The sequence below is a fragment of the Cervus elaphus genome, chromosome 7 (assembly GCF_910594005.1).
Source record: "Cervus elaphus chromosome 7, mCerEla1.1, whole genome shotgun sequence".
Lineage (NCBI taxonomy): Eukaryota > Metazoa > Chordata > Mammalia > Artiodactyla > Cervidae > Cervus > Cervus elaphus.
In genome coordinates, this window is record NC_057821.1 from 10,096,475 (window position 1) to 10,589,057 (window position 492,583).

Consider the following 492,583-nt stretch of genomic DNA (forward strand, 5'->3'; position numbering starts at 1 on the left):
GTTGGGGGAATTTCCTGGCAGTCCAGTGGTTAGGACTTCATGCTGAGGGCCTGGTCAAAGAACTAACATTCTTCAAAATCCTTGAGGTCAAAAAATAAATAAATGAAATAAAATGGAGATGGCAATACCTTATCTGTCTACTTCAGAGAGTAGTTGTGAGATAAAATGTGGAGATGTTTTGTAAACTATACAATGTTTTATAAAGTAGTGTATTACTAAGTTTTGATTTTCACGTAAGAGACACAAATTCAGGTATGCAAAGATTGGTTATTAAAGCATAAAGGTAGACTTTTTTAAAAACTGCTTTTTACTTTTTATTATGGAAGTTATGAAACATATAATAAAAGAAGGCAGAATAATATAATGACCTACCATGTATACATCACCTGGCTTCAGAATTATCAACTTAAAAGGCAATTTGTTTTAGTTATAGCTGCCTACCTACTCTTACTATTAACATAGTACTAGACATTGAACTGGCATTGGGCCTCTGTAATTTTCTTTGACATAAAAGAATATTTCAGTTCTTAATTCCTCATCTGAAAAGAAAGAACCGTACACTTTAAAAGACAGAATTGAATTTTATGGTGTTTGAAATGCATTTCAATTTTTTAAAAAGACAGGAATTAACTTATATACGACACTTAGCATAAATGGCATTTAGAAATTGCATTATGGATAAATTCTCATCCATGGTGTTGCCATGACTTCAAGCTCTAAAGTGGCTACAAACTCTCCTTAAAATGATACAAAGCACTCACTAGGAAAAATCTGGAGGGTTAGTAGTGACAATAGTGTGTAAAGTATAGTCATTGGAATGTGGGTGACATTTTCCCCCTCAATTTACATGAAAACCTTACATCATTCTTTACATTAAAAATTTACATGAAAATCTTCTATGATTCATAATATATACCACTTAATTTTAGAAAAAAAACAAAAACAAAAGTGTCCAGACACATTACTTCTCCAGACTGTTCACGCCTAGAAGGCATTCTACCAGAAATTCAACACCACAACCAAGAGTTGATTTCATGCTATTCGTAAATAAATAAACCTTGTACTCTAGCACCTCCCTCATAGTAACAGACCTAAATAAGACAAGGTAAATGAGGCACTTGGCATGACGTGCAGCGCATAGTGGGTTATCAGTAACATCTCACGAGGTAGTCTGTGCTTACAGAAGGCCTTTTGGATGTACTATCATAGGTATGGTTTGCTCTTTGATGGATGAAGAAACTGACAAGCTTAACGAGTATTGCTGAGGGCGTGGAACCAGAGGACTGCTCATTCTGTCCTGGGAAAGTGGAACTGGGACAACCACTTGGCACCACCAAGAGCTATGTCTAGGAAAGTTGAAGAGGTGATTTCCTCTATGTTCCAGCAAGTCCAATTCTAGGTATGTGCCCTAGAAAATTCTTGCATGTGTGGTACAAAGACATATAATATTCTTTGCAACAACGCTTGTGACAGCCAAAATCTGGAAGCAATCTCAGGAATATGGATTGATCATCACTTGCGATACAGTCATGAAATCAAACACCTACAGTGATTAAGCTGATGGAACTAGCCATATGTAGCAACACAGGTCCATGAAGCCAAATGGAAAAAGTCATGGCAGAACGATTCATGCAATATAATATCATTTTTATAAGATTTACAAACATGTGAAACAATAGTGTATACTTTTTATGGATTCATATATGTCAACTTTAAAAAGTAATGAGTAGTAAATTTGGGATAATAGTTATCTCAAGAAAGAAAAAGAAAGAAATATGAACAGGGGAGGGATACCCAGGTGTCTGTGTGTGTAATTGTTTCTGTAATATTTTACTTCTTTAAAAATACCTAAAGCAAGTATAGTGTTAAGGAGTTTTGTGTAAGGACTTGGATGTTCATTATGTCTTTCTTTATACTTGTATGTACAAATGTATACAAGCAGAAAACATTGGCATAATGCTTTACTATGTCACAGGCAGTGATACTGTTAGGTTCTTTACCTGTAGTAGCTAACTGAAGCATTTCAACAACCCTACGAGGTAATTATTGGGTTGACCAAAAAGGAAAACCCAAATGAGCTTTTTTGGCCAATCTATAGTATGATTACCCCCATTTTATAGATGAGGAAACTAAGGCACAGAGATTAGAAGCTTGCCAGACGCTACGTATTTGGTGACAAAATGGTGATCCTGGGATTTGAAGGGAGTCTGATTTCAGAGTCTCATCTCTTAGCAACCAAACCCTACTGCCTCTTGAAACATTTCATTTTTTTTTTTTAAATAAAAGGGAGATGGGACCAGTCAGAGAGGTAAATCCACATCACACAGGTCAGTGAAAAAGCAGTTCAACACTCTTTTCTGACCTTCTTTTGCTACTGAGAGGAAATGCTTAAATTTCCCAGCAGATCCCATGGCAAAAGGCAGAGAGTCCTGCCCAGACCTAGAAACCATACACCATCACTACACAGTGGTAACACTAGAGTAAAGGCCATGTTATGTGGGGCCTGGAATGAAGAAGATAAATCAAATAGTAAATTCTTAGAGGATTCCTTTTTTTTTAAAGGTCATCGACCTTTTAAAAAGTTATCTATTTTGGGGTGCGCTATGTGTGCTGCGTCTTTTGCTGCGCCTTGCACAGGCTCCGCACACGCTGTGCACACACTTTTCTCTGGTTGCAGCAGGCAGGGCTCCTCTCTAGCTGTGGTGTGTGGGCTTCTCATTGAGGTGGCTTCCCTTGTTGAGGATCACAGGCTCTAGGGCGCATGGGGTTCAGAAGTTGTAGCTTGGGCTCGGTAGTTGCAGTCACCCAGGCTTAGCTGCCCTGTGGCGTGTGGGATCTTAGTTCATGGACCAGGGACTGAACCTGTGTTCCCTACATTTGGGAGGCAAATTCTTAACCAGTGGACCAACAGGGAAGTCCCTGAGAAGACTCTTCTGAGGCCTCAAGTCTCCAAGAAATTCTCCAGAAGGCAACACGAAACAGTAATTAGTTCTATGAGTGAAGAGGGCTTTTCATTAGAGTCTAGCTAATAATTGCATGAATTCTGATTGTTGCTAAATTATTATCTGCATTTGAGCAGGCCCATTCAAATGGGGAAATTCCCAAATGAGTCATAATCTCACATAATTGAAATAAAAAAAAATCTCCCAAGTCTCTTGTGTTACACAACATCAACGTTACGAGTAGATAGAAATCAGGTGTATCATCTGCCTCCAGACCTGCTGATAGCCTCCACCAACTCTCTGGGGTTGGTCAAAGGCCATGGTGCATAGCTAGGCTTGTGAGTGGATCGCTGATGCCGCCTCCTGAGATTCTCTGCAGCCCCGCCTCCCTGTTCTGCATTCAGGAGAGCATGGCTCAAAGGGTTGGGGAAACTGACAAGTTGAATGAGTGGTAGCAACCTTTGCTTAACTGAGAAAGTGAAAAGCTTTAGGAGAAAAGCCCGCTGAACATTTTTCAAATGGGTAATGTATTTTTGAATAATAGAGGATGTTTTCAGTACTATCACATTTCTGAATTCTACAATTTCACTTCCTTCTAGCAAGTTTCTGTGGGTGGCTCACCGTTCCCACGAAAGAGTGAACACCCCAAGGCATAAATCCATTTTTGCATTTCCAGAGCAATTTCTTCTTCACAATGAGGTTCCGTATCCGTTATGTCATTCATCTTCTGCTATTTGAGTCATCGGAGATAGGAGCAATGGCAGTAACAATAACATATTTGATATTATTGAATGAAAGAACCCAGTCACAAAAGATCACATAATGTAGATTTCATTTATATGAAATATCCAACATAGGCAAATCTGTGGCGGGGGGACTGTGCTGTGCAAATGCATAGGAATATAAAGTAGATTAGGGAGTCCCTGGTTGTCCAGTGGTTAGGACTCCACACTGCCACTGCAGGGCGTACAGGTTTGATTCCTGGTCAGGGAACTAAGATCCCATGGTTTGGCCAAAATATATAAATAAATAAAATTAAAATAAAGTAGAATAGAGGTTGCCAGAGGTTGGGAGGAAGAGGTAGTGGAGAGTGAGTGCGACTGTGGACACGGTTCCTTTTGGGGTGATGAAAAAGTTCTAGTTGCACAGTCTTGTGAATACATGAAAAAGCCACTGAATTGTACACTTTAAAATGGTAAACTTTATGGAATGTGATTTTTCTCTTGATTTTTCTAAATCACAAAAGTGCTTACCACAGCTAAGTCAGGCCAGGAGCTTTGCCTAATCATTTCTCTTTATCATCTCGACAGGCTTACAAGACCCTCGTTTTATAGATGAGAACAGAGGCTTGGAGAGAGCGTTAGTTCACAATAATGTGGCAAACACATAAGAACCAACCAAAATTCAGATTTCTGACCCTCACTTTCCAAATCAGACTGAGTGAATTACTGTCACTCAGTAATTCATGAAGATATCTCTGAATATAACTCAATTGATGGTGTTTCCTCTGTGCCACTAAGTGACAGATCTTTGCAGTGCTTTTTGCTTTTACCTCTTATGGTGCTTTTTTAAAATTTGTGGTTCGTTCTCCCAAATTTTTGAGAATTAAACGTAGCATTGATTTCCCCCTGAAAGTCCTTAACTCTCTAAACCACCTTCCTTCTGATAAAAAGCAAAGTTTCATTTCTTAGCTCGTCTCCAGGGAAGTCCCTTAGGGTCACACAACCACAGTCAATTTTAAGCAAAACTGTGATGTCTCTCCCCTCTACACTCATTCCGCTTCAAGGACATGATTACCCTTCCATGGGACAGCTCCCCAAAGATTTTTGTTTATTCTGACCTAAGAGGTCAGTTGGATGACAAGTGAGTCAGTCAAAACTGACTGAGTCACTTTCCTTCCTTTTGAGAAGGAAAAGACACATAGCAACAGCCTCTGTTATCCTCAGACATTCAGGATTCAAGGGCAGAGAGACTTGGAGTGACTTTCCTATGGCCATGGAGCTCGGAGCAGACTGGAGCCTAAGATACTAAAACTATGGCAGATTTCTCAAAAGAGTCTCAATCAAAAGAAAACTGATATTTATATAAAACATAAATTTAGGGCTTCCCGGGTGGCTCAGTGATAAAGAATCTGTCTGCTAATGCAGGACACAGGTTTCATCCCTGATCCGAGAATATCCCACATGCCACAGAGCAGTTAAGCCCAGGCGCCACAAGTGCGGAAGCCCACTTGCCCTAAAGCCTGTGCTCTGCAAGAAGAGCCCGTCAAGCTCCTCTGTCCATGGGATTCTTCAGGCAAGAATACTGGAGTGAGTTGCCATGCCCCCCTCTATAAGATCTTCCCGACCCAGGGATCAAACCCACATACCCCGTGACTCCTGAGTTGCAGGAGGATTCTTTACCACTGAGCCAGCTCCTGCAATGCAGGAGATGCAGGTTTGGTTTCTGGGTTGGGAAGAACCCCTAGAGAAGAAACGGTAGTCCAGTATTCTTGTCTGGGAAATCCCACGGACAAAGGAGCCTGGTGGGCTACAGTCCCTGGGGTCGCAAAAGAGTCGAATGTGACTTAATAACTAAATAACAACAACAACACATATATATGACACTTTATACATATATACATACATACACATATATATACACACACACACATATACATACATATATACATGTATACATACACACACATACACACATACACATATATACACACATACATATACATATATACACACGCATGTATACATATATACATGCACATATATACATATATGCACACATAAATATATACACACATATATACATATATACACACATACACATATAACCACATATGCATACACACATATACATACATACATACACATGCATACATATATGTATAAAGTGTCACGGACTTGTCTGGTGGTGCAGTGGTTAGGACTCAGTGCTTTTACTGCAGGGGCATGGGTTCGATCCCTGGTCAGGGAACTGAGATTTGGTGAGTGGCATGATGCAGCCATGAATAAATGCCTTCAAACTGAGGTGCTGGAGAACACTCTTGAGACCCCCTTGGACAGCAAGGAGATCAAATCAATCAATCCTAAAGGAAATCAACCCTGAATATTCATTGGAAGGACTGATGCTGAAGCCGGAGCTCTAATATTTTGGCCACCTAATGCGAAGAACTGACTCACTGGAAAAGATCCTGATGCGGGGGAAGATTGAAGGCAGGAGGAGAAGGGGACAGATGACAGAAGACAAGATGATTGGATGGCATCACTGACTCAATGGACATGAGCTTGAGCAAATTCCGGGAGATGGTGAAGGACAGGGAAGCCTGGCGTGCTGCAGTCCATGGGGTCACAAACAGTCAGACACGACTGAGCAACAACAGGGCACAGCCAAAAAAAAAAACACGCCCAATTATCAGAGCAACAAGAAGAAAGCTATTCATTCAGTGTTCAGATGGTAAATGTTAAGAACTTGAAAAATCAGTCCATAAAAGATGACCAGGGACTTCCCTGGTGGTCCAGCAGTTAAGATTCTATCCTTCCACTTCGTGGGGGCACGGATTGCATCCCTTGTCAGAGAACTAAGATCCTGCATGTTGCAAGAGGCGTGGCCAAAAAAAAAAAAAAAAAGGCCAGACTTACTCTCCAGTAGAGAAGGACAATGAAGGAGAATTCTGAACTTTTCTCCTGAAAAGATTCAATGTTTTCCTTGTCCTTTCATATTTTATTTCTCGTAATTGAACTAGGGGGCTGACATAGCACTAACCGCCACTCCCCCCTTGGCAAACCTCAGATTCCAACTCCAATCTAGCCATCTGTGGTTTGTCCATTAAGGGACTGGACTAGATATAATTTATACATGTACATTTACAAATAGAGACATTTAACAGAGAGAAAAATAAGTGATTTCAACCCTTTCGATAGGAATCAGCACATTTAACAAAATTGTTAAAGAATGGCCAGCTCTGCCTGGATTTTCCCTGCAGCTCATCTGCTATCAGACCTCTGAACCTCTAAGTGGTCCTGCCTTCCTTCTAGGGAAACATCCCACATCTCAATCCTGAGCTGAGCTGAAGCGTTTATAGACAACTGGGCTTTCCTGATGGCTCAGATGGTAAAGAATCTGCCTGCCATGCAGGAGACCCAGGTTTGATCCCTGGGTTGGGAAGATCCCTGGGAGAAGGGAATGGCTACCCACTCCAGTATTCTTGCCTGGAGAATCCCATGACAGAGGAGCCTGGCGGGCTACTGTCCAAGGGGTTTGCAAAAAGTCAGACATGACAGAGCGACTAATACTTTGTTTTCCCTTCAAAGTGCTACCTGGAAATACCCCCAAGGGTTATTTGCATTATAAAGGGGGACTTTAAGGTCATTCTGGACACAGCTATATCTGGGAAGAAGGGGAGTTTACAAAAACAATTTGTATTTGAAATGATTGTCAGGTTCCCTAAACTTTCTAAAGGAAATCCCAAGAAGCCCAGAGGTTTTTAGGTAAATTGAAACTTACAATATGAAGCAAACCAAACCCTTCGCTACACTCTCACATTGTTATCTTACCTGAGCCTCAAGCTTCACAACAACCTGTGAGGTGAGCTGGTCACTGATCCTCTTCTCCAGACCAGGAGACCCCCAGGAAAGGGAAGCAATTCCCACAGGGTTCAGTAACTGGAAGTTGGAGGATTTAGAAGTTCAAGTCACCTGACTCATGGTCCCTTGACGCCTTCTTCTTCCAGAAAAGCCTTTTAACTGACAGACTTTCATGAGCCATCCTCCTAATCAACAGAGAGGATTAAGAGTCTTTACAGAAAAAAAAAAAAAAGAGTCTTTACAGGTAGGTTTGCTTCTGACAAATTCTTTCCCTTTTTTTCTTATTTATTTTTTTTTTTCCCAAGCTGCACGACTCATGGGATCTTAGTTCCCCAACCAGGGACTGAACCCCTGGCCCTTGGCGTGAAATACAAGTTCTAACTGCTGGACCACCACCAGGGAATTTCCTTCTTACCATTTCTGTTTTCACTTAAGTCTCACTTCTGCATTGTCACTTTATGACCCTTCTGAAAGTGTTGGTGGTAATGCAAACTTCTACCACAACCTTTGATTTCAAATTTTCTTCCCACATTTATTTTCCTATCTGGTCATGGGTGGTAGTGGCAGCACCAAGAGATGACTTGGGGAGAATTTTAGCCTCCCCACCCATCAACCTCTCTGAATAAACAACAGTTTAGGCTTTCCCAGTGGCTCAGCGGTAAAGAATCCGCCTGCAATGCAGGAGCTGCAGGAGACGTGGGTTCAATCCCTGGGTCAGGAAGATCCCCTGGAAGGGGGCAACCCACCTCAGTATTCTTGCCTGGAGAATCCCATGGACAGAGGAGCCTGGCGGGATACAGTCCATAAGGTAGTAAAGAGCTGGGTGCAATTAAAGCAACTTAGCACACACAAATAAGAAGAAAGAGTTCTAGGGAAATGCAACTTCACAGCAATTTCCTAATATCAGAGTCCTTGAGTTTCATCTCTCTGAAGAAGTATCATTTATGTGAAAGATAGAGTAAGGGATGCCCCTAGAATTGTACAAGAACGGAGACTTGCCTAACCACTTTTGAGAGACTGCTACTTCTAAGAACTTGTATTACAGAAATTCTGGGGCCACTGAAGGATGATAAGTAGTAAGAAAATAGGACATCCCAAGATCTGACAGTTATCAGCAGAAAGGAGCCAAGTCAGAGATGACTAACGTAATGGGGAAATGGACCCGGACTGTAGATTGAGACAGGTAAAGTTCAGAGTTCCGGAGTTAGTCAGCAAACCGCACAGTTACGCAGAGCCTAACATTGATCCTGGCAGCAGGCTGATTGGACTTTGATCTGGCATGGAGGAGAGAGGAGCTCTGAATCCACTAACCATGAGTTGAGCCGCAGAGAAGTCCAGGGCTTACCCATCACCACCAGAAATGCTGGGATGACTTCTCACAAGAAGGAGCAAAAGTTGCAAGGTGGACCGAAGGCTTCAGTAAAAGTTGCCATCTGTTTCAAGTGGGTTCAAATTTTGATCTGGAGTCTTGAGTTTTTACTGTGTTTCAAGTCTACTAGTTTGTAAAAACCAAGATAATTTAGACATCTACTAACCCAAAAGAAGATTAATTTCCCTACAGGATCACAAATTACATTGTTAACTAAACTTGCTAAATTTCCTGACTCTGGTCACAGACTGGAAGATGAAACCACCCTCTGTGCTGGTGGGACAAAAGATGATTTGGTTGTGTGTAGGAAATGGAGAAAGGTCTATGCAAGAAGCAGGTCCCAAATTTTGGGGCCAGATGTCCACTTCCAGACTGTTTCTTTTGAGCAGAAAAGAAATGGTCATGTGTGATTCTTTGGAGGAGTCCACTCCACACCTGTTCATAGTCCTAGTGTTCTGTTTTCCATGTAACCAGGAGGCCCGGAGGGTCCCCTAGCTGGGCCTTTTTGGATAGGCCTTAGCTGGACCACCTTAAAGTACCATGGCCTTGAGTGTGGCAACAGTTGTGAGCTCTAGACAGCTGTTATATCTGACCTCCCCTGGACGCCACTTCTTCTTCCCTCTAAATTCCAGAGTAGAGAATAGACTTCTTAGCCAGCTTTGTTGGAAGTGTACCAGCACCTGTTGTTATGAGAGGGCCATCTCCGGGGGCGGGGGGCTCAGGGCAACCCCAGGAGGCTCAGGATGCCAGCACTGCCCCAGGCCTCTGCCTTCAGGTATATCTTGCAAAATGACACTTTGTAACCAATTGCTCTTCATGTTACATCCTGCCTACTGGGCCGGTCTCCAAGGCCTTGATCTTTCTGACGAAACAAATCTACATTACACTTAGGGCAGAGAGCAAAGGGCAAATGGGCAGCACATGGAAAGGTTTGGTATGAATAATCCCCACCACTAGGCAGGGAATTAATAGAACTAGCATGATAAGAGACATTGGAAGTTAATTGCTATGAAGAATAAGCATTTATGGTTTACTGTGAGCCGGGCACTATGCTGAACACGTCATGTACACTGTGCGCTTCATTTACTACAACAGCCCTAGGTGGTGTGGCTGTCTCTTTAATGAATAAGGAAACCTAGGATTTTAAATAAACTGCTCAAGTTTACATAGTTAGGACATAGTTAGTATCGCAGAGCCAGAGCTGGGTGCAGTTGCGGCTCAAGGGTTTAGTAGCCCCATGGTGTGTGAGATCTTCACTCCCTGATCAGGGATCAAATCACCATCGCCTGCATTGGAAGGCAGATTCTTAACCACTGGTGGTGGTTTAGTCGCTAAGTCCTGTCCGACTCTCGTGACCCCATGGACTGTAGCTTGTCAGGCTCCTCTATCCATGGGATTTTCCAGGCATGAATACTGGAATGGGTTTCCATTCTCTTCTCCAGAGCATCTTCCTGACCCAGGGACCAAACCACACCTGGGAAGTCCCTCAAAGTAATAATAATAAAAGAGAGATTTCTGATGCTCAGATTGTTCTCCATTTAGCCAGTGGGAGGTCCTGAAGGTTGGCTTCTGTGTTCTTTCGATAAATTTGATAAAATCAGATGGATTTGATAAATTTTTGGCAAATTTGATAGACTTGATAAAATCTTTTGATAAATTCCCAGTGTTCTTTGAACTCTTTCTCACTTTCTGGCACAAGAAGATATTTTAGGTTTACCTTATACATTCTTTGCAGAAGTCTGTTAGCCAAGAAATCCCGGTGCCCCTTGTTGGAGAATGGCATTTGGAATCAAGGTCTGCTTGCTACGTGTGCTCATAACAACTGGTATGCCATTCCTCCTCTAGGCTTTCTCAGTGGACAAAGTCAGGACGTTTATTTGAAACTGTGAGTTCATACTGATATCTCCAAATTTAACCAACCTTCACATGGAATGTTCTCCCTCTCCATTTTTGTAACTCCCTTTGTGCAACTGTGATATAAATGATTCCCACTACTTTCATATATTACATATAGCATATTATATATATAGTGCTGTGCTGTGCTTAGTCACTCAGTCGTGTCTGACTTTTTGTGACCCCCATGGACTGTAGCCCATCAGGCTCCCCCATCATGGGTTTTTTACAGGCAAGAATACTTGAGTGGGAAGCCATTCCCTTCTCCAGGAGATCTTCCCAACCCAGGGATCGAACCCAGGTCTCCTGCATTGCAGGCACATTCTTTACCATCTGAGCCACCAGGGAAGCCCATATATTTATGTTACTGAAGCCTAATCTACCAAGTATAGGTCAATATTTATTTATAGGGTTTTTTTTTGGGGGGGGGGAGGGCGGGACAACGAGACACACAAATCTGAAGTGCAAAATTTGATGAATTTTGACAAATACATCCATTTATGTATCTTGCACTCCTATCAAAATATAGAACAGTTCCATTGCCTTAGCAACCTGACATCTCCAGAGACAACCACATTTTTCATTTTAACCACCATAGATTAGTTTTGCCTGTTCTAGATCTTCCTATAATTGAAACAAATTGCACATAGTCTGTTGGGTCTGGTTTCTTTTGTTCAACATAAAGTTTGTATCCATAAAGTTCATTTACATTGTTGTGCATTTCAGTAGTTAGTTCCTTTTTATTATTGACTAACTTTCCATTGTATGAATTTAACTACTCTACTGGAATGGATGTTTGGGTTGTTTTCAACTTGAGGTTATTATGAATTAAAACGTCTTTGAACTCTCTTGGTCAAGTCTTTGTATGGACATAGGTTTCATTTCCCTTGAGTGATTGCTTAGGTTTGGAATTCTTGGGTCATAGAGTAGATGTATGTTTATAAGAAACCACTGAATATTTTCCCAGAGTAGTTGTACTATTTCTCACTCCTGCCATCAATATATAAGATTCTAGTCACTCCATCCTAGCCAACATTTGGTATTCTCAGTCTTTTTAATTTTAACCATTATAGTGGGGTTTTGATGGCATCTCGTGGTTTTAAATTGCATTTCTTTAGTGAGTAAATTTTTGAGCACTTTTTAATGAGATTATCAGCATTTTTTATATTTTCTTTTGTGAACATCCAAGTTTTTTGCTCATTAAAAAATTTTTGGTCTTTTTCTTATTGATCTGTAAGAGTTTTTTTTTTTAATTGAGGGATAATTGCTTTATAGAATTTTGTTTTCTGTCAAACCTCAACATGAATCAGCCATAGGTATACATATATTCTCTCCCTCTTGAAACTCCCTCCCATCTCCCTCCTCATTCCAGCCCTCTAGGTTGATACAGAGGCCCTGTTTGAGTTCCCTGAGACACATAGCAAATTACCGTTGGCTATCTACTCTACAAATGGTAATGTAAGTTTCCATGTTACTCTTTCCATTCATGTTAGAGTTTTAAAATACATTCTTGATACTAGTCATTTGTGAAATAAGCGTTTTATGAATATATTCTCCTAGTCTATGGATTTCCTGTTCATTTTCTTAACTATGTCTTATCAAGAGCAGAAGTTTTAAATTCTGGTGAAGTCTATCCATTTCTTGGCCACACCCCAAGGCGTGTGGGAGTTTAGTTCTCTAGTCAGGGATTGAACACAGGCCCTTGGCAGTGAGAGCAAAGTCTCCACTGGACCTCCAGGGAATTTCCTATCCCGTTTTTAAATGGATATTTGTTTTCTTTTCTTTAATTATTTGTTTTTAGTTGCACTGGATCTCCATTGCCGCACGAGGGCTTTCTCTAGTTGCCGCAAGTAGGGGCTACTCTTCACTGCGGCGCACGGGCTTCTCATTGCAGTGTCTTCTCATGTTGCAGAGCAGAGGCTCCTGGTGCAAGGGCTTCGGTCATTGGAGCACTCTGGCTCAGGAGCTGGGTATGCAGGCTGTAGAACGTGGGCTCAGAAGTTTTGGCACACGGGGTTAGTTGCCACATGGGATGTGGGATCTTCCTAGACCACAGATCAAATCATTGTCCCCTGCATTGGCAGGCTGATTCTTACCCAATGCGCCACCAAGGAAGTCCCGGGCTATTTGTTTTTCATGTCTGAAGAAATCTCTGCCTATTTCTAGGGTGTGAATCTCAGGGACTTTAAATTAGTGCTGGAATCAAATGAATACTTTTTTTTCCCCTTCTTTAAACTCACAAGGTCAGTTGCCAAACAGATTTCTTTGCTGAGCAAATGAAGGATTTTAAAGGACATCCAAGGGGTAAGGAAAAAGAGGATTTCTTAGGACTAAAATCTCAGGACGAAAAGTTCTTTTCTCAAGTTGAATGAGTTTCACATGTAGATTATGGAGTTTAGGTTAGAGGGTGGAGCCTAGGTTAGAGTCAACCAGATTGAATCACTTTGAGATCTGAGCAGATCCACCCCTTCTCACAATTGCGAGGATTTAGGGGAGTGAGTTCATTGGTGAACCAGTTCTGGAGGCTGCATGTCATGAGTCACTTTTTCGAATGAAGAATCTGCTGAAGGAAGCTGTTTCTAGGGCGTGGTTCTGGAGATGGTCCCACAGGGCAGTTCTCCCACTACATTGTTTTCTTTTCTTTTTAAAAATCATATTTAATTTAAAAAATTCATTATGTTTCAAACTTCAAAATTTTGAAAAAGTATAGTGAAATTATCTTTCCCACCTTTACATTTCACAAAAGACAACCACTCTTACTAGTTTCTTGCATCTCCTCTAAGAGATTTTAAAAATGCATTTATAAGATAATATAAATACATTAGGCTCTCTCTCCTTTTTTATAGAAATGCTACCTACTATAAACACAGTTCAGTATCTTGCTTTTTTCTTTTTGTTTTTAAATTTTTTTATTAGTTTTTCTTTATTTTTCTTATTTTTATTTTTAGTATCTTGCTTTTTTTCAAACAATAATATGTCTTGGAGAGTTTTCCATATCACTTCCTTTCATATCACACAAAGATACTTCTCATTCTTTTCTATAGCTGCATAGTATGCCACTATGATGTCCAACGATTTATCTAACCAGGGCCTTGTTGATGGACATTTAACTTTTCAGATTTTTGCTCTTTCTTTCAAATACTGCTTCAGTGAAAAACCTTGTATATACATCTTTTTGCACACCTGTAACTATAACTGTTGGATAAATTCCTATGCTGTATGAAAGAGTATATACATATGGGATTATGGTAGACACTGCCAAATTGCCCTCAGTAGCTATTGTTTCAATTTCTATATACTGGTTGGGAAGATCCCCTTCAGGAGGGCATGGCAACCCAGTCCAGTATTCTTGTCTGGAGAATCCCAAGGGACAGAGGAGCCTGGTGAGCTACTGTCCATGGGGTCACAAACAGTCAGACACGACTATGTGACCAAGCACAGCACAAGGTATGATAGTTCCTATTTACCCATATTCATGCCTAAGCTAAGAGTTTTCCATCACTTGGGTTTTTACAAATCAACAAGTAATAAAAGGTATCAGAGTGACACTTGATTTGGATTAATTAAAAAATTTTTTATATGATTTTGTTGTTGGTGTTCAGTTGCCCAGTCATGTCCGACTCTGCAACCCCGTGGACTGCAGAACTCCAGGCTTCACTGTCCTTCACCATCTCCCGAAGTTTGTCCAAGTTCACGTCCATTGCTTCAGTGATGCCTTCTCATCTTCTGATGCCTTCTTCTCCTTTTGCCCTCAATCTTTCCCAGCATCAGGGACTTTTCCAGTGTGTCAGCTTTCAGATCAGATTACCCAAATACTGGAGTTTCAACTTCAGCATCAGTCCTTCCAATGAGTATTCAGGGTTGATTTCCCTTAAAATTGACTGGTTTGATCTCCTTGCTGTCCAAGGGACTCTCAGGAGTCTTCTCCAGCACCATAGTTCAAAGGCATCAATTCTTCAAGACTGCCTTCTTTGTGGTCCAGCTCTCAGAACTGTTTATGTGACCACTGGGAAAATCATAGCCTTTATTATATGGACACTTGTCAGCAGAGTAATATCTCTGCTTTTCATCACACTGTCTAGGTTTGTTAAAGCTTTTCTGCCCAGAAGCAAATGTCTTCTGATTTCATGGCTGCAGTCACCATCCGCAGTGATTTCAAAGCCCAAGAAGAGGAAATATGTCACTACTTCCACCTTTTCCCCCTCTATTTGCCATGAAGTAATGGGGCCGGATGCCATGATCTTAGTTTTTTAATATTCCATTTTAAGCTGGCTTTTTCACTCTCTTTCTTCACCCTCATCAAGAGGCTCTTTAGTTTCTCTTTGCTTTCTGCCATTAGAGTGGTATCATCTGCATATCTAAGGTTGTTGATGTTTCTCCCACTTATCTTGATTCCAACTTGCAACTCATCCAGCCCAGCATTTCTCACCATGTGCTCAGCGTGCAGATTAAACAAACATGGTGACACCAGACAGCCCTGTCGTATTCCTTTCTCAATCTTGAACCAATCAGTTGTTCCATGTAGGGTTCTCACTGTTGCTTCTTGACCCACATACAGATTCCTCAGGAGACAGGTAAGATGGTCTTGTATTCCCATCTATTTAAGACCTTTCCACAGTTTATTATGTTTCACAAAGTCAAAGGCTTTGGTGTAGTCAATGAAACAGAGGTAGGCGCTTTTTTTTGGAATTCCCTAGCTTTCTCTATGATCCAGTGAACATTGGCAATTTGATCTCTGATTCCTCTTCCTTTTCTAAATCCAACTTGGATATCTGGAAGTTCTTGGTTCGCATAATACTGAAGCCTAGCATGCAAGATTTTTTATTTTTTATTTATTTTTATTTTTTTAGCATGCAAGATTTTAAGCATGACCTTACTAGCACGGGAGATGAGTGCAATTGTCTGACGGTTTGCACATTCTTTAGTACTACCCTTCTTGGAGATTGGAATGATGATTGACCTTTTCCAGTCCTGTGGCCACTGCTGTGTCTTTCAGATCTGCTGACATATTGAAAGTGACACCTTGATGGCATCATCCTTTAGGGTTTTGAATAGTTCTACTGGAATTCCATCACATCGACTAACTTTATTAACAGCAGTGCTTCCTAAGGCCCACTTGACTTTGTTCTCCCCAAAATCTGGCCCTGGGTGGCTGACCACAGCATTGGAGTCATACAATTCATGTGGATCTTTTTTGTACATTTCTTCCATGTATCCTTTCCATCACTCTTGATTTCTCCAGCATCTACTAAGTCTCTACCATTTATGTCTTTTATTGTGCCCATCTTTAGGCAAAATGTTCCCTTGATATCTCCAATTTTCCTCAAGAGATCTCCAGTCTTTCCCCTTCTGTCGTTTTCTTCTAGTATCATACACTGTTAATTGAAGAAGACCTTTTTGTCTCTTCATGCTGTTTTTTTGGAAATCTTCGTTTAGTTGGATACACCTTTCCCTTTCTCCTTTGCTTTTCGCTTCTCTTCTTTCTTTAGCTATTTCTAAGGTCTCCTCAGATAACCACTTTGCCTTCTTGCTTTTCTTTTTCTTTGGCATGGCTTTGTTTGCTCCTTCCTTTACAATATTATGGGCCTCCATCCATAGTTCTTCAGGCATACTATTTACAAATTCTAATCCCGTGAATGTATTCACTACCTCCACTGAATTTTCACAGAGGATTTTATTTAAGTCATACTCGACTTGCCTATTGATTTTCCCTGCTTTCTTTAGTTTAATCCTGAATTTTGTTATGAGAAGCTGATGATCTGAGTCATAGTCAGCTCCAGGTCTTGTTTTTCCTGACTGTATACAGCTTCTCCATCTTCGGCTACAAAGAATGTAATCAATTTGATTTCAGTATTGGCCATTTGGTAATGTCCATGTGTAAAGTCATCTCTTGTGTTGCTGAAAAAGTGTATTTGCAAAAAAAAAAAAAAAAAAAGTGTATTTGCTATGACCAGTGCATTCTCTTGGCAGAATTCAGTTAGCCTTTGCCCTGCTTCATTTTGTTTGCCAAGGCCAAACTTGGCCTGTTCCTCCAGATATCTCTTGACTTCCTACTTTTGCATTTCAATACCCAATGATGAATAGAATATCCTTTTCGGTGTTAGTTCTAGGAGGTCTTCTAGGTCTTCATAGAACTGATCAGTTTCTTCAGCATAGGTGGTAGGGGTATAGACTTGGATTACTGTGATGTTGAATTGCTTGCCTTGGAAACGAACCAAGATCATTGTGTCATTTCTGAGGTTGCACCCAAAATGCAACCCAAAAAAGTATTGCATTTCAGACTCTTTTGTTGATTATGAGGATTACTCCATTTCTTCTATGGGATTCTTGCCCACAGTCGTAGATATTAAATATATTTAATAGTAGAATTAAATTCACCCATTCCCATCCATTTTAATTCACTGATTCCTAAGATGTTGATGTTTATTCTTACCATCTCCTGTTTGACCACGTCCAATTAACCTTGATTCATGGACCTAGCATTCCAGGTTCCTACGCAATACTGTTCTTTGCAGCATCGGATTTTACTTTCATCAACTGACAACAACCACAACTGAGGGTCATTTCCTCTTTGATCCAGCCACTTCATTCTTCCTGGGACTATTAGTAGTTCTCCTCCGCTCTTCCCCAGTAGCTTACTGGACACCGTCAGACCTGGGGGACTCATCTTTTGGTGTCATATCTCTTTGTCCTTTTATACAGTTCATGAGGTTCTCACAGCAAGTATACTGGGGTGGCATGCCATTCCTTCCTCCAGTGGATTACATTTCTATAACTTTATTTTTCTTTCTTTCTTTGTTTTGGGTTGTGCTCGGTCTTTGTTGCTGCAGGGGCTTTTTTCTGCCTGTAGTGAGCGGGGCCACTGTCTCGTGGTGGTGCACTGGCTTCTCACGGCAGTGGCTTCCCTTGTTGAGGAGCACAGGCTCTAGGCTGCACGGGCTTCAGCGGTTGCGGCTCCCAGGCTCCAGAGCACTGGCTCAGTAGTTAAGTAAGGTACATGGGCTTAGTTGCTCCGCAGCATGTGGGATCTTCCCAGAGATATTGAACCCATGGCTCCTGCACTGGCAGGCGAATTTTTACCACTGAGCCACCACGGAAGCCCTGAATTAATTTTTATTATGAATGAGGATGAGTATTTTTTCTTATGTTTAAAGGATATTTATATTTAGTTTCTTTTTTTTTGTGTGTGTGTGTGTAATAAAGTTTTATTAAAGTATAAAGGAGATAGAGAAAGCTTCTGACATAGGCATCAGAAGGGGGCAAAAGAGTACCCCCCTATATTTAGTTTCTATTTGTACGTTTCTATGGAGTTGATGGTCTTTTAATTATTGTTCTATAGGAGCTTTTTACATATTATACTCAACGCCTTTGTAAAAATCAGGTTTACTGAAGTATAAATTACACACAATAAGGTTCACCTTTTAGCGGACCTGTCCCTTTCATGTGGAAGGCCTTCTAGCTGGGGGTTTGACATACTTGGTGCTTTGAAGTACTTATTTGAAGAAATCAACATACACAGGCAGTGTGCTCAATGGGAAGAGTGGAAATAGTGGACTCTGACTATCAGGATTCAAATACCTGTCTTTGCCAGGTATTAAGTAGGTGTTCTGTTTGGAAAACATCACCTCTTTGGGTATGAGTTTCCTTAATACCAAAAACCTTCAAAATCAGATCCCATCAGATAATATAATGGAAGCACACTGTTTAGTGATGACAGAGTCTAGGTGCTTAGTAAATATTAGCTTCCCCTTTCTTCAGTCAAAGCCAAGTCTCTAAAAACAACATGCCCAGGGGTGGCAGAATGGAGGGTGTGTGTATGTGTGAGACTCTGAACCACGACCTCAGGTTCTGCTGGGGTATTAAGCCACAAAGAGGCCACTTAAGTTTCTGCTTCCAGTTTTCCAGTTTGGCACCCCTCGAGTCAGAGTGAAGGCTCCCTGTGCTAATAAAATGGGCTCACAGGGGAAATATCATATTTGTCTGAGGGAGGACATTTCATGAGTGAGTAATAACCCCATTTTAATAAGGAGCTACTCAGAACGACCCAGCCAAACCCGTTCTTCTGCCTTGGTGGTTAGAGCCCAACCCAGCTCCTTCCTGATACCACGGCTTGTTAGTCCGACAGCCTTCAATTAATGAAGAGGTTCAAAAGAATAACATGTCTCTTGGTCCCTAGGACTTTGGGCTTTTCTATTCCTCAGAAATGATCTTTGTTTACTGTGAGGGAAGCAAGACAATTACAGAGGAATTAGTAAATAATTATTTATATCTTACTCCGCCAGATGACAATGGATGGACGGGGTCTGCTGCCGTCCCGTAGGCGGCAGGTGGGCACCTTCACTGTCGTCCTAATGTTGTTCTCACTTGCCCAGGATAGGTGGCAAAAAACCTTGTCTCCACTAATTGGCCTTGGAAAGCAGGAGATTGCCCATATCCTAGTTGATTTTCTTAAGGGAAACACACTGACTGAAACTGCGCACCATGGCCAGGTACCATAGTAACCATTAGTGTTAGTTATTTTATGATAGAAGGTCCCTGTAAGGAACATGGAACTAACAAGCCACCACCAACCAGAATAATTTGGGAAAGGTCAAAAGGAGATGCTACGTGTCCTACCACCTCCCAGAATTCTTCTTGTTGGTATTCACCCTGGCTGAGCAATGTGTGCGCCACCAGGAAGGACCCTGAGTCAGAGTGACTGGCCAGAGAAGACCTGGAAACTAATCCAGTCACTATAAAACCCAAAACTGCAAGCCACGTGGCAGGGCAGTCCTCTGGGTTCCCATACCCTCCTGCTCTCCGCTCGGGCACCCCTTTCCAATAAAGTCTCTTGCTTTGTCAGCGTGTGTGTCCCCTTGGACAATTCATTTCCGAGTGTTAGACAAGAGCTCCCTTTGGAGCCCTGGAAAGGGTCTCCCTTTCTGCAACAATTTCATTTGCAGGGTAGAGTGGGCTAAAGATAGGGTGAGATCCTCAGAAACTGCCCCTCCCACCAGTTGTATTTACACCTATCTGGGGAGCCTGCTGTGAACTTCCATAACTGGGGCCCTATGTTCTGCTGTTGTTTCCAAATAAAAGACCAAGTTTTATTGCAGCCAATTAAGCTGACTGTGCTCTTTTCTCCATGGGGTCCTGGTGTGCAATGGCTGCAAACAGCAGCCTCTTTGGTAGTGTATGTAGTCTGTTGCTTGTATGGGTTGCCATTCATGATGAGCTGCTGTCTGTAATCAGGCTCCAGGAAGGTGAGTGTGGTGCCTTTGGAAAGCTTGGGGCACAGTGGCCAGGGTCCACATTGGCCAAATCATAATGTCCACCCCCACCAAGCTGCAGAACAAGCAGCGTGTGACTGACGCCCTCCACAGTCAGTTCAGTCGCTCAGTCATGTCTGACTCTTTGCCACCCCATGGACTGCAGCATGCCAGGCTTCCCTGGCCATCACCAACCCCCAGAGCTTGCTCAGACTCATGTCTATCGAGTTGGTGATGTCATCCAACCATCTCATCCTCTGTCATCCTCTTCTCCTCCTGTCTTCAATCTTTCCCAACATCAGGGTCTTTTCCAAAGAGTCAGTTCTTTGCATCAGGTGGCCAAAGTATTGGAGTTTCAGCTTCAGCATCAGTCCTTCCAATGAATATTCAGGACTGATTTCCTTTAGGATTGACTGGTTTGATCTCCTTAGGCCAAGTTCAAATTCCCTGATTGCCAGAAGACCCGAATCTCTAAGAAGTGGGGACTTACTAAATGTAATGGGGATGAATTTGAAAACATGGCAGAAAAGTGGCTCATCCCAGATGGCTGTGGGGTCAAATACATCCCTAATCATGGCCCCCTGGACAGATTGGGGGCCCTGCACTCCTGATAACCTTGGTGCTGTCCCCTCCTTACTCATGCCCACCAATAAAGCCTACTTTCCTATCCAAAAAAAGAAATCAAGTTGTAGCTTTCTGAGTCCACTTAACTGTAATGAGGTCTCAGTTCAAAGAGAAGTTAAGGGGCAAGGTCACAAGGGTAGACCTTCCCCAGTGAGGCGTCTATGGACGTACAGCTCAAAGTGCACAGGCAAGTCCACCTCCAGGGTTCTCTCTTTCCCCTGTGCTTCGGGGCCCTGGGGTCTGGCAGTGGAACAAAGAATTGCAGGTTGTGAAGAGTGCTTAGTAGGAGACTCAGCAGCCAGTGAGGGTTGCAAGGTAAAGTTGAGGTCCCTCACTGGAGGGAGAGGGAAAATACCTCTGAGTTCCACGGGTCATCTCTTCTGTGACTCAGAAGTGGCCTGGAAGGATTTCTGGATGTGGAATTCATGAGCTCTGAGGTTTTAGTACCCTTTCTTATTACTGACAGCGCCAGCACTGTCCATCAATTGCTGTAGGCTTACCACGTACTCAGTGCTTTATGAAAATTATCTCATTCACTCCTCACAGCCATAACCCTATGAAGTAAGTACTATTACTGTCCCCATTTTACAGATGAAGAAATGGAGACAAAGAAAGGTCAAGCAACTTCCCCAAAGTCAAAGCAATAAGCAATTTGGATTTAGAAGTTGTGTTCATTACCACTACACCATACTACTTCTGCATGAATATTCATATACCATATAATGCTATAATTACATGTTGAAGTCTTATCCCCCATTTTAAACTTGATGGTGGCACAGTGTGTTATTTATTTCCTTGTTGATAGTGGACAGTACAGACCTGAACACCACGTGGGTGCTCACTGAATGTTTCTTGAATAAATATTGAATAACTGAATATTACCTACTGTGCCTTAGCATGGGAGTGGGAGAGAGGGGAGGGGAGGTATAGGTTGCTAAGTTACTAATGACTCTAGTCCTCTGGTAGTGAAAGTGGAAATTACCATCTTAAATTGGCATTTCTTCCATGTGGGCTTTGCAAACTGGCCTAGATATGACTAACAGTGGCAGCTATACATACCATTTTTGGCCCAGAATGCTTCCTTGTACTTCTTTGAAAAAAGTGTTTCCCCAACTCTTTGAATCTTCCTCCCTCACTCCCTGCAGTTTGAGTGGCCCTGTTATTCATTTATTTAAGGCTGTACTGGGTCTTGGTTGTTGCATGTGGGCTTTCTCTAGTTGTGGCGAGTGGGGGCCGCCCTTCGTTATGGTCTGCAGGCTTCTCATCACAGTGGCTTCTCTTGTAGTAGAGAACAAGCTCTAGAGCATGTGGGCTTTAGAGTTCAAACTTGTAAAAGGAAGGCTCCTTAACCCAATAATTCCAGTTCGAGAAATTTACCCTACAAATATACTTGGATATGTAGCATTTAACCATGTATGGCAGCATCCTGTAATAGCCAGACAGGAAACAATTTATGTTTATCAATTTGTTGTTGTTATTCAGTCACAAAGTTATATTTGACCCTTTGTGACCTCATGGACTGTACTATGCCAGGTCCCTCTGTCCTTCACTATCTCCTGGAGTTCATGCCCATTGAGTCAGTGACGCTATCTCATCCTCTGCCACCCCCTTCTCCTATTGCGTATAATCTCTCCCAGCATCAGAGTCTTTTCCAATGAGACAGCTCTTCACATCAGGTGGTCAAAGTATTGGAGCTTCAGCTTCAGCATTAGTCTTTCCAATGCATATTCAGGGCTGATTTCCTTTAGGATTGACTGGTTTGATCTCCCTGCAGTCCAAGGGACTCTCAAGAGTCTTCTCCTGCACTGCAATTCGAAAGCATCCATTCTTCAGTGCTCAGCCTTCTTTATGGTCCAGCTGTCACATCCGTACATGACCACTGGAGAAACCATAGCTTTGACTATATGGACTTTTGTTGGCAAAATGATGTCTCTGCTTTTTAATATGCTGTCTAGGTTTGTCATAGCTTTCCTTCCAAGGAGGAGGCGTCTTTTAATTTCATGGCTGCAGTCACTGTCTGCAGTGATTTTGGAGTCCAAGAAAATAAAATGTTCATCAATAGAGGATTTAATAAATTGAGGTACATTCATACATGAAATACTATGTCTGTGCTCAGTCACTTCATTCACGTTCAACTCTTTGCAGCCCCATGGGCTGCAGCCCACTAGACTCCCCTATCCACATGATTCTCCGGGCAAGAATACTGGAGTGGATTGCCATGTTCTCTTCACAATGAAATACTGTGCATTTTAAAAATAGAAACAGGAAACATATTTTATGTTTGCACATGCATAGTCTATCTCTGGAAGGACATGCAAGAAACTGGTAAGGGGGGTGTGCCTGGGGAGTATACTCTTTTGTGGTTTTCTAATTTCACATCATATGGTGGCTCAAACGGTAAAGAATTTGCCTGCAATGCAGGAGACCCAGGTTCAATCCCTGTGTTGGGAACATCCCTTGGAGAAGGAAATGGAAACCCACTCCAGTGCTCTTGCTTGGAGAATTCCATGGACAGAGGAGCGTGGCAGGCTACAGTCCATGGAAGTGCCAAGAGTCGAACATGACTGAGCGACTAACTTGCACATTCGTGTTATTACCTATTCAAAATTAAATAAGTAAAATTCATTTTAAGTGTGAAATAAACTTAAGAAAAATCGAAAACCATGGATGTATTATAAAGTAGTTTGCAAACATTGTGAGTTTTTAAAAAATATCACACAAAGAGTTCAAGCACATTTCAAGCTCACTTGGAATTTTCCTCAAAGATCTAGGGGAATGAGGGTAACAAGTGAGCTCTAAAAGTGTGAAAAGCAGCCCTTTATAAGATAATAGGGCCATAGGCAAGCTGTGAGAGAGATAACCCCTTGGAACTAACGGTTGATAGTGGAAAAGAATTTCCAGACACAGAGTAACTCAGAAAGGAGTGAGCTTATTGAAAGCAAAGAATGGAGATAACCTGGGTACTTTGAGCACAGTGGGCCGACCTCCTGACAGACCAGGGAGAGTCGAAGGGACACTGTAAGGACAGTGGGCCGGCTCAAGGGAGAGTCAATGCTTTTCTTGGGTTGGAAGCCAATTTTTATAGTCTCAAGACAAAGAAAGTTCCAACTGGAAGGGTAGCATTAGGTTAGGGTGCCACAGGGTGAGTACTGGGATAGGCATTTTTGCCTAATACGGGGTCAAGGAGCTGGCCATTAAGGATCAGGGGCGCTTTTGGCAATGGTTACAGTGGGGTTCAGTCAGTTCTGTAAGTGACCTTGGAGATGGGGCCCATATCTGTGGCTTTGGTACAAGGCCTCAGACCTGTGATCTTGGGACAGGACTCCACAGTAAGGTCATTCTCTGAGTTCTGAAAGAGGTCACTCTAAGCATTGATCTTCTGGGTATGACTTGTTTGCTGTGTCGGGTCTTGGTTTCGGTGTGTGAGTTCTGGAGCACGGGGGCTCAGCAGCTGTGGCGCCCGAGCTCTCCAGTGTGGCACGCAGGCTTCACTGCATGTGGAATCTCAGTTCCCCCACCAGGGATCGAACCCGTGCCTTCTGCATTGGAAGGTGAATTCTTAACCACTGGAACAGCAGGCAAGTCCCAACTCTAAGTATTTAAAACTGAGAATTAGTTTAGGTAGATGTTGGCAGGGATAAAAAGGGAAACAGAGAACAGTGAAGTAACCAAAGATGAGCAATAGCAAGCAGTTACTGCCACCCTTAAACTGAGAGGCAGAAGGTCATGGAGTCATGGGGCTGGGATCATCTGCTAAAAGTTGGAGCCAAAGAGATAGGAGGAGAGAGCTTGAGGTTTGGGGGTGGGGATGGATCCTTTAGTTTGGGGACAGGATGAGGGTGGGGATACTCTGGCTTCTTCCTTGATCCATCCCATCTCCAGAAGTGTCTACCATTGATGGGGCCCAGCAACTCAGTGTGGTGCCCAGTCAGCCCAGGAGTCCAGGACATGTAGCCTTTCCTTATGTGGTCAGCCCCCCACTGCCACGCTGAAAAGAGCTGAGGATGAGCAGGAATGGATTTGAGGGTAGAACTGGCCCAGGATCAGGACAGAGAGGAAGGAGGAAGAAAATCAAAACATAACTCATGAATCTTTCCCTTCAAGAATAATCAACTCAGGCTGTTTGGATGAAGGTGGGTTAGTAGCACTGTAACATTAAGGCCTAGACAGTTTCCCCAAAATGTTCTTTCTAGCTGGTTTGGCCAAACTAAGATCTAACCCTGGACCACACACTACATCTGGTTGCTATGTCTCTCAAAAATATTTTAATGTAGAAAGACACTATTTTTTAACTTAAAAAGGCCAGTTGTTCTATACAGAATGTACCACCTTCTGAATCTGTTCACTGCCTTTTGCTTTACTTTAGATCCTCTTGCCTATCCTACTACATACTTTATTAGACCCAGGTTAAGTATTTTTGGTAAAATTATATAATAGTTGATGGTGTCTATTAATGTTAGCCTCTGATCAGGAAACACATAATAGTTGATTGTTCCACACTAATGATGGTAAAATGAAGCACTGTACTAGGGGTGGTGAAAGCCTGACAACTTCACTGAGCAGTTAACTTTAAAGACCAGAAAATAATTTTTGTGGTATATTTAACCTTGTTAAAGCTCAGTTTCCTCATCTGAAATATGAATAACAGTGTTGTTGAATAGATTAAATAAGTAATACATTTAAACTGTGAATGAAAAATGTTGCTTGCCATATCAACAAACAAAAGAAGCGCCATCAAGCCAGCAGCCACTGTAGGCACTCTCAGTGTGAACACTGAGTGGTTTCAGGGTAGAGGAAGGCAGGCTACTGGCCCTAGATAGTTAAGATGCGTATCAGAGGAATAATTTCAGTATGTCCAGACTCTTGCCTCTTCCCATACATAGAAAAGTGATAAATTCATTAACTTGAGGTGTCTGGTTTTCTTTAATTACTTTCGATTTTTCTTTGCAAAACTCCTATATATTCTGGCTTCTCCCTTACTTCTTCCAAGCAGTCCCTCAGAGGCTGTCTCCTGGGTTAAAGCTCTCAGTTTTGTCCAATAAATAAAACATAACTCCCAATTTTAAGGCTGTGTTTTTTTTCAGTCAACAAAAGCACTTAGGACATAGTCAACTTTCAAATAAAGCAACAATTATAATTATTTTGGTTGCAACTGCACCATTGATGAATATGGAGCAAAAGCAGCAAGAGCTTCTCCTTCCAGTTCCTAACACTATTTCCGTTTTCTGAAAGAAGGGTCAAGTCATTTCCGAGTCTGATACACCAGGCAGAAAGTTTGGCCCTGTTACTAGAACAGGTTATACCTATGGACAACCTTTTTTTTTTTTGCCAGATGCTTGGCTCAGTTCCCCTACCAGCAATTGAACCAGGGCCATGGCAGTGAAAGCCCAGAATCCTAACCACCAGGCCACCAGGGAATTCCCTGGACAAGGGACTTTTTTTGTTTTTTGTTTTCCAGTGTGTACCAGAAAAACCTGCTAGACAATTTCTAAAAGAGTTGTAACACTGGACAAGTGACGTCTAATAGTTTCCTCCTATGTAAAGATAACTTTCACTTGTGGAGGGCTTAGTATGCACACTGCAGTGAATTCTGTACAAACATTTCCACATCTAATTCATCCTGACTCCACAAGTAAGAACTATTATCCATATTTTGCAGATGAGGAAATTGAGGTTCAGAAAGTAATAATAAATACACTTATATGCTGCTGCATTATAAGTAGTACATGCAGCATAGCTAAGAAGCAGCGACCGGATTTGAAACTGGGGATTCTGCCTTCTCCGGGGGTTAATGAGCTCACAAAGAGACGGTATATAAACCGGCTTGCGCCTGGGTTTCTTGCTTTAAGAAACCTATCATTTCTCAGTTGTCACTTTGTCAGGAAACTTTCTCTTATTCCAAACTGGACTCTTTCATGCTTCATTTCCTCCCTCATTGTATTGCACTTGGCCCCATCTAACCCACTACCTACTAACTTTATTGTCTTCCCCAACTCGAATATCAACTCCACGAGGGCAAGGATCTTTGCCTGTTTAGTTCACTGCTGTCTTCTCAGCATTTATACCAGAATGAACATACTTCCGGGAAGATCGAGAATCTCGGCTTCGAGATAGACCACTGAACCTCTCGCCGCGACTCTTGGTACCCCCACTTTCCACCCGCATTTAGGTGAAGGGACGAGCAGGACAAGCCCCGCCCCTCTCCCCGCCCACGACGAAGTTACCGCCTGCGCAACGCAGCTGGAGGATTGGATGACTGGGATTGGATTTTTCTGAAGTCGCGTTTTACTCGTCACTTCCGCTGCGTCGGCCCTGACTGAACGCGTCACTTCCAGGCGGCGCGGAACGGAGTTGCTAACGGCCTGTGGAGCAACATGCCTAAGTGAGTGAGGGCCTGTACTTGGGTGTTCGCGGCCACGGTTACTTTTTGTCTCCCTGCGGGGGAACGCTGAGCGGGCTCTGGCTCCGGTAGCCTCTAGGGGAGCGAGCGGGTCAGGGGAAGGACGGACGACCCGGATTTCTCGTTACTCCTTTTCGAGTGCGGAGGTCGACTCCGCAGAGGCAGCCAAAAAGCCTAACTTGTGTCAGAACGTTTTGTTTGAGGTCTTCATATAGTGAATAGGTCTTTTACTTTATTTTATATTTCAGCTTCAGTGAATAGCAGCTCTGATGGGCATCTGTTAACTGGTTGTCATCTTCTCTTTTTTTCTTTACCTCCCCCCCTTTTTCCAGATTTTATTGTGACTACTGCGACACATACCTCACCCATGACTCTGTAAGTAGTGTTTCTTTTCAGTTTCAAAAAACCTTATGCCTGCCATTTGCAACAACGTGGATAGACAGAGAGTATTATGCTTAGTGAAATAAGGTTGTCAAAGAAGCATACTCTTTTTTATCACTTATACGTGGAACCAAAAAAATGAAGCAAAACGGATGTGTATAACAAACAGACTCACTGATACAGAGAAAAGCTAGTGGTTACCAGTAAGGAGACAGAAGTGGGGAGAGGCAAGATAGGATAAGGGATTAAGAGTTTTAAACTACTATGTATAAGATAGATAATTGTACAACTGAAGGGAAATATCGCCATTATTTTGTAACTTGAAATTTATTTGTAAATTGTATGGCCTGTGAATTACAGCTCAATAAAACTGTTACTTTTTTTTTTTTAATGAAAGGAAACCTAAGCAAAGCCTTGTATGTAATAAATTAGATTTAAAAATTTTTTTGTAATTTCTGCTTTTCATCTCGCTAAGGTTTAAGGGCTACTGCTTGAAGAAACTACTTGGGGTGTTTGTTTTCCACCCTTCCTGTAACTGTATTTATAATTCAAAGTTATATCTTCCATCAGTCAGTGTTTTCAGTGGAGATCCACAATAGTAAAAGCTTTATTTAGCAAGTTTAAAGATGAAGAAAAAAGTCTGTGACAAGTAAAACCTCTAGGAAAATGTCCTGAGGTTCTAATATTTGTTTGTGTCAAGGCTCTCAAGTGTTTGACTGACTAAACTGGAAAGAAATGCCTACATTTTGAGGAGAGTATTTTGATTAAAAAAAGAATTAACAGATAATAACAACAACTAAGATTGAATATTGTGTGTCAGGCAGTGTTCCACATGCTTTACAGTGTCATTTTGTTTAATGCTCATGATAATCCTATGAAGTTAGTATTATCTCCCATTTTACAGAGAGGGAAGCTGAAGTAGTGTGGAAAAATAATTGGATGTTAGAAAACCGTTAAGTTGTATAGAGGTGGAAGATGAGCCAAGCAGTCTAACTCCAAAGCTTCTATGCCATCAGCTCTCAAATTTTTCATTTCACGGTCCCTTTACACTCTTAGGAATTACTGGATGGTAGGTTAAATGATTTATCTCCATTAAAATTTTCTGTATTTGAGGTTACTTAAAAATATTAATTCATTTAAGGTAAGGACAGCAGAAGTAACACTTTAAAAGTGAAAAATAGCTATTTTCCAAAACAAAAAATTTAGTGTGAAGAATGGCATTTTAACCTTTTTGGAGTCTTCTGTAACATCTGACTTAATTGTCTTCTACTTTAAATCTGTCACACTTTGTTTTGGTTGAAGTATATGAGGAATCCAACTTCACATGTATGTAGGATCTAGGAGTACTTTAATACTGTTTTGAGACATTTGTGGATATTTAATATTCTTGTATTACTGCACCAAAACTCAACACATAGTTAGTTGCAGTTTGGAATCTAAACCATGTCAAGTGCTCTTAACATTAAAACTCACTGGTCTGTCTTGCACTTTGAATGGTGTCTGTGAGCCACACCTTGAGAATTGCAGCTCTCAAGTTTTTTAATCAGAGAACTGATTAAACTGAAACTCAATCATGATGCCATCATGAATAGTAGCTGCAAGAAGTTAATTGATTTCTCTGTTGTCATTTCATTTGGAATTCTAACATATGGTCAGCTGTAATTCAGCATTAATAGATTTGTGGAATATGTATTTCTTCCTCCTAAAGAAATAATAGTTGTAAGTATTATATTATTAAAGATTGGAGGAGCCCTCTCAGTCATTTGGTATTAGTAGTAGCTTGCCTACAGAGCTCTGTCTTTTTTGTTTTGTTTTTGTATCCCTAACCCCCTCTCTAGGTCAAACCCTTCGTTGTAATTTTCTGAAGTTTGTGTGGGACGCTATGCCTTTCTACCATTTTCCAGTGCTATTTTGTCATATACTCACTCTGCTTGCTAATGCTAGAACTCAGAAACTGGAAAAATCTCTCTTTATAATAAATACCTCTTTATAAGACATGTCAGGAATCCCTATAATACTGTTTTTCTAACATGATACCTTGTGAAAATAAGTTTCCACGGTGACTGAAGCAGTCCCTGTGGTGGACTTTGAAATGTATAGAAGGTTCAGTGCTTTTTGCTGGTTCTTAGGCATGATTTTGTTATTAGGCTTAAGGCATCATTGTGGTATTAGTGTAAGCAGTGACTGGGAGACAGGGAATGGTATTAATATTTTGAGATATACACCAGTTTCTGAGATACACACAGTTTCTGCTCATGTGACAGTGGTCATATCTGCTACGGCTGAAGCAATCACGTGAAGGGAGGTAAGAGGGAGGAAGGCAGTCATGAGGTGCATCTGAATGCGATCTGGATTCCAGGCCTTGGTTTGCTACTTACCATGTGTTTTGAGACACATCTTTAGGCATAAATAGAAGATGATAACCTTGTGGTTTTTAAAATCAATTTTATTGAATTACATATATTCAGTTAAATGCATATATTTTAAGTGTACAGTTTGATGATTTGTCAGATGATTACAGCTTGCTGTATGCATAAAGACATAGAACATTTCCGTCACTCCAGAAGGTTCTCCTGTGCTTTTTTGTAGTGAGTCCCTGTGCACCCCGACCCTGACTGATCTGGCTTTTATGACTAAAGATCATTATTACTGATTTTAAACTTTATATGAATGGAGGCTTAGATACTCTGTATGTTTGATTTCTTTTGCTCAGCATGGTTTTGAGATTTGTCTGTATTGCATATATCAGCAGTTCATTCTTTCTGATTGGTATTTCACTGTATTGTGCACCTGTGGTCTTATGGAGATTGAGGCACTACTTGTAAAGTACGTAGCATGGTGTCTGGCATGTAGTAAAAGTTAAATAAGTGTTAACTTAAAAGGTTAAGTGTGTGAAGTTTCTTATGTCAGTTTTATCTCAGGAAAACTGTTAGATGAGCTAAAGGTCTGTGAGGGATTCACATAGAATCTATATTCTAGACCTATGGTCCTTTATTTTATTTTATTTTTTTAATTTTTTTATTAGTGGGAGGCTAATTACTTCACATTTTTTTTCTTTTCTTATTTTATTTTTTAATAAATTAAAAAAATAAAATTAATAAAATATAAATAAAAAATAAATAATAATTTTAAATTTAGAAAAAATTTAAATTTCTAAAAAAAATTTTTTCTTTAAAAAAAAATTATATTAATAAAAAAAATTTATTTTTTAAAACCCACTGAAATGTTGTGAAGTAACTATGGTCCTTTAAAAGACCATATTTCCATAAACTGTTATTTAAATGTATGTAAGCTATATTGATTTTCCATAGAATAACCTAAGAAAGGGCACTAAAATGATACTGTGTTTTAAATCAGTGGATTGCAAACCTTTTCTTCACATGCCAGATTTTAATTATTTTAGGTTTGTGGGCCATACGGTCTCTGTTGCAGTTACTCAGCTTTGCTGTTGTGGAGAGAAGACGTAGACTCTCCATAGACAAAGTCAGGTAGCTGGGCCCTGGTTTAGATAACACATGCAGTAGGTAAATTACCACCGTACATCGCTGGAAAATGTTTTTAGTGATGCTTTGGCACCCAGCTAAAGCTGTCAAAGGTAGTGAGGCTACCTACAAAAAGGTAAGGCTTCAGAAAATTTCTGGTTTCGGATTGTTTGTTTCTTTGACTGATAACTACGTTTTTGTTTTACAGCCATCTGTGAGAAAGACACACTGCAGTGGTAGGAAGCACAAAGAGAATGTGAAAGACTACTATCAGAAATGGATGGAAGAGCAGGCTCAGAGCCTCATTGACAAAACCAGTACGTTGCAGTCTCCTGTTCTGGTGGGGTAGAATGGTCCCATTCTTTCTTGTCCCTGTGTCTCTGTTGTTTTTCAGAGAAGCAGCTCATTCTGAATGATAAATAGGATCATTCTGATGTGCTGAATAAAAGAAGTGGAAGGTCGTTGGTTTCCTGGGGATATAGGAAAACATTAATATTAATTTTTGACATTAGAGCAATCAGATATTGGTTAGACTAGGAAGTTGGGTAGAGAAGAATGAGTAGTCTAATGCTTCTCTTGATGTGGACCAGATTTTGTAGCAAATTTATAATCTCCTTTATTGTGATTTGTAATTTTTAGATTGGTTTTCCTATTACAGTGTGAAAAGGTAGAGGTGAGCTTGTAGTTCTCTTTGAAGAGACTTATTCTTCCTGTCCTGACAAAGATAACTGGTCACAAAGGAAGTAACTGATATGACAGAATAGTCTGGGTATGGTTTGGACTCTTGCTGTACATGCTATACTCGTTTTGTTTAATTAGGAACATTTTTGTTGTTTGGGGTGGTAAGGTACAAAGCACTGCCAGAAAGAGATACTGTATTTTTATGTTTGATCATCCTAATGTATCTGAAACATGGCCTTTTCTAATTGTTCATCGTACCCACAGCTGGCAGGCAAATGTGGACTTTGATCATGGTGTGTTTTTTTTTTTTTTTTTTTAAAGCAAGACTGTCATGAAAAATTTTAAGCTCAGGAGAAGGAGAACTTTAAAGAAAGAACCTCCTGTGACTGCCACGCCTGTATCATTCAGCTGCAGCATTGTCTTGTTTATACCAAAGTTGTCTAACGTAGCACTGTTGATATTTGGGGCCTGATCGTTCTTTGTCAGGGGCTCTTCACGCACTGTAGGCTGTTCATCAGCACCTCCGACCTATACCCAGTAGCCGCCTGTAGCAGTTTCCAGTATCTCCATGCGCTGCCTGGTGTCCCTACAGGGACAAAACTGCCCCTTGTTGAGAGCCACCAGATACCTTCATCTACTTCCTTTCCCCTCCTGGATTATTATGGGACAAATCTCAGAAATTATCTCATCTGGGAAAAAATTGTAAGGATGAGTAAATGTTGTTGATGAAAAACTTTTAGAGGAGAAGAAGTGAGCCCTTGGGGATGGACTTGATGTTCATGGTTGTGTTGAGTCCGCTACTGAGCCAGTGACATTGCCACTCCCTCTTCAGTCTTTGCAGGCTGTCCTGCACAGGATGTGGGAAGTGTCCTGGTTGGAAAAGCCTTTATTGGGGGATATGATCCCTTAGAGAGAACAGGCTCTTTGGGGGCTTGTGAATAGCTATTCATAAATCTCTACTCAGGGTCATTTTTTGCATCTGGTCTTCGTGAATTATCAGTGATCTCCTTGAGTGATTTGACCTCCTTTGCACTAGTGAGGGTGGAGTGGAATGGGGGCGTGTCTGGGCTGCAGACTGCACTGACTTGAGAAAGTCATATTCAAGAATAGACTTTATGCATGTGTATTTTAGTGTTTATTTATGACTGTTTTCCAAATATAAACAGTCTTCAGTTTCTCTTGTTTTCATTTGGCCTCATGTTATCTGAGAGAAAAATTAAACGGTAATTGTATCGGACATTTTTTTAAAGATCATAATCTCCTTCAGAGCAGGCCCTTGGCTTTGAATTTGAAATCTTTGTTTCTTTAACATCTCTTAGCTTAGTACATTAATTTCAAAACTGGTGAACCAAAATGGTGTATTGTTTTGATGCAGGAGAGCATATATAGGAAGGACTGAAATTTTACAAAGCCTGGCCGCTGGGCACTTATCACACATTTTTCAAATTAAACTGAACAGCTTAAATTGAGTATAAACTGCATCTGCAGATTAGAGATGACTGCTTCTCATCAGTAAAACATTTATAGGTGGGAGGTTTTCACTCACAGTTAATTAGTCTCTCATAGTTATTTAGCCATAGGAATGCTGATGAAATAAAACTTGGTTAAAAAACCCAGATCAGTAAACCAGTTAATTGCAGTTTTAGCTGGTGAGTATTTAAAGTTGAGTTTGACCATGGTGTTGTAATGCTAGATGAAAGATTTTTAGAGTGAAATAATGGGACCTTTAAAGATTGTAAAGAACGTGGTTATTTTAGTAATTAAATGGGTTGTTGAATTCTTATTCACTGTTGTTTTTATTTACTCTCTCCAAAGCTGCTGCATTTCAACAGGGAAAGATACCTCCTACTCCATTCTCTGCTCCTCCTCCTGCAGGGGCAATGATCCCACCTCCCCCCAGTCTCCGTAAGTTTGTAAAGTTTTTACCTTATTAGGTGTAACTGGGAAGATTATCCTTGATGTGGTGAGATTCTCTCACAGTAGGCTTTCAGATGCTCATCAGATGAATGTTGTTGTTGTTCAGTCACCCAGTCATGTCCGACCCTTTGTGACCCCGTGGACTGCGGCACGCCAGGCTTCCCTGTCCCTCACCATCTCCCGGAGTTTGCCCAAGTTCATGTCCGTTGCATCGGTGAATATATAGACAGTAATAGATGACAGCTTCAGTGGTATAATTTCTGAAATATCTTTAGTGTTACATTCTTATTGCACTATTACTAGGTCTCAAGTGGGTCTGAGACAGATACAATGGATAGCTCTGAATGTACCTGTGATTATGAGCTGATGTATAAAGAGGTATTGCCAAGGTATTAAATTATTTACTGCTATGAATGCAACACTGGAGGACTGAAACAGCTGATAAACTCCTCAGTCTCTCCCAAATTTGTAACCCATCTAACACCAATATATATACCTTGAGAAAGACAAAAATTGCATAGTTAGGAGTGGGTCAAAGGATTCTTCTGTTCGGGAAGGTTTGTTGTTTCTGCAGAACAGACAGGTGGAGATAGAATAACTAGGCCTAAATTCTTTGTCCTTCCTGTAAGGGTTCAGATTGAAATTGAACTCAGAGACCTAAATTCAGTCCTGTAAGTAATCATGGATATAAACACAGAGAAGCAGGCTAGACCGTTAGTGACCCACCAGCCCCTTCTTGGAATCTTGCCATCCTGGGACCTGATCAGGCTCACAGCAGCTTAAGGTCATCTCTCTCCCTAGTCTGTCCCAGCTGGCTGGCACTCAGCTCCATTATTCTTAACAGTAGAATAGGCAGTGGTATGAATGTACGTAATTAACCTCACCATTTTCTTATTGTTGGATATGTAAGAAACATACGTATGTTTCTCATGTAAGTTGTTCCAGATTGTTGCTGCTGTAAAAGAGTCAGGAATATCTCTGCATATATGTTATCATATTTCCAAAGACTCTTTTAAACCTAGGTTTTGAATTAAAAAAAAAAAAGACCTGAAATTGAAATGAGATACTTGTCGCTTAAGATGATCAATTTTTGTTTTTTAATAGAGTATAGAGTTTAAAATTTAAAACTGTTGGAATTTAATTTGGGAAACTTATCTTCACTTTACACTTCTGTTTGGGAAGGCTCGTTTCTAGTCATAACATAATTAAAGTTTTGTAGCCAGCTATTATAAAACAAATCATAAAAAATTACAGAATTCTTGCAGAATTTGGGCCAGGTCATGAAGCCCTATTTCATTAAAAAGAGAAACTGTTAATATGCAAGAACATCTCAGTCTGAGGCCCATTTTTTATTTCAGCGGGTCCTCCTCGCCCTGGGATGATGCCTGCACCTCACATGGGGGGCCCTCCCATGATGCCGATGATGGGCCCCCCTCCTCCTGGGATGATGCCAGTGGGGCCTGGTAAGTTTGGGTCTCTTTCCTTCTTGGATGCTCCATTGTGTTCTAGCTTTTGATTTAAATAGAATTCTTAATTAGCTGTCTAAATGTACTGCAACAAATTACATTTGGTGAATCTGTGATAGTAAAAAGAAGTACTTTGTTTATCAGTGTGATTGGATGGTATCCAAAGACTTTGTGCACCTGAAAGGAAGATAAGACTGCCTCTTTTTTTCTTCTCCTCTGACCCTCTGGTTTACCTGCCCCTCCTGACTTTTGGCTGATTATAGTGAGGAGAAGGGTAGATACATACTTAGGCTGCTGCTTTCCTCAGTTTTGTTTTGGAGCAGAACTGCCCCCCTATTGCTAATTTTAATCTTTCAGGTTAAGTGGGTTAATTAGTAATTATGAAAAAGATCTTAGGCCTGGTAGTTTTTTATTCAGAAGGGGGGAAAAAAAACTTATACCTCAAACATTTGATTTTAACATAAACATAAATGTACATTGATTTGTAGTTTTCTGATATGCGGTCAGGGCCTTTGCTTTGAGAATAAATCTACTGACTGGAACATCATATGTTTCTTGCATAAACCAGTAAGCCACACTCATAATGCATCCTTTACCAACTTTAGTTTCATTTTTCTTTGAAGTGGTTAGAGACCTTGTGAGGCAGTTTAGTTCCTATTTTTTATGATCTTCTCGCCTACCAAATTTGTGAGTACATTGGGCGGATGATTTGCCTGAGTCTTTCTTAGTAATCAGCATAGTTTTTACAGAAACAGTTCTTTTTCTGTATTTGTATTTCATTGGTTTGCAGAATAAATTATTTAATTAGAGTACATACAACTGACATAAGAAGCCTACACCCCAACTGTTAAGACAATATAGTAGCTTCCTGGTTAGAAGCAATCAGTATGCTTGATGTGGGTGTCATTTAGGGGGGGAAAGTTTAGATAAGGAAAATTTCTGCCTTACTGGCTTGTAAATCCAGAACACAGTCTAAGTGATTCGGATGTCTTTTACATTCTTAAATTGGGGTCACAAATTCAGATTCCTAGAGGGGTTAGGGATGTGAATTGGCAAATGCTTTGACTCATGTAAAGTAAGCTTCTAGAACTCAGTATCCATGTGTGCTTGACGTTTGAGAATACAGGCGTGGTGTTGCTAGTTTGCCTGAGTATTTTGTTGTTATTTTTAGCCAGGATAAAATAATAAAGTATGGCATTTCACTAAAAATAATTGAGTAGTTGGGGAGTGGGCAGGGATAAGAATGGGTGGGGATGAGATAAAGTTGACTACGGGTGGATAATTGTTGAAGCTGGTTGATGGGTACATGGATGTTCATTATATTCTTTTACTCTGCTTGTGTATGTTTGAACATTTCCACAATAAAAAGATGTAAAAAGAAAAAAAAAAAAGATGTAAAGAGGAATACTTGATAGTTACAAGACATATTAGTTGCCATTGCTGACAACTAATTAAGGTTTAATGCACTATGGAGACTGAAGTAAACAAGTGTTCAGGGGCCTCATTTAGTCTTTGGCCTAGATCAGTTTCTTCTAAGAAACTGATACAGGTTATGCTGAATACAGGTTAGGTTATGGAGGGAGTCTTAATAAGATATTTAGAAGTTTAATATTTTCTGTTTCTGCTGAAATTTATCTTAAAGTAAATTCTGTACCTGTTGGATTTTGTGTTTTTGCATATATTTGTGTTTTGCTTTTTGTGATAAGGCTATATTCAACTTTAAATATAGTTTTCTCTTGAATCATTATAAGCCTTTAATCAAAATTATTTAGTTGAAAATAAATAATTAGGTAAAATCTGATATTTAAAAAGAAGCTACGTAACATGAAAATTATGAGGCATAATAATATAATTAATATCGTGAACCCAACACCCAGCTGAGAAAGTGGAACATTACCAGTCCATGAAGCTGCCTGTGTTCCTTCCCAACCCTCACCTGTCTGCTTGCCCTCCCTTCCCTGGCTCATTTATTTGGCTGGTATTAATTATATTGATGGGACACTTAAAAAAAAATTCATTTATAGTTTCTGAAATGCATTAGAAAAATCAGATTTGTGTGTGTGTGCTAATTGTTATAAATCACATTATTGCCTATTATTTTTCTTGACTTGAGCTAAGTATGGTTACTAACAGGTTCTCAGCATGGGCCTCCTGCTCACCTTTCCTACAACTCCGAACAAACGCTTAGTGGTAAGATTGTCCTCTGTGCCTGTGTACATTCATGAACTAGCTCCTGGTTATATGGTGGATAGAAGTGATTAAAAGAGCTGACTGAGTAACATGTGACTTAGCTGAGAATTTCCCTGAGTGAGAAAAAAGGTCAATTTAGGGAACTAGTCCCTGGTGATTTCTGGAAAGCAATCTATTAATAGTTTCCCCCTTACTATCATTAGATCATGATTCCCATATGGTTCTTGTGTTGACCTTTTTGTTTTTTGTTTGAGAATGTCTAAGTAATTTACAGATGTGATGGATTTGTTGCATTTCTTCTGTCAAGTATGTCTTTTTTCCAGCATTTTGCAGGGGGGGCTACTTTTTTGTCTTTAATTGAAGTCCCATCAAGCTCTCATAAGTAGTATTTTTGACTCTCTTTTTTTCTTTTTTTGTTTTGCCTGCAGCTCCTGGAATGAGGCCGCCTATGGGAGGCCACATGCCAATGATGCCCGGGCCCCCAATGATGAGACCTCCTGCCCGTCCCATGATGGTGCCCACCCGGCCAGGAATGACCCGACCAGACAGATAAGGAGATTGGGGAGCCTCTTTATATCAGTTTTATATTACTTGTACTTCACCAGGAGATCATGGTGCTGTGACTCGGGGTGTTTTCTAATTGCATGACAAGGAAAACTTGTTCCCCCTTTCTATCAGAGAGAGTAGTTTTGGAGGGAAGTAGTGGGACAGAAGAAACAATTTTCATTTGTATTGTGAAATGTGAAAATAAAATTGTCAACTCTTTTAGTTAAAAATGTGTTCCCTTTTTTCTCCCTTCTGTGTTCTTTTTGTATTATAACAGAGATTCCTGTTATCTTTCTCTAGCTCATTCTCCCTTCAGCATGCCCTCTGCCTGACATTGTTTCCCTTAGCTGTAGAGTGGGTCCCTGTGGGGTCCCTTGTCTTTATTTAGTAAAGTTCGCTTGTGCAAAAACTGGTAAATCCAACACTTGTAGAGCTTTTGTCGATTAAAATAATAAAGAGCACCTGGTTAATTTTTCACATTAATAATACTTTGTGTAGTAAGTGGACAAGTTTAATTTAAAAGAAGCATAAACTTCTTTTATGCTGAAGTAGGGAAAAAGGCTTCACAGAGAGTGCATGTCAGCTTGCCAAGAACTGCCTTAACCTCAGCTTCTCCTTCACTCAGCTCCTCTTTTTCTTGGGCTTCATATAGAAAATTCTCTATTAGTAATAGAAAACTTAGGCAGATTTTCATTGTGCAGAAGGTATCTTGAGAACGTCATTTGTTATGTCACCAGGCTATAAAAGGAGGATATTTTCAGGGAGGCATCTAGAAAGTAAGCCATTGCCACTGTCCAGCTTAGTGTAAAATCTAAACTCCTGTTTCATATTACAAGTGGGAGTAAACATTGTTAAAACCTCCGGGGAGGGCAGTTTGGCAGTATCACTCAGAATTACAGTACTTGTGTCCTTTGACTTAGCGTTTCCAAGTTCAGGGAACAGATTTAACCTATAGATAGACTTGTATGAAATGACATGTGTACAAGATTATAGCAAAAAACTGGAAATCACACTGGTGTCTGATGAGAGGGGACTGATCAAAGATGTTAACATCCACATTGTGGCACATTCCGTGCATGTTGAAATAGAATAAGGAAGTTCTGAACCGACAGGGAAAGATTTCCAAGATACACATTGTCCCGAATCTTGGTTTGTTCACATAACAATGTCTTGTTTGCTGCTGTCCTTTTGTAAAGGAAATACCTGTATATGCCTGTGTGTGCTTAAAGGATCCCTGGAAGCACAGTTCAGCAACTGGAAATACTGGTTGACTGTAAAAAGTAAAAGAATGGCTAGGGGACAGGGATGAATGAGAAAGGTTTGCCGCTTTTTTGTATCTGTTGGATTTTGAATCATTCTCTATTGAAAAAAGCCACCTTTGCCATGTGAGGCTATTGTTAAATGTGATGCTATGGCAGAGGGTGCCCTAAACCAACAGTTTACAAACTGGCTGGTGATCAGAATTACAGAAGACCTTTCCCAAAGTAAAGATTCCAGATTTGGGGACTTGGTGGCCCAGTGGACTGCCCCTTCCAGTGCAGGGGCGCAGGTTGAAGCCCTGGTCAGGCAGCTGAGATCCACATGCCTTGTGGCCAAAAAATCAAAACATAAAACAGAAGAAACATTGTAACAAATTCAATAAAGATCTAAAAAAAAGATCCCAGATTTTGATTCTACGTATCTAGTTTAGGGCTTTGGAAATTTGTGTTTTGAGAAGGCTCCCTAAGAAATTTTGATTATTCAGTGGGTTTGGCAAGCTCTGTCTTAGGATCTATTATACTCAAGAATACAACTGTATATATGTGTGTGTGTTCATAATTTTTAAAAGATTTGTAGCTAGAAAGTTAAATGACGATAGGTTGATTGCTTTTTTTCGTAGAAACTTGTGAATATTTTGAAGAAAAGCTACTTTAGGCAAATAAACCACCACATCTAGGTAAACAAGAGATTAGAAAGAGATTAGATTCTTACAGCCAGACGATCTTTATGCTCAGCCTCTGTAGAAGCTAAGTCAGCTTCTTAGTCTGAGCTTTTGCCAGGAGTACTTGTTGCTTTTTAGTTTTTTATTGTCACATCTTTTTAAGGAGGATTTAAGTCTCAGAAATTGATAGTTTGTGTGTCTTTTATAGCTTACATTTGTTTTTAAAATCTTCTGCAGGCTTAAGGGTTTGTTAGGGAAAACCTTGCCAGTTGAGCTTATATGTGACTCAGCAAGTTTCTGGTTTGGATGGCTCTGTCAGGTCCAGGGTAAAGAGCCTGTGGATATACAGGGAGCCCACAGGTATCTATCTAGGTTTTAAAAAATAACCCTCAGACACTAGGAATAACCCAGGTTTTCCTAAAAGGAAGATTTTTCCACAGTTGTTTTTAGGGTTGAATAAAAGGAACTGAACCTAGATAGCATATTAAAAAGCAGAGACATTACTTTGCCAACAAAGGTCCGTCTAGTCAAGGCTGTGGTTTTTCCAGTGGTCATGTATGGATGTGAGAGTTGGACTGTGAAGAAAGCTGAGCACCGAAAAATTGATGCTTTTGAACTGTGGTGTTGGAGAAGACTCCTGAGAGTCCCTTGGACTGCAAGGAGATCCAACCAGTCCATCCTAAAGGAGATCAGCCCTGGGTGTTCATTGGAAGGACTGATGTTGAAGCTGAAACTCAATACTTTGGCCACCTGATGTGAAGAGCTGACTCATTGGAAAAGACTCTGATGCTAGGAGGGATTGCGGGCAGGAGGAGAAGGGGATGACAGAGGATGAGATGGCTGAATGGCATCACCGACTTGATGGACATGAGTTTGGGTAAACTCCGGGAGTTGGTGATGGACTGGGAGGCCTGGCGTGCTGCAATTCATGGGGTCGCAAAGAGTCGGACACGACTGAGTGACTGAACTGAACTGATCCACTCTAGAAACATTTCTATAGAGTCTTTGAAAAAAGTGTTTTACAAAGTTTCAGGAAAATAATATGACTTAGAAGTTTTAACAGTGAACAAAAGTGGGAATAAATAATTCTAAAGAAGGTTTTTTTTAAAATTTTATTAATTCCTTCTAGGGCAAACTATTATTATAATGAATGATTATCATATGTTTCCTTTGTAAGAGGCTTAAGTTTAGTGCTATTGCTTTATGCCTTTAGACATCTGGTTTTAATTCTAAAATATGAGTCAGCTGTAATGTGAGCATCTGTATAAGTGCAAACCAGAATCTACTAGATACCAAGAACTGAAGAAATTAGGGTCAATGTGGGATAACATACTTGTTTTCTTCTCTATGGGCAGATCCAAAGCTATGAGGAGGGTATTTAAAGTCCAAGCTGTCATCATGTCTGCTGTCTGGCTTTAATAGTTTGTCAGAATGCCAGGCCCCTTAATTTCAAGCTGCATGAGAAATGGGATCCTTGCGTAGAGCTGCAGGCTAACTTGGTCATCCTGTATGGAAAAAGTCCAGTGGTGATTAAGTGTGTGTCCCATTTACATAACTTCAGTCAGATGGTTTCTTTCATTAGGTGAACAGAAGGAAAAAGCCTGGCTGACCTTAGGTTTCCATGACAGAAGTGTCCCGAAGACTTGCCCAGTATATTGTTTACATGAAAACCTTAATAAACATTAACTGAAGATGTTTCTTTCTCTCCTAAGTAAAAACATAAAGGTTAGTCTTTCTGGCACAGGATCAAATACAGCATCTAGAATAGTTCATCAGACAAGTGCAGGAATAAAATAAACTTTGTTGTTTATTGTTCTTGCTCTTTAAGGGTCAGGGTGTGTGTTCAGTTACTCACTCATGTCCCACTCTTTGTGACCCTCATAGACTGTAACCCACTAGGCTCCTCTGTCTGTGGGATTCTCCAGGCAAGAATAGTGGAGTGGGTTGCCATTTCTTTCTCCAGGGAATCTTCCAGACCCAGGGATCGAATCCTTGTCTCCTGCAGATTCTTTATTGTTGATCCATTTGGGAAATCCTTAAGGGTCAGGGTGGTAGATTTCACACTTACAGAAAAGTTGAACTACACAAGCAATATTAATATACCCTTTGACCAGCATCACCCATCACCTTTTGTTAGCTGTTACCATTTCACCTCATTCACTTTATTATTTGCCCTCTGCTTGCTCGCTCTCTCTTTTATTTGGAACCATTGGAGAGTAAATTGTTAATATTATGCCCTTTACCATAAATACTTAAGTGTGTATTTCCTAGGAATAAATATATTCTCTTACACACTGTGGTTTTAGTTATCAACCTTGATTCAATAATTTAATCTACCAACCATGTTTCATATTTGTCCTTGTATTTTTCTCCCCTTTCCTGTACAGAATCCTTTCTGGAATCGTACTTTTTTTGGGTCACATCTCTCTAGTCTCCTTTTAATCTAGAACAGTTCCTCAGCCTCTCTTTGTCTTTATGACCATCTTTTGTTTATCTCACCATATTTTGTTGAATAGAATGTTCCTCACTCATTTTGGGTTTGCCTGATGTTCCCTTATGATTGCATTTGGGTACACGTCCTCAGTTGCATCCCTGGGATATCATATTTGTAGGCAGGCACACACAGGCATCCCCCCTTGTTGATGATAGTATTTGACCACCTACCAGGTGATTGTCCAATTTCTCCCTACTTGTTCCTTTTGAGTAAGTATCTTTCCCTGGCTGTCAGTTAAGAAAAGCCCATAAGACGACTTATGTCCTTATCTAATGATGAGACTTTGAACTCAGCACACGAGGCCAAGATCTCAAAGCCCTTTATAAGTATTTAGCTTTCACAGGGACCCTTAGAAACAAGTCTCTTAATCTTGCCCGCCTCCTTGTTGCCTGTACATCACATCCACTTTTGGGGGATGGTTGTTGAAAGAATACAGAAGTAAAAGGTAGGACAAAGAATTTTACCTCTCCATTCAAATGCTATATTTCCCTCCTCTTCATCGTCTTTAAGTCTCAGGCCTCTGCTGGAGAGAGAAGCATGTAAAGAGGTCAAAAAGAAGAAAAACAGTAGAGCCTAGGGTGGCAGTTTGACATTACTGATTGCTCGCCCTGGTACCTCTTACTATCCTTAACAAGAGAACATCGAGTTTTTATCTGGATGCATGGCCATCTGCAATGCATTCCCCATAGCTTGTAACTAGGTGAGGCCAGGTGGCAAGAGAGAACATGCCTTTTTTTCTATCCTATTCTGTTGACAGGAATGTGGATATGATGTTTGCTTGAAATGCAGGCAATATCTTGGACCATGAATTGGCAACTAAAGATGGTGTTAGCAAGGTAAAAGGAGCACAGGTCCCTAATGGTTGAATAGCTGCTATGTTCTGCCTACCTTAGACTTCTTTTACGTCAAAGAGAAGTAAATATTGAAGTCACGCATTATCTTGAGCTGAACCCACCTGACTGATAAAAAGAGATACTTTCAGAGGAAAGTAGTATTGATGGGCTGAGGCGACTAGGCGATTTCCCTAGCAGTGCAGTGGTTAAGACTTTGTGCTTCCCGTACAAGGGGCGCAGGTTTGATCCCTGGTCAGGAAGCTAAGATGCCACATGTCATACTGCACTGTCTCCCTCCCCCCGCCCACCCCCCCACCCCCGACAAAAATTGCACTCCTGTTAGAAAAGCCTGCCTGGGGTGTACCACTCTAATATTGCTCTGAGTTTGGACACTGTTCTCAGTGGTGGGAACACAGTAGTAAAAGGAAGTCCTTCCTCTTTTGGAGCTTACGTTCTAAAGGGGGAGTCAGACAGTTAACAAAAATACCAGCGTGAGGTGGTATGAGCCATGAAGAAAAGGGGGCGTAGGTAAAGGGCCTAGGGAACGGCAGGCAAGGGGTGGGTCTGTGGGAAAGACAGGAGGGGAGTGGTGGTTGGTAGAAAGCGGTGCAGGTGTTTAGGGCACAGGCTTTCCGGTAAGTACCGAGACCCTGAAGCAGAGTCTGCTTATTCTTTTGGAGGTACAGCAGCAAACAGCTAAAACTGTTGACAGTGATGGACGTTTTATTACCTCGGTTGTGGTGATGACTTTACAGGTGTATAGTGAAAATCACTCAGTCGTGTCCAACTCTCTGCGACCCCATGGATTATACAGTCCATGGAATTCTCCAGGCCAGAATACTGGAGTGGGTAGCCTTTCCCTTTTCCAGGGTATCTTCCCAACCCAGGGATCGAACCCAGGTCTCCTGCATTGCAAGTGGATTCTTTACCAGCTGAGTCACAAGGGAAGCCCAATAATGTATTAAGTATGCTATTTACGCCTGTTAAATTTTAATAAAGTAGAATTAACCCACTGAAATAATGTCCTAATGTCATAGTAAGTTGGGAGTTGCTGAGGCAAGCCACAAATATCAGGAAGCAAACTAAAGACAGGTGGGCTTGAAAGAATTCTGATGGTCATAAGGCAACCAAGTATTTTAAGTAAGTCTATGCAGATGCTGAGTATAAAAGTTAATATTTGGGAACTCTGGGGTTTTCATGCTGTTGTTTAGTCGCTGAGTCATGTCTGACTCTTGTGAACCCTTGGATTGTAGTCTGCCAGGCTCCTCTGTCCATGGGATTTCCCCGGGCAAGCCTACTGGAGTGGGTTGCCATTTCCTTCTCCTGTTACAGGTGTATATGCATGTCAAAACTTTAAAAATTATATACTTTAAATAACATGTGTTCTATGTCAGTCACACCTCAACTTGTTTTTAAAAGTTAAAACTACCACAAACTAGAAACTACTCAAGAATCTTTATAGACAGCGATACCAGCACTTTGCTATTCAACCCTTTGTTCTTGAGTTTTCTATGTTCTTGAGTTTTCTGTGTTTGTATAGTGTTATTTTCCTTTGGCCATTGCGTATGTCCTTTTTTGTCTCATAGAAAGCACACTATGTACAAATGAATGATTTTTTTTTTTTTTGACTGCGCTGCATGGCTTATGGGATCTTAGTTTCCCAAACAAGGAATGAACCCAGGCCACAGCAGTGAAAGAGCTAATCCTAACTACTAGACCACCAGGGAACTCACTAATCATGAATTACTTTTTAAGCAATATTTTTATTTATTTGTTTATTTGGCTGCATCAGGTCTTAGTTGCCGCTTGTGGCGTCTTTCACTGTAGTGCACAGACTCCGTAGTTGTGCACAGGCTGCAGACCACGTAGGCTGAGGCATGCGGGATATTAGTTCCCTAACCAGGGATTGGCCCTGTGTTCCTTGCATTGCAAGGCAGATTCTTAGCCACTGGACCACCACCAGGGAAGATCCCCAATCATGAATTGAGAGATGCGGCTATCCTGCCGGGCAGGTGAGGAAAGCTACTGTCCCTGAAATACAGTGATTACCTAGGTGTTTTTAAAATGTATGGGTTGTGGAATATGGCTCAGCAATAAAAATGAATGAACTTTGATATAACAATTTGGATGTATCCCAAGGGCAGTAGGCTGAGTGAAAAAAGCTAGTCTGAAAGGGGCATCTACTGCATGATTCCATCTATATAAATAACAAGAATTATTGAGATGAAGAACAAAGCAGTAGTTGCAAAGGGTTAGGGATGGTGTTGGGAGTGGAGATGAGGCAGCAGAGAATGACTGTAAAGGGGTGACATGAGGGAGAACTTTGTGGTGATGCAATAATCCTGTATTTTATTGTGGTAGTGGTTACACAGGGCTACACATCATGAATGACAGAGTTACACACATGCATCCGCAGTATCAGTTTCCTGGGTTTTACACTGAACTGTAGTTGTGTGAGATAATAACCACTGTAGGAAAGTGGGTGAAGGATACATGGGGCTTCTCTGTATTATCTTAATGACTTTCTGTGAATCTATAATTATTTCAAAATAAAAAATTTTTTAAAAATATGTGGACTTCTGCTTCCAAAATAGGTGTACATTTCTCTATTCCTACTGAGTACAACTAAAACCCTGCACATTATAGACATAGAAAGCAAGCATAAGAGGTACTTCCCCGGTGGTCCAGTGGTTAAGAATCTGCCTTCCAATGTAGGGGATGTGGGCTCAATGGCTGTTTGGCGAACTAAAATCCCACATGCTGCAGAGCAGCTAAGCCCACTCACCCTAACTAGTGAGCCCTTGTGCTACAGCTACTCAGCCTGCATGCTCTAGAGCCTGTACTCACAACTAGAGAAGCCCCCTCACACCATAGCGAGGAAAAGCCTGCTTGCTGCAGTGAAGAGCCCATGTGCTACGACAAAGACCCAGTGCAGCCAAAAAATTGAAAGAAAACAACAAAAGCATAAGAAACTCTGAAAGGCAGACAGAAGGCGGCTGACCTGCTAGGGAATTGTGACCCAAAGAACAACATAATGAGCTCTCCAGATTTTCTGTTTGCCTCAAAGGTGCCAGACTAGGAGCTGAAGAAGTTGGAACCAGGAAACTCCAATGGGCAACAGACAAAAATACACTCCACGAAAAGTCTGCTTCCTATAGCCAAACAGAAAGAAGGTAGTTTAGCAAGACAGAAAACTTTTAGACAATAACCATTCTATTCCAGCCAAACACCATAGAAACTCACCCTATCCCAACTCATGCCACAAAGACCAAATGGGGAGTTAGACTTCCACTCATGTGAGGTTATAATGAAGTGCCCCAAGCTCCTGCCAGGATGGTGAGAAAGGAACTTGGGTTATCATTTCCATCTGGCAGTAACAGGGCATTGCCCCTCTTGACTGAGATGTCAGAAGTTGCTGAGTCAGAACTTTTAAGGACTTTCATCAATGTCCAGTGGTGATGAGGCTGTCATACCCCCATGTCAGGGGAGCCCTTGTGGGGAGCAGTAACAAAGCCCTCTGCCACTTCCCAGCTAGAGAAGTGTTAGCTGAAGCTTGCTGAAGAGCCAGAACTTTCACTTTAGCCCAACAGTAATGAGGAACTCTTTCCTTGGGTGTCCAAGGACGCTAACTGGGCAACCTGGACTTCTGTTTCTACCTGATAGTAACAAGGGAGTACCTCCCCACTTATGCATTGCAAGGATAAGTTAGGAGAACAGAGCATTTAAATAAGATTCAGAATCACAGAACATAATATGAAACTATCCAGATTTCTATCTAAGATCACTCATTGTACCAAGATCAAGGAAGATCTCAAACTACATTTCAAATGCAATTAATACCTGTCAACAGTAAGCTGAAGCGCTCCTAGAATTATTAGACAAAGATTTTAGAGCAGGCATCATGAAAATGCTCCAGTGAGCAAGAAGATATAAAGAACCAAATGGAAATTTTGGAACCCCCAAATAAGTAAAAAAAATCACGAATGGTCTCAACAAGAAACAGTGATCAGAAATAATCAGAGAACTTGAAGATAGAACAATAAAAAATATCCAATCTGAACAACAGGAAACAGACTTTAAAAAAAATGAATTTTAAGGACCTGTGGGTCCCTGAAGATCTAGTATTCATATTATCACATTTCCAGGAGAGGAAAAAAGGAAAGGGCCAAAAAAGGTACTGCACCAAATAATGGTTGGAAACTTCCCAAGGGCTTGCAAGAGACATAAACCCACATTTTCAAGAAGCTGAGTAAAACTTAATCAGGATAACTCAAAGAAATATACATAGTTAAACTTATGAAAACTGAAAACAAAAAAGTTTGAAAACAGCCAGAGAAAAATGACACCTTACTTTTGAGGGGAAACAATTTGAAGGACAGCAGATTTGTCATCAGAAACCATGGACGCCAGAGGAAGTGGCAAACAGTTTTCAAGTGCTGAAAGAAAAGAATTATCAGTCCAGAATTCTATACCTTGTGAAAATAATGTTTCAGGGGCAAATGGGAAATAAAGATGTTCTCCAGTGAGACAAAACTAAGAGACTTTGTTGCCAGCAGATATACTGTAAAAGAATGACTAGAAGTTCTCCAAACAGAAAACAACAAATGAATGAATCTCATCAGGACGGAAAAATATGGTAAGCAAAAATACAAGTAAGTACAAGAGGTTGTCCTTTTCCTGAATTTTCTAAATTACATTTGATGGTTGATGCAAAAATCATAATACTGATTAATGCAGCTATAAATATACATAGAGGAAATATTTAAGACAACTAGATCTCCCAGAGAAAAAAGGAACATAAAAGATAAGATTTCTATACTTCACTAGACTGGTAAATGGCCATACCAGTAGACAGTGATAAGGTATGCATAAATAATGTAATAACTAGAGAAACAATTAAAAACCATACAACTAAAATGTATAAAAGCTGTAAGCTCAAAACCACTATAGATGTCTTACTTCAAAACTTACTACAGAACTACACTAATCAAGACACTGTGTTACTGGCATAAGATTAGACATATAGATGAATGAAATAGAATTAAGATTTCAAAAATAGACCCATACTTTCATTGGCAACTAGTTTTCTTTTTTATTATTATTTTACTTCCAGTTTTGTAATATAATTGACATACAGCATTGTGTAAGTTTACAATATAAAGCATAATGATTTGACTTACATTTCGAAATCATGACCATAGTAAGTTTAGTGAGCATCCATCATCTCATACAGATAAAAAATGGAAGAAATAGAAAAAATTTGGGGGGAGGAATTCCCTGGTGGTTCAGTGGTTTAAAATCCACCTTTCAATGCAGGTGGCATAGATTCGATCCCCGGTTGGGGAACTAAGATCCCATATGCCACAGGGCAACTAAGCCTGTGTGCCGCAACAAGAGAAAGCCCATCACTGCAGTGATGACCGTCCCTGGCCCCCAAAAAAAAGAAAAAAAAATTTTTTCTTGTGATGAGAACACAGTATTTACTGTTACCTTTTATATAAAACTTATGGCGATGTTAATGATTTTAATCATATTGTATATTTCACCCCTAGTACTTATCTTGTAACTGGAAGCTTGTACCTTTGACTGCCTTCATGTGATTCCCCACTCCCTCTCCTTCTCCGCATCTCTGGTAACCACAAATCAGATTTCTTTTTCTTTTAGTTTGTTTTTGAAGTATAACTGACATTCGACTGATATTAGTTCCTGGTGCATGGCAGTTTATTTTCACCAAGATAATTCAATGGGGAAAGAATATTCTTTTCAATAATGAAAAGAAATTTATTGAAAAATTTCTTTTCAATATGTGATGCTAAGACAACTAGATGTTCACATGCAAAATAATGCAGTTGGTCCCCATATACAAAAATTATCTTGAAATGGGTCATTTCAAGTAAATATAAGAGGTAAAACTACAAATTTTATATGAAAACATACATGTAAATCTTCATGACCTTGGGTTATGCAGTGATTTCTTAGATACAACACCAAAAACACAGCAATATATGAATAAAAAGATAAACAATATAAAAATTAAAAATCTTGTTTCAAAGATTATAATCAGAAAAATGAAAAGACAATAGGAAAAAGTTTTGCAAATAATACATCTGATAAGGGACTTGTATCTAGAATATAAAAAGGATGATTGCATTTGATAATGAAATGACAAATAACCCAATTAAAAAATGGACAAGGAAAAAAAAAAAAAAAAAAAAATGGACAAGGTATCTGGATAGACATTTCTCCAAAGAAGTCATGCAAATGGCCTGTAAGCACATAAGAAGATGCTCAATCATTAGCCACCAAGAAAATATACACAAATTCTTAAGCAAATATACACAGATTCTTAAGCAAATATTAGCAAAGAGAGTGCAGCAATATATAAAAGTAATTATACACCATGTCCAAATGAGGTTTACTCTAGGGATGCAGGCTGGTTCAGCATTTGAAAAACCAGTCAAGGTAATGCATCATGTTAACAGGCTAAAAAAAAAAAATCACAGCATTTAAGCAGAAAAAGCCTTTGAAAAAAGTTAAGCATTTATTCTTGATAAAGACTCTCAGGAAAAATAGGAATAAAGGAGAACTTCATTAAATTGGGAAGAGCACCTATAAAAAATCTACAGTTAATATTATACTTATTGATAAAAGACTGAATGAATGCTTTAGGAACAAAGAAAGGATGTCTGCTCTCACCAGTCTTATTAAACAAAGTGCCAGGATTGGTAGCCCACACTATAAGGCAAGAAAAGGAAATAAAAGGCATTCATATCAGGAAGAAATGTTTTGTTCATTGAACATATCAATGTCAACATCCTGGTTGTGATATGGTACTAAAGTTTTGCAAGATGTTACCATTGGGGCAAGGAACAACAAGACTGGTTCAAAACAGGGAAAGAAGTACGTCAAGGCTGTATGTTGTTACCCTGCTTATTTAATTTATATGCAGAGTATAGTATAGTGAAGTCACTCAGTTGTGTCTGACTCTTGCGACCCCATGGACTGTAGCCTACCAGGCTCCTCGGTCCATGGGATTTTCCAGGCATGAATACTGGAGTGGGTTGCCATTTCCTTCTCCAGCAGATCTTCCTGACCTAGGGATTGAACCCGGGTCTCCCGCATTGTAGGCAGACACTTTACTGTCTGAGCTACCAGGGAAGTCCATAAATGCTGGGCTGGATGAAGCAAACGCTGGAATCAAGATTGCCTCAGATATCAATAACCTCAGATAAGCAGATGACACCACCATTATGGCAGAAAGTGAAGAAGAACTAAAGAGCCTATTGATGAAGTTAAAAGAGGATAGTGAAAAGCTGGCTTAAAACTCAGCATTGTAAAAACTAAGATCATGGCATCCAGTCCCATCACTTCATGGCAAATAGACGGGGAAAGAATGGAAACAGTGGCAGACTATTTGCTTGGGCTCCAAAATCACTGTAGATGGTGACTGCAGCCAAGAAATTAAAAGACACTTGCTCCTTGGAAAGAAAGCGATGACCAAACTATACAGAGTATTAAAAAGCAGAGACATTACTTTACCAACAAAGGTCCGTCTAGTCAAAGCTATGGTTTTTCCAGTAGTCATGTATGGATATGAGAGTTGGAGCATAATGAAGGCTGAGCACCAAAGAACTGATGCTTTTGAACTGTGGTGTTGTAGAAAACTCTTGAGAGTTCCTTGGACTGCAAGGAGATCCAACCAGTTAGTCCTAAAGGAAATCAGTCCTGAATATTCATTGGAAGGACTGATGCTGAAGCTCCAGTAATTTGGCCACCTGATGCGAAGAGCCAACTCATTGGAAAAGACCCTGATGTTGGGAAAGATTGAAGGCAGAAGGGGACGAGAGAGGATGAGATGGTTGGATGGCATCACTGACTTGATGGACATGAATTTTAGCAAGCTCCAGAAGATGGTGAAGGACAAAGAAGCCTGGTGTGCTGCAGTGTATGGGGTTGCAAAGAGTGGGAGACGACTGAGCGACTGAACAACAACAAAAAACCATTGGAGGAACTGTGTAAAGTATACAGGGATCGCTATTCTTACAACTGAATGTTAATCTACAATCATCTTGAAAGGATTCACCTTAAAGAAAAAATATGGATTGGCCCCAAATCTCTTTTGCTTTTATATGCTTTGCATTCTTAGCATTGCATGGAAAGTGTGCTATTGGTGAGAGTCGGAACTCTTCTATTCCATGTGTTTCTTTTAGAGCATAAATTTTTGCTTTCAGTGAAAAATAACTCATTCATCAGGCATGGTGAATCATCCAGCAAGGATGATAAATCTGACCTTGAGGCGAATTTTATTTTACATCGGTGATGTCAGATATCCAGTCAGCTGCTAGGATTCTCTAGGAAAAGGAACATGAAATGCAAGAAATTGCCCAGAGGCCCCTGCATCTGACAGCCAAATTAGAAGGAGGGATTATGATCAATATCCCTGGCAAGAAATCTCTTCTGTGGGATCTATTGGTCCCTAGTATGTATTCTGGTGAGAGGAGGGCAGATGGAGAAATGATAGATTATGCAGTCCTGATGGAAGGACATGGATAGTAGAGAACCCAGGCTGAGGAGGATATGTTCCCTTTTCAAAAGGTAATGGGGGGTGCTTCTGGGAAATATGAACTTACTATGACTAAGAGGCATAGGAATGCATTGTCTATATTAAAAACCTAACATTTATATGCTTCACCATATACTCAGACTATCTCTGGAATCAGGTAACAGTTGTTAGGCGAAGAGAATTGAATGGCTGAGGAACAAGGGAGGGAGGAGACATCCTGACTTTTGCATTATGTTCATGTACATTTGTTTACAAGAACAAATAAACTGGTGGCCAGATTTCCTATAAGCCTGCCTCGGACAGTATTTTGCCCAGATTTTTGCTTGAAGGTTTAAGTCCTGAAACCTGCCAGCTTCTCACCTTTGCCAGAATCTAGGTGTATGGGTGAAATAGGGTGGAAGGATCACTGGACTGAGAGAACACTTGGGTTCTAGCCTCTTGTCTCTCACTAGGTAGCTGTGACCTTAAATAAGCTCTTTCAGCTATTTCCCTGGGCTTCAGTTTCCTTCTTTGTAAAAAAAAAAAGGCGCCCTCTGAAGTCCTTGGTCATTTAAAGTTACCGCCTCCTTTTCTGCTGCCCCCAGCATTTGGGAATGGGGGCCTCTGCAGTGCACCTCGTACGGGCTGAGTAAACATTTACCCGCTGGTTAACTGGACGGAGGCTAAGAGGCGCGCAAAGCGGATGACGAGGCGTCCCCTGTCACTCCAGCACAGAGCAGCAGAGCGCCGCGGAACGATGGGCCTGCGACGTCCTTGAAACTACTCTTCACTCCGCAGCTCCATTCCTGGAGTACAGTTAGCTGGTGCTCAACTAATGAGCGAAAGTGTGAGTGAAATGAACGAGAGGTGGACCGCGAAATGTGCAATTATCTAGTGAATTCCCGCAAAAAAAAAAAAAAAAAATTGGAGACAACGCCGCCCTTCCCCGAGTCTTCCAGGCGACAGCCGAGGTGTGAAACTCCGGCAGCTGACAGGCGAAGCCTTTCAGATTTCGCTTGGCTGAGAGGCGGCAGGCGGGGCTGAGGGAGAGAGCGAGCCTGGAGCACACTCGCCCCGCCTCCCGCCGCGCGCGCCCCACCTCCCGCCGCGCGCGCCCCGCCCCCCTGCGCGCCCCTCCTCCCGCCGCACGCGCCCCCGCCGCCGCACGCGTCCCTCCTCCCGCCGCGCGCGCCCGGGGCCGCGGCGAAGCCGGGCTGGCGGCGCGCGATCTCCGCGTAGCTGCGCGGGTGGGTGGGATCGCGGCAGAGCTCCCGGCGCCGGGGCAGGGGCGGGAGAGCACCATGGCGGCGGCGGCGGCGGCATCCGGTCCCCGCGCCGCGGCGAGGTGAGGGGCCGTGCGTCTCCCTCGCGGCTGAGGAGGCCACAGCCGCCCGTCCGCCTTCCGCGCGGGCCGCGGCTCCGGCATGGCCGGGCTCATTAAGAAGCAGATCCTGAAGCACCTGTCCCGGTGAGAGCGCCAGCGCCGGCCCCGGCCGTCCCGGGCCCGTCCTCGTCCCCTTCGACCCTCCTCCCTAAAGCCGTACTCCTGGCCGGCCTCCCTCTCTTCAGCCCCCGGGCCGGGACTCGGCGGCGACCCCCGCCTCAGCTCGAGCCGGATAGCCCGCTCCGGGGGCCGCGACCGTTGTCACCGCGCTGCTCTGCCCTGGCCCTGGGCCCTGGGGGCCCGGCGCCCCTGCCCCGGCGCGGGTGCCCAGGCTCTCCTTCCCATCGGAAGAGCCCCCGGCCCTCCCGACCGCAGGGATCTCCTGACTGGTCGCGCGCACCTCAGTTCCCACACCGCCGGGCAGGTCACCCCGGTCCCCCTTGCATGCCCCCCGCCCCGCCCCAGGCCCTCTGCCCGGCCCCAGGTGGCCCCCGCGGTTCCCACTCTTTCCTGTCGGCCCCGCGGCGTCTTCTCCGCGCTGCTGCCCCTCCCTCGGGGCCGTCTGCCCGCCTCTTCACCCGCCCACCTGCCCGCTCCTCGGTCTTCGTCTTCCTCCTTCTGCTCCGGACTAGACCCTTCATTCCCGGCCACTCACTTAAAAATGACCCAGTCCCGCAGTCCTTCAGAACCCATTCTCCGCTCAGATTCCCACCCGTGATACTGGTTTTCTCCCTCCCAGAAGCTCCCAGCTCCTCTTCGTCGTCTGGCTGACCCTGTTGCATCACCCTTGAAAAAGACCTAATCCTTGCACCCAGGCCGTTCCTCGAGTGTCCGTTTCCCCTCCCGGGGCTTCTTTTCTCATTTAACACAGGCTAAATGGAGAAAGGGCATGAGCGTTAGGCATAAAGTTTCAACAGCCTTCTGTTTAAGATATGGAGGATATTTGGACAGCCTGTGAAAAGAACTAACGACGCCCACTTCTGCTTCGCAGCCATCAGATAAGCAATGTTATGTCCGCCAAGTCATTTGGACCCGAGCTGGGTGGCACGCAAAACTGTTCGCTTGTAACTGGGTGACTGCTGGCCCCTGAGTTAGGATTGCAGCTTGTCAGATCTGGGGTCCAGAAAAATCAGAAGCTAGCCTTTCACTTCGTTTTCACTCCTTATTCCCGGCAGGGCTTAGCGATACCTGTAGACAGCCGTTGTCTCTCACGTGGAGGGTGATCCAGTCCTTGTCTCCACAGTGGTCAGTGGTTTTGAGGAGGAGGGAATAGAGGGAGAAGCCAGTCACATGGGACCCCAGGCCTTGTTCTCCTTTCTTTTCTGGTCTTCTCATTGGCTCGGTGAGTGCTGTCACTGCATCCTCTCTTCTGGCAGACACTTTGGCCAATTTACTGTTATTTTGATTTTAGACTTTAATTAGTAATTAGATTCAGATTCATCTCTTGGCTCATCACCACACCATGTTTTAAAGTAAAAGCGGATTAGAGGCTGGAGCTGGAAAGTGCCTTTGGATCTTCTACTTGGGTTAATTCCCTAGTATATTCTTTCTCAGGTAACATTCGTTTGGGTGTGCCATGAATTTGCTTGCTCTGTGTAAAGACATGTGTATGACTAATGATTGTGAAATGAGGCAGAAAATTTAACTAAAGGGAAACCATTAATTTGAATGAACACAGGATCAGACAAATTTTGGGTTTAGAGATGATCTTACCTAACATAGCATTGTGTTTAAGAGGTCAGGCTGATTTTGGTTTACTTTCTTTAATTGCAAAATGAGGATAATAGTAGTATCTAACTCAAAGGGTTATTGTGAGGGTTACATGAGTTAATACACAAGGGCTTACCGCAGTGCCTAGTGCATAGTAAGTATTCAATAAAGCATGCGATATGGTTATTTGGGAGGCCACAACTTGTGTGATGGTTTGACATAAGCCATAGACTTTTCCAGAAAAACCCACATATGCAAACAGATTATTTTTTATGTAAGTTCCCATGGTGGGGAAAGTTAAGAATCCCTTAAAACACATGCCTTAACCTCTTAAGGCATCTTGAATGAATGCCCTGAATAACCCCTGATTAGTTCAGCCTCTCATTTTATGACTGAGGAAGCTAAAGCCTAGAAGGATAAGTGACTTGCTTAAGTTGCTGTGGAAGGTACGGTAGAGAAATAGAGGGGGTTCCCTGGCAATCCAGTGGTTAGGACTCTGTGCTTTCACTGCCAAGGGCGTGGGTTCAACCCCCAGTCAGGGAACTAGGACCCCGCAAGCCCCATAGAGTGGCCAAAAAATGGGTAGAGAAATAGAACCTGGCTTCCTAATTCTGGTACACTTCTGCTGTACACTCATATTCTGCGCTAAGAAGATAGAATTTTTAAAGAAAAATTTTAATAGTATATGCTGACATATTCAGTGACTCCTTAGTGAACAAAATATCCCTTTTAGATGAAGTAGGAATAGGTGTTAGACATTGGTAGAAATTTCTTGTTTCCTGAGGGTTGCGTGGTTGACTCAGCAGTAGGGTGGAAGGTTATTCAGGGCTGCCTTGCTAGGATGTAGGTCTGACTGGTGGAAAGGTCAAACTCCTGAGGCCTTCCTGTTGATTTAACTCCGAAAAGCTTCCTTAATCACACGTGATATTTGTGTCTCTACTACACATCCAGAGGCTGGCCTGCTTGGAGGGGAGCTGTAGTTTCTATGGCTTGCCAAACCTGATGAGGAAAGAAAGAGGAGAGTTGGGATACTGGGTTACTATATTAGATAAATATTTGTAGGTGTTTAATAATTACTTGCTGATGATGACAGTGCTGCTTGACCTGGAGGAGTATCCTACAGCAGGAAGGATATCCCAGCAACTCATTTATTATGTTTCATTTTGCTCATGAAGTTTTGCATATTGAAGTGTCTTGTTGAAGTGCATCCTACTTAGCAGTAGACTATTTTGGTAAACAAGATTTGGAGGAGGTGATGTTCCAGATCCTACTCTGGGTCAGGCACTGAGCTGGGTGCTGGGGATTCAGTAGGGGAGAGGTACAATTCTTTTAAGGGCTTTAACCTATGGTTTGGATGACTGATGTATAATACAAATAGCTTGTATGTTCAGTGTTTATTTAAATAAACCCAGGAGGAGATTTTTACTTAGAACATACAATAATTTAAAAAATACCGCAAATTGATTTTTCACTGAATTAGATTATTCTTGTCTTAGATCCCCTTAGCTAATGACCTTTTATTGTACAAATAGGAAGAAATATGATGGATTGTAAAGTAAGTCGAAGGACTATGGCTCATGGAAAGGGAGTTTTCTCTGGGGCCAGACAAGCTAGATTCACCTTCCTGCTCTGCCACTTAATAATACAGGGCAGCCTTTCTGAGTCTTAGTTTTCTTATCTGTAAAAGATGAGAATAAGAGAGAATACTACATGCCTAGCAGAATTTTTTGAGAAATTGGGGATAAAGTGTTTATTATAGTGCCTGGCGTGAAAGTAGAGTTTAATGAAAAGTAGCTGTCATACCATGGCCAGAGAAGTTAGGGACACATCCATGGTATAGGTGACTGCAACTCACTCAACTGGCTCTTTTAGAAAGCCAGCAGAAGTCTTAATTATTTACTCTAAATGGCTGCAGGAAATGTGACTCCAAGTGACAGAGACATGGCTGATAACATGATAGGTATTTTAAAAAACATAAGCGTTAGATGAAATCAGAGACATAGTCCTTTAGGAGAATAAGAGAACCTGACTGTGAGCTCAGCTTTCTTAGATCCTGATCAGTGCCCCCTCATCCTGGAGAGATCCCATGGCTAGTCCCTGGTGGACAGCTGGAGTTGCCCACTCAGAGGCTGCCTGGCCAGGGTCTGTTTAGGTAAAGGTTTGTGTGGGCAGGGCTTGTCTCGGCTTCCAAGTCACACTCCTTTGGATTAGGCCTTACTTATTATCATCTTCATTTCCTGAATAATTATTTTGTACATTTTCTGGTAATAGTGCAATCATATACATCTTTTGTTTTCTTCCTCATCTTGTCTTGCTTCTGAAGAAGCACTTTTATTGACTTAGCAAATATTTAATAGTAATAGCCAATTGTGAGAATGAACACTTTATAAGTCTTATGATGATTTAATCCTCAGCCTAACATTGTGAGGGAGACATCGGCCCATTTTATAGATGAAGAACTAAATGAGACACAGAGAAGTTAAATAACTTGCCCTATATCAGTAAGTGGTGGGACTGAGATCCTAACACAGTCACTCCCATTCCAGAGCCAGCCTCCTTCATCTCTCTACTGCTCTAATGCATCTCATTTACTGAGTATTTCAAATTGAACAACCAGCACCATGTGAAGGAAGAGAATATTAACCAGCACCAAGGAGCTCCCTGAGTCTCCCCCATCATTACCTCTACCAACGGGTAGCCACTATCCTGACTTCTAACAGCAAAGATTAGTTTTGTCTTTATTTGTACTTTATATAAATGGAATCACAGAATGTATACTTTCATGCCTGGCTTCTTTAGCTCAACATTGTTTTTGTGAGGTTAATCTCTGTTGTATCAATTTGTAGATTTTCTGTTTTCATTGCTATTATTCTATTACATGAATATACTTAAATTTATTTGTACATTTTTCTGTTGATGGACATTTGTATAGTTTCTCAGTTCAGAGCTTTGCTGAATAGTGCTATTAGGAAGAGTCTAGTACATATCCTTTGGTGAATACATGTGTCTGTTGTGGATATACCTAAGAGTGGAATTTCTGGGTTATGGGATATGTGTGTGTTAAATTTTAATAGATATTACGAAACAGTTTTCGTAACTGGCTGTACCAGTTTGCACTTCCCCTGAAAGTATATAAGAATTCTGGTTGTTCTCCATCCTTGCTAACACTTGGTATTTTTCATCTTTTTCATTTTAGCCATTCTGGTGGGTATGTTTTGAAATATTTTTACTTCATCTGTGATAAACCAGATGGCCCCTTTATTTTTGCCTTTGTTTAATTTTCAAATTCTGATTTGTTTGTGAATTTTAGTCAAAGCAAATGTCAGAACCTTGGAAACATAAGATCTTTTTGAAGAAATGTTCCAATTGGGCAGGTTCAATGGAAGTAATTAGGGTAATTTGTAACCATTAACCCATAAGTTTCTTACTTGGAAAGGATGTGATGCTTTGCTTCCTGTCAAATTACCTTAAAGAGAAAGGAGGGATTGTCCTCTAGGCGTTTGAGTTTTTGTTAAATATTTGGCATTCAGACTACCCTGGATATTAAATAATTTGTTTCTGTTCTATAAATTTAGTGCCCCATTGGCATAGCTTTTTTTTTTTAAAAAAAAAGATGTGCCATGTGTCTTGTGGGATCTCAGGTCCCCGACCAAGCTGTTAAACTCAGGCCCCAGCAGTGAAAGCCCAGAATCCTAATCATTAGGCCACCAGGGAACTCCTGGCATAGATTTTTATCTTTACTAGAGAAACTAAAAATAAATAAATAAAAATTTAGAAAAAGAAACTAAAATTTGAATTTCATAGTTTTTGTGTTAGAATCTTTATACCTTCCCAAGGGTGTTTCTCTTTTACCCTAAAGTGGTTGTCTTATGTCTTAAAAAAAGCAATGTTTATAAGCAATGCAAATTTCAAAGCAATGTGGTCATGTATCAGACATAAAAGGCTTAATGTATAGTTCACAAATAATGAAATCAGGTGCTTTGAAAAGCTGATTGAGCAGCAAGTTATTGTAGTAGAAAGAACCAGGACTTTGAATTCTAAAAGGTGACTGTGCATTGTGACTCTGCTACTTGTAAGCTGGTGTTCAGCAAGTCTTTTAGTTTTTTGAAGCTTTGGTTTCCTTATCTGTAAAATAGGGGATAATAATGCACACTTGTCTTGAGGATTAGAAATCATGTATAAAAGTGCCTGGTACTGAAAAAGTATTCAGTGAACAGTGACTATTACTACTTATTAAAGTTGTTTGAGAGAGATCACTAACAGTGTCTAACTTATCCAAATGAATAATTCTTTCGACATTTAAGAATTATGTTTCTTAACATTTTAATGCAGAGAAGTAGAGATGAATGCTCTGTATCATTGCTTACAGAGAGAAGGAAGCTAGGGCTGGTCCTGTTTATCATTTTTTCTTGCCGAGGCATACTACAAGGTAAACTTTGGCCTCAGAATAGGTGAAATACCTGAGATGTATATACTGGGTTGGGTCCTTAGAGGATTTACTGATCTGGAGTTTAAGAATATAGCACAATTATATACTATATTTTCAGAGTGGAAAAAAAATTAGAGGCCATTTAGTTATCTGCGCCTAATACAAAACCTTGTTGGAAAATAATCTGTAAGTATGACATGAATCACTGGGGGAAAAAAAATGTTCTTTTTTTTTTTTGGCAGCTTAATTCTCTATGATTACTGGGGGGGTGTGACCTTCATGTGGCAGGGATTATGTCCCTTGACTGCTTTGAAAACCAGAGGGTCTGAGGATGTTTTGAGTGTGTGAAGTGGGTGCAGGAGAAGGTATGTGGAGTGAGAATGCATGGTTGTAACTCAGGGAACCTCAGACTTGGGCAGGGTGGGGATAGGGGAGCAGAAGGGCAAGGGAATCCAATTTGCCCAGTGTCACTAAGGAACCTTTTATCTTTGTGTGATGAAGAAAGTGCTACTTGCTGATTATGGATGCTAAGGAACATTTCCCAATATGTATAAGCAATGGAATCAATCAATCAATATCTATAGTAAAGGAAAAAACTAAAGTGTAAAAATAATACACATTAGCAGTCTAGGTAAAGGATAGGTAGTTTGTACATTCTTGCCACAAAATAAAGACTAGATGTATCATAAATGATGTGTTGGATTGATGTTGTTTTGTTTGCCGACAGCAATGATCATTTTACATGGATAGTGAGTCTTTATAGTGCCTTGGAGATACATAGCTTAGATGTCAACCCATCATTTAAAGAATGAGAACTTTGATGGTGAGAGGTCAGTGTATTTAAGTCTCTGACTTATGGAAGTGTTATATTCTCAAAATTTATTTCTAAGTTTGAAATTTGGAGTGTGTGGTTCAGTAGTAGAAACAGTGTTATAACTGTTGAATAGGTTCTCATCCCACAAAAGCCACAGTATGTTAATTATATATAATATAAGCTCACTAGATGGAGATCTGTGTCTTGGTTGTTTGGGAACCACGTGAAGGGGGAGGAGAGAAGAAGGAAAAGAAAAAGTTTGGAGTAAGATCTTTTAGATCATTGAGATCATTGTATCTCAGTAAGGCCTAAGTCCATTTTTTCCGGTTCTGATTGAGGGATATGACCAGCATTCAATGAGTGGGCTGGAGATGTTGATGTCATGCAGTGTGTGGAATTGTTTCACACAAAGAAGGATTGTCCTTTGTCTTTTTATTTACTTATTTATATATTTTTGGCCACAACAAATCTCAGTTCCCTGACCAGGGATTGAACCCCGGCCACAGCAGTGAAAGCCCAGAATTCTAACCACTAGGCCACCAGGGAACTCCTTGTCCTTTGTCCTTTTTGACTTCTGAATGTTTGTCAGATGCTTACAGAGGTGAGTTGCTTGTGTAGATTATATAAGCCTGCTCAAGTGTAAACACGAAGTACTGCGTAACTTTTTTTTTGGCTGCTCTGTGCAGTTTGTGGGAACTTTGTTCCTCCATCGTCAGAAGTCAGATCCATGCCCTCTGCAGTGGAAGGAAGCATGGAGCCCTGACCCAACCAGTGGAAGGAAGTGGCCACCAGGGAATTCCCTGGACAGCTTTAAACTACAGTGAACGTTCCAGGACTGCAGCTACGTTTGGGAAAGATTGTTTTGAACATTATTTTAGAGAAGGTTGTCACTCTTGGCAAGACCACTTGTAGAGTTGAGTCTATCAGGGCTGAAAACCACCAACTTAGGCTGAAATCTGAAACAGCAAGTTTGCTCTTGATCCAGGCTCTTTTCCCTCCTTTATGCCTCTTCCCCACCTCCCGAGGCCGCTCTGTCACGCACCGGCTGCCCCGGTTCTTCCCGCAGCCCTCTGCAGCCTTACCCTGTGACCCCAGGCCTGTGTTCTCTGCTCCCCTACTCTCTCGCCAAAATCCCCTAGGATGTATGATTTCAGCTAAGTCAGGGGGAGGAATGGAGAAGATATTTGGGAGCAGGACTGCTGTTCTAGTTAGATCAACGCCAGTTCACTGTATGTCCCACAGGGTCAGCTCCCCTAAGGCACTCTTACTTTCGTAGCTCCTCGGTCCGCAGACACTCTCGAAGCTCCGAGTGTGTTTTTTATTTTCCTAAACCAGTTTCTGTTACCATGGCAGTGAGGATGGGGCAGGGGTCCGGGCAGCAGTTTATGAGTCATTTGACAGCCGAGGTGTTCTGAAATGTGTACAGTCAGCTCGGGATGGCTCAGTTCATTTCAGCTGAACTTCCTCCTGCCATCTGGTGTAGTGCTTTCACAGGCAGAGCTGAAAATATGCGTTTCCCTTTTCTAAGAGAAATCTGTTTTTCTTTCTTTTTCTTTCTTCTCGCTCTCTTTTTTTTTTTTTTTTTTTCCGTGAAATCTGTTTTTTTTTTTTTTCTTCCAAACCTGTGTGAACGAAGGGGCTGCAGTGTTCAGGAGCTCATTTCATTTGAGGAAATGTCTTGACAGAGGTTGATATGAAAGGAGAGGCCTGGCAGTGTCTTGAAGGATATCCCTTCCTTGCAGGTGGAGTTGGCTGTGGTTCCTAGATCCTTGGAACCCTCAAGAGAGGCTCCTCTGCCTCTGTGAAGAAGGTTTGTTGCAGGAAAGTTGGATATTCAGCTGCAGGTGGTGCCTCAGCCACTCTTAGATATGGAACTTGGTCTCCCCTTCGGCTAGCCCCAGACCCTGGACTGTCTGTGAGGACTCTGATTCTGAAACCATTTATTCATTCATTCTTTCCAGAAACTTTTTGATCACCTGCATTGTATGCCAAACACCTGGAACTCAGAGACAAATGAGGCAAGATTCCTGCTCAGAGACTTAACTGCCTATAGAGACAAATAGGCCTGTAAACACTGGGCCCAGTAAAGCCTTCAGAAGTATCCGGGGAGCCAGCAGGGCACAGACAGTTAGGGGCAGAAGGGTGATGCCAGGCAGAGGCTGAGAAGCAACAGGTGGTTTGAGGAGACTCCATGTGCTTCTGCATCATGCAGTGTGGGCTAAAGGAGTACAGCTAGAAGGATATTGGCTAGGTCATAGAGGCCTGAATACTCTGCCAAAGCATCTGGACAGGGCTTATCTTGTTCTCTGTTGCCGTTGACCTGGGTCTGAGGCACCTGGAGTTTCTTTTCTCCAAACTTCTCTAACTCTTGACTTTGTTTAAAGTCACGGAGATGGTTTAGTGTAGGCAAGACTGCAAGTTTTTGAGCCAGACTGCCTGATCTTGAATCCTAGCTCTCTAGCTCTGTGACCTTGGACAAATTATTTAACCTTTTACACTTAGGTTTCCTCGTGTACAAATCGGAGACCGTGGCTGTCTTTTATATCATGAGGTCATTGGGAGAAATTAATTAAAAATGTATAAGATAGTGCTTAGGACAGTGCCTGGAATAGAGTAAGCAATTACATGTTAGCTATTACTTTAAAAATAATTTTTGTTCTCAGAGAAATATCTTTTTTAAAATTTTCTGATACCATATTTTATTATAACAGCTTTTAGATAGAGCTTTCAGAATATACTGAATCTCTTTCTTTCCCTCTCTCCTTTTAAAAAACCTGACACTTACTAACTATTGCAGATGGGAAGTGTGTACCTTCTAACCTCAGCTTCCCAGCTTATATTTATTTTTGTGTTTACAGATGACACTCTTAAACCTGGTTTAACATGTTTGGATAATCAGACATGTAGTTGATTTGCAATGTGTGAAAGAATATGGATAGATTGTTGGATATACCCCTTAGTTCATGTCACTTATTTGGCAATTGTCATTTATTTGTTTCTTATTAATATCAGTAGACATTAATTGAACATCCTTATTCTGGGTTTTGAGTTAGACAGAGATCTAAATGATACAGTTCCAGCTCTTGAGGAGCTCATCGTCCTCCCTAGAGACCTTTGTTTGTATTTTAAACTTTTCTTTGTGCCTTCCACAGTTACCTGATTTGGTTTGAACCTACTAAATCTTAGTTGAATGTGCTGCTATCTTAGGTGTGGTGATGTGTGTCTGCTTGCACATGCACTCACTCACTCGGTCATGTCCGACTCTGTGACTCCTGGATTGTAGCCCAACAGGCTCCTCCGTCCATGGGATTTTCCAAGCAAGAATACTACAGTGAGCTTCCATTTCCTACTCCACAGGATCTTCCCGACCCAGGGATCGAACCCAAGTCTGTTGCATCTCCTGCATTGGCAGGCGGATTCTTTACCACTTGTGCCACCTGGGAACCTATCTTAGGTATTTGTTTATTAAATGATCTCTGTAGGGGAAACTACTCAAAGATTTTGACAGGGCTTTTCTGCTACCATCAGATGTGAAAGAAATCACTTTGAGCAGTCTATGCCTGTTAAAATAAGCATATGTTTTGGTCAAAATTAGGGCCAGTTGTGCTTAAAAAGTAAGGACACCCTCAGTGTATGGTATGATTTTCCGTTTTCCTTAGTTTCTCTTTGGGCAGTTTTAAAAACTTAGATAATCTGCCTGCTATACTTCTCTAAATAGCTGTTTAAGCCTTTACCACAAAGAAATATCTGTTCTCCTTCAAAAGTGAATAACCAACAATGCCCATTAGTGGAATAGGCCTTCCTTTTCTGAGTATTAGCAGGTACACTTTCACTTTGATTAGAAATACAGTATTCATTAATTCTTACTCTTGATTTAAGTTTGAAAATTGTCATGACATGGAAGTAAAGAAAATTAAGGGGACTATGTTAGGATGAGAAATGTTTCTAACAAAGTGAGACATGCCAAGACTTGAGTCATGAGGTGTAATATCTTCAAGACCAGTGTAGGGGAAAGAAGCCGGGACCCAGTGTCTATGGGAACTGGTTGAAGAATTGAGAGGGCAGAGGGCAGCTATCTCTGAGATACAGTTGATGAAGATCCCCCCATCTCAGTCCTAATTCTAGAATGATCAGTTAAAGAGCATATTGGGACTTCCGTGATGGTCCAGTGGTTTAGACTGCATGGTTCCAGTGCAGGGGGTGTGAGTTTGATCCCTCATCCGGGAACTGCAGTCCTGCGTACACATAACATGGCCTAAAAAAAGCATTTTTTTAAAAAAAGGTATGTAGGAAAGATGATGAATAAGAAGCTGCAGCCATATTCTAGGTGGTGGTCAAATATGTTAACAGTCAGGTAGATGAGGGTCGATGAGTAACATGTCCTACTTTGCTAGTGGGCCAGTTTGTTGTTGTGTTAGTCACTCAGTCATATCCAGTTCTTGTGACCCTCTGGACTAAAGCCCACTAGATGCATCTCTCCATGGGATTCTCCAGGCAAGAATACTGAAGGGGGTTACCATTCCCTTCTCCAGGGGATCTTCCCAACCCAGGAGTTGAACCCAGGTCTTCTGCATTGCTGGCAGATTCTTTACCATCTGAGCCACTAGGGAAGCCCCAGTAGGCCAATTTACAAGTATTCAATTCTAGAAGAAAACTGGATCAAACCAGATCCAGTTATTAGTGTTTCAGCTAAATAAGACTAGCAAGGCTCCAGGCTTAGAGGAGGGCATTAGAATGTTCATCAGGAGTGTTGTTAGGAATTAAGGACGGAGAGCCTCTAGAATGTCCAGAATTCTGGGATGGGGATTAGGGTAAATAGGAGTGCTTCAGATGACCAAGCTACCTTTGGTATGGGAAGATTTGGACTACCAGTTATAATTGTTGATAGTATGAATCAGTATCATGTCTGTGATAGGAAATTTGGCAAGATCTATCAAAATGTAGACTCTGCAGTTTCACTTCTATGAATTCATCGTACAGAAGGAATCAAGTGAAAAAGGCTATTTAATGAAATGAATATAAGTCAGTAGGGACTTTATTAAATAAATTGTAGTGTATCTATATAGCAGAGAAGGCCATGGCAACCCACTCCAGTACTCTTGCCTGGAAAAACCCATGGATGGAGGACCCTGGTGGGCTGCAGTCCATGGGGTCATGAAGAGTTGGACATGACTGAGAGACTTCACTTTCACTTTTCACTTTTATGCATTGGAGAAGGAAATGGCAACCTACTCCAGTGTTCTTGCCTGGAGAATCCCAGGGATGGGGGAGTCTGGTGGGCTGCCACCTGTGGGGTCGCACAGAGTTGGACACAACTGAAGTGACTTAGCAGCAGCAGCAGCAGCAGTATCTATATAGAGGTATTGTTTATAGATTTACTCTCTAATTATTAAAAAAAACATTAAAAAATCTGATGTTATCAAATGCCCAAGGTATTCACTAAAGAAAGAAGCAATTTTAGTAGAATATATATAGTAATTGTCTATCTGCATGTATAACTACTATCTATTGTTGTTAATCTATAAGAAAGCCCAGCAACTTCTATATAGTGGAAACTTATTTTTTCTTATACTTTTTTTATATTGCTTTACAATTTTATGACAAGCACTTCACCAGAAGACCAAGAAGATAACTTATCTATTACTCTTCACTGCCCTGCTCTGAGAGGCTGTGTTTGTGTACATTCAGTCATATGTATTTTTGGTAACTCACATCGTAGTTGCCTCTTAGGGAGAACATAATGAGAACTAGCAGAAAAGCTACTTCTAACAATATAGGAGTATCTTATATTGACCAAAGCCTCCCTCTTGTAACAATTATGAACTCAAGGTAGTATATAGAAAGCAACTACTTGAAGACCTTGGGGAGTGACAAAATGAGGCAGAAACTGACAGGAAACTTGAAAGATAGGGATTGCACTGGGTAAGATGCTCATTTCTACAGCTTTTTTGCCTGAGGACATTCTTCAATTTGCATGGTGGGTGATGGTTGGCACTCAAGCAAAAGTCTGCAGTCTTGCAATCTTACTTGGGGAGTCAGAGGATGGAATTCAGGGCTATAAGAGAGACTGGAAAATGAAAGGATACATCTTAGAAAGAAGGGAACAAAAAAGGAGAAGCCCTAAAATCTGCTTTAATCCTTGACATGCATGGAGGAAGACTCCATGGAGCTTGGAAAAGGTATTAGTTGAAAGCTGAAAGAATTGAGCTGAAATTCAGCTTCTATCCACTACAGGAAGGACAGAGTTTAGAGTATGAATATAGCCTGAGTTGATTGCCCAACAAAACAAAATTCTTTGGAGGGAAATTGACAGAATCCAGAATCTCCCTAATGTCCAGTATACAATAATAGCTGAATGGCTCTGTGACTCATTGTCCAGAGAATGGCAGTCAATAGAAATTACCCCAAGATGACTCAGATATTGAAATTACCGCATAAGGACTTTAAACTTGATAGTAATAAATGAACAAATGGAGACTCTCCCCAGAGAAATGGATAATATATTTAAAAAAATTACCAAATGTAAAATCTAGGACTTAAAGTACAATATCTGAAATGAAAAGTTTATTCTCAGCAGCAGGTTGGAAGTGGCTAAAGAAATGGTCAGTGAACTTGAAAATAGAGGAATAAAAATTATCTACTCTGAAGAACAGAAAAGATTGAAAAACAAAAACAGCCTCAGTAACTATGGAACAATATTAAAATATAGGTACTTGGAGTCCAGGGGCTCCCCAGTTGTTCTGATAGGTGAAAAATAAGATCTTGGTGAGATCTGAAAAGAGTTTTCTCTTTTCACGAGAGGTTAAATATCTTGTGGTTTCCCTGGTGGCTCAGTGGTAAAGAATTCACCTGCCAATGCAGGAGACATGGTTCTAGCCCTGGGTCAGGAAGATCCACTGGAGAAGGAAGTGGCAACCCACTCCAGTATGGAAAAAGCTACGGATAGAGAAGCCTGCGGTCTATAGTACGTGGCATCATAAAAAGACTGGGACATGACTTAGTGACTAAAACAACAGTTGAGTCCTAGAAGGACAGGAGAGAGGATATCTGGCTTGGCTGCAATGATATCTGTCACCTTACTTGTTTTTCTCTTGACCCTAGTGGCTTACTTATAACCAACTGAATAGAGGTGAAAGTGATATCCAAGCTACATAGAGCAACTGCATGTAGATATGCAGTCAACAGTCCTGGCTGAGCCCAGCATTTGAGATATTCCAGCTCAGGGCCCATCATGTGAATGAAGGGGCCTCCAGATGGTCCCAGCTCCCAACCTTTCATCTCTTCCAAGGTCAATCAGAGAAAACCAATCCCAGTTATTTCATGAATAGATTTCTAGTGTGCAGAATATGTGAACTTAGTAAAATGCTTTCTGTTTTATAATACTAAGAGTGATTTATTATGCTGCAGTAGATAACTAAAACAAGACAAATTTTCTTTGAAGACATAATGGCTGACAACTAAATAAAAGAACAAGTAACCAAGTTAAAAATGGGCAAAGTGTATGAATAGATATTTCTTTAAAATACACAAATGGCCACAAACACATGAAAAGATATTCAACATCATGAGACCATCAAGGAAATGCAAATTAGAACCACAATGGCTACTAGGATGGCTATAATAAAAAAAAGATAATAACAAGTGATGATGAAGATGTGGGGAAGTTAGAACTCTCAAATACTGCTGATGGGATTGCAAAATTGTGAAGCCAATTTGAAAAACAATGTAGCAGTTCCTTAAAAAGTAAAACAGTCACCATTTGAACCAGCAATTCTCCTAAGTGTATATCTAAAAGAAATAAAATTGTAAGTCCACATAAAAACTTGTACTTGCATTTTCATAGTAGCATTATTCATAATATTCCATAAGTGGAAATAACCCACATGTCTATCAACTGATAATGGAGAAACAAAATGTGATATAGTCATACAATGGAATATTCTTGGCTATATTAAAAAAGAAGAACAAAGTGCTGATTCATGCTACAACATGGGTGAACTTTGAAAACAATACACTAAGTGAAAGAAGCTACTCACAAAAGACCACATGTAACACGATTCCACTGATATTAAGTGTCCAGAATAGGCAAATTTATAGAGACAGGAAATAGAATGACAGTTGTCTAGCTTTGGGAGGCAAGGGGAGATTAGGAATGATAGCTGAGGGTATGTTTTTGTTTTTGTTTTTCCTTGGGGGGTAGTGAAAATGTTCTAAAATTGATTAAGCTTATGGTTTTGCATCTATGTGAATATACTAAAAAATGGTACATTTTAAATAGATACTGCAGGGTTTCTTTTTTTTTTTTTTTGGCCACTTGCAGATTATAGGCTTGGACTGAGAGTATTTAAGATGCCTTTCTAGCTCTGAAATTCTGTGACTCTCCAAATCTAAGAATTGTCACTTCCCAACATTGTGGTCCATTTTCACAAAGATGTCTGGGAGCCTTTGTGTGCTGTCTCTTCAGCAAATTGCAGTGCTCTGGGAGAAATGAAACTTGATCCAAGTTTGTTTTTCCATCTTGATTTCATCTTAGCCTCTATGCTTTGTAACAGTAACAGATGGCCAGAAAATGTTTTCCCACATTCTTGAAGTAGGATAAATACCAGGCTTCCATTAGCCTTTTCAGCCACCTTTGGACTCAGTGATATCATTCTGGATAAGGAGCACAATACTGAATGAAATTTGTGCCAGAGGTTGTTGGATAGTTTGAGATCAGATCTCAGGCCAGTGGTTTCCTTGGTTGAGCAGACCTCCACAAACCTCCCTGACAATCACCTTTTTACCTATTCTTTATTATTATGATAAAATACAGGCAAAATCAGTTGAGAAATTCTTACTGCATTTTTGAGAAGCAGTAAGGTAATATGTGTTTTTTTGTCTCCTAAAAGTTAATTGATAAATAAAAAACAAATGTATATCATTATTACTATTACGGGAGAACATCCCATGGTGGTCCAGCAAACCTGCCTGTACTGTTAGCAGTCCTTAGAGCATAATTAAAGAACCCTTGGTCATTTTGTTTGTTCAGTTTTGATGATTACTTACTTGCATATTTGGTCACAGAGCTGATGGTACAGTAACCTCTGTGGTCCCTTGTCTGTGCCTTGGTAGAGATTGGGCATTACTGCTAGGCTGCTGGTGACTTAGCTCTGGGCATACTTAAGAAAGATTTTATTAATCTGCTTGAGTTGATGAAGTGCAGAAAGGTCTTTGATGGAGGTACACTATAACTTTATCCCCTTCTCCCCCCACAAAAAACAGATTTTTTTCTTCTTATACAGGTTAAGCAGCTAAACAGCTATGATAGTTTGTAAAAAGGGAAAGGATGTCCTCTAACCATTTCTGAGATAGCTTATGAATCTATTCTGTGCCAGATGTGTTTTGAAGGAATATATTACTAAGCGGAGATGTTAGTAGAAGAAAGTTCAGTGAGCAGAGCTGGGTTCATGCTCTGCCTCTTCCTGCCCTGTGCACCTTGGGCAAATGACTTTATATCTGAACCTCATGTTCTTTTTCTTTAAAGTGGGGATAATGATGCATATTTCATATGGGGTACTGCGAAGACTAATTGAGATAATGGTCCTTTTCAGAGTGCTTGGTACAAAGTAAAATGTACTTTTAAAAAATGTTTTAAGGCTTGAAAAAATGAAAAATGACATTTATTTTTTATGGAGCTGTAGATAAGGTTGGGCTTCCCAGGTGCTTTGGTGGTAAAGAATCTGCCAACCAATGCAGAAACACCAGAGACATGGGTTCAATCTTTGGGTTGGGAAGAGCCTTCGGAGTAGGAAATGGCAACCCACTCCAGTATTCTTGCCTGGGAAATTTCATGGATACAGGAGTCTGGCAGGCTACAGTCAGGGAGTCAGAGTCAAACATGACTGAGCAGCTGAGCACACAAATAAGATTAGGTTTTGCATAGATATATGGTACCTGTTTATTGTTTTTTTAAAATTTTATTATATATATATATATATATTTTTTTTTTATGGTACCTGTTTAGTATAGGCACTCTGAGAATGTCAGTGCTAGTAAGCAGTATAACTTATTCTTGTCTGTGTTTGTTTCGTTTTATTTGAAGTATGTTCTTCTTTTCAGAGAGAAACATACTTGAAAAAGTTTCTGTCACTTTTCTTGAAAATAGCTTTTTATCAGATGCAAAATTAGCTCATCTTAGTGATTCTCAGCCTTTCCTCCCTGCTCCTGTATATTAAAGGGATCCTTATCCTGTCTCGGTCCTATCATGATTCTTAGCTGAGGTGGGGAGGTGGGGTCTTATCAGAGTCTGTGCAGAGGAGAAAGGAGACATTCAGTGCCGGGGTCCAGCCCCAGCAGGATCCAGGGGAACCCTCAGGATGAACGGTGTCGGCGAGAGAGAGTCACGTAGGACTGGCCTTGATAGGGCCAGGTCTGCTAGGGAGAGAGAGAGAGAAAGAAAGAAAGAGACCAGACCAGGAAGGTGCGGCAGAGTCTGGCAGTTGCTTTATTTTTCACCGTAGCCTTTATACCCTAAGTCGGTACATTTCTAAGGGGCAGATAAGCATACAGACTTAGTTTAACATTACATCAGCTTGTCCTTCACGAAACCAGGTGTGCTCTGTATATTTTTGTTTATGAGAGTCTTTTTCCGTAGATTTTTTGTACATTATATTCTGGCCTTGAGGTTAGCAGAAAACAGAAAAGTGGCAGTCTCATGGTACAGCAAGTTGTAACATAATAGAAATACAATCCTGTTAACATAAAAGTGAGTCTTTTTGCAGAAATTCTCAGCTAAATTTATCTAAAAAGTTTAACACACAAAGACTCTGTGGCTCTGGTGAGGCAGCCCCTGTTTAGCACTCCTGGTTAAAATTAACAATTATCTTATTGTTATTACACTAGGGCTAAACTCTTATTTTACTAGATCTCCAACTGTATTAACAATAGTGTCCACTGCACAACCTCAGCACATTAACATCAATCAAACGTTGATCTAATAACCACTTTTAAAACAATATTTTTTGTATTCTCTAATAGGGCTTCCTCACCCCCCAAAGGGCTCTGTGACTATTAGGGCCTTTTTTATGGTTAATCTCTATGTATAGTATCTTTTGGCTTTCAGGCCTGTTGACAATTTATGGCTTGCACCTGGTGCAACTTTAAGCAACTTAGTAGCCGACCCTGTGTTATTTGTGGTTAATCTATTTTCTTTCTATTAGGTGTCATCTCCAAGGGAACTAGATAGGATTACATTTTTTACAGAACAGAAATGCAAAGGATTTCAAAAACAGCAGATAATGGTACAAAACAGCCTCTTAGTCTAAAAGTTAATTACCTGCAAGAAGTCGCCAGCTAATCTCTATTTAAACTATTTTCTATTAGGCACATTTGTGGCTATAATATTTGTGGAGCTTTTCTCACCCCACGAAGGGGCCTATGCTTAATAGTTTCTTTTGTTAGCGTACTGTACTTAGGATGTTTAGAACAATCATGAGCATTTTGTGCAATGAGAGCACACATTTATCAAACAAGCCAGAATGCCAGCAAAAGGGTTTGAATTGAAGCATTTCCTTCATCCCTGGCCCCTTCATAGGGTACCAGTGTCCAGGAGATTTATTAATTAGCTTTTAAGTTGGTCTTTATTCAGTGAAAGAGGAGCAGGAGAGCTCTCGGCAGGCAACACAAGAATCTGCAGCAGGGCAAACAAGAACAACAGCAGCAAAGGGGGGAGGATACAGGTTGGGGTAGAGGCTGAGGCCAACCTGGAGAATCCCTTATCCTAGACGGCCTTGCCTGTCAGGTTCTTTCCTCGTGACCTCGTCATAGATGGGGTCCCAGACGGCCTTGCCTGCCCGGTATTTTCTTCATGACCTCGTCACGGGTGGGACCTCCCATAATGGCTCCCGACAATTCAGCCCTCAAAATTAATTTTATGTCTTCAAAAATTATCTTTGAGATTAATTCTTCTGAGGGGTGCCCCACCCCGATTTTAAGCTGAGGTGGCTTCCCTGAATACTTAAGAGTAAAGGAAAGGTGCTGGAAGGAAATAATTGTAATATCTTATTTAAATACAAAAGGGGCTTGAAAAAGAAAGCCACCTGGTACTTAGTGATTTTATGTAAATAATGTTGAGTTCTGTTTTCTGCTTTTCTTTCCACCCTTCAAGACTGTGTTTCCTCTTGGTTCCTCGGGGGTTTGTGCTGTATGTCTTTCTTTACTTTCAGTTGTTTTACATCGTGAAAGTATTTTAAGTTGTTCTCTTTTTCTCTTTCATACCCAGTCCTGTTTCCTTGTAGCTGGCCATGCTTTATAGGAAAAGAGGAATTCTCTTTCCCTCTGTGGCAAGTTAGTTTTCAGAGAATAGGAGGCATTATAGACAACTTATTTTTTTAGTTCAGAGAATAATATAGATTCATATTCAGTAACTGTTGATTAAAATTTTTTTATGAATTAAAATCAGTAAAAGTATGTGTAAAGGTGTAGGATTTTATTTCACCCTATTTAGATGCTAATAGCCCCCTGCAGTTCTCGCTTGCTGGTGGCAGAGCACAAGACTCCTGGGTCAGAGAGAAAGGACTTTATTAGTCATGGCCCTGCAACCAGTGTAAACACAGGTTTGTGCTAGTTCCCTTGAGTCCCCACAGGTCCCACGGGAGTGGTGTGAACGGGCGCAGACGGGTGTCTGTACGTGTGCTATGGGAGTGGAGCTCTGAGTGTGGGGAATCCATTGCTTTCATGGTACATAGTAAGCAAGCCCGTTCTTTGTACTGGAGAGGAACATTGCTTCATCCCTCAAAGCTGCTCTTCCCTCACACAGCCCTGAGAAGCGGCTTGGGTCAGGAGCGCTCAGGGTCGTGTGTTCTGTGTTTTTCTTACCCAGCAAGACATGTAGGAATGTGAGAGACCCGTGGAGGAGTAGCTCTCCCAATAGTACATATGTACAGTAGGTCACTGATAGACATCTTAGGTAGATTTACTGTAAAATATTTGCCATACAGAAAGGTATAAAGAGGAATATAATGAAGAGCCATGCAGTTAGCTCCCAACTTGAGAAATAAGCGTTGCCCATCCAGGTGACACTTCTTGTGGACCCCTCCCCATGTCCCACGGCAAGCACTTTCCAGAACTTGTTGTTATCATGCCAGTGCATTTCTATGTGTCTCTTAATATCATACAGTACTGTGTGTTTTTAAGCTTCTAATTTGTTTTTTTACTGTCATTTAAAAAATTGTTACAGAGCCCCTTTACATGGTACCATGTTAGTCACCGTAGAAGAAAAGCGTAGAGATAAAACTCTTGCCAGTCATGATTTTAGGGTTCAAGGGAAACCAAAGACACGGAAACACAGCTTAGTAAAAAGGAAAGGATATGTGTGGGGAAAAAAGTTGGTAAACAACACATAACTCTATAAATTCAACTATTAGCACCTAATATGTGCAAGTGCTAAGTATAGTTACAGATGGAGGGAGAAGTGGGATTCATTGTTGGCGAGAAAAGAGTTACTGTGAGAGGCAACAGCAGTGAGAACTTACACAGTGAGGTTCATCAGATAGTTTGTCTTGCAGGAGCCGGGGTTACGCTCTGAGGACCTGGCCTTAAGTTGATCAGCCAACAGATGAGAGAAGGGAGCTGGGAGTAGTCAGTCAGCAGGGCAGTTGCTACAAGGTGTGTGGGAAGGCTGGTATTCTATCAGTTAACCGTGTTATCAGGAGGGATGGCTGACACTCAGCCCCTGACCTCAGTGATTACATACGGGAAAATTAGAGAACACCCAAGACCCTCTCTGATGATTACCTAAATGTGTGTTACAGATTCCAGGGATGTAGAAGGTATGAGTTTCACATGAAGTTTAAACATTGAAGCAGTTCAGGAAAGTCTCAGTGAGAAGTCAGAGTTGAGTCTTCGAGGTTAACATGAAGTTTAACACTGAAGCAGTTAAGGAAAGAAGGTCTCAGTGAGAAGTCAGAGTTGAGTCTTCAACGGCAAATCATGATGAAGGTGCTCCAGGAAGAGGGGTGGGTGGCAAGAGCATAGAAGCAAGGGCTGGAGACAGTGTGTGTGGGGAAATTAGCAAGATGGCACTAGTCAGGCTCTCTGGCCCCACGCTCTCACACCCTCTCACCCCATGTGCTGTAAACAATGACTTTGCACGGCTGTGTAACAGCTGAGATCGCTTATGGCGCTGCGCATGCATGTCACGAGGTACTCACTTGGTCATGGGCTACTTTATGCAGTAGCCTGTATCAGCCTCACCATGAAAGCCCTGGCTGCCGCTGCATTGGTTCTACATTGGTGCGGCATCACAGTTATGTTATATGAAGTTATGTTATGGCTACGTTTGGTTATGTTATGGCTGTCGCTACAGCTGCTGCGTCAGCCAGGAGAGAGGCTGTGTTGTGGCTGCCCTGCCAGTCAGGAGAGACCAAACGTGTCAGTTCTTAGAGCTCCTTGAGTCTTCTTCCAGCCTCTTAGCTTATGCTTTGCCTACCCTGGGTTCAGCGAACAGTGTGAACAGCAAGACCAGTGGCATCAGGAACAGGATCAGCAATATAATTGGCATCGTCGGCAGGATGTGAAGGGATACCGTGTGAAACTGAGAGGACAGGCCTGTGTGAATTGTTTTATGTCCAGGCCCCTTGACCTGTAGAGTTTCCCATGGCCTGAATTCTGCTGATTGCACACTTAGGGTACAGTTCAGAAGTTTTCCTTTATATTTCCTGCAAGTGAGCAACAGGACCCAGTAGTGGGATGACATTCAGGTTCAGTTCCTTTGGCAAGGCCCTAAGTGGTTGTGTTCTTTTTTCACATCAGTAAAGATATATGTAAGGATCTGGGGTTTTGCTTTACCCTACTTAACAAGCCAGTCATTAATCTGTTACTGTTTTATATCCTAACCTCATAGAATTCCCTCTTCTGTTGTTTCAAGTAGTGTTTAAACATATAATGGCTTGCTTTCTGATATGTCCTGGTCTGTTACCCCCTAATTCACCACCCCCCTGCCCAACTTTTATTTGGACTATCTGTTTTCTTCATTTCTGTCTTGTTCAGTTTGGATTCCTCTCCCAGAAGTTTTTCTCAGTGTGGGAACCCATCTTAGGAAGGAGCCTTGGTGAATTCCATGAGTTTATAGGGTTAGATTGCTTCAGCTCTTTTGGGCCTTTTGCCCAAAACCCCTCCAGTTTCCCTTACTTTTCTCAAATTGATCCACATTGCTCTTCACTGAGTACTTGGTCATCTTGGGGTCCTTCTGTTCTCTGATTTCTCTGATGCCCTGTTGTTTTCCTCTTTGTTGATTTGCACAACTGCTTATAGCACTCATGTCTTGTGGCTGTTAGTGTTCTTTTCCCCTCCTGCTTGTATATGGGGGTTTATGAGGATGCTTTATCTTACAGTTTTGTTTTTAATGTTATTCAAGGGCTTCCATGGTGACTCAGTTGGTGAAGAAAGCCTACAATCCCAGAGGCCCAATTTTGATCCCCGGGTTAGGAAGATCCCCTGGAAAAGGAAATGGCAACCCACTCCAGTATTCTTGCCTAGGAAGTTCTATGGACAGGGGAGCCTGGCAGGCTGCAGTCCATGGGGTTGCAAAAAGAGTCAGACACAACTTATCAACTAAACCATGAGCTTTTAAGTTGCTATCTGGTTGTTTTGGTTTTATATGGGAATTATATCAAAGGCTATATTGCTGCTGCTGTAACCATTTCTCCAGAATTGTTATTGTGGGTTCTTGAGTAGAAAGACGATGCGATTGTGACTGAATATGTCTCACCTAACATCTTACACTGTCTAGAGAGAGTGTGGTTGTTAGTCCACATTCGTTCTTTAACTTTCTCATTTCTCCATATTGAGACGTGTTATTTGCTTATAATGCTCATTTGCAGATTTCCATGGAAATAATAGCTGCTTACCATCACTCTTTTCAGATTCACTAAGAATCTTTCCCCGGACAAAATCAATTTGAGCACCCTGAAAGGGGAGGGTCAGCTGACCAACCTGGAGCTGGATGAAGAGGTTCTACAGAATGTGCTGGAGCTCCCCACCTGGCTAGCCATCACTCGGGTCTACTGCAACAGGGCCTCGATCCGGGTGAGAATGTGGTCAGAGGGCTGCTGCTCTCTTTGGCCAGCAGGCCTGCCCTCGTGAGGGCTGCCTCCCATAGCCCTGAGTCTTTGCTTTCCTCTTTCAGATCCAGTGGACAAAGTTGAAGACACACCCAATTTGCTTGGTAATGGCCTTTCTTGATTGCAAGTAATCAAATGGGGAAGGCGGGGGTAAGGTTTTAAAGGAACTGAGAGAGGATGGGGAGGAGTGAGATAGGCTGTCCCTTCTGGGAGTGTGGGTGCTTCCATCTGGCTTGTGAGCTCCTCTGTGAGATGGGGTGACTGTGGTCTGGGTTTTTTCTAGAACTGCTGTGCAGTAGAGCAGGTAGCTCTGAGACACAAGTCCTGAGTTGGTTTTGCTTTGAATTTTGGTTTTTATAACAAGTTTTGCTGTCCTGATAGAAACTGATAACAGTTTCTATCTTTACATTTCCTTTGAATTCCTGTTGGAGGAAAAATTAGAAGTTTATTCACGTTGACTGTTGGGTGATTCTCAGCTAAAAGCCCTTCGGGAAGGATATATATATATATATATGTATACACACACACACACATACACACATAAACACACACACACACATCCCCCAAGGACTGGAATCCCCAGGAATAGTAATATCTCTATAACTTGGACTTACACACTTTCATTTTCTGCTGTGAGCTAATCCCATGCTTGTCATGAAGTTCCGCTGCTAATAGAAATAGAAGGGGGAAGATGAGGCCTCTCTTTGTATTTTAGTTTGTTTGTTCATTCATTCGACAAACATTTATTGTTGGTCCACTGTGGACACAGTACTTGACTGGGTGCTGGAGCCCAGAGACGGATAAGACAGTCTGTGCTATGTGGGGCTTCGTGCAGATGCTTAGGTCTCCATGGCTTTTATTTCAGTGTCTGGATAAGGTAGAGGTGGAGATGAAGACCTGTGAAGAGCCTCGGCCGCCCAATGGACAGTCTCCCATTGCCCTCGCTTCAGGACAGAGGTTAGTTGCTTTGGGTCCTATTATTTCCAGTGTATCGATGAGTCCAGATCACCTTTTAATTAAAAATTAGCAACTTTTCATTATGGAAAATTTCAGACATACACTAAATAGTGTTAATGAGAGAATAGTGTAATGAACCTCCATGCACCCAAGATCTAACTTTCACAATTATCAACAATTTACTGTTCTTTTTCTGCCTTTCTTCTGCCACTTTGTGAGTGTGTGTGTGTGTGTGTGTATGCACACGCTGTAATACTTGAAAGCAAATCCCAGATACCATATGATTCCATCTGTAAATACTTCTGTATTAAGTGTCATTAACGAAGATAGAGAAGAAAGAAAAAGACTCCACAATACTATTACCACAATTAATAGGATTAATAGGGATTCCTTAATATCATATAACACTTATTTCATATTTAATTTTCCTGAGTTGTCTCTAAAATATTTTTTACAGTTCAGTTTGGCTGCGAAGAGCTCCACACCTTATATTTGGGGATATGCCTTTTAAAGTTATTTAAGGGTTTCCCTGGTGATCCGGTGGTTAAGAATCCACCTGCCGATGCAGTGGACACGGGTTTGATCCCTGGTCCAGGAAGATTCCACGTGACACAGGGCAGCTTAGCCCGTGCACCATCACTACTGAAGCCCATGAGCCTAGAGCGCTCGCTGTGTGATAATAGAAGCCACAGCAAGGAGAAGCCCGTGCACTGAAACTAGAGAGCAGCTCATGCAGCTAGAGAAAGCCCTCGAGCAGCAGCAGAGACCCAGCACAGCCGAAAAAAATAGCATTTTTTAAAAAAGAAGAAAAACCTTAAAATATAAGGCTCTCTAATTTTAAACAATCCCCAATGCCACGCTTTTTTATATGTAATTTATTCTTTGTAGAAACTGGATTATTTATTCTAAAGAATCCCCCATGTTTTGTATTTTGGCTGATTGGATCCTCGAGGTATTATTTAAGATGTTTCGTTTAATTTGGTAGTTAAAGACTTGATTTGATTCATTTGTTCATTTTCTTGGTGAGAATACTTCATGAATAGTACTGTGTATTTCCTATTGTAAATAATGGGAGGTGCATAGTATTCCTTTGGTTAAGATTAACCAGTGGGGGGGAAAAAAAAAAAAGATTAACCAGTGGATTCAGATGATGTTGGCCTGACTTGTCAATTGTGATAAGTTCCTCAACTACCTCTCACCTCATGGTTTAGGTACCATTGAGGATAGTTGTCTGTAGATCTATTATTTCAGTGTAAGTTGGAAAATAGAGATTTTATATCTCTTTTTTTCCTGTTGCATTTATTACTTGTGATTTTCTATAGAGAAAACTTTACAGAGACTTTCTTTCACTAACTATTAATATTTGATTACTGTGAAATACAGTTTGTACAGGAGTGTCAGGATAAATGCTGAATTCTTTACCTTTATTTAGCAAGTTTAAGATTTATGAATTGACACCCTAATAATCTCTGGAGAGATTTCTTTTGGGTGGGGAAGAGTGAAGGAGGTTTATCATTTGGAATCCATGTATTTTTTACATCGTTATTAAGGTGTAATTGAGGGAGAATAGGCTGTACATATATAAAGTCTACAATCTGATAAGTTTGGGTGTATGTATATGTCCATGCAGCTGTCAGCACAATCAAGATAATAGCATATCCATTGTCTCAAACTATTGTTGATCTCCCTGCCCTTTGCCCTTCCATCCCCAGGCAGTGACTTTCTGTCAGTATAGATTGGTTTGCATTTTCTATGTTTTCTAAGTGAAATCATGAAGTATGTACTAGTTTTTAGTGGCTTCTTTTATTCAGCATAATTATTTTGAGATTCATCCATGCTGTTGAGTTTATCGATAATTCATTTCCTTTATTTATTCTATTTGATTTATTTATTTAGTATTTATGGCCATGCTGGGTCTCTATTGCTGTGCTCTGTGGCATGTGGGACCTTCCCTGATCAGGGACCAAACCCTGGTCTCCTGACTGGCAGACAGATTCCTTACCACTGAGCCACCAGGGAAGCCCAGTTCATTCTTTTCATTATTGAGTAATGTTCCATGTGTAAGTAGATCACAACTTGTTATCTATTCACTTGTTAATGTTCATTTTATTTCCAGTTTTTGGCTATTGCAAATAATGCTGCTATAAACATTCATGTACAAGTTATTGTGAGGTCATGTCCTTTTATCTCTCTTGGCTAAATGCCTAGGAACGGAATAGTTGGATGGAATCGTAGGTGAGGATTTAACTTTTTAACAAACTGTTGAACATTTCCTGGTTGATTTACTATTTTACATTCATTTTTCATTTTTTATGTGCCTTTACATTTTTTACATCCTACGTTTATATTTTCTTATAAGATATATTTGTTGAATACTTGATAGTACACAACACCGTTACACAATTCCGTTACAGTCATTATTCTTTTTGATGTTCAGTTGTCCCTATCTTTGGCCAATGAGAGCCTTTCAATATCACCTGTATCCTTTGGACAAGATCCCAGTAGTCTTTCTGGTTTTATACAGAGCAAATCAGGCTTCTTTTATTCTCTTCTCTTTTATCCTTACCTCGGACCTGGAATCAGACATTTCTCTAAGCAACCTGATTCTTTTTAGTGAGAAATGTTATTAGTATTTATTTAGAGACAATAGTCTGGGCAGAGTTGTATTCATTGTGTCGTCACTGCTTTAAAGCCTTTTCAGTTCTAGAGAAAAAGTATTTTTTAAGAAAGATATAAATAAATCATGATAATATCTTAAATTTCTCAAATTGAAAAAAGAGGATTTTGAGTAACTTTTTAGATTTACTATTTGCATTTTTAAAATTAATTTATTTTTAAGTGAAACAAAGATGAATATTTTTAATGACAAAGAAGATAGACATCATAAACCATCAGACACCTAATAACAAAGAAACAAAGCAAAAATCAGAAGAAATATAAGGGAAAGAAAAAATATATAATCACAGTGAGACATGTTAACATTTTTCTGAGAATATTTTATCAAGTGCATAAAAAATAAGAATAGGAGCATCTTGAATGATGTCATTAATAATTTAAATATAACAGATTTCTATTTATATTAATTTATATTATTTTTATATCCTATACAAATATATTTAAAGTTTTATATATCATATTTCATTATTAGATGTCCATAGGACATTTAGAAAAGCTGGCAAAAAGATAAATGTTGCTAAATTTCAAAAAGTAGAATTCCTTTTTTTTTGTGATTCAGTTACATATATACACATATATTATTTTTGAAATTATTTTCCCTTATAGGTTATTACAAGATACTGACTATAGTTCCCTGTGCTATACAGTAGCCTTTGCTGCTTGTTGCATATCTATTTTTTTAGATGAGAAAAACAGCATCCTATTGATACTAAGTCAAACAAGTGGAATCAAAATATCTTAAATTTTTTAGTTAGGCAAAAATTTACAAATTTTCTAAAATATATATGTTATACATATTATGTATATAAAGGTATAAAAGAACTTTTCTACTATGCTTGATAAAGGCTTGAGAAAGAATATATAAAAAAAAAGGAGAGATGAAGAAATTGGAAAATAAACTAAATGAAATGGGAGTACTGAATATGAAATAGAAAAAGTGAAACAAACTAGATAAAAGTAAAAGTTCCTCATATAGTCCAGTTGTTTTTAAACGTGGCTGCTCATTAGAAACATATCTGGAACTCTGGTGAAAAAAAGCAATACCTGGACATTTGTATTTTTCAAAAAATTCCAAGATAATTCTGGTATGCGTATGAATTTTAAAAAGTATTCCAGGATTTTCTATTAAATGGTAGTTTTGGTGATATAGAATTCTATTATTTTTCTGTTGACCAATCATGATACAATGGTATTATGAGTAATCACAGTAGTGAAAGATGTTTATCAATTTTCATAATCAATAGCCAGACAAAAAGTAAAAGGCAATTACAATTGCAAGCCATAATGGCAACGCGATTAACCTAACAATGTAAAATAATTACATACAATTTGGGGGGTAAAGCAGAGTGATGTGGTAAGTGAAAATACATACATTCACCTGTTTTCATCTGCTCAGCCTGTCTATATCTTTTGATTAGGGCATTTAATCCATTTACACTTAAGGTAATTATCCATATATATGATCCTATTACCATTTTCTTAATTGTTTTGGGTTTATTTTCTCTTGTTTCCTGCCTAGAGAAGGTCCTTTAGCATTTGTTGTAAAGCTGGTTTGGTGGTGCTAAATTCTCTTAACTTTTGCTTGTCCGGAAAGCTTTTGATTTCTCCATCAAACCTGAAGGAGATTCTTGCTTCATAAAGTATTCTTGGTTTAGGTTCTTCCCTTTCATCACTTTTAATATATCATGCCATTCTCTTGCTTGTAGAGTTTCTGTTGAGAAATCAGCTTATAGCCTGATGGGAGTTCCCTTCCTTTTCCCTTGTTGCTTTTATTTTTCAGGACTTCCCTGGTGGCTCAGATGTGAAGAATCCGCCTGCAATGTGGGAGACTAGGGCTCGATCCCTGGGTTGGGAAGATCCCCTGGAGGAGGGCATGGCAACCCACTCCAGTATTCTTGCCTGGAGAATCCCCTTGGTCAGAGGAGCCTCACGGGCTACAGTCCTTGGGGTAGCAAAGAGTTGGACATGACTGAGCGACTAAGCACAGCTCTGTCTTTAATTTTTGTTAGTTTGATTATTATGTGTCTCAGTGTGTTCCGTCTTGGGTTTATCCTGCCTCAGACTGTCTGTGCTTCCTGGACTTGGTTGACTATTTCCTTTCCCATGTTAGGGAAGTTTTCAGCTATTATCTCTTCAAATATTTTCTCAGGTCCTTTCTCTCTTCTTCTGGGACCCCTACAATGCAAATGTTAGTGTGTTTATTGTTGTCCCAGAGGTCTCTTTGGCTGTCTTCATTTCTCTTCATTATTTTTTATATATTCTGTTCTGTAGCAGTGATTTTCACCATTCTGTCCCCCAGGTCATTTATCTGTTCTTGAAAGTGAAAGTTAAATCACCCAGTCGTGTTCAACTCTTTGCACACAGTCCATGGAATTCTCCAGGCTAGAATACTGGAGTGGGGAGCCTTTCCCTTCTCTAGGGGATCTTCCCAACCCAGGGATCAAACCCAGGTCTCCTGCATTGCAGGCAGATTCTTTACCAGCTGAGCCACAAGGGAAGGCCAAGAATACTGGAGTGGGTAGCCTGTCCCTTCTCCAGCAGATCTTCCCGACACAGGAATTGAACTGAGATCTCCTGCATTGAAGGTGGATTCCTTACCAGCTGAGCTGTCAGGGAAGCCCTATCCATTCTTCTGTCCCAGTTATTCTGCTGTGGATTCCTTCTAGTGTATTATTTATCTCTGTTTGTTTGTTCTTTAGTTCTTCTGAGTCTTTGGTAAACATTTCTTGCATCTTCTCAATCTTTGCCTCCATTCTTTTTCTGAGATCTTGAATGATCTTTCCTATCATTTTTCTGAATTCTTTTTCTGGAAGGTTGCCTATCTTTACTTCATCTAGTTGTTTTTCTGGGGTTTTATCTTGTCCCCTCATTTGGGACATAACTTTCTGCTATTTCATGGTGGTTAAGTTTCTGTAATGTGGTTTTTCTTTTAGTCGCTGTGGGACTGTGGTTCTTTTTGCTTCTGTCTGCCTTCTGATGGAGGAGGCTAAGAGGCTTGTGTAAGCTTCCTGAGGGGAGGGATTGATGGTGGGAGAAACTGGGTTTTGCTTTGGTGAGCAGGGCCTTGCTCAGTAAAGCTTTAACCCTTTAAACCACCAGGGAATCTGCTGGTGGGTGGGATTATGCTCCCTCCCTAGTATTTTTTTGGCCTAAGGCGACCCAACCCTCTAGGTCTATGGTTGGGTGCTGGCGACCTCCAAGAGGGTATACCCCAAGGAGGACCTTCCCAGGCTGGTTGCCCCCATCCCTGTGGTGAGCCCCTCCTGACCCACACCTCCTCCACACGAGACTCTCCAACACTAGCTCCTTTCCTCTGAGTCTTAGTATGAGGAAAATTTTGTTTGTGCCCTCCAAGACTGGAGTCTCTTGTTTCCTCCAGTCTTGTGGAAGTCTTGTAATCCAATCCTGCTGGCCTTCAAGGTCAGATTCCCTGGGGAATCTGGGAATCGGCAGTCCCTTTGTTGGATCCCCAGGCTGGGAAGCCTGACAGGGGGTTCACAGCAGTGGGAGAACTTTGGTGTTATTGTTCTCCAGTTTGTGAGTCATCCACCCAGAGGGTATGAGATTTGATTTCATCATGATTGTGCCCCTCCTACCATCTCTTTGTGGCTTCTTGTCTTTGAATGTGAGATATCTTTTTTGGTAGGCTCCAGTGTCCTGTTGATAGTTACTCAACAGCTGGTTGTGCCCTCACAAGAGGAGATGAGCACACGTCCTTCTACTCTGCCATCTTGAACCAGAAATATTTGCGTTTTTGTTCATATGCTAAATTTTGTTTCTTAACAACATTTTATAATAAATAATTCACTTTTTAATAGTTTCAAAAATAACAAAGACTAATATAACTTCTAGTAAGACTACTGAATGCAGTAGCTTTGTGTGTGTGTGTGTGTATGTGTTTTTTGTTTTTGGCCACATGGCATGGCTTATGGGATCTCAGTTCCCCAACCAGGGATCGAATCTGGGCCTTCGGCATTAAGAGTGCAGAATCCTAACCACTGGATCACCAGGGAATTCCCATATGTTTGCTTTAACCTTATAATATATTTCATTAGAGATGTATGGTCAAAATACTGTGTTTTAAAATTACTGGAGGGACTTCCCTGGTGGTGCTTCCAGCACAGGGGGTGTGGGTTGTGACCCCTGGTGAGGGAGCTAAGATCCCTCCTGCCTCACAGCCAAAAAAACCAAAATATAAAACAGAGGCAATATTGTTACAAATTCAATAAAGACTTAAAAAATGATCCACATTAAAAAAATCTTAAAAAAATAAGTAAAATTACTTGAAATCATTCTTTGTATGGTTGGGTACCAACTTGACATACAGAGGATTTTTTAGGACACATTTTTCAGAGCAGTTTTAGGTGTAAACAGTAGTACTAAGAGGAAGTAACAGAGATTTCCTGTATACCCCCTGCTCTCAGCACACACAGAGCCTCCGCCGTTATTGACATCCACCAGCCAGAGTGGTTTGTTTATTATGATAGATGAACTTACATTGACACATCATAATCACACAAAGTTCATACTTTACATTAAGGTTCACCCTTGGTGGGACATTCTATAGGTTTGGACAAATGTATAATAACACACCTTCACTGTTATAGAGTATCATACAGTGTATTTTCACTGCCCTAAAAATCCTCTGTGCTCCACTTAGTCTTCCTTCTCCCTGCCCCAATCCCTGGCAACCACTGGTCTTTTCACTATTCGCTAGTTTTTCCTTTTCCATGATGATTCCATCTCTTTAGATTGCCTTCTTTCACTTAATAATATGCATTTAAGTTTCCTCCATGTCTTTTTATGACTCTGTGGCTCATTGCTTTTTAGTGCTGAAAAATATTGCATTATCTGGATGTACCACAGTTTATCCATTTAATAGTTACAGCATCTTGGCTGTTTGTTTACAAATTTTGGCAATTATGAATAAAGCTGCTATAAATGTCCATGTGTGGACTTTAACTTTTAAATTCCTTTGAAGTGTATATAAAGGAGCATGATTGCTGGATCATATGGTAAGAGTATGTTCAGTTTTGGAAGAAACTGCAGAACTGTCTCCCAAAGTGACTTACCATTTTACATTACTACTAGCAGTGAATGAGAGTTCCTGCTATTCCATGTCCTTGTCAGCATTTGGATTAGTAATTAATGAAAGTCGCTCAGTTGTGTCTGACTCTTTGCAACCCCATGGACAGTAGCCTGCTAGGCTTCTCTGTCTGTGGAATTCTCCGCATTTGGTGTTGTCAGCAATTTGGATTTTGGTCATTCTAATAGGTGTGTAGCGAATCTCACTGTTGCACTAATTTCCATTTCCCTGATAACATATGATGTAGAGCTTATAAGACATATGCTTGTTTGCCATTTGTATATCATCTTTCATAAGGGATCTATCAAGGTCTTTGGCCCATTTTTTAATTGTGTTGTTTGTCTTCTTGTTGAGTTTTAAGAGTTCTTTGTATATTTTGGATAACAGTCTTTTATCAGATGTGTCTTTTTGCAGATATAGTCTTAGTCTATGAGTGGTCTTATTCTCTTGACATTGTCTTTCACAGAGCAGATTTTGAAACTTTAATGAAGTCCAGTGTAGCTGTTATTTCTTTCATAAATTGTGCCTTTGGTGTTGTATCTAAAATGTAATTGCCAAACCCAGTGTCATCTAGGTTTTCTCTTATGCTGTCTTCTAAGGGTTTTATATCAGTTTGTTTTAAATTTTTAAATTGTTTTTAATTTAGTTTTTAAACTTGTAAAATTACACAGTTCCAAAGTTAAAACTATAAAACAAGGTATGTACATATGTTTGTATTGTCCCTGCTCCATTTTTTACACAAAATATAACATACCATAAACACTTTCCACATTGCCTTTTTCTTTTAAAAGTATCCTGGAGATCAGTTCATAGATGTATATAAGGAGATGCTTCTTATTCCTTTTTGCACCTGCAAAATACTCAGTATATTTTATGGAGGCATCATGGTTTATATAGCCAGTTCTCTGTTAATCAGTTCAGTTCACACACTCAGTCGTGTCCAACTCTTTGCGACCCTATGGACTGCAGCACGCCAGGCTTCCCTGTCCATTACCAACTCCTGGAGCTTATTCACATTCATGTCTATTGAGTTGGTGATGCTATCCAACCATCTCATTCTCTGTAATCCCCTTTTTCTCCTGCCTTAGTCTTTCCCAGCATCAGGGTCTTTTCCAGTGAGTCAGTTCTTTGCATCAGGTGGCCGAAGTATTGGAGTTTCAGCTTCAACATCAGTCGTTCCAATGAACACTCAGGACTGATCTCCTTTAGGATGGACTGGTTGGATCTCCTTGCAAGTCCAAGGAACTCGCAAGAGACTTCTCTAACACCACAGTTCAAAAGCATCAATTCTTCGGCACTCAGCTTCGGCACTAGTCCAACTCTCACATCCATATATGACTGCTGGAAAAACCGTAGCCTTGACTAGAGAGACCCTTGTTGGCAAAGTAATGTCTCTGCTTTTTAATATGCTGTCTAGGTTGATCATAACTTTCCTTCTTCCAAGGAGTAAGCGTCTTTTAATTTCATGGCTGCAGTCGCCATCTGCAGTGATTTTGGAGCCCCCAAAAATAGAGTCAGCCACTGTTTCCCCATATATTTGTCATGTGCTTATGGGACTGGATGCCATGATCTTAGTTTTCTGAATGTTGAGCTTTAAGCCAACTTTTTCACTCTCCTCTTTCACTTTCATCAAGAGGCTTTTTAGTTCTTCTTCACTTTCTGCCATAAGGGTGGTGTCATCTGCATATCTGAGGTTATTGATATTTCTCCCGGCAATCTTGATTCCAGCTTGTGCTTCATCTAGTCTGGCATTTTATATGATGTACTCTGAATGTAAGTTAAATAAGCACGGTGACAATATACAGCCTTGGCATACTCCTTTTCCTATTTGGAACCAGTCCGTTGTTCCATGTCCAGTTCCAACTTTTGCTTCCTGACCTGCATACAGATTTCTCAAGAGGCAGGACAGGTGGTCTGGTATTCCTATCTCTTTCAGAATTTTCCACAGTTTATTGTGATCCACACAGTGAAAGACTTTGGCATAGTCAATAAAGCAGAAGTAGATGTTTTTCTGGAACTCTCTTGCTTTTTCCATGATCCAGCGGATGTTGGCGATTTGATCTCTGGTTCCTCTGCCTTTTCTAAAACCAGCTTGAACATCTGGAAGTTCACGGTTCACATATTGCTGAAGCCTAGCTTGAAGAATTTTGAGCATTACTTTACTAGCGTGTGAGATGAGTGCAATTGTGCGGTAGTTTGAGCATTCTTTGGCATTACCTTTCTTTGGGATTCAAAAGAAAAGTGGCCTTTTCCTGTCCTGTGGCCTCTACTGAGTTTTCCAAATTTTCTGGCATATTGAGTGCAGCACTTTCACAGCATCACCTTTTAGGATTTGAAATAGCTCAGCTGGAATTCCATCACCTCCACTAGCTTTGTTCGTAGTGATGCTTCCTAAGGCTCCCTTGACTTCACATTCCAGGATGTCTGGCTCTAGGTGAGTGATCACACCATCATGATTATTTGGGTCATGAAGATCTTTTTTATACAGTTCTTCTGTGTATTCTTGACACCTCTTCTTAATATCTTCTGCTTCTGTTAGGTCCATACCATTTCTGTTCTTTATTGAGCCCATCTTTGCATGAAATGTTCCCTTGGTATCTCTAATTATCTTGAAGAGATCTCCAGTCTTTCCCATTCTATTGTTTTCCTCTATTTCTTTGCACTGATCACTGAGGAAGGCTTATTTATCTCTCCTTGCTATTCTTTGGAACTCTGCATTCAAATGGATATATCTTTCCTTTTCTCCTTTGCTTTTTGCTTCTCTTCTTTTCACAGCTATTTGAAAGGCCTCCTCAGACAGGCATTTTGCTTTTTTGCATTTCTTTTTTGGGGGATTGTCTTGATCCCTGTCTCCTGTACAACGTCATGAACCTCCATCCATAGTTCATCAGGCACTCTGTCTATCAGATATAGTCCCTTAAATCTATTTCTCACTTCCACTGTATAATTGTGAGGGATTTGATTTAAATCATACCTGAATGGTCTAATGGTTTTCTCTGCTTTCTTCAATTTAAATCTGAATTTGGCAATAAGGAGTTCATGATCTGAGCCACAGTCATCTCCCAGTCTTGTTTTTGCTGACTGTATAGAGCTTCTCCATCTTTGGCTGCAAAGAATATAATCAGTCTGATTTCGGTGTTGGCCATCTGGTGATGTCCATGTGTAGAGTCTTCTCTTGTGTTGTTGGAAGAGGGTGTTTGCGTTCTCTTGGCAAAACTCTATTAGTCTTTGGCCTGCTTCATTCTGTACTCCAAGGCCAAATTTGCCTGTTAACTCCTGGTATTTCTTGACTTCCTACTTTTGCATTCCAGTCCCCTATAATGAAAAAGACATCTTTTTTGTGTGTTAGTTCTAAAAGGTCTTGTAGGTCTTCGTAGAACCATTTAACTTCAGCTTCTTCAGTGTTCCTGGTTGGGGCATAGACTTGGATTACTGTGATATTGAATGGTTTGCCTGGGAAACGAACAGAGATCATTCTTTTGTTTTTGAGATTGCATCCAGGTACTGCATTTCGAACTCTTTTGTTGACTATGATGGCTGTTCCATTTCTTCTAAGGGATTCTTGCCCACAGTAGTAGATATAATGGTCATCTGAGTTAAATTCACCCATTCTAGTCCATTTTAGTTCACTGATTCCTAAAATGTTGACGTTCACTCTTGCCATCTCCTGTTTGACCACTTCCAATTTGCCTTGATTCAGGGACCTAACGTTCCAGGTTCCTATGCAATATTGCTCTTTACAGCATCAGACCTTGCTTCTATCAGCAGTCACATCCACAGCTGGGTGTTGTTTTTGCTTTGGCTCCGTCTCTTCATTCTTTCTGGAGTTATTTCTCCACTGATCTCCAGTAGCATATTGGGCACCTATCGACCTTGGGAGTTCATCTTTCAGTGTTCTATCTTTTTGCCTTTTCATACTGTTCTTAGCCTTAGGCAACCTTAAATGTACTTTCTGTATTTATTCTGATCATTTTGTACAGATGGAATAGTACATTTTGTGATCATTTGAGATTGGTGTCTTTCTCTTAGCATAATGTTTTCAAGGTTCAGCTATGTTGTAGCAAATATCAGTACTTTATTCCTTTTATGGCTGAACAACATTCTATTGTATGGATATACCACATTTTACTTACCCATTCATCTGTTGATAGACATTTGGTTTGTTTCCACTGTTTTTGCTAGCATATTTTGGAATATACTCCTGGGAGAGGGACTGCTAGATCAAAGGGAAAATGCATGTATAATTTTTATAGACATTGCTGAATTTCCCTTTGTAAGGATTTTACAGTTTTGTGTTACCACCAGCAATGTTTTGAGTTCTTGTTTTCTGGAAACCTTTGTTGTTAGTGTTCAGTCATTCAGTTGTGTCCGACTCTTTGTGACCCCATGGACTGCAGCACGCCAGGATTCCCTGTCCTTCACTATCTCCTGGAGTTTGCTCAAACTCATGTCATGAGTTGGTGATGCCATCCAACCATCTCATCCTCTGTCGTCCCCTTCTCCTCCTGTCCTCAATCTTTCCCAGCATCAGGGTCTTTTCTAAACAGTCGGCTCTTCCCATCAGGTGGCCAGAGTATTGGAGCTTCAGCTTCAGCATCAGTCCCTCCAGTGAATATTCAGGATTAATTTCCTTTAGGATTGACTTTTTGATCTCCTTGCAGTCCAAGGGACTCTCAAGAGTCTTCTACAACACCACAGTTGGAAAGCACCAGTTCTTTGGCGCTCAGCTTTCTTTATGGTCCAACTCTTATATCTGTACATGACTACTGGAAAAACCATAGCTTTGACTAAACAGACCTTTGTTTGCAAAGTGATGTCTCTGCTTTTTAATACTCTGTCTAGGTTTGTCATAGTTTTTTTTCCCAAGGAGCAAGTGTCTTTTAATTTCATGGTCGTACCTACTGTCCGCAGTGATTTTGGAGTCCAAGAAAATAAAGTCTCTCACTGTTTCCATTTTCTCCCCATCTCTTTGCCTTGAAGTGATGAAACCAGATGCCATGATCTTAGTTTTTTGAATGTTGACTTTGAGGCCAGCTTTTTCACTATCTTCTTTCACCTTCATCAGGAGGCTCTTTAGTTCCTCTTTGCTTTCTGCCATAAGGGTGGTGTCATATGCATATCTGAGGTTATTGATATTTCTCCCAGCAATTTTGATTCCAGCTTGTGCTTCATCTAGTCTGGCATTTTACATGATGTACTCTGCATATAAGTTAAATAAGCAGGGTGACAATATATAGGCTTGAGGTACTCCTTTCCCAATTTTGAACAAGTCTATGTTGTTCTATGTTTGGTTCTAACTGTTGCTTCTTGACCTGCATACAGGTTTCTCAGGAGGCAGGTAAGGTGGTCTGGTATTCCCATCTCTCTAAGAATTTTCCAGTTTGTTGTGATCCACACAGTCAAAGGCTTTAGTATAGTAAATAAAGCAGAAGTAGGTGTTTTTCTGGAACTCTCTTGAAAGGTCCAGGAACCTTGCCAATGGACAGTATTGTCAAACTTTAGGATTTTTGCCTAATCTGAAGATGACACATGGTACTTCTGTGTGGGTTTTTGGTCAAGTGTATTGAGGTACATGGACAGGGAAGCCTGGCGTGCTGTAGACCAAGAGTTGGACATGACTGAGCGACTGAACTGAACTGATTGAGGTACATAAATCATAAATGTGTAGCTTAGTGATTCTTTACAGTTAACACATAAGAAATAGACCACTTCCAGAATCCCAAAAGCCTCCTGTGCCCTTCCTAGTCATACCCCCCTCAAGGATAAGTTTATCCTCAGTTTTAATACCATACATTAGTTTCCCTATTTTAAAATTTATATAAATGTAATCATATAATGCATGTGTATCTATATACTTTTGTACATATGTACATGTGTATCTACATACTTTTAGCTCAGCATGATGTTTTTGAAAGTCATCCATGCGGTTCCATGTAGTTATTGTTCATTCATCCTCATTACTATATGATATTCCATTACATGCCACAGTTATCTATTCTATTGGAAACGGACATTTGGTTTGTTTCTACTTTCTGGCTATTTAGCATACTGTTGCTACATGGGACTGTCCTTTGTCATGAGTGGTGGTTAATACATGACTTTATGCATTTGTCAAAACCTTGTATGTGTATCCTGCAAAGAATTATCTTTTCTATATGTAAGTTGAAAATTTAATTTTTAACTAAAGAAAAAAATAGTAATGCTATCAACATTCTTATACATGCCTCTTGGTAAACATATGTACACATTTCTGATTGGTCTGTATCTACAGTAGAGTTGCAGGGTCATAGGCTGTGAATATGTTCTGCTTTAGTTCATACTGCTGAACAGTTTTCCAAAGAACTTATACCAATTTTGCCCCAGCAGTATATAAGCGTTCCATTTGTTAGCGCTTAGTATTGTCTCTCTTTTTATTTGAACCACCTAATAATTGTGTCACATTATGATTTTAGTTTACACTTATTGATGAGTTATTAGACTTTCAAATTTCTTCTTTCATAAAACATTGATGTTTCCTCCCATTTATTTTGGGGGTTATTTGTGTTTTTCTCTTTAACTTGTAGAAGTTCTTTTTATAGTCTGGAAACAAGTCCTTGGTTACATACATGTATTACACATATCTTCTCCTACTGTGTGGGTTTGCTAAGACTCCTAATGTTATTTTTTTATTGATCAGACATTATTAATTCTAATGTGGTCCTGTATATCTTTATTTCCTTTTATGGTTAGTGCTTTTTGTGTTTTATGAAAGGAATCTTTTCCTATCTCAAGGCATGAAGATATTTTCCTATGTTTTCTTCTAGCTTTATTGTTTGACCTTTCACATTTAGATCTACAATCAATCTTGAAACTGGTTTTTTGTTTGTTTGATGCAAGATGAAGGTCAACATTATTTTTTCTCTTTATGGGTAGCCTCAAATTGACCATGCACCATTATTGAATTTTCCCTACTTCACTGTCATTTTTGTCCTGAATCAAATGACTCTCAGTACAGTTCTGATATATGAGTGAGGTGGAACATCTTTTTATGATTAGCATCTATTTGCATTTATTTTTCTGTGAACTGTCCCTACTTTGTCACATTTTTATTGGGCTTTTGGTCTTTTTCTTTTCAGTTTTGTGAAACTCTTTATACATTAGAGATATTAGCCCTTTGTGATATAAATTGTAGAGATGTGTGTGTGTATATGTGTGTGTATTCAGTTTATAATTCCCAGACCTTTTTATCTGTTAAAATGAGAACTGTGTCACCTGCATGTCAAGAATGTCTGTGTTTTCCATGTCTAGAAGGACTTTAAGGATGGCCTTCTTTTCTCTACCTGCGGTTTTGGCCTCTCTGTGACGTACAGCTGTGCTCTCTGGGGTGGATTTGACAGGCAGAGGTGGGTCTGTTCTCGACTCGATTCCACAGGGTTAAACCTCATGCTCACCTGGCTGTACTTCTTTCCTCTTTCACCACTTTCACAGAGCATGTTCTGTCTTTGAAGACGTTATTGAAACCGACTATTTCCTTTCTGTAGTGATAATATCTCTCCTCATAGACAACAGTCTGTGGACTTGGAAAATATTTTTTTCAACTTATTCTTTCTAACCAGAAGGAGATTGTTTCCAGGTCAACTCTTTCTTTTTTTTTTTTTTTTCAGGTCAACTCTTTCTTTTATTCCATTCTTAAAAAAGAAAAATCTCATCAGAAAGAGTACTGCATCATCATAAAAATTTTAGAAATTTAAAAAATATAAAGCTGAAGTGGGAGGTGAGAACTTTAAATAAAGCATCTACAGTTCTAGCATCTAAAGACAGGCATTATTAAAAGTCTTAAGTCTTCCATTATAAAGAGTATGTATAGGGAATTCCCTGGTGGTCCAGTGGTTAGGACTCAGCATTTTAACTGCCTGGGCCTGGGTTCAGACCCCTTGTTAGGAAACTAGGATCCTGCAAGTTATGGCACAACCAAAAAAGAAAAGAGAGTATGCTAATGCCCGAATCTCACATGATGCTGAATATTGGTCTGCCTCGTTTGTCGTAGTGAGTATGGCTTTGCTGAGAAGGTGGTGGAGGGGATGTTCATCATCGTCAACTCCATCACCATCAAGATTCACTCCAAGGCCTTCCACGCTTCTTTTGAATTGTGGCAGCTCCAGGGCTACAGTGTCAACCCCAACTGGCAGCAGAGTGACCTGCGCCTCACCCGCATCACTGACCCACACCGAGGAGAGGTAGTCCTGCCATTGCTGGGGGGAGAATGGGAGGGTTCAGAGGAGTCATTCTTGTTTAAAAAGTGTATTTATTTTAATTGGGGAATAATTGTTTTACAATATTGTGTTGGTTTCTGCCATACATCAACATGAATCAGCCATAGGTATACACATGTCCCCTCCTTTTACCTCCCTCCCACCTTCCACTCCATCCCGCCCTTCTAGGTGGTCACAGTTTGAGCTCCCTGTGTCATATAGCAAATTCCCAATGACTATATTCCTGTCTTGGGTCAAAGGCTTCCCCATTCTTGGGAACCCGAGAATCCCTTCTGTCTAGTGTTCCTTTTCCTCAGTTAAGAATTTGTGACCCACTGCCTTCTGTGAGTAGGATCCCAGCTAAGAATGGTGGAGGTCTCTGCCTTGCCAGTTTTTTCCCCTTGGACTTGCTGCCTCTTGATTAATTTCATCCACAATATTAAGGGATTTTACTTTTTTTCCTTCTAGGTTTTAACATTTAAGGAAATAACCTGGCAAACACTTCGAATCGAGGCAGATGCTACAGACAATGGTGATCAGGACCCAGTCACCACTCCATTGAGGCTTATTACCAACCAAGGCAGGATCCAGATAGCCCTCAAGAGAAGAGTGAGTGTGTTCTCTGTCCTCACGAAACGTCCATCTTTTGTTCTCTCAGACAGCGCTGGAGTTTGTATTTTCTCCTTTTTGTGTGTTATTGGCCCCTGAAATGACATTTGAAAGGGGAGGATCTGCAGTTCAGTGTTGCACTGAATCTACTATTGAGGGAACATGTCTACCTCCATTGTTTTAATTTTGGAAATAACAATTTTACTTGTATATGGGGACATAGGCAGTTGATTATTGCTGCTTTTTGTTAATCACAGAAAACTTTTGTAGTTTGGTAAGAAATTGACTCTCCAAAGTACTTGATATTTTCCTTTCTTGTGTTGAGGATTGAAAAGCCATCTCTGACATTGGTTGGGCAGTAGTCACTTTGAGGAGTTGGGATGGCACCAGATGTGGAAGCTTCTGTTCTCTGTGACCCCTCCAGACCAAAGATTGCAATGTGATAGCTTCCAAGCTGATGTTCCTGTTGGATGACCTGCTCTGGGTGCTAACGGACTCGCAGCTCAAGGCTATGATGAAATATGCAGAGTCGCTGAGTGAGGCCATGGAGAAGGCCGCCCAGCAGAGAAAGAGCCTGGCCCCTGAACCTGTACAGGTTAGAGGTGAAACAGAGACCCTCTGTGGCGGTGGGGAGATGGCAAGCCAGACCTAATTCACGCCAGCATAGGTGGAGCCTAGATTTTGTCCGCTTATTTGGGGGAATGTGTCATTCACTTCTGTATGTGCGTGGGCTCTGCCTGTGCCTTTATCCCGTTTTCTATTCATCTGGTGCCTCTAGTGTGTTAGGTGTACAGTGCTGGTCACTGGACAGCCTCTTGTTCCTCACCCTGGAACTCTTGCTGTCTTAAAATACAGACCATAAACAAGTTATTACAATGTGGTGTGATAAGCGCTGTAATATAGGTGAACACTGTGCCGCCAGAGCGCAGGAGAGGGATCCTGGGCTGAAAGAGGGCGCTTAAGGGAGACTTCCCGGAAGACGTGTGTTAGCCTCAGTCAGATATGTTCTGGGTGGGAGGGAAGCGTAGAAGGCAGTTCAGATGTCAAAACAGGACTCTGACAGTTACTAGATTAATTATAATTTGGCTTCTTTGGATTCTTTGGGTTGTTTAGATGGGACAGACCTATGTGAGCTACCAGGCATACCGTTATGAGGGGCGTCACTGTACCTTAGGAAAGACTTAATGGGCTAGAAGTAAAAAGATGTATGTTTATTTATATGAATGTAATACCACATATAATTGTTATCATTATCACATAGAAAAGCAAATGAAGTTCCACCATATAAAGAAAAAAGTGTAAAATTCTTCAAGGCTATAAAAATGAAATCTTAGGAGATATTACTATTCAGTGTATAATAAAGTATGCATGATTAAAAAGAGTGATTATTGAGAGGGAAGGGACATCTTATCAAATTGTGGTTTTCTTCAGGCCGAACTAAAGCTTTAAGAAAGCCAGCGAGGAAGCTGTCCGGGTCTGGAGTTCTTTTTTTTTTTTCTTTTCTTTTTTTTTCCGGGTCTGGACTTTTTGTTTTTCTCTGTCACACATAGATCACCCCACCTGCTCCCAGCGCGCAGCAGTCCTGGGCCCAGGCGTTTGGTAGCAGCCAGGGCAGCAGCAGTAGCAGCAGCAGCCGCCTCAGCCAGTACTTTGAGAAATTTGATGTGAAAGAGTCCTCCTACCATCTGCTCATCTCGCGCCTGGACCTGCACGTTTGTGATGATAGCCAGTCCCGAGAGCCAGGTACCCCATGAGGCCCGAGCCTGGGTGGGTGGTCCATCACTGCCTGCAGCTCTGGGCGATGCAAGGCTCTTTTCAAGATCTGTTGGGGTACTTTGTTGGCTTTGCATATCACAGTCTTCCTTGGGTCTCAGCATTCCTGGGGCAGCTTTCTGTTACTGCTAGTCAGCCTTTAGGGTTCAACAGAACCACCTGTGAGACAGTAAAATACAGGGGCTGGGCTTCTTCCCAGACCTCACTAAATTGTAATCCTCAGGGATAGAGCCCAAGCAGTGTATACTTTTTTTTTCCTCCCTAGTGGGCATTGCTGAGCACTATTATAAGCTTTCCAGAGGGTAAATTCAACTATAAGAAACCTCAGAATTTTCAGATCTTTGAGTCAATTTATATATAAATGTGTTCTTCCCAAGCAGAGAGGTTACAGTGTGTTCTTGTCATACTTTTTCATTCATTAGCGCAATTGTTATTAAATACACATACACATTTATTCAGAATGAAAAAGTAATTGGCTCATTTCTTTCCTTTATAAGTCTTAGGGAAATCACTTCACCTCTCTGAGTTTCTTCATCTGTGAACTTGAATTAAACCATTTCTTACTCACAGGTTGTTATCAGGCTCAAATGAGTTAATATACTGCACTTGGAGGACCTTAATAATAGGCCAGTGTTTGGATTATTATTTCTCTGCTGCTGGTTCCTTCAGTTCTCTTTGCTCCCCCTAGGCTCCCCTTTGCTGCCAGCTCTGGGTTTAGATGCCATCGTGTGGTAGCTTGTTCTGTTGCTGCCTTTTCGTCTCTGGAGGTTGTGTTTGCCTCTTAATGAGACTGAGACTCATCTTCCCCGGGGGAACGAGCTACCTTTTATTCCTGGGTCACCAGGCTCTACTGCCTCTGACTCTGCTCTGCCTTGGTGTTGAAGGGACTTAGCCTCCCTCCACTCCCAAGATGAGAGAGCTGGAAGGCGCGGTGACAGGGTAAAGGTGGCTTCTGCCACTCACTGGTTTGCTACCCACTCATTTTGAAAGTTCTTTGCTAAAACAATTATTATTTTGTTCGGTTATTTCTTCCAAGTGTTACTATGAAGACTTTGGAGTTTTGTTTTGTTGATTCCTTTCAGAAATATTCATTAAAAATACATTGTGGAAAAAAAAAAATACATTGTGGAGAGTTTCATCCTCTTGCTAGATGAGGGTGTAGAGCCGTCTTCTTCATGTAGCAGGGTTCTATAATCCACACTAAGATGTGAATGGCTAGCTCTCCCTGAAGCCCCCATTTATTTATGAAGCTGGATTAATCTATTCGGTGGATTTTAGGGACATTTTTGATGAGACAGAGGGAAAACACCCAGCCAACCGTACCCAGATGTGGCATATGACTGTGTGAAAGGCCAAGGGACACAAGGAGTTCTTGTGACTTTGATTCTTCCCCTTAGATTTGGGAAGAAAGAAGGAAGAACTCCGTGTTATAGGAAGGTCTCTAAGATTGTCTGGAGTGGAGTTGTCCTGGTCAATATGGCAGCCACTAGCCACTAATGGGCACTTGAAATATGGGCTGATCCAAATTGAGTGAAGCTTTGTTTCGTTTTGCCATGCCATACAGCATGTGGCATCTTAGTTCTCCAACCAGCGATCAAACCCATGCCCCCTGCATTGGAAACGTGGAGTCTTAACCACTGGACCACCAGGGAAGTCCTGCTGATCCAGATCCCACAAGTGTAACATACACATGGGATTTCGAAGATATAATACAAAAAATAGATGCAGAATACCTGGATAATTATTTTCATATTGATTGCATGTTAAATAATAATCTTTGGAGTGTATTGGTTTAAAGTGTAATAATAAAATTAATTTTACTTTTCGAAAGAAAACCTTTTTTAATATAGCTACTAGAAAATTTTAAATTATTTATGTGGCTTATGTTACATTTCTATTGGATAGCATTGCTCTAGAACTCTCTGTCCAATATGGGAGCAAATAGAGAGAGACATGTGGCTATTTAAATTAAAATAAAAATTAAATAAAGTTAAAAATTCAGTTCCTCATTTGCTCCAGTCACATTACAAGTAATCTATGGGCCCTAGAAGATGTCCGTCGTCACAGAAAGTTCTTTTGGACAGGGCTGCTCTAGGGACTCCTTGAAGGCTTTATCTATTGGCTTTTTCTTTAAGGACACTATAGCCTGAATGTTGGGGCCTCTGACTGACCCACTTATCTATCCCTTGGTGTTGGAGGTGATGTTGTTGGAAACTTTGTAGGTCATTGAGGACAGGGTGGTTTGGGGTGGGGCAGCACTGTCTCTTAACATCAAACTGGAGCAGCTCACCCTTCAGGCTTCCGGGAGGAGGTGAGTGGTTGATGGGGAAAAGAGTGTCATCTGCCTCTTTAATTATTTCCCTCAGGTTAAGGGCTGTGAGCCGAAGCTTGCTTTCTCTCTCTTCAGGGTAGGCTATCCTCTTCCCACCATCTCACTGGAGAATTTTAGTCATTTATATACATTATTTACCATTTATTTGTCACATATGATTATGTGTTTATAATTATATATGTTGATAGTTGGTAATTATATTTGATCTAGATTTTTTTATTCTGGATCGTATTTTAATATGTTCAGTCTGCATAGTCGATTGTTCTTTTAGTTCCAAATAAATCCCATGGGAGCATGGCTGTGAAACACTCTCCCTCCAGTAGCCTAGGTCATGCATTTCAACTGGGATGCTATCACCGTCAGTAGATAAAAATTCACTTTTTTCTTTTAAACAGATATATATTTATTGATGGGCTTCCCCAGTGGCTCAGTGGTAAAAAATCTGCCTGCACTGCAGGAGATGCAGGAGACACACGTTTGATCCCTCGGTGGAAGATACTTTGGAGAAGGAAATGGCAACTCACTGCAGTATTCTTGCTGGGAACATTCAATGGACAGAAGAGCCTTCAGTGCAATAGTCCATAGGGTTGCAAAGAGTCAAAAATGACTGAGCATGCACGCAATATTTATGGATATATAATTCACATACTATATCATTCACCCATTTAGAATATACAACTCAGTGTTTTAAAGTGCAGTCATAGGGTTATGTGATCATCACTGCAATCTAATTTGAGAACATTTTTGTCATCCCTAAAAAAAACTCTGTACCCACTAGCTGCCAGTCCCCATTTTGCAGCTCTGAACAGCCACTGAGCTTTCTGTCTTGATGTGTGCCTGTTCTGGACATTGAAAATTGGTGAGGAGTAGAGATGAAAAAAAATCTTAGCTATAACAGTGCTTAACTCGATTTCACAAAATTTTATTCCTTAGTATTTAATTTCTCTTATTGAGTTTGCTTGGGTATCATATGAGCAATGTTGATATTGAGTTCATGGAAGATCAGGGCTATAAACTATGGCAAATAGATGGCTGTGATTAGAGGACTTTGAGTCTTCAAAATCCTTGATCTCAAAGTCAGATGGTGAGAGGTGGCTTGTACATACTTCTTGGGTACCAATGGCTGCCTCATCAATGTTGATTATATTTAATCCTTGGGGTATTTGGCCATGCCATGTGGTGTGCAAGATCTTAGTTCCCTGACCAGGAATTGAACATGTGCCCCCTGCAATGGAAGTGCAGAGTCTTAACCATTGGACTGCAAGGGAATTCCCGTTAATGCTTAGTACTTTTGTGAACTTTGAGAATTAAATACAAATAGTTTATATTTTATTATTTAATTCCACAAATTGTTCAACAAGTCAGTAATTTAATTGTGTTGAAAAAATGACACCATCTGAATGAATATCTAACATCTAGTTAAGCAAAGAGTCGGACACAACTTAATGACTCAAACAACAACAAACTTAAGCTAAAAGTTATTTTCTCATATTAAGTGAAAGTTAAAGGTTAATGAAAAATAATTTTAAGAAATTAATTAAAAATTTTTGTTTATTTCAAACATAATTTTGAATAACTAAAAATTTGATTATATCACTTATGTATTTATATAAATTGCTAAAATGCATACATGATTCTATACATTATAATTTATATAAGAAATAAATTACATTAAAAGTTACTCAGTAAATATAAAATTAATTTCAATATTTTAGCTTTAAATCTTTAATTTAACTTAAAAATTTTATTTATTTATTTGTCCACATGGCATGCAGGATCTTCCCCAACCAGGGACTGAGCCCATGCCCCCTGCATTGGTAGTGTGGAGTCTTAACCACTGGACGACCAGGGAAGTCCCAAATCTTTTAATTTAACTTCTAACTTAAAAAAATTGTTCAGTCTTTCTTAACCTTGCATTAAATAAAAGGAGTAAGCTTTAGTACATATGATAGACAGTATATCTGTGGTATTAAATTTCATGGAGACGGGGCAGTTAGGAAAAAACATCTAAACAGGCTCCTAAGAGGTACTAATGATGACAAAAAGGTTGAGCAGCAGTAACATTAGTGTAGGTTTACCTCTTGGTAGGATGGTGAATAGTCCAGAGCTTGGGGTGGTGGTGCCTAGACTGGATTGAAATGACTCCCTGATGGTAGGTACACCAGCTGACAGTTAGAAGGTCCCACGGTATTTTCCTTTACCTGGAAATAGGGTAGAAAGGATAGGATGGAAGTGCAGAACAGAACAAGTGTCCTTCATCACACATATGGAGAAGAAATAGTCCCTGTTCTTACAGTGCTTAGAGTCCAGTTGGAGAGATAAGATAGAAACATGGAAAGTTCATTCATTTAGTCAGAATTGAATTCAAGATAAACAATAGAATATTTGACTTATTGCAGACAAACTTTGATTTGTGTACACTCTTCTGTGTGTTTATAATGTCCTTGTTAGTGCGGTGTTTTTGTGTTCCATCATTCTTTGTTTGTGCAGTGTGTGATGACTGTCTGATATTACAGTTTTAGCTAAGATATGAAAGGAAATAATATTGGTCCCTGTTTGTTGGAGAGTCTGGCTTATGCCTGTCCAGGTGTTGTGTTGAGAGGCGGCAGTACCAGGATCGCCGGGTTTGGGGGAACCAGTCTGTCAACGCTGTCAGGTGGGCCTGTGGGAGACCTAAGATTGGGATTCTGGAATCCTGAGTTTTGTTGCTTCTTTTGTCTCTCTGGATATCTGGCAGCCATTTACAGAGATAATGGAATATGCTTTTCTAAAAAAAACAAACACAAACTTATAGAGTATATCCTTTGCAGTTCAAAAGAGAATAGCCTCAGCCTCGCAAGTCAGCTGCCATCAGAGCCTTTGGCTGTACTTACGAATCAGCCAGGCCTGGGAGCCGACCCTCAGGAGGACTTTTCAGTGCTTCAGGTGGTGTTTAGGCCTCTTTGTTTCTTATGCTTCTTTTCACCGTTATTTGTCTTTGTAGGTGTCTCTGCAAACAGACTCACCGGTGGTGCAATGCAGCTAACCTTTCGCAAGATGGCATTTGATTATTACCCCTTCCACTGGGCAGGTAGGAGAATGCTGAATGCGTGCAGTTTTAGTGTGGCTGAGGTGTTGAAGACTGATGCCTGAGTTCACCCCTGATTGTCCAGCAGAAGGTTGCCTAGGATTGCAGCACAGGCTCAGAGAGGTGTTGGCTATAGTCTTTTTTCAAGAGGACATCTCTGGAAACTTGCAGGGTCTTCTGTTGATGACTGTTTATCATTGATGAGAAGTAGGAGGGGAGGCAGTGCCTGAGATGTGGCATTTGACTCTGTGCTCTGCCCCTTACTTCCACTAACTTTAGAGCCTCTCCAGTGGTCCATGGGCAAAGAGTAGCAGTCAGCAGCTGGCCTTTAGGGAGCCTTAGGAAAAATCACATACTGAGTCCAGAAGAGCTTGAGTGCTCTCACTAGATAATTTTTTCTTATCTTAGAGAATTTTGGATTGGTGGTGAGGGATCAGATTCTGAACTATGGAAAGCTATACCAATAGAAAAGAAAAACTAAAACATTGGATCATGATCTTAGACTAAAATCTTTTTGGCTCATTGCACAGGTGATAGCTGTAAACATTGGGTGCGTCACTGTGAGGCCATGGAGACCCGAGGCCAGTGGGCGCAGAAGCTGGTGACAGAATTTCAGAGTAAGATGGAGAAGTGGCATGAGGAGACAGATCTGAAACCACCCTGGCACCTGGGAGTAGACTCTTCCTTCCGGAGGAAAGTAGGTGGGTTATGAGGAGCTGGAGGAATCCCATAACTTTGTCACTTGACATTTGCCTTTGAGTATCCAGTGGCAATAAAGCACTGGCCTGGCTAATGATGCTAACTTTATCATACCAAGAGACATTCATGACTTCTTTTCTTTATGGGTCCTGTTTGTCTCCAGGCAGAGCTACAATGAGGAAGAGCAGTTGTTAGCATCTCTATTCAATATTTATCTCTGTTGCCTTGGTCTGAAGGAGAAGATGATTTTTGAGTTCCCTCCAGAAGCTTGCCAGTGTTGACAAGCTCTTTTCTACATGTACCGTTAACGATCTTAAAGAGTTTTTACTTTCTGAATTCTGTTAATAATGAGAATTGAATGTATCCAAATCTCTTTCCCACCTTCTTATTTTTACTAGATTCTTTCTCCAGTCCTCGAAAGAACCCCCTTGAAAGAAGCCCGTCTCAGGGCCGGCAGACAGTTTTTCGGCCTCCAGCATGGAATCGCCTGCGCTCTAGCTGCTTGGTCATAAGGGTGGATGACTTGGACATCCACCAGGTAAGGAGCCCATGATATGGGGAAACAGGGCTGCAAAGAGGCAGGGAAGCAGTTCATTCATTCATGTCTCTGCTTTTTAACACGCTGTGTAGGTTTGTCATAGCTTTTCTTCCAAGGAGCAAGCATCTTTTAATTTCATGACTGCAGTCACCATCTGCAGTGACTTTGGAGCCCAAGAAAATAGTCTGTCACTGTTTCCATTTTTTCCCCATCTCTTTGTCATGAAGTGAGAAGTGATGGGACCAGATGCCATGATATTCTTTTTTTTTTTTTTCATGATATTCTTTTTTTCTTTTTTCTTTTTCTTTTTGTTTTTTCATTTTTCATTTATGTTTTCTTTTTGTTTTGATATTAGTTTTTTGAATGTTGAGCTTTAAGCCAGCTTTTTCACTCTCCTCTTTCACTTTCATCAAGAGGCTCTTTAGTTGCTCTTCGCTTTCTGCCATAAGGTTGGTGTCATCTGCATATCTGAGGTTATTGATATTTCTCCCGGCAATCTTGATTCCATCTTGTGCTTCTTCCAGCCCAGTGTTTCTCATGATGTACTCTGCATATAAGTTAAATAAGCCAGGTGACAATATACAGCCTTGACGTACCCCTTTCCCAATTAGGAGCCAGTCCATTGTTCCATATCTGGTTCTAACTGTTACTTCTTGACCTGCATACAAATTTCTCAGGAGGCAGGTCAGGTGGTCTGGTATTCCCATCTCTTTAAGAATTTTCCACAGTTTTGTTGTGATCCACACAGTCAAAAGCTTTAGCATAGTCAATAAAATATAAGTAGATGTTTTTCTGGAATTCTCTTGCTTTTTCTGTGATCCAACAGATGTTAGCAATTTCATCTCTGGTTCCTCTGCATTATCTAAATCCAGCTTGAACATCTGGAAGTTCTCGGTTCACATACTGTTTGAAGCTTAGCTTGGAAATTTTGAGTATTACTTTGCTAGCGTGTGAGATGAGTGCAGTTGTGCAGTAGTTTGAGCATTCTTTGGCATTGCCTTTCTTTGGGATTGGAATGAAAACCAACATTTTCCAGTCTCATGGCCACTGCTGAGTTATCCAAATTTGCTTGCATATTGAGTGCAGCACTTTCACAGCATCATCTTTTAGGCTTTGAAATAGCTCAGCTGGAATTCCATCGCCTCCACTAGCTTTGTTCATCGTGATGCTTCCTAAGGCCCACCTGACTTCGCACTCCAGGATGTCTGGCTCTAGGTGAGTGATCACACCATTGTGGTTATCTGGGTCATTGAGATCTTTTTTTGTATAGTTTTTCTGTGTATTATTGCCACGTCTTAATATCTTCTGCTTCTGTTAGGTCCATACAATTTCTGTCCTTTATTGAGCCCATCTTTGCATGAAATGTTCCCTTGATATCTCTAATTATCTTGAAGAGACCTCTAGTCTTTCCCATTCTATTGTTTTCCTCTATTTCTTTGCATTGAGCACTGAGGAAAGCTTTCTTATCTTTCCTTGCTATTCTTTGGAACTCTGTATTCAGGTGGGTATATCTTTCCTTTTCTCCTTTGCCTTTCACTTCTCTTCTTTTCTCAGCTATTTGTAAGGCCTCCTCAGACAACTGTTTTGCCTTTTTGCATTTCTTCTTCTTGGGATCAGATCTAATCCCTTGACTCTATTTGTCACTTCCTCTGTATAATTGTGAGGGATTTGATTTAAGTCATACCTGAATGGTCTAGTGGTTTTCCCTACTTTCTTCAATTTAAGTCTGAATTTGGCAATAAGGAGTTCATGATCTGAGCCACAGTCAGCTCCTGGTCTTGTTTCTGCTGACTGTATAGAGCTTCTCCATCTTTGCTGCAAAGAATATAGTCAATCTGATTTTGGTATTGACCATCTGGTGATGTCCATGTGTAGTGTCTTCTCTTGTGTTATTGGAAGAGGGTGTTTGCTATGACCAGTGTGTTCTCTTGGCAAAACTCTCTTAGCCTTTGCCCTGCTTCATTCTGTACTCCAAGGTCAAACTTGCTTGTTACTCCAAGTATCTCTTGACTTCCTAATTTTGTATTCTAGTCCTCTATGATGAAAAGGGCATCTATTTTTGGTGTTAGTTCTAGAGGGTCTTGTAGGTCTTCATAGAACCATTTAACTTCAGCTTCTTTGGTATTAGTGATTGGGGCATAGATTTGGATTACTGTGATATTGAATGGTTTGCCTTGGAAATGAACAGAGATCATTCTGTCGTTTTTGAGATTGCACCTAATTACTGCATTTCGGACTCTTGTTAGCTATGATGACTACTCCATTTCTTCTAAGGGATTCTTACCCACAGTAGATGTAATGGTCTGATATAATTCCTCTGAATACCCCACTACAAACCTTTCATGAAAAAGATGAACTCATAGGTCGTGTTTGTCAGGAGTGAGAATGCCTGGCATCCATGTGAAAATCACTCTACTCCCTGTGACAGACACTGGAAGAATTATAGAGGCTTTATCCTACCTCAGAGGAAACTGAGGAAATTCTGTTTGGGGTGCGGTACAGATGCTAACAGCCACTTGTCTTTGCCTAGGTTTCAACAGCTGGACAGCCCAGTAAGAAGCCATCGACACTCCTGTCCTGCAGTCGGAAGCTTCACAACCTCCCTACTCAGGTCTCTGCCATTCATATTGAGTTCACAGAGTATTACTTCCCTGATAATCAGGAGCTGCCAGGTAAGCATCTGCCCTGGTCATTTCTTGCTGTCTAACTCATCCTGTTCACAATAGTCAGCCTTGGAGTCTCCGCTCCTAGTCTGTTGGTTAGGAGTTTTAGTTGTTTGAGTTAGTGTAGCACACTTTTGTTGAAAACTCTGCCCTGAAGATTCCTTGGCTCTCTCTTTTTAATTTATTTATTTTTGGCTGTGCTGGGTCTTTGGCTGCGCGTGGGCTTCCTCTAGTGGCGAGCAGAGGCTCGTCTCTGGCTGCAGCGCATGGACTTCTCACTGTTGGCGTCTCTTGTTGCGGTGCACAGGCTCTGGGTGCACGGCTCTGCAGTTGTGGCACACGGGCTTAGTTGCCCTCTGGCACATGGGATCTTCTGGACCGGGGGTCAAACCCGTGTCCCCTACATTAGGACCACCAGCGAAGTCCGATACCTTTGCTCTCTTGGTAATAAAATGAATATTAGTTGGTAAGTAAGAGTCAAGCTGCTACTTCATTCATGTCGATTCTTTTTTCTCTGCTTTCCAGTTCCCTGTCCCAATCTTTACATTCAGTTAAATGGTCTGACATTTACTGTGGATCCTGTCAGCTTACTCTGGGGAAACCTCTTCTGCCTGGATTTGTACCGCAGCTTGGAGCAGTTCAAAGCTATCTACAAGCTGGAAGATTCCAGCCAGAAAGATGAACATCTGGACATCCGCCTGGATGCCTTCTGGTTGAAGGTAGGGTAGAGAGTGGGATTTCTGTTCCCTGTTGGCAGCCACAGTTGCATTTCTACCATGACTGTAATTCAAGGTTCTGCACTGCCCATTGGATAGAAGGAAAGCAGTTTTACAACCCAAGTGGTCTGTCACGCATGTATTAATGGTGGGTTGCAGAGATGCTCAGCTGGCCATTCTGAACTGGGTCTCATTTTCTCTCTGAAGGTGAGCTTCCCGCTGGAGAAGAGAGAGCGGGCTGTGGTGCATCGTCCCCAGTCCCTTGTCCTGTGTGCCTCAGGCATGACTGCCACCAATACCCGTCACGCTGCACACTGTAGCCGTCCAGACCTCCAGAGTCTCTTCCGGGGTTTTGCTGCTACTGAGTTCTTTCATTCCAGTTATGTTCAGTTTCCCAAGGTACCAGGTGGCTTCAGCCTTCTGCACATGTTTTTTATAGATCACGCCTTCCAGATAGATTCCTGCCTCCCACAGTCTAGTGTCCTCCCCCCTCAGAGGCTTAAGGCTTCCCAGGACCTCTGGTCCATCCACTTCACCCAGATCTCCTTGGACTTTGAGGGAACAGAGAACTTCAAAGGCCGCACACTGAACTTTGTGGCCGCCTTCCCCTTGTCCATTTGGGCCTGCCTACCCCTCCGCTGGCAACAAATGCAAGCACGGAAGCTCCGTATGGCCACAGAAGGGAGGCTGAAACCATCCGCCAGCTTTGGCAGTCCTGTCCATTCTGAGGCCCTTGCCCCTGACACTGTGTCCCATCAGAGGTCAAAGACTGAGCATGATTTGAAAAGCCTGTCAGGCCTTCCGGAAGTCATGGAGATCCTGAAAGAAGGCAGCGGCAGTGTGGACAGCAAAGGGCCTCTGATGGAGCTGGAGGACACGGCGGGCGTGCACATGCTTGTGCACTCCCCTGCGCATGTCCGCCTGCGGCTCGACCACTACCAGTACCTGGCTCTCCTTCGCCTGAAGGAGGTGCTGCAGGGTCTTCAGGAGCAGCTGACTAAGGATACAGAGGCCATGACGGGGGCTCCCCTGCAGAACCAGACGGCCTGCATTGGCATCCTCTTCCCCAGCGCGGAGGTGGCTCTGCTTATGCATCCTCCCCCTGGGGCTGATGAGGCTGACTCTGAGGGTTCAGATACCACCAGCCTCATAGATTCAGAGCTCTCTGCTTCAGAGGACCGGGAGCTGAAGTCTGACGCCTCCTCAGAACAAGGCCCAGCAAGCCCCAAGAAGGTTCTGGAAGACGGTGGCATTGAACATCTGGATGCATCCCAGGACAGGCCATTGCCTCTCCACAACAACGGAGAAGTACAGGATGCAGGTTCTCTTGCCCAGCAGGAGGCAGGGAAGGGCCACGAGGCAGTTGATTCCTTACAGGCCAAGAGACTGAGCAGAGCCCAAGCATCTGACTCACCAGCTGAGTTGAAGGCCCCAGGGAGCAGGGATTCTGCTGTGAATGGTCAGGGCGAGCTCATCCCCTTGAAGAATATAGAGGGAGAATTATCCAGTGCTATTCACATGACCAAGGATGCCACCAAGGAGGCACTGCATGCCACCGTGGACCTCACCAAGGAAGCTATGTCCCTGACCAAGGATGCCTTCAGCCTGGGCAGAGACCGAATGACCTCCACCGTGCACAAGATGCTGTCTCTGCCACCGGCCAAGTGAGTGGTTCTCTGCCTCCCTCAGTCGCCTCATCTTTGCCTTCGAGCTGTGGCCACGGGGCTCGGGCCTCCTGCCACGCACGCTTGTAGACTGGGAAGTGCTTGTAGTCCAGGAGTGTGTGTAAAATGGGCTAGTTAATGTGGCAAAGGCTTTAGTTTTCAGAGCTGTCTGGAGAGCAGCAGAAGAACTTTCAGGTATTTAGAGGATAATAGGTATTTCAGTCAGAGATTTTCTTTTCAGGACTACATCTAATCCTGTGATGGGGGAGAACCCAGAATTATAGTAAAATAACAGAATCCCATGAATTTTCACATGCCTCCATGTATCTTAGTCTGGTCTTGGGCAATTTTCAAGTCAACATTTATTGCTTCATAGCATCAAGTTATCTCTTTCACTGATTCCCTATTATTGATACAGATACACTGTATCAGAATAATAATGCCAGTATGATATTTTATTCTTTTCTGTGGGCCCTCGTGTAATGTTTTATTTGACGTAATCCCACAACAGCCTGAGGAGTTCACTGCAGATGTTTGTAGCCCAATTCATAGCTGAGGAAATGGAGGCTTCAGAGACCAGAGCCCATGGATCCTGTCTTTTATACATTGAAAAGCGGGAGCTTTGGATTTGCTCTTTCTGGTACACCTATCAATGTCTGCCAGGGTAATAAAGAAGGGAGGATTTCATCCATTCATGTAACAAATATTTTCTGATCCCTTACTCTGCACGAGGCCCTGTGTTAGGCATTGGGGCTATAGTAGGGAGTAAGCAGAAAACAGAAATGTGCAATCAGAAGGGAGGGAAGGTATAGATTTCTTCCACGAGTGTCTGTGCTTTCAGAAAAGGTAATGAGAACTATGGAAAATCTTTGCTGAGAAAATCAATGGATTTAGAGCTTTTGTTTAAGAGGATTTTCTTAAATCGGTCTCAAAGCAAAGCCTGCAAGTGGGCTACTATCTGCTTGGCCAAGGTAGCCTAGGAGGAAAGAAAAGGAAAGCTTAAACGATAAGTTATATAATAATACTAGGCAACATTTATTGACTGCTTTCTATGTGTCAGAAACTGTCCTAAATATTACAATATTAACCCAATGAATTATTATAGGAACCCTATAAGGAAGGAACTAATATCACTCCCCACTTTACAGATGAGGAAACAGGCTCAGAGAGGTAAGAAACTTGCTCGAGGTCATACCGCTTGTGAGTGTTAGGGTGAGGACTGAGAGCCTGAGCTCCCAGTCACCAAATGTGCTGCCTCTTCCAACTGGAGACGAGTGAGGGGTGGGGACAGAGGTGAGAGGGAAAAGAAAGGTGCGTAACACAGACTCGTTCAAGCACCAGCACCGCTCCCCCCGCCCAGGCCCGTGGCCTTTGCTCAGGCCCCTTTCCCCAGGGCCCCCTGCGCAGTCAGCCCTGCCAGTCCGTCCATCCGGAGCATTTGTAACTGCGCAGTCACTCACACGTCTCTGAAGTAGTCATCTTTTTCCTTGGCTGCTCTCTTCCTTTCATCCTGTAAATGTAACTGTTCCACAGCACTAGGCTATCCATATTCTGATCACTTTTATCATCATTTTATTTTTTAAATTATAAAAATGGGGTCTTCCCTGGCAGTCCAGTGATTAAGACTCCATGTTTCCACCATAAAGGGCCTGGGTTCAGTCTGTGGCTGGGGAACTAAGATCCTGCATGCCACGTGGCATGGCACCCACCCCACCGAAAAATTATCAAAATAATTTGTGTTCATTTTGTCGACAATGTAGAAAATAATAAAGAAGAAAACATAAAAGTCACTGTAATGACACTATCCCGTGCATGCGTGGCATGCTCAGTTGCTGCAGCCGTGTCCGACTCTTTGCGACCCGCTGGATTGCAACCCACCAGGCTCCTCTGTCCATGGAATTCTCCAGGCAAGAATACTGGAGTGGGTTAGCATGCCCTCCGTCAGGGGATCTTCCCAACCCAGGAATCGATACCATGTCTCTTATGTCTTCTGAATTGGCAGGCAGGTTCTTTACCATTGGCACCACCTGGAAAGCCTGACACTATCCAGAGATAGCCCTTATTGACTTTTGGATCTTCCAGATTTTATACATATATTTGTGTATCCATGTGAATGCTTGTACGTGTTTACACATATGAAGTACACACATTTTTAAAATAGGATTATGTTATTTCTATAGAATATAGAAAATTTCCAGTTTTATTCACTTTGTTTAATTATGAATAGATTCCCATTCATGAAGTATTTGAATATGTAATTTTTAATTGCTCTATTTTTGTTGTTGTTCAGTTGCTCACTTGTGTCCGACTCTTTGTGACCCCATGGACTGCAGCACGCCAGGCTTCCCTGTCCTTCACCAACTCCTGGAGCTTGTCAAACTCATGTCCATCGAGTCGGTGATGCTATCCAACCATCTCATCCTCTGTCGTCCCCTTCTCCTCCTGCCTTCAATCTTTCCCAGCATCAGGGTCTTTTCCAGTGAGTCAGTTCTCATCAGGTGACCAGAGTATTGGAGCTTCAGTTTCAACATTAGTCCTTCCCATGAATATTCAGGACTGATCTCCTTTAGGATGGACTGGTTTGATCTCCTTGCAGTCCAAGGGACTCTCAAGAGTCTTCTCCAACACCACAGTTCAAAAGCGTCAATTCTTTGGCAAATTGCTCTATTACATTCTTGCAAATAGATGTATCATAATTTATTCATCCAATTCACAGTCTAGACTGAGGGGAGTCATTTAGTCTGGTTCTACTTTTTTCTCAGGTGAAACCAATGCTGTGTTAAATGTTCTTATTTTTGTGAACATGACTCTTTATTCATATCTAAATCTTTAGAATAAAACCTGGGAAGTGGAATTATTGGGTCACACACTACAAACATTTTAAGGTTCTTGATGAATTTGCCAAACTTTCAGATTTAGATCATTCTGCATTTTTGAATACATTTTGTTAACTTTGAACAATATAGGAGTTAGGGGCACTGAATCTCTGTGCAGTTGAAAATCTGCAGGTAACTTATAGTTGGCCTTACCTATAAAATGATGCCGGCATATCTGTGGTTTCAACACATCCATGGATTCAACTAACTGTAGATCATGTACTATGTGTGCATGTTCAGTCGCTAAATCATGCCCAACTCTTTGCGATCCCATGGACTATAGCCCGCCAGGCTCCTTTGTCCATGGGATTTCCCAGGCAAGTATACTGGAGTGGGTTGCGATCTCCTTCTCCAGGGCATCTTCCTGACTCAGGGATTGAACCTGCGTCTCCTGCATTGCAGGTGGATTCTTTACCACTGAGCCACCTGGGAAGCCCTGTAGTACTATATTATGTACTATTGAGAAAAGATTACATATAAGTGGACCTGTGCAGTTCAAACCTGTGCTGTTCAAGGGTCAGCTGTACTTTTTCTCTTGGTTATTTTGTCCATTGCCTCACTTCTGCAGGAGTCCTTGTTTTCAGTCCTGACTTCCTTCCCTCCCCTGCTGTTCCTTTAAAACTATCTACTGTACATAGTTCCACATGGATCTCCAGGGGTGCCTTAAACCTCACATATGTAAAACTAAATTCCTTATCCCAGACCAGCTCTTTTTTTCTTTCCTCATTCTCCTGCTCATTCAAGCTCTGCCTCTTCCAGGCATTTGTCAGGTTCTGACCATACTTTTAAACTTAGGCATACTTTAGAATCATCTGGAAGCTTGTTAAAACACAGACTGCTGAGCCCTACCCCCAGAGTTCCTCTTCTAGGAGGTCTGAGATGAAGCCTGAGAAGTTACTTTTTAATGAATTCCCCTTTAGAGGAATTCCCCTAATGCTCCTAAGAGGGTGACACTGTACAGGGCTCTAGGGAGTCTCACATCAGTTTTTCCTGTCTGCTCCCACAGGTGGAGTATTTTAGTAAACTACTAGTTGATTTCCTTGTTGGATGTCTTTCTGTCTCTAGCTTATTTGAAAAAGGCAGGTCAAAAAAAAAAAAAAAAAAAAAAAGGAAGGTCAAACTTCCTAAAACACAGGTACAATCCTATTATTTCCCTATTCTAAACCTTTCTGGCTTTTTCTTTATTCTGAGTTGAGTTTGACCTTCTTAGTGTGGCATTATCAATTATTTTGACATATCCATGTGACACATTATTGTTTTTTTTTTGAAAAATAGACTGTTTTCTAGAGCAGTTTTAGCGTCATAGCAATATTGAGTGGGCAGTACCGAGATTTCTCATCTGCCTCCAACACGTCACAGTTTTCAGAGCACTTTCATGCATTGTCTTTTATCCAGGGTTTCCTATGATCTGGCTGGTTTCCTATGATCATGTGGTTAAGTGAAAAAAAGCACTTAGCAAGAAGTTAGGAGACTTGGGTTCTACTTAATTCTTTTAGCTGAAACTGAGTCAGTTTCTTCACCTATAACACAGGAGGGTGTACTCAAAAGGTCTTTACAAGTTTCTTTAAGGAAACCTTTTAACTTTATCTTCTGTTGCATTCCCCCAGCAAAGCCCATGCCCCAGCTGAGCTGAGCTGCTTGCTGGTCTCCAAGGTGCATTTTGCTTTCTGGTGTCACAGCTTTGTTCAGGCTGTTTCTTCCCCACAGAAGGGCCTCTGTGCTGTCTGCTTCACAGTCCTTCAAGGACCACCTCACACATCATGTCTTTCCTCAGAGCCATTCTTGATGCCCTTCTCTTTATCCTTTCCCTTTTTTGGTGTTGTCTAGCCTTTGGCTTGTACCCCTGTCCCTCTTACAGGGTGTGACTTACTACCATTTAATGTTACTTGTGTTTAGTCCCCTCTCCTGATAGAATACACTTTCTTTGAGGACAGGGGGTGTCTTATTCATCACTGCCCACCACTGCCCTGCGTCTTGTATGGTGCTTTGTATGCAGAAGTTATTCAGTAAATGCTTGAGGAATGACTTTGGGTACAACTCATAAACACCAAGGCTGTAGGTAGTAGGTCTCTGCTATACATAGGATAATCCTGAATAACCTTGACATTTGACAATGGAGAACTGCCTGTGCAGTTTGAAATGCTGGAATAGGAGGGTTCAGAAAGGCCCAGCAGTTGAAAAATGGTGTGACCCCCCTTCTACAGAAGGTAATAGTTGACATCAAAGTTTATGCTTACAATAACTGTCTGGGCTGAAAAGGATGGGTATTGCAAGGGAATGAAACAACGTGCCTCCTAAGCCACATTCATGGTTTCTGTTTTTGTTTTTCATACAGGGAGCCTGTGGCCAAGGTAGATGAAGGGGTGGCAGCCCCTGTAAGTGGAGGTGCTGCCCGACTCCGATTTTTCTCCATGAAGAGGACAGTATCCCAGCAGTCATTTGATGGCGTCTCGTTGGATAACAGCGGCCCTGAAGACCGGATTTCGGTGGACAGTGACGGCAGTGAGAGCTTTGTGATGCTCTTGGAGTCTGGTAGGTGGAAGCGAGCCAGGCAGAGTTGGAGAGCCTCAAGAGGGTTCTTCTGATGTCTGTACTGAGACCGGCAGGATGCAGAACGAGCTGAGCTTTGATAAAGCAGATATTTTCTTAATCAAAACCAAAGAAGAGTGAAATTTTAGTGGATTTGTGACTCTGAATTTATCCTCACGTCTTCTAGGTTATGGATAGGTACTTGACCCTTATCACAGAACAACGCTCAAAGAAGAGAGCACTAGTCTTACAGCCTGGAGCGGTGGCAGTGGGGTTAATTATGTGGCCCTATCAACGGTGTGTGTGTGTGTGTGTGTGTGTGTGTGTGTGTGTTGCCTATCTTTTGCTTAACTGTGTATTTCATTGTTGGAAAATAACTAGAAGCTTTTTGTCTATAGTAAAATGAGTAACTTTCAGGAGTTAGATTAAACCCCACTAGGAGTTAGACTAGTTCTTTCAGCTTATCGAAATGAAAACTTTTAAAATCGTCCCTTGTGTGCATGCTAAGTTGCTTCAGTTGTGTCCGACTCTTTGCAACCGTATGGACTGTAGCCTGCCAGGCTCTCTGTCCATGGGATTCTCTAGGCAAGAATACTGGAGTGGGTTGCCATGCCCTCCTCCAGGGGATCTTCCCTACTCAAGGATCGAACTCGCGTCTCTTGTGGCTCCTGCATTGCAGGTGGATTCTTTACCACTGAGTAACCAGGGAAGCCTAAAATCGTCACTTAAGAGTATCTAAATGAAAATAAAATAAAAAGAGAATATCAATCCAGTCCAATCACTCAGTCGTGTCCAACTCTTTGCGACCCCATGAACTGTAGCACGCTAGGCCTGCCTGTCCATCAACAACTCCCGGACCTTGCTTAAACTCATGTCCATTACATCATGATGCCATCCAGCCATCTCATCCTCTGTCATCCCCTTTTCCTCCCACCTTCAATCTTTCCCAGCATCAGGGTCTTTTCAAATGAGTCAGTTCTTCACATCAGGTGACCAAGTTTTAGAGTTTCAGCTTTAGCATCAGTCCTTCCAATGAACATTCAGGACTGATTTCCTTTAGGATGGACTGGTTGGATCACCTTGCAGACCGTGGGACTCTCAAGAGTCTTCTCCAACACCACAGTTCAAAAGCATCAATTCTTTGGCACTCAACTTTCTTTAAAGTCCAACTCTCACATCCATACATGACTAATGGATACACCATAGCTTTGACTAGACGGAACTTTGTTGGTAGAGTAGTGTTTCTGCTTTTTAATAAGCTGTCTACATAGCTTTTCTTTCAAGGAGCAAGTGTCTTTTAATTTCATGGTCATGAAGTTATGCCTCAGTTCAGTTCAGTCGCTCAGTCGTGTCTGACTCTTTGCGATCCCCGCATGCCAGGCCTCCCTGTCCACCACCAAGTCCTGGAGTCCACCCAAACCCATGTCCATCGAGTCAATGATGCCATCCAACCATCTCATCCTCTGTTGTCCCCTTCTCCTCCTGCCCTCAATCTTTCCCAGCATCAGGGTCTTTTCAAATGAGTCAGCTCTTCACATCAGGTGGCCAAAGTATTGGAGTTTCAGCTTCAGCATCAGTCCTTCCAATGAACACCCAGGACTGATCTCCTTTAGGATGGACTGGTTGGATCTCCTTGCAGTCCAAGGGACTCTCAAGAGTCTTCTCCAACACCACAGTTCAAAAGCATCAATTCTTTGGCATTCGGCTTTCTTTATAACTCTCACATCTATACATGACTACTGGAAAAACCATAGCTTTGACTAGATGGACCTTTGTTGGCAGAGTAATGTCTCTGCTTTTTAATATGCTGTCCAGGTTGGTCATAACTTTTCTTCCAAGGAGCAAGCATCTTTTAATTTCACAGCTGCAGTCACCACCTGCAGTGATTTTTGAGCCCAAAAAAGTAAAGTCTGCCACAGTTTCCACTGTTTCCTCATCTATTTGCCATGAAGTGATGGGACCAGATGTCATGGCAATTCTTATTTCATTTATTCTTCTGCCGTCTTCCCTTCTTCCCATATTAATGTGAAGGAAATCCCAACCATATCATTTTATCCATAAATATATAAATATTTTCATTACACATCTCTAGAAAATACAGATTTTTAACCAAATTAAAAGTTTTTAAAATTATGCTAAAATGTACATAACATAAAATTTACCATCGTAACTATTTTTAACTATGATTTAGTGGCATTAAGTACCTTCAGATTATTGTACAACCATCACCCACTGTCTATCTCTAGAACCTTTATATCTTGCAAAACTGAAAGTCTGTACCCATTAAACAATAACTCCTCATTCCCTCTTCCACCAGACCCTAGCAACCACCATTCTACTTTCTTTCCGTATGAATTTGACCACTTTAGATACATGACTGGCTTATTTCATTTAACATGATGTCCCTGTGGTTCATTTATGTTGTATGTAGCATATGTCAGAATTTCCTTCCTTTTTAAGGCTAGTATTTATTTTTCATTTGTACCATATTTTGTTTAACTGTTCTTCAGTCCATAGACACTTGTGTTGCTTCCATTTACAGACTTTTTTCAACATGACCAAATACCATTGTCACACTTTAAAAAATTAACAATAATTCCCTAAATTCATTAAATATCCAGTTAGTCTTGAAATTTCCAGTTTTCTCATGAATGTCACAAATTTTTCGTTTTTACAGTTGTCACTAGAGATTGGATTTGAGTAGAATTTTTTGACTTTCCAAGTCTTGTTATCTTTCTTTTGCAGAGTCTGGTCCAGAATCTCTTCCACCGGGATCTCTTCCCAATGCTGTGGACAGTGCTGGTGCTCAAGGGAGCCCTGTTGTGGACAGTTACGGCCAGGGGTCACCGGAGGCCACCAGTTCGGTCTCACCCAGTGGGGAAGCCCTCAGTCTTCAGCTGGTCAGCTCTTCTGCTTTCTTCTCTGCAGAGGGTGGGCTCTCAGCTGGCAGCTTGGGACTCAGCTAAGCGAATCTCCCGTTACAGGTCTCAGTTCTGGTCCTGAAGGTGAATGAGGTGTCTCTGGGGATTGAGGTACGTGGTGAGGACCTGACTGTGGCCCTGCAAGCAGAGAAGCTGACCCTTCAGCAGCCGGGCACTGTGGGACTCTGGCAGTTCCTGCACGGACAGTGCCCAGGTGAGGATGGTGGGATCCCGGGAGAGCTGGTGGGATTTGCGCTGGGGTGGGGAGGAGGACAGTCGGACTGTCCTGTGCTCCAGGGGCAGCCAGCCTAGTGCCACGTCCTTGGTGCTTCTCTCCAGCAGCCGTCAGAGGGAGGAAGAGGTCTAATGAAGCCTCCTTCTCACAAGGAGCCTCCCAGAGCCCTCACTGAGGCTTTGTGCTTGGTAGGCTAGTCTCCATCCTCACCTCTCAGGTGCTCCTTAGCCTCATATGGGAGGACGGTGTCCACGTCTTTGTGGGCTGCTAGCATCAAGCTGTATCTGATCAGGGAGCTTCTGATTCAGTCCTTTGATGTAAATTATCATTTATACTTTAAAGGATGGCAGAAAATATCTGGACTTAAACTACATGCTTCGTTTTTTAAAAATTATATTTTAAAATATTGAGTAGATATGCTTGTAAAGTAGAATGCTTGTCAAAATATATATATAAGGTCTAAAATAATCACAATACAATGAATGTATGTACCCACTACCTAGTTTAATAAATAGAATAGTACCATTAAGTTTGAGCCCTGGGAGCCCCTCTCCAGCACCTTCCTCTTGCCTCTCACCTATTATAGGGGATCGATCACTATCCTGAATTTGTATTTTTCATTTTCTTGCTTTACAATTCTTCTGCATTTTTTTTTTTAATCAATGTATTATTTAGCTGTGCAGGCTTTCAAGTTTTTCTAAGTGGAATTATCGTTTATATTCTTTTGTGATTTTCACCTTTCAAGTACTATGATATTCTTCAAATCCTTCTAGGTTGTTGAGTTAGCTATAATTCATTCATTTTCACTACTTAATAATATTCTATTGTAGAAATGTATGACTTTAAAAAACTGCTTTAACGAGGTATAATATGCATACTAAGAAATTCACTCTTTGTGTGTACTTTCATAAATATTAGTAAGCTTACAGAGCTCTGCAACCATCACCATCACCCCCAAAATCTCTCATGTATTCTTTACTCTGTTTATTTCCTCATTCTATTCTGAACAGATATGTTTATTTCCAGGTTTTTTTGCTGTTTCAAATAGGATTGTTTTCACATGCCCATCCTTGTATATTTCTCCTGTTATGTATGTTGGAGAGTTTCTCCAGGTTTATATTCCTGAGGAAATAATTGCTAGGTCATTAGGGTAGGTATAGCTTTAATTTTGCTGGATAATGCCCATTTTTTTTCTCCAGAATAGTTGTACCAATTTACAGTTTTATAGGTTTGTAAGTTGTTTCATAGCTTTGGCTGCACCTGAGGTTATTCTTCATGCAGTTTCGAGTAAATTAGCATAGATCCTGCTTGGCTTCCTGAGAGAAAGATGAGAGGACCAAGACTTGGAGAAAGGAAGAGATGATCAAATTTAGCAGAGTTGAGGGTCTACTGTTTGTTTATTTGTTTTTGGCTGCACTGTAGGGCTTGTAAGATCTCAATTCCTCATCCAGGGGATGAACCTGGGTCCTAGCAGTGAAAGAATCGAGACCTAACCACTAGACCTCCAGGGAACTCCCGAGGGTCCTCTGTTTTAGCTTCACCTTGGCCGTTAGCCCACTGCCTCTGATTCTAAGCAAGACGAGCTTTTTAATTGGTCCTTACTGTCCCTTCCACCATGAGAGGCATTAGAGCACAGTGGCCAAGCCCATGGTCTTTGCAGTCAGGCAGCTTGCATGCAGCTCCTACCTTGCTACTTGCAAATTGTGTTACTTTGTTGGTTTTTAAAAAATTATTTATTTATTTTTGGCTACACTGGGTCTTCATTGCTGCATGTGGGCTTTCTCTAGTTGCAGTGTGTGGGCTTCTTACTGCAGTGGCTTCTGTTGTTGCAGAGCACAGGCTCTAGAACATGGGCTCCAGTAGTTGTGGTGCGAGGATCTTGCTGCCCTGTGGCATGTGGAATCTTCCCAGCACAGGGATCGAACCTGTGTCCCCTTCCTTGGCAGGCAGACTCTGAACCACTGGACCACCAGGGAAGTCCACAAGTTTTGTTACTTTGGCAAGTTACTCTCTGTGCCTTAGTTCTTTCATCTGTAAAATGGGAAGATAATAATACTTCTGGTACAGGGTTGTTATGAATATTCAGTTCAGTTCAGTTGCTCAGTCATGTCCAATTCTTTGCGACCCCATGGATTGCAGCACACCAGGCCTCCCTGTCCATCACCAACTCCTGGAGTTTACTCAAACTCACTCCATTGAGTCAGTGACGCCATCCAACCATCTCAGCCTCTGTCGTCCCCTTCTCCTCCCGCCTTCAATCTTTCCCAGAATCAGGGTCTTTTCAAATGAGACAGTTCTTCGCATCAGCTGGCCAAAGTATTGGAGTTTCAGCTTCAGCATCAGTCCTTCCAGTGAATATTCAGGACTGATCTCCTTTAGGATGGACTGGTTAGATCTCCTTGCAGTCTAAGGGACTCTTAAGAGTCTTCTCCAACACCATAGTTCAAAAACATCAATTCTTCGGTGCTCAGCTTTCCTTATAGTCCAACTCTTACATCCATACATGACTACTGGAAAAACCATAGCCTTGACTAGACCAACCTGTGTTGGCAGAGTAATGTCTCTGCCTTTTAATATGTTGTCTAGGTTGGTCATAACTTTTCTCTCAAGGAGTAAGCGTCTTTTAATTTCATGGCTGCAGTCACCATCTGCAGTAATTTTGGAGCCCAAGAAAATAAAGTCTGCCACTGTTTCAACTGTTTCCCCATCTATTTGCCATCAAGTGATGGGACCAGATGCCATGATCTTTGTTTGCAATGTTGAGCTTTAAGCCAACTTTTTCACTCTCCTCTTTCACTTTCAAGAGGCTCTTTAGTTCTTCTTCACTTTCTGCCATAAGGGTGGTATCATCTGCATATCTGAGGTTATTGATATTTCTCCTGGCAATCTTGATTCCATCTTGTGCTTCTTCCAGCCCAGTGTTTCTCATGATGTACTCTGCATATAAGTTAAATAAGCAGGGTGATAATGTACAGCCTTGACATACTCCTTTTCCTATTTGGAACCAGTCTGTTGTTCCATGTCCAGTTCTAACTGTTGCTTCCTTACCTGCATAGAGATTTCTCAAGAGGCAGGTCAGGTGGTCTGGTATTCCCATCTCTTTCAGAATTTTCTAGTTTATTGTGATCCACACAGTGAAAGGCTTTGGCATAGTCAATAAAGCAGAAATAGATGTTTTTCTGGAACTCCCTTGCTTTTTTGATGATCCACTGGATGTTGGCAATTTGATCTCTGGTTCCTCTGCCTTTTCTAAAACCAGCTTGAACATCTGGAAGTTCACAGTTCACGTATTGCTGAAGTCTGGCTTGGAGAATTTTGAGCATTACTTTACTAGCGTGTGAGATGAGTGCAATTGTGCAGTAGTTTGAGCATTCTTTGGCATTGCCTTTCTTTGGATTGGAATGAAAACTGACCTTTTCCAGTCCTGTGGCCACTGCTGAGTTTTCCAAATTTTCTGGCATATTGAGTGCAGCAGTTTCACAGCATCATCATTTAGGATTTGAAATAGATCAACCGGAATTCCATCACCTCTACTAGCTTTGTTCATAGTGATGCCTCCTAAGGCCTATTTAACTTCACATTCCAGGATTCTGGCTCTAGGTGAGTGATCACACCATCATGAAAAAAGATGTCCTTTTCATTATAGGGGACTGGAATGCAAAAGTAGGAAGTCAAGAAACACCTGGAGTAACAGGCAAATTTGGCCTTGGAGTACAGAATAAAGCAGGACAAAGGCTAATAGAGTTATGCCAAGAGAACACACTGGTCATAGCAAACACCCTCATCCAACAACACAATAGAAGACTCTACACATGGACATCACCATATGGCCAACACCAAAATCAGATTGATTGTATTCTTTGCAGCCAAAGATGGAGAAGCTCTATACAGTCAGCAAAAACAAGACCGGGAGCTGACTGTGGCTCAGATCATGAACTCCTTACTGCCAAATTCAGACTTAAATTGAAGTAAGTAGGAAAAATCACTAGACCATTCAAGTATGACCTAAATCAAATCCCTAATGATTATACAGTGGAAGTGAGAAATAGGTTTAAGGGACTAGATCTGATAGACAGAGTGCCTGATGAACTATGGATGGAGGTTCGTGACATTGTACAAGAGACAGGGAGCAAGGCCATCCCCAAGAAAAAGAAATGCAAAAAAGCAAAATGGCTGTCTGAGGAGGCCTTACAAATAGTTGTGAAAAGAAGAGAAGCAAAAGGCAAAGGAGAAAAGGAAGGATATACCCATCTGAAATGCAGAGTTCCAAAGAATAGCAAGGAGAGATAAGAAAGCCTTCCTCAGTGATCAGTGCAAAGAAATAGAGGAAAACAAAAGAATGGGAAAGACTAGAAATCTCTTCAAGAAAACAGTAATACCAAGGGAACATTTCATGCAAAGATGGGCTCAATAAAGGACAGAAATGGCATGGACCTAACAGAAGCAGAAGATATTAAGAAGAGGTGGCAAGAATACACAGAACTTTACAAAAAAGATCTTCACGACCCAGATAATTACGATGGTTATGAATATTAGCTATAAAAGTGCTTAGAGCAATCACTGGCTGGTAATTAATTAATATCTTTTCCTTCTGTCTTGCTTCGCAAAGGCACAAACTTTCAGGACTCCTCCACTTTGAAGACTGGCCACATCAGGCCAACTGTGGGCCTTCGCTTTGAGGTGGGGCCTGGTGCAGCTGTTCATTCCCCTCTGGCCACACAGAACGGCTTCCTGCATTTGTTGCTTCAGGGCTGTGACCTTGAGCTGCTCACTTCGGTGCTCAGTGGCCTGGGGCCCTTCTTGGAGGATGAGGAGATTCCAGTGGTGGTTCCCATGCAGATTGAGCTCCTGAACTCCAGGGTCACTCTAAAGGTGAGAGGAACTTTGGGGTTTACCCTAGACTTGGTCAAGCAAGGGACTCTTGACCCTTGACCCTGTTAACAGTGACAACTGTTAACTTCTTCTCATGTCCCTGTGAAATGTGAGGAGGACCAAGTGAGGAAAGGCATGTTAGCATTCAGTACTACAGTAGTACCTAAGTATGTAGTGCCAGCAGAAAGTTCTAGGTTTAAGTGAGGGGGGCCTTATCTCTAGCCCTGGCCTTTGGCATGCAGCATGACTGTGCAAGCCCACAGGTTAGCAGATCCTCAGTCTCACTGTGTCTAGAATGGGAGAGACTCCCTATGCCTCTCATGCCTCGCTAGAGTGTATGGATAAACAGTGATGGCAAAGTGCTTCCAGCTCCACGGTTGGAAGCATGGCTTGTTACCTAAGCTGCTCTGAGTTGGTTGGGGGCCTCACGCGGCTTCTCTCTTGCCTGCAGGATGATATCCCCCCCATCTACCCCACCTCACCAGGCCCCATCCCCATCACTCTGTCTGTGGAGCACGCAGTGCTGAGTCGGAGTGACGATGGCGTCTTCCACATAGGCGGTGAGTTGGGCTCGTCAGCCTCCTGGCTTCTCTACCTTTTTGCTCCTGTAAGGAAATGGTGACAACTAGGAACAGTCTGTGTGTTGCTGGCAGTTTGTCATTCAGATCCTTTACTTTTTTCCAGCTGCTGCTCAAGACAGACCATCAGCCAAAGCATCTAAGAGTGAGAAGAGGCAGCCCCCCAAAGAACAGGTGTTTTTGGTGCCCAGCGGAGAGGCTTTTGGTCCACAGGTGAGGCCCTAACTGAACAGTACCTTTCCTGTAAACCCTTCGGGGCTGTAATCACAGAAGTGGGCAAAACCCAGAGGGCTGACAAGGTTGCTTGTGCTGGTACAGCTGGGCGGTCTGGGCTCTTGTCACCTAGCAGCAGCTTCTGGAAGTGCTGAACCGAGGCTGGAAGTCAGGAGCTAGAGATGAATGCCTGCTGATGACATCTTCCACCTGCTGTTGTCCCTGCAGCTGATGAGCTCTGAAGAGGGGATTAGCCTCTGAGAAAAGACCTTGCTGGTTCTCTTGGTCATTGATCGAACTTGCGGATTGTGCTGCTTAAATTCTCCCTCCTTGTTCCCTTACTGGATGTTTTTGCACGGTGTGTTACCTTATTGATTCATCATGAATTCTTTGTTGTTCCTCAGGTGAATGAACTACCTACCCTACGAAAGGAACTTATAGAAACTAAACAAGCATTGGCTCAAGCCAACCAGGATAAAGAAAAACTTCTTGAAGAGATTAGGAAATATAACCCCCTCTTCGAGCTCTGACAGCAGCGGCTCAGCCGTCTTTGCCGAGGAGAGAGGAGGAGATCACCAGCAGCCGCACCACCCGTGACAGACTCCGCCCAGTGCTGGACAAGTCGGCCGGGACACGCAGCTCGCTCCTGGCGGCGTCCTTTCTACTAGCGGTCCTGACTTGGGTGGAAGATGGGGCAAAGCATGCCCGCGTTCCGGGGAGTGGCGGGCCACTTTGTGCGTGGCTCAGGCATCACGTCTCGCCTGTCCTCTTGGCCCTCAGCACACTAGGTGGAATCTTCTCCACACTGTAGGGTCATTTCACCGCCTGGTTTCATGGCAGAGACCTTTGCTTGCTCCACAACCTGTGTGAACAGGGCAGAGTCCCCATCTCCTCGGTCAGTCACCCACAGAGTCACCAAAGGTTCTGTGTCTCAGAGCTTGGTTTCTGTAGCGGACCTGAGAAGTGCCGCGGCGGTAGAAAGGAACAGGAAGTAGCCAGCAAGGCGGGAGCCAGGGGAGGCACAGAAATAAGTGAGACGTGGATTCTGCCTTGTTTGGAAAGGAAACTAAGCTCCTGTCATCTTGGCTGATGTTACAATCAGATTGTCCAGGGTTAAGCTTCCTCTCTGTCATGCCTGTCATTGTTGTGATGCTGTGGTAGGAAGTAAACAACAGTAGCAGCTCACTTGTATCATCTCTCCCGTCTGTAACACAGTTTGTTTGAAATTTAAATCAAGAAACGGTTCACTCTGGGCTAGGTTGAGGTCATGGCTTGGTAGGGATCATAGGAGAGCTTGGTTCCTTCTGAACCCACTATTGCCAGCCGTGTCCTGTCTCTTCCACAGCTGCCCCTCACAGGTTTTTTCCTGTCTCCCTGGGGTCCCTGGCACATCAGCGTTCCCAGCACTATGATTTCCTACCAGCAATCTCCTTAGCCCTTGGTGGTGTCGGAACTGAAAATGTGTTTTATACGGTAACATAAACATCTCAGCCAGTTGCCTCTCACCTGCCTCTATCACTGTGGCTTTTTAAAATCATGTTATTTTGACTTAAGTAAAAAAAAAAAAAAAAACAGAAACACCCTTCAACCTAGTTAGGTTTTGCCCTGACTGCTGAAAGTTATTTCCCCCTCTTTCTTTCCTACTTAATTCCTCCCCAACACTCTATCTTGATCCATACTGCTCTGTGCTGTGCTTCAGGCTCTGTTGATTGGACAGAAGTTCATCAGCAAACTCACCTTGAACTGGCGAGACGGTAAAATAATGATTTAGTAGTGTCACTAAAGTCTTAATCATACATGACCTACTAGAGGAAAGATAAAATGGTTTCCTTTATGGGGAATCATGCCTGACTTGTATATTCTAGTTTTTTGATGATAAAAAGAAATATACATTCAAGAAGGAACAAGATCTAATTTGCTCAGACTTTTAAAGACTTTTTGTTGTGATTTTCCACCAAGACAATTTTAAAAACAGCAATTACTATGAGTTTATGGGAATATCCTTTCGTGCTTAGGAAACAACTGAGAGACTTAAGAATAAACATCTTTCTGAGAGAATGTTAACAGGGTAAGTTCCCTATCGGTTGATGCTTGGTTTAACCTTATTTAAGAATTTTATAAATAACGTGAAAGTAGGATATTACAATGCAATCAAATATCACTACTTCCAGGCAGTGAAGATAAACCAGAGGAGATTAAAAAAAAATTTGCAGAAGATTCACAGACTGAGCTGTGAATACTCATCAAAGTGTCAGGTGAGATTCTCTGTAGGTTAGTGTGAAACAGTGCCCTAACAGGAGAATCAGCAACCACTGAGACAGTGAGCTCAGGAAAGAAATCTAAGCATTGCCAAAGGGAAGAGGGGTCAGAGTGCTACAGGGCGTATGGAGCCAACACGGAAAATAGCATCTCATGAAAGACCATGGTAACGCCTTAAGTGATCTGTGCACTTCTAGGGACCTTACTTACAAAGTATGTGGTAAAAGGAGAAAAGGTCTAGAGAACAGCAAAAATCATCATGGGTGGAGGTACACATCTTTAAAATGTGAGCTCCACTTCTGAAAAGGATGAAAGCGGAGGGTAGTGTTAGGTCAGGTATTCAGTCAAGATCCAGGACATGTGCTTTGGGTCCCAAAATACTAGGGCTGGCCCTTGCAGCCTTAGCACCTACAAGCACTTCTTGTAGCAAATCAGAAACTCCTAGGGCTCTCTGTTCAAGAAGTGGTGCTGTAAGAAACTGTATGGGTGCAGAAGGTTTAAGAGGAATCCTTGCATGATGACTTTCCAAAAGGAATTATAGGAAACTAGGGTTATTTGGTGATACACAATGGAGTTACCCACTGCATCCCTCCACAGACTCCCCTTTAAGTGCTTCTGTCAAAGGCAGAATGATGAACAAAAGGGATCACTGGTCCTCTCCAGTGTGGCGTGTCTAATGTTCTTAGAGGGGACAGAGGAAGAGCCAGTAGCCAGAAGATAGAATTATCCAACCTGGAGTTCACCTGCATTGGTCTAAAATCACACTCTGGTCCTCTTCCCTTCCCCTGCTTTCCTGCCCTCCCTGTCCCTCCACGCAAAGAATTGCCTAGTATACTTTAAGTATGCGCTTAGGAGGAGGCAAGAGAAACAAATCTGGCAAGCGCCGAGGCTCACCCCTCAATGACCAGAGCTCACTCAGGTTTCTGGGCTCTCTGGCGCTCTTGTCCATGTGACAAATGTAGCCCTAGAATTTGAATTTCCTTATGTGACCAGCTTTGGCCATTGTCTTGAAGTTCCTCCCTCAGGAAATATGGTAGAGGGTCAGCATCCCATGGAATTTTAGTGAAAGTCAGCTTGTATAACTTCATACTCCTATTCACTGGGGGAAGAAAAACTTTCATAATGAGGAAATGTGATCTTGTTGGTAGTCCTCAGGATAAATGAAAAGGATGGAAGGAAAGAAATAGTAGTATAAGCTCCTTTGGACTGCTGACGATTTCTGCCTTGGAGCTTTAAGACTGTGAACACGAAATAATAATACCTCAAGAAAATGTCTGGAGTGAAACACCACTATCCAAGAGACTTCCACCACCACACAGTCAGCATGTCAGCTGTGAAGTGTTTACACCTTGTGTTACCTGTGACTGTCTAGGTTTCCTGTTACATGGAGGTACTGGAGATACGCTTTAGTGCATATGGACTGGTTTAACTCTCAGCGAAGCTGCAGGAGTGGTTATCAATCTCAAATTCTGTTTTTAACTCACTGGAATCATTAAGCTAGTTTATTAGACCTAAGAAGAAATGGGTTCTAGTCTAACGATGGCTGCATTTTGCTGTGTATTTAATCTGACCCTCATTTTGCCACGGGCCTCCACCTTTATGTACACTTTTTCATGGTTCTGAAAGGAATGGTTCCTGTGTTTGGAATATACAAGGCTTAAGGCAGCCCTCACATACCACATAACTGAAATTCCTCCATTTCATCCACTTACGTCAGTTTTCCCATTGGCTAGTTTAGGGTGTAGTGGAAAGAAGGTGTAGTTTGAACATAGCAATACAGGAACTTTCCATTCCAAACCTTTAAGGTTTGTTTGTTTTTTTCCCTCCCTTATATAATATTTACCTTAACTTAAAAAACAGTTAATAGTAATACCACAAAATGATGGAAACAGCATTGCTACACAAGCTAGTAGGATGACATCTGGTTATTTGAGAACTGCAAGAGCTGCATCACTGCTTTGTGATTGACCAGTCATTACTGTGCTTCAAGAGATTGTAGTGTGATTGTGATGGCTTCTCCTTTCAGGGACTATAACCTTCCCTGGAATCTTCCCCTACCTCCTGCTAGAGTAGGAATATTCCCATTCACCTCTGGGTAGGTACATATAGTTGCTGTTGTTGAATGGGGATTATTATCTCCATCTCTTACAACAGATACAAGGGGAAATACTCTTAGATAACCTTTAACTGTGAGGCTTTGCTAAGTGGCTATACTTGGGGTGTGAACTTTCTTCTTTATTATCTATAAATTTCAGCCTTATCCAGTATCTCATATTGCAATAGGTATAGCTCCTATAACCACTTAAAAAGCCTCCTCTGGAGCTGAGATATGTATTTTTATTTATTTGGTTTTCCCTGCAGTTTTTGGTCAAGATTTAACCTGAGTCTTACAGCGTTTCTTTGTGGAATGCATCACTGAAGCGTCTTCTCCACTAGCTAAGTACATGTTTAAAGCCATGAGTTTTAATGCTAGACACTAAAATCCAGATTTGCCCAACTTTGTGTGTCTCAGCTGTTTCCCCTACTCAGGGTGCTAACCAGAATTGGAATCTTTACTGACATGCTCAGGAAAGCTTCAAAAGGGAAAAGCTTCAGAACCCCTCTCCTTATGGCACTGAATAGTAGACAGGAAAGAACTCTTGGGGATTGCCCATTGCCAATTATATTACAGTAGCCTTATTACTGCTAATCGCTGTCAGTATAAAAAGTCACTCCATTCCCCTCTACTTGAGGAAAACAATGAGAATGTACCCAGTGAACTGGAATATTGGTCAGTATTGAGAACTTTTAATGTTGCAATATCTAATCCAACCTTGAGTGTACTGGTTCTGTGAACCACCTGAAAAAAGCAAATTAAACTTATTAAACAGTACTGCTTCTGGTATATCTGTTGATAGGAATTGAAACACATGAGCTTTTACATTGTTCTTAAGTGCTTTAAATATTCTCTTATGAGATACAATCTTAATGGTTCTAGTAGGAATGGGGAGGGCTCTAACTTTCACAAAAAAGCCAAGACAAGTTTTATTTGGACACCAGCAAACTTCTCCCCATTCCAACCAGCTAGACAGAAAAAGAAAACACGGCAAGTTGGAAAACAGTTTTATTAATCATTCACCAAAATTCATAGAAGAATCTTAAACATTTACAGGGACAAACTGTTCCACTGCTTCTGCTGTCACCGTGTCCTTCATGGTAGAGTATCACAAGTCAAGTTTCTGGTTGTTTCATTTACTTAAAACCAGATGTAAAGAAACAACCTAAGTCATAACAACTTCAGGCTTCAATGTGAAACCGTCAAATCGTCTTGAACAGGTTTTCTTTCTGAAAGCAGCATTCCTGTCCAAAAGATGCTTAAGGTGCACCAACCTTTCTTCTTACAACTAGCCAGTAACAGTTAAATGCCTCAGATGCCCTCAGAGGTCCCGATATTTAGTCAAGGCAAGTATGAAACAGGGCACATGCCTTCTTCTAGGTGTAATGAATTATCAGTTTTGAGAAAGACATTAAAATCATGGAATCCTTGGAGGACTGAGATACTGAAGCACCGGTGCGGGGAATCTCGTGCAACACGAAGTCCGGAAGCAGGACTTCTTCCTTCAGTACCGGGCCCTGCTGGACGTTGGTCTAGAAGAAGATGATTTTTTTGTGCTTTGAGTTGGGAATTTGCCCCTTCGACTTTAACCTCCGAACAGCCTCCCTCATGTGTTTGGGTTGTAGCGGTGGCATTTCTCCCCACTTCTCACACACATCCAGTGCTAAACAGAGGACAAGGAGAAGAGTTTCGTTATCACACAAGCGCTTACTCATCACAGTCCTTTCAAGTCCTGTAATTCTCATTAATTCCTCTTAAAGGTGCTAAAAAAATAAACCAAGATAATTTCCCTTCTTCAGAGAATGCTATAAAATGTATCATTTAACTTTAGCATGACATCCCACATCAGGCTTTATCGCAGGCAACAGTTTAAAACACAGCTTCTCCTTGAAAGAAAGACTTCACCAGCTAGAAATTAGCAGTGAGTAGCAGCAGGTTCATTACTTGATGGACAGGGAGCAGTTCCCAGGGGATCATAACATCAGGGACAACTACTCACCATACCACACTGGTCAGCCCCAGTGATGACTTTGTTTGTATCTCTACTTTTGGGAGCAGAAATGAATAAAATCCATTGGAGAAAAATACAGTCTACTTCTGTCACCCTGGGCTGAGGATAAGAATCAGGAAGGGAGATTTCCTAGGTGTTTCCAGACCTGGTATTGAAACTTTCAAGGAATAATGTCTTCAATACATGCTCTCCTGAATATAAGGCTCTTGCCTTGGCCAACTTCCAGTGTAAATGGAAACTACCCCTGGGACCTCATAAGTCCCTCAGTATATATATTCTCGGAAATAAGACCACTACAGGTTCAATCCAATATTTAGACCAATACCACTCACCTTCTTCTACCACCTCCCCGACGAAAACTTTGGAAATACCAGACATAGCAATAACAACATTCTGAGACACAGAGGTGCCTGTGATGGACTGGATCAGCTTGAAAGAAGGACAAAAGACTGTGATTAAGGGAGTCAAGGACTGGCTTTGGAACATAACATCCATAAGAGCTCCGCACTAAAAGACTTCACTAAAGGCTTGATGTTGAAATTGACACCAGTAAAACAAGGCTTCAGGTGTATTTGTTGAGAATATAAAACTACAACTGGTCAGATTATTGAGGGGCATGTATTTTTATTTTCCTGCCTAAATGTTCCACCAACTTGCCTAACACTTCACTTCAAAATGTTAGTGGATACAGCTCTTGAGCCCTGTTCAGTTCTCATGGCTCATGGGAATGAGTGTGATAGTCCATCCTTACCCTTTTAATGGCTGCTTTAGGGAAAGCTGACCGGCGATACATTTCATAACGGTTCAGCTGCTCCTCAGAAAAAGAAGAAACCAGGATTCTAGACAAAGATTCAGGTAATTAAGTTCACTTATAACAACGAATACTTAAGATATACATATTATTATGTCAATAAAACCAAGTCTCAGACATTTAAAAAATTAATTTTTCAAGGGACCAATAGTATTAGGCTTAGTATTTATGAGGAATGAAGAGAAAGTATTTCTATTACTCGACAACAGGTGAAACATAAGTTCCTTTCTTATTTCACTAAGAACAAAAACAACAATGTTGGGCTACTGAATCATAGTATATAGATTATGTTTTCAGCAGTAGGCTCTCTCTCCCCATAATGCTACCTCACTACATTTCACATGATAAACATTTTTCAAAAAACAGATAAAGAAGTATTAAAAGCAGGATCCTCTATGACCCACCTCCCAGAATATTGGAAATAAAAGCAAAAATAAACAAATGGGACCTAATGAAACTTAAAAGCTTTTGCACAACAAAGGAAACTGTAAGCAAGGTGAAAAGACAGCCCTGAGAATGGGAGAAAATAATAGCAAACGAAGCAACAAAGGATTAATCTCAAAAATATACAAGCAACTCCTACAGCTCAATACCAGAAAAATAAATGACCCAATCAAAAAATGGACCAAAGAACTAAACAGATATTTCTCCAAAGAAGACATACAGATGGCTAACAAACACATGAAAAGATGCTCAACATCACTCATTATCAGAGAAATGCAAATCAAAACCACAATGAGGTACCATTACACGCCAGTCAGGATGGCTGCTATCCAAAAGTCTACAAGCAATAAATGCTGGAGAGGGTGTGGAGAAAAGGGAACCCTCTCACACTGTTGGTGGGAATGCAAACTAGTATAGCCGCTATGGAGAACAGTGTGGAGATTTCTTTAAAAACTGGAAATAGAACTGCCATATGACCCAGCAATCCCACTTCTGGGCATACACACTGAGGAAACCAGGTCTGAAAGAGTCATGTGCACCCCAATGTTCATCACAGCACTGTTTATAATAGCCAGGACATGGAAGCAACCTAGAGGCCCATCAGCAGATGAATGGATAAGGAAGCTGTGGTACATATACACCATGGAATATTACTCAGCCATTAAAAAGAATTCATTTGAATCAGTTCTAATGAGATGGATGAAACTGGAGCCCATTATACAGAGTGAAGTAAGCCAGAAAGATAAAGACCATTACAGTATACTAACACATATATATGGAATTTAGAAAGATGGTAACGATAACCCTATATGCAAAACAGAAAAAGAGATACAGATGTACAGAACAGACTTTGGGATTTTGTGGGAGAAGGCGAGGGTGGGATGTTTCGAGAGAACAGCATCGAAACGTGTGTATTATCTAGGGTGAAACAGATCACCAGCCCAGGTTGGAGGCATGAGACAAGTGCTCGGGCCTGGTGCACTGGGAAGACCCAGAGGGTTCAGGTAGAGAGGGAGGGGGGAGGGGGGATCGGGATGGGGAATACATGTAAATCCATGGCTGATTCATGTCAATGTATGACAAAAACCACTACAATACTGTAAAGTAATTAGCTTCCAACTAATAAAAATAAATGAAAAAAAAAAAAAAAGAAGTATTAAAAAAGCATGGTGTTAGGATGGGAAGACACAAATTCATACATGCTGGTAGAGTGTAGGTGCAACAACCTTTTTGCGGAATCTGAAAATACAAATGAAAATCCTTTGAAAATGTTCCTAATGTTTAAACTACCAATTACACTTCCAGGAGTTTATTTTAGGAAGTATACAGACAAGTATGCAAAGATATGCTCAAAGATGTTGATCATAATGTCAAAAGAAAAACAAAACAGTAATTAGCTTCTAACTAATAAAAATAAATAAATAAAAAAAATGCCACTAAAACCTGACAAGAAAACAAAACAAAACAAAACAAAACAACTGCAGAGATGGATTATATTATGGTTCATCCACATAACAGAATACAATTTATGGGCATAGTTACTGACCTGAAAATATGTACATATATATCAAACATTAAACTTGTATCTGAAAAGGTATATACACAAATATATGCCCTGGGTAAACTCTGGGTGGTGGGATTGTAAGTAATTATTTTTTCTATTTTTCTGTATTTCCTGAATTATTTGCAGTGAACTCACATGACTGAAGTGACTTAGCAGCAGCATGCTATTTTTACAATCAGAAAACATAATGAAGCTATTTACATTTTGAAGAAAATTGCGACCTAGATGTATAATTGTTGACATGGAAGACATTCACCATATATAATATGGAAAACAGGTTACAAACAGTATTTAACATCTTTGAAATTAATTTCATTTACAGATAAATATATGTAAAGAAAATATTTTGGTGAATATACGTCAAAATGTTAACAGTGTTTATTCTGGTGGTAAAGTGATACTCTCATATCCTAAAATATGATGCTATGAAACTGCTGCACTCAATATGCCAGAAAATTTGGAAAACTCAGCAGTGGCCACAGGACTGGAAAAGGTCAGTTTTCATTCCAATCTCTAAGAAAGGCAATGCCAAAGAATGCTCAAATTACCACACAATTGCAATCATCTCACACGCTAGTAAAGTGATGCTCGAAATTCTCCAAGCCAGGCTTCAACAGTATGTGATCTGTGAAATTCCAGTTGTTCAAGCTGGTTTTAGAAAAGGCAGAGGAACCAGAGATCAAATTGCCAACATCCAGTGGATCATCAAAAAAGCAAGGGAGTTCCAGAAAAACATCTATTTCTGCTTTATTGACTATGCCAAAGCCTTTCACTGTGTGGATCACAATAAACTGTAGAAAATTCTTAAAGAGATGGGAATACCAGACCACCTGACCTGCCTCTTGAGAAATCTCTATGCAGGTCAGGAAGCAACAGTTAGAACTGGACATTGAACAACGGACTGGTTCCAAATAGGGAAAGGAGTACGTCAAGGCTGTATATTATCACCCTGCTTATTTAACTTATATGCAGAGTACATCATGAGAAACACTGGGCTGGAAGAAGCACAAGATGGAATCAAGATTGCCGGGAGAAATATCAATAACCTCAGATATGCAGATATCACCACCCTTATGGCAGAAAGTGAAGAAGAACTAAAGAGCCTCTTGATGAAAGTGAAAGAGGAGAGTGAAAAAGTTGGCTTAAAGCTCAACATTCAGAAAACTAAGATCATAGCATCTGGTCCCATCACTTGATGGCAAACAGATGGGGAAACAATGGAAACAATGACAAGACTTTATTTTCTTGGGCTCCAAAATCACTGCAGATGGTGACTGCAGCCATGAAATTAAAAGACACTCACTCCTTGGAAGAAAAGTTATGACCAACCTAGACAACATATTAAAAAGCAGAGATATTATTTTGCCAACACAGGTCTGTCTAGTCAAGGCTATGGTTTTTCCAGCAGTCATGTATGGATGTAAGAGTTGGACTATAAGAAAAGCTGAGTGCCGAAGAATTGATGCTTTTGAACTGTGGTGTTGGAGAATACTCTTGAGAGTCCCTTGGACTGCAAGGAGATCTAACCAGTCCATCCTAAAGGAAATCAGTCCTGAATATTCATTGGAAGGACTGATGCTGAAGCTGAAACTCCAATACTTTGGTCACCTGATGCGAAGAACTATCTCATTTGAAAAGACCCTGATTCTGGGAAAGATTGAAGGCGGGAGAAGGGGACAACAAAGGCTGAGATGGTTGATGGCATCACCGACTCAATGGATTGAGTTTGAGTAAACTCCAGGAGTTTGTAATGGACAGGGAGGCCTGGCGTGCTGCAGTCCATGGGGTTGCAAAGAGTCGGACAGGACTGAATGAACTGAACTCAAAGTGATATTTTTCTTTTTACTTATTTATATTTTCAATACAATAACATAATATTGATATATTAATTACCTTAGTTTCTTTTGAGTTTAAAAAAGTAAAACATTTTAAGGCCAAGAAAAATGTATTAACTACGTGGTCAGTTTAGAGCCTTGAAAAGGGAGAGATCAGAAAACTGACATACTGCATCTTTTGAATCTCATCTTCATCCACTTTCTGCTTCTTCTCTTTCTTCTCTTTGGTATCTATTTTGAGTTTTTTGGCTGCAGGAGTAAGTAATGAGTCTTCCCTTTCAACTGCTGTTAAATCCGCGATATCCTGACTCTTGAGCTAAGAAGACAAAAGAAACCCTTTAATATATACGGCCTACTTTACAGACTTGGGTAAAGAAAGAAATCGTTCATTACAACAAAACAAATTCTCTTATTTCTGTAGTTTTTTGGTTCCAGGCATTGGCTGTACCATCAAAGATAAGATATCCTATCTCTACTAAAGGAGTTTACAGCCCAGCTGGGGAAAGAAAAGCTGCTAAATAATCCAGTTTTCCAGGTTACCTATGATCCTAGTTTCAGTATCTGTTTACATGGGCACAGAAATGCCAAGGATCATGAAAACCACACTCCTCTTGAGCCCACTCTTCTGACCTCATTCTTTATTTATTTGGCTGCCTTGGGTCTTAGTTGCGGCTTGGGGAATCTTTCACGTGGTGCAGACTCCCTAGTTGTGGCGCAAGGGCTCCAGGGCACGCAGGCTTCAGGAGTTGTGGTACGCGGGCTTGGTTGCTCCCACACATGTGGGATCTTATTTCCCCAACCAGGGATGGAACACACATCCCCTGGGTTGCAAGGCCGATTTTCAATCACTGGACCACCAGGGAAGTCACTGACCTCAATCTTTAGAGGGGAATATAAGAAAACTCCTCTCTATACAGCCAGCTCTTCTTCGTCTAAACCTATAGATTTCTTTACCAATGATGATTCCATGTGGAAAGAATATTTTAAAAAGGGTACCTTCTCATCAAAGCAGTGTTTCTTTGAATTTGGAACTTTTAAGTGAGCTTCTTCCACATGTAGTGCTCTTTTCTTCTTTTCCATTCTACTGTATCATGCAAATATTTATTTCCCATTACTAGACTGAGAACTTTTTTTTAGCCTTGCTGTGTAGCTTGTGGGATCTTAGTTTCCTGACCTGGGATTGAAACTGGGCCCCTTGCAGTGAGTGTAGAGTCCTAACCATTGGAATTCCCTAGACTGAACATTTTTTGAAGTTTGTCTCTTGTTATTTATCCCTCTTTGCAAAAACATTTAACACTGTTTTACTCACATATGTTTAATAAAGACAGCAAAAAAACCCTCAAAATCCAAACTTCATCCCCTCCAACTTAACATAGAATCTAAGCATATGACAAACCGCATTAATGAGATTTGACTCCTGTTTTCCTTAAAGAGGAACTCACATTTAAATTCATATGGGAATATGAGAAGTAGGTGAGAGTGAAGGCAGTAAATCTTTTAACAACTTTTTCAACTTCTTCTCTGGTTACTGATACATACAAATTTTCTAACCTTTTTGTGCTTCAATTTTGATAATTTAGATTATCCTTGAAAATGAGCCATTTATCTTGAATTTTCAAAATTAGTCTAAACTTGAACATTAAATTTTCTTAAAGCTTAAAGATCTCCAAATCAGTGCCTATAAACACTGAAAATAAGGTCTTAATTTTATTGTTTCTTAGTTTTTAAAGCACTAACTCATTAATATCTATTTTTATCCCTATTAACTCCTTGCTTTTACATTCTTCTGGTTTATCTTGTTCTTTTTCTGGTTTCTTGAGGTGGTTGCTTATTTTCAGTATCTTTGTTTGTAAAAATATGTAAGACAATGAATTTTTCTTTAAATAAAATTTTGGTCAAATCCAATAGGATTTGATGTTAATTTCTTTAATCCAAAGCTATTTAAAAATTAGTTAAAAATGTCCAGGTGTTAGTCTTTTGGAGGGAGTGGGAGAAATTCTGTGTTGTTAATTTCAGGTTCTATTGCACTGTACTAACAGAATATGATGTTATGATTTTTACTTTTAAGGATTTATGCTTTTCTTTGTAGTCTGGTATATGATCCATTTAAAAAAGTGTTTCAGAAGCATCAAAAATTTTTTATCTTCTACATGCACATTTCTTTATACAGTGAGCTCTTTACCGAGCTAATTATTACTCAAATCCTTTCTGTCCTTGAGATCTGTTTTTAAAGCTCCTTAAGGTAATTTTGTCACATTTTTCTTAAAGTTCTTAATTTTATATATTTTGATGCAACTTTATGATCTGAAAGGCAGTTTCCATTTAGCCAATGTCTTCTCCCATAAGCTCACACTGAAATTCAAACAGGAATTACAGTTCCAAGACCTCAAGACTCTATTTTTAGAAATGGAACCTATCTAAGGCTCTAAGATTCTGATCTTCTGACTGATACTCAGAGAAGCAACACTGCTGAACACTTGGGATAGCAGTTTGGTGCTATAGAAACCCTTGGACATTAGTACCCAGGTCACTGGTAGCAGTTAAATGTCCCAAGTGGAGGAGAACATGACTAAATTACTACCTCAAAGTCTCCCTTTAACGACTCAGCCTACAATGAGAAAGTTACGCTTAAGCAATAATTCAGAAATCATATTGAGGTGAAAGGGGTACTAGGAATCCTGGGTTCTAGATCTTGCCCTCCGTTTCAATGTCGATTGGCATCGACCCCAATTTCCTCACTAGGAAAACCAAGGGGCTATTTGAAATTCCCTTAGCAGTGGCTTTTTAAAGTCTTCATTGAATTTGTTACATTATTGCTTCTGTTTAATGTTTTGGTTTTTTTGGCTGCGAGGCATATGGGATCTTCGCTCCGCCACCAGGGATGAAACCCGCACAGCCTGCATTGGAAGGTGAAGTCTTGACCACTGGACCGCTAGAGAAGTCCCCTCTTTGAAGCAGCTTTAACGCCTAAGGGCAGTGATTAAAAATACTGACCTAATGGTTGAGTTTGTGGAACTCAGACGGCTCTAAGGTTTCCTCTTCTTTCTTACCCCAACTCTGCGATTGCAGATCTAAAGGGTTATGGTGAGCTCGACTGTCTTAGCTTGGGAGGGACCAAACAGGAGGCCTGTCGGGCGGGCAGTGACACAAGCTACTCCGGCCTCATCGACACATCTCTCCCTACCTCGCCTTCTTCAGCGGCGGCCTCTTTCAATTCCCCGTCGCCGTCACCGTCCGTTTCCTCCGGGATTCCGTCCGTATCTGTAACCCTGGAGCCCCCAGGAGCCGCCGTCGGCTCATCTGATTCCCCGGTCTCTCCACCTTTTTCCGTGGGCGATTCGCAGGCATTATCCATCTCGGCTAGAACCCGGGAGAAGAGATCGCGCCGCAGTCAAGACTCCAGAGCTCAGGACGCCGCGCAGCCCCGCGCCCCCGCAGCTTACTTCCGGTCGTCGCGCAGCGATGACATCACCAAGACCGCTGCTCCGAGTGGTCATTTAGAGACGCGCCCAGAGGGTTGCAGGGCTTCGTTTTACTTCTTATTTGTTGGTGCGGATAGGGAAAGTTGAGGGTACAGAAATCAGTTTGTGGATTTTCCACCTTGAGAAGCCAGCATTTGTAAAGGAGGGCTTTGTTGTTTACTGAAGGGCTCCTTTTTCCTTTCCGTCCTTCTCAAAGCACAACCTGTTAACGCCTTCCTAATCTGCTTTCCTCAGAGGAAAGTTTGCGGACAGGAGAAAACTCCATCCGTTGTTTGCCCTTTGGGAAGCAGCTCCCGGGCAAACGCCGACAGGAACTCAACCTCGTACGCGTTCAGTTGGACAGAGGCTTGTGTTAACATGGAATTGTCAGCATTTCTCTTTTGTTCCTCAAGCACCTAAAAAAACAGTCGTACAGCTTGAACTGAATTTGTCCAATTTGATTACTAACTCCACAACTACTTCGAGCCAGAACAGTCCTAGTACCAGAAACAAAACAGGCAGTTTCTACCTAAGTGCATGTTTCCCAACTCACCAGTACTCAAGCTCAGAGTAGGTTTTAAAAATCTGACCTTTAATGTCAGTTTGGTTAATATCCGTCAAAATTAAGAGGAAACAGGGGCTTCCCTGGCCTTTCAGTTGTTAGAACTCTGCGTTTCCACTGCAAGGGGCGATGGTTCGATGGGGGAGCTAAGGTCCTCCATGGTGGGGCGAGGGGAAGGGCGGTAAAAAAAAAAAAAATTCTAAGAGGAAACAAATCCTAAAGGAAGGGAAGTCTTTCCTTTGAATGTTTCGCTTTAACGAATCATTTCAAGGATTGGGAGCATGAAGGGGGGTTATTTCCCTTTTAAAATTCTCCTCTTTCCTCATGAGGTGCGGAGGAGGGCACTATATTCACATCTTTTATCACTAGGTTCCCACAGCCATGACATATTTATGGTGCAGAGAGAACGGACTTGCAAATATGGGTGCGCGTTACCACACTTCTCTCTTTGTTTCTACACTGCCTGGATGAATTACCGTATTTTCTGTCCTGCGAGTTCCCAAAACATCAGAAGAAGGAGCGCACTTCGGGGGGCGCGGACAGGTGGACCGCGCTCGTCACCTTCCACTTGTACAGCGGGTGACCCCACGACGCAGCCTTCTCTGCCGGGAAGGCTTATCAGGGTGCGGCCGGGTCCCCTCGGCGCAGACCGCAGCCACCTGCGCCGGCCCGTGCGGCCCCGCCCAGCTAGGTGGGCACGGGGGCGGGGCGCGGGGGCGCGGTGACGCGTGACGCCGGATCCCGGAAGTGACGCGCCCCTGAGGGACAAGGCGGGGGGAGGGGGGTGGTGTCCCCGGCCGGCTCGGGGGGTGCGTTGCCCGGAGACGGAAAGTTTGGGAGCCTGAACGGGCTCGGCGGCGGCCCAGGGAACGGGGTCCAGGGGGCGGCGGCCCTGGGGATGGGGAAGGAGCAGGAGCTGCTGGAGGCGGCCCGCACCGGACACCTCCCGGCCGTGGAGAAGCTGCTGTCCGGGAAGCGGCTCTCCTCAGGCTTCGGGGGCGGCGGCGGCGGCGGCGGCGGCTCTGGAGGCGGTAGCGGCGGCGGCGGCGGCTCTGGAGGCGGCGGCGGCGGTCTTGGCTCCTCGAGCCATGCCCTGTCCAGTCTGCTCAGGTGGGTAACGCTCCGGGTCCGGGTAGCTGCTTGGAGACCCCCCGTCCCCCGCCCGTCTCCTGGATCCCCGGAGAGATCGGGGATCCGGAGACCCTGGCGGGCTGGGTTTGCTAGGTTTCCCGGGGCGAGGGCAGGCGGCCCGAGGGGCGAGGGGCGCCGGTGCGGGTCCGCGCGGCGTCGGACTCTCCTCGTCTCCTGTCCTGACCCGCTGCGAAGAATGGTGGGAGTGCCCAGGTGCAGCCTCCGCCGCATGGCATAGCCCGGGCTTCACCGTCGAGTGCCAGGTGTTGTATCTCACAAGCCACTTTAGGGGGGAAAATAAGTATATTTTGAATCTCCCTCATCTCCTGCAGAAACTCCCACGCCTTGCAGAATCTCGCGGTTCCCCTGGAGGAAATGCTCTCGATTCCATTCTTTGGGGAACTTGGAACCTTCCACCAGGCTCTGCAGGACGTGGCTTTTGTTGTTTATATTAAAATCGTCTCTAGGTTTATCACGTTCAAAGTGTTCTTCTTTGAGCTCCTCTTGTGCTTGAAGCTTAAATTCCAGTTCCTTGTAGTGAACCTCGCTGGATTTGTCTGTTAAGTGGCAGATGCAGGATTCATCAGGGGGTTTATTCATCAAAAAATAAAGCGTTAGAAAGACTTGTCTAGGACACTGAGGAGTGCTTTAAACTTTTCCAAGGTCTGTTGTTAAAATAAACACTTGAATCTGGAGCTGTAAGGATTGAGAGGAAAAGGTCGTTTTTTGTGTGGCTTGGAGAGGGAATTGGAGGTGCTTTGTTAGTGTGAGTAAAATGTGATGTTTCAGCAGCACTTTCATAGCCGGTTTTCTTTTCCTTCCTTGTTCTTTTGAGGTTTTTAAGAAGTGGAAGTTCACTTAGAAATGGCTTCGTTTGCTTTTGTTCCCCATTAGTTTATGTAACTTCAGTTTGAGTGAGCTTGGACCAAAGAAGCCTAAGGCTCTATTAAATTGTTAGGTATTAAGCACTGAGTACAAAGCCAGGCCTATACAGGAAGATATTAAAAAGCCGTGTAAGAGAAGAATGCTCCCAGGGAGTTATTTTGGGGAGGCAAAAATCAGTACCATTTGCGGCAATTTCTACAGCTCCCTAGGACAATGCTGTCACATAATTAGTACTCAGTATTTGTTGAATAAATACAAGTATTAATTAGGGAATGACACATTTCTACATAAACTGATGGTGGTACTCAGTAGTTCAAAAAATGAGACATTACTTTGGGATGGGATGAGATGGAGAAGAGGAGGGGGACTTGAGCTGACGTGAAGGATGTGAGGATTTGGGTAGGTGAAGCACTGTAAGAGCATTCCAGGTGGGCCCACCCTTGTCAGGGGCACAGAGGTGGCATAGGAGACTTGTTTGGTGCTAGTGGGTCACTAGAAGAACTTTCTGCCCAGAGCTTTAAGTGGTTGGGTATGATAAAAGGAAATAATGGATAGCTGTACTTCCATCTTTCAGAGTGATTTAGTCTTTCTTTATTTTTCTGATTCTTGTATTGGTGCCTGACACAGGTGTTCAATAAATGTACTTTGAATGCATAATTCGGGTTTGGAATTTTACCTGAATTACTTAGATATTTCTGCACTTCTGATGTCTGTGAGGTGAGAGAAAGACCGGTAGGTTTGGAGGTGCCTGTCTCTTATGCATTGAAGGCTACAGCATTTATCTGTGTACCAGAGGTACCTTATTCCCCGGTATATCCTGCTGAAGTGAGAAACTCTCACATATCTCCTGCCTTCAAGGACAGGTTAGGTTACTCTTAGTTCTCTCACTCAGGGACTGTTGACATTTTGCTGAGAATTTAGCACCTTATAGTTAATCAAGACTAGAAAATTTTGGTTGATTTTTTTTTTTTTTTTTTAAACTTTGGGCTTCATGCTGATATGTCCAGTTTCTGTCGTAAAGGGTGGATGGCCTGTGTAAGAGAGCTTGCTCCTTCTGACCTGCTCCTGTATCTGTTATCTGGGTGGCAGATGGCCTCAGAGCTGCCCTGGCATCTTGTCCCTGTGACTCCTACAGGCAGAGAGGGCCTGCAGGCCCTAGTTAGACTAGGTGTGTCATTAATTAGACATGACTCTGCTGCAGCCTAGTGAAGGATTTCTGAGAAAATGAAACCATGCATTTAGATAATCCCTAGGTCAGCATGTCCTCCCTTTTTAGGTTTTGAAATAGTAGAGGGTAGATCTCCTGTGCCTACACACCCCACCTCAAGGACCCTGAGTTATTTAATGAGACCCCGTGGAGTCATAACTTCAGATCTGGCCCTTGCATTAGCTGCCATATCCTATCCCACCAGTACTGTCAATTGCAACCTACATTTGTCCAGCTATTTTGAGTGACCAAGGAAAGTTGTTGGGAATAGGAGCTTACCGCTGCAGTGGATAGAAATGTTCCAGATCACATGTATGTTTGTCTCATCTGTTTATGGTGCAGTTCCATCCCCACCCCCATTCCACAAAGGCTCCATGTTTATTCTTAAGCTACGGAAAGCCTCTTCTCTCACCCCATCCCTATTCTCTTATACTGCTTGGGCTTAGGACTTAACTTCTCAAAGCCCTCCCTAATGACCCTAATGCACGAGGATCTCTCAGGCTTCCACTTTGGAACCCCTTATCTGCATCCACTCATACTTTGTCTGTCTGGATTTCACAGTTTATTGCTTTACATACTGTGACCCTCGGGCTTCCCTGGTGGCTCAGCAGTTAAGAATCTGCCTGCCAAGCAGGAGATGCAGGTTCAACCCACTCCAGTGTTCTTGTCTGGGATTTGGTTCTCCCCAAATGTCAGAAGATATGACAGAGTTACTGCTTTTAAGAAAGGATTCTTGATACTTATTTAAGGAATTCAGACTGAAAACAAACAAAAAAAAAGAGTTGCTACCCCAACCATTCTATTGAAACAGCCCTTTATTCACCCCTGAGAATGGATCTGTAGCTTGGAAATTGTAGTGACATGACAGTTTTTTTTCATGTTGACTCTTTTACTTTTGCCCTCCTCTGTGCTAGGTTTCTTTTTTTCTTTTTTCGGATTTCTTTTGAATATGCCTATTTTGAGCTAGATGATTTTAACATCCTGAGGAGGAGAGCAATGCTGACCATGTAAGGATGTCGAAAGGGTGGGCTTAGAAGCAGGAACTCATGGATTTGTGTGATCTAAGTTCCTGCTCTTCTAAGAGAATGCAAAAACAAAATAACAGAAAAACCACGACTGTTTACTGCTATGGCAGTTTTCTGGATATTCTACTAAACCTCTTAATTAAAAAATGGTTTTTACACAGTGGGGACTTTCCAGGTGGCTCAGTCAGTAAAGAATCCACCTGTCAATGGAGGAGACACAGGAAACATAGGTTCCATCCCTGGGTCAGGAAAATCCCCTGGAGAAGGGAATGGTAACCCGCTCCAGTATTATTGCCTGGGAAATCCTATGGACAGAGAAGCCTGGCGGGCTACAGTCCACCGGGTTGCAGAGAGTCAGACATGACTTAGCAACTGAGCATGTACTTTTACACAGGGAGGTCACCCCAGTGCTCTGTGACCACCTTGAGGGGCAGGATGGGAGTAGGTAGGAGCGAGGTTCAAGAGGGAGGGGACATATGTGTACTTATGGCTGATTTACATTGTCATGCGGCAGAAACCAATACAACATTGTAAAGCAGTTATCCTCCAATTAAACATAAATGGAAAAAAGTGGCTTTTAAGGAACTTCTTAAAATATTTATTAAGTATAGTTTTATTGACATGGCAGCCCTTTTTCCTTTCCTTTGAAATTACTGTACATTTTTGCTTTCTCTAAAGCTGAATGTGGTTCCCCTGTTAAAAAACAAAACAGAAAAGGTGGCATGCCTGGGAATGACTGGAGTGTGGTTACGAACATCTCAAGCATGCCTAATTCTTAAACTGAGTAAGGCATCTCCTGGTAGTAAAAAAAGGATTTAACAGAAGTTTAGTAAGTCAGAGATCTCCCTTTTCCTTACTTCTCATGTTGAAATTCAATTTTGAGTGTCCGGAAGCAGTCAGTCTTGTGAAGAACTTGGTTTGTATCCAGTCAGCTTCAGCATATTCACTTGTCCTGGGAGGTTATGGTCCCAGTGAAAGTTGTGTCTTTGGCCAGAAAAATCCCTTCAGAAGATTCTTCCCTGGACCCCACCCTCCTTGGTTTGTCCACTCAAACAGCTGTGACTTTTGGTTTTCAAAAGGAAGTTAAGGCTATTTCTACCCTACTCTTCAGTAGGGAAAGTAAATTACTAGGTTTTATAGCCCAGAGACACCAAAGAAACCCCAAAAGTAGATGGTGGAGAGTTTGTTCTTGGAAATGTCAGGCTCTCCTGTGGGCAGGAACTGGGTCTGTCTTGGAGAGCCCTCAGAAAATGTTCCCCACACTGATTTCCAAAGGATTACTGGGAGATTTTTTGTGGTATAGAAAATTATATTGTTGTATTCATAGAACATCTTCACATAACTTTGGTGAGGTTAGAGTTAGTGGTAGTAATACTAGAAATTATATGGTATGGCTTCATATTTATCTTTTCTCAGTAATTTGTAGATCAAGTTTGTTTAGTTTACAAATCAAAAAAGTTTTAAAAACAGTTGTCTGTGCTTTACTTGTGATGTTATTACCACTATTAAAAACAGTGAAGATGTTCCAAGAAGTAGAGCTGCCTTCTGACTTACTTAACTGGTGAGAGTTTCAGCATGGTAGCTATGGGGTCAGGCTCAGACCCAGCTCTGCCTTGTGAGGTGGGCAAATTACATAACCTCTCTGAGCATCTGTGTCTCCATGTTTATTGGGTTGGCCAAAAGATTCCTTGGGTTTTTCTGTAAGACGTTACTGAAACACTCAAACGAACCTTTTGGCCAACCTAATACAATGGGCCCAGGATAGTACCTACTTTCTGAAGCAGCCTCTCGTGAGCTAAGATATTAAGACACATAATGCCTGGAACTTGCCAAGGGCTTGGTAAACCTGGGCTGCTACAGTCATTTGATGGGAGCCCAATGCTTGCCACCTTTGAGAGATTGGGAATGATAATCCTGTGTGGTTTTTTTTTTTTTAATGTTTCCATTTAAAGATTTATAGTAATTGATAGCAGAGGCTCCCAGCATTTTCAAATATGAGGTAATGGTGGCAAAGTTACAAACTGATAAAGGCTCACAATCACTTGTCTGAAATCTTGGGGCTTAGAATCCAGAATTTTGGGGTTGTGGGAGGGTGATACTGACCCCCTGCTGGATTCTGGGGCAGCATTCTGAAACATTATATTTTTGCAGTGAAACCTGTTAATATTCACACTAAATGGGATAACCGTGAAGCTGCTCCGTGTCAGTTTTGTATCTAAACAAATTTGCCACTAACTTTTGAAAGTGTGTTATCAGAACTTTTTGGTTTTCTGAATTGTAGATGAGGAATTGTGGACCTCTACCTTTATTACAGAAAAATTGCTAGCCAAAAAGCCACAAAGAAGAAAATCCTCTATAGTTCTACTACCTAGAGAGAGTAGCTCTTGTAATTCTGATGAACATACTTTGGTCTTTTTTCTATGCACACTTTTTTTTCCCCCAAACATTGTTCTGTACGTACTTTGTCTCAGATTTCTCCTTAATATATTGTGAACATTTTACCATCATTTTCTAGTCCCCTTAACCTCATTTGAAATGGGTAAGTGGTATTCCATAGTGTGTATGAACTGTAATTTATTTAATCCCGTCCCTGCCATTAGGTACGAGTTTGCTGTTAGTTTTCTGCTGTTGGAATAACACTGTGATGTACATCCTTGCAGATAAGTTTTTGTGCATGCTCGTGCTTATGACATTTTATATTCTCAGTAGGATAGTAGATGTAATTTGAGTATTTAACCACTGCAAAAATCACATATGTGCAGTTGAATTTGAGGACTCATAATAATTCTTAGGCTCCTTACATCTCCTGGGTCCTTCTGATTGGAACGTAATGTACTGATCTGTGGCTTCTAAATGCTAGTTATGTTTAGAAAGTTACCTTTGTGCAGGCATAGAATTTTTAATAGTCAGGTTGGGGCCTCTTGGGTCCTTTCTCAGAGGCAAAATGTTTAGAAGAGGGCCATTAATATGCTCCAAGCAGAACGAGACAAAATCCATTTTGTTTCTGCCATTTGTTGTTCTAGCTTTTATTGTGGGACATTTCAGACATACAGAAATCCAGAGACTGACTTATTTATTTTGACTTGAGGCTTATGGGATCTTAGTTCCCCAACCAGGGATTGAACTTAGGCCCTTGGCAGTGAGTGCAGAGTGCTAACTAATGGACTGCCAGGGAATTCCTGAAAATATTTTATTTTATATTGTTGGTTTGTTCAAATCTGCATTCAAACAAAGTCTATGCATTGCATTTGGTTGGAATGTCTCGTTACTGTCTTTAATCCTTTGGGTTTCATCTCTGTCATTTTTTTCATTCCAGTTTACTTGTTGAAGAAAAAAATTGTTTTTGTCAATTTTTGACAAAAAATTCATTTGTCTGTTTATCAGAGCCTGGGTTTTGCCGATTGCATCTCTGAGGTATCGTTCAGCCTGTTCATCTGTTCCCTGTGTTTCCTGTGAGCTGCAAACCAGATCCTAGTTTAGTCTGATTCAGGTTCAGATTTTCTGGCAGGATTTCTTCCTAGTGGGTTTCGTGTATGTCACTCTGTTGAGGCTTCTTTTTTTGTGATGTTGGCAGCCATTGACAATCATGGTCTATAGCCCTGATTTAGAATTTGCAAAGTGGTGGTGTTTTCATTTTTGTCACCATCTTCATTTATTGATCAGAATACTTTCTGGAGAGAAACTTTATAGAGAAACCTCATGTTATTAAGTGCTTCGTTACCCTGAGGTACAGTTCGTGCAGGAAAAATGGATTAAATGCTTGATTCTTTCCCCTTATTTACCCGTTTCCAGATCAGGTTGCATTCCGAGTAGTCTTCAGAGGTGTCCAATGAGTTTCTTGTGAATAATCATTATGAATGCACACACTTAAGCATATTTGTGCTTCAGTAATAACCTTTCTAAAATGTGCTCTGAGACATTTAGATTTTGACAATTTTACCGAGTAAAGCCCTTGAACTGGTTTGTAATGAAGTGGTGTGTTTGCTGTGTGTCTTGTGTATTTTAGTTGATTGCTGTTTCTATCCAGAGGCCCCCAGTTGTGCTGGTTCTTCTGGTCACCTGCAAATCAAGCATTATAATCTTCGAGTCTGGATTAGTTCAGCTGACTTTTAACTTTTTTTTTTTTTAAATTTCTACTGGCCATACTTGGCCCTATAAGTTAGAAAGCCTTAAAAAGATACTCTAGGGACTTGAGTAACCAAATTTCTTTAGGTTGTAATTACACCCACTAAGAGTGGTGTTTTCCCACCAGCTTTATGGTGTGACTCTAGATAAGAATCTAACTGTGTCAAGGTGAGTTGTTACTTATTCAGTCTCATGTTACTCTGAATATATTTCATGGTGTCACACTTTTTTTAGTATAAGCAATGAATAATCAGGTTTCGTCATTGATTTCTTAGTTATTGCATTTAAAGCTCCCATTCACAGGTCTGATTTTGAGTTGCTGTGCTGCCATCTGTATACTTTTTTTTTTGGTTTGGAGCTCAACTGTATATGCAAGCGTTTCTTTTGTTTTATTTTATCCCTTGGTTTTATGTGTTTGTAGTTGGGGTGGGAGGTCTGGGTCAGGATCCTTCTGCTTTGGAAGAGATTCTCCTTTTGACCAGCCATGCAAATGCTACATGTATAGCCTCAATTGAAAAGTGATAAAAGCAGCATGTAGAACCACTTATTTGTTTCTCTTTTTTGACAGTTGTTGGGACAGTCAGGGTTCTACTTCAAAGAGATCTTGGCCTGTATTAGGCAGTGACAGCATCCAGCTCCTTCATACTGGCTTCACAGCACTTTCTTGTTGGGCTCTCAGATTCTTTAAAGAGCACTGTCATGAGTTAAGATGAAAAATAAAAACAGAAGTAAGAGAAGAAATATATTGGACTTCATTTACTGAGAAAGGAAAATCTATCTTAAAACACTTGAGCTTCATAGTGCCAAGGAGTTTAACACTTGAGTCCGGCTGCGTGTAATTCTCACAAGCCTGAAGCTGTGGCTCTGCCTCCATGGATGGGGTCCATCCTCTGTCGGGGCTGAGTGAGAACTCGAGGTGTTATCTGCAGAACAGTCTTTTCCTTTACTGTGCCTGGAAAAGCAGCTCCAAAGGTATGTCCCATAAATAATAGTACCAGTATCAGCGCTGATTGAACATTCACTGATACTGGATTAGTAACATTAATTTGGAGGGCATTATTAAGTGCTTGTCCTTACTAAGATAAAGAAAGTAAAATTTTTTGTTATTGTCCCTGCTTTTGTTCATCTTGTACCTTTCAGCTTTGCATGTGTAAAGTCAGATCTTCTAATTGGGATTCTTTTCAGCCACAGCAAAAACTTAAAAATCTCAGAGATTTAAATTTTATTAATTAAAAAAAAATTGGAAACTCGCTCTTCTCACCTGTGAAAAAATAGAAGCAGTGGTGCTTTTACTTAAGATATCAGATATTTAGAAAACACAAGTGAGTTTATTTGGAGATGGTGCTTTATGTAACCTTGGGAGGATGCTTCTTTTTTGGCTGCTCCTCGCAGCTTACATAGACTCTTAGTTCCTTGCCCAGGGATTGAACCCAGGCCCCAGCAGTGACCATCAGGGAGTTTCCAGAAAGACCCATCTTAAAGGGAGTTTCTGTCTGTACCCCAGCTCTTCTTGTCTGAGTGAACCAACTTTGTTTTCCTTTCAGCTGAAATAAGCCTTCATTCTGATTTCTTTTCAGTCTCCTTTAAACAATCCATTTCTCAAGTAGTTTTTCCTTTTGAATTATAGACCTGCTTCTGTGAAGTCCGATGGCCAGAAGAGGTTTCAAAACAGATGCTTTTGGGACTGTTGACCTGGAAGGTTCTTAGACTTTTGAGGGTTTGTCTTTAGCTCTTTGCTGGAGCCCAGCCCTGGCTTTGTTGATAACTGTTAGTGTCATGTTCCCTACTTTGCTTCTGATCCAGCTTGATTTTGGATCCTGGTTCCATCCAGTGGTCTGATTCTTGCTTTTTCAGGTTGCCCCACAGCCCTGGTAAAACTCCAATGAAAGCCCAGTCCAGATCGCAGGATTTGAGGTCGTTCACTCACAGGTTAATTCACAGCAGCTCAGAGCTGTAGCTGTAGACTCTGGGGTGGGGGTTGTACATGATGCGGGGAGAGAGTTTCATTTCTTGAGCCCTTAATACTTTGCTCGGCCTGTGCCTGGAACTTCACATCTCTATTTTCTCAGTCTATCTTCACAGCGTATCTGCTGGATAATTGTCATTATCCCCCTGTTACAGATGAAGTAGCAGAGATTCAGGGAGAAGTTAAAGTGACCTGCTCAGGGCCACACGGAGGAGGGCATTGCCAGGAGTCTGACTCCCCAGACTCTTGCTGATAAAGCACTGAGTTTGACCACTTGGAGGATTTGAGTGTCTTTGGATATGATTCACACCACCCCTTACTCTATTTTGGTAAAGTTTTACCAAAAAAGATGAATTAAGGATTTATTTATTTTAATTTAGTAGTTGCTTTGACAACCCTTTTTGTCATCCACAGTTCTTAAGCACTTTACAAATATTAGCTCACTTTGTCCTCATAACACTTTGGGGAAGGCACTAGAAATATTGCCATCTTACTGATGAGGAACCAAAGTACGGAGCTGTCAAGTAACTTGCCCACGATAATGACTGGGAGGTGCTGGAGCTTGGTTCCCAGCCCGGGCAAACTGGCTGCGGAGTCCTTAGTTTTAGCCTTCATGCAACTGGGGTAATTTCTTCATTTTATTAAGAATGTAACACAAAATCCTTTGAATACTTTGACTACATAAAGTGAGATGGTTAGTATAAAGTCATTGGCAGTTTCCTTGGAATGTAAGAAAGTTAGATGAAGGGAATGTCTTCAAACTTACACCAAATAATATATTAGTTTAAAAGATATAGGGGAAGCCCTGCAACTCATTGAAGAGGGAAAAAACTTCCCATATTGCTTTCCTCAAACTTTCCTTCTAGAAAATTCTCATCTTCCGCTCAAGCAACATAATGCATTCCTGAATTTCACGTCTGAGAAAATTCAGGACCCTCCCTTTCCCCAACAGATTTTAAAGTGATAAAGTTTTGTTTTGGACACATCAGTACCACTGAGTATCTCATGTACCACTGAGTCCACAGTGTATGCAAGAGAAGTAAATCTAAACGATTGGCAAGAAACTAGAGGCCTGTGTATTTGAAATTACTTTTAACTGTGGCTACCTGTTCTGCCTTTTTTTTTTTTTTAAACAATTCTTTCCCTTTCCCCTCCCTTATTAGCGGTTGATGACCAGATTTTACATTCCCAGGCAATAATTAGTTTATCCATAAAATGATTTTCAGAGAGTGTTATCTGGCTGGGTCAAATGATTTTTGATAGTAGCTTGAAGCCTGGGGTTATGGGACAGGTAATATTACCTCTATAATCCTTGGTGCTTTAATCTTCACAATTCTGTGGTATAAGTGGTGATTTTTCTGATAAGAAAGTTTTAAGTGACTTGCCTAAGGCCAGGATTTTCGATTTTCAAGGCCTGTAGAGTCTATTTTATGTGGAGATCATGGCTGCTAAGAACAGGTCTGAGTCTTCAGGTTGTAGAGGTAGAAGGAAAAGGTAGTATTTCTAGCTAAGTAGTTCTGAAAACACCTATGGTTCCTATGGGCTTAGCAGTAAATAGAATACTCTATTACTTTTTATCTGTTACAAATGAAAATGCCTCAGGTGTTAAAATTGGCAGAGGTTCCAGATTTGTTACTTTTTAATCTCTTGCTCTTTCCCTAATTATATGTTTAAGACCTGGCTGGGAAATAGTTTTCTTGCTAGTCATTTTTTTTTTTCTTTTTTGTCTTGCTAGTCACTCTTATCAGCAGCCCTTATATCATCTTTAGCAGACCCAAAGCAGACTTTCAGAAAGGTTTTAAAGTGAATGATCAAGGGTTTAGTGCTTCCTTTTCAAATTTAACAATTTTTGTTAAAGAGTGTATACAAAATCAGGATCCAGTACTTTTACTTAAGTTTTTTCAGACAAACAGCGCTGTCTTTTTTCAGATGTCTTTTCTTTAACCATCGTGATCTGTTAGACTTATTGTCTTTAGTGACCATCATTTCTGTTTACCTCTCTCTTTAATATTTATTCTTTAGTCAACTATATATCTGAAAAAATGTGAATATTATATAATAATGTAATAATCACCATTATTGCCATATATATGTGTGTGTGTATATTTTTTTAAAACACTTCCTGTGCCCAAGATATTGCCTCATTTATTTCTGGTGATAAAATAATGAAGTCAGTGTCTTGACTTCACTTGCATCTGGCTGGCATCAGGTTTCTTCATTATCAGGTACTAGAACTTTTAAAATTTTGACACCCATGGGCTTAACCTGCTGCTTTTTAACATTATTTTGATTGTGATTCACATTACTTTTAATGTGTTTAATTTGTTTTTCAATGCTCACTTTGTATTTATACTAACAAGCTAGGATTGGTCTTTGGGTTCAGTGTGGCCATCTGGGTTTGAGTGGAACAAAATCTAAGTCTTGTCTTTCCCTCCTTCACTGATTTTGATGTTAGCCTTGTATTTGATCTGTAGATACCGAGACAAAATCTTTACATTAAGCCTTATGCTCTTGTCTAGGTCTGTCTAGAATCCTGGGGTCTGGAAAGCACACAGCTCTCTTAGTTTTATCCTTTAGTCATTCCCTCCACGCTTGAACTCTGAAGGGAAGGGGACACAGGTTAGACAGAGAAATCAGTCTTCAGGGAATGTCGTCGCCAGGAGCCTTCCTCCTTCAGAGTACACTCGGCCTCTGGGCAGGGGCACGGAGAGCGGGCCTCTCGGGGACCTTCTGCCTAGAGTCACCTCGGCCATTGTCTTGCTGTATGCTCTTGGGAACGTTTTCTACTTCTCTTACACCTCCGTTTCCTATCCATGGGGCGGGTGGGGGGAGAAGGCAGTGTTTGTGGTGCCTCCTGGCAGAGGTCCCAAGGAAGGTGCATCGGTGCATCTTAAAGCAGCTGTCCAGACAGACTGGGGACGGGACTTGCTGCCTTACTGTACTCTTACTGTCACCAGGAGCTGGGCAGCCTTTTGTGTTTTTAATTTTTAAACTTTTTATTTTGTGTTGAGGTACAGCTGATGAACAATGTTGTGATGGTCTCAGGTGAACAGCAAGGGGACTCAGCCATCCATACACATGTGTCCGTCGTCCTCCAAGCTCCCCTCCCATCCCGGCTGCCACCTGACATTGCGCAGAGTTCTGTGTGCTGTGTGATAGTCCTTGTTGGCTGTCCATTGTAGATACAGAATTTGTGTGCGTGTCCTTAACCGAACTCCCTAACTGTCCCTCCCCCATCCTTCCCCCTGGGCAGCTGTAAGTTTGTTCTCTGAGTCTGTGAGTCTGTTTCTGTTGTGTAGATAAAGTTCATTTGTATAATTTCCTTTTTAGATCCGGGCAGCCTTTTCTGTACCACGCCCCGCAGGAGGAGTCAGGCGAGGAGGAAGCCAGTCGCCTCATCTGTGTGCATGTGCCAGTGGGCTACTGCTCTTTCTGTCCTTGCGGCTTTCATAAACAGATTCATTCCTGTATGTCAGGCTTGCTGCTGTCGGAGATATTTAGAGATACAAATTTTGTCAAATTCTCCTAAGAAATTGACTTGATTAGAGTGATGACAAAATGGTCCTGTGATCTCCTTGGAGAAATGGTTGATTCCAGAACTGGGGCAGGGAAAATGAAAAAGGCTGGTATGTCAGGAGAACATGGAGGCCAACCTGAAAGAGCTCTCAGAGAGCGCCGAAGCTGGAATAGTTTGAACAACAAAATCAAAAGCCGTAGTAATGGAGTATGAGCCAAAGAATAAAATAGACATCCATGAGTTATGATACAAATGATCAAATAAATAAATGGTAGAGAAAGTTCTTCTTTTCAGAATTCCAGTTAATAAGTGTAGAAGGAATGGGAGGAATAGAAAATCACCGTTAGCACACCACAGTAATAACTGCTGTAGGCAAGATCTACCAGTGAAGTTAACATTAATGGGTGAAAGTTTAGGGAGAAACAGAATATTTGCATGACCCTAAAACATCTTCCAAAATATTTATTAATTACTGTAATGATTTCAACCCACATGCACAGATTCTTTGGAAGTCTTCTTTCCTAAGGAGGGACTTTAATCCGCTCCCTTTGGATTTGGGCTGGACTTAGAAACTGGTTTCCAAATAATAGAGTGTGGAGAGGGGAAACAGTGACTTTATGGTGGAAGAACTTGGCATATACCACCTTAACCAAGAGGTCAGTGTTAACATTATCAGTCATATTGATATCACTTAACCCCTGATAGGATAGGATGAGAAGGGTACTTCCTCTCTTGCATTCTTTCCCCCAAATCCATCACTTGGTGTAATCATGGGAAAACAAGACAAATTTAAACCGAAGAACAGTCAAAAGATACCTGACTAGTATTTTTTTAAGAAAGACAGGGTTGTGAAAGATAAGGAAAGACCGAGGAACCGTCATAGACCAGAGACTAAGGAATTATGTCTACTAAATGTAAAGTGGGCCAGGAAAAAGCCACAAGTGTAAAAACATTGTAAATCAACTATATTTCAACAACAACAAAAAATACCTGGGGAAATCTGAGTAAAGTCTGTAGTTTAGTGTTATTTATTTATTGGCTGTTGCATGGGCTTTCTCTCGTTTTGGAGAACGGGGGCTGCTCTGTAGTTGTGGTGTGCGGGCTTCTCATTGTGAAGCTCTGTGTCTAGGTGCACAGGCTTCAGTACTTGTGGCTTATGGACTTAGTTGCTCTGCGGCATGTGGAATCTTCCTGGACCGGGGATCGAACCCGTGTCCCCTGGATTGGCAGGTGGATTCTTATCCACTGTGCCACCAGGGAAGTCTTGTAGTTTAGTTAATAGTATTATACCAGTGTTACTTAAGTTTGGATCAATGTGCCAGGGTTATGTAAGATGACAACATAAAGGGAAGCTGGGTGAAAGATACACAGGAGCTCTGTACTATCTTTGAAGCTCTTCTGTGAGCCTAAAATTATTTCAGAATAAAAAGGAAACACACAAGCATTATGTTAGTGACTCTGGAGTCAAGTTCTCTGGGTTCAGGTCTTGCCTTTGTCACCTACCTATTGAGAGATAATAGACAGCTTTAACTTCTTTGCCTCAGTTTCCTCATCTGTAATAATAGTATCTTCCATGTAATAAGACTGAAGATTAAATGAAGTAACACATGTAAAGTACTTAGAATAGTGGCTGGAGCATAGTAATGGCAGCTGCCAATAGTAATATTTATACAAAGGAAGTCCAGCCACCTTTTAGGTGCTTGGACATTTAGCCATGGATGTAGATAGTCTGAGCTAAAGGAGGTTGAGAGAAGATGGTAATGGACTAGGGTGTTCTGGAGACCCTTCTCCCAACCGTGTATACCTTTAGGAAGTGGGGCATGAGCTCTGCCCTTGAAGAAAGCCCAAGATTCAGATAACCCCTAGGAGACGGGTGTAGGGAGGAGAGGGATCAGCCAGGGCAAAGGTGGAGAAGCTGCAGTGGGAAGAGCTGCCTGCCGAGCTGTCCAGGTGGAGTGGGCTCCATATGGAGCCAGTGAAGAGGAGGCTGATCAGGTGGGTGGGGAGCAGCTTAGATGCTGGCTTGATGAACTTTATTTAGACTTGAGACCTGAGAGAAAGGATGAGAGACAGGGGAAGTGTGAGAGTGAGAGAGAATGCTTCAAAAAATTGTTTTAGCTCCAGCTGGATTGTGGCTGTACTTTGAGTATTTGTTGATTGAGAAACTGTTAACAGAGTGACTCTGAAGTTAGTATCGTTCTGAAATAAATGTTTTTATAAAGTAGGATAGCTTCTCTGTGCCTTTGGGACATGATGATGCGTGCACGTGAGACATGTATCCTGCCTGCTGCCCATGCCTGGCGTCCAGATGCGTTTGCTGACCCTTTATGATCACATTGCAGCCTGGGGCTAAGAATGAGCTGTGGGTGACCAGGGACTTTCAGTGGGCAAAATGCTTTGACGTCAGACCTCACCGCGAGGGCTGTCTTCCTTCATAGGGGAGAGTGTTCTCCCTTTATTAGCTTACAAAATCTTTTGAAGTATAATTTACATCCAGTGAATACACGGATATTAAGTGTAAAGAGCAAAGTATTTTCCTTATGTACACATCTGTGTGGTCATCACCAAGATCAAGACATAGACCATTTCCAGCACTCCAGAAGGCTCTTGTGTTTCCGCCCAGCCAAAAATGCCCCTCCTTGAGATAACCACTGTTTTGACCTTTATCACCATAGGTTTTTGCTGGGGATGTGTTTCTTTTTCTCCACTATACACACCCAGGCCCACGAAGTACAGTGGGTTGGGAGCAGGGATGCATCTACATGTGCCAAACACTACACTCAACACATTCCCAGACTTAAATTCTCCCATAAAACCACAGACCTGGGCTTATGTTACTTCTTGTATAAATTCAGTCTCATACCTCAGACTGCCCAGAGTTTTTCCCATTGCACCACATTCTGTGCCTTCAACTGGCATTTACCATAATAATTGTTGTTGTTTTTAGTCACCAGGTTGTGCCCGACTCTTTGCGACCCCATGGACTGTAGCCCGCCAGGCCCTTCTGTCACTGGAATTTTCCAGACAAGAATATTGGGGTGGGTTGCCATTACTTTCTCCAGGGGATCTTCCCGACCCAGGGATCAAACCTGCGTCTCCTGCATTGGCAGGTGGATTTTTTACCCCCAGGGAGCCCACCATAATAATTATCTCCATCATTAATGAAAAGTCACCTTAGTAGATTTTTCCCAGTAGATTACATGCGTAACTCTCTAGTAGAGAAAGTTGGGTTGATTTGGAATCAAAGGACGAGGCAGTTCCTTCATTTAATGAGTACTAGGCCTCAAGTAAGCCAGTGGAGTTAGGGAGAAAGGCAGTCTCCATCCCAGCCTCCTAATCTTCTAAAGAGCGAGACAGGGTGTGACGAGTGCTCTGAAGCAGGGGTGCTGGAGGGTCACGAGGAACCAAGGGACGGGTCGGGGGAGGGGTGCTCCAGGTGTGTCAGGGAAGTGCTCCTCCTTGAAGTGAAGTCTGAGTGGTGTGTTAGAGATAGTAGGAGTTGTGCAGGTGAAGAATGGGAAAGTGAGGGCTCATCTAAGCTGGAGAGGGAGGGAGCATTGTGTGTGCAAAGGCTGGAGAAAACTGCCGACGGCCGCCTGGTGGGAAGGAGGTGCTGGGACTGGGAGAGATGGGCTGGAGTGGCAGGCAGAGGCCGGCCCATCAGGCCCACGGTCAGGACTTGGATGTCACACTGAAAGTAATGATGGGTTTACACTTTTGAAAGGTCACTTCAGATTTTGGGGAAGTGGCTTAGAGGGTTAGAAATTTACTAGGCGTATAAAGCTATGCCCTGATGGCTCAGACGGTAAAGAATCTGCTTGTAATGTAGGAGACCTGGGTTGGATCCCTAGGTGGGGACGATCCCCTGGAGGAGGGCATGGCAACCCACTCCAGTATTCTTGCCTGGAGAATTCCATGGACAGAGGAGCCTGGCGGGCTACAGCCCATGGGGTCACAAAGAGAACAACATGACTGAAAGACTAATACTACTCACTATAAAGCTTATTAGAACTAGTAACAGTTGGCATGGAAAGGGGCCAGATTGGAAAGACATTCAGGAGGTGCAATGGCTTGGTTGATTTATAAGCAAGAGGTTGAAACCTCTTGTGACTGAATAGGATTTTCACAATGGAAAGGGAGAGTGAGATTTTTTAGAAGAACTGGATTTCCTAAGTCATAACCGAAGTGGAGTACTTTTTTCCTTTTCAGCAGAAGGGAAATATTAGCTTTAGAACAGCCCCATTATTTCTGTGCGCACAGGCATTTGTAGATGAAGGCTTTGTATGAAAAGTTTTTAAAACTCCACGGATAAATCAGCCTTTTGGTTTGTTTTAATTGTCCTTTGTTGCGGTAGAAGCTAAAGCTCCACATAGCTATTTCCACAGAGAAGGCCCAAGAAGCTTGAACTGAGGGGAAACTAGTGATACGAAAAGCAGGAAAAGACTTCTTACTCCTTTCACGGTGTTTTGTTTACTGAGGTGTGTACAGAAAGCCCCACCCATATATCTTGTGGAATGCTGTGTAGATTTGATTCTGAGGTTTCTATGAAGGTGCGAGTTAACCACTATCTTTGCTTTGACCTGCGAGATGCTGAAATAGCTCCTTCAGTGTGCACAGGACAGCGACGAGAATGCATAGCCCTCAGCGCTGGTATCTAGGGCCTAGCCCTTCCTCACTCACAGTCCTGGTCCTTAGCTGTGAGAATGCATCTTGTGAAGTTCAAGGACCTTGTGCACAGACCTGGAAACTTCTAGAAGTGGCCAAACACGCTCCCTGGGCTTTGTGATTGGCAGTGCCTGGAGTCCTAACCCTGAATGGTCATTAAGAAACCCACACCCTTTACACACAGAGGAAGCTCTTCTCCCCAGTCAGCCAAAATTCAGTCAGCTGCCAGGCAGCTCCACATTTCCTGTTACTTTTATAATAACCCTTGACAGTTTGGAATGAAGGACGGTGGTGTTTGGGGTGAAGGATCTTCATTCAATTGAGTAGAAGAGAAGCGGCAGTTTGGCTGTGGAGTCATGTACAATAAAATGCAAGATCTGTTTCTTGCCCCTGGAGTCTGTGTAGTGCTCTAAGTCACCACAGATCTCTGCCGTTCCAGTTTTCAGGTTGTGCCCAGGGACTGTTAATGCTTTTACAGCGATGCAAGTGCTTGTTCACTCAAGGATGTTCAGTTCAGCTTTGATTTGTGAGTAAAGAAGCATGCCGCCTGAGCAACAGTTTCTGAAAGTCAGCCAGGTGTGACCTCACTTCAGTGTCCTGATGAAGTCGGACATCCGGGCTAACCTGACACCTTTATTGATGTGTGTGATCAGTACTGTGATGATGGTAATTAGGTGAGCAATTCACATTAAGTGACTGTAGTTAGCATTAATTTTTACATGGCCAGATCAAATTTTCAGTTTCTTGTTTATTAATTTGTGGTTCCCCAGCATCTGTAATCAGCATCGGTGTCAGTATTTTCCAGTGATGCTCGTGTAGTCTGGCGTGCTCTGGTTCCCTTGTGTTTAAAGACAGAGCCCCTTGGAGGGAGAGGGTGGTCCTCAGCCTGATTTTCTCTCGCCAGCTGATCTCAACCTCAGAGCGGCTCCTGTGCTTTCTCCCTCATCCCAGGTGTTTTGGGAGTCTGGGGTCTTCAGGGAGGTGGGGCTCCAGACCCTGAAACTGGATGTTTGCCCAGGGGTGGGGGAGCCCCCTTCACCTCTGAGAGGAGTTGGCAACACGTTTTATTAAAGAGTAGGAATTGAAATAACTGAGAATCTCTCACCTGACACATGGTAAGGATTTAATAGACACTTGAACAATTAATACCTAATTCTACTACAAAGTTGATTAGGTTAGAAAGAGGTATACTAGTAAGAATACTTTGATATCTTGGTTAGAGGATCATTAAAAACAATACATTTTTGGATGGATTGAGAAAAAGATTCACTATGAGTAACGTGTGTGACCTGCTTTTGTCATGTAGGGGTAGCTGGTTTTGTTTTTGACGATGAGATGCAGAACCTTATTGTGGTCCTGCTGGCTGAGAGTGTATTGCCTATTTTTATTGTGGTTAACCTGGCCCACCATTTGGTTCCCTAAGATTAGGTTTCCTTTCGTGTACTCGATGAATGCTGTCAGCTTCTGCAGAAGTGAACTTTGCTCTTTCTTCAAACATTTAACTGAGTTTCTGCTCTGTGAGGCCTGGTGCTAGGAGCCAGGTACAGAAAGATGATCAGATATCTCAACTTTAATAATACCTTTTGCATTTACCTGTTTCATTTCATTTGGCCTCAACACCCCTGTTAAATGAAGAAAGACTGTTCATATACCAACAGTACAGTAAGTAGCCACAGAGAGAGGAACTGTCAAAATAGAGGCTGAACTGAGCCTCGGTCTCTGAGCCTCCAGCTATTCACTAGTTAGGAAAGGCCTCATAAAATAGACTTTGAATCTAAAACTCATCAATCAGGAAGGATGGCATCTTCTCAAAGAAATTTAAATGGCCACTTAAAAAATTCATACAATTGTCTCTGAAACGGTGCTACTTTATGAAAATTTGGTAATTAAAAACACCAGAGTTTAAACAGGATTAATTAAGGACTCATAGTTTGCTCACCAAAAGTATTTGTCACTTAGTAAATCACTGTAGTGGGTCCAGAATGATTTAGTCATCATCATTTGATTTATACAGTGTTTTTAGGAAGACACTGTTCAATGTGTATTTAAGTCAGTTTGGGAGGTAGTAAGATTTTTCTAAGATTGGGGAGGAAATGGTTGTGAAAATTCTGTTACCCAATATTGAGTTGCCCAGGATGGAAACAGTTCAGGTTATGTGCTGGCCCATTCTCTCGGGCAGCTAGAAATCTTCCAGGGCCCCGTAGTCATTTTAGGTTTATTTTGTGAAAAAGGCCTTTGGGCTCCCTGTGTTATTGACTTTTCCATTTCTGAAGAAAGGAAATTTCCCCATGAGTGAAGTGAGGAGAGCACCGAAATACTGCACCACGGACCCCAAAACAGTGTTTATTGAACATAGGACTTTCCGAAGGCTCTGAGTGTGGGAGCAGGACGGCTTGTAGAGTTGTTTCTCCCTGGGGGTCTTACTGGGGGCTTCTGGAAGCAGCAGGAAGAGGGCAGAGGTGACCTGGTGCAGTAGGAAGCTGTGGACTCGAGGCCTTGCCAAACTGAGGCTGTAGGTTGTATGATCTTGGGCACATGGCTTCATGCATCTCATTTTGATCAGCAGTTAAATGGCGTGATGTTTTGGGGCGCTCATGTGCAGTGGGAAGCATCAACGAGCTCTTTCGGTGGTGGTGGCTGTTCAGTCGCCCAGTCGTGTCCCACTCTTTGCGACCCCACGGACTGCAGCACGCCGGGCCTCTCTGTCCCTCAGCATCGCCCGAGGTTTGCCCAAGTTCATGTCCATTGCATCGGTGATGCTGTCTTTAGGTACATGTGTAAAATGACTTCTGGGATCATCAAAGTCTGTCTCACCTACCATGAGGCCAAGGCCACGTCTGTCTTTCTGCTCACATGTGTCCCTTGTCCCTGTGGCAGTGCTGGAGCTTAGTAGATACTCAGATACCTGATGCCTGATGGGGTCTCCATAACTATGGTGCTGTAGGCAGCGGGGAAGATGCAGGTACCCTTCCTATAAGCATAGATCTGGTATTAGTTAGCATCCTGGAACTTCAGGCCTGGGCAGGTTTTTTTGGTTGTTGTTAATAAAGTGCAGTTTGGGTTTTTATATTCCCAAGATTTCCTTCCAGAGGGTTTCCTTTTTACTTCAGCTTGATTGATGAGACTGTAATAATGAAGTGAAAGGAAAGGCTGGCTGGTTTTTGCTCTGCGGTGGGCTGAGTCTCCAAGCCGCTCTGTTTTGTTCGGGGATCTGCCGCTTGCTTATGGCAGAGCTAGTTTTCTGTGTTCCCACCTTCTCAGAGAGGGTATTTGGTTCCAGGTCAGCACTGGTTTCCTTGCAGCTGGTGTAAAGCCTTTGAGAGCGTTGTGCCTGCCTCTTCCTGGTTAGAGCATCGAGGAAACTGAATGTGGAGCTTCACAAAAGGGTGACGCCAGCGTCTCTGCCACAGTTCACTTTTCAACAAGTATTACCGAATAGGAGTGAAAATGCTAATTAATATGAAAATGCAGTTAACTTTGGATTGAGGCTGCTGCTTCCTCTGTGTGCTCAGTGGAGCCTGCTGTGGAAGAAAAATCAGACAAAATGCTCTCTATTAAAGCCTCTATTTTAAGAAGAATGATTCAGAGAGGAACACAGGTCCAAGAAATTTTCATCAACAAATAAAAACTGAATTGCCAGGTTTGCCAGATGTCTCATTTTAAAGAAAATTTTCCTCATTTGGTCTCTTGTAAAAGTCTTCCTTCTGACTCTGAAAATATGCTCTGCCCTTAAGTAACTTAAAAATAAAAAAGTTTTAGTGTGTTCCACACATCCCCTCTGTGTAGGGCTTGTAATTATGCGTGGTTCAGCTGGGAATTCACTGCATAAAACTAAAGGCAGTAAACCCCCTGCATTATTGGACTACAGCATTTGGGAAAACGTTCTTAAGTTATCGAGTATACTCCATCTTGGTCTTTGACTCAGCATTTATTAAGCACCTGCTGTAAACAAGCGCTGCTCCCTGTCGGCTCAGGCAGGGGCACCCTCCCTGGTGCCTGCAGTGTGCCCCTCCCTCATCAGAGGTGTGCCCCCTGCCCTCCTGCACCGTCTGCAGTAACAGGTCATGGCTGATAATCAGTCAGACCTGCAGGTCCCTTTTGTGGGCGTCTTTTGGTGGGGGAAGGGCAGCCCCAAGCCCTCCTTTATTTGGTCCCAGCGGGCCCTCCAGGTGTCCTGTGTGCCCTGGCAGTGGGGGAGCAGGGGGCAACGTGGCGGGGGCGGTGCTTAAGGGGCCGCGGGCACCTGCTGCCTTGCCGGCTGCCTTCCCGCTGCCCAGCTGCTGGCCAGAGCCGCTGGGGATGGAGGACTGGGAGCTGGCCAGGCTGAGAGGCTCTTCCTGTGTGGTTGTGGAGAGGAGGGCTTCCTCTGAGGTACACTGAGATGTCAGTGATGGTCTCTGTGTTTTTTTTTGCACCTTTTCATTTCCGTGACTTCTCTTTACATCCAGCCAAGCTCCCTGTCTTCCCCTCCCAGCCTCCCCAACCCCCAGTTTTCCAAAGTATCTACCAGAAATCCTGTAACCACTGTGTAGCTAGTTTCAGCCTGATGTTAGAAAGTCAGTTTTTGTAAGAAATGCAAATGAAGTGGCCTTCTGCCCTAGCTCACTCCTGTCTCTTCAACCACCAAATGCGATGGTATCTTCTTGTAGGTAAAGATCTTTTTCTGAGTCGAGGGTCTGTCTCCTCTCGGCTTGCTAGAGGGGACAGCCCCTTGTGTCCCTGCAGAAGCCACCGCTGACTGCTCTGTCCTCCCCTTCTCCACACCTCATGTCAGGAGGCCCCGGGCCCAGATGGGCCCCACCTCCCCACTCCATGGCCGCCCTGCTTAGGGAATTCCAGGTGTTTCTGCTCTGGCCAGGCTCACAGCAGCTCATGACGGGGCAGCTGTGGGTGGGTGCTGAAAGCAGCTTCCAGAACTCCCAGAACAGGGAGAGGAAGAGGCTGTCTCCTTGCTATCAACGCCCTTCCCCGGCATAGTTCCCCCCCTTGATTTTGCCGCCTCAGGCTCACTCCAGAAATGTTTTTCCTGTTTTTCATTCCACCCTCTGCCCTGTCCCTAGAACCTGCCCCACTTGTTCCTTCCAGAGGCTGAGTTTAGCCATCCTTGAAGTCAAAGCCTTGAGTTTGTGGGTGTGGGAACATCTTCTGGTTGAGAGTCAAAGGGTATTGAGTTCTGTGCCAGTGTGGACCAGGTTTGGTGATGCCATCTGAAGGCAGGAGGGACTTGGGAGAAGCAGGGTGCATGGTGCTTAGGAGCGTAGATTTTGGGGCCAGTCGGCCTGAGTCCAGATGCCAGCTTTCACCTTAGCAGCGTGTGCTTAGTCGCTCAATCACATCTGACTCCGAGACTCTTTGGACTGTAGCCCGCCAGGCTCTTCTGTCCATGGGATTCTCCAGGCAGAGTACTGGAGTGGGTTGCCATGCCCTCCTCCAGGGGATCTTCCTGACCCAGGGGCCGAACTCACATCTTCTGTGTCTTCTGCACCGCAGGCGGATTCTTTACTCTCTGAGCCATAATTTATTTAAACTCTCTGTGCCTCCGTGTTCTCAATTCCAAAATGGGAGTAGTAACAATAGTACCTCGTAGCTCAGGGACCTTTGTGAGGATAACTTGTTTTGCACAGCACCCAGCACATGGTACTGCTTATGAAACAAGAGCTTTGTATCTGTCGTACCAGATGGAGCTGTGGGGCTGATAACATGGTCGCCAGCAAGTTCCTCCTTAGTGCACCTCTGTGCTTCTGTGTGGGAACCACAGTGAGGAGAAGAGGGCAATAAAAGTATCTCTGGGTCAGTTTTACAAAAAGCCATCACATTATTAGCTCATCATCTCAAGGTCTCCTTAAAGTGGGCCACTGTTTACTGAATTTTATAGTGTCATTAAAAGTATTCTGTTGCCTTCTGATTTGCTGAAGGATAAAGTTGACTGCAAGCATGAAAAAGCACCTTTTTTTATAGAACAGAGTAACTATAACATTAAATGTGAATTGGACAAGTTACTGTTACATTTTGAACTTTATATACTCCTTAAAAACCTTAATCCTGAATGCTATCAGTTATGATTAGTGAACTAAAATGTTTCTGGTTCTTTATGGGAAAAGTTGGAAGTTAGTCTCTTGGGAGGGTTCTCCCAGGAAACTGCTGTTTCTGAGAGAAAACTGAATATTGGCTTGGAGCACCTTGGTAGGATCATAGTTTGTCCTTGGGCCCAAACTCACTGATGTGTGTTTGAAGCTTTGCAGCCTGGCTTATTCCTCTTTCCTCATTGTTCGCCACTGTTCGCTTTGCATGGGAAGCTTCAGAATTACTTAGTTTAACAAGTATGAAGTGCCCGTTTGCAACTCCCTGGAGCCTGGGCCCTGCTCTAACTTGCACCTGGAGCTATACGACACACCTCCGCACCTACAAAACTTCCCAGACTCTGACGTTGGACAGCCTCTGGCCTCATCTTAGAAAAGGCAGTCTGTGGTGGTAAAGTGCCTGGGCTCTGGGTTCAGGCTCAGTGGGTTCAGATCCCAGCTCTTCCACTTGCTAGTGGTATGTCTTTGGGGAAATTTCTCAACCTCTCTGTTTCACCTTTAAAATGGCAATAATAATAGCAGCTGTCTTGGAGTTTTGTTCTGAGAACTATGGGAGATAATCCACTAGTGCACTTAGCATATTCATGGTGTACTCGGCATAGTCATAGGCTTCTCGTTGCTGCTCAGGGGCTCCAGGGCGCACGGGCTTCAGTAGCTGTGGCGCATGGCTTAATTGGCCATAGACATGCGGTCTCTTAGTTCCTGGACCAGGGACCAAACCCATGCCCCCTGGATTGGCAGGTGAATTCTTAACCACTGGACCACGAGCAAAGTCCCTGCTGTTGATTTTTTTGATAAATGGGTCTGCTTGCCTGTTTTGTCATGAGCTAAGAGTTTCAAATGTTTCCCTTTCCCCTCACTAGGACAATTTTTATAGAATCACTATGATTTAGAGATGAAAAAAGACGAAAAAAGACATTCTTTAAGTCTCCTTGTGCCAGGCACTGCAGTTGGCTCTTTAGATATGTTCTGGTTGAATTCACCCTCAGCTCCAAGTTGGGTGGCAAACACACCCATTTAAGAATTGTATAGGTGTTCAGAGTCATTCAGCTTAGTAGATGTCAGCGTTGGACTCAAACCTGGGCCTGCCTGGCTTCATGGCACCTACTATTTTTGTCCTGTGTTCATTGACTTGCTGGGGACTTGTTGCCTGGTTTCCTGCCCACATCTACCATCCTAGGGCCATATTGCATTGTTTTCTGGGGAGTAGTACAATTAGGCCTCAAAAGTGGTCATTAAAGGGGTTGATTCTTTCTGTTGGGAAGATGCTGCGTTGGATGTGATCTCATATTGTGCAACTATAATATTTTAATGGCACAAAACAATAAGACTGTCATGCAGGCAGATAAGGATTATGGATAAAAACAAGCTTGGAAACACTGGGGAGGAGAGAGCAGAGAAACATCTATTTTTATAGTTCCATTTCTGAGTTTGTCCTAAAGTTAAAAATAGAACTAGTCCTGACCTCTAGGCCACCTGAATCTGTGATTGGTACAAAAAACTTACAGCATATCTAAAGGATAGTCTGTGTAGAGACTCTATCAAAGCTGTTTGTCAAAGGATAGGTTCCACCTCTCTTTTGAATATGGCTTTTTAAACAATAAGACACAGGTGGGCTTGGAAACTAAGTTTTATTGGGACTAGAACTGGCCTTGAAAGTAGTAAGAAAAGCTAATGAATCAGAATAATAAAACATCTGCTTTTCATTCTGAGAATCATTAGAGTGTGCAACCTTTTGTAACGTCATCACATTTAAATGTTCTGTTTGTGTATTTTAAAAAAACAGCCAGCCAAGGACTGGCATGTTCTCATACGATTAATTATCACCCACCTGCTGAGCCGCTTCCAGTGCAACTGGCCTGGTGCACTTGAGTGGCCTCAGAGGAGCCTTCTCTTCTGGTTTGTCAGCAGCACCTCACCCAAGCTGAGGATTCAGAGGAGTTTCCAAACCTAGCTGCCGATGAAAGCCTTGGCTTCAAAAATATCACAGGCTCCTTCCAGCTCTGAAATTCTATAAAAACTGTGAAGAAACAGAAGAAGGGAGAGAGCCTCCTGTTCAGAAATGCTAACATTAAAAAAAAATGTTGTCATTAAAATTTTTTTTTCTAATGTAGGCACCAGTTTGATGGCTTATATTCAAGAAAGTATAACTTGAAGCTTTCTGATTAGAAGATGGTGTAGGTAATGACTTATTTATTAAAACAGCGATGTTTAGAGTTCACAGTAACCTGAGCCACAAAGAATTGAAGTTCTTTTTGGCAGTGGGTCTGTCTAGTCAAACTTGCGGACTCAGTGTTGTTAACAGCTAGTGGCTAGCAGAGACTTAATTTTGTTAAACAAATGTTAAGAACATTAGAGGTTTTGGGGGGAGACTCTGAATAAATTGATACCTCCTTTGGGTTACTATATGCAAATAATTCAAAGCATTGTTCCTTACTCTCTTTCCTGTGTGGATTATTCCCGCTTGTCAGTGATGGAACATCCATTTTTTTTGGCAAGTGGGAACTTTGTTCCCCGTCCTTGGATTGAGCCTGTTCCCCCTGCACTGAAAATGTGGATTCCTAACCACTGGGCTGCCAGGGAAGCCCCAGGACATCCTAACTGACCTTTTTTTAGACTGAGATTGAACAGAGAAAGTAGAGGGCAACATCAGCTAGAATTTCCTGTGTACTTACTGTATTCTACATGCTGTGCTAATGCTTTCCATTGAATCCTCACAAAGCCACGTGAATAGATATTGTTATCCCCATTTCACAGATGAGAAAACTGACACACAGAGAGACTGTAACATGCCCAAGTTAGAGAGCTAGTGAGTGGGTGAGGCAGGGTTTGGTGTGCTTCCAGAGCCCACGTTCCTTCACCGCCACCCTGTACCTGTCAGGGCTGAAGGTGTCATGAGACATGTAGGCATTTTGTCAGCCTGTGAATTCAAGCTGTTTTTATTTATTTATTTATTTATTATTTATTTATTTATTTATTTATTTATTTTAATTTTTTTATTATCAAGCTGTTTTTTTCACACATTATCTTGGCCACAGACATTGCCTTCCCACCTTGATCAGCATTCCTAGCTTTGTGTTTCAGCATATTGCGGGGATCTAATCTGTCCTGGCAATATTTCCTTCACATCCTTGCAAGACTCTGCCTGGGCTCCCTGGGGTTCATCCTGATAGAAGATGATGAGGCCAAGCATGTGCAGAGATAGAGGGCACAGAGCCCTGAGCCCCCAGGGTTTCCACACCCAGGACCAAGGGGAGAAGCCAGAGGACCCAGCAAGAGCTGAAGGAAAGTCTGGAAAGCCTGATCTGATGATCAAGGGAACAGAAAATGTAAGAGAGAGTTTGATCCAACTTTCGAGTGTTTCAGAGATCATGGAAAATGAAAACAGAAATTGGATTTGGGGACTGTGGGCATTGCTGCTCCATTAAGGAGGTGAAAAGCTGATGGCTGCCTTGAGGGGCTGTGCAGTGAATGAGTCGGGAATCTGTAGTGAGGCCAGTGGGTGTAGGTCACTGACCTTTCAGAGTTTGGCAAGGCCAGGAAAAACTGAAATCGGATGGCTTTGGGAGAAATGGGACCCAGTGAAACCTTTTTCCCGTGTTCTGACCATGTCTGAAGGCCATGGAAGAACCTGATAGAAAGAAAGCAACCACAGACACTGGCGTAATGTTAACAGCACAGGTTGGATGCTGCCTGTGTCCAGGTACCGGGGGAAGCGCACTTCTTGTCTCGTCTTATTTGCACAGCAACCCTGCAGACAGGGTCAATTCCTTTTCCATAGGTGAGGAAATAAAGAGTTTAAGCCACTTGGCCAAGCTCAGACAGCTACTAAGTTACATACTTTTAAACTGTCAAGCTACATCATGGGTACATGGAGTGAACAGATGATAGGGGAGACAGCGTCTGGGGAGAGTTGCCTCTCCTCCTCTGAGACCCTGGGAAAGGATCTTGAATTCAGGTGGGGAGGAGGGTGGATCAGCTCCGTGACCTGATTTCAGTGCCTGTGTGTGCCCCGTGTTGGCCTCCATACTGCTCCTTACAGCCCCGTCGAGCTCTGTGAAGGATGCTGTTTGTTTGTTTCTGAATTTGTGTGTATTTAAACTCTTTTTTTTTTTTTTAATTACTCCTAAGGTCTTTTGCAGAGGCAGGGGCTTCTTGAGGAAATTTTTAAAAAAAGCAAGTCAGTGGACAGTGAATGCACTGGGAATGTTGGCTCAGCCCCACAGCCTCCAAGGATCTATTTGTACTTGGCATTGAATGGAATGGTTTTTGGTGTGTATATTTGTCTTTTCTCCTGTATTTTTGGGTGTTAATATGCACCATTCAGCCAGGTCTGTGAAGTCTGATGGAAGCTGGTCAGGGTTTAGTTTTTAGGTACACTTTTCTCTCCTCAAGCTTCAGGTTCTTGTTCCTATTTATAGTCCCAGAGCCCTGTGCCCCCAGGCCTCTGTGCAACCCTCAAAACAGCGTTCTAAGATTTGTACACATTTTGTACTCCAAAAAGCTGCTACACTGGTGAGCAGGGTTGCCTTCCAAAAAAACTTCAAGTGCAGTTTCCTATTTTTCTCAGCCTTTAACCCTTTCTAAAAGGAGCTATTCTTTGGGGCTAATTTGTTGAGTCTCATGTTTCTCTGCAGCACTGCTGTATCTGTATGTGGTCTGGCAGCCACTGGCACTGTGACTTTTGAATTTCCAAATGGGTGGTTCCTGCCATTTCAAGAAAATCTGTCTAAAATGATGAAGGAGGTGGAGGAGGCAAAACATTTAGAGAGACAAAAGCATGTGAATCTGTTAGTACATTTATTAATATTATTTGATCTTAGAAGTCTTAATTGCCTCTACTATCATTTTTATTTTTTCTACCTAATTATATATTTTGCCTTTTTGTTGCTGAAGACATTTTTTAAATTTGCAACTCATTAGTTGCTGTATTATGTTTATTTCTTTTGGACTTTCAGGTGTCCTCATGTTTTTCTCTTAAATGTATTTGCAAGGAGCCTTAATTCTTTGGCCCTTTCTGGTCTAAATATTTGTCTCTCTTTTTTTTGGGGGGTGGAGTCTGTGTTAGTTACAGTTTCACATTATCCTTTTCTTTTTCTCAGAAGCCTTGACTATCTTAGCAGACTCTTGATTTCTTTCCTGTCTTCTGTAAATGATTATTTTTTAATAGAACCCATTTGTTTGAGGCCTTTCACAAACCCTCTTTTAGTACATTTTTCTCCCTCTAGTTTCTGCTCACAGAATGGCTTCCCCGAAGTCCTGTATGACAAATGACTTTGAGGGTGCCAAGAAAGAGGCTTGTTTGCCCCTGGCTGTGACCGGATAATGAGCGTGTAATTGGGCCTTGGGGCAAAGGCCTTCACACGCTCTGTGACAGGAGGGTAAGCTGGTGGGCCCAGGGGTGACTGAGTAGGAACCTTACAGCCTTTCAAGAAAAATACTAAGAGCTGAGAAACCATGAAGGAGGCTTACGTGACAGACAGGGAGAAAGATCCTTCTTGCAGAGTGGAAGAATCTTATTCAGGGTTACTTTCATGAGTAGAATTCTGGGGAGCAGTATTGGGTTTGGGCAACTGGGGGAAAAGTAATTTCAGCTTGAAACTGGGTGGGTGGGAGTGCTGCCTGAGATTCAGACCAAATTGAGTTTCTTTAGAGCAGTGATTATCAGCCACGGGCCATCCTCCTGGCTCCCTCACGTTGGCAAGCCTGTTGTCACAGCTTGGCTGGTGGGGCGGGGCGGGGGCGGGGGCCGTGCTGCCAGCCTCAGCCCAGGGAGGCTGTAACCCTCATCCCGTGCAGAGACGGCTGCCCCAAGCCCGGAATCCTCTGGCCCCAGAAGTCAGTAGTGCTGTGAGAGGCCCTGCTTTAGGGAGACTCTTGTGGGATTTTCACCAGGAGTGGATTAGAATTAGAAAGTGAAACGAGAGGAGGCTCTGAGAAGGTGCAGATCTGCAGGTTCCGCATCTGCTGATTCAGCCAACCGCAGACTGGAAATATTTGGAAGAAGAAATTCCAGAATGGTCTTAAAAAGCAAAACAGGAACTTGCTGCACTCCAGCAACTATTCACGTAGTATTTACATTGTATTTACAATTATTTACATAGTATTTGCATTGTATTAGGTATTATAGGTAATCTAGAGATGATTTAAAGTCTACAGGAGGATTTCCTTAGGCTATGCAAACGCATCACCATTTTATAAATATAAAGGACTTGAGCATCCATGGATTTTGCTATCCAGGGGTCCTGGAGCCAGTCCCTTGTGGATACTGACAGATAATTATATTAACATGCCCTAGACTAACTCAAGTACTATTGCCTGGAAAATCCCATGGACAGGGGAGCCTGGTAGGCCACAGTCCATGGGGTCGCAAAGAGTCGGACATGACTGAGTGACTTCACTTTCACTTTTCACTTTCATGCATTGGAGAAGGAAATGGGAACCCACTCCAGTGTTCTTGCCTGGAGAATCCCAGGGATGGGGGAGTCTGGTGGGCTGCTGTCTGTGGTGTCGCATAGAGTCGGACATGACTGAAGCGACTTAGCAGCAGCAGCAGCAGACGAACGTGAAGAAGGAAGCTAAGGTTGTGTTTATGTCGTTTATATATAGTGTGTGTGTGTGTATACTGATGATCACACGTGTCAGTGAAGAAGCTTTGACATTCCCAGTCACTGGTGTGCTACCCTGCAGGGGATACAGGTAAGGGAGTCTCTGGCTTTCCGGGGCAAATCCTTCTTCCTTAGATGCTGGCAGCACGGGAAACTTACATGTGGTACTTGGGAAACTTCTTTGAGCACCACCCGTGGCCTCCCTTGACCACCCATGCCTTTCTTTTTTTTTTTTTCCACCCTTGCCTTTCAATAAAAAGAATCTGCCTACAATGCAGGAGACCTGGGTTTGATCCCTGGGTTGGGAAGATCCCCTGGAGAAGGGAATGGCTGCCCACTCCAGTATTCTTGCTTGGAGAGCTCCACAGACAGATGAGCTTGGTGGGCTGCAGTCTGTGGGGTCGCAAAGAATTGGACACAACTGAGCAACTAACAATAAGGGAGAAAGACTATGAGAACCTTCTAGAGCCCTCTGAAAACATGATGTTCCCAGCCTCTTAGAGTCATTTCTCTTGGGGCCAGTAATACTTGAGAGAAATGATCTCTGTCTCTGGACATGCTGAGTAGGGGGATGGAGGGGTGTTGGTGAATTCGAAGACCCTTTCTCTAAGGAAACCTCATCATTTTATTCATAGTTTCCAAAATGGAAACTTTTTAATTGTTCTGTGACCCCTTCTAATTTGTGTCATGTAACTTATTTGAATTCCTTAAAGTAGGTGTTTCTCACTATGGACTCCTGGACTCCAAAGGTGTAGATTTTGAAGTGCAGTGTGCAGGCAGAGGCAGACAGAGTGCATCCCATCTCAGCACTCGAGGTGAATTTTGTATTGAAACACCGCTCTCGTGAATATCGGGTGGTGGTTTAAAGGACCCTCAGGCTCCCTTGCCGCCCCCATACCCAGGTGCCCCCAGCCTTGCAGGAGGAGAAGACGTCTCTCTAAGGTCCTGCGAGGCCCCAGAACTGGTCCCTGCTCAGGGCTTGGCCTTGTTGCCTGTCCTGTCACGTGGCGTGAGCTCATGGGCGGCTCTGAGGGTGCGCTGGGGGCAACGGCGTGGCTCCGTGCTGCCGAGTGACCATCGCCATGGCAAGGCAGTCTGTGATGATTATATTTGGTGAGGAGGGTGGGATTTGGCGCTAGGTTGAATCCCCACACCAGGACTTCCGCTGTCGGCCCTGGGCCCACACTCTGTGCCTCAGTCTGTCCATTTGTAAAATGAGATTGATTCCATCGAGTTGTGAAGATGAAGTGAACGTAGAACGTTTGGAAGGGTGCCCGGCACACAGTAAGTGTCCAGCAGGGTTGGTGTACATGCGATGATCTGGTGCAGAACGTCTGGGCTGGAGGCATTCAGGGAAGGGGGGGGCAAGTTGGGGGAGGTGTGGTCGGGAGAGGCATCTTTGGCGGGGCTTGAAACGGGCTGACAGCTTGAGTCAGGGAAAGAAATGTGTGTAACAGTACAAAAGTAGGAAGGCACTTGATGTGTTCTGGAAGCTATAAGGAAACTAGTTAGGGTGAGGGGAAATCAGCTGGGGTATGTGACTTGGGGCATGGGAGGTGGGAGTGATCTCTAAGGTTTAGCGTAGATCTAAGGGTTGGCTTTTGTAGAGGGGCACCAGGGTCATTTAGGCCACCAGGGGATGACAGAGCTGTGGGAGGACTCAGGCCAGTGAGTCAGGTTGCGGTGAGGAGAGTGACAGGAGGCGGGGGCCCTGCTGGGAGCTGTTCTGATCGTTCCCCGCTTTAGGGTGGGGCTGAGTGCCGGCCGTGGGAATGGAGGAGGGGGTGGCGCAGGTAGTGAGTGAGGGCTCACTGTGACACTCAGGATTCGATGGCTGATGGAGACACAGCGGAGACGGTGCAAGGTGGCCCATCCGCTCAGTCCTGTCTGAACGGCTGTGCAAAAAAGTGGTGGGAGAGAGGAGAGTGGAGAGGAGGAGCAGGTTAGGGGACGGTTTTGTGACAAGCAAGAAAGTGATGACCAGTTCCACCCAAGAGGAGCTTCAAGAGCAGCCTGGTCCCCAGACTGAGATGGCTTCCCTTGGGCTGCAGTTTGAATGCAGGAGCCAGAGGGGAGGCCGCCGTGTTCCCCATTCATTCTCTGAGCATCCAGCTCCACACTGGCAGTGTGCGGGCAGGGCCCAGACTCCGCGCTTCCTAGAGGCTCCCGCTCAACTGTACTGCAGGTTCCCCGGACCCTCTTGAGTCATAGGCTTCTCAGAGTATCAGGGGGTGTTTTCCTTTAACGACCCTCTGAACTTGGAAGGAGGTTGAGGAGATTGTCTTCCCATTCACAAACCATATATTTCTGATATTTCAAATCCCTGTAAAGTTTTCAGCTTCCATGGTTAGGCACTGCCAGTGATGTGATTGCTTTCGAGATTGCAGAGGAAGCAGCACTGTGGAAGAAGACAGTAGCCTTTCAGGGCCCCAGGTGTCCCGGGATCATCTGAAAGGTCTCAGGTTTTCATGCTTGGAATCACTCTGTCAGGAGCACTGTGTCACAGGGCAGCTGCAGTGTTACGGTAAGGAGGAGCCCTGGCTTCCCCTTGGCAATGGTCTCAGTCCAAAAGCTCAAGTAAAAGCATTATCACAGCAGGGTGGATTGGGCTGGAGCCCTTACCCACGTTTGTTTTGTTTCAGTTATTCTGAGCAGCTCCCCCCACCCCTTTCCTTCTCCCCTACCGCCCCTCCCCCCCCCCCCCCCCCCCCCCCCCACTGCTTTGTGTCAGACACTGTTCAGTAGGCTCCAAGTTTCCAAACACTGGCTCATTTAATCTTCACAACAACCCCTCTGAGGAGATGCAGTTGTTAAGCTTATGTTGTAGGTGAGGAAGCTGAGGGGCAGCAGGGTTAGGCCACTTGCCCAGAGTTGCACACGGAATTTTGCAGCTGGAGCTTGAGTCCCGGCAGGCTAGCTCTAGGGCCCCTGCTCCTAATCACCTTGTTTCACTGTCTCCCTTTGTTTGGCTGGAGCCACCGTGTTCTCTTTTTTTAGTTCTACTCAAGAATGTGTTTTAGGAATGTCAGATGGTAACATCAGAGTGAATAGATGCTTTTTTGAATCTTACAGACCTGGTCTGAACACTGGCTATACTCACTTATTAGCTATGTAACCTGGGGCAAGTCACTTAACCTCTTTGAGCCTCAGTTTCTGAATGTGTGTAATGAAGATTAGACTCATCATGAAGAAGTGAGACAGATTTTGTAAAGTGCCCAGAATTTAGTAGCTGTTGGGTCTGGCATTAGTTATTAAGCCTCCTCTGTAAAATGAAGATAATACTCCTTTCTCTGTAAAGATTCTACAGTTACTCACTTAAAATAATATCTGGAGTGTAGTACTCAATACCATTAGTACTATCCAGCTTTCAATATTTTTTATGCTTCAGTACATTTTGTAACACCTGTGTATAGCCAGTACTTTTTTTGTCGTTGCGGTGGTGGTGGTCTCATTTTAGGCCTCTTTGACCTAATTTCATGTACTTTTGACTCTCCCGAGCAAAAGAACCTTGTATGGTAGGGATTTGATAGTATTATAATAGATGAATAAATGTATTCTGCACATGTTTGATTTTCTTATGTAACAGCTGTCTGGGAAAAGGTTCTGTTCTTCTCTAGTTTTTGTACTTACATGTATTTATTTGTGAGTGACTTGCCTTGCTGTGTTGTTCAGTTGCTCAGTCTTGTCTGACTCTTTGCAGCCCCATGGACTGCAGCACTCCAGTCTTCCCTGTCCTTTACCATCTCCTGAAGCTTGCTCAAACTCATGTCCATTGAGTCGGTGATGCCATCCAACCATCTCATCCTCTGTGGTCCCCTTCACCTGCTGCCTTCAGTCTTTCCCAGCTTCAGGGTCTTTTCTAGTGAGTCTAGTGAGTCTAGTGAGCTCTAGAGCTCTAGTGAGCTCTTCACATCAGGTGGCCAAAGTATTGGAGCTTCAGCTTCAGCATCAGTCCTTCCAGTGAATATTCAGGGTTGATTTCCTTTAGGATTGATTGGTTTGATCTCCTTGCAGTCCAAGGGACTCTTCAAGAGTCTTCTCCAACACCATAGTTGGAAAGCATCAATTCTTCAGCACTCAGCCTTCGGCGCACACATCCATGCATGACTGCTAGAACAACCATGGCTGGACTATATGGACCTTTGTCGGCAAAGTAATGTCTCTGCTTTTTAATACTCTGTCTAGGTTTGTCATAACTTTTCTTCCAAGGAGCAAGTGTCTTTTAATTTCATGGCTGCAGTCACTGTCCATGGTGATCTTGGATTTGCCTTACCATGCAGATTATCTATCCTGGTGGGGCAGTTCTGTTTTTGTCATTGTCATTAGGCAGTCTTTCATCATTGTATTTGCCATCTGCTTTGCTTCAGGGCATCCCCGGTGGCTCAGCGATAAAGAATCTGACTGTAATGGAGGATTCGATCCCTGTGTGGGAAACATTGGCTGGAGGAGGGCATGGCAACCCACTCCAGTATTCTTGCCTGGAGAATCCCTTTGACAGAGAAGCCTGGTGGGCTACAGTCCATAGGGTCACAAAGAGTCGGACACGACCGAGTGACTGAGCATGCACGCTTTGATTTAAATTTTTTGTCTTGTTTCTTTATCTTTTTGGAATATTTAATCTTTCTTTTTATTGTCAAAATCATGGTGGTTAGCCATTCCTTTCAGTTATGAGACCCAAACCCTAAAACTGCTTTGTCTCTTTTATTCTGTTATTTCCCCTCTAGTTCTGGCTTAATCTCCATGTTCCTGCTGTATGACTTCTTGAAGTTCATGAATGAGATGTTTCTTTTTAGTTATCTTTCATCGATAGCTGTTTCCCCCACCCTCCTTCCCCACTTCGGATTTCAGATGACTAATTTTAACTAAATGAAAGGTTTTGGTCTTCTTATCATGCCTATCAGTGGGTAGTTTCTAGCACAGGAAGTTGATTTTCACATCTGAAGGTTCCCAATGATCCTGAATTCTCCCAGTCTGTTGGAATATTCATAATATTGATCTTTGCACAGGCTGCTGCATTCTTCTAAATCCCAGACTCCTTTTGTAAAATAGGGATGCTGATTTACGCACCTAATTGCCTCGGGGTTGTTGTAGATGATGGGGGTGGTGTGAGGGCTGTAACTTGTTTCTCCTGCCTCCTTTAGTTTTCTTCCCTGCTCTGCTAGTCTCTGAGGAAGGTAGTTTCTCTACCTTTGCACAGTTTCCTCTTTTGGAAATTAGCCACAAATTTGCAAATTTAGAACTGTTGTTATCTCCTGCAGGGTATCATTTTGCGTCATTCCCCTGATTGTGGTCGCAGATGTAGCTGAGTCCCCTTCCTAGTTGATCAGTCGCCCATCAGCAGCGACCCTTTTCCCTTGTTACTTTGATTGCTGCTAAGTCGCTTCAGTCATGTCCGACTCTGTGTGACCCCATAGACGGCAGCCCACCAGGCTCCCCTGTCCCTGGGATTCTCCAGGCAAGAACAGTGGAGTGGGTTGCCATTTCCTTCTCCTACTTTGATTGAGGGAAGGGTTTTATGATAATCTCAAAGACTATTTTCAGTCTTGGACCATCATGCCTTAGTTTTGAGGGCTCTCAGAAGGAAGTTTTATCTTGGTATAGAAGGGCTCACCTTCTACTTTTTAAACTCCCTACCAATGGCATCATTTCAAGGAGCCACCAAGTCTTAAGGGACATTTAAATCTTATAAAAACCTGAGTGACTCAGAATGGTTAGAGGGGGAAAGTGCTGTACCTTTTCTTTCTTTCTTTGCCACGGGGCATGTGGCATCTTAGTTCCCCGACCAGGGATCAAAACCGAGCCCCCTACAGTGGAAGCATGGAGCCCTCACCACTGAACCACCAGGAGTCCTAGCTGTACCTTTTCTTTCAGTCAGTGTGGGGCAAAGGATGAAGCCAGCTTGCTGAATCCCCTTTCTTTCTTCCAAGACTGTCCCCTGTAATCTGTGCTGAAGTCTGGGAAAAATCCACACTTAGGTGGCTTAATAAATAACATCTCTTTCTGTTATGAACACTTCCAGAGAGATACAGGACAGGAAAATAATTAAGTAAGAAGCACAAAATAGTAAAACATTGATAAGTGTGTAACTGGCCTTTTCCATATACAAAGTTTAATGAATATATTTTGCAGATACGAGGGAGGGTTACCTTAAAACAAAGCAGTTACTGGACTCTGGAGAAAGGCTGGGCTGTTGTAGAGGCGAGGCCTCCAGAAGCCAGCTGGGTGACCTTGGGGGAAGTTCTGACAAACTTTACAATACAGAGAGAGACTGGAGGGTCTGGCGCTGGTAAGGCCTTGCCTTCAGTTCTAACCTCAAGTCTGCCTCAGAGTCATTTCCACCCTTTTGACGTTAGTTTTTTTTTCCACAGATAAGATGATGCTTTCTCATATCTCTTCTGCCTCCAGAGCTTCTGACTCCTGATTCCTGGCTTTCTGCTGATTTAACAGACAAGATAGAGATTCATAAGCTGTGATGTGTGTGTGTTTTCTTCTTGTCTTTAACTTGATCAAAATTACTAGTTAAATAATAGGTTCTTTTTTTTTTTCTTTTTAAAGTTTTTTGGAGATATATTTCAAATCCTATAAAATTCACCTATTTAGAGTGTATAGTTTAGTAGTTTATACAAACATCACTGCAGCCTAATTTCAGAACATTTTCATCACTGCAATAAGAAACCCCATATACATTAGAATTCATTTCTCACTTTCCTTTGATCTCCCCAGGTAGTTACTAATCTCCTTTCTGTCTCTGTGGATTTGCCTATTATGGACATTTCACATAAGTGGAATCATGCATTATGTGGCCTTTTGTGACTGGGTTCTTTCACTTAGCATAATGTTTTCAAGGTTCATCTATATTGTAGCAACCATCAGTACTTCCTTCTTTTTTATTGCTAAATAATATTCCACTGTATGATATGATACATTTTATTCATTCATTCCTCAGTTGGTGAAAAGTTAGATTGTTATCATGTTTGGCTGTTATGAATAGTGATACATTGAACATTTGCATACAAGTTTTTTGTATGGACATATGCCTTCATTTCTCTTGGAGTGAATTGCTGAGTTTTATGCTAACCCAATTTAACTTTTTGAGGACCTGCCAAATTGTTTTCCATGACTGAACCATTTTGCAGTCCCACCAGCAATGGATAAGGGTGCCAGTTTTTCCACATCCTTGCTAACACTTGTTCTTGTCTGTTTTATTTTAGCCATTGTACTGGGTATAAAGTGATTTTTTATTTGCGTTTTCCTCATGACTAATGTTATTGACTAAATTTTCATGTTACTTATTAGCCATTTGTATATCTTTTTGGAGAGCTATCTTTCCAGGTCCTTTGGCCATATTTGAGTTGCGTTGTTTATCTTTTTTATTATGGAGTTTAAAGAGTGGCTCCTCTTTGAAAATTTTGTTTGACCGTCTGGAATTTAAATTTATGTCACTGATCATTCCATCACTGCTTTTGCAGAGTAAAGGTCATTGGTTAAATGGATTTTTTTGAAGTCAGCTACTGGAAATGGAGGCTTAAAAAGATTTTAGATGCAAAAGTTGGCAGAGGGGTCATGCATAGAGTGATGGGAGGAAAGCTATTTTGCATTTATACACGGGAAACAGTATAAGTGTTCTGGAAACAGCTGCCCCTCCTTCAAACACTTGACTTCCTTTGGTGTCATACCAATGTCTCATTTCTTCCTTCTCATTTGTGGCTTTGACTGACATCTTCCAAAAGAGCTTTCATGGCTAATGCTTTTTAAAAATGCTAACGCATTATTAATAGATGGAAATTAATGCAGTTAAATGTTAGTTTCACTTGAGATTGTTTTTTCAAGGCACCCAATAGCTGATATTTTATGCCTGTTATTCCAGAAATTGTGGTCTTAGACTAGTATACCATGGTGTTCAAGGAACTGACTTGAAGAAAGGGAAAAGAATGGAAGAACCTTCCTAACTAATTATGTTAGAGAGTTGAAAACTTCGGTTTTTCTTTTACTCTTCTTACAAATTGAAGCATTTTCCAGAGTTGATGAGGAAAGAAGCCCTCATTTTAGCTCCCAGGATACTTATAACTCTGGGTGAAATTGCCTTTTTTTTTTTAAGCTCACTGAAGTCTTTGGAGCTAGCCTAGAGCTTGGCTAGCTGTACATTATTTTGGCCTTACTCAGGACCCTGTCTAGTTATTGTTCATTTTCTCATTTGCATTTACATGTAGCTTAAGGGGCTTCCCTATGTCCCCTCCCTTGGAACCTCATGCAAGAAAAAACATCCTTGTGACTTGGCCTCTTAGTAAGTGTTGGAAACTGGGCTTCATGACAAGTTGGCTCTGAACCAAGCTTCCCTTGCTCTTACACATGTGAAACCTGTTTCTCTTGGCTAAGTCATTTAAAGAAAATACTGTTCACGTCTCAGCTAAAACAGTCTTCTTCCCCTCTCTTCTCCCAGCCTCATCACCTCTTCTTTCTCCCCATCTTATTTGATAAGACTGCTGTGAATCAGTCTTTTTCTAGGTATTTCAAACATCAGGCTGCTCATATTTCTTCTTTTATCTATTTTCCTTCTTAGAAGATTGGCCATGTGAGGCTGTTCCCATTTGCTCTAATGTAAGAAAAGCTTTGGGGTTCTGTCCTTTGGTCGTGACTCCATTTTCATGCTTCTCTGCGTAGGGATGGGCTAGTGTACATTTTTTAATGCCCCATCTTCTGAATCAGAAGCAAGACTACCTTCATTTTACTTTGTATTAAAAACTATGACTATTAGAGGTAGAACCAGCACCTGCCAACATTGTTGGGCTTTGTTGTTTGTACCTGCGTGTGAGAAAGAGAACTCTTTGTTTGGGCTCCTCTTTCCTGTGGCTTTAGTTGTCAACTATCTTTAAAGTAAATCCTGAAAACATTTTAAATTAATATATGTTGTTAAAAGCCCTGCTGGGTTAAATACACACTAGCATTTCAATATTAAAAGCATCATTGATACTTCTTAAGTGTCTCTGGCCACCAGCAGCGTATGGAGAACCTGGAAAGAAAGAAGGTGCAACATGTTTATTTAAAATATGCCCTGGTGAAGTGGTGCTGGGATTAGCATGTCCCTAGCAACTGGTGAGGGGGCTTCAGGAGCTTATTTTAGAGTGCTCAGCACCCTGGACCTGTAGGGTACATTGAAAGCTGGTGAACCCTTATCTCCAGGGGGAGAGTTCAGGCCATTGTGTCTGCAGACTGCCGTTGAGGTAGAGATTCTGAAGAGTACAAGACACTGACTGTGCCTTTCCTCCCAAGAGCCCCCGTTGCTCCTGCAGCAGATGGGAGCGCACAGGTCTGTGATTGTCAGTGGAGGCTGGTGAAGGGCCTCCAGCTGTTGATGGTTTGGGATGTAGTAATTGAGGTCATTACCTTGACACCCAGTTCTCTTTAGTCTTTCCAGGCCGAGGAGAACAAAAATTCAAATCCGCCTTAAACTGTTCATTTGCTTCCATTGTCAGACTGTCCCAGTGCCAAGAATATGTTTCCTTCCTGATCAAAGCACTACCATAATTTCAAACCAACTTAGGCTTTCTAATTCCTGTGAGAGGTCTCTAATATATTTTAATAGAGGCGATAGCTCTTAAGGAGATTTAGTTTCTTCACTGTTCGTTCACCGCATCCCCAACTTGGATAGGACTAATGGGCTCGTTGCTATCAATTGATGTGAAATATATCCCTTCCTCCGCCACGGGATCCTGGAGAAGGGAATGGCAACCCACTCCAGTATTCTTGCCTAGAGAATCCCATGGACAGAAGAGCCTGGTGGGCTCTAGTCCCTGGGGTTGCCAAGAGTCAGACACGACTGAACATAAGCACAGCACACATATCCCCCCAACAGCCAGATAAATAAATCCTTGGAAGCCAAACTTTTGTAAGAAACTACTCATTTGGAAAACAAAGCCTAGGACCGATGATGTAGCTTCATTTATTCATCAAACATTGTACCCAGCACCTACCAATATGAACAGGGCAGTCTTTTGGATGCCAGGCAGATACGAAAATGGATCTCACACAGATGGACCTTGATCTCATGTGCCTTAAAGTCTTGAAAGATATGTATATACTACATGTTATGCACATACATGTGCAAAATGCATATGGGTACATAATATCACATCACTTTTTTACTCTCTTGTCATTAACTCATATAAACAGATAAAGTACTATGGAAGTTGAGAGGAGAAAAGAGAGTCCTGGATATGTAGTCCTGAAAGGCACAGTGGTTATGGCTTTGGGCTCTGGAGTCAGAGGGCCTGATTTCAGACCCTGGTTTAGTGCTTATTATCATAGGAGCCCTGGACAGGTTATGTGGTCTCCCTTCATCTGCGGATAAGCTTTCTATGATTTTAGTTACCCACGGTTATCTGCTGTCCAAAAATGTTAAATAAAAAATTCTAGAAGTAAATAATTCCCAAGTTTTAAGTAGCAAACTGTTCTGGGTACTGTGAGGAAATCTTGCCCCGTCCTGCTCCGTCCTGCCTGGGATGTGAACCGCCACTTCGTCAGCGTATCCACGCCGTATACACTACCTGCCTGTTAGTCACTTAGAAGCCGTCTGGTTTATCAGATCGAGTGTTGCAGCATCACACTGCTTGCGCAATAATCCTTTATTTACTTAATGACGGCCCCAAAGTGCAGACGTAGTGATGCTATCAATTTGGCTATTCTCTTACCGGGTCTGATTTGTAAATGAATCTCTACCACAGGTATGTGCGTATAGGAACAAACATAGTACACGTGAGGTTGGGTACGATCTGAAGTTGCAGGAAGCGTTCGCTGGGGGTCTTCAAAAGAATCGCTCATAAGTGAGGGGAGACTGCAGTGCTTTGTTTCACTAAGACTCAGTTTCTTCTTCTGCTGTTTAGGGGCAGTAAGTACCTATAGTTCTTCACAGGGTATCTGTGAAGATCGAACAGTAAGATTTGTGGACGAAGGATGAGAGAAGCTAGAGTTGGGGCTGTAGGCTTCGAAGGAGGAGAATTGAGGCACAGGGCAGGCTGAAGCAATGGGGTATAATTAGTGAAGAAGAAAATAAGACTGGAAAAGTATTAATAAGTCATGGCTGGACCACACAAGCAATCAATCCTTCACTGAATCATTGTGACCTCAGTTTGAAGGATGAGGGTTCCTACTGAAGGTTCTGGAGTGGACTAGCCATGATCATACTCCAGCTTTAGGAAAATTAATCTGGCAACAGTCTTTATGATGTCCATTGTGGGGAAACTTAGGACAAAATCCTAGGGCTTGAACTAAATCAGTAACCTTAGAGCCTTTCCTGTTCTATGACTTGGTCCAGTATATGTCATGTACACTTGCCTTTCTTGTTGAGTTTTCTAGCACATTATTGTTTTAAATAATGGTTCTGCGTCCTTCTTTCCCACCAACCTGCACCTCCCTCTGCAGTGACCTTTCTCTCATTGAAGTCTCCTGTTGACCTTGTGTTCTCGTCTCCTTCCCTCCATCTAAGTCAGGAAGGCTCTGATGTCATTTACTCATAATTGGACAAAATATAGTCATAGCAAATGCATTACTTATCAACCATTTTAAAGCACATTTTAAGCCATTTATTTCTAATTGCAGTTTAAAAGGCTTTTCTTTTTCTTGGAAGGATTTCAGGCATCAAGCAGTTTGGGAACAATCCTTTTAGGCCTGTTCAACTGAGCCTTGGGAAAAGAAAATCAGTGGTGTTAGGCTTTTTTAGAGGTGGGGACAGGGGAGGTCTCTAGGATCTTCCCCAAAGAGAGCTGTCCTCTCCCTTGAGGAATGCCGTGAAATGGTTCTGTGTCGCAGGCCTGCTCGGACACAAATCGTCTTGTTCCACCTGTGCACGGACACTTGTCCTTCAGTGGACAGATGTTTATCATATTTGAATTTTAATTTTTACTCACTTTTATTTGTTTTCTGACTTATTCCTGTATTGCTGTGTTTTTTTTTCCCTCTGAATTTTTAAAAGCCTGACAAACCAGTGTGTCTTTGAAACTCATCTCATAACTAATTACAGGACTACAAACTGGTTCTCCTAAGAATTATTATTCTATAAACATTTGATCGTGGACTACATAAGAGCTAGGAGCCCTCATTTTAGGTTCTTTCAGAGGTAGGTCTTATGAGGTGAGCATGTGTGCTTAGTCGTGTCTGACTCTCTGTGACCTTATGGACTGTATATAGCCAGGCTCCTCTGTCCATGGGATTCTCCAGGCAAGAATACTGGAGAAGGTTGCCATTTCTTCCTTCAGGGGATCTTCCTAACCCAGGGATTGAACCTGTGTCTCCTGCATTGCAGGCGAATTCTTTACCACTGAGCCATCGGGGAAGCCCAATGAGGTATAATGGAGCCAATTAAAAAATACTTCTCCACAACATTGTAAATCAACTGTACTTCAATAAAATTTGAAAAAATTCTAATGTCTGTGAAGCATAATTCAGCAAACTACAATATAGTTGTTTCTGAAACAACTGAAAAAAGAGTGACATTCACAGTCAGACAGTTAGAAATATCACTTTTATTGGTGCTTGAGGATTGTGGCCTTGATCTGTAGCCAAGTAAGCTCCCAAACTTTCCCATCTGGAGCGGACAGGTTCAGAGCCTACTCAGTAAGAGCAGTCACAGGAGCCTTTTCCTGCAGGGCAGGCCCTTTGCTTCTTGGGGTGGAACAGATCAGAATGCGTGATGCCTCCTGCAGGCAAGGGAATGGATGTCTCTTCAGCAGCTTTCTGGAGTGATTTCACACATCTCCACAAACTTAATTTAATCCTAGTATCTATTTCATCATGTTTGCGGAATTTGCTTGCCAGTCTTGTTGGTTCAATGGACCTGTAGGTTGCATTTGATAAATATTTTCATCAAGGATTAGTCCAGCAACCTAGAGAGGTGGGATGGAGTGGGAGGGGGGTTCAAGAGGGAGGGGACATGTGTATACATATGGCTTATTGATGTTGATATATGGAAGAAACCAGAACAATATTGTAAAACAATTATCCTCCAATTAAAAGTAAAATAAAATGATAAATAAAAAAAAAGAATTAGTCCAGTTTGTGGAGGAAAAAAAATCAATGAATTTCCCAGGGCCATGTAGTAATCATTTGTGCTAAACTTAAGATTCCCTTGATTCCACTGTGTACTTTTTAGAAGGCAGAGTAGTTTTCTTATTAAATTTGGGGGAAAATATAAAGTTATAATTTAAACTTAAATTTGTTTTCTCCTCTGACTTTTGTTTAACTAATAAAGGTAAAGACAATTTAAAAAAAGAATTAGTCCATTTTATCTTAACTGTATTATACACTATGGTGAAATATTTAGTTGCCTGCTTCTTGCTTTCAAGTAATCAGAAATTAAAAAAAGATTGGGGAGTATGCTAAGAATACGGAATGCTTTTCATTTCATGCATGGTGTTTGTTACTGGTTTCCCCAGTCTGCTTAGAAGTATCTGCAAAGTAGATGATGGTGCACAAATGAGGCACAGCAAGCTTGAAGAGTCAGGAGCTTTTTCTGTTTCTGTGGTCTTGTCACGTCTTGCTAGTCTGAGATACATGACTGCTACTCCCAGCTCTTGTGGGCAGTGGCTGAGGCCACTTGAACGGGCTTTGGAGGAAATTCAGTGGTGCAGCTTCATGAGTTTTAGTCATCTGGGTCCTGGTTAGATGGCCACTGATGCTCTTGTTTCCAGACTTGACTTCGCAGGCACTTTCCACCCGTCTTTTGAGCCAGGAATAGTCGTAAGATAAGCAGCTATGTGGTTTTAAGGACAGACTGTGTTTTGCACCGTCTGATGAGTACGTTGTGTCTCTCAAGTTGCGATTCCACATAGTGAGTTCTGGAAAACAACTGCCCATAAATTTGGAAGATAATGGAAAGATTGATTATACATTCCTAACCTCACTGAGCTCTGAGTTGTCCAGTGTAGTTCACAGACCTGAACACAGATCCAAGAAGTCTGGAATGTGCTGTTTCACTTGAAAAATGTACTGAGTCAGCGTGCAGTGTTCAGGGCAGTGTGCTTGGGGTGGTGTGGCCTTTATCCTGAGTCACCTGTGGGAGTCGGCACGTGACCCACGTGACAAGGATGTGGAGGAGAAATGGAAGTGAGAGAGAATTTAATTTACACTGAGCTGTATAATTGAGGAATACTTTTTTTCCTGATGATTCATAGTAGATGACCTTTTTTGTATGTGTGATATAAAGTTAAATGGGCCATGATTAGGAGTGCTGTTGATTTCAACTTTTCTAAAATAAAAATGCCATTTTAAATTTGTTAGACTAATACATCCTTATGACAGAAAAAGTCAAACAGTATAACAGTCCATTGTTTCTCTTCCTTCCTTCAATCCTTCCAGCAGTTTTATGTATATTTTTTCAGATTTTTTTTTAACATGCTTAGATAAATTGATTCCATTTTGTTTTAATGGTGATACATAATCTGCAACATGTTTTTTTTCCATTTAATATATTACTGACATTAGTTAATTTGAAGTTTTTTTCTTACCATTAATGAGGGTTGAATTGTAAAATATTCTTAATCTAGTGAGAGGAACGAATGTATGATTTTTCTTCTTTAATCTGTTAAGGCTACATCAGATTCTCTGATGTTCAATACTCCTGACATTCCTAGTACAACTTTAGTCAGTCTTTATAACTGGCAGCTGCTCATTCTTTAAAGACATTTCAGGGATGTCATGGAGCTGCGGAGTGGCGGGGGTGTGGCAGCTTGTGCTGGGAGCGGACTAACAACACACTGTCTAGAGTCAGGGACTGGAGAGCTGGCTCTGCCGGGAGCTGTTCCCAGTGTAGCTGCTGTGGGTGTTAAAAGAGATACAGTACTCAGAGCTTCATAATATCCTTAGCCTACAAAGTATTATATTAGATTCTAAGTAACATTGTCCTAGTTGTAACCTTGAGGAATTTGCACACAGAGGGGTTTTAAGCACTTTGGTTGTCTTCAGTTTTTGGAACTTGTTATGTTTCATTTCCCTTCATAGTCCTTGGGCAGTAGCTTAGTAGTCAGGTGGAGTTCTTCACGTCATCCTCCAGTGAAAATATTTTGGTGTCTTCTGAGCACTAGACCACACTTGGCCATCTTTCATTACTTTGAGGAACTAAATTCCAAAGGAGATTTTTTTTTTTTTTTTTTCTCTACCAGCTTTCTCTAGAACCACTCGTGACTTAGCAGCACATGACACAGTAATTGGAGATTTGCTGTGAACAGTCATTAGAAGTGGCCAGAGCTTAAATACTCTTCCTGGGTTTATGGTCTAGATTTGAGGTTAGTCACTTAACAGAGATGAGATCTGATGGCTTCTGGGGGCTAAGACAGGAACTTAAACATTTAGGTTTCTTGCTTTCAGCCTAAAAAGTGAGTGATGGGGTGGGTGATCTCTACAGTTTCTCTGTAATATTTTGATTTTGTGTAATTGCATCTGTGTTTTTTAGACCGATCCCTCAGTTCAGAACTGAAACCTGCAGGTAACTGATGGAAAGTTAGGGTCCCGATTTGCTGTTAAATTGTGACACCCTTGCTGATTCATACTGATGCTGATTCTTCTCTTCCCATGTTTTGGATTATACATCGTACATCATGACTTCTGACATGAGTGTTCATTTTTAGAGAGTGGGGGATATTTTAATAGACTTCAATTTTTAGAGCAGGTTTAGGTTTATAGGGAAAAAAAATGCTCAGAAAGTACAGACAGTTCTATGTGCCTTCTCTCTCTCGCCCTGCCCACCCCCCCCCCACCCCACCCCGTTTCCCCAGTTACTGACAGTGTGTGTATGTGGTATTAACATCTTTACTGTGTGGTACATTTGTTGTAATGGAACCAGTGCGTGTGTGTGTGCTAAGTCGCTTCAGTCGTATCCAACTCTGTGAACCTGTGGACTGTAGCCCACTAGGCTCCTCTATCCATGGGATTCTCTAGGCAAGACTATTGGAGTGGGTTGTTGTGCCCTCCTCCAGGAGATCTTCCCAACCCAGGGATCAAACCTGTGTCCCTCACATCTACCTGCACTGGCAGGTGTGTTCTTTACCATTAGCGCCACCTGGGAAGCCCCAGTGGAACCAATATTGATATGTTATTGTTAATTAAAATCTGTTAAAACTAAGATCATGACATCTGGTCCCATCACTTCATGGCAAATAGATGGAGAAACAGTGATAGACTTTATTTTCTTGGGCTCCAGAATCACTGCAAATGGTGACTGCAGTCATGAAATTAAAGACACTTGCTCCTTGATAGAAAAGTGACCAACCTAGACAGCATATTAAAAAACAGAGACATTACTTTGCCAGCAAAGGTCCATCTAGTCAAAGCTTTGGTTTTTCCAGTGGTCATGTATAGATGTGAGAGTTGGATTATAAAGAAAGCTGAGTGCCAAAGAATTGATGCTTTTGAACTGTGGTGTTGGAAAAGGCTCTTGAGAGTCCCTTGGACAGCAAGGAGATCCAACCAGTCCGTCCTAAAGGAAATCGGTCCTGAATATTCACTGGAAGGACTGATGCTGAAGCTGAAACTCCAATCCTTTGGCCACCTGATGCGAAGAACTGACTCATTTGAAAAAGACCCTGATGCTGGGAATGGTTGAAGGCGAGTGGAGAAGGGGACGACAGAGGATGAGATGGTTGAGTGGTATCACTGACTCAATGGACCTGAGTTTGAGTAAACTCCAGGAGTTGGTGGTGGACAGGGAAGCCGGACGTACTGCAGTCCATGGGGTTGCAAACAGTTGGACACGACTGAGCGACTGAACTGAACTGAACTGAAAATCTGTTAGGGTTCACTCTTCATATTGTACAATTCTGTGAGTTTTGACAAATACATAAGTGTTATGCATCCACCATTACAGTGTCATACAAGATAGTTTCACTGACCTGAAAATGGTCTGTATTTCATCTGCTCATTCTTTCTGGAAACTTCCTAAACCCCTGGCAACCTATTTTTCTACTATCTCTAGTTTAATGGAACGTCATATAGTTGGAATCATACAGTATGTAGCCTTTTTAGATTGTTTTCTTTCATTTAGTAATATGTGTTTAAGGTTCCTCCATGTCTTTTTTGTCTTGTTAGCTCACTTCCTCTTGTTGCAGAATAATATTTCGTTATCTGGATATACCACAGTTTATTCATTCACCTACTGAAGGTTATCTTGATTGCTTCCAAGTTTTGGCAGTTATGAGTAAAGCTACTATAGATGTTCACATGCAGGTGATTGTGTGGACATCAATTTTCAGCTCATGAGTAAATTCCTAGGACTGTTCACTGGATCACGTGGTAAATTACCTATATTTAGCTTTGAAGGAAGCTGCCAAGTGAGATTTCAGACTGGCTGTTTTCACTTTGTGTTCCTACCAACAGTGAGTCTTATTGCTCCATATGCTTGCCAGCACATGGTGTTATGTTTTGGATTTTAGCCATTCTAATAGGTCCATACTTGTGTTTCATTGTTGTTTTATTTTATTATTTTATTTTATTTACTTGGAGCAGAGAAAGGTTTATTCCAAGGGCCCCTCGAGGAGAATGGGCAGATTGTGCATGAAAGACATGAACTCCTCATTGTTGTTTTAATTTGCGCGTCCCTATGAGTTTGAGTAAACTCTGGGATTTGGTGATGGACAGGGAGGCCTGGCGTACTGCGGTCCATGGGGTCGCAAAGGGTCAGACATGACTGAGCGACTGAACTGAACTGAATGACACATGATGTTGAACAGCTTTTCACATGCTTCTTTGTTGTCTGTAAATCTTTGGTAAGGTGTCTGTTCAGGTCTTTTGCCTGTTTGTAAATTGCTGACTTTTTGTTTCTTTTTCAATGTTAACTTATTTGGCTGCAGTGGTCTCAGTGGCAGCACTCAGGCTCTTCGTCTCTAGTTGCAGCATGTGGGATCCAGTTCCCTGACTAGGGATTGAACTCCAGCCCCCTGCATTGGGAGCGTGGAATCTTAGCCAGTATTTCAGGAGAGAAGTCCGTCTTTCTTTGTTTTTAAATTGCGGTATAATCGACATTCAATACTGTATTAGTTTTCTATGTACACATGATAATTCAGTATTTGTGTCCATTGTGAAATGATCACCACAGTGAGTTTTGAGGAACCTCTGTACTGTTTTCCATGGTGGCTGCATCAGTTTCCATTCTCACCAGCAGTACACAAGGGTTCCCTTTTCACTGTGTCCTTGCCAGCATTTGATATTTTTTGTCTTGTTGGTAACAACCATTCTGACAGATATGAGGTGGTATCTCATTGTGGTTTTGATTTGCATTTCCCTCATGATGCTTAATTTGAGCATCTTTCCATTTGTCTGTTGGCCATCTGTATGTCTTCTTTGGAAAAAATGTCTGTTCAGAGCTGCTTTTTTTTCTTTTTGGTCTACGCCACCCCTCAGCACCCCCTACATCCCCCCACCTCCACCGCAGTGAAAGTGCATCGTCTTAGCCCCTGGACCACCAGGGAAGTCTGTCTATTTTTAAATTGGATTGTTTGGGGTTTTTTGCTATTGAGTTTTAAAATAGCTTTCAGTGTATGGGTCTTTCGCTTCCTTGGTTAAATTTATTCCTAGATATTTTATTCTTTTTGATGCAATTAAAAATGAGATTGTTTTCTTAATTTCTCTTTCTGATAGTTTGTTATTAGTGTATAGTATTATGTTAATTTTGGCCTCATGGGATGAATCAGGAAGTGTTCCTGCTGGTTCTGTTTTCTGCAATAGGTTGCAGAGAACTGGTTTCTTTTCTTCAATGTGTGGTAGAGTTCACCAGTATGACCGTTTGGGCTGGGTGCTTTGTGTTTTGTAAGGTTATTAACTATTGATCCAGTTTCTCTAATAAATATGGGCCCATTCAAATGCACTATTTCTTCTTGTGTGAATTTTGATAGAAATTAGTTCATGTAATTTTCCAAATTCGTGGGTGTAGAGCTGTTCATAATATTCTTTTATCCTTTAAAGTCCATGGCATTTGTAGTGATCGCCCCTCTTCATTTTTAGTAGTAGTAATTTGTATCTTCTCTCTCTTTTTTTCTTGGTTAGCCCGGCTAGACATTTATTAATTGTGTTGATGTTTCCAAAGAACCAGCTTAGAGGTAGTATTTTTAGTTCATATTACAGTTTAGAGCCATATTAATCCTGGCTTTGAGTCAGTAATTGCTAAGCATGTGTGTGCACAAAGGCATACGTATTAAGGGTCAACACCGAGATAGTGTTAGAAATTATTGGAATCCATAGACTTTCTAAGGCTTTCATTATTAACAGAATGGTTATATGAACCGTTTAAATCTATCAGACTATTGATTTTGGTAGGTGGTAAATAGAGTAACCACTTTGCCTTCTTCTTTCATTTCATTTTCTTTAGTATGGTTTTGGTCACCACCTCTGGTACACTGTTACGAGCCTCCGTCCATAGTTCTTCAGGTACACTGTCTACCGAATTTATCCCTTGAATCTACTCATTACCTCCACTGTATAATCACAAGGGATGTTTTAGGTCATACCTGAATTGTCTAGTGGTTTGCCCTACTTTTTTCTATTTAAGCCTGAATTTTGCAATAAGGAGCTAATGATAAGAGCCACAGTCTTCTCTGCGTCATGTTGCTGATTGTGTTGAGCTTTTCCATCTTCAGCTGCAAAGAATATAATCAATCTGATTTCATTATTGACCATCTGGTGATGTCCATGTGTAGAGTCATCTCTCGTGTTGTTGGAAGAGGGTGTTTGCCATGACCAGTGTGTTCTCTTGACGAAACTCTGTTAGCCTTTGCGCTGCTTCATTTTGTGCACCAAGGTCAAACTTGCCTATTACTTCAGGTATCTCTTGACATTTTACTTTTGCATTCCAGTCCCCTATGATGAAAAGGACATCTTTTTTGGGTGTCAGTTCTAGAAAGGTCTTGTAGGTCTTCATAGAATTGGTCAATTTCAGCTTCAAGGAAATTTGAGAGATCAAGGGAACATTTCATGCAAGAATGGGCGCAATAAAGGACAGAACTGGTAAGGACCTAACAGAGGCAGAAGAGTTTAAGAAGAGGTGAGAAGAACACACAGAACTGTATGAAAAAGGTCTTAATGATCCAAATAACTACGATAGTGTGGCCACTCACCTAGAGCCAGACGTCCTGGAGTATGAAGTCAAGTGGGCCTTAGGAAGAAGCATTGCTACGAACAGAGCTACTGAAGGTGATGGAGTTCCAACTCAGCTATTTAAAATCCTGAAAGATGATGCTGTGAAGGTGCTACACTCAGTGTATCAGCAAATTTGGAAAGCTTAGCAGTGCTTTCAACAGGACTGAAAAAGGTCTGTTTTCATTGCAGTTTCAAAGAAGGGCAGTGCCAAAGAGTGTTCAAACTAACATACAGTTGCCTTCATTTCACATGTTAGTTAGGTTATGTTCAGCCTTTAAGCTAGGCTTTAGCAGTACATGAACAGAGAACTTCCAGATGTAAAAGCTGGGTTTAGAGAAAGCAGAGGAACCAGAGATCAAATTGACAACATCTGTTGGATCATAGAAAAAGCAAGAGAAGTTCAGAAAAACATCTTCCTGCTGCTTCATTGACTACACTAAAGTCTTTGTGTTGATCACAGCAAATCGTGGAAAATTCTTAAAGAAATGGAAATATCAGACCACCTTACATATCTCCTAAAAAATCTGTATATAAGTCAAGAAGCAACAGAACTGGACATGAAACAACAGACTGGTTCAAAATTGGAAATTGAGTACATCAAGGCTGTATATTGTCACCCTGCTTGTTTAACTTATGTGCAGAGTACATCATGTGAAAGGCCAGGCTGGATGAATCACAAACTGGAATCAATTGAAGGCAAAAGGAGGGTGGCAGAGGATGAGATGGTTGGATGGCATCACTGACTCAATGGTCATGAGTTTGTGCAAACCCTGGGAGATGGTGAAGGACAGGGATGACTGGTGTGCTGCAGTCCATGGGGTCACAAAGAGTTGGACACAACAACTGAACAACAGTTGGACAGTTGGACACAAAAACTGTACTAAAAGACAGCATCTGTTAGACTCAGTAAAGACTTCTTGGACCTCTTCATTTTCTTGGCCATCAGCAGATGATATGACTTTCCTCTTGTTCTTTGTTATATGAAGCTGTATACGGAGGTTCCCATTTGGAGGTTTGGTTGTTGTAATTGGCTGCTTCTTGACCTAGGTACATTTAAAATTTGAGAAGCAAAAAGCTATTCGTGGGAAAGCCTTCCAGTCTCGGGAAATGTTTTCTTTGTAACCTTCATGATCAAGTCTCTTATTCCTCAGTTGGTAAATGCTACACATAGCATGCCTTTGGTTTTTAGCCAGGTGTTTGCCAAGGTTCTTAGTCATCCAAAATGAGCACTTATTTTTGGATTGACTCCAAGGACAGGATACTGAGTGCCTTTTGGGAACACTAGAAAAGGAATTTGGCAAATAGAGCAGATTTGGAAGGCTGATTAAGATACAGACCTCAGTAGAGTCCCTGGGACAGGCTCTGGAATTAAATTAAACATTACAAATAGGAACAAAGAAAGTGAGAAAACCTGGACTTAGTTAAAACCAACTTTCTGTTGTATGTGTGTGTTTTTTTTAAATTTTCCAAAGTAATATGCCTTGTTCATCTATTTTTACTAACGGAAGTGGTTATAGTGCTACTAAATTATGGAAAAATAAAATTTAGTTTAAGCAAAAAAGCTTAAGGCAGCAAAATATAAGTATTATTTTCAGAAATAATTGCCATGTGTCTTTCAAGAACAGGATGTAATTGTTATAAAGGAAATAATCAGCTTACAGAAGTCACCTTGGTTACACAGAACTAAAGCAGAGATTCTTAATACAGTGATTCTGAGAAGGGGGTGGTAGCTTGTATCATAGCTCTCTTGGTCCAGAGTAAATGGTGATATTTGACTCAGAAGTCTTTTGCTATTGGCTCACTCCCGAGCAGGTTGGGGTGCTGCATTTAGGAAAGAGTGTGTTTGATTTTGTCAGTAGAGAGACTTAAGGCAGTGAAGATCTTTTGGGAGGTTATTTCGGGCATAAGGCAGTGACTTTGGAAATGAAGAAAGTGAAAGTGTTAGTCTCAGTTGTGTCCTACCCTTTGCCACCTGCTAGCCCTCCTCCAGGCTCCTGTGTCCATGGAATTCTCCAGGGAAGAATGCCGGAGTGGGTAACCATTCCCTTTTCCAGGGCATCTTCCTGAACCAGGGATCAAACATGGGTCTCCTGCATTGTGGGTGAATCCTTTACCATCTGAGCCACCAGAGAACGCCTTGGAAATGGGGAGATGGGGATGAATCGGTGAGCTGGTTTAGAAGGTAGGCTCTCTGGGAGTTGGTAACCCTCTGTTGACTCTTTCATCTCCCTAACCTCACCGTCACCTAAACCAGCAGCACGTGACCGTTTTGTACATTTCCAGTAATGTCTTCTAAAATCCCCCAGCCTTTGAAATCACTGACCTATTTGGTACCCTCCCCTGGGGACTGGTACTGTAGTTGTTTCGGCAAGCTCATTCATAGCCTCTGTGATTGAAGAACTCCATTCAGAAGCAAATAGGAATAATTGATTTTCATCCTCAAGAGACTAGAAAAATCAAAGACCACAGGAGGTTTTTTAAAAAGGAGGCCAAACCCAGAAATAAATTTACTCCAGAACTCCTTCTTAAAAGAGCTCTCTTAAGTAAGAATCTTATAACTGGAAGCCCATCTCTCTGGAATAGATCTGGCTTCACTTAAAAAAGAAAAAGTGGTATATGTGTGTTGTTAAAGAAAAAGTTGTTCTGACACTTGTAAAACAGTAAGGAAGACTCTGAGACTACTCTAGTAGGAGTGTTGCCTTAGGGGAGAGAGGCTCATCTTCAGATACAACAAGGAGCATTTTTGGCAAAAAGGATGAATGAGTCAGTGGATGGAAAATTATTAAGAGGAGACATCAAGGGTAGGGGGATTCTTGCTAAACTGACCCAACAGGATTCTTGCTAAAGGTAGGTGAAGGACTTCTTAGACATCAAAGAGGAGGGATGGGGAACTCCATCAGGTATCAGCGGTGGGAGAACTCTTGATAAATTTACTTAACAGAATTCTTGCTAAAACTGGGCTGGGCAAGTCAAAGATAGGATGGGAACCAAAATGAAGGCCTAGTTGAAAAGAATGTTCAGAGGAACCAGAATACAGTTTGGTCAAGGGGAGAGTCTTTGTGGGTGTGTGTATGTTATTACAAAAGTAATACATGCCTCACCCCTAGAACCAAGCAGTCTTAACAGTTTGGTATATAGCCTTCCATATGTTAGTGTGAAGTCGCTCAGTCGTGTCCAACTCTTTGCGACCCCATGGACTGTAGCCTACCAGGCTCCTCCATCCATGGGATTTTCCAGGCAAGAGTACTAGAGTGGGTTGCCATTTCCTTCTCCAGGGGCCCTTCCTGATCCAGGGATTGAACCCAGGTCTCCTGCATTGCAGGTAGATGCTTTACCATCTGAGCCACCAGGGAAGTTAGTGTAGGCGTAGAAAAATGCACTGTTCTTACTGAAATGACATAATACTCTACATACTGTTATGCAGGTGCATTTCCCACTTCATATATCTTACAGGTTTTTTCATGTCAGCATATATACCCTGGTCTCATTCTTTAGAATGTTTTGCTTTACTTTAGATATTGATGCCAAAATATATTTTAGATTATGGTTTACAATTTCTTTTCACATGCATTATCCTATTTATTCCATAAAAAAGCTCTCTCAGGGTAGGGGTAGGACAAATGACATCTCTGTTTTATATAAGTTTAGATGATCTCCTAGAGATCTTGTAGCTGATCCAACATGTTAAAGTCCAGTATTCACTCATATGGGTAAGTTGCTTGTGTGAAAAAGAATTTAGACCTTTGACATTCAGTCTACAAATTAGGAACATTCAGAACACTGTTTCTGTCGTGGTGCTTGGTACGTTTAGGAAATATTTGTGGTGTATGTAGGACCTAGAATCTGATAATAAATTTTATTTGAGGTATGCATTAGATGTACACTTTTGCATTATTAATTTCTATATTGAAATTTTTGGGTCATTTTAATTTCCTCAAAACAACAAAATAATCACCTTAAATATTTTAAGATTAAATGAATTCAGTCAGCTTGTAGCTCTCATTATAATGATGCTTTCAATTGTTACCTCTAAGTAACAAGGTTTTTCAGCTAATTGGATTTCTGGAAATGTTAATGGGAGTCTTTTGGTTAACTACCTCTAATCATTTCCCTCTGGGATCTGGTTCCTATCTAGGATATAGTGCCTCTGTCAAGACTCTTTATTGGTTTCCTTTACCCCTAGAGAGAAAAAAAAGAGTAAGGCAGAGTGAATGAGGATCAGGCAATGTAAAGCTGGGCGGAAATGAAAGTGTATGAACTGTGGGAAGTTTGTCTTACTCAGGAATGAGAAAAACAGCCAAGAGAGTGGTTTTCAAGAAGCTGTATATAGCACAGCATTAAGATTTTAGAGTTAAACCCAGTGTCACACATTCCAGTCTGGGACAGTGGGTAAATTATTCACCCCATACTTGCCAGTTTCCTTGGGTTTGCTTATATGGTTCTGATAGGAAGTAAATAGTGAATTATTTAATCCACTGAAAGTATACTTGGCTCATAGTAAACATTTAATACTGCCTGTTACTTTCAGGTCTTTTAGACTCAAAATTTCAAGAGAAAGATCTCAAAGTCTGGATGAAGTAAAGTGACCATATAATTTATTGTCCAGGCCAGGATGCTGTTAATAATTATGCTGGGCCAACAGATATAAGCCAGGATTTATTACTTCCCTGAGGCGGAGAAATCTTTGCCCCCAAAAGTGACTGACAAAGGCATCTTGCCTTCCTGCCCAGCTCAGTTCAGCCTGTGGACTTTGACAAGCCAAGGAACAAACCATTCTTCAAAGCTTTTCTGTACACACACACATTCTCCCCCCACCTCCACCCCTCCCCACACAATAGAAGGAGCGTTGCTTTTTCTTCCTCAGTAACATGTTATCTTACAGTAGTATGAATCTGCACATATATTTAGAGAAATTTGTGCAGTGTTTTTTACTCAAGAAATAATTAGATAGAGGATATGAATTCTTATAAATAGTTTCTATAATCTAAAAAAGTAATTTACCACAGCTGTCTTGGAAGAGATAGGTCCCCTCCTGCCTTTATGTGTAGGTTTCTCTTACCCCTGGGGCTCCCCGTGTGCCCGGGGCAGTGCTTTCTTGGCAGTGAGGATACGGTGGTAAACGTAACATGCTCCGACCTGCCTGGAAGTTGCTTGGGGTCTAGTAAGAAAGGCAGTCAAATAGGGACAAACATAGAGCCCTGAACCGAGCTCACTGTCATCAAGACAGAGTATAAGGAGCTCTGCAAGTAGCTTGGGGAGAGTCCTGCCTCGCCGGGGAAGGCCGGAGTTCCTCAGGAGCTTTCTCAGTGCTGCTGAGGTGCTGAAGAGGCGGGAGGGCTGGGGGCCTGGGGAGGAAGGGGGCAGGGGGCATGGCCTTCTGGGAAGCATTTGCTCCTATAAGGCCAGCTTGGCTGCAGTGTGATCACATAGCCTTCTCCCTGGTTGCAAAGCCTTTCATCCTTTTTTTCTTAAGGACTGATGCCATTCATCCCAGTGGTCCCTGTGTTCCCTTAGTGTCTGCACAGTTCGTTTAGAGCATGAACTGCATTGCATTATGGGCTTCCCTCATAGTTCAGTTTGTAAAGAATCCGCCTACAATGCAGGAGACCCTGGTTCGATTCCTGAGTCGGGAAGATCTGCTGGAGAAGAAATAGGCTACCCACTCCATAATTCTTGGGCTTCCCTTGTGGCTCAGCTGGTAAAGAATTGGCCTGCAATGTGGAAGACCTGGGTTCGATCCCTGGGTTGGGAAGATCCCCTGGAGAGGGGAAAGGGTTTCCCACTCCAGTATTCTGGCCTGGAGAATTCCATGGACTGTAACGTCCATGGGGTCCCAAAGAGTTGGACATGACTGAGCGATTTTCACTTTCACTTTAACACTGCATTATAATTTTTTGTTTCTGTGCCTTTGAGGTTCTTTAGCACACTGGCTTGGTCTTATTATAAGGCACCTAGAATAGCACAGCAGCTTTCCCCTTCTTTCCCCCTCCCCACAAATATTTGCATATTTCCTGTGTACTTCCTGCTTGGGAAGGTGGCACAGTTTCTACTGTCATAGAGGATGCAGTGTGGCAGGAATCAGGATTTTGAGCTCCAGAGACCATTCTCACGCAGTTCAGCACTTCTGTGCCTTTCTTGCAGTTGTGGAACAGAAACAATGCTTGAATGTTAAGAAGCCAGGCAAAAGTAAACTGAATCAAATAAAAATTAAAGGCCCCCAAAGTAATTGTGTAAACAGTAAGGGAAACATGGCTTGTAAAAAACATGATTATATTTGTATTATTCCTCATGACTTCGTCGTAGTCAGAGCAGACCGTTCCCACAGTGGTGCTCATGTCCACAGCCATGCAGAGACTCTGTGTTTCCTCCTGCCTCCATTCCCATTCCCCCTTCTGGGTACCGTGACTGAAACTAGCAGTTACTGGAGTGAATGTATAAGGTTTCTAACAGCCAGAAGCTCGCCAGTGTGTGTGTGGTGTGGTGTGGCTTGTGTGCAGTTAAGTCACTAGAAACGAGACTGTTCTTGGCAGGAGAGGGGGGAGCTCCTCGCTAGTGTTGTGGAACAAGGTCATCCTACCAAGTTGTTTGTGTGAGTTGTATCACCTCTAAGTTTAAAATGGGGCGTTGCCTTTCCACTGTGTTTCTCTCTCACAAGGGAATAAACCCTTCAAAGTCACTGCCTTTCATCACACATTTGGAACACAAAACACATGGCCACAAAAGCCAAGGTGACCAGAAATATACATTTCACAGGTGACAAGGACTTGTTCACCCTGAGTGTGGTGTCAGAATCGTTTCTGCACCATCCTTAACAGGGGGCCATTTATGCCCAGTTGAGTTCTTTTTTTGGGAAAGCAGCCACTTCCAGCTCTTGGCTCTGTTTCAGGTGTTTCTTCTGTATTTTTGATTACTATGCTTTTGCTGCTTTCTTGATTTTAAAATTTTAGATTTTTATCTGTCTTTCTTACAGAAGAGCAGGGTTTAGCTTTTTTTCACTCGCTAGGTTCACTGCCTCCCCCTTCATCCTTCAGATATATTACAGTTTTTAGTTACATCAGTATCTAATGTTTATATTATTATGGCTATTAGTATTATTCACCTGTCAAACCAATTAGTATACTACAATCTTCTTTCTCGCTCTCTTTTTTTCCCTTGTATTACCTGTCTTGGTGGTGTTCTGAGTTTCCTATATCTAGCTCACTTTTTTTTTTAAGTAAGATGTAGTAGGCATTTAAAAAACATTCCATATAACTATGTCAGAATACATATTATTTTTTTCAATTGCCTGTAGAACATATACCAAGATAGACCATATGCTAAGCTACATAAGACAAAAGTTGGTATGTGTTTTCTGATCACAGTGGAATCAAACTAGAAATCAGTAACATTAGACAACAGGAAAATCTCCAAATGCTTAGAATCTAAACAGCACACTTGTAAATAATCCATGAGTTAACAAGTCTCAGGAAAATTAAAAAAATAACTAAATGAAGATGCTATCAAACTGTGTGGGATGCAGCCAAAGCAGGGCTGAGAGGGAATTTTTTTAAACATTTCTTATTTTTATATTGGGGTATAGCTGCTTAACAATGTTTTGATGATTTCAGGTGAACAACAAAGGGATTCAGCCATACTTATCCAGCGCACTCTTAATTCCTAAACTACAGCCGTAAATTTTAAATCCCTAAATATTCCTTTCCAAGTCCCAGGCGGACACGTCAGTTGATCTTCTCAGTTTCATGTTCTCCTGCATCCCTAAAGCCCCACACCCTCCAGGATGGCTGGGTATTCTCGAGGCTCACTCCACTCCATGCTTTATTCCCTTTGCCTTTTTTTTATTGTCCAGTTTCCTGGATGCCTGTCTTCCTCTTTCTTGATTTGCTCATTTGGTAGCGCACATCCTCCAGTCACTTCCTGATAAAAGGGTGTGTGGGAGGTAAAATTTAAGACTCTGCATGTCTAAAAATATCTTTATTCTCTTTTTATACTTGACTGATTTTTGGTCTGCTATAGAATTCTGGGTTGGAAATCATTTCACTTTTGAATTTTGAAAGTACTGCTTTTTTGTTACAGCTTCCAAAAATGAAAGCTGTAAGACTTTGTGAAAATCTTGAAATTATTGAAGATTTGATGCACTCAACCCTTTGTATGCAAACTATTTTTTCTCTCTGGAAAGTATATTGTCTTTATCCCATGTGCTTAGAAATTTCAGTGTGCCTTGGGGGCATGGGTCTTTCTAAAAATTATTCTTTGTACTGAATATAGGATGAACTATTTAAACTGGAAGTTCACATTCTTCAGTTCTAGGAAAATTTCTTAAGTTACTTCTTTGATAATTTTCTCTTTCTTTTCTCTGGAACTTTTGGTTCTCCAATTTTCTTATCTTTTCTCTGGAATTTCCCCATCTCTTCTTTTGGTTCCACTTTCTGAAAGATTTACACAGCTTTATCATCAAGCTCTATGTTTATATTTATATTTCTTTTTTTTTTAAATTTATATTTCTACTATCATGTTTTTAATTTCCAAAAGCTTTACACTGATGTAATTTTTTCTAATCCTATTCTTGTGTGATAATAGGTTTTTTTGGTTGAGGTTTTATTTGGTTTCTTATTTCTGTTCCTTTGAGTCCCTTTATTTTGTTTTGTGTTCTCTCTTTTCATGTTTGCTTTCCTCAAATACATCAGGATCCTTGGTTGTCATTTTTATTTATTTAAGTTTCCTCGTGGCTTAGATGGTAAAGAATCTGCCTGCAATGCAGGAGCCTTGGGTTTGATCCCTGGATTGGGAAGGTCCCCTGGATAAGGGCATGGCAACCCACTCCAGTATTCTTGCCTGGAGACTCCCATGGACGGAGGAGCCTGTGGGCTACAGTCCATGGGTCACAAAGAATTGGACACGATGGAGCATCCGAGCACTCCTGCCTGGGTGCAGAAATGATAGTCTTCTGGCTGCCCTGGATGTGACCGGGGACCCGGTGGCCTGTCGCTGCCTTGAGTAGAATTTGTATTGAGTCCTCGTTTCCAGCCCATCCTCAGCCCTGGGCTCCTGGGCCAGCAGGGGCCTCTAATCCCTGAGCCTTCCCTGGTCAGTTGGCCCTCCTTCTCTGGCTGCAGGGATTCATTCTTCCAGCTTTGCTAATTTCTCTAATTTTCATCTTCTAAAAACACAGCCATTGTATGTTCATTGTTTTTTTCCTCCTATTCTTTTTGTTTTTACCCTCATTTTAATGAGGATCGAAGAGAAATAAAAATACACATTCAGTGTTTCCCAGTTAACTGAAATTGTTTTGGGTTTACTTGTTTCATGTCTGTAAGTTTTGTCTTTCTCCAAAGATCACCAACTTCTCTTAGAATGAGAGTGGCTTCTTTTTTCTGTCTCCTTTCAACAGTTAAGTATGTGGAAAGCATTTTAGTAAGGATGTGTCAAATTCATTTGAGTAAGATGAAGTTTTTGTAAAATTAGATGGACTTTGGACAATGTTTCATTGTGTTGGAAAACTGCCAGTCCTTTCTGAGGTTCAGAGATAAGTTTGCCTTTGCAGGGATGACCAAAAGAGGGAAACAGTGAACGCCTTTGGCAGAAAAAGGCTGATGAGACAACCGCCTGTTTAGACCTTAATGATCTAATGAAGACCTGATGGAGAGCTGCTGAGAACCTCTCTTCCCCTTCAAGTTCATTGCCATAGCTTCCTCTTCAAAGAACCAGTGATGGAGCAGGCCCTGTCCTGCCTTGGTGCTCAGAAAGTCTTCGACTTCCTGAGAACTGATACAGGAGGAGACTCAGAATGGTCCAAGATGTTTTGTCTCAACAGTCAAGGTTGAGAGCCCGAGTAAACTGGAAGGAACATACATTAGAAATCAGACATGGGATTTTCTTTCCATTCTACATTAATTAGCTGTGTGACAATCAGTAAGGCATTTGGATTTCAGTTTTCTTACCTATAAGATGGAAATAATGTGCTGGTACTTTCCTGTGCCATGGTATGGTTGTAAGGGTTGAACAAGGGCAACACACATGCATGTCAACATTTGAGTGTTGTCCTTTAAACTAATCATGTAACTATAGCATTCCATACCATCACGTGCTGTGCTGTGCCTGGTCTCTCAGCCGTGTCCAGCTCTTTGCGATCCCATGAATGTAACCCACCAGGCTCCTCTCTCCATGGGGATTCTCCAGGCAAGAACACTGAGTTAGGTTGCCGTACCCTCTTCCAGGGGATCTTCCGGACCCAGGGATCGAACCCAGGTCTCCGCATTGCATACAGATTCTTTTCCATCTGAGCCACTAGGTAAGCCCCAGAATACTGGAGTGGGTAGCCTAGACCATCATATCTACCTACTGACTGACTAGACATCTACATGTGGGAGTCAAATTCATTTCAGCCTCAACTAACCCAAAACAAAATTCCCTCTGCCCGCCCCCCAACACACTGTCACGATCACAAAACATATCAACCCTATTTTTCCTCCTTAATTTACTCTCTCATTAGCCACTGAATTGTTTACTGCGCCCTCCCCATTTAGTCACCAGATCCTGTCTTTTCTATTTAATCTATTCTTTTTTCTCCATCTTCCCTACCATGCCCTTTGTTCAGGTCCTCACTTCATGCCCAAATCACTACCTTGGAAGTTAGTCTGGTCTCCATCATCTCTGCAAATGTTTAGCATAATGATTTTTTCCCCAACTGTGATGTATCTCAGACCATCACAACAGTATGGTGAATAACAGATTTATTAGGTTCCCATCTAGATTACTCCCCAGCTGTCAACAGAAAGATCTTTCTAAAATACACATCTGATTGTTCCCTGCTTGAAACTTTCCAGGGGCACATAGGAGCCTTCATGACTTGGCTGTGCCTACCTGTCCATCCACACATTTACTATCATGCTCCAGTTACTTAAAAGTATTGATAATTGCATTTGTCCCAGTTTGCTGGGACTACTAAGGAGACCTTGAATTTGAGTGTTTCCTCTTTTTTAAAAAAAATTTTTTTGAGTATAGGTGCCTTAAAATGTTGTGTTAGTTTCTACTGTACAGCAAAGTGAATCAGTTACGTGTGTGTGTATGTGTGTGTGTGTATATGTGTGCATATATATGTGTGCATATGTGTATGCATGTGTGTATATGTGTGTATGTATATATGTGTGTGTATGTGTATATGTGTGTGTATGTGTATATGTGTGTGTATGTGTATATGTGTGTGTGTATATGTGTATATGTGTGTGTGTGTGTATATGTGTGTGTGTGTCCCCTCTTTTGGATTTCCTTTCCGTTTAGATCACCACAGAGCATTGAGTAGAGTACCTGATGCCTGTTTCCTCTTTGCTTCTTCTGCCCGGCTGATTCTGTCTAAGCTTTAAAGGCTCAGCTCAAATGTCTTCCTTTTCTGCAGGGCCTCCCTTATTCCCATTTCCCCATCAGCTACGCTTTGCATACTTTCCAGAATGTCACGCACTGTGTTGTCATTTGTTTACTTGTGTGACTGCCTCACTCTCCTCTAGGGTGGAGACCATGTAGCACTCTGGCCTATGCAAGATGGGGCCTGAACATAAACTCAGTTGAACTGGATTGGACCCTGCCAGCCCACTGAGATACCATTACTTGTCTGTAAAGTTAGCAGTTAGGTGACTGGACCACATGAAGCAAACTTGCTGCCAGCTAGGAGCCACTGAACAGGACACCATTTGATCCTGATCCCACAGAGTAGTCACAGATGAAGGTGGTCTGGCCACTTTGGTTTCAACATATAGTTTTTCTGTCTCTGTTTTATGTAAAAACACGTCAAATGCAATATTTTTACATGTCCCATTTTTACAAGAGATTGTGGCCATTTTTAATGGATATGAAGTAGCAGGTTTGTTATGTTGCATGGAGATCATGTCACACTGGGGTCGCAGGTTAGGAAAAACCAAATGTTAAAAGTTGCAAACTGGTGGCCCTTGGGCAGTTCTTGTACACGGCTGTGCTCTTAGAAACATGAAGGATCCCCTTAAAGGGCTTTAAATATGTAGCATGGAAGCACAGCATAAAGAGTTTTCCCTGTGGTTTAAGGTCAAGTCTAATCAGTGCTGTGGTGACAGTGCACTGGATGTTTCGGAATCTCCTGTGCCATTTTTAGGTTTTTGTTTTTGTTTTTCCTTTGGTTCTCTTAGACCATTGTGTTCTGCTCTTGTCTGTTAGTGAGTGGCCCTTTGGTACTGCTTTAGAAAAACCTAATAGAACAGCTGCGATAGAGAGGAAGACCTAGATTGTAAATAGCTCTTTTCTTGGGCTTCCAAAAAGGAAGAAACTTGGGTGGAGGGGGATGTTACTACCATCCTGTCTGAAGCTAAGATTCCAAACAGAGAGCTGACAGTTCTCCATTGTCATTTAGGTTTTATTTAATATATTCCCCATTCCTTCAAATTTCTAGATAGGCATTTAGAGGAAATGCTAGTTAGAGAAAAAAGAGGGGGAAAGGTCTTACCAAGTTGGGAAAGCTGCAGCTTCTTGCAGGAAATTCCTTATCTCTCTGCCTTGTCTTTTCTCATTGTTTTGAGATAGTTTTAGGCTGGAATGGGATATCCAGACTTTAACCACCTCTAAACCAGAGACATGGAGGGAAAAGTTAGAAAATGACAGAGGAATTGCTCAGTTCTGCCTTGTCGTTAAAAGCAAGGGCCATTTAAATGTCCGGGGTTTTTGTTTTCTTCTTTGGGTTTTCTTGGCTGCACTGGGTCTTTGTTTCAGCATATGGATGGTGCACGGGCTTAGTTGCCCCTGTGGCAACTAATTCCCTGACCAGGGATTGAACCCACATCCCCTGCATTGGAAGGCGGATTCTTAACCAGTGGACCACTAGGGAGGTCCCTAAACCTTAGTTTTAAGGTTACTTTGGGACCTGAATTGAGAAAGTTGAAAAGGTAGCAGCTTGCTAATATGATACTAGAATCCAGCAGGTCTGATGTCCCAGCTGCTCTAACGCGTGTCAGGATTTCCTCTTTCCCAGTTCCTCTTGTTTGTTCCAGTCACCTTGCTATTGTGTGCGGCCTTGTGTGACTACATTGTCACTTCATCTTGCCGTCCACTTAGATCACGACAAAAGTCCCTGTTTGGCCAAAGACCAGGAGTGCCTTAAATGAGTTTTAGATCAGCCACTGATTTGGCTTATAATTTGGGGCAAATAATTTGTTTTTGGATTTCAGTGTCACCTATTTTGTAATAGAAAAGTGATGATGTTTTGTTTTGTGGGGCAAATTGACTCTAAATATGAAAAGTATACCTCCTAAATTTTCTAGATCTGTTTCACTTTCCAACGTTCTATTCATTGTCAGGCATGGGTTTATAATTTTTGGTTTAGGAAATGAGATGTAAGTGTGACAAAGAGATATAATTGCTCTTAGCTCTTAGTTTGGAAGATGCTACAGGAATCCAAGCTTAATGGAAGAGGAGGACGCCAGGAAGTCCCTTAAGTTCCTGACCTTGTCACACGCTTCCTTAGCTGACAGTGAACAGAGAACTTAGCTGTCAGAGTACACGTGTCCTCTCTTTTCACTTAAAACTTATCTTCAGCTTTTAAGCCAAATCCGTACATACTTATTAAAGTGACTCATGTCTCACATATAGAACCATTTATTGTTACTATTTTGATTTTTTGCTCTTCTTTTCCCTGTATGTGGGTTCCTTCCCATCATTTAAAAAACATTATTAAAAAAAAAAATTATAAAAAGACCACTACGTGAATGCCTTCTCATCACTGTGTTCTGAATAGTGTTGTAGAATATAGAGTAGAAACTGAAAGTCCTCCTTCACCATATGCTGCAGTGCCTTCCCAACACAGACCTCCTTTCCCCAGAGGTAACTGCTGTCCACACTTGGTCAGCACTCTCTGCATCGCCATCCATGGGTGTGTGTGTGTGTGTGTGTGTGCGCGCGCACACATATAAAGTGAGGCCTCATCTTTTATATATTATACAATGACTTCTTTTTTTCACTTCACGGTAACACAGTGCATCTTACAAAATCTTTCCTTGTCCAACACATGGTCCAACTTGTTTTCTTGTCTTTCCTTTGTTGTTGTTAACTGTCAAGTAATAATTTATTTTATGGGTGTGCCTGATGTTTAACTGCCCATCTATAGGTGGTCATTAAGTCTGTAGTTCTTACTCTACAGTGAAGCAGTCCTGTACAAGGATGTGTCTTTGTGCACGTGTACAAGTGTTTCTGTTGGATAGTTGCCTGGAAGTGGAGCTGCTGGCCCAGAGTGAATGCCTATTTTTGGTTTTGGTGGATGCTGCCAAATTGTATTCCCAGAGGAATTCACCAGTTTAAACTCATACCAGTTGAATTTAAGAGTTTGTTTCCCTGATCTTTAACAAGCTAATGTCATTATTTCTGTCAGGCTGATAGGCAAAAAGAAGTATATGATTATTTTAATTTGCATTCTTCTACATTGTGTTTCTGTAGATCTAGGCTTTCTGATTTTTGCCTTTTAGGAGTCTCTCAGCGTTGCCAGTTACTTGGTAACATTTCTTTTTTTATTTTCTTGGGTTGGATCTATCAATTTTATGTCTGTCAGTTATCTGTGGTATAGGGTAGAAATTGTTTCACTTCACACAACTTTAGAAAGGAGATGGAGTGAGCTTGTGTACCCAATCCACTATCCTGATAAATCTCTCATATATATTTTTCCTCTACAGTATTTACAATGTTGTTTCTTTTTTCTCCTTAGCATTATGTTGTAATCTCTGTTCTGTCTTACTAGATAGCAGTATAAACAGTACTTAATTCTATGTGTCTACACCTTAATTATTATAATTATTTCTCTATTGATGGACTTTTGGACTGTTTCTAATATTTTATTGTTATAAATAATGCTGCTTCCAGTGTCTGCGTGTCAAGTCTCTGGGCCTAGATGGTTTTACTGGTGATTCTTTATCATTTTAGTGCTCTATGTCAGTGATTCCTGAATATAGAAATAGGTAGATAGCTGCCCAGGTGATCTGTGACTTGAATCTAACACAGATATACCCAATAATGAGAGCACAAAAATAAAAAACTTTAGACCAGCTTCACTTATGAATGCAGATGTGAAAATCCTAATCCTAAGTAAAATGCTCTCAAGTAGAATTCATTGATATGACCCTAATGGATAATGGCCAAATAAGGTTTATTTCAGGAATGAAAGAATGACTCAATATTAAGGAAGCTATTGATAACATTTTGGTTGGTTCATTGTGAAAAACTATGATTTTATCCATAGAGGTAAAAACATTTAAACAGTATTTCTAATACATTTTTAAAAGGAAAAAAAAGGTAAGATACTTCCTTTACGTGTTATGGAGTGTCTACCTCAGGCCAACTGCCAACAACATTAGAGGTGTTCTCATCAAAAGCAAGGACGAAACAAGGCTGCCCTGTACTACTTAATATTAGAAGCTCTGGCCAGTGTCGTAAGGTATGAAACAGAAGTCAGAATTAAGACTTCGAGGATTAAATGAGGTGACATTTCAACCTTCTTAGTATAGTATTTCTGATTCAAGTAAGGTGCTCATGTAGATTCTGTTGTTATTCTTTTTATTACCAGTAAGACATATTCACAAAGGAAAGGCAAAATTGTCCCTTGCATCTTAACACACGTATCTGGGTGCTTTTATGAACATGGGTTCTTTAATTTTGGTCCTTGTGGTCGAATGATCCTGGTAATCTGTCTGGTCTATGCTGAGGTCTCTCCAGCCTTCAGTCACCAGCATTAGAGGTGAATGCCCAGTACCTATAACTGACTAGTGGTTTGATTCAGTGATATTTTTGATGACCTTTCAAAGAGGCCATTTCTTATAAGCCTGACAGTTTTCGGAGGCACGAGTCCCAGACTGAATGAATAAAGAAGTTACCAGTGAGGAGAAGGATACAGGAAAACAAGCTCTGAAATGATGACGGTGTTGTCTTGACACTTGACTCCTTGTTCCGGAAACCACTGTGTACCCTCAGTACTGTGTGCTTCTGTAGCACATAGCTGCTGTCCTGTATCAGGAGGCATATGGAAGTCACCTGTCGGCTTAAACACCACACAGAAGTTTTTCCCAAGCAGCTAGCTGTCTCCAGATTCGGTTTGTGACTTCAGTCTTTTTTCTCTTTCCTGTAGCATTTGGAGAGGGCCTAATGTGAACTGTGTTGACAGCACTGGGTATACACCTCTGCACCATGCTGCTTTGAATGGCCATAAGTAAGTATCAATGGGCTATATTCCTGCCCCACTCTGCAGAGCTCAGGCCTTAGCTTGTCTTTTTCCTTTTTTTCCCTTCCTTTAAAGATGTACTAAGCAGGGATGCTGAAGAACAGAGAAAAGCTAAATTTAGTCTGTCCAGAATTCTTGAGTCGCTGTTTAGTGTATACTTTAAACCTCGTTCCCTAACCCTTGCCCCAAAATAACATTAAAAGCTTCTTCTTTTCCCCTCTGGAATGGATCAGCGCCATACAATGATCTGAATAAGAAGCTCAGATTCGGGGACACTAGAGCGTAATGGGGCTGGATAATCTACCAGGTAACCAGCCTCTTTATAAGCTGAAAAGAGATCGAGTGGTCGTGAGAATTTTCCTGTTTACTTTATCTTTCTGCTTGCCACTCTTTCCTTATGAAAGTAGCCTTGTACACAACAAGAGCCATTCTTGAGGGAAAAATGCACAAATAATACGGCCTATTTAATTCTGTTAAGTATAGAGAAGTTATTTGGATTTTTTATATGGGATTTGTGTGGAAGCTTCTCTGGAGGTGTGCTCTGGCGGCCTGAAGAGGACCCTGCCCTTCAGTGAAGAAGGGGAAGGCCCAGAGCAGGGGCAGGCCCAGCGGGGAGTGCAGGTGCAGGGGGTAGGTTTGCTGGGAGAATGAAAACCGGAGCGGAACAGAAGAGAGGGCGCTGGCGAGAGTTTGAGGCCTAATACTAGAGAAGATAAGCAGTAGAAGTTTAGTTTTTAGAAAAGACAGTTTACTGGGACCATTTAGACTTTTCTGAGCAGGGAGCCGGGCCCTGCCACCTTGTGGTATTCTGTATCACTGTCACAATATTGGGCCCAGCCTAAGCATGGGCTTCCTTGGTGGCTCAGTGGTAAAAATTCCACCTGCCACTGCAGGAGACTTGGGTTCGATCCCTGAATCGGAAACATCCCCTAGAGGAGGAAATGGCAACCCACTCCAGTATTCTTGCCTGGACAATCGCATGGACAGAGAAGCCTCAGTGGCTACAGTCCATAGAGTCACAAAGGAGTCAGACATTACCTAGTGGCTAAACAATGACAATAACAAAATGACTCCAACATGCTTTTCTAAAGTGACGTGAAAGTCGTTCAGTTCTGATCAACTCTGCGACCCCACGGACTATATATAGTCTATGGAATTCTCCCGGTCAGAATACTGGAGTGGGTAGCCATTCCCTTCTCCAGGGGATCTTCCCAACCCAGGAATCAAACTGGGATCTCCTGCTTTGCAGGTGGATTCTTGACCAGCTGAGCTACGAGGGAAGCCCTAAGATATGTTGAACATGATCGTTTTCTGTAGTGCAGTCTTTTCTATAACCATCTTAGACAAAGCTAACGTAATCTGTAGAGACTTCCTCCCCCTTAGATAGTGGGGTAGCCAGAGTTAAAGTGGATCTTGGACTTAAATGACTATAGCTTGTTGGCCAAGTTCACGTCCATATTCTGTTTTTATTTACAGTGGGGATTTTCTTGGCCCTCATGTGCATGGGGATAATTACACATTTGTATTTGCTTAATTAGTGGTGTCACCAAGAAGGAAGCCAAGTCATCCTTTCTGGATGTATCAAGTGATACCATATGTGTCTTCTGCTTGCAAAAGGTTTATGTTTATGTTTGCATAAGGTTAAGGTTTATGTTTGCAACCACTCTAAGTCTGCTCTGCCTGTCTTATTTCCAGCTCCCCTCTCACCAAATGTTTTGAATAATGTGGTGAATAATGATATTTGTTTTGCATGACTACTTTTATATAAATTCTGTCCCCGAATGCTGTTTCAACATCACAAACAAGGAAACCAGACTTTTTCAAGATAATGGAAAATAAATGGATTATCTAGAAAATAACTAAACCAGGAGGTGAAGAGTCAGTGGGGTGTGGTTCAAGATGACTCAGCCGCTTGTCAACAACTGTACAAGTAGTCGGGGAACTGAAAGGAAGAATCAGGTGATAAGCTCAGGTAGAGATGGGAGCCAGGTGAGCTCCTCTCTGTGAAGGGGCTTCATGCCACACAGACGTGCAGGGCTGTTGGTAGGAAACACTTGTGGGTTCTGCAACTCACGGTCGATTTTTGCCTTTTAGGGATGTGGTCGAGGTTCTTCTAAGGAACGACGCGCTGACCAACGTGGCTGACTCGAAAGGCTGTTATCCGCTGCACTTGGCAGCCTGGAAAGGAGACGCCCAGATAGTGCGGTTGCTCATCCATCAAGGGCCGTCACACACCAAAGTCAATGAACAGGTTGGAAGGAAGGGACGCTTTCTCCACGCGGCTCCAGCCAGACCTTGGCAGCCATCTCAGGCCCACAGCTCAGATCTAAGGGAACCAGCTCTTCCCTGGCCTAAGAGTAATTCCCCTCTTCCCAATGCCACTCCTTTTAGTGAATCAGAGAGACCTTGTACCTTGAAGGGTGTATTTCGTATGCATTTGAATTATGCAGATTTGGAATAGAACTGTAACAGAGCACAAGATTGGAAATAATGCACATCCTGCACGGTTGCCCAGGGTTCATTTTAAACTGATGGGTTCTTGCCATCAACGCGGCAGTGCAGCTGGAGCTGGTAAACCAAAACACGCCAGCGTGTCAGGACTGTGGGGACCGTGTTGTTTTGTGTGCATCAGAACTCTCAGAAGTGGCGGAATGCATGCTGTAGCTGAAAAACAAACTCACAAAGACACAAGTGGAGGCCAGAGGTGACACAGCGGAATGAAGATCATTTCAATGGTGTCCTCTAATGTTCACTTAAGACTGACCATTCTTAAAGTGATACCGTATTATTAACCAAAGTACAGATTTTGTTCACGTTCACAAAATTATATGCTAGTGTCCATTGTTTGTTTTCATACCTTACTCAAGATTCCGTAGTGTATTTCATTACATTGGGCAGCTTCAGCTGCCTATGACAAATGCTGGTAGATATTCTTTTCATTCTTATTCTGTTAAAAATATTTTCTAATTTTCCTTGTTATGGCTTCTTAGATACACCCATCATTTGAAAGTGGACGTTTAATTTCCAAATACATGGGGTTTTTTAAGTAAAAAAAAAACACCACATTCTTTGACAAAGCAGAGAGTATTCTTAAAAAATAAAAAAGGCAGCTTTTGAGCAGAAACCCCATACACTGGCCAGAGATTCAGGTGCCCTTAGACTGTACCTCCTCTTCTTTATATGTAGTCCTTTGGGAAAGTTATATTTCAATTATGAAGTTCTAAACCAGCCTCTCATGAAGTGTAACTCCCTGTAGTTTGGGTCTGAGATGATGTCAATTTGAGAGGAGATGGGCCCTCTCTCTCTGATGAGCCATTCTCCTCTTTTCCTCTCTGCTCTGAAGTAGGTGCTTGAATGCGAGAGATGCTGCCCTTTCTCAATAAACTTAGGATTCTTTTCCTAATGATGTTGATGACAGGAGGTTGTTTAGTGGCCTCTGGGATTAGATCAGGCTTATTCTTCAAAAAAACCAGGAAACCATTCTTGAAGTCCCTCCGGCAGCAGGACCATGTGCATTCTCAGTGAGCTGTTCAGAGCGGAGCAGTCTCTTGAGTCACCGAGAGGTTCGAGAAGACTGCTGCGGTGCTCCCAGCCCTCTCTGTTTGCAGAGAGAATGTGTGTGTAGCTGTTCATCAGCTTCCCTTCCCCTGCAGGCTGTATTTTCTGGGTAGGTGAGCAACAGACATTCCAGATCGTTGACGAGGATGTTTGTTTTATAACATTAGGAAGGAAAATCACCTCTTTAAGCTTGCTTCTTTAGAACCTAAATGCAGTTTTACTCCTCCTGGCTAACATGATGGTGATTGCTCTCACCTGGAGGAAATATTTTAAAGAGGTTTGTTATTAACCAGTATCCTTCAAAGTTGAAAAATCACACAGTAAAGTCCTCTTCATTGAAGAAACTTCAGCCACCATTCCTAATCCTCTTTGCTCACTTTTGCCTTGGAACACAGCTGCTTGGGTTTTTGAGCCACTGGAGTGTGCTAGCTTGACCTGCTCACAGCCACCTCCCGCCTGGAGTGTCTTGATAGATGGGACCCTGGCCCCTGTGCTTTGCATATCTGGCAGGCAGGTGGGTGGGGCAGGGGCTGTGCACAACCTCTGAGAGCTCGAAGGAACTAATGTATGTAGGCAGTGGTTACAAGTACTTCACTGCTTTATTAAAAACCATTATTAATGTTGCTCCAGTTGGAAGCTTGGGCAAGAGGGGTGATGACAGGTGACCTGGAGGTTGTCTTCTCCGTTAACTTCCTTTCGAGGCACCCAGAGGACAGATCCGAGTTGGTGTAGTGTTGGGGCCCCTCAGGGCTGTGCATTGCATTGATATATTTCATCCATTTTATCATCACATTTTCTTTTCCTCTCCTTTTTATAGAATGCTCTTGAGATCAAAGAACTCAAAAAGTACGGCCCCTTTGACCCTTATATCAATGCCAAGGTGTGTACTCTGCTGCCAGGCTTTCTCTGCATCATTTCTCCAAGCTGCACTTTCTGTTCGGTCCTCTCTAGCTTCCACTCTCGTCCGCTCAGACTCTTCTTCATCATCCTGACGTTTGTCCGCTTCTGCCCATCTGCTTCTGGCTTGCCTGGGAACGGGAAAACACAGCTTCAGTGGGTTTTGGTTTTGTTTTTAAAACCCATACCAGTTCTGGAAAGGTTGGGTGTTTTTCCTGTAATGTCTGAAAAGCTTAGAAGTGGCAGAAATGGGGAAATAGAAGGGACCATATATAGGCATAATTTACTACCATGATTTCTAAAATCATTTAAATTCAAAAAAGAAAACTGCAATTAAAAGATGTCAGAAAATGCTTTAATTGTACTTCCTAGATTAACTTTTTTTTTTAAGTTTGCTTTTTATATTTCTTTTGAGGTGGAACCTGATTTTCCGTAGCTTGTGGTGAAGGTGTGGCAGAGGGGTGTGGGTGACTCTGTTTTACCCTTAAAAGCTGCTGGTGTGGTTTCCCTCTCTTTTCTTTGAGTTGCGCCTGAATCTTTATTTAAAGCCTCAGTCTCTTCTCCCTAGCCATAGCTTCTTTCTCTGCTTGGACACTCTTAGCTCTTAGAACAGCTCAGAAGTAGGAAATGAAGTTGCAAGACCAAGCAGGGTACTGGCCTTGAGTCTCCCTCCCTGAGGCTGGGATAGATAATGGGCTGATGTAGTGATGAACATCCAGCCGTGGGCCTCTGCTGCCTCTGGAGGCAAAGTTGGTGGGTTGGGTGATGATGTTAGCCTCTCTTCTCTGCCCTCTCACCTGCTGTTTTTGACTCAGGTTTTCATCCAGATGAGGTTTGCTTCTTGGCAACAATCTGGAGTCTGGTTGAGTCACTGCATTGTTCACATCAGCTCCCTTTCACTTGCTCTGAGTTCAGCAGCCGCTGGGAAGGGAAACGTGAGGTCCTTCTGTGTGTTTCCAAATGCAAGGCAGATATTTCATGATTTTCAGTAAGAGACACTGATTTAGCAGATGAGCTCCCTATGGGCTGGACCTCAGCAGGCTCTACAGGAAATTGCCCTCAGCTCTCGGGCCCTAATGGTGGAGAAGCAGTTTGATCTGGGGTGGTGAAACATGGTAGCTTTTGTTCTTAAGCACACTTCCAATTCTGTTTTCTAATCTTCAAGAGGGGTGGATACTCTGTCTTCTTTTTTTTGGGGGGTAGTGTGGCATAGTGGAAAACCCTCATTGATCAAGGTCTTTCTTTTCGAGTCAGATCCAAGTATGAATTCTGTGGTACCACTTACTGGTGTTGAGTTGAACAAGTTACTTTATTTCTCTGAGCTTTAGTTTCCTCTCCTGTAAAATGGGGTTTACCATCTAATTGGCTGGATTATTGGAGTTCAAATAAGATCATGTACATGAAGTAAAAATATCTGATCAGTAGTAGTATTTGAGTTTCTGATTTTAGGAGGTATACATCATGGGCATTTCTGAAAGGCCATTTTGGAATTTGTTCTTTGTTACTAGTGGGGGTCACTTAATGCAACATTGCTCCATTGGTCCATTCAAGGTTTTGTTTTGCAGGGAGACACCTTGAAGTGATTGTTTCCCACTTGGTGGTTGGTTAGTTAGCTTATAAAGCTCTGATTAAAGGGCATGACTTTGGTTCTTAAAAGCAGATTTTCCTATCCCTTGATTTTACACACATAAAAGAAACTTAGTCTAAATGGAATAAGAACTTACTTCTCTCTTTGGAAATAGTCATCCCTCAGTATTCATGAGGATATTGGTTCTAGGACCCATGAGGATACTGTACTCAAGTCCTTATAATAAAGCGGTGTAGTATTTGCATGTAACCTACTTCTGTCCTGTACACCTTAAATCCTCTCTAGATTACTTATAATACCTAACAGTACAACGTAATACAATAATATGCTGTAAGTGCTGTATAAATAGTTGCCACATGAGGACTTTGCTAGCAGTCCAGTGGCTAAGACTTGCCTTTCCAGTGCAAGGGGTGTGGGTCGATCCCTAGTTGGGGAACAAAGATCCCATGTGCTGTGGGATGTGGCTGAAAAAAGACTAGTTGCCATGTGAGAAATTAAAGTTTTGCTTTTTAGAACTTTCTGGACTCCCTTCCTGCCCTGAATATTTTTGACCCATGGTTGGTTGACTCCTCCGATGAAGAACTCAGAGGATGGAAGGGTGGATGGGAGGGGCCAACTGTGTTACCCTTTGCCTCTACCCCACCCACCAACCCCTCAGAGGCCAAACGATGTAAACTCCATTAAAGGATAAAGCTGTTTGGGTTGTGCTAGGAATGCAGACTCTTCTCAGGCTGATAAGATTCTAACCTCCCTAGGTTTTATTCCTGACTCAGTGGGTTTTTATTGACCTGGTGTGTCTAAGAATTGTTTTTGCTAAAGTACATTTGTATGCTGAGTCCTGTCAGGCACCTGTAGACATAAGAAGTTGTAGATGCCCATCCTGGGAGCAGAGGTAGTTTTCATGAGGTTTTATCTTCTCTTCACTCTACAGAACCTTTCCTGTTCTGGCAAGTCAACATAAACCAGTCCAAATGTATGTCATCCTTAGCGAAGGGTAAACTATTAAAATTGTTTACTTACTCCCTTTTAAGACAATTTTGACTTAGTCTAAATAGCATAAGATGAGCAGTAGTCAAATTAATTTTATGGAAGATCTGGTTTTTCCAGACACTTAAAAGTAATCCACAGTTTTAGAGCTTGAAGAGATCTGGACGTTCTCTAGACCAGTTGTCTCCAGCAGTGCATCAGCTTGTCTGGCTGCATCAGAATCACCAGCAAGCTTTTATAACATTTTTTTATTTTGAAAAAATTCCTAGAGTACAAAGAAATCACGAGAATAATTCAGTGAACTGCATTATACTCTTCTGCTAGATTCACCAGTTGTTGACACTTTTTGATATTGTGCGTGCTTACACCATCTTTCTTCTCGTGTGCACACTCTTGTGCTCTCGTGTGTGTGTGTGTGTGTGTGTGTGTATATATGTAATTGTTGTCGTTGATGAATTATTTGAGATTCCCTGGGTTGGGAAGATCTCCTGGAGAAGGAAATGGCAACCCACTCCAGTATTCTTGCTTGGAAAATCCCATGGATGGAGGAACCTGGTAGGCTACAATCTGTGGGGTCGCAAACAGTTGGACACGACTGAGCGACTTCACTTCCAGCTTCCATTTGAGATTAAGTCATAGATTTCATGACCCTTTAATCCCAAATTCTTCAGCATATATCTCCTCTAAGAATAAGGACATTCACTTGGTATAACCAGAATACAGTTATCAAATTAATAAAATTCAGCATTGATACAATACCATTATCTAATATGAAATCAATGCTTGGATTTCACCAAGTGTCTCAATAATGTCCTTTAGAGTGACTTCTTTTTCTGGTCCAAGATACAGTCTAGGATCATACATAATCTGGAACAGTTGTCCTCAGCCTTTTCTAGTCATTCATGACATTGACATTTTTGAAGAGTATAGGCCAGCAGTTTTGTAGGCTGTCCCTCACTTTGAGTTTGGCTGATAGTTCCTCATGCTTAGGTTCAGCTTGTACATTCTTGGCAGTAACACCACAAGAGTGATGTTCCGTCCTTCCTTTCTAGTGCATCACACCACAGGGCACATGATGTCAGTTTGTTTTATTCTTGATCATAATGAATGATTGCCTGGTTAATTTGGTGTCTGCTAGGTTGGTAACCTATTTAATAATAGTTTTCCTGGGCTTCACTCTCAAGGTGCTACCTTAGCAGTCCTGGAGTGGGGCTCAGTATTACTTCCCTTTAAGCTTTCATGTAATTCTAAAACAAAGCTTGTTTAAGAACCACTGATCTAGGCTAACTTTCCACCAGAGCAGGATTTCTCTTTTCTCATCTAAAAAGTGGGCCTTATTTGTTTCTCTTCGTAGTAAACAGAATCACTCTTGGAAGCCTCCTTTTGGATTCCATTGTTGATGTCTGTTTTCCTAAACCTTCCATCTGTTGGTCAGAGTAGTGCCTTAAGAGCTTTGCAGAGTAAGTCTGACTCCTCTTCCATGCAGTCCACATGATGGACTTTGTCCTCATACTTTCCCCCTGTCTTCTAAACCTCCATAGACTCACTTCGTCCTTTTGTTACAATGTGGGTATATTTCCAGGGCCTGGACCATGGTGAGACCTGGGAGCTGTAGCCCCAGTGTCTCTAACTTAGATCTATCATCAGTGGCCAAGAGTGCAGTTGGACTATGAGCCAAGGACTGAGAGGTGATGGTTTTGAATAGTTCCCAGAGAGAAGAGGCTATGGAAATGTTTCTAGATGGTTTTCTGCTGCTTGTATTGTGCATGTGTGTGTGTGTGTGTGTGTGTGTGTGTGTGTATGTAAAACACATAAGTAATGGATTTATGCATTGAGTGGGGTCTCCAGGTGTAAAGGGTACTGAGATTTTTTTAAGTAATGATCTAGCAAGGAAAAAATGAACATGGACTTCAAGATAAACAGGAATGGAGAATTTGTGCAAAGCCTTTGGGGAAAATTTGGGTATTTCATCTCCGGCCCCTTGCTTAGTCCAGATTTCTTGGGGTGTGCACCCAAGGTGTGGCTTGAAAGGTGTGAAAAAGAAAGATTCCAGGTGGTTGGGAGTCTATACCCTCCTTGGAGTCCCCCCTGCCGCTTTTTGTGGGTCCGTGAGTCCAAAACTTAGTGACTTCTTGCCCTGAAAATTGTCAGGCTCCAAGGGGAAGTGGTATGGCCCATGTTCAATAGTCAAGATATGTGGTCACCACAGACGTAAACTCAAGAGTACTGTCGTTACCAGACCATTTCTGGCAAGACTGAAGCATAAACAAGATGCTTCCTACACTCTGAAAATAAACTGCAGGGTTGTGGTTAGGCCATTTTTAACATAGACACGCAAGACAGTTTGCCTGGTGGGGATCAAGACTGTGCCTTTAGTGAGACAGCTTTGTGGTAGCTGCTTTAGTTCTGCAGAAACCCAGAGAAGGCTTCTTTCCCCCTCCGCCAGATAGTTCAGAGTTTTATGGTTCTTCAGGCCCTAATGACATACTTTTTACAGATTATTCTGGTTGTTGAGAGACAACTTGGATATAAAAGAGACAGCAGTGTCTACTTTAGAGTAAATGAGTTTTTCTGGACTGGAGTTTTAATAATAAGCTGAGTTTCTTGGCCCTTGCTGTCATGCTAATCTTGAGATCTAAAATGCGGAGAGTCCTTTTAAACTTCCTCGGGTCGCAACTCTGCCCCAGGATCCCTGTACAGGAAGCTCCTATGAGTTTTCTTTGCTGTAGCTGTCCTTGCTTCTCGTCAGCAAGTGAAGTGACAGCTCTAAGTTTTATTCATGCCATAGCCTAATAGGAAATGGGCGCATGGGTGGCCTGAATGGTGTGTTTGATACAGGAGCCCCAAGGATTTACCTCTGGCCCAGCGTTTCTCCTGCTCTCTAGACTTCCGGGTTGACATGGAATTGACCCCTTGGACCCCACTGTATCACAGGAGACCATTGCTAACTGGCTGTATTCTGTGGCCAGAGAGGTCTTGTCTGTACCTTCTCAGCGGCCGCTCTCCCAGAGCTACGTTGGAGCTCAGTGCTGCTCCCTGTGTTTATCTGTGTGCAATTTATCTTTGCATGTGGCTCCTGCTACCACCCTTTCTGTCCTTGTTTCATTTTTAAAAATTTCTTTGCTGTCATTCTGACCTTTGGGGGCCCTGCTCCTAGTAGCTCTGGATCTTTCTGATACACTTGGAGTAGCTGGAAAAAATGATGCAGTCAAATGCCAGATCAAAAGCAGATGGAATTGCATGCATGTTTGGGTAACTCCTAGTTTATTACTTTGAATATATTAATAGATTTAAAGCTTTTGTGGAAACATTTAATTTTTACTTTTTGACCACTGAAAGGTGCATTATATTGATGTGAAGGACACACACCCCTGGAAGCTTTGTTTCCCCCAAATGGCAGAAGTCTCCTGGATAAATTCAGGAATCGCAAAATCCTGTGAGAGAATTATCATTTTCGCTCATGCCTCTGAAAAAGGAGAGGTCATGAAAATTTCTCTCTGTCTCCTCTAGTTATACATTGTCAATAGTAGTAAAAGAAAGAGCAATGATTAACATTTTGCTTCTGATGGTTGATAAAGCACAAACTTGTCCTGTTTTATCTCAGGTTCTGCCTTTAGTCTGAAACAAAATTGGCATCAGAGGACCATGGGGCTGTGAATTTGAATTAATGGCAGCGTTCCAGTCTTGAATATTTTGCACCTCTCACACAAAATATTCCAGTGTCTGATTGTACCTTTCTTACCTGAGAAATCCTTCCCTGCACAGCTGCAGATCCTGCATGCGGTGATTGGGGCAGAATTCTGGAGCAGGCTCAGGGCAGCCTTTGGGTCCTATGTGTCTCTCAGACTGCGCTCAAGCACCTCCGTCCCTTGGCAGTGGCTGTTGGCTGATATGTTGAAAGTGATCTTGGGTGCTCTGCTCTGCTACTTTCATTGTTGGCCGATTGATTTGCATGTAAGAAGCTATGCAGATGACAAGCTCTTTCTAAAAAGCTTGTGTGCGAGGCAATGGATGGTCAATAGATCCCAAATCAGGACCACGTGGCTCGATAGAAATTGTAAAACCGGTCGAAGTTTAAAATGAGTCAATGGCAGTGATATCACGGGCGTTCATCTGTGCCAGGGCTGCTCCCCGCGGCGTGCCATGCTCCCAGGGTGGCTCTCCATGCCGTCTGGAGACGTGTCCACGTGGCCTAGGGGAGACTGCAAAGGCTAAGGAGCCGACTGCTCCCCTCTGGCAGTAACTGAGGCTGATCAGAGCAGTTGGCCTTGCTGGCAGCAGAGTCTGCCTGGATTCTGACATAGTTCTACTAGTCCCTGAGTATTGCTGCTATTTTTCTCATTTAAATTTCAATGGTTTACACGTGATTATCCCAGTGTGTGCCCATCTGCCTGCCGGTCGCCTTTCTGACGGTCACCCGCCTGTTAACTCTTTAGAACAATGACAACGAGACGGCCCTTCACTGCGCAGCGCAGTACGGCCACACGGAGGTGGTGAAGGTCCTCTTAGAGGAGCTGACTGACCCCACCATGCGCAACAACAAGTTCGAGACGCCTCTGGACCTGGCCGCACTCTACGGGAGGCTGGAGGTGGTGAAGATGCTCCTCAACGCACACCCCAACCTCCTGAGCTGCAACACTAAGAAGCACACGCCTCTACACCTGGCGGCGAGGAACGGCCACAAGGCCGTGGTGCAGGTCCTCCTGGACGCCGGCATGGACAGCAGCTACCAGGTAGCGGGGCGCGCGGCCCCCCGGGCCCGGGGACCTAGTGCTGTTGGAGAAGGCACGAGCTCCGTGCTGCTGGGCTGTGTTCCTGTTTAGCTCGGTTCACATCACCTTGTCAGATGCTTCCAGCCGCTGACTCGTTGTAACACGAAACTTTAGAGACAAACTCCTCCAGTGAGTCTGTTATTTTTCGTTTCTTTTCAGGGGTAATACATGGCGTTATACCCTGAAAAGATGTGCTTATGGACGCCCTCTTGAAATTAGAAAGCTCTCGTTATCTTCCTCTACCTGTGCTCCCGCTGCCACCATTCGCACCTCCAAAGTCCCATCATCTTGGTGTTGCCGGCAGGACACAGCCTTCCCCTTTGCTGGTAGCTTTCTCCCTCAGGACGGCCGTTCCTTAGGCTTGGCAGCCACCAGACCACAGTGGAAGTTACAGCGTTTTCACACCCTTGTCCTTTTCTTCTCATCATTCCTTCCCCCCAGGAAGGTGGGGTTTTGAGGAGTGTCACCTGTGGGTGGCTCTGAGGGTGACCGTGCAGTTATTCATGTGTGGCCTCCTGGTGGCACATCAAACACCCTCTACCAAGTGTGGGCCACGATTGTGGTTTTGGAATCCAGACCCGAAAAGTGGGAAAGATAATGACAGAGAGCTTCGTGTGGTTTATTTTTTCCTGTCCCTTCTCGTCTGTGTCCCGATTGTCATGTGAAGCCCCGCCAAACCTGAGTCACTGTCTGATGACATCCTGCTCTGCGCTCTCGTTTGCTTTCCAGACGGAGAAGGGCAGTGCTTTGCATGAGGCTGCTTTGTTTGGCAAGACCGATGTGGTGCAAATCCTGCTGGCTGCAGGTGAGAGGTCGGCAGTGCTCTTGTCTACACAGCATACCAGGGTGGGGATCGCTGCCCCCTAGGATCTCCAGAGGGGGATTTTTGCTGGCTGCCTTTGAACCCAATGTGTATATCTCCAGTGGTTGATTGCAAATGTACGAATTGTTCTTGAATAGCTGGATAAAATGGCTTTGGATGAAAATGTTGGTTGTGCCTCTTGGGAGCATTATGTGTCCTGGAGTTTGACCCTCACTTGAAAATCCTCACTCCCCTGGTCCACCTGGTGTGCCTTTCTAGGAATTGATGTCAACATAAAGGATAACCGTGGACTGACCGCGCTGGACACCGTCCGGGAGCTGCCGTCTCAGAAGAGCCAGCAGATAGCAGCACTTATCGAAGGTATGGGTCCATCTCCCTGCCTGGCCGACCAGAGGACCAGCTCGGTGAACCAAGACATTGGTATTTGGTACAGCTTTTTTTTTTTTTTTTTGGTCTTTCCATGTAGATCACATGACTGGAAAAAGAAGTGCAAAAGAGGTAGACAAAACCCTTACACCCCAGCCACCTCTCATCTCCAACCTGGACTCGATATCCCAGAAGTCTCAGGGTGAGTCAGCCCTTCTCTGCCTGCAGGGGGGTCTTAGCTCGAAAAAGGTTGAATATTGAACATTCTTTGGCAGAATGGAAAAACCTTCATTTAAATTATAATTTGGGGGATTGGGAGTACTTAAGTTAATATTCAAATTCATTTTTTTTCAGCTACTGTATGAAGCTTTCTTGGGCAAAGCTTAGCCCTTAACTATGGACGTCTTCTTTCACACTTTATTCTCTGCTTTTAGAGTTGGCTCCGTGGGAGCTGTCCTGGGATGTGTGACAGACAGGATGATCTCAGGATGAACTCAAATCTCAGTGAAACCTTTTTTTATCCCCCCAGCATACACTGTGGTGCCTTGAATGTAGCTGTCCCACAGTAAATATTTAATGAGTGTCATCTGGTTGGTAGCTATATATGGCAGGTTTTAGTAATGTATCATTTGTCTAACAAATGTGGTCTGGGTGCTCACGTGGGCAGTCCAGCCTCTCCGTCATTAGCCAGGATCCACCTCTTCAGATTGATTGAGCAGCCCTTTTGGATCCTAGGTCCGATGGATGAGAAAGACAGAACACAGGCTGACACCTCTCCCAGATGCAGATCATAATGAGGAAGGCTAGAGAAACAGAGCAAAGCCACATGCTGAAAAAGGAAAGATTTTTCAGAGCAGTGCAGAGATACAAGGGTTCAGGGCTTTCCAGCCTGTCTTTCCCGTGGAGTCCCTGTTCCCCTCCCCAGTCACATTGTTTTTCTTGACCTCATAATCTGCTGGTAATGGGATTAGTTGTTCACTAAGCTCTTAGCTTTCAAGGATATTACAGTTACAGTTTTGACTCTGCAAGTGACCCAGAGATCCCCGGTCTATAACCAGATCCCTGGTTACTTTGCAGATAGAGTCACACATTTGGATCTCAGGTACCCTGAGGTTTGTAGCTACCTAGCAAGTGAGTCTCACAGCCACATAGCATCCCCATCTCAGAGAGACGTCACCATCCCCTGTTTTGCTTGAGCACATGGAGGTTCTTGTTAAGAACTTAAAGGAATTACTAAAGTTTTTTCAGTTGTACTTTGCTATATTTTCTGGTGTAAGTTCATGCTGTCATGATATTGAGGTATTTCGGAATTTACAACAGTCTTGGGAGATGTCCTTCATTGATGTCAAATGTTCCATCTTGAACTAGAGAAAATTTTGTTCAGTTCTTAGAGTATATAGTGCAGATGAAACTCTGTATTTAGTCTTGTCCATAGAGAGAGCCGTAATTTATTTTCCCGCTATGGGTCAACGCTGGTCACGTTCAGGTGACTGGAGGGGCTTTGGCCTGTTGCCGTGGTGGGAAGTCCGAGACTGTGCCCTCGTCTCACCGATTCTCTTGCCTTCCCACCCCTCTTTAGGTGACCTGGAGAAAGCAGTGACTGAACTGATCCTCGATTTTAACACCAGCACGGAAGAGGAGGGTCCCTATGAGGCGCTGTACAACGCTGTCTCCTGCCAGTCCCTGGACAGCACGGCCAGCGGACGCTCGTCCGACCGGGACTCTGTGAGCAGGGAGGCTGAGGCGGCCGGAGGGAAAGCTGCTGGAGTGAGGCCTGTATGTGGCCGGGGTTCTGCTGTCACCTCTGCTCTGCTGGGGAACAGGGGAAGGGGAGTGTGGCCCCCAGTGCCAGCGGCGTCTCAGAGGCCTGGTCCGCCCGCCGCCCCTCCCCGCCCCGTTCTCCTGGGGGCTCCCCCTCCGCCTGTCTCCCTCTTTGCTTAGGGTGGTCTAACTATGCTGATCATGTTGAGGGATAATTTTAGTTTTTCAGTTTCGGTATAACCTGTTGGCATCTTTCTGTTACTTGGTTGTCCTTAGAGCAAATTGAAGCATTTTATTTGTGTTAGGCTCAGTGCTGCTTCTGTGTTTGGGGTCTTTGCTATGTATTGTTTGTTTCTTTCCAGAGAACAGGTCCATCGATAAAAGAGCTCACTAAATAACTTCTTGTCTGCCCTGAGTACATGTCGACCTTCCATTTGCCCTTGAAAAGTTATCCACTTGGATTTGGACAGAGTCTGTGTTCAGCAGGGTCATAGCAAGGCTTAAGCAGATGTGGATATGTTAGCATATGCATTCCCATTTTTCTCATAGTTATGACCCTACAGGCTTTGAAATGGTGGAAGGAGGACAACTGAATTTTTCCCTTAAAAGATCAACCTTCCCATCTGACTCTTTCTCTAGTACTTGCTTCTCCTTCTAGCCTTGAACATTGTTCTCCAGACTCCTCACCCCCATTGTCTCCCCTGGAGCTTTACTGTGAGTCTAGGCCTGCATCAGTGGTCCCATGGCCCTTCCTTTCTGCACTGGCAGCACCGCAGTTTGAGGTTTTGAGCATTGTGCTTCTCATAAACAGGCATTGCTGTAGCAGGATTCCAGTGATAGTCCCACCTTGGGGCATATTTTCAGGTGTATATTACGTCTTCCTGTTGGGAGAGGCTGGCCCTTCCCTTTGGTGAGAATCTGGCTTATGACCATTTTGATGATCCTTTGGCTGCCTGGTGATCCTTGGGCCTTTCATCAGTGCCCTAGGGATGGCCAGATGGTTTGGTGTTCTCTTTTGTTAGACTTCTGGCCCTGCCCTGTCCCAGCATTTCCGTATGGATTTTGGAAAGGCCTTCCGACCTTGTGGCAGCACCCCCAGAGTGGGTGTTACCAGGGAGTGTGATGAACTCCTTGTCAGTGGCGACAGCGAGCATGTATGCCAGGCACCACTCACAAGGTGCTTCTGCAGACAGAGCTACTTTGCTTTTGTTTGTTTTCTCACTTCTCTCGCTATTAGGTACAAATAGGCCAATCTAACCTGTGGAGGAAGACGCTGCCATCTGAGGCACTTACCGGTGATGCCCATTAGAGGGAGCTGGGAGCTTTGCAAGAAGAACACAGGGTTGCTGAGTCAGCTTTGACTGACCACGTTCCTGTGGGCTTAGCCACTGACTTAGATGGGCTCTTTGTTCATCCCACTCTAGGAATCTAGCCTCCCGTGGTCCTGCTGAGTAGAAACTGATGCGTCCTGGGGTGCCTGCTCTGCCAGTTTCACTTGATGTTGTGGCTGTGCTGCCTTCCTGGCCCTTGATAATTAACTGTGGCCAAGGGACTGTTCCCCGTCTTGTAAACACAGCGGATAGTTATGTATGAGTCAGCTTTGTAGTCCCAGGCTCCTTGGCCAAAGTTTTCATGGTAGAAAAGAGAGACTCATGCTTTTCGTTCCTTCCAGGGTCCCTGGTGATCACCACTTCCATAGAAACCTTTCATACTGTTCTTTCTAGGCTTCTTTTGCCTTGAAAAGGCATCTAGGATGAGTCATTTTTTATTATGCTTCATTCTGGTTTTCCTGAGTCATTGTGTCCTTTGGTTGGATAAGTAGTGAGATTATGCGCCTGCTCCTTTTGCCGTTCCCCTCCTTACAAGGTCACTGGGACCAGGTTTGTCCCTGTGCTTCTGGAGCAAGAAGCTGGGGAAAGTGGACTTAGTGGGAAATTCGACCTAAATAGCTTTGCTTGGCTTGACCACATTGGAGTTGTTGCCACTGGGCACCCATCTGGTGGCAGGGACTATGGGAATGACCAGATTATCAAGATATAATACCAGCCAGTAAAGTGTGTTTAACAGAGGGATCGCAGATGCTGAGTGCTAACTGACTCGGCGGCTCCTAAAACAGGAGAAGTGTCTTTCCTTGCAGGTTTCTTGGAGGCTGTCACTTAATTCAACATTCACCTCCACCCAGATATTTAGGAATACTCTTGTTCCAGCAACACAGTGAGCTAACCTACAAGCCAAGGAAGGGGCCTGCAGGCCAGCTCCCTTTGCTGTAGGAACATGAGCTCTCAGGAATGAATAGGACTTCGGGATAGGAAGACGCTGAGGATCGAGCAGGGACAATGGCAGAACTCTCTGGCTTTCTTTCACCAAAGATCGTTCAGTGTGTTCCTGAAACTGTTTTCCATGATCTTGATAATCCCTTCTTAAGTGAGTTTCTTGCTCGAGGATAGAGACTGGTGAACTGAGGCCCACAAACAGCTGCCCGTTTTTGTGAATAAAGTTGTATTTGGAACATAACCACACCCACTCATTTGCATATCCTCTGTGGCTGCTTAGATGTCCCCTTGGCAGAGCTGACCACAAAGCCTAAAATAATTACTGTGTAGCCCTTTAAGAAAAAGCTGGCCAACCCCTGTGAGGGCAGATAACTGACAACTCTTCCTTTTTTTAAATGGGCTGAGATGAAAGGATTTTCATGTGCTAATGATACGTAATAAGACTCACTGAAGGAAGTGACCAAGGATAAGAGACCAGTTCTGAGCTCTGCTAATAAATAGGAGTAGTATTAAGTTTGGTGGCTCAGATGGTGAAGAATTTGCCTATAATGCAGGTGACCTGGGTTTGAACCCTGGGGTAGAAAGATCCCCTGGAGAAAGGAATGGCGACCCTCTCCAGTATTCTTGCCTGGAGAATTCCATGGACGGAGGAGCCTGGTGGGCTACAGTCCATGTGGTTGCAGAGTCAGACATGACTGAGTGACTAGCACTTTCACCTTGAGCAGGAATTGATGTTTTTGTCCTAGATGGCTTTCCTCATTATATCCTTAATAACTGTGGTTTGTTAGAACTCTGACAAGTTGATGCTTTTGATTTACTGTTTCCTCTTCTCTAGTAGATTGGAAGTTGAGCCACCGGTTTTCCTAGACTGCAGTTTGTGTACTGGTATCGTGAAGGACATTTTCTGATGAGGCAGTTGTGTGTCTGTAGTGCTGATACTTCTCAGTGTGGCCAAGGATATAACAGACGTGTTTGTAATCTCTGCTATAAAGATGAAAAAAAAAAAGCAATGGTAATTGAATTGTGTGTGTGTGTAGAGTTCTCCATCTGTTCAGATATTAAACCTTGAGTTTAGTCTGTCAGGGGAATTCTGTACATTATTCTTTTTTATTCCCAAAGGCTAAGATAAGAGTAAACCAAAAAAGTTAGGTTCTCAAAAAAAGAGATAGTAAATACTTATTTTTCTTTTCTACAGAGGGAACGTCCTCCACCTCCAGCAAAACCACCACCTGATGAAGAGGAAGAAGACCACATAGATAAGAAGTATTTTCCCTTGACAGCTTCTGAGGTAGAGAGCTGAGGGTTTATTCCCATCACTGAAATATGATTTTTTGCTAAGTGCATCCAGTGTGTACTTAAAGAAGACTTTGCTATCTCATTTTCTTTTCACCTCTTTGGATTAGTAAACTTCTGTTGTGTGTGTCAATAATCCAGAACAAGACCTTTCAAACTCACCCAAAAGTACTAAGCAAGGAATTTTACCAGGGTTGTCTAGCAGGCAGGCCAGTTATTGGTCTACCATGCCACATGGAAAGCCAAACATGCACATTTTCTCCTGGCTCCATTAGGCTAAACAGTCTCTCTTTTGGCTTTTGTACCTGTGTTGTCTTTTCATACAAAGTGTAGCATACCCCCCTAATCACTGTTCTCTACACTGGGTCAGATTAGCAAGCTTTAAAAAAAGAAAATGATTTGTTTATGACTGCACTGGGTCTTCACTGCTGTGCACGGGCCCCCAGCCGCAGCAAGCAGGGGCTCCCCTCTAGCTGCAGTGGGCATGCTTCTCTCTGTAGTGGTTTCTCTTGTTTCAGAGCATGGACTCTAGGTGCGTGGGCTTCAGCAGTAGTGGCTCATGGCTCTAGAGCACAGGCTTACTTGCGTGGCATGTGGGATCGTCCCAGACCAGGGATTGAACCCGTGTCCCATGCATTGGCAGGTGGATTCTTGGCTACTGAGCCACCAAGGAGGGCCCAGATTAGCAAGCTTTGCTTCTGACCCAAAGGTCTTATTTCTGTTTTTGCGTTTTTCCCTCTTCGTTTCACATGAAGAATCGTATACCAGGGGAAACATGGAAAATGTCATGAAAACTTAACTAGAGGAAAAATAGGAGTCAGGGGATAGGTAGGGGACATCAAAGGAGGCCATTTGAAAAGAATAGTTCACTTTTTAAACCAAGAAATGTTGTCATGGGTAAATAGTTCAATCGTCTAACTTAGGTATAAGAAGAAAATCATATTTTCTTTAATCTTGCATCTTCCTAATGCTCCTTTAACACTTCCCACCATTCAGAGAATACATTTATTGTTTATTCAAAATATTATATAATTTCAATAGTCTTTTGTAGCTCATTCAGTGCCCTATTGTTCTTTAACTTAAAAATCAGCTACCACAAGTTAATCAATTAAATCTCATTACTTAGTCACCAGAAGTCAGAGTTAACTTTTTTTTACTGCTGTGGACCATCCAGTGAGACAGGTTCTTTTATTTAATATAAACAGCTGCAGCCATAAGGATGACTTCAGTTTAATAATGGGTAAAGGAAATCCTTTTAAGAATGTAAAAGTCAGTGTTGGAGGTAGGGGCTGATTTCCATGCTAGGTACAAATTCTGTCCTTATTTTTTTCTATCCCTTAGTTACAGAATACTTATTATCATGTCTTGATTAAGGGGTCTCTAGAATTACAGGCTCCAGGGTAATAATACATTGCCAGCAGATACACGTGCATGTGGTAAATCCCTACGTGTTTTTATGTAGAGGTTCGCTTTATTACTCCCTTTTTACAAGGAGAAACCTAGCAATAATAGAGCATCTTCAGTTGGGGCTAGGTCTCTGTAAATGCCTGATGCTGCCTCTTTAATAAGGACTTGGAGTAAAATTTCTGATGTCCAAGGATAAGGGGAAGACTCTTAAAGAAATACTGTATGACCAGCACTTTCTCTTCTCTCAGGACTTGCTAGGGCATACAGTTTGGCAATGATACTGTATCAAGAAGTAGTAGGAGGAGAAATCTCCCTACAACTCTCCTGGATTGGAAACTGTGTCTGAAATACATATTCCAGTAGCCTGGAATTCTGGATCAGTTGGACCACCATAGTCAACATTTGGAAGACCCTGAGAACCCTGGCTTTGCTTCTGAAGTACATGAATCATGAAGTACATGATTATAAGTACATGAATACAGAGATGATGTGGTCTGGGTTATTATCCTTTTAATGATCCAGACAGATTCTGTTCACTGTAGTTTGAGTGGATAGATCGTCTCCAAAAGTGGACTTAAAAAAAAAATTTTGGACTCTGGCCTTCACCATCTTCATTTCTTATACACTCAAAGCTTTGATACCCCAAACCTCATATCATAGGCGGCATGCACTCTGCCCTGGTGTTTGTCCCATTTCTGAGGTGTCAGGTGATCTACAGACGCCTTTAAGAGAAACTGAGTGTACCTGGCTCCAGGAAAGCTGATCAGCGTAAAGACCAGATCATGAAACTGCCTTAAAAAAATCAAACGTACACACACACGTCTATTCAGCTATTCAGATGCTTTCACCCCACCAGATGGGCTGCCGACTGCGTTGGACTGATCAGTGTTTTCTCTCTGCTTAGATGTGCTGAACATTCAGGGGAAGCTGCAGCTGTTGTGGTGTCTCTTCCCAGAAAGCTGCCCACACCTGGGTGGGCCATCCCATGGTCGCAGTTAGGTGGCGACTGGGAATGTCACTCTCCATAGAGCAGAGAATACATTTTTGTTTTTTGTGGGGTTGTTTTTTTTTTTTTTTGGTTTTGATTTATTGCAAGCCCTGGAAGAAAGGGGAAAAAAAGATTAAGCAGTAATTTAGTAAAAAGCGGAATCCTTTCTGTTGAAAATCAGTTACTGCCATATTCTCTGTGACGCAGGGCTTCTTGAGTGGGAACTAGGGAGACTTGCAGAAAAGCAGTTTATTGCTTTTTCATGAGATTTTGATCCCATAGCTGGCAGAGGCCAGGACAGAGGAAAAGATCACCCTACGACTGTGTGGGTGTGGGTCTGATCAGGGGACCCTCGTTAGACGTCTGAAGTGGGGAGAGGATTCCGAATTGAGTGAAGAAACAATACTTCCCAGAAAAAAACAGAAGCCACCTCAGTCCAGAATCTGGAGGAGGGCTGGATTTTTTGGCCCTGGCTCTGCTGGAAGCTTTCTGTGTAACCTTGAGCAAGTCCCGGGACCCCTCTGGGGACTGGGTTTTGTCATTCGCTGAAGGAGTGAGCTGGAACCAGGCGCTCCCTAGCTGTGGCTGTCACGGTTCAGGCCCCTCCAGCTCTGCCATTGCTGGTTCTCTGCCTCCGGCTGTCCTGCACAGAAGCCAGGCAGGGAGTGAATGCAGGTCCAGTGGTCTGATTTTCCAGATGGAAGTCATCAGCCCTGTCCTGCTTGGGAAGAAAGGATCTGATAGGCCAGGCACCGAGGCTGTCCAATACTTTGCAGAGAAGACCGCCTGGGGCTGTGTGGGAGCTCTGCCTGCAAGTAGAACACTCACAGAATCAGCTTTCCAGGGCTCGCCTAAGTGATGGCCCTGGGTGTGTAAAGTTGCAAAACACAAATTCCTGTCTGTGAAGCCTCTGGTGTTGTTGACACTGTCTGAACTGCTTCATGGCCCCTGTTTGTTCCCTTAATTGTGTTCGTATGATGAGGCGAAAGGAATAAGTGATGCAGGCACGTGGCTCCCTGTAATGAAATAGTTTTTAGCTGTCAGGTGGCCCTCAGTAACTGGAGGTGCCTGCTGCGCTCAGCAGAATTTTGAAGAGACCATCACTGTATTTGGAGTGGCAGCCTTGTTAGCAGACAGGAGCTGCTGTCTCTCATTGAGTCTGAGGCTGCTAGAATGTTAGCTCATTAGGCTGTAACACTGTGAGCTATGCCTCCAAGAAGCCAAATCCTGATGAATCACAAACCTGATTTGTTTCCAGTGAGCCGTGGGACATGTCAGTAAAGGTGGAGATTTCTGGGTACGCCAGAACGCCTCATGTGTAGAGTCCCCTTGTTTATGTGATGGACTTGTGAATCCCTCTCACCCCCTCCTTCATAATATATCCCTTGTTCCAGCCAAACTCCTCAATCAGAGATTTTGTGCTTTGGTTTGCTTTTGTAATAGTCAGTATTATATTTAATTTGCCTGTGAAACATGTTGGATTCTTTGGACCGATGAGCCAGAATTATCCTCTCTAGCAAGGATCTCCATCCTCTCTCTCAGGGTGACTGTAGCATGAACCGTCGTGTTTCTGGCTTGTGTCAAGACGCTTGGCTCCTCCGGTACCGAGACTGGCTGTGGCCACAGGCCCCCAGCTGACTCAAGCCGGTTGGCAGATGTCGGGGCCAGCTTTGGCCAGTCATTTCATCAGAGACACTTGGCTGCCTGGATTAGGGGTTTCTCAGGTGACAGAGCTGCTTTATCTCCACTGGAATTCATCCTTGCTTCTCTTCAGAACAGAGATTGGTAGAATTGATTTAAGATTGTGTACTCCTAAGTGTGGTAGGAAGCCAGCTTTGGGAAAATCCTCATCTATAACCCTGGGGCCTATGAAGAAGGGCTCACAGAAATAGAGAATTTACAGACAGCTTTGTTCTTAGTAAATGTATGTCAGTCAGGGTTAGTTAGAAATCATTTTGATCCCCTCTTGAGAAGAGGGGAAGGATTCCAGCCTTTGGGGTACTGTGTGAATGTACTAAATATTAGAAAAGAAACATGGAGAGAGAAGGTCTTATGATGCATGGTGACTAAAAACCACTCGGAAGGTGTTATCCACAGAAAAGAGATCACGCAGAAAGGGGCGAGGCAGGGGAGGGGAGGATCTTGGGCTTTATTTATGGCATTTTGAAGGATGAAATGAGGGAAGGAAAGGGAAGTGTTTTAATCAAAGGCCATTGAGATTTGAGGCCCAGATGTGTAGCCAGGAGAGCAGTTGTAATTCCCTGTGACACTTGACTTATTTACCTTCTCTTCCCCTCCTCTCTTCCTCTCTGAAGAAAAAGGAGCCGATAATCTCAAATTTGTTTGACATAACCCGTCTGGGTGTTAGCCCCCCGCCTGAGAGGCACGTGCTTTCTCTCTCAGGTCTTGGCCATGAGACCCTGGATTCAGGGGAGTGCAGCCAAGGAGGAGGAGGAACACCCTTATGAGCTGCTGCTGACAGCAGAGACGAAGAAGCTGGTGTCTGTGGATGGAAAGACAACAGGTAGAGCCCCCACCCCCGCCCCTGGCAGAAACAGCTCCAGAAGGGCAGAAGGAGATGATGGTGCTCCTTGGGCTGGGGGAGTTGGGTTTCAGGGCATTCTGCATGGTGGGTGTATTATGGCCTTTCATTTTCAATACCCCGGACTGGAGTGGCCTGTCACGTTTGAGCATGTGAAGCAAGGACAAGGTCAGGGTGGACTAGGTGAGTGTCTAGGTGAGGGAGGGGGGCTGGCAGCCTTGTGGCCCAGATTGATTTGGGGTCTCAAATCACAAACCCTCAAGTTCCTGCGGTGGAAGAACAAGCCCAACAAGTCATTCCCCTTGGGTTGAGGCTGACAGCACAGACTCCGCTTTGAGGCCTGACCTCAGAGCGAGCCGCTCCTGGGGAGGGGCCCGTGATTGGCTGCCACCCGGTAACTGGAGTGCTCAGTCGCCTTGGCCTACTTTCATCGCCTCTGCGAAACCCAGCTTCCTCTCTGAGGGGTGAGGGCTGCAGGACTGAGAACCGGCCAGGCGGTGTGCTTGCGGTCCCCACCAGAGTGAGCCCCACTGGAGCGTTTGTGACGGCCTCTGTCTCCTGAGGAAGAACAAGAAGGGTGGTGCAGTTCCCACTGCAGGTGAAGGCACCCCCACGGCCTCTCCCAGCTCCCCGTAGCCCGCCAGCCTGGGCCCTTCACAGGTGCTGTTAGTGCCTCCTTCCATCCTCTGACAGCCCCGGGTGCAGGTAAGAGCTGGGGCGCAGTGGTGTCTTTGAAAGTACCCTCTACGAAGCGTGTCAGAGTAGCGGTGGCTAAGAGAACGTGTGTGGATGTGTCTGATACTGCAGAACTTATTTTTAACAGTCCTGTGTAAAAGGTTTCTCCTTAAGGGCGTAAAGTTTGTGGTTATTTTCATAGTAGTTTTGTTCCGATTTGTCTTTATGGTTTCCATTTGGAGCTTTTTTTTAAAAAAGTTATTCAGAAACAGTAAAATTCAGCCTTTTATATGCAGTTTTGTGAGTTTTGGCAAATACAGCGGTTTGACTGCTGCCACCACAGTTAGGATAAAGCACGGTCTCCTCACCAGAAGGTTCTTCTGTGTCCCTTTGTTGTCAGTCCTGCCCCTCCCTTACAGTCTCAGCGCCAATGTCTGTCCCTACGATTTTTGTCTTTTCCAGAACATTTTATAAACGGAGTCTTGTAGTACATACCTACAAAGGGTTCCCAGACCCGGTTCCTGTGTGTGTGTGTAGGTGTGTAGGCTTCCCGCACCAGTAAGCAATTCTCCGGTATCACTGGGGTCTCTGAGACTCCAACTTGATTCTGACACTGTCTATCCAGGGCTAGAAGCAGATTCTACCATACAGGGCTCAGTCCCATGAGACTGCCCTCCACTTTAGATGCCGATCATAAGCCCGGGTCTGTGCATCTGACTTACCAGCTACACACTGGAGGCTCCAGTGACCCCTCCAGCTCAGGATGCCAGTTCCAAGTCGAGGTCGTTACCTGGACTTCTCACTGACTGGCTATAAATCAAAGGTTAAATGCCTCATGCCTCACAACCCATATACTCACCAGATTATCGATTTATCATAAAAGGATATTAAAGGATACAAAGCAACAGCCACATGAAGGGATACGTGGGGCAAGGTCCCAGTGAACAGAGCTTCTGTCCTCCTCGAGTTGGAGCCTGGCCTGTGGCATGCAGAAGTGTTCTGGTTTCCCTAGCATGGGAGCTGTTGGAAAAAGTGGGACTGACCGAAAAGCTGTCTTTTTTGGTTTTAATGGAGGCTTCATTGCCCGGTCATGATTAACTGAATCATCCTCCAATGGCATTGATTGAACCTCAGACCCCTTCTCCCTTCCTCAGGAAATCAGGGGATGGGACCAAATGTTCAACCCTCTAATCACATGAGTGGTTCCCGTGGCAACCATCCCCCACCCTGGGGAAGGATCCAGAAGTCACCTTCATTAATATCCTAATCAGAAAATTTCTTTTGTTTTGGGAGATATGAGCCAGGAACTATGAATAAAGGCCAAATACAATTGAGAAATATATTTTGGTCATCTGAATGACCAAGTATATATTTCCTATAAATCAATATTCCAGTACCCTTTTGAGTCTGGCCCTTTGACTTACCGTAATTCACTGGGACTCATCCTTGTTGTTGCATGTATTAGTAATCTGTTCCTTTTCATTTCTGAGTAGTATTCCATTGAATGGATGTACCACAATTTATCCATTTTCTAGTTGAGGGCCATTTGGGCCATTTTCAGTTTTTGGCAGTTGCAAATAAAGCTACTGTAAACATTTGCATACAGGCATTTCTGTGAACATAGTTTTCATTTCTCTGAGGTAAACACTAGGAATGAAACTGCTGGGTGCTTTATAAATATAGCTTAAGTTTATAAGGAAATGCCAAACCATTTTCCAGAATGGTTCTACCATTTTATGTCCCATCAGAGTTACAATTGCTATGTATGTTCCCTGGCATTTAATATTGTCAGTTTTTAAAAATTTTAATCATTCAAATAGGTATGTAGTGATATTTCACTCTGGTTTTAATTTACATTTCCCTGGTGACTAATGGTATTGAACATCTATTAATGAGATTCTTTGGCATCCTTGGATCTAATGAATGGTCTGTTCGGATCTTTTGCTCATTAAAAAAAGTTAGGTTGTTTCTTATTATTGAGTTGTAAGGATTTTTTTTATGTATTTTGGATTTTAGTTCTTTATTAGACATATTATTTTCTCCTAGTCTGTAATTTGTCTTTTTATCCCCTTAACAGTATCTTTTGAAGAACAAAAGTTTCTTGATTTTGATAAAATTCAGTTTACCCTTTTTTTTTTTTAAATAGATAAAGTCGCTAATGTTTTTTCCCCATATTTTCTTCTAGGAATGTTACAGCTTTTGGTATACATTTAAACCTAGGGTTTATTTTTTTTCTTCACATTTTTTGACTGAAGTACAGTTGATTTACAATGTTGTGTCAATCTTTGCTGTAAGCAGAGTGACTTAGTTATATACATATATGCACTCTTTTGATGTAAGAATATTGTGGTTTATCACAGGATGTTGAGTATAGTTCCCTGAGGTGTACATTAGGACCTTGTTGTTTATCCATTCTAAATGTAATAGTTTGCATCTGTGCACCCTAAGCTCCCAGTCACTCCCTCGCCTCCCCGCTCCCTCTTGGCAACTCCAAGTCTGCTCTGTAGGCCCGTGAGCCTCTCTCTGTTTCATGGGTTCATTTGTGCCATATTTTAGATTCCGCGTATAAGTAATGTGGGCTTCCCTTGATGGCTCAGTGATGGAATCTTCCTGCCAGTGCAGAGACTCAGGTTCAATCCCTGGGTCGGGGAGATTCCCTGGAGAAGGGAATGGCAACCCACTCCAGGATTCTCGCCTGGAAAGTCCCATGGACAGAGGAGACTGGCAGGCTATAGCCCATGGGGTCACAAAAGAGTTGGACATGACTTAGTGACTAAACAACAACCTAAGTGATGTATGGTATTTGTCTTTCTCTTTCTGACTTATTTCACTTAGTATGAGCATCTTTAGTTGCACCCATGTTGCTGCAGATGGTATTATTTTCTTCGTTTTTATGGCTGAGTAGTATTCCATTGTATATACATACCAGGTCTTCTTTATCCATTCATCTGGCAATGGACATTTAGGTTATTTCCATGTCTTGACTATTGTGAATAGTGCTGCAGAGTGGGTGGAGCACTGACACCTGCTCTAGTTGTTTAGTAATAAATCATACTGAAATTTAACCCTTAAAGAATTTAATGCTCTGTTTGAAAAGGGTGTTTTGGTTTTTTTTTTTTAATTTTTCAAATTTATTTTTTAAGTTTTTGGCCGCAAGGCATGTAGAATCTTAGTTCCCTGATCAGGGATTAAACCAGCACCCTCTGCCTTGGAAACACAAAGTCTTAACCACTGGACCACCAGAAAAGTCCCCTGAAAGGAGTTCTTAGTGAGGGAAGAATCTTTAGCATCATGGAGGAATGAGATTCTAAATCTTTCTTTCAAAGGTCTGATCTGGAACCACTATAAGGTCAGCTGACTCAACCTTTGAAAGGAAGGAAAGGGGAAAATCAGATGAACTTTGTAAATGGGGCCAAGTGACCTTGATAGGAAATTTCTGTCCTCAGGTCAAGAAATCTCTAGGTTCAGGAGAGGGCTACCCAGGAGGACTTCTGACCTCACATCTCATGCTCCTTTGTTTTGGTTTCTTCCAGCTCTGCCATACTGGGCTGTTGAGAGTGGGCGGTGCTGGAAGCAGATTTAATTGAACCGCAGCATGAGAAGTGTGCCTGCCTCCAGGCAAGCTGCTTAGATCACTCAAAGAGCTTTCAGACAAAGGAGTGGCGACATTAAATATGAAAATAGGCTCTGCCAATTTCTCAGTAGCCTGGAAGAAACGCCTGCTAGGATTGGTCACAGTGAGGCAAGTCAGCAGATGATGTCGTGCATTAGTACATATTAAATTTTGCCTGCTTTTCCACTTATGTCATTATCTTAGGCAGCTTTTATGAATTAATTCATCAGTTTTCAAAAAGGCTGTGTTAATGAGACTACCAGAGCTTTCAGCTCCTCCTTTGTAATACTAGAAACTATAATGTGAGGGGTGGGGTAGGAGTTATTTTTAATTACATTATAAAATTACATTCATTTTAGCTTACTTGAAGGAAAAATTTCAAACAATACAAAAGTGAATACAAATAAAATGCCCAGATTTTTCTCACCTCTCTGCTACTCACAGTTACCAGAGATGACCATAGTTTGAAAGTATGTTGTTTTTTACTTCAGGCCATGTGCTATCGTTATATAAAAGTGATCATATGAAATTGCTTTGTTTGTTTTTAACCTAAAATAGGATTATATTTTACAAACTATTTTGTAAACTTTTTTTAAATTTGTTCATAGATTATAAATAAATTTTGTCACAGTTCTAAAAGTCTACCTTATTCTTTTAAAATTGTTAAATAGCCGGTAACTCATTTTAAAAAATGTTTCATTTTATTTAGAAATTCATCATATGTATATATTTGGCTATACCAAGTCTTAGTTGCAACATGGGAACTCCTAGTTGCAGTGTGTGGGATCCAGTTTGCCAACCAGGGACTCAGCCTGGGCCCCCCACGTTAGGAACATGGAGTCCCAGCCACTGGACCACCAGAGAAGTCCTTCCAAAACTCATTTTTCTATTCACTAACTGATGGATGTTTAAGTTGTCTTCAGTATTACTTCTCTGTTATAAATTATGCTGCTGTGAACATTCCATGCAGACATTCTTACATGCTTATAAGTGTGTTTCTCTAAAAGACATTGACAGAAAGTAGAATGAGCAGGTCAGAATGTAGATGCATGTCTGGATTTGTTGGTGGAGCCACTGGGCCCTTCCTTAACGGTGAATGAGTGCGTTCTTTTCCCTATACCTTTGCCAACACAGAGTATTATCACTTTTCAATGTTTTTCCCCATAGTAAGCAAAGAGAGTGACTTTTGAATTTGGCATTTCCCTGATCCAGTGAAACTGAGCAGCTTATCTTGTTGATTAGTATTATATGTTTAGTCTATGAGTTGCCTATCTTTTTTCTTTTTTCTCTTCTATCATTTTCCAACTTAGAAATTAATGGTAGTAGAAATATTTTGTTTAAGTACTGATAATATTTGGCCAAAGTGGTACTCAGCGTAAAGTTTTTCTTCTTAAATTCATTTGTTAAAAACAAGAAAGACTAAAACTTAAGCAGGAGAAAGTTTCAGAGAGCAATTAATAAAGCAGATACAACAGGTCACCTACTTTATGGTATGCATTTACACTTCAGTTAAACACAGAAAGAAAGGAAGGAAAGCAGAAATGAAATTTTAAAAACAAAGCAAAAAGCAATAGGTTTGATAATTAGAATGAAATCTTGTCTGTTTTTTAAAATGTCTCAACATTTCTGATCAAGAAAAGGGGAACACAGCGTTTAGGAATAATATAAGAAATAGATGTAACCACAAATTCAGAGATTTTAAAAATTAATAGAAAGAGAATTAATAGGAATAGATTTTATTTGGCTAGAGTTGCTCCCGTCCTCCTGGAAAGAGTTGTCTGGGTGAGTTACTGATTCATCACGATGACTAGTTGAGGAGGGGTTCGTACTGGCATTTGGTGCCCAGTGACCAGGAATGCTAAGCATGCAGGACAAACCTTCACAGTGAAGAATCTCCAGAAATGCCAGTTGTGTCTGTAGAAATGACAAAAACTGACAGAAGGAGAAAACTTGAATAGATCCATGAAGTGGAAAGCCCATCCTCCCTCCCCAATAAAGGCACTAGACTCAGATGGTTTTATGACGGTTTTATCCAACTAGATATTCCTCTGTTATTTCAGTTGTTTCAAATGTAGACAAAGTCTTCTGAAGTCTTTATACAGGATTGTCTCAGCAGAACGATGCTTCCTGTTTCGTTTAGCACAGTCACTTATTTCTCTGTAGTGTTTAACTCTTTGCCCGCTGAACACTGGGGGCATGCTCCTGCTCAGAGAAACAGTGGACGAGTTTGTCAGCAAATGGGAAAGTAGCCAGGACCTCTGAAAGTCATTGTTCTCTCTGGTGCTTTTCTGCAGCACCCACTAATAGTGTTTCAGTCCAGGTGAAGTGGTTACTTAGCTTAGGACAGTGATGCACGATTATCAGAAGACAGTGCTACATGGTTAGTCCTTGGCACATGCTACACCTCTGAGGTCTTAAGATGCAATTAAGTCATTCCTCCTGAGAGCTGTGCATTTTGGCCTGTGTGAAGTTCGTGAAGACCTTAATCTTTTTGAAGGGGAGGAAAAATGTTATTTTAGCTTCTCTCTCAACTCCCACATCCAAAGTGCTGCCAGTTTCCGAGCCTTTGGGGAAGGCTTTGGGGAAGTCTATAGCATGAAGCCTGGCCTTTCCTTTTGGCAGCTTGGGATTGAGTTTTGTCGGGTGTGCTTTCATTCACACACCTTTTAGTAGAAGGCCCACTCTTAGTTTAGTAAGACTGTGGGAAGAAGATGTAAGTAAGTGCCTGTATTCAGTCAGCCATCTTAACATGGAAGTCCAGGCCAGCTTTTCTTGGTAGATTATAAGGAGTAAATTTGGGTGCTTTTCCCAAAAGCAAAAATTGTAAATGAGCGAGTGTAACAGTTTAGCCTCATCTTCAGCAGCTTCTTCTCTCACCCCTTCCGTCAGAGGAGCCCTACTGTATCTTTTCAATTTATATTTCTGTGTTGGAGCAGTTTACTTTTCTTTCCATTATGGAATAAGTTCAAGCTTTGTAAGCTATGCATCTTTATTTTCTTCCACCGAATGTATCGACAGCCATTTATATACATAAGTATACATGAGACATATGTAAAATAATCATAAAAGGTCAAAATATGTTAAAGTGGTATAAAAGTAGCTTCAGAGTTCAAAAAGGGATAAATTATGTCAGTGTAAGAGATCAGAGATGGCTTTATGAAGGAAGTGCATTTGAGCTGAACCCCAAAATAGAGAATTCTACTTGATGAGCAGAAGTGAGGAAAAAGAGGGCCTTTCCAAGCAGAGGACATGGCATCAGTAACAGTAAGGTGGTGGGAGACGATAGCATATTTGGAGAATGGTAAATAATCCAGTGTGGTTGGAACAAGGACTGGCCATAGAATATTGGATCTCAGATGGCGGTCTTTATTCCTCAGACAGTGGAGTATTGTTGAAGCTTTTTGAATGAGGTGACAGGATAGAAGCCACTTTAAGAACAGTCGTCACTCGGTGTCCTCAGCGCATTTGTTCCTGGATATCCCCCCACCGCCCCCCCCCCCCAAATAGCAAAATCCCTGGACACTCAAGTGCTTATATAAAATGGCATAGTGTTTTGTATATAAGCTCCATGTAGCTTCCCAGATACTTTAAATCACTTGAATTACTTCTGATTCCTGATACAATGTAAATACTGGTAAGTAGTTGCTGGCCCATGGTAAATTGAAATTTTGCTTTTTGGAACTTTCTGGAATTTGTTTTTTTTTTCTTTCTGAGTATTTTAGATCTGTGACTGGTTGAATCCACCATTGCAGAATTCATGGATATGGAGGGCTGAGTGTATGTGTAATTGTAGAATCTTGAAGTGTGGTTGGGAGAGACTGGAGTTAGGGATACCTTGAAGTCTAGAGAGCTCAAGGAATCTCTTAAAGGAAATTAGAGCTCAGACCAGGGGGATGATAGGAAGTGACTGGAAGGAGAACATGGATAGCAGAGGTTTTGAACAGGTAGCATTAACAGGATCTTACATTCATCCAAATATGGATGAATGAGGAGGAGAAGGCATTGAGGATGAGTCTGAGGTTTTGAGCCTGGTTAATTGGGGAAGTATTGTGCAACTAACAGAAACAGGGGATTGAAGGAGGGGCACATTTGAGGAAATAAGTTCAATTCTGGCTTATGTTAAGTTTGAGGTGTTTCAGTTATCACAATAACCAGCTAGAAGTACTCCATAAACTCTTGGAAATGTGGGTCTGATGTTCAAGAAAGATGTAATGATTAAAATACAGATTCATGAATCATCCATGTTGAAGTGATAGATAATATAAGAGAAAATCAATTGCTGAGGGAAAGATTGGAGAGATTGAAGATGTCAAGACTAGAACTTACATTTAGCAGCAGAGAGGAGAAACATGGGAAGATAGCCAGGATCGTACAGTGTCTTAGAAGCCAGGCTGAACTTCCAAAAACCCCCAGGTAACTGTCTGTCTTAAATAAGATTGTCCAGAAGTAAGGAGTCTAGAGCTAGTATGGCAGTTCACGGTGGTTAAGGGCCCAGTTTCCTTCTGCCATCTTACAGTTCAAGGTAACTGCTCAAGTTTAAGCTGTCAGCACAGACCAGAAAGAAGAGAAGAAGATGGTCTTTAAAGACACTTTAAAGACGGTTCTCAAAAGTTGCACAAACCACTCTCACTAATAACCCATGGGCCAGAACTTGTGGCTACACCTAGCCACAAAGATGAAAAATTCAGTCTTTATTCTAGGTGGCTGTGAGCCAGTCTAAAAAAGTCCCATGACCAAGAAAGGAGGAGAGAGTAGGGACAGTTAGTAAACAGTGTCAAATAATATAGTAGAGCTAGAAGGATAAAAGACTAGAAAAATAATTGGGCAATGAGATGGCCTTTGGTAAATCCTAGATGAGAAGATACACTTCTCAAGTGGGAAGAGATGATATTACCCCCAGATTTTGACATGATGTTAAAAACAGTTAAGGAGGTTTGATCTAAATCATCTCAGTAAATTGGTGCAATTATCCTCCCAAGAGTATAGGCACCAAGGGAAGAGGCAAGGAATTGATCTTATGGCGAAATCATAGTTTTCATGAGGTGAATAAAAGCATGACTGTGCCTGGTAATGAGGCTTGCATTTGAGTTCCTTCTTTCCCACTTCTTGGCTGGCAGCCTTGAGGAAGCCGTGTAACCTCTTTAAGCCTCAGTTTCTATGGATAAAATAGGGATACAGATTCCTCCCTCGTGGTGGTTGTGAATATTAAAAGAGAACATGCTTAGCACAATGTCTGGCACAGAGGAGCTAGTACATAATACTTGGTAGCAGTTGGAAGACAGCTGAGTTAAATTGGTATAGGACTCAGTCAGTTGTTTCTTGAGTATTCAGCAGGGCTCAACATTCCAGCAACTGGAGAAGAGAAAGCAAATGGTTGTGAATACTCAGTATTGGAACTGGCAGAAGATCAAGGGACACGGAGATGGCAAGTGTGCTGTTAAATCAGGCCTGGTTAAATATCATGGCCGAGTAGAAGCTGATCCAGGCAGAGCTGGTGATTCTGAACAGGGAAGTGTGAGGGGCCAGAGGTCCAACAACAGCCCGTGAACAGACTCTTAGGGAAGAGTTTAGGGAAACGGGGAGATGTCAGGTAACCGGGACCAAGCCTAGTAGAACGGTCCTGAGTCTCAGAGCCGAGCCTTGCCCGTGGGCGCTGTCGGGAGGAGGTGGTTCCTGACCTGAGTGTTCTCCACCGTGCGGTCACACACAGCTCTGCACTAAACTTGCAAGATGGCTGGACCTGCCCTAGCATTTGACTTTTATTCTGCCTGGTTCACTTAGAAGAAACCAGTCTTCTCTATTGAGCTGGGGTAAAGGAAACCAGACTCGGTGCCGTGTTAGCATGAAGAACAGTTTGGAAACCGTTGTAAATGAAAAATGCTAATGATGGCAACTTCCATTAACTGAATGCTTCTTACGGGCCAGCCATGCTCTGGGTTCATTTACACTGATTAGGTCATTGCATATCTCCAGACAAATCTTCCGAGTAGAGGCTATTTTTATCCCTGTTTAATAGATGAGGAAGAAAAAGTTAGGTGTTAGAGCTGGCCCTTAAGCCCTAACGTGGCCAAATCCAAAGCCTGTTTAATCATGAGGTTAAATCATTTTCCCTGAAGCCCTGCTACTATTCATGTTTTAATGTCACAGAGCTGGAAGGGAACTTAGGTCATTTAATCACAGATTCAAACCATACTAAATCTCAAAGCCTTGGAGAATGCATCCCAGCCATTAATTTTTGAGAGAGACCCAGAGAGGAAAAGTCACGGGCTGCAGCTCCAACGTGGGCCTCCTGAATCCCAGTCCAGCTCTTGTTCTGTTTCTCAGGTTGTCATGGAACAGTGTGGACTCTCAGTCTATTTGTCTTGTCAGATCATGGTCTCCAGCAAATGTCTGGATAACCTACTCAGTACCTTCTTTTCGAGGGAAGCACAATGACCCTCCAAAAGCATCCATGTACTTGGGAGTTCCCTGGACACACACAGTTTCTGATGCTCACCACTGTGACTAAGCGTTTGGAAGGTTCTAATCCTAAGGGCACAAAGAAAGTAGAACAGCCCAGGAAACTGGAGTAACCTAGCCTTCTCCTCTGAGCCTGAGGATTGATTTAACATAGCAAGTCCTCTCACACGCTGCATTTTTCAGCCCTCATTTAAACTGGCAGAGGTGACTGGAAATGTGTAAATGTTAAAATGTTATTATTCAAAAATGCTTGAGAATCCCCATGGATCATCATAGTAATTAAAATGCATCAGAGAAGACCCCTTGCTTCAGCAGCTCACAGGACAAAAGGAAAAAATGGAAAGTTGAGGGACTGGGAATTAGCATGCTGGTGTGCCCTGCTGTTGAGTGGAGCAGCGGGCCTGGATGTATGGCGAGAGTGGGGACACAGCCCTCTGCACGTCCCGTCCCCTCTGCTCCTCTCCTGGAAGGGCAGGTGGGAGGAGGGCCGTGGGCAGGGGAGGACGAGCATTGGAGGAGCTGTGGCACCCCCAAGGCGGGAGCATGGTGACTCTCAGTCGACGGACGGCCGTGGGCCCGCGGGTTCTCTTCTGGACTCCGTGAGCCCTGGGCACAAGGGTCCTGTCTCTGATTTTTCTAATGTAGTTCCACTTTTTCTGAGGCCTTCTCCTTCAGTGTCCAACTCAGAATCTACCTCCTTTGAGAAGCCTCTCGGTTCAAAGGTATCACACACTCGTTACTACTCACTGTGCTGTGCATTTGGTTTATACGTTTCTTTAATCTTTGCTTTGAATTCTAGTTGTTTCTGTACTCGCTGGTCGCTTCCAGTAGCTGAGAGGCTGATTGAGCAGAGGCCGTGCCTCCGTCTCTGCATCTTCGGGTGCTCCCTGAGGATGGACGTTTTGCACACGTGTGCTGATGGAGGAGGGATCACAGCGACAGCGCGGGGCCCTGTTTCTCACTGGGCTGATTCTCATTTCAGCCTTCTCCCTGTCTCACCTCTGGTCACCTCCTCCTGCGTTGAGACCTACAAGGATGATGTTTGTACTTGGCATGTGCAACACATGTTGACAATAACGTGTCAACAACACGTTGACAACCCTTGTGACAACCTGTGAGGAACAGAGAAGTAGTAGGTCTCATCTGTGAACAAAATATGAATAAGAACAGGTGTTAACATCTGTTCGGAGCTGGCATGTGCCAGGCATGGTCTAAATGCTTCGCACATAAAATTCCCATAACAATCCTATGAAATAAGTACTATTAAGATCCCAGAATTATAGATGAGATTGCCAGGCACAAAGAAGTTCAGTAATTTGCTTAAGAGCTGGCTTTTGGTGTTGGGGTTTGGGGGAGATCTGGCTTTTGATTAGTGTATTATATTGTTAACACCTTGTCCCTAAGAGACCTAATATTATCCTGATTTTACTGAAGGAAGGAACCGTTGAGTAGATCTTTTCCCACTCATTGATTTGCCAGGAAATCTAGCTTAGCCTTGGATATTGTATTTTATGGGAAAGAGAATGCTAGCTTGTTGAGATCCTCAGGTTCTTAGATCTTGACAAGCTTTTCAGATGCCAAGGTGTCTTTCCTTGGGAATTCCTGGGTGAGTTGTGTCACATAAGAATCCCTTCCCATGATTTCCTCTACGCTGGTGGACTGTGGTTTCTCTAACGGGATTATGGCCATCAGAAATTCTTACTCTTTGCATATTTCCTCCTGCCATAAGTTTCCATTCCTTTTTCTGCCCACATCCTTCCTCCAGCATCGGTCTGTTAGGGAGCTCTTGGCATCTGTCTCTCTTTCTGCATTGATGGCCCACTTGAGTGCATGGCTGTTGGACAGGGCCTTCATTGTTGGCGATGCCAGCAGCAGTCAGAACATGCTCTGTGGCCTGGGTTCCAAGGTCCACCCAGGCAGTGTGAGCCTGGCTGGGTCCCAGTTCTGGACTGGTGTTTTTCTTTTGTTGTTGGACTCCCATCTCCTCAAAAAAGTTGTCAAGTAAGGAGCTAGAAGCTGGGGCCAAGGAAGAGAAGCCTGTTACCAGCGCCCTCTTTCACATTCAGATGCGGTCAGGGGTCACTGCCCTCTGGACCAGGATCTAGAGGAAGCTGGCCATTAGGATATGGTCCTGGAGATGGCCGGTTTTCCACTCTGCTTGACTCCACTTCCCCTAGGAAGTTCCATTGGCCCGAATCACCATTAGGTGCTTGTGTGGCCCCACCGTCAGCGTCATGGGCAGCCTCATGCACATTGGCAGTTGACTCACGTGGTGTTCATACCCCCAAAGTCCGGGCTTCCTGAGGCCTGAATGAAGCCATGCAGAACTCATGTACGCAGCACTTCTTCCCTGGAGATATGATCCAGGCTGTTCAGGGCATATTCGGTGCTCTGAACTTGACCTTTGGGTTTTGGGGTGTGAAAGCCCCAAAGCAGTTAAGAGCAGAGGAAGGAGATGCCAGAGTTCATGCCTCTGGGCTCCGGTGGGTGAGTCCTCAGATCTGCCAAGTGGAGCTCCGTGGCCTCCCCTCCTCGGCCTCTGCAGACCGGCCGAAAGCCGAGCCCACTGTGGACCAAACCGTCCTTCGGGTGACGGGCTCAGCATTTGGAGAGCTGGTTATTGGGGTTCTTCCTGAAACACGGACCTAGCACTGGGGGACCCTGGCGTCGGGCTTGGGCAGTGCGTGGTTGTGTGTGTGAAGCGCGGCCCTCCTCGCCTGACGGCCTTGGGACTGCAGGCCTGCGGGTGAGGAGGGGGCGTGCTGTGCAGGCAGGCGTGGGAGAGGCCCCCAGCGGGGCTCTGCCAACCCGAGGGGAAGCGCGCTGTCGCGGTGTGGTGAGGACGCGCCTTCTCAGCACTGTCAGAACATAAAGGGGATTTTTAAGGACCATGCTGGCAACCTGCTTATTTTAGATCTTGAAGCCCAGCAAGATGAGATCACTGCCAAGGCCACACAGCGAGAGAGCAGATAGCAGGACCAGAACCAGGTGTGCCGACGCCTGGGTCTCCCCCCACCTCTCCAGACCAACCACCGGAGGCCTAAGGGCCTTAGATTTCTCATCTGTAAAAATAGTTGAGCTTGACCCTTTGGGTTCCAGGATCCTCTGATCTCATGAACAGTTTGGAGAGCTTTGTGCAGACTAGAGAATCATTTGGTCGGTACCGTACATTTCCACTTACAGAGAAAGTCAGGTTGAACGTTAGCCGTGGAGTGTGAACTAGTGCTCAGCACAGGGCTGTCATCTGCCCTGCCGATATGGGTTAAAATCGCTAACAGGTCTGGGTTCGTGCAGGGAGAGCCTGTTTGGCGTCCTGGCGCGATACCGATGTTGGACTCTGATTTGTTCAATTATTTATGCTACCTCAGGGCAGAGGTATTTGGTCCGTCGGGGAGCATACAGTAGTGGCTGGTCTCACGAGCTGGTAGTGTCAGGTTTCCGGGATGTTGGGGCCGTCTCAGGAGCACGGCACATGTCTCTTGGCACTGACAAATCAGACCCTTTTGATTTCAGTGGATCAGCTAAGGTTAAACTTAAACAAATAGGGGCAGCTGGGAGGCTTTGCAAAGAGTGAGATGTGCACATTCTCAAAAAAAAAAAAAAAAAAATAGTCTGTGTTCCCTAAGGAAGGAAGGATGAGGCGTGGAACTCTGAATCACCGCCCCCACCCCCCCCAAATCTGAGGAAGGAAGCATTTATTTCTCTGCTAGTTTGTTTTGCACTTTCAGTTAAGGAATTCCAGGAGTTGCAGGTTGTGGATCATGACTTCTGTTCCCCTCCCCACCCCCCCACATTGCTGCTTGCCAGAGGAAGGGAGGGCGGGTGGCTCTAAATAACACTTTGGCCTTTATGGAAATGTATCAGATGTTCCAGGAGTGAGTCTCGCTTGCTCTTGCTTGCTTGTTGGCGCGCTCGCTCTCTCCCTCCCTCTCACTTTTACTCCGTGTTCACTCGTTCTCTCACTTGTGTCCTTTCTGTAGGATATAGTTAGCACCTCCTGTCGCCTTATATAGCAAGGTCTGGTCGTTAATGTTAACAGAAATCTAACAAGGAAGGCTGCCAGATAGCATTAATCAGGCCAGTGTTTGGAATTTCATAAATGCTCTGACTTAGGGTACAAATTGGACATTAAGAACAATACTAAACTGTGTTTTCTGACTTCCTCTCTCCTCTTCTCTCCCTCTGCCTGCTGCTCCCCAGCCATCCAGCTTCTCTCCCTTTCCCCCTGCTTCTGAATTCCTCTGCTCGGCCGTGTGCTTGCTGCATTGGAACTTTGTTGGTTTTTGCCGCGTTTAATTTTGTTATTTCTCTGTCTCTCCGTCCACTCCAAGACCACAGGCGGAGCAGCGGCGGCCGGAGCCAGGACTCTGCGGAGGGGCAGGACGGGCAGGTCCCGGAGCAGTTCTCAGGTCTCCTCCACGGCTCCTCCCCAGTGTGTGAGGCGGGGCAGGACCCTCTCCAGCTGCTCCCTGCCCCTGGCCAGAACCATCGCGAAGGGTCCCCTGCTCAGGGCGCCTGCCCCGAGGAGATGCAGCTGGAACAGACAGGCAGGCGTGCGTCCGGAGCCTCCCCACCCCGCGTGCTGGACCAGAGTAGGAGAGTGGGCCACCCGGCAAGCCTGCCCCACGCCCACAGCCAGACGCACCCCAAAACTTCCACACGCACGGCCTCTCCACGCCCTGGGGGCGCTGAGGAGGAAGGTGACCTGAGCGGGGCCAGGAGCCGAGCCCCTCCCACCAGCAGACCCAAGGCTGAGCTCAAACTCAGCCGCAGCTTGTCCAAGTCTGACTCTGATCTCCTGACCTGCTCCCCCACGGAAGACGCTACAATGGGAAGCCGGAGTGAGTCCCTGTCCAACTGCAGCATCGGGAAGAAGAGGCTGGAGAAGTCGCCCTCCTTCGCCTCCGAGTGGGACGAGGTAAGGCTGCGTGTTATCTCAGGGAAGAGAGCCAGGCTGGCCAAGCCCCCCGTGCTCGCCCGGGTGCCGATGCCCAGGACCAGAGTAGGGGCTGCGGCTGCCGGCTTCCCTCACACTTCCACCAGAGTGTTTCTGACAGCTGGGAGGGGGCAGGTGCCCTGGAGCCAGGACAGGGGTCTTCATGCCTGCGTGGCAGAGGACAGGTCCACTCATGGTTAATCTGCAGGGCGGAGGCCCAGCAGAGCAGGACTGAGGGGGAAGCGGTTCCTAGAAGTGACATGCTGTTTGGAAATATTTGGATCCCATCGGCCTTACTGAGGGAGCCAGGCTCGCCCTGAAGATGCTGCGGAAGAAGTAGAGGACTTCCTGTGAGCCTTCAGGAGGAAGAGGGGAGATGCACGGCTGGGGGGATGGGGCTTTGGGAGAAGCTGTGGAAAGGGGACCAGAGGGGGATTTTCTGTTTCCGCCACGTGTGATTCTCCTGTTTTTCCAAGGAAGACCACATGCTCTCCCAGCAGAACCTTCTGCCCATCCCACATTCCTGGGTTGGTGGGGCAGAGGGCTAGGTGGTTCAGGAAACAGAGTGATTAGTGAGGAGAACACATTTGGAGTCTGAGGCCCAGGTTCCTTTCAGAGCCATTGTTATAGAATAGAAGTATGTGCCCAAGTATTTTGCAGTGACCTGTGACATGTCTTCCTGGGCAGAAGAATGTGTTTCTCAAAGCGTGGTAAACATGCAGGGAATGTTCAAGTGCTGCCCTCGCAGGCTTCTAGCTGGGAGGAAGCTGACTTTGAAGCGGACTGGATCTGTCTCCCCGGAACATTTCCACAAGATGAATTTAGCTCTCGAAGAGGAGGGGACCACTGCAGCTGGCATGTCCATTTGAACATTCTGTAGACTAAATGCCCTGCCCAGCCCATCCGGGCTGCAGCTGTAATAGTTATGCAAACCAGAGCTAATCCCATTCCCAGTATGGGAGCAGGGCGGGGCCAATTCCTCCAGCACTCATCTCCAGATAAGATGAGGTTTAGGACTGTTTAGTCAGGGACAGGAAGATCCTGTGCCAGAGAAAATCTTCACTGTTTAACAAACTAGGATTTGGTGGTAAGCCTGTGCGAGATGCCAGGCCACTTAAGGAAAGGTGGTTGGTGTTCGAGAGCGCCTGTGCCCAAGAGACGACACCCAGGAGAGCAGGGGCTTGTAGGGATGTTTTTCAAAACAGAGTTTTTCTAACTTACAGTCAAGTGTAGGATAAGGCAGCTTAAGAGTAAGAGACAATATTCTCTGAAGTGGCAGGAGAAATCAACAGAGAAGAGCATCAGTGGGGCTGGGTGGGCAGAGACGAGGCGTATGAGAGGGAGGAGAGGGGGCCTCAGGAAGGGTCACAGAGAAGTGGAGTTGGACATGGACGTTAAGAGCCAGGTGTTCTGGTTAGAACCAGATTGGAGCCATGGGATGGAGAAAGGACATCGAGGTGGAGAGAGCAGGTCCGAGGGCCTGGGTGAGGGTCTGGGGGAGCTTAGGTCACGTGGCTCCTGTGGAGTGCAGAGTCTGTGCGAGGAGCGGAAGAAGTAAGGGCGGAAAGTGAGACTGGGACAGAGTGTGAGAGGACTTTGAACGTGAGGCTGAGAAGGGAGGGGGTGATGTGGCATCCCGGCAGTGTCTCAGGATTCTTCACAGGGGCTCCTGGTCCAGCCTGACGAATCACGCCTTCCTTACGTCTCACCCGGAGCACACCCTCCACCCCAGGCGGTCAGCAGTACTGGACGATCCTTCACAGGCTGTCCGGGCCCTGTTGGTGTACGCTGATAGTGTCTTGGCGGGTAGAGATTGCTGGTGGATACAGGGAACCCAGGGACTCCTGGGCCAGGCAGTGGTGAGGCTAACCACCAGAAGCACTGCTACATTTTAAGTTTGAAAAAACTAAAGGCAGTTGAGGACTCGTTGGAAAGCATTCAGAAGATGAAGCTGTGCTTGCATAGTAAACATTAACAGAGCACTTTACGTTTAACCCTTCAGTATTGTTTCGGGCCATGTTATACTTGGTTTTGGGGGATATCTCTATCTAAAGAGAAACTTGAGGAGTGTTTCCCACCCTGTTTGGCCCTAAACACACAGCTTGGCAGACTTCCCTAGAGCAGGGCATTAAGTAATGGCTGCTCGCCACCCACCCTGACCCCTGCCTGAAGGCTGCTTTGCCTGTATCCTGTGCTTGACAATTTTATTTTCTTTGTCGTCATTAGCTCTCCAAGGGGTCAGGAAGGCTGCCCTGAAGGAGCGTGGGCCCAGCTCAACTCTTCACCAGGGGGGCCAGGAGGAAGCGGGTGGCTCTGGGGCAGGACAGCTGCGACCCCTGCGCAGACGGGGTTGCCCGTGGGTTGGCCAGGCTGATCCTGGAAGGCCGCACAGGGCAGCACGTGGGGCCCCGCTCCGGAGTTAGTAGACCTGGCTCCATCAACTTCACCCCCGTATGGGAGGCTCCAGGAAGCCTCGGAGTGGTTACCCTCATTTGTGAAACCAGAGGCGGTCAAGTCTGTGTTTCAGAGGTGTTTTTACCAATTAGGTATGTTTCAGCACTCAGCACAGTTCCCAGTAGGCATAAAGTGTGGAATGAACGGTAGATATTAATACTGTTATTGAGCCTGCAGCTTTGGAGGGAGAGAACTGGGGTCTGGAGCGTCTTCAGAACTTGAGAAAGGCAGAGCTTTGGGGGAAGGGTTGGTGAAGACTGGAAAGTTCAAGTGCTTCAGTCTCCTGCCTGACTGCCCCACCCAAGACGGAAGAGCCCGCCCCGCCTGGGAGAGGAGGGCAGGTGCCCTACATTGTTCTCTGAGAAATTAATGAGTTTTTCTGCCCGATTCCCTGAGAGGGAAGAGGTTAGAGAGCAATCCGCAGCCTCTCTCCCCTTTATTGTTCCGATGTCCCTCTGCGTCCGGGCCTGTGTGGCCACTTGATTGGCTGGGTGTGGGGGTGATGTATGTTGGGCACATGCGCAGTGGATGGTCACTGTTTTCACATGCAGCCTGTTCCTTACAAGTGTTACTGTGGGCCCTATTGATCGCCCTGGTCTGAGGATTCTGGAAGTTAGCCTGGTTAAGAGCAACCTCTGAGACAGTGGCCACTGGTGATGCTTGTATTCCCCCTATTTTCTGTTGTTTCTGGTAACAAAGAACTAATAAGAGTTTGCTTTTAAGAGTGCTCAGCCTAAGAGGCGCTGTAAATCCCATCTTCAGTGGACACTTTCTGTGTTCTCCACTCAAATCAGCACCTTCTTTGTCTTAACAATCCCTTGTGGCATCATAGAAGGTAAACTGAGAGGCTGAACATAAATAAAACTGTAAAATATATAGATAAGGAGTGGGAAAATCACCTTCAGCTCTCTACATACTTAGTCCCTGTTAATGTTTGATATATATCCAAATTTGAGATCTTAGTACATTTGCTGGTTTATAATTTGCTTTTCTTACCTAATGGCTGCATATCTGGGATGGCTTGCTGTGGCAGTGTCAGTAAGATCTGGGTTCAGGTCCTCATTCTGAAAAGCACAGTATCCTGTCTCTGCTTATATCATCGGCTTAGTTAGTTTGTTCTTCTAGCTGCTCTCTGGTTGTTAGACGAGGTGCGTGGCGTCTTCCATCTGCCCTTCAGTGTGTTCCCCGACCTCTCTCCCTGCCTGTGTACCCCCAGAGTAACCCGTGCGCCTGTGTGACCCGTGTGAACTGCATCACTCGGCCAAGGAAATCTTGGATTGGCTGGGTTGCTCTACTGAAGCCCCGCAGCCCTGTGAGAGAGAGACCCTGTCTCAGTAGCTGTTCTCTGTGCATTTTGGTAACATTCCTCCCCCAGACCCTCCAGGTCTGGGGCTCCATCCTTGTTCCACTCTCTGTCCCCAACGCAAACCTGTACCAATAATCCCTTGATTTAGCTCCCTCGGTTCCCCAGTTCGAATGTGCCTTCTTTTTCCTGCAGGGATCATGAGTGATACAAACATTTCTAGCACGGTTTCTGTCAAGTCTAAACAACCATAGATGGCTGTGTGCTGGAGCAGTCAACGTGACTCTTGCATGTAAATTGTAAATTAACCTTCATTTGCAGATGAACCAGAAGGCGTGGTTATTCAGGGTGCTGGGGAGCAGGAGAAATTCATCATTTAACTGGAAGCCTTTCCCACTTCCAACTCTAGGGAAGAAACCTGTTCTGCTTCCACACGGTTGGCAGTGTCGACAGCATTTCAGCTGTGTGTTCCTGCATCAGCTCCCTAGATGTATTTTAATCCTCTGTCACTGCGCTGCACAGTGCACCCATAGGTACACACACACACACACACACACACACACACACACACACACACACACACACACACACACACACACACACACCACACACACACACACACACGGCAGTAGCAATTGGTGTCTGGTAAGATAGTAGTTTGAATATATAAAAAGTCCTAAGGGATCAGATAGGTCTCACTCATACCTGCCTTTGAATGGGATTGAAGCTCTGGAAAGGAAAAGCCACAGAAGGCTGCTGGTCTACTTAGCGTAAACATTTGAGTCATTTAGAACTTAGCTAAAGGCTTAAGTGATGAATCTGTGTTTTATAATCAGCTTTCATCAATATTAAACTAGTGAGAGATGGGTGAAGAACAGGGACGTGCTTTGTATACATTTTGCGCAAACAGAGTGATCTCTGGCCAGGGGTTTGGGGAGTGTCCTGGTTTTGACTGAAATGGTAGCTGCAGGGACCTTGAGTCCCTCCACGTGGAGTGAAAGGGCAGCAGCCAGGAGGGCACCCTCCCAGGCTGGGTCCCAGATGCTTTTCCAGCGGGCTGTCCAGTTGGAGGCATGATGTCATCGAGAGAAATGCTGATTGGTTCAACTCCACAGAGGCTTTGCTTGCTTTTAACCCTTGAGGGTCAGGTGGGCAAGAAAATACCTTAGATCTAAAACTGAGAGATTTGGGCTTGAGTTTCCGCTGACCGTGGCTGAGCTTCCCACCCCACTGTTCTATACTGTGTATTGTTCTTTATTATGTAAACAAGTCCTTTCTGCTGAGCACAGCCTCCCACTCAAGAATGTGACCCTCCTACCTCTGGGGACAGATTGGAGCCTGGAGTGACTATTTACGTTGCTTCTAGGTTTATTCAGGAGTCACAACTTTTATCCTAGAACCTCTACATTCCCCTTGGTTTTAAGTGGTCTGGTAGAATTGAGGGTGTTTTTGTTTTCATAATTTAAAAATAAGCTCATTTATTGAATAGCAGCAGTAGTGTTAGTCACTCAGTCATGTCTGACTCTTTGCCACCCCATGGACTGTGGCTCCTCTGTCCATGAGGATTCTCCAGGTAAGAGTACTGGAGTGGATTGCCATTCCCTTCTCCAGAGGATCTTTCTGACTCAGGGATCGAACCCGGGTCTCCTGCATTGCGGGCAGATTCTTTACCATCTGAGCTACAGGGTATAGAGTCCTTAAGTAAACAATTTTGACCTTTTGTCTGATAAATCCATGTGATTTTCTTAGTCTAGATTAAACATATATGTAAATATGGGCATCTCCATGGCCTGGTGCATTGTGAATAAGCCAGAGCTGGTCCTGGCTCTGCAGTAGGCCAGTGATGAGAAGATCAGTGTGGCCACCCCTGCCTGCATCTCCAGATTTCCTCATTGCTGTTTTTCCTATCTTTTTACTCACTCTGCCTCTCTGTTTTCTTTTATTTACTTGCTTACTTACTCTTGGCTTCCTGGGGTCTTGGTTGCCGTGAGTGGGTGTTCTCCAGTCACTGTGAGCGGGGCTGCTCTCTAGTGCGGTGCGTGGGCTGCTTGCTCTGGGGGCTTCTCTCTCCTGTTGCCAAGCGCGGACTCTGGTGTGAGGGCGCAGCAGCTGTGGCTCAGGGCTTCGCTGCCCCGCGACACGTGGGATCTTAGTTTCCCAGCGAGGGATCAAACCCGTGTCCCCTGCCTTGGCAGGTAGGTGCTTAGCCACTGGACCACCAGGGGAGTTCCGCTCCTTTATTTTTCTCACTCTCTCTTTTTTTTTCACCCCTTTGCTCTTTCTCTCGTTTTCATCTGTTGCTCTTTCGTGTCTTTTTACTTTCTTCCTCTTTCCTCTTTTTCTTTTTCCCTCTTCATTCTTATGTTCACTGGTGGCATCAAGGAGAGGCTTTGCTAACAGCCTTTCATTCTCAGCTTTCTCCGCCAGGGGTTTTCTATTTTTTGTTAGATATTTTTATATTCTACAGAACATCTTACTACTCGTGGTATAGAGTTTTTATTTATGTAGACCCTGGGAAAACAGTGTGGACTGCACTTGGACTTCCTTTGAAATCTGTGACCCTCAGCAATGACACAGAGCTCCTTTCTGGATGCCGCTGTTGTGCTCTCGCCCTCAGAGATGTGATCCTGTCTCTGCTCTGTGTTTTCCTGGAACGCTGCCCGACCCGCCTGGAGCTCCTTTACTTTGCTTTGTCCTGCTTTCTTCCCCAGCGATGTTCCTTTTTGGTGCCCCCAGGGGAGTAGCCAGTGGGGAACAGGAGTGCTTGTGGCCTGAAGATTCTGGGCAGGGCCACCATGCTGAGGACTCTACCCCAGGCACTCTGCTCTGTCCTGCTCACGAGCTCGAATGAGCCAGTCTTCGCGCCACAGGGCCCACCTGTCCGTAACTCAGAGCAGCCTGTTTATCTATCTGGACAGGTGGAAAACTACCTCAGCTCACTAGGAGCCTACAAATGACAATTTGTCTGACAGTCTGTTCTTGCCTGCCCCGATTAAACAACCAGGAAGCCATTGTAAACTCGGTGGAAGTGGTGTGGTTTATATAAATGTTCCAGTTCCTTTCTGCTTTGGAGCTATTTTCAACAGACCCTCCAAGGAAAACCAGGGCGGTGCCTTGTATCTGCTGTGTGTTTGGGCATGCTGTCCTGGGGTCTGCTGCTGGGAGAATAGCTCTGTGCTGGCCTGTAGGACCCGAGAGAACAGCCATTCTGACAGGTGTGAGGTGACAGCGCATTGTGGTTTTGATTTGCATTTCCAGGTTGCTTAATGATGTTGAGCACCTTTTCGTGTACCTGTTGATCACTTGTTTGTCTTATTTATTTTTGAATTGTTTATTTTTGGCCTTGCTGGGTCTTTGTTGTTGCACAGGGGCTTTTTCTGGTTGCAGTGAGCAGGGGCTACTCTGTCGTTGCAGTGTGTGGTTTTCTCATTGCAATAGCATCTCTTTTTGTGCAGCCTGGACTCTAGGCACGCAGGCTTCAGTACTTGCGGCACTTAGGTTCAGTACTTGTGGTGCTCGGGCTTAGTTGCCCCGTGGCGTGTGGAATCTTGGACCAGGGACTGAACTGGTGTTCCCTGCATTGCGAGGTGGATTCTAAACCACTGGACCACCAGGGAAGCCTGACTGTCTAATTTAGAAAAATGTCTATTTAGGTCCTTTGCCCATTTTAAATTTTTTTTTTTTACTACAGAGTTGAATTCCTTGTATGTTTTGGATATTAACTCCTTATCTGGACACGTGGTTTACAAACGCTTTCTCCCATTCCGTTGGTCACCTTTTCATTTTGTTACTGATTCCCTTTGCTTGTGCAGATGCTTTTTAATTTGATGCAATCCTACTTGTTTATTTTTGCTTCTGTTGCCTTTTGCTTTTGGTGTCAAATCCCAAAAATGGCTGCCAAGACCAAGCATCCTGGTGATTTTTATAGCAACTATTTGATCTTGTCCACTATTTGATTCAGTTTTCCAAATGAGGAAGCTAAAGTTTGCAAGCTGAAATGACTTGCCTAAGATGTTGGTGTTGTTAAATGAGGGAGACCAGTTGGAGCTTCTAAGTCTTAATGAGATTGTAGTTATTAATAGCATATAGGTGAGCTGAATTTTCATTTTGGTATTAATTAGCAGTTACTTTTCAGTTCTTATTTAACCCCAATTTATTGCAGCCCTATTTTACTTTTCTCCCCAACTCCAGAAAAAGAAATTTTTTTTTTTGTCTAGGTATATAAAGGAAAGTAATTTGGAAGAGGGAATCCTGGGAAAATGCATGAGTTTTTCTTTTCACTATTAAAGTTCAAAGCATCTCCTCCCTCTATTGACGTCTCAAACAGAAGCCTGTTAGGTGTTTTCTTTTGTGACTCACAGACTGATAAGATGATTTCTAGCAAATTCTTAAATCAAGAAATCAGAAGGAATCTGAACAAAGTCACTTCCACGTTTCCTGAGGTGGTGATCAAGCTTTAGCTTGGAAACCCGAAGTGACCCCCTTCTCCCATCCGCCGTTACTTGTGTGAAATTGTGAACACTCCTTCCTTATTTCCGGTTAGAATCTGTGACTTCCACCCCATCAGTTCTGGATCTTGCACACTGTCCTGCTTAGCAGTTCTGCAGATATTTGACACTGCGATTCTGTCCTGCCACCCTCAAACCTTCTCATTTCCTTGCCAGGAAATCCAGCTCCTTCTCCCTCAGCTCGGGTGGTTGCTCTCACACCGCCTCCACCCCAGCTCTTCTCTGGCTGCGTTCAGGTCTTCAGGTCCTCTCAGAGTTGTAGGACATCACTACACATTGCGTTATATATTCGGATGGAGTTTTACTTGTCACATACCACCCAGTAACACCTCATCAAGGAGTTTGATGAACCTCCTACTCTCCTGAAAAATCACAGGAAGCCATTTGTCAGTGAACCCAAATCCAGGGTCATGTATGTGACCCTTCCAGAGCCCCCTCTTCCCCTTTAGGAGGCCATACAGAGAGCTGCTCTGTGAAGTGACTGACGGCTCCTGGTTTCCTTGTGAAGCTTCTGCCCGCGCTTCCTGTCTTGAGGCAGAGTTCAGCCTCTCCTCTGTTGTGCTTTTTGGCAAAATCGGCACAGAGGTGTGACTAAACCTGCTCTCTTCCTGACAGGCCAAGGGGCTGCCTGGTCCCTGAGGCCTTCTCAGGCAGTGTGTAGCCTCTGTAAGACTCTCACTGTGGCCTTAATTTAGAGGTAGAGATGCTTTTGTAGCAGTTTCTTTTTTTTTTTAAGCAATAGGATGGATGAGATTTGGGGAAACCTGTGTGGTATAAATGACCCCATGCCTGGCTCTGTAAAGGGTGTCTCAAGCCCTTATATGCCCTTAACTCTGAGTGCTTCCTCTCCATCCCCACCTGCCTTCCTGGTGTCAGCTCGACAGCTGCCACCTTGGTGTTCTGCTTTCCCCTGGGCTTCTCCTCATAACACAAGTCCATGTTACTTGTGACTGCCTTGACATAGTCCTAAATATTTTGTATCATCTCCCCTAACTGAGAACCTCCCTGGTGCCCTATTGCTATAGCACAAAGCTGGAATTTCTCAGCCTGGATTCATGGTTCTGCAGAGAATAACCCAATTCCAGCTTCTGCACATGGCTTTCTGTCTCATCTTGCACTCCATTTTTCTGGTTCCCGTCAATTCCTTTACCCACTGTTTTCCTCTACACTTTGGTTTATACCTTTGTCCCCATTGGAATGGCTTTTTTCCATTTCTTCTTGTTGAAATGCCAAAAGCTTGCTCATTCATTCATTCAGCACAGTTATTGAGAGCCTGCTGTGTGCTCATTGTTCTAGGTGCTGGGCATAGTAGAGAAGTGAAATAGTAAACAAAATAGATACACCCAGCTTTTGAGAGATTACAGTCAAAAGGGAGAGATTATATTAAACAAGTACAAACAAAAAATCGTCACAAACAAAGATAAGTGCTCGTGAAGAAAGTCCTGTGAGAGGTGGAAGGTGGGGAGCGGGGCTCAGTTTAGATCAGTGAGAACGGGAGCCCAGTCAAGGAGAGGAGGGCAAGCCTCTGTCAGTCCCAGAACCTGTCCCCTCGCAGCCTGGGAGTGCAGAGGCCTCTCTCTGGGCACTCTCCCCTCAGGCACTAATTTGGCACGCTGGTCATTGCTGATCTTGTCCTTTTGTGCATGGCCTGTTTCCCTAACCAGATTAGAGACATTTCAAGGATAGTAATCACAGTTCATTTTACAAAAGGGACACTTAGAAATGTGTCGGTGGTTAAGGACCTTGAAGGGATGTCGGAGGTCCTGAGTCTAAGGACTCAGGTTTGGATGGCTGAGGGCCTTGCCAGGCTGGAGAAGAGAGAGCTTTCTTTTTGTTCCTGAGGGAGATAGAATAATTAAGTCCTTCTCCAGCTCACCCTTCAATCTTTTTTTTTTTTTCACCCTTCAATCTTGAATTTTATTTTCTTACTCATTCTCTAATAATAAGTAATAGCTCTTTTATATCACAACAAGGGATTGTAGAGAATATGCAGAATAATTTGCTTCACAGATGGGAGCATAGAAATTTGTGGATTTCAGAAGAGGTTTATTGCCATTTTTTTATGGATTTCTCACTTAATTTGATAGATTAGCTCCCCTCCCTCCATTTTTTTTTTAAAGCCAAAAATGCTTTATGAAAACATTCTAATTTGGAGAGGGAGCATTAAATTTTACATCTAAATGCCCATATCAGTTTTAAGCTAACTCCATTTACTGCTTGCCCCTTCCCCCATATGTAAAATAGTTAACAGTTATAAAGAGTTTGAAAATAGAAGTCCCCCCTTGCAAATGTCACAGTAGGTGTTACAACTCTTTCTGCTTTAATGGCAGCCCACTCCAGTATTCTTGCCTGGAGAATCCCACGGACAGAGGAACCTGACGGGTTACGGTCCATAGGGTCGCAGAGTCAGACATGATTGAATCGACTTAGCACATCTTATATTGAAGTAAAGACTAGAAACAGGTTTGGCCAGTTCTTGGCCCCTAATCTTTTCAATTGGATTGAGAGGAGAAAAGAACCAAACCAGACACGGTAGTTTCAGGTCCATTTCAGTTAAAATGTCAGCTCCTGCCCAGGTAGCTCCATCCACCCCTGTAGGTGTCCAGAAGGACTTGCAGTGGCATGAACGCAGAACCAAGGCAATCCTCAGCTGCGCCTGTGTGTTTAAAGGCTTCACAGGTACTTATGTGATAGAGTGGAAGCGTTAGCATCTCTGACATCTGTGATGCAGGTAGAATTGATTTGTCGAAAAAGGGAATTTCCCAAAGCCCATTTTTAAAAAATCAACAATATTGCCGCTGATACAGAATGAAGGTCCTTGATGAGTTTCCCCTGTTGGGTTAGCCCAGAGGTCTGGCCATGCTGCAGCTCAGATAATGCCCTTTCTCTAGGCTGAATTTCTTCTGAAGGTTCAATTAGGTTCGGCCTGTTTTCATCCAGGGCAGCCATTTGAGAACTGCCAGTTTCTGAGGCCAGAGCCCAGTGATAGATGCATTTGTTTCAGTGCTGACAGAGATTTCAATGTCAAATCTCCCGGATCCTTGAGGATGGCAGCAGAGACTGATCTCTGTGAAGAACTCGTCTGTTGGTCCTCATGTAGAGATGCAGGCACGTCTCAGAAGGGTTTCAGCTGCCCAGATGGACCTGAGCAGGCTGGATGTTGCAGCCTCTTCGGGCTCCGTTCCTGGACGAGAGCTCCATCCTGTGTCACTGAGAACTTTATGTGACATCATCACTGGTGGTCACACCCAAGTCATCCCACAGAGCAGCATTTGCTGGGCCTCAGCCTGGCTTGTGGAGAATGATGTGCACCTGCCCCATAACATTTCCAACAGTGGAAAGAGTATCTGATATTCATTTGATAGCCCCTGAATATCTTCTGTAGTCGTACCACTCAAGAGCTGCTTTGGGGAGCATTTGTGTACCTTTACCAAGTTTGCCACTGTGCCCTTTCCTTGATTTAGTTTAGATAAATGCTTCCTACTGGTATTAATTAAAATACATTTCCAAGCCTTCGTATGCTTAGCATTATTCAGGCCAGTATTATTGCATTGTTTGCTCAATTCTATGTAATATGGTAATTATGTCTATATTTTCTCAGTTGTGAGCTACAAAAGGAAATACAGCATCATAAATCCAAAGCCACCGTGGTTAGAGGCAGTCAGCTCTCCAAGGGTGAGGGTTCCGTGTCCAAAGAAACGAAGCCAGAGCCAAGAAGATGATTGACACCTGTGAAATCTGCAGGACTATATAGGCTGAGCACAGCCTTGCCCCGAAGTCCCAGCGTAACGAGATGACACGAAGATACAGACACATAAACGTAGGGTGCTAGAAGAGATCAAGGAAGCAGCTCCCCTCACACGGCGGTTGTAAGCCCAGGGGCTCTGTGTCCTGTGTGTTGGCGGCAGACGTTGGCTCAGGGACCGTGTCGCCGTGAGAGGCAGCGCAGAGGCGCTGGCTGGCCTCCCTGGAGCCTGCTCTCAGCCGCGCTGTCAGTGGCTGTCCAGGAGGGCTGACACCGTCCACCATACCAGCAGACACTTCCTCGGTGCCAGCTCTGAGTGCAGGGCACACAGCTGAAGGACCTCGCTCCTTGTCTTAGGGAGCTTTTCTGAAGGGAGTCTGGCTCCTGAATTTTGTGTGAGGAGAGTTTCAGGGCTGTGGTCTGACTGAAAGTAGGGGCTAGGGGCTGGTCTTAATGATGGACTTTAGTGTTTTTACTTAAGTCATCTGTATTCAACAAAAACAGCTTCCTAAATATGTTTTGGTTTATACCTTCCATGAGACTAAGAAAGCGTTAGTTGTTTTTCTGTAAAAGAACTGTGTGTTTTTCTGGGTTGGCTTGGCGGGAGTAAGTGTGCCCCTCCTTGATCCTGCCGTGGCCAGTCTTTTTCCACCTCTTTCACCTTAGCGCCGCTTTGTCATGTGGGTCTCAGGGCTGGTGTTTGTTTTAACTGAGTTCCTTTCACCCTCACACCTCGCCTTGTGCTGGCTGGATGTGGCCAGCCTGGGTTGGGCAGAGATTGGACAGCCTCACACCTCTCCTCAGTTCCACAGTTGGTTCCTTGGTGATTTCAAGCAAATTGTGGTCATCTCTGGGTATGAGTTTCTCTATCTGTAAAAGAGCATAAAACAAGAATGTTTCCTACAGGTTCCCTGTGAAATCTGAAGGTCAGTCCCTCACCTGGGACACATCAGGAGATTATTTGGAAGCCAGGCCTCTCAGGAAGACAGAGCGGCATCACCAGCGGCTGCCCTTCACAGGTGGCCGCCCCGCCTCTGCACGGCGTCCTGCTTTGCATTCAGAGCAGGAAAGCTGTTAGCACGAGGCTCATTTCAAATCCCAGTTGAGGAGGTTAGCATAGCATCCTTAATTCTAGCACGTGGCTCCAGCTTTCTCTTGAGCAGTTGGAGTGATTAAATGTCATGATATATCAGGGCAGTGCCAGTTATGAACGTGCATTTCATGCTGGGTGTGTTACATTCTTTGGTTGGTATTGGGCATAGCACTGACCTCCCTTGGCAGCACCTTTAACTGGGGGCCTTCGTTGACTCAGATGGGACTGAGCTGGGCCAGGACTGCTGCCAGGGCGTCACCTGCTCCTTCACAGTCACCCTGCTGGAACAGCTAGGATCTTATCCACATTTCTCATCACGCTGCCCACACAGCCAGGCAGGATATTTTTGCTCTGAGCCACAATACTACTTTGATTCATTGTAAAATGTCAGAGCTGGAAGTTTCCGTAAATATGAGTTATCTCCTTTACAGGTTAGTAGACTTCGGCCCGTAGAAAATGTGACCTACCCAGTGTCTCACGAGACCTTTGACAGTACCCAAGCCTCTGTTGCTTAGCAACATCTTTGGCACAGAGGGGGCACTCCCACTGGTTGAACAAAGGAGTAAACCTAGATCTCCTGGGACTTGTTTGAGCAACAGAGTTAATTTTACCCTTTTTGGTAACGGTACCAGCATACCAAATCTGATTTTGTTTTGAGTGACTGATCTAGAGTGTTAGAAGATTCCATTTGTTTTCTTGAAAGCGACTACCAGTCTTTCATGTTGCAGATGCCAACTGAAAAGTTTGACCTTATAGTTCGCTGTTTCCCTTATTGCACTTTAAGGCAGTGAGTTTCAAAGTATGATTACAGAGCAGCAGCATCAGCTTCACCTGGGAACTTGATAGAATGCAAATTCTTAGCTCCTCCCCAGACCTGGTGAATTAGCCGCTTTGCGGGAAACCCAGCAACCAAGGTTGTAACAGGCTCTGCTCTCCGGGCGATCCACGCACGCTGAAGTCTGACAGCCTCCGTCTTAGTAGGTAAGTCTTGGGCGTGTTTCCTCCAGTTGTGAACAGACAGTGAACGGAGCACGCAGTTATGAACATACAAGAAGTAAGTGTAGGGATGCATAACACTAGAAAGCAAGTAAAATTTAATACCAGTTTTATCGGGCACATTTAATATATCCGTGATGATTGCGCTAGTGGTAATTAGGCAAATGAAAAGCAGTTTATATAAATGGCTGTAATGAGTATTACCCAGGCAAATCAAGTTTTTATCGTTTTTCCCCCCTTGTTAGCTTTCTCATATCTGATAGTGGCCACGCTGTTGGCAGTTTCCCTCCTTACGCCTATTACATCCTTCAGACACCCGCAGAGATACGCTCATTCATGGCGGGAATTCGGCTCTCATCTCTCCACTGTTGGTCTTCCCTGTGACCATCTATCTTAGGTAGATTTCCCTCAAAGCAGTATCTAGATGCAAATAATTTATCTGGGAGGGGATCCTAGGAAGCACGCCTTGGGGAGCAAGAGTGTGAGAAAGAGAGGGAACTGTGAAGGGGTTTGTTGCCTGGGCTCAGACCTGCCAGGGAGCCCGGGTGGAAGGAGCCCCTCATCTGAGTGCGTGCTGCTTCCCGAGCAGGAGCCGGGGGAGGATACTGACTTCCAGCTAGGGTCCAGGGCCAAGGGCCCCGGGGGCCGGAAAGAACCGGCAGAGAGCTGCAGGTGTCTGTAGTTGGAAACTGTGTGGTGGTCGGGTGCAGGCCTGACAGATGCTGATACCGCCCTGTCAGTAGCCCAGGGCTGAGGTTTCCCAGCTCTCTGGGCTACACCCCTCCCCCAGCCTGGAAGTCTGTGGGGACCCCACTGTGGTGCTCGGAGCGGCCCGATCCTGGGGTCGGGGGCTGCCTGGAATGTGGCAGGCAAGTCCTCAGGGCTCTGAAAGCAGCTGCCAAGGGTGGCGGCAGGAGGAAAGGAGCGTGTGCTGTGAGAACAGACGCTGGATCTCAGAGTCTGAGCCAGTGAGGGGCGGGTGGAGCAAATGATGAAATCCCGGGATTGTAAATGGCAGACGGTGAGTCTCTCTGCTCTGGTGGAGAAGAGGGAGGGCAGAAGGTTCTGGGTGCTGCTCAGAAGAGTAGAAGGCAGAAGAGAAACTTCAGTTTGTTGCCAGAAACTCCCCCTGCCCCCTGGCGCCCTTTCCATTCAGCCTCGGACCACATCCCATCCTGTCCCACTTCTGTGTTCCGGTCTCTCAAGGCTGCAGAGGACTGTCTGAAGCTGAGCCGGCTGGGATTGCCAGGCCTCCCTTCAAGTGGGTCTGTTGGCACAGTGAGTTTGCTTGCTAGGCTGGTGAGGATGGAGGACTGGAATCTTGCATTCTTACTAAGATAGTCCTCAGCACAATTTTGACTGGTCCATGATAAAAGGAGAAAGTTAGGGACAGTGAGGAGTGTCATGGTGGTGCTGATGGTAGTTTTTTGCCAACTGCCTTTATTTTATATATGTTCATCCTTTGTACTTCACGTGTCCTTTTGCAAAACAAGGAAATTTTCATGCTAAGATTTTTTTCCTTTATTCATGTTTTTTGTTTTGAAATAATTCTAGGCTCACAGGGAGTTGCAGAAATAGTACAGAGAGGTCCTTTATTTGGGACTCGTCACCCAGTCTCTGCCAGTAGTATAATGCATTGCGTAACTCTTGCACAATATCGGAGTCAGGAAACTGACTTTGATACAGTCCACAGACCCTGTTCTTATCTCGCCAGTTTGGGGTCGGAGGGGCTTGTGATTCTATGCAGTGTTTTTTTATGTGTAGGTTCATATAGCTATCACCATAGTAAAGATGCAGAATTGTTCTGTCGTCACAAAGATCTCCCTTGTACTTCCATCTTGCTCGTTTTTGAAGTCCTTATGTGTCATGATGAAAAGGCAACCTTGTAATATTCCCATATCCCAGTTTAGGGGAAAATGGCCCACACAATTGCTGAGTTTAAGGACCACTGCCCCGTGTCTCCCTTTTGAAGGAAGACAACATGGTGCTCTGCACAGAAGCCCTTTTCCAAAAAGAGGCAAGTGTCCCAGGATGGAGAGAAGCTTATTTTTGCGTTGGGTCTTTTTCTTTCAGGATTCAGTCCTCTGAAGGCTTAAGTGTATTCACCAAAGGCTACTCCATATTCTGCCACCTGCTCAACTGCCAGGTCAGTGGGGGTGCCTCAGCAGAGAGGCAGAAGCAAGGGTCAGCCTTGTGTGGCCTCTCTCATGGCCTTGGTGAAGTCAGCGGACAACTCTGAGCCTCAGTTTCCTTACCTGCAAAACAGGTTCATCTGGATCCTCTCTGAGGTCCCCGCTGGCCGAGTCTCTGGCTTCCCACCTCACTCGGTCCCGCTTTCCTGGCCTCTGTTGCCACCAACACAGTGATGAGGGCCCAAAGGCCGAGTTTGTTAATCCCTCAACCAGATGAACTTACTTATTCTCACTTCTGGAAGCAAAGTATAAAAAGAAAAAGGGAAGTTAGAGGTTTCATACTTCACAGTTTTGACTAAAGCCATCCTGTTTATTTTCAACAGTGTAAGAGCATATTTGAGATTCTGATATATGTGTACAACCACACACGCACAGACACAGGGCCTGAGCTCAAAGATACTTGAGAAAAACAAATCTTGTTATCTCGGTTGCCGTGAGTACTAAACTCCTTCAGTCTGAACTTGCACTCTCTCTCTCTCTGAGTTCATCTGTCACTCGCGCATTGGATTCTGTAAGAGGTAGAATCTTAGACAGGGTTCTGTAACTCGTTAACTGTGGAGCTGGGAAGCCCAGTTTGGGACCCCTGACCTTTGGTCCAGGACCCTTGGGGGCGTCAGCAAGCCTCCCCCCATCCTTTCTTCTCTCTGAGGACCCCTGGGGCCAGCACACCTGCTGGGAATGCTTCCCTGCCGTCTCCCCCCTCTTTCCTCTTATTCCAGAACTCTGCGAAGGGACAAAGTTGGAAGTTGTCTCCCCAGTTTTGCTGCCTCTGAAACAAGCACGCAGCCCACTTTTAAATTGTTATTGCTTATCAGACAAGACAAGAATGGGAAACAGAGACTGGCAGAAAGAGCCAACAGTAGAGATGGTAGAGAACTATTTTAAAGTAAAGTAATGGCTGCCCTGAGTCTCACACTAGCAGGAATACACTCAGTCTTTCTTTGGCTCCTTTGACAACCTCTCCCTCGTGGTGTTGTCTTGAGGCTGTAACTCCCACTCCTTTTCCAAAGGCCCTCCCTCCTAGACGCACACCACAGCCCCTGGGGAACAGTCTTGGCCTTGATAAATACTTGCAGAACAGTGGGGACTGGTGGGTTGTGTTTGCTCTGGAATCTTGGTGCGAGCCAAGGCGAGAGATTGTCTTTGCAGGTGGGGAGGCCCAGGGGTCTCCCAGTGCCTCACAGGGTGGAGAAGGCAGCGGGACTGTCTCTTCTGCCTGTCCTCTCCCAAGTGCAGCCTTTCATGTTCTTCCTGAGAAAGTCCAGTACTCTGTCATCGCAACGCACCAGACTCCCTTGCCAACAGGCCCAAGGGTACAGGTCCCCAGGGCTTTCCCAGGGCGGGCGGTTCCCCACTGAGACTGCTTAGGAAAGGCTGTGTTCTTTCTGGTTGGCCGGTGTGGTTGTGTACTTGAACGTGGCATTTAATCCACAGCCATTTCATGCTGCTGCCCACGTAGGGAGTGGGTTTTCTCAGGAGTCCCAGAAGGCAGGTGACCGCATCTCGCCAGCCTGATGAGAGGCAGGGCGTGTTGGTGTGTCCTCAGATGCTGGGCCTTTCCACGGCCTCCCATTTCCTCACCAGCCAGAGGGGGCCCTGTCCCTGCGCTCTGGCCCCAGACCTGAGGTGTTCCTTTGGGGACAGCGAGTTGTGCCCCTGTGCACACGGTCAGGAAAGGGGGACAGGACCCCACGTTCCTCAGGAGCACAGACACAGATGGGCAACAATAAGGAAAAGCAGGAGGATGGCCGGTTTACTGCAGGAGGCCCATGGCCTCAGGGGTAGGGAAGGGCAGCCCGGTCCCGGGGAGGGCTGTGTCGTATTGGCTGTATTCTGTTTCCTGAACCAGGTGGGGAGGTTATGGATGGGTCATTTATTATTAGTGTTGAAATTACAGTGTTATAATATATACTGTCTGAGCGCTGATGGCTGAGCGCTGCTTCCCACCCGCACGATAGTTACCCTCCATGTACCTATCACTCCCATGGAGGATTTCCATGTGTCTTATCTTACCTGATTATATTTAGGAGATACAAGGATATTTTCCTGGGTTTTTTTTGCACTGCCTTTTGGGATTGGGGTTGGGGCAGGGCACAGACTAGTTCCTAGCTCAGTTTTTTTGCTTAGGATGACCTTGGATGCCCTTGAACTTTAGAACATGTCTCTGAGACTTAGAGGACTCTAGTTGCTCTGCCTCCACGTCCCGTGGTCTGCCGGGGGAAGGGAAGGGGAGCAGGTGGACGTAAGGGGACCGGTCTCAGTTAGAGTGCCCTGCTGTCCCTGCGCTCCCGGCGGGAGAGCCGGGTGGGCCTAGGGCAGTTCCCATTCATCACAAGCCTGATGCCGTGAGGAGAAGCTGGCAGTTTGACTTGCGTGAGGTGGCCCCTGAGTTGGTAGTGTGTAAGAGCCCAGAACTTTGCTCTGTAACCAGATGCACTCATACAGCCCAGGCTGCATGGCCCTGGCCCTGGCCGTGGGTAAGGCGCTGCTCAAACAGGAACCTCAGTGCGGAAAAAGGAAGGGCTGGAAGCATGCTCCAGTCACCTGGGACTGTTTCCTAGCCTTCTGCAGAGACGCCCTTTCGGAGGAAACAGCCAGAGAACGGTTCTGTGTGGGAGTCTAGGCTTACTTGATAATGATGGTGGTCTGAGAATTCCTACATGCAGAGCTCAGGGTATTGATAGCAGAGGCTAGAATCTATCAGACACTGCTGCCAGCTCCACCCAGGAGGCTGTCTGTGTGGCCAGTCAGGACGAGGGTTGTTTGGTTAATCATAGAACTCTGTTAAAGGAGGAAGTCATCTTAAAAAGAATACAAACGTTGTAATTTAACCCCAACACATAGGCTAGTCTTTGTGAAGCTGGGGCTTTTTCTTTCTTTGTGGATCTGCTAATTTGGAATTCTCTGCCCTCTTTATTACGTGGATCACATCTACAATAGAGGATTGATTCAGACTTTTACACCGAGTTTCTCAGAAGTGAGGCAGGCATTTAGCCACTTGTGAAGCACTCTGAGTACAGAATCCTTGTAGAGATTTTTACAGTTTATTTCTCCAACAACACAATTCAAGAACACATTTAAAAAAATTAGTCTCTTGGAAGCATCTACGTGGTCACCAGTGAAACAGCTTTTTGCACTTCTTTCATCATTTCTGTAGCATTTAATTTAATTGCCTATTTCCATCCACACGTATAACCATTTTAAACATCTTTGGAAATGATCCCAACTGGTTCTTAGTGAGCAGAACCCTCAGCAAGTAGAAGCAGAAGACTCGGGATGTGCTTGAGAGACTCCTGCCCCTGTGGGTATGGGCAGCTTTGGTCGATTAATGAGTCACTAATTGGTTGCTCAGTTGTGTGTGTTTAGTTGCTAAGTCGTGTCTGACTCTTGGCGACCCCACGGACTGCAGCAAACCAGGCTCCTCTGTCCTTCACGATCTCCCAGAGTTTGCTTAAATTCATGTCCATTTTGTTGGTGATGTTATCCAACCATCTCATCCTCCGTTGCCCCCTTCTCCTCCTGCCCTCAGTCTTTCCCAGCATCAGGGTCTTATCCAGTGAGTTGGCTCTTTGTGTCAGGTGGCCAAATTATTGGAGCTTCAGCTTCAGTATCAGTCCTTCCAGTGTGTATTCAACGTTGATTTCCTTTAGAATTGACTGCTTTGATCTCCTTGAAGTCCAAGGGACTCTCAAGAGTCTTGTCCAGCACCACAGTTTGAAAGTATTAATTCTTCAGCTCTCGGCCTTCTTTATGGTCCAGCTCTCACATCCATACATGACTACTGGAAAAACCATAGTTAAGCAAAATCATTAACAGACTTGCAGAGTAGGTGTCACCTCATCACAGGTGACCATGTGGTTTCCCCGCATCCACCTGTTGCCCCCGCATTTCTCTGAGGTGAGGGGTTGGCGCCTCTAGCACTCCTCCCTCTCCTCCCTCTCCTCGCTGTCCTCTGCTGAGTATTGTCCCTGGTCCTCCGTCTCTTGCCTGGTAGAAAGGCGTCACCTCCCTCACATGAAACATTTTGTCCTGAATGGAGAAGCAGCCTCCAGCTGAGCGTCCAGGATGTGAGCTATTGTTCACACAGTATGTTCCAAACAGTTTCTGCCAGAAGGAAGAACCCCTTTCCCGCTGATCAGTCCTTTTTTTTTTTTTTTTTTCAAACAAAGGAATCTGGGTTTTGATTAACTTGTTTTTAGGTGGAATTCTGTTTCCTTTGGAACCAGATGACTATGACTCACGCGCGGAAACACCGTCTAAGCTCTGTAAGCTGAAGCGGGTGAGGAAGGGCCTGCGTGGACTCTGTACCAACCTCTGTGGTTTCACAAGGACTGCAGATGTTTTTCTCTGCATGAGGGAGGCTGACATCTGCTCAAGTGGGTTACAGAGCGAAAACTAAATGGCTCTTAGGCTCAACCCTATTTTTCCAAGGACTTAATTTAAGAAGGCACTATAGTACCTCCTGCCGGGGCCCCAGGACATGGCAGGCCCCAAGTCTGCCCGGAACCGGGGCAGACAGACACTGCCTCTGGAGAAGGAGCAGGCCTCGCCATCTGTGCTTGCAGCCGGGGGGACCTTGTCTTTCCTCCCAGGATGATGTTATCCAGCGAAGCCCACGTCTTTCAGGCAGTGCAGAGCTTGCTCAAACTCATGTCACAGTGAATTAACTCTGCACTGCAGCTCTGTTTGGGAACCAGACACTTCACCAGGATTCCTCATGTGCTGTCTAAGATATTGATAGCAGCCTCATGTTGAGGTCTCCATTTTGCCTTTGAGGGAACTGAGGCTTAAGAGTGAGAAAGTGAAAGATAGTGAAAGTCTCTCAGTCGTGTCTGACTCTTTGTGACCCCATGGACTGAATAGTCCGCAGAATTCTCCAGGCCAGAATACTGGAGTGGGTAGTCGTTCCCTTCTCCGGGGGATCTTCCCAACCCAGAGATCGAACCCGGGTCTCCCGCCTTGCAGGCAGATTCTTTGCCAGCTGAGCCACAAGGGTAAGGATAAAAAGTTAAGTAATTTGCCTGTAACAGTGATTGCCTGAATGATGACGAATTTTTTTGTTCACATTTTATAGAAAGAGAAATTGAAAGAAATGTTAAATGACTTATCCAAGATTCCACAACTAAATAAGTGGATTTTTTTGGCTTCACTGGGCAGCATAGGGGATCCTAGTTCCCTGACCAGGGATTGAACCCATGCCATTTGCAGCAAGGGCACAGAATCTTAACCACTGGCCCACCAGGGAAGTCCCTTAAGTGGATTTTCAACTCAGGTTTCTTTCTCCTTCCAGTGTCCTCAGTCCCACGTATTTAAAATTGTACTCTTGAGTTTTCCTAGAGTAGAAGCTAGGCCCTAAATAAGTTGAATTAGAAAGATAATCAGGCACTGGCCACATACTTGTAGCTCTGTGATCATGTTATGTAAGCTAAAAGTTATTTAACTTTTCTGATATTTGGTTTCCTCATCATTAAAATGGGAGGGGACTTCCCTGGTGGGCCAGGGGTAAAGACTGTGCCTTACAAAACAGGGGACCCTGGTTCAACCCCTGTCCTGGTCCAGAAAGATTCCGCATGCCACAGGGCAGCTAAGCCTGTGCGCTACAACTACTGAAGCCCACACGCCTAGGGCTGGTGCTCCGAAACAAGAGAAGCCACCGCAGTGAAAAGCCTGCGTACCGCAGCTAGAGAGTCGCCCCCACTTCCTGCAACTGGAGAATGCCCATGAGCAGCGACAAAGACCCAGTGCAACCAAAACATACATATATGAAAATTTAAAAGCATTAAATGGGATGGCTTATAGTCCCCCTGCCCACACCCCTGCCCCAGCTGGTAATGCGGAGGGCATAGCACCCTCCTGAGGGAACCTAGCCCTGGAACCTGTCCACCCTGGAAAGCTGGAGTGTTAACAGTGTTGATCTAAGTACTTGCCAAGGAGAAGGGTACCTCGCTTGCTGTGAGCACCTGTCCTAATTTTCAGGATGACCTCCTGAAGTAGGAAGGGGGTCACTGAACAAGCTCTTGGCATGGTCAACACTTCTTGCCCATGCAGTATTCTGAGGGTGGATTTGATCCCATTTGCTTGATTTCGGGCAGTAGAGCACACTAGCCAAGTATCCATCGTGCTAAAGCAGCCCACCAAAGGAGGGATCAGTGTCTTTTGAGTCTGATTAATAAGAACCAATTTCCCAGGGCCTGTTCATCCCTGGGAACACTGATAATTGAGTTTTCAGTCCGGCAAGACTGGGGTTAGCCTGAGTTCCAGAAGAGCGAACGCCACACTGCAGAGCAGCAGGGCTGACAGCCCTTCACCCTGAAGCTTTGTGACTCGGAATGATGGTGCAGTCAGCCTGCGTTCCCACATTCCTTCCTCTTTGTTCCCTCTGCCTGTTGGGCATGTTTCTGCTCATTAGCATGTTGAGCAGAGCTCATTACAAATGAGGAAACTCAGGCCAGCGTTGGTCTTACAATTTATTATTCTCTAAAAGATTTGATCCTGAAAGAGATCTTTATCCCAGTATTTTATTCTGAAAAACTTCTAACATACAAAAAACTTGAAAGAAACTTTTGAACAGTGAGTGAGTGCCTGTATATTCACCACCTACAGCCTAGATTGCAATTAGATTTTGCTGTTCTTGCTTTATCTCATATCTGTTAAACCCTCAGTCCACTGAAAAATAGATGTTATATTGTGATGCATTTCAGAATAACTTGCAGACTTCAGTACATGTCATCACTAAATATTTTAACATGTATGTCATTATCTAGAGTTTGGTATTTGTTTATCAATTTGAGGGGAGGTTAATGCAAATGAAAGACTTAAACCACGAGTCCACCTTTCCCTGAGTTTTGATAAATACATATATTTATGTGACCCAAATTCCTATCAAGATATAGGATATTACCATCACCGCAGGAAGTTCCCTCATGTCCCTGCCCAGTCAATCTTTACCCTTCCCTACCCCACCAGCAACTACTCTTCCTAATATTGGATGTTCATTCTGCCTTTTCTAGAATGTTATATAAATGGAGTCAGCTCAGTATGTGTTCTTTTGTGTAAGGCTTATCTGAAAGATTTTACCTAGTGCTTTAAAATGAATTTTGGGGATTCTATTGACTTCATCCAACTTCTATTTCACAGAGATAACTAGGAGTGGCAGACTGTAGGAAGTCTCAGGGCATCTGATGGATATTGGTAGTGTATTTGTATTAAGTATATATAATTTTTTTTTTTTTTTTTTACTTCTTCAGTGTATATAATTTGGTGCTCAAAATTCCACATTCGTCTCCTCTGATGTTACACGGCAAGTGTTCCCCTGCAGAGTCTGAGGAGACGATGGATACAGAAGAACCCCTTTCTCTCCCTGGCCGCGGTGCTGAGGAAATCAATCCTGAGTGGGCACCTAGGGTGTTTGCTTTGGGCCACTTTAGTCCATAGCCAGACCCACAGCGCGGTGCACTGCAGTGGAATTCAAGCTGTAGAAGGGCAGGACCAACAAGGGAAGGCTGCTGGTGGTAAAAGAAAAACCAAAGAAGGACCAGGAGACAGGTTTCCCCGTGTCTGCGAGAACGGCACTTCTCTGAGCGGCTTCCTCCTCCTCACTCCTCCCCCAGACCAGCCTACTCCTGGATAGAAAGTAGATTGCGTAAATTGGACAGGAACCCAAATACATAATCCTCATTAATCTTTTAGAGTCTTGTCCCACTTATTAAAGCCCGTACTTGGCGCATAACCCAGAGTTCTGTGGCAGCAATAATAAAGTTAATTGGAATCTAGGTCTCCCACCTTTTTTTCTTCTTTCAGCAGTTTCTTGGGGCTTTTTAGTTAAAAGAGTGCTTGTAGGGGAGGCTGTCTTAGCGCGAGAAGGTCGCTTGGCAAGTCTTCTTTACTTTCCGCCAAGTGGCCGGTCTGGGGCATGAGCACTGGTCAAGGAAAGGGCCAGCTGGTAGTTGTGGGGTGCATGATACTTTGGGGAGCAAGGTGGGTATCGGCCACCCAAGAGATGTGTAAAGGATGAAAATGAGGGGAAGGGGAGTTGGAGACTTAGACGGGGGTCGGACACGCACAGGCTTCCATCTGAGCCTGTGTCCCCGACCGAAGGACAGTCCTATGGTCTCTCAGCCTCATAGGAAAAGTGAGATTGAGAAGGAAGGTGACCATGTAAAAGGGGTTCAGATGGGGATCCTATAAATATGGCAAAGGTCCAAAGCCCCCCACCGTGAGCCTGAGACTAGCTGTGCTCCGTGGAGAAGCGACTCATTGTTTGTGGAGCTGCCTGGAGAGGGACAGCCCCGCCCTTGCAGATACGCATTCATCCCCTGCTGACCACTGCTCCCCTCCCCCTCCAGTCCTGTCTCCCTCCCCTAAACACAGTTGACAAGGTTAGAAAATCAGGACAAATAATTTACTTCAATCCATCCTTGTCTTTCCAAGGCCTGGTGTGATTCAGTCCGGGGGGAGAGGGGAAAAAAAACTCAGACTCTGGTCGGTGACCCTTTTTCAAATGTGGGGAATCAAAGCCCGCTCCGGGCGGAGGAGCCCTGTCTGCTGTTGAGGGCGGAAGACAAGAGATGGCGATGAATTCTTATGTGCTCTCTGGGCTGGGAGGCGGCGGCGGCAGCAGCATCAGGGAGCCTCGCACCGCGGAGGAGCCAGCTCTGGCATCGTCGGTCACCTGGTGGAAGGGGCTTGGGCCTCCGGGGTGGCGAGGACTCCGCCTGTGCTCCTGGGAATGGGGGGACGCTGTCCCAGCAGGGCCGTCTGGCCTGAGGAGGGGGTCTGCCCCCTGGTTCCTCAGCCCGTCAGAGTGGTGCCATCAGTGGGGGATGGGGTGGGCGCTGGGCATCGACCTGTGGGCAGAGCTGCAGCATCCTCGCCTGAGAAATGGGGTGGCAAGTCCGCTTGGCAGTGAGCTAGGCTGGGCAGCACTGTGGGGGAAAGGGGCCAGCTGGTAGTCGTGGGGTGTGAAGTCCCTGTGCCAGCGACCCAGGGAAGTGGGGGAAAGATAAAAATGCGGAGGGGAGTTAGAGAATCCAGACTGAGGTCGAGAGGTGTCAGGTGCCTTACTGTGTTAGGCGACGAGGCTGGCCTGGGCATTTAACAAATGGTAACTCATTTGTCACCGGGTCCCTTCATGTACCAGCTCTAGGCAAGGCGCCGTGTGGCCTCTGGAAGAAACAGCTTGAGCCAGGATCCTCACCTAAAGGTCCTCTCGTGTCCCCGGAACACACCATAAAACAGCTAGTGGGGAAGTTACAGTGCAAGCGTGGGGCGTCTCCAGGCCAATAAAGGAGTCAGTCTCCGAGGCAGCAAAAGAGAGAGACGGCGGCCCCAGTCCTGGTGGTACAGGCCCAGCGGGAGTGTGTTTTCCATCTCACGGGAGGGCCCTGAGGAGCTGTCCCTCATGAGAGGGTCCTCGGGAGCTGACAGCTCCCTGGGCAACAGACAGGGGTGGGGGTTGGGGGGACATGTCTGACATTAGGAGCCAAATTCAGTTCCAGAAACACTTCATGTCCCTTCATGTTCCCGTTTGCCCCAAAAGGGGGAAGAAGGGCGATCCCTTTGCCTTCCTGCTCTCGTTGAGGCTCATCTTATGACCAGATTGACTCCTGTTCCCCTGACGTTTTTGCACATGGAGCCCCTGCATATCGCCCTGGCTTCTCACCTGGGCTACCTCCTGGGCGGGAGCCTTGCTCTCCCGAGGCTATGGTTTTCCTTGGATTGCCTGTGCCCAACTCACCTCTGGGGCATAGAAGACCCAGCAAAGCCCGGGCACTGTCTTCTCCCTCCCCTCACTCCCAGTGTCCGTGGAAAAGCCTGGCGTGATCTGAGTTGCTCCTGGCAGCCAGGTGATGGTGATGGGAGAGTGTACCTCTCTGTATATGGAGTGTCTCTTCCTGTTGCCAGCCTGTGGGCACCAGGGTCCTGTGTTCTGAACCAGCAGATGGGAGAGGGCCTTGGCAGCAGGATCCCTAGTGTGTGGTTTTGGTTGTCTTCAGCCACACAGAGAACATATTTTATACAGCCCAGGTGAGGAAAAAAGGAAAGCCTGAATACTTGCTGAAAATGGAATATTTGCAAGCATTTTTTGAATAGATGAGTCCATTATGGTGATAACTTTCAGGCTTTACTAAACACAAATATAGGCTCTTTATAGGGTTGACATGAAGTGCACTATTAAAGCGTGGCCATTTCCCACCTCTCTCCAAAAATGTCACGGACCCTAAGCAATAGAAAAACCAGAGAATGTTGAACTGTTCCGTTCTCTTCTGCCAGCCTTTTCCCCTGACATTCCCCTGAGGTGCAGTGTGTTTCTGGGAAAAGAGCCTAATCAGATTGTTTCTTAACTCAAACCTCAATAGTTAAACTACCCGAAGTGTGAGGATCAGAGCGGTATCTGTCTTCTATGGCTGCTCCTCTTTGTCTGGAAATGACCACATTCCCCCTTTGCTGGTCCTGGGGCCCCGGGGCTGTGGCAGGGGGAGGTGGTGAGGTGATGAGGCTCCTCCAGTCTCCACAGCCCGGGCTGAGGGCCTGGGCAGGGCTGTGCCAGTCTCTGCCCGCACGGACGTCACGGCCACTTCCCTCCTCGCCCTGAGCTCTCACCAAGGCTGGAAGGGCTCCTGGGCTGCAAGTTGTTGGGAGAACTCTCAGATCCTCTTTAAACTAGAATCTTCTCAGCTGGCCTCAGCTACCGCAGTTCACAGAAAACAAAACACACTTTCTAGGTTGGGTGGCGTGGTCCTGAGAGTACCTTGTGCACCTGCTTGCAGACTGAAGCACCCAGCAGCTGGGGAGGCTGGACTTTTCCTCGGCACATGTAGTTGCCCTGGGGGCACCCCCTGGGGCATGCAGGAGGTACCCAGCTCTGCTCTCCCTGACTGTTAAAGGTCCTTTGGCGAAATGTCATGAACTGGGCAACCAGGAGACGCTGACTCTACAGGCCAGTCAGGGCTTTGATGTTAGGTGATTGATTGTATGATAATCAAGAAATATATAATGTAGGTGACTTGACTTTATTTCAGAAGACACCTTGGAGTCACCTTCCACTTGAGCTTTTCCCACCCTGACTGTGTGGCCTTGGGAAAATAGCTTTTCATTGTTGGCGTTAATTAAGTGGACACTGTGCTTTTTTCATCAGGCAGCTGCCTCTCTCACCATGAGCCAGGCCTGGTGGGTAGAAGGGCAGATAGAACCCTCCAGATTCCACCCCTCCTGGTGTTTACTGTGGTGGTTCTCCCTCATTCACCCCCTCAGGGGTCCCGGCTGGTAGGGCCATTCTAGAGATAAGGACCCAACACCCCATATATGGAAGTCTCCTCACCTTAGCAGCCTACTTTTCTCCTGTAAATGTGGAAAAGGAAAATTAAGCACCTCAGCAGATCTCTATTGAGTGCCTGCTCTTTGCTCAGGTTTCAGGCTTTTGCAATATAATGACCAGTGAGTCATTAAATGCCAGGTTGGGCCTTGCGGCCTGGGAGTAGGAGAGCAGTTTATCTGGAAGGTAAGAGCCGTCTTCACATATCCCTAAGCCTTTTCTAGGGAAGAGGAGATGACTTTAGGGCGAGAAGTTTAAATCTGTAGAAAGACAAATATTACATAACTTGGTGCTTTCTGCAAACAGGGCGAACTGACTGGGAGAGTTAGGGCCCCGTCCCTGGGAGGTCTTTAGTCCGATTGTACTAAAGTGGTGTGGGAGTTGGGATTGTATGACCTGTGAGGTCCCTGCTGCTAACTCCAGATTCTGTGTCTGGAAGAAACTCTCAGGAAATAACTAGGAATTAACTTACAGATGTACTTGGGTTCAAAGGTGTATTTGGAGCAGTATTCATTGCAGCATTGTTTAGAAAGAGAGACGACTGGGAATGCCACACGTGTGCCTCCTCTCTGAAGACTGGTAAACACTGGCTGACTATATACCTTATCCTTTTAAAAAACGAAAAAAGTGTTCTTTTTGAACTGTGGCAAGAATTCCAAAATGTATTATTAAGTGGAAAACCCGAGATGCAGAGCAGCACACTTGGAACAGCTCTATCAGTGTTGGGGGGTGGTGTGGAGTACATTCACATAATTGCTTACTTGCGGATAGATCTAAGATGCTTGAGAAGCTGGTTATGCTGGTTGCCTCCAGAGAGAAGAACTATAGGCAGCTGGGAGATGGGGGTCAGAAAGAGGCCTTTTGAATCTTTTGAATTTTGAATCATGCGAATTATTACTTGTCAAAAAATAAATAAAAATATGTTTTAAAACTTTATTAGATCAGAGTGCTCTGGACAATAGAGGGGAAGTGGGGAGCAAACTAACTTTTTATTGAGCATCTACTGAGAGCCAAGTCTTAAGCCAAACGCACTTGAAAGGGGCAGGGCCAGAGAACGGGGTGCTCTGGGGAGGGCTGGAGGGGAAGGGCCTTCTCTTGAAGGGGCGCGGCAGACCCGCTTCCCATGCCAGCCTCTGGGCTGCCCGGCCCGGTCGATGAGGTTTGCTGCCCCAGTGAGAAGTGTTTCCTCTGCTTTCGCAGAGCTCGGGACTGGAGTTCGTGTGCGCGTTAACAGGCAGTCAGGGGACTGCGTGCCTGCCTGAGCCAGCAGGCGTTTCTGTGGTGGAGGAGAAGACCTTCCTGGGCTCTGGCTGCCGGGTGGAGGAGGTGCTTATCCCGTGTTGTTCAGCCAGGCTCAAATGTGCTGCCTTTGTCTGCCAGCTGGAGGCTGTCTGGAGAGTTGTTATTTTTCTCTGTCAGACCTAAGGCTCCTTACTTGCACTTAGAGGAAAAAGCATCCACGCCCTGGTACAGAAGGTCTTTTTTCCTTTCTTTAGAAAAACAGCAGTGAATGAGCTCATTATCACCACTACGCTGGGGGCCGGGGGCGAGGGGCGAGGGGCTCCTCCTCCTGCCCCCGCCTGGTCCTGCCCCTGGCCAGGTTTCCCGGAGCAGGGGGCTTGGATCTGGCTCCGGGTGACCAAAGCCAGATGGCTGGGACAGGTGGTCCGCATGGGGGGCGATGCTGGAGACATCTGGCTGCTCAGAGACCAGCTCTGTGTGCTGTGGTCCAGGACACGTGTCTGCCCTCTTCTCCCCTCAATGCGGAGCTGTGTGCAGGACCGCCTGCCTCCAGGGAGCAAAAGCTCCTCCGTTCAGGGTTACCTGCTCATTCCGGGGCTCTGCTGGTCTGGGCTCTGGAAAATATCCCCACAACTCAGAGCTGGTGGTCATGCAGTAGCAATTATCTGTTAGGTGCTTACGAATTGCCAGGCCCTGCTCTGGGTGCTGGGGGTACAGCCCGGAACAGAGCTGGCACAGACTCCGTCCTCATGGAATTTAGACTCTAGCAGGAGCAGTGGAGGGTGCCTGCCCTGGCCTGCTCTTACACCCTCTACCCAGTCTCCGCTGGGTCTGGAAAGGCTGCAGGGTGGGGGAAGTGATATATCAGTTGCCTTGGAAGGGAGGCTCTTGGGCGTTTCCAGTAGCTGAGCCCCAGTTGTTACCCACTCACTCCCTTCAGACCACGTCTTTAGACCTTCGGGGGCTGGGGCCAGAGAAGAGCCTTTCTTGACCTGAACATGAGCTCTGAAACCTTGCAGGTTGGTGCTGGACCTTGGCATCATCTGGAAGAGTCCTGGAGGCCTGCCCCTGCACACGCTGCTGGTGAGCTGGCAGTGTCTGACTTGAGCCTCACAGCCTGTCTTGTTCCTCTCTCTTCCATCTCAGATTGAGAAGATCATGAGCTCTATTGGAGAAGGGATCGACTTTTCTCAGGAACAGCAGAGGATCTCAGGTACCGTGCCACACAGCCGTTTCCCCCGCGGGACGCAGCCCTTTCGCTCCCTTCTGGCTCAGACGTTTCTCTGACCCAGAAGACAGACGTTTAGGGGTGAGCGAGGTCAGCCCAGACCACATCACACTCGCGTTTACACCGCCCACCCAAGCTGTGATTTTTAGGAGCCATGACTCCTTTTGCATAGTGTAGCGGAAAGTGGACAGAGGCATCTTAGGCTGACTGTGAGGAAGCTCCGTTTTAAAAAGGGAACGACTGTCACTGTTACTTTTCTAAACGTGGGCCTTCTCTGGATTGCTCACTGTGGGTGCTCCTCGAGTTGGTCCCCGCCTCCCGGGCGGCTCTGCCTCTCCCCGGGAACGTGGCTCGGGCCCTCCTGACCCAGGATGGTGGCAGTGCCCTGGCGTGGGTTGTGTACCTGCATCGCCTGGAAGGGTTGGATTTGCTGCTCCCTCCTCGTGTCTGTTTCTCCATTCTTCCATTTATTCATGTTCACTTCAGAGCACTGTTACTTGGGGTATTCTTTTCATTTCAAAGCCCTACAGGTGAGCTCTACCTCCGTTTCCTTTGAAACAAAGGCACTAGGGAGGCCCTACCTGCGCTGTTTTCCTTGGTGATAGAATTATGGTTACTCAGCTTGCTCAGGTGAGGTGACATTCTTACGGTGCCTCTCAGAGCACCTCTCACACCCTCCCCTCAAGCCTCTGAAGGCACCTTTCCACCAGGGCACCTGGGCGGACAGCAGCTTAGGAACTGGCCTCTTGCCGTCATCAGGGAAGGGTCCCTCTGCACTTAAGGGGCTGCTTCCTTGTTCATTCGGGAGGCTCTATCCAAGACTGACCGGTGAGCCCAGAGTGGAATGGGCCGTTCCTGCACGGGCCCCTGGCCCCGGCAGGAAGTCTGGTGGACGACAGGGCAAGTGTGCACCTCAGCAAGGAAGCTGTGGCTGAGGCCACGGGCCTTGTGGGGGCCTCGGCCCTGTCTCAAAGCCTGATTCTAGATGCACGTGTGTCCAGGGCAAGGTGCTCTCTCCCCCTGAGTCCTCATTTGGATAATAGTACTTACCTCTTTTCATTTGTTAAGGATAAGTAATACATCAAATCTTTGAGGTAAAGCAGTGTTCAGTAAATAGCAGTGATGCCTGTTTTTGTCCATGAAACAATTACTTCCTCATACTGAGAAATCCACTGGGTTCCTCGAGCCACCCTCCATTCAGCAGCGCTGTTCCCTGAGCTCTAGCAGAGAAGGCCCGATTGGGTCGGGTCCATCTTCACTAGTCATGGATTATGCAGGAGGTCTGCACAGGGGGCTCTTCTGGCTAAGAGTTTGTGGCTCTGTTTCGTGGCACTTGCCTACATACAGTCCAGGGAGCTTAATTATAGTTTGCAGGCTTTTCCAGGAGCAAGTGTTTATTGGGGATAATGTTTAGGACCGAGACGGACACTGTGGCCATTTTCAAAGCTGTGCTTCAGGGGCAGTGGGGATGGGTTGGCTGCAGTCAGTTCAGTTGCGGCGGCTCTCCGCTTCCCTGTGCCTCTCTGCGTCTGAGGAGCTTATATCAGTTGTGTGTGCTCGAGAGGCTGGTGCAGAAGCAGGCCGTTACCTCTTGGCTTTGGTGAATCAGGAGACGCGACAGCCCTTCTGGAAAACACTTTTGGAAGAGCCCTTCTTCTTGGAGTTGGTGACAGTGAGCCCTTTCCTTCCCCTGTGGGCCCCACCCCCCAAATCTCACCCCACTGTGAACCCATGTGAATGGCGAAAGGTGGTCCGGCTGCCCGCCTAGGTTTCTGGTCCCAACACACAGTGTTTTTAGTAGCTAGCGCTGAGTAGCATCCTCCAGACCCCAGCTTGGGAAGTTGAGGGTGAGTACACAAAGGTGGCCCCCTGAGCAGAGGGTGCGTCCGCCCGCACTGCAGAGTCCCAGCCTGCAGTGTCCGCGGGGTGGCCGGGCTCTGAAGGATGGAGTGGAGCTCGGGCCTGCCCGTAACCTCTGTCCGATGTGTCGGGGGGGACTTTCCCCAGGACCTCAGGGAACACCAGCCTTCAGCTAAGCCCCAAGTAGATTTCTTGTTCATGTTGAATGGTCAGCATCAGATTTCAAACCGTCCTTGGTTTCTGGGTCTAGGAGAGGAGCCCTGGACTCAGGGGTCACTGTCCCGGGAGGAGGAGCAGGCTCACAGGCAGGCAGCCCTTAGCTAAGCAGGGCGTTGCCCGCTGTGACTGGTTTTGCAGGGGATCGTGTCCTGAAAGCCGAGACCCCAAGATGGTGCTTGAATCACTCTTATTTGGGGCCGTGGGGCCCAGAGTGGCTGGCTCTGGAGCTGGTGACCTGTATCCCCGATAGGCCTGATCGCCAGCTCATCCCACTGTCAGGAGTCCAGGGAGGGCGGGCCTTGCCCGGCCCAGCCCACTCACTGCTTTCATCAAAGGCCTGTGCTGTCCAGCCAGTGAAAGAAAACACTTGACTTTCTTTTGCTGCAGTCAGCCATTTTAGTGGTTGAGTAGGTGTGTCCTGGGAGAGCAGCGGGCCAGCCTGCTGGGGGGCAGGTGTCTCCCAGCACGTTTAGAGGGTGGTGTGTGGTCCCCGGGTTTGCGTCTGTGTACACGTTACTGTTTTTGTCTCCGCGGCTGTACTGGAGGTTTGGTCCCGGTTTCCATTCGTCCTTGGTGCCCCCGTGCTATGTCCTTATCCTCCTGATTTTTTTTTTTTTTTTTTTATCCTCCTGATTTTGATCAGCCTGCTGTGGGCCTGGTGCTTCTCTGCTGGGTGCTCAGGGCCTGGAGAGTCATTTCCTGAGTTGTTTGGTGCACTCACCTGAGAACTCTGTTGTCCTGTCCTTATTTTGTCACATTTTTTGTGATACCTCCTGGCTTACCTTCTTGGCAGAGAGGCACAGTCATTCCTGAAGTGATGGGGGCGGGGTGACTTCACCTACAGGCTGTGCCCTCAGGACAGCGTCACTCCTCTGACCCCTGTCTGGCTGTCCTAGAAACTATCGGCCAAAACTGTAGGATGTTCCTTCTCTGTTCTCCCTGATCAGCTGTCTGCATCCCCTGGAGCTGGAGGTAAAGTTTGGCCGTCTCTGGCTTTCGTACATGTGCACATTGGCCAACAGCAGATACTGGAGAATCTGTTGGAGAATCCGTCCTTTTGCTCCCGTGCTGGTTGCTGCTATCTCCTTTTCCCTTGGTGGCAGCAGCAGCAGCTTCTGCCACGATGTCCGATCCCTGATGCATTTTCCTGAGCATGGAAGGGTGGGGGGAGGGGAGGGGAGGAGGGGGAGGGCCAGACGTTAAGAGAGTGAGCAAGGACTGTGGAGCCGGCAGCAGGCAGCGTGGAGCCCAGGAGCCTTCAGACAAAGCATTCTGCTGCGGCTCTGGACGCCTCACAGCCACCGGCAGCAGGCGGGACTGCGGCTGCCTGCCCAGGGGATTGTGAGCAGGGAATGCATCAGCGGCCGGGGGACACTTGATTTCACAGGCACACAGAAGCCTGCTGCTGAGGTTCCTGGAGCAGACGGCCCCGCTCCGGGGCAGGGGCGTCCCAGGCTGCCCCCAGACTCGGCATCCCGCAGAGCTGCTACTGTGTGCATTGGGAGGCTTGCCGCCAGGGCCCTGACCACCGTCTGTTTTGCAGAGGACAGAGGAAGGGGAGCCTGGGACAGTGGGTCACCAGGGTCTCCTACCTAAACCAAGCCACTTGACCTGCCTGCAGGGGCAGAAAGTGCTGGGAACACCAGAATGACTTTCACCGCGCCAAGGCTTCTCCGGAGGTGACGTTTTTGTAGTTGGTTCTCCTTTTTCCTTCTTTCATCTCTTCTTGCCCATGAGAACTGGAGTAGTAGATGGGGTTAAGGTGATCAGCTCAGAGCATCCACGGTCTTCCAGGAAGGGCTGAACTTCTTCCTGCACTCGCAGGCTCCCGGTCCTACCCAAGGAGCAGAGCAAATGAGGTCCTCCCTTTCATGTTCATCCTCAGAGGAGGGGGGCAAGCCCCGGAGACGCTGGGAAGACAGCTGCCGTCTTTATCACTCGGCCAGAGAGAGAGCAGCGCCGAACGGGAAATAGACTCGAGCCACACAGATGACAGAGGATGGCTGCCTTTCTCTGTTGTGTTGGGCTGGGTTTTGTCTTTAGCTGAGAGCTGGATTTGCCTGCCTGCTTTCCACCGGAGCAGGCTAGTCACGGGAACAGCCACCGTCGGAAGAGGAAGATGAACGCCCAGCCCCCACCGCCCAGCCCCGCCCGGGAAGGCTGGCCCGCGGACAGCGACCTGGCCCGGGAGACGCCCCGCTCGCCGGCCGGAGTGTAGTGGGGTCCCGGCCCCCAGCCCTGGCCCATGCACCTGCCCAGCCCGTGCCGCCTTGAGCCTCTGCGCACGAAAGGCTGGTGGCCATGGTTTGCTTGTTCCGGGACTGCTGGGGGAAGACAAGTAAAAGTCTCCTTTCTCCGCGGGCCGGGGTCCTGCTGCTTGGGCTGCATGCACTGGCTGCCCGGGGCCGGGCGCGGATCCGTCGCTGTGCCTGTGTCCCTCCGCTGCATGAAGAGGCGCGCTCGCCCCTGACCGGCCTGGGCTGCAAGGTCGTGGGACTGGTCCCTCGTCCCCCGTCCCCCGCCCCTTCTGGGGCCCGTGGGGACAGACTTTGTGAAATTCCTGCGTGCAGGCGGACGAGCGCCGACCCGGAGAGCCTGGGGGCTCGGCTCCCCTGGCCCCTGGGCTGTGGCCGTGCGGGCGCCGTGCCGCCCCCGGGCAGCCGGCCCCCGGGGGGCGCGGGAGTGGGCGGCAGCCGCCCAGTGCCCTTGCGCGCTCGCCTGCCTCCGGTCCCGAGTGTGGCTGCTTCGTGGTGATGACGATGGTGTGGCAGTGTCGTCTGTCTGCCTCCGAGTGCCGCTGCTACCGCCTCGATGGTTTCTCCCTGTTCAAGCGTCTGCCGATTCCTCTCTCGTCAGGTGCGCGGCCGCTGGAACAGAGCGTCGGGGAGTGGCTGGAGGCCGTGGGGCTGCAGCAGTATGAAAGCAGGCTGCTTCTCAACGGCTTTGACGATGTCCGCTTCCTGGTGAGTGCCTAGCCCCGGGGGGGGGGGGGGGGGGCTGCTCCCACACCCCAGGGAAGAGGGGCTGCACGGCTGAGACCCGACGGTGGCCTGCGTGGCCCCGCATTCTCAGCACTGCCCTGGGCACACCCTGCTGGGAGAACTCTGCAAGTTCGCCCCGGAGTAGGGTCCCTAACACATCCATTGGTCCAGTCCTGTCTCCCTCTCAGATCCCAGCCAGACGCCAGAAGCTCCCTTTGTTCCCCAAAACTTTACCGTCAAGCCTGTGGTCACTGAAGTCTGCAGGTTTCCAGCAGGAAGGCCTGGTAACCGCCGGTGACCTCACGGGTGGCCCAGAGGAGAGACTGAGCAGGGGTGGGAAGGATCGGCTGCTTTACTGAGGTGTAACTTTGCACTCTTCTTGCAAAGCACAACAGCTCAGAAAGAAAGAAAAACCTAAGTGTCCTCTCTGTGGAGCAGGGGCCCATCAGGACCCTGGGTCCAGATCCAGGGCTCCCTGTGCAGGTCCAAGAAGCAGCTGTGGGCGGCCTGCCCATGCCCGACCCTCCTCTGGAAGCCCTCCCCAGATGTGCTCACAGGCGAGTCGGGCGGGGGCTTCGGCTCAGGTCCTTGGCAGTCCTGGCTGTCCCAGGGCGGGCGTCGAGTGCAGTGGTGGGGGCAGAGCTGATGCGTCCTGTTAGCGCTTTGGGTGCGGGGAGGCGCTCACTGACCCTCCCAGCAGCCCTGAGCTGTGCGCTCACATCTCTGGGAACTGGGGGTAGGACATGAGCCTGCCACTCCGGCCCGAGGGTCCTGCCTCACTGCCATGCACGCAGCCTGCTTCTTACTGGTGGCTGAGGGGTGTGGGAGAGGTGCCTTTTATATGCTTGAAGTCGCCTTCTTGCCCGCGCTGTGTTGGGAGCTGGTTTGAGGTTCCTTGCTTCCTGGTGGACCTGTCCCGCCTCTCACGATTTCCAGGGTGCAGTCCTGAGTGGACACTGAGGTGCCTCCGCTCCCTGAAGCGGATCCCTGACCACCCAGCCCCCTCGGCCACCGTGATTGAGGGTGATGGTCAGTGGACCCAGCGCTCCCCCTGCCCTTTCCTGTCCAGCGTGGGTCTCTTTAGGGTTCTCACTGATGGGGTGGCATTGGGCACCTCCCAAGTAGTGGGCCACCCAGGGAGCTGCCTGAGGCACTGTAGGGGACCCTGACTGGGACAGCTCATCTCACCAGGCTGCCTCTGTCCCAGGGCAGACAGTGAAGCCTGCTGCAAACCACCCTTCCTGAGCTGCCTTGAGGCCAGTTATTTTTCAGCTTTTAAAGATACTAAGTTTTAAAATAGCTTTTTTTTTTTTTTTTTTAAGTTGAACTGAGTATATTTATGGTTCTTACAACCTAATGCCTGACTTACCATGTTCCTTGGGGAAGGCCAGTAAACCCAAAACAGAGGTGGGCGTTCAGCCAGTAAGGGCGGGCACTGGGCCCTTGGGGCCGGCCAGTGAGGGGCCTTCCGTCTCTGAGCACGGCCCTTCCTCAGACTGGCTGTCAGAAGGGAAGGTTGCCGTGGGCGTCCCCTCCCTGTGCTGGGGGATCTTAGAGGCTGAGCTCCTGACTTTTCACCCCTCCTCTTGCTGGTCTGGAAAGGTTAAGGTTCCCATTCCGTGAGTATAAAGACTCCTTTAAAACTGCTTCTCTTAAAAAACAAACAAACAAACAAAACTGCTTCTCTGCCCCTCCTTGTGCTCCGACCAGAAAGTAGCTGGGCGGGCACCTGGGGAAGAAGTGTGGCCCTGGGCCAGACATCCACGCACGATGCGGGGCTTCTGTTGGAACACATCTGTTCTGTTTGGGAAGGGGCTCATTGAGGGAGGCCCGCAGCTCAGTTCTTCCAGGGCCTTCCTGGCCCCTCCTGCTACCCTGGGTGCAAGCCGTTCCCCTCTGTCCTCTCAGCTCCAGAGGGGCAGCTGGCAGGCAGGAAGGCTGATTGCACCTTAGTCTACCATGTCACTTCTCAGGCCCTCAGTGGCCTGAGTGGCCGTGCACAGTATCCTGGGTAATTGCATGTAAGTTGCCAGATGGGCCGCAAGGCTAGTTAAGTTTTAGTTACCAGAAAAGAGAGGAAGAAGACACATAAGCAAGGAGTGTCTTGTTTAGAAACATTTCCTCGTTGCATATGGTGTAACTTACACCGCATTAGCTGGTGGCATTATCCCTATGTGGTTTGGTTTTCAGTAGGTTGTAAATGTCTCCCTTCGTGCTGAAATGCCCGGGAGACTCTTCTACAAGATGTACAAGTGGCTCCCAGGAAGCCAGCCAGGCTCTAGATGTATTAGGAACGTCTGAGACCAAGGGCTGCTATGGAATCTCCCTGTGACGGGGTCCTCTGAGCTGTGGGAGGAGTCTAGGGCGTTTGCGAGAGTCACTGCTCCCTCTCAGGGTAGAAGGGACCTTAACCCCCTGTGGTCTCATCCTCCCCTCTGTGCCCGAGGTCCTTCCAGATGAGCTCTGCCCTTTTCCCAGTGACGGGCCCGCCCCCTTGCTTTAAAGGCACAGTCCCTTCACGCTCTGCATCACTCAGGCTGGTTTAGACCATTCTTTGTATTGAGCCAAATCTGTTTCCTTGTGGCTTCTGTCCCTGGTTCCAGGTTTACTTTTGGGGGCCACGCAGAGCACACTTAGGCCGTGAGAAAATGGAAGATCTCTGTCACAGCCTCCTGGGTCCTGTCTTGTCTGAGCCCAACACCCTCTTTCCCTTGGCTCTTCCTCCTGTGATGTGAGACCTGGGCCGGATGAGTGAGCGCTGCAATTGGAACTTGATTCACACTCTCTTGCCCGCAGGGGGCAGGGGCAGGGCAGCCGGGGCTGCCAGGCGCCCCCAGGGTAATGGGGCTGACCCCAACCCTGGAGCCAGGGCGGGAAGTCCGGCTCACATATCTGCCTGCCCGCCCACCGCGCTGGCTCGTGCATCGAAGCCAGTTCCATTTGTTTCACCACAAATCTTGTCCACAGGAAATGTGCTTTTTCAGGAGAAGGGAGGAAATGCATTTAATCAGCACGGAAAGAAGGTAATTGGTGGTTGGCGAGTGTGTAGCTCAAGCGCGCTGGTGCAGGTCTGGTATCTGGGACTCGGCCTGACCTCCGCTCGCTGGAGTGTCGTGGAGTCAGCAGCAGTGCTTCTCATGCTGGGGCTGGGTGGACGTTTAGAAAGGCTCTCAAGACTGTCTCATGCGGAGAAGCATTCACCTTGGAGTGTTGAGTGAAGAAACTGAGACACAAAAATCTGTGTGCAACGTATTCATAATTTTCAAAATAGGAAACATTTCGAAGTGCAGGGAGTAAGCCAAAAATGTATTCCACGGTTCGTTATCTCAGGGGATTATCGCTTTGTTTTCTGAGAGTGAAATAGATTTTCTGCATTTCCTACAAGGAATGGATCTGACATTAGCTAAGCAGATAGTGTAGGCATCTTAAGGAATGTGACTGTCTAGCTGGGAGAACGCGCACAGGGCACTGGTAACAGCGGCGAGTGCTAAGTGCTGGGCATGGAGGAGGCGCCTCGCTCACCCAGGGTTCACCGCCTGCCGGGCACCAAGCTGGCGCCCAGCCCTGAGGCGGGTGCCCGTCAAGTCACAAACAGGGCCCTGGGCCCAGAGGGTGGAGGAACTGCCAGGAAGTGGCAGAGCTGGGACACTCGCCCAGAGCTGTCTGACTTTGAACCCCTGCATTCCCTGTGCCATCCTGGGGGTTTTTGTAGAGGCTGCAGGAGCTGGAAGGACTCCAGGGAGAGGCCCCCACTGTCTGTGGTCAGCTCGAGGCCAGCTCGAGGGCAGAAGTGGGCAGGGCCCAGAGAGGGCAGCGAGGAGGGCTGGGCCTGATGGAGAAGGACCCCAAAAGCCACGCTCTGGGGAGCCCCCACAATCTCTGAGCCCTGGATGTAGGGGATGGGATCCTGTGGTTATGCCTTCGCCAGGCAGGGCACAGGGGAGTCAAGGTCCCCACTGGGCAGCCTGGTGGGGTGGGGAGCGGGCACGTGGCAGGTGATCGAGGCTGGAGTTTGGACAAGCAGAAAACGGGAAGGAGTCCGGCAGCAGCTCAGGCTGGGCTGGAAAGCGCAGAGGAGGGCTGAGCGGCAGGCCTGTGCCTCTCCAGGGCAGCGCTGGGGAGGCCTCGTGTGCCGCCCGTCAGTTTATTTCTCCCCTCTGCCCGTGTTTTCCTTTTATTTATGTGCCAGCTGGCCCCACGTGTGGGGGAGAGGTGGTGGGTGAAGAGGACCAGGCCCTGTGAGCGCTCAGGGCACGAGCTTGGCCAGGGGCTCCTTCTGCACTGGCTTCTGTGAAGCTTCCCAGCCAGGTTCCCAGGCCCACAAGCCCCCAGATCAGCCTCACTGTTCACCCCGGAAGCCAGGCTGTGCCCTTGGGTTCCCGCCCAGTCTCCCCCCGCAGCTCCTCATCCCCCCGCTCTGACGTCCCTCCTTTTGCCTCTCCCTGCCCTGCGGTCAGGCTGCCTCCCCACCTCGACGTCTCTCCACCAGCCTGGCTTGTCTCCGCAGAGCGCTTGGGGAGCTGATGGCTCTGGGGCGGGAGCGTTTCTGTGCCCCCGTGTATAGCAGGGCCCGAGAGGGAGAGTTTCCTCGCCTGGGTCATTGGGGAGGTGTGGAGCTAAGGCTTTGAAAGGAATCAGTTCAGTTCAGTCGCTCAGTCGTGTCCGACTCTTTGCGACTCCATGGACTGCAGCACACCAGGCCTCCCTATCCATCACCAACTCCTGGAGCTTACTCTTTTGGAAGGAATATTTTTAGACAAGTGCGGATCTTGCCTCCTGGGCTAACTCAGTTCTGTGGTCACTGAAGAACTTAGCTCCTTGGTGTCCCAGAGGTTGCTGTTTCCTTGTCTGCGGAGCCCTTGAACTTGAGACCAGAGCCAGGCTCCCTTTGGGCCCTTCCCAGCGCTTGCACTCTCTTGCTCCCCCTGGAGTTACCCAGAGGGCCAGCGACTGGAGTTCCTTAGCATCCAGCTCCGCGTGCCCCCATGCAGCACTGGCCTGCTCCCATCGCCTTCATAGTGGAGTTCGAGAGCTGTGTTCATGTCTGTTAATTTAACTAACTGCACTTAGGATGGAATTGGAGTGGTGAACACATCCTGTCCTGTAGCTTCCGGGTCCGGGGTCTTGGGGTGAGTGGCCGCTGGGGGCTGAGCCTGGCGTCTCAGCACGTCTCTGTGTCCAGTTGGTCGACCTCGCAGGGTGCATGTGCAGGAGTGCTGCGGGCCGAGCAGTAGGGCCCGTGTGTCCCTGCGCACGTCAGTCTGGTGTCCCTCAGGCCCGTCTCGACTCCCAGGCTCCGTGGACAGCACCCAGGACCCCAGGAGTGTCACTTGCTCAAGGCTGCTCCTCAGGCAGCAGCTGACCTGTGACTAGAAGCCAAGTCTCCTGGGCCCAGAGCGGTACCCTCGCCTCCTGCTCTGGTCCCCTGCACCCCCCTCTCCCAATCAGATGCTGTGACTGGACCACAGGTCAGCACATTCCCCAGAGGTAAAGCCAGTGGGCTTGGCCAGCGCAAGGCGCCCATCTGGGCCAGGCAGACCATTCTGTCCACACTCTGTATCGGGGGCCATTCTACAAAAGGCTGGGAGAGGAGCTGGTGGGGCTCAGGCCCTGGGAACCTCCTGGCATTGGCTTGAGGCCCACCAGAGCCCTCTGGACCTCCACCCTCAGGGAAGCTCCAGGGCCTCGGGCAGCTGGCTGAGGTCACATTTGAGGAAACTGGATGGGGAAAAGCTTAGGAGGAAACATGGGGCCTAATTACCTGCCCTGAGAAGCAGCTGGGAGTCAGGAGACCTGGGTTTCCTCCAGGTCCCCTGCATGATTTCAGGCAGGTTTCTCTGTACCCCTGACCCATCCCTGTCCCCACGGGATCTCATTTGACTGCTTCCTTCTGCACGTAAGCTCTGAAGACGACACAGCCTTGGCTGTGGTCACCCAGAGCAGCCACTGAGACTGGCCGTGGCCGAGTGTGAGAACGTGAGGTGGGAAGGTGGCAGAAGCAGAGATCAGCTTTGTCCTCAGACACGCGAGGTGAAGCCTGCTTTGGGTAGTCTTGGATCCAGGCCCCTTGACACTCACTGACCTGCGCCTGCACTGGTGACTTGACGTGACTATGGCATCTTGACCTCAGATAAGGCCTCAGAAAGGAAGACATTCAGGGGCAGTGGGCAGCAGATGGGCGGGAGGATACTGTGCCTGGTACAGAGAGAAGGGGGACTCTGGGGGCCTTTCTGGGAGAACAGGGACCATCAGGGGAGTGGCTTCCCTCCACCGGGGAGGAGAGCCATCTCTGACAGTGGCCCCCGCCCCCCCCCCCCCCCCAGAGACTGACTGGGGGAGACGGCCTCTGGCTTGCAGATCTAGGAGCTGGTAGCATTTGCACTTCATCCTCATCGTAGAGCTAATTGCTCCCAGTCACCCTTGGCGTTCTGTCTCTCCAGCTGAGGACAGGGCTGGGCAGGGTGGGATGGGGGTCAAGACTGAGCTGCTACGGTTGCCGAGGATGGCGAGCTTTTTGTAGGGCACCCGTGAACTGGGGAACGCATCAGTCTGGGAAGTCCTGTGACCACGCCACAGGGAGGCAGGGATCGGTGAGGCCAGGCCGCAGTGAAGAGGCGCACATAGGAAGAGCTGCGGAGCGCTGATTCCAGCCGGCAGGTCAGCGCTCAGCGCCGGGGATTCGTTACTTAACCTGCACAGGCGGGTGGCTTTGTTCCTGTCTATAAAGTTCTGACTTTGTAAGGGATTTGAACCCAGTTCTTCTTTGGCTGCACTGGGTCTTGTTGCTTCGTGCGTGAGGGGGGTGCTCCTCTCGAATTTCGGCGTGTGGGCCTCTCGTTGCAGTGGCTTCTCTTGTTGTGGTGCGTGGGCCGCAGTAGCTGTGGCGGGGGCCCCGGAGCGTGGGCTCAGTAGCTGTGGCACGCGGGTTTAGTTGGTCCGCGGCGTGTGAGATCTTCATCCCTGGACCAGGGTTCGGACTGGTGTCCCTGCATTGCACAGTGGGTTCCCAGATACCTGGACCACCCGGGGAGCCCAGAACCCAGGTCTTACTCGTTTATACCACAGCTGCCTTGCTCAGTAGGGAGAGCACAGGAAGCCCTCGACCCCTGAACAAGTGGACGCATGATGCTTCAGGGAGCATGGCTTCTGTTTTCCATCATTATTCAGACTTACAGGCCACAGAGGCGAGCAGCAGAGCCCTGCCCCTCTCCGCTGCCTCTTCCTTCTCCAGTGGTCCTCCCCACGCTCCCTGGGTCTGGGGCTGTGGTCTGGGAAGGACGTGTGCACTGCTCCCTGTCCCTCCTAGCCCACCCACCACCGCGTGCCTGTGGTCACTCAGCCTGGGAAGGTGGTCCTGGCTCAGACCAGGGTCCTGTCCTGTTCCATGCTCAGTGACCTGCGCCCAGATGACTGTGCCCTCAACAGCTCTGTTGCTGTGGCCAGTAACACGTTCTGGGGACTGCAGAAGACTGTGTGCAAAGGAGGAGCCGAGATGCCCAGTGGCGGGTGAAATTATGGGATGCACACACACTGGAGAGCACGCAGTTGTGGGAGTCCATGACAGACGGCTAAGTGTGCACAGGTGTGTCAGCGTGTGAAAAAGCAGGTTAAGTAAATAATATATAGACCACCGTCCCAATTTTGCCAAAATATTGTCACTGAAAAGACTTCACCCAGATGGTAAGCTTAGTCCCCCACCCCCACCAGAGGTAATGGATTTATAAGTGGCTTTTACACTTTTCTTTATACTTTTTTATTTTCAGAATTTTCAAAAATAGACATATAACTTTTCTATTTAGAAACAATTTTTTTTCTCCTTTAATATGAGGGAGGTATTGAAGCAGGGCCCAGTGGAAATCCCCAAAACCCTGGGAGGCAGAGAGAGCGTAAGTATCACATTGAACCAGCCAGGGCCTGGGGAAGCACTGAGCTGCCTCCTGGGCGGCCAGGGGCTCTGGAGGAGGCCGCGGTCCCCAGTGATGTGGTTGCTGACCTAGCTGCTCAGGTGTTGAGGAACCTTCTTAGCGACTCAGGCTGGCCCCACAGATCAGTACAGCCAGGGGGGTGGTGACTGTCAGCCCCTCAGCACACTCAGCTGGCTCTCCCCTCCCCTAATTTGAGAAATTCTGCTCCTAAGGTCTTCAGCTGCATTCTGTGTGCACCAAGGCGAGCCCCCCACCCCTCACCCGAGCACACTTACCCTTCTGGAGCAGCTTTTCCCACCGTCCCTGTTCCTCCCGTCAGAGCTCACAGGCCTTTGTGGAGCAGAGGTCAAGGCCTGCCAGGGCTGACGCTGGCCGTGGCGGGGCGAGGGGGGCAGAGCCCAGGTGTGCCTTTCCACGAGCCGGCAGGCTGCACGCACACGCCTCTCCAGGAGGAAGCACCGGGACGTTGCTCCTGCCTGTCCCCTCTCCCTTAGGGGTGGAACCCAACCCAGCCAAGCCTCAGCAGTTCTGCTTCAGATGTCACTTAGACTTGGAAACTTGATTAAAATCTCGGGGGATCTCTGTTCACTGACAGGCTTAGGCCAATGAGCTGTTCTGCTCGGTTGGCTCCCTAACTGTTCGCTCACTGGGAACTTGAACGCGGACTGGCATATAGTCAGCTCTTGGTCAGCATGAGTGTGGCAGGAGGTAAACCAAGTAGGAGGTCCCTTTTCCCCATAAACCTCCTTGTGAAAAGGTTTCTTCCTCAGCCAGGAGGGTGTAGTAACTTCCAGAATGTTTCCTGTCTTCGAGGATTTGGGGGCCTGATAGCCCCCACACAAACTAATCCCACAGATGTAGACGTGGCAGGTTCAGGAACTCAGGGCCCTGCGCTGTGCCCAGGGCGTGCTCCGGCAGCTGTTTGCTCTGATTTTCCGTCACGTCCTTTGTTTGGGTTTTGTTTCCATCTGCCTCCTTCTCCTCAAAGCTGCATACGCCCCCATTCTCTTGCCTGGAGGTCTGGTTCATGAAGGCCTTGTCTCCAGTTGGATCTGGTTTCCTGGTGGTCAGGCTTCAGTTCAGTATTAGTGGTACCCTAAAAGCTTGTGAAGGCTTCTGAGGAAATGCTGGGGTTACAGTGGGTTTTCAGAACATTGCTGCAGTGCCGCCCTGTTGGAGGCTCATTGTCAGGTCCTTGCGGAGGGGTCCTCATCGTCAAGCAGAAAGCCTCCCCCCTCTGCTTTTCCCCGTCAGCACACCCTAGACTTGGGCCCAGAGTGACGACAGGAACTCGGCGTGGTGACTCTTGGATTCAGGGGTGACTTGGGAGCTGGTCAGGCCTGGAGTGGTGCCAGGGCGCAGGGGACTGTGTGCAGGCCCAGGGATCTCTGGGGTCCCGGCAGAGGGGTGTGCCTTGCAGCCTGAGCAGAGTAGTCAGCTTCAGATCTGCCTTGCTCCCAGCCTGTCCTCTGTGAGGCCAGATTTCTGTCACCAGGCACGGGCTCTCGGGAGGCTCCCACAGCAGCGGGCACATAGGTGAAGCCACCAGGTAATGGTCTGCATGAGCTGGCCCGGGTTACTAACTCCTCTCTCTAAAGCGAGCATAAATAATATCCACCTCAATAGAATAAAAAGTCCAGAAAAAATCCTGGAAACATAGGATTTTAGAACACATCAGAAGTCATTTCACATTGGTGGGGAAAAGATAACTCATTCAAGAAATAGACAGCCTGCTGCCTGGAAAAAAATATCAAGTGGACCCTTAAATCTTATGTCAAAATAAATTTGAGGTAGATTAAAGATTGGATCTGGAGAAGGAAATGGCAACCCACTCCAGTATTCTTGCCTGGAGAATCCCATGGACAGAGGAGCCTGGTGGGCTATAGCCCATGGGGTCGCACAGAGTCGGACAGGACAGAACGACTTCACTTCACTTCAAAGATTGGATTGTAAAAAATGAAACTGTGAAGTTACAGGGAAAAAATTGTGGAAGAATTGTTTAAAAAATCCCGGAAAGGATTTTCTAAGCCTGATGGAACTTTAGAGAAGCTCCTTGAGAAAAGTGGGTGTGTTCCAGTGCAAGCAGATAGGTTCTGCTTGAACAAAGCCAGCATGACAGTTCAGAGACAATGACAAACAGGAAAGACACGCGCCCAACTCTTCGTAGCTAAAGGGTTAATTTCCTCACTGTGTAAAGAATTCCTGCAGATCAAGTGCAGGATAAAGTAATTCCTGAAGCAGCAGCTGTGGCTGCTCCCAGCGCCAGCCCAGAGCTGCATGGACACCATTGGGCTGAACTCTGCCCCACAGGTCACTGGTGCTGTCTGGGCCTCAGCTTCCTCAGCTGTTAAATGGGGTAACAGTAGTCCCCGTTATTCAGTAGTTTAGCAAGTGGAAAGCATGTCACATATTGGGGGGGCAGTAAGTGCTGTGTATGTACTTGACAGATAAAGTGTGAAAAGATGCTTGAGCTTACCTACGAGTGGGCTGATCTTAAGACATGCGGTGAGAAGCCATTTCTAAACAGCTGCGCTCACGAGAGTACAGATGTCTGTCAGCCTTCTAAACACACATACCCTTGCCCGAGAAATTTCTTTTTTACCCTTTTTTGAAAATTTAAAATCGAAATATAGTTGACATGTGATATTATATTAGTTTCAGGTGTACCACCTAATGATTTGACATCTGATACATTATGAAATGATCACAGTAAGTCTAGTAACCGTCTGTCACCATGCAAAGTCATTACAATATTATTGGCCATATTCCTTAGGCTGTACGTTATATCCCCATGGCTTATTTATTTTGTAACTGGAGGTCTGTACCTCTTAATCCCCTTTACCTGTTCCCCTCCACCTCACCTGATTCCCCTCTGGCCACCACCTGTTTGTTCGCTTCATGAGTCTCCATTTTGGTTTGCTTGTTCATTTTTTAGATTCCACATATAAGTGAGATCATGCCATATTTGTCTGTCTCAGCATAATGCACTCTGGACCCCATCCACACTGTCACAAATGCCAAGATACTCTTTTTTGAAAGTATGGTTTCATTTATTTTGGCTGTGCTGGCTGGTGGTTGTGGTGCACAGGCTTTCCCCAGTTGTGGAAGGGGGGCTGCTCCCTCCATGTGGGGCACTCGGGCTGCCCTAGTTGTGGCTCAAGGCCCCCAGAGCACAGGCTTGGTACTTGTGGCTCACAGGCTTAGTTGCCCTGTGGCGTGTGGCATCTTCCCAGACCAGGAATCAAACCTGTGTGCCCTGCATTTGTGCAGGCAAATTCTTTTAACCACTGAACCACCAGGGAAGTCCCATTCTTTTTTTTTTTTTTGGCTGAGTAGTAGTCTTTTGTGTGCATGTACACCACACTATTCATCTGTCAATGTACCGATTTACAGTCTCACCAGCAGTGCATGAGATTTCCCTTTTGTCCACATCCTTGCCAATACTTATTTGTTGTCTTTTTGATAATAGCCATTCTGACAGGTGTAAAGTGATATCTCATTGTGGTTTTAATTTGCATTTTCCTAACAATTAGTGATGTTGAGCATCTTTTCATGTGTTCTCAGTCATCTGTATGTCTTTAAAAAATGAGTAGAGGATCTGAACAGAAAAATTTCCGATCAGGTTATTTGGTTTTTTAAATATTGATTATATGAGTTCTTTGTATATTTTGGATATTAACAACCTTTATCTGATACTTTGTTTGCAGATATCTTCTCCCATTCAGTAGATTGCCCTTTCATTTTGTTGATAGTTTCTTTCACTGTCTGAAAGTTTTTCAGTTTGATATAGTCCAATTTGTTTATTTTTGCTTTCGTTTCCTTTGAGAAGACAGATCTAAAAAATATGGCTAAGTCTGATGTCAAAGAGTGTATTCCCTATGTTCTGGGAGTTTTATGGTTTTAGGTCTTATATTTGAGTCTTTAACCCATTTTAATTTTATTTTTGTATATGGTATGAGAAAGTGGAACAACAGTTTTGATTATTTTGCAGGTAGCTGTCCAGTTTTCTGGACCATTTATTGAAGAGGCTGTCTTTTCCCCACTGTATATTCTTGCCTCCTTTGCCATAGGTTACATGACCATGTAAGTGTGGGTTTACTTCTGGGCGCTGTATTCTGTTCCATCAATCTATGCATCTGTTTTTGTGCCAGTGCCACGCTCTTTTGATTACTGCAACTTTGTGGTATGGTCTGAAGACAGGGAGTGATACCTCCAGGTTTGTTCTTCTTTCTCGAGAACTGTTTGGCAGCAATCTCTCTTGATAACCACCATAGAGGGTGGTTATGCACATAGAGGGGGATTTGTGCAGCACCACTCGTAAAAGCAGAAATTGGAAGCAGTCATCCTTCAACACGGAACTAGTGTAAACATTTATAATATTCACAGTTTAATAAATTTATAATCATCCATGACCTGGATGATTATGCAGCTTTAAAAGAAAGGACAGTCCTCCATACACTGATGCAGAGTGACCTCCTATATATACTCAGTAGTTAAGAATAAGGTACTGAACAGTGTGTACAAGAATCATTATTTATGCAGGAATAAAGTGTACATGTATGTAGGTGCCCAGCTGGGGTCTGGAGGGATACCCAGGAAAGTGGGCACCATTGCTCTTGGGGGCTGGGGCTCTGTAGCAGAGAGACAGGCAGAACCCATGACTTTTCGTGTATCATAATCTGAAAGAAACCCTATCTTGTGACACCACTGTGAGTAATTAAAGACAGCATGATGGGGTTAGGAGTGGTGAGTGCAGTCAGATCATCTCAGATCCTAGCTCCACCACAAGAGGTGTGACTTCGGATGTGTTTCTGACCTCTGTGTGCCTCAGTTTCCTTCTCTGTAAAATGAGGATGCAAACAGAACCTAACACAGGGTTGTGAGCCCGAAGTGGGCAAGTGCGCGTGAAAGCTCCCGGTCCCTGTTGCACAGCAAGGACGCGGCAAACACCAGCCACCCTCCGTGTCGCCCTCCGCTGAACTCCCCCTCCTCTCCCAGGCAGGTCTCCGCTTTAGACTCCTCTCCTCCTTGGGTGCCTGCCCCTGCCACCCACCCAGGGTGGCTGTTTTAACCTAAAATCACAAAATCGTGTCTGTAAGGAATCTGGAAATTAATCCTGTCCTTCACCTTGGGGGGGCTTCCCTTGGGGCTCAGCCGGTAAAGAATCCACCTGCAGTGTGGGAGACCTGGGTCCGTGGGGTTGCAAAGAGTTGGACACGACTGAGTGACTTTCACTTTGCCTTGGGGGGTTGTCAGATCTGCCCCCCGCAGATGGGCTCAGGTAGGTGAGGGCCTGTGCGCTGCCTGCTCTGGCCTGGCTCAGCGCCCTGGAGCCGCTCAGGACAGGTGGGCAGCCAGGCAGGTTTGTCTTCCTGCTGTCCGAGGCTCCGTGCAGCCCAGCCTGGCCTCGCAGGGTGCCCCGGGGCTCACGCCCTCGTGGTGCTGGTGGTGAAGAAGAACTTGGCAAGGGGCCATAACAGGCTGGCCTCACGCAGGAGGCCCTCACGTTCTCCTTTCTGCTCTCAGGGGCCTAACGTGATGGAAGATCAGGACCTGCGGGAAATCGGCATCAGTGATGCACAGCACAGGCGGAAGCTGCTCCAGGCCGCCCGGTCCCTGCCCAAGGTGCCACCCGCAGTGCCTCGGCCTCGGCGAGGGGCAGGGCGGGCTTGGGAGCCACCAAGGGGGGTCTGCCCCATCCTGGGAGCCCCTGGGGAGCACAGTGTCCTGTTCACCGCTTTGCCACGTTCCGAGGCCAGCAGAGCCCCAGGGACAGTGCACGCCTAGTCCAGCCTCAGGAACAGGTTGCCTGGCATGGAGCCTGGTGCCCGCAAGCGTGGCCTATCACCTGGAGGCCAGGCCCTCCCCCTGAGGCCTGGGGTGTGGGGCAGCACAGGAAGCGGTCTTTGCCTGGGGAGCTGTGGGCGGTAGGCCTGAGCCTCTCCTCAGCTCTGCTGGTGCAGAGTCCCTGGTCCCTTCACTGCCCAGGTATGAGGACGCAGAGTCCCAGCAGGGAGGCCAGCGCCCGCCCCACGGACACACACCATCTCCTTGTCCCACCAGGTCCACGACCGTGTCGGGCATAGAGGGGGCCTCACAGACCCTCCTCCCGATCTGGCCTCACCCGACAGGGCACCTGCCTCTCTCACTGACTTCCCGCCTCAGCTGGGCCCTGATCCGGCAGACCTGGGGTGCCGGCTGGTCCCAGGTGAGGCCAGAGGCCGGGGCTGAGGCAGGGACGGCTGTGTGAGCCGAGGGCCAGGCCCCTGCTGGTCCTCAGGCACCATCCCACTCCTGCCCCAGCCTCCAGGCTGGTCTCCCGCGGCCCTGCGGCCCTTGGCAGCCCTGCCTCCTGTCCTCGCTGCACAGGTGAAGGCGCTGGGCTGCGACGGGAACAGCCCCCCGTCAGTGCCCTCCTGGCTGGACTCGCTGGGGCTCCAGGACTACGTCCATTCCTTCCTGTCAAGTGGCTACAGCTCCATAGACACGGTGAAGAACCTCTGGGAGCTGGAGCTGGTCAATGTGAGTGCAGTTCTGCTCAGGCCCGGCTGGTCAGTCCTGAGCCACGAGTGTCCCCGGCTGCCCCTGGGAGGGCACTGGGGGCCCAGTGGTCCCTGACCGCTCCCCGCCCCCCACCCAGGTCCTGAAGGTGCACCTGCTCGGCCATCGCAAGCGCATCATCGCCTCCCTGGCAGACAGACCCTACGAGGAGCCGCCCCAGAAGCCCCCACGGTTCTCCCAGCTGAGAGTGAGTGGGGAGGGTGGAGAGGGAGGCGTGTGTGCCTTGGGTTGTCAGGAATTGGAAAGAATCGTTTAGGAATTTCTCAGAGACAGTGGCACCTCTGTAGGAAAGGAGCAGCTGATCCCTCTCCTCCTAGTGTTGGGGTCAAGTGTTGGGAAAGGTAGGAAAACAAATAAACGAATCCCAAGCTAGCTAGGCCCGCGTCTGAATGTCACGTTCAGCTGTCTGGGGACTGGAGTCCCCTCGGGCGGTCTGACAGGAGCCGGAGACAAAGCCTGGAACACGGCAGGGCTGGGCCTTCCTCAGCTTCTGAAGGAAATCCCTGTGATTTTTAAAACCTCACAGATATTTTGTTGCTCAACGCGGGTAATTTCTGACTGAAAAGCAGGTTAGACTGTGAGCCTGTGGTTCAGGATGACTCTCCCCAGACCGGCGAGGCTGCTGGTGGGCAGTGGGTGGGCCCTGGGCTAGAGCCTCAGCCTCAAAGTGGGCACGGTTTCACCCTTTCACACGCGAGGAGGCCAGGGCCCAGGCTGGTTCCGAGAGCAGACACTCCGCTGACATTCAGACATGGAAACCGAGGAGACAAGGGTGCCCGTCGGGAGCACAGGGTATTTCTAGGAGAGACCCTTAGATCGAGTCATGTACCCCCAGGACCTGCGGTCAGCCATGGCAGACGGTTTTCTCTGAGAAGGTGGAGCGCGCTCCCCAGCGCTACAACCACCCCTCCCCGCTGAGCGCTCTGGGCTGCAGGCTGTGCTCAGACCGGCTGCCCGCTTGCAGGGCCCGGTCAGGGCTTTCTGGCTGGAGAGTCTGGCCGCTGTGACCGTGCTGGGCGCTGACGCCCAGCTCCTGCCCTTTCTCACCGATCCCCCCTGGGGCTGGACCCCGATACCGCAGCCTGAGACCCGGCAGCCTGAGGCCCGGCCGGGCGGCCCACCGACTCACTGCTCTCCCCGCCGCAGTGCCAGGACCTGTTCTCGCAGACGTCGTCCCCGCTGAGCCAGAACGACTCCTGCGCCGGGCGGTCGGCTGACTTGCTGCTGCCTCCTGGGGACGCGGCCAGGAGGCCGCACGACAGCCTGCACGAGCCCGTGGTGCCCTCTCGGGCAGAGCGCTTCAGAACCCAGGTGGGCGGGAGGCCCAGACAGGTCCCTGCACCCCTCCCGGCAAGACAGGGCTCCCCCTGCCTGGCGCAGGCCGCAGGCTTCATCCCGCCTGCCAGCTGTGGCCTGGCCCTCGCTGGCCCTTGTCCCCCACAGGGCGAGCCTTCGCTCTGCGTCTTTGACCCGCTTCTCCTCTTGTGACTCACGCTTCTCCGTTCTGGCCTCTGGGGAGTCCCCGCACCTTTGCACCAGCACAACTGTAAATTTCACAAGATTCAAAAAGCATGTTGTCTGGCAGTCTTGGTGACTCTGTATCAAGACTTTGCATACTGCTGGGAGTCCTGACTTTCCCCTCATCCCCGTGCCTTCTACCCATGCCCTAGCTGAGGACCCCATCCTCTGGCCCGCAGTGGCCTCCCACACCCCCCGCACCCTGACTCCTGTCACAAGGACCCCTATAAAGCACATCCGTGGCCACGGAGACATCCCCGCCCCTCCACTACCCCAGGATCAGATCGTCTCCGACACCACAGCGCCTTCCACCCGGAGCTGCTCACAGATGGGTGGCTGAGGTCCCAGCTTTCCCACCTGTTCTCAGCCTGGACAGGCCTCGCCTCTGCCCCAGCCCATATGAAGGGCTGGTCTGCCTCTGCCCTGGAACTCCCGGAGGTGGCTGGCGGGCCAGAGCCAGGCTGGTCACTCGGGAGCCCCTCGAGTGGCAGGCTGACCTGGACCCCACGTGTTCTGCAGGAGGAGCACCGAGAGGCCAAGCTGACCCTCCGGCCCCCCAGCCTGGCCGCCCCCTACGCCCCTGTGCAGAGCTGGCAACACCAGCCGGAGAAACTCATCTTTGAGTCCTGCGGTTACGAAGCCAATGTGAGTAACCCCTACCTCCAGCCCAGGGCCCCCAGGCTGTTTCAGCTCTTCAGCCGTCCCGGCATTGCGGGGAGGGGAGTCACGGGAGAGGGCCCAGGTTGGCCGGGCGGTCCCAGCGTGGAGACACGGGACACGTGAACGCGCCCACTGCTCGCCCCACAGTATCTGGGCTCCATGTTGATCAAAGATCTGCGAGGGACAGAATCCACACAGGACGCCTGTGCCAAGATGCGGGTAGGCTGTCATGGGCGGTGGTGTATTGGGGGTGGCTGGGATAGCAGGCAGCAGCTGTGGGGTCCTGCCCTGGATAGATAGCACCAGCTGCAGCTGTGGGGTCCTGCCCTGAGGAGCGGCAGTGATGGGCCTCCCGTTTGCTGTAGAAATCCACGGAGCACATGAAGAAGATCCCTACCATCATCCTGTCCATCACGTACAAAGGGGTCAAGTTCATCGACGCCTCCAACAAGGTGTGTCCCCCCTCCCCGTCCCTCACCCCCTGCCAGCTGGGCGCCTTCCTCAGAGCGTCCCCGCCTGTACCACCTCCGTCTCCCCGGCCCCATGTCTGCTTCTCATGCACCCCCTTGCCTGGGTCCCATGGGACAGCTTCTCTTCCTCAGCGTGGGCTCCACTGGCCACTTAGCAGCTCACAGGCCTTTAACGCTGTGATGCGCTTAGTGAGGCCAGCACACCCCCAGGCCCCGCGCTTGGGCCCTGGAGGGCAGAGGGGGCTGGATGTGAACATTTTACTCCCTCAGCTGCTGTGGTCAGGGGTGGAGACCCCCAACCTAAAGCAGACGAGATTAGGCGCCACCCTCAACCCCCTCCCCCCCAGAGAGCAGACGAGGAAGTGGCGTTTGGCCGACGCCCAGGGCTGGGACAAAAAGGTGGTGCTGGTGACAGGGTGCCCTCAGGGAGCCCGAGAACTCCAGAGCCGCTTTCCCCGCAGAACATCATCGCGGAGCACGAGATCCGGAACATTTCCTGCGCGGCCCAGGACCCGGAGGACCTGTGTACCTTTGCCTACATCACTAAGGACCTGCAGACCAGCCACCACTACTGCCACGTCTTCAGCACCGTGGACGTGGTAGGTGGAGGCCCCGTGGCCCGGGCATTGTGTGCTGGCCCCTGGCAGGCGCTGAGCCACATCTATTCAGGCAGGAACGCCCGGCGCTGACCTCTGAGTGGCTCTGAGACTGACGCACAGAGGAGCACAGCGGCTCGACCAGGGTCCTGGCCACCTGTGTATTCACGGGCCAGGGTTGCACCGCCCCTGGCTATTGGCTGACTCTCCTGCGGGGCCGTCTTCCTGAAAAGCCCCCCACCTCCCCGTTGGGGACAATGAGTCTCCTTCCCCCAGAGTCCAGCTTGGGCTGCGCCGTGGCGCCGCTGGGCTGACGGGAGGTGTTCGCACACCGCCCCCGGGGAATGGACACGTGACCCCGGTGGCGGCCCGGGATGGGGCCTGTGCCAGCTCCCTGCTGCCCCCGGGTCTTCAGGGCCCCGCCCGGGACCTCTGTCGGTGCTCTGGGCCCAGCCACAACCTCTCGGCTTTGACACTCACTGGCTTGTGAGCTAGAAACTCCCCTCCTTGCTCCTCACCTGCACAGGTGGACAGAGTGGAACTATTTCAGGGCTTGTTCTGAAGAGATCCCCCCAGATGTCTGTCCCTGTTCTACAGCTCACCTTCCCTGTCGTTTCTGGGCACCATGCCCTGAAGCCACAGGGACCCCCAGGGCTCATCTCGAGTGAAATCACACACGAGGAAACAAAATGTACGCTTTGTTCAGACTGCTCCCTGGGACACACTTCGCTTCCAGGGCAACCGTTCCCTGCACCTGTGCGCTGCTGCCAGCCTGTGTGGGGTCCGAGGCTGGGGGGCGTCAGGGTGGTGCTGCCCCCTCCCTCCTCACCCTGTGCCCTGCCTCCTCCCAGAACCTGACCTACGAGATAATCCTGACGCTGGGCCAGGCGTTCGAGGTGGCCTACCAGCTGGCCCTGCAGGCCCAGAAGGCCAGGCCGATGGGGGCCTCTGCCACTGAGGTGATTGAGACCAGATCTTCCAAGCCGGTGCCGAAGCCCCGGGTGGGCATGAGGAAGTCAGCGGTACGTGGGCCCTGGGCCCCAGGAGGGGCGCGTGGAGGGTCTCCTCCGGCTCCAGGCCCCGCGGGCCACGGCCGTAACCCCGCCCGTGTCTGTCTGCTTTGCTCCGCGCCCCAGGTGCCGCCGTCCCCCGATAGTCGCTGTTGTCAGTGTCACACCCGCCCCACCCACCGTCCTTCTTACCTCCCGCTGCCGTCTGTTAGTCCTGGAGCCAAGGTCTCTACACCTGCTGTGTGTGTCCGTCTCCCCGCGGGACCGTGAGCTCCTGGAGCCTCTGGCGCCCCCGGCCCTGCGTGCCCGTCTTTCCCGAGCTGCCCCCGCACCGCCCCTCTGTGCTGTGCCTGTCTCTCTGCTGTGTGTCCTCCTGTCTCCAGCGGTCAGGGGTGCCCGCTGTGGTCTTGCCCGGGGGAGCTCTCTGGCCCCACAGTTTGGGTTTTCCAAACCCCCTCCCCGCTTCCTGCGCCAGGAACCGCCCTGGACCAAGGGCCCGACACTCGGGCAGGCCCAGGGACCCCAGCCGTTCCACGCCCCCCAGAGACCGCCTCCTGGGACGCTCCCGCGAGGTGCCGCTCCTGCTCCTCACCCGGGGAGCCGGCGCTCTGGCGGAGAACAGGGCACCCCGGGGACACGGAGGCCAGGGCGGCCCCTCTGACCCTGCCCCCTCCTCCTTGGCAGCTGGAGCCACCCGACACGGACGCCGACGCCCAGTCCCACGCCAGCGTCTCCTGGGTCGTGGACCCCAAGCCGGACTCCAAGCGGAGCCTCAGCACCAAGTACGAGACCACTATCTTCTAAGCACCCGCCCCGCCTCCGCCACTCTCACGTGCCTTCCGCCGCCTCCCTGCTCTTCTCAGCTCTCCTTCCACCGCTGGGGCCGAGGCCCCACGCCCGCCCCGGCCTCCCCTCCCGGCGGCAGCTCACCCCCGCCACCGGACACTGTGAATCCCCCCCTTGGTCGAGGACGGCTTGGCAGGGGGGCGAGTTGCCTTTGAGGCGGGGCGGCGGGAGGGCGTCGGCGGGCGGGCACGCGGGATCCCGACACCGGAGGCCGCGCCTCTGATGGGGCGGGGCTCCCTGCGGCTCCTCTCCCAGCTTCCGAGTCACACGCTCCCGCGAGCTCGCCTCGCCTCTCCCGACACAACCAACCACTGTGACCGCCTGGGCCCAGGGCCCCTGTACGCCGCTCGCGTTGGCCTGCGGCCTGTCTTCCTGCTGCGAGACCCTCCGCTCAGCGATGAGGCTGGGCCGGGGTCAGCACGCTCTGTGAGGGCCCAGGGGCACGTGCCTGGCTCTAAAGCCTGGGGCTCTGAGCGCCTGGAGTCTTTGTCTCGGGGATGTTGAGCTGCATGGAGTGGGATGGCTCCTCACGCCTTGGCCGGGGAGTGTCAGGCGGGCGGAAGAGGAAGGCCCCCCTGTGGGACCCACAGGAGGGGGTCAGTGCCCTGCACCTTCTCCTGTCAGGACGGCGCCGCTCGAGGACAGGGACCTGGGCTGGGCAGTGCTTGCTGACGCTTCTCCGTGGCGTGGGGATCAGGGCAGTCCGCAGCGGGGAAGGCGGCGCGGAGGCTGTGGAGGCCGGCGCCCTTGGGGCGGGTAGCTTAGGTGGCGGGAGGAGAGCCGCGGTTCCATGGGGGGAAGCTCAGCTCGGAGTGCGACCCGGGAGCCCCGCCGCTCAGTGGCGGCGGTTCCTGTAGAGCCAAACCCGGTGGACAAGCCAAGGTGGGTCTCCTGCCTCCCGCCCTCGTGCCTTCCGAGCAGACGTCTGAGCCACGGAGGGTGCTCGGGGAGGCCACGAGGGGCCTTCTGTTCTGCCTCCCTCTTTCCTCTTCGTCTCCCCCACTGTGTGCAGCCCCTCTGGTTAACCTTTTCCTCCCCCCGTTGTGTTTGCTTCTGCCAAGCTGAGCCACCGAGGAACCGACTGTGTTGCAGAAACAGCCGTGAGGAGCGCAGGCTCCCGCCACCGCCGCTGCCACCGCCGCTTCACCTGCATTGGAGACCCAGGCCCACCTCCGCCCGCAGGACTCCTTCCTGCTGTGGGCCCGGGCCCGCCGCCAGGCCTCGTTGAGGGAGCCCTGTCCCGGTGCCAAGCAGCCCTCCAACCTCTAGCAGATGAGACTGGGACTCCAGAGGCCCTAGAAGTGACTTGTCTAGAAAATGGTTTTTAATAGAAAAAGATTTTTTTATAAAATTACCTTTTAACACTTGGCTCAAACCTCTAGGTTAAACTGCCAATCTTTAGACCAGTTGCCATGCTGTCAGAGGGCAGCGGGCCTCTGTCCTCAGGCCGGGGCGTGGGCGCGCGTGGGCAGCTCCAAGAGAGGGCGCTGGGTGAACCGAGTCAGCCCGACTGCCACCGCTCCTTTCTGAGCCACACGCGGCTTCTCATCCTCGCCTGGAGCCGAGCACGGCTGTGGCGGCTTCCACTCCGTACCCGGCGGGCGGAGCGTGGAGGTCGGGCCAGGCGGAGGACGAGCAGGCTGCCGTGGTCAGAGCACCGCCCTGGGCTGCAGGCCATGGGCCCGCCAGTGACCTCAGGCCGGCCTACTCAGATCAGAAAGGAGAGGAAGCAGCTGTGTGTGTTTTGGGCATTAACGGGTAGGTCAGCTGAGGCCGGGTAGGTCTGCCTGCCTATCCGGTGTGTGATTTATCTAATCAGTTGTGTGTGATTTAGGACTCACTCTGGTCTGACTGTCGTCCTTTCAGCTCTGGGCTCACCCCAGGCTCTGAGGGCGGAGAAGGCTGGTCGCAGAGGCAGTTTGCTCCCGCAGCGTGGCTTCCAGGGCCGGCACTGCCACCGCCTGAGCCATCCTGCTGGCCTTTGGTTGCGTCGCCCCTCCTGGAGGCGGTAGGATGGAAGGGACTCATTCCTTGCGGCTGGGCCAGGTCAGCTGCTTGTCTAGCAGCTCCCAGAGCAGAGCCTTCCCTCTCCAAGCAAGCTGCCCCGCTTTGCTGGGGCGGTGCAGTGGGTCCTGGGGTCAGTAGTCCAAGGCCTTGGCAGCACCCCACCCCCTGGCCGGGAGCTCCCGGGGTAGGGGGGGCAGGGAGCAGGACCACGTGTTCTGCTGACCTGAGTCGGGGCCCCCATGGGTTCCCTGCACCGTCCACACCACAGGCCCAGGGGGTCACCCTTACTCTGGGATGGAGACAGGTGGTCCTGCCCTTTCGGTACTAACAAGGACCTCAACACCAGAAATCTGACTTCATGTCCTGCTGCTCCCAGGGCCTGAGGGTTCTACTGTGCAGTATTCAGCCCCTCCTTCTTCCAGGGATGGACAAGGAGCCCAAGCTGTGTGGGGAGACTGCAGTCTGGCCACAGCACATGTTCTGTGCCCTCTTCCTCCTGAGGAAGGCCGGTCTCCTCTAAGTAGGCCCCTCGTGGTGGGCGGTGGATCCACAAAGAAAACTGTAGACACTATGATGAGTTCCTCAAGCTGTTTTTTGTTTGTTTTTATGTCCTAGGTAGGTGTCTCCTCCTCTTGAAGCTGCTATATCTTCTTTATTTATTCAGGGTGTTTTCATATTGGAAAGCCTTGGCTAATCGGCTCTGGATTTTGTTTTGAGATTGGTTTATTTCTCAGTAGTCAAAAAGGGAGGGGCTAGATCTTTTTTACTCCTCCTCTGGGACAGGTACTCTCCCTTCCCTACAAAGAAATATTATAACATTGAGGACAGGCTTCACATGGAGAAGCCTCGCTTCTGCACGCGAGCGCAGCCCTGTTCTGAATCATGCAGGCCCTTCAGGTGGGACTCAAGAGGGGTTAGTACCTGCAGGGCTGCGGGCTCTCTGCTCCGCCCTCCTCCTCGCAGCTGCTCCAAGCGAGTGGGGCTTCCCTCCAGACAGGCTCTGCCTCTGCGATGCTCACACCCCTCCAGGGCCTCCAGCTGCAGCTCTGGGGAGTCCCTCCAGAAGCCTGGGGCTGAGCAGGCCTGTCTGCCCTCAGCCTGTGTAGGGGGGCCTGGGCCTGCAGGACGACCGTCAGACGCAGTTCACAAAGTGTTGTTGCTAACGGTGTGGCAATGGGACTGAAATGTAATAAAATGTTATTTAATCTTTGTCTCTGTATTTTGATACTTGAATGACTTCCCCTTCTATTTTACTGTACATACAATTGTTAATCTGTCCGGTTTTGTCTAAATTGCGAACACCTTGTGGTACCAAACGTAACCGCCCTGTGCAACAGCATAGACTGACCTCACTACACGAGAGAATGTAAATATTCCTGGGCTCTTGGCTTTGGTTTTGTTATTTTCGTAACTGTACAACTTAGAACAGATGAATTAATAAATGAGAAGCGACATGAAACCAGCCTTACGTTGTGGAGTCTGAGTTGGAACGTTTCCTGACGGTTTTCCGGCAGAAGCGCGGGCACAGGCAGCCGCTGGCTCAGGGTGGTAATGAGGATCCACTCTGCTTGGCTGGCACCAGTCTGGGGAACCAGCTCCACCTGGCACTCTCCAACAGAAAGGGCTGCTGGTCAGCATTGACCCTGCTCTGGTGTGAGGGCCCTGCGGTCACCTTCCCCTCCTCAGGTTCGGCTGGTCTGAACGCCGAGCAGGGTCTGTGCTGGTCACCCACAGATGCGACTGAATGCCAGGGTTATCAGGCCAGATGGGAGTGGAGAGTTCTGGAAGGAAAGTCTCCTTCAGGAATGCATTCGATTGTGGAGGCAAAGTTTTACACAGACAAGGGCACACGACGAGGCTCTCCAGACATCCTGAGCTGTGGCGATGGGAGGGACTCACCAAGCCGGCTGGTTCCTGGGCTGCTGGTCAAGAGAGCGTTGGAAAGACAGACAACACTGACGACCCCAACAACCGTCCCATCAGCCCTCACCCCTGCCTGGGTATTGCCATTGGAGGAAACTGAGGCTCAGAGAGGTTAAAATGCCCACCCAGGGCCAGCCAGAGAGGAACCTAGAGACCCTCTAGCCCAGTGATGTCCAGCTGCCCTAGTTTGTGTCGGGCACCCAGGCCTGCCAGGCCACAGACCACACTGCACTTGACCGAGGAGGAGCCAGAGCTGGACTGCAGAGAGAGGCACGAGGGTGGTGGGGCGGCCTCACAGTAGGGGTGGAGGGACACATCCCACAACACATCGGTCCATGCTCCCATCTCTGCCCCCTGCTCCTCGGGACCTGGAGACAGAAACAGGGGCCAGGAATTGGGCACTGCCTCCAATGCCCATGCTTGCATCGTGGGCCCCAGATCAGGCCCCCACATGCCCTGGTGCCCCATCCACACCAGTCAGTCCCCCTCTCACAGATGTGGCATGGACCAGTCACCCAGGCTGTGGGGCTGTCAGGACGGAAGGTGCAGTGACGGCGCTGGCCTTGGTGCCTCTGGCCTCCAACTCCGCAAGGGTCCAGGTCCCCATCCAGTGGACGGGCCAGCGGGCCTTCTCAGCCCACAGCCTTGGCCGTCAGAACCAGCAGCTGTGGGGTCTCAACTCCACTGCCCAGCACAGCCCCTGAAGCTCTGTGACTGCTCTTCTCAGGACTGGCTATTACAAACAGTTATAAACAAGCATGTACCAAATTAGAGAATTTCCTTAACACCATAAAATATCCATCATTCAGTAAATGGAGCTGGGACAAGCGGGTAGCTGTGGGGGTGGTGGGAACAGTGCAGGGAGATTTATATTGCTACTTATACCAAAATTAATTCCAGATGGTTCACATGTTTAAATGTTAAAAAACAAAAACCAACAAAGCTAGAAGAAAAAGTTTTTTTCATAATCTTGGTATGAGAAAGGTCTTTCCAAACATGTTACATAACTGAGTTCACTTTCTTAAGGATTTACATATTCAACTACATAAAAAACATTTCTGCAAAGCAAAATGCATCATTAAAAAAATGACTGAGAACAATCTTTGCACCACATGTAACGAAGGACAACTTGACAACAGCTATCAAAAGTAAATCAACTTCCACTTCCAGGAAGATCGAGTAGACAGACTTTCCCCCTATTCTTCTTGCAAGTATAATTAAAACCCTGGCAGACATACCAGTGGGTACAAAGCCCAAACAAAAGCCTGCTCTCAGAGGACAAGAAAAATGCAGCCCGGCAAGACAGCTTTTAGACATGAACTGCTCTAATTCATCCAAGCATCACAGAAGAAAAACTGGCCCCTCCTTCCACAGGCCAGCAAAGGCCAAGTGGTGAGCCCAGATGTCCCTCCTCACCATGTATCAGGTGCCCTAACACCCACTGGGGTGGCATTAGAGGAGGCCTAGCTTGGAACTTGCAGTCACCCAGCAATTAGGTGGTTGCTCCTAACAGGAACCAAAATAAAGATCTCAGTGGATGGGCTCAAGAGCAGAATAAACAAGAAAGAGAAGAATCCACAAGCTAGAGAATAGAACAATAGAAATTACCTAATTAGACGAACAGAGAAAATAGACTTTAAAAAAAAAAAAAAGGAGTCTCAGGGACCTAACAAAAGATCAAACACATATGTCAGCAGAGTCCGAGAAGGAGAGAAAGTGGGTGGAGCTGAAAGAGACTTCCATGCAATAATGGCTGAAAACTTCTCATAAACCTACAGAATCAAAAAGCTGAGCACACCCCAAGCCAGACAAAAAGAAATCCATGCCATCACAATTAATTTTCTGAATATGAAAGACAAAAGAAAAATTCTTAAAAGCAGCAAGAGAAAAATTACATCTTACCTATCCGGGATAAATAATTTGAATGACGGACAGTTGACCCGTCAGCAGAACTGTGGAGTCCAGGAGGAAGTAGTGTATTTTTCCAGTGCTGAAAGAAAAGAACTGTGAACCCAGAATTCTATACCCTGCAAAAATACCCTTCAGGAGTGAAGAAAAATCAAGACATTCTCAGATGAAGGAAAACTGAGGAACTTATTCATCAGCAGACCTACCCTAAAAGAATGGTGAAACTTCTCTACATAGAAAGGAAATGAAAAAGGAAAAAAAATGAACCTTGAAACATCAGGAAGGATAAGCATTAAGCAAAAACATGGGTAAATACAACAGACTTGCCCTCTCCTACTGAGTTTTCTAAATTATGTTTGATGGTTGAAGCAAAATCCTAGCACTGTTTAATGTTCTAAATGCAAGTAGAGGAAGTATTTAAAAACAATTTTATAAATGAGGAGGGTGAGGAGATATAAAGCAAGAAGATTTCTATACTTTAGTTGAACTGGTAAACAATGACGCCAATAGACTATGGACAGTTATGTATATATATAATAGCTGGAGCAAACACTAAAAAAGTTATTCAAGGAGATAAACTTACAAACACTATAAAAGAAACAAATTTTTTTTAATGTTTTCAAGAAACAGGGAGATAGGAAAGAGAACAGAAAAATGAAAACAGAATAACTACTAGAAAATTAAAAATTAATTGGCAGACTTAAGCCCTAACATAACATAATTACACTAAATTTAAATGGTCTAAAAACATCAATTAAAAGACTGAAGGAGATTTTTTTAAATGAACCAACTACATAAGAAACCCACTTCAAATACCAATAATATAGGCAGGTTAACAAAAAAGGATGGAAAAAGATATATATATAATACAAACATTAATCAAAAGAAAACAGTGGCTATGTTGATATCTTATGAAGTAGACTTCAGACTGAGAGGGGAACAGGCAGGAAGGCTAGGGGTCTCCAAACTGAGGAAATAGGCTGCAAGTGTCAGACATTTTTTCTCTCTCTCTTAAGCGGCAAGAGGAAACAAACTACAAGTGTCAGTATTTTTCTTTCCCTTCTTTATACAAAATTAAAAGGAGGTTTCTTTTAAAATTCTGTGTTGCCATGACGACACCTGGTTCCACCTGAACTTAACTTTTCTCAAACCTTGAGCTAACCAATGTGGTTTTTCTTATGGAAATGTTTTTCTTAAGCTATGTTAATGAACTACGTGAAAGTGAAGTCATTCAGTAGTGTCCAACTCTTTGCAACCCCACGGATTGTAGCCTACCATGCATGCTCCTCTGTCCATGGGATTTTCCAGGCAAGAATACTGGAGTGGGTTGCCATTTCCTTCTGCAGGGGATCTTCCTGACCCAGGGATCGCACCCAGGTCTCCCACATTGTAGGCAGACTCTTTACCATCTGAGCCACCAGGTAAGTCCCCTGGATTGAATTCCTCTCCCCCAGAGGCCAAGGATGCCAGCATTTTTCACGACTCAGCAACAACCTTTCAAGAGCAAAGAAAATCATAAGAGAGAAGAGGGTACCATATAATCATAAAAGGTCAGTGCACCAAGAAGACATATCCTGAATGTATGTGTACCAAACAACACAGCAATAAAATATGTGAAGTAAAAACTGAGTTGAAAAGGGAAACAAATTCACAAATGCTCTGGGCTGAACTGTGTCCCTTCAAAATTTGTATGTTGAAGCCTTAACTTCCAATTTACTGTATTTGGAGATAGGACTTTTAGGAGGTAATTAAAGTTAAGTTGGGTCGTAAGGGTGGAATCTTAATTCAGTAGGGTTACTGGCCTTATAAGAACAGGAAGACAGAGAAAGAGAAACAGAAATGGAATTTTTAAATGTTTTCAAGAAACTCACAGGGAGATAGGAAGAACAGAAAAATGAAAACAGAATAACTAAAAAATAAAAAATTAATTGGCAGACTTAAGCCCTAACACAGCATAAAGGTGCACACAGGCACCAAGGAAAGGCCATGTGAAAAAGTAGCAAGAAGGTGACTGTCTACAAATCAGGAAGAGAGTCCTCACCAGAAAATGACGCTGCCAGACCTTGATCTGGGACTTTGTAGCCTTTAGAACTGTGAAAAATAAATTTCTATGGTACATTATTATAGCAGCCTGAGCAGACTAGTACAACAAATATAGAGTTGAAGATTCAACTCAGCTGGAAACTCTGTCAACAACTGGAGAACAACTAGAGAGAAAATCAGCAAGGATGTAGAACACACCACCATCAACCAGCAGGATCTCACCGACAGTACAGAATATTCTGACCAATGACAGCAGGGTGAGCTTTTTTTTCAAGTGCTCTTGGAACATATACCAAGGTAAACCATATCCTGGGCCATAAAATAAAGCTCAACATATTTAAAAGAACTAAAATAATAAACAGTGTGTTCCTGAAACACAACAGAATCAAAATAGAAAATCAGTAACAGAAAGATAACAGAAAATTCTCTAAAACACTTGGAAATAACACAATGTAAGTAATCTAAGAGTCAAAGAGAAATCTCCAGGGAAATCAAAATAAACATTAAATTGAATGAATATGAATATACAACATATCCAGATTTGTGGGGAAGGGTAATGAAGGACATTCACAGCAGTAAATGCATAGGGAAAAAGGAAAAGGCTTAAATTGATAATCTACGCTTCTACCCTCAAGAACCTAAAAAAAAAAGAAGAGCAATATAAACCCAAAGCAAGAAGGAAATAATAAACGAAAACAGAAAATAGGGAAGCATCAATGAAACAAAGAGCTTGTTTTATGAAATGATCAATAAAATTGACAAATCTGTAGTTTTGTATCAGAGACTAACAGAGGAAAAAAAAGGAAAAAAAGACAGACTACCAACATCAGGGATGAAACAATGGCTGTTGCTACAGACCCTGCAGACATCAGAAGGATTAATAACAGAATACTATAACTCTAAACACATACATTTAACAACTCCACACTACAGACCAATTCCTCAAAAAACATAGTCACAACTCACCCATGTGAAACAAATAATTTTAATCCATCATTAAAACCTGAATCCATAATTTAAAAAAAAAAAAACCTAAGCCCAGATGATTTCACTGAAGAATTCTACCAAATGTTTAAAGAAGAATTAATATCGATTCTACACAATTTGTTTCAGAAAACAGAAGAGGAGGAATGGCTCCTAATTCATTCATTCTATGAGCTAATATTATCCTGATGCCAAAACCAACAAAAGAGATACAAAAAAAGAGAACTATACACTAATAGCACTCTCATGAATAGAAGCATAAAAAATCTGTAACAAATGTTAGCCAATAGAATTCAGATACATATAAAAAGAATTTTACATCATAACCAAATGATGTTCATTCCAGGGGTGCAAGGCTGACCAATATTTGAAGGTCAAGCAATGTAATAAGGCATATTAATGAGCTAAAGAAGAAAAATCACATCAACTGATGCAGAAAAATATTTAACAAAATTCAACACCCATTCATGATTTTTAAAAGATTTATAAAAATGGAAATAGAGGGTGAACAAGAGATCCCTGAAGATGTCCCCAGGCTTCTCTGGTTGTTCAGTGGTAAAGAATCCTGCCAATGCAGGAGACTTGGGTTCAATCCCTCAGTCAGGAAGATCTGGAGAAGTAAATGGCAACCCACTCCAGTATTCTTGTCTCAGAAATTCCATGGACAGAGGAGCCTGGTAGACTACAGTCCATGGAGTCAAAAGAGAGCTGGATAAGACTGAGTGGCTCAGCAACAACAACAAAGATGCCCACATCCTAATTAATCAACAGAACTTGTGAATATGTTACCTTATGTGGCAGAAGATACTTCGCTAGTGTGATCAAGATCAAGGGTCTTGAGATGGGGAGGTTATCCTGGATTATCTAGAACGGCCCAGTGTAATCACCAGGACTATTAAAAAAGAGGTGAGGAGGGTCAAAGAGAGAGAGGAGATATGATGGAAGTGATGGTTTAGCAACTGCTAAGAAGCTGGAGGAAGCAGCTACCAGCCAAGGAATGTGCACTGTCTCTAGAACTGGAAAAAGTCAAGGAAATAAGTTCTTCCTTGGTGGGAGACCAAATAATGGCCACCCAAAGATACTAGGTCCTGGTTATTAATGCTGGAACCTATAAATGTTTCTGTATTAGTTTCCCAGGGCTGCCATAACAGAGCACCACAAACTGGGGCTTAAACAGACAGGACATTTATTTTACCTGAAGTCTCTAAGTCTGGAATCAAGGCGGCAGTCGAGTTGGTTTCCTCTAAGGGCTGTGAAGGAGAATGTGTCCCACGCCTGTTTTCCAGCTTCTGGTAGCCTGAAGCAGATGGCATTCTCCCTGATTCTTTACATTGCTGTACTTCTGTATTTGTCTCTTCATGTGACACGTCTTTTCATAAGGACACCAGACAGATTGGATCTGAGGTCCACACAACTCCAGTCTAACCTCACATTAAATAATTACACCCACAGTGACCCTGTTTACAGATGAGGTATGGGGGGATTTGGACTCAATGTAGGGACTTGGTGGTGGGGTGGGGGAGACACGATCCATAACATTACCTATGTGATTAAGTTAATGATCTTAAAATGGGAGATTATCCTGGATTATGTTCAGTTCAGTCGCTCAGTCGTGTCCGACTCTGCGACCCCATGAATCGCAGCATGCCAGGCCTCCCTGTCCATCACCAACTCCTGGAGTTTACTCAAACTCATGTCCATCGAGTCGGTGATGCCATCCAGCCATCTCATCCTCTGTCGTCCCCTTCTCCTCCTGCCCCCAATCCCTCCCAGCATCAGGGTCTTTTCCAATGAGTAAACTCTTCGCATCAGGTGGCCAAAGTACTGGAGTTTCAGCTTCAACATCAGTCCTTCCAATGAACACCCAGGACTGATCTCCTTTAGGATGGACTGGTTGGATCTCGGGCCCTAAATCTAATGACAAATACCCTTATGAGAGAGAGACAGAGGGAGATTAAATACACACAGAAGATGACCATGTGACCCTGAGGTGTCCATGGAGCCCCAGGCAAAGGAATCTAGCAGCCGCTAGGAGCTGAAAGGGACAAGGCATGCATCCTCCCCCAGAGCCTCCAAGGGGACACAGCCCTGCCAGCATGCTTCTTTCAACACAACAGACTGATCTCTGGTTTCTGGCCTCCAGAACTGTGAGAGTATTTCTTTCTGCTTTTGTCAAGCCACTCCATTTGTAGACATCTGCTGCAGCAGCCACAGGAAACGAATACATCCCTCAGCCTCATGCAGCTCTGCCTACACCTTCATTTTAGCCCGTAACACCCACTATGGACTTCTCACATTCAGAACTGTAGGATAATAGATGTGCATTGTCTCAAGGCACTAAACTTGTAGTACTTTGTTACAGTAGCAATGGAAAACTAATACAGAGGAGAACTTTTCAACCTGATAAAAAGCATCCTCAAAAATCTACAACATTGGGCATTTCCCTGGTGGTCTAGAGGCTAAGACTCAATACTTCCAGTGCAGGGGACCTGGGTTCAATCCCTGGTCATGCAACTAGATCCCACATGCCACAACTAAAGAGCCTGCATGCCTCAACCAAGACCCATCATAGCCAAATAAATATTTTTTTTAAAACCTACAACATTATGTTTAATGGTGAAATACAATGTTTCCCCCCTAAGACTGGGAACAAGGAAAGGACTCCACTATTACCAGTCTTAAAATAAGAGTTCTAACCAGAGCTATAAGGTAAGAAAATAAAAAGCATTCATAACAGAAAGGAAGAAATAAAACTGTGCCTATTTCCAGATTACACAGACACATAGATCACATAGACAATCCTTGATTGTCTATGAAGAAAATTCCAAGGAACCTACTCAAAAAAAAAAAATGTTGGAATAAGTGAGTTAAGGGAACACCCTAGCAGTCCAGTGATCAGGACTTCACATTGAGGGCCTGGGTTCAAAATTCAACCCTTGGTCAGGGAACTAAGATCCCACAAGCCATAGATGGTGCAGCCAAAACAAACAAAAAATCAGTTGTATTTCTGTATACTAGAAATTAACATGTGGATACCACAGTTAAAAATAAGACACCACTTACAATCACTCAAAAAAATAAAATTATTAGGCATAACTCTAATAACATATGTTCAGGACTTGTATGATGAAAACTACACAATTCTAATGAAAGAACTCAAAGAAGATTTAAGTAACTGGAGAGATAGGTACTATTCATGGAATATTCAACAGAGTAAAGATATCAATTCTTTGGAAATTGATACATGGGTTAACATAATACCTATCAAAATGTCAGCATGGTTGTTTTTATAGACATAGGCAAGATTAGTCTATAGAAGGCAAAGGAATTAGAAGAGCCAAAATAACTTTGAAAAAGAATAAAGTCTGAGGAATCAGGCTACCCAATTTTCAAGACTTACTATACAGCTATAGCAATCAGTATTGTGTGGTATGGCAGAAAGAAAAATACACAGATCAGTGGAACAGAAGAGAGACCCATGCAAAAATGCCTAATTTTTTTTTAAACAAAGGTGCAAAAGAAATTCAACGTAGGAAAAGGTTGCCTTGTCAACAAATGATGCTGGAGCAATTGGATATCCATAGTTAAAAGAAAAAAACAGTATTTTAACCTAAGTCTCACATCTTACATAAAAATTAACTTCAAACATAAAACTATAACACTTAAAGCAGAAAAATACAGGAGAAAATCTTTGGGACCTAGGCCTGGACAAACAGTTCTTAGACTTGACACTCAAAGCACAATTCATGAAAAGAAAACCTGGTAAATTAGTCTTCATCAAAATTAAGACTGGTGGTCCAGTGGCTAAGACTCTACAATCCCAATGCAGGGGGCCAGGTTCAGTCCCTGGCCAGGGACCTAGATCCCACATGCTGCAACTAAAACCTGGGGCAGCCAAATAAATATTTTAAAAATTCTGTGCAAAGAACATGATACAGAAAGTGAAAGGACTACACACAGAATCAAAGAAAATATTTTCAAATTACATATCTGACAAGCATCTAGTATCCAAAATATATAAAGAATTCCTACAACTCAACAATAACAAAACAGCCCAATTCAAACACGGGCAAATGACTAAAACGGACATTTCTCCAAAGATATACAAACGCCCAATTATCATATAAAAAAATGCTCGACATCACTAGCCATTAGGGAAATGCAAGTCAAAACCACAGGGAGATTCTACTTCACACCCACTAAGACGCCTATAAGTTAAAAAAAAGAAAGAAAAAATAAAACAAGTGTTGGTGAAAATGTGGAGAAATCGGAACCCTCATACATTGCTCATGGGAATATAAAGTGGTACAGCCACTGTGGAAAACAGTTTAGTAGTTTCTAAATAATTACCGTGTGACCCACCAATGCTACTCTTGGCTATATGGGTATATCCTCAAAAGCACTGAAAACAAGTGTCCAAACAAAAACTTGCACACAAGCATTCACAGCAGCACTGTTCACAAAAGTCAGAAGGTGAAATAATCCAAATGTCCATCTAATAGATAAACACTTGATATATTTATACAGTGTTAGTCACTCAGTCATGTCCAGCTCTTTGCAACCCCACAGACTGTAGCCCACCAGGCTTCTCTGTCCATGGAATTCTCCAGGCAAGAATACTGGAGTGGGTTGCATTTCCTTCTCCAGGGGACCTACCCAACCCAGGGGTTGAACCCAGCTCTTCTGCATTGCAGGCAGATTCTATATCATCTGAGCCACCAGGGAAGCCCCTGATGTATCTGTATAATGGAATATTATATAGCCATAAAAAGGAATTAAGTTCTGAAATACACTACAATATGATGAATCTTAAACACACACTAAGTGACAGAAGTCAGTCACAAAAGACCTCATATTATGATTCCATTTATCTGGAGTCAGAAAATCCACTGAAGTAGAAAGCAGATCAGTGGCCACCAGGGGCTGGGGAAGGGGAGGTAAGAAATTGAAGTATGTGTCCTTCAAACTGTGGGCAGGATTGAATGAACCTGTCTTTCCTTGTTGAGGTCAGGATCCCTGTCTCTTCCACATGGAAGCACAGGAAAATAAGCTCAAAATTTCTAAGAAATTGATCATTCTAAATCTTAATTATGAAGTACAAAGCAGTTCTACTGTCAGCCCAGTATCTGCACCCACCAATCAGGCAGTCCTCTTCTCAGGAACCCCTTCAGAGCACTTCAGCCTCTAAGATAACGAGGCTTCCAAAATATGGATTTTTAACAAATTCAAACAGTTGCAAATCAGAGAAGCTGTCTAGGCAAGCCTGGCTGTTTATTTAAACACACCCCCGAGCCTGGGCTTCCCCATCCTGAGGCTGTCTAGCTACAAGACTGGAAACTGAACCCAGGACCTCCAGCTTTTCTGGTCACAGCAAAGGTCTGCTGGTGGCCTGGCTCTGTCACCAACGAGGCTCCACTTTAAACAGCAATCAGGGACTTCCCTGGTGGTCCAGGGGCTAACCTTCCCAATACAGGGGCAGGGGGCCCAGTTCGGGCCGTGATCAGGAAATTAGATTCCACATGCCCAAACTAAGAGTTAACACACCACAACTGAAGATCCTGAGAGCTGCAACTAAGACCCGGCTCAGTCAAATAAGTAATTCTTTTTTTTTTTTAAAGAAGTCAATCAGGAAAAAAAAAAAAAAGAAGAAGTCAATCAGGAGAAACCCTGGGCTAAAGGAACTCAAATCCCCCTTTGGATGTTCTTCTAAGACCAAGTGTGCTATATTTAGCTCCCTCTGTCTCCTGAAACGGTGAGAATGTTGGCTGTCCTCACAGTACCTTGAGAGCACATAGGTGAATCCCCGTTTTCTCTCTTGTCCACTGCCAAAAACAGGGCCTAATCTGAAGGGAACATTTCCTCATTTCAGCCATCCTAGGTCAGGGCTGACCAGCCACAGTCAGCCCGGGAATGAGGGGCTGGATCTCAACAAGCCCAAGTGCTTCCTAGAACAGCTCTTGTTTGTGATGCCAACAGCAGAGCTGCCAGGGAGAGTCCCAGCCTGGAAGTGGGGAGAAGGGAGGAGGTTCGTCCGCCCAGGATGCCCATGTGGCCTCTGCAGGGAAGAACAGGGTGCTTCTGAGCTTAGAGAGGAGGGGAACAGGAGACTCGCTCCGCCCCTCAGCTAGAGAACAGGACCAAGAATAAACCTGACCGAACCATTGACCCAACCGGCCAAGCTGGACTCTGGACACTGGGCAGGGAGCTCTCATGATCAGACGTGTGCTCAGCAGGACGCGTGAGCAGTCAACACCCACTCTCGCCCGGCCCCAGCTGGCACCCTGCTTCAGGACCTGCCCCAGCAGAGGGAGCTGAGGCGCTTACTCCTCCGGACCCCTCACTGCATCATTTGAAACCTTCAGCCGGACGTTCCCAGTGGTCTGGTGGCTAAGACTCCCAGCTCCCAAAGCAGGGGGCCTAGGTTTGATCTCTGGTCAGAGAACTAGATCCCAAATGCCACAACTGGGAGTCAGCCTGCCACAACTAAAAATCCCACAGCTAAGACCCAGCGCAGCCAAATAAAACTTAAAAAAAAAAAAAAAAAAAAAAGAATAAAATCTTCAGGGGAATTTGTTCCTGGAAATGAAGTTTCCAATAATTTTTTTCAATCATGTCCAAATTCGAACTGAATTAGACAAAACAAACTCCTAAATTCCAGAAAAATACTCACATTTTAGGTAATTCCACAGAGCTCTCAGAGCCCTTAGAGAGATAACTTTACCCTCAGAGAAGAGTGATAGTACCGGGGTCTTGGCTTCTCCGCTCCATGTGCTGAAGGCGGCACCTGGAGGAAAAACCGGGGCCTGCTGCCTGCTCGGCTAGCGGGCGGCCGAGGACACAGGGCCTGGCCACGGCTGCAGCACACGAAGCAGGGGGTTTGCTTGCAGTTCAGAAGTTTATTAGTGGATGCATTTGGGCCAGCTGGAGTTTACACACTCGGTCACTGCAGCGTGGTGTGCTGGCTGCAGATGGGGAGAGGGCGCGCTGCTTGGTGACATCACCCCAAGGAGATGGTGGGCTTCTCTGCTGGGTCCAAGGTGCCAGGGCCTGGAGCCAGCGCCATCAGAGAGACGCCACTTCTGTCTCCAGCACCTGAGCCGGGGGCAGGAGGCCCTTTAAGATCTCCGTGTAGTAGGGGCCGAACACCTGCTGATTGTGGTGTGTGAGGCTGACGAACTTCTGGCCCAGTTCTGCCAGCTCTGCCTCGATGAGGGTAAGGCCTCCAGGGAGGTCCAGCAGAGACCGCTGCACACCAAGAACCAAACAGCATTTGAGGAACAAGTGGATCCGCTGATCTGCGAGCAGGGAAAGACAGTGAGAAGGGAGAAGGCAAACAACCTTCAGGGAGAAACACTGCCCCCCCCCCACCCCCGCACTCCTAACTTCAAAGTTAAATGAGATACGCACTGACCCACCCACCCATCTAGAGATAAGGACATCTGTTTTGTTTGGAAAGGGACCCAGCTCCTAAGGACAGAGCAAAGATCCAAAACTACTGGGCTAGTACATTTCTATTCAAAAGATTCCTTAAGTATCCATCAGGTAGATCCTAGTGTCTGATACAACAGGAGGATCTTCAACTGACCCTTCAGATGGCTGAGGTTAAGAGCAACTCAAGTTCACAGATGCCAGTTCAACATGGGAGAGGTGAAATCCCTGCTTCGGGAACATGTCCCCCAACCTAATTCAGCATCAGTTTCTTGTTGGCAGTGGGTGGGTGTCACATATCTTGGACCCAGAAATGACCCAGAAAGTGAAGGATGACTTAACCAAGTTGGACAGTATGTCAAATCTTTGTGACCCCATGAACTGCAGCCCGCCAGGCTCCTCTGTCCATGGGATTATCCTGGCAAGAATACTGGAGTGGATTGCCATTTCCTCCTCCAGGGGATTTTCGTGACCCAGGGATCGAACCCACAACTCCTGTGGCTCTTGCTTTGGTGGGCAGATTCTTTACCACTGAGCTACCTGGGAAGCCCCTGTCAGAAATGACCCAGAAAGCCAAGGATGACTTGACCAAGTTGGACGGTACTCCACGCCGAGAAGCCATGAATTGCTGGTGCAAATCTCCCTTAGAACCAATAGAGCCTTTATTTTTTATCTTTTTAAAAAATTTTGGTTGCACCTCACAACATGCAGAACTTCCCCAACCAGGGATCAAACCCGAGCCCCCTGCAGTGGACGCATGGAGTCTTAACCACTGGACCACTAGGGAAACCTCATAGAGGCAGTCTTTTTTTTTTTTTTTTTTTAATAGAGGCAGTCTTTAAACTAAAAGGGATATGTTTTCAACCCAGCATTTTGCAAAAACTAAAGCCTACCCAGCGACTTGCTCAGTTATCATGCTTTTTATTGCTAAATGGCTCGGTGAGCAAGGTCCAGGGGTCAGGATCGGCCTCTCCCCTCACCATTCTCGCCTGATGGGCACACTCACCAATGACACTGCGGACACAGTTCTCCTTCCTGGAGACGTTCTGGAGCTGCCCTATCAGAGAGGCCGTGTTGTCGCTGCTCAGAGCAGCCAGGCCCATGTTCTTGAGGCTCTGGTGGATCTCCTGAGCCACCTGTTCACTCACAGTCAGCATAGCCTCCTCCTCAGGCCTAGACCATGGAGGAGAGCAAGCTGGGACCCGGGGGCAGCCACAAGCCCCGAAGCTCCACACCATAAGCCGGGCCCGCGCCAGGGAGACGCCCAGCCACCCTGCCGCCCTCACCCCAGACCCTGGGAGCTTGAGCCCAGTGGGCGGGGCAGTGTTTCCACTGTTACCCTCCAGACAGTATTCTCTGTATGATACCATGTTCTTCTTAGAAAACAAGATAAACCATAAAATCAAACCTGGACAGGGGTTGTATATCCACCCAGTATGCTTCAACTCTGTGTAATTTATGTATGTACACTTTTAAGACTTCCTTGGACATTTTCCACGGTCATCTGTCCTACTCTCACCAACGACAATGACAAACCCGGCCTTCTGAGTCCACGCTCTCCTTTGGCGTGTTAGCCTGCACTCAGCGGACACGCAGTCAACACTGCTGACTGACCGGCTGACTCCAGGAGTTAGGTCAGACCAGCCTACTCAACTAGAGAAAGATTCCTCTGTAGCAACAAGGTAATGAATCATTTCATAGTAAATGATCCTCCATACTGCCCTGTTGAAAGAAAGCTTTATTTTTCTTTGTTAGAAGTCTCAAGAGGGGAGGGAGATACACTGGAAGACTGAGACTGATGCATATATCCACTACTACACATAAAGCAGATCACTTAATAAGGACCTACTGCACAGCGCAGGGAACTCGACTCACTTATTCTGTAACGGCCCGTGGGGGAAAGAATCTAAGAGAGAGTGGATAAATGTATGACCGATTCCTGTTGCTGTGCACCTAAAACTAACACAACACTGTAAATCAATTACACCTTAATAAAAATTTTAAAAAAGGAAGCCTCAAGAGCACTTATGGAAAGACAGCCTACATCTCTGTGGCTGAGTCCACAGGGCCTTCCTGCGGTTTGCCCAACGTGAGGCTTCCTGCCTCAGCGGCCTGTGTCCTCACAGCACCACGGTCTAAAACAGACCGCTGCAGCTCACCTGCACTTGAACTCCTCCAACAGGGCTTTGGTTAGGCGTTTCAGCTTATCCACAAACTGAGGCGAGCCAAACAGGACGCTGCCAGAGAAGCTGCTGGAGACCAGCAGGACGGAGGCCAGGACGGTTAGCTGGCGCACCTGCGCCTCCAGCTGCTGCAGCCGCGCTCTGTCCGTCAGCAGGGTCTGGGGGGCAGGGGGGCCGGGCGTCAGGGGGCAGCCCCGGGCAGGCCCCGCGGCCCGCACCACAGGGCCGGGCGCCCCCTCCTACCTCAGGGAACTCGTCGTCTTCGGGGTCCCAGAGGAGGAGGTTCAGGAAGCCCTGGGACAGCACCATGGTGGGGCTGAGGGGCTCCGGGCTGTTGGCCACCTCGCCGGGGGAGGAGCAGGCCGAGCTGGCGGCGTCGGCGGTGTCGGGGCCGCTGGGCAGCGGCGCGGACAGGTCTGCGGCCGCGCGGCTCAGCCACCGGGTGGTGTGATCCAGGAGGCCTGCAGAGCGGAGGCACCCTCAGCACCGCCCTGCGGCCTGGGGACCGCGGGGCCAGATCTCCTCCCCCTCAGCAGGGAAACGCTTTGGTCGGGGGAGTCTTTCTGGCTTAGCTAACTGTGCCTTCTGCTGCCCCTAGTCTGAGCGAGAAACTTTCTGTTCATACACAGAGGCAGAGCTCCCTCTCACATCGTCGTAAGGTCAGAACCCAAGGTCATACTCCCCGCTTTCCCTCAGGTTTGTATACATACTGGGCTGCTTGTTGAGAAGGTCCTGAAATTTCGCTCGTTCATACTGGACGGAATGTTCCTGCAGTTGGGGCTGGAGGCTCTGGATAGTGTAGTTCACCATGTCCATTTTCATCAGGCCCAGAACCTGGAAGATCCCTCTGATGTAGGAGACAATGGAGTATTTATACTATGAAAGGATGTTTCCTTAGCTTTCCCAGTGGTGGCCGGGTGGGGTGGGGGGGAACCCACACAAGATATCATTAAATCACTGTATTCTAGAGGTGGGAGGGGCTTTAAGTCTTGCCTCTGAAACCCAAGGAACAGAATGAGTGAGTGGCAGAATTAGGAACAAGTAAGTCTCTGGATGTTACAGCCTTTGGATTTTTCCACACCATTCATTCTATGTCTCTTTAAAAAAAAAAAAAAAAAAAGGAGTCCATAGAAGGGAACATCAGCATGGCAACAAACTGCTGAGCAGTGAGATTACAGCTGATGTTACTTCTGCCGCTATTTTTGGACAATTCACTTTCCTTTTTTTTTTTTTTTAACTTTCTGAGTCTTGGTTTCTATAGCTCTGAAAAAGGGATAGTCTCCAATCTCTGTCTTCACACTGTATGAACTGCAATGAGAAAGCCTGGCATGGGGTGTCTGAGTTCCTTGGAAGAAAGGATTACACACTCCAGTGACCTATGGTAGGATGGCATACAGGGGCCAGATCAACCTAAGGCCATCTTCAGAAAAGAAAAGCTCATGAACCAGGGAGAAGAGGCGTCAGTCAGGGCTTCAGTGGGGAAGAGCCAGCCCAGACCGCAGCGGTGAGCCAGTGTCCCGCCCTGCTGTGCCCGGCCCCGTGGTGAAGCTTCACACCTCAGTAACCGGACAGGGTCTGTGATGTTCTCCAGTTTCTGCACTGCCTCATCGCGAACCGGTGCACACAGCAGCGTCATCATGTTGAGAATGTACTTGGAGAGATGAGGGACATTCAGGGCCCCGTGTTCTGCTTCCTGCTTAAGGAGGCCCATGTCCAGGGCTTCTTCAATCTCACTTCTGAGGCGGTTCTGGCGTGGTAATAGCAGTGACAGCAAGATCTGCCCAGGAAAGAAAGCCAGAGGATGAGATGCTTTCTGTTCAGAGCCCCCAACTCTCTCTAATGGACAATCCCTTCAGCCAGGACATCCCAGCCTGTGTCTTTTAAGGATCAAGAAGTTAGGTCCCTTACAAAAAGCACATGAAAAGATGCTCAACATCACTCACTAGAGAAATACAAATCAGAACTATAGTGAGGTATCACCTCACACTGGTCAGAATGGCCATCAAAAATCTATAAACAATAAAAGCTGGAGAAGGTGTGGAGGAAAGGAAACCCTCTATACGGTTGGTGGGCATATAAACTGGTACATCCACTGTGGAGAACAGTATGGAAGCTCCTTAAACTACTAAAAATAGGGCTACAATACGTTCCTGCACCCCCATTCCTGGGCATATATCCAGAGAATACCGTAATTTGAAATAATACCTGCACTCCAATGTTCACTGCAACACTATTTACAATAGCCAGGACTACTGGAAACAACCTGTGGCAACAACCTAAAGTCCATCAACAGAGGAATGGATAAAGATGATGTCATACATAGATGCAATGGAATACTAGTCATAAAAAAGAAAGAAAGAATGCCATGTGCATAGATGGACCTAGAAACTGTCATACTGAGTGAAGTGAGACAGAGAAAGACAAATATATGATATCACTTACATATAGAAACTCCAGAAAGAATGAAGAGACGGAGCCAAAGCAAAAACAATATTCAGTTGTGGATGTGACTGGTGATGGAAGTAAAGTCCGATGCTGTAAAGAGCAATATTGCATAGGAACCTGGAATGTTAGGTCTATGAATCAAGGCAAATTGGAAGTGGTCAAACAGGAGATGGCAAGAGTGAACATGCACATTTTAGGAATTAGTGAACTAAAATGGACTGGAATGGATGAATTTAACTCAGATGACCATTATATCTACTACTATGGGCAAGAATCCCTTAGAAGAAATGGAGTAGCCCTCATAGTCAACGAAAGAGTTAAAAATGCGGTGGTACTTGATGCAATCTCAGAAACGACAGAATGATCTCTGTTCGTTTCCAAGGCAAACCATTCAATATCACAGTAATCTAAGTCTATGCCCTGACCAGTAGTGCTGAAGAAGCTGAATTTGAACAGTTCTATGAAGACCTACAAGACCTTCTAGAACTAACATCCAAAAAAGATGTCCTTTTCATTATAGGGGACTAGAATGCAAAAGTAGGAAGTCAAGAAATACCAGGAGTAACAGGCAAATTTGGCCTTGGTGTACAGAATGAATCACAGCAAAGGCTAATAGAGTTTTGCCAAGAGAACACACTGGTCATAGCAAACATCCTCTTCCAACAACACAAGAGAAGACTCTACACATGGACATCACCAGATGGTCAATACCGAAATCAGACTGATTATATTCTTTGCAGCCAAAGATGGACAAGCTCTATACAGTCAGCAAAAACAAGACCAGGAGCTGACTATGGCTCAGATCATGAACTCCTTATTGCCAAATTCAGACTTAAATTGAAGGAAGTAGGGAAAACCACTAGACCATTCAGGTATGACCTAAATCAAATCCCTTACAATTATACAGTGGAAGTGACATATAGATTCAAGGGATTAGATCTGATCAGAGTGCCTGAATAACTATGGATGGAGGTTTGTGACATTGTACAGTGATCAAGACCATCCCCGAGAAAAAGAAATGCAAAAAGGCAAAATGGTCGTCTGAGGAGGCCTTACAAATAGCTGAGAAAAGAAAAGAAGCAAAAGGCAAAGGAGAAAAGGAAATATACACCCATTTGAATGCAGAGTTTCAAAGAACAGCAAGGAGAGATAAGAAAGCCTGCCTCAGCGATCAATGCAAAGAAATAGAGGGAAACAATGGAATGGGAAAGACTAGAGATCTCTTCAAGAAAATTAAGATACCAAGGGAACTTTTCATGCAAAGATGGGCTCAATAAAGGACAGTCATGGTATGGACCTAACAGAAGCAGAAGATACTAAGAAGAGGTGACAAGAATACACAGAAGAACTGTACAAAAAAGATCCTCATGACCCAGATAACCATGATGGTGTGATCACTCACCTAGAGCCAGACATCCTGGAATGCGAAGTCAAATGGGCCTTAGGAAGCATCACTACAAACAAAGCTGCTGGAGGTGGTAATGGAATTCCAGTTGAGCTATATCAAATCCTAAAAGGAGATGCTGTGAAAGTGCTGCACTAACATGCCAGCAAATCTGGAAGACTCAGCAGTGGCCACAGGACTGGAAAAGGTCAGTTTTCATTCCAATCCCAAAGAAAGGCAATGCCAAAGAATGCTCAAACCACTGCACAATTGCACTCATCTCACATGCTAGTAAAGTAATGCTCAAAATTCTCCAAGCCAGGCTTCAATAGTACGTGAACCATGAACTTCCAGATGTTCAAGCTGGATTTAGAAAAACGCACAGGAACCAGAGATCAAATTGCCAACATCCTCTGGATCATTGAAAAAGCAAGAGAGTTCCAGAAAAACATCTACTTCTGCTTTATTGACTAAAGCCTTTGACTGTGTGGATCACAACAAACTGTGGGAAATTCTTCAAGAGACGGGAATCAGACACCTTACCTGCCTCCTGAGAAATCTGCTTAAGAAGCAACAGTTAGAACTGGATATGGAACAACATACTGGTTCCAAGTTGGGAAAGGAGTACATCAAGGCTGTATATTGTCACCCTGCTTATTTAACTTCTATGCAGAGTATTTCATGAGAAATGCTGGACTGGATGAAGCACAAGCTGGAATCAAGATTGCCGGGAGAAATATCAATAACCTCAGATATGCAGATGACACCACCCTTATGGCAGAGAGCAAAGAGAACTAAAGAGTCTCTTGATGAAAGTGAAAGAGGAGGGTGAAAAAATTGGCTTAAAACTCAACATTCAGAAAACTAAGATCATGGCATCTGGTCCCATCACTTCATGGCAAATAGATGGGGAAACAGTGGAAACAGTGACAGACTTTATTTTCTGGGGCTCCAAAATCACTGCAGATGGTGACTGCAGTCAGGAAATTAAAAGGCGCTTTCTCCTTGAAAGAAAAGTTATGACCAACCTAGACAGCATATTAAAAAGAAGAGACATTACTTTGCCAACAAAAGTCCATCTAGTCAAAGCTATGGTTTTTCCAGTAGTCATGTATGGATGTGAGAGTTGGACTATAAAGAAAGCTGAGTGCCAAAGAATTGATGCTTTTGAACTGTGGTGTTGGAGAAGACTCTTGAGAGTCCCTTGGACCACAAGGAGATCCAACCAGTCCATCCCAAAGGAAATCAGTCCCAAATATTCACTGGAAGAACTGATGCTGAAGCTTAAACTCCAATACTTTGGCCACCTGATGCGAAGAACTGACTCATTAAAAAAGACCTTGATGCTGGGAAAGACTGAAGGTGGGAGGAGAAGGGGACAACAGAGGATGAGATGGTTGGATGGCATCACCAACTCCATGGACACAAGTTTGAGTAAACTCTGGGAGCTGGTGATGGACAGGGAAGCCTGGTGTGCTGCAGTCCATTGGGTTGCAAAGAGTTGGATATGACTGAGTGACTGAACTGAACTGACATATGGAAGCTAAAAAAAATGGTACAATGAATTTATTTACAAAACAGAAATAGAGCCACAGATGTAGAAAACAAACTTACGGTTATCAGGGTGGAAAGCAGGGGGGGAGAGGAAAGGTATAAATTGGGAGACTGGGATAGACAATATACATTATTATATATAAAACAGATAACTAGTAAGGACTTACTTTATAGCACAGGGAACTCTTCTCAATACTCTATGACCTATATGGAAAAATAATCTTAAAAAGAGTGGTTATATGTATAATTGAATATTTTGTTGTACAGCAGAAATTATCACAACATTGTAAATCAACTATAATCAAAAAAAAATTTTTTTAAAGAAGTTAGGTCCCTCAATTTCCTAAAGAATCATTTATCTTTGTTTAGGGACCAGTGATAGTTCGAGGGTTTAGGGGATCAGTGATAGCAGCAGTATATCATTTTCTACACAGATTGAGATGAAGAGATAAATAAAATCAAGGGGTATGGTAAAAAAGAAATGTAAGGTACACAGATATAAAATACACACCATCACATGGTGCTAAAGTACTCTTTAAAAATCTTTTTTAATTTTTATTTGTTTACTTATTTTTGGCTGCACTGAGTCTTTGCATAGGCTTTCTCTGGTTGCGTCAAGCGGGAGCTGCTCTTCACTGCGGCGGCTTCTCCTGCTGCAGACCACAGGCTCTAGGCGCACAGGCTTCAGCAGTTGCGGCACATGGGCTACAGAGCGTGGGCTCAGTAGCTGTTTCACACGGACGTAGCTGCTCTGCACCATGTGGGGTCTTTCCGGACCAGGGATTGAACCTGTGTCCCCTGCACTGGCGGGCAGACTCCTATCCACTGCGCCACCAGGGAAATCTGATGAGGTACTCTTAACTTACCAAAGCAAGCATTTTTGAGGTTTAAATTTTACTTCAATGAATGAAATAGGTAAAGGAACTGTTAAAAGTCCCTTGAAATAACTTATTAACAGAAAAATATACGTTCCCTGTGGACAGAAACTGTCTTATTCACGTCTGTGCCTCGGTAACATACAGATATTGGTGATGGTAAGGGATAGGGTTAGTTATTAGTAATTGAATGGAATACTGTGTTATTCACGGCAAGGTTCCAACTATTTAGCCTCATCTTGAACAAGTAAAACATACTCCACGCTGTCCGTTTAAATGACAAACTATGCCAGTTATGCATCCGGAGCCTCTCAGTTCCAAATGTGCCCATCAGTGCCTACTCTGGGAAAACGCGCTGGGCCCTGTCGTTTTCCCGTGCGGGCTGGCACAGTGTTACGTTCTGCCGGCAGAGGGCGCTAAAGAGACAGGGCAAGAGGAAGAGGCTCTCTTTGCTGGCTCCTGGCTGCTCCTCTCAGGAAGTTCCCGCAGCACAGCAGCATCTCCTTCTTCAAATCACCCTGTGGTTTCTTTTGCCTGGCTGGACCCTGACTGACACAAAAGCTGCACAACAAGTGAGGTTTGAACTCAAATGGCCACACGTCCAGTGGATCTGATGAGCAGAAAGTAGCAAGTACTTAAAATGTTTTAGAAAAACATGCAAACTAGAGCCTGGCAGATGATCCCTGTAAGAACGGGCAGCCCATGACCTCAGGGAAGTGACTTCGCGTTTCAGTGATCTGAGCTTGTCAAGCGATCCACTCCAAGATGAAAGATAAGCTGCTGCACATCAAACCACCCATTGTGAAAAAAGGCAAAACACTTGTTGACCTTTGTGGATTTTCAAGGCAACATACACCACATTTAAGACTGCTACTGTGAAACTCATTTAGAGTCACTCACAAGGCTGCCAGTTTCAAGTGGAATCGAGCAAAACTTAGGCTCTGCAGCAAACTCAGCCCGATCCAGGAGACTCAGTGATACCTGAGGTGTCCCTGGCGAGTTGAGGACGCTGTACACACCCTCTGGGCAAGTACCAACAGCCGCAGCACAGCAGAGCCTTCCAGGGTTTGGGAGCGAATCTGTGCCCTCTTGTGGGGTAACTATTTGCCTTTGGAGAAATCGTTCCTGGCTTGCTCTCGACCCTTGGGAGAAAGCAAACACCTTAACACAGGACAATGGGTGAGATGAGGCCTGAACGTCCCATCAGGCGTTGTCTGACCGACCTAAGCACAAGACTGGACATGCACACAGCCACCTGTCATCGGATGAAAATGGCCCATAAGAGACCACGCACATACTGGTGTAAGGAGAGCCACACAAAGCGCACTGGAATACAGAGCCCAGAGGTAAAACCTGGACGGAAGGTCAAATGGTTTTTGAAAACGCCAAGGCCATTCAGTGGGGAAAGGACAGTCTTTTCAACAAATGGTATCGGGGAAAACTGGATATCCACATGCAGAAGAGTGAGGTTGAACTGTACCTACGCCAAATAAAATATAACTCAAATTGGGTAGAAGACCTAAACATAAGAGCTTAAGTTCTGAAATTCTCAGAAGAAAACAGGAGCAAATCTTCACAATTTTGGATTTCACAATATATGACACCAAAAGCAGAAGTTACCACAGACTAGATGAATTGGGCTTTGTTAAAATTAAAACATTTGTGCATCAAGGGACATATCAAGAAAAGTGGGGGGGGGGAGGAGCTACCCACAGAATGGAAGAAAACATCTGCAAATCATTTATCTGACAAGGGTCAAGGATGCAGAATGTTTAAGGAACTTTTACAACTCAACAACAAAAAGACAACTCAATTTTAAAATGGGCAAAGGACCTGAGTAAACATTTCTCCAAAGACAATGCAGAAGACAGCGCCAAGCACAGGGAGATGCTCATCACCGCTGCCCGCGAGGGAAATGCAAGTCAAGACCACAACAAGACTCCACGTCAGACGTGGCTGCACCAAGGGAAGATGTCTAATGTTTTTAAAAAGGAAAAATAAATGCTGAAAAGTAAGTGAAAATGTTGAGAAATAGGAACCCTCCTATATTCCTGGTGGGAATGTAAAATGGTAAGCCACCGTGGAAAACAGTCTAGTGGTTTCTCAATAAATTAAACATAGCATTATCACATGACTCTGCAATTCCACTCCTGGGTATATATTCCAAAGACTGCAAAAGAGATATTCAAACAAAGACTTGTACACAAATGTTCCCCCAGCAGCACTATTCACAATAGCAAAAATGTGAAAACAACACAAATGTCCAACAACAGATGCATGGATAAACAAAATGTAGTATTATCCACACAATGGAGTATTTTCAGCCACAAAAAGAAATGAAGCTCTGATCCATGCTACAATGAGGATCAACCTTGAAAACATTATGCTAAGTAAAATTTGCCACATGCATGAAGACAAATGTTGTATGATTCCACTTATGTGAGGTACTTACAGCAGTCAAATTCACAGAGACCAAAGATAAAACAGAAGCTACCAGGCACTGAGGGAAGAGGTATATGAGGAGTTACTGTTTAATTTTGTTTGCGAAGATGAAAACATTTTGGAAATGGATGATGGTGATGGTTGCATAACACTGTAAATGCCACTGAATTGTAACCCTTAACATTATTAAAATGGCAAAAATTTTATGTTTACCATAGTAAAAAAAATCTCCCAAAACAGAAACAACTAAGTCTGTAATGTGGCACTGCTCCCCAGGGAGGATCAGCCAGCCACCTGGTAGCAGACGATTTGTTTAGGACCTTTCTGGACCTCTTCCTTCACTGAGGGGGCAAAGACTCACCCTCAATGGAACAAACACATTCTGAATGTAAAGCTGTCTTCTCTACCTCTGTTAAGCACCAACACCCATGTACTCACAGAATCTCACAGAAGGCCTTATCCACCGTCTGGGTTCTGGCAAGCCCCACAGCATTGCATCTGATCAAGGAACCCCTTTTACAGCCAAGAAAGTACAGCAATGGGTTCATACCCACATGCCCCCTCATGGAAAGTTGACTGATCTTAACTGAAAAGTGGAATGGCTTATTGAAGACTCAGATATAGCATTAATTGAGAAGTAATATCCTGAACTGAAGATGTTCTGTCTTGCAAGATGCAATATATGCTTTGAATCAAAACTATTATTCAGTGCTGTTCCCTAAGATGAGAAGACATGGTCCCAGAATCAGGGGGTGGAAGTAGGACTGGTTGCTCTCACTATTATATCTAAAAACCTACTTGCAGAACTTTTGTTTCCCATCCTGCCAACTTTGGGCCCTGCTGATTTGGGAGGAATGCTTGCATTGGTTCCACTGAATTAGAAGGTGAGACAGCCCCCTAGACAGTGTATTAGAAAGCAGAGATATCACTTTGCTGACAAAGGTCCATCTAGTCAAAGCTATGGTTTTTCCAGTAGCTGTTTGTGGATGTGAGAGTTGGACTATAAAGAAGGCTGAGTGCTGAAATTGATGCTTGTGAACTGTGGTGTTGGAGAAGACTCTTGAGAGTCCCTTGGACTGCAAGGAGATCAAACCAGTCCATCCTAAAGGAAATCAACCCAGAATATTCATTGGAAGGACTGGTGCTGAAGCTGAAACTCCAGTACTTTGGCCACCTGATGGGTAGAGCTGACTCACTGGAAAAGACTCTGATGCTGGGAAAGACTGAAGACAAAAGGAGAAGGGGCGGCAGAGGATGAGACGGTTGGATGGCATCACCCACTCAATGGACATAAATTTGAGCAAATTCCAGGAGATAGTGAAGGACAGAGGAGCCTGGTGTGCTACAGTTCATGGGGTCGCAAAGAGTTGGGCACGACTTAGCAACTGAACACCACCACCACCACTGAGCCAACAAGGTAAAAAAGGAGCCCCTCTCTGGACTAGAATAACTGGCCCTGACTGCCAAGAGGAAGCTGGGTTGCTGCTACACACTGGGGGCAAGAAGGACTGATACTGAAGCTGAAACTCCAATACTGTGGCCACCTGATGTGAAAAACTGACTCATTTGAAAAGACCCTGATGCTGGGAAAGATTGAAAGCAGGAGAAAGGGATGACAGAGGATGAGATGGTTGGATGGCATCACCGACTCAATGGACATGAGTTTGAGCAAGCTCTGGGAGTTGGTGTTGGACAGGGAGGCCTGGCGTCCATGGAGTCGCAAATAGTTGGACATGACTGAGCAACTGAACTGAACAGAATATTCAGTGGGACAGTGACTGAAGATGAGGAATATTATACAGACAGCAATAGGTACAACAACCATTGGGACTGTGAGTTTCTTCATTTGGGGAAAAGGATAAGAATTGTAAGAGACACAGCTATGTCTTTTGTCTTTTTTTTTTTTTTTGGCCATGCCTTGCAACTTGTGGGATCTCAGTTACCCAACCAGAAATTGAACCTGGGCCCTCGGCAGTGAAAATGAGAAGTCCTAACCACTGGACCACCAGGGAACTCCCTGGTTAGCTCTGTCTTATTAGGTAAAAACAGAACTGTTTTCAGGAATTTGAATGTGAGTAGAAGGGTATATATGGAAGCTGAGTAACCAAAGGAATGGAAGGCGACATTTATCAATTTATTGCCACTCAAATCCTCTCCAAATCCACCCTTCCCTTCTCTGCTCTGAGAAAATGAAGTCCTTTAAATATTTTTCCTTTACCAGATGGAACAATTTTGTTTCATCTGTAGACTGCACTTTTTTTCCTGGATTTACAATGTTGTGTTACAATGTTGTGTTAATTCTCATTGTACAGCAAAGTGATTCATATTACAGATAAATGTATAATAAAATTCTTTTTCATATTCTTCTCCATTATGTTGGGCTTCCCAGATGGTGCTAGTGGTAAAGAACCTGCCTGCCAATGCAAGAGATGTAAGACACATGGGTTTGATCCCTGGGTCAGGAAGATCCCCTGGGGGAAGGCACGGCATCCCACTCCAGGATTCTTGCCTGGGAAATCCCAGGGACAGAGGAGCCTGGCTGTCTGCAGTCCATGGGGTCACAAAGAGTTGGACACAACTAAAGTGACTTAGCACACAAGCATACACATGACTTATAACAGGATATTGAATATAGTTCATATGCAATACAGTAGGACCTTGTTATCTATTTTATAAACAGAAGTTTGTATCTGCTAATCCCAAACTCCTAATTTATCCCCTTCCCCTTTCCCCCTTAGTAATCATAAGTTTGTTTTCCATGTCTGAATCTGTTTGGTGAATAAATTCATTGGTAGCATATTTTAGATTCCACATATAAGTGATATCACATTTGTCTTTCTGACTTACTTTGCTTAGTATGATAATCTCTAGGTCCCCCTATGTTGTGGCAAATAGCATTATTTCATTCTTTTTTATAGCTGAATAATAGTCCACTATGTATATGTACTCCCTGTCTTCTTTACCCATTCCTCTGCTGACAGACATTTAGGTTGTTTACATGTTTTGGCTACTGTAAACAGTGCTTCTGTGAACACTGGGGTATATGTCAGAGGGTACCATTAATTAGTTTTCCTGGTTCTGCAAGCTCTCGTGGCAGGCTCCTGTCGTCCACGTGGCTCTGCAGGCAGCTGGCTCCTGCAGCTGAGAAGCTTCTCGAGTACTGGACTCCTGCAGACCAAGTGGCTGCTTCTCCAGGGCTGGGCTCCTCGGGGACAGGCGACCACTCTGGCAGCCAGCTTCTGCCATGCATGGTGGTCAGCAGCACACACAGGCCAGAGAGCTCCCTGGCACAGCCGTGCCCTCAAATGAGTGACTGAGTCCTTGGGTGTTCCCCCTACCCTAGGGCTGAGACAGGACTCTCCTTTCATCTTATATTCCAGCAGAGTTTTCTCTGCTTCTTACTAGCCCAAAGACTTTATTTCTCCAATTCTCTGTTATAATAATTTTTATATTAAAACTTATTTGTTGAAATTACTGAGTGGTTTCTGTCTATTGATCATAGACTCTGACTGATTCATGGACCATGTTCAGTTGGGATTTGCTGGCCACTGACATTCCAGTGAGCAGGGGCTGTCCAGAAACTTTATATCTGCAAAGGTAAGGTTTGTCACTCACCTCTTTAATTTCCTTTAGAAGTTCAAGAGCACAGCTGAAGTCTGGTGGAGTAGCTGATAGTTGCTCTTTCAGATGATCCCAAAAGGCATTGTGCATGGTCTCCTTGATCCTGCCTTCCAGACTGTAAGAGGGTTAAATGAACAAATTATTTTCTCTACTCAAAAACTGCCATAAGGTCATCATCTATTAAGCCACAAACAATATTTGATTTAAAAAAAAATTACACAGACAAGGGAAGGCCAGGAACTAAGTATGGAGGGCAGCAGAGCTGAACAAGCTGGGGTTTTAGAGTTGGCTGTCAAGGGCACCAGCACAACCTCTCAGAAGGGCTCCTCATGGTCTGGTGCAGCCACTCTCTGCAGTAGGAGGAACCCTGAACAGAGTTCAGGCTGAACGTTAACACTGATTCTACATTTAGCGTAGAAAAGATGTGATTAGTTTCCCTTTACGTACACATACAGCAAACAACTAAGTGATCTTTCATTTTCTTATAGACTCAAATCTAAAAAAGGATTTTCCTTCTTTGACAACATCTATCTATAGATACTTCCAGATCAGCACATCTAAAACTGAATTCACTATCTTTCCCATCCAAACCTGTTCCTCCTGTATTCTTAATCTCAATGGCACTACCAGGCAACCAGTCACGGAAGCCAGAATATCAGTCTTTTTTCCCCTTCCAAAAGAAAGAAGCAGCAAAGGCAATTCAATTAAAAAGGATAATCTTTTCAACAAATGGTGCTAGAACAACTGGACATCCATAGGGAAGAAAAATGAACCTAGACACAGACTTTGAATCAACACCTTCCACAAATAGAGCATAGGCCTCAATGTAAGAAACAAACTCTAAAACTTCTAGAACAGAAGAAACCTATGTGACCTTGGGTTTGGCAATGACCTTTTAGATATACCACCAAAAGCAAGATCCGTGAAAGAAAAAAAACTGGTAAATTGGACTTCATTAAAATTAAAAATTGCTCTGTTAAAGTCACTATTAAGAGAAGGAAAAGACAAGCTCCAGTCTTTGCAAAGCACATATCTGATAAAGAACTAGTATCCAAAACATATAAAGAACTTATAAAATTCAAGCATGAGAAAATAACCCAATTCTATTTTTTTCAAATTAATCTACTGAAGTATAGTTGATTTATAATATTGTGTTAGTTTCTTCTATACAGCAAAGTGAGTCAGTTATACTCACTCTTTTTAAAAATTCTATTCCCATGTAGGTCATTACAGAACAATCCAATTTTAAAACAGGAAGCGGTTTGAACAGACACCTCACCAGAGTATAAATAGAGATGGCAAATAAGCACATGCTCAACCTCATATCTCATTGCTGTTGTTCAGTCGCCAAGTTGTGTCCGATTGAGACCCCATGGACTGCAGCACGCCAGGCCTCCCTGTCCCTCACCATCTCTCAGAGCTTGCCCAAGTTCATGTCCATTGAATCAGTGATACCATTCTATCATCTCATCTCCTGCCACCTTCTTCTCATTCTGCCTTCGATTTTCCCCAGCATCAGGGTCTTTTCTAGTGAGTCGGCTCTTCACATCAGGTGGCCAAAGTACTGGAGCTTCAGCTTCAGCATCAGTCCTTCCAATGAGTATTCAAGGGTGATTTCCTTTAGGATTGACTGGTTTGATCTCCTTACTGTCCAAGGGACTCTCAAGAGTCTTCTCCAGTCCCTCACTTCAAATGCATCAATTCTTCAGTGCTCTGCCTTCTTTATGGTCCAACTCTCACATCTGTACATGACTACTGGAAAGATGAAAACCTTGACTATACAAACGTTTGTAGGCAAATGATGTCTTTGCTTTTTAATACACTGTCTAGGTTTGTCATTGCTTTCCTGCCAAGAAGTAATCATCTTCTAATTTCATGGCTGAAGTCACCATTAGGGAATTGTAAATTAAAGTAACAGTGAGATACCACTACACACCTATTAGAATGGCCAAAATCCAAAAACACTGACAACACCAGATGCTGATGAGGACAGGGAGCAACAGGAACTCTCACACACTGCTCGTAGGAACACAAAGTGGGAGACTGTCACTCTGGAGGATGGTTCCACAGTTTCTTACACAACTAAACACACTCTTTCCATACAGTCCAACAACCGTGCTCCCTAGGACTTACTCAAAGAAGTTGAAACCTTATATCCACACAAAAATCTAAACATGGACATTTATAGTAGCTTTATGTTTTTGCCAAAGCTTGGAAGCAACCAAGATGTCATTTTGTACGTGATGGATAAATAAACTGTGGCATATCCAGACAATGGAGCATTTGTTTTTATTTAGTTGCTAAGTAGAGTCTGACTCTCTTGTGGCCCCGTGGACTGTAGCCTGCCATGCTCCTCTGTCTATGGGATTTCCCAGGCAAGAATACTGGAGTGTGTTGCCATTTCCTTCTCCAGGGGATTTTCCCAACCCGGGGATCAGACCCGCATCTCCTGCATAGGCAGGAGGATTCTTTCCACTGAGCCACCAAGGAAGCCAACAAAATATTATTCAACACTAAAAAGAAATGCACTATCAAGCCCTCAAAAGACATGGAGGAAACTTGATTTTTTTTTTTTTTTTTTTTTGGCCATACCATGTAGGATCTTAGTTCCCCAATCAGGGATCAAACCCATGTCCCCTGCGCTGGGAGCACACAGCCTTAACAACTGGACCACTAGGGAAGTCCCTTAAATGTATATTGCTAGTTGAAAGAATACAATGTGAAAAGGCTACATACTGTATGATTCCAACTGTAAGAAATTCAGAAAACCTACAGAGATTGTAAAAAGACCAGTGGTTGCCAAAGGTTTCAGGGGGAGAGAGGGAAGGATGAATAGATAGAACATAGGGAATTTTAGGGCAGTGAAATTACTCTGTATGATATGGAAATGGTGAATACAGAAATGGTGAATAAATACATTTTCCAAAACCCATAGAATATACGTCACAAAAAGTGAATACCCCTATAAACTTGAATTAATAATACATTAACTTGAATTATTAATACATTAATAATAATGTATTAATACTGGATCATAAATTGTAACAAATAAACCACACTAATACAAGATGTAAATAGAGGAAACTGTATGTAGGAGAAAGGAGGGAATGTGAGAACTATTATCCATAAAATAAAATTAAACTATGCTAAAAAAATTGTCTATTACTTTTTTAAAGGAATTCACTTTCCTCTGAATGCTTATTTAAATGACTTCTCTGACCAATACACTTAGGCTAATAAGAAGAAAAAGAACCATTTGAAAATTCTGAGGCTGCACCTAGTCACTGACAATAGTGATTGGTCTTCTGGAATAAAACATCCCCTCTTAGTAATGCATGCTCCTTGTAAAACAAGAAACAATACAAAGATGAATAAAACAAAAATCAAAATTCCTCTCCCAACACTGCAATCTCAATCAGCAACAGTAACCAACTATAATCGACAACAGTCAATTGTGCACTGAAAATGGTCTTAAAACTTTTCTCCTCATCCCATTCATCCAATCCATCTTCCAAGTTCCATAAATTGTTTTTGAAATGTCTCTGAAATCATCTGCTCCTACCATCATCTCTTACCTAGACTACAACAAAGGGCCATTAACTGGTCCCTCTGCCTTCATTCTTTCCCCCCTTTCAATCTGTTCCCCACAAATTAATTCTAAATTCAATTACTTTTCCAAGATTCAATCCTGATTATGAGGTCATGCTCAGAGTCCATCAGGGGCTTCTCAGCATCAGCAGCACAAACAGCTCAGATGACCCTCCTGATACAGCTCTGCCTCCCTAACTTCTCTCCTCCTACTTCATAACACTTCATGCTCAACTATACCAAGACACTTATTCAGTTCACACCACTGCGCCTCCAACCCGTGTCCTCTGCCAGGAGCATTCCTTCCCACCCAGACCACCTCTAAGACTCAAGTCATCATAGGCAAACCTTCTGTTTCTTAGGCAGCTGAGAACTTTAATTAAACTCTATACACAGCTCTAAGTGAACTTAGCAGTCACTTTCTGTAATTCAACGGTGTCTCCTACAAAAGCGTCTTGACAGCAAAGACAGTGCCTTATTTGTTCATAGCTGCAGTTACCTCTATCTCCAGAAGTCAGCAATTTTTCCTGTCACGTGATAAGGACGCAACAAATGCCTGGTGAATGAATGGCCCAAATAAGGGATTTCCCAATTAATACAACTGTAGGTAACATTCTACTTTTGCTTTATTGACTACGCCAAAGGCTTTGACTGTGTGGATCACAACAAACTGTGGAAAATTCTTAGAGATGGGAATACCAGACCACCTTACCTGCCTCTTGAGAAATCTGTGTGTCGGTCAAGAAGCAACAGTTAGAACTGGACATGAAACAACAGACTGGTTCCAAATCGGGAAAGGAGTACATCAAGGCTGTATATTGTCACCCTGCTCATGTAACTTATATGCTGAGTACCTCATGAGAAACGCTACACTGGATGAAGTACAAGCTGGAATCAAGACTGCTGGGAGAAATATCAATAACCTCAGATATGCAGATGACACCACCCTTATGGCAGAAAGTGAAGAAGAACTAAAGAGCTTCTTGATGAAAGTGAAAGAAGACAGTAAAAAAGTTGGCTTAAAACTCAACATTCAGAAAACTAAGGTCATGGCATCTGGTCCCGTCACCTCATGCAAAGAGATGGGGAAATGGTGGAAACAGTGACAGACTTTATTTTTGGGGGCTCCAAAATCACTGCAGATGGTGACTGCAGCCATGAAATGAAAAGATGCTTGCTCCTTGAAAGAAAAGTTATGACCAACCTAGACAGCATATTAAAAAGCAGAGACATTACTTGGCCAACAAATGTCCATCTAGTCAAAGCTATGGTTTTTTTAATAGCCATGTATGGATATGAGAGTTGGACTATAAAGAAAGCTGAGTGCCTTTATATGACTATAAAGAAAGAATTGATACTTTTGAACTGTAGTGTTGGAGGTGACACTTGAGAGTCCCTTGGACAGCAAGGAGATCCAACCAGTCCATCCTAAAGGAAATCAGTCCTGAATATTCATTGGAAGGACTGATGCTGAAGCTGAAACTCCAATACTGTGGCCACCTGATGCAAAGAACTGACTCATTAGAAAAGACCCTGATGCTGGGAAAGATTGAAGATGGGAGAAGGAGACAACAGAAGATGAGATGGTTGGATGGCATCACCGACTCAATGGACATGAGTTTGAGTATACTCCAGGAGTTGGTGATAGACAGGGAAACCTGGTGTGCTGCAGTACACGGGGTCGCAAAGAGTCGGACACGACTGAGCAACTGAACTGAACTGAGGTAACATCATCCTATTAGACCAAAGTCAAGTCAACTGCCAATAAGGAGTGACTTCAAACTTCACTTATTCAGGTTTATGCATTGCATCTATTGCCACTGGCCATTTCAAAGTGATTCTGTGCTTCCTCTAATAGTTTGCCAGAGCCTTTATTTTGAGCTTTTTCTTTTTTGGGGGTGCTATTCATTGTGGAGACCTCTTCCTAGGGGCCTAATAAAAATGCATTTGTATGAAGCCTGTGCATTTAGGTAGGTTTTAAAGCTCGGAGGAGTTTCTTTAGAATACTCTTTTGCAAAAAAAAAAAAAAAAAAGAATACTCTTTTGCATGTAAAGCACACTTCTTCCCTGAAATTTTTATGGGAGAGATAAGTGAGTCACAAATATTCTGTTGAAGAGAAATCTAGTCAGTTGCTTAAAAGAACACAGCCCAAATAAAATAAGGACGGACTAGGTTGAAAAGAAGTGAACTTGTGATTTGAAAGAGTTGCTGCTTTGACAGTACTTAAATACTGCAGGGAGAGCTTCAGTTTCCGCTATGTTCACAAACTTTCCTGAGATCTGACATATGTTGAAGGTATGTTTGGATCTGACACACAGCATATTCAATGACGGTTGCTCATCTAGCATAAGACACGACGGAGAAACCTTCAGACACAGAGCAGATGACACCTCTTTCTGTTTTGCAGTGTATCCTGGTGTCATTTTTTGTGAATGTGGTCAGGTAGAGTTGGTTTTATTGTTGAGCTCTGGGTTGGTGTTTTGTTTTTTTTTTTTTTGGTCTCTTTTGGTGGGATGGGGATGGGCTAAAGCCACAGGAAGAAAAACGTGATATATGTGTCCAGTATTTTGCTTTAGTTTTGTAAGAAGAGTTGAACTAGTTTTGATACCAAGAATAAATGGTGGAAAATGAAAAAAAAAAGAAACCCTTGATTTCAACCTTTTTCCTGATGTAAATTTTGTACTGCCTTACTTGAGACCCCAGCTCTGAACAGTACTATTTCCCTGCTTCATTTCTCCCTCTTTCATTTCCTCTACTCATTTTTTTTCTCCTCTCCTGACAGCAACAAACATATCTAAGCAGTGAGAGAGATGCGAGAGGATCTGGGCTTTGGTGAAAACCTGTTCCCAGAGAAGCTGTGCTTGGCGTGGCCATCTGTTGGTGAGAGCAGATCAGAGCGTGAAAACCAGGGCAGCAACTTGGGGCACAGAACATCTCCTGAAGCTGACAAATAACAAAAGCATTTAAGGAAACTGAATAATCACAAGCTGCCATTGTGTATCTGTCCACTGGTGGGAAATCAGAACTGTTTTAAAATGTAAAAATCTGACACTGAATTTACCCACTGAACTGCCAATAAACTAGCAAGTCATATTAATACTTAAAATGGTTCTTATTTATTGCAATGTCAATATAACTAAGAATGAAAAATAAGGCTTGATGGGGATGGGGGAGCATTGTTTATCAACAGTATTCTGATCCTCATTCACAAATTAAGCCGATTTATGAAGCAGGGTGGGGGTGAGGGGACAGTTGAAAACACCACGAATATAAAAATTAACTTTTTTATCTGTGCCTGTTTAAATCTGTGACCACATAAGAGGAGTAGGAGTCAGGTGGTAGGCAACCAATATCCATTAAAAGACTCCAAAGATCTAGATCCCCAGGATTCACACTCTGGTGTAATCCTGTACCCTCAAGTATCGCCTGGATTTGAGGGTTCCTTTTTAGCAAATAAAATGTAGCAGGGGCCATGGACATCTCTGCTGAGGTTAGGTAGCAAAAAGACTGGTTTCTGTCGCAGGCACCGTCTCTCACCCACCTACCCGCTTTCTCATGCTGGGTGAGGGAAGGCAGCTGCTATGCTGTGAGCTGCTCCGTGGAGGAGCCCAGGAGGCAAGGAGCTGAGGGCAGTTCAGGCCAACCTCAACAGCCTGACAGAGGCTGTGTCAGGGAAGCCACGCCCAGATCCCCGACCCGCAGAAACTGGGAGAGAACACTGCTAAGTTTTGGGGTAATCTATCATGCAGCAATAGACAGCTACTACAGGCTAATTCCTCCACATCTGTCAGAGAAGATCTGAAATGCACTTCAACTCTTACTATTGAGGTCCTAAAGTCCCCTGGTAGCTCAGAGGGTAAAGTGTCCCCTGTAATGCGGGAGACCTGGGTTCGATCCCGGGTCGGGAAGAGCCCCTGGAGAAGGAAATGGCAACCCACTCAAGTACTCTTGCTAGAAAATTCCACGGATGGAGGAGCCTGGTAGGCTACAGTTCACAGGATCACAAAGAGCCACACACGACCAAGCAACTTCACTTCAAAAGTCCCCTCCAGTATTCTTGCCTGGAGAATCCCATGGACAGAGGAGCCTGATGGACTACAGTCCACGGGGTCACAAGGAGTCAGATACAACTAAAGCTCGACTTAGCATGCACGCAAAGTGAACATCTCAATAACTGCTTGGGTTTAGTCACTGGTTAAATAACATTTGCTTCATGACCCTCTGGTACTAATAATTACAATTTATTACTCTTCTGTTCAAGTTGTTGAGACCTCTTATGGCTTAGATTCAAACACTGATTGTATTCTTAAACAAAAATGCTTCCAGTCTAGTCAGTAAGGCATTTGTGCTAAATACCCATAGCAGGATGAATAAAATGGGAAAATCAGAAGAACCTGTACCTGCCAGGAGGCAAAACCTTCTCTTCCATGTGGAAATCATGATTCATCCCAATCTCGATGCTCAGCTTGGAAACATCATTAACTGTATCTCTCAGGCCTGTGACAGAAAGAACATATGTGTACACCTGAAACTCATGTTCTATGTTAATTATATCCCAACTGAAAAAAAAAGTACGGTGGACACCAGTGAACTCAGACAAGTCTGAACTGCTATTTTATTCAGAGATTCACTGTGAGTAGGCTCCAAATTGAGATTCATCCCAGTGACCTAACACACACTCCTTCAACCATTCAATTATGTTTTCTGAACTCAAGGCTGTGTGACAGAGCCTCTTAGTAGCCCAGTGTGGGGATAAGGGAGGACAAAGAAACTATTTTATTAAAAAACAAAACAGAAAATGGATCTGATTAAAAACCTTTCTCTTGGGATTTCCCTGGTGGTCCAGTGGCTAAGACTTCCTGCTGCCAAAGTAGGGGGCCCAGGTTCCATCCCTGGTCAGAGATAGATCCCACATGCTGCAACTAAGAGCCCGCACATGGCAATGAAGATGACTTCTGGGTGGCATACCCAAAAAAATTTAAAGACTAAAAAGAAACTCTTACAAAGTAAAATAATAAAGCAGCAAAGAAGTAATTTGCAAAAATAAACATTTATCTAAGGGTATTATGACTACACTCTCCTCCTCCTGTCTTTGATCGATGTTAAATTCTCCACACAGAAGTACTGAATGGTGTCAATTTTACTTGGTCTTCTAAAGTAGTTTCTAGAATTTAGGATTTCACAGACTAGTAAATTTCCAAAATGATTTTGAGCAAGGGACAAAAACTTGCCAACTTTTTGTTTTGTCAAGTATGGACAGTATGAAAACAGCAAAAAAAGAAAAGAAACCACTCTGCCACCACCAAAACCATTATTTCATAAAAGAAAAATAGTTTAACCTCCAAAAAAGCAGGAAGGGTCAGAATAAAGACTAGTCCTTAAAATGAATCAACTTTAGCTTTAGGAAAAACTCATTACAGTATCTTTATTTCATTCCACTAAATCTTGCTAGGAATTTTGTGACAAACCAGTACTAGCATTTGGGAACCACTGTTCTTAGTACAGACCGAGTTGATAGCATTCCCATATAATAGGCATACATGGCAGTTATAATTACTTGGTATATAAAAGAGTCATACACAATAAATCATCTTCTCACGATCTTTCAATAAAGCTTCATAATTTGTTCACAGAAAAGTATTTGGCTCCAAGATGTAGAGGGGATATAAAAACACTAAGATCAACCATTAGTTGATAACTGTTGAAATTGGGCAGTGACTAAATGGGGGTTCATTATTCCAGTCTCTGTATATGTTTGTTTTCTATAAGTAAAAAGGTTTAAAAATTTAAAAAGTAAAGTAAAATTATCTCAGAAAAAAGGTTTCATAGAAGAATGCCTCTGTTCTTAGAAGATACACGAAGTACTTAAAGTCATGACCCTATAACTTCAAGAAAAAATACCTATGTATAAGAACAGAAAAAAAAAAAACCAATATGGCAGAATATTAACAATGTGGATATTCATTGTTTTTTTTCCAACAGAATTGAAATATTTCAAAATAAGAAGTTAAGGATAAAAGTTGACTGTAAAATTTATCAAAAAGCCACAGATGGCATTTCTGTTTAGGCAAACATAAAGGTGAATTTAACCTTGGGTGACAGGAAGTTTCCTTTATTTCATCAGCCTCTTTAAAGTCTTTAGTTTCAGGCAAAATGGCAAAATACAGTCAAATATGCAAACAGACTTGCTGCTAATTCACCAAACACAAAATCAGAACTAAGAAAATCTTCAGAGGGAGATTGAGCTGCTTGTAGCAGTTTATTGAAGCACTGAGGAAAACACACAGAAACACTTCCCAGCTTCAACAAATCAGAGTTCAGAACCTGCTTCTACAACACTGGTCTGTTGTCCAAAGTACCATAGCACTATGCAACTGTTACAGCTGCAAAATTCAGGAACGGGGAGGGCTCAAAGAGAAATTAGACATAAAAAGTAACTAAACAGATTTTTTAAATCCAGATCCCAAGGACAAAAACATTTTCAAAATAACTCGGTAAGTGACTTAACCAAGTCACCCTAATACATAAAATTTCAAATTTTTTTAAAAAGAGGAATTTGGTTATTCAGGTTAGAGCTGTCTTGTCTATGGATTCATTTAAATAACCTCCTCAAGAACTTAAATAGCCTAAACTGTTTCTACCAAAAAAGTGACTTGCCACCCCACATCATGTTCTTATCTATTGAAAAGTACCTACGCCAAGGGAGGATTCCAAAGCACCCAATTTGCTGCTTTTCCTTAAACAGCAGCGACCCCTTGTGGCTACAAGAGAAACAAATGGGACTGAATTTGAAGAATTTAACTCAGGTGGTTAAGGCACGTGGGCAGGCCTTCCGATTGAGGACTAAATTATCTGGTGATTATTATAAAAGAAATGCTGGATGCATCCCAGTGAGATCAGACCTAAAGAGTGGAAGAGACTTTGTGCCCCAACGGCAACATGAAAGAACACTGCACTATTGTTGCTGTTCCGTGTGGAGTCAGATTCTTTGCGACCCCATGGACACCAGGCTTCCCCGTCCTTCACTGTCTCCTGGAGTTTGCGCAGACTCATGTCCATTGAGTCGGTGATGCTATCCAACAGTCTTATCCTCTGTCACCCTCATCTCCTCATGCCCTCTAAAAGGGTGAGGCCAGAGCAGCATTGCTAGTGCAGTCCAGCAAGCACAAAGAGAACACACGGCCCCTCTAGGATCATTTCGGGTCTTTAAACTCTACCCCAGGTGTCTGCCATGTTCCCCCTACGAAATCAAAATAACAGAACACAAACAGGGCTCTGAACTGAGCCTCAATCTCGTCAGATTCAAGAAATCGCTCCTGGGTCACGTCTTTTCTCCAGGACCCAAAACTCTCTGCAGATCTTCCTTCGGTTCAATAGGGTGCCTCTGGCCTGAACGGAAGAGGCTGGGGTTGGAGGAGGTAAGGAAAGAGGGTGCGAGAGCAGTGTGGCGCTTCCCACCCGACCCTCACTGAGCACACGCCGAGGGCCGAGGCCGGGGGCTGGACCTACGGGAAGGGGGGTCCTTGAGGCTGCCCTTGTCTTCCCGGGTCGGTCCTGAGCTTTCGGGCTTACAGGGTCTGCTCTCCGCGTCGCCAGGGTCCTTCCCGGGCACGTTTTCCTCCACGTCCGCCATCCTGCTGATGGAATCTAGGTGGAGAAGTAAACGGGGGCGCTGTGGGCGGCGGGGAAGAGGGCGTTCCAACTGCCGCGGGGGTGGAGGAGTCTGGGGCCCGGCCCGTCGCGGACCCCACTGAGGGAGCTGGGCAGGCAGCTTCAGGGAGGGATGCGGGCAGAAGGGCCCGGAGGAAGGGGAGCCCGAGAAGTGAGCGCTGCCTCCACAAGCGGGACACTGCGGCCAGAGCGGGCGGCCTTCCCCGCCCGAAGCGCTGGCCCCGGGCTCTCGCCAGGGCTCAGACAACTCCTGGGTTCTCACCTCTCCCCCAGGCCCGCGGCCACTCGGGTGTCGGCGGGGCGGAGGCCCTCCGCTAAGCGCGGGCCGTACCACCGCGGAGGGCCGGCGGGGGCCGGCGGCATGCAGGGCCGAGAGGCAGCGTGCAGGCAGGAGGGCCAAGCCCGGGCTCACCCCCCACGCCCGCGTCAGGGTGGCACAGGCCGGGCTTTGAGCACAAACCCCCGCCCGTCTCCGGGGCAACGGGGCAGGGCACGTGCTGCCGCCCTCTGTCCTCGAGGGCTCGAGGCCTGGTCCGTCCCTGCCGGGCATTTCCCGCCCTCCGCGAAAAAAAGCACCTGGAACGACTGAGGAAGGGAAGGCGCACCGATGTTTCTTCAGGATGTTTCTTCAGCCCGTTCAGAAAGCTTGAGAAACACCGGTCCACAGCCAGGCAGGTGGTTTCCTTAGCCCTGGGCCCCTTGCGAGAGGAGCGCCTTTCTCCCATTCTCCAGGTGTGGGAGCTGAGAGCCCTGCCGGGTGCTGGTCAGAGAAGGCGTGGGGACTTGGAGGGCGGTGTCCTGGGGCTCGTGTGGGTCCTGGGGTCGGATCCCTGAGCTCCAGGGAGCACATCGCCGGCTTTTCTGGGTTCCCGCTGCCCCTGAAGTGATGTGAGGACCTGAGGTGACCCCTCCCCCTCTTCTCCAGTTCCCTATACTTTGGGGGGCGGGGATGAAAAGGAAATTTTCCACTCCACATGCTCCCATCGTTCTTTATTACTCTGACTTGATTTCTTACCACAAAAGCTTACTTTGAAAATAAATAAATAAAACAAAAGATGAAAGTATTGCTTGTAAGAAACCGAGTTCTCATTATAACCCTTGCCTTGTTAGTGTGGAATGTGGATTTTTCTTGCACAACTCCTGCATTTTGAAGGGGAAAATTATGAAGAGATCCAAGAACATTTCTGCTTAAGAAAATCCACTTCACTCTGAGGCCCAGGCAGAAAGCAGGGGAATGGCCTGGCAAAGTTACTGTTTAGCCAGGGTATCTCAAACCAGTACATACTAAACCTACCCCTTCCTCTTTATCACCTTTTCCTGGTATTTCCCTCAGAGATGTCAACTGTGAAGCAGGCTGGCCTACTCCCCAAAGCCTGGAGAAGTGGGAGGAAGTTGCATGATTTCAGCCAAGTTCAATGAAAATATTCTTCACTATTACAGGGAGATACGTAGATTAGGTTGTTGATTTCCTTTTTTTTTTCCCCCAGAATAATGTTTGTGCATTTTTATTTCTCGGAGAAAATTTTCAGAATGACACCAGTTTGTTTTCCCACAAAAACGGTATTGCCATGAAACTCTCCCTAGTGATGCCTGAAATTACTGTACTTGAGCAGTTCATTTACATATATCACACAGCCCCTTTTAAGTATCCTCTTCTTACCCAAGCTATCAGGAAGGGGCAGTAGGAGGAAATAGCAGTGGGGGAGCACATGGATGGGGGAGGAGACCCGCCAGAAAAGAAGGAAAGGATGGAGGCAGGAGAGAATGACCGAATTGCAGTTTTCTCAGGGTCAGCGTGGGGACAGCATTTCATGATCTTATCTTGAATAGTTATCAGAACCAACTAGGCAAAAGTTAGAAGTTGAGGAGAATAGAAAGATGATGTGAGAGATAAACTCTCCTTCCCTTTGGGGTCTTAGTTAATAATAACTGATTTTTGTTTAATGATCTACAAAATGCTTTTACATTGCAAATCCATATGCCCTGCACATAATTTTATCTGTTCAGTAGGCAAGGCAGGTGTTATATTGGACCGTTTAATAGCTGAGCAAACTGCGAATCAGAGAGATTTCAGGGCTTTTCCCAAAGTCACACGGCAAGCAAGGTCTTGATTCTTGATCATATATTTTTTAATAATTCATGCCACCTGACTCTGGCTGAGAAGTTGTATAAACAAGAAAATACAACTAATATGTAGTGGCATGGTAGGTCCCAGAATGGAGTACATAGAAGATTTGTTACTGGAGGTCAGAAAAAGGGTGAGAGAGCTTCCAGATGTTGGGATCAGTTCAAACCCAGCCATGAGCCAGAACCCTAAGCAAGATTGTGTAACCAATTTGGTCTTTAGAAATGGGTTTCTTGTTCAGCCTGGCTCCCCCTCAACCTCAGGACCCCTCTTTAAACTCTCAAAATGGGTGAAAATGGATTTTCCATATATGTCCGTCCTTTGGTGGGAGTACCCCTCCCGAGTAACTCAACACCTTTACCCTATTAAAGTGCACATATTTCAAAAGACCCATAAGGCAAGTATTTCTCACCAACCCAAGGACAGAAGTAAAAGCCCTGTTTCCTCTCACGTTGCAGTGTGCCCAAAGCTGTCCACCCCAGAGGTGCCGTTTTAAACTAAGATGTCATATGTTTGTTTTAACACTATTTGCTCTATTTGCTCTTAGCAAATCTTTGAGTAGAATTCTTGTTTAAAGAGGAAGGGCTTCCTATACTTACTGGCACACCTTTGTACCCATATGGTTGTAGATACCCCAACTTGAGAAGTAGCCTAAGGGAATTTCAGGCCAGCAGCTAGAGTCTTCCTACTTCTCAACCACTTCCCCACATATGTGTGCTTTAACACAAGCCCAAGAGTATGACCTATCCTCATTCATTAAATATGATCCTGGGAACGCTGGGTATAATTTGCCCAGAAGAGCAAATTATACAGAAAGTTGATCCTACCACAAAGACATTCTGAAAGAGGGGTGGTATAGAGAAGGATGTCCGTAAGAAGTAGAGGACCACAGAATTTAAGAGGAATCCTGAATATTGGCTTTGCTAGCTAAAACAAAATAACAAAAACAAAACACGCCTCATTTTACAAAGAAGCATCTTAGGCTCAGCGAGGTTAAATGACTCGTCTAAGGTCACCACCAGTTTACAGAAAATTTAGGACTAGAACCCATATCACAGTCTGTTTATTCCATAATATATGGAGCTAAGTAAGAGTAAAAGCTAATATGGTAAATAAATATTTACATTTCCTAAAGAAAAATGTAAATGATAGGCCATGGAATGGAAATAGTAAGGGATGATGTTAACTAGAGGCCCAGACTGCAAGTAGCGTGGAGTATAGTAGAAGATAAACAGTCAACTAAAGTGGTAGGGACACGTAAATACAGGGTGGGACATTTAAATGGAACCATTTGGAGTCATGTAAACTGGGATCGACTTCATTATAGCCTCCCTTATGGTACAGAACCGCACGTCAAAACTATTTGCTTTAGTCTCTTGACAAATGTGTTTTCTTCGGAGAACAGGAGGAGTGTGAGAAGGGTCGAGGTGATCTGGGGCGAGTCTGGACGAGGCCCTTAGAAGCTCACATGGCAGTGTGATGGATGGGAACTCATCACAGATCTTTTCAGGGAAGGGGTTCCAAGAGAAGACAAAGCAGCCATGCTGGGGACCTCCTTCTCCAGTCCTGCTCCTCCCTGCACCAGGCTCCTTGCACACACCACCCCTTCCTCTCTTCACCCTGCCCACTCCCTCTCATTCCTCAGGTCTAGCTCACAAGGCATAACTCCCATCAGAGAACCCCCCATGGCCCTCCGTTAGTTTCTTCTTTTTTTTTTAATGTGGTAAAAGTCACATAATAGAAAACATATTTAACCATATTTATGTGAAGAAAGCTGAGCGCCGAAGAATTGATTCTTTTGAACTGTGGTGTTGGAGAAGACTCTTGAGAGTCCCTTGGACTGCAAGGAGATCCTAAAGATCAGTCCTGGGTGTTCACTGGAAGGACTGATGTTGAAGCTGAAACTCCAATACTTTGGCCACCTGATGCGAAGAGCTGACTCGTTTGAAAAGACCCTGATGCTGGGAGGGGTTGGGGGCAGGAGGAGAAGGGGACAACAGAGGATGAGATGGCTGGATGGCATCACCAACTTGATGGACATGAGTTTGAGTAAACTCCGGGAGTTGCTGATGGACAGGGAGGCCTGGCGTGCTGCGATTCATGGGGTCACAAAGAGTCGGGCACGACTGAGCAACTGAACTGAACTGAACTGATGTGTATAGTACAGAGGTACTAAGCACGTTTGCACTGTCGTGCAACCCTCACCATCATCCATCACCCGTATTTCTCACCTTCCTAAACTGGAACTCTGTCACCATTAAATACTAAGTCCCCATTCCCCCTCCCCACCCCCTATCCCCTGGCATCTATGTATAGACCTTCTGCCTTATGAATTTGACTATTCTAAGTATCTTGTATAAGTGGAATCAAACAGCATTTGTCTGCATCTACTGTATACTGGAATGCATTTTTAAGGTTGACTTAATAATTGTCTTGCAAAGAGACATTTGTATATATGTCAATATATATGTGTATATATGTCTGCAAACAGACATGTATATATGTCAAACTCTGTTAGCTTCTGTCAACACCTATTCCTTATTCTGCATAGCAGTCACTGCAGTTTGTCCTTACACAGTTGCACATGATGAACCCTGACGGATTGTCTAACTCCACCGGGAGACTTTGAGTTCTCTGAGAGCAGGAACAGTATGCGCTTCACTCACATAGTCGGTATCCCGCCAGTAATTGTCAGATGAACACACAGCCACAAACAGGGGAGGCAGCGGTGCCGGGGGGGGGGGGGGGGGTCAGGCAGAGTGTCCCCCTGGGCCCAATGGGTTCGTTAACGGTGCCCATCTTTCTCTTTTTGTCTTACAGACATGTTTCCCCTTTTTCTGTGTCTCCTCTGTCTTTAGGGTCCTGTGACTCTTTTAAACCAGCAAAGGCAACATCAGAAGAGGGAGGATATTTAGGGTCCTGTGTTGGGGTGGGGGGTGTCCCCCTGAACTGGGAGGTGGCAGCAGGGGGCACTGGCACCTTGGTAGTAACTTCCAGAGGCAGGCTTCTTCTCTCTCTCGCTAGAGTAAGCCAGGGTCAGCAGCAGCCCAAAGCCACAAAAACTGACTTTCAAAGTCCTCCTAAGAGCTGCATCTCTCGACTCCCCCAAACAATCGCGCCTTGTGCCCCAGGACACGGCGCGAGTTCCACACTTAAAGCAGTTTCCACAGAACCGCATTCAGTTGGTTTTAAACTCTGGGGAAAGCTGGCAGCCTCTTTGTGGGTTTTTTTAAAAACTAGTTAGAGGGACAATTAAACCTTTATGGGCCCCAGAATGTACCTATGCAGACATAAATAAGGATCATTCTTCGTCACCGGAGAGAATCCACTTTCTGGCAACAGATATATTTTTCTGCCATCGCAGGACAGGGTTGAGCTCACGTCTGAGGGCCTTTGTGATTAGGGCAGGTGATGGGCGTGAGCAGAGTTAGAACGTGGACCCTAAGTTCTCAAAATGGACACATCGCGGGCCTCGGGCTTAGCTGGTCTGAAATAAATCACAAACTCCCAAAGCCTTCCCAGAAAGCTGCCAGGAGTTTAGGCCAAGAACACTCATCTTGCTTCCTCCTTGTGTTACTTTGGGCCAAAAAACGGTCCATTTGTCAAAGAGTCCTGACTTCTTTATTTCCACTCTTACAACACAATACAATGCATTCACATATTTACAGTGCAATGTCCTTGAACGGTCGGGATGATTTTTTTTTTTTTAATCTAATAATATCATTAAATGCACCAGGGGGCTCTCTCCTTAAAGGAACCTTTGAGGAAAACTCTTTTGTTAAGTGAATCAGTCTTTTGTAAAGCAAATCATCAGCTACCAACTTGTTCTCCAAATCTGAGATTTCACATAAGAGATTTTCTTAAACCAGGCCATCTTTAGATGGTGGCCTGTGCATTTTCTCTTATTTTCCTGACTTTGCTAAAGACAAGCTCTTCCTGAATAGACATTGGACCGGGATGAAGGAATCTCAAACACTTGAGAAATAAATCAGTTTCAATCATTCCCGTCATCCATAATTCTTTAGAACCGCCAGCCTAAAGCAAAGTATAATGATCTCCTGACAAAGAATCCAGCTGCAGATTTGAAGGCCAGTCTATTTGAAGTCAGTTTCAAAAGAACTGCAGAAAACAAGGTTTTGCTTTTTTTTTTTTTAAGTTATTGTCATGGGGGTTTTTGTGTGTGTGGTGAAATACATAGCATAATATTTATTATTTTAACCATTTGTTATGTGTACAATTCAGTGGCATCAAATAATCCACAACATCCACAATGTTGTGTAACCTTCACCATTACCTCCCCAAACTTTCAACATCCCCAACAAAAACTCTATACGCACTAAACAGTAACTTCTCCTCTCCTCCAAAACCCCCTCCCTCAGGTCATGGTAGTCTGTATCCTACTTTTTGTCTCTAGGAACAGAGAACAGTTTTAAACTTCAGTTTTACTTCAGTTCATGTTTTCTTCCCATGGCCGGCAGGGAGAACAGGGAAACCATGGCCATCCTCTTTGTCACCTTGGGGACTCTTCCCAGCACTGCCTCCCCCCTCCCTGTTCCTCCATCGACAGTGTCTACTAGAGGAAGCCAGAGCTCGTTTGAACGGTTTAAACTTGCAAAGGGGCTGCAGCCCCCTGTGGGAACAAAAAGAGGTCACTGGGTCTGAGTCTCTGTTACAAGCTCAGGAATGGCAAGAATTTTCTGACTTCAATAGTCTGAGGAAGTAGACGGCTGTTTCGGTGTCTGAAGCCTGCTTGGAGCCTGCGTGCGGCCCACGTTCAGTGCCTGTCAGCCACAGAGTTAGTACCTGAGATCCCTCAGACCTCAGGCTCAGAAAGATGGAAATGCAAGAAGAGCCACGGAGAGCTCCCTCAGACACCCTCAAATTCCATGCCATGAAATTTCTCAAATTGGAAAACACTGGCTAAACCACTCATAACCCCTGCAGACCCTAATCTCTTGTATCCATCTGTGACAGACAGAGGCACACTCAGAATGACCGACATCCGTCAATTTGGGTGCTCCTTTGCTCAAGAAGCTTGGAAATTCTCAAAGGAGTGAGCCTCCTTACCTCTGCCCACCGCCACCCACCACCTCCTGCCCTTCCCCAGCGCACAGCTCAGGATAACAGGAGACTTGGTTTATGAAATCTGATTTTAATTGTTTCAAGAACTACACAGAGCCTTGCCTCACCAAGCCTGGGACTGTGAGCCTGCCAGGGGTCCTTGGGACAACTGGGGAGAAGTGGTTCCATGGCCACAGAGAACAGTGAGCGACCGGGAGGTGGAAGGGGAATCCCCACAAAAGCAGGTGGCCTTCTGCTGCCCACATGCTGGTGACCCTGGGCAGGTCACTTCACAGCTCTGGCCTCATTTCTTGGAAGTTGGGTGGAAGCGCCCGCCAGTTATGAGAGTTTGCAGCAAGTGGAAGAAAAGCAAGGCTTTCTGATAGCTCGGATTCTTGAAACAGGAAATAAGACTCTTTGTTTCCCATAGGTGCTGATATTAATGAAAAGAAGGGCTGCAAAAAAAAAAAAAGGAAGGGCTGCAGAGAGGCAGAGGAGGAAATCTGGGGAGAGGAGGAAGTCGATGGTACATTTTAGATTTAGGGACAGGTTGAGAATGAATCTTGGTGAGAAAATATTCAGCAGGCAGGTGGAAATAAGCAGGCAGAATTAAGGAGAGAGATTGAGACTGATAACAAGAATGATGTCAGAGGGCTTTCCTGGTGGCTCAGTGGCGGAGAATCCGCCTGCCAATGCAGGAGACAAGGGTTCAATCCCTGATCTGGGAAGATCCCACCTGCCGAGGAACACCTGAGCCCTCAGGCCTCAACTATTGAGCCCAGGCTCCAGACTCTGTGCTCTGCAACGAGATGCCACCATAATCAGAAGCCCACATACCACAACTAGAGAATAGTCACCACTCGCTGCAACTAGAAAAAAGCTCACACAGCAAAAAATATCCTGCACAGCCATAAAAAAAAAAATTATTTTTTAAAAAAGAATGGTGTCAGGAGTCACAGTTGCTAGATGAAACAGTAATAATAATGAGGCAACATCTATCAAGTTCTTACGATGTGCCAGGCCCTCAGGAAGCCCTTCACACAGATGCACAACTATCATTCTCACAACACCCTCATGACAAAGATGTTGCTTTTACACCCACTTAATAGATGAGAATTTAAGTATCTTGCTCAGGGTCACACAGTGAATAAGTAGTAAGGCAGGGACTTGAACCCAGGAAGTCTGACCTCAGAACCTTTGATCAGTCTTTTTTAATCACCTCCGGAAAAGTGGAGGTATTGGAGCACACAAGAAAAGCAGTGCAGATGGAGGATAGAACCTTGACAAATGCCTGTAAGTGTAAGAATGCCTATTCTTCATCAGCTGGGACCTAAAATCAGATTCTGAGAAGATGAAAGTGTGGGTCAAAAACAACCCAAGTGGGACTTCCCTGCTGGTCCCGTGGTTAAGACTCTGCTCCCAATGCAGGGAGCCCCATTTCAAGGCCTGGTCAAGGAACTAGACCCCGCATGCCTTGACTAAGAGTTCTCGGGCTGCAACTAAAGATCCCACATGCCGCAACAAAGAACTGGTACAGCAAAAAAACAAAAAACAAACAACCCAGGTGTACCTAGCAATGTGGTGGATTAGACCGGCTCTGCACTTGTAAATAAGTGAGCTCTCTGTGCCAGGCACTCTTCTAATGGGTGTCACATACATTATCACTTAGTCCTCTCACAAATCCTACAAAGAAGGTGGTACAGTGCCCATTCTACAGGAACGGAAACTGAGGCTCCAAGAGCTTAAGGGACTTATCCAGCTAGTAAATACTGGAGACAGAAACTCAAAGCCAAGCTGTGTGTGCAGGCAGCTGGCTCTAGAGTTGCCTCCCCAAAGCAGTCTTTCCCAACTGCCCCTCAACAGTCAGGCAGTGAAATCTCTGAATAGTTCTGATATGTTTCGTATAAGGTGACTCCCTTGAAACAGTTTATAGTTGAAACCAGTATTTGAAGTCAATGCTTCCAGAAGTTACCAAAGGGTCATCAGCTGCCTTGAACCAATGTTGAGATTTACTAATATTCGAGTTAATACAACCCAACTGGAATGAAGCATTGCCTCTTATTTCTACTCTCTGAAACACCCCCAGCTCATTCCTAGGCTTCCCTGGTGGCTCAGACAGTAAAGAATCTGCCTGCAATGCAGGAAACCTCGGTCAGATCCCTGGGTAAGGAAGATCTCCTGGAGACAGGAATGGTAATCCACTTTAGTATTCTTGCCTGGGGAATTTCTGGGGACAGAGGAGCCTGGTATGCTACAGTGCTTGGGGTCACAAAGAGTCAAACAGGACTGAGTGACTAACACTTCCACTTTCATTCCTATGGCATCCAATTCCATGGAGAAGCCTGATTGGTCTAATGGGAAATCCCACCTCCATTAAAGTGATTGGTTCAGAGGGAGCACGTGACATGAATCAGATTAAATAAGGAGCAAGGAGACATTGGCTAGAGGTTTCTTGCCAAGTTTCCCATCAGTCTGTTTCATCACACTCCCTTTGGGAAGAGAGCGTCTCTCTCCTGGATTTTGACTTTGTCTTCCCAGGGTAGGAGAGCGGGAACTGTCCCTGATGGCCATCTTAATGACAGCCTCACTGCTGCACAGTCTCCGGGTACCCCTGTAACCCAGTCTGCTGCCTGATTCCCAAGCATCAAGTCAATACATTCCTTCTCCTTTATGCCCGTTCGACTTGGAGTGCTTGCAGCCCCGAACTCCCACTGGAATACAAGCAGCATGAAGGCACAAACCGTGTCTGTCTGCTTCTCTGCTGTGTCCCGAGCCCTGACTATATAGAATTAAGCAGGGAGAGAAAACTCATTAGAGCTGAGTGAGAGAAACATGAACCTAATAAAGACGCAGAGGATAATATAGCTGGCAAGCACTTCTAAAATCATCTGATCCAAGTCTTCTCTCTGTTCTTCTCTATGGTGAGAAAAGCAAGAGTTGCTGTGTTAGAAAGGTTAGCAGTTGTCCCTCTAATTAGGACAGGAACACTCTAGCACCCGTAGCGAGGATCTTCAGTCTCTGTGAGGCAACCACACTGGAGGGGCTCTGATGTCTCACTCAGTCCAATTTGGAGAATTAGACCAGGAAGGGATAGGCCCCCAGGCTAAGCAAAACTTCGTCATCAGTTGATGATAGAAATGGGGACTTGGTAGGAAAAAAACAAAAACAAAGCCCCAAACAAATGAAAACAAAAACTCACGAATTTTTATATTAATAATTTTTCAAGTACAAAATACCTTCGAGTGTAATAGTTGGTTGATGTTTAACGCTGGCTGTTTTTCATGTGTAAATTAAAGGAAATACATGGTTATAACTCTACAGGACTTCAACGTGGAGCACTCCGTCTGCATCCCTCTTTGTCTGTAGGGCTGAATCTACCCACAGCTTCCTTTGCTGGGGACACAACTCTAAAAATCCAAAATAACAAGATGAGAGCCATGAAGCATTGGTGGACTTCCTAACTCCCTTCCATCGCATTCCGGAATTCTTGTCTATACTTTTTACATAATATTTTGTTTCTTTTAAAATCAACTTTACTGAGGTATCATTTCGGTGAATGAAATTCACCAATTTTAAGCATACATTTTGATAAGCTTTGATATATATGCCAGGGAACCACCACCACAGTTAAATAGAATACTTCCCTCACATCCAAAAGTTTACTTGTGCAACTCTGCAGTCAATATCCTTCTCCTCATCCCAGGAGAGGCCCCAGGCCACCATGGATCTGCTTTCTGTCTCTGTAGCTTAATTTTACTTGTTCTAAAACTTCATATAAATGGAGTTATACAATATACAGTTATATTAGTTGTCTAAGGCTGCCATAAAAATATTGCATACTAGGAGGCTATTAAAACAACAGAAATTTATTTTCTCATAGTTCTAGAGGCTGGAAGATCAAGGTATTAACAGGCTTGGTTTCTCCCAAATCCTCTCTGACATTCAGATAACCTCCTTCTCTGTGTCCTGCCATGGCCTTTCTCTCTGTGGATGCATCTCCTGGGCCTCCTCTTCTTTTTACAAGGACACCAGTCCTATTGGATTAGGGCCCCACCACCATTATGACCTCATTTAACCTTAATTGCCTCTTTAAAGGCCCAGTCTCCAAATAAAGTTACATTGGTTAGGGCTTCAACATATGAATTTGGGGACACAATTCAGTCTGTAATAGTGGTCTTTTGTATTTAACTTCCATGACTCAGCACAATGCCAGTGTGAGTCACCAACATCTGTGGCATTTATCAGTAGTTTTTTCCTTTTTATTGCAGAGTATTAGTGCATTCTATGAATATACTACAGTTTGTTTATCCATGTATCTGTTGGTGGATATTTGGGTTATTTCTAGCTTTTGACTTTATGAACAAAACTCCTATAAACATTCTAGTGTGTCTTTTTGTGGACATATGTTTTAATTTCTCTTGGGTAAATAGCTAGGAGTGAATTGCTGGACAATATGGTATGTTTAATTTTATAAGAAGCTGTCAAATATTTCTCCAACGTGGTTGTCTGATTTTACACTTTCACCAACAGTTTATGAAGTTTCAGTCGTTCCACATACTCACCAATACTTGGTATTGTCAGTCTTTTTCCTTTTTCTATAAGCCATTCTAGTAAGGGTGTAGTGGTTTCTCACTGTGGTTTTATATCTCCTTGATGACTAATAACATTAAGCATCTTTCTTGTGCTATTTGTCATTCAGATGCCTCCTCTGGTGAAGTGTCAATTCAAATCTCTTGCTAATTTTAAAAACTGGGTTGTTTTCTTACTGCTGAGTTGTAAGAGTGCTTTACATACTCTGAATACAACTCCTTTATCTGTTATATGCTTTGCAAATATTTTTCTCCCACTCTGTGACTTTCATTCTCCTAATAGTGTCTTTCATATAGTGGAAATTTTTCATTTTCCTTAAGTCTAGTCTCTTATTATTTCTTTCTGGGTCATGCTTTTGCTATCATGTTACCTTTTTTAATACATTCTTTATTTTTGGTTGCACTGGGTCTTTGTTGTTGCACACAGGCTTTCTCTAGTTGCAGCAAGCAGGGGCTGCTCTTCATTGATGTGCACCAGCTTCTCATTGCAGGGGCTTCTCTTGTTGCAGATCACAGGCTCTAGGCAGGCACGCTCAGTGGTTGTGGCACATGAGCTTAGTTGCTCCACAGAACGTGGACTCTTCCCAGACCAAGGATCAAACCTGTGTCCCCTGCATTGGCAGAAGGATTCTTAACCACTGTACCACGAAGAAAGTCCCTGTCATGTTGTTTTGAATAAAGAGTTTTACTTCTTCCTTTCCAACATGGATGCCTATTCTTTTTTTTCTTGCCTTATTGCATTGGCTAAAACCTTTAGTACAGTGTTGACTAGAGTGGTGAGAGCAAGTATCCCTGGTTTTGCTCATATAAGAGGGAAAGCAGAAATATTTCTGCTTTATTGACTATACCAAAGCCTTTGAATGTGTGGATCACAACAAACTGTGGAAAATTGTTAAAGAGATAGAAATACCAGAACACCTTACCTGCCTCCTGAGAAATCTGTATGCAGGTCAAGAAGCAACAGCTAAAACCTGACATGGAACAACAGACTGGTTCCAGATTTGGAAAGAAGTACATCAAGGCTGTATATTGTCACTCTGCTTATTTAACTTATATGCAGAGTACATCATGGAAAATGACAGGCTAGATGAAGCACAAGCTGGAATCAAGATTGCTGGGAGAAATATCAATAACCTCAGATATGCAGATGACACCATCCTTATGGCAGAAAGTGAAGAAGAACTAAAGAGCCTCTTGCTGCAAGCAAAAGAGGAGAGTGAAAAAGCTGGCTTAAAACTCAACATTCAGAAAACTAAGATCATGGCATTCGGTTCCATCTCTTCATGGCAAAGAGATGGGAAACAGTGGAAACAGTGACAGACTTTATTTTCTTGGACTCCAAAATCACTGCAGATGGTGACTGCAGCCATGAAATTAAAAGACACTTGCTTCTTGGAAGAAAAGTTATGACCAACTTAGACAGCATATTAAAAAGCAGAGACATTACTTGGCCAACAAAGGTCTGTCTAGTCAAAGCTATGGTTTTTCCAGTAGTTATGTATGGATGTGAGAGTTGGAGTATAAAGAAAGCTGAGCACCTAAGAATTGACGCTTTTGAACTATGGTGTTGGAGAAGACTCTTGAGAGTCCCTTGGACTGCAAGGAGATCAAACCAGTCAAGCCTAAAGGAAATTGGTCCTGCATATTCATTGGAAGGACTGATGCTGAAGCTGAAGTTCCAATACTTTGACAACCTGATGGGAAGAACTGACTCATTGAAAAAGACTCTGATGCTGGGAAAGATTGAAGGCAGGAGGAGAAGGGGATTACAGATGATAAGACGGTTAGATGGCGTCACTGACTCGATGGACATGAGTTTGAGCAAGCTCCGGGAGATGGACAGGGAAGCCTGGCAGTCCATGAGGTCCATGGGGTTGCAAAGAGTTGGACATGACTGAGCAACTGAACTGAGAGGGAAAGCGTTCAGTTTCGCCGTTAGGTATGATGTCAGCTGTAGGTTTTTCACAGATGTTCTTTATCTGGTTGAGGAATCTCCTTTCTACTACTATTTTGCTTAGAGTTTTTAATGAGGAATAGATGTTGTATTTTTGTCAAAATTATTTGCTGCATCCATTAAGATGATCCTATGGCTTTTCTTTCTTTCTTTATTAATAACATGAATTATATTGACTTTCTAATGTTAAGTCAATCTTGTTTTCCTGGAGTGAATCTCACTTGGTCATAATGCATTTTCTCTACATGTTGATTTTATTTACTAAAATTTTGTTTGGACGTTTTGTATCTACATTCATAAGGAATATTAATCTGTAGTTTTTTATTTTCTTATAAATTTTTGTCTGATTTTAGTATCAGGATAATACTGGCCTCAGAATGAGTTGTAAAATTTTTCTCCTCTTCAGGTTTCTGAGTTTGTATATAACTGGTATTTTTTTTCTCCTTTAAATATTTGCAGAATTGTCCAGTAAAGCTAGTTAGGCTTGGAGATTTCTTTGGGGGAAGGTTTTAAGCTACAAACCCAATTTCTTTAATAGATACTGGGTTTTTCAGGTTACCTATTCTTACTGAGTTTTGATAGTTTGCCTGATGATTTCTTTCTGTTACATATAAGTTGTCTAATTTATTCTTTATTGTTGCCATTGGCAAAATTGTTCATAATATTCTTATTATCTTTTTTTACCTGTAAAATCTGTAGTGAGATCACCACTGTCATTACTGATACCAATAATTTGTATCCTCTTTTTTCCAGATCTACATGGTTAAAGGTTTATCAAGATTATTGATCTTCCTTTTGCCTTCATTGATTTTCTTCATTGTTTGCTGTATTGTTTCATTTATTTCTGCTCTGATCTTTATTACTTCCTTTCTTCTGCTTATTATGAGTTTCAATTGCTCTTCTTTTTCTAGATCCTCACGGTGGAAGCTGAGACTTTTGATCTGAGACCTTTCAAGTACTAAATTAGTAGCAGCCAACAAATTTTGATATGTTGAGTTTTTTTCATTCCATTCAAAACACATTCTAGTTTCCCTTTTGTATTTTTTATTTGACCCATGGTGATTTGGTGCATGTTATCTAGTTTCCAAATATCTGGAGATTTCCCAAGAGTCTTTCTGTTATTGACTTCTAATTGCATTGTGATGAGAGAACATATTTTATTATGACTTGAATCTTTTCAGATATATTGAGACTTACATGGTCCAGAATATGGCCTATTTTGGTAAATGTTCCTTGTACTTTTGAAAAGAATGTAAACATTCTGCTGTTGTTGGATGGAATATTCTATAAATGTCAATTAGATCAAGTTGATTGATGGTGTTAGTCTTCTGTACCCTTTATTTTCTACCTACTTGTATACAATTAATGACTCCTTTTATAATTGTGACTTCTCTATTTCTCCTTGCAGTTCTATTGTTTTTTGAGTCATATATTTTGAAGCTCTGTTATTAGGTACATAAACTTGACTTCATTTATTTATTCTTCCATTTATTTATGTATTTGGCTGCTCCAGGTCTTAGTTGTGGCATGCAGAATCTGGTTCCCTGACCAAGAATCGAACGTGGGCCCCCTGCATTGGGAGTGTGGAGTCTTAGCCACTGGACCACCAGGGAAGTCCCTAGGTGAAGAGACTTTTAGAATTAAGTCATCTTGATGAATTGGCCACTTAATGATTATAAAATGATCTTCTTTATTCCTGACAACATTCTTTGCCCTGAAATTTACTTTGACATTAATATGGCCACTACATGTTTCTTTGTTTCATAACTATTTTTAATCTAATAATATATCATAGACATCTTTCCAAAACATAGACATTTTTAAGATATAATTGACATATAACATTATATTAGTTTCGGGCATACGACATTTTAATTTAATATATGGCAGTAGTAATAAAGAATGTACCTGCCAAAGTAGGAGATGTAAGAGATGCCAGTTCAACCCCTGGGTCGGGAAGATTCCCTGGAGGAGGGCATGGCAACCCACTTCAGTATTCTTGCCTGGAAAATCCCATGGACAGAGGAATCTGGTGGGCTATGGTCCATAGCATCGCAAATAGTTGGACATGACTGAAGTGACTTAGCATGCACATGCATTTATGGCAAAATTATCACAACAAGGCTAGTTAACATCCATTACCACACATAGTTTAAATTTTCTTTCTTGTGATGATAACTTTTAAGATCTACTCTCTTATCAACTTTCAAATATACAATGCAGTATTATTGATTATGCACATCACATCCCCAGGTTCATCTTTCTTTTGACTGGTGTTAGCATGATATATCTTTTTGAACTTTTTTATTTTGACATATCTGTGTTTTTATATTTAAAGTGCATTTCTTATGATGTGGAGAATAGGGAACCCTTCTACCCTGTTGGTGAGAATGTAAGTTGGGTACAGCCACTGTGGAAAACACTATGGAGGTTCCTCAGAAAACTAAAAATTGAATTACCATCCAACTGAGCAATCCCACTCCTGTGTGTATATCCAGACAAAACTATTATTCAAAAAGATACATGTACCTCTATGTTCATAGCAGCATTATTCATAGTAGCCAAGACATGGAAGCAACCTAAATGTCCACTGACAGATGACTGGATAAAAAAGATGTGTACATATATATAATGGAATACTATTCAGCCATAAAAAGAGTGAAACAATGCCATTTGCAGCAACATGAATGCAACTAGAGATGACAATACTAAGTGAAGTAAATCAGAAAGAGAAAGACAAATACCATATGCTATCACTTATATGTGGAATCTAAAATATGGCACAAATGAACCTATCTATGAAACAGAAATAGAGTCATGGATATAGAGAACAGACTGGTGGTTGCCCAGGGGAAGGGTGCTGAGGGAAGGATGGAGTGGGAGTTTGGGGTTAGCAGATATAAGCTTTTATATATAGAATGGATAACAAGGTGCTACTGTATAGCACAGAGAACTATATTAAATATCCTATGATAAACCATAATAGAAAAGAATATAAAAAATAAGAAATCTATATATGTATAACTGAAAAAATAACTAAAGTGTATTTCTCATAAGCACCATATAATTTGGTCTTGCTTTTTTATCCAGCCTAACAATCTCTGCCTTCTAATTAGAGCATTTAGACCATTTACTTTTTTTCATTTTTAACCTCAAAGAAATATGTGAATATTTTTGTTTGGTTTGGTTTTAATTGTGATAAAATAAACACAACATAAAAATCACCATCTTAACCATTTTAAGTATACAGTTTAGTAGTGTTAAGTATATTCACATTGTTGTACAAACAATCTTTAGGAGTTTTTCATCTTGCAAAACTGAAACCCTATACCTATAAACAGTAACTTCTTGTCCCCCTCCCCAGTTCCTGGTAACAATCATTCTAGTTTCTGTTTCAGTGAGTTTGGCTATTTCAGTTACCTCATGTAAATGAAATTGTACAGTACAGACTATTTACTTTTAATGGGATTATTAATATTGTTAAGTTTAAGTCTACCATTTTGCTATGTGTTTTACAGTTGTTTCATTTCTTTTTTGTTCCTTTTTTCTCTTTTTGGTTTTTTGGATTTTTTTTTTTTAAGTTTTTATTGAATTTGTTACAACATTGCTTCTGCTGGTTCTGAGACATGTGGGATCTCAGCTCCCCAATTAGGGACCAAATCCGTGCCCCTTATACTGAAAAGCGAAGTCATAACCACTGGACCACCAGGGAAATCCCATGGATTAAGTATTCTTTATGATTCCATTTTATTTCCTTTGTTGGCTTGATAGCTGTAAATGTTTGTTTTATTTTAGTGGTTGCTTTGAGGTTTATGGTATATATATCTTAACACAGTCTGCCTTTAATTGATATTATACCACTTCATATGTAGTATAAGAAACCTACTATGGAATATGTCCATTTCTCCTTTCTTGGCCTTTAAGCTTTTACTATCTCACTTTTTACTTATACATGTGAAATAAACTACACAAAACATCATAATTTTTGTTGCTGTTGTTTAAGCAGTTATCTTTGAAAGATAGATACTTGGTTAAAAAACAAACAAACATGTAGTTAAGACTTCCCTAGTGGCCCAGTGGTAAAGAGTCCACTTGTCAATACTGGGGACACGGGTTCAACTCTTTTTCCAGGAAGATTCTCCATGCCCTGAGGCAGCTAAGCCCATCCATCACAACTACTGAGCCCATGTGCCACAACTACTGAAACCCACACACCCTAGAGCCCGTGCTCTGCAACAAAAGAAGCCACTGCAATGAGAAACCTGCACACAGCAACTAGAGAGTAGCCTCCACTTGCCACAACTACAGAAACCCCACTGTAGCAACAAAGACCCAGTGCAGCCAAAAATAGTCACTGAATAAAAAAGTTGTTTTTAAAGTCTGGGCTTCTCCAAGGGCTTCAAGTCCTGTGTGCCCTCCCCCACCCTCCTCAAAAAGACATGTATTTACCCATGTGGTTACCTTTTTCAGTGCTCTTCATTCTTTGGGTAGATTCATATTTCCACCTGGTATCATTTCCTTCAGCCTGAAGGACTTCCTTTAACATTTCTGAGTTCTCTTCCGCTGGTGATAAATTCTTTCAGTTTTTGTATGTCTGAAAAGATCTGTATAGTATCTCCATTTCTGAAGACATTTTTTTCTGGGTATAGCGTTTAGATTGACAGTTTTGTTTTCTTTTAGGACTTAAAATATTTTGCTCCACCATCTTCTCACTTGCAGTGTTTCCAGTGAGAAATCTGCAGCTATCCTTATATTTGTTTCTCTCTCTATATATATCTTTTTTCCTCCAACTGCTTCAAAGATGTCCTCTTTATCACAGGTTTTGAGCATTTGGGTCATACAGGCATTGGTGTAGTTCTCTTTCGTGTTTCTTGTACATGGGGCTCATTGAACTTCTTGGATCTGCGAGTTTACAGTTTTCATCAAATTTAGAAAAATTTTGGCCATCAGTTTTTCAAGTAAATTTTCTGTCCTCCAACCTCTTTTTCAAGGACTCCAGTTGTGTATATTATGCTGCTTGATGTTGTCTAATAATGCATGGACACTCTTTCTAGTTTTTAAACTTTTTTTCTGTATGCTTAACTTTGAATAGTTTCTATTGTTATGTCTTCCTGTTCTTAAATTTTTCTTCTGCAATTCTTCTAATTTGCTATTAATTTTAGCCAGGGTGGTTTTTATCTCACTTAGTTTTACCTCTAAGAGTTTGGTTTAAATCTTTTTTATAACATACATGTTTTTGAACAAATGAAATACAGTTTTTTGTTTGTTTGTTTGTTTTTAAATACAGTTATAATAGCTGGTTTAACATCCTTGGCGGCTACTTACAATATCTTTTAGTTCTCAGTCAATTTTTATAGATTTACTTTCCTTCTCATTATGGGTCACATTTTACATGTTTGATAATCTTTGTTTGCATGCCAGACATTGTAAATTCTACCTCACTAGGTGCTGGATATTTTGGTATTTCTACAAATATTCTTGAGGTTTGTATGGGAGCTAGATTACTTGGACACAGTTCGATCCTTTTGGTCTTACTGTTAAGAATTGTTAGGTAGGACCAGAGCCATGTTTAATATAGGATTAATTATCCCCCATTACTGAGGCAATACCCTTTTGAGTATTCTACCCAAAGCCCCAAGACTTACAAAGTTTTCCAGTCTGGTTGGTGGTGATAGACATTGTTCCCAGCTCTGAGTGAACACCTATTATCTTCTCTAATCTTTCCAGATGTTTATTTCCCTGGCCTTGGTTAGTTTCCTCACACTCGCGGGTCAGTTACGCTGCGTACTTGAGGGAGACCTTATGCAGATCTCCAGATTCGGTGTGTAGCCTCTCTCCCCCTTGGTACTCTGTCCTGCAAATTCTGGCCACCCTGGTCTCCCCAGATTTCTAACTCTGTCCTCAGGCAGAGAATTCTCAACTCAGAGAATTGGCTGGGCTCTGCCCAGGTTTCCTCTTCCTTTGCTACAGCCTGGTAACCCTCGTATGGCAGAAAGCTTGGGAAATGGAAGAGTCTGTGTGTTTTCCTTTCTCTCAGTAACTGTCTTTCATTGCCTGAAATGGTTTGAAAACCACTGTTTCGTACATTTTGTCTGTCTGTCTGTCATTTTGGTTGTTTCATGGAAGAAAGTATATCCAGTTCCTATTGCTCCTTGGCTGGAAGTGAAAATCCTTCTTTCCCTTCAAATCCTTTCTTATCCTTTGTTGCAGGTAGAATGGTGTTAGGCACATGGTTGGTTCATTCACTTGAATTAATTCATCTTGTAAGTAGTGACATCCAAGCAAAAGTTTTTCAGAAATTCAATTGTCAATGATTGGGTTAATTTTTTAAATGTTAAATAATAAGTTATTATAATTCTTACTCAAATGAAGACCAAATTCATTTAAGAAACTGCAAGGAAGCAGATTAAAAAGGTTTTAGAAACACACTATATAGAAATGTTTTTTAGATGCTTGTTTTCTGTATACCTTTTATGTATTTATTTTAAATTATTTTATAACTTATAGAAAATTACAAATATGAGATCAATACATATGGATCTCAGAAATCATATTTATTTTCACTACCAGAGTCTCCCTGAATGCGTGGCACATAGTAAACACTCAATATTGAAAGAATGATTGAATGAATAGAGCATTTTTTTGTGTGTAGAATACTTTCTATTTCACCAAACAAGGTTATTTTATTACAATAACAACTCTTATCAATATATCTATCCCCCCATTTTAAAAATTGAGGCTCCATTTATCCATGCCTCTTCTGGTCTCTTCACAACACACTCTGTTGCCCAACTTCATAACATTGTTTTGTCAGGTGAAGTTAACACAAATCAATATATCTTTCTCTACAAGAGAGACTTTGGATTTGGATTCCAAATTTGGATTTGGAAATCTTAATTGAAGAGGTTTGGCTTAAACTCTTAGAAGCAGCAGACTACTGGTTTAATTCTTGTGGGTTCTTGGGGCTCCATCACCCCACTGTGCCTTGAGCTCTCCCCACATCTGTCATGCACTTCTGTGGCTCAGCCAAATCTTGCCCAGTTTTAGCCTTCCTTCTTCTGTGAAGCCTTCTCCTGTCACAGCGATCTCACCCTTCAGCCTGCTCCCTAGAACTTAATTGTCTTTTCCATTCACTTGGTACCTAATCAACCATACTGCCTTGTCATACCCTTTGTGTTTATGTGGGAATTCTGTCTCAACTAGCTTGTAACCACTTTCAGAACAGAGGCCCACATGTGCTTAGCAGAGTCATAATAATAATAATAGCAATAACCAACAGACTCTGTGCCAGACCTTTTTCTAAGACCTCTTTATGAATGACTTAGTCAATCCTCACCTTATTCTTAGGGTGTGGTGCTATCATTACGTCACTTTCTAGATAAAGAAGCTGAGGCCAGGAGGGTTAGGTCACTTGCCCAGGGTGGCTGGCAAAGCCAGGATTCAAATCTAGCATTGTGACTCCGAGCCAGAGCCCCTCACCACCGCACAGTGCATAGCCCTGGGGGTGCAGTGGGTGCCGAATGAATGAAAACACGGAGGTCTGCCTGCGCAGAAGGGAAATCTCCAGCAGGAGCCCTGTTGTACTACTGTCATCGCTTTAATGTTTCCCTTCACTACTCCTACATCACTGCTGTTGTTTCAGGAATGAGATCCTGTGTGGTCCAGGAGGAAACAGAGAGGAGAGAAGGGAGATGCCTACACCCCTCTTCTGCCTTCCTCCCTTGCAGGTTGGGCAAAGAGCAAGTTGGGACAGTTCTTTCTACCATCCCCTAGCTCTCAGAGCCAGTCAGCAAAGTTTGGGGGACGAGGTTGGGGGGGGGGGGAGTGACATCCTCAGGATCACTGATTTCTGGGGCTTATGCCTCCCAAGGTTCAGTCAACCGGATGTGCCTGTAGCTTGCCGGAATTTGGCTGGATTTAGAGAGATAAGATCAATCTGACCCTTAATTCCCCAAATGTAATTTATGGGCTTGTCTTCTGTGTGCTGCAACACGTCTGGCTATCCGAAATCTGGTAATTATTTATGTAAACACAGCATCCTGCCTTTGTGGATTATAATTGGACTTGAACGGCAAGAAGCGGGGACTTACACAGTTGGGATGCTGCTGAAACCCTCCTTTTGAAAACACTTACCTGAGCCTTTGAAATCTTCCCTGTGGTTAATGGATAGCTTTAACCAGACACCACCATCACCACCCTCTCCCCCAGATTTTTTTTTTTTTTTTTGGCTTCTTCCTTCAGCAGGCCTGGGCAAATGTATTCCCAAATATTACCAGGTTTTGTAGTCCCTCTCAGAGAATAGTGTAAAGACACCTCAACCATCTTGGCTGGACCCAAACTGAGAGGACAGGAGCCATGGGGTGGAGGCCTCCACAGATCTCCTCATTGTCTGTTGGAACATGAATTTTATACCCCCACTAAGAATAAACAGGATTAGGAATTTAATGCTGTTTGGAAAAGAGGAGAGGTGGCTGGTGAAAGAGAAAGGTCTTTGCTTTTTATTCATGCTGCGAGTTCCCCAGGAACCTTCGCTGTACATACACACACGAGAGCCAGGAGGATTAGGAGGAAAGAAAATGCGCTGATTGAACAGATGGTTCAGCAAGCACTCCCAGGGGGCCCCTGGGGTGGATGAATCTGCATCTTTAAATAACATTAATTTCTGAAAGGCCCAAATTGTTTCCTAAATTGCTGCACTGAACTCTTAGCTTTCATCTATTTTTATGGCACCTCTCCTGGTGGAAGGCAAGGGCTGCTGCTTTCTGACAAACCACCTTTGGAGAAATTCCTCATCATCAGTGCAGCCAGTAAGGAATCAGTTTCATGAAAGAGAAAGAAATCTTTAAGAATCAAGGTGCTTTGAAAAACAGATTTTGGCAGAAGCAACCCCCCCTAAGTAATCCAAACAAACCACCCAGTTCTAAAGCCAGCTGAGACACTCATTTCCTCAGTAGCCCGAGGCAAACCAATTAACCTCAGTTTCCCCATCTGTAAAATGGGGTTAATAATGCTTACCTGCTGCAGGAGGGCTGTGAGGTTTTAATAGGGTAATGGTTGTAGAGCCCTTTGATGTAGTAAGTTTTATTAACTTCCAAGGGATTCCCTGAGGTCAGAAAAAGCAGTTAAAACCCAAGAGAGAAGAAAGGCATTGAAAGGCAAAGCTCAGCAAAGCATTCACCTTCAGCTCTAATTTCAGAAGCCCAGAGTCCGCCACTCCGTGTGAGTGGGAAGCAGCGTCCGGGGCTGGGGGCGTGTGACTGGCATTTGGGAAGGGAGAGCCTTAATACTGTCTCAGAAGGCACTCGGCTTTCAGTGGAGGTAAAGGTAAACAAATAGCTTTGCTGGATCAAACCAAGTCCATTTGTTGGCCTCACTAAGGTTCTTTTCTAATAGCAAGTCTCCAGTAAGGGAATTATTTTGGTGTTAATCCAAGGTCCTTGGAATTGAATTTAGAAACCCCTAGTTTCTGGCTTCCTGCTTCCCAACAATTAAATAAAGACAGAACTCAAGATCTGGCCTCCAGCCAGGGTTCCAGACCAGAAAGGGGGTGGTGAAGAGCATCGGCCAAGGGTCAGAGAACAGGGGCTTTTTGAGCTCCATCACTCACAGCTAGGTGCGCTGGCCTAGGTTGCTGGGCCAGCTTAGTCTCCTACTTCATAAAAATTATTTTAATCAGACATCCTTGCCTGAAGGGCCCAAATAATTAAGATTTGGAATGTGAAAGTGCATAAAGTTATAAAGCATGCTCAAAGTGTTAGCTACTATAATTCAGGACAAACCTCTACATTTCCTTCAGTAACTTTTAAAAAATCTCAGTAATTTGGATAATTGTACCCCAAGTCAACTCATTCAGTGTAAGAAACCCCATTCTCCTCTCTAGGTTTTGATTTGCCCCCACGGGTTGAGTGCCCACTAGTCAAGGTGATTGGGCATCAGTGACATGGACACAGCCCACAGGGTGACCAGCTGGCCCGGTGTCCCTGAGACTGTCCCAGGTTCAGCACTGGAACTCTTGCCCCCAACCCTGGGCAAGCCAGGATGGTCAGTCATCCGACTGGGAACTCGGGCTGGTTAGAAAGTGCTAGTTACCAGTTCTTGACAATTGATTCACTACGGCGTGCTAACCAGGCTATTGACTCATCAGGGAGGCCTGGCATGCTGTAGTCCATGGGGTCGCAAAGAGTTAGGCACGACTGGGTGACGGAACAAGACCATGGCGTATCATAGAAAAAGAGGCAGAGCCATGCAGGGCAGAAGCGCCCTGGGATCTGACGGCCCGGCTTTGCCACCATCGACCTCAGACCAGAACGACGGCCTCAGTTTCCTCACCTGTAAAGGGAGGGGACATGATGCAATTCCTTCTTGCTGTTTCCTCCAGGAGAAAAGGACACAGACACCTGCCCATTAACTACCCAGCCCACAGGGGATGCTGTGTGGTTTTCAACAAGAGAGGCAGGCAGTGGGGATGTGCCGGGTACCCATGTCCACTTCTGCTGTGGCTTTCAGCTCCTGATGTTCACTAGGAGTCCTTTAATACCCTTTCTCTGAGCAGCAAGCACGTGGCTGGGAATGTGGCAGCCCTAAACTAACAGCTGAGAGCTCTACATAGCTCTTTAGGTCACTTTAGCACATTATACCCCTGAGATTCAAACTTTCTCCAAGGTCGTGTTAAGATTCAAGTTTGGCGAAAGGGAGCTCTGAGTCCAAAAAATGAAAACAATCTAAAACACCAGGACTGTTTCCCTTACCCCGGTTTACTGAGCGACACCTTTTCTTGCTGTGGTTTCTATAATGGTATTTTATTTTACAATATAAAGGTAAAGAAAAATACTCTCTGCTAACAGAGTAAAACCACATTAATTATACATAGGTTTTAATCTTTGTTGCATAGATTCTCCAGCCGAACCACTGCTTGGATTCCCCCTTTGTCTGACCCATGTAGACAGGCGAGAGGATCAGAGCTGGGATTTTTCTGGTTGGGGCACCTTGCGGGGGTCAGCCTATTCTTTTAAAGTGCCCTTAACAGGAGCCTATTTAATGAAAGCAGTTTTCTCATGACAGATCAGAACCCGGCCTTTATAGCATTAAAAAAAATTTTTTTAACATTGAGAAGAAATGGTGAACAATGATTGAATCAAAGCCGCCCTTAGCAGCCTCCCCCCACTCTACCCCATCTGAGAACAGCCCTGTTTCAATTTCACCACGGAGTTCAGCCTGCCTGCTCCAGACGTCCAGACCTCGCACTCTATAAATCGTCTCTGCCCTTGCCCTGGAGTTGCTGACTATATGTATTTTTGGACCCAGCATTAATTCCCTCATCCTTGGCTGGTGACATTAAGATTTGTAACTGATAGAATGTGTTTTTAATGTATTTCCTGCAGGTTACTATTAAAGAAATCTAATTCTTCTGAACTTGCAAAAGGTTCTGCTTCCATTTAAAAAAAAAAAAGGCATTACGGGAAGAATTTCCCTGCAGCCTTCGGAAGGACGGGGCAGCCAGCAGGGTCTGGGGCTCCGGAATTCTCTGCTTAGCTCTGCCACTCATTCTTCCTTCTCCCGCCCAGTCTGTACTCCTCTCCGGGCCTTCATTTTCCTCGGTATGAAGTGAGGATAAATATTTGTCCTTGAGATGAGGATATTGTACGGATTAATTGGTTGGTGCTTCGGGAAACCTTTGAAGATGAAAGACGCTCTCTGCAGATGCTAAGTAAACTCGTAACGTGTCTGGTTTTAATGAGCCAGGTGAAGCCAGAGGGGATGGCTGGAGATTAACTGTGCCTAGTCCAGAGCTGGCCTGCTCGGGCTGGGCTGAAAACAGGGTGGAGCTCCCTGCTGGTTTCCTGGCTCCTGGCACAGGGCCTGGCACGTTGGTGTCTATAAATACATGCAAAAGCAACTGAATTGGGATTTAACCCAGATTCTCATGTCACAGAGAGCAGGGCCCCAGACTTCGCAAAGCATGCTTACTGCCTGTCTTTCTAGCACATGGCTTGGGCAGTTACTTAACCTTTCCAAATCTCAGTTCCTCGTCTGCCCATGGGGATGATGAGAGTCCCCCTTCTCACAGGATGATGGTGAGGATTTATCATAAACATAGCCAGCAGCAATGGAGCACTGGCTACACATCAGCCAGGCTCTGAGCACTCTATACTCTTGAGCTTACTGAATCCGCACACCAACCCAGGGAGAGAGGAGCTACTGTTATCATCCCCATTCTACAGGTGACAAAACTGGGGCACAGAGGGGTTACTCGGTAGCTCACGTGAGGCCCAAGTTCCAAACACAGCCTAGAGCATTGATCATGAAGTGAAATACCACATTTTACCCTTAGCAGAGCGCTGGACACATGGGTAAGTCCTCAACCGACCGGTTGAGGAGCTCTCAGACTCTGCCTAATTTGCCAAACCAGCAGAGAGCTCCATGGGGTTGTGACTCAGCCAGGTCCTGGGAATGTAGGAGCCAGGAAGGAGGGGATCAGGGTAGATGACCCTGATGGGGGCCCAGGGCTATGGGAAGATGCTAGGTGTGTGTGCACCCAGCCAACCTGCAGGTTTGGTGAGGTGTGTGTCTGAGCCTGCTCAGGGTGATCACATTTGGGACCCATGCTGCTGCTGCTCTGTCAAAAGAATTTCACACCAAATCCTGGCACGTCAAAGGCAGCCTGAGCCATGAGCTTCGAATGCTAAAATGTGGGAACCCCTGGGATTGTGCCGGTGCTTAAGGAGGAGGTACCTTGAAAGGTGTGGGTTGGACTGCAGCTAGTCCAGGCAATAACAAAGCAAAGAATCAGAATGAAGCAAAATAAGATTCTGGCCCAAGCAGTCTGAGTCCATGTGAAGAGTCAGAAGAGAAAAACCGAGGCCCAAGTAAGAAATGATTTCACACCCCCAGCACGTGACATCATAGCCTGGGCTCTGACATAGCAAGAGAAGCAGCTAAGACGTGGGTTGGGGAAGCCTCTGGGTGGAACAGAAATATCTTCAGCAACTGCTCCTGGTGATGGAAAGATGGAAATGGAATTTTATTTAAACATTATGTTGTTTTGAAAAGTCTGACTAATGTGAAAGTCCCTATTTAAAAAGGAGTTGACTCGACATTGCAACTGGTTGGTGTTTGCACACCCACATGTTGACTAAGGCCTTGGAAAACAAACTTCCTGGTAGATCCTGATTCAAATCACTTGGGAGCGAACGCTTCAAGGTACAATCCCTGAGCTGTGAGCAGAGGGGCCTGGCCAAGAAAAACCCTGTGTCTGTGTTTATGAAAAGGCAAACAGATCCCAAAGGGAGGCCCGCGTTCTAGCTGGCGTTGGGCACAGACCGTCCAGGAAAGCACACACAGATTCGAAGGAGGCCCTGGCACAGCTTCTCCGGGACCCCAGTGAGCCCCGTTTCAGAGCCCTCTTTAGACACACAGAATGCGCAGAGGGGGAAAGGGCAGTGAGGAGCCTTCCCTTCCTGAGTGCCCACTAAATGCTGTGTCTGTTCACTGCAGCTTCAGTCCAGCCACGTGAAGCACGTGCAAGTGAGTAGCACAGTGGCCATGTTCTCAGGGTGGAAATGGACCTGGGCAAGTCAGGCAGGGTGTCCCAGTTTTGCTCCAAACAGTCTCGGTTTATGCAGTTGAACCAGCATAATTAATAGGACATCCTAGGTTAAGTGAATTGCTTCCACATCACCCAGCTAGTGCGTGGCAGAGTTGGGATTTGAACCTAGGTTTTTCTAAGTTCAAAAAGCAGATACTGGGGGAGTTCCCACCCCCCATTCACAATAACAAAGACTGTTGGGGCGTCAACTGCAGAGCACAGACAGCCTTTTGGAGCTGCCTGCCTGCACCCGCTCCTTTGGCTCACTCAGGGCCTCCCCGAGCCTGTCTGATGGGCCTCTGGGCAGGAAAGTGCCCAGCAGACAAAACATACACCTTCACCAGCAACCCCCCTTGCTGTGTTTGTTTTGTCTGCTGAGTGCATTTCTCCCGCCTCCTCCATGATAAACATGCAAGAGCTGACTTCAAGTTTGGGCCACCAGCCCAGCTCCCGCATCCTGACCTCCAAGGGAGGCCCGCCTAGCCCACCCCACTGGGGCCATCCTCAGCCTACCTTCCACTGCGCTGTTTCTCCAACCCTCACCTCTCAGACACAGAGGGTTTGTGTCATCCCAGGTCCACAGGTAATATCTGTTTATGTTTCAGGACCTCAGAACTAATCCAATCCAAGCTCCTTTGTACCAGTGAGGAAACCAAGGGCCAGAGAAGTCAAGCAACTTGCCCGAAGGCAGAGCTAAAAACTGAAGTCAAAAGACTGGGTCTCCTGACCCTGAGGTCAGGGTTCTTTCAAGCCAGGTTCTTTCTCAGTTTAGCCTGAGGCTGCCTGCTACGAGGTACTTCCAGTAACACCTGGAGAAATCCTTCACATGATGAGACTTGTTGGACTCCAGAGACCAAGGTGTATCTGTTTGACCCGGCCCCTCCACCCTTGAACCTGCCAAAACTCAAGGTTAGTGGCAGGGCCTTCATTCAACCACCTACTGAATCCACTTGCTTGCCTTCCTGCCCCGTGGTTATACATAAACATCCCCAGTATCAAAGAAATCACCACTCCTGACGTTGCCTGCTGTCTCCAGACAGCTGGCTGCTGAAAACATCTTTGCATTGAGTGGGAGATGGTTTCTGTTCACCCTTCAGTCTTAGCTCCTCCCAATGACCCACTGCAGGGCACGTTTGATGTCCCCTTCTCCCACACATCCTCAAAACAGTTGAAGACTCAACAACCGCTGCTCTTTGGATCGTTTACTCTCATGATGTTGTTTTGGTGACAAAATAGGTGGAGAGGCCTAACACTGAAGCCCACCTCTGCCTTCTATCTGCTGTTGACCATGGGCAAATCACTTAACCGCTCTGAACTTCAGTTTGCTCCCTGGAAACACAGAGAGATCATAGTAGTGTTTACCTCTTTGGGAGCTGTGAGGATCAAATGAGACGATCTGTATAATTGACGAGGGCCAGTGTCCAGCACAGCCAGCACTTATAAAGGATAACAATATTTTTGTTTTTCTTCATCTTCATATTGTATTTCTCTAAATGCAGCTTCAAGGCTTTAGTTCCTTCGGAAGCTATGTCACATGACTTTCATCATCAATTAATATCCATGTGCCCTTTACACACACAAAACTGTTAACATGTTTTGCCCATAAACTGTCACTCTCACAAATTTGCTTTGTTCCCTCCCTCCAAGCATGAGGCTTGCAGCTCCTCAGATTATATTTCATCCTATTAGAGGCTGCCTATCTTTCTGGCCATCAGGACTCTCTCTGGATCTGAGATTTGCAGACTGGGGAAGACGATAACCATGTGAAAACCACAAAGGCTCAGCCACGTGAGGCTCCAGCCCGCCCCGTTTTTCTTTCTCCCATCAAGGGTCCATAAAAGCCTGCCCAGCTGCCCAGCGAGGTGACCCCTTCAAGCCTGACCGACCGTGTTGACGTTCTGCCGGCAATTGTCTGCAGAGGAGCCCTTGTGCCCCTTTTGAAGTTCAGTGGAGTGAAGTGTAATCTAAGTGAGCTGGAACACGTTTTGATAAAGCAGCTTCCACGGCCAGGGGCCTCCTTTCGGCAAAGACATTAACACGGGAAGCTGAGCTAGGGCTGAGCTTTCTGTCTGGGTCCGCCAGCCCGTCCCCTGGCCTTTGATCACAGGGCATTAGGATACGTGTGCGCAAAGCAGTAGTTCAGTTCTGACCTCCTTGTTTTCCAGATGGGGAAACTGAGGCCCAGAGAGGAGAAGCAACTTGCCTGAGGTCACACAGCTGGTGAGGGGTAGGGTCGGTGCTGGGACCCTTGTCCACACTGGCCAGGCCTTCCTTGGGCTGCACAAAATGGTGGGTGGTCAGTGACAAAAAAGAGAGAACGCAGACGACGAGGCACGTAGGGAAGGATCAGGCTCCCTCCCCGGGGAGGGTTGGCAGACCCTGGCATCTGCACGCCAGCCAGGCGGGCCGAGATTGGAAGGAATCACAGCTAAGCCTGGTTAACACCCACAGCCTCTTCAAAGCACGGCTGCATTGTTGGTCTCGTACGCTGGTCTCATCAGGGTTGGCATCTTGCTGACGGGTGAAGGGACCTGCTCAAGGCCGCACGGGGCAGGCGCTGCTGAGGAGACTTATTGACCTGGAAAACGGCTTGAAAGGTCACTTGGATGATGAGCAGGGGCAGAGCTAGGAGACACAGATCTCACGAGGCAGTTATGAGGATGAAATCGGTGCTTAGAACAGCACCCGGTCGGTAGGTGCTCACCGAGCTCACCACCACCATCAGGCCGTCTGTCACTCCCATCCACCCTCAGGACTGATTCTCCCACTAGGGCCGGGTCCCCCATCCCTCACCTGGAGAGTAAAGGAAGGCTCCTGTGGCAAAGGCTAGACTCATAGCTGGGCTCCTGGCCCACGCTTCCAAACCCACTGACCGGAGGCCACTGGAGCGTCCCATGGGAGCTCTGAGCTGATGAGTGGCCCCCATGATGGCGGAAGCCCGGCCGCATGCTCTGAGGGGTCCGGCCTGTCCTCTGGCTCTCCAGCTGCCTCCAACCACCCAGCTTTCAGAGCATCTGAGGAAGGGATCCGGTCCTACGCATCCCCACTTCCTGGTCTCTGGGGTGGATCTCAGGAGCCGAGGGCTGGAGAAGCGCTCCCCCAGCCCTCATTGCCAGCCACGCTCCCAGGACAGGACAAGAGGACATGATTCCCACGAGCGGGGTGAGTCAGGACAGGAGGCAGGGAGATGCGATCTTTCTCTTCAGCCTCGGAATCTCGGTGTGCAGCTGTCGGGAGGCAGATTGTTCCTCCTAATGATGTCTAACTGCTGTTAGAAGAAGCTGGCGTTCCTAGAGACCGATGGGGTGGAAAGAGCCCAAGAGCCTGCTGGGGGCCTCGAGGGACCCACTCCATAGATGACGCACAAGTGCAGTGTCCATAGTTTATCTTTTTGTATGTTTTCTGTCTGATTTCTTCGACGCGGTGGTAGAGAACCCACCTCCCAATGAAGGAGACCCAAGAGACGCAAGTTCAACCCCTGTGTTGGGAAGATTCCCCTAGAATAGGAAATGGCAATATTCATGCTTGGAAAATTCCATGGACTGAGAAGCCTGGTGGGCTACCCTCCAGGGGGTCACAAAGAGTCGGACACGACTGAGCACTTCTCAGAGTCTGAACTCTCAGTACACACTTCCTCTCTCTGAAACTCCTCACAGTAACTAGCAACTGGTTTTTACTGTGGACACACAAGGATGAAATTGTGAGCTGGATTCCTCATTTTGCACCATGCTAGCATTCCAGCACGCCTCCCTCCCTGCCCATTCTTGAACAAGTACTACGTTTCACAGATTTCACGTTGATCTGTGAAGAGACAGAGGAAACAGAGTTCGGCCCTGGAGAAGTCTATACCTCGCACGATGGTGTGTGGTCAGAGGGGGTACAGTGTGAAGGGAGCTCATGAGAGAGGGACTTCGTCTGACTGAGAAGGGTGTAGTCAAGGAAGGCTTCTTGTAGGAGGCAATGTCTGAGCCGAGTCCTGCCAAAGGGCTCTGAGTCAGCAGATTTTGGGGGTAGGGATTTGGAAGGGTGTTAACAGCATCCTAGAGCAAGGGGGCTAAGTAAGCTTGGCCTGAGTAAAGGTACAGAAGCAGGAAAGGGCAGGCCGGCCTGGAGACTACTTGGAGATGAGCAACGTTGAACATGGGTGTGAGAGGAGTACACATAGTATTGGGGTGATGACGGAACAAGGCTTGGTGTGACAAGGTTATTCTGAAGGCAGAGGTGTCCTTACTGGAGCCTCATGTCTGCAGAGTTTCTCAATCAAAGGAGCGGCATGTGGCCAGGGTCGGGGTTGGGGGGACCTTTCAGGCACAGAGCTGAATTTTAGTTGTGTCCCTGGCTGATTGTGTAATGTGGACAAGTCATTCAACCTCTCTGAGCCTTGGCCTTCTCTCTCAGAAATTCAGAAATACAGGGATAACAGTGCCTCTCCTGTAGAATCACTGGAGAACTAACTAAATAAAAGTAGTGTTCATGAAAACTCCTGGCACAGTGCCTGGAACTTAGAGGGGGTTCCATAGAGGCAGGTTTAGTCATTCATTCCTTTATTCCTGCGTTCATGTTCTCACTTCCTCTCTCACACTCTGCAGTCAGGAAAGGAGGCGACAAATCCCTTATGTCAATTTGGATGTAGTTTCAGGAGCTGTTACAAAGGTCAAAATCAGAGTGGCTCCAATGGCCAAGAGGACAGAAGGTTATTTTTCTCTCTCACACAGCTGTTTAAGCATAAGCAGCTGGGTGGATATGGCAGTTCCCAGGCTGGGCATCCCGGTTCCTTCTCTGTAGCTGCTCTGCCCCCCTTGACCTTCAGCTTCCATCTCCCGGCTCCTAACACTGTGTTCTCACTCTAGCATGCTCCCCTTTAAGGAAAACTGGCAGTTGCTCACACGGATACAGCACCTATGTCAAGTCACGTGTCATTGGCCAGAATGATGTCACATGCCACATCTAGCTGCAAGGGAGGCTGGGAAATGTAGTCTATGACTCAGGTGTTCTCAACAGGGGAGATTTTTGTCCCCACTCCCAGGGGGACACTTGTCAGTGTCTGGGAGAAGGGGGGGGGGGTCATTGGTAGAGGCCATGGATGCTGCTAAATGTCTTACAAAGCACAGAATACCCCGCCCCCCTCAACAAGAAAGAATCATCCTGCCCAAAATATTGAGAAGGGCTGCAGCTAAGAAATCCTGCTGTGACCAGGAGGCCAGAACATGGGGGTTCCATTGCAAAACGAAACAGGAGGACAACCTGCAGTTTCTGCTGGAGTCACAGACACTGAGGATCACATGACTGAAGAAGATCAAGTGATATCTTTTCCCAGGTGGATCTCTCTCCAGCAGGGATCAAAGCTTTAAGTCCATGGGCTTAGAGGACTATCAAGAATTAGCCCACAAGACAGGGAGGATTTGCGTCTGGACAGCCCTGAAATCTCACCCCCTGGGTGGTCCACCCAGAGCTAGGCCACCAGGGAGGCTGGAACCCACGAGCCTCCCAGGGAGCCAGGACCCCACAGGTGGAATTCGGTTCACAGCCTCACCCTGCAGCATCTCCCCCTCCGGAAGGTTTTCCCTGAGATAACTTGGGACCTTCTGCCACCCATTTCTGATTGCTTCTGTTTTCCAAGCAGGTAAAAACTGGGCTGAGCAAAAAAGGTGAGAGATAAAGGGTCTTAATTTCCGGGGAAGATACCCCAGTATTTGTCCAACAAGACTAACTTACCTGTCTTAAAACTCAGCATAAGAAACTGGCCAACAGAGAGGATTAAGGATTTGGATGTGTCCTAAGGAACTACCTATTTGACTGTACTTTCTCAATATCAATGGTTTATTGGGCTTCTGCAACGTACTAGAAACTGTCCTTAGCACTTTCCAGACGTCACCACCCTTAATCTCTTCATCAACTCCTGGGAAAAGCTACCATTATCCCTGTGATACAAAGGGTCAGAGAGATTAACTCACTCGAGGCCACACAGCTAGTAGGATACTGAGAGATAAGTTTGGCCTTGGGAATATCTGTCCCTAAAGCTCATACTCTTTCTACAACCACCTCTTTATCTACCAGGATGGCCAAATGGGGATCTGACCTATTGTTAAACATGTGCATCTCCAAAGGAGGTTCACCCCATCCTGGTCACTTGCTCCATGGTCTCACCCATAAACAAACCTCAGTCTGTGTTCACATGCTGCGAAGAATGGCATCATCCATTCTCTCATTTCCAACTGGGAAAACAGGAGCACAGAGTGGTCAAGTGGCTTGTTCAAAGCCACACAGCGAGTCAGGAGGTGATTCAGAAGTCCTACCTCATTCTGCTCCTAAAGAGAAAAACAAACAGCTACAGAGCACCAGTCCCAGCTAGGCTGTGGATTTTGCCAGGAAAGCTGAGCTGTTAATCTGGGGAAGAGGTCCAGGAGGGAAGAGACTCCAGATTTTCATAGCTGTGGGACTCCTGGGGCTGCACAGAGGAAACCAGCAGGGGAAGAAAGGTCATCTTTGCCCACGTGAAGGAAACAGCAATGACTCAAAGACACACGTGCTCTGAGTCCATTGAGCAGAAAGGGCCCATTTTTAGATAGATGCTCTTTTGAGCCTTAACCACACCCGATGCCACAAGTTGGCGTTTGTCAACAGGAAGCCCATCCCAGTGATGTGTATTCTGCACCCTTGCACTGGTTGCCAGGGGGTGACTGCTGGGGGTCAGTGGGAACCAGAAGCAAGGGGCTGGACCACCAGACCAAAGAAGCCAAGCCCAGGGAATGACCTTCACGCTTCTGAGGAAGGCAGTTGTGTCCAGCCGCCAGGACCTCAGATTTTCCCAGGCCAGGTCTACCACGAAAGGGCCTGAAATAACTCTGAGGTTCTGTGCCCACAGGGCAGGGATGGCAGTGGCAGGGACTGTGGGCAGTGGTCATGAGCACAGCGCCGCTTTGTTGGGGAGGCGAGGAGCTCTGCCTCCAACAGGCTGTTCCACCTGCCAGCAACAAGGCTGGGCAGAGATAGAGGCCCCGGCTGAGCTCAGCAGAGAAGGAAAGTCATTTGTGAGGCTATGAAAACAGCTACAGTGAACCTGAAACTAATCAGACAATTCAAATGGAGGAACATTCTGCACAGCAACAGGCTGGACCCCAAAAACGTTCATAACAGCCAACGAGTAGAAACAGCACAAGTGTCCATCAACAAATAAATGGATAAACAAAATGTGGTATATCCATATGAGGGAATATTATTCAGCCTTAAAAACAAAGTTCTGATCCACACTATCACATGAATGAACCTTGAAAACATGCTGAGAGAAACAAGACACAAAAGGCTACAGATTATATGATTCCATGTATATGAAATGCCCAGAATAGATAAATTCATGGAGACAGAAAATAGATTAGTGGTTGTTATAGGGGAATGGGGAGTGACTGCCAATGGGTACAGAGTTTCTTTGGGGAATGATGAAAATTTTTTGGAATTAGAAAATAGTAACAGTTGCACAACTTTGTGAATACACTTAAAAAAAAAAAACAAAACCAAAAACCTCTGCATTGTACACTTTATAAGGGTGAATTTTGGGGCTTCCCCAGTGGCTCGCTCAGTGGTATAAAATCCCCCTGCCAATGCAGGAGACACAGGTTCAATCCCTGGTCCAGGAAGATTCCACATGCCAAGGAGCAAGTAAGCCATGAGCCACACTCCTGAGCCCGTGCCCTAGAGCCCGGGAGCCGCGACCGCTGAGCCCGTGCCCTGTAACTACTGAAGTGTGTGCACCTCGAGCCCTGGCTCTGGAGCGAGAGAGACCACTGCAGTGAGAGACCCGCCCCCACCACTGGGGTGCAGCCCCTGCTCACCACAACTAGACAGCAACAAAGACCCAGCACAGCCAAAACAATAAAATTACTTTTAAAAAGGGTGAGATTTACGGCATATGAATTATATCTCAATAAAAAAAAAGTGTTTAAAACATTATAACTAAATACAATGTGTAGTCTTTGGATTTGTTTTGTTTTGGTTGCGCCATGTGACTTGTGAGATCTTAGTTCCCCGGCCAGGGATTGAACCCATGCTCTCGGCAGTAAAAGTACAGTGTCCTAACCCCTGGACAGCCAGGAAATTCCCCCTGTGTGTGGTCCTGACTGGACTCTATATTGAAAAAATGAAAAGCCACAAAGGACATTATTGAGACAGGGACATTTGAAGATAAACATTACATTAGATGATAGCTTTGTATCAGTGTCAAATTTCCTAAATGGATGAGGTGCTGAGGTTATACTGAAAAATGCCAGGTAGAGACACACGGAAATATTTAGGGTGAAGTGACATGATGTCTGTAATATACTCTCAAATGGCTCCACATTTACAAAAAGGACAAGGTTAAATAACTAACCCAAAATCACAAGAGACAAAGAGATCAGATATTGTCTAACACAGTGGTTAAAAGCATGGGCTTTAGAGCCAGAGTGCCTGGGAAAACACGCAGCTGTGCCCGTTGCCAGCTGTGTGACCTTGGGCAAAGTACTTAACGTCTCTGTGCCACATTCTTCTCTTTTTAAAAATGGCATTGATGATGATGATGATGATGACGGTAAGAGCAGCCACCTCCAAGCATATGAAGACCTTAGGACATGACCTTGCACACTGCAAGTGCTCTAAATCTAGGGCAGAAAGTAACTCGAAACCAGGTCTCACCTCTAGCAGAGACCAGACCTTCATTCTGGCTTCTCCCTAGAGGGACTTGGAGTCTCATAGGACGCTGGGACAGAGAACACTTTCAAAAGGGCAGAATTACCAGAGGTCAGGGAAAGGGAGGGCAAGCCACAAGAGGCAGGACCTCGGGGCTTCGGGACTGGAGTGGGAGTGGGGAGACACCAGGCAGAAAGACGCCACAGGAGCCAGAACTGACAAAGTTCAGTTCAGTTCAGTTCAGTTCAGTTCAGTTCAGTCGCTCAGTCGTGTCTGACTCTTTGTGACCCCATGAATCGCAGCACGCCAGGCCTCCCTGTCCATCACCCACTCCCGGAGTTTACTCAAACTCATGCCCATCGAGTCGGTGATGCCATCCAGCCATCTCATCCTCTGTCGTCCCCTTCTCCTCCTGCCCCCAATCCCTCCCAGCATCAGGGTCTTTTCCAATGAGTCAACTCTTCGCATGAGGTGGCCAAAGTATTGGAGTTTCAGCTTCAGCATCAGTCTTTCCAATGAACACCAAGGACTGATTTCCTTTAGGATGGACTGGTTGGAACTGACAAAGGGGATGCCCTAAACTGAAGGAGAAGGGACAGGCGTGACACCTTCTAGCCCAATCTTCCCAGGCTGCAGCTGAGAAAACTGAGGCCAAGAGAGTGGACTCATGAAACCAGGGGCTTGCAGCAGGGAGTGGCAATGCTAGGAAAATATTGGCAGGACTCTGGTCCTGTGCCCTGGTAGGTAGGAATCCTCAGAATGTGGCTCAAAAGCTTTAGCAATGAAAAACACCTAGATACTTAAATGACGGGCATAATCAAAATGTTCTTTGAGGACTCACTGTTGCTTTCAATAGTTTCAAAATTTTAACTCTCCCCACCACCATCCCTTGCCCGTAAATGGGAAGCTGATGTCGAAGGAAGACATCTTATTATTCTAATATTGTTTTCTTAAAAGGTACATGGCACTGTTGCAAAACCCTATCAGATGGATTCCATTACTATCCCCATCTTACAAATGAGTAAAGTGAGGCTTGAAAAGATTAAGGAATTTGCCAAGGCTGCAGTTAATAAGTAGCAGAGCCAGGATTTAACTCAGGTCTTTCTGGCTGCAGAGACGGTTTCCAAAGTGGGTGCTTGTGCCCCAGGAATTGTGTGGGAAGTAACATTAGAATTTCTATTTTTTTAATCTCATGCTTCTTTTTTTAAATATTTTTGGTTGAGCTTCATAGCTTGCGGGATCTTAGTTCCCCAAACAGGGATTGAACCAATTTACCCTGCAGTGGAAGGCAGAGTCCTAACCACTGGAAAACCAGGGAAGTCCCTATCTCATGCTTTTAAAATCCCTATTTTTAAAGTAGATCTCATCATATACCTTACTAATACATTAGCCCAGTAGTACACGTGCATTGCAGACCCTATGGGATGACCACCCAACAGCCATTCCATTCCCACCTCCCTTTTCCCTTGTTACCTGGTAACTACTCAGACTCCTCTGTGACCCACGAAGCCATGCGACCCAGTGCTGGACAAGGAGGCATAAGGACACCTTCACCAGAGGTTTCTGGAAAAGACACTTTGTTTCTTAGAAAGCGGAAGGTGCCAGAGCATGGCAGGCTGGCACTGCCCCTGGCCCACCTTGTCCTACTGAGAAGGCAGACACCATGTTAACACATGACCTTGAAGAGGCAGACTTGAGGGCAAATGCCAACATAATAAGGATGGGGGAACTTCACGAAGCCAGGCGGAGCCCAGCCCTTAAAGACATCCGTGATCTGATGCATCAAGCTGAGCCCACCCTCCCCAGACAGTCAAGGTGCTCAAGTCAGCCGTCGCCGCCTGGGTGTTCAGTTACGCACAGCTCCACACGTGCAGACTAACAGGCGTGAGTCTGTAATTCTTCAGTCAGCAAACATGCATCTACTAGGAGTGGATGCTCAAAACGTTTTATGGGTAGAGTCACGTGACAGGGACTATGAATGCATGCACTTTATGGTTCTCGGGGGGCAGGGGTGCAGATGAGTAGCGGCCAAATGATGAACTCTCTGTTCCACTCTCTGGAAGCCTAGAGGGATGAAGGGTAGTTGGAAGTATATTTGTCAACCGGCCCTCAGAAGAATCCAATCTAGACAATTTGCCAGGAGCTTGGAATTTTCAGGTGTTCTCCTCCTTCAGTGGTTTCACTTGGCTATAGGAACTAACAGAAGAAACTCTGCAATGTGTTTGTTCTCTAGAATTCTCAGTGGGTTCAAGGGACCCAGAGAGGTGCCTGCCTGGGGTAGCTCTCATGACCCAGGCCCAGCATATACAAACTATGAGAGCTGACAACTGTGAGGAGAGAGCCCTCTACATTCCAAGTGAGTGAGCAGGAAGGGGTGCAGGAGAGACTGTGTATCACCAGAAATGGGGTCCCTGAATCAGGAGTGACTCAACTTGGCTGCAAACAGAAAACCTATAGCAGTGGCTTAAACAAAATAGAAGGTAATTTCTCTCGTGTAAAAGAAATCTGAAGGTAGGAAGTCTGGGTTGGCATAGCAGTTCTCTGGTGATCTAAGACCCAGGGCCCATCTCTACTTCTGCTTTACCATCGTAGTACATGGCTTTTACCTTCAAGGTCACCTCATTGTCCAGAATGGCCACTGAGCTCCAGCCATTATCACTGAATTCCAGGCAGTGAGACAAGGTAAAAAGGGCCCATGCCCCCTTTTTAAGGAGTTTTCCTGAAGTTCCTGCCTACAAACCACAGCTGCAAGTGAGGCTAGGAATGTTTCTTTAGCCTGAGCATGATGTTACCTTGAATAAAATGGAGGGTCTGTTGCTAAGGAAGAAGGGGGAATGGATTTATGGTGGCAGCTAGCAGCCTCTGCCCCAGTCTCCAAAGGCAAGGGGGCTGCTTGGATCAAGGAAGAGAAGATGGGACCAGAAATCAAAAGATATGCTCTGTCCTTTATGAGTATATGAGTGAAAGTTGCTCAGTTGTGTCTGACTCTTTGTGACCCCATGGACTAGGCAGTCCATGGAATTCTTCAGGCCAAGATACTGGAGCGGGTAGCCTTTCCCTTCTCCAGGGGATCTTCCCAACCCAGGAATCAAACCCAGGTCTCCCACATTGCAAGTGGATTCTTTACCAACTGAGCCACAAGGGAAGCCCAAGAATACTGGAGTGGGTACCTATCCCTTCTCCAGCAGGTGTTCCCGACCCAGGAATCGAACCAGGGTCTCCTGCATTGCAGGCGGATTCTTTAGCAACTGAGCTATCAGGATAGCCCCAAAAGATCACAGGGGCAGTCATCCCTCGGTGGGCTCAAACCACCTACTTTTCGGTTAACAGCCGAACAAGGGAACCGACTGCGCCACATAGACTCTTATGAGTACATGACCTTGGGTAAATCCCCAAACCGCCCTGAGCCTCAGCCCCAAACCGAGGACTATGGGAGGGTCAACTGCTATGCTGCTGTGAAAGGGTTTCATAAACCATAAACACTGTTCCCACGTGAGGACTTATGTTGCTGCTACTGCTGTTGTTAATACCAAGAGCGGCTGACTGCTTTCTGTGGGGAGAAAGGCAGATGGGGACGGAAGGAGCGGGAGGACAGCATTTACTGGGACAAAGAGAAAGAGACGCAGCTGCTTTGTTCACCAAATACACATGAGATATACCCGTGCAAGCAGGAGTCCGTTTCCCCAGGGCCACGTGCCCCAGGCCATGTAAAAACCTGGAGTCTGGCAGAGGCCCAGGCTGCCTTCAACCCTCAGGGCCCCAGACAGGCAGACAAACAAACACACACAAACACCAACCTGGGGGAAGCCCAAACACGCGGGAGAAAGGGGAAGGCCTCCTGGAGCAGAAACCAAGCTCTGGGTCCCCACAGGGCCAAAATAGCTTGCTGATTGAGTCAACAGGCCAACACTTTGGTCAAGCTGCTGGGGAGAGAAACCGAAGCCCCAGCCAGATCTATTATTTAGCAATTTGTCACCAGGCATAAATATAAATTATCCCCTCCCCTAGACCCCACCTGCCAGGTTGTTTGGTGCCAGGAGTCACCTTGGGTCAGCCAGGGCCAAGTCAGGCGTTTGTATCAGCTCTCCTCACAGCGTCCGGGAGGCCAGCTGGGCAGTGGGCTCCCGATGCTGGAGGAAGGGGCAACCTTTTCTCTAGACCCCCCAGGCCCCAAGTCCTCGCAGGCAACTCCCCAAGGGGCTGCCAAAAGTCCTTCCCTGATGTTGGGGGCAGTCAGATCTCAGGGGTGCACTTGAAGAATTCTGATGACACTCAGTCCATCCACAAGTATTTGCTGGGTGCCTACCATATACCTGCAAGTCCCGGAGTGGGGCGGGCTGGTGGGTTCTGCTCCACAGGCTGTGAGTTTGAGGATCAGGGCCTCTCCTTGTTGCTGGGGCGTACCTCCTTCCCCTCCAGGTCCCTGGCAGCGTGAGCTGTGGAAAGTCGGCTATTTAGATTTCAAGACTAATTGGTTACAGCTCATGGGGCCTGGGGATGGGGAGGGGGAGGTGGGAGCAGTACAAATTGCAAGCAGCATAGAGAATTACAAATCTGGCTTCGTAGTCTCCCTGGCTTGGCACAGATTAAGCGTATAAATCAGGCTTCTGTAGCTTGACTTTCTGGTTCACCATTCCCATTCACCATTCAGGACATGAACAAGGATCCTTTTTAAAAAAAATGTTTTGTTGAAGTAAACATATATATAGAAAAGAACACACATGATAAGTGTAAAATAGCCTGGAGAATTTCCCCAAAGTGACCACAATCAGGTAACAGCATCTAGATCAGTTACCAAGTACACTGCCAGCCCCCAGAAATCCACTTGTGCACTCTCTAATAATCATTCCCCAAGGGGAACCCTATCCTGACCTCTAGCACCATAGATTCATTTTGCCTGTTTTTGAACTTCGCATAAATGGAATCATACAGGACATTCTCTTTCGTGTCTGGCTTCTTTCACTCAACATCACGTCTGTCAGATCCACCCAGACTGTTGTGTGTGGTTGTCATTTATTCTCAAGACTGCCTAGCATCCCAGTATGTGAACAGACAATACTTCACCCATTCTACTGTAGATGGACATTTGAGCTGCGTCCAGTTGGGAACTACCACAAAAGTGCTGCTAAAAACAGAATTTTCACAAACAGGTTCCCCTCATCCCCCACTTTTTTAAAAAGATCTTTACTGTGGTAAAATACATATAATATTTGCCATTTTAACTATTTTAAGTGCATGACTCATGGCATAACTCATGAAGTATCATCACACTGCTATGCAACCATCACCACTATCTGTTTCCAAAAGGTTTTCATCACCTCAAACAGAAAATCTGTACCCAAAGCAGTAACTGGGCTTCTCTTGTGGCTCAGCTGGTAAAGAATCCGCCTGCAATGTGGAGGACCTGGGTTTGATCCCTGGGTTAGAAAGATCCCCTGGAGAAGGGAAAGGCTACCCACTCCTGTATTCTGGCCTGGAGAATTCCACGGACTGTATAGTCCATGGGGTTGCAAAGAGTCTCACACGACTGAGTGACTTTCACTTTCACTTTTCCCAGGTGGCGCTAGTGGTGAAGAATCCACCTGCCAATGTAGGAGATGCAAGAGACGTGGGTTTGATCTGAGTCGGGAAGATCCCCTGGAGGAAATAGCAACCCACTCCAGTTATTCTTGCCTCAAAAATTCCATGGACAGAGGAGCCTGGAGGGCTACAGTCCATAGGGAGTCAGATCCAACTGCACATGAACAGTAACTATCCATTTCTCCTCCCCTCAGCCCCTGGTAACTTCTGTTCTATTAATACTTTTTGTCTTTATGAATTTGTCTACTCTAGGAGACTCATACAAGTGGAATCATACAGGATTTATCCTTTTGTGCCTGACTTCTTTTACTAGGCATAATCTTTTCAAGGTTCATCCGTGTTGTAGCATGGATCAGAATTTTGTTCCTTTTGATAACTGAATAATATTCTATCGTATGGATATATCACATTTTGTTTAACCATTCATCTATTGATAGATATTTGGGTTGTTTCCACCTTTGACTGTTGTAAATAATGCTGCAATGAACATTGCCATGCAAATATCTTTTTGACTTGAAGCCTTTAGCTGAGGACCTGCTGCAGGTCCTCAGAGATGGGTACTCATCCATCCCTTAGTAGATCGTCATATGAATCAAATGGGTTATTGTTTTTAGGCTAGAAATGAGGAAACTGAGGTTCAGAGAAGTCAAGGACCTTTCCCAAGGCTAAGGGGCTAATCTGAGTGGCTGAATGTGTGTGTGCATATGTGGGCTCAGTTGCTCAGCAGTGTCTGACTCTTTGTGACCCCATGGACTGCAGCCCGCCAGGCTCCTCTGTCCATAGAATTCTCCAGGCAAGAATACTGGAGTGGGTTGCCATTTCCTCCTCTAGCAGATCTTCCAAACCCAAGGATTCAACCTGTGTCTCTTGTCCCCTGCATTGCCAGGTGGATTATTTACCACTGTGCCACCAAGTAGCTGAGACCAGGGCTCAGTCCAGACCGTGACCCCCAAGTCCAGTGTTATTCCCATCCCTACCCCTACCCCACCCCACCCTCCCACACACCTCGCTGTTGCTTCTCTCTTGCAATTCTCTAGTCACAGTGGAAGTTAGAAGATTTTGGGTTGCAGCCTAGTTCTTGCTTTAGTTCCAGGTAGAAAATTTTTCCCTTGGAGATGCTAAACCCCAACTTGGGCTTTCTGGAAGCATTTTCCTTTCTCCTGGCAAACAGCCCAGGGCAAGGGAATGGGAGAGGCTTCTTGGCCCTCTTGACTCTACCTTTAAACTTTGTGCTCTAGTTTTGTTTTTTAAGCTATAAGTTTTGTCACATCACATCCTGCCCCCAGGCCCAGAGCTCAGGCTATATTTCTAGTTCCCCCTCTTGGTAAGGACAGCAGAATATCTAAGACCTAATTGGATTTTCCATTCAAAGGACGTGGAGAGAACCACTCACTCAAATGTCCTCTTCCTCTGCCCTGCCGTAGTAAATTTCAGTGACAGATAACCTACTGTGTGTTGGACAGTAAGTGGTCAAACTTGTCCCTTAGATCCCTGTGCTCAGGGTGGCATCGGGGTGGGGTGGGGAGCAGGAGCAGGCTGAGAGAGGCAGAATGATCAAGCCCATTAGGTAGGACGCCGCCAGAACAGGAACGCCCCCAGGGTTCTGGAGGAAGGACGGGGCTGTTGGAGTCAGGGGGGCGCTTCCCAACAGTGCCTGCTGAAGGCCCTGTCGTTCACCACGCAAATAGTGCTTTTTTACACGCCATGTAAAGTGCCAGGCACAGTGTTAGGCCCCAGGGCGAAGGAGCCACGAACACGGACAGCTCCCAGGGCGGGTCCAAGCCACTCCTGGTCTCTACAATGACGCACAATTCTGTGCACAAATTCTGCAGCCAGCTGGACGCGAGCTCCCAGCCCCCTTGCACGTACCGCTCGCCCCTGCGCTCAGCTTCCGGCCTCTTGCCTACTGTCAGGGCTGACGAGCGGCCAGGGGGTCCGAGGCGCGGCCCTGGGGGTGACCCCCTGCCCCGGGTCTCGCTGTCCGCACCGTCTCTTCCCCTGGCCGGCCGACAAGGCGCCTTTCAGGAGCCTCCGCCCCCACTGGAAAATCCCCGCGCGGTCTCCGGGGCGGGCGGCGTCTGCCGCCCTCCAGGTGAGGGATTCCGCGTCCCCGACGCGGTGCCGGGGCAGCGCGCCCGCAGGCGCCGGGACCCGCCGGGCCGCCAGCCGCTCGCCGCCCGGGCGCGCGCAGCCTCCGCCGCCAGCCCGCGGGGAGCCGAGCCAAGAGCTCCGCGGCGGAAAGTCCACTGCCTCCTCCGCAGCTCAGCCCGCTGGAGAATTAAACGTTTTAAAGTTTCATTTAAACATATGCGTACCTCTACATTTATGAATGTTGCAATTAAGGGCATATACTGTTTGGTCGTATCACACATTATGTTCAAGTCTGCTCTTTTTTTCTTTTCCTTTTTTTCTTCACTCTTCATTGGTCCCCACCCTAGAAGCATCTTCATCCCAGGAAACCCGTATTAAGAACCCAAAACGGACCTCTCTATATTCTTCTCCCTGTTCATATAAGCATGGGGCTTTCCAGGTGGCTCAGTGGTAAAGAATCTGCCTGCCAGTGCAACAGACTCGGGTTCCATCCTTGGGTGGGGAAGATCCCCTGGAGTAGGAGAGGGCAACCCACTCCAGTATTCTTGCCTGGAAAATTCCATGGAAAGAGGAGCCTGGCAGGCTACAATTGATGGGATAGCAAAGTGGTAGACACAACTGCGACCTCAGCGAGGGAGCCTATGCAGATCTCTCTATATATATATATTTAGGTATACACGAATGCATGTAAATAGCATCCTGTTGAATATATTTTTCTTTATCATAGGAACTGTAGTGGTTGTAGCAGTTCTTTAAAAAAATTAATGTTGTTGTTATTTATCTACAATAAAACTCACCTTTATTAATGTATCAAACCACCCCCTTCTGACAGTCATCCCCTGTGTTTTCTGCTTTCTGCCGCTGTGAGCGGTGATGTGTTAAAACTAACGTTATATAGCTGCATGTGCCCAGAAGTGGGATTGCTGTGACGATGTGCCCCTGGTTTTTAGAAGATAGGAAGGCTGCTTTTGCAAAATGCCTAACATCTAGCGTCCCCATCAACAATGAATGAGGATGCCCTTTTCCCCACATAGGTGGACGGCGCTTGGTGGTTTCCATCAGTTGCCTGGGACCATCGTGAAGTATCTGCCTGTTACGTTCATTTCTACTTGCCTGACTCCTTAATGAGCTGAAAATGAGCATATTTTCAGCTGCTTGGCGGCCACTTGCTTTGTTTTTCCAAGAACTGCATCCTCTTGGTACATCTTGATATACTTTAAGCACAGAAAATACCCTTTGCCTGGAAAAACTGGAGAAGGATGTTCTAGGATTAACGGAATGGTCTAGTTAGTAGAGGGGCTTCCCAGGTGGCGCAGGAATAAAGAATCTGCCTGCCAATGCAAGAGATGTGGGTTCCATCACTGGGTGGGGAAGATCCCCTGGAGGAGCAAATGGCAACCCACTCTAGTCTTCTTGCCTGAGAAATTCCACTGACAGAGGAGCCTGGTTGGCTACAGTCCACCGGGTCGCAAAGAGTCAGACACAGCTAAGCAACCGAGCATGCGTGCACTCGTTAGTAGATAGTTCCCTTGTTTGTCACATCCAATTATGAGCTTTCATAAGATGTGACCATAAGCAGATATATGTAGTAATAGGACTGTAACAAATTTAAGAGGCATGTGGGGAATGGAAAGTGAGTGGGCTTTGGGGTTACTTGCTAACTGTGTGCTATTGAACAAGTCAACTAACCCCCCTGAGCCTCAGTTAGCTCATCTGTGAAACAGAGATAATGATGATTCTTTTATAATTGTTGAAAAGCTTGACAGTAATTTATGTAAAGAACCTGGGGCGTAGTAGATGGTCAGTAAATGGTAGTCAATTATGATAAGCATAACTTTAATTTTTCCTCCGGTGGTTAAGTAGGACTTTCAGAGGCCTAGGTTTAGCTTCAATGTCAATCAGCATTGTGTGGGTCTGGGTAAAACTGGGATTATTTAAATTTCCTGTGTAATCAGACACATATACACGAAGGTTTTGCAGCCTCATCACTATTCACAAAGAATAGGATAATTCTTTGTTGTGGGGGGCTGTCCTGTGCTTTGCGGAATGTTTAGCTGTATCTGTGGCCTCTACCCACTAAATGTCAATAGCAATCCTACCCCCCCAGTCGTAACAATCAAAAATGTTCTCAGGCCTGGTCACATGTCCCCTGCAGGGCAAAAATTGCCCATGTGGTTGAGAACCACAGATCTAAATCCTCTGGGAGAAACTTCTTGAGGGTTTACATAGCATGAGGAGAGGCCCCCTCCTGTTCCCCTGCTCCCTCGCCACAGGGTAGCCCCCCACTCTTCAGTTGCAGAATTCCCCAAATGGGGTCTAAATGTCAGCCAGGTCTGAGCAGGGTGCATCTGGGGGAAGATGAGCAGATGGAGGTGTCTTCCCTGTGGGTGTCCGTGAAATGCTCAACCTGGGTGCAGGAAAGAACCAGGCTGTATTTGTATTTAACAGGTACCCGAAGCTGCCCCAAGGTCAGAAATGCAGTGTGTGCCCTCAAAGACCCTCCAGACTGACTGGGACGCTGGGGGAGCCTAGATGACGTCACACGGTGAGAATGGACAAATGACAGTCTGTAATTTTTTTCTTTTGCAAGCTGCTCTTTCTTCTCTTTCCCTCATGTTATATTCTTGACCCAGGATCAGCTGTGGGCTTTCACCTGAGCCACAGTTTTCTTTTCTCTCTCTGGCCAACTAGAGAACCTACGTATTCAGTCCTCCCTTCATATATGTTCCAGTTCTCTGTTTGGAATAGGATGTTTCATCCTCACTGTAGACTCTTCATGCCCCTAAACACAATTCCTTATCTTTCCTGCTAACTCAATTTCAAGTCAACACATGTGTTGAGTGCCATTGCTTAAGGTGCTGGGTGCTTCCCAATGTCAGTCCTTCACTCCTTCACTGGTAACAGCCCTGAGCAACACGCCCTGCTAAAACATTACATTTCTCCATCTCCCTTGATGCTTGGTGTAGCCAGGTGACTAAGTTTTGGTTAATGAGAGGCAAGCAGAGGGTGACAGGATTTCTAGGTAGGTTCCTTGACAGGGTGAGGGGAGTACACCTTTTTTGTCTTTCTGTCCTCCTTCCTTCTCTCTTTCTGGAATTCAGATGTAATGAGTGGAACTCCAGTAGCTATTTTGGGCCATGAGGAGAACGTGAGGATGACAGAGCAGAAAGATAAAAGGATCTTAGTGATTAGAACTGCTGCACCAGCCCTAGAGCTGTGGGCTTTTATGTAAGAGAAGAAACTCCATGTACTTAGGCCACTGTGAATGGACTTTAATCAGCAAGCAAATACAATTCTGAGACAAATACAATAACCGAGACAAATGGCCCTTCCCAAGTCCAAGCATCTGTCCTTGCCTTTTACCAAGTCTCCCCTGTCCTTAGGCTGAATACTTTGGAGTTGTCATGAATTCCTACACCTCCAGCCAGTCAGCCACCATGACCTGTCAATTTTATACACTGACTAACTGCTGTATCTGTCTGTCTTTTCCTTTTCATCTTTCTCAGCATGTGTTCTAAGCTAGAGGTTTGGTGATGCTGAGCAGGATTCAGAGAATTCAGAGACACATAGAACTCACGACTGGGATGCATAACTAGGCAGGAGTCACCCCTGGCAACATGCATGGAGGTGGTAACAGCCGTTTTATCAGGGAGGACTCTGGTTTACCCTATGCATCCAGAACTAGCCCAGTACCTGACACATAGTAGGCACTCAAATAGCTGGGGGATTAATATGTTGAAGGATTAAATGATTGATTAATTAACTTGACATACACATGCATACCTGCGTAGATAGGGCCTCTACTTTCGCCTTTCATGTATATACACATTACCTTTCATGATGGAGACACCAGGTTACAAAGAAAACCCTCAAGAGTTTGCTGTTGACTTGAGCCGCGTCACTTGTAAGAAGGACAAAATATGTATGTGGTCAGCTTGAAACCCAGGCCCGCTACTAGAAATAAACTAACCCCTTGTTGAATTCGCACAGGAGAACTGAAGGGAGGTGGGGGAGACGGGTGGCAGGAAAAATGCCTGAGATCTTACACAACTTGTGCAAACAGAATGACGGGGCCGGGCAGCCCCGGGAGTCCAGGAATTAATAGCCCCGCTGAGGCTCCGGGGCTCCGGAGATGGAGCTATTTAAAGCCAAGAAATGTCATTTCCACCCACAGAGGCTGCCCCAGTTGCGTTATCTGGACCTTCTTCAGCCTTGGTGTTCTGGCAGCCTCCCTGGCCTGACCTCCCAGCGGCGGGACCACAGGGCTCAGGGCCAACCTGCCGTCACTGCTCTGTGGGCGGGGGGCTGACCTGAGCCTGTCCGGGATCCTCCCTCCTCTGTGCTCAGACCACAGGAGAGGCTGAGTGGGGACCCCGGGCCCAGCTCACCCCTCTGCAAGGGCAGCTGAGGAACACAGAGGCCACCGCCCACACAGAGAGATCAGCCGCCCAGCAGGACGGGCCTGGGACCAGCGTCAGGGTTATGAGGTCTGAAGACGACACCCTCGCCCACCAGAATCACATCCTTGTCCTGCTCCATGACTGCAGGCCCTTTGCTTCCTCTCTCTGCCCCCCACCCCCTCATTTCCCCACCTGAACTGGGAAATCTTCCTCTTCTTGCCCTGTTGCTGGGGGAGGTCATGGGAGATCAGAGAAAGGGAAGTCTTTTGAAGCTTCGGGAAGAAAAGCACCATAGAAATCCAGGTATTACCTGCAGCTCCTCCTCTGCCTCTAGTGAAGGTAATCCAGGAACACTTCCTCCGGAGGCGGAGGCCAGAAGGCAGGAGGCTCCCGTTTGAAGTGTCAGTGGGCTCCAGCCTGTGTGACGGAGCCGTCCCGTCCGGCCCCACGCGCCTGGGAGCCAGGGCCCCCACTCTTGCCAGGCATCTAAGGCGAGAACTTCCTCACATCCTGTCTGCTCTGATCTCAGGTATCTGCTCTGGCTGATGTTCCCGCAGCTTCAGGGAGGGGAGGGCGCTCTGAAGCCTGGAGAACGTGCCAAGCCAAGTCTGCCCTGCAGGTGTCTGATGCCCAGTGACGGCTGGGCTTGTTTCCTGACGCTGAGGCCTGGCCAAGGGAAAGCACAGTGGCAGCTAAATGGGTTTCTAAGGAAGGTGTAATGAGATGCCAAGGGCACTTCAGCCTGAAGCCTCCCTAATTCATTGCTGAGCTTGTCCATTGCTACCACTCAAGGAGCAAAAGGATATGAGGAAATGACTTTTTTTTTTTTTAAGGAAACTGAAATGGAAATGAAATCTTGTAGGCCTTCTTCTCTCATCTGCTTCCTTTCCTTATCAAATTCTGGGGCTTGCCCAAAAGGCATGGATGTTTGCCCTCCTTTCATTTTTTAATTGAAATATTCAAGCACCCTAAAAGGTATGTATCAGTCAGAATAGTACAGAGTATGTTACAGTAACAAACAACCCCCATATCTCAGGGGCTTAACACACTTCTGCTTCTGCTACTTGCTGCTTCCTGCTCCTGCTCCACATCCTTCAAGGGTGAGCAGAGGGCTCTGCTCACTGAAATCACGCAGGAGTTCAGGCGGATGGAACAGCCAACATCTCAGACCTTGTCAGGAGCAAAAGAGAGAGCTGGAGGATCTTGAAAAGGCGATTTAATGGTCTAGCTCACAACTCTGGTCACAGGGTCACTCTCAACCACAGAGCACCAGAAAGTGCAAACTACTGTGTGCTCAGAAGAGAAGGAGCCACGGATGTCCGGTGAACAACAATAACATGACCACAAAATACAGAATCACATCACAAACACCATGTGCCCACCACCACTCAACCTGGAAAACATCACTCTGCCAATACTAGTGAAACCCTCTGTTACTTGGCACAAGTACCTCTCTGCTCCCTGCCACCACGGTAACGATTCTCCTGAATTCAATGTTTATCAAATATCTCTGTATCTTACTATATTCATATTATATATAACCCTTTGCAGAGGGATGAACTGGACCCTGGACCCTGAGTCTCCTCTCAGCCTTTCCTGAGACCTTCTGTATATAACTAACAACATAGAGTGTTGTTTTACATTTATTTAAAGGCCATATAAATGGTGTCATACTGTACATCTCTATTTGCCATTTTCTTTTTTGACCTACTTTATGTTTCTGAGAGTAATCCACATCATTGTGTGAGGCTGTGTTTGAGTCCATGCTGTGTATAGTCCACTGTGTGACTACAACACTCTCCATTGTGGAGGAACACATAGGTCACCTCTAGCTTTTTGTGATTCCGTACAGCACTGCCATGAACATTCTTAGGCACAAGCAACAGACATTATCTCCAGAGTAAAGACTTTGGAGGGCTTTTTCCACTTGGCGGGATATTGCCAAATAGCCCTCCAAAAAGGCTGGATCAGGTCACGCTGCACAGAAGCCTCCTGGATTCTCTGTAGCCTCATCAACACCTGATACTGTTTGATGAGTGCAGAACACTTCTGCCATAGTTTTCATGAAACTGAAGTCATTAGTCAGCCCATAACTATTTCTCGAACACCAGATATATGCCAGGCACACAGCGAAGAGTGAAGGATAATGAAGAGGGACTCAGACCCTGCCCTCAGGGAGCTTGCAGTCTGGTAGGCAAGACAGGCACACTTGGGAATCATTAGAATAGACTGGAAAACATAAAGAGGCAAATAAAAATCGCCTCATCTTGCTACCCACAGGTGACTGCTATCTTCCTTTCTAAGGAAACACTCATGAGCTCCGGACAACACAAAGAAGCCAGGCACTTGGGTAAAACAGGGCCCAGCATCCAAGGACACCTTAAGCCCTGACTCAGGCAAGATGACTAGCACCCTGGCCCAGGTGCAGCAGCCCATTAGGCAGGACCACTGCCCCGTGACTTCCCAAACAGGGTGGCTGGGAGGCTCTGAGCAGCAGCCACGGTCTGGTGAGTCGACCTTGGGTGACTGTGATTCAAAGCCTTAAACTCTCAAAGTGAGTGACTGGCAAGACTGGTGAGGCAGCTGGTGTATGAGGGACCTGTAATGTTGCCACACCAGTGACGGTAACAGTCATATTGAAGCAATCCTGCAAGATAGACTGGGTGAGGAATCAGGCGTGTCTCCTTAATTTGGGCCTGAGTCATGGGGTAAAGGGACCAGTTGGAAGCAAGGCCAGAGAATGCAGTGTTATTTCAGACACAGTGTTTGAGGAGACACATAAAGCTGGTGGTTGGGTAGGAAAGCTAAGACGGCCCTTGGCTATAGCTCTAGGTACAGCTTAACTGAGTGAACCACTACACAGATGCACATGAATAGCGGTTTGAGCAGGATGTGACTCTGGACTCTGTAAGGGACATGAACACTTTCAGGGACTTCCCTGGTGGTGCAGTTGTTAAGAATCCACATTCCAATAGGACGTGGGTTCAATCCCTGGCCAGGGAACTAAGATTCCCCATGCCTTCAAGGCAACGAAGCCTGAGAGCCGCAACTGGAGAGTCCATGTGCCACAAGAGAAACCCACACACTGCCACTAGAGAAAGCCCACGCCCCACCATGGAGATCTAGCACTGCCAAAATAAAAACATAAAAACCACCTTTGCCCAAGTGTAATTCACAGACAACAAGATGCAACCATTTTAAGTATATAGTTTGGTGAGCTTCAATAAATGCATACATTTGTGTATGCATCGCCATGATCAAGATATGGAACATTGATTAAAAATGTTAAGATCCCTGTTTTTTCCTCAAGGAGTCCTTCATTTGCTACCAGACACGGACACTTAAGAAAGATGTGAACCATACAGGCAGCAAAGCATAAGTTCTAATAATTGATGCAGGTTAAGGGAGCTGGGGGCTGGAGGGGGCAACCCCTTGAGAAGTGCCTGGTCCTGATGCAAATGTACTTGGGCCCTGGAGATTCTCCATCACCCGCAGAGGAGCAGGGAGAGGCAGGCCAGGCACCACAGGGCTCGCTTGTCCCAAAATATCTCAGCGGCCTGAAATGCCACAGTGAGTCACCCCTCTGGTTTAGAACATTTGGTATTCCCTCTGAAATACCTATATTAAAATGCATATAAATGACCTAAGAGACAGCCTTTGAGGTGTGTGGAAAACCAATCCTTCACTAACATGTAGAAGCAGTTGTCAGGTTTTCCAGTTACCTCCTCAGGAGTGGGTAGGGCTGCGCCAAGACAAATGGGGAAACAGACAAAGCAACTGGTCTAATCGCCGTTCTAACTTGGTGAGAAAGTGGACTCCTTCCTTTCAGACATCTCAAATTACCACAGGAGTCAAGCCCCATCTGAAAGGTTAGGACATCCATTTTGATCTAGGAAGAGGGGAAATTTTGTCAGGAGAATGACAATTCAGCAAGGGTTTGGGGAGAGGCTCAGCCTGAGGTTGAAGTCCATGGTCATCGAAGCGTAGGGGCCCCAGGGGTTAGGACGAAAGACTGCAGAGGTAGATTTCTGCCTTCAAATGTCTGAAGGATAATTGTGAGTCAAGGGGATTGGAATGGTTTTTGTAGTCTAGCTTGAAATAGGGTGGGGAAAGCCAGAGGTGGCAGGTATCATATGAGAAAGAACTTTCTTATGGTCAGAGCTATCAGGAGAGGAAATGAGTGACCCCAAGAAATAGTGGGATCTCTGTCACTATAGGCGTGTAAGCTGAAGCCAGACATCTTTTGGCAGGATTTTGAGTTCTGAGTGGGTCGTTGGATTCAGTTTCTTCCATCACTGAAATTCTCTAATTTAGTCCATGGCCAACCTTTGAGAAGCCATAAACACGTATTAACTGAGCAATCACTTTATACAGGCATGATGGGGAGAAACCAAAGCATGAAAGCCGTGGCCTCTGTCTTCCCTGTGGCTGAGCAGATGGGATCGAGGTGGGGGGTGGTGTCTGGATCACCCGAGGGCTGGAAAACACACACTCCTGGAGTTCAGAAGGAGGGGAACCTGCAGAAGGGTAAGGTAGTCCATGTGGGCACCAAGGAAGAGGAGAGATGGCAACTTCAGAATTCAGACAGGTGGGAAAAAACGGGGAGGGCGCTCTGAGGGGGAGGAAAAGCGTGCACAGCTGCCAGAAGGCAGGAAATCACGAGGGTCAGGCTGGCTGGCACAAGGGGACGTGATGGGATAAAAAGGGATGCTGGGGCTGGCACTGAGGAGGCTAAAAAAGATGAGAGGACGCATCCAGGGACAGACCAGGAGAGGCGCACATCCCCAGGGAAGAGGTGTGTGGCCTGGGCCCAGAGTGCCCGTCTGGGGCACAGGGAATGCTGTGGGGGGCACCACACTGCTCCCCCCACCTCCAACTGAGCCGCAGACCACCAGACAGAGCCCCCAGGTCGCCTTCCCTCAGCCCCACCACGGCCTCCATCCGCTTCAGGGCAGTGAGTGCTGGAGAAAGACGGGAAAACCCACAAAAATCTTCCAAACAAGACAAATATGTGGTGCAGACAAAAGCCGTACTGGGTGGGATGAGGTTTCAGTTGCTCCCTGATGGGGTGGATCCGTCAGAAGCGGCTTGTGGCCTCAGAAAAATGCGTCATCTCCTGCTCTCAGTGGGGCTCGTTGCCTCAGCCACCCCTAAAAGAGCCCACGCTGGGGGTGCCCGCAGTGAGGGGCCGGGGTCAGGGTGGTCACTGGCCTCCAGGTCACCCATGCAGCCCTGCCCACTCCCCAGCTGGGGGCTTGCAGGGCTTCGCAGGGAACAGGGGGATACCCAGTTTGGGGTGTTGGGGGCAGTATTTAAGCCATCCCCTGGGTGCAGTTCCCGGTTTCCTGGTGTGTGGTGTGTCCTGGGCACTGCAGGAGTGGATAGGAGCATCATCTGGGCAACCCCTCGGCCCCACCAGAGCGTGGCGGGTGGGTGGGGGGTTCAAGCAATGTTCCAAGTGGGAAAGTCAGGTGCCACCAGGAGTGCTTCACTGGGACTGGAGTGCGGGTGGGTGGCGGGAGGAGGCGGTGGGGAGAGGCTGGGTCCAGCCTTCTGTCCCTTCGTCTGCACCCCCACAACCCTCCAAGCTCCCAGGCCCCTGGGGTTCACGTTCCATTTCTGCTCCAGTTCCATGGTTATTAATGGCTATTGTTCCATGAGAAAGACAGAGATGTTTTCAGTTTAGTGGCATTGTCTCGGACTTTCTCTCTGCAGGCCGAGGCAGGGATGGGAGGCCTCCCCTTCGCAGAGTGGCCCCAGGCAAGGAGGGGTGGCTGGAGGCAGGCGCTGAGTGGACTGGTCTCTCTGTGCTGTGTGGGCACGGGGAAGGCCAGGAGGCGCCAGCACCGCCAGGAGGGCAGAGTCCCCAACACAGCTTTGCTTCCTATGCCTCTTGACCCGTTCTGGCCACCCTGCTCCTCGCCCAAGAGACTAGTCCTTGCTTACCTGTCTACTTAGGCTCCCCCAATGTAGATGAGAGAGCAGCTTTCTCTCTCTCTGGGCCTCGACTTCCTCACCTGCAATGTTAAGTGGCTTCTAAGATTCTTCCTGGTTCTCAGCTTCAGCATCAACAGCTCAGTCACACCAACAGGACTTTCTCTACTCCAAGACTCCAGGGGTGGGAGCTGGCCCCTTGGCTGAGTTGATGGTCACCTGGGCAATCGGCTTAGGAAGGGAAAGGACCTTCCCCTGGCATCTTCACTATGTTTTTTAAAATATTTATTTATTTGGCCATGCTGGGTCTTGGTTACAGCCCTTGGGATCTCTGATTTGAGCTGTGGCAGGCGGGATCTTTAGTTGCACATGCAAAATCTTTAGTTGCAGGGTGTGTGAGGCAGGTGAACTCTTAACTGTGGCAGGTAGGATCTAGCTCCCTGACTAGGAATTGAACCCAGGCCTCTGCATTGGAAGTCTTAGCCACTGGACCCCCAGGGAAGTCCCCACCTTAAATATTTTAAAACTTATTTTGTAGTTTGTAATTCCACCCTTAGAGATTCACTCCTCTGGGCTTATTGCAACACCCATTTCAGTAAAATAGAAATGATAGCTGCTAACCCTTTTTAACATTAAAAATGATCCTTTGCTTATATATTTCTCTTCACAAAGTTGAAATCATTTTCAGATACAGGATCCCACTTGGGACTGTAACAGTTCAGGAATTAGTTGACCATTGGTAAGTTAAGACCTCAGAGGCTGTGACTCAAGATAAGAACCTGGACACAGGTGATCTCCTCCCAGGAATTACCTGCATTTTAACAGAAGAACGTCCTGAGGGTAAGAATAATCACAAAGGAATGCCTCTCTGGTGGCAGGAATGTCAAACCCTGTGACGCCAGGCATGTGATGCTGTCTAGTGTGGCTGGGAATGAAGAGGCCACCTGTGGGTCAGTGTGTGCCCACTCAACCCAGAGCTGTTGTCAAATCACCCAACGGGCCCTCAGCGGCTCATTGGATCCCTTGTGGGGGCAGAACTGTTTGGGCAGGTGTCTGGGTTCACAAGAAACACCCAGAGAACAATAATGACTTGAAAAACAGAGGAAGGGAGAGTGTAAGTGCAGAGGGTGGGATGGGATGGGGCAAGGGTTGGGACAGGATGAGAACCAGCATGGAACTTGGAAGGCCACAGAAGGTAACTGCAGGAAGAAGGGGGTGGGGGCAGTGGTGGTCTTCTCCACAAAGGGCTACCTGAGAACAAAAACTCATTTGAAATTGGCCAGTAATAACTGGAGACCAACCCTGAATCAAATTGCCAACATCCGTTGGATCATCAAAAAAGCAAAAGAGTTCTACTTCTGCTTTGTTGACTATGCCAAAGTCTTATAACTGTGTGGATCACAACAAACTGTGGAAAATTCTTCAAGAGATGGGAATACCAGACCACCTGACCTGCCTCTTGAGAAATCTGTATGCAGGTCAGGAAGCAACAGTTAGAACTGGACATGGAACAACAGACTGGCTCCAAATTGGGGAAGGAGTATGCTAAGGCTGTTTATTGTCATCCTGCTTATTTAACTTATATGCAGAGTATGAAACGCATGGGCTGCAGCCCATGCAAAACGCTGGGCTGGATGAAGCACAAGCTGGAATCAAGATTGCCGGGAGAAATATCAATAACCTCAGATATGCAGATGACACCATTCTCATGGTAGAGAGTGAAGAAGAACTAAAGAGCCGCTGATGCAAGTGAAAGAGGAGAGTGAAAAAGGTGGCTTAAAACTCAACATTCAGAAAACTAAGATCATGGCATCTGGTTCCATCTCTTCATGGCAAATAGATGGGGAAACAATATAAACAGTGACAGACTTTATTTTGGGGGGCTCCAAAATCACTGCAGATGGTGACTGCAACCATGAAATTAAAAGACACTTGCTCCTTGGAAGAAAAGTTATGACCAAACTAGACAGCCTATTAAAAAGCAGAGACATTACTTTGCCAACAAAGGTCTGTCTAGTCAAAGCTATGGTTTTTCCAGTGGTCATGTATGGATGTGAGAGCTGGACTATAATGAAAGCTGAGCACCGAAGAATTGATGCTTTTGAAATGTGGTGTTGGAGAGGACTCTTGTGAGTCCCTTGGACTGCAAGGAGATCCAACCAGTCCATCCTAAGGAAATCAACCTTGATTTGGAAGGTCTGATGCTGAAGCTAAAACTCCAATACTTTGGCCACCTGATGCAAAGAACTGACTCATTTGAAAAGACCCTGATGTTGGGAAAGATTGAAGGCGGGAGGAGAAGGGGATGACAGAGGATGAGGTGGTTGGATGGCATCACCGACTCAATGGACATGAGTTTGAGTAAGCTCCAGGAGTTGGCGATGGACAGGGAGGCCTGGCATGCTGCAATCCATGGGGTCGCAAAGAATTGGACACAACTGAGCGACTGAATTGAACTGAACTGAACCCTGAATCACATTTGGTATCCACATTGAAACAGAATGACCATTTGCCAGGGCTCCTAGATCCTAGATAGTTTCTATGCAATATCTTGTTTGAGCCTTGAACTACCCTAGAGGCAGATCTTATCATCCAGTTTACAGAGAAGCCAATTAAAGTTTAGAGAGAACATGGAACCTGTCTGAAGTCACACAGCTAGTAAGCGGCAGAGCTAGCAAGCAAACCCAAGTCAACTCAGGCTCCAAAGCCTGCCTTTCAACCACTTCTGCAAGGGTAACAGTCATTTGCTAACACCGCCTCCTTTTCCCCCATAAGAGCATTTTTTCGGCTCGAAGAGCATCCTGGCAATTTCCTGCACAGACCATTCTTGACCATTTTTCATGCCACAAGTAGTGATAGGGTTTCCTCTCCAGCACTTGAAGTTGCCTCAATGATAACAACTTCCAGGAAGAAAGTGTCTTTACATTCTAGGGTCCAGCAAACTTGTTCTGTAAAGTACCATAGAGTGAATACTTCGGGTTTTGCAGGCCACTCGACCTCTGGGGAGCCACAAACATGTAAATAAATGTGTGTGGCTGTGTTTCAATAAAACTTCATTTACAAACATATCTAATCCATACACTTACCCATCCATTCATCTATTCAGTCTATTCATCTGACCATTTATTTGTTCTTTTTTGTTAAGCATTTTCTTGTATCAGACACTATTCCAGGTGATGGTGTAACAGGAGGGAAAGGGATCAGTTCAGTCGCTCAGTCGTGTCCAACTCTTTGCGACCCCATGAATCTCAGCACGCCAGGCCTCCCTGTCCATCACCAACTCCCGGAGTTTACTCAAACCCATGTCCATAGAATCAGTGATGCCATCCAACCATCTCATCCTCTGTCGTCCCCTTCTCCTCCTGCCCCCAATCCCTCCCAGCATCTGGGTCTTTTCCAATGAGTCAACTCTTCACATGAGGTGGCCAAAGTACTGGAGTTTCAGCTTCAGCATCAGTCCTTCCAATAAACACCCAGGACTGATCTCCTTTAGGATGGACTGGTTGGATCTCCTTGCAGTCTAAGGGACTCTCAAGAGTCTTCTCCAACACCATAGTTCAAAAGCATCAATTTTTCAGCGCTCAGCTTTCTTCACAGTCCAACTCTCACATCCATACATGACCACTGGAAAAACCATAGCCTTGACCAGATGAACCTTTGTTGGCCAAGTAATGTCTCTGCTTTTTAGTATGCTATCTAGGTTGGTCATAACTTTCCTTCCAAGGAGTAAGTGTCTTTTAATTTCATGGCTGCAATTACAGTCTGCAGTGATTTTGGAGCCCCCCAAAAAATAAAGTCTGACACTTTCCACTGTCTCCCCATCTATTTCCCATGAAGTGATGGGACCAGATGCCATGATCTTAGTTTTCTGAATGTTAAGCTTTAAGCCAACTTTTTCAGTCTCCTCTTTCACTTTCATCAAGAGGCTCTTTAGTTCAACTTCACTCTCTGCCATAAGAGTGGTGTCATCTGCATATCTGAGGTTATTGATATTTCTCCCGGCAATCTTGATTCCAGCTTGTGATTCTTCCAGCCCAGCATTTCTCATGATGTACTCTGCATGTAAGTTAAATAAGCAGGGTGACAATATACAGCCTTGATGTACTCCTTTTCCTATTTGGAACCAGTCTGTTGTTCCATGTCCAGTTCTAACTATTGCTTCCTGACCTGCACACAGGTTTCTCAAGAGGCAGGTCAGGTGGTCTGGTATGCCCATCTCTTTCAGAATTTTCCACACTTTATTGTGATCTACACAGTCGAAGGCTTTGGCATAGTCAATAAAGCAGAAATAGATGTTTTTCTGGAACTCTCTTGCTTTTTCGATGATCCAGCAGATATTGGCAATTTGATTTCTGATTCCTCTGCCTTTTCTAAAACCAGCTTGAACATCTGGAAGTTCACGGTTCACATACTGCTGAAGCCTGGCTTGGAGAATTTTGAGCATTACTTTACTAGCGTGTGAGATGAGTGCAATTGTGTGATAGTTTGAGCATTATTTGGGATTGCCTTTCTTAGGGATTGGAATGAAAACTGACCTTTTCCAGTCCCGTGACCACTGCTGAGTTTTCAAAATTTGCTGGCATATTGAGCACAGCACTTTCACAGCATCATCTTTCAGTATTTGAAATAGCTCAACTGGAATTCCATCACATTCACTAGCTTTGTTTGTAGTGATGCTTTCTAAGGCCCACTTGACTTCACATTCCAGGACGTCTGGCTCTAGGTGAGTTTGGGGATTTGATCACACCATTGTGATTATCTGGGTCATGAAGATCTTTTTTGTATAGTTCTTCTGCGTATTCTTGCCACCTCTTCTTGACATCTTCTGCTTCTGTTAGGTCCATACCATTTCTGTCCTTTATCGAACCCATCTTTGCATGAAATGTTCCATTGATATCTCTAATTTTCTTGAGGAGATCTCTAGTCTTTCCCATTCTGTTGTTTTCCTCTATTTCTTTGCATTGATCGCTGAGGAAGGTTTTCTTATCTCTCCTGGCTATTCTTTGGAACTCTGCATTCAAATGGGAATATCTTTCCTTTTCTCCTTTGCTTTTTGCTTCTCTTCTTTTCACAGCTATTTGTAAGGCCTCCTCAGACAACCATTTTGCCTTTTTGCATTTCTTTTCCATGGGGATAGTCTTGATCCCTGTCTCTTGTACAATGTCACGAACCTCCGTCCATAGTTCATCAGGCTCTCTGTCTATCAGATCTAGTCCCTAAAATCTATTTCTCACTTCCACTGTATAGTCATAAGGGATTTGATTTAGGTCATACCTGAATGGTCTAGTGGTTTCCCTACTTTCTTCAGTTTAAGTCTGAATTTGGCAATAAGGAGTTCATGACCAGAGCCACAGTCAGCTCCCGGTCTTGTTTTTGCTGACTGTATAGAGCTTCTCCATCTTTGGCTGCAAAGACTATAATCAATCTGATTTTGGTGTTGACCATCTGGTGATGTCCATGGGTAGAGTCTTCTCTTGTGTTGTTGGAAGAGGGTGTTTGCTATGACAGTGTGGTCTCTTGGCAAAACTCTATTATCCTTTGCCCTGCTTCATTCCGTACTCCAAGGCCAAATTTGCCTGTTACTCCAGGTGTTTCTTGACTTCCTATTTTGCGTTCCAGTCCCCTATAATGAAAAGGACATCTTTTTTGGGTGTTAGTTCTAAAAGGTCTTGTAGGTCTTCATAGAACTGTTCAACTTCAGCTTCTTCAGCGTTACTGGTTGGGGCATAGACTTGGATGACCGTGATATTGACTGGTTTGCCTTGGAAACGAACAGAGATCATTCTGTCATTTTAAAGATTGCATCCAAGTACTGCATTTCAGACTCTTTTGTTGACCATGATGGCTACTCCATTTCTTCTAAGGGATTCCTGCCCACAGTAGTAGATATAATGGTCATCTGAGTTAAATTCACCCATTCCAGTCCATTTTAGTTCACCAATTCCTAGAATGTCGACATTCACTCTTGCCATCTCCTGTTTGACCACATCCAATTTGCCTTGATTCATGGACCTAACATTCCAGGTTCCTATGCAATATTGCTCTTTACAGCATTGGGCCTTGCTTCTATCACCAGTCACATCCACAGCTGGGTAATGTCTTTGCTTTGGCTCCATCCCTTCACTCTTTCTGGAGTTATTTCTCCACTGATCTCCAGTAGCATATTGGGCACCTACTGACCTGGGGAGTTCCTCTTTCAGTATCCTATCATTTTGCCTTTTCATACTGTTCATGGGGTTCTCAAGGCAAGAATACTGAAGTGGTTTGCCATTCCCTTCTCCAGTGAACCACATTCTGTCAGACCTCTCCACCATGGCCCGACCGTCTTGGGTGGCCCCACACAGCATGGCTGTTTCACTGAGTTAGACAAGACTGTGGTCCTGTGATCAGATTGGCTAGTTTTCTGTGCTTATGGTTTTAGTGTGTCTGCCCTCTGATGCCCTCTCGCAGCACCTACCATCTTACGTGGGTTTCTCTTACCTTGGACGTGGGGTGTCTCTTCACGGCTGCTCCAGCAAAGCGCAGCCGCTGCTCCTTACCTTGGACGAGGGGTATCTTCTCATTGCCACCCCTCCTGACCTTGAACGTGGAGTAGCTCCTCTCGGCCCTCCTGTGGGGAAAGGGGCAGGGCACAACTTTTGAAAGAATGACATAGCCCGAGGACACAACACAAACTGATTAGAATCAAATGGGACCAAGATGGTGGACAAGACTAGACCTTGGTCCTCAATCAGCAAGTGAAATGACACACCCAGAGGTGCCATGACAGTTCCAAGGCCCTGTCAAAGACCAAGGAGTGGGCGGTGGCCCAAATCCTGGAAATTTCCACCCCTTCCCCAAAATAGTTGGAATAATCCTCCCACTCATTAGCATACGAAATTACCCAACCTATAAAAACTAACCATGCCACATTTCACCACACTTGCCCTTTGCGATGGCCCACACACTGTCTGTGGAGTGTGCTTCTTTATGAATCTGAATAAATCCACTTCTTACCTATCAGTTTGTCTCTCACTGAGTTCTTTCTGTGATGAGACATCAAGAACCTGAGCTTCATTAGGTCCTGAAACCAGGTACTATAGGTTTTGGCCAGGTTCAAGTCCTAGCCACATGTGTTTGAGTCTCAGTCACGTGGGTTTGAGTGCCAAACTGGGTTTTGGTTGGGTTTGAGACCCAATCTGAGGTAAATGATTTTAATGGGAATGCTTCACATTCTCCATTTGTAGCCTGCTTGGTGACTGATCCTATGTTAAATAGAGTAGAATCTCTGTAGATCACAGAGTGCACATATTAGGTATTATTTGATGTGTTTTTGACTTAGAGGAAAAAGGCAAGTCACATCTGAAGATGAACGGCAGTGTAAGATAGTGGTTAAGTAGAGACTCCAGAGCCACATACCAAGAATGTGTCCTCACACAAGTTACTTCACCTCTCAGTGTCCCAGTTCCCTCACCTATACAATTGGACAACAACAGCAGAATCTAACTCCTAAGACTGGGCTGAGGCTCAGCTGAGTGAAAATTTTGTAAAAGAATGCCTGACTCATGCAAAGCACATTATAAACTTCTGTTAAATAAAGGAGACATCCAAGAGAAAGAAAAAACAGCAACAATTAGGAAATACATCACAAGATAGTGCTGACTGATTCCAATTTTGCCAGTGTACTACACCTCACCTCATCCCACCCCACCATTTTAATGTTAATTGCTTATTTTCATGTACTATGTGCAGAGAAAATAGCTGGTATAATGGGGGGTGGTTTAGAATTTGGGGGGAGTTTATTGTATGTGAATTCTAAACATGTATTTGAAAAAAAAGTGTTCTCAGTTTGTAGGGTACAACATATATTAGTTAAAGCTTAACTTTGTCACTCAAATCCTCTATTATTTTCATTATTTTTCTACTTCACTTGCAGATTTTGGAGACTTCATCCATGGCAATCAGTCAGTTCAGTTCAGTTCAGTTACTCAGTTGTGTCCGACTCTTTGCGACCCTATGACCTGCAGCACACCAGGTCTCCCTGTCCATCACCAATCCATGGCAATAGATTTGTTCCTTTATCCTTGATTTCCACTAACATTTGCTTTATATATTTTTAAATTTGACTGTTAAAAATCATAGATGTTAAAAATTTTTGTTAAGACCTTAACTTTTTTCAGTGAATCTTGTTTCTTTTAGGGCTTTTTGCCTTGAATTCCAAATTATCTAATGCTAATATACTTGTTCTACTTTTGTTATCATTTGCTTGGTATATTTCCCCCATCTATTCATATTCAAAATGTTCTGCCACTTGGTTTCAAACGCATCTGTGTAAACAGTATATAGCCGGATTTTGCCCTTTAATGGAAGAACCGTCTCTTTTTTCGTGTAATATTAATGATAGTTGCAGACTTACCCTGTCATTCTATGCTTCCCCTTTACCATGCTTTCTTTTTCTTTTTAAAAAATCTTTTCTTCATGCTTTTTCTTAGATTAAGTTTTTTGCCCTTTTCATTCACTCTTGTGATTTGGAAGTTGATTTTCCAATATCCCATTTTCTGTTCTTAAATTTGAATCCTATATTCTTAAAAAAAAAAAAAACACATTTATTTTTGGTGTTAGTTGTGGCACACAGCATCTTTGCTGTGGCCCGGGGGCTTTTTAGTTGAGGCGTGCAGGCTCAGTAACTGCCACACGAGGGCTCCCCAACCAGAGATTGAACCTGGGTCCCCTGCATGGGAAGGTAGATTCTTAACCACTGGACCACCAGGGAAGTCCCAAATCCTATGTTCTTTAACTCACAATTTTCTATCAATGTCTAGAGATGATTAGGAAATTCTTTCTCCATTAATACACGTTAACATTCTTTTTCCTCCCCCATGTTTAGATCTTCCAGGTAGATTATGGATCCAAAGTGTTGTTTTTGAAATGTTTACATTATGCCTCAATAATTTAGACTTCACTAATAGTTTTACTAATTTCTTTGCTCACCACAGTTTTAGCATCCCACGTCTTCCTCTTTCTTGCATCCACTTATCTTAATTGAAGCATCTCTCCTAGGAATTCTTTAGAGAAAATGAGGGTGGCAAACTTTCTCCTTATAAAACAAAAAATGTCTTAAACATCCCTCCCACTTGAATACTTCCTCTCCCTTTGGAACTTGGAGATAGTGCCCCATTGTCTTTTAACATCCAGTCTCATGCCAGTATAAAATATTGTGTTAATGACCTGCTTTTTCCTCTCTGGAAACTTCCAGATATTTTTTTCTTTATCTTTGGTGATCTGAAATTTCACCAAAATGTGTCTAGGTATGAGAATTTCTCCCCCCCAACCCCCTTGGGAACATTCAATCTAGTAATTAATTTCTTTCTTCAACAACTGGAAAATTTTCTTTTATTAGTTCTTCAATTACTTTCTCTCTTCTATTCTCTTAAGCTATATCCTTTTGTAATGCCTATTAGACAAATGGTTCTTAACTTTCCTCTCAGACTTTCCGTCTCTTTATGGTTTTCACTGTGTTTAAGAAGACTTCTTCAGCTCAGTCTTTCTAATAATCAGATCACTAAATTTATCTCAGACCATCTACTGAGATTCAAATTCTGACGATCAGTTTTAAAATTTTTAAAAAATACCTGGTTGGTTTTTCAAATGGACTTTATTATTATTTTTCATCTCTTGAAAATAACTATTCTGCAATTCAAGTGATCTTAACAAAGACAGTTAAAAAAACAAAACCAACAGTTTTTTGTTCTGTTATCTCTATTTCTTTCGGCGTTCACTCTTCTACATGTTGAGTTCAGGGCTTTACTATCCAATACTGTATCTGCTTTCTATTTAAATTAAATTAAGACAAAATTAAATTTAAAATTCAGTTCCTCAGTTGAAGCAGCCACACTCAGGTGGTCACTAGCCACATGTGGCGTGCGCTACATGTTGGACAGCTCACATCCAGAGCACTTCTATCATCACAGAAGGTTCTATTGGACAGGACTGGCTGTGCAACACAATTTCTCTGAACCATGGTTTTATTTTCCCTTTCCCCTTAGAGATTCTTGGTGTTTTGCTCATTTTTGTGTTGGAGAATATCTGTTTGCCAGTTTTGTGTTCACTATAGCCTTGTCACTGGTTATTGAGGGTGGGAGAGAGAGGAGTGGCCTGCTAGCAGCTTTTCTTCTGAATGAGGACTCCCTACTTCCCTTTCAGAGTGTCAGTAGCTGCTTGGAACGTTGCTCTGCCCCTCTAGAACCCCTGCAACCTGGGGCAAATCCTCTACTGTGAACTACTGAACACAGATCAGGAAGCAGAAAGGAACACTTCTGGGACCTCCTCTGGTTATTTTGAGTCTGTTGTCTCAGGCTTAGAGCTCCCCTCTGACCCCTGTCTCCCAAACCACTTTTCCCTCCTCTGTGGCCTTCTCCTTCATACGTATTAGCTTGGTTTCCTCCAGTCTTATTCCTTTATAGCTTTGATGCTATTTGTTCTTTATCTTTCTGGCACCCAACATTTCTGATAGGCTGAGCATTCTCTTTTAGTTTTCTCACACTATAATATAGTTTGTTTGTTTTCTTGTAGCTTCCTGTCGTTCTGTGGATTGGGGCAGGAGAAAGGGTCTTCTGCCAGGTTGACCCAAACTTTAACAATGCCTTTGTATCAGCATCATTTTGCTCTTTTGTAGACCCATTTCATAACTAATACTTCCCTAAACCTGGGGTTCCCAAATTCAGACAGGTCCTGGTTGCATTAGAATCGCCTGAGAATCAATGGGCCCCACTCTTTGGGGATTTGAATGCATAGCTCACTGTGGGAAGCTTCAGCCTACTTAGTGGGATGGGTGGAAACTGGACTTCGATCCTGGAGACAAGCCACTTACTTTGCAGGCTAGTTTGTGTCCAATGCCCAAATGGCCAAGATCTCTCATAGTCAAATGACTGTTTCTGGGAGTGAATGGGGCACTGAGTGTGTGCAGAGATGGGGAACATAAGGAACCTCTTCCTCCTTGAACTGAAGGAGGGTGAGAAGTTACAAAACCCTCTGAGGATAACTTAAGGACAAGAGAGATACAATACGTGCAACTGAATGAAATTGAAATGAAGGATTGCTGTAGGTCCCCCTCCCTCCCACAGTGATATCAACTCTGCAAACCCCCAAAATCAAAATGGGCCAGAAAATTCCCCCATCTAGAGATTTTTTTTTAAAGCTTTAATTGCTATCCTACTGAGGGGCCCAACTCCAGCTTTGAGGAGATATATTTACTGGTTAGATTTACAGTAATGATTATTATTGTTACTGTTAAGAAGAATCCACTCATTGTCTCCAGTGAACTCACAACGCTGCATAAACATGACCTCATTTCTCCTCTGAACGGGGCAGGTATTGCTAACTCTGTTTTCCTAAAGGAGGACGTGGAGGTCCATTGCAGTCCAACGCCTTGAGCAAGGCCACACATCAAGAGAGGGAGGGGAAAAGCAAGCAGGCCCCAGGCCGCTTGCATTGGGGTCCCAGGGTTCTCTGCGCTGGTCTAGACTCCCTTGTCTGGTCAGTCCCCTCGACTTCCTTTGTGGCCACAGATCCGGTTCCAGGGTCGAAGGGGATCAGAGCCATTGGAGTCATGGACATCAGATACCACAAGAGGAATAATTATTACTTTTCATAGGCTCAGCCAAGTCTAGACTCCAGGCTCAGCAATCAAAATCGTCCCTGGTTCATCTCCAGTTTCACTAGGCTCCAACTTAGCTGACTTCTCTCCTGGCTTCTCCATCAAGGGACACAAACACTTCACCCCTGGATCCGTTCAGACCAGAAGTTGTATTCACACTGCATTTGTTCTTCTGCCCCTTGTGGACAGAAGACAGAAGGTCTGCGGCCTGCGTGTTCTTTGGGTCAGTTGCAGTGCCTGTTGCCCACTGTGCTTTCTTGGGGCTTTTGCTTCTGCCATTCCCTAAGCCCTGTCCTAGAAGACATTTCCCCCTTTCTACCCTCTAGTCTTCCTAACCAAGAAGACTTCCTTTGATTTTCCAGAGGGGTCCCTCTCCCTCTCTGAGCTCCTGCCATCCTTATTTATTCACTCTACAGATAATTATTCAGAGCCGGCTATATGGTGGGCACCAGGGGAGGTAATGCAGATACAACGGTGAACAAGCCACGCACTGTCCCTGCTCTCATGGGGGAGATAGGACAAACAAAAGTAAGGAACTCTGTATGTCAAATATTTATGAGTTGTCATAAGGGTGTATGAAAAGGCTCCAAAACATATCCAATACTTGCCAGTGTCTCTCCGTCTTCTGTTTCGTCCAAGAAAAAGCTTGGCTTACCTAGGTACATAAAAAAATTCCACGTGTCAAAGACAACATAAAAGCAAAGTCTCAGTTTTACACAATAATAGCATTTTAGTGGAAACCAAAGAAGTACAAAATGAAAATATATGATAAATATGGTCTGATTCTTAAGATTGGTTCATGCAGTCTGTATTGGAGTTTCTTTTTACAACTTAACTTATAAATTAAGAATAATTGGTTTTTCTCTCACTCTACTATACACACACATATATGTGTATATATTTAAATAAAAGTAAAGCCAAAGTTCTAAATAAAAGGAAATCTTTTAAAAAAGCTTCCCTTGACTAAAGGCTGGTGGATGGTGGACAAGAGCAGAGAGGCACACCTAAGACAAGACAAGCTCACCGAGGCCGTGGGGGCCACGCTGAGTCGCTGGATCTCATCCTCAGAGCAGTGGGAAGTCATTGCAGGGTTTCACAGGGAGACATGATCTGATTTATACTTAATGACAGAAATCCTCAGTGGGATGGGGGTGGGGAGGGGAAACCTCGCCCCCCTTTCCTGAGGGACACTTGACAGGATCTGGAGACGTGTTTGGTCGTCACAGCTCGGGCGGGGGTGCTCCTGGCATCCAGCGGGTAGAGGCCAGGGTGTTGCTGCACGTCCAACGAGGCACAGGACAGCTCCCCCCAACACATGTCAAGAGAGCTGAGGTTGTGAAACTCTGTTTGAAGATGACTCTGGCTGCCATGTGAAGAACAGGCTCTCAGACCCCAAGAGTGGAATTAGAGAAACTACTTGAAAGGCCACTTAACGTCATATAGCTATTACACTGATCTGCTGGAAACGTCTCTCCATGTATGCCAAACCTCATCTTCCGGGGTCTGGGGACTCTGCGTTCTGTTGGGTGATGGACAGCCAGCCAGCGCTACTCATCTTCACAAGAAGCCCCTTTGCATTTTAATAGGGGCTTTCTGATGACAATGCCATAACCTGTGAGAACAGTCAGCCTTAGCTGAGCAGGAGAGGAGCCACTCTGAGGCATCACTGTGCAGGGGCCATCTGCTCTGTCCGGGAGGACGCGGGGTCGCAGAGACTAGCTTCCACGCCCTCTCCCCCGCTAGTCACAGCTGTGACCTTGTCATGACAGCTGCAGCCAGCTCAGCGTTCCTCTCCTCCCTGACCTCCTGAATGCCAGGCAGGCCTATATGGGGTTTGCAGAGGATCTGGGCGCCCAAGACATGTGATGCCCAGCACTTACAGTGAAGTTTATGAGTATTTACACCAGGCATGAGAACCTATCATTTACTGCCTTGCCATGTAAATCAGTAGAGTTAAAGGGCTCTGCTCTTGCCCCTGCCCCCAGCTTGAGGTTGGTTTTAAGATTTCAGAAAGGCATGACTGAGCAGTGGTGACCGTGGGAGGTCTGTGGAAGAAGCATCTCCAGAGGAGCGGGGCAGGGGGTGGGGGTGGCCCAGTTCCTCCTCAGGGGTGGGACGGGACAAGCAGGTAGGACAGTTTGTCTTCTGGGCCCCAGTTATGAACCAGTCTTCTCCCACTTCCAGAGAGATTTTCTGCCTGTGTGAGGGGGCGGGAGTGTCATGAAAACTTTGAAGAAAGCTATAGAAAACCTCTCTCTGGAAAAATGAACACCGGGGATAAAAACCCGTGTACAGTACCAGAGATTCCCAGATCCCCTCGCAGCCAATCCATGACCTTATGAACTGATTCACACCAAAATGCAAATTACTAACAAGGTTCAGTATATTTCCATTTTAATGGGGAGTAAAGCCCTGAAGCCACACTGGATTTCTTACGAGGGGAGCTGCTCCATCAGTGGGTTGAGACACATTCTAAAGCAGATGGGAGGCATCTCCTAGCTTCTGAATTCTTCCCAAATCCCTGCTGTACCGACATAGAAAACTGGGTTTGGAGGAGGAGAAGGAACAGAAGGAAGAAGGGGAACAGGGGCCGTTCTTAGGCTAATTTGGAATCAAAAGGCCACCTGAAACTGGACCCAATGGGGCTTGTTGGGAACCCACACCAGATATTCCTGGTCAGCCCAGGGCATCTGATCTTGTTAATGGGCCAATAAAAATTAGGGGGACAAAGGCTAAGCCCTGGCAGCTCAAATGAATCTCCTCTGCAAGAGGGAGCAATCTCGTAAAGAGTCATAACCAAGCAAACGGAGGACTCATTGTGTTTCATTAACTTTAATAGTGCTCGTTAGGTTGGCTTCCAAGGGCTGTGGGACAGGAGAGAGAAGGCCAGACTCATCATCAGGGCTTGAGAGCAGGCGGGCTCGCGTGGACTCCCCCCTCGGCCCCCAGTGCCGAGCTGAAAGTGGCTGCTCTTTGTACCCTTACAGACTCCCCAGCCCAGCACGACATCCTGGCCACACAGGCAAGGAGCCCAGGCCTCAAGGACTCTTAATTCTTTCCTGTCGGGGTAGAGAAAGACAAGGACAAAGAGCTGGATGCAAACCATCTCTGTGCTTGGGCCAGCCACCACCTGGCTCTGGGTGCCCACTTAGAGGCCTCTCCCAGGAACATCCAAAGTCGAACTCCAATGCCTACAAGCCCCCACTTGAAGAGTCCCAGCAGCCCAGAGCCTGACCTGGGGGCCACTGTCACTGCGAGCCACGGTGCTGATCTCCTCCTTCTTCTCTACCCCAGATGCATCCACTGCCAGGAAAATAATAATAATAATAATAGAAAACAAACAAACAGGGCCAGCAGCAAACACATCACCAAACAAGCCCGCCTCACATTGTCCTCTGTGGTTGCCGGGGCTGGGAGCCAGAGGCTGCTGGCCTGGAAAAGTGCAGACAGCTCCCTGAGCACAGCACCAGGCCGAGCCTCCTCCCAGGGCGGGCTCTGCCTTCCCCCTCCCCTGCTGCCTCTCCTCCTTCTCCATCTTTTCTTCCCTTCTAGCCATCATTTCCCTCCCCTTCACCAGTTTCTGTGCCCCCTTTCTGCTCTCTGTTCTCTTCCTGCATCCTTGATGAGATAAAGTCGCTAAACACTGAAGAAGTCCCACAGAGCACATAAGTATCCAGGGTATGGAAAGGTAGCTCATGACAGGAGCCAGCCCTGCTGCTGCCTTGCTTAAAGTCCTCCGGGTTCCCGGAGCCAGGACACCAGGATCGACCCGTTAGCCCCGGCTGGGAACAGGCTCTTCACCACCCCACCTTTCAGATCTTCCTCTCCAGCCCCTTAAACCCGTGTCAAACCCTAGTCAAACCACATTAATTCCTGGCAGACATTCCCCCTCAAATCCTTGCTCACCTTGTTTCCACCACCTGGAAAGCCCTCGCCATCTTCGCCCAACTCCGTGTATAGAAAGTCTACCTATTCTTTGGGGGTCGTCTTTAAAACCTCTCCTCGTCTGAGTCGTTCCCCAAGCTTCCAGCTGGAATTAATCTGTCTCTTTTAATGCTTTCATTAGAATTTTATGTTGGCACCTCCGTATTTGGGTATTTACCATGTTCTGCCTTTTTTAAAAAAAAAAAATTTATTTTGTGTTGGCTGCCCTGGGTCTTTGTTGCTGTGTGAGGGCTTTCTCTAGTTGCGGGGAGTGGGGGCTACTTTGCGGCCGCAGTGCGCGGGCTTCTCACTGAGGCGGCTTCTCTTGTTGCAGAGCGCAGGCTCCAGGGTGCGGGCTCGGTGGTTGGGGCACATGAGCTCAGCAGTTGCTGGCTCAGCTGCCAGCATGTGGAATCTTCCCAGAGCAGGGATCGAACCCATGTCCCCTCCATTGACAGGAAGATTCTTAACCAGTGGACCACCAGGGAAGTCCCATGTTCTACCTTATATTCTAATTATTTAGAGGCACATTTCGCTCTCCTACGTAATTATGAACTTTAAAAGAAAAACCATGCCATCTCTGAATGCCTGTATCTTTTAAGTTCCTGGCACGTAGCAAGTGCACAATGAATGTCAAACTGATTAAAAATGGAAATCTGTGGTTATTCAGAAACACACAATTAATTTCACATTTTAACTTCATCAATGTGGGAGTATCTCATTTATAATAATTTCATTTGCAGATTGTCTGAAGCGCTGGGTGCCTTGGGAAGGCTCCCCAAGGTTTGGCTTCAGGACTTCACCAAAGACTGGAGGATGGTATGATAGACGGCGGCACCTACTGGTGAAGGGTAACATTACAGCTTGGGTCTGGCGAAGAGAAGCAAGGGAGTTTCTCCGTCAATCCCAGCAGGACCGGACCAGGGCCGGGACGGGTGGGTAAGGGCAGGAGAGGACTAGCAGGAGTTCCCCTCTCTCCTCAAGAGCCCTCAGGCCCAAGTCAAGGTCAGGACTTCTTCAGGCTCCTGCAGACAATTGTTGCAGGACCAGGGTGAGACACCAAGGAGTCCCAGCCTGGCGGTGATGCCCGTTAGCTTCGCTGAGCAAGCTCGCCAAACGCCCAGGACAGAGGGGAAGTGGTGGCATGAAGAAGGGAGAGCCTACCACCAAACAAGGGAGGCGCCCTCTCTGAGGGCCTCAGCACTCAGCTTGAGGACAGGCGGCAGAGATGCCAACCCCTTCCTCGCTACGGGTTTTCGGCTTCTTCTAAATGGATTCTCAGTCCTGTAAGGGCCCTTCTTGGAAAATAGAACAATAGAAGCTAATGGGGGAACCGAGTTTTGCTTTACAGCAATTCACCTTATAAGTTGGTTCGCGAGTACCTTGAACTTTGCCCCAATACCTCCATCTCCACTCATCCTGGCTTTAATCCAGGATACCTGTAGCAAGGCCTCCTCCATCTCTCCATCTTCTCCTCTGGGGAGAGCTGGGGCAGCAGAGCCATGAGGAAACAGGGCAGGCGGAGCAAAGCCGAACCGGTGCTCAGCCAAGTTCAGAAGTTCAGCCAGTGTCCCTGTAGCCCCTCCTTTGCCATGGCACTGTTAGAGCTTCAGCAGATAACTAACATGTTAACTCACAAAGGAGTCATCTCTCACAGGGATATTTGTATTTGGGACCCAAGAAATACAATTTTAGCTCAAAGGAGTTATCTTCTAATGGTGACATTTGAAGCATCAGTATGAAAGATCTCTGATGAAGGGGTAGAGACGATGAGGGTTCGCCCTCCTGAGTCTGCTTCCCCAGGGTTCAGCGAGGGAACCTGCCAGTAGACCCCACCCGCCTCATCCATCTTGGCCCCAGGCCTCGGATCATTGCTTCTCTCCCCAGTTTCTTGCCTCTGGCTGCTTTACGCAGATTGTCATCATCCAGTTCTCCAAACCTTTGGGGAGACCTCCAGTCCTGGCTTGGAAGGTTCCAGCTCGGATTCTTTGCCTTCCAGAATCTCAGAGTCTCTGGCCAGAAGAGCCCCTCCCAGGGTCTCCTGCACCTCTGTGCTCTCTCCTCAGGCTGGCCTCTCCACCCACCCCTGACTTCCATGCTGAGCCTCCCTTTAACACCTTCTGCTGCCACCAGTCCTTTAGGCAACACAGCTCGGGGCTGGTGGGAGGCAGGGGGACAGGTCAGGGGCGCACTGCCCCCCTCCTTGGGGCTCCCAAGAGCTCGCCATTCCTCCATTCATTCGGCAAACACTCACTGAGCACGACTATGTGCCAGACATATGCTCGGGGCTGGGGATACAAGGTCCTGCCCTCAAACGTCTGACAGATACTGAAGAGAAACCATTAAAGCGCAGCACACCCAGGGCCATCCGGGTAGGTTTCAAGGGCCACTGAGCACCACGCCTGTGGGGGCCACAGGAAGACCTCATAAACAAGGTACATCTAAACCGGATCTCGAAGGGCAGTAGCGGTTTCCCAGCTGTCAAGGCCATGGTATGTGGCAGGCTGATGTTGCTTGGCTGTGCCAACAGTGAGATCAGAAGGGGGACACGAAGTGTCTTTGGGGAAGAGGGCTCAGGACTGGCACGGAGGCCCGTGTGTGTCCACGGGAGACATGCTGAGCGCCTGGAGGCTGAGGCAGCAGCAACGGGGGTGGAGAGGAGGCGTAGAACTGAGGGAGGTTTCAGATGTTTCGCCCTCAGGATGCAGTGACCTCTCAGATGGGAGAGGAAGAGGGAGTCTTTTCAGACTCTGAGAAAGCCAGCTGGGGCCGCTGAGTGGTCATGTGGCCATTATATGGAGGTCAAGAAGAGGACAGGTCAGGGGTGCGTGCAGAGAGGGACAACGTTCGGCTGGGGTTGGTTCATCTTGAGATCTTGAAAAACACCAGTGGGAATCTCTCTCGGTGGGCAAAAATACAGGGCAAGTTAGGAGAGAGAGAAGAGCGCTAGACATACGGGCCTGAAAACTGGACACATAGAGTTAGAGTTACAAGGAAAGTGGGGGCTAGAGATGTAGATTTGGGGGTCATCACATTGGTGACCGTTGGAGCTGTAATGTCCCACACTGTGGGGTAAACTGCCCCCTTCTTTGTGCTGGACCTTCCACGCGACCTATCTGTGCCCTCCAACACGAGCAAGGTCAGAATTTCATCCTCCCATTTTCTAGATGAGAAAGTTTATGCTCCGAGAGGTAAAGAAACTTGCTCAAACTCACCCATTGTTGGGACTGGGATTGAAACCTAGAACCATCTGACTACAGAGCCAGTATTCGTCCCTCCACCCTTGCTGTTCCTGGGTTAGGGTCCCTGAGGAGGTCACACAGGGTGAGAACTGAAAAGAGCCAAGCTAGAAGTGTTTCAGAGGCCAGTGAAGGGGGAGTGACTGGCGAGATACTAGGGGAAAGAAAGGACGCAGGAAGGGAAAAGAAAACATTCAGAGGCTTCCGATGATGCAGAGAGGTCAAGATAGGTATGGACCAGCAGGCATCCTCATACATGGAGATGGGGAAGGTGGTGGAGACCTGGCAGACGGGTTAGAGAGGGCCTGGGCCGGATTGCACAAGGGCAAGGGGTGAAGGAAGCAGGGGAGATGGAGAGCAGGAGCCCTCCTCCTAGAAGTTCAGGAGACTGGGAGGACGAGAGGCAGCAGGGTCTAGGGGAGCTTGCGGTTGCTCCTGTGTTACTCCTGCCGCAGGTTACACTGTGTTTCTAGGAGAAGAAGGAGCCCAGGTGAGGGATTCGGGAAAGGGAGGGGGTAACTGGCAGCACTGGTTCCCTGTCGAGGCAAGACGGCGTGGGATCCTTGTGCATGTATGTGGGGGTTGTTCTTGGTCAAAAGGAGAGACCCCCTCTCCTAGCAGTGGCGGGACAGGGAGGTGGGAGATATGAAGTGCATGTCAGATGGCTTCCGGCTTCTCAAGGAAACAGGAGGTGAGAGCACTGATTGGGACGTAAGGGGCTGAGCCTGGTGGAGCGGCATCCGAAGTGTGGAAGAGCAGCTGTGTTGGAGGTGACAGGGCGAAGGCTTGGGGCAGTTTGGAGACTTGCCTTGTGATGTGGAGAAGTCTGGAACCACACATCAGTGCTCATGCCAATTGGCAGGTTGGAGATTTTTGCTTCCTTCATGAAAGCAGCCAGGGAGCAGGTGGGGAGGAAGCAGGTGGCAAAGTGACTCAGGTGTGGGGGTGGGCAGGGAGGCAGGGCTGGGGGGGGGGACCCTGGGATGAGAGGCCAAGGAGGCTGCCCAGTGGGGAGGTGTGGGCGGCTCAGACCAGGTTCTCCCCGCCCCCAGCAGGTCCTGGCAGGACTGCCAGCAGACCTCTGCACAGAGACAAGACCAGGGGCCTTGGGGAACAAGCTACTCCTAGAATCCCAGGGCCAGAACACACTTTGAGAGAGCGTTACTTCCAATCTTCTGCTTATCTGTCCAAGCGGCTGCTCAGCCATCCTGGGCAGGTGGGAAACAAGGCCTGCCCAGGGTCGACCTGTCCACTGACCTAGCATGTGCCCCACTCCTTTTGTCTATTTCTTCTACTGTTGTTGTTCTGACTGTTCTTTATCTCTGTCCCTGATTTTTGTTTATATTCCTCTCTTGTACCTCTCTTTCTAAGTGTCATTAACATTTACCTCAAATCCCTCCTAATGTCCACGGAACCTACTTGGATGATCGACTCCTGTCTCCTCTGACTTTCTCTGGTACTCTCTGTCTGGATTGCTTGATGTTGCATTCAGATATTATTTTGCATATACAAGCCTTGCCTTCCTGGTGAGACTCTGGGCATTTGGGGATTTGCCTTATGGTACAAAGGGGTCTGAAAGCATACACTGGTGCTGACCTCTTTTTAAAATGAATTAATTTTCGGCTCTGCTGGGTCTTCATTGCTGCAGTGTGGGCTTTCTCTAGTTGCAGCAAGTGGGGGTCTACTCTTCCCTGAGGTGTGCAGGCTCTCGGGCTCGCGGGCTTCAGGAGCTGGGGCTCGGGCTCAGTTGCTCCATGGCACGTGGGATCTTCCCAGACCAGGGATCGAACCTGCAGGTGGACTCTCATCCACTGGATCACCAGGGACGTCCCTGATACACCTCTTTGATTGGGGATCATATTTTCTATTTCTTTTGTACATTCTAGAGGGCCTTGGACAGTGTATACTGGGGAGAAGGATGTGGGATAAGTACCATATGCCACTTGACAGAAGGATTTGTGACTGATCAGATCATGAGGAAAAGGAAAACTGAGAACTGGAAGAGGGGAGATCCGCAGCTCTCAGGGTACAGACTAAGGAGCACTGATCCAGGAGTCAGAAGTCAGAGGAGGGACTTCCTTGGTGGTTCAGTGACTAAGACTCCATGCTCCCAAGGCAGGGGGCCCTGGTCCAATTCCTGGTCAGGGAACCAGATCCCACATGCCACTAAGATCCTCCATGTCACAGCAAAGATCACTGATCCCACATGCCACAGCTAAGACCTGGAACAGCCAAATAGACAATAAAAATAAATATATTTTCTTAAAAAAGACGTCAGGGGAGACATGAATCTTGCTTCTAGCTTTGCCTCTTTACTATGTCGTGTGACCTAGGGCAGTCATGTGACCTCTCAGTCTTCTGAAATCCTACCCCTGTGTGATTCTCCGGGACAAGGGTACTGCCCTGCTACCTCTTGTATGTAAAGGGGCTGATCTACGCTGAATGATTAAATTGTAACAGTGGCAAGAAGATGTTGAGTCGCTGTCTTTTCAGAGGAGGCAGAAAAGAGAATGAGGAGGCCATACACATTTCAGAGTCAAGCCTGCGTCCCAGATCCTGGCTTCATCCGTTCCTAGTCAGTCATCTGGGCGGGCTGACGTTTCTTCGCTTCGGTTTTCCCACCAGCAGAATGAGGTTAGCAGTTCTTGCCTGGTGCGTTTGTGGTGGAGCACCTGGCACATAGGAAAGCTCTGAGTTGATGGTAGCCATGAGTGCTCATTAGAGTGTCTGTGCCTTCTGAAGGCCGGGTGGGAGGTACAAGGTGGTGGGGAAAGAGCTGCTCTACCTGGCAGGTAAGTTTCCTTCCACCCTTCCAGTTTGGAAGCGCTGCTGACAAGGGCAGTGTGCTGGAATGCATGGCATTTTTGGAACCTTCTCAGAAGGAATGTGTGACAGACAGGACTCTATGGAGGGTGGTGAGGCTTGAGCCCAGTTGGCTGCACTCACACTCAGCTGGGTCAGAGTCTGGCCTGCAACAAGACTGCTCCTTCCCAGGCACTACTATACCTTTACCATCAGACATCTGTGGTCCTTGTTCCTTCTGAGAAGTAGTCGAAATAACAGCAATAGCCACCACCTATTGAATGCCTACTGTGTGCCAGGGTTTTCCATTCATTAGCTCATTCAGTCAACACCATAACCCGATGAGGTTTATATTCCCTTCGTCATAAAACTGAAGCTTGCTGAAATTAACTTATCTGAGTCACACAGCTGAGATTTGAACTGCAGTTTTATTTCACTCTAGGGCTGGTGTGATAGATGCCTCACCTATGCAGCTGTAGGCACATACCCATTTTATAGATGTGGAAGATGAGACTCAGCGAAATGAAATAAATTACCCAAAATAGATAGATGGCTGGGATATGGTAGGGCCTGACATTGACCTTGGGGTACTGTTGTTTCAGTACATGCATGTTCTCCATTAAGACTGTATCTTCTGTCAAGATAGAGGCACCAGATTCATTTAACAGATGGGGTAGCTCAGGAGCAGAGAGAGAAAAAGCAAAAGCTCCTGGAAAGAGACTTGGCAGGGGAGGCTAAGTCCCTCCCCTGGCAGAGGCCTGGCAGAGGCATCCTTGGAAGCAGGACGAGAACTGAGAGATACTAGCTGTGGGTCCCCCAGCCCCACCCTTCTCCCTCAACATCTGCAAGAGAAATCAGAATGAAGTGAATGTCAGAGATTTCCTTGAAGGAGAGAGGCACCCAAAAGCAAACTGCCACCTGAGGCGAGTGTAGGAGACCCCAGAGAATGCAGGGACATTTTACCCACCCCACTCCACCCACACCCCACACCCCCCTACCCGCCGCCCCCTTGAGGCCGTGGTATGTGCTGCTGCTTTGTAGAAGCACTTGCAAGAGCCATCTCCTTATTCCTTCCTTGTCACCGTCCGGAGTAACTCTCCTGTTGTGAGCCCCTGCAGAAATGGACAGGACAGAGGGCAATGTGACCCACACCCGGCTCCTATAGACTCCTCTGAAGGGCTGAGGGTAGGCGGGGACTAGAATGGAAGGTGGGGAGCAGGGCAGGGAACTGCCTCTTCTGCCCAGAGGTAGAGAAAGCTCACCTTCCTAGAGGAACAGAGGAATAAACAGAGGAAAGTAATCGGGGTGGGGGTGGGGGGGAGGAAATGAGTAAGAGACACTGAGCCTCCCAGAGATATAGCAGCTAAGGTGGGGCCACACACTTCCCTCCCCGCGAAGCCAGGGCAATGTCCACACTCAGAGGATCAGGAAATCAAGCTGCCCTGGAGAGAAGGTCTGAGTTAAGCTATTGATCTGCTCATGCAGAACCCTCCAAGCCCATCTCACCTGCTTTAGAGACTGGGCAGGAGCCCTCCTCCGTAGGGACCCAGAGGAGCTCACACCAGTGTCCAAATCAAGGCAGAGACAAAGCAAGTGAATTGAAGTGAAGTCGCTCAGTCGTGTCCGACTCTTTGCGACCCCATGAACTGTAGCCTACCATGCTCCTCCATCCATGGGATTTCCCAGGCAAGAGTACTGGAGTGGGTAAAAGCACAGTGCAATCTCCTTTCCCTGCCTGGGGGGCGCTAATCAACCCCCTGTGCCCCCATGTGGATAGGCACCCTCTGGCAACCTCTGATGCTATTTTTTTTTTTAAACCACTCTCCTGTTTGGGGCATAGAGGATGGCAGGTTTGCACTTGTCCTCTAGTCCTACACATAATTGGTGGCAGCAGGCAAAGCTGTTTCAAGGGGAGGGGTTTGCCAGTGGAATGAAGGAGGGAGAGAGCCCTAGAGTGACGGGGCTGAAAGGGACCTCGGGGATCATCTGACCCAAACGTTTGTGGCCTTCACTCCATCCCCATGTTCTGCGTGCTCCCATCCCAACTGCCATCTCTCATGTCATGCAGGGAATTCTCCAGGCCTCCTCCCCTAGAGTTCCTAAGGGCACTGTCTCCTTCCAACCACTGAGCTAACCCAGCCTCCTTTTCAGTGACAATACTGAGGTACACTGAGGAATGATCTGCCCAAAGGTAATCTCCGACCCAGGATAGAATCAGGACAGGAAATCCAGATGCCTGAGTCCGAATCCTCCCACTTGTCCACTCAGTCCCTAGGGGCGGAACCACTTTGTTCTTCTCCCTGGGGGTTAAGGAAACCTCTGACAAAGCACACCTGTCACCCAAGCTAATACCGGATGCCAGTGTGAAGGGTCTAAGGACTGAGTTATTTTCAGGAGAATCCTGATCATTATCTCTTCCTCCAGGGTACCCTGAAGACAGACTCTGAGGTTAGCCTGGGTCCCAAAGGTCTCTATCCTGCAGAAGTTTGGCTCTGAAGCATAAGTGACTGCCTAGGGCCAGGCAGTCTTATTCCGACCGAACAAAGCTCCCTACTCCAGAAAAGCTCTCACCACTATCAAGAAGTCCTTCATCTTTCCCCTAGGATGGACGGAGAGAAGAGGCAGAGCTGATACATGCAGCAGGTGGTGTTGTCCATGCTTCAGGGACACTCCGTTGGCACACTTTGCCCCTATTTTTTAAGATATCGTTTATCTTCCCTTTTTTGCCCCTGCAAGTTGGAAGGATGAAGGCTTAAGGATGTTCCGGTGAGGACCACATCTTGAAGGTGGGAGGGCAGGTTTGGAGGAGAGAGTTGCGCATATTTTGGGGGTCTCGTGTTTACACACATAGTCAGGTTTCTGCGGGTTAGCTTTTGCCCTCGTGCTGAGCCCGAGAGTGTTTTTTCACATGAGTCCAGGTCTCTATGGGGAGAATGCTGAGTGAGACAGTAACTGCAGGACAGTCTGCCCTAGAGCTAGCAGTTTCAGCTGGGGAAAGGCTACTTTCTTTTTGGTCCTCGATTAAAGCGGACTAGGCACTAGGCGAGGGAACTGGGTCCCGAGGGCGTGGGGGGTGTGGTGGAGGTGAGCTGGGAGGGCATTAACTCGGCCGCTGTCGGAGCCGCTCTCAGCCTTCCGAGGTCCTATGTGGCTGTGCCCCGCGTGTCGTGCTGTGTCGGCGGGCGTCCCGGAGTGCCCGTGCGATTCGGTCTGCCCCGGCCTCCCCGACACCCTTCCCTCTCTTTGTCTGCTCTGTAGGTGTGCGTGCAAACCTGCGTCGCACAGCCCTCGTCGCGTGCGAACGCGGGGGCGCACCCTGGCTCCCCCGCGCTTTCCGCCGGTAGACAGGACTAGCCGGAGCCCGGTGCTGTTTGGTCTGGAGCCGAGCGGGGCTTGCATTGATCCATTGATTGTGCGCGGTCTGCGCCTGACCTCCCTGCTCCCGGGGAAGCCGTCTCCATGGAGACCGGGCCCGCTCCCCCAGCGCCGGATTGTAAATTCCTGCAGGCAGCGGCCCGGCAGCCTGGGGAGGGGGCCGCCGCGCCCGGGCGCGCAGGGGGAGCGGCCGCCGCGCCGAGGCCCCATTTGAAAGAAAAAAGGGCACGGAAAAGGAGGTGGAGGAGGAGGAGGAGGGGGGGGGAGGAGGAAGAAAACGAAAAGGAGCGAGGAGAGGAGGAGAAAGAGGAGGAGGAGGAGAGAGGCGAAGAAAAAGAGACGGAGCCCGAGAGACGGAGAAAGAGCGAGAGAGGAAGAAAGAGAGGCAGAAAGGGCGTGTTTCTGGCGCTGCGTTTCTCCTCCCCTTTCCCAGGTCCCTCGCCCGGGCTCTGCGCGCTCTCCGCGGCAGCTCTCTCCCGGCGGAGCTGGGAATTGGGTGGGATTGTACGGAGCAGCCCCGCCGCCGCCGCTAGCGGAGCCGGCCTTGGAGAGGGCGGGGGCTTCCCTCCGTCAGCGGCGCCGGGCGCCCCCAGCCCCGTCGCACCCTCCTCCGCCTCGCTCTCCCGGGCATCGCGCCGGGAGAAGCCGGCAGCATTGGTAGCCTCCCGCCGAGGGCGCCGCTGTCCGCGCCCCGCGCCCACAGACCCCGGTCCGGCCCTGGCCGGGCGCCCCCGCCCCTCTGCCCTTCGGCTCGCGGGGGCCCGGCCCGCTTCCGCCCTCCCTGGGCTGCGAGACCGACCCCGGCCGCCCGGCCGCCGGTAGCTCCAGCCATGGGCTCGGGGCGCGTGCCCGGGCTCTGCCTGCTCGTCCTGCTGGTCCACGCCCGCGCCGCCCAGCACAGCAAAGCCGTGCAAGGTAAGGAAGGAGGGGCGCGCGGCCGCGGGGCCGCCGGGGCTTCAGGGTCCGAGGGCGGGGGCGCGATTTCCACGGGGCAGGGCAGGTGCTGGGAAGCGTGCTCCTGTCAGGACCGGGCACCGTGCGCCCACCCTCCTCGGTGGGGGACCTGACCTCTGGGCACCAAGCCCCGGGCGAAAGGCTGGAGGAGACAGGGGCAGCACGGATGAGTGAGAAGTTTGGGGAGCCCCACGCGCCTCCAAATGCTGCCCGACTTCACTGCCACCCCAGCATCTTCCAAAGACTTCCTGCCTTCCAAAAGTATGAGAGAGAATCTTCTCTTCTCCCAAACATTGCCAGAAACTTAAGTTTTGGCCTGGAGAGACTGAAAGAATGAAAACTTTTTCAGCCATGCCATACATTTCTTCCGCTTGCCCCCAATTCTCCTCAAAGTTAGACAGAAATTTTGTAGTTGTCTTATCAGAAAAAAATGTTAAGGAAAAATAGGATCTTTTATGGAAAACTAAAAAAAAAAAGAAAAGAAAGAAATCAACTTGTCTCCCTCTTGTTGGAAGAGGGCTGAAGAAGTGAAGAAAATTTCTGTGATTCTGGCTCCCGGCAAGAATGTCGCATTTCTGCCTCTTTGGGGGAAATCTTTTTCGTCTTGCATGGCTTTCATTTCTTATCATAATATTTATTTATTAAGGCCTTGGGTTTCCAATTCCATTTAAATCCAGGTCAGAATTGCATTAAAATAACAAAGTAAAATTCCAGGCTGGGGAGCTCTGACAGATCCCTCTAGGAATTAGGGAGAGAGAGAGAGGGAGGCCCTCCCACCCCCATCTCTGACCCCAGGCTCCTTGCCTGGTCAGTCCCAAGGCTGTGCTGGGAGAACCAGGCTGGTGGGCTACAGTTCTCTTGGGGACAGCCTCCCCTCCCCCTTGACCTCCTGCTGCACCCTTCCCCCATTGAGTCCTCACCCAGGAAGAGATTTATATGGACAAAAAAAAAAAAAAATTCCTCCTAGCAAAGCTTCACTCAGGAGGATATGATTCTGCCTATTGTCCTAGGGGCTCCGTGAAGCCGGGCTGGGGTGTGGAGGTGGCTGGGCCAGAAGGGGAAGTTGAACTTGGGAGTTGGGGAGGCCTGGGTCTCTGGCAGTCAGGTTGCAGCATCCTGGAGCCTGAGCACTTGGCTCTTAGGCTGCTCTGTGTCCTGGATGGACTCCTGCTCTGCTAAAAGGAAGGCGCTGTATCACTGCACTCTCTTCTCCCCAAGCACTGCCTCTTCAACTACCCCCTTCCTCCTCGAACCTGTTCTTTAACAGAAGCACAAGAGACCCTCTGCTGTCAAACACCAGACCCCATCCCTACCCCTTCCAACCCCAAACTACCTCTTCCCTGGTCCTGGTTCCACACCGCCCACTACCACCACCACCCCCGGCCTGGGAGCAGCCCTCCTTCCACTGTGGATTTGCTTGTGTTTTCATAAACAAAGCTGGCTTTTGTAGTGCATGCTGACTTACTCATAGCATGGAATTAGCTTGGGAGTTTAGTCTGAAGGAAGGAACAGATTTTGAGAGACAAGATAAGGGCCTCTTTCAAGTTGGAGCCAGTGTCTGTAGTGGCCTCGTGAGACTGGAGCCAAGACGTGGAGCAAGCAGTATCCTCCAGGGGGTTCTTGGGGCAGATGGAGAGTCTGAGAAGGGACAGGTGCCCTCAAGCCAAGGCTTTCAAGCCTGGGAGATCAACTATCCTTCAGGGACAGAGGGACATAGAATCTCTCCGGAGCACTTTAGGGCTCCCTCTTTCATTTCATCCTGCTGCTTCTGCTGCTGCTGTGGGAAACACAGAGTGGAGACCCCTGCCCTCAAGGAACTTCCAGACTCTAGTGTTGCCCCCTGCTGAGCTCACACTCGGGCCTCACTTGATCTGTCTGGGCTGCAGTTAGCTTGGCATCTTCCCTCCTTTTGACCCCAGAGTCTAGCTGGGCATAAATTCCAAGCCAGTCACCTTTAACCCTACTATTCAGGACATTTGTCAACCTGGTCTACTAGAGTTGCCTAACGACAGGTTTGCTGGGTTTGTGGGACATCTTTGGTCCCAGATCTGCACGCTAGTGTTGCAGAAAGGATGGTTAATGAGCGGGCAGGGCAGCCTTACCCATAGGCAGAGCTGTGGCCATCCCTGGCCCTCAAACATACCTCCAAGATCTTACCAGTGCCAGAAGGTGTGCCTTGAATGCCACATGCTTTCAAATGAAGCTCTAGAGGGTCTTTAAAATACAAATAACCTTGGCAAGTATCTTGTCAAGAGTTACTATAGCACTGGGGATATCTGGGCCTCTGTCTCTATTCTTGAGAGATTCACCAGAGGGAGAACCAAAGTGGTGTGGACTGGAGAGGAGGGGAGGGACACAGAAGGGAGCCCTGAGTGTGCAGGTGAACGTGTGTGTGCGTGCGTGCATGCGTGTGAGGTCTACCACGATTACCCACAGGTGACATACTTGGGTGTATGTGTCTGTTGTCACTTCCTTGCTAAGCATGTATATAGATGTTTTAGTGTCTTTGAGAGCTGGTATGGACGAGTGGCTGGGTAAGCTTCTGTGACTAGGAATGAGTGAGCATGAGGGTACATGGTTTTGAGTGTTTTTCAAGTGCCTGTCTGTGTATTTTAAAGTAGACAGACTGGATAACCAGGATAATTGTTAACTTAAAAGCATTAATTTGCTTTGCTTTTTTTTTTTTTTTTTTTTTAAGGGGGATGGTGTGCAGCAGTGGTTAAAAAAGACCTAATCCTTGCACGGGGCTCAGGTTACAGCTGAATGAAAAGGTCTCCTGGGGAAGACTTGTCCCCAGGGCGGCAGGGCGCGCCAGCCTGGACATTTAGTTTACCTGGTTGTTTTCTCTCCTCATTAGGGACAGAATTTTGATAAGGTCGTATTTTAGAGCTCCCAGGTAACAGCGTAGCTGGGACTGGGAGCGCGTATCCGGCAGCACACAGTGTCTCCCTGTCTCGGTGCGTCTCTCCGAGTCTCTGTCTGGCTGTAAGTGTGTCTCTCTCTTGCTTCCCCCCACCCCTCTCTTCCTCTTTAATGTGGCTGTTTCCTCTCCTCCCTGCTTCCCTGGGCTCCTGTGGCTGGCTCTTACAGTGAGGGGACTGTTCCTCCTAGCCCCTCCCTCCAAAATACAAAATGAAAACTATAACCGTGTCAGCGGGTGAGGGTGGCCCTGTGGGCCGCTGGCTGTTGCCGTGCCCCAGCCAGGCCACGCGGGGGAGAAAAAGGGAGAGTCAGCCCCAACCCTTGGAGCCTGATCATCCCTTTAAGCCTGACCCCCACCCCTCATTTTTCCAGAGGGTGGAGAAGGGGGGTGGACTGCTTAGAAATTCCTCAGGAATCCCTTTGACCTCTCTTCTCTCAGTGACATGTCCCCTAGGGGGATGGGGAAAGCTCACAGCCAGGGGAGAACTTTTCCCCTTCCTACCTCTCATCTCCCGAGTCTCTGCTGGGTGGGGTGAGAGAGAGGGGACAGGAAGACACAGGAGCCAGAATCACTACAGGCAGAGAAAAAGTTATCAGCAACCCCTCAGTGAGATTGTTTCCTGAAACCTTCAGCAATCTGAGAGCATGAGAACCGGTTTGAGATGTGAATAGCTGGGACCTGTTGTAAAAGGAGCCAGCTCTGGGTGTGAGTTTGAGAATGTGTGGTGTGCACTCACTAGGGTGTGTGAGCTTGCGTGTGCATGACCCAGGGTGTGTGTGTGCGTGTGTGTGCATGTGTGCGCAGTGCTCCGGTGAGAGGAAAAAGGAAGCAGGCAATGTGCATTTTGTTTTCATTGGAGAAGTGAAGAAGTGGAATGGCTTGGTCCCGTGCCTTGAACTGGGTGTGGGGGAAGGGAGCAGATGGCTTCAGACCCTCCTGTGAAGACGGAGGTGAAGAGTTGCTGCCTGAACACACCCCAGGCCCTGCCCCGGGCACGGTCCCCTCGTGTTGGGGTGTGGGCCCCTGTTGACGGCCCATACCCCTAGCACATGACCGCTAATAAGAAAGAGTCCCTGTCAGGGCTGGAAACTGCGGAGCTGCTCTGAGGCTGGCAGTGCCCGCAAGAGGCCCAGACCTGGGGACAGCTTCTTCGGGCTCAGCTATTAGACAGGAGTCTGGAAACAGAGGGACTGCCGATCCTTGCGGGGGGAAGTGATATAGCTGCCAACCCAGAGGTGTTTGAGGGGTGGGGGAGCTGGTTGCCTGTGCCGAGAGGGAACGTGGACCCTCCGCTTGCCCCCTTTGGCCCCTCTGTCACCAGACTGCGCATTCTGTTCGTTTCATGCCCACGTACTGCCAGCCCTGCCAGGCAGGGGGTGGGGACTATGGCAGGTACCAGTGGATTTAGGTAAATGCAGAGCCCGGGAATTGGGCCCTTTGAGAAAATAACTAAAATTCTCCTCCTCACTTATAAAATGGACGAGAGTATTAGTAGGGTCCTTTTCATCTCTGAGATTATGCATCTCTTCAAAATCCTTCCTGCTGGGGGGAGGGGGGGGAAGAAATCCTTCCTGCTGAAGGTAAAAGATACTATAGCAAGCCCCTGTCCTGCAGGGGGGCCTCCCCAGGCTCCTTTCCTGAATCTCATGCCATTTTCTCCCCGAGTCCTGCTTCACGGTTCCCTGCCAAGTCTACGTCCTCCGGCCCAGTTTCCCGGGGCCCCATGTACCTGCTAGTTCCTACTGTGTCCTTAAGTGGGGGTATTTCCCTTGGAAACAGCCCCTGCAGCACAAACGTGCGCTTCTATGTGTGTAAATGTGTGTGTATCCAACAGCATTGAGAAGTAGAGCTGAAATGCTTCTGTTCTGGGAACTGAAGACTAGCCGGGCCAGGCCCCACGGCCCCAGTCCTGGGTCCCACACCCTGGATTCTCAGTTCCGAGATGAGCCCTCTCTGCACTCCTCCAGCCTACATATCTCCCCTTTTTGGGCCGCGGCGCTGCTCTGTAGTTGCCATTGGGTTTGCGTTTTGGCTCTGCAGGTGGACAGACGCCCCTGAAACAGGGTACGATGGCCCTCACTCTTACCTGTGCTTTCCCTGTGGCTGAAACCAGGGCCCTAGAGAACTGTGGGGTTTGGGTTTCAGAGCCCCAGGCCAGGGGCTGTCTGCATCTGGTCAGCAATGGCAACAAGCTGAGGACAGACCTGGGCAGGAGGTGCTGGGCTGGCGAGGAGATCCAAAATAAGGAAACAGATCTGAGGGATCCCTGGAAGAAGGTGGAGTGTCAGGATATGTGGGCTTGGGGGGGGAGGAGGAAGAAGCGGGGTGCTTAAAGCATAGACCCTGGGGAGCAGGTTTACAGAGAGGACGTTTTTACAAGTTTCTAATTATATTTATTTGGAGTTTTCCTCTGGCGGTTTGAAGCTGTTAACAGCAGGAACCTGTATCCCTGGTGTTTGTTTTTGTTTCTAACCAGCTGCTTGGCCCAGTCTAGTGAGTCCGAGTGCAGGAGACACCTGCCCACGGCCGCGCCGCCCGCCCCTCCTCACGGCAACGCCGTCTGTGCCCACCACGGTGCAGCCAGTGCCCTCCCTGCCCACACCCAGCCCTGCCCTCCTCCCGGCTGCCCCCGTGCCCAAAGCTGGGAAGGACCTGCATGCCTACTGCTGACTTCCCCCTAGGAGCATCCTAGTAATAGTTCCAGGCCATTCCATGGTTCTGGAGTGGATGCTTGCTTCATACTGAACCAAGTGCTGAGCTGGAGTGGGTGGTGGGGGAGGCCTCAGTGACAGCTAAGGCATGCATCTCTCCCTCATGTGTTTATAAAAGGCAGTGTGCAGTGAGACGACACCAGACTGGGGGCCAGAAAACCGGGGTTTTCTGACACTGGCTGTTTTCTCTTCCCCAAGATATCATCTCTGGGCTTGTTTCTCATCTAGTCAGTGACAGACAGGACTGTTTGAGGATCACATGAAATGACCTAAGTGAAAGGCCTTTACCGGAATTAAACATCATCTGACATCATCGTTTATCTTGTTATTTTCCACATCAATTTGGAGAGATAAGACTGATCATCACGAAACAGGGACTCTGCCCGCTGCTTGACTCCCTCTCCAGTGTTCTGTTCTTTCCTCTCCACTCCCACTCCCCTCCACTCTACCCATCCTCTAAAGACCTCTGACTCAGGGTGGTGGGCTTAGCCCACACTGAAAGGGAGAAAATTCTTGTCCATCTTGGGGCATATTCAAATAAGCAAGGAGCTGGGCTGGGGATCAGGTAGGACCTGTCAGGCTCAGCCCTGCACCTCTCCAGTTGCCAAACACCAACTGCTTTCCCTGGCTCTTCAGTTGAGCAGGCTAAGCTTGGATAAGAGGGAAATGTACTTTTTAAAAAGAAGAAAGTGCTCTGTACTCTCTGCCCGTGGGGTCATCTGTGTGGTTTCTGGGCTCTTTCCAGGCCTCCTCACCCCTGCCTGGACTTTGTCCAGGCTGAGGATGGGCCCAGAATCCAGCTGCGGTCACATCCCAGTTCCAAATTGGGAAGACGGCCTGATAAGCCAGAGCTGGGGAGCCAGGCTCGCCCAGATTCCCTAGCTGATCTAGAGGTGGAGCAGATGTGCACACGTCGCAGGTTAGGGTACCATGGGCAATACCTGGGCTCATTCTACTCTGAATGTTGCTTGGGCATCGAGGCAACATGGAGGAGAGGGTAAGAGAACTGACAGGGAGTGGCAATGGAACCGTGGCCCCTGGTACCCTGTCATCGGGTGTTAGCACGGAGGCTAGGGAACATCCATCTAACTAGGATGCACTGAAGAGATGTTTGAGAAGCCCCAGGTAACATCTGAAAACCCTGAGGTCCTGTGAATTCTGTAGAATTCCCCAGAAATCCTATCTTAAATTTGCCGGTCCCGAGCTCTTCTTACCTCAGCACAGCCAAATAGATGCCTTTAAGTGGGTATCTTCCCTTCTCTGAGTTTCCTGTCTTCCTACCCTTAACTTAGGACTAAATTCCTTGGGATTGTCTTCTACCCAGAACAGCTGTAGGGTTGCAGAAGAGTAAAGAAGTGAATTTTTTCTCTACAGAAACATAGAAAAGATGCTAAAATATAGAGCTCAGTCACTCACCCACAACCCATTCTTCTATCCATCCATCTACACACCTGTTTAGCAAATATTCACTAAGTGCTTTCACTATATTAGTCTGTCTTGTTCACTGCTGAACGCCCAGCGCCTAGTGCAGTGCTTGGCATGTTGCAAATGCTGTTTGTTGAATTGTTGCATGAATGTGCTCAGCTCTGTTCTAGCTGCAGTACAGGTTTCAGAGATTCAGAAGCCATGGCCTCAGGGAGCTCACTGCTTCCTTTGGAAGATAATACACAGAAACCAAAAGTTAAATAATGGTATATGGAGTATATAAGAGGTATCTGTACAAGACCGTGACTGGTCAGATGAGAGAAGCTGACAGTAAAATCTCCAGAGTGAAGAGAAAGGATAAACTAGAGAAGGCTACCACAGTCAAAGGCAGCTTCCCAGCAGGGGCACCTGCACTGGTCCTCAGTGATAAGTGAGGTTCGAAGGCATCTCAGGAGAGGAAAATAGAGGGATGAGGCAGACCCGGCACACATCTTGGGCTATCCTGGCTGGGCAGGAAGGATGCCACAGCCATGTGAGCACGTGAGGGCATCAAGCAAGCTGCTCTGGACCTTCTCACTGGGCCCAGCAAACGTATCCACAACTGCCCCCAGCCCCTCTGAGTTTAGTAAGGTAACCACGGTAGTAACCTAAAGGTGGAGGAGACTCTACCTACAGGCATCTGCTTATCTGCAGCCTGCATTCCTGCCCATTTCGGTGGTGGTTATTCCAGAGCTGGACCTTGGCAAAATTTTGAAGTAGACAAAGTGTTTCCTTGAGGGGTCTTCCTGCTTGCCTTTTAGGGTACACATCCCCACCCTCAGAAGGGAATCTTAGGGCTGCCTGTGTCATAATACTTCATGTTTTCTAGTCCTTTCTAACCCTTGTATTCCCTGCCTCATCCCATCCCTCCTCCCTACATTTATCAGAATTTATGGAATGCTCTGCTAGGTGCTGAAGCAAATCCAGAAGAGACGTCGGATGGTGCAGGGAGAAGCTGCTGCCGTGACAGACCTGTGCGTTCGTGCCGGGAGAGGGTGGCAGGGAGGTCTTGGCTCTGTAGTGTCTCTGCAGCCGCCACTTTCCCCTAATTGAGCATGTGAGCCAGCCCGGTGCCTGAAGCTGGGGTAAGGGCACCAAAGAAGTGCCTTTACAAAGGACTGTGGAGGGCAGCTTTGTGCTTCCCAACTGGCCTCTCACCCACTTCGCCCTGCTCCCGAACCAGCACAGGCGGAGCAGGCAGTGACGCAGATGCCCCCAAGGATATGTCTCCCCAGATTCCCTGTTCTATCACGTGTGCCCCTGGGGCTGCATCTCCCCACACCAGGCCTCTAATGGGGCTTTGATAAGGGGACTGGGGGAGAGGACAGGGAATCAGAAAGGATACTGTGGGGAAGGTTGGAGAGAAGGAATAAAAATAACAAGCCTTTACTGAGCACTTACTGTATGCCTGCACTGCAGTACTAAGTACTTGCCAGGTATTAACTCATTTGATGTTCCTGGTGGCCCCATGACCAGGTGCTATATCATTATTCCCATCTACAGAGGAAGGAGCAGGTAAGCTCAGAGGCTGGCCCAGGACCACACAGACATGCAGCTGGCATCTGAACAGACACAGCCTCACTCCAGAACCCCTTTTCTCAAATACTCTGTCGTGTTGTTGTCCCTGGTCTCTTGCCGGCTTGGGCAAATAGTCTATCACATTATCTGAGTTGAGAAAGGAAGACAGACAGCAGTCCAGCCTCACCCTGGAGATCCCGATGCAGCTGGTCTAAGAGAGTGACCACATTTTTAAAAGGGGAACCCCAGGGTGCAGCCACTGGTCTAAACCAATCCCCACCCAACAGCACCCTCTGGTTTGTCAGGCCAGCTCATAAACCCCTGCACCCTGAGAGAATGAACTAAGATGAGACTGTGCCCATGCGTGCTGAAGGGATCCCTACAGGACAGGTTGTGAGTGGGCAGATTGGGGGGGGAGAGTAGGGAGCGTTGAAAGAATGGGCTGGCAAATGGAGACACTGGATATGATTTGGGGCTGTATTTCAGAACTCTGTTTTAGGATTGTTCTGCTGCAAAATATTCCTTCCAAATAGTTGAAGGGTCCCTTCCTCAGTCAGTAGCCAGTCAAGTGAGGAGAGGTGAACACACCACCAAGATGACTTGGAAGCGCTAGCAGAGCAAGTCAGTGGTAGCTGCAGTGAGCCGAGGCAAACCCAGTCTCCTCAGACCGGGGACTCACTGAGAATAGGGCTTACGAGGAAGAGCTTTTGGGAAGACAATTTTTGAGCTGGGTTTGGAAAGTTGGGAACAGTGCGTCTACAAGAAAAAAGAAAGGACTGCATCTCAAATGCAAAAAATGAGAAGTGCAAATGTGTGGGAAGGAACTGAAGGGTTTGGTGTTGCAGAGGGCAAGTATCATGTGCCGAGAATGGGTGGGGGTGGGTTAGATGGCAGGAAAAGCCCAACTGCCCGAAGGGTCTAAAGGCTCGTCCAGGAGGCCCGGGTTTGCTGCAGTCAGCATCAGGATCCACTCTAGTACCTGCAAGCACTGAATCAGCAGCAGAGGAGAGAACCAGGAGCAGACGTGGACTGTTGTAAAGCCCCAGATGATTCAGAGACAGGCGGATATCCCTAAGATGGCCCCAGAGGAGGAGCTTCCTGATGAGTTTCCAAGGTGCCCTGCGGGCTGCTGGGGAAGGGATGGAGAAGCACACGAGGGGCTCAAAGCAGGGTAACAGGATGGTTTTTAGTCACTGGGATTGCCCTGTGCTCTGCTCCTGCCTCTGAGACTCACAAGGGTTACCAGAGTAGAGAGGGGACCTGACAAGAACATCTCAAACTTTGGATTCCAAGATTGGAATTAGTTGTTAAAAGATATTTTCTCCACCGTGGGGGAACATGCAAATAAATGTGGGGACAGAGAATAAGGACTTGGACCTCAGAGTGCCTTGTCTTTCTTCATGCATCTAACTACACTTGAAATTTCCTTTCCCCTCTAACACTTACCCAGCTTCCAAAACTCAAACTTGAGTCCCACTCCAAAGAGTTTTTTTGGCCTACTTAGGCCCAGGGTATTTCTCATTCAGAACTCCTAGAGATGAATAAGGTTCCAATAGAACCTCCTGTGCTGTTGGAAACGTTCCATACCTGTGCTGTCCACTATGGTAGCCTTTAGCCACATATAGCTATTGAGCATTTAGCCTGGGGCCGAACTTTAAATTAATTTAGATTTAAAATACCCCCAATGTACCTAGTGGCTACTATCTGAGACAGCATAGTCTTAGAGCATCTATTGTCTGAACCAATGATTTTATACTTATCATCTCAAGCTTCCATGTATTAGGAACCTAATATTTACTAAATACTTTATTAGGTACTTTACACAAATTATCTCATCAACTGTTCATAGCCTCTCATGAGAAGGCAGCCCTACATTAAAGATGAAGAAATAAGAGAATCGGAAAACCCTTCCTACTGAGTGGCAGGGCTGAATTTGAATTTGGGACTGAACTAATTCCAGAACTTAGGCTCTTTCTACAACAGAGTGTTTCTTAGTACCACTTTCTCTTCATCAGTTGGACAGACTGATTCTCCATGCAGCCTCTTACTGTCTAAAGAGGTCCCTTTTGCCCTCTCCCATGAACTAGAATTCTGTGCCCCCCTCCTCTCCATCCATTGACTTTGGGGTAACTTCCTAGGGTAGACCAGCAGGCAGACACCATCACTGCAGAGCCTGAGGGAGGTGAAGAATACATAAATGTGAATTACAGCAATTAAGTCACTGGGCGTGGTGGGCTGTGCAGAGGGGTCAAAGAGAGTTGGAGGGTAGAGTGCAGAGCTGAACAGAAGCCCAGAAGACTTGAGGCAGGTGTTTGAGAGCACTCTTCCAAATTTCAGTTCTCTTCTTAGCCCTAGGAAGCCTCAGTCCTGCCCCTGAAGTACTTGAAATAAAAGATAACAGATAACTGTTTCAAGCTAGGACTCATGGGTGTCTATACATTGGAGCAATTACTGGTCCATTCATTCATTCAGTAAAAAATATATCAGGCACCTTAAGGATTTAGATTCAGTAGGTCAGCAATCGAGCCTTAGAACCTGCATTTTAACAAAAGCTAAGCAATTCTGTGGCCCACAGATCACACTTGGAAGTTATGATCATTTTCTGCAAGTAAAAGAAAAAAAAATTTTTTCTTGCAGGTTGCTACACTATCCTGGGTTTTCCCAGTTCACAGCTGGAAGTGGTCTCTTCCTCTTCTGATCTTCTCTATAGTGGAGATTCTCAAGCCTGGCTGCATATTAGACTCACCTAGGTAGCTTTAGAAGCCTACTGATGACCACGTTTCGGCCCAGACCAGCTGACCAGCATTTCTGGGGGTGGCACTTGGGCATCTCCTAGGAGAGCTGACTCTGATGTGCAGCCCCTTTCCTTATTCTAATGCCCTCGTGGCACTCAAACATATCCTGCTTCGCGTTACTCATGTGTTTCTCCTCTTGGCTGGGCTGAGTCATCTCTGAACCGCTACAGCCTTTAGTTATAAAGCATTTTGGCTGAAACATTTCCCCCTATTTCAGTTCAGCTTTATGGGCATCATAACATTGCCCCAGAAGCTGCAGTCTTTGCCCAAAGGTGATAAATTATTCTCTCTCCTGTGTCCTTTCTGAACATCGTCCAGGTCTTGGGTGGCCCCTTCTTCAGCATAGCTCTGTGAGGAGCACCTCGTGTCAGAGCGAGGTGTACCTGGGGTTAGATGAAAGCACTCAGGGTGGCGGGATGGATGGGCCTGGATGAGTCAGCTGGAGAGCTGCAAAGACTGCACTTATCAGGCTTCGGGTTGCTGGTGCCAGCCCCTGCCAGCTCCTAGTCCCTCTGCTGCTGACAGCACAGGGGCCTCGGCAAATCTTCCGGGATGGAGCTTCTTTCCTTTAAAGATTCTTGGCGCCATGGTGGGCAAGTGGGAGCAGGCCTGGTCTCAAACAACTGTGAGGCAGAGGAAGATTCCTCAGATGCCCCGTCTCCCTTTCTTCCTCCTTTAATTACCAGCAGTCACTGGACACTGCCACTTGCCCAGAGGCCACTGTCCTCATGCCTTTCTCTGCCCCTCCCTTTAAGCCTGCTTCTCAGAAAGGTAAACTAATTCACCCTAGGTTGAAAGTTTCTAATCAAGTTAAGTGTGCTACCTACCCAGTCCAAGGGTTTTTTGTTTGTTTTTAAACCAAAGAGGAGTGTTTCAAATGATGGAATTTCAGTTGTCATTATGGATTAAGTATTTTTGAGGGGAGTGGGGGTTCTTTCTGAATTCCTGAAATTACAGGGTCAGCCCACTCTGAAATCAGAGAGGTGTGGGAGGCCACATGCTTCTGGAGGGGTTGCTGTCTATTGTAGAGGAGAGGGGATTTTGCCCCAAGGAACCACCTTCAAGATACCCCTTGGAAGGCACCGAGAGGGTCTCACGTGTCCCTTCTGCCCCTGCCAGATGTGGACGAGTGTGTGGAAGGGACCGACAACTGCCACATCGACGCCATCTGCCAGAACACCCCACGGTCGTACAAGTGCATCTGCAAGTCTGGCTACACGGGGGATGGTAAACACTGCAAAGGTGAGGCTGGGAGGGTACCTGGAGAAGGGGGAGCTGCCAGAGGGGGAAGCCGTGCCCCCGCTCTCTGTTGGCCACGCCGTGCACGAAGCCCTGCACTCCCTGCTGGCGTGGGGACGGGGCTAGAGGAAAGCAACTCCTTCCCAGAGAGGGTATCGTTTTCTAATTTGCACAAAGACACCATATATACACGCTCAGGCCCGGGTGGGAACAGTTCACAGCCATACAACCTGACTGGGTGAGGGGATCAGGATCACGGGACTAAGGCCTCAGGTTCCCTGCTATTGGAACCTCTGTCTTTAGACCCTTACGCCATGCCCAAAGAGAATGAGAACAGACAATTTACCCTAGGGCAAGTTCATACTATAAACAAACACATCTCCTCATAATTAAAGCAATACAAATTAAAGCAGTCTTGAGATTTTATTTTAAATTTATGACCTTCTGTGTTGGTTAAGACTTCAATAGACAAGGTATACTCATTAATTCCTGGTGACATTATAAATTGAAAAGTGATTTTGTCATACCTAGCAGGAATCTTGAAGTCATTTATACCCTCCAACCCAGGAATTTCATATTTAGGAACTTATTCAAAGGAAATTCAAAGAAACAATATACAAGAGATGTTTTTCATGCATTTATGAGAGCAAAATAAATGGAAGGAATCTAACAATAGAAAAAAGGGATTAATAAGTTATGATGTAGCAACATAATGGAATATTTTGCAACCATGTCCAGTGATAATTGGAAAGATCTGATGGAAATGTAAAAATGTTTATGACTGAAGTTTAGATGAAAATAGCTAAATGCAAAATAGTTTGTAGGCTATGAAAGTAACTATGGAAACAGAGATACATACAAGCACACACACACACACACACACACAGAGGTTTTATATTTTTTAAAAAAACACCATAAAGCTGAGCCCAGGGCACGCAGGTGGGTCCAGCTGCCTCAACTATTTGCCCACAGATGTGGATGAGTGTGAACGGGAGGATAATGCAGGTTGTGTGCACGACTGTGTCAACATCCCTGGCAATTACCGATGCACCTGCTATGACGGATTCCACCTGGCACATGATGGACACAACTGTCTGGGTGAGCGAGGGTTGAAGGGATGTGGGCAGGGGATGTCTTGTGGAGAAGGAGATGTTTTCAGCATTTCCCATTCTCAGGCACTACAGGAAAAGTAAACGAAAAGCTGCATTCCTACAAAATAGAAAACAAGGTCAGCCTCCCCTTTGAGACAAGATGCTGAGGATGAAAAAATCCTTCTGAATGAAAAACATTAAAGAGATGCTGCTCGAAAGTGTTCTCAGGGGAAGGGCCAGGAGATGACAATAGTGGGCTTAGTCACAGCGGGTGGAGCATGGTGGGAAGGTGGTTTGGCTCCAGACAGACCCTGGCTCTGCTGCTTGCTCGCCGTGCAGACTTGGGCAACAGGGGTGGTAATAACCACCCAGAGGGCTGCAGTGTGATGACACAATGTGTGTAAAGAGCCCTGTACCATCCTTAGGACATGCAAAGTGCTCAGAAAACAGGAGGAATAATGATGGTGATGATGCTTCCCTAACCTTAGGGTTAGGGTTCAAAGTCTTATTAACCTTTAGCTTTTAGGGGAACCCTGTATAAGTCATCCATGCCCTGGGCCTCAGTTTCTCCACTGCAAATTGTAGGAAAGAACTTGGCTAGAGTCACAAAATCACAAGGTTGGACTAGAAGGGAGCAAACAGAAGGGCGGAATGTAGGACAGGGTCAGATAGGAAGGCAGGGATGGGGAGAAGTCAGGGGCGTAGGAGATGGGACGCGAACAAGGCAAACCAGGGACGCCTCCGTGGCTTTTCCTCCCCAGGTGCACTCCTCAGGCAGGAGCCTGCTAGGTCTGGGCCCCTCTTCCCTTGGCCAGAAGAGTGAAGGACAGGGTTTCGGGGCTCAGCAGAGAGGAGGGGAAGAGAAGGCCCTAAGGAGTCAGGTTCCTTTGGAGCTAGATTGGTCCTTTTGGGTCCCTCTCCCTGATGCCTCCTGCACCAAGGAAAACAGAGAAGGACTATGAACTTAGGAGGGTAGTAAGAAGCATGAGATGGAGTCAGAGCATTGAAACGGGAGCCCCGGGATGAGCCTGGGGATGGTGATTTGGGGTTGGTAATTAGGGTGTGGCCTGGCAGCTCTTTCCCCATCCCTCTCCGCCAAGCTACCAGACTTTGTTTTGTTAAACCAAAATAGGAGAAAGGCTAGGGAATGTGGCAGCAAGCCCAGGCATGGGAGAAAGGGAGGAAGGACAGGGCCATGGTCCCTCCACAGAAGTGGTCCCTGCCCCACAGTGAGTTGAGGCTCACTACCTTTCCCCACCCGCCCCCTTCAACCTCAGCACCATTGCCAGAGCTCTCCCCGCACACAGAGCCCCGACTCCCTGGCTGCTCATCACTGCCAGCTGCTCACAGGTCTTGCCCCTGACCAACCTCCATCCTTGTCTTCATCTCTGCTCCTCTCGCTCTGCCTCCTTTCCTGATCTCCTCTGCCTTCAGACCCAGTTTCAACAGGTGAGGGAAAAAGAGGCATGTCTTCCCCTGAGTGGGCCATTCTCGCATGTCGCCTCCCCACTTGCCGCCCCCTGAGGGTGGCAGTGGGGTGTGAGAACTGCCTGGCCTCCGGCTGGGTGCTGGATTTCAGGGGAGGCCCGGCTGCACTGGCAGCCTCACCAGCCACCTGTCCCGCGCAGATGTGGACGAGTGTGCCGAGGGCAACGGCGGCTGTCAGCAAAGCTGTGTCAACATGATGGGCAGCTACGAGTGCCACTGCCGGGAGGGCTTCTTCCTCAGCGACAACCAGCACACCTGCATCCAGCGGCCGGAAGGTCAGCCTGTGGCTGGAGGGGGTGGGGGGTGGGGGGTGGGGGCGCGGCCCCGAACCACCACGCTCCTCTCTCCATCTGCTCAGGAGCCCTCCCTCAGTACCCCCAGGTTTCCCTCCGCTGCCCCTTTTGTTCCTGAACCAGTCATACCCTAAGGGCTCTGTGGACAGATGCTCTGGCTTAGAGTGAAATCTGGGAGAATTGAATTCATTTGGGGCTGGGGGTCACAGTGGGATCGAGGCTACCCTGGGACATCCTCTGCGTCCAGATCTAAGGTGGGTTTGCTCCTCACTGTAGAGCATTGACCAGAAAGTTCACTTGGGCTTTTCCATAAGATGCTACATAAAAACCCAAATGAACTTTTTTGCCAAGCCCGATAGATGGCCGAACCCTAAACTGAGGTCACTGGACCGCGCCCGTGCCTTATTCCTTGGGTTGGGCTGGAGCGTCAGGCGGGAGTGGTGGGGCACGTGTTGTCTCTTTCTGTGACTCCGCCATCACCCTCCCACCCCTGCCCACCCCCAAGGGCAAAGACTAAGCCTAATTCATCTTTGTATCCCTAGAACCTAATATGCTGCCCTGCTTGTAACAGGAGCTTAATAAATATTTGTTGAATAAAATGCATATTAATGACCTGTGCCAATTACTCCTCACTCACGTAATAAATGTTATTTATCTTCTTCCCAGTTTGACTGTAAACTCTTTGAGAAAAAGAGATCATGTCTTGTATTTTTCTGGGTCCTTTCTAGATCTACCCAGTACAAGCACAATGCTGGGCAACTATTAGACACTATTTTTTAGTTGCTTGAAGGAGAGGGTGATCATGTAGAGTTTAGGAGGCCTGGATGTATCATTCAGAGTAGCTATGAGCTCTGCTCATTAACACCAGTTTGGTGGCCAGGAAGGGGGCCTGTGAGGGGGAGAGTCAGTCTCCTCTGTGCTACAGCCTCCGAGAAATTGTCCCAGTTCCTGAGGCCCATGGCTTCCCTTCTAGTATCTCTTCCTCTAGGGGCCCAGGGGCACAGCATGTTCACCCCCACCCTCTTCTTCCCTTTTAGAAGGAATGAACTGCATGAACAAGAACCACGGCTGTGCTCACATTTGCCGGGAGACACCCAAAGGGGGTATTGCCTGCGAATGCCGCCCTGGCTTCGAGCTCACCAAGAACCAACGGGACTGTAAATGTGAGCTGACTGGGATGGCAGTGGGGGAGGAAGGGCGTGGGGCCTCGCAGCAGGAGTGGGAAGAGATGGGTGCAGGAGAGGCAGCTAGCTTCGAGGGCCAGTTTCTGCGTTATGGAGAGTCAGGGTGCCCGGGGGCAGCAAGCTGACAGGCCCCCTGCCCTCTCTGCAGTAACGTGCAACTACGGCAACGGTGGCTGCCAGCACACGTGCGACGACACGGAGCAGGGCCCCCGGTGTGGCTGCCACGTCAAGTTTGTGCTCCACGCCGACGGGAAGACGTGCATTGGTGGGTGAGGCCGCGGAGAGCTCAGTGCACTTGCGATGGGGGCCGGGGGAGGGGGAGCACCGAGGCAGGGCTCAGGTGCTGCACTAGGAGCACTGAGGAGCGGGCTGAAGCCCCCAGACGGCGGCAGGTCTAGTGAATGATGACTCAGAGTGAAGGGCTCGCCTGCCCTTCCTCCTTCCCCACCCCTTGGTTCTGCATCCCCCACCCCAGGAGCCTTGCCATCCTCTTGATGCAGGATGAAGTGTTGGCAGGTTGGAACTATCAGCCGAGGTGCTTGCAGACCCAGGCTGTGGTCGAGAAGGGGGAGAAAAGATGGGGCAGTCGGTGAATTAAGCCTGACCAGAGGCCCTAGTTGAGTAGTGTGGTGAGATGAGAGCTGTCACAGCCCACTGTCCACACTCAAGGGTGGGGCAGAGTGCCCTTTCCTGGGACAAGACAAGTGGGGTTGCCTGGCTCCAGTATCTTCCTCTTTCTTCTGTCTCTCCTTGCTGTCCTCCTACAAATCTCCTTTCCAGGCCTCCCCCCAGGCCCCCATGTTCTCCTCTCTTCCTCCATATTCCAGTGGAGCTCTGTCTAGGGTCCTCCCATTTCTTCCCCAACTCTAGAATTCTACCCTCTCACCCTGACTTGGGGTCTTCTTAATACCTGGACCCCTTTTCCTGAATTCCTAGGCCTTACCTCACATATCTTTAGGTCCACAGATGAGTTCAGTTCTTTGATTCCTAATTCCCTAAATCTTCAGGGGTGTGTGTGTGTGTGTGTGTGTGTGTGTGTGTGTGTGTGTGTGTGTGTGTGTGTGTGTGTGTGTGTGTGTGTGTGTGTGTGTGTGTGTGTGTGTGTGTGAAGGACAATTACTATGTGCTTACAGAGTGCTGAGAAAGATGATGGGACAAAATGTCCCCTTGGCAAAGTGGAAATGAAAGTAGAGAGTGTGGGCAGGGGGAAAGGCTGTGTCTCGAGCCGGGCAGAGGCAAGCTTGTCCTGTGTGGTGTTTATGAATGGCCATTCATCTCATGGGCTGTAACATGCTGGGGATGGGAAGGTGTGAACACAGTCATTTGGTGTGTTTATCAGAGACAAGACATTCTGTTTCAGAACCAGCCTGAATCCCATCTCACTCCAGAAACCCCTCTGTCTCTGTAGAGAGCACTGCCTTTCCACCAGACACAAGGACTGGGGAGCAGGTGGGGCTCTTCAAGGCCTCCCTCAGGTACCTGCTCCAGAGACTTGCACACACAGTTCTAAAGTTCCTTAATTAAACTCTCTCTTGCTACATGTTTCCCTCTGAACTAACTCTCTTAAATCTTCAAACATTTTCGGGTCCTCATGTTGCCTTCTCAAGGCTGGTTTGTTCCACCTCCATTCATTTTTTCCCTCATAAGTCTAATTCTTCTGCTTTCCAAACCTCCTGCGATGCCCTGGACACACTTACACACCCTTAGAGACTCCCAGAAGAAACTGCATGCAGTCCCCAAAGAAAAGCTGCATGTGTCACGACGGGGCCATGGATGGGAGGCCGGTACCTCTCTGATGTTCTTTCTGTTTAGATAGTCCCGGGCATGGCTGCTTTGAACATACTCCCATTAAGCTTGAGCTCTGCTATAATGCAAGACCCATCCACCCTCTGTGCCATGGCCAAGTGAGGCAGAAGAGAGCAAATGAGGCTGTTCCAAGGTTCTATGTCTTTTTCAAGTTCCTCTCCCTCTTCTCCAGAAGAACTTATTTTACCTTGACCTGTATCTCATTTTTCTCCCCAGCCCTGGTAGGAGGAAACGTCATCGTTTGGGGCCATCAGGACGTTCAGATTTAGTGGGGAGACAGAGAGGGCAGTGCAGTTTAGCAGTAAGGGTGGGCGCCCTCTGGGATTTGGGATTCGGCAGCTTATAAGACTTGAAGTTGCATCCCAGCTCTACCTCTGGCATGCTGTGTAGTACTAGGACCATGACTGCTCCTCCCCAAGACTCCGTTTCCCACCAGTTGCTTGGTGGGAGCCTGGCTTCTTTGAGGGTACCAGGCAGGGTGAGGCTGGGGAATAAAGTGTAGGAATCTCAGAGCTCATCATTCGGGGCCAGTGGTTTGGGCCTGCGGGGGTGGGGGGGTTGGGGCGCAGAGGGCCACAGTAGCTCTGCCCAGCGTCTAAACAGCTTTTTTACAATGTCAAACAGGGGAAAGGCGGCTAGAGCAGCACGTCCCCCCTCAGGCCGTTTCTAATGGTAAATATGTCTGCTCTCTCCGCTTGCTCTCACTGGCTTGCTAGGGGAAGGGCTAACCCTCTGGGGCTCCCACTAACCGCATGCCCACTGGGCCCAGCCAGACTGGGCTCCCCAGCAGCCTGAGCACTGGGCCCATCGAGTGACAGGAAACCTGAGTCCCCAGGAGCTGGGCCAGAAGCCTTCATGTCGGTTTTCTTTCTGCAATCCTGTCACTCTCCTTCTCTCCTTCCTCTCATGTTCCTCTGTCCCACCTTCTTCCTCACCCAGCTTCTAACACCTCCCCACTTCCCAACTATCTGCCGCACCCCTCCTTCTACACGGCTGAAGACCGCGCCAGCTCCACGCAGCCGGCATGCCTGCTGTGCCACCTGAGATCAGGGTGGGGTGGGGTTAGGTGCCATCCCCTCCTCAGGGTCTCTTTCTTGGGTTCTTACCCGTGTTAGCTCACAGACCCCGCACCCCTCGTCCTCTCCCACCATAACGGTTCAGTGCACGACATGTGAGTTCAGACAGACCTGAGCCTGAGTCCCGGCTCTGCCGCCTTCTAAGTGTGCCTCCTTGAGCAAGCTCCTCTCCTCTCTGGTCCTCAGCTTACTCGTCTATAAAAGAGGGAGAGTGAGAGTCCTCTCTCAGTGTTCCTGTGATGATGGAGATAGCGCGCTAGAGCGTCTACTAAGTGCCTGACACAGAATAAGCACAGATTAAACCGTGATTTTAATGCACGACCTGAGGAGCAAAGGTTTGGGGCAGCCAGAGAGGCCACTCAGGAGAGCTCTGCCCTGGGCTGGCGGGCAGGTTTGCCCAGCTTCCTGGTCCAGCCTGGGATGATCCTGTGCTGGCTGTACTGCTCCCCACCAGGGACCCCCCAGAAGTGACCAGACTTGGTGCAGGATCTCTGTTCCCCCTCCCTGCTCCAGGGCTTAGAGGGCCTCTCACGCTAAGAACACTCTTGTGGAGGTGGCTGGGCCTGGAGCCTGAAGTCAGGGTTCCCTCCCAGTTTCCTCCCTTGGTCTTGGAAACCTAAGGAGACTGAGGTGGGAGTGGCACACAGGCGCTCCCGCTGTGGCTGCCCCAAACCTAGGCATCGCGGGCCCAGCGCATGGCCAGGGACCCCCAGGTAGAGGTGGGCTTTCTCTGAGTCTTTACTTTGCTCTTCTCCTCAGTGCCGTGGGTTGCGCCTGAGTTTCAGGAGTGGGAGATTCAGGATGACAGTGCTCTCCAGGGCTTTTCTCACTCAGCTCTCTTGACTCTGAGACCCTCCCTCCTCTCTTCCATGGCAGAAGCCTCAGGGTTTTCTCTCTCTAATGGGAGAATTCTAAGCCCCACCAGAGGATGGCACACACCTCCCTCATAGTCCCTGTGTCAGGGCCTTGCACTTTTTGAGCTGATTTCTTTTTCCTGGGCTCATATCACTCTCCTGAGCTGCAGTTCAAACCTATTTTTCTCCTGCTCTGAATTCAGAAAATAGGGAGTGTGGCCCATCTCTATTCCCCCCAACTCCAACCTCTCAGGAAAGGGAAAGCTTCAGTCAAGAGGGGAGCAACAGAAGACAGGCTCTGAAGTTCTCTCTCTCACTTACTTTCTTATGTCCTTCCTTCACCTCTGGATTCTTCTCCTTTTGCCCCTTCCCCTTGCCTAGACAGTATCTCCCCATTAGGAAAGTAAAATAACAACAGAACAGCCAGCTTATCTCTATCTGGAACTAAGAGGACTTGGGAGGAGTTGGAGGTAGCCAGGAAGGGGCTGGGGAATGATGGAGTAGGAGCTGTCTCCTCTGGGATCTTTCTTAAGATAGCTGAGCAGAGAGGAAGGGGAAGATGAATTGATGGTCATCTCTCAGCTGTCTTAGGAATCACCAGGCTCACTCTTCTCAAGACTGTCCCACCGTGACCCCACCCGCCAACGAGGCAGTCGGGGGAGAGAGGAGGAAACTCCTGTTGCCCCTTCTTGTTTGCTCCCTGGCAGTGAGAACCACCCCTACTTAGCTTTCCCTCCCTGCACCCTCCCCTCTCCACCTCCTCCACCCCCTCAGCACATTCCTGCCTGACAGCTCTGGCTTGTACCTGCCTCACTGCTGTCCACCTTGTTTCAATCAAGTAGGGGGCAGGGAAGTGGACTGCTTGGCTGCACTTGTGAGGGGCTGGGGGCTGGGAGTGATGGGAGGAAGGGGGCTGGGAGCCTCCACTTGATGCTCCTTCCGAAGCACAGGGAGGCAGCCAGGGCCTCCTCTTGGGCCTCTGCGTTCCTTCTCTGCCCTCTCCTCTGGGACTCCTGCATGCTGATAGCCAGGTGACCATCCCCCACCTCCCTCCTAAACAGAGACCTGTGCTGTCAACAACGGGGGCTGCGACAGCAAGTGCCACGATGCAGCGACGGGCGTCCACTGCAGCTGCCCCGTGGGCTTCATGCTGCAGGCAGACAGGAAGACCTGCAAAGGTAAGGGTTTTCAGAGGACAGGAGCGTAAAGATAAGGAGCTGAGACTGCGACCAGAGACAGGGCACCTCATCATGGGACCTCCTCGACCCCCGGAAGTTATCCTGACTCTAAAGAACTGAGTCCGTGACGAAGGCTTGTGTCCTGTCCACCTTCCCCATCTCAGTCCAAGGGACACAAAACTCCAGCCAGTTCCTTAGCGCCCCTGCCCCGCTTTATCTTCCTTACTCTCATTCCTCTTCTCCCTGCGGGTCCCTAACCCTCTTGGTTAATGAACATGCCGTTCACATTTGTTCCTGGGTCTAGAAGGGTGTTTGCGCCCTGATTATGTATGCACAAGGTCACAGGTGTGTTCCTTCTTGGCCCACATTCCCCAGACCTTCCCCGTGGAAAGGATCTCCTGGTCAGAGGGAGATTAGGGGAGCAGTTGGGAGCCCTGACGTTAGAGCCTGGCTCCCTGGGTCCAGATTCCAGCTCGGCCTCTTATTAGCTCTGTGATCCTGGGCTAGCTCCTTAGTATCTCTGTGCCTCAGTTTCACCACAGTAAAGGTGCAGTGCCTCACAGAAATGCTACAAGGATTAAACGAGTTACATATAAACTACATGCGAAGTCTTAGAAGAGTGCCTGGCAAATGGTAGACACTGTGTTAGCTACTCTTATGATAGAATTTCCCAGATCATCCATTCTATTTCCCTCTCCTTTTAATTAGCTAGGTTTAGGGGAAAGGTGGAATGGGGAGGAAAACGGGGAGGGGGGGGGGGGGCCATACTGAAAATAATGATTCATCAGATCTGTGTCCCTCGGTCGCAAGGTGGAGGGACTGGAGGAAGGCTGGGCGCGCTCTTTGTGCCTTTCAGCCCAGCAGCTGGCAAACAGACCAGGGAGGAGGCTGGGCCGGGGTGGGGTGGGGGCGTATGTGGCTGGGGCAGCAGGTCAGACAGCCAGGGTTGAGAAGTTTGCTGCTAGGAAGGACTGCTGACAGATATGCTGAGAGTAAAGTGGGAGACTGCCCTCTCTGCCCCCCCTCCCCCAAGTCAGGGTGAGTAGCCTGGGTCCTGTCTGCCACCAGCTTGGGGAACTTGACCTCAGGAAGGAAGCCACTCACACGCCCCCTCCTTCCCTTCCCTTCTCAGTGCTGAAAGCTGCCTCAGGCCTGAGTCTCTCCAGACCTCCCTGGTCCACCCCCTGCCTGGCCCCTGCCCTCCCCCAGCAGCTCCCCAGTCTCACTGGCTTTCCTGGAGGTCCTCCCGCCTGGCCTCTCTTCCAGCTCCTCCTTTCTGACACGCTGCCCCTTTGGGTCTCCACCTCTTTGCCGCCCCCACCCGCGAAGGCTCTTACGGCAGGCAGGGGTGGGGGAGAGTGAAGGGATAAACCCTGTCCACCAGCTTTTTTGGAGTGGGGCCATCAATGGCAGAATGAGGGGCAGAAACTAGCTCTGTAGGTCAGATGCCCACCTACTTCTAGGCCACTCCCTCAGGGTCTGACACCCGTTCCCATCTCTCCTGTTCTAAGACCCAAGAAACAAGGTGTTAGTAATGGTCACAGACATCCTGAAGAGGGAAGGAACAGATGGGAGGGAAAAAGGAGCAGAGGCAGACCCGGGCTCTCCTTGATGCTCTGTCTCTACAAGGGAGGGAGGGAGGCGCTGGTCTCCTAATTTGTCCCCAGCCTTCAGTATTACCTTTGGTTCTATTTTGTCCTGCTTCCCCAGACATAGATGAGTGCCGCCTGAACAACGGGGGCTGTGACCACATTTGCCGCAACACGGTGGGCAGCTTCGAATGCAGCTGCAAGAAGGGCTATAAGCTTCTCATCAACGAGAGGAACTGCCAGGGTGAGCAGACCTGGGCCAAGGGAAAAGCCTCTGGAGAGTTTCTAGGGTAGGAGAGCTTCACAGAGGCCAGAGGGCCAGAGTCTGAGATGCTCAAAGGACACTGTGGGGAGTCTCCATAGGCAGTGTCGTGCTGTGACCTAGCAAACGTGCTCCTTCCTCTTGGCAAACCGGCCCTTCTAGGGTACATGGCTCAACAAGGACGGAGGGGTGGATTTCACCCCAGTTCACATCCTTGGCAGAATCCGACCAGCCTAACCACACATGGCAGCCCTAATCCACAGGCACAGATCTCAAAGTTCCTGACTTCAAAGACTCCAAGTGGAGGGGCTTAGGGGGTGGGTAGGCATTGCTGAGTCACTGATCTTAGGGCTGGGCCAGAGGTAGGAACTCTTCAGTTTGAGGGAGAGAGCCAAGGCCCCTCCCTGGGGCCCTTCACCTGAGCAAGGAGTCACAGGGTCAAGTGGCCCCAAGACAGATGCAGTGGCTTGAAACCTTGCTCTTCCAGATATAGACGAGTGTTCCTTTGATCGGACCTGTGACCATATCTGTGTGAACACACCAGGGAGCTTCCAGTGCCTCTGCCGTCATGGCTACCTCCTGTATGGCGTCACCCACTGTGGGGGTAAGCCGGCACCTCTGACCCTTAGCCCTTCACCTCCTCGCCTTTCAGCTGAACACGCCCCTGAGGTGGCTTGTGTCTGTGGACGGTCCCCAGGGGCATTTGCCATGTCTACATCCATCATGAGGAAATGGGAGAAATGAAGACAGTAGAGACATTGGGGTATCAGGGAACAGCATCCTGTTTCCAAAATATCTATCTCCCATCCCCATCACTGCCCCTTGCCTCCCATCCTTAGCCCCCAGATTACAACTCCTCTGCTAGGTAGGTATGGAAAGCTTTAGAAAGTTTGTTAGTTTGGCCCCTTCTCAGTCCTTCTTTGGACTGAGAACAGAGACAAGGGAAGGAGGTCCTAGGTTTGAACTCTTCTCAGACTGGGAATCATCTTAGGGTACCTGGAACTCTAACCAAAGGCCCCCCACTCCCTGCCCACATCCTGGCTCCTGCCCCCCCCCCATTGTTTGTCTGTGTCTCCCGCCTCCTTCCCCCAGATGTGGATGAGTGCAGCATCAACCGGGGAGGCTGCCGCTTTGGCTGCGTCAACACTCCTGGCAGCTACCAGTGTACCTGCCCAGCAGGCCAGGGCCGGCTGCACTGGAACGGGAAAGACTGCACAGGTGGGCGGCGCCCTCTGCTGGCTGAAGCTTGCCCTGCAGTTTCAGGGTAGGGGGTCGCTGGGGTCCTGGAAATCGTGGCGTTAGGGTATGACGGAGTAGGGGATGGAGAATGTGGCCATTTGAGACATGGAGTTCCCGGTAAATAACTCCTTTGTCCATTTCCATGTACAACTGCAATTCTGCATGTAGCTCATTCTCTTCCTCCAGTTACACACCTGACTGACAGACTAGAACGGGTAGGAGAGGAAGAGCCTCTCTTCCTCAGGCTTCTCTCCCCTTCCTAGAGCCAGTGAAGTGTCAGAGCAGTCCTGGTGCCTCAAAAGCCATGCTCAGCTGCAACCGGTCTGGGAAGAAGGACACCTGTGCCCTGACCTGCCCGTCCCGGGCCCGGTTTTTGCCAGGTACATAGAGGAGGTTGCTGGAGGGCTGGCAGAGAGGAACGCTGGCTGTTTAGGCAGCTCCTCTGCTCCCCTTGGATTCCTTCAACCAGTGAGGGGAGGGGGCAGGTCAGAGCTGTGACAGCCCCCTTCTCTCAGAGTCTGAGAATGGCTTCACCGTGAGCTGTGGCATCCCCAGCCCCAGGGCTGCTCCAGCCCGAGCTAGCCATGCCGGGAACAGCACGAACTCCAACCACTGCCATGGTGAGCACCAGCCCAGATGCCTTGTCTCATGCTACTCTCTGGCTTATTAACCCCGATTTCCCTTCCTTACTAAGCCTCCTGGCCTTACTTTTTCCTGGATCCCCTTCTTTACTATTTGTCCAGACCTGCTGCCTTGCTCCCTCTGCCCTTGACATCTGATGCTCTTGGCTTTCGTAACCCCTCTCCTCTGGCCAAGACCCCAGCCCCAGCTTCCCAATACCCTCTATGGCCACCCCCACCCTCACGGGGCCCCCAGGCTGTGCTGAGCTTCTGCCATCCCTCTAGAGGCTGCAGTGCTGACGGTTAAACAGCGGGCTTCCTTCAAGATCAAAGACGCCAAGTGCCATTTGCACCTGCGAAACAAAGGCAAAACGGAAGAGACTAGCAGAATCACAGGGCCAGGTGTGGACTGGGGACCCCACTCCAGTGGGCTATCTGGCCACCAAACCCTTCTCACCCCTCAACTCCTCAGCTTAGTGAGAGCTCCAAAAACCCACTAACACCCTGAATTCTGGACAGAGCAGGGGAAGAAGAGGTTGCAGGTGGAGGGTCCAAGGAAGTCCTAGGATATTCCCCACCACTAATTACTATCCTAGACCAAAAGCACAGTCAAAGATCTGGTGAGATCTGTCTGGGTTGGGATGGAATAATGAAAGCCAGGAGTGAGAACACTGTCTCCAGGGGGTGCCCCTGAGGTTGACAAGGCCTCTTCCCTAGGTGGCGCCCCCTGCTCTGACTGCCAGGTCACCTTCATCCACCTCAAATGTGACTCCTCTCGGAAGGGCAAGGGCCGGCGGGCCCGGACCCCTCCAGGCAAGGAAGTCACTCGGCTCACCCTGGAACTGGAGGCAGAAGTCAGGGCCGAAGAGACCACAGGTGGGACTGGGGACACCGTTGGGAGTAGGATGGAAAGGGGAGGGCAAAGGTGGGCAAACAGCAGGTCTCGGCAGTGAAGGGAAAGGGCAGAGCCTGCCTAAAGCTAAGCTGAGGACCCAGTCCTCTCCCCAAGCCCCTCCCAGCTCCTCGCTTTGCTCCCTCGCCCTCCTGCTCACAACCACTCTCTCTTTCTTCTCCAACTCACAACACCATCCATCACCAGCTGGCTGTGGGCTGCCCTGCCTCCGACAGCGGATGGAACGGCGGCTAAAAGGATCCCTGAAGATGCTTAGAAAGTCCATCAACCAGGACCGCTTCCTACTGCGCCTGGCAGGCCTCGATTATGAGCTGGCCCACAAGCCAGGCCCAGCGGCTGGGGAGCGAGTTGAACCAGTGGAGGCCTGCAGGCCTGGGCAGCACCGCTCTGGGGCCAAGTGTGGTAAGGGAGCTTGCTGGGGAGCGGGGAGTAGGGAAGGCTCAGCTTGGGTCTGGTTCAGAGCAGGACACTTTACATCTCTCAAGGTGTGAGGCAGCCAAGACCCTCCTGCCCATCATCCTCCCCTCCTTGGTCCCAGACTGAGATCTAGAGGGCCATCATGTGAAGCTACCAACCCCTACACATGGCTTTGGCCCCTGAGCCTCCCAAGCAGGATTCTGTCTGTCCCCAGACCAAGAGATTCTCCTTGAATCTGGGGGAGAGGGTAGGGGAGCCCCAGACCCGGGTGGTGGGAAATAGGTGGGGGTGGGTGGCTAGCGCGGCCGACTCTCCCTCAGTCAGCTGCCCGCAGGGAACGTATTACCACGGCCAGACGGAGCAGTGTGTGCCATGCCCAGCGGGCACCTTCCAGGAGAGAGAAGGGCAGCTCTCCTGCGACCTTTGCCCTGGGAGTGATGCCCACGGGCCTCTTGGAGCCACCAACGTCACCACATGTGCAGGTGCCAGGGGAACAAACAATACAGAGTGGGGTAGGGTGGGCACTGGGACGCCCATGGGCATGGGACTTCCCAAGGGCAGGCCCAGGCTCCAGGCCACTCTCCTCGTCAACATCCTATCTGTGTGTGCCTCTGTCCCCTGAGACTGGGTGACCCTGTGGGGATAACCAGGACCACCCCCATCAGAGTCGGGCCCTTGGCTCATTGCAGGTCAGTGCTCACCTGGCCAACACTCTGCAGATGGGTTCAAGCCCTGCCAGCCATGCCCACGTGGCACCTACCAACCTGAAGCAGGACGGACCCTGTGCTTCCCGTGCGGTGGGGGCCTCACCACTAAGCACGAGGGAGCCATCTCCTTCCAAGACTGTGACACCAAAGGTGAGTGGGCCACTCACCCTGGTAGGATCCCCAGCCCCAACTACCTCCCAGACTCTCTCCAGGTCCCCAGAGTAGACCCAAGTATGCTGCCCTACCATCTTCCCCAAGCCACTAAAGTCCCAGCTGCATGACCAACCCCACCATCCTACTCACAGGACCCATCCTGACCCTACACCTGTCCCAAGCCTGGGAACTGGGGAATAAGTAACAGTTCCACTTAACCCTCTGCTTTGGAAAAGTGGTGCCACATTCCCCTCAAAGCTATCAACAAGTTCCTCTATAGGTGTGTGGCTGTGCTAGTGCCGGAAAGAACAGGACTGACACTGTAACCAACCACTCTGTCTAGTTTGTTTTCTCCTGGGCTTCAGTTTTGCCGTGATTAGGGAAGGCTGGGACTCCAGAAGGAACTCTGGTGTCTTTTGTTTATTCTCTATGATGAACGTGTCCCTGCCCCAGAATTCCTGCTTGCCTGCCATCTTAACCCCTGCTCCTCCCCCCTGCCTGCAGTCCAGTGCTCCCCTGGGCACTACTACAACACTAGCATCCACCGCTGTATCCGCTGCGCCATGGGCTCCTATCAGCCTGACTTCCGTCAGAACTTCTGCACCCGCTGTCCAGGAAACACAAGCACTGACTTTGATGGCTCCACCAGTGTGACCCAGTGCAAGAGTATGTGGCAGGCCAGGCTGTGGAAGATGGGGTGGAGAGGCCTGGGAGCAGTGGGCATGGGAAGAAGTGGGAGGTGGGCAGGGTAGTGAACCAGCATGGAGCAGGGCTAGGGGGTGGATAGGCAGGCCAGTCCCACCCTCCCTCTCTCCCCAGCCCACCCACACTCAAGTCCAACAACAGTGTTGGACTGGGCCCTGAAGTGCCCTCTCCCTGGAGGGGAAGGAGACAGGTAGTAGGGAGGTACAGACAGGTAAAGTGAGGCAAGAAGGTACTAATAGGGCAGGAAGGAAGAGGAACCCAGAACTTGGAGGAGATGATGAACTCCATGTGTCTGATTTCCACTTCAGAACTCTTCAATTTCCCCAACCTGTTTACCCACTGATTTCCCTTCTCTTTCTTGCTTTGTCCACTGGGCTTGGCTACAGATCGCCAGTGTGGTGGAGAGCTGGGTGAGTTCACTGGCTATATCGAGTCCCCCAACTACCCAGGCAACTACCCAGCTGGTGTGGAATGCGTCTGGAACATCAACCCTCCACCCAAGCGCAAGATTCTTATCGTGGTACCCGAGATCTTCCTGCCATCTGAGGACGAGTGTGGGGACGTCCTCGTCATGAGAAAGAACTGTGGGTGGCTGCAGAGCTGGGCCAGGGAAGGGCAATCCATATCTGGTTGGGGGCGGGAGAGAGAAAATTGGTGGTAAAAGAATTGGGGCAATGATGAGTAAGGCCTTGGGAGCAAAGGAAAATAGCAATGAATGCTACATGTCCAATGGAGGGCAGAGTTAAGAAAGCCAGCTTTGGGAGTAGAATTCCAATAGTGTTACATGTGTTACTTTCCTATTCTAGTATTTTTGCAATTCCATCCATTTAAATGTTAAATTTTTCACACTGTGTGAGTGCCTGGGTGTCAAAGAACAAGCCCAGGGCCGTGAGAAAGGATATGTGTATGGAGGGGGCTAGGGGAGCTACACATATGAGGGAGGCCTCTGTCAGCCCGAGTCCTCGCTCTAGGAGGACTGGGGGAGCTTGCCCTGCTCTCTCCTGATCTGCTGCTTACTTTCTCAGCCTCCCCATCCTCCATTACCACCTATGAGACCTGCCAGACCTACGAGCGCCCCATCGCCTTCACAGCCCGCTCTAGGAAGCTCTGGATCAACTTCAAGACAAGTGAAGCCAACAGCGCCCGTGGCTTCCAGATCCCCTATGTTACCTATGATGGTGAGCAAAGGCAGGAAAGCCAGGGAGGTGGGTGAGGAAGGGGCGGTTCCAGGGTCTCAAAGGGAGGAGGAAGAGTTCTCACTCATCAGCCCCTCCCCTTCATGGACTTTTCAGAGGACTACGAGCAGCTGGTAGAAGACATTGTTCGAGATGGCCGGCTCTATGCGTCTGAAAACCACCAGGAAATTTTAAAGGCGAGTGAATATTACCAATAATGACGGCCAGTGTTTAATGAGCATGTAACAATGGGCAGGCAATATGCTAAGTGCTTACTTGAATATTCTCTTTGATATACACAACAGGTCTATGGAGTAGGTACTTGCATCATTCCTAATAAAAAGCCTTTCATCTTTACCAATGAGAAAGCTGAAGCACAGAGAATTAGAGAACGTGCCCCAGTGGTAAAGCTGGAATTTGAGCCCAAACCCATCTGACTGCAGTGTCAGCCATACTGTCTTACACTCTGGGGGAAGGGAAAGGGAAGATGAGGAGATGAAATGTCCTCTGCCTCTTCCACCAAGAAATAAATGGAAACTGAGGTTTAGAAAGATGCTTTTGGCATTCCCCTGGCAGGGAGCTCCCTCCTCAGTTCCCAGAGAAAAACAGTGCTCCTGTTCAGTGTTTCTCAGGGTTAATTCAGTATAGACCTCTTTTAAAGGAAAATAAATGTTTCCAACATTGAAGGGTGGTCTGGATACTCAGGTCCATGGATCCCAGTTTGAGAATATCTTACTGAAGAAACTATAGTCCTAGTCACAGTATTATCCTTCATAAACTACAATGCAAAAAAATGTTATTTTATGATAAATAAAATAATTTTTTATTATTATCAAAATGAGACACAATGACAAAAATCTCCTAGAACTGGCTGACTGCAAAGAATATTTCAGCTATGCTTCTCAAAAATTTTTAGAGCATCTGAATCCTTATTTCAAATGCGCTGTGAACTCCAATGCATAAAGCAGAGGTACCATTTTGATTAAAGTGGAGATGAGAGGCTGGAAGCTCCACCTCCTGTTTTAAAAAATCTCCTGATGCAATGTGAAGAACACTAGCTCAAAAGCCAGAAGAGCTGAGTCCTAATGCACAGTGCTTGGCACCCAGTAGGCTCTCCACACAAGATATTGCTGTTTCAGACAGGGTGGTCAGGAAAGGCCTCTGAGAAGAGACCTGAATGAGGTAAAAGGCTACCTATTAGAAGATCAAGAGAGGATCATTCCAAGCTCAGGAGCATGGGAGCCATACAGCATGTTCAAGAACCTTGAGGCCAGTGTGGCTCAGCAGAGCAAGGAAGAATCAAGGGGGGATACGGGAAAGACAACAGGGCACAGATCACATCCCATCGATGGGGCATGCAAGGGATTCAGCTTTACTAAGTCATAAAGAAACCAGAGAAGTGTTTAGAATAGAAAAAGGACATGATCTAATTAAGAACAGAAAGTCATTCTGCTGCTGCTGGGAGTAGGGAGAAAGAACAGCCTGTAGAAGGACAAAAGTAGGTGGAAGTACGGAGACCAGTTAGGAGGCCATTGCCAAATGAGATGATGGTCTTGGACAGGGTGGTAGCTGTGGAGATAGTAAGAAGCAGTCGGACCCCGAATATATTTAAAGGTAGAATCAACAGGTTTTGCCGTGGTTGTGAGTAAGAGAGAGGAGTCAAGGATGGCTCCAAAGACTGAGACTAAGCAATGGAAGGATGAACTGCCACTGACTTGAGTTGTAGAATTCTAAGGAGGATGGGATCCAGAGTTCACTTCTGGATATGCCTATTAAGCATCAAGAGGGGCTGCTGCTGGGTAGAGGCCGGTGGTCCTCTTTCCCACCACTGACACTGATGCTGATATTGCCACTTGCCATCCTCTGCAGGACAAGAAGCTCATTAAAGCCTTCTTCGAGGTGCTGGCCCACCCCCAGAACTACTTCAAGTACACAGAGAAGCACAAGGAGATGCTGCCGAAGTCCTTCATCAAGCTGCTCCGCTCCAAAGTTTCCAGCTTCCTGAGGCCCTACAAATAGTGCCCCAGGCCCAAGACCCAGGTTTCGAAGCCCCCACCCTCAGATGAGGGACTCCTTCTGATCTCTCTTTTTGGAGAGGAAAAAAAAATCTCCATATAGACTAAGCGCTCTGCCTTTCTGTTCCTCTAGCTTCCTTTCCATGTCTCCTTTGGCCTTGCTCTTTGTCTTTACTTTCTCACTTCCTACATGTTCCTGAAAAAGACATTCAGTGCTGGCTGTGTTCTCCCGAGGGGTGGAGGGATGGTAATCCACTCCCCTCACTAGCCACACTGCCCATTTCACCAGCCCACGTCCTCGGCCCTGTCAGCTTAGAAGGGTGCTTGAGGCCCACAAAGGAAGTGGGTCTACTGGGGGAGGGGGAGGAGGGGCTTCTGCTGTTAGAGGTTGTGCCTTGCTAGTCAGGAGCCAAAATGTCCCCTGACTGTGCCCCCCAGGGATATTCTAATAGCCCAGGGTTCTGCCAAAGAAGCCTTTGACTTACAGGCTTAATGCCAGCACTCGTCCTCTGGGACACCTGGTTTGAGCCCTGGACTGCCCAGACAGTCAACTTTCCTGTCTATGTGCAGCTCCTCTCCTTCTTGGCCCATGTCTGCCTGGGGTCCAGTGCATGAGGGCTTACAAAAGGCCCACACCACTGGCTAGTGGACACCAACTGAATGAAGAAGAGCAGCAGGAATTACCATGTTGAATATGCCGCTGCTGCTCCCCGAGACAGACTCTCTCTGCAGGACAGAAACCAAGTTTTCAAGCTTTGCCCAAAAAAGAAAACAAAAAGAAAATGTGTCCTTTAAAGGACTAGACTACAGAACAATTGGAAGCCAGCCTCAAACACTAATCCCTTTTCTTACTTGTCTTCTCTGGCCCAGCCATTCCCTTACTCCCACCTGAGTGCTCCCTGGGGGAGCCCCACTCCCCATGCTAAGTGTTGCCCTTAAAGAAACATGACTGCTGACCAAAAGCCAGTCTGGGCCTTGCCCCCAGAGTTGTCTTTCCCCTGCAGTCCTGGATGGCTTGTGGGCTCCACCAAAGAGGACCCTGCTCTGTAGCCAGCCCACAGCCACCTACCTCTGGCCCCAGGCCGTGGGCAGCAAGAGGAATGTGTGCACGTGGCGAGCCTTCTGCCCACCTTGTCCACATCTAATAAGTGCAATCATTTTGAGTCTTTCTATGTTGACTAGAGGGAGGGGTTTTTGTTTTCTGGTCTTGTTTTTTGTTTTTGTTTCTTTCTCCTCTATTAGAACAACCCTATTTATAGCTGCCCAAGAGAGAAGAGTGTATGTTTGGAGTGGAAGAAAAAAGGTTTTGAATCTCATGAGCCTCGAGTGCTGGAGCATCTGATCTGTCTCTTCTCCGCCAGCAGAGACACCTGATGTGTGGGACCTGGTGGAGCATTAAGGAGAGGGACCTGTGTTTGCTAAACCAATCCCACCATCCCTGTGCCTCCATGGATTCAGCATGGACCTCAAGATTGTAGAGGCCGATGGAAGTGGTCAGTGATTCTCCACCCCACGTAGGGAAAGCCTCCATCTTTCCCCTGCTCTCATCCGGTTTTCCCCTGATGTGCGCGTGGAAGAGGACCAGGACCAACCCCTGGGGACAGGTTGACTCAGGGCCCGGAGGCCAGAGACAAGGCTGTGGGAGCCAAGATTAGGACAGTTAGCCAGGCATGGAGTTGTCTGCCTGACCTTGGCCATTCTGCCTACCCCTGTTTGCCATTTCCTCTTGGAGCTGACTTCAAGCCTAGCTTCCTCAACTACTGCTTTTCAAAAGGAAGAAGAATCAAGTCCATGCCCAAGTCCAGATCCTTCACACACTCCACCTTCAGTCACTGCTGCCTGTAAAATTATTTTCCATTTGCTCCTTCTAGTTCCCCCAAAGCTGTACCCCTATTCAATCAAAAGCTAACAGTCGACTCCTAGGGCTCACTTCTAATGACTATCTCAAGCTATTGTTCCTTAAAGAGGCTCAACGGTAAATAAAGGAACCAGCATGCGCTCCCCTTTGCCCCACCACGACTCCCGCCCCAAGTCAGTAGCATTCACCAACCTTAGGCAGTAGGTAACCAATGTCACAGCTAGATCCACTGACATCCGTTAGCCAACACCATGGCTAACTGGGGGTGGAGTATCTGGCTGCCTTTGTCTCTCTGGGCCAAAGAAGGTTCTGCTGTAGAGATACAAAATGGTTGCTTCCAAGCAGGTCATTTAGGAGAAGGATCCACACTTTGCAGGAAATGCCATGAAAATTGCTTTAACCAACTTTGACCATCCTCATTCTCCACTGGAAGCTAGGATAACTTTCTGATTCCTCTCTCCCTACCATTTTGCATCTGTCTCAAAGCCAGAGTGCTTCCCAATGCATGCCTTCAGGGCCTGGCTCCTTGCTCTCCTTTCCTTTCTCGTCACCCCATACACAGAAACACACTTCCTCTAACTGTTTATTCCATGGTTTCTGGGCCTTACAAATGGTTTCCACAGTATGGAAAGTACAGACCACCAAGCTTCTTAACTAATGTCAAGACAGATCCTGGAGACCAGATGAAGACCTACTCATGTCCACCAGATTTGATTTATAATTTAGGTTGTCCAAGTTGGGAGTTAAGAATCCAGGCAAAGTTGCTTCTGTAGGCCCAGGGGAATGAAACAAAGCGTTAGTAGATGGAGGGGTTCACTTTCAGAGACTCTCTAGGCCTTTACAGGTCAGAAAAAGAGGTTTTTATCAGTGTAGGGAAGTAGGAAGATGGTGTAAATGGGAACCCTTCAGGAACAAGCCAAGAGGTATTTGTAGGGTCACAGTATTGACCCTATATAACTGAGGCCTCATTTATCTTATTACAAAAACCTGTCCTGATTTGAGTCTCAGAATGGGTAGCCATGCTTTCAAGGGCTCCAAGCACCAAGTGATGCATATCAGAAAGGCACTTAGAACTTCAGCAACATGGCAATCTCTTTTTACTTCTCTTCCTCCATCTTTTTGTATTATTGGGCCAGGCCCATTCCCAAAACCTTGAGGAACAAAGTCAGGAGAAAACTGACCAGAGCCTGGACTTGAACTGCCCTGCCCCAGGCCTACAAATTCCCAGAGGCTGACATCAAGCTGTGACTGCTCTGACTCCCTCAGGACTGGATTAGTTTGAGGTGTTGGAGGCTCAGATTCATTGCTGAAAGTTCAGTAATATAGCCCTAGTCTTTAGACCTAATGAAAGCTTTCATATCTGAGAAGTTCTCTCCATACACATGTTTGAGGTGACTGGAGATTAGGGGGCCGTATCTCAAAATGTCAGAAAACACAGAGTGCTGAAACTTCTGTATTTGCTGCTTAACCTCAATATAACAGGCTCAAACTAGAGAAAGGGAGACAAAGTATAACTGACCATAAGCAGAAAATAATGTTAACCTGCTTGGCTTCTTTCTTAAGCATTGTAAGAGAAAAGTGGAAGCAAACAACACAAGGATATCCTTAAATTTGACTTGTCTCAAAGGTAGCATACTTTGTCCTTGGGCCATTATTTGGACTAGGAACCCTCTACAAAAATATGTGATAACAGGGACTAGAACCCCCAGTTCTGTTATCAGCTTATCTAGACAACACAGATTATAACCGTTTAGACAAACCGAAAACATTCTTCTGTGTGAGCTGAACTTAAGTTTCAGAAAATAATCATTACCATGTGGGAGGCTTTCTTTTTTAATGCAGAAGAAATCTCAAAGTATTTGTATTTATATCTACCTTCCACTGCTGCCGATATAGTAAACATCTCCTACACAACAATAAATGATGCAGTTTATAGAGTATTTTGCACTTGGGGGAAAAAATGTATCTGAGCTTGTAAAAAGAAATGTTTGGATTTTGTATTGTCCTTTTTATAATTATTATTAAAATACTAAATGAAACTCCTCAGCTTGGCATCTTTTCCTGTCTCAATAGTTTACCCTAGAGCTGAAAAAAGCTTTGAGGAGAAAATGTGTCTTCTGGCTTTCAGACAGGACTTACCCCAATTTTTCATTTATCCTTCTTATTCATAAAGATTTTAGAATCTGAAAAGGCTTGTCTATTTCAAAAAGCAGTATCAAGAACTATCCTGAGTGCAAGAAATTTGGAGTATCATTGCTCATCATAATATAGTCCCCAAAATCTAACCATAAGACTTCCCTAGCTGACCAGTGGTTATGGCTTCACTTTTCAATGCAGGCAGTGCAGGTTCCATCCCTTAGCTCCCACATGCCTCAGGGCCAAAAACCCAAAATGTAAAACAAAAGCAATATTGTAACAAATTCAATAAAGACTTTAAAGTGGTCCACATAAAAAACAACAACAAAAATCTAACCATGGTTCACCTTCCTAGTTTAGATGTCCCATGTCTAGCAAAGTACCAACACAGAGTCACCAAGGTTTTCTTTTTATGCAGTACACTCTTGGTCACAAACAATATTCTGAAATAAAGATCATTCAGCCACTACCAACATTAGTACATAGGTCTTGGGAAAGTAATCTCTAATCTCTTAAAAATGAACAGTCTCAATTTCTAGGCTCAGAGATGATTGTTGCAATTATGTTCCATGACATGAAATTTTATTGGATTTAACAGTTCCGTGATATAGCCATTAAAGAGGAACAAGGAAAAATCAACCCAATCAAAAACTATGCATCTAAAAAAACACACATCTATAAAGCACATGGGTGCATTCTATTCCACAGTTACTGAGCTCCTATTATGTGCCTATCATCGAGTATTAGGCTATCATAGCTGGATAATAATAGCCATGCTCAAGATCTGCATTCCTCATGTAAGACTGATTACAACTGATCTTTCCACATGGATCTGCCACAAGGAGAGAGAATCCAGTTTACTTGGTGATTATGAGTATAAATTAACTCAGTGGCATTCTATTTCATACGTTAACTTCCTGTAAGTTTGATTCACACCTTTGTGTTGACTGACAAAAATCACCTTTTTAGAATTGCAAAGCTGAGGACCATATCCAGGATCATAGTAAATGACTACATCAACTTGGGGTCATCTTCTCTGACTTCTTTCCTAATCCTCTTCTATTCCAAACACACCAAGCCTACTCCTCCTCTCTAGGACACTTGCAATTATGTCCTAGAATAATGTATAGTCACGACCAGTGGAGTATGGGTCTGTCTATATCAAGCAATCCTTTTAAAGGGAGGCACATGAAGACTTTCCAAGGAAATCTTCCTAAAGTATGTGAAGACTTTCCAAGGGATACCTGGGCAAGGAAATCAATCTGAGGAGAGTTTTAAGCAAAAACACTCCAGTTCCTCAACTTCTGTAAGAGATCTTCCCTGAAACTAATCTGTTTGAGAGCCAGCCAGCATATATATATTCATGCTATCTCCATTCCAGCTCCTCTTTCACCATAGTCCTTGTCTTACTTTACAAAGGAAAGGTGTTTCCCTCACCTACACTGAATCTTGATGCATGGCCCAGAGTGTAAAAACCTGAGGAGTAGAAGGAAGGAGTTGTTTTTTCGCTTCATAACAAAATATTCCCATTACAATCAGTACTCTTATTTCATCTTAGAAAATGTTTCCTATTTTCTACCACCTGCTAACAAAAAAAAAGAAACTGTTAGCTGCTCAAACCATTATTTCCTACCAAAACCCTTTTTTTATTAAATACATAAGTTTGATCATGAAGTGTAACAAAATTATTGGAGTTCTTTCTTTCTTCTGTTACATGATTCTTTAATTGTTCCCAAAAGCCAGACATGAGTTCAACACAAGTGGATACCTGTATTTGCCAAGGGACTAACACACCTTCTATCCTACTTCTCATTTAATAAATTAACTAACAGATTTAGCTATACATTTTATGGCATCGTTACAAATTATACAATGAGAAAAAGTACCATCTTGGTTTTACAGTTTTTATATTAATATTAGATCTATATAATTTTAATCATGGCTGACTTTTAATAACCTATTTTATAAGCTACAGTTAGTAATTTATTTCCCAGTGATTTTATAATATTCTTTAAAATGAGTATTAATTATTTGTTTAAAAGGAAGAATAAAGTCAGACCTTTTCCTAACAGAAAGTAAGTCTGATTTGAAATGAAGACTGGCTTTGCTGGTTCTACAAATGGCAGGTATTTTCCATATGGATATGAATCTGCACTTCAATATTTTAATAAAATGATGCTGAAAACATGTAATGATAAAAGAATTTTACCAGTGAATTCTTCTCTCACCACAGCGTGTCAGCCTGGATTTTTATTCCTCTTTCTCAGCTCTATAGTTCTTCTGGAAAAGGTCAGTTTTCATTCCAATCCCTAAGAAAAGCAATGCCAAAGAATGTTCAAACTACTGCACAATTGCACTCATCTCACATGCTAGCAAAGTAATGCTCAAAATTCCCCAAGCCAGGCTTCAACAATACGTGAACCATGAACTTTGAGACGTTCAAGCTGGTTTTAGAAAAGGCAGAGGAACCAGAGAGCAAATTGCCAACATCTGCTGGATCATTGAAAAAGCAAAAGAGTTCCTGAAAAACATCTATTTCTGCTTTATTGACTATGCCAGAGCCTTTGACTGTGTGGATCACAATAAACTGTGGAAAATTCTGAAAGAGATGGGAATACCAGACTACCTGACCTGCCTCTTGAGATATCTGTATACAGGTCAGGAACAGTTAGAACTGGACATGGAACAACAGACTGGTTCCAAATAGGAAAAGGAGTACGTCAAGGCTGTATATTGTCACCCTGCTTATTTAACTGATATACAGAGTACATCATGAGAAACACTGGGCTGGATGAAGCACAAGCTGGAATGAAGATTGCCAGGAGAAATATCAATAACCTCAGATATGCAGATGACACCACCCTTGTGTCAGAAAGTGAAGAAGAACTAAAGAGCCTCTTGATGAAAGTGAAAGAGAAGACTGAAAAAGTTGGCTTAAAGCTCAACATTCAGAAAACAAAGATCATGGCATCTGGTCCCATTACTTCATGCCAAATAGATGGAGAAACAGTGGCAGACTTTATTTTTTGGGGCTTCAAAATCACTGCAGATTTTAAAAGACTGCAGCCGTGAAATTAAAAGATGCTTACTCCTTGGAAGAAAAGTTATGACCAACCTAGACAGCATATTAAAAAGCAGAGACATTACTTGGCCAACAAAGGTCTGTCTAGTCAAGGCTATGGTTTTTCCAGTAGTCATGTATGGATGTGAGAGTTGGACTGCAAAGAAAGCTGAGCACCGAAGAATTGAAGCTTTTGAACTGTGGTGTTGGAGAAGACTCTTGAGAGTTCTTTGGACTGCAAGGAGATCCAACCAGTCCATCCTAATGGAAATCAGTCCTGAATGTTCTTTGGAAGGACTGATGTTGAAGCTGAAACTCCAATACTGTGGCCACCTGATGCGAAGAGCTGACTCATTTGAAAAGACTCTGATGCTGGGAAAGATTGAAGGCAGGAGGAGAAGGGGACAACAGAGGATGAGATGGTTGGATGGCATCACCAACTCAATGGACATGAGTTTGAGTAAACTCCGGGAGCTGGTGATGGACAGGGAGGCCAGGTGTGCTGCGGTCCATGCGGTCATAAAGAGTTGGACACGACTGAGCGACTGAACTGAACTGAACTGATAGTTTTTCTAGGTTACTTGGTAGCCGTTTGAGCCTAAAGCATCGCCTTCCACTGGAACCCAAAGACCTAGGAGGAGCTTCAAACTGTGACTAGACTCCCAATGGATTCATCTGAGGATAACTCAACTTGGGCCCTGCAGTATCTTAAAATGTTGAGGGATGAAGCTTCCTAAGCAATGCCAGTTGCCTCTTAATGCTCTGAAATGTTAACAAAGAACTTGACTCAGTAACATGACTCTCAATCCTGGTATCAAACTGTCATATCTACCAGAAGATCCACCTCAACCTATTGGGAAGTTTCCTGGTGAGGAAAAAACCAATAAGAGGAGAGGCATGAGGACACTTGAGTGAGCAGAGATACAGGATCCAAAGGTTGACTGAATCTCTTAGACTTCACTATGGCAAAGGAGTTCCTTGGTCTGACTCCCAAAGAGAGCTATAGCTGGAGGAGGACATTGAGACTGAATCAAGAATGCGAAGATTTCAATGTACCTGTAGTTACTGCTGGTTTAACAGAGATCCTTCCAAGGATAATTATGAGAATTATTACAACACAACATACAGTAATTATGCCACGGTGTTGAATGAGTCATAAACCTTGTTTCTGTATTATTTTTTCTTGCTGGTAATTTTAGGATCATTATGAAGCAGCTTGGGAAAGACTGTACCAGTATTTTGATAACCTATATGAAATTAAGACACTTACCCCTTGGAAGGAAAGTTATGACCAACCTAGATAGCATATTAAAAAGCAGAGACATTGCCAACAAAGGTCCGTCTGGTCAAGGCTATGGTTTTTCCAGTGGTCATGTATGGATGTGAGAGTTGGACTGTGAAGAAAGCTGAGCGCTGAAAAATTGATGCTTTTGAACTATGGTGTTGGAGAAGACTCTTGAGAGTCCCTTGGACTGCAAGGAGAGCCAACCAGTCCATCCTAAAGGAGATCAGTCCTGGGTGTTTATTGGAAGGACTGATGCTGAAGCTGAAACTCCAGTACTTTGGCCACCTCATGCGAAGAGTTGACTCACTGGAAAAGACCCTGATGCTGGGAGGGATTGGGGGCAGGAGTAGAAGGGGACGACAGAGGATGAGATGGCTGGATGGCATCATCGACTCGATGGGCATGAGTTTGAATAAACTCCAGGAGTTGGTGATGGACAGGGAGGCCTTACGTACTGCAATTCATGGGGTGGCAAAGAGTCAGACACAACTGAGCGACTGAACTGAATTGAACTGATATTATATGTTGATCTTTTTTTCTTGCATTTCCTTCTACCTTAATATGGTTAATTTATGAGGAATCTATGTAGCTTGTATTTGAAATGATCTGAATATACTTTAGTTCCACTTTGATTTAACACAAAGAAATACTAATAAGTCTCAGGTAATGCCTGTTTCATAAGCCTGAAGTTCCCTGTAAGATGAAACTCAGTATCAAGAATTTGAAACAAATTAACTTGTGGAAGGAATGTAAAGGAAACATTGGTTGGCTTGGCCAAAGCATTGTAATAAAAATTTTTGATGTGCTGTTTCAATTTTCAGGAGTGAATAAATGTTTTTATAGAGGATCTTAATAAAACTTGAGACATATTTGAATACCTTAAAAAAAAAAGAATTTTATCCAAAAAATTGTATTGACAAAGAAGTATGAAAATCAGTATCTGATTAACTAGCTGCCTCTGAGTGAAAAGATGACATAATTATTTTGATAAGACTGAAATCAATACTCAAATGACTAACAAATCCTTTTGCAAGATCGGTGGTTTCCAATTCTTTTAATTAAATAAAACTTTTAATAAAATTAAAGGAGAAGTCTATTTGGTAATGGGACACTTATGAGGAATTGTGATTGTTGGCATGTAATTTAGAAGTAGTTCAAAGGCTTTAGGGATATCATTTTAACAGTCTCTTCCTTTCCCAATGTGAACATTCCTCAACATTTATGTCTATAAAAATAAAAACCAGGCAGAAAATTGTTGGGCTTCCCTGGTGGCACAGCACTAAGGAATTCACTTGCCAATGCAGGGGACACAAGAAACATGAGTTCAATCCCTGGGTCAGGAATGATCCCCTGGAGTAGAAAATGGCAATCTTCTACAGTATTCTTGCCTGGAAAATTCCATGGACAGAGGAGCCTAGCGGGCTACATAGTCCATTGGTTCTCAAAGAGTTGGACATGACTGAGCACACATAGAGAATTGTTATTGCACCTTATCTCCTTCCACCATTAGGTAATATTAGTCCAGGAACACCTGAACTAAGTGAGGAGAAACACCATATTTCTCATTAACAAACACATTTAAAATAAAAATTGTACTTTTTTCAGTTTCACAAGTTATAAAAATGTGTAATATATTTATGTTGCTTAATAAATTGTGTACTAACAATCTGATTCACAAGAAATTTTACAACAAAGCCTATGGTCATAAGCAACAAACTTAAATATATACTCAATTTTGTTGCAAAGAAGGTAAATGATCAATAAAAGACTTTAATGCATACAAATATACTAATTAGGATAAATTTCTAGGGGAAGTGAATTAGGAGATCAATAAGAAAAGGAACCATATAAAGTTTAAATAAATTGTAAATAAAGGGAACCATCTAAAATTGCTGTTAAAGAAGAACTTGTTCATATATTATTAAATGGATGCTGGTGGGCATCAAATACTTAGGGTATTTGGAGTCCACTAGATACATTTAAGAATGATATAATGGTTTCAATTTAAAACATAAAAATTTGCAGTGAGTCAGAAATTATATCCTCTACAAGTATTTAGATGATGGAAAATTTAGGTGTCAACTTAGGAATGAACAAGGAGGTACACAGTTCTTTAAAATTCTTTTATGGAGTCCATTTTAAAAAATGTCTGAAGACCACCAGCCTATACGGTATATTGTGGAGATGGGGTTCAAAGGTAGGACAGAAGCTGCTAGAAATGATCTTCAATCCTGCATTCCAAATTATATTCCTTCCCAGTTCTCCTGAGTACCTGAAATTACCCACCATCAGAATCTTAATACTTCAAATTCAGACACTGGTTTCCCAGAGTTTTTGTTGTGTAAGAGGAGAGGTGATTACCAATCAGATTAGGATCTGCAAGGAATATGAGAAAGGATAGATGTATTTTTTATAATGGAAAAAGGTGGTGGAGGTACAAATTAGGACACCTGAGTATTATTCTCTGCTCTATGTCTATCCAGAAGTTTATGCTACAGGTCAAGCTACTATATTCTCTATCTAGGTATTAATAAAATAACTTGTCAAACTTCCACCAAAAAGGAACAGAGAGGGAGCACCTTAAAGGTGAGGCTGCTTATTTCTGTACCAGGAGGTATAGAAAGGATTGGGGCTTGCCAGGTGGTGCTAGTGGTAAAGAATCCGCCTGCCAGTGCAGGAGATAAGAGACAGGTGTTTGATCCCTGGGTCGGAAGATCCCCTGGAGGAGGGCACAGCCACCCAATCCAGTACCCTTGCCTGGAGAATCCCATGGACAGAGGAGCCTGGCTGGCTCCTCTGACCCCCACAGGGTCTCAAAGAGTCGGATATGAGTGAAGCAACTGAGCACACAGCACATAGAAAGGATTAATTATTAACCACAAGAATAGGCCATCAATTGTCACTCACTGCCCCCCTAAGCTGAGAACTTGATGAGAACTATAAACTGTGGTGCCCAAACCAGTAAGATGCGGAACAGAGAATATCTAAAACTGAAAGGGAGGCTTTGTGGTTAAGCTTTGTACAGACAAGGGAGGAGAGGAATCACCCATGCCTCCTATAGCATCTTTAGCTACCACAGACCCCAAACACAGTACTTTGTAAACGTTTCTATTGGAACACTCCCTTCAAAAAAAACTTTTTTAGTTAAATTTTTTTTGGAGGGGGAGGGGAGAGGAGACAAAAGAAATCGAGTTAAAGTCTAAAAGGGCAGAGAGGGTAAAGCTTCTCACCTCCTTCCTCTAGTCACCCAATTCCTCTTCTAAGAGGCAACCTTTACCAGTTCCTCATCTAACTTCTCTCTTTTATTTATTTTTACCAAAAGCTCACTCTCTTTTACTTTGTCTGAAAATTCTCCAATCACAGTCCCTCCTGGTGAGAGGGGGAAACCGTAAAAGGGCCTGGCTTTGTTCACCCAGAAACGACCCGACGAGGGTCAATAGTCGCTGGTTTTGAGGCTGGGGGTGGGACTGACGGGGGAATGAGGGTGAGAGAACCCGAGAGGGTCGTCAGGGCGCACTCCCTAAACAGGCGAGTCCCTCACGGCTCCTCGACGTCGTCCCTTTCAATAAGGCGCTAGTAATACCTGCAGTTGCTTCCTTCAGGGGGTGGGTCGAAGATCGCAGGCAGTGCGTGCGGACTGCGCACAGCAAAGCGCCTCAGGACCCTAAAAGGCGGAGGAGGCCGCCTGGCGGCTTTGAGCCCTGAGGAGAGGCACGGCTTCCCTCACAATCTGCCCCTCCGGCCCTCCCCGGCACCAGGAGCGCACCTTCACGCCCGCAGGCGGCCGACGAGACGGCGCAGAGCCCGCGGGGCCTCGGACTCCTCCCCGCGCCCGCCTCAGGCCTCAGGTGGACCGAGTCCCCTCTTCAGGAACAGGTGGCGGCTCCTTATTGCTATAGAGACGACCCGGCTCGCGAGCCGCGCCCAGGCCCTGACCGGGGCGTCGTGACGTCATCACGCCCTCCCCGGGCGCTCAGCCTGGCGGGCGGCGCGTCACCCGGCTCGCGGGGCGGGGCGGGGCTCTGAGGGGCAACGTTCGAGACCCCGGCCGCCCGGGCTCCGGCGGCCCGGGAACCGGGATAAGTGAGACGGCGGCCGCTACGACTCGGGGTGCGGGGTGGAGCCTGCCCTGTATTTTCTATACGGGTTCCGGGGCCCGGTGGAGGCCCGCCGAGAGGAGAGGAAAAGTGCGGCGGCCCTGGAACCTGGATATCGCGCGAGGCAAGCGGCTCGCGGGCGGGCGGGCTATGGCGCAGGCGGGTTGCGGGGCCGGCGCTGGTGGCGGGGCCCGGTGCATGGCGGTCTGTCGGCGGAGTCGCCCTCGGGGGCTGTCAGGTTGGTGGCTGGGGGAAGAGTGGGTCCACCGTGCCCAGGTGGGAGGCCGGGCGGGCTCAGGGTCCCGGGAAGGTCCCGAGCCTGGCGTGCCCACTCGACGGCTGGTCGGCGGCCTGGCCCTCCCGCACCTCGGGTCCCGGCCCCCATCCCTGCCCCCCCAATTCCGCCCAGCGACTCCTGCCCCGTGACTCCCACACCCCACCATGTGACTGCGCCCGCCCCCACCTCTGACCCCCCACCCACTGACCCTAAAACCTCACCAGGTAATCCTCACATCTTACTCATGGACTCTGCCAATCCAGGAGCTTCCCCAGCACTGCCCAGAGACCCACCAACACAGTGACTCCCCCAGCTCTCCACCAGTGACTGACGACCCGACATCCCCACATCCCCTTAAACCTTACTGACTCCCTACTCTGGTAACCCGTCCAGTTCTACCCTGTATTCCCCACCCCACCCCCCCTGCAAACTTGGTGACTCCCCTCAAACCTTTTCTGGTAACTCCTAAACTCAGCCATCTAAAATAGTTTTTCACCCAGTCATCTTCTATATAACCCTCAATATCTGATAAGCCATTCTTTTCCCTGTAACTTCATGATCCTCATTCCATGTTCCCCCTTCATCCTAAAGTCACCTCCACTGATGTGGCTCTCTGCACTCCAGACCCCCAGTGTCAACCAGCACATGACTAAACAAGTGCCCTAGCATGGAGCTGGTGCCCAGGAAATTATAGAGATGAATATGAAGTGGATGTAGTTGGAGGCATCAGAGAATCTGAATTGAGTATGTGGTCCCAGATTCAAGTCCTAGCTCTGCCACTAGAAGTCCTTTCCTCTCTCTGGACCTCAGTCTCTCATCTCTATTATGATAAGGTTGGGTTAAATGACCTCAGTTTTCTTCCAGCTGTGAAGTTCTACAATTCTCAATCAAGATAATATTTGTTTGCAATCGTTTTTGTATTCCTAGCTAGAAGTTTACTGTTGTAACCTCACCCCAGGGTCCACTCATTTCTTAACCTTATTCCTTCACTCCTGTGACCCCCTACACAATAGGCTGTACCCATTTCCCTTGATCAAGCCTCATCAGTTAACATGTTTGCAAAGCAGGATAAGAGTGCTTCAGCTTGGGGTATTGATGTGATTAAAGACCTGCTCTGGTTTGACTCTGGCCCTTAAGCTATGGTGCCTTGGGCATATCTTTTAGCTTCAGTTGTCACCTCTCCTCCAGGAGGATAATGGTAGTGCTTGAGGTAATGTATTCAAGGCACCAAACCTAGCCTAAGGGAGCCCTTAAGTATATGCTGAGAAGCTCTTATGGGTCTTAACTCCCTCCTGGGTGCTAGGGAGTCAGCAGATAATGAATGCAGGGCCCACACTTTGCATTATCTTTGTACGCCTGAACTCTTGGAATCCCTGTCCTCTTATGTCTCCTATGGCCTCCTCATTTCCTTGGCTCTTGACTCTGGTATCTCCTTAATGACGATTAGCACTTAGTGCTGAGCACCTACTGTGTACCATGCTTTGTATGTGTAAATTAAGTTTTCCCTTCACAACCTCAAGACAGACGTGATTCTTCCTACGTCTACCACGTTTCCCATATTTTGTTTGTTTTGGTTTAGTTTTAAACAAATGATGAACCTGAAACTCACACAGATGAGTAGTAGAGCTGGCATCTGAACCCATGATCTTCAAAACTCTTTTGATCCGTAGCTTCTCTTGCTCCTAAACCTACCTGGTTTTCCAGGTTACCCTCAGCCCCTTGTTGCTTATTTTCTATTAATCCTAAGCCCAACACCAACACTTGCCATAACCTCCAAGGTTTCTATTAATATTAATCTTTGCCCCATGGCTTGGTGAGTTCCTCAACCCATTATTCATAACTTCTGACCCCATGTGTCCTGAGATCCCTGCACCTTAGTACCTCTATCCTTTGTCCAAATATCCTCTCACCCTATGAGTTCTTGGAGCTCCCACTTATCCTAAGGTGTCTCCCATTCACTGGCACTTTACCCCAAATCCTCTCATCCTAGGTCTGCTTACCCCCAGGAATTCATATAAATGAGATCTCCAATCTCTTATGAGTGTTCCAGCTGCCTCCCTTCTGCCATCCATAGCTGCATCCTATTACCCAAAACCTTTATCTGGTGACCACTTCCAGCTTCAGTGAAGTGATCCCCTTCCATTCCAGTGGGAACCCATCCTTCATAATCTGTACACCCTCCCATTCTAAGGTCCCTCCTTTTCACACCCTGTTCAGTATCTTGTGAGATCCTGCCTCTCAAGATTCTTGGGTCATGTGGCATCTTTCTCACTTCCATCAGTGATGTTCTTTTCAAACCAGAATCATCCCTTTCCTTATCCCTATTCCTGTGCCCCATCCAGTCTCACAGTGCCTTTTTCCTACCTTACTCTTTTTCTCTCATGCATCCTCACCTCACCAATCTTGGTGACATTGATGATGATGTAAACCTTTCTTCCATCTTAATTCTGCCCTTCTTCCACTCTCCTGTGCATCTAATTCCAGGGGCATATGAATGACCATGCACTTTCTCCTTCCTACACAACCTGGCCAACCAAACCTCATTGGTTTGTCCAAAGAGCTGCACTCTTCTGATAATAGATCACTAAGGTCACAATCCTTTAGGTAGCCAGGAGAGAGTTCTTGGAAGTCCTTCTGAATCCATCTAGCCATGTCTCCTTGACACAGTCTCTGGTGTTTATGAAGCTGCTTGCTGTATGTGCTCTCAGAGTAGGAACACTTTGAGTGTCGGCACTGAGGTACCAAACCCCAGGAGGACCTTCCAGTCAGTCCTCTGCCACCAGAAGACTGGATGGTGAGTAGCAACACGTGACGTGAAAGATCCACTTCCGAAAGTCTATTCTGTGGGTCACTGAAATCTCCGATCCCATACATATTGGCTGTATAGCAATAATTTCAGCAGAGGGCAGAATTAGAGTTAAGGAAGAGGTCAGTCTTGGGGTCTGCAAATTCTGTGGATTGACTTTTTTAAAAGGAACTTTCGCCTTGGGTTTGTTTAACCTCTCAGACTACAGAATGTATTCTGCCTTGGATGTTAGTTATTCCTACTATACTCTTCTCACCCAACATCCATCCTCCACCCCTCACTGTGATTTCCTTAAGAACAGAGGCTGGGTTTTCTTATCTTCTGTCATCTCAATCCTGTCCCTCATATGTAGCAGGTAGTCAGTAAATACTTACTGGATTGAACAAGCTCATTCAGAAATTCTGCCTCAGATACAAACAAGTGAAGACAGCTTATGTCTACATCTATTTTGTAGCTACAAAACCCTTCTCCCCAAATCCCTCCAAACATGATAATTGGCAAGTTCCTTGATTTAAACAGTCTGGAATTTAGATACTTCCTCTTTTAGTCATTGCTTTGGTGAGAGAATGGGTGTAAGTGCCTTTTTTTTTAAACTGTATTTCTGGTGAGACTAGAGAAATTGGTTGACATAGTTGCTAGAATACAGTGTTAACAAGACAAGAGTCTGTCATATGTAGATCAGTTCTCAAGAAAACAGCTTCATGAAATATTTAGTGGGGATTGCAGAGACAGAGAATAGAAGAAACCAAATTGAAATAATGTTGGTAATAGTTGAATTTGGGTAATGGGTTCATGGAGTTCATTATACTGTTCTTTCTACTATTATGCATGTTTGAAATCCATAATAAAGATCCATGTTTGAGAAAAAAGAAGAGGACAGCTAGGTGAACACATGCAAGTTTAGCACTGTTCCTTGAAAGATATTTCAAAGCAGATGAGTTGCTGTTAAACTTAGTCAGTACTACTATCTAGTCCCAACCTATTTTTGACCTCTTCTGTTTATGAGGTATCAGGATGCCAGAGCCAAAAATTAGCACTATGCAGAATTGTACCATCCTGGCAACAAGCACCTGTCGCCCTGGTCCTGCCTTGCTTCCCAGCCCAGACGTAATTTCTTGTAGTAAGGGACTGGGCTGGACCTAAGAAGAAGGAGAAGCTGTGTGGGGAGTGAGGGAGAGGTCAGAGGTCAACCAGGGTCTTCCCCTTCTGGCTTGAACCCTTTAGATTACTGGGAGATTATAAAGGTAAGGATGTTCTTTCATTCATTCATTTACTTATTCATTCATTCCACTAATGTTTCCTGAATATCTGCTAGAAGCCAGGTACTTTTCTAGTACCTGGGGATAAAGTAGTGAATAAAACAAAGCTCCAGGATTTAAGGAGCTCACCTGTTGGGATGAAGCAGAAGCATATGATAAACAAGTGAAATATATGTTGAGAAAATTAAGCAGAGAAGGAAGATAAAGAGTACCAGAAGTCAGGGTATTAAATTTTATTAGGGTGGTCAAGGAAGGTCTCACTGAAAGGGTAACATCTAAGCAAAGACCGAGAGGAAGTTAAGGGGTGAGCCAGGCATTTATCTGAGGGAAGTATATTCCCTCTGCTGTCAGACAGCAAGTGCAAAGGCCCTGAGGCAAGAGTATGCCTAGTATGTTCAAGAAACTTGAGGACACCAGTCATTATGGCTACAGTAGGGGGAAAGAGGAGAAACATAGCAAGAGATGTGGGTGGTAGTAGATTTGTGGTAAATCATATTAGGCCTTAAAGGCCCCTGGATTTTTTGTGAATTGTGAGTGAGATGGGAGCCATTGGGACGGTTCGAGACACATAAGTGACATGATCTGACATAAAGGATCATTCTGGCTGCTATGTTGAGAATAAGTTGTAGTGGGCAAGAGTGGGAGGAAGGAAACTGATTAGGAAACTACTGCTATATTCCAGGCAAGAAGAGTGGGTAACTTGGACCCAAAGTAAAAAGCCGAAGAGTGAGAAGGGCTTGAATTCTGTATATGTTTTGAAAGAGGAGCCAGTAGGATTTGCTGAAGGATTGGAAGTGGCATGTGAAAGAAATAGAGAAGTTGAGGATTGCTCCATCATTTTTGGCCTGAGCAGTTTAACAATGGGGTTCCCATTTACTGAAATGGGGGAGCCTGGAAGAAGGGCACGTGGTGAGAAAGGGAGCCAAGGTATTCACTTTTGAATATGTCAAGTTTGAGATGTTTTTGGACATGGAAATATTGAGTAAGCAGCTAGATATTCAAGTCTCTTTGACTTGTTAGTGAATGTCTGCCCTTCTGGGGACTGAAAGAACACTGTTACCGGGCCAGAGAAGAGTGGAAGAACACTGGCGGCTCTGGTGTGAGACTCAGCTCTGCCCCCAGGTAGCCGTGGGATCCTTTGGGACTCCTCTGGCAGCTCTGGCCTCTGTCTCTTCATCTGCAGAGTGACTGCTTTAGACTAGAAATGAGCAGTCTTCTCAGCCCCTCCCGCTGTGAGAGCTGATGAAGCAATGCTTAGAGCAAGTGAGATAATGTATCTGTGTATCTGAGAGCATATTGGAAACTGCTGAGCTCTACACAGGGTAATGTTATTGGTGCTGAGTCCTCCCTTCCTTCACTAAAGCAATACCCAGTGAATGCCTGCCATGTTCTGGGCACTGGACACAGAGGATCCAATGACAGGGAGCTATATCCATGCCCTCATGGAACACTGCAGACGAGCCACCTGGTGTAGTAGCTTCATTGCTGAGTGCGGAAGAAGTGACTGGGGTCTGACAGTCTGGTCTGGTGTTGGCCAGGGAAATCTTGTTCTTGAACTGGGTCTGGGAGAAAACTTTGTGGATGTCATAGATGAGGCAACATGGTAATTCAAGTGAGGAAAAAGTGACATCCTATCTGGGGCTGGAGAAAGAGCTGGGATGGTGGGATTCAGTTCCCTCCCTCTTTCATTTCTTCACTCAGCATTTACTCTTCTGCCAGGAACAACTTCTAGGGAGCTTGTGTCTCTGCGGTAGATGAAGGATTTCAAAGCCAATCTCAGAAGTTTCAATCAGATCTGATCCACAATAAGTGGAGCTGATTTTAGGATTCAAATTTGAGCTAAAGAGCTCAGTTAGCTATGTGACCTAGTAGTGTTATTCATTTAGTGTCTGTGGGCACATTCTTTGTAAGGTGCTAATTAAGCCGAAATGCTTGCTCTCTAAGAACTTGTTAAAAGCAGTTTAACAGTAAGTAGGAGTGTGTTGTTTTCATCCCAAAAGAGTTAAGTTTGAGGGAAAAATAACATAACTGGCAGAGTAATCCCTTCACTGCATCTAGAAGCACAAACATCTTATCCTGTGTCATTTAGATGTTTTTGTTTCTATTTAAGGAGAGTCTCTGACCAACTAAACAAGAATATAAGGTATAAGGACTTCTCTGGCAGTCCAGTGGTTAGGACAGGTTAGGACTCTGTGCTTCCATTGCAGGGGGCACAGGTTCAATCCCTGGTCAGGGAACTAAGATCCTGCATTCTGTGTGCCTTGTGGCGCAGCGAATAATAATTTTTTTTTTTTTTAAATACAAGATATAGCCCATCTTAATGAACCAGGTTCCCAGGAGAAGGGAATGGCAACCCACTCCAGTATTCTTGCCTGGAGAATCCCACAGACAGAGGAGCCTGGCGGGCTCTAGTCCATGGGGTCCCAAAGAATCGGGCACAACCAAGCGGCTAACACTTTCAGCTTTGAATGAACAGATCACTTACAGAATGAGAGTGGGTATGTAGCCGAGGAGCTCTTGTTTTCTGTCCTGTCTTTTTCAGGATGAATGTTAGACCTCAGCATCTGAACCTTTTCTGGTGGGGTTGAGCATTGACAGACTGTTCTCTGGAGAACCTGGAGCCCCGGTAGTGCCATCAGCAATGCACTGGCTTCTCCTGGCCTTGCCAACATCGATGGTTGGAGATTTCTTTTTTTTTTTTGTAATTAATAGACTATTTCTCAGAGCAGTTTTAGGTTTACAGAAAAACTGAACAGAAAGTAGAGTTCCCATGTATTCCCTTTTTATGCACCCCCTACCCTAACCCTCCCAGTTTCCCCCAGTTAGCATCTTACATTGGTGGGGTATATCTGCTACAATTGATGAACCGATGTTGAGGCATTATTATTAACTAAGTCTATAGTTTCCATTATGGTTCATTCTTTGTGTTGTACACTCTGGATTTTGACAGGTATATAATGTCAAGTATCCACCATTATAGACTTAAGCAGAATAGTTTCACTGCTCTAAAAATGTCTTATGCTCTGCATCCCTCCCCTCCTTCCCCTGCACCCTTGACAACCACTGATCATTTCACTGTCTCTTAAGTTTTTTCTTTTCCAGAATATCATATCATTAGAATGATACTGTATGTAACCTTTTCAGATTGGCTTCTTTGACTTAGCAAAGTGCATTTTAAGGTTCCTCTCTGTCTTTTTGTGACTTAATAACTTTTCTTTTTATTGCTGAATAATGTTCCATAGTATGAGTGTACCACAGTTTATTGAAGGATGTCTTGATTGCTTCCAGTTTGGGGCAATTATGAATAAAGCTGCTATAAACATCCACGTGCAGGTTTTTCTGTAGACATATGTTTTCAACTCATTTGGGGAAATACCTAGGAATAGGATTTCTGGATCTTATTGTAAGAATATGTTTAGCTTTGTAAGAAACTGCCAAACTGTCTTCCAGAGTACCATTTTGCTATGCCATTGTGCATTCCCACCAGCATTTGGAGTTTTCAGTGTTTCGGATTTCCAGCTCCTGTAGTAGGTGTGTAGTGATATGTTATTGTTTATTGGCTGTGAATACTTTCACTTTGATTTTTGGTAATTCAATAAGTATAATATCATCATGATTTTTCTTTCTTGTTCTTTAATTGCTAATGAGAATGAACCGTTTTTGTGTGTTGTTTACTTAATATTAGTGTTTTTTTGCTTGTGTGAATTCATATTGTAGCCTTATTTGTCCAGGGGAAATTTGGTATTATTCTTAGAGGTTTGTAAGTGTCTGCACGTGGCTTTTTCTCCGCCCAGTTTTTTTTTTTTATTGTGGTAAAATACACAGAACATAAAATTTGCCATCTTAACCATTTTTAAGTGTACAGTTCAGTAATTTTTTTTTAAATTATATTGGCGTATAGTTGATTTACAATGTTGTGTTACTTTCTACCGAACAACAAAGTGAATCAGTTATACATATGCATATATCTGCACTTTTTTAGATTCTTTTCCCGCATAGGTCATTACAGATTATTTAGTTCCCTGTGCTATACAGTAGGTCCTTATTAGTTATTTATAAGTTACATGTGTTTTTTCATATCATGCCTTATATTTTATTTCTTTAATATTTTCCTCTAATGCTGAGGGTTTTTTTAAAAGCCACCTCTTCTGACTTAGATTTCTTATGCTTCAAAGGGCCAAAACTACCTTTTCTTCCATTTTGAGATCTGGATATTATTCCATTTTGATGAACTGATAATATAAATTTAACCTTTTTGTCCCAGAGTGATGTTTTAAATAACATGATGTTTCTAAATAACTGTGGTGATACAGTCCCTTCTATACTGTCAAATAACCCTTCTCAAGCATACAGTGACCCCGAGCTGAATTCCAGTAACAATTGAAATGTAACCTCCTCATATCTGTATTAATTTGTTTGGTGATATAAAGTGATAACCTTAGGCTAACCCTTCCAAATTGCCTTTTTTTCTGGACTTATCTTTTCATGGACTAAAGGTGCGTTTGAAGCTCAGCCATGATTGCTCTGTTGAGTGTTTACAAATTAAAGTATTAAATTCACTTAAACATTTGTCTGAAAATTAGATTTTTAAGTTATCTGTTTTAGTTTAAATGAATGCCATTCTGCAGTAAAGGAGACTGTATTTTCACTGACTTTTTTGGTGTTAAAAATAATCCATTTTGCCCAATTACTCCCTTTTCTGTGACTAATTCAAACCTGTAAAATTGCAGTAGCCAAATAGGAACCATACTAAAAAGTACTTTGGGCTTTTAACATCAGTGTGCCTTTTGGAAAGAGATGTTTAGCTGGTGTTTTAAATGTGTTTCTGTTATTAATTTCCTGTTTTCTCTATAGTTTTTGGAAACCCGCAGAACCAAGCCTGTTTCACTCTGGGTTTTGTGTGTGTACTGGTCTTTTTCTATAATAACAAATACTGAATCACTTTACTGCAGCCCTTCCCAATCTGCTGCTCATTTGTTTGCCACTCAGTCTTTGTCCCTCCCAACCTAATGTCACTTTGTCCTTTCTGAGAAGTCTTCTGTATTTCCACATTAGTAATTATCTGAGTGAAAATTGTGATTTTTTTTCCCCAAAGTTGAACATTTCTCTGTTTCCAAGCAAATGTTTTCTTTTTTTCTTCTTCTTTTTTTTGGCTCCTCAGTACCCTCTGGGCTGACAGAGTCCAGAAACCCTTATTTCAAATGTTCCTGGAGTTTGGGTTAGCAGAAAATGATAGACTAGCAAACAAGGTGCCTATAGTCCAGGCGAAGCCTTGCTTAGGTGTGGGTCAGATTAGATCTGACATAGTGGAGAAGCACCGTGGCTACTCTTTGATTTCCCATCTGTCATACCTCTTATTTTTCTGCTTTGAGGAGACAATTTAAGCCCATCTCTTTTCACAGAGAAAGATTCAATGTATCTAAAAAGTATTTCTAAATGTTATCTCACTGGTAACTATAATTTATGTTTACAAGAGGAAACACATTTATATATTATGAAGTCATAGAGCTGTTTCCTACACCAGAATCAACAATAGGTTAAGTTCATTTAAAAATGCAACAAACAGGAACTGGACTTGCTGCTAATTCTGGGTGTGTCAGTCTCCCTTTTCATCCCTACCTTTCCTCCTGGCTCTTATTCCTCACCACAGCTCCCCCTAGACTAGCTCTCCATTCAGCTCAGGTCATTAGGGAGCTGGTAAAAATTAACACCCTCCAAAAAGAAAACATAGCAGCTACTCCTGCCCCCCCTCCCCCGCCGCACTCCCCTGCCCTTTGTCAGAGGGCCACGGGAGTTAGGAATCTGAAATGTCCAGTACAGGCAGGAACTGTTCAGACCCAGCCATCCTCAGGCAGTGACAAGCCTTTGGCTCTGCCAATGTCCCTGCGGTTGATTTAGTACTGGCACAGGAGGCTTTGGAGTTGACCATTATTTAACAAAAGAAAGGGAGAAAAATGGCAATCAGACACTTGTACATGCTTGGCAGCCAAGAAGAAACCTCACCATCCGCAGTCAGGCGCTGTTGGAAGGCAGATTCAGCAATCCAGAAGGGCTAGAGAGCAAGAGGGGACTGTTTTATTAAAGGTTTATGTTATGAGGCTTAAGGAGGAAAACTGAATATTTAGCCTGGACATGAGAACATGTAAAAGAGCGGGGATTTGTTTTCTTTGAGTCAAAAAGCGTTATTTTGGGAAATGTGGCTGCTAGCTGTTCCCTCCTTCCATGTGGTCAGGTCAAGAAGAACCGGGATTAAGTTGCAGTGGGTGAGATGAAAGTTAAACAACAAGTATTCAAGTGTTCTAAGAGCTGATGTTGTGTTACAGTGGATTAGCAAAAGGAGGAAATAAACCAGATATTAAGAGGTATGGACTCTGGGGCCGGCCAGCCTGGCTTAGATCCTGGCTTCAGCACTAACTTGTTCTAGGACCTTGAGCAAATTACTCCACCTCTAAGCTTCAGTCACCTCAGCTGTAAAATGGGGATAGTGTACTCACTTCCTCATAGGATTGTTTTTAAGATTAAAAGAGATAGTATAGGTAGAGTACTTTAAACAGCAGCTGACATGTATTAAGGGCTGTATATTTAATAAATTTAATTACATGAATGGTGGCAAGGATTTTAGGGTCATTTGGGCCAACAATTCATTTTACAGATTAAGAGGCAATAACAGGAGGTGAAATTGAGGTTACAAGCCTTTCTGCAGATCCCAGGCTGTTGTCATTACTCCTAGCTGTTACAGAAATACTCATTGCTTCAGAAGCATATCCCTTTAGGTCCCCCTTTCATCCCCTTCCCCAGAGCCAGCATTTCTTGGGTAATTCCTGTGCTAAATTCCCTGTGCTAAATGCTGATGTATGTGACCTCATTTCATCCTGACAGTAACATGTGACGAAGATGCCGCTGTTATCCTCATTTTTTTTTTTTAAGATGTATCTAAATTTCAGAGAGGTTCAGTTACTTTCCAAGGACACACAGCTTGAAAGAGGCAAAGTCTGAGTTAGAACGAAGACTGACACCAGAGCCTGTGTTGTTAACCATGGCACGGATTTTCCTCAGAAAATCTCAGTAGAATACAGATGAGCTAAGTTAAACCAGCCATTGCCTCAGCAGCCACAGGGCCCAGCCATAGAGATCTGAGGCCGTTTTCCAGTCCCCTTTCAACCTATAGTCTGCTGTGTTTTCAGACATAGGTCTCTCAGGTGTATTATTTCTGATACAGTGCTGTTAATATGAAAACAGTTCCCCAAAAGGACTTCTCTCCCTGCTTAAGAGAATGCAAGTCAGAGGTCCTGGAGCAGTCTAATGGAGGCCAGACCCAAGGCTTTCATGAGGGCGGGACCATGTCAGGGGTCATCAGGACTCTGGGCAACACTGGGGTCACTGCCAGGATCCAAGTAGACCAGAGAAGGTGAGTCATACACGGAATTCCCAGCTAGACCAAGGGTTCCTTACCTCCTTCAATCCCTGCGCGACTCCGATGACAGTCATGACTCTCCCCTCTTCAGAAGAGTGTGCAAGCTCACATATCAAAAACGTGTTACCAGGTGGCTTCAGGGTTCGTAAACTCCAGCTAAAAACCTCCGTGTTAGGCAGCAGAGCAGACTGCTTAGGAGCACTGCTCTGGTGCCGGGTGGCCTGGATTCAAATCCTTTTCCTTCACTTACTAGCGGTGCAACCTTGAGTAGAGCTTCACCTCCCTCAACTGTGAAATGAGGATAATATAGTATTTGATTAAAGGGTCATTGTGAGGATTAAACAGTTTACATGGTCAGCTCTCTGGCCGTACTCACTCTCAGCAGTAGTAGCATTGCTGTCCCCAGAGCGTAGCCCATTCAGTAAATGTGTATGGACAGAAGGAATGAATCATCCTGGTGGAGATGCCAAGTCTAGCGTACAGCATCCCAACCAGTGTATCACAGATGGGCTATGGTTGTGTCAGGAGACTTTCCCACTCAGCCCTTTGAACCACCAAAGCTCTGTCTAGCTGGTTGCTCATGGCTTCAAGCACCAGCACCCGAAGTGTGACATACAGATATCCTCTCTGGGTGCCCTGATTGAGAAGCTCAGCCGGCAGCTAGGAAGGATCCAGTAGGCCGTGCAGACTCCAAGTCCAGGCGAGTCCTCTGATGGGTGGCAAGGAGAACCTTGCCCTGGAGCAGGGCTCCAGTACCCTCCGTCCCACAGCAGACGCAGTGAGCACTGCGCTGCCAGTCGGACGCGTCAGTGCTTCCCTGCTGGCACGAGGACCGGCGAGTCACAGCTCGAGGATTTGTGGAGAGCCCGCAGTGAACCAGGAACCAGGTTTGGAGCCCAAAGTCTTGTGTAGGCAACATGTGCTAAAGAGAGATAGGCATGTGACCCTGGGACTGTGAGTCCCAGGAATACATAGTTGCCGGGGCTGCAGGGACTTCTGAGGGGACCAGCCTTGCCTGCAGGGTGAATGAATTCTTAGCATGATAGGAAGCCACTGAAGAGTTTTAATCAAGGAAGTAATAGGTTTAGATTTGTACTTAAAGGAAAAAAAAGGCATTCTGACACAAAATTTGAGTGAGAAACAGGCAAGAATTTATTGAGGACATATATTAGGAGGTTCTTACATTAGTCAACAGGTGAGAGGTAATACTCACCTGGAACTAGGTACCTTGACTTTCTTGTCTGTCTTGTACTTATTTAAATTGAGGTATAATTGACATGCCACATTATATTCGTTTCAGGTGTACAACATGAGGCAGTATCTGTATATTGTGAAATGATCACCACATTCAGTTTAGTAACAGCCAGCACCATATGCAATTACAGAATTTTTTTCTTGTGATAAAACTTTTAAAATTTATTCTCTTAGCAACTTTCCAATATGCAACACAGTATGATTAACTGTAGTCACCGTGCTGTGCGTTACATCCCCGGGACTTACTCTATAACTGGGAGTTTGTACCTGTCACTCACGTTACTCATTTCACCTACCCCACCCCTGCCTTTGGCAGTCACCAATGTGTTCTCTGTATCTATGAATCTATTTTTTTTTTTAAGGATTCCACGTATAAATGAGGTCACACGGTGCTTATTTTTTCTCCGCCTGACTTATTTCACTTAGCGTAACGTCCTCAAGGTGCATCCATGTTGTTGAAATGGCAAGATTCCATTCTTTTTGTGGCTGAATAATATTCCTGTGTGTATGTGTGTAGCTTCTTCTTTATCCATTCACTGATCAGTGGACACTTAGATTGTTTCCATGTCTTGGCTATTGTAAATAACGCTACAATGAATATGGAAGTGCATATATCTTTTCAAGTTAAGGTTTTTGTTTTCTTTGGATAAATGCACAGAAGTGGGATTGCTCAATCAAATGGTAATTCTACTTTACATTTTTTGAGGAATCTCCATACTGTTTTCTATAATAGCTACACCAATTTACATTCCCACCAATAGCACACAAGGGTTCACTTTTCTCCACATCCTTGCCAAAACTTTTTTCCTGTCTTTTTGGTAATAAACCATTCTGGTAGATATGAGGTGATATCTCATTATGGTTTTGATTTGCATTCCACTGGTGATTAGGGATGTTGAGCATCTCTTCATATACCTACTGGCCATAGAAAGCTGTCTATTCATATCATCTGCCTGTTTTTTCAGTTGGAGTGTTTGGCTTTTTGCTACCGAGTCATTTGAGTTCTTTGTGTATTTTGCATATTATATTAGCCCCTTATCAGATAAAGGATTTGCAAATATTTTTCCCATTTAATAGGTTGCTTTTTCATTTTATTGATGGTTTCCTTTGCTTTGCAGAAGCTTTTAGTTTTTTACTCCCAATTGTTTTTTTTTGTTTCCTCTGCTTTTGGTGATAAATTCCAAAAAGAAATCATTGCCAAGACTGATGTCAAAGAGCTTACCACCTATGTTTTCTTCTAGGAGTTTTATGGTTTCAGGTTTTAAATTCAAGTCTTTAATCCATTTGAATTAATTTTGTATATGGTATAAGATGGTGGTATTCCTAGACTTCTGAGGATAAAGGAGGAATCAAGAATGACCCCACTGGGAATCCCCTGGTGGTCCAGCGGTTAGGACTCTGTGCTTTCACTGCAAAGGGGCTAGGATCAATCCCTGGTCAAGCCACTAAGATCCTGCAAGCTGCATGGCCCCCCAAAAAAAGAATGACCCCACTGATTCTGGGTGAACGGATGGATCTGAGCACAGGAGAGATGTTAGAATGGTCACAGAGAAACAGCAACAGCGGAGTTGGCCACCTGCCTTCCGTGGGTCTCCCTTCTAGGGGAGTGAATTGAAAAGTGGGTTTTATAAACAATATTGACTTGTTTATTTACTTATTTATTTGGCTGCCCTGGGTCTTAATTGCGATATGCAGGATCTTTAGTTGTGGCGTGTGGTTTCTAGTTCCCTGATCAGTGTTCAAACCCCGGCCATCTGCTTTGGGAGCACAGAGTCTTAGCCACTAGGCCACCAGGGAAGTCCCTAAAAGTGGGTTTTGATTAATGAAATCTTACTTTACAACCAATTTGGCTGGCATGTTTCTCTTGAATGCTCAGTCTTTAGAATTCTTAAATGCGTATATTTTGAACTCTTTTAATAAAAGCCAACATAGTTCTCTACTTTGAAGAGTTCGTCTCTTTTTATTTTTCTTCTTGGCTGGCCTCATTTACTCTCCCTGTGTGTCCTTGCGGCAGGAGGAAGCCATGCAGCTCATGATATGACACTGTCCATTTTCTCAGATTTGTGACGCAAAAGGAAATCTCTTAGCCTCAGCTGTGGCTCCGGTGCTGGGAAGAAGCCAACTTCATGTCTGAGTGCACGGGCAAGAGTTTGCCATGGAGAGCTTGGGGCTGCAGACGGTGACCCTCAGTGATGGGACAACGGCCTATGTCCAGCAGCAAGCTGTTAAAGGTATTTCCACGGACCTCAGAATCCTGCCCTGTCCCGGTCCAAGAGTCTCACGACCACCCTGCCCTCTTGCCTGCTTGCCACAACTTGCTCTGCATGAGAATATCTCAAAGTGATTGATAAAAAAGTAACTCTAAAATATAATGCCACCTAGGGAGGCTAGAAAATCAGATTAGCCTAGCTACAGGAGCCAAGATTCCCTTATGTGTGGTAAGAAGTTGATAAATATTTCTGTCATGGATGAACACAGTGCTGCTTGTGACTTCCTGCTTTTCAAATATTCCCTATCCAGTTTTCTCAGTTCTTTCTAGAAGTAGTTCATTTTAATTTAAGCAAGTTTAAGCAATCAAACTATCTTCTGAGCATACACCATGTATAACATACTCTTTAGGTTCCAGGTAAGGGGGTCACCCAAGCATAGATCTCATGCCTTAGGCCCCACTAGGGTGACCAGAAAAAATGTACAGGGCACATAGTTAAATTTTAATTACAGATAAACAATGAATAATTTTGTAGTGTAAGTATGTTCCAAATACTGCATGAGAAAGCTATGTATAAACATAAGATTAAATACTAAAAGTAGTAACATAGTAACACCAAGAACTAAAAAAAAAAAACCTTCATTGTTTATCTGCAATTCAGATTTACCTGAAATTAAAATTCTCGAGGAACTTAAATTCAAGGGGGCATGGAGTCAGAACAGAGCATTGTTGAAAAGCAGGGCCTTCTGGCCAGGACACTCACTGTCCTGACAAGCTCCTTCTTTTCGCCAGCATTTACAGGCACGCCAGATGGCATGTGTGTCTTTCTTGGACAGCACTGGCCGAAGACTGCCTCATTCCTCCTCTATATTTTGCCTTTTCTGGACTCTGTGAGCACTGCAGTCCTCATTTCTCCACTGTCATTGCAGCACTGCCCTCCTTCGTTTCAACACATTGTCAAAATGTATTTCAGGTCCCAAGCTTATAAATTGTTGATTTCATGTTAAATCGGCTGCTTCCTGATGACAACAAAGAGGCTCCTTAATAGCATTGGTAGGCTCTTTCCATATGATGACGTGTGGAGCTGGCTGGCTTTGTTTTCTTGAGAATGGACTTCTCTAGAACACTTGTGAAGCCTGCAGCCTTCTGTTTGCAGCCTTCCCATCAGAGGTCTTTGCCCTCTCACAGCAGTCTCAGTGGGATGGAAGAACTCAGGACCTGTCGATCAGGCTGCGTTTACTCTGTGGACCCGGGTATTTCCCTTGCCTCAGTCTTCTGTTACAAATTAATGGTTGAATGAATGAAAAGGAAAAAAACAAAAACAAGTGGCTACGCTTGGCCTTGGAAAGCCACTCTCTTTTCTTACATCTTTCCTTCTTATGTCTGGATGATCTATTTACCTGCCCATTTATATCTTTCTCCTGTCATTCTCCTGGCTCTGTTCTCTCCTTCCTCCATGGTGCTATAGTGTGTCCTTACATGCATGCACACACACACACACCCAGCAGATTTCACACTGCTTAGAGTAGAGCTGGCCTTGAGGAACCAGAGCTTCACTGTCCTGAAAGGCAGTGCTCTTGCAGGTGAGCACCTCTGATGCTCTCAACCAGCGCGCTTTCATCTCTGTCAGCAGGCAGCTCTGTCTGGGCCCAGCTCAGCCAGTCAGAAGCCCTCAAATGTGATGAGACTTACCTATAAACAGGGTAAGCATGAAATGTGTTATTCAAAGCTGACACTTTGGAGAGTGGAAGAACATGCTATGAATAAAGGCACCGGGACCATTCCAGGCAAAATGGAATCTCCAGTCACCTCTGCAGTGGGGCACGAGGGCCCTGACAGTCAGCTCTTCTCCCCACCACCAGCACCCCACGCCTCTCCCCATTGTTGTCTCTGCTTGTTAGAAGAAGTTCTAGGTTGAGAATTTTCCCTTAATAACTCTTCTTGGCATCTTGTTTCCTGCCTTGCAGCAGTACCCACTCTCCTAGCAAAAGCTCTGCTGATACTTTCAGATCCCCAAGTACTGGTGCCCCTGGCAGGGCAGCTAAGGTGTTCAAAGGCAGGGTAGCCTGCTGCTTGCTGGGCAGGAGGGAAGAGGGGGTTGCTCTCCCCTTGTCTCAACTGCATTTCTCTCCTGCTTCCTACCTTTGTCCCCACGTTACCTACCTCTGGCTGGGTTGTAGAACTGTGAGTTACAGACCCAAGAAAACTCAAGTTTGGGGACAAGTTTGGGAATTCTTCTGAAGGGTAGACATCAGCAGAGGTGAGCCAGAAGTAACTGTCTGGTCTTAAAACTTGTAAGTAAATGAACAAAGAAACCACTTGTCATTGAGTATTCAGTCTCCCTTCTTCCCTTTCTCACTTCCTTTACCCCTTCTCCCTCCCAGACTCCCTGGACATAAGGAGAGGCCTATATAATTCTAATTCTAAATCTAAGAGCCTTTTGCTCTTAGAAGAGGAAACGGAGGCACAGAGAAGTTAAATAAGTTGTCTGAGATCACACAGCTAGTGAGAGGTAGAGCTGAAATTCAAACCCCGGAGGTCTGGACTGGTTGTAGAGCCCTCTGCTTTTTTGTGGGTGGGGGGTGCTGTGCTGGGTCTTTGTTGTCGCACAGGCTTTTCTCTGGCTGCAGCGGGTGGGGACTGCTCTCTTGCTGCAGTGGCTTCTGTTGTCGCAGGGCTCTAGGGCGCTCAGGCTTCAGTAGTTGCTGCGTGTGGGCACATTTGTGGCTCCTGGCTCTATAGCACAGGCTCAATAGTTGTGACACACGGGCGTAGGTGCTCCATGGCATGTGGGATCTTCCTGGACCAGGGATCAAACCTGTTTCTCCTGCACTGGCGGAGGGATTCTTTACCATTGCGCCACCAGGGAAGCCCCAAAGCTCCTTGCTTTTAACCTGTAAGTTATCCTGCCTTATCGAAGGGTCTCGGTCTCGGCATACTGCCCCAGTGGGAGACAAGGGAACGTAGTTTGATTTAGTTAATTTGAGTCAGATCTGAACTTGGATCCATTTGGGGCCTTTCCAGATTTCAGGGAATCCTTTGTTTGCCGCTTAGCTCAATCTCAGCAACTTACTGCCAGGTTGGAAGTCCCTGCTTTGTGTGGCATGGGTAGAATAATAAATGAAGTTGCTCCTCCTATGAGTGACAGAAGGGGTATCTTCTGGGAGCTGTAGGGTTCATGGCAGGATGTCTCTACCTCAGTACCTCTGAGGCCCAGACCTGGGAGGCAGGGAGTGAGGTAACTTAGAGAATGTCTAAGCTGTGCTTAGATGCGCAGACTCTGCCTCCAACAGGCCTCTACTAATGCAGGCAAGTGTTCCTCAGCCTTCTTCTGGGCCTGGCGCAGGCCCACTTCTCTCCATTTCTGCCTCCACAGGAGACAAGCTTCTTGAAGGGCAAGTGATCCAGCTCGAAGATGGGACCACTGCGTACATTCACCAAGTGGCAGTGCAGAAAGGTGAGGGCATCCCGGACGCCCCTGCCACATGAGGGAGGCCAGGCAGCCTCCGCCAGAGGGGCCCCGCTCCCCGACCCCAAGCTCCGGAGAAAGGCAGGCGTTGCTCTCATTACAGAACCTCTTTCCTTTGAGGATGGACAACCCGTGCAGCTGGAAGATGGCAGCATGGCCTACATACACCGCACACCCAAAGGTGGGGTCACAGCCCTCACGACTGGGGAGAAGGAAGGGAGGCAGAACTGGCCGTGGTCAGGGGATAGCGTTGTGCACCCTGGGAGCTGGGGCAGAGACATGGAGCCGTGGGCCCCACGCTCACCTGGATTGGCAGGCACCCCTGCCTTCCCTGGTGTGGACCGCAGGAACAGCTGCTTCTGCCCCTCAGAGGCTGAGCATGGGAGTCCGTGGCCTGGGCCTGGCAGCTTTGGCTCCAGCACAGCCACAAAGTCTTAAGGCTTTAAATAGGATCCAGTAATATTATCCAAGACAAGGACTACACACTTAAGTCACATTTTTTAAGAATGAAGCTTTTAAGGTACTGAAGAATAATGCTTTATTTCTTCTACAAGTAGTTTCTTGAGCAATTACTGCATGCCAGGCACTAGGTGTGGAGTATACAAAAGAGAACAGGATCGGACATAGTCCCTGCTCTCCTAGAATCTAGTGGGGGAAAGGGCTTGAAATGAACCATCATGAACTGATCACTGCAAACTGAACCTCCCTGGGTTCAGACTCAGGGAGGGCTTTTCTGAGAAAGTGACACTTGGGCTGGGAGCTGGAGGATGGAGTGGGCCTAGCTGGGGAAGAGCAATGGCAAGAAGGGTTCAGTACTCCAGATGGAAGGAACAGCATGTGTGACCTGGAAACGGGGGTGGAGGTGGGCAGGGAGAAAGAAGGGCACATTCAGGGAACTGCCAGGAGTTTGAGTCCTAGAGGGGAGGGCAGAGTGGGTGAGGTGAAGCCAGAGAGGACAGGGGCCAGAGCGCTGGGGCTGCAGAATAAGGGTGTGGGCTTTTATCCTGAGGCCGATGGGCACGGTTGAACTGCTTAGGCTGTCAGGTAACAAGACCGCACGTGTGTCCTGCAGAGCTCCCTCTGGGTGCTGTGCTGCCTGGAGGGAACAGGACGGGGTGAGGGGCCACCAGTCAGGAGGTTCTTACGGCCGTCTTGGCCAAGATGCTGGTCCTCTCAGGTGCTCACCAAGCTCGTGCGTTCCCAGTCGGTACTCCCTAGGAGACCTCATCCTTAGGAGAGGGGGCCCGAGAGGGAGGGCCAGTCAGAGCGGGCCACCAAGGTGGGGGAGCAGGAGAACCCCGAGGCTAAGACCCGCCTCGGTATATGTACCTCTCCTTACCTCAACGCCCAGGTCCCAGCCGCGTCTCTTGCCCTTGTGCAGCATCTGGGCTAACCGCATGTTCCCCGCAGAGGGCTATGACCCCAGTGCCCTGGAAGCTGTCCAGCTGGAAGATGGCTCCACCGCCTACATTCACCACCCCATGGCCGTGCCATCAGATGGCACCATCCTGGCCGTGCAGACAGAGGTGGGCCTGGAGGACCTGGCTGCAGAGGAGGATGAGGGCTTCAGCGCGGACACGGTGGTAGCCCTGGAGCAGTACGCCAGCAAGGTGAGCTCTCTAGAGGGCGGGGCTGGTCCTGCGCCTGGACAGGACCGGGCTGCTCCCTGTGACCCCTCGCCTGGCTCCCCCGACTCACCTCTCACGTGTCATCTTCTGGGGCAAGCACCACAGCCCGGCTGGGGCCGCCAACAGCTGTGTGCACTCACGCTGTTTATGCGTCTCTGCAGAGGGAAGGCAGCTGTAAGAAACAGTTATACCCGTACGGTGGGAATTTAGGCCCAGCTTCACTTTGGCTGCACTGTCTGAGAAAACCTTTGCCAGTGACTTTTATTAGTTTTCCAGTCCACTGAGGTCAGATGTTCTTGTGTTTATTTCTTCTCTGCGACTCATTAAGTCACTTGGGAAAATAACCTCAGTAGGCAGTGACGAGAGCAGATGCACCAGAGCAGCTGGGATTCTTGGAACCCGGGGCTTGCACAGTAGCTCAGCTGCGAAGGAAAAGGATGTTGGCTTTCCAAACATTAGTCAGTCTAGGCTCTCTCTGCCGGGGCTGTGGTCCTGCCTATAGGGGAAACTGGTCAGAGATCTGAGAGCCTTCCAGACCAGGGTCCTCCCTCCCCGGCTGAATTACAGCACCTCAGGGTGGATGTGGCAGGGCTTCCTGGAGCGTGCATTTTACCCAGGGACTGGGGGAGTTGTTCTTATAATTAAACTAGTATGGCTATATCATGGAAGAGAAGAGGAAGTCCTTGTGTCTTTTCAAGTTGAAAAGACACTACAAAACTTTGCAGTAGGCCTCTCTGGGCTGTGCCCACTCCCACCCCCATGCTGTCAGTGTGTTTTAGAAGCTCGCTGCTGTTGGAAAGACAGCCAGGCTTTAACTGGGAGCCCTGAAATCTGTGGCTCTGCCTCTGCCTCGTGTGGCCTCAGTCACTCCCCTCGGAGGCCTCCACTTGTTCCCATCTCATATGATGAGTTGGGGCCAGATGCTCTCAGAGGGTCGCTTCCAGCCCTGAAGTTTTTTGATTCCCTCAAGAACCAGTGGGACATGGGTATAAAATATGAATGCCTGACTGGGTTAGCCTGCCAAGCAGGCCCAGCCACCTGTGACCCGCTCCTGCCACCCACCAGCTACTTGAGTGTCCAGGAAACTTTGTCAGCTGCCTGACCCCTTGACCTGGAGCTGACTAGACAGACCCGCCGTGGATTTGGCCTCCCTTCTTTGACTCCTGCTCACCATGCCTTCCAGAGTTCAGTTTCAAGAACTCCTGGGAAGGCCACAGTGTCCCAGAAACAAAGATTAAGGGACAGTCCCAGCTGGACTCCGCCCAGGAAAGCAGAACAGTAAGGCTTCCTGGAGCCAGAGGCTGGTGTGGAATGGTTTTGGGCAGGAGAGGGGGAAAGGAAGGGCTTGTCAGTAGCCAGGTGCTGCAGGTAGAATGGGCTTCTGTGGGACTCGCAGGCCCCTGCCCTGGACACCTATGCACTTTGTTGGTTGTGGCCACCTCGCTTCTGGTGAGCCCAGGTGAGCTGCTCCCCATAGCCAGGCCCTTGGCAGTGCCCCTTCCCAACACAGGTTTCCCCAGGGAGGAGGGAATCTCCTCCTGTCAGAGGATAAACGTGTCCATAGCGGCAGCCTCCATGGTTGATGGTCAGAAGGGGGGCAGCTGGCCCTCAGTCCAGCTCAAGTGTGGCCGTTGCGACCACTCCTGCCCCCACCTTACCTGCCCATCTAAGACATGCCCTTTCTCCCCAAGAAGTCAGAGCCTCAATGACACTTAGTCGTCTCTGTATCCTTCAGAGCTGGGTGGTGACTCCATTGGCCAGCCCTGTTTCTTCTGCAGCACGCTCAGCGTCTGTTCCATCTGTCTAGCTCGATCACCCAGGTTGTGCTTCTCCCCCTTGGTAGGTTTAACCCTGTTTATTGGGTCTTAAACTGCCAACCGGGCCCTGTGTCCCACCTCTTCCCTTCCTTCTTCAAGGAGAATACATATAGGGACCCCAAGATTTTTTCCCCTCAGGTTCTGCATGAGAGCCAGGCTCCTCATAATGGCAAAGGACAACAGGTTGGGGACAGAGCATTCCGCTGTGGATACAAGGGCTGTGGGCGTCTCTACACCACCGCGCATCACTTAAAGGTAAGGTGGCTGCAGAGAGCTCTCAGCCTTGCCGTCTGCCCAGCAGGCTGTAATCCTGCCCTCCCGCTTTGACTGGAACTGGTCCCTGACCTCAGGTTGCTCACTGCCCCCTGGAAGGAAAAGATGCGTGTATAGCAGTGTCCGCGCGGGGGGCTGTGACACCCATGAAGAGTGCAGGTGGGAAGGGAATCAAGGGAGGCTCCCTGGAGGCGGCATCTCCGCTGAGGAGGAAGCAAAATAAAGGAGGCGGCCAGTGCTGATACTCTGGGCCCTGAAGAAACCACAGAGCCCATTCATACCCTCTCCCCTCTGAATGACGTGGTTGCTTGTCCTCACAGGTGCACGAGAGAGCTCATACCGGTGACCGTCCATACAGGTGTGATTTCCCCAGCTGTGGAAAGGCCTTTGCCACAGGTAACCTACTGGATGGAGACCAAGGTGGACTGCTTCCAGTTGAGGGTTAAGGGTTCTAGATTAGCTCTGAATGTTCCCTCAAGGGAGCCAAGCACCAGGCTGCCTTCCGGAAGAAACTGCGGGCTCAGTGCTCCAACTGCAGGGCAGTGTCACTGGAGGAAACCCTGTCATGGAGGCAAGAAGCAGCCCTGATAGAGACCAGTGGGGGGTGCCAGTGGTTGGAGGGGTTGCCTCCCTCTGGATTTCATTTTCCCTCTCAGTTGAGGCCTTGAGGTCATAGGTTCTCCAGGTCTCCTCTTCCACGGGTTCTGGAATGGCGCCAGCTGACCCTGGACAGGGCGGGGAGCAGGGACCACTGCCCCAGCCCCACTTCTCTGCCCCGGCAGCAGCGGGACGGCGGCAGACACGGGCGCTTTGTGCCAAAGGAGGCTCAGAGCCTCACGGGGCACACCTTAAGGGAGAGAGCCTCTGCCTTATTAGGAAGACAAGGTGGTGAAGACAAGGCCCTGCCCTGTGCTCTTCTCACCCCTGCCCCTCCCCCGGGGACAGGATATGGGCTGAAGAGCCACATGCGCACCCACACTGGTGAGAAGCCATACAAGTGCCCAGAGGAGCTGTGCAGCAAGGCCTTCAAGACCTCAGGAGACTTGCAGAAGCACGTCCGGACCCACACTGGTAGGCCGGGCCCGGCCCGCCCAGCCCAGTTAAGACCTGGCCACTGCCCGGGGCTCATTGCTGAGCCGCCCTCACACAGCGGGTCTCCACAGGTGAACGCCCCTTCCGGTGCCCCTTCGAGGGCTGCGGCCGCTCCTTCACTACATCTAACATCCGCAAGGTACATGTGCGCACCCACACGGGCGAGCGGCCCTACACCTGCCCCGAGCCCCACTGTGGCCGCGGCTTCACCAGCGCCACCAACTACAAGAATCACGTGCGCATCCACACAGGTGGGCCAGCTGGCATGCGCGAGCCTCCCCCTCCGAGGCCCCAGCCCCCCTACCGAAGGCTTCTGACCTGAGACACCTTCTCAACACCTAGCCCAGAGGGTCATTGCAGGCTGGTCCGTGGGCGGGGCACAGGGTTCCCTGGTTCCAGCTGTGCCCCCAGAACTGCTCTTTCACTTGCAGTGAGCAAGCAGTTCCTCGATTTCCAGTTGGGGCTGATCTGATGGGCACTGCGGGCCTTGTTAGCCCCTGCCCCATCTACACCCACCTGAAATCCCCCTCTCCAGCTGAGCTCCCAGATAAAGGCCAGGGTCAGGCACAATGGGGAGAAAGCAGAGTGAAATGTCGTCTTCAGCTCCTTACGTCGTCCACTGTCCATGTGACTCCCGTGTGTCCTCACCCTTCCCCAGTGTTGCGTCCCTGTCCAGCTTCTGTGTCATTTCTCAGACGCACACGTCCCCTCCCTCTGCCATCACACCTGGCATGTCCCCATCGCCACCCCCTCTGTCTCCTGCTGTTCACAAGGCCCTGGTGCCCCCCACAGCCCCTTCACTAGCCTCAGCCTTGCCCACCCCCCCGTCTTCTCTCCACCTTGTCTGCAGGCCCCGTGGTCCCACACTCACTTCCTCTGTCTCTGCCGCTGGCCACCTTCCCCAGCTCTGTCCCTTTGGAGTCCCAGATCTCAGCCCCTCTTCCTCCCTGGCTCTCTCTTCGCCAACCCTGTCCCTCACTCCTGCTCCCCTAGTTTCCCCCTTGCCAGCCCCAGGCCCCGCCCCCTCACAGCCCAGTGTCCCCAGGGGAGAAGCCGTACGTTTGCACGGTGCCAGGCTGCGGGAAGCGCTTCACCGAGTACTCGAGCCTGTATAAGCACCACGTGGTGCACACACACTGCAAGCCCTACACCTGCAGCACCTGCGGGAAGACCTACCGGCAGACCTCCACCCTGGCCATGCACAAGCGCAGCGCCCACGGCGAGCTGGAGGCCACGGAGGAGAGCGAGCAGGCCCTTTACGAGCAGCAGCAGCTCGAGGGTGAGGGGTGTGGGCAGGAGGTGAGGGGACAAGCCAGGCCGCCCCGCGACCACCTGGGGGCAGGTGTCAGCCCAGGCGCTCCTCTCCCAGCCGCCTCTGCAGCCGAGGAGAGCCCGCCCCCCAAGCGACCCCGCATTGCTTACGTGTCGGAGGTGAAGGAAGAGGGCGATGACCTCCCGACCCAAGTGGCTATGGTGACCGAGGAGGACGGGGCCCCCCAGGTGGCTCTGATCACTCAGGATGGTGCCCAGCAGGTACAGGCCAGGGGGCGAGGGGTGGCTGGGCCCCTCTGGCTGGTACCCCCTCCCTCTTTCTCTGGGGAGCTCTCTCTGGGGAGCTCCAGGTTCTAATAGCGCCATCTTCACCCAGGTTCTCTTTTTTGCCCTTGTGGATCTCAAGAGCTGAGGCCGAGGCTACCAACTCCCTGTAACACAGGCCCCCTGCTCCTCCTGCCCGTGCTCCAGCTCAGTCTCGGGGGCTTCTGGAGCACAGCTGCTAGTTTCCCTTTTTACTTGAGGGCTGACAGGTCCTGTTTGTCTGAGTCAAACACTTGGATGTCCTCCTGCAGAGAGGCACGTTGGTGTATGGGCCAGAGCATGGGGTGGCATCTGGAAAGCTGGGCTTTCTCGCCAGCAGTATAACCTGACCTTTGTCTGCACTCTCACTGGCAAGTGCACCTATGACTCTTAGAGTTGATATGAGGATGAAATTGGGTAGAGACCCTGAATTGCATGGAACAGAGCCCTGAGGCAAAGTGGTGGTGAATAGACGTGGTCAGCAGAGTTCTTCCAGTGTAGCCTCTCTTTGCAACCAGGGCCTATTTCACTTGCTTGTCCTGACCCCTCCCCCTGTGACAGGAAGCTGATCCTCTAGTCTACCAATAAGCAAACCTGAAAGAGCAGGTCCATCTGCCTAGGGGCCCTCAGACAACCCTCCCCTCCGCTCCTAGCTCATCTTCCTCCTTCCTGTTGGCAGGTCAGCCTGTCCCCAGAAGACCTGCAGGCCCTGGGGAGCGCCATCAGTATGGTGACCCAGCATGGCAGCACCACCCTTGCCATCCCCAGTCACGACGATGACCTTGCCACCTCTGGTGCACACACAGTCGCCATGGTCAGCGCCGATGGCACCCAGACACAGCCCGTACGACCAGGCGGTTTGCTTGGGATTCTTCCTCTCTTGTCCTTCCTTTCTGTGGGACGGGCCTTAAAGTGCGGGCTAAATTAGTCCAGCCTTCTTAGGAGGACCAAGATTCCCACAGATAAAGCGTCTTCCCTACAGCTCCTCCGGGTCATCAGCAACTCTCCTTTGTTGACAAGCATTGCTCTGAGAGTCAAGAGACAGTTTGCTTGCTGCCATAGGCATGTTGCACGTTACTTTTCCATGAGCTTTAGTCCATTTTCAAATGAGAGTATTAAGTTACCTCTGGGGCCTTTTACAGCTCTGTCCTTCTGTGGCTCAAAATTCATAAATTAAGTTGGCTGTAAGTTAAAGAAACATACAGCCCCACTTAGGGCTTCCCTGTTGGCTCAGACAGTAAAAGCATCTGCCTGCAATGCAGGAGACCCAGGTTCGATTCCTGGGTTGGGAAGATCCCCTGGAGAAGGAAATAGCAACCCACTCCAGTGTTCTTGTCTGGAAAATTCCATGGAAGGAGGAATCTGGTGGGTTCTAGTGCATGGGGTCTCGAGTCGGACACAACTTAGCGACTAAACCACCACTGCCACCACCACAACCCCCACTTAGCTCTGAGCCCCAAGCTAGTTCATTAATCTGACTCATAATGATTTTATTCATTTCCTTCTGGGTTGTTCCCAGCCACCTTGCTTGAAGGGATTTTTTTGGATTGGGGGTTGGGAGAATAATGTAGGTAGGTTGGAAAACCTCGTTCTTAATATATGTTTCAGGTCACAATCATTACCTCTGGGACTGTGGTGGCTGAGGACTCAAGTGTAGCATCCCTTCATCATCAGCAGGTGGCGCTGCTGGCCACAGCCAACGGAACTCACATTGCGGTGCAGGTGAGGGGGCTGGGGGCTGGAGAAGCAGCAGGAAGGGCAGGGGCACTCGGAGCAGGACTAGGAGAGGACAGCATTCGGGTCTGAAGGTGCCCATTTCAGAGGACAGAGCCCTTCCTGCCCGCATCCACACACCTGTCTCAGGCCCAGGCTCTTCCTTCACTGAGGCAGGGTGGGGAGCCCCTTCTGACCTTCATGGTAACTTTCATGGCAGTCTGCCTTGCAGTCTCAACCCTTCATTTCTTCGTGTCCCTGTTCCTTCATCTGGAAAATAAGGGGGCTGAAGTAGATGATTATTCCAACCCGCCATTCCCCTGCCATGAGCAAGCTGCTCTGTCTGACCCTGGACCATTCCATGGCTCCTCACCATGCCTAGCCTAAAAGGGTTCTATCAGTGAACTTCCTGTTTCCTGGGGCCCTACTGAGTGCTCAGGTGTGTGTGACATTGGGTAGGTGGAGGACATTCAAAAGAGTAGACCACATACCCTACCACTGGGACCTGGGAGGGAAGGTCTCACTCTCTCCTTCCTTCTCCACAGCTGGAGGAGCAGCAGACCTTAGAGGAGGCCATCAGCGTGGCCACCGCTGCCATGCAGCAGGGGGCGGTGACCCTGGAGACTGCAGAGTCGGAGAGCGGCTGCTGAGCCCGCGGGCTGGGTCCCACACTGCGCTGAAGGAGGTGCTGGGCCGCACAGGCATCCTTGCCTCCAAGGGCCCAGGCTGTGGCTGACGTGCAGGTGGCCACACAGGCCTCTGAGGCAAGAAGGCAGCAGGAAAACGGCCTGAAGGGCACAGGAGCCCTGCCCCCAAGGAGGGCCGGGCAGCTGGAATCAGGGGCGTGCGTCATCCTCAGGAGCTAAGGAGGACAAGCTTGATCAGCAGGCTGCACTGGGGTGTCCTCCCCCCAGAATCAGCTGAGCACCCTCTCTCCTCTCTGGAAAACACCCGTCCTGCCCTCGATCCATCCCCCTTCTCAGGTGGCGATTGGGGCTGCTCTTGGGACTGGTCCTCTACTCCCAACTGGTCATTGCCCACTCTGGGAACAGTCAGACAGCTCTTTCGCCCAGTAGGGGCAGAGCGGGCCCAGCCCTGCCCCTCCCAGCAATAAACACCTCCCCGGAGGCCAGGGACTTTCTGCCACCACAGTCAGAATCGCTCAGGGGCCCGTGGCTGGAGAAAGGTGCCCAGCCCCACGCCCACCCCAGCTGCTCCCCAGCCTCTCCGCAGCTGTGGCAGAGAGGCCAGGAATGACCTTGTACATACTGGGGATCGGGTGTAATTTGTTTTATTTTTTTTAATTCCATTTTGATAATTTTTTTTCCTGCTCTGGATGGTGGTGGCAAATGGGTGAATGAGTATTTAATAAAAGTTCCAAGTTTCCACCTGGGTCTTTTCCTCCCTCCTTTCAGCTTTGGGCCCTGGTGCCAGGGCTGGTCAAATCAGGCTCTTGGCCCTATATCCCAAGCGCAGACCTCACTCAGCCTCAGTGTCGGACTGGGGTGCCTGCCCTCCCAGGGGTCCCGGGAAAGGAAGCCCTAATGTGAGAGAAACCCCAAGGAGTGGTCGGTGGCTTCCTGCCCACAGCTGAGCAGGTGGGCTCCGGGTAGCCAAACAAGGCCAGTGTGACCGCTGCTTCCAGGCTCTGGTTGAATCTCAAGCCTCAAGATGAGTAGGCTGAAGGAACTCTGTTTTTTTCTACCTTGCCTTGTGATATGTCATCACAGCCCCTCCAGACCCAACCGCTTCTCCACACACAGCACACAGTCCACTGCTCCAAGTCAGCAAAGCCCCACGGATTGGGGGTACCCTTGCCAAGGCACCCAAGATTTCTGATGGCTCTGCTGTCCTGGTGCTGAAGTGCCAGCTTCGATACCCAGCTCTGGGGGTACCCACCTAGGTGTCTGGGACCATGCTGTAGAAGTCTGAAGACACAGTCGGAGTCTACTGAAAAGTATGTGGTAGGACCGGACCAGTCCAGGCGGGAAGGACAGAACACAGGAAAGGGAGGTGATGGGAAGAACACATGGGTTTGACCCCTCCTGCTTGGGAGCATCACAGGGATTGGAGGTGGAGGTGTCTCTTTTCCTCTCCCCACTGTCACGGGTGTGCCCCACCTCCCCTAACACAGGCATCCTCTCCTAGGATGCCCAGCAAACTCTTGTACCTGCTCCTTGGAAGGACAGGTGCTGGGGCATGCCCCCGGGTAGGGGCGCTTCAGTTACCTTCAACATCCAAGGCCACTGTTAGTGGCAGGAGTATGTGCCATCCCTCACAGGTACTGAGTCTAAAGAAACAAGCACTGATGTCCCCACCCTGGGTCCCCACCCTCCTGCTCCCAGTGCCCTGGAAGCTGGGCCCCACCACGGGGCTCACCCCATGAGCCTCAGAGTCTCTGGGTCAGAGCCACTGGGCCCCAGAGAGGGCAGTCCTCTGCGTGCCTTGTTAGAGCCAAGGCCAGGCGATAAGGAAGCAGCTAATCACGTGCCAAGCCCTCTCAACCTAGAGAGGTGCTCTGGCCCAGTTCCTCCTCCAAGTTCGTATTGGTGGTGGT

General features: G+C 45.7%; 7 protein-coding genes, 2 long non-coding RNA genes, 3 other non-coding genes and 1 pseudogene across 45 annotated transcripts; 7 read left to right on the plus strand and 6 right to left on the minus strand.

Annotated features, from left to right (window-relative positions):
* The first annotated feature begins 19,873 nt into the window (after positions 1-19,873).
* Positions 19,874-20,006, plus strand: LOC122697907. Its single transcript, XR_006342236.1, has one exon. It is a non-coding gene; the product is annotated as a small nucleolar RNA SNORA70 (small nucleolar RNA).
* A 6,095-nt stretch (positions 20,007-26,101) lies between these two features.
* Positions 26,102-26,164, minus strand: LOC122697902. The gene has a single exon (XR_006342231.1). It is a non-coding gene; the product is annotated as a U7 small nuclear RNA (small nuclear RNA).
* Positions 26,165-26,946: 782 nt separating this feature from the next.
* Positions 26,947-37,949, plus strand: SNRPC (small nuclear ribonucleoprotein polypeptide C). The gene is made up of 6 exons (XM_043907224.1): positions 26,947-27,038; positions 27,389-27,431; positions 31,128-31,236; positions 33,416-33,505; positions 34,876-34,980; positions 37,602-37,949. The coding sequence occupies exons 1-6, from the start codon at positions 27,031-27,033 to the stop codon at positions 37,724-37,726; spliced, it is 480 nt and encodes a 159-aa protein (XP_043763159.1). The 5' UTR covers positions 26,947-27,030; the 3' UTR covers positions 37,727-37,949.
* Positions 37,950-41,292: 3,343 nt separating this feature from the next.
* LOC122696972 lies at positions 41,293-46,098 on the minus strand. The gene is made up of 3 exons (XR_006341966.1): positions 45,969-46,098; positions 42,599-42,657; positions 41,293-41,675 (listed from the first exon to the last, which is right to left on the minus strand). It is a non-coding gene; the product is annotated as an uncharacterized LOC122696972 (long non-coding RNA).
* Positions 46,099-52,708: 6,610 nt separating this feature from the next.
* Positions 52,709-126,312, plus strand: UHRF1BP1 (UHRF1 binding protein 1). 3 transcript variants are annotated; one of them, XM_043907225.1, is made up of 21 exons: positions 52,709-52,977; positions 75,749-75,911; positions 76,012-76,050; positions 76,812-76,903; positions 92,692-92,881; positions 93,365-93,505; positions 93,930-94,100; positions 95,056-95,248; positions 100,594-100,680; positions 101,208-101,378; positions 101,775-101,914; positions 104,445-104,586; positions 105,103-105,296; positions 105,501-106,957; positions 112,169-112,365; positions 115,108-115,262; positions 115,347-115,497; positions 120,128-120,390; positions 120,842-120,950; positions 121,075-121,181; positions 121,586-126,312. In XM_043907225.1, exons 1-21 carry the CDS (start codon positions 52,934-52,936, stop codon positions 121,709-121,711), a joined length of 4,332 nt encoding a protein of 1,443 aa, XP_043763160.1. In that variant the 5' UTR covers positions 52,709-52,933; the 3' UTR covers positions 121,712-126,312. The 3 variants fall into 3 exon arrangements, with proteins under 3 accessions (XP_043763160.1, XP_043763161.1, XP_043763162.1); XM_043907226.1 differs by having other exon boundaries at positions 52,726-52,854; XM_043907227.1 differs by lacking the exon at positions 52,709-52,977 and having other exon boundaries at positions 75,813-75,911; positions 76,812-76,902; positions 92,801-92,881.
* TRNAK-CUU lies at positions 83,520-83,592 on the minus strand. Its single transcript has one exon. It is a non-coding gene; the product is annotated as a tRNA-Lys (tRNA).
* Positions 126,313-126,527: 215 nt separating the features above from the next.
* On the minus strand, positions 126,528-136,899 carry TAF11 (TATA-box binding protein associated factor 11). Its single transcript, XM_043907235.1, has 6 exons — positions 136,700-136,899; positions 135,385-136,077; positions 132,371-132,516; positions 128,298-128,385; positions 127,879-127,975; positions 126,528-127,198 (listed from the first exon to the last, which is right to left on the minus strand). Exons 2-6 carry the CDS (start codon positions 135,553-135,555, stop codon positions 127,068-127,070), a joined length of 633 nt encoding a protein of 210 aa, XP_043763170.1. The 5' UTR covers positions 135,556-136,077; positions 136,700-136,899; the 3' UTR covers positions 126,528-127,067.
* An 81-nt stretch (positions 136,900-136,980) lies between these two features.
* On the plus strand, positions 136,981-300,893 carry ANKS1A (ankyrin repeat and sterile alpha motif domain containing 1A). Of its 7 annotated transcripts, none has more exons than XM_043907229.1 (26): positions 136,983-137,333; positions 203,671-203,751; positions 205,858-206,014; positions 208,139-208,201; positions 215,230-215,526; positions 216,295-216,370; positions 216,647-216,748; positions 216,855-216,956; positions 218,334-218,530; positions 221,984-222,076; positions 226,880-227,000; positions 242,097-242,683; positions 272,695-272,761; positions 277,712-277,818; positions 291,288-291,386; positions 292,131-292,283; positions 292,402-292,509; positions 293,469-293,633; positions 294,360-294,485; positions 294,648-294,719; positions 294,866-294,952; positions 295,432-295,569; positions 296,418-296,588; positions 296,703-296,801; positions 297,261-297,358; positions 298,484-300,893. In XM_043907229.1, exons 1-26 carry the CDS (start codon positions 137,122-137,124, stop codon positions 298,485-298,487), a joined length of 3,582 nt encoding a protein of 1,193 aa, XP_043763164.1. In that variant the 5' UTR covers positions 136,983-137,121; the 3' UTR covers positions 298,488-300,893. The 7 variants fall into 7 exon arrangements, with proteins under 7 accessions (XP_043763165.1, XP_043763169.1, XP_043763164.1 ...); XM_043907231.1 differs by having other exon boundaries at positions 218,334-218,479; XM_043907228.1 differs by having other exon boundaries at positions 297,261-300,893.
* A 12,275-nt stretch (positions 300,894-313,168) lies between these two features.
* On the minus strand, positions 313,169-340,049 carry TCP11 (t-complex 11). Of its 6 annotated transcripts, none has more exons than XM_043907240.1 (10): positions 339,742-339,761; positions 339,318-339,455; positions 336,209-336,305; positions 328,214-328,334; positions 317,455-317,675; positions 316,609-316,745; positions 316,142-316,359; positions 315,875-316,056; positions 314,722-314,888; positions 313,169-313,582 (listed from the first exon to the last, which is right to left on the minus strand). In XM_043907240.1, exons 2-10 carry the CDS (start codon positions 339,439-339,441, stop codon positions 313,350-313,352), a joined length of 1,500 nt encoding a protein of 499 aa, XP_043763175.1. In that variant the 5' UTR covers positions 339,442-339,455; positions 339,742-339,761; the 3' UTR covers positions 313,169-313,349. The 6 variants fall into 6 exon arrangements, with proteins under 6 accessions (XP_043763175.1, XP_043763176.1, XP_043763172.1 ...); XM_043907241.1 differs by having other exon boundaries at positions 339,381-339,455; positions 339,742-339,746; XM_043907237.1 differs by having other exon boundaries at positions 339,381-340,049.
* Positions 340,050-405,300: 65,251 nt separating this feature from the next.
* Positions 405,301-463,047, minus strand: LOC122696977. Of its 7 annotated transcripts, none has more exons than XR_006341972.1 (4): positions 462,910-463,047; positions 457,007-457,106; positions 408,330-408,397; positions 405,301-405,749 (listed from the first exon to the last, which is right to left on the minus strand). It is a non-coding gene; the product is annotated as an uncharacterized LOC122696977 (long non-coding RNA). The 7 variants fall into 7 exon arrangements; XR_006341971.1 differs by lacking the exon at positions 405,301-405,749 and adding an exon at positions 407,272-408,153; XR_006341970.1 differs by lacking the exons at positions 405,301-405,749; positions 408,330-408,397 and adding exons at positions 412,889-416,171; positions 439,088-439,171.
* Positions 418,806-454,700, plus strand: SCUBE3 (signal peptide, CUB domain and EGF like domain containing 3). Of its 5 annotated transcripts, none has more exons than XM_043907244.1 (23): positions 418,807-419,349; positions 431,919-432,041; positions 433,011-433,136; positions 434,758-434,892; positions 435,951-436,073; positions 436,243-436,359; positions 438,525-438,572; positions 440,892-441,008; positions 442,719-442,841; positions 443,347-443,463; positions 443,952-444,077; positions 444,362-444,478; positions 444,614-444,718; positions 445,004-445,120; positions 445,436-445,594; positions 445,818-446,033; positions 446,369-446,530; positions 446,738-446,905; positions 447,413-447,574; positions 448,000-448,197; positions 448,639-448,791; positions 448,906-448,985; positions 450,658-454,700. In XM_043907244.1, the coding sequence occupies exons 1-23, from the start codon at positions 419,265-419,267 to the stop codon at positions 450,805-450,807; spliced, it is 3,027 nt and encodes a 1,008-aa protein (XP_043763179.1). In that variant the 5' UTR covers positions 418,807-419,264; the 3' UTR covers positions 450,808-454,700. The 5 variants fall into 5 exon arrangements, with proteins under 5 accessions (XP_043763181.1, XP_043763179.1, XP_043763178.1 ...); XM_043907243.1 differs by having other exon boundaries at positions 418,808-419,349; positions 435,948-436,073; XM_043907246.1 differs by lacking the exon at positions 438,525-438,572 and having other exon boundaries at positions 418,806-419,349.
* Positions 458,318-459,223, plus strand: LOC122696976 (annotated as a pseudogene).
* Positions 463,048-463,230: 183 nt separating the features above from the next.
* Positions 463,231-491,419, plus strand: ZNF76 (zinc finger protein 76). 11 transcript variants are annotated; one of them, XM_043907252.1, is made up of 14 exons: positions 463,231-463,364; positions 478,310-478,481; positions 481,806-481,916; positions 482,032-482,109; positions 483,339-483,538; positions 485,512-485,628; positions 485,967-486,042; positions 486,592-486,717; positions 486,810-486,989; positions 487,784-488,017; positions 488,108-488,271; positions 488,993-489,157; positions 489,922-490,035; positions 490,572-491,419. In XM_043907252.1, exons 2-14 carry the CDS (start codon positions 478,406-478,408, stop codon positions 490,674-490,676), a joined length of 1,746 nt encoding a protein of 581 aa, XP_043763187.1. In that variant the 5' UTR covers positions 463,231-463,364; positions 478,310-478,405; the 3' UTR covers positions 490,677-491,419. The 11 variants fall into 11 exon arrangements, with proteins under 11 accessions (XP_043763187.1, XP_043763184.1, XP_043763188.1 ...); XM_043907249.1 differs by having other exon boundaries at positions 482,049-482,109; positions 483,280-483,538; XM_043907253.1 differs by having other exon boundaries at positions 481,836-481,916.
* Positions 491,420-492,583: the final 1,164 nt, after the last annotated feature.

Excerpts from the sequence above, each read along its gene's own strand:
- UHRF1BP1 (XM_043907225.1), top strand. The coding sequence starts at position 52,934 with ATGGCCGGGCTCATTAAGAAGCAGATCCTGAAGCACCTGTCCCG. Across the intron at positions 75,912-76,011 it reads GCAACAGGGCCTCGATCCGG|ATCCAGTGGACAAAGTTGAA; the intron begins GTGAGAATGTGG and ends TTCCTCTTTCAG. Across the intron at positions 101,915-104,444 it reads ATGACTTGGACATCCACCAG|GTTTCAACAGCTGGACAGCC; the intron begins GTAAGGAGCCCA and ends GTCTTTGCCTAG.
- TCP11 (XM_043907236.1), bottom strand. The coding sequence starts at position 340,029 with ATGCCCGGCAGGGACGGACCAGGCCTCGAGCCCTCGAGGACAGAGGGC. Across the intron at positions 316,746-317,454 it reads GACCCTGTCCGGTTACTGAG|AGGGATCTTCCAGGTTCTGG; the intron begins GTGTGAAGCTTC and ends CTCCTACATCAG. Across the intron at positions 313,583-314,721 it reads CTGTGTCCGCAGTGTCATTG|ATCAGCGGATCCACTTGTTC; the intron begins GTGAGTGTGCCC and ends CCCTGCTCGCAG.
- SCUBE3 (XM_043907243.1), top strand. The coding sequence starts at position 419,265 with ATGGGCTCGGGGCGCGTGCCCGGGCTCTGCCTGCTCGTCCTGCTGGTC. Across the intron at positions 436,360-438,524 it reads CGACGGGAAGACGTGCATTG|GGGAAAGGCGGCTAGAGCAG; the intron begins GTGGGTGAGGCC and ends AATGTCAAACAG. Across the intron at positions 438,573-440,891 it reads CCCTCAGGCCGTTTCTAATG|AGACCTGTGCTGTCAACAAC; the intron begins GTAAATATGTCT and ends CCTCCTAAACAG.
- TAF11 (XM_043907235.1), bottom strand. The coding sequence starts at position 135,555 with ATGGATAATGCCTGCGAATCGCCCACGGAAAAAGGTGGAGAGACCGGG. Across the intron at positions 128,386-132,370 it reads GATGAGATTCAAAAGATGCA|AATCCTGGTTTCTTCTTTTT; the intron begins GTATGTCAGTTT and ends ATCTTTGTCTAG. Across the intron at positions 127,199-127,878 it reads CGGGGAGGTGGTAGAAGAAG|CACTGGATGTGTGTGAGAAG; the intron begins GTGAGTGGTATT and ends TCCTCTGTTTAG.
- ZNF76 (XM_043907249.1), top strand. The coding sequence starts at position 478,406 with ATGGAGAGCTTGGGGCTGCAGACGGTGACCCTCAGTGATGGGACAACG. Across the intron at positions 483,539-485,511 it reads TGGAGCAGTACGCCAGCAAG|GTTCTGCATGAGAGCCAGGC; the intron begins GTGAGCTCTCTA and ends TTTTCCCCTCAG. Across the intron at positions 485,629-485,966 it reads CCACCGCGCATCACTTAAAG|GTGCACGAGAGAGCTCATAC; the intron begins GTAAGGTGGCTG and ends TTGTCCTCACAG.
- SNRPC (XM_043907224.1), top strand. Across the intron at positions 27,432-31,127 it reads CATACCTCACCCATGACTCT|CCATCTGTGAGAAAGACACA; the intron begins GTAAGTAGTGTT and ends TTTGTTTTACAG. Across the intron at positions 34,981-37,601 it reads GATGATGCCAGTGGGGCCTG|CTCCTGGAATGAGGCCGCCT; the intron begins GTAAGTTTGGGT and ends TTTTGCCTGCAG.
- ANKS1A (XM_043907228.1), top strand. The coding sequence starts at position 137,122 with ATGGGGAAGGAGCAGGAGCTGCTGGAGGCGGCCCGCACCGGACACCTC. Across the intron at positions 216,371-216,646 it reads GCAAATCCTGCTGGCTGCAG|GAATTGATGTCAACATAAAG; the intron begins GTGAGAGGTCGG and ends GTGCCTTTCTAG. Across the intron at positions 294,953-295,431 it reads TCATCGACGCCTCCAACAAG|AACATCATCGCGGAGCACGA; the intron begins GTGTGTCCCCCC and ends CTTTCCCCGCAG.